Below are 503,189 nucleotides of genomic sequence, written 5' to 3' on the forward strand. Positions count from 1 at the left end.
GCCTCTACTCTAATGATTTTATCTAGGGATTATTTGTTGTAAACCGCATAAACTGTTCTTGGATTAGGGACTGAGGTTAGGTCTCCCAGCTCCCACATGAGAGTCCTGCTCCTTAGGGTACTTCCAGAGCTTCACCTTCTGGTTCAGTGATCGAGATAGATAGCGAAGTGGAGAGACTAGAAGAAAGTGGCCACCTCTAAGCAGTCAGTAACATCTGACGATGCTGGTTAGCCCACTCCCTGGAGAAGGCTATGTCCCTTCAGGAGGAGAAAGACTTGCCCCATCTCTCACAGAACCTCTTTGACATTAGGGGACCCACTTAATATTGTATAAAATGCAATTGTTCTGTATAAAAGGGCCTTGTTTTGAAGGAAAGCAGCAGTTGCATTTTCATGTAGGTCTGAATCTAGGAGGTATATCTGGAAAACAAATGCGAACTGAGTCCTCCACGTGATACGCACAGGAGACTTTGTTGTCCTTCCATTTAAGCCTTCATGTCAAAATCTAAAGCATCCAAGTGCCTTCATGGTAAAGGAACATTCAAGCAGAAGACTTTGGATTGCAGTTTTAGAGGTATCTAAATCTTCTATATACTTGTTCATGTAGTTCGGTGTGTCTTTGCTCTCAGAGAAAAAGTCTACATAAGGGACAAGTGGTATAAATAATTGTATCCATATTCACTCCTTTCATTGAGAATTTAAGCCACAACTTAATTGTATTTCTCTCGTTTGAGACTGGTTGGTCCTGTAGTATTTGCAAATAATTTTGGAGTGTTCCCCTTCTGCCTCAAGACTTTTAAACACATTTAACTGAAAAAAAATTCTTATCCCTTTTATCTCTTATTAAATGCGGGAGAGCTGAAGCATTTTAGATCTTCCCACTAAATATAACGCATTTTGGTCAAATGGCAAAGCAGTATTATTTAAGCAATTGTTATGACACCTTAGATATGCACAGCATTTTACAGAGAGTAAGGAAACAGTACCTGCTCCAAATAGCGTGTAGTCCAGGAATGTTGCTCCCTGGATGTGCTCCCATATGAATAGCCCTCACTGGGGGGTCAAATCAACCTCAAGGATGAACAGAACAGTAACAGCACAAAATGAAGTTACCTAGAGCTGAGAGGCCTTCTTTTTTTTGTGTGGTGTTTTTTAAGCTTTTCCAACCGGGGACTGAATTCCCTCCTGTGTACTGCGGACAGGGAAGAGGACACCCGGAATCCTCTCCGGTCCGGAGAATCAAACGAAGGAACATGTGCTGAAACATTTCCCCAGGGATCTTCTAACTTCCCACCTCCGATGCAATTGGCAGCATGGCTGAGACACGCTCCCGAGGGGCCCTCTGCCATTACAGCTCCTCGAGTTTAGGCACATGTGAATGAAATACTGCATTTTGCCCTGTTGCCTATGCAGGGCACCAGGTGGCCAGCAAGGCATCATTCCCCTCTGGCAGGGGCCTGGCCATCTAATGGGACCACGCACCCCCCAAAAAGAGACATCCCTCCAGGACTGCCTGCAACCTTGGGACTCAGCACTTTCTTTCCACCGGGTGATCCAAAGCTCCGTCGTGAGAGCCAAAACCCCAAGCTTTGACCATTGTATAGGGAAAAATATTATGGAATTGGGGTGAGAACCATCAGAAGGTGCTCCTACCAAGCCAGTCCCCAGCACACCCTTACAGCTCGCTGCGCCTAAAGCTGCCTTCTGCCCTTCATCACTCGTTCATCTCACCTCATTCTGTGGAGAAAGCGTCACGGCAAATCTCTGTGCAAGACAGCGTCTCAAAAGAGAGAGAAGACAGTCTGCATTAGAGCTCTTCATCTGTAACTTGCAGGTGGAAAAACATGGGGTCAAACTTTTCATGGAGGGAAGTTATTATTTCCATGTAGAGAAAAAAAATCTGGGAGAGAGCTGTCCGAGGACCGAAGAGTGCCGTTTGTGCTGAGGTGCTGGCAATGCAGAGTCTGTGCCAGTATCAGCAATGGGGAACTTGCGGGCAAGTCTAGTCCAATGCACTGGTGACTTAGAGGGTCCTGGGCAGAAAGGAGCTGTGGCTTCTATAGCCATCCCCACAGCAAGCAACATCTGGAAATTGATGGGAAAGACTAGGAAGCAAAGGGGAAAAAAGCAGAAACGGAAGAGAGCTTGTAGGAGGCTCCTGCAGCATGTTCACAAAGCGCTGGGCAGTTACATGCCTTTGTACATGGGATCCCACGTCACTCCTACAGCTAACTTACATTTTAACTCAAATGCCTCTGAACTCTTACCTCCTTCCCCATTATTTTTCAGCAGACGGCAGCGTACTGTAAATCCCTAATTGTGTATGTAAGTAACAATGATCTACCTGTAGGGCATTTCCTGGGGATTAATGGCCAGCTGGGAAGAATCTGATGGCCTGAGGTGCAGCCAGAGGCTATTAAACATACTTGATCATTTAACCCCTCGAACGCTGCTGCGCATATGCTGTGGGGTAGGACACATTATCAGATGCTTCCCCCTCTACCAGACAAATCGTTCTGAGTCAACAAAGAGTTGGGGCTGGTACTTTAAAGAAATGCTACTGCATCTCCCACAGCAGCACTGAAGCTGTGACAGAGCAGAATAAAGATCTACTGAAAATGCCCTGTGCCATACTCATTATTGCTATTATAAAATTAAAATGCTGGGTAGGGGAATAAGTACAGTTACACAGCAGTAAATAGGGAATAACACCATTAAAGACAACACAGTTTCACTGCACTGAGATCAGAATCACCCACTGCTGATTTGCTTGGGTGATATTATATTTTTGTAATTTGTAGTATGTGTGCCTAGCTGTCACAGTCACAGGTCCTGTTTATGCTGGGATCTGTGCCCAGAGTAAAAGCCTGGTCCTTGCCCCAGAGAGTTCACAGTGCAGTTTTAAGAATCCTTTGCTGAACATCTCTAAATAATTAGTTCACTGTAATCTACGTTGGCCATTTCAGTTTACCTGAATTATCTTACAGCATTCTACCTAGCTGATAATCATCATTACCTTTTAGAGTAAAATGCAACCAGCAGTAAGTTTGCTTCATGGAGCTTTGAATAGCTGGAATGTTAAAGAGCTTATTAAAGAACAAATTGCCAACAGAAAATTGTATTCCCCACTATCGCATATCTTAGGGAAAAAAAAAAGAAAACCACTATGAAATAGCAATGCATAAAAAAGGAAGATTTACTTTCCTAATGCCTGAGTTTAGGGGGGGCGGAAGGCCATGTAATTAAACTTTTAATGTTTCTACGGGAATATTTAGATCTGAAGTTAGCACAGGAGACAACAAGCTAAATTCTGATCCCGGCTGACATCATTTGAAATCCTCAGCATCGCCACTGAACTCAGTGTAATCACTCTGGATTTGTACAGGTGATAATTGGGTAATAATCTGGTCCCTATATACATGGGTTTCCTACATGACATTTCAGAAAACTTATAAAAGCTCTTTTACAGTAAGATTAAAGACCCTGGGGTACCTCTATTTCGCAAGCCAAAGCCCAGATTTTTTCTGGACTCAGAACTTAGCTGGCATAAATTCAGCCTCAGAGCAAATGTCTATAGCCATGTTATGAACTTGGTAAATGACAGGGAAGTTAAGGGTGAATAGTGTTGTTGCCATTACAAGCGAAGAGAAGGGAAACTGCAGGATTTACTGTGGAATGATTTTAATCATTTTTCAAAAGGAGACTGCTTTAAACTCATTACTTTTTAAATTCCACCGAATTTTATCATCTTAACGCCAAAGGCATTCTTGCAAACAAAAAATAATAGTCAGTTCTGGTTTTGCTATATTTGAGCCTCGGTAGAATTATTATCAATTTTAGGGTCAGCTCTGCCATAACAACATAATTCTATGTTTATACAGCCAGAGGTAAAGTTCCTGCTGTTTGCTATGGCGTACCCATGGATCTTAGCTCCTTTGGTTTCAGCTAACGATCAAGCTCATAATTGTAAGGGCCTTGTTGTGGCTGTGTGCTTTGTAGCCATATACAGAGCTTCAGCCCAGGCCTGGGACTGTACGAAAAGGTCAAAAGGGAAGAAAAGCTGTTTGCATTCTTCCACGCTCTGCCTACGCAGGGACCGGTCAGGTCGTTGTCTCTGCATCCACACACTGGACCTGTCCACTGGGCCACGATGAAGATGAGCTCTTCTCTCCCCTCATTGCCTGCCTCGAATGAATGGAGCTCTCTCTCCCGGAGATGTCGCAGGTACCGTCATGCAGCAAACTTCCCCAAATCTCCTGGCTATGGCAGGGTGCTGTGCTGTGCTGTGTCCTCACTGCAAGCTATGGCTGCTGTGTCACCATAAAGCCATCCATTTCCTCAGCGTGGGGACTGCGAACCTCCTTATAACTGTTCTTTCTTTCAGAGCTTTTTACCTCCTTGGGGAGACGTAATAAAGTCAGTGAATTATTCAATTTATTTTATTTCAGAGGTTCTTTTTTATCTCCTCAGAGTTGTATTATATTTGAGGTAAGAAGCTGCTGCTGAGAGACCTACACTTTGACTATCTGACCTGGTGTTTACATACTGGAGAAACTGTTAGAGGTTATACAGCCCCAGTCTCTCCTAGTGGTTTTATCCTATAGTATTTCAGACAGTTATTGTTAAAACCTACAAAATTGCAGTTACTGCAATAGAATTGAAAGAGTTAGTAGACTGGAAAATGGAGAGCAGCTAGCTCACCCAAAAAGAGAAGCAGAAATATTGTGTGTTTTCATTTTGCCAGTTTGTTTTCTGTTTGTGGGGGTTTTTTTCTTTCTAATTTTCCTAATGAACCTACACCAGCTGTCTGAATACTACAGAGGCTCAAAGAAAATTGCAATTTCCCTACTATATACTGACCTGATACTGTGTTTTAAGTCTAGTCAGTGTGGGAAATGGTAATTGAAATCACCATAAATTAATTGCTCTGTTTTCAGGCAGTACAGAGAAAAATTAGTATTGCGTATAACAGAATGCAGAACAACTCATGAAAAAAGGTGCAGGTGTGTGTACTAAGTGACCCCTATCTTTCTCTTTTGTCAGGAGAATGAGTCATTAGCAAAGAAAATTTACATTCTTACATCAGTTCTCATGGCTATGTTGTGCTTCACCAGCCATCTTAGACATAGATCCTGATGCCACAGATACTTACACATATGCTTAATTTTGCTCACAGGAATGGTTCTGAGTGGCTTCAATGGGGCCATTCCAGGAACATACTTTTTCTGTGGAAGAGTATACAATGGTGTATCAGAGCTTGCCAGATTGGGCCCACAATTATAATCCGTGATTTTGAGTCACTAAGCAGAGAAGACAGTTTCAACCTACCTCGCCTTACCTAGAGAAGCCCTGATCAGCAAAAAAAGATGCTTACATAGGGAAATGAGAACATAGGGAACTGAGACAGTGTTTCCATTGCTGTCCTCTGTATGACACACAAAAAACTTACTTATATTCTGAAGAAAGCACTCATGAAGAGTAATTTTTTGGATGTTCTGACCCACCATGCATACTTCGGGCTCTGCTTGCCATCTGTGGCCGTTTCTCGCTCTGCCTCATACCCACTTGGAAGAAGGTTACGGCTGTTCAGTTCCACCATCTTCTGCCAGGCAGATACTGCAATTTCAGAGATCTGCCCTGTGATTTCCTTCAATAAAAGCCAGTGGAAATGCAAGATGAATTCAGACAGAGAAGTAAGCTACATGTATAAATTAACTTGATTCATCATAATAAGACTGACAGAGAACTGCTAAAATTGGCCTCCTCAAACCAGCAATTAAAGATTTATTCTATGCGCAAATACACTTATTAAAGTATTATGCAAAGTATCCACATTTTACTGATTATCATGATAGATTATATTACAAATGTTTAGGCTAAAATACCCACCACAGACACAAAGACTGGATTAGTTAATCATATTGCTGGACTTGTATAGATTAATCTCCTGCCATGGTTTTATTTGGAAGTGTAAGGCTAAATTTCCATATCAAAACTTTAATTTTCCAAAGCACAACAATTAGCTGTGAAACATGGAGGAAAATCATATCCCTCCCTTTTTCTTTACCCTGTCTTTTTTCACATCTGTGTCTGAACAAAAAAAAAAAAAAGAAAAAAGAAAAAAGTTAAATACTTCATCAATTCAGGACAAATGTGTAGATTTTCATGAAAAATATATAGTAGGTTAAGACAAAAGCTTTAATCAGATGAGATCTGAAATAGGACACTCCAGGTCAGAGGGATATTTTGAATAAATAAATGGTTGAATAAATTGTAATAATGGAGAAGAGGTAGAGGGAAGAAATGAAATAAGGGAGAAAAAGAGAGAGAGGTATTAAAAACCTCCTTATTTTAGCCATGACTTTACCATTATAAAGTAATCCCACTGGCTCCTACGCAGCGTGGATGGTCCCATTGCCATTTCGTTGTTGGCTTCCATTCCTGGGATGGTACTGAATGGTCCTCCTCCTCTGGAGGACCATGGAGGGGCCTGGGGTCATTACTCACTCACAAACTAGCCCCAAAACTAGTGCTGCACAGGTGTGTACCAGTTTGTTGGGTTGGACGTTTGAAGAATAAGCTTGGTTTCGGTCCTCGGTTCTCCCACGTTGCACTGTTTGGGATGCGCGGGAGGAAGCAGGACCAGGTGAGCAGCTCTTACTCAGGGCAGCCAAAGAGACGCAGTGACTTCTTGGGGCTCTCTCCATGCAAGATGAGGCCTCAAACTCCAAATATGGAAAAAGCTCAAGTAAAAAGAGACCTCCCATTCAATTGCGCGATCTTGTTCCAAAAGTAGATAGGATCTTATTAGGCTGTGCACAAATTACATATTTGCATTCAGCTGTTTAACATCCATAGGGGTCTTGGATCTGGCAGTGAATGGTGAACGGTGTTTTCTTAGCTTGCGGCGATGTCTCTGCCTAACGTTTTGTGGTATTTCCTCTGAAGTGCTAACAATTAATATCCAGTTGTTTGTTTGTTTGGGGTTTTTTTGCTAGCACTTTTGAATCTGTGAAATAAATGGAACTTGAGCCATGAATACAGTCAACAAAACAGGAACACATGCTGTTTGTTGTTTTCGTTAGCACTCTGATCACTTATTGGGATTTAGCACAACCGATGATCTTCGGTTGCATTTCTTAAGATGATAACTTTTACACTACAGTCTGCAAGTACTTTTCTGGTAACCCTCCTTCCTTAAAACAGACACCGTACAAATGCAGTGGGGAAAGCTTTTGTGTCTATTCTTTTAGTCTAAACTGTTTCTCCTTTATTATATATCCCTTTCCCTTCTGCGCTCCTTTTACAGCCACTATTTTCAAGAATAATAGAGTTTTTAAAACTTGAGGGGTTGGTTTGTTTATTTGGGTTTTTTTAACCTATTTCTAATAGATCATCATTTCTTTCCTGGACTGAAATAAAAGATATGGAGATTGAGAGGTCTCATTCTGCAGCTCGCAGGTATAAATTAGCAATTAAAGCACACTAGTTTTAAAGCAGGGTAAATTATATGAGAGATAAGCCCATAAAAGGAAGGAAAAGGATTCTTTTCAGAAAGAGTTACACCCATTTAGGTACCAAATAAAGCAGTAGATTTGCAGAAAAGAAAACACATTTGATGCAATTTTCTTCTGAGACCTATACCAGACAAAATTGCTGCACAGAGTTGGTTTTAGAGTTTTGTTTGTTAATGCCACATGTACTTCATTTCCTGGTAATTAAAAATTGTATCATATATTGAATTCATACTAGTAGCACACGGAACAATAATAAAAAGTAACTAAATTTCATCAAGGTAATAAATGAGAAGTTCTAGTCTGGATCATATCAAAACTTCCAAAATTTACTTTGTATAGATTAGGGAAGGTATTGTTGTTGGCTTGGGCTTTGGAACAGGTGGAGTGTTTCGATTTTTTTTTCAGAAAGGCTGTCTTTGCATCTAAATGGAAACCACTTCCAACTACCAAACATTTCAGTGCAAGCTGCATTGTCTTCTGAAAGGCATTTCATGCTTTATATTTTGAAAAATTCTATTTGAGATGTTTACTCCCAGGTACTGCACCTACAGCCAGCCAGCAACAGAGGCAGTACAAAAACGGATGGAGTCCTGAGAAAAGGCACGCTCTTAGTCTGTTTGCCTGCTTCATTTGCTGGGCTGTGGGTGAGCTTGCTCTACACACAGCCTAACCTGGGCAAGTATAAGCCAGGTCTATCCCAAAAGCTGAACGCTCACTTTAGCAGAGTGCTCTGCTCAAACTAATGTGCTTTGTCATGGAGCTATGGTCTCAGCAGAAAATGACAGCTAGGTCTGTGGGCATCTTGTGGTAGATGAATGATGTTACTGAAATTCAGTAATTTATTAGAAAAATGAAATGGGAATACTTCATACTGCTATTCAACCCTCAGCCTGCTCTTCATCAATTCGGTATTTTAGCTTTAAAAATGCCTAATGAAGGAAAAGATTAGGGAAACAGTGAATCATTACCCCTGCTCTGCTGAGTAGGGCTTTAGAAGAAGGAAGTATCACTGACTGTACCTTAATAAAGCAAGAGCAAAACAATTTTCCATCTTTCTAAAACTATTAAGAATACATGCTGGTACTTCTGTAATTTTTATTATTTAGATTTAGCACTGTAGGAGCACCTGGTGACATTAAAGGTCAGAATCCCCCAGTGCTCTGCATTGTACCAAATACATTGCAGGAGTCAGTCCTTTCCTTGAGTGGCAGCCTAAGTAGTCTCAACAAGACAAGAATGTAAGGGGAAAACAGACATTGAAGGGACTTGTCCACACTCACAGAAGTTAGGAGGTCTATGGCAGAACCAAGAAACTCTCAAGTCTCCAGGCTGTTGATGCTGTACCTTTTTAAAATTCTTCATATACTATTTTGTATATTCTTTATAACCTTCTGGGTTTGCCTCAAGCTTTAAAGAAAAAGCCTTGCAAGTAAGAGGGTTAAAGCCGATGGAGTCTCACTCTACACATGGCTCCATCAGCTCCTACTGTTTCCATGGACACACTAGTTAACCCTTTGACTTTTTCTTGATGGTGTCTTATTAGAAGGTTATTTCAGAAGAAACTGGAAAGGTGACAGGGGAGGAAAGTTGGTACTAGAGAAGTACAGGTTCTGTGAAATCCAGTGGAGACTACTGATTTTATATGGGGTATTTATGCCCCCAAGAAATAGATAGAATTTCTTTTATCTAAATATTTTCATCATTTACCTTTCATCTTTATTTTATTCTACCAGAGTATTTGATACGAGTGTTTGAGCTCTCAATTAGCTGTGTAAAATGAGAGATTATCTTGTCATCTCATTTTTAATCTCTTTTGATTCTGTAAATTGCAAGGCAAAAGAAGTAGTACCTGAAGAAAGCTCCTGGCAGTGGCTGCAGCCTTTTATGGCCCATGTTCACAGCTATACCCAGTCTCTGATTTCTTCACTGTCATCATTTACAGCATCAAAGGGACAGTTAGCTCGCTTCTGCTCTGTTAAAAAAATCAAAGCAAGTTCATTAAATTATATATACATGTACTTGACAGTTTGTTTTAGATGTCTTACTTTAATACCCAGTGGAAAGTAGCTTGCTTTGGTATAATTAGCGTTTAACATGTTCCAAAAAATGAAAAGGATATGTTTTTATAAAGTTATTTTTTGCATCTGAGACTGAAATGTTGTCTCATTCCCCAAGTGGGGAAAAAAATGAACCCTTCACATCACTTTGCAAAACAAATAAAATTGCACTAACACCTACTTCATTCCTATAGAGCAAGAGATGATTTGATTTATGAGACCTTCAATCAATAGCCTTCCAGGAGGACACACAACTCGTTGCTCTACTTTGAAGAGCCTTTGGGAGTAAAGGGAAAGTGGAAATAATTGAAGGGTCCCTGTGGTCAAAAATAAATGGAGGTACTTCTGCTGAAGACAAAACAATGTTAGGAGCTCCTTCTGAGCCTTTAGTTTGAGCACACTAAAGTAAAAAAATCTGAGTCTCAGACAAACCAAACTGCAGTCCTGAGTGCCTCAAGTCTCATGTGAGTATGGGCTTTGAAATGAAAACATGGCTCAAGACGTAAACATAAAATATGGGGTTTTTTACAAAAGAAGGGCAAACCACCACCATGGATCTGGACATCTCGACTTAGTTACTCTGATGGTATATCCTTTTATTAAATCACAGATTTTTCTGGCTACTATAAGTATTCATATCTGATTTAAACTTCTTGAAAAAAAGTAATAATTTTCTATTAAATATTATAACAGGAATATTTCAGATCCTATTGCCTGACTTCTGCAAAGAAATAATTCATGTCCAGTTCTTGTAGCGGCATCGTAAAACTCTAATATTTGGCCATCTAGTTTCAAATTTAAAATGACACCTCAGAATGATTCATCTCTCAGATAAAAAGTTACTTTTCTTCAAGAAGAAAAAATACTTGCGTAGAGGTCAGTACCTAAAATAATTGTGTTGGCACATTAGGATCAAAGACTGAGATTTTAAGTATATTTATAGGGCAATAATATCACAACAATGACACCTGGATGTATTGTAATTATCTTTTGTCAGAGCTTTTTCCTTCCTTGAGCCACCTACCCTCCTTGTTGCTATTTCTTGCCTGTAATATTTACTTCCCATGGCAGTCTGAGGAAACCCTCTCAGGAATCCAGCCTGACCAAGGCCCTGTGTAGCAGCTTGTAGGAAAAGAAGAAATAAAAGGACAAGTGTTGGGATATGAATACATGTCTAAGAACCAGAACAGTTCACAAATGTAACAAGACTGTGACTTTTTGTTGGAGTTACACCCCATCCAGGAGCAAAAGTAAAAAGTATGGTAGGAAAGCTAAACTTGATGTATGGGGAAAAGGCTCTAGGAAGAAATGATAGGGGACTTTTTATGTTATAAAGACAGATTGCAGGAGCTGAAGCACTGCAGGTGATATTATCTGATTGTTTGAAAACTGATTTTCTAAGTACTTGAAAATCTACATTATAATTGATATTATGTTCAGAAATGCTGTGGTTTGTAAGAGTCCGAGAGGGTTAATGGTCTAAGCTAAAAGTCTTAAGCAGTTTACTCCCAAGGTACAATACAAAAACCTTAACCTATTCCCTACCTCCAACTGGGAACGTGTATCTCATAACCTATTGATTACTCTGCTCCTTCCCCACCATCGTCCTAATTCCTCTTCACCCATTCTGGCCACATCAATTGTAGTGAGCCAACTGACCAGGACACAGCCTCAAGCACTGCCCTGCAAATGCCGGTATCATTTTGCTGTTAAGGACACTTCTTGGCACAGCTTTCACAAGCGCTTTCCTGAAACCAGTACTTTCCCAGACAAAGGATATTACTGGCCCCTAACTGTTCCTAGCAAGCAGTTTGGATGAGATCTCCCTGTTATAGGGAAAGAGAATTTAGCAGTATGATACTGATTATGGCACTTGCACTTAGGGCCCAGGAAAAAGTCCTGGACCAATTTGCTCAGTTGCTGTCTCAACAGGCCAGAAAAAGAGTGAAGCTGATGACACTGAATGATGAGATAAGGGAGTCCCAAACAGCTTCCATGGGCTCCACTCTTTCCCCCAAGACACCTTCTCTCTGCTGACATTTTTGCCAAAATAAGGAATGATCACAACAGGAAAACTTCATTTCACTTGTCAAAACAAGCAGTGTTTTACACCCTGCACAATGCCTATTTAAACAGTGAATAACAGTGTTTAACACTCCAACAGCACATCAATGCACACCTCTACTGAACAAAAATCAGAAAGTACAGGGCAACAGGGCAGCCTTGCACCATAGGTGAACCCATGGCCAACATCAATTGCTTCACTTTATCCCTTTGAATGAAAGCATCAAGTGGCGTATGAAGAACTGGGAGACCATGTCCTCATTAAGCAGCAAAGATCAGTGGGTGACATCTGATTTCTGACTGCATATATGCAGTATATATATCTGACATCTGACTGCGTATATGCAGTATAAGCAGAAATTGTCCCTCTACTCTATGGGCTCCTTTGGAATACTGTCCATTTTTCTCTGCCCTGCCTTCCCCTCAGCTGGATCTCCACAGCTGGAGCGGGCTCTTTGCTCTTCTCCTGGAACACCTCAGGATGGAAACTTGGTTTTGCATTGCTTTGTGAGCCGCGATGAGTTGTTGCAAGCAATTCTGTCATCAGCCAGGGGCAGAGGGAGACAGGAAAGGTATTTCTAAGAGTGTCCCCTGACTGTATATGTTGTTGCTCAGCAACTTACGGTAGGTCTCTGAAGTCTTGAAATAGCACTCTAAGCACCGGGAGGTGGACCTTCTCCTCAGCCTTACCTCTGATTCAACACAACTTCAGAGCAAGGAACTCCCCCACCATTTAGGGCTACGGGGCGGAGGGTCCACATCAGTGAGCATCCCTTGCCAAGCAGCCAGCGGCAAGGAAGCTCGGGTCTCAGCTTTGTTGGGAATCTCAGCTACTGAGACAGGACAGTCTAGTGGTGAAATGCGAGAGATCGAGTCAATGAAGAGGCACAAAGTCACACTGGGTCAGTCACAGCTTCAGCCCCCTCCTTCCTCACAAACACACCAGGTTTGGGCACCTATACAGCTCTCTAGTTAAAATAACAGTGGTTTAATGCAACAGAGTTTACAGGAAACTGAAATATGCCTTAATAGGCTGGTTATGTGTACTCTGGGGACCTTGGATAATTAGGATTTCCTAAGAAAGCAAGGCAGCAGGATAATTGCATGACTCTTAATGGAACATTGGCCAAGAAGAATTGACCTTGACTATTTTTTAAGACTCTTTTCAGCTAGAGCTGGAAATTATTTCTCACTGCAGTTTCAACGTAAAACCAAGTCTATTTGTATTGACTATGAATATTTGTCAACACAAATTTTGGGATGGGTAGAAAACTGTATTTCATCTCTTACAAATCTCAAACACAGAAGATGAACGTTAAATCTGAAACAACCAACAGTTTGAACAGAGACACATGTAAGAGGTTTTGAGTTTTAGTAAATCAGGTTGTTTACTGATTTATACTCTTAATTTTTTATTATTGGAACTCATTAGTAGTAAGAATACTGTCATTTAACAGTGTTGTTTTTGAATAACAATGGAAACAGTTCTTTAAAAAAGGCAATTTTTTTTCTGCTGTTCCACTGCCTACAACTGCAGTCATAGTTATTGCACATAATCAATATTGACCAGTTAAGCAAAAGATTTATTGCATGATAAATTAACATCCTTACCACAGTAACAGTCTTTTTGCCTAGTTCTAAAATGTCTGAATTAATTCATGTCCTTTGGGAAACAACATTTTTAAAATTTACTGTACCTGTTGCTTACAGATCAATAAACATTGCAGTAATGTATATGATTGCTGATTGTGACTGATATAATTTTAACCACTGTGATAAATATGAAATATAGTCACCATAAGAATAATGAAAATGTAATGAATGCAGGCTGGCTTGTAATAAAGGAAGGATAGTAAATGCCAGAAGAGTATTCCTATTAGATGTCAAAAACAGTGTCATATAAAGGAGACAAAGTTAAATGCTTTAGCATTACTGTAATTTCAATTCAGAAAATGAAATGAGATTGCTAACAGCAGCTACTGCTGGAGGGTAGAAGACGGTTAATTAATTTAAGCTAGCTAACAGTGATCTCAGAAGTTCACCTGGGGTCCAGTCTTGTTCCCACTGAAGACAGTGACAGCAAGATCAAGCTTTGATGAGGTTCCTGATATCAGTGTGATGTTATCTCAGTTCTAAGAAAGCAAAGTATCAAAGCCATAGGAAATGTAGCCATCTCCAAAGCCTGTGCTTTTCTCATAGCTAGCCGGAGCATGTAGGAATTATTCGCATTACCGCAGTGTTAGTTACTACTATGTAAAAGCATCTTCATCAAAATGACATTGTTATTGTAAATGGGATTTTTGACTAATTGAATTTCCTCAAATAGCTTTGTTTCCATGGAAATGCATTACTTTTAACAAAATGAAAAGTTCTAAAAGCAGAAAAGCGCTCTCAGACATCCCTGCGTGTCCCAGTTCTCCATCAGCCACAAAGCAGTTCGCCGGCAAGACGGACTGCGGTGCCCGTGGGAAATAGAGCGGAGAGCCCAGGCTGAGGGGGCCAGGAGAGCAGTGGGCACCTGAGCCACTGCAGCTGTAGTTCCCAGGACGTGGTTTTCCAGGACTTAGGTGTGGGCACTGGTGGTGGTTGCTTGCAGTGGGAAGGAGTTGGTTTGGGTGGGGTTTTGGTTTGTTTGGGGGTTTTTTGCTGAAGCATTGACATTTTGTATGGAAACACATTGATCAAGGGAAAGAAATACAATTTTATAATTGTAGCTATAGTTTTCTGGTCCCTTTTAGTAGAGCGTGTATCTACCACCACAGTGCTGGGAGGGATTCTCCGCCACTGACTTGGGGTCCACACCACCTCAGGGACTCAGCAAGAAATCCTCTTGAGTTTAATGAAGAACATTATTCAAAATGATTACTATCAATCTTCTGCTGGAAGACAGTCCACAAAGTCATTGCTCTGAATGCTAGAATATTTAGGATATTTTCACTTCCAACTTACCTCTCTTTAAAACTGTTCATTCCTGGTTTTAAACAGCTTTTCCTGTTCCCTGCTCCTTGCCTTCGTCCTGAAGTAGTAACACTAACATCCTCTGCTTAGTGGTTTAAACACCCAAGACCTTTTAGTCTCCCTTAGCAAAGGTTTCTTCATTCCTCTGATGATCCCAATAGCTCTTCTCTGCATTTGCCCCAGTCTGAGTTTATTCCTCATACATTTTTCTCAGGTAGGACAATGCCCAAACCAGCATATGTTACTAATTCATAGTTATCTTGAGATCAACTGCTTCCCATTGCACCTTTCCCTCCAAGCTTTCTTTCCAACTCACACGCTCTCTGCTTACTGCACAGGTTTTCTTACTACCCCCTTAGCAAAACCCCCCTTGTTCTCTTTATATCTGTGCATCATTTAATTTCTGTTAAACCATATCTCAGAGTCATGAAGCTTGTCATATGTCACATCTGTCTCTACATATGAAAGATGTCTCTGAACTTCACACCATCAACAAATTTCATCAGCACACTGACACTTCTGGTGCAAGGGCATTTCTGAAAAAATTATAACTCAATTCCACAAAGAACTTTTGAATTACTCCACTGGTAATTTCCTACAAACCTGACAGTTTTTCTGTCAATGCAACTTGTTCTCACCTTCTTTTAGCCAGTTCATTTAATGTGTTACAGTTCTCCTAGTAACCCCCATCTTCACCCTCTTAACTCATAATTTCCCATGTGCCGCTATGTCGAGTGTTTTCCTAAAGTCCAAAAGAGATGCGATCTACCGCATTTTCTTTGTCTAGAAAAACAGCTCTCATCAAAAGAGATCTATCAAGAAAATCTGGCATATCGTCTCCTTGATAAACCTCAATGGCATTTTTCCATTTACCACTGTGTTGCAATTCCTCCCATTTCTTCCCATTTCCTAAATAGGACTGCATGCATTTGTTGCTCCCTAGTCATGTACCCTACCTGTCCTTACTGAACTTGTTGGCTAAAAATGTTTGGTAGCAAATCTGTGATTTGATACAATTTTATTATCAAATAATGTATTGACTATTTTTTAGGAATATAGAGTTAACCTTTTTTTCCTTTTTTCTGTTGAGTGCTTGGGGGAGAACAGGGTAAATCCATTAGTACCACTAAAGTCAAGGTTTTTCCTTCTCCAGTGGCTCAACCTTTATTTATTATTCATTATTTCTTAGTGAAAGAGGGATTGTTAAAGGATTGTGCTAGACTAATTAATAAAATAGGATCATATTAACTTGTTCTGCTTTGGGATCTAAGTTGAGAATTGGGGCTGAGACTTGGAATTACTTTAGCTAAAATTGAGTGACTTTTACAAATTCAGGTAGGAAAAAAAAAGTGAAAATCCAATGCCACTTTTCAGTAGGTCTGCCAGTTTGAGATTGCAGTGCCTAAAAATATTCCTTGTTTAGTGGCATGCCTTTAACCCTGGCGATGAGCTCTCTTCACCTCCTTTCATGGAATGTCTGATTTAGAATAGGACAAACAGGTGTTTTGACCAGTAACTTAATGCTGGTGTTTCATTATTTCTATTTTAGAAAAAGCATTTTCAGTCCTGATGGATTCAAGAGGTCCCAGGGGCCCTGAACAGCTCTCATCTTCTTTGCTTCCTCAAAGACTTATTCTTACTTAGTGCTCCTGCTTGTGCTGAGCATCTGAACTCCACAAGTCTCACCTCCCTAATTGTCAGAGCAGAACTAACAGAAATGAAGCTGTTTTATGAATTTTGACAATTTTAGTTACATGGCTGTGCGTCCTTCAGCTGGGAAATACAGATTGTTCACTTTCTGAAAAGCAAAATTGAAATCTATGCTACACCCAGCTCTGCAATTGAAAAGCTGGAGGGCTTTTTTGTTGAATATATTTTCCCTGAGATGCGCATAGCTTTTCCCATCTCAAAGACTCTCCTTTTGTAGGTCAGTCTGTAGTTCCAAAAATATGAGGGCTTTTTACTTTGCGGTATCTTTTTTTTATCACCCACGTGAAAGTTCATAATTTTGAACAGATCAAATGGATCAAAGGTGATCTCTGAAAGGAACATCTCTCAAGAGAAGTAGATTTAAGATCTGGTTGGAGAACTTGTTCAAAATCCTCCATCCAAAAGCTCTAGGGTAATATTCCAACAAATTCTGTCACAAATCAATAATTCTGATTCTTTTCAGAGTCATTAGCTCTGGGGTGCAGTGGACATTTTGCATGGTATGGGTACACTAATTCCTGTTTCTATAGCATTATATGACTCCCTACTCCACAAGTAGTTTCCTGCCAACAACTTTTTTTTTTTAATTTCTCTGGTAAAAACATCTTTCCCCTTATATCATATGACAGTTTTCTAATGGATGTATAGTTTTCCTAGGGCCATCTCAAAAGTAAGATAGATACTTTCATATTTTATATATTCTGCTTTCCATAATACTTTAGTAATCTAGCTCCTTCACTTTATTTACAGGTTTTGTTACATACTCCTAAACTTTGAATAGACTGTGAATACATATAATTGCATTATTACCAGTAAAATAAGAAAATTAATAAAATGTTTATGAAGTGTATATTAAGAGGACAAAGAGGATAGAAATTTCCTTGTCACTGCTCCTCCACCTTTTCCTCCAAAATAGTGAGCAGGCAATTCAAGGGGGCAAAATTCTGCTCTCAGTTAGAAGTTTGAAACCCCCTTTGAAATTAATGAGAGTTCTTCACATATATGTTAGACCAGAATTCTGGCCACAGAGTTTTATAATGAAAATGACACATTTATTTATCCAATCCAGATTTCATTCACAGTTAAAGACTTAAAGTTTTACTTGTACTATAGAGGTGCATCACTGTCTAGCAGTATGTTTCTAATTAAAAAAAAATAAAAAAATATATATAGTCAATAGCTATTCTACTGTGGATAGCTGCTCTTATATCACAGAGGATGATTGTATTTCTATAAAATCTTTATAACAGTCTGACTGAATACATTGTATGAGTGTAAGTATCTAAGTTTAACAGGAAAAAGTCATAGCCTTAACTCAATACTTTTACTGATAAAATCCTATGCTTAAACCAGGGCTACAATCATGAATTTTAGGCCAGTTTCTCAGGAGTAAGCTGAACCTGTTACACAGCTAATTCAGAGTAAGATCTTGGGCACCTAGGTTATCAGATGCTGGTCTGAATAGACATTGTTTCTATGAGCAGAGGTAAGGGATTTTCGACTAAGAACTTGTGCAGTTGCAGAAATGCATTTTTTTATTCCCAAATTTTATTTGTCATAAAGTATTTTTAAAGATGAGATCAAAAACACCTGGATAGTCCTAGTGACTGGCAATACTGTGCAAAGTCCATATACCCAGCAGATGAGAGTTAGACCATATCCTTTTTTCATCTCTGTATCAGCTACCCCATGCTCACAGAAAAGCAATCTATTCCCAGCCCAGCAGAAATGTGATGATCTTGTACATATACCTAGCAGAAAGGCATTCATTTCACTGAAAGTAGTTCTACAGAAATGCATTAATTAGCATTCCTACAGAGTGTCCCATCGCCGAAATCAAATGATGATATGTATAAAAATGAGGAAAAGATTTAGCAATACTTTATTCCTCTTTGCAGAAATGACTGCCAAAAATGGTTGTAGTACTGAATATTAGTACTGCAGTATGTCAGCAGGGATATTAAATATCTTAGTCCTGCATTTTTTTCTGGTTTTGAGGGGAAGTATTTTGCGTTTCTAAAAGTTAATTAATTCATTACAGAAAGGAAGTTTGGAAGCAAAAGTTTAAGTGAGTCTACAACCAATCTCAGAAATTTGCATAGAGTAAAGGTGGAAGGAAGCTTATTTTGAAATTGCTTCAGAGAAAAACAGGTCAGTATTATTTCAAAAACCCCGAGGTCACATTGATTTTAGATAGCTCCACTTTGGTCATACTTGAAAAGGGCAAATAAATATTTAAGGAAAAATATTTCAGAGGCACTTTACAGAGTGCTGCTACTTGAGCCAAATGGGGATAAAAAAACCCAACACCAAGCAAAAATCAAGAAGGCAGCCACCCTCCCTGGTGTGTTCGGAGAGATAGATGAATCACAGCGAACACCCCAAGGATCAGTGACTCTTAGCTGTGTCAGAATGAAGTTCAGGAATACTCTGGGTAGCTGAGCTTCCATCCTTTCCACTTTGAGACCGCAGATTGTTAGTTTGAATGCTTTTATTGTTCAAGCTATCAGGTAGGAAGTCAAGTCCCTGGTCATTTAGTACTTCACAAGTCAAAAACCACTGTGATCAAGAGATTGTACAGCTTTAAACACTGAGATTATCACAGAATAAGCTAAGGTCAAGGATGTACTTTCAGTGTTATTGAAAAATGGCTGATGTATATAAACCAAAGGGAAATGGAAAGAATATTCTGTACACATACAGTCCAATAAGCCAGTGATGACACTGATTTCTCAGAGGCATGATATTCCTTACGAATTACTATTAATTCTCTTCAAATCTTGCCATATCTTTGCATCCTACAGAGTCTAAAAGAACTATCGGAAGATTTTGCAACAAATCTTAAAGGCTGACAAGAATAATGCACATGCTAACTGGGAAATAAGTGTGTCACCGTGGTAGAAATTATCAACTTTCTCCAAGTTGTAGAAGATACGTTAGAGTATTTTACTGAAGAATATCTCAATACACAGACACACTTGCAGTAGAGATTCTAATAGAGTGGCCATTAAACAGAATTAAGCATATAAAAAACACTGAGCACTCAAATTACTCTCTGATTTCATAAATTCAATTACCATCCATACTGATTGAGCATATCTCAGGGAAGGTAGCCAGTCATTCCAGAAGCCATATAAAATAGCAGTACTCAGAGAGAAGAAAAAAAAGATAATATATATAAAAGCTTATGACATGACAAGCAGTGTGTCACTTCCCAGCATTTGCCAGTTCACAGCATGTGCATTGCAAGAGTACAGCTCTCGTGCATAAAAGGACAATAGGAACTATATAACAAATTAATTTATAAGGTTAAATTACAAAACCCAAAACCAAGGTCTGCATGAAGCTGGTTTACAAAGCAGTGATACCTGCATATTCTGGCAGGGTTTCTGTCCTTATTAAGATTTTGAAGCATTTAACCTCCCTTTAAAAGCTGGAAGTTGTTCTCACCCTTCCACCAGGGAGTAAGTCAGACTGATTCCTCAAACCAGGCTAGAAATACTGCATAAAATTGTCCGCCTTATGAACCTTGGCAGTGGACACAATGACACTGAGTTTAGAGAGCTAACCACAAAGTTCCCACCAGAAACCTTTTACTTATTTTTAAAAACCTCTCACAAATTATTGTGCTGATCCTGTGACTGGAACTTGCATTTCCTGAATTGCGTTTAAACGTCTCTATTGCACTTTTTAGAAGCAAAATTACTGTAGATAAAGACAACCAGGAGTCAGGCTATCCCCTGCAGAAAAACCTGGCAAACACAGGAAATAATACTTTTTGCGTACTTATTGAGATTGTGGGTAGATGCGTCTTACTTCTTGGTAAAATATCAAAAATAATATTCAGGTGCAAAATGATGTTGTAACCTCATATGACATCCACATTTTTGAGCAAGACTCATGGGTCATCTGGGCATCAGTTTCCAAAATACACTTTTTTCTTCCTTCTCCATATAGAAAGGAGATGCATGAAGTGAGCCTCTGTCTTTTTTACTTACTTTTTGTTTGTTTGCTTGTTTGATGAAATGATCAAACTATATAAAGAAGGGAAACACCATCATGTGAAATGTTTAATTTTGTCAGAAAATACTGTTTTCTATCCAAAGAACAAACAATCCCCCAACATATCAGCTCCCAAACAAATTTCTGTATTGTAACTGACTTGATTTCAGCTGGATTTATATATTCCAGAGTCAAACACTTTCTAAACATCCTGGGAAAAAAGGATTAATGTTCTGCCCATTTATTATGGTCAGACAGAAGTAGCTCATTGTGTCATATGACAGCCACAAACTGTTCTGCAGTTTGGGGTTTTTTTTCTTTTGGCAGCAGAAATACAGGAAACTCTTTCAAAAATCACCTACAGAACAGGCTAGATAAAACACTGATTTCTTTTGTTGCTGTTGATGACCAACAGACTGTTTCAAATATGAAAGAAACTATATACAAATATCAAATGGAAAGGAAATGAGAAAATATGAAGAGTGAAGTTTGAGGAAAAATACAGATATTGCAGTAAAAGGGTTGAAAGAAAATATGATTTTGCAATTGCATGCAATTACCTGTGCCTATATACATCAAATTGCAAATTCCCTATTTTCTTACTGTTATAAATCAGACAGGATTTATTTATTAGGAATTTTAATTATGTCTTTACACACCTTTAGTCACACATAGATTGTACGTTTCTATTGTATGGCTCTTTGTGATAGATTTTGCATATGAAATAGTCTGTTGGTCATGAACCAAATAGAAAATAAAAAATCAATGCCTTCTCAATGTATTCATTCTGCCTTGTAATTGGTATTTACAAGCTAGTGATTATTCTCTTACAGTGCAAAAAAATATAATGGCAAACATTAGACATTTCATAATTTGTATGCACTGCTCCTTACCACTGTATTCTTCTCTAGTGTAGAATTTAGCAGTCTGAGCTGGATGGTTGATGGTTCAGATTGTTTTCCTCTACATTTTTTTCATGGCTTTTTGTTCTCCATTCAAAAAAAACTTTTTAATGTTTTTCCACAGTTAAGCAACTATTAACTTGTCAGCTTGTAACTAAATTTCACCAAACTTTTGCTACTGCACTTAATTTTAAAGAAGAGCTTTGATGATTAAAATGTGTGTCTCCTGGAAAATGAATATTACAAACAGTAATGTATTCCAACAGTGAATAATGAATAGCTAGTAAAAGATATTAAACACGAAGGACGTCAAAAATGTGTTTTAGCTATCGTTAAAAGATCACACTGTCTTCCCTTCCTCTGTTACACACAGTAGCCTGTAGCCAACAGCAAAAGTTGATAATAACGTCTTTAGATGTAAAGGGATGCTACTGTTGGTTTCATCTCTTTAAGACAATATTGAAATCCTAATGAGTACTAAAGGTTTCTGGAGACGTACAGTAACAATCAAGTGTAGTTGTGACTGAAAATTACTTATTCTGTGTTTGCACAGAGAAGGTAAAATATTCTGATTCTTAAATGAACATTTATTTTATATCTACATACTCCTATATTCCAGGCACCTAAGACTGTTAAAGATTGTGAAAGCAAGAAATGGTCCCTAGAACCTCAGCCCTGAGAAGCTGTAACTACATCACCTACCCATGTCGTCTTCTTCTTCAGGACACCACTGCTGAAAGAAATTTTAACTGAACCTTCAGATCCCTTCTATTGGGATGCTGCTGCCCACCTATCTTTGCCCACATCACTGTGACCTTTTGCACAGGAAAAATTCTGATTTCTGTGCTTACCAGAGAGCCTCAAGAGCACATTTTGTAACATAGTGAAGAAGGTCATGTAAGCCAGCATATAGCAGAACTGATGTCATCCCGTTTACTTACTGGCTCAAAAAGCAGTGGTATGCTCTACAGAGTGTTTTTCAGCTTGTCAAGAACTGCACTGGATTCATCTCATGATTCTAGCAGTGAGTATTCATCTCTATCACTATTTCTTAAAATGTATGTCAAGCTGCTAATAATTCAACTACTTTTTTCCAAGAAAACAACAGCTAACAGGCTACATATGGATGTGTGCTTTACACCATAACACAGTAGTTAGAGCATCCACTGGGATGCAGGGGAATCTGGGTTAAGTTCCCTCCATAGCCTGATGGGAGATAAATCTATATCTCCAAAAGATTTCATCGTCACTTCAATATCAGCTATTCTGCCTGAGGTACCACCAGAAGTTGATCCATTTTGCATGGGGAAAGAAAAAAGATGTATTTGGTCAAAGAAAGAGGCACACAAAAAGAGAACTTTAAAAATGTCCCCAAGCTTCATCCACTTTACAGATCTGAGAGGTACTCATGCAGAGAACCTGATCATCTTTTCTGATGGCTTATTGGGGTCCTCTCGTGGGTTACTGTTAGGCCTCCTTCCCTGCCCTTTTCTAGGCATCCTCCTAGAAACCACAGTTTGGAAAACTTTGTCTTAAAAGACTCAGCAGCAGCCGCTGCTCTCCCCTGCTCTGTCTGGGGAAAGGATGGCTCATGGACCTGGGCAGCAGGTTTGCACCTCGTCCCAGGCACGCTCCTCTGATCCCTGGGACGAAGCTGCCCCGAATCTGGTCCGCATCAGAACAGCCCTGCCCTGGGACCAGCTCTGTCCGTAACGGTCCCGCACATCCTGGTACAATGCCATAGCTCAGGAGTTCTTTGCCACTTGATATGTTAAAGGAAACATATTACCAGAAATATTACTAAAACTAACAATTACTTCTGTCAACTTGTCTTGTATTTTACAGCCACGAGCTTCAATTAAATCTTATTAATAATTAATACCACAGACAAAACAACAGAAATAATATTAATACATATTTATACTCCGTAGCTTTGAATAATTTCAGATACACTTATTATCATAACAAAGCTATGGAACTCTTTAAAACTCCAGTAAAAATGGAAGAAAGAGAGTACTGTATAAGAACTTCAGATTGAGGTCATGTTTTTCAGCTCAGCCAAAATAGTTCACAGATGTCACCAGTAACCAGAATGCATTTCAGTGGCTCCACCAAAATGAACTGCTCAGGTTGGACAAAGCATCTGTTTAAGAAGCACGGCAACTTAGCAATACCGCTCAGAATAAGGATCCGAAGGAAAGTGTTATCTCCATCTCCAGCTGCAGGGTAGAAGATTGAAGCAAAACAGTTTTGCAAATTAAAGTTGAATGAATGACAACTACCCTGCACTCTCCAGGCAGCACTGAAGGCCTGCTTGAGCAAGCTTTGGACTAGGATCAAATCCTAGCAGAAATCTAGAGGCAGTAGTTTGGTAGGTGGGTAGAATTTAAAACCTGCAGAAGATGCAGTGGACTGGGGTCAGTACAGAGGAAATGGGGTCCGTGGTGATCTCGATGCTGCCAGGGATAGACAGGAGAAGCATTGGTCTGTTTAATTTAACAGCCACGTCTCTAGGTTAGACCTTTAAATAGGGTCTGAGCATAACTCTGATGCCTGTGTGAGAAGTTGAATCGGATCTCTACTGCAATCAGACTTCAGTTTCTTTCAGACTTTCTTCCCCCGAAGACAGCACCATGCAGAGCACACCATCTCCCTTCACATTTGCTGAAATTATTGGCTTAAAATGGGTCCTAGAAGAAGAGGCAGAACCAAGGCCTGTGAACCTTCTCACTATGAAGCTTATACGTGTTAAAAATCACGCAGGAATTCCACCTTTATATGAGTGGAAACCTTGAAAACTGTCTCAGAGAGGAAGACCACCACAGCCTCTTCCCACCTCATGTGGTCTCAAACACCAGACAAACCCCACCATTATTAAGGCCCCTGAAGTCTGACAACACGTCAATTTAGTTTAAGACAGCTCGTCCATGATTTCTTGCACTCACCTCTGACACATCTGGAGCTTCTGCAGGATCCGGAAAAGATTCCCGACCAATTCTGATACAGTTTTCAAACCTCAGGGAAGCATTTCTCCTTCTGAACCTCCAGGTCTGCTGTGGAGCTTCCTCAGGAGCAAAGCTCACCATCCTTTCTCGCTTGCCGATTCTGATAAGACCATAACCCAAGGAAGAAAATAAGGAAGCCTTCTGAAGTTCATCGGTAATTATTATACAAAAATAGAAATTGCCTAGACTAATAAGTTCCAACAGTCATTCATTGATCTGGCAGTGTTTGAGCATGTATGAAAAACTTTGATGTTTGTAACTTGAAAGTTTTCAGAGCGGTACCTCTCAAGAAATATTAATCGGATATACGTATAATTTAAGTCAAAGCTTCAAAGCTTCCGTGTCTGCAGAAACCACTTCAGAACAGGAGTATTTATGAGACATTTGAATTATTTCTACAGTGCAAATGGACAAAATGAAAACAAGAAGAAAATGTGAAGCAGAGGAAGAAGGGAACAGGTTGGATAACAGAAGAGATTAATCAGAATATAATGAGGAAAGGCAGATTATTATTTGTGATTATATAGCAAGTTATATATATATATATATCATGTGTTACATCAATATATTAATCAATACATTAATATACTGCTGTCATAATTTCCACCCCTGAATATACTGACTTATGTAAGAATGTTTTACTGTGACCTTGTTGCTGTTACCTTATTCCCCAAATCACTGCGCTATATGTCTGTGGTAGCTTGGCATGATCCTGGTCTTCACATTGTCTGAAGTAAGGTTGTACTTATTCTCTTCATTTCTTGGGCCTCTAAATAGCAGCACTAGAAACCACATCTGCACAGATAACTCGTGGTTGACTAATTAGAGTAGAGATGTGGTTAATAAGGTTCTGTGCAGTACAGAGCTGTAAACGTCCTGTGCCTTGATAGAGAATCTGATCTGTTGCTCGAAGGTGGCTGACAAAGTGAAAAGAAGAGTTGCAAGTTAACAGCAATTCAAATGAAAAGGTCAAAATAGGGGGATTTTCTGCTCTCTGCCTAGAATTACATCGAAAAGCAGAAACTAGAGCTGAGCAAACAGTGTAGAAAACACAAGTCTTTATTTAAACTTAGTTCAAGCTAGCTCACACTGAACATTTTGCATAAGACAAAATCTCTCCTGTCAAAAAGACCATAAAAAGAACAAAAATTAGAGCAGTATGAGAGTCATGTAATGAAGGGAAATAGTGTAAAGGAAACCCATTTTCACTCCTATGACCACTGGAACGTAGATGTCTGGTAACCAATAATTACCTGGAAATAACTGATGGGTTGAATATGTGTTCTGATATGCAACACAGTGAATCAGCCAAGGAAAGAATACTAATTTTTTTTTTTCCAAACCTGAGGTAGACTGCATAGTTCAATGAATTAAACTATATTTTCTTTCTATTGCACTTACAGAAATTTCTTCACAGAGAAATGTATGTGCTTTAATAACAAATATTGTTGCAATATTGTTGCAACAGCTTACACAACAGTCAGCAAAAAGCCCTGTTGTTTTTCTCTAAACACAGCATCCTTACTTTTTTTTTCTTTTTTAGCTTTCATTGTATGATAATATTTTGAATTGCTACCGACTGATTTGGTCCAAAGAGAAGAGATTTAAAGAATCTTTCTTCATCTCCTGCTGCACTGTGGGACAGAAGCATCCCCAAACCCAGCTCAGTAGGGGTTGTATGACCATGGGGGGAAAAGAAAAGAGATCTGTACCTAAAAGCTGTATGAAATGATAGGATACATGGAGATAGCGAAATGCTCCCCTGTTCCTTTTCACACCATTTATGAAGAGAAGCAACACAGAAGAAATATTAGCAACCAGTAGAGGCGATTGGAAAGAGTTCTTCGACACTGCAGAGATTTTTACAATTTCAGTAGTTTTCTGTTTCACATCACAATTACAGTGATGAGTAGTTGTCACAAAACAATGAGATTTATGGACCTCAGAACACCTGAAACAGCATGTTCACGTAGGGTGGGAAAAGTCTAAGCTGAGACACCAGGTTATATCACCCAGGACAGGAATATAAGACCTGCTTTCATGCATCGCAGTTGAGCTTGTTACCATCAGCCCGTGCAAAAAGGGTTTGCCTAGCATGGAAGTCTCAGCCACAGAAGAGAAATCTTTCTTACCAAAAATGTCAGTAAAAGCAGTCCACCGCTCCTAGGATCTTAGGTTTCTATGGGCAGTACATTTAATTCTCAGCCAGCTCTAGTGCACCAATAGTCATTCTGTGCAGGTACAATAACTTGCTGAGGATTATTAAAGCACTGAGCCAGTGCTTTATACAGTTGTGTTTGAAAGGAAAAAAAAATGCTTTTGCCAGTATAGTTTATTTTATCGGAAGAAATTATATAAATTATAGCACAACACTTCCCTTTCCTGGCACAGGCTGTCTCTACAGAAAAAGCATTTGCCACTAGAACTGCACCAGCTCAGCTACATCAACAAACCTGTTGTAATATATAAAATGCCCGAGACAGGTGTGATCACTCTAAGAGCTGCTTCTGCTGCAAAAGCGGCCTTCAAGTCCTTAACCTGAAATACATTCCTAACTTAATTGCAATTCAGTCTCTGTAAAGTGTTATAATAAATGGCACCATCACAATAGGCAAAATATGCTGAAAGAAAGCAGTCATTGTTACCAAAAGAACCTAGAATATAAAGTCAAGAACAGGTCAATAAAGTGAAAAATCCAGAAGAAATGCTTCATTCTTGTTAAAGTTACTGTGGATGCCTGCTATTGCATTGCTGGCCCTTGCACATGATTTGGCCTCTGGACCCTTTCAGTTAGAAAGTGGGTGGAAACAAAAGAAAAAAAATCCTAGAAAAGGCAACTGAGAATGCAACTTAGAAGACAATATCAATGGAATATTTTCCTCTCCCCCCCGCCCCTGCCCTTAAGTTTCACTATTTAGTCTGCCTTCAGATTACAAGGAATTAGATTTTTCCTTGGTTTTCTTTGTTTCCTTTCAGAAACAAATATTTCAAGGTCTAATGGAGATGAATAATGGAAATGTAGAGTCTCAGGTATATTCATAACCAAATAGGTTGACTTCACTTCATTGGAAAATGTGGGATGAGTGTCATGCAGATCATTAAGAAGTCTCTGGTATATGACCAGTCTTATTTTTCAGGTTTTCATGGAAATGTTTTCAAACATTGAATAAAAGCACAGAGTTATTCATTGCTGCCTATTGATCCTTCTGTATTTATACCTTCTATTTAAAAAACTATCAGTCAGGAAATGAGCGAAAACAAAACTAACTGGACTGAGATGATGAATCACACGCCACGAGTAACTAAACAGCCAAAATGAACTGTGCCGCTTCTGTGAAAGCAGCCTGTGCCAACAGTGAGGGGTTAAGAATCATGGTCCATGAGAAGATCCTATGTTCTCAAAATCCTGCTGAGGGTCAGTGTGTTCCCAAAGTCCAAGTTGAAGCAGCCAGGTTTTGTACAGAATGCTCCTTGGCTGAATATTTGTAAGCTCTCAGGGCCAGATCTCATCTGCTTCAATCAAGGCTTGATTAACTGAAACCTGTTGCCATAAGGCCCCGCAGAAGTCCCAGCACTGCTTAAGCCTTCCGAACATCCCTCATTGCCCATCTATGTCCAGAAATACGTATGTTGGAATTTGTGATTCAAATTCCATTAAAATTTTGTTTGGTGTTGAAATGCTTTTGGAAAAAAACCCACTATGGCCCTGAATCAGCTTCTAGGCAATATAACTCTTGCTGGCTTCCCACTGTCGGAAGACGTGTGAGACATCTTGGTTGTGATACATATAGGGTCACAACAGCAGCAGTTCTGTTTCCTCACCTGAGTTGATACACTAGTCCTATGCTTCCCAGAAATACTTTTAAAGGAGGAAATAATCTTCTCCTGTGAGATAAACTATCACTTGTACTGGTTTGTACCATAAAGTGTCAGAAAGTGTCCTTCATGTCCAGTGTGTGAGCCATTCAAAGAAAGGAAGCCATAAATGCATCAGAAATATGTGTGAATAAATAAATCAGATGGCTCTAAAATAAATCTCTTTTTAAAAGGTACTTACATTTTTTTAATTACATAAATTCTTGCCAAGGATCAAATTAAAGAATTGCTAATGAAAGTGCTGCCTTAGATCAGAACCATAAAAGTCAATGTCAGTAGAAATAACTGTGAAGAGACACATGACGCTGCACTTAAGTCCAGCTCTGGTATCACAGTTTTCAGAGTTACTAGAGTGCGTCATTTCCCTTTGTAAAAAATCATGAGTCACAACTGCATAAACATGCTTTTCAGAGGAAAGGAAAAGTGCCGCCTTCTCAGTTTGTCAGATACTGTGCAGGTCTAAATCAAAATGACTCTGCTGAAGCAACAAGAACAACACAGATTTACCTTAGTTGAGAACAGGGTCCACAATATTTATTTTGTTATCTAAAGAAAAATAAGACTAAATCGTAAAAATAACACTAAACAGATGTTGAGATTTCCAATGTTTTAAATGAAACCTGTAGCTTCTTATGGAAGAAATGGACAATTTCTGTTTAAAAGTTTTCTGTCTTTCTACTTTGAGAGAGGGTCAAAGCTTGGCTACGAGAAGGCTGAGAATGTTTCTCTTCACAATTCAGAGTCTCTACGCCCTGAGCTGCTCTGCTTCAAAGGCTTTACAGAGGAGATGCCCACCACTTCACACTGATACTCTCATGCACTAGAGAGACACTGAATGTTTTACAGCAGGTAGAGTCCTCACTTCCTTTAGCTCATGTAACTACATCTGGACTCCTTTACAGAAGGTTAAACAAATCCCAAAATGACAACTGAGACCCAGCGTCACAAGAGGAGAAACCTTCTGCCATCCCTTGCTTTCTGTCAGAAATTTTCCATTTACACAAAACCTTTAAAATACATTTTCTAATAAATTATTTTCCAGGGTGTTTCAGATTTGGTTTTGTTTTCTTCTACAAAGAATCACAGGTTCGAAAGGACATTTGGAGGTCAGCTGGTCTTAACAGCTACTCAAAGGGCCAACTTAGATTAGACTTAAATCCTGTAGTAGTCACTCATCAACAACAAGAGAAAAAAAGACAAATCTAAAATAAGTTTGAAATCTGACATGCTGCAATAAAAAAAACCCCTACAACAAGCAGAAGAACTGATGAGGAAAGCTACAGAGTTAGTCCCCAGACACAGATAAAGAAATTATAAACAGCTATAAAATGCACATGTTAACAAGATGTGCACTATATTGTAATGAGGACAGCCTTCTGGAGCATTATGAAAGACGTGTCCAAAGATGTGGTGCAGTATTTCCAGGACTCAGAAAAGTATTTGTGCAAAAAAATAATATACAACAGGGTCATGCAGCAGCTGGGAGGCACTGGCACATCACAGTCACGTAATGAGCTTGCAACATGTTGTTCCACCTCTAAAGCTCACATTTGTCATCTTTTCATTTAATATAATAAGAGGATTGGGTTGTTGTTTTATAAAGTGGGGAGCAGAGCACCTATTCCGTTTTTCCAAAAGCAATTTTTTTAACTGTCCATTAAATTGTTACATTTTGTCCATTTTAAACAATTTACAGCAAACAGTGCTCTATGAGGCATCAAACACTTGAAACCTACAGTGGTTGCTGAAACCAGCAATTGTAACTTATTTATATCAGAGCTATGGCTATGCTAGAAGCCTGAAAAATTCTGCAAAAGCTACTAAATATTCAGATTTCTTTTTTTTTTTTTAAACATACTTTATTCCTGGTCAAAGCTGAACATAAACCTACAAAACAAGGGAAGGCTGATATTAGAATAGTGCATACATGTCTGGTAATTGTTTTCTATAAAGGATACTAAAAGATGTGGAAAATGTTTAGAAAAGAACTATAGGGTTGATCTCAGGTCTGGAATAAAAATACCTTGCACTGACAGATTTAGAGCATACAATTTGTTGAGTCTGTCAAAAGAAACAGGAGCTGGAACTTGATTATAGCATGGAACTGCCTTGACAGGAAGAAAATAAGTTCCAAACACCTTTATAATCTGTGGAAAAAGTACACCGAGAAACAATGTTTGGGGGCTGAAGCTAAACAAATTAACATTTAAAAATTCAGCATGTATTTTTTCATTCGGCTTCCAAAAGAAAGGAATTGTGTTGTGTCTGTCTTGTCTATCTGCCTGTCTCTACCTGCTCGTGCTTGAGCCTCTTGATAAATTGCCACCACATTTGCCACAGAAGTAGATTTATTATCTCAGAAGTACTGTCTCAGAAATTACTAAGTCTCTGCAAGCTGCCAGAAAATAATCAAGTAGAGGAGAGACTGTGAAGATTCTCCCCAATGAGGGAAAGACATGCACTCAGCTCCCATTAGACACCAAAGAATCCCTACTGGAAGAGCTGTTATCCATGCTCTAACTATAAGGAAAATCTTCCATTACAGCTAACATGCTACTAGACACTGGAGAATCTTTATTCAAGACATAAATCCATAGGAACACAAGATGTTGTTTCTACTACTTGCAGAACTAACAGCTAAAAAGGAGGATGATTAAACTCTGGAGAGAGATAAGAAGGGAAGAAATGCACCACCTTAATTTATTGTTATTTCCAATAAGGTCACGTCAGGTTAGGTTTTTTATGCACACATGGTAAGAGTTTTTCTCCTGGACAGTCTCACATCTACACAGAAGAGAATATCAAAGGGTAGAGGAATGGAACAAAGCATCATCACAATTGCAGAGTGTCCTGGTTTCAGCTGGGATGGAGTTAATTTTCTTCCGAGTAGCTGGTACACTGCTATGTTTTGAGTTCAGTATGAGAAGAATGTTGATAACACACTGACATTTTCAGTTGTTGCTAAGTAATGTTTAGTCTAAAGTCAAGGATTTTTCAGCTTCTCATGCCCAGCCAGCGAGAAAGCTGGAGGGGCACAAGAAGTTGGCACAGGACACAGCCAGGGCAGCTGACCCAAACTGGCCAACGGGGTATTCCATACCATGTGACGTCATGCCCAGTATATAAACTGGGGGGAGTGGGGGCAGGGGGATCATGGCTTGGGGACTAACGGTGTGCCGATCAGCGGGTGGTGAGAAATTGCACTGTGCATCACTTGTATATTCCAATCCTTTTATTATTACTGTTGTCACTTCATTAGTGTTATCATTATCATTATTAGTTTCCTCTTTTCTGTTTTATTAAACCGTTTTTATCTCAACCCAAGAGTTTTACTTCTTTTCCTGATTTTATCCCCCATCCCACGGGGCGGGGGGGGGGAGTGAGTGAGCGGCTGTGTGGGGCTTAGTTGCCGACTGGGGTTAAACCATGACACAGAGTGATTACGTCATTAAAAAAGGTATGAGCTGTGCTTCTCAGAAGGGGGCCAGAAAAAAATGGGACAATGGTCTATTGCCCATCTCAGTGAGAAAGGACACAGCTTGAAAGCCACAACTGCTCTGTTAGTCACGCACACCCCAAGACTGTGGTTAAGCTACAGCTCATGTACTACCCTCCCTCTTTTTCCTAAATGGAGTGTATACACCCTGAGTGTGATCCACGCAGAAACAGGCAGCATCTGAACAGCAAATGTGTGGCAAAAAAGGCTCGCTGTACTCTCGGGCTCATGATTTAACTGCAAACAGAGTTATAAAGGAACAAAAAGCTACTTCATATAACCAATAAGTCAATGACAAGGGCACTCACCTGGAAGGTGAAGGACATATTTCCAAATCTCTGTTGCTCCTGATTTAGAGCAAGGATCTGCATCTGGCTTTTTGCATCCCAACCAACTGTCCTTGCCCATAAGTTTTAAAGGCAGATTCATCCTTTTCCTCTCCTCTCTCAGGCCAAAACTGTATTTAACTATTTTATGCAACTGCAGTAGTATCATCCCAGAAAATTGCAAATGAGATCTTGTCCTTGGAAGTGACGGATTTGGTCTCAGCTTCCAAAGAGGTCTCCTGCTGCTCAGCTGAATACTCCAGCTACTGGCTTAAATCGGCTGCTAACTGCAGTGTCTCATCTCTATCACTTATGCAAGGTCTGATCCAGCTCTGAAGATGCCTACCAAATAAGGCCTTGCAGATGATGAGACAAGGAATGTCCAATTTCAGGATCTTACCAGGATTTGCAGGTGTGGGTTTGACTGTGTGACTATGTGCAAACTGCTGTCAGAGATGGCACTTCACATTCCAGGTTAACTGACAGTGAGGCAAGTGTTTTTGGTGATACAGTGGTGCCTAAATCTCGTACATGGGCCAAGAAGCCTATAGAGGCTGTCAAAGTTATGAATCACACAGCTTCTCCTCAATTCACACATCTTGAGTCATTCTCCAGTTTTGCACTGCATCACCTGAAACTTCACGTCAAATTCGTTGTCCCCTGGAATACCTCCGCTGCTTCTGAGACACGGCTTTCCAAGAGGCAGTCTCCTGATCTGTGCAGATGCTCTGCATTCACAGTTGTGAGATTTTTGGTTCAGCACTCAGGTACACTGAAATACATCCCACAGGAATAAGCCAAATTTACTAGGTAATCCAAATTGCCCTTGGGAGGCATTTAATCCTCATCATTATCTGTCTATAAAGTGTCTCATCCATGCATCGTACCAACTCTGATTTTAAATATATTTTAAGATCATTGAAGAAAATACTGAACAGCATCCAGCCTCATCTGAATACCATCAGTACCCCTTGAAAACCCTTTGGTCCATGATTCCCTTTGACAGTTGCTTTTGGGGATTTGCTAGTTACTGAATTCTTACTCTATTTAATATGTGCTTGAGTGACAATATAAAGTGACTATTTTTAATCAGAATATCTGTGGTGCTAAGTTAAAGGCCTTATAAAGTTCTATTAAAATTGAGCAATTACTTTTATCAAACTTACAGTTTTCTCAGAGTAAACTCAGAATCATCATATTCCTAGACTTTTTAGAGGTCCCTCACTCACTGTCATCAGGATCAACTGTAAAATACTATTTCTTGGCTAAGGTGAATTGATCCGAAATGTCTTAAGTGGCCAATAGTCTTCATTCTCAACATTCACCTCTAGCAATAGCAAAGAGGTTTCATACCTGCCAACCTGTGAGACCAATGTTTTCTTTACAGCCCACTTTGTTTATCTTTCAACATGGTTCACTTACAGTTTAACAGGTCACCACTGACTAACACCTAGGGAACATTGCTATTGGAGAACTGTACAATACTGGAGTAAAAAATCTCTGCTGCTATGAAAAAACGGATGTTGTAAAGCTTAAAGTGTTTTCTGATTTGAAGTAAAGACTATTTAGCATTAATGTCTGGTCATTTTCCTTTGCCAAAATAATATTTTAATAAGATTCTCTCACAAACCAGTAGGCTACCAAATACTAGTTCTAAGTTTTCCACCCACCCTGAAATGTATAAAGTGAAGAGAACAAGCAGAATATTCATTTGATGTATCAGAAGGACTTGAAAGAGAGCAAGCACAGCAGAAAAAGCAAAGAAGAAACGGGAAGGTTACAAATGTGAATTCTTATGTTTTGCTGGTCCAAGGCACTGGTAGTGCCCTCAAGCAAAAGTGATTCCATCCAGTGGGAGAGTTGCCTGAACGCATGATATAGGGTGCATAGTTAGCCAGTTAGGCTCTAAAGGGTATTATTTTAACAAAACATAATGGAGATATTGCCACTGAAATTGAAAAAGAACTACACAAAGAAGAAAACATGAAAATTAAAAGTCCTAGTTAGCTGCTCCTTTTTTTTCTGGGTCGTCCCCCCCCTGCCCTGAGTTATTCTTTTCCAGAAGTTTGCCCAAATTAACCCGCTTGGTACACCACAATGAATTTCTCAAAAGCATCAGCTGATATTAAAATGTCAGCACTTTCTCTTTTCTGTTCCTAAAGATGTCCAACAAAATCCTCTGCTAATATTTCCACAGTCACTTATAACAGCCAGAAGATTCTTGGTGAAGCTTCAAATTATTGACTGAAAAGAGATCAGAAACCATTGTGCAGCACTCAGCAGAGGCTGATTGGAAAGATCTGATGAGCATTAGTGAGGGTTAGATGTTGTCCAACTTGCCCTTATAGTGTGATCAAAATCGTATCTCAAAGTTTTGTCACAGCTCTTATATGAATGACAGCAACAATCTATTTCCACCCAGATTTGTAGCAAGATTGCAGCCAAAAGACCAGAGCATTTGGGGCTTTCTTCCTCCTCTGATTGGGAGGCAGCAGTCTGCTTCACAGACTACTGATTTCTCTGCAACAGTAGTTCCATTAATACCTGTCTCTTGTTAAAAGGTTGCACCCACCCCAGCCAAGAACAAAATCAAACATAAAAGGAAATAACACTGAAGATCTATCTATGTGAATATTCCTCTCTATTTTTTTACAATAACAATGAAGGAGAACAGCAGAAGCAATTGTTTCTTGCTATCAGTTTGACATAATACAAATCAAGTGGTTATGGAAGAAATATAATATTGGCTATCCAAGCATGCATTCAGCCTAGTATGTGCACTCATGTGCACTGGAAGAACACAGTGCACAAATGCAAACAAACTGTTTGAGAACTGGCATTAGCTCATGTACACGGATGGGCAGTAACATGGAGAAAAGTATGTTCAAAAATTCATTCAACGTTCTTCTTTTCACTTTTCTCTGGAATACTGGGTTCACAGATGTTAATGACCCTCCCAAAGCAATGCACACAAATACTCACAGAAGCAGCTTTGGTTGCAAAAATGTTCGAAGAAAGGAGAGTCCTAGTACACGGCAATGTGCATCAGACCTTCCAGCTTTCTGGACACAATCACAGAAAGTGAAAAGGACAAAGAAAAGACTCAGGTAGAGAAATTAAGATGCTGTGAGGTTTATTTTCTGTATATAAATAAATTCTTTAATATCACCTTCATAATTTTTTATTGTCTATGTAAATTATCTCCAGTGACATACATGAAGTAACACGAAATTTGCGCCAGAAGGGGAGTAGCTTTGGCATTGAAATGGAAGCCAAAGGAGAATTTCTTTTTTATGGTTTCATGGGAACATTTTCTCAGAAGGCATTCAAAAATTGATATTGAAAGCCGTTTTGGGATTTGGGAATCACTCAGTGAGGAAACAGAAACAGCTCACTGCTATTTCCTATTCCTGGAGTATGGCAGTATTGCAAAACCATTATTGACAAAAGCTGCTAAATGCCAGTATTCCCATGAATGCATCTTTCCCTCTTTCACACAGGAATTGTCAGCTATCTCTGTGGCTGCTCCTGTCTCCAGGATTCCTCAGAAGGCAGAGCCAAGGTAGGTAGGGAAAGGACAGGCCTGGAGTTACACAAACCTGCTCCCACATGGTTCCCACGGAACTTTTCCAGTGATGCAACTTGTACTGTCCGTTCCAGATATGACCAAAAGCAAAGGCCCTGGAGACTTTGATCCTGCAAGAGGCATGAAGATCATTGGAGACCGGGCTGCTCACAAGGAACTGCCGCAGGAAGATCCCCTCTTCTCGTGGGATGATATGAATAGTGATAAAGAATACTTGGCACAGACTGTGCGAAAACACCATAAACTACCGACAGAATTTTAGACTGTCTTTACAGGCAATGGCAACAAGCCTAAGGCAATGAAGAATCAGGGCTATTACATTTGGCATTGTCCATTTAGGCAAGACTTCTGCCCATTTGATTCTCCCTATGGGGCTAGATTTGTGACAGATTTCTTTTTTCTTTATCAGTCTGATGATGTTTGTTATCACCATTGACCCAAAATGTTAATAGAGTTTTGTAAATTTTTCAAAATAACATTTTTGTCAGAACTTGTTACTTTTAAAGGTTTCACAGAAAGAGACGAGTTTTTGCAAAACTTACTATTTTTCCCTTTCCCCTTATCTCTGTATGTGAAAGCATTCTCAGGCATTTTCCTTTTAGTAAATTTTCTATTAACCTATGAAGTCACATTAGAATGCTTTATAGACAAGTCTTGCTTGGTTAGTTATATTGCAGCAAACTGTCTTTCCTATGTGATTAAAAAATAAATATTAAGCCACCTTAGTCCCAAGATAGATAACTATATTATTAATGGCTCTTGTTTGGTACCTGACCTTATAAAAAGATAGTTGATTCTGTTGCTCCAAACAAGTATAAATAATTCAAGAAAGTGTTTTTCTAAGCAGGTTATTACCTATAAAGATGTTGCTTTTAAGACAGCCTTTAGTATAAAATATGTATAACTGCCACATATATTATTAACAGGTACCCAAAATTGTTAGCATGGTACCTTATTACCAGAAAAACAAATGAGAATTCTGATAGGGAATTCTGTATCAGAAGAGATGTGTGAAAGTAGACTGTTTTTTTCCTAAATGTATCTGCTCTCCCTTCATGGGAATTTAAACAAACCTCAGTATAAGGGCTTCACAATGTTTTGTCTCTTTGTTAGAAGTGTAGAGATAGCAGGAGAAAATAAGAGCTTGCCTCACAGAAAGGGAAAAATCATGTCTCACTGGAAGGGAAAATAAGCATATTTGCCATCAAGAGGACAATCTGCTATTGCATTCCTTTGATGCAGTTCGTATTATGATGGTCACAATGTCAGGATTAATTAGACCAGAGGGTGGTGTAAATGCCAAAAGAAAAAGTTGCCGTACATCTGTTCTAATTTATCTCATGGACGTTCCTTCAGTGAGTAAGTGAAGAATGTGGCTTGGGCCATCTGTGACCCAGTTAGAGCGAGCAGGACGGCTTGTTGCCTTGCGGGTGCCAGGACAGGAGTTGTGACAAGAAGGTCAAAGGACGGTCTGAAGAGTGCTGGGGAATTTCCACTCGTACGCAAACCTCTGACTGGAGAGAAGTAGGAGAGACTCTCAGGTGACATCAGTGACCTTGAAAGGGAAACTGAAAGCTGGATCTTCTCAGGCAATCCTCTCCAGGATAATCTTCAGCCTGTTAGCAAAGGGATAGACACATTGGTAAGCGTCCATTTATTGATGCAGAATAGTGCCAGGAGGAAAGCCAGTTAGAATCCCTTTGGGAGGAGGAAAAAGTGTCCTCTTATATCAACTTTAAACAGGACTTAAGACACCCAATAAGAGAGAAGGAAAGAGGGCAGATTTTTATTGACCTGTATTGGCAGTTTCGTATTGACCTGTACTTCCAATATAAATTTTAGAAAAATGAGATGGGGTGCTTTACAACATGATATAATGAACAATGAGCAAAAGCTCTGTGTGTTTGATCAGCTCTTTATGAAGCCAAAAGAACAGAGCAGACAAGACGAGCTAGCAAAAATTCCACACGTGGATTTCAAATGTTGGGTCATACAGAACTTGGGGAATGATGGTTAGGAAAATAGTAAAAACGTAGTCATCCTGAATATATTTCTCACATGCGGCTGCCTTACAGGTGCCAAAATTCAGTTAAATTGGGCCAGCAAGAATCTGTGTTTTTATCCGGTAATGATTAATAAAAATACTGACAGTCAACACAAAAGAGGATTGGAAAGCAATGAGTTAAAAAAAATAATAAAAGAATAAACTATCTGAGAGCTGAGAAAGTGCTACGTAAACAGCCAACTGGAGATGAGTTTGTAACAAGCAATACTGGCCATCACAAAGTCAGTGCAATTTTCTGTTGAATAAGCTAAGGGATCACGTCCTGGGGTTTTAGCTTTCCTCCACATGCTAGGAAAGAATTGAGAGAGGTGTAATTAACAATCATGCTTCTACAGGGATTAGCTGAAGAGAAAAAATGGTACAGGGATGGAAAGGAATCAGCTAACAGTGCTGTAACACCAATAGGAGAAAGCAAGGTACTCAGCTTTGTCAAAAAAAACAAAAAAAAAAGGAGAGTTTTTAATAAGATATCCACATGAATGGGCACGACAATGAAGGTACAAGATTCAGAAAACTAAAGGATATGAATAAGGGTGGGGAAGAGCAGAAATTATATGAAGCAGCAGGAAATGTAAGGATGAACGTTGTGAGAAAGTGTCCCACAAGTGGAGCCTATGAAAGTGAAGAACAGCCTCTTCAGGAACTGCTGAACCGTGTGTCTATAAAAAGCTCCAAAGAAAGCATTAAAAAGACAGTCTGATGGAGCTAACAAGCTTTCATTACAGGTAGCTAAGCTAAATAATACATACCTAGAGGTCATTTCCACCCCTAATTTTCTATACCACTTCACTTAATTGAATTAATGAAAAGTTGGAACTTTCATTCAAGAGCACATTGAAACAGATAGACTTAAAATTGTTCCAGGAAGGCTTTGCTTAACTATTAATTTGCTTTACCAGTACTACTGAGCAAAAGGATTACCGAAAGATCCTACTCAAAGAAAGAATTGGGAATAATCTTTTGGATCTTTTCAGAGGCTCAGAGGTACAAAATAATCCTCACTTTTTTTCATGAAGGTCCCCAATTCGCTCGAACCCCAGCAGTTCTGAATTATTGTGTTATTGTTTTCTTCCTAATGTCTGCTATGCATCAATAGTTATAATGGAGAGAGATTGATAGAAAGCTGAGATTTAGTAGCAGCTCAGCAATTAAATTGCACAACTAGTCTTTCTTCTACTGTTCCCTGGTGGATACAATTCTGTTCATTAATCTGCATGTTGATTATAACCCCTCCGTGATATTGATCTGTGTTTCACAGGCCTGTGATTGCAAGAACATGTAGTTGCCACAGGCAGCTACAGTACTGTATACATTTCGAATTAATGCTGAAATATTTAAAGCCAGAAAAAGAAAAAAAACCTAGTGGTCCTTAAACTGATTTGAGCTTATGTACTTTTGCCGTGGTAATGTTTTATTTTTCCCTCCAGTTGCTATTAAAACAAAGAAAAATTAAACAAATTTAGACAAAAGAAAAAAAAAACCAACAGAACAACCCCCTAGAAGATGTTTAACTCAGGGAATCTCACAAAGAGTATTCTGTAATTGTTGAACCAATTTTAGGTCTTTACCACAACTTCTTCCTCTTGTTTAGACACATTTGTGTGGACAAGTACAAGGAAGGCTATTATTTGTCATATATTCTCTAAGACATGGTGAATGCATTTCTCTTCCTCTTGCATCCCAGTTCCATATTCTGAATCTTCTGTATTTTTATTTGGATTTGCTCTAATGTAACAATTATTTAGTTTATTTTTTTGTTCATTTAAAGAATGCACACTCAGATGGAATAGTCCATCTGTGGATTCATCCATGCTTGAATTGGGCAATTATCCTGTTGGCTGCCTTCTCTGCATTTATACCACCAGATACAAGACCAGAGGTGAAAGCTCCCGGCGGGAGGAGACCCTCACATCCCACCTGGAAGAAAATCCGAAGAGTGATGTAGGGGGACAATCTGAAGGAGAGACATTTTATACCTGACTATACAAAGAGACAAAGAAGGTGTTATAGAAAACATTCAGGAAAGGGAGAGATGAATCTTAACACCAAGGCTGCCTGGAAAAATCATGTAGTGTAACAGCAAAAGAAAAGCAGAGCTGGTGTAGTCAGCGTGTGCACCCCAGGAGCCCAACCCCGTCCCTTTGAGAGATGGCCCACTATGTCAGCGACTTTCCTCTAGCGAGGCAGAGAAAACACTCCTCGACTATTTTTCTTCCAGATTTCTCTTGTGATGAAAAGGGAGTCACTGCAAAGAAGAAAGAAATGTTGCTGAAAGGAGAAGAGAAGGAAGAAAAATGACTGGAGAGAAGAAAGGGACTGACGGGGAAAAAAAGAGAGGCGTGAAATGAATAGAAGCAGCAAAGCACAAAAAACAAAGGAGGGAAGGTAACATTAACCAGAAGATGGAAAGTTTTTCTGCAATATCCATCTTTAAGAATGAAGAGCAAAACAGATGCACTGCAAAGTCAGTTTGATTATTGGTAGGATGGCTATCTATAATCAGATACTAGCCCAGTCCCAAGACATTCATTCATTTATATCCTGGGGATTTTTCTGTCATTTTAAATATTTTTTCCTAGCCTGAATCAGGAAGAACCTAAGAATTTTTTTTTTAATTATTTTTGCAAATTGCTAATAATACTGGTACGGCCAATAACCACTAAGTTACAATGGAGATGTGAAGAATTTGAGTTTGAGTTCTTGGTTTTACTGGTTCTGCGCAGAGATTTGTACAAGGCTGTCATATCTTTATGTGAGTGCCCTATGAGTATAGTTCGCGTACTATGAGATCCTTATGCGAGTCTTTTTCAGGGTGACTATTTGCAAAGATTATTCAATATCTTCTGTTGGTGCTATTCCATTTTATATGGATTTAAATTATTTAAAATATGCACTGGGTCAAGAACCATGTGAAAGCTCTGCCTCACTTGCAATGAAGCTAATAGCTGAGGTGGTTTAAGACCATCTTAATCACCGCTTAACTCGACACTTCACCGGGGATTACAAATCAGGCTTGATTAAAGTGAACCCATACCTTGGCCACAGGAGTTCGTAGCTTGACATCTTAATACAAACCCGCCTTTATCGGGGGGGGGGGTTACGTGAATATGCTGGGCTGTGAAATGAAGCATAAGCACACGTTCGCTTTGCACTCCTTCTTGCCAGCAGCCTTTGGCAGAGAGACAGAGCAGGCAACTGTGGGCAGCAGATTCTTAAACTGCCAGAGCTGGATCCATCAGGAATTCTCTGCCTGAGTGTTAATTCTTGACCCGGTGGTCACGGTACCCACCTGGGGAGGGACAATCCCAAGTCACATCACTCCAGAGTTAAGCAGAACAGATATTTACCCCTTGCCCTGCTCAGAGAAGTGTCCTGCGTTTGACAGTATCCAATTCTAGTCTTTCACCAGCACTTCCCATGGATCATTACAAATTTTCCCCAAAAAGCAGTTTGTTGAAACAGATCAAAATCCATGCTGTGTTTACACTTTAGTGGAGCAGTGTGGCTTGTTTTCCGCTTTCTGCCCAGCTCCCGAAGCATACAGACACCTTGAGCACAACAACAGACAGCTCTAAATGAGCCGGAGATTTTCTCTGACAATATTTTTGTTATCAAACATCTGGCTGTACTTATTTTTCATTCACTGACTGCTTGATTCATTGCCAGCGGTTCTCTGCCAGTGGAAACATCCACCCCAGTGGATGGCTAACAGCACTATGGCTTTCAACTCCGGCCAGATTTCACGGAGCTTATCCGGCAGGAGCTGCCTGGAAAACGCGCAGGTTTGGCACATCTGGCCGCAGCGAGCGCCGTGGCTGGGAGCAACGCAGCACCCGCACCCTGCGGAGCCTTTCTAGTGCCAGGAGCTGCCGGGGCTTCCACCCACCGCTAACGAGCTGCTTAAATATACACCCGGTTTTAGCGCTCTCCCGCAAATTGCATTTTTCTCTATTTCTAGATATGGTCACTTCCATGCCTGAGTTTTCTGCTTCTATGCTGCATTTGGTTTAGCCCGTTCTTGCCTCCTGTTAGTTTTCCTGGGTTTTATTTCGCATCTTCGTGACATTTTCCTCAGAGGTCATTTCTGCCTGATGTTTTATATTCAGGCGTTCTCATTCATTGGCCTAATATTTGTTTTATGAGTCTCCACTTGTTTTTTGATTTTGTTGCTATTGCCTCCATTTTTTTACTGTTACTGCTGTTTCCATCAGCCCAACCTTACTCTTTGGACTGCTGCTCTCAGCCTCTAGAGCAACACTTCCTCCTGGCTTTGATCCTCAATTACCTCTTTCATGTGAGGTTCATTCAAACGGCATTTGGAATTCAGACTTCTTGAGCTTGATAACGCAAGCCCCAGAGTAGTTCTTGAGAAAGGAACGGCCACCCGCATGTGATTAAAGCCAAATGGGTTGGACGAGCGCGCCGCGAGTGGTCTGTTCCCGCAGGGCTGACCCTGCAGAGCCGTCCCTGCTCCCCCAGCTTGGCAGAAGTGCCCTGCCATCTTCTTGCTGCTGGCAAGACTCTGACTCCCGCTTCCAGCGGCAATCCGCAGGGTAAGGCACCGGCGCGGTGTCAGGACGGTTGGCAGAGTCCGGCCCTCTGCACACAAGAACGTGCGATGTTTTACCTTGGCTGTTTCCTTGCTCCTGACAGATGCGGCTTCCACTTCTCTACATTTAGTCTTAGCCGTGCGCTGTGCTTTGTATTTGCTCACACAGCCCCTCCGTGATGATGCACTTTATCCATCCTTTTATTTATTATTTTAAATCCTTTTTCCAAAAGCCCAGCCAGCCTTACACCCAGAAGGTTGATTCACCATCTGTTCAAAGTGGAAAACATCAGGGTCAATAAAATTTGGGTAAGGAGGCTTGGAGTAAACAGGCCAAATCTTTCCAAAATGTTGAAGGTGACAATGCATCTTAACCATCCAGTTTTCTAAGTATCGAGTACAGTCATTTGCTTTGAAAGTTTCGTCTGTCCTTAATTTTGAACCCTTTCTTTCCTTTCAGTTTAGACTATAAGATGAGATATGACTGAGATATAAGATATCATGAGATATGACTGAGACTTTAGGAGGGAGGAAGGAGAGTTAATAAGTTGAAGGCATGGGCTTTACATAAAAGCTAGTGTTACATATTTTTCCACATCAAAACACAAAGAATGGGCACTGAAATGACCTAAATATCTTTTTTTACAAATAGGTGCCTTAGGGCTAGTAGATTTTAATCTCAGATGGGCGCTGCACGTGGTTGTCTATCTCAGAAAATCTGATGCTCTTAATGCTTGCACGTGTGAAGGGCTAATTTTTTATGCATTTTTCTGGGGTACAGAAGTGCCTGGAGTTTTGAAACTAGACCTTAATTTTCAGGCTAAAGAAACCAAATCTTGATTTACTCAGAATTGCCTTTCACTTGTTTACATTTTAAGGGGTGTTTCAGCCCCAGAATGTAAAGGATTCAGTTCATCCCTTAATTATTGCATGTGATCAGGCATTTATCTTCCAGTCTCTAACATATTGAAAATTATGCAATTTACTTGAGAATTTTAAAAAAGAAATCAATACGTTCCCATGATAAACATACTGTCTATCCTTCCTCACACTAGGGAAGCCAGTCAGGGGAAGTTAATTGCCTAGACCCGACAGTGCGGAGAACAGCATTAATAAATGGGGTGTACTGGCTTGTATAAAGGACAGATGTGAGTTTTCTGCTTCACTGTACGATGAATTAATTCTCTCTCTTCTTTTCTACTTTTTTCCCAATTTATATATCGCAGTGACCACTGAAGAGCTCCATTTATAGTCGCTTTGGTAAAGTGTTCCCAGAGCCGGATCCTGGCCACGTCTTGCACTGCGTGGCCACATCCTTATTCTCTAGTCCTCATCCCTGAGTCAGATCAGTCTGGAAAAATGCTCAAGTCTGAGACATAAATGAAGTGTAATCTGAAGACGGGAATAGCTGAACAGCAAGGACGGGAGAGGTTTGCAAGCTGACCCATGCCCCATCTCACCTGCTGTCATCTACAGACACTTTCTCTCTCCTCTGTATTACTACTTGCCCCTGGGGACTACGATTTGTGAGCTCTGTTGCAGCCCTTACCAAAAAAAAAAAAAAAATGCTGCAGAGGAAAAGGTAGGACTCCAGAAAACAGTCAAAATGGGGTTTGGCAAGTCAGGTGGTGCCTCAGGCAAGAGCAACTTTTGGCAAAGAGGCTGCGTGGCTGTCAGCTGTGGGCTTCTCAAACACGGAGCCGTTCAGGGCTCCTGGCTTTGCGCTTGGCTAAGGAAGGGCAAGACGGCACTCGTGGCATTCTGGTTCCCTGGTTTGTGCCCACCAGAGCTTGTGCTGTCACTTACGTGGTTGAAAGATTAGGGCAATTGAGCTAGTCCAGGGGGATGGAGGGAGCTGGCATGCCTAACGAAATCGCAAGGCTACCATGGTTGGAAGAAAGAGAGCCGGCAATGGCATGGGCAGAGCCAGCCCCAACCTCCTAACCCCCTTCAGATACCTCTCACCCTTGTAGACACGACTCAGGCCAAGAAAGATGCACGTTGTTGTGGACAGGAAAGGTGTTAACTCACGACATACTGGGAATTTCCTGCATGGATGCCGTTAGCCGAAGGGGAACGTGGAAGAAGGCAAACCACCATACTGATGGGAGGGCTTATGAGCACCTCCCCAAGGAGCTGCTGTGCAGTAGCTGTGTACTGTGCAGTACTTTTATGCCCAAAGCCAAAGTCATTACCACATCTGTTACCATTTTTAGGGTTCAAACGTCTTCTCTTAGAACTTTTCTATCATTTTAAAAGGCAGGACTATGAAATATTACCCTTTCCCTGCTTGGGTCATTAAACTGTGCTTCCCGGCTTCCACAGGGAAGTAGTCAGACACTATTTAGAAATATGCTGTTTCAGAAAAATGTACTTTTGTCAGAAAAATAATTTGTCTAAAATTATAGGGACCTCTCAGTCTGATGTGCAGAGGATTTGTGCAGGCTTGTGAGTTACGTAAGCACAAATGACATATCATGAGTCTCACATATATATATATATATACACGCACACACTCCATAGCATTTTTAAGAAGTCACTTACTTTTTTAAACATCTCCTTTTAAAGTTTCCACTTGCTGGGGACAAGGTGTACCATTCAGCTGATAATTTCACATTGATTTATTCGTTCTACTGCTCCAATCTACTGTTCTTCACACACTTGTCATGGTAAGTCTGTGTGATCCTGCTGTATACCTGCAGGCTAGATAAGGTGTACAGAATATGGTTTGAGGCATTCACACTACAGCACTCTTCCAAGATCATTCAGGATCTAACTTAAAGTCCAGCAAAATCAGTGGTACTCTTAACAATGAAGTTAGTGGGGTCTGGATCAGGCAATATGTACTAAGACTCTTTAAAAAACATATTTGCAAAGAAATTACTGAAGAGATCCCTGATACTGTTTCAAGACTAGGCAGTGAAAATATGAAAAAGATACCTGTTTGAGCACACTTTTTTTTTTTCAAAAAAAAAAAAAAGGCAAATGATAGGCCAGAAAAAAAAAAGTCTAAATTTCTTTTTAACATAAAAATTTTTAATAGGGAATGCTGCCCCATGTAAAGGTATACTAAATCCATGCGATAGAATACTGTAGCAAGCATAATATTTTCATGAAATGCTAAAGTCTGTGTCAAAAACATATGGAAAGCTTTTAAAAATTACATTGGACTTTCCCATCAGGTCTATCTTGTCTAATGCAACATGCATTATTTCATTAAAATTAAACACATAGCCCTGCTCTCCCTGCCTCATCTCTTCCTCTTTGCTGCTACCACTGTAGCACCACTCACGCTAAGATTTTCTGATGTAAGAGGGCTTAAACTCACACCTCCTGAGGGTATCAAATTAAAGAGCTGCGGTCATAATTCCTCATTCTACAGGGAAAACATGATCATATCTCAAAGAGCATCCTTGTTATCCTCTCATTAACACATAAAGAAATACATACTCACACTAATACAATTACAAACACTGGCTAATCTGTATTGCTTTCTTTCCCTTTCACATATCCTTTGGGAAGCTACTGTCTTACTCTATATATTTTTATATCCAGTATTTTTTTTCCATTTACAATGAGATTGAGTTCATCTTTTGTGTAAACATTTTATTTACAATGTTTGGTCTCTTTGGAAATTGTATTAATTTTGAACTCTGTAGCTGATTAGCCCTTATACACTCGAGAGTACTTGCCTGACATACACACATGCACACACATATATAAGGAGAGAGACTTTAGCTTTGTTATATATTGGTAGAAAAGGAGTAAATATTGACATTCTAGTAATTCCCAAAGTCTGCAGTGAGGACTGACAAGCTGTTGTGACTTGCACTGTACAGAAAAGAAAATTTAATTGCATCATACAGAAAAGAAACAATAGAGTTATCCCCATCCCTAGGCAATATGTGCACTACTATAACTGGGCAAATGCATCAGTGGGCTCTTTCATGTTCAGTGGTGCAATTACGTCCCATATTCTCAGAATGCAAACAATTATAGTGTATATAATCTACAGAATTGTATTTAAAAAAAAAAAAAAAGACAAAAAAAACCTCTTGCCAAAACCTGCAGGGCATTTTCTGTAGTATGGCACTCTTTTCCAAAATAAGTAGATGGAGTCTTTATAAAATTATTTTGCATGATTCTAATGCTAGGGAAAAGACCTTACCTTCTTGCTATGCCATTCTGCCCAAAAAGAAAGCAAAAGCTCATCGCATTTATCTTACTCTGATGATATTGTTCATCATTACAGTTGTAACTTTCTGTTTTGCTTCTGAACCATCCATTTCAATTGTTATCATAATTATCAGCCTTTTTGTGCATTTCTTTTCCTTGCCAAAAATTACAGAGCTGTTTTAGGCAGCCGTTGCTGTGGATGAGCCTATGCTGTCAGACAGTTTAGCTCCCCAGCTCCTTCCCAGGCCCCGCGCTCTGATCTTACACAAACTATCTGTGTGCCTTAGCACGACCGGCCGGCTTTGGCTACCTCAGCCCTCAAAAACTAGCCCAAAAGGCCTTGCACCCCTTAAACTCCGTCCTGCATCTCCCTGCCATGCCCTAGGCCAGGTAGTATGCACTAACGAACGGCATCATGACAGAAAAGAAAACGAGAGCAGCCTGGGAGGCTATAACACAGCCCTCGCATTATTCCAGACATTTTCTTTGAGCTGAACAAAAGGCACAAAGAAAGCAAGCAATTATTTCCTAGGGCCATGAGCATGCTACCCAGAGGCCAAAGAAGACGTGAACCCAGTCTACAGAACAATGTGAACGAATATAAAAATATGTTATGATTTGACCTGGGAGCTGGGCACCATTCCCCGGAGCAGATGCCTTTCAGCAGTGTGTATATAGCCTAGAGGTGGAAGATGTCTGTACTGCATCATCCAAGACCTGAAGGTTTCTTGGAAACCAGGCTGAACTGTCGACTGAGTTATCTCCCACACAGGCACCTTAAACCAGACACAGAGGCTGTCTGCTGGGAAAAAAGGTGGGGATTCTCTGCAAGGCCCTTAGGTACCAGCAGCTTCAGAAATTGAGTCATCACCCTCAGAAGTTACATCTGTGGGGAAAAAAAAAAAAAAAAAAAAAAAGGCAGTCATGGTGTTGTGGTTTAGCCCCAGCCAGGAACTAAGCCCCACACAGGCGCTCGCTCACTGCCCCCCTACCCAGTGGGATGGGGGAGAGAATAGGGAAAAAAAAGTAAAACTTGTGGGTTGAGATGAGAACAGTTTAATAGAACAGAAAGGAAGATATCAATAATGATAATAACAACAACAATGAAAATAATAATAATAAAAGGATTGGAAAATACAAAACAAGTGATGGACAATACAATTGCTCACCTCTCACTGACCGATGCCCAGTTAGTTCCCGAGCAGTGATCCACCCCCAGGCCAACTCCCCCCAGTTTATATACTGGGCATGATGTCACATGGTATGGAATACCCCCTTGGCCAGTTGGGGTCAGCTGTCCTGGCTGTGTCCCCTCCCAACTTCTTGTGCCTCTCCAGCCGTCTTGCTGGCTGGGCATGAGAAGCTGAAAAACCCTTGACTTGGTATAAACACTACTGAGCAATAACTGAATCAGTGTGTTATCAACATTCTTCTCCTACTGAACCCAAAACACAGCACTGTACCAGCTACTAGAAAGAAAATTAACTCTATTCCAGCTGAAACCAGGACACATGGAAATGTCACTTTGGACCTTGACATCATTTATTTGCTCCTGAACCCTTTGCTGAGAAAGCTCTAAAGGGGCCCAGGACCTCTCCTCATCTACGCCCTCATCCAGGGAAGTATCAGTGATGGAGATTGCTCTTGGTGAGCAAGACGACCTTCTGGCCCCGAGAGAGTGAAGAAGCAAATCCAGAGTGAATTCTGGAGGGGCACCTGTAAGAGCTGGCACAGCTCAAGAAAGGACACCATCGAGATCTGGAGTCACAGGCAGAGTCACACCTGGGGAGGAAGGACTGGGATCTTATCTCGGGGTCTGCGTGCTCTGCTGCCAGCATGGGGCTCTCCTGACTCCTAACCATGGGGCACTTGTTCGGAGATAGAATAGCACGGGTAAATGAACGCTTAAATATACAAACATGTGCAGAGCACTACACGGTTCTCCATACGGTTGCTGTCTCACCTCCATCACATAATTGGGACTGATTTTTCACTACTATGAAGACTAGAAAGAGACAGCTTTACAAGAGATGTCCATCAATAATTTGTGACAGCAGTTTCTCGGCTTGCCTCCAGCCATCAGCGGCTGTGCGTGGTAGGAGATCAGCAGCAGGCTACTCACAAGAGCCGGATCCCACCCTGGTAGGATCTGTGTGAGCATCAGGATGAGCTGAGGTCCCTAACCACAGCAAAACAGCCAACGGACAAGGGGACACGGAGAAATGGCAGGGCAAGAACCAGAGGCTTAGAGACATTAGTTTATTTGAAAGAAACAGCCAGGCTATTAGCGGAAAAAAGTGGAGACAGAAGCTGAGTGTCTCACCTTGATGCAATGTCCTATCCTACGCTTGATGCAATTTTCAGTGCATTTGTAGCTTAAATGAGTAAATATATTCCATTAAGATTAGTGGCTCACAGATGTGCCAAGAGTTATTGAAGAAAGTAAGGTTGCCATGGTAAGTGCACACACTTTTTCTGTGCAGTAAACAAATAAAATCCAGGTAATATTTGTGTGTGTATACTACTGTTTCTTGAAGATTCAGGAACAGAGACAATCTTATTCCTAACTATATAAAAATAGAGATGAACATTACTTATGTTACCACTTGAAATGACCAGCAGTTAAAATAAAAAATCATTGACATTTTGTATGTCTCATTTCAAGTGCTTAACTGAGAGAAAATGGGAAAATGAGACTTAGGGTTTAATTTGAAAACTGTGAATAATTAAAAGTTTTGAGTAATTAAATTAACGTCAGTTAGGTAAATCAACAATATTGCAGTAGTTCAAACATAAATGTGATTTTCCTGCCCTCTACAATGTTGTCATACTGGTTTAGTACCACCCGATTTCAAAAGAGTTTGTGTATACAAGCTGTGGCATAGACATAAAAAGCATGAAGTCCATTATCTTTACATCAGGTAATGACTATATAAAACCTGTTTATGATGCATCAAGGTAAGATTCAGTAATATCCTGTACACTTTAGATATTCTGATTGATATTCATCGCCCTCACCTACCTATATGTGTCTGTTCTGCACCCTTCTGATTATCTAGACTTTCTGCATGGGCAATGTATGCAATATATGACCACCTGAACTAATTTAGATATCCACATTACAATGAGATGAGCAACACCGTGTTTCTCTCCATTAACTATGAAAAGACCAGATGACTAATTCAAATATACTTTTCTTATTGTCCCAGTTTGCATAGTATTAAACTCTAAGTGCCCTAAGCAACTTTGTAATGCACAGTCATAACAAAAAAATCAAATTTGAGACCTCAAAGTTTGATATTAAAGTTCCTCTTTAGATAACATTAAAATCAGTTTTAAGGTTTTTATGTCATTATCAGTTTTAGGGGTTTTTCATGTGATTACTTGCCATGTATAGATTTAGGTCCTCATATTTGAAAAGAACTTTAATTTGTGTTACTGTTGTTTTAGTAAAAATGAATAAGATCAGTGCAAGAATGGTGTTGTACTCTAATATAGTAGCTAATATTTTTGTGCCTTTTAGGGCTTTACTTTTTCAAAGTAGTTGTATATACAAACAGCCTACGATGAGAACCTTGAAAATTTACTTGTGCATCATAAAACAAAGACCAGGAGCATATCTTTGAAGAGAATTTCCCGTCATTCCCCCAAACCTTATTGCACTTTGCTTCACATCAGGGATCCGTACGGGAAAGCTTGCACTGGACTCCTTCTGGAGGAAACAGAGCCAGAAGATGCACTCCAGCAGCTAACAGGCAGTTAGTGCATGGGAGCAGACCTGAGCTACTCCGAAATAAAATTCCTGGTGTTAGGTCCAGTTTCTCTGTATGGAGCTGCGTGCGTGCACACACACACACTGTAGTTTTGTTTTACCATAGGTAATTTTCTGCAATGTAGAAGGGACAAAAGATGCCAACGACAACCCTTTTGTGAGCCAAAATGCCAGAGTTCAACCTGCACTTTCCTTTGATTCAAGTGCTTTTTACCACTTGTATGCCAAAGTAACTCATTTCATTAGGAAAATGGGATGATAAATAATTGCAATGCATTCACATTTCTACCTGCACTTCTAAAACACTCTGCATCCTCTCCCTGCATTATCCTATCAATGGTGGGATATACTACCACTGCTGCTGCCAGCACTTGTGCTCTCTCCGTTAGGACTCAGATCACTCAAAACACAGCACACTGCAGCACAAATTCTGTCACTCTTAAAGTATTTGATCCCTAAAAACTAATTCTGCCAGCTTACACCCTTCTCGCTCCCATGGTACGTACTGTTGCTGTGGATGGAAAAAATGTGTAGCGCTGTATTTTGACAATATGCAGGTACATTTATCCTCCAAGTGCCTTCCTTTGGCACATCAGGCTGTAATTTATTTCATTTACTTTCTTCTGTACCACGTGATGGAGAATGTGAAATTTGATTCTTGAGTTTCAGCACAGTAGCATTTTGTTGTAGACAAGCTTGACAAAGGCTGTGTTATTACTTTTAGCTTACTTAGGCTATTAAAATGATTCATGTGCCGTATTTCAATCACTCATTATTTTGCCTCACTGTTTTCTTCAATTGATTAAATCTCTAGTAATCAAAAATTTTACATTTTAGGCTTACCACTTATTTTGACTACACTTCATTGTTAGGACTGATCATTTAATAAATATCGATTGAGCAAGCTGCTCAAAATTCACCAAGTTTAATGCATAAAAATGTAGTTAGATGGTAGTAGCTTTGTGTAAGTCTACTTCCAGAGAATAAATAGAAATTTACAATTAACCTCATGGGAAAAGAGTTAGGACAAAGCCTACTGAGCTCTTTTGAAAATCATGATTGTTTTGCCCAACAAAATGCAAGCAGAGAGCAATCCCTTTGAAAACTGTTCTCTTAGAGTCCCAGAGTTATATGGTCAAAGAAAGAGGAGAGAATACAGGATCCTGTGGAAGGAACTCTGCAGGATGTACTCTTGGAGAGCCTGCAATGTATAATAAAAACATGTCCATAGGCTCTGTGAAATCAACTTGTTTAATTATACTAATAATAGGAAGTAAGAGTATAATGCTGAAGTGCTGCAAGGCTCAAGATTTGTTTTCATAAAAGTCCTTCTCTAGGGAAGAAGAATATAATTAAAACCTTAGTTTTCACAGAAAGTATGGAGATCTGAAGAAAAATGGGAGTTTCAAGGAAAGTCATTAGTCTTGATCAAAGTTATTTGATAGAAAATGACAGTCGTCTTTTGCTAAATGTGCCTGCTTACAATGCAAGAAAAATGACTATATTAACTTTTACTTTGCCATTTTTGCTTAAAAGACAATTGTGTGTGTTGCTCATGATTAAATATTCTAAAATATTATTCTTGCAGGCAGATAACATTCCTTTAGTGAATTGGTTCTGGGAATTGGCCAATCACTGGGAACATTTTAATGACTGCAGTCACAGTATCACTGTTATTTGAAGAAGCAATAAGTCATCAGCCACGATGGCATCTATTGTCCTTTGGACAGTTTGGACTTGATCCTATGGCCTTCACCAGGTGTTAGTTGGCGTAGGCTACAAATATCTGATGGGTTCAGTTCATCTTCCAAAAATAAAATGTGGACCAGGGCTTTTCTGCATTTCACAAAAGGTGAGTGGATGTTCTTGAAGATTAGCCCCAAGAAGAACATACCTTTGAATTGGCCCTGAAGCAGAAGTGGCATTCATTGAAATGATGACATTTGCATGTGAGGCCTCAAGGAGAGTAATTTCTAGCCATGAGTCTTCCCTGGAGGCTCTGGAACAAGAAAGATTCCATTAAGAACTTGAAAATGACCGTAGTATGAAGTTAGACTATATTAGACTAGAAATGTGAGCTAAAGATTGTAAACATCACGTGAGAACTGCTTGTGAGCAGTGCCTGAAGTTTCTCAGTTCGCAGGCAGCATGCAGAAAAGTATCAGCTTATTTGTCCTGTTATGAAAGCTACATAGTTAGCTTAAAGCTATCTATAATAACACTTGTGTGGCTGCAATATAAGCATACACTTTGATAGGAAGCCAGAAAGAGTTCTTAAATGAAGGAATTATCATAATTTTGATAGTGCTTTGAAGTGTTTCTCTGATCAGGCAGCGCTGCTCTTCCCATGAGATCACTAACCACTGAAATTATTGCTGCTTCGTCAAGACACTCTGGCTTGAAGCAGAGCACTAGAAGTCTGGAAGAGGGGCTCTGCCGTTGGACTTCTTTGTCTCCATCTTTCTCAAGGGAAAACGGGCAAAGATTTGGTAGGGATCTCCCCAAATTACCCTGGTGTCTCTCTCAGGCTGCTGTAGGGAACAAATAACTCCGGGGAATCAGCAATGCCAAAAATTGGGTGAGTAACACGAAAAATGTCAAAAAAATACTATTAGCTCAGTTGGACCAGAAGAAAAAGTTAACCGGCATTTCCACAGCAGAAACATGCCTCAGCCACCTTTTCCACCGAGATATTTGGCAAACTCTAGGGCTGTCCAGCCCCGAGGTTGGGCGGCCAGCCCACCTCACGGCAGTGTCCTGTGTCAATGACAGACGTCAGCTTGGCTGTCTGCACACCCAGCCACGGCTCACCGGCCACCGGCACGGCACGGCAGCGGGAGCTGCCGGGGGAAAAGAGAGGCAGTGGAGGAATCGGGGAGGACAGCCCGAAAGCAGTCGCTCTTCGATTTCATCTGCAGTCACAGCCTGGTAGTTCCCTCTGCCTCTCTGAGGATGCTGGGCACGAGCTCCCCTCGCGACACAGCCCGCCTGTGAGCCGAAAACCTCCTTTTCCAGCCCTCTGCCAGCAGACAGGAATGGCAGTGGCAGTGCTTTTTCCCTACCTTGACTGCTTTGACTCTTCCAGAGATATTGCTCAGGGTCCTCTCCATCTTCTCTGTAAAGTACGACGAAAATCCCTCACATTAGAAGGCATCAGGGAAGGTCAGCCATCCAAGTTAATTAAACAGTGCCGCAGTCAGCACAGCCACACATAGATCTTGTATGTTCCTTTTTTGCTAGAGTTACGTTCTCCAAGGCCAGTGCCTCTGCCAGTGATCAAGCATCTGAATTCATTTCATTTTCTCCAGTGATTTCTATTGCCCATTTTCAGAAAATATATTACTCTTGGTTCAAGCTCTGGTTAGAGCATTATAGATCACAGCTCTTTTACAACAATATTTTGGAACAGTGATGCTAAATACTGAATTATTATAAAAATAAGGATGGAGAACATAATTACAAACACAGTCAGGATGTTGTCAAATTCACTCACCACATACCTGCCAGCCCAAACTCCATCAAGAATAAGAAAACTCCAGGGTAGCTGTTATTCATCTATCCATCTATTTTCACATCTTCTTTTAGCGTTCAAGTTAGAAACAGCAGCATTAGCATGAACTGATAAAGACATCATGACGGTGATGGATGGAGTTCCAGAAACATATGCTGGGGATATGACTGATTTCAGAGACGTACATAAATGAAGTGAAGAGGTTGTATCCAGTCTGGTGGAGCCAGTGTCTTGATCTCCCTCAGCAAAGAAATCTCACTAAGCTATGCCGTCATTTATCAGATGATCTGGTAATTAAAGTAGTGTCAGCAAGGCATCTTGGCAGTCTCCACTGAATATACAGTTTGTAAATTTTTGTTATTGTAGCCAGGATTGTCCGCATGAAGGCTGTGCAAAGCTGGTAGGCAGAAATATATCTTTTATTCAACCTACTGATAGATTTGGAGAAAATCCCTAAGATTTCAGATACAAAAAGCCCTTCTTCAGTTTTGAAACAGAACAACCTACAGATGCGTTCAGATTGCCGCTTAACTGAACTGTGTTAAGCTGACAAGCCGATTACGGAGGGGAAGGAGAAAGGCAGCTGCTTCGGGTCAGGCTGTGAGCTGGGCTGGAGGGACCACAGTACTGCGCTGAGTCAGCAGATGTGCCTCCAAAGTCTGGGGATCCCATGAAATGCTCCGAAGACGAGTTGTGTCCCGGTTGCATTGAAAGTGGTCCTTTTGTAGAACACTCTGCATGAACATAACGAGGTTGGGGAGGTGTTGACCTTCTGTTCCAGGGTCAACAGTAGTGATAGCTGGATAACAACTGCATCAGTGACAGCTTTGCCAACACACAAGGAAAACTGTTAGCGGATAGGAGTGGGAAAAAAGCATTAAGAGTGGTAAGCAGCAAGTCACCATCTTCCTGCCCAGTATAGCATGTAAAACCAAGACAACTTTGTATTCACGAAACAACTTCCACCAAAGGCTCTCCCAACTTTTTCCCACCCTTCAATACTCAGACCTCCCAATATCCCTTGGGGGGGAAAGTATTATTATGCAAAGGCTAAATGACTTGCATTCTGCTAAGGATAAATGATTTGCCTAAAGACACAGAGCAAATCAGTGGCTTTGATTTATAGCTCTGATCTGGCCTGACTGCAAGGGAAGACTTTTCTGGATTCGCATGGAGCCCCACTGAAGTCTCCAGCCCCCACTAGAGAAAGAGCCAGCGCTCAGTACTCGATCTAGGAGAAGACACTCACCCTTTTTCTTGCCCAAGGTACTGTCTGCAGGGTAATGTCTGCAATGTCTTTGCATTATGTATTTGACACAAAAAAATAGAATATAATAAGAATACTGTAATGTGATAATGTATGTTTATATGCATTGCCACTCTTCTTAAAATTGTGTTTGAGCAATCTATCTTGAATATTTCTTGTTTCTATAGAACTCTTTGCTAGCTAATTTTGTAAGTGTGTCTGATCGGGCTCATTTAATTCATCATTTTCGTTTGACTCATTAATCTCTGCCTCTCCTTTGAAAGATAATCTGCATTTAATGGCTATGTTATGTAATATGCAGCAAGGCAGGAATATCTTGCACACTTTCAGAGGGCAATATTGTAATGTGTCGCTAGATTTATCTATGCATCAAAATCTCATTTTTAAGATGCCCAAAGTGCTTTCAATTACCAATGGGGTGAGTTTCTGAGCACTGCTATAATTTGTTTCTGGGAGAGTCTGAGGATTAGAAATCAGAGTCATGTAAGAGTTTTTCAAGGTATAGCCGCAATCACACAAAAAAGCTAAAGACAGGAATAAATTAAATTTAAATTATATGCTTTGTATTTTCTTATCAATAATTACTTACCCCAAAGCCATCCCTTCTGACAATCACTATGCTAAGATTGGTCATGGGCTGATTCCAGGCCCTGGTAGGGGGACAGTAAAGCCCAAACCCTCCCGTTCCCCATACTTCTTGCAGCTCCCAGTAAGAATAGCGAGGTCTTTGCGACTCTGCTATCGGCAGGTAGGTACAATCCATTTCCAGTGGCAGATGTCAGTCTACACACCTTTTAGCTAGTGAGTGAAGGTGTTTGATGTTCTTCAAACGTCTTTTAAAGACACACATTGACAGCCGCTGGAGAAATTTAAAGATGCAACAGAGCAGTAAATCTGGCCCGCTGTTGATTTTGATTCAGTCTTTGTAAAGTTTTCCAGACCGAAGAGTCAATGGAAACACTGAGAGGGTACTTGCAGACCGCTCACCTGGGTCTGGTGGCCCTTTTCTTAACTTCATCCCATTATTCTTACCAAAGGATTCACCCTGTCCATTCTAGGAAATTGGGGATAGTCAAGCTATGGCGCCTCTTCCTTCCCCTTCCTATTGTTTCTAAAGGCACATATTACCATAGCTGATGGAAGGATCCATACATTAAACACATAAATGATCCAAATAATTCAAGATGACATTGCAAATACTCTTCTTACAGGTATCAGGACTTCTTTTGTCTTCAGGTATAATCAAAGAAACTTCCTCTCCCTTACTCTGTTTAGATTACCCATAGACTGTCTTAGTCACTGGTCTTTCATTTAAGATTTTCTTAATTATCTTATACCTATTCAGTATACATATAAATACATAGACACTTTTTATTTTCATAATCTCTTTGCCAAGGACTTCATTTTATTAACAAGTTGAGACATCTAATTGGAGCAATCAAATACCATTTCCCTAAACTCTGTTTTGTTTCTCATCTTGAATCCTTTCCTATTTCTTACATTCTTTCAGAGAATGAAAATCCATATCCAACTGCAGTCAAACCAAAATTGGTAGACAAAGATTATAACTCCTTGTTCAGTGACATTATGCATTACAGTGTGATCCCATAATGGTACTAGCTCATTTTGCTACTATAACTCATTGCAAACTTGTACCTGCTTTGCTCTGCTAACTCCTCTAGACTATTTTGCACTGGTACTATTGAGGTTTCTCCATTCTACTGAGTAACTGAGTTTCTGAATGATTTTTCCCAGGAGAATTAGCCTGCATTTAGAAGTGAATCTTATTTCCTGTGCGTTATTCAATTCTTTAGGTAGTGTCTCGTAAATTTTCCCCATCCTTACTGTTGTTAACAAGTCCCTCACACTGTAAATTTCATTAAGGGGCTGCTTTTTCCTTCCTTTCTGAGAAATCATTAATGAAGATATTAAAACTTGAGCAAACCCAGGCATCCACTAGACATCTCACCCAAGTCTTACAGATTGCCACTTCTCATTATCTTTTCTTAACAGTTCTTCAGCCAACTTCAGTCCATGTGAACATGTTTGTTCCCTGGCTAGTTTGAATTAATTTTGAAAGCTGCTATCGAATGCTTTATTAAAATCCAAATAAATGATAGCTACTGCTCTGAATTCATCCAATAATTTTGCAATTCTATCAAAAAAGCAATCATCGAGTTTGTCTTGCAAGATCTGTACTTGGTAAATTCACACTACTTAATGCTGTTGCTTTCATTATCCTCCAGAAATCCAGAAATGCCTTTTTTCCCCAACACTTCTTCTTTAGCATCCTGATGATCAAAGTCAGACTTATTAAAGGGCAATACGCTGGCTGCCTAAGTATACATAATCATTGTGTGTTGCCACCTTCAATTTTCTGAAGCCCAGCAGTAGGTAATAATTGTTTTAATCTAGTCCTCCATTTCTTTTCTGCCATTTGCCTACTATGTTTCTAATAATGGTTTGAAATGTGTGTAGGGGCTGTGAAGACTAAAGCTGCTTCTTGCTTGGTCAAAGGAAATAGTTCATCTTTATACATAATCTTCAGATTATTGATGCTGTACTGTACTGTTCCACTTCTATACTTCTCTCTCAATATCTTTCTTCACTAAGTACTCAGTTGTCTGGTGCTCTTTTCTGGTCCCAGATTAAAGTGGTATGTTATTCCATTGCAGTCCAATGCCTTCATTCAAGGCCATGAACACTTTTGTTATTTTTTTATATTCCTACAACCTACTTTTTTTTTTTTTTGCTACAGCCCACTTGTTCGTAACTTATTGCCAATTGCCTTCACTGTGAAGAAAATCACTGCACTGCCTTACGTGTGCTACTACGTAGTGCTTAGATACTATGTCTGTTTTTAAGATGTAAGACATTACAAACTGAAAAGACCTGGACAATATAAAGGATTTTCTATATCAGACAACATCTCCCCTACCATGGCATCAAAGAGTCAGGACGAAATTATATTATTCATGGATAAAACAAACTAGAGCCTTGCTCAGAGAATGCATCTGCTCACTGCCCTTGGAGTACTTCAGGAGCTATGCTAGTTTTAGCCAAAAGCACTACTCCGTGTCTGTTCTTGAGTAATGTCATCAGGAAACAGTCAAACCCTAAATACTAATTAAGTGAACAAAAGCTAATATCCCACATATGGTGTGGAAAAAAAAATAATCTGGGTTTAAAACAGGATACAAGAAAGAATAAATTTATCAACTTTGCAGCCATTACCTGCTATCAGAGGATTGTCATCTGTCAGAACAGTGTCTATCCTCAAACATATTTTGACTAGGATATATTGTTTCCCATCTAAAACAAGTGACAGAGGTCTATGAAAAAACAAAAAAGCCCTACTGAGACTCTCTTGGTTTGATGGTTACTTTTTTTACATTCAGGTTCTGACCAACTCCCTTCAATTACTAATTTCATTTACAGTAAATAGAGTCATTTTTTTCCAAGAAGTTCATCATTCACTTCAGGCTATGCCTTAAAATTTCCTACATACATTATCCTACTACTGAAATTCATGATATTCCCCTTTTTTCTATCCACCTTACTTCATTAGCTGCATGTTTTATGATGTGATTTATTGTTTTTCTCTCCATGTTGACTAAGGGATCCTCGATAACTAGCTCAGATGCAGACATCTACCTAGTAGACACCTAAACTTAGCAAGTCTGACACACATTGTAGGAACCAGGCTCTCTGGAAGTAGTGTTGCACTGCTTCGTCTCAGCTGTTCAAATCTCTCTAGCTCTGCTAAAATAGGACTGGATAGTACATTAATTGAATCATTACTGCCGGGACACATGGAAGTCCCAGTCCTGCTGTGCCTTCAGACCAGGGTATACAATTCTGCTGTCACCAAGTCTGATACAAATTAGAAGTTGCTAGCACAATGTAGAGAAAGTGAGTATACTTACTTACTAGGAAGACAAACTTGATCTTGCCCAGTTGAAAGTGAGTCAGTTCTGTTTATTCGAGTTTATCCACTTGTCTATCATGCCTGCATTTAACTTGCTGAAGTTTGTAGAGTCAATTCTTATTACATATTTCCCTTAATGCATTGGTTTTAGCAAATCTCATTATTTACTTCAGTTTTTGAAACGTAGCACAATTAGCATTTTGTACTTTTATGCCCTGTCAGGTCTGTATCTGGTTAGCAGAAGCTGCAAGTTTAACTTATGTAGGAAGGAAGTAGTAGACTTTTTTGTCCTTTTATAGCCTAAACAAATCACTTTTACACACTTAAAATGTGTAGCACCATTTTATACCCTATTACAAAGTAGAATTGCTGAACACAAGTGAAACATTTTTAAAATTGTAATTGCAATTGCACACCTAATTTTAAACCTATGACCTTCATTTTCCTGTTTATTATATGTGTAATCTTGAGTACTTAGCCTCCACAGAAATTCCATGCAGCTATATCAATTACATATTTGCCCATTTTAATTTAATGTCATACTGTGCACACAAAAAAAGTAAAATGCAAACCCTATACATGCCTTTGAAATTTTGGTATTGGGCAAGGTCACAGAAGAATGAGTTATGTAAAGACAGATGCAGAGACAGTTTTTATGAACCATGATGCTGATATTTTGTCCTTAGTTTTTTATTCATCTGACTATTTTTCCCAGGCTGAACTATTACTGAAAAATACCCTCAGTGATAAGGAGATTTAAAGAGAACAAAAAAATTCCTGAGTCAACCATTTATCTGCTACTGAATTCTGTAAACTAATCTTAGCTCAAGCAAGAGCTCCCCTAAGCAGTTCATATATTTTAATATGGTACAAGCACTCTGTATACATGGTACAGCTTATGGCTTACACTGTTTTAAAACTAAAGGGAAAAATCTGCAGATGCATAGCACACCGGGTAAAATCCCAGCCAAGGCTCACCTATTCACCAGCATAGACCAGTCACAAAAAGGCACTAAGGAAGTTTTCACCTTTTACTGCCTCTCAAACCCACCACGTTTAGTGGTAACCATCACCCAGTGTTTATCTTAAGCAGAAATAACTTGTCTTACAGTTGTTGGTAACTACAGGAGGAATGTTTTAAAATGCATGTGTTTCGTTAATCTTATGATATTGGCCAGTGAACTCTTTGCAACATAAAAACTCGAGCTCTCTCCTATCACACTGGTTCCACTGGAGATTATTGTAACTGCTTGGCATTAAATTGGACGTGTCGATGTGAAATAACCCTCTGTACATATTTTTTTCAGTCTTTTAATTCAGCATGTAGCCAAAGTGCCTTCTCTGTAAGCTTTTCTCAGAGCCACAGTCCCGATTCTGTCTTGTTTTTAATTTTTTTTTCATTTGCTCCAGCCTCTTTGGTTGGAGTTTTCCTCTGCTTGTCCTTTATAGCTGCACAAATCTTCAGAAAACAACCAAGAAAGACCCCCTTCCCCCTCCCCAAAGTGCCTCTGCTTTCCAAGCTGACGTGTTCTCCTTTGGAGTAACTTACTTGCCTTGGGGTTACTTGCCTGCTTGGGTTAACCTGCTTTTGATATCAACCACCCTAAACCTTATAGGCATTTTGAAAGGGACAGAACTGCTCTGATTTCCACTTGTACATATGGAAATACATAATGATTTTGTGCTAAGACTTCTATTACGACATCGTTACGCTAACCTCCACAGAAATGTATTCAAAATGTGTCAATCAGCTAAGCCCCCGAGTGGGATGGGGAAAAATGGGTTATATCCGTGACTGTAGTAGAGTGGAAAAAATACGCACTATGAATAGTTAATGAATCTGAAAGTGCATCTCTGAAAATAATACCATTTATTAAAATGATATTTGTGAGCTCTTTCATCTTTTTAAGGGACGGATTCACATTTGTGCTTATGCTTATTGCAACCGTTCGACAGTTTTATTGTTGAAAAGTTCAAGGTACATCTCATAATTGTACCAGGAACATGCATTTATCACTGGCAACAGTTCTGTGCCACATGAAATGAATTACTGTAATAGACATGTCATGTAATAGCATCTTATTATCCTCCCCCTCTTCCTCCTCTTTCTTCTTCTTAACTTTCTGCAATGAGCAGGTCAAAAATGATGGTAAGTATAAGAGACAAAAGTGATTCCTGAGTAAGTTCAAGAAGGAAAAAGATGTTTGCCAAAAGTAACACTGTAGCAGTACAATGAGTAATTAACATCGTGTTCAATACACTGCAAAGTGAAAGTGCTCTACGAGGTCTCAAGCCCTGGTTTCTTCATTGCAGCCCTCTAATTACTGCCGAGAGGCAAGGCGATACGAAGGCAGAACCATACAAAACACCCGCAGGCTCTACCCGCTGTTCCTACAGTTGCTGTGGCCTGAGAAAAAGAGGGGCAGGACCGCGACAGAGAGAGGAGGAGGTGACGCATGGGAAGCGTACCTGAGGATCAAGCCTCACCAGCCCTGCTGATGCAGCTCTCCCTCAGCCTTGCACCACGAGTCCAAATTCTACTGGGTCGACTTAGGACAAACTGGCACAGACCTACGAGGACAGTATGGGCTCGATACAGTACAGAGGAGTTTCTGTAGTTTGACATCAGCCCCAAGATGCAAACAACACCCACTAGTAGGGTGTCTCCTTTTAGCCATTCAGCAATTTTAGTTTAATTAGATTTTGGACACAGTAGATGTGGCTGCTAACTCAAAGACAAAGTTTCAACATAATGAGACTTTAATTTCCCAAGCACATCCTCATTATTTCACATCATTTCAGCCTTATCTTCATTACACTTTTCTGACAACTATCTTTGCGCTCATTTTCCCATCCCATCCATAATACAGCCTCAGCCATCAAAATAAGTCCTTCTCAATACTGTTTCTCTCTCATGCGGTTTATGCGCTTGATCCTCAGAAAAGCCAGGATTATCAAGAACTCACTGAATCCTCTCGCTCCACTGCTGAGGCCTTGGTCCTTGCAGTATGCAGGAGTCAGAGTGCCTCTGATAGCAGCGGGACTCTGCGTGGTGGCTTCTAAGCTGAAGGTGCAGCTTAAAGGAAGCTAGGTAATTTTTGCTAGGAATAGGAGGAAGCAGGGAATTAGTCAGCAAAAGCTGATTTTCTGTTACTAAGATAGCAAACACTCCTAAGTCAGTTTACAAACCAAAGGCTCTAACTTCTCTCCCTCCTACTCCCTCCAGCTCCGCTGCGGAGCTTTCAAAGCAAATGGGTGCCTTTAAAGTCCTGCTCTTACTGAAGACGCTGAGCTGAGAGCAAATAAACAGCCCTTCATTTGGTCTTGTATGAAAACGCTCAACTTGAAAGCAGCTCAGCCACCGACTGAAGTGCTGCTGATTGCAGCGGCCACGCCGGGGAAGAAACCAGCGTGCTCTTTTTGATGTTTGATTAGGAGACGTGCTGCCAGTGGGATTGCGGAGGCAAGTGCCATTCTCCCTCCGGACGTCCTGCCGCCTCTCCCAGGGATGCTTCCAGGGCGGCCGTACACTTCGTCTCAGCTGTTTCTACACCGCTGGAGAGGTCTGTGTAGCAGAAAAGGGAGGGACGAGGCCCCTTTTGGGGGCAGTACCTCCTAGCCTTGAGTAGTTCATCCCACCTCCCTGTATCCCCTCGTAATGTAAAAGCTCTCTACTGGCCCCCAAGCCACCTCCTGCCCCAGACCCGAACTCAGGAAAAAGAGGTATGAGGGGTATGTCTCCATACTCTGCTGACATACACGTATAGGATGGGCAAAACTCTAGCCCCAGTAGAATACAGTGAAGTGTTTAACGGTCGGATACTATAAAAATACTCATTTAGGCCCCAGCTCTGCTTACCTGTGCTCAAAGCATCAATGCTGCCTCTCGTGCTTTGCAAACTCAGGACCTTAAAAATTCCCTTCGGCTTTTCAGCGGACTAAGATGCGCAGTACAGAAGAAAACATCTTTACTGTTAAAGAAAAAAAGACATTGTAGCATTGAAAGGTACATTTTGAAAAATACAGGGTTGGCTTCTACTCCCAGTGATGTCAATGTCAAAGCTCCAGCTGACTTCAGTGGGAACGTGATTGTATCCAATGGGTAAATAATTGCCCGGATTTCACATCTCATTGTTACTGAAAACTGTTCTTCAAAAAAGCAAAATAATAGCCTGAATTCAAGGACTCTATTAAAAAGCCATTTGAACTGCATTCCAGTTGAAATCACTTTTACCAATGAAAATATCTTTTTGCTTATTCAAAATTGACATAATTAGAAAAGCACAGAAGACAGAATTTGCTCTCTATTCCAGTCTCAGTCCTGTTAGTCTTGAAGTGCTTAAGAGTATTTCCAAGCCCAAATTTTGTATTTTCTGTGGATCTCTGCTTTCTACTAGTCCCAGCATTTTAATCTGTTTTGAAAAATTCCTCACGTCAAAAAATACTTTTTCCTGCATGTTTTTCATTGTAAAAGCTCTGTGTATCTATTCAGCATTATTAAACTGTTATCTCAACTGAAATGGGAACATAGTCGAAAGGCTGGGTATTATTTATCTTAGCCATGTCTCCACGTCAGAAAATTAAGACAGTGATGAATTACACATTACTATACAAAATTTTATTATCAGAGACAAAATTCAAATTTGTTCTGCTTAAAATACAGAAGATAAAGTTTCTCATTTGAAAAAAAAATCCATTTAGTCAGTCCTTAGTTAGAATGGAGTAAAAATTTTATGTTGAAAACATAGTGGTCCCATATTTATGGAGTCATTTTTAAAGGCATATCATAGAAAAACACTTTTCTGGTAAACTGTAACAGAAATTCATATATTTTATTTGGCTAATGGCTTTAATTGCTGATTAGATCTATACTGACCCATTAACATTCTAAGAATAATTCTGATTTTACTCTCAAATCCCAGGATGCTTCAAACAATAAATAACCTTGTTCAATTTGGCATTTTTAGATATACTGAGAATCAGTATCTCCCCTCTATATGCAAAATATAGGCTTTTCTATAAAAAAGAAAAGAGATAAGAGCAGGTTGGCTCTATATAAAGTAAGTTGTGATTTTAAATTCAGCAAAAACACATCACCATATCCTGCACCTGAAACCTGTGCAGAAACAGGTTTCAACCTAAATCACTTTCCAGAAAGACTGTTTCAGCCAGAGGCATGATTTGGTGCATAATCTGAAGCACTCAATTAATCCCACAGTAATCAGTGGGACTGCCTCCATGCCTATCTATGTGGCCAAGTCGCGCTCCATACAGCCTCACATCCAGCCCATGCCCAACTGCTTTGCTGAGCTGGAACTTTTGAGTAAGATCTGTAAATACAAATAACCAATGAAAGCTTTGTCAAGGAAAACGGTCCAGAATTAGAAGCTATACATGCATGTGTATATGGTACATAGCGAGCTGTGACATTATGCAATGACCTGTATTTCCTTTAAATGAAAATGGCATCCTGATCTTGCAAACGCTTATTTGTGAAACCATTGGTGAACTGTACCTAAAGTGAGCCAGCTCCACCTCTTATTTGACAAAGAACTGAATTCCAAAGAGTACAGATTTGAGAAGTGATGGAAAAATATGTTCTTATAATTACAGTATTCAGAATTAATCTAAGGCTGAGACAGACTTAATAGACGGACTCATCCATTACAACCAGCATTAATAGCTGCAGGACTTCTTCTTAAGGTGTCAAAAGATCTTACATGTGGAGTCTCTTGGGAAAATAATGCAATTTATTATCAAGCCTTTATTTTCAATAGTATGATCCATTTATGTCATTGACGTGTGTGTAGCGGAATAGATCATCAGTTTTCAGGGAACTGGTTTATGTTTATCTTCTGCAAAAATAGAGCAGCTGAACACCTTTCAGTAAAACATCAGACAGGGAGCTACAATCTCTGTTTTTATAAGGCTATACGTCTCACCCGCACCAAAGCCTATTGTCCCTCAAACATAAAAACAACATAGCAAAATTACATTTACACATATAATAAAGCTGTCTTTGTACAGGGTAGTTATACAGTAATTACAATGATGTTTCCATTAGAAACTGTCAGAATATTTTTTTTCACAGAGTGTCTAAGTCCAGGGAAGTCCATCTCTGCTGAAATCTACTGTTTGCAGGAAAAAGAGAGGGTAGTAGCCACACTCTTCACAGTACAGTATTCCGCAGTTCTCTGAACATATTACAAAGCTTTATCACATTGGAACCGATCGCAAAGTATTCATCTAACGAAAAGTGAAAGGAAAACAAAAAACATTTGTCATCCAATATGCGCTACCGAAACACAGAAATAGGTGAAACATCCTGTACACCAGCCCGGCCGTCACCTCAGGGGGCTCTTTTGAAAGCAACGGGTCAGATCCTCAGCTGCAATTCACACCAGTCACTTCAACGGATCTACCGCACCGTGCACCAGCGGAGGATCCGAGGCCACGCACACGTGTCGTCAGTTTGGCTACAGGTTATTGTGAAATTACAGAAATGAACGTATTAAGCGGACTGAAACGTATCGCAGAGAACTACGGCTGCATCTCGGCTCTTGGCCTCGCCCATTGTACCAAGACTGTCCTTCTCGGGCAAATCCAAGCGATGCTCTCCTGGAAACGGTGGGGCACTCCGGCCAAAGCCTTCTGGCTCGTGACCGCCTGCTGCAGCGCAGTCCCCTCCGCTCTCGCAGCGCTGCTCGTCTCTACGTTCTCTACCAACATCACTTTGATAGCTTTAGGAAAGAGCGCACGTAAAATAAGCAAAGCGTTCAGAAATGCTGCTTGGCAAAGCCACACTGACTTCGCTAGTTACAAATCAGCCAAATATAAATGGAGTTTTTCTCAGAAAGGACACTGGGTCTGACCCACAGCGCTTGCTCTTGTGGGTGATTCTCCATAAACACATCTCAATGAAACCAGCTCCACATCTGTTTTATAAAATCCAACCTCAACTGCATTAGCATGTGGGGGTATTCTATCCTCCACTGTCAGCCTAAAGACAAAAGATGGAGCTAAGTTCCACAAGCTTCTTCAAAATATACTTGATTTCAAGCTTCTGCTCCAACTAGGGCACGTGGCCTTTCTTTGGTGAAAGATCCTTACACATAGCGGTCCCCTTCTCCCCTTCCTTCTCACTGAAGACTAAATTACTCATGTCACCATGGACTACTTGCTCAAGTCAAAGTGGTTTTGCAAAGTGGTTTTTTTCAGTATTGGTTTTAAGACAGGCAGAAGCTTCCACAGTCACATGAGAAACAAAGTGGCCAAGTTTTTACAGTTTTGTATGCAAAAAGGGAACCGTACCAACACTAGTGCCATACAGGTTTGCACAGGCATCCAAAATTTTTTGATGTTATTAGTACAGTGACTACTATTACTACCCTTAATCCTTCCAAGCCCTTCATTAGAAAAAAGCCTGAGAAACTCACGGCACATTTTCAACATTAACAAAAATACCATAAAGTAAAAGACTGTCTGCGTTTTTATGCACTGACAAATCAAAATTTTTTTTGACCATTTCAAATGGCTTCTGAAGAACTTGGTTCTTAATATTCTAGACCTTTACAAAGATTTCAGTCAACAGCTGGGGTGACCAGAGCTCAGGGATTTAGGTTTTTCTGTGCAATGCCAGCTCACTTTGTTTCCTGCTAGCACAAGGCAACGACACTAATCTCTGAAGATCTCCCACAACCCACAACAGGCAAAGGGACCTTCTGTCCCTCCCGTCTAGCTGAGAGAAACTTGGATGGAGCCTCTCTGCACTTCAGTGATTCCCAGCTGCCTTCCTGACCCGCGTGGGCTGGCAGCAGCGGCGGACGATGCAGCCAGCAGTTTTTGGACTGCTCCATCCAACGGTGGGCAAACAGCCCACAGCCAGGCTGCTCGGAAGCAGGACGGTCCTTCTACTCCTTCACGCTCGTACTGACACCGTGGCTATAAACCCTGCTTAGGACAGGCAGCCTGTCACGGTGAGTACTCATAACAGAAGTGGTGGTAACTTGATTATACACATAAGCAGTTTTCAAAGCCACATCCCATTTCCTCAAAGAGAAGGTGGCACATTTGGCTCAAAATCTATTTTCATTGACTTCAGTATTGGCTACAATCACGTGGCAAACCAAAACCTTATTATGCAGGTATCTAAACAAAGGCACCCTCATCTGCAAATATTGGCTTCACTTTATTCTATCCAAATAATCAGACCTACTGATATTTTATGGGAAAGTTATCTCTACAGAGAATTTTTCACATGAACATATATATATAAAATATTTTCTTCTTTTGTTCTTTACTACTAAGGATTTAATTGTATGGTTCAGGATCTTTGCTGTGAAAGCAGCCTTCTGCATCAGTGGAGATGTTTCCTTTGACACTCTAAAAGCTCAGTGAAATATCCACAACAGCCCAAAAGCTACACAAAATTCATCTTCAGTTTCCAACACAGTATCAGAATTCTTGCTATATTCACTGAAAATATCATCAAAGGTCACAGACTTGGATGTTCTTAAGGACACAGGAAGTTTTTTTTCATCAAAATCAATGTCCAAGTACTCCCAGTAATAGCAGAAGTGACATTTCATTTCAGAAGAATGTTTTCACATTGTTCTGCCCTGGTCGCAATTAGTAGCTACTATCATTTTAACAGCTACTAGCAGTGGATAAATGAATAATTCTAGCAGCTACAAAGCAATAGGCTGAGATTTTTGTAGTGGACAATGTTATAAAAATACAGTAGGTATTTTTACAATAGGTATATTGTTACACTGGCATAAAATCGTATCTATTCATATGTCTTCCTATATGATTTAGTAAGCCATAACAATTAATAACTGCAAAGGATCCTGAGTCATACAAAGGTGGATTAGAGATACAGGTCTCATCAAATCTCTGTAAAATTATGCCCAGGGCTTGGGTGAGGTCCACGTCCACACTGGATCCATGTTTTGCAGCACCTTCTCTCACTAGGACGGACAAAATTAAATCCTGGATTTGAAAACGCTGAAAATTTTGGGGTATTTGGCTTCCTAATCACAATCCAAATCATAAAAATGTGTCGCATCGTTAGATAAGGACAAAGGAAGAAAAGGACTGGTAAAGGAGAAGGAAAATCAATAAGATAAATAGATTTTTCTAAGCAAACTGTATTAGAGTTTTCCATGAGGTATCAACTATTCTTTAACACACAACTGTGTGGAACTTCTTATTAAAAAAAGTTTCTAAGGACATATAATTAAATGCAAGGGGGTTGAATGCTGCAGAAAACAGCTATAGTTTTGCTGGATTTAATCCATTTAAATTTAATCCTGATTCAGTGTGAAACAGCAAAATACAAAATATAAAAAATAAAAGAATAGGGAATTATAATGGAAAGGCCAGCTCAACCTTAGCTAAAGAAGTAATACCAACATTACTAGAATACAACAATTATAAGCAATACATCAATAGGTATGTATAATAGATACATTTAGGGCTTGATATCTGTGGTAGACCAGTTGCTCAAGGCCACTAAAATATTCATTTACATCCAACACCAGCTAAAGTGCAAGAACTTCAGTTCAAATGAGCAACACCGGAAATTTGCGTGCACTGTGCAGAACACAGAGGTTGAAATAAACTTTTGACTTTGGAACAAACTGTTAGCCTGCCCTTCATCAGCGGAAAGACCAGAAACTTCGATGTGCATCCTGGAGGTATGTAGTTTAATCTGTGGTGCTGAAACAGAAAAGTCATCAAGGACAATCTTGAACAGAATTGCAAAGGGACAGACCATTACGCAAACTTCTTATCTCTGAAATCCTCAAAGCAATTCACGTTTGAGGGCTTGGCTTTCTGCACACTCTTTGGATATCATAATTTTGGGCTTCATTACAGGGCAGAGTTATATTAAAGAACATTTGGCCTGCTTTTTTATTATAACAAATCTGCATGTGATTTTGTTCAGTAGAAATTAATAATGTGATGCTACATACCGGCATTGAGGTTGAGTTTGGTCAACCACATAAAATAATACTTTGCACTTTTAAATGCCTTTCATCAGAGGATATTCAAGTGCTTTGCTAACATTAGTCAAGCCTCACAACACCCCTGTGAGGTAGGTAAAATACATAGGAGGAGGAGGAGGAGGAGGAGGATTTCACTCAACTTGGCATGATAATGTCTCTGGGCATGAGGTTCACTAGCATTGCAACACAGCACAAAGGTTTAGGGCTTACTATAAGGCAAAGAGTTAACAGTACAAGAGCACAGCATTCCCTCTTCTTTTGGTTATATATGGTCAAGCTAACATGCGGTGCTAGGCAGCACCAAACAGTGGAGCAAATGCCCACACCAGCTTTTCATGCACCCAATCCACAAACAGCACCCTCTGCACAGTAAAAAACATAAAATGACAGGCTCAAGATGGGTACGACAGCTTCATTATGGGATGTGCCTACCAGTTCTTGAGGCGCGGAGTACCATGGGAATGAGAGCCCAGAAAACAATACTGTTTCCACACAACTCTGACAATATCTGAAGATGCTTGGGTTTGGTTCTTTTTGCGCTAACGTTTCAATTCACGACTTACTGGGGATAAGCAACTGCAACCGTAAAGCGTGTTGGTAACTTCCACGCCTCGTGAAGGAAACAACCAGATCAAATGGCTGCTCTCTACTTTTGCTGGCCACATGTTCCCAATGTACAGGGCCATGAGGTGGTCAGATGGTTGTGATAGCCTGGGATGGGATAAAGAAACACTGTTGTACATCTACATTCCCCCTCTGAAGATGCTGCAATCTGCCTCTTGAAAACTCCCTGTAGTTTTGTGGGGTTTTTTCTCCCCAGTGTAGACGTGGGAGAGTATTTGGCCCCCATCAGTTTTATCCTCAACACTTAGCACCAATGGTGCAGACAGTCATTGTACAAGTAGCAGTTCCACTGTGTCACCGATCTTTCAGATTAAGGATTGAGAAAAAAGAAACAAGCATATGATTAAGAAAAGTGTCACTCATCTACAATGGTCTATGTTAAATACAAGGAAACAGAAAGAAAACCGTGTTCTCGGTATTAGCCAGTACAAATAAACACACTCCCCGCCCCTCTCTTTCTCCATATTTCACTTTTCTAACTTGGCATAAACGGTACATCCCATATTTGCAAAAGTATTGCCCACATAGAGAATCTGACCTGTCTATCATAATAAATCGCTACAGAGACCTGTCTATCATAATAAATCGCTACAGAGGCTAGTCTACTACATGCAAGACAGCCCTCTTGGGTAATTTTATGCCTTTGCATGCAAGATATTCTCCCTTTTTGCTAATTTCCATTTGAATCTTATGTTTATTTATAATACTTGTGCACTATCAGCTGCATAACTTACTACTGCACCGGTTGGGTGACCCATCGTGAGTATCACTGCCTTGTCAAATAGCTGGGAAGAGGCGGTTCATGGATTCTGTGACACCAATGCAAAGTTCCCCTCCAACACTGTATACATTCACAGCTAAAACTACACTGTTCCACTGATCAGCAGTGAATAAATGTGTATGATTATAACACATGGATGATGTCCTTCTCGTTTTCTCTCCCTCCCCTCCTCCTCGCCTCTTTCTCTTTCTCCTCTCTCTTTATATTCTGCTTATTTAAATACGGAGAATGCAGATACAACAACTGGCAACTCAAAAAATGAGCTGGCATCTTTGTAATCATATAAGAGACAATCCGAGTGGTACGCTAATTGGCAGCTAGTGGGAAAGCTGACTTTACATCTCATACTGCCCCAAGCTGGAAGCCTTCTGCATTTCCTTTTCCTTGCGTTCCTTTTGTTCATTGCAACACTGATTGTCGTAGATAGTCTTTGTGCTTTGTATAATGCCCATCTTTGATGTAACTGGAACTCACATACAAAATGTGGCTGTTATACATAAGCATGCTAGAATACAGGCAGGGACGGTACAAGCATGCACAAAATAGTCTTCGAAGGGTTTTTTGTTTGTTTTTCTTCAACATTTACATGCACCACTTAATATCATGTTTGGTTGTGTACACTGAGGACTGGATTTCACAAGCATTCGTGATCTTCTCTTCTGAAAAGCTTCTTGACAATTTCACAAGAGCCCAGTGTAAAAAAAAAATCCCATAATTTAAAAAAAAAAAAAGGAAAAAAACCTTATCCTTGCAATCTGATCTTGTATTCATAATTTTAATGTTGAACACTTCTAAAATGTCTCCTCTTTGTCTTGCAGAGCTTCATGTTAAATGGTCGAACAGAAAGACAGATTAGTGTGTCAAGGATTTTCTTAGCCACTGGAATAGTTCTTCCTTATAAAGCCTTTGCCACCGCACATTGGCTTCTACTGTTTCCACGGCACGAGAGAAAGAGGCAGCAGCTCCCTCTTCGTAACTCCTTATAAAGTTCTTTAGCTGAAAATACAATTTAACAAGTTAAATTTGCAGGAACTAAAGGAAGTAAATATTTCTAGTGCACACAAACAGGTCCGGCATTTAGGACAAACCTCCATGATCACTCTTGAAGTAAATGCAGTATCGTGTAGAAAGATTTAATAGGAAATGTAATAAGACAGCAGACTGTCAATTATATGTGATGCAATTGCTTCAGTTCCACTGGAAGATATTGGCATGTCAGTGCCGGATCACATTAATATCATTCCCTCCTTCTCTCCTGCAGCCCAGCTGCTGCACTGCATAGACAGCTGGGCTGCTCTAAACTTTTATTTCTACCTAAGAAACCAAACTGGGAGCACTGGAAGTGCTTCTAATTCAGGTTTATATGCAAATACCAGCAGAAGGCAGCCCTGATGCCCTTTGGTTTTATCAAGCTTCAGAAGAAATGTATTTCATTTTGATTCACAGAACCCTTTTGATGATATAATACAGGTCAGCTGTTTGGAAAAAGAAAGGATGGTTACAGCTTGAAGAGAATGGCAAAATAGCAAGTGGGCACTCATTTGATGATCTTTGAATGCCTGAAACAGATTCCTTCCCTTATGAGAAAACTTCGATCTTTTTTCAGCAGACTGAAAAGGCCCCTGCTCTGTTCTTGTGTATACTCAAATTATAGCCCTATCACCTGGATTATTACAGCTGATGGCACTGGTGTGCTTTGAATTACTGTTCTTTTTAAGTAAGAATTGCAAGGCTGATGTGCACAGTAGGTTGCTGGTTATGTTGACTTGTATAAAATTAGGTGGTTTAGCAACACTTATTCATAACTAGTTAATTTTTCTTTCCTGGTGACACCAAATTCACCTTGTTTATTTAAATCTAACTTCCAACAACATCTCTTTGCCATGGGCTCAAAACCAAAAAGGCCAATCCTGCAACTGTCTCATTCCCATCACAGTTAAAAAGCATGGGAGGGACCTGGAAACCATCAAAATCAGACTTTACCTGATCTCTGTACTTTTTATATCAAAATGTCTACAAGGCCAGTTTCTTTTAGGGGAAGTATAAACAGGCAGCCTGCCAGTACTATCATGGAGGTGGAAACTCAGAGTACAGAAGGCTTCCTTGTCCTGGTTTCAGCTGGGATAGAGTTAATTTTCTTCCTAGTAGCTGGTACAGTGTGTTTTGGATTTAGTGTGAGAATAATGTTGATAACACATTGATGTTGTAGTTGTTGCTAAGTAGCACTTATCCTAAGTTCAGGATTTTTCAGTTTCCCATGCTCTGCCAGCGAGCAGGGGCACAAGAAGCTGGGAGAGAGCACGGCCAGGAGAGCTGACCCGAACTGGCCAAAGGGATAGTCCATACCATGTGACGTCATGCCCAGTATATAAACTGGGGGGAGTTGGCCGGGAGGGGCCAATTGCTGCTCAGGGACTGGCTAGGCATTGGTCAGCAAGTGGTGAGCAATTGCATTGTGCATCACTGTTTTTCTTGCGCTTTCTTTCTCTCTCTTTTTGTTATCTTCCTTTTCATCATCAGCAGCATCATTATTATTATTATTACTATTACAATTACTATTATATTTTATTTCAATTATTAAACTGTTCTTATCTTAACCCACGAGTTTTCCTTTTTTTCCGATTCTCCTCCCCATCCCACCGGGGACAGAGGGAGGAGTGAGCGAGCGGCTGCGTGGTGCTTAGTTGCTGGCCGGGGTTAAACCACGACACTTGTGCAGGGCAGATCCTCAGATCTGGCCAGCACTGTCCTTCCCACCTGGGTAGCTTTGAGGAAACCAGCTGCGGCTCTTCCCTAAGTTCCTGAGGCCACTAGACTTGAGTGCAGACAAATGGTTGGACACAAAATATCATAGTGCAATCAGAGTTCAATTAATGGTGATTATGGTGCATAAGAATCATTTGATCCATTTGGGGTAATGTTGAGCAGCCGCTAAGCAGAGCATAATGCAACCGCACAACTACCTCAGTCAGGGCAGATGTTAAGTTAAAATGAGAAATCTTTGCAATCTAAATAAGAAGCACTTAGCATTTAGAACAAATTATCATGGTGTCATTTGGCCAGAATATCGGGTTAACAGCTTTTCTCACATGGAAATACTGTAGGGAAAAGAAAAACAGAGAAAGCACTAGCAGCTTCTACTTCCAACGCTGGGGTTTTCTAGGGCTGCCCTCTGCAGCATAAACTAATGTGGATAGAAAGATCTCATCTTTAGTTTCTCAACCAATAGTCAAGAGAAAAAAACCAAACCTACATATCCAGCCAAGCACAGAGAAGTGCCTGCACTACCCACCTCCTGACACCATCTCTACGCACTCGGGTGCCTTTACAATCTGCTCCTCATCCTCGTGCTGCCCAGCTGCAGCACGGGCCTGCGACTCCAGCGGAGCAACCAGAGTTCCCGGAGAACCGACACCTTATTGCTCCTGCCCTGCTCCCTGCTTACAACAAATACAGCCTCACGTGCTCAAAGTGATTTAAAAATTACCTCTCTTAGTTCTTCTTCAGTATTGAGGAATTCTGTGACCCCACTGATAAGCTTCGAATTCATAAATAATGCTTCTCCGTACCTGCAAGGGCAAAAAGAAGAGTTAGTGCAAGTGCCAGGCCGGCTGAAAATTAGAAAGTAGTCTTCTGTAAGCAAGGGAGAAGACGTGGGACTGATTCCATGGATCCAAGGGAACAGCACTGGAACTGGACACTGGTATGCCACTGTTTTATGCTAAAAGCCTGGACTGAGACCTTCTTCTAGGTTGAGCTATTTGTAGTTAACTTTCAGTTGGATGCTACGAAGCAGAATGGGCTTAACCGCAGCCGCAGATGAGAGCTCCAGAGGAGGAGAGGACCAAACTACACCACCACCTCACGCTTAACGAAACAGCTTTCCATGTAATGGCACCAAGCAGCTCAATATACAGGCGCCAAAGAAGGAGCAGAGCAACGACTATGGAGAAGTATTCTGAGGAACCCTTCTAGCTGTACCATTAAAACAGACTTTTTGAAGTGCCGCAGCCTTCTCTGCATTTTGTATTCATCCACCTCATCTACATTACAAATTGCCTCTCGATAAGTGAACTGAATCAAATTTTCTTGTTCCAGTACCTGATAATTAAAATAAATAATACTGATGGAGAATAATACTGCTGAAATAATCCCCTGGGCCAGGATGTAGCATCTTCAAAGAACCAACCCGGAATGAAAAATTCAAAGCTTGGGCAAGGAATATTTAAAGGGTAGAATATTAGCAGCAATCAGCAATGGCCTTCTGCAGGTAGTTGCTCTGAAACTGGCCCTTCAATTCCTGCTGATCTACTTGTTTTTCCACAAGTTTTTCTCAATCCCCCAAATGAAGCATCTACATAACTTATAAGATTGATCAGACTACTCGTGAAGTTTTGCATTTCGTGTTGGAACAGTTTGTGGTTTTTGTTTTTTTCCAAAGTCTCTAGCATGAAGAACAATTCCACTGGAAACCGAAAGCAAGTCTTTTGTTCAAGTTAGATGTCATTCAGCATAGCAAAAGGCACTGGACAAATAACTATCCTTATCTTTATCTGCACATACACCCAAAGCAGTATCTAGCTAATCTGAACATGACTGGCTTTAAGATAGGGAATCCAGCTCTCCTGTCAGACATGTGTAAGTAATACCAATAGACTTCACTGCAATTAAGTTTATCTGGGGGAACAATTCAGTTCATACCCCGCATTTAGAAACTGATTTAGAGGAGGAATTCAAAATTCAAAGTGAAATGAACTAGCACAGTCACAGCTTTCTGTTCTGCTTCTATTAATCCTAAATTAATTACCCTTAAATGCTTAGGTACTGTAAGCCACAGTCCTTTCAAAAGGGAGAAAGAAAGAGAAAGGGAGAGGGATAGCCCCAGGGAGAAGGAAGAGAACTGGGTTTCCTTTGAGAAGATTCTGTTTTGGGGAAGGTGTACACCATGTTGCTTGCTACCTTGAGCTTGTGTGAGGGGAAACACAGTTATAGGTATCAAAAATCCTACTCCCTGACCACTAATAACTGAATTATTCATGGATATTTCAGCAAGTACATCTCTTTTTCCAAAACTTCAGTCGCACTGACATATATAGACTTCCAGCGGCAAACGCCTCCTATGGGAAGTATGGATTTCATGGTCCTTTAAGCACGTTTAGGCTTTCTAACAAAGCCCTTTATTATTACAGTCTCAGCTTAGCCTCATAATTGACTGCTTGGAAAATTGGAAGCTTCTCTTGATGGGGTCTTTTGACAAGGTTACCAATCCACTTTAGAGAAGCGACCTCATAAAAACAGCTGCAGGGATTTTATTTTTCTCGCAGTCTGTACTGTGACCACAGTGCAAACAAGAAGTAGCAGAACTCCTTCCAGTGAAAATGATACCTTCACGAATACTTCTCCTGATTACTGCCCATTACACATCCTTGGTCAAACGTCAGCCACTAACAGCAATTTCTAAATGGGCTCTGCCAGCAAAAACTCTAGAAAAGCCACCTCCCAAAATAGCATTTTGCAGGTGTGAAACATATGAATAAACAGAAAAAGTGTTTGGTCTCGCACGTATCGGTCTTCCCGCCCTTCACAGGAAAGACAAGAGCACTGCAGAACCGGGACCGTACGTGCCTGAGCCACCTGGAAACAGCCTGGAGTCACGGGCTCTCCACCCGCGCCTTTATTTCTGGGGACGCGAACCTCCAGTGCCTCACACTTGTGCGGGCTTTGCACTTGTGCAAACTCAACGCGAGAGGCAGCATAGTCCGTTTACTTTGGAGAGATGAAAATGGCTTCCCAAATATTGTCAAATTCCCAGATGCTGACAAATGATTCAGCGCTTGAGAATGAAGGAATTCTTACAGGCAGCTGTTGGATTAGATTTTCACACACAGACACACACGTGCACACACGATGAAAATAGTTTAGGAGCCAAGGTAGTTAGTGCATGCTCAGGTAACAGGAATTCAAGCGTAGTGTTTTCAACTCTCTTTTTCAGAACTTTAGCACTATTAGTCCCATGGATTTCTTATGAAAGACTTGTTAGGCACCTCAGTTTCAAAGTCACCTTTGTAAATGGGGTATGAGTGATTTTGAAGACTTTATATATTATCAGTATCTTCTGGACAATGTGAATACAAGCGTACTGTAAAAATATAAAGGGATAAGAATAATTTGTTGTCATTCTAACTCTTTGACACGCTGTGTTTTAAAGTTAGAGGAAATAGCGTTACAGTATAATTTAATCACCCTCAGCTATTTCATATTACTATCTCAAACATCAACACCTTTTATAATAAATTCAGTGGAAAATACCGTTGAGATATCTCCTCATTAAATTAATGTTTCATACCAAGTATTTTAATTTTAAAAAAATTAAATAATAAATTATAATTGTAGAAAAAAGATGCCTTGGGACAGAGTATACTTGAACTATAATTCCACAACAGAGCTTGTATTTTAAAAATATACTAGTGTAGCAAGCTTAAATCAGAATTTTGCATTCTATCATGTCACTGTTTCACTGAACATTAAGGGGCAAGGTGTTAGACTAATTCCACCCTCTCAACATCTCTCTTAAAAGGTTTTAATCTATAATTACAAAACAAAGTTATTTTCAATACACATCACCCATGTACAGCTTGCATGAACTATTTCATTCAATATTTTGGCGATTGATAGAAACTCAGCTGGACGTCCCTTTCAGAAAAATGCAACTGCTACAATCCTTTCGGTGGCTCAGACTTGTGTTTGGAGATCAAACAGAATGTAGATAACATTAAGGCTGTGTTGGGCAAAGTGACAGATTCTGTTATTTTCTCATTAAAAAAAAGACAATAACAGTTTTTTTATGAGGCCTCGCTGATCATTACGAACTCAGATAACACAGTGATGCATTCCAAGCAAGTGAGAGAAATAAAATTCAAATTTCAGGTGAATTTAAGCTACTTAATATTAGAACACACAGAAAATTTGGCATGTGGCATAGTTTTCTAAATCTTGTCCCTTCGTCTACACTGCTTAACCTTGTCCATGTCTAAAATCACAGCTGTTCGCTAGGTTGTCAGATGAACGTACTTGCTAAGGCAGGACACAACTTCTGCACATGTGTTTGTAGCAATACAGATTTTGACAGATTTATGCCTAAACTCTGTATAAATCCCTGGAGAAACCTGAAAAATTATTTGCGATCCAGAGCATAACTAACAGCACTGGCTTGCATAATAGTAATGGGTCTGCATTCACTTTCTGTGTACAAGTCCAGTTCCTGGAATAATCATACCAGAAGCAGAGGATTCTTAATTTTTAAACTCTTCAGCACTCTTAAAGATTTTGGAAATTGCTTTCAAAAAGTATGCTCCTGTAATATAAACTTCCAAAACCAATTCCAGCTCAAACCTATTTTCCCAGCTAAACTTCTAAAATCCCACTATACTATAAAGTATTATCCAAAAAAACATGAAAAACTTCCTGAATCTTTAAGAAAGTTGCACAGTCTCTGAGTTTCCTTGACTCTTCTTTTGATGCCGCGGAACCTATAGTAAGTTTGTACCTGTATTCATCAGGCACTAGTATTTAGTTGCTTAAATACAGCATCTTAAATACACTATTTCAAATATTCTGTGGTACACTAGATGGCTCCTCACAAGTCCAGAATGGAACAGAACTCCAATACTTTTTCTGCCAACACCATGGGACTGGCCTGGAGTGGGGTGTCTGAAGTTCTTGGACACCTGCCTTGAAGAACTTGAACCTCATACGAGCTGTGGTCCCTTCTAATGTGTCCGTATCAGACGAGCTGCTGTGAAATCTTTCAGACCCTCAGGCTGTCCCTAAAGAACTAAAGGAATTTCTCATTCATTGAATTAACATCAAAATATTCATCAAAAAGGATTTTAGAATGTTGACGGGGCTTCTGAGTAGGAGCATGTAGCACTTGTTCAAAGAGAAAGAGAAGTAGGTATAAGGAACAGCCCTGTCTCCTTCCTGTTCATCTATTTTTAATTCAGAATGTTGCTCCTCTATTACTTGAAACTCACCTGAAACACACAGTGGAGGGAAAGGGGATGACACTATATTAGCATCCTTTTGAAAATGGAAATGTTTCAAAAAGGGTTTGGTGGTTTTTTTCCACAGCTGAAATAATGTTCTTGAAAAGATTTTTTTTCTGTCAGACTTAAAATCAGCAAAATTCCTTTGGGAAGTGCTGCTTTTTTATCTGTGTAAAAGTAGAACTGCAGCACTTGACACATAGACAGACTTCATTATCATAAGTGCAGACACAATACAGTAATAGATATATATACAGATGATCACTAAGAGATAAATGTTTCTATGCGTGTGTGTGATAATCCATGAATAAATGCATTTATGACTCGTATGTACATATTTCATATTTAGAGACATCTCTAAGGATTAAAAGAGAATGGACTAGATTCAGGACTTACACGAATACACACATATGCAATATTTACACAAATTACATCAAAACAAGAAAAAGAAAATAAATTCACACTTTTTATCTTTACCTAGCATTTAATATTTTCCATTTTTCTCTGAAAAACTTCCAAGCAAGATCCCTTCCATGTGGATTTCGAGCTACGTGGATTATCACATCAATTGCATCCTGATCCAGGACAACTTCTGAGTTGAGAGACAAATTCAAAAGCCTAGTGGGAGAAACAAAGAAAAACAATCCTATTTAGTTTCACCAACACATAGTCTAACAGCAGCACATCAGAAAACTATCAGAAAAAAAATAATCACTGCCAAATGGTTTGTTTAAGTCTCCAAGTGAGTTCCATGGTTTATTTCTAAGATTCCAAAGACCAGACACATTAGGAATCAGAAAAATCTTGATGTAAAAGGTTTTCAGTAAAAGTTGAGTGGAACTTTACGTGTGTGCTTTCATGAAATCAGTAAGATCAGACTGGTCAATATATTTAAATGAAGGATATGCTAACAAAAAAATAATAGCAATTATTATAGGATTTCAAACATTTCCAATGAACATAGGAAAATTTGGAAGTGAAAAGACATAATATGTGTCAATTTTCATGTGCATTAATGCAAAAACATGACAGTTTAAACAGACAGTAAGCCGGTGCTTGAAAAGCAAAGTTCTTTCATTCAGAACAAAGCTCAAGTGATGATCCATAAATGTTGAAGTGATTATTGGTAATAGTCAGATACAGATATATAATATTTTTGTACCTATTGAGCAAGTTTCTGTCATCACTGCAAGTTAAGGCTTCTAATAATATTTTCTTCTCAGACACTGCTGTGGTAGAATGAAATTTCATCCAAATGAACTCCCATACATCTTCATCCATCAGTGAAACTCCTGTACAGTAGACAATGTCCCTCACGTTGAGCGGGATTCTACAAAAGAAATCAGAAATAGCACTGTGGTAAATACAGAGCCTCCTGGTATTGGAAACGACGGAGGAACATCACTACATTTATGAGACTCCAAAATTAACGTGCAACAGTAATCTTTTTTTGGAAAATTACATTTGCATCTCTTTACTGCCACCAAAATCTTCCAGGCCATCTTAATGGATTTTCTAATGGATAACACATGCTTGCCATTCTTTTCATAACGCTGTCACATTGTCAGGAGACCATAAATTATGGTCATCCAGTTCATCAACACATAATGTGCCACATAACCTGCAGGACAGGTAACATAAGCTCTCCAAATTAGCATGGGATCTTATCACTCTGCTGCTGGGCTCTAAGCCAAATCTCCTCTTCTTGTCCTTAGTACTGAGGTTTTAGAACAGAAGCTGATCAGCCAGAAACTCCTCCTTGCTGGTGCTATAAAGTGCTCCATCTTCATATAGTAACATACAAGTAAGGAAGGATGTGCTGAGACAATACTACTTAAAAATGGTGTTTTCAGGAGTGAAGAAAATAGGAAGATCTGTTCATTTTTTCAGCATATTAATACCAGTATAAAACCAGCTATGCCATAGGATGGTTGTGAACTGTGATTACTGCTCAAGTAATATAAACTCAGACCACAGTTAAATGAAAGCTTCTTGAAGCCAAATTCGGACCTAGTATAGGATATGCATATGTACCATTTTCTTCTAAACAGATCTCAGCTGGGCTTCCAATTTGCTACCCTGCTTATGCCTCCTATACAAGCATAGAAGCTGAAACATTTGTCAGCTAAAGCGTATTCCTGCAGATAAAGCTAGACGTTTCTCAGAGGATTATGTTTCTGATTTGCAGGAAAGAACGCCCTCTTTTTGTTGGTAAAAATTATACCAAAATGCAGTTCTCTAGTTACTAATAGCTGGGCTGAAACACCTCTGCAGCTTCATATGCATGACCTCTTTAGAGAACCTAGAAGAATATACAGCTGCTGTCAGCATCTGGGCAGCAATACAGTAGGATAAAGAATGAAATTACCTCTGTTAAATTTGGTATCAAATCTTACACAACACATAAAGAAAAGGTTACATCAATACTTTAGTTATAAGACTTTCACCAAAGTCTTATACCATAGACTGGGCTATCCCAGTCAAAAACAAATTGCTGCTTTTACTCCCATCTATTCATTCTCCAAAACAACCCCCTTTCTTCCACTGAAATTTTCTATTGTTGGGCTCTGTGATGAGTGTTTTTGTTAAAAAACTTCAGCTGATCTCTTTGGCCATGTCTGAGTCCCTGGAAAATGAAACCAGTGGGGCTTTTCAGCACTTCAAAGTTTTGGTTCCTCTTCAGTACTTCAGAAGGAAGTAGGCAACAACTATGATGGTTTCTTGAGAAAAAGAATAAAAGGCATATGTAGCTAATTTAAGGCAAAACTGGGGAAAAAAAGTGCACTCCTACTGGCTGAAGAACTGTGGGGAATTAATGCCTACTGCTTTTTTGCTATGGTTTTTTTGAGTAGCAAAAAAGTCCTGAGGTTGAGGCTCTCTTTGTGCTCTCTGGCGAGTGTAGTCATCAGCTCAGAGGGTGTATCTGCAGGTTTAGATGCAGCCACATGAATTTTGCTTCTGCTGAGCTGACGAGGCTCAGGACAGTGCTGCCGCTTGGAGATTTTTTAGCAGAGTCCCACGCTAACAGAGCCACAACGGGCTGCCTTGACTAGTGCTGACGTATTTTGCGTTTGATGCAGACAAACCCAGGCATTTATTCAGGAGTAAACTCTCCAAAGCAAAACTGAAAGGGTAGGCAAGAGAAATGTAATCCATTTTAAAGTTGCTAGGAAATATGTGCAGCACACACCAGCAATATTGCCTCCTAAAGCAAAATCAGAGTTGCAATGTCTCATCTCTGCCATGAGCTGCTTCATCTAGCCAGGGTAGATTGGTACTACAGTGCAGATCCTGGCATGGTTTGAGATCTTACTGTTTCTTCTCCTCCCACCACCAAATTGCTGTGTGAGAACATACCCGTCCCGAGCTGTGCCAGGCAATCAGCATTGCTATAGTTATGACCACATAGCTCAAACAATTCCTACATGTCACCGGCACATAGATGGGACCTCCAAAAAATGCAGGTTCCACAGATCCTCCCCCCTGATGCTTCCTATTCTTAGATCTTTTCCCTCGATGTTCAGATGACCTAAAAAGCTTGGCACTGAAAAAAGTTAGTAACTCTCCTCAGATTTACCCAGGATCAGTAGGTTTTGACTTATGTACAGTCTATGCAACCGCTTCTGTGGCCCCTATAGAACTGCTACGCCAAGAACAAGGAAACCAGAAAATCCTTAAAGCTGACCAGATCCATTAAAAGAAATACTGTTTAAACATACATGGGCAGTAATGAAAAAAAGTTATCACTCACCAGCCTGAGTTTTGATTCTCAAAAACTGAGTTAACATTAGTAAAATGTGAGTTTGGTTGACATTTACAGAATTATCCATGTGTGCTAAGTGCTGAATTTCCATTTTACTGTAATGGAATTTGCCCTTCTTACTTGAAAGTCTATCATTAAGACCTCGTTGCGATATTTCAAATATTAATGAATATCAACAGTTTATTTTTTCCCCCATTTAACTTTTCTTTCAAAAAGTGCATGCAAAGGAAACTGTATATAATTGAGTCTATTACAGAAAATTAAGACTACATATTTAAACACAAGAAATCAAGATACACTAAAATTAACGGAGCAGATGTTTAGGTGCTGCTTTTGTGTTGACTTATATTAACTCAGAATGAGGCTTAAAGTTTTCTAAATAACTGCAACTCTCTCAGAACTTCGGCTCAGCAATTACAGTAACATAAATATGCAGCCATATACACATAGACTGCATAGAACATGAAAACAATATTAATTATCACCGTGTCTTGATTTTCTGATACACTAGGTTATTTGTCCTTAAAGCACAACTTCCTTACTAGCTTATGTCTTTCTTTGCTTTTAATTTGGGATTTAATACACTGACAGCAGCCATAAGAACATATGCCAAACCAAAAGGACTAAGGGATGCTATCCTGACAGTGGGACCAAACAACCTGTTGCCCCAAATCTGTCTTACCATATGATATCTGAATACGAAGAACAACTGAACCCAGTCAAGCCTTATTTCAGTGAAGAAAGGACTTTATATCTTGACACACAAACACTACGTCTTTTTTTTAGAAGCACACGTAGTTCTCTGTGAGCTTTGCCGGCAGAAATATTATCTTTGGTTTACTGCAAGAGATGCGACTCAGCCAACAGATGCTCTAAAGAACTAGAAGGCGCCTGGAAAAAGTGGTTCTTCTTTGGTTGATTGGTCCATTAATTCAGGTAGGAACTGTGTGCTGGAAGGACTGTCACTCTGTGTTTGGCTAGTACAGTCAGCACAGAGGTGCCCAGAAGTGGATGTCTAACCCCAGAAAGGTCAGCATTCCTCACCCGTGAGGTTTACGTTTTTGAAATTTACAGTAAAACACATCAATTCAATGGCCTTTCCCAGCTACTCCACCTTTTACGTTCTATGTGCCAACACTAGCGATTTTAGCAGCAGTGCAGTCAGTAACCGCAGGACCATTCGCACGCTCTGGCAAGGAAGGAGGACGTAAGACAAAGCGATGGCACTGATCCCGTGCCCATAGCCTAGATGTCACCGTGTTTCTAGGTAAGAAAACTCTATTGCCACCAAATCAGTAACAACATACTTGCAGTGCTGCAGCAGATCTACTCAGTGTCATCCAACCAATTGCTCCAGGGAAGGTTTTCGATCTCTGTCTATAAGCTAAGTCATTAGGACAAAAAATCAGCCCCTACAATGCAAGACATCAAAACACATAGTGATTTTAAAAGGCTTAGCTTCAGAAACTACAAAACTTACGGCTATGAAAAGCTACAAAGGACTCCTGTGAGAGGCTTGTAATCAGGACTGTAGACAGGGGGGTTCTTGTGGAAACGAAAATTGTTTATGAAAATGCAAATATCTCCAAAGTTATTTCTCTTTAACTATTGCCTCAATAGAGAGCCCTCTAATTGAATTTTCTCCGTTTGTGGGGATTTTTGCTTCCTCTCTCCTCCAATCATTATGGGCCTGTATTTCATTGTTCTCTAAACATGTGAAATCTTTCCAGTCTACAGATTTTTTAATTTTATAGCTTCATGGAAAATGTTGTTCTAAAACTGCAGTTCCAAGGCACTAGATCAGCATGTGGAATGTTTGCCCCCTGTATTAACTGAATCGAGTGGATAAAATTACCCATTGTTTCAGTACTGCTTAGGTAGTAACACTGCAGAACGTATCGCCTTGTTATATTAAACCTCATCTGGGCCTCCAAGGCTGCTCTCATTTTTAAAGAGGTAATATGATTGATGGATACTTCAGAAGAATAAAGATTAACTTTTGAAAGCATCACTTTAAATGGCTTTTATTTGAATACTGATCCAATTTATTTAACTGTATTTTTCTTGCTTAAGAGATATGATGGTGAGAATGAAATATGTAGCTAGCAGAGCTCATGTTTAAAAATTAAACACTTTGGGAAAAAAGTTAAAAATTAAACAGTTAGAAAAAAATTAATTAAAATCGTGCTGTGCCTTTACAGGGATTTTTTTTTCAACAGTGAATAATAAAGCTCTACAATGAGCTAAGAATAATCTTCTAAGTTATAATTAATTGGTACATACTTGCTCCTATTTAAAGTATGTTCTAACTATTGGAGATACACTTATAAAATTGGACCATAATTATTTATCTTCTGGGCAAACTGTGTTCTAATTTTTTAAAATGTAATTGCACACGGTTTAGACAGTTCTTTGATTAAGTGACAAATTTCAATACCATTTAGGGTACTATTTGACAAAGAAAATTAATCAGAAACTTTATTCTTTATTTTTGCAACTATTTAACATTTAACTTAAGCCTATTTTTCTTGATGACTATATTTATAGTCTTGTTTAATAGGTTACAAGGCTCAGATAAGAAACAACAATGAAGTATTGGTACTTTGCTGGCAGATCTGTAATACAGATTCTGTTACATGGCACAGCACCGCACCAATTTTATTTTTCAAGACGGCAGTCCCAAAGCTTATACTCCCACAGAGGGGGGGAGGATCCTCTGCCATAGCACACGTCCAGTCTGAAGAGAAAGGGCAGAATTTCCCCTTGAAAATTAAGGCGCAGAGGTGTGATGGGCTTGACGCTCAGGTGTCTGTCACGCATTGAATTCAGGGGATATTAACCGAGGATGTGACTGCTCAGCGATGCGGCAAAGCTACGCGCAGACGGCAGGTCTCCTCAGTCCCAGTGCTGGGCTTCCGAGCTGCAGGTATGGCATGGGCAGAGAACCCAGCATCCCTCCAGGGATGGTTACTGCTCTGGCTCCTTTCCCTTCCTACAGCAGATATCCCATAACTGAACATGCCACTAGCACACTCAAGCTCTTCAACCCTGATTTTAACGACCGAGTGGTGAGTTAAGCACTTCTTTGTGAGACTAATCTCTGAGTAGATATGCCTTGTTTTGTCCTTTCCGGACAGTTTTTGCAACAAAAATGTGGTCCTTTCTGTTCGATTGTTTTGCAAAGTTGTGGAGAGATCGCTCCTGAATGAGAAAACTGGAGACTAATCTATCTAACTTCTAAGGATTGCAAATTAATTACTGCTAATCCATAATCACTACGTACAGGGTCATTTTGTTGTGATCACACACAGAAGTCAGAAGGCAAAAATGCTACCTGAACCAGCTGCCCCATAAAGCCCGGTTTTGTCTTTCACAAGACAAAATTCTCTCTCTTTTCAGACATACTCCCCAGATGGTCTTTCAGAGCACTAACTCCTTGATTAACTCGTGCACTCAACAGTGTTTTCTTCCTCCTTAAACAGTTTTATTGACTTGAGTGCAAGATTCTACTCAAATGTTGAAACAACCTATTAATTAGTTAAATCACTTCAGAAACATTGGCTGACATTAGCTGGCAAAGCTCCAGTAACATTTCAAAATGCATGAATAGCTGTGCCTGAATTTTTTTCAGTAATTAAAACTTCTAGGGGTTGAGAACACAGAAGAAGGGATCCATTTTATTGTTTTACATTTATCAGACATTCATGTGTGAAAAAAATGAAAATAACTCTCATTTTTTTCATGTTTGCTGCTAATGATTTCCAAAAATAGCTGGTGGGCATCAAACCCGTGAAAAAATACAGTGCCTCTTCCAAGCAACTAACAAAAATAATTAACCTGTTGGCCACATTCCCACAAATACTTATGTAGGTGGTTAGACTTAAGTACATTTATAAGTTTTTGCAAGACTGCAGCACTAGTGTGCTCATGTGAAACAAAATAACAAAATTATGTATCTCAAGTCATTAGAGAGAGAAATAAGGGAGGAGGAAGAGGAAAGAAAAAATGCTTTTTTTGGAAAAACATTCGATTTTCTATCACCTAAGCCAGACTTCATTGAAATGATCTCAATTAATGACTGGTAATTTGTTATTTACCACTCCCTCAGATCTATGGATAGCTTCATTTATAGACATGTTACAGTCTCCTGTACGCTCCTGCAGTGCAATTTGTTTTTCTGGTGGCGTTTCCATTGAGTAGTTAAAGGTCCATCCAAGTAAGCACACTGCCACTTTAGGCAGGTGGATGGACATGAATCCATTGTTCCTTGCAGAGGAAATACGAATTCTGCACAAACAAGCATGGAAATTTAGTACTCTCAAATTAGGCTTGTTGGTTACCACTGTCTTTGTTCAAATTACGTGATGGAAGTCATCTTACTTCATTACTTGCACCCTTCTTAAGGCTGCTAAAGAATTAACTAATGAATTCTTAAGACTGATAAAGAATTAACAGTCACAGCAATGTGACAAAAGGTTTTGAAATGGCAAACAGAAGTCACTGAAAAAAGCCCATGTCCACATTACTACCCTTAAAAAAATTAGACGAGGTAATTGAGTACTAGGATGCAATCATCCAAGGTCCTGATTTCATTTTTTAGTAACCAAAAGCGGTTTATCTGTAGTGCAAAATGACACACAGATGTGTTCTGACTTGAAACCCACATACTGAACAGGAAAATTCACAGCATATTCTCTTTTCAGAGATCTCTGGGCCCACCTCAGCACCCCAAGACTTCTCAGAACAACGTGGATGACTGGAGACCAGAACAGATTCAAGATATCTGGCTCTGCACGCAGGATCACCCGGCAGTCCCTACTTCTCCTCATTCACAAAGACAGACAAATGCAAACCTCAGTAACCCATGGGCTACACAGAATGGAAGTTGACTTCAGTCTAATTCAGAGCAGCAGCCTGCACTCCACTGCAAACATCATCTATTCATCTGAGCATTGCTTTCCTTAAAAAAGAAAAAGGAAAAAAAGAAAACCGATGCCTTTTGTATCTCTTGTGTTAGAAACCGTAGACTGAACGTACACTCAGAATTGCAAAAAAAAGAAAAAGAATTAGAAAGAAGCTAAGTATTGAACATTAGCTCTACTTATCAAATAGCATACTGATCTTAGCTCTGTTGATCAAAGATTAGAAGATTTTTATCAACCATAAAGTCAGCATAACAGGGGCAAGGACAAGAGACACCAAATTTGCAGACATCAGTATGCAACCCTCACTTCACACACGTTTGATGTGGTAGAATATTGGATTTTCCCTTGGTTTTTTTTTTTTAATTGATGATATCTGCAAGGCGGTATTCCAAGTAAACAAAACTGATCAGAGTGCTTGTGACAGAAGAATAATAGTAAAAATAGTAAAAAGTGCATTAAATCGAAAATCACCCCAAAGTGATATGAAGCCCAGATCAATCAAATGCATTTACTCTAAGTTTTCTAGGGGTATTGAGGCAATTAATTAAGGTACTCTGTTTCCATTTAAAAGACAGCAACCAATAAATAGCAATGGTTACATTTCTAAAGAAGAAAAAAAAGAAGAGCAAGCTGAAGTGGCCATGACTAGGCAGGGGTCTTCCAAGGGGTCCAGTAACATCTTAAAGAAACATCGCCACATAATTATGTCTGATGCAATAACACCATCTCCCACTGCTCACTGCTGCGTATTAGCAAAAGAATAGCATCACCACAGCTCTACTAACAGAACCAGAACACAAGCACTCCTGTTTCTGCTGAAGGCAAAGTCAGCTGTCTCAGTTCAAAGCAGCTCTCTCCTCACATACTCGCATGTTTGCGCTGTCCTGTCTAACTTTGCCTCAAGCAAGCATACATCCACAGTCCAGTTTGCCAGCAGAAATGTGTACGTGGCAACCTGTAGCTGATGGATGGCAACGGGAGCTGGAAGAAAATCACATCTGCACCCACAGAGAGGTTTGCAAAAACATGATTGTGTCTATGGAAAAGTTATGCTTTGAGCCATCATAGTGTGTATTCACATATTACCCGTTGTTAAGGTATCTCCTGTCAGGAGTTTACAGGTTACAGCTCTCCACACATTCTTTCCTGAACCTCAGAAATACACGTTCACTCAGTCTATCCAAGGCAGAAAGTCTGAAAATGCTAATCCTCTTAGAAATATGTTTTTCTTTCAGACCAGATATGCAGTGAAGGTGGAACTGCAGTGCCAAACTCGTGCTTAGTTGCTGGCTGGGGTTAAACCACGACAGAAGGTCAAAGGGGCTAACAAGGCTGATTCTCAAGCTCAGGCAGGCATTGTATGGTAATTTTGTTAATTTTTTAGGCTGAACCACAATGCTGTTATACCTAAGGAGTGTGAATAATGTATTTCTTCACACATGAAAGAGCTTCACAGGGATGAGCTCAGTTAAATGAAGGTAGAAGCAAACATCTTAATTTTCAGCCAACAGTAGTGCAGCATTCTTGTACAGCATTCTGCTGTTGACTGAATCCCAGTAACCTTACATTCTCAAACTACGAGGGAAATTTCAATGTGCTCATATGTTTTCTACTAGGTTTGTGTTCTTCTGAACATAAACACGGAAGTTTCAAGGGTTTCCATTGCTCCAATATAGGAGTAGCATATATCCCAACTTAACAGAGTGAAAATGTTTGCCTTCATATCAACTATCAAGTCAGAAGTCAATGCAGACATTCAAGGAAAATGTGCTGGAGCCATCAGCCATTTAAAAAGAGCAAAATTACTTAAATTTATTGATTGAAAAGACTGTAAGACATACCTTGAAGTCTCATCTCAGATTTTCAGCTGAAAGAAATAACCACTTCTTTTGTAACAATCGCAAGGATTAAAATGTGATATCAATGCCTAGACCAGGACAACCAGATATCTCCTTATTCCCTCTTCTACATGTAACGTTACGTGTTTGGTTTGCTCCTTGTAGAGCCAACTTCTTTTTTAGAGTTATGTTCCATGTTTTAGCATCACAAAAATGATGCAAAAGTGGTAGTGAGCAATACCACCTGAAGCCCTTTGCATACTAAGTACTCCTGGTACTTCAGGTACTCAAGCCTCCCTCCCTCAGATGAACGCTCTCATCTTTAGGCTGGAGAGCTGTGTTATTTCTCTTGCTAACAAAGTAAATCCCAGTGGCTGAGCTTCAACTAGAGGAGGAAAGTGTCTTGCTTAAAGTGTCTTAATACTGTCCCAAACACCTCACAGATAGGAGGAGATCAGGGTGGTGGTCTGCATGGGGCAGAGGCAGGGCTGAGGTACTCAACTGAAGCTCTGCTGCAATCTCAGCCCCCCTGTTTAAAAGGGGGTTGAGGAGCAGCTTCTCTGCCAGCTGTGTTTGAAAAGAAAAGGAGCAGCCCTTCTCCTGCTTTAGCAACGCTTTCGAAAGGCATCTTTTGCAAGGACCCCTAACTCTATGATTGCCATTTACATATTCGTTTGATATAGGTATCTTTCTACCTGTAGTGCTGGACCCTCAGAGGGCCCACCCTCTCTTCGCAGTCTCATGTTAAGAGGCTCTTCACTCAGCATAGTGGCTGCCACCAGCTTCATTTAGAGGTTCCCAAATCCCCTTGTAGGAAACATAACTCCAAGTGTCTGATTCTGCCCTGTGAGCCAGGCATCTAAAAAAGCAGCACTGCCACACCTAAGTCACTTTAGAAATTCAAGCCTTCAAGCCTCTCAGCTGAATTCCACTTTCATACATGGAAGCTAATGTTGCAGCTCACATGCATGGGGTTTTTTTTACTAATCCCGTAAGAAAATCTGCAGTGCTACAGTTGGAAATCTAATGGCTTTTTTCAAATGGTGCTGGAAACACAAAGAGGACCTCTGGCTTTGTGCTATGAATGACCGTTATTTTACTTGGTGAACAGTGGCAAATTATTTGCACAGTAAAGAACATGTAATTACAAAGTACAAGCAGTAACTGATTATTATGATTATTTTAATCCCCTACAGTGAAGACTAGATGGTAATTAATTTCTGGACGTACCAGACTAAATATAATTACTAAAAATCACAGCAACTGTAGGCATGTGCTGGTAAAACAGAGTTAGATGTTACTGTATTTGTTTATTACCCAACACTTTATCCATCATTAAATGCTACAAGTAAAACAGAAAAAACATTTCAAAAGAACTTCTAAAAAGCTGTAGATTAAAAACATGGCTAAAACGTTATGAATGTTAGCACTTCTACAGTATAATCAATTGCACATTCTCTGTTATGCTTATTTGAACTTTAACTGCAGTAACTGCCAGGGAATCAAAAACTTCCTCTGTATCATTTACTGCCTGTGCATTTATATGATATTTAATACCACATATTAATTTAATACTACCCTAATTTTGTATTGATTAGAATCTTGAGACACAAGCCTAATTCCATAGTCTCATTTTGGGGCCTACTGCTTTGAAGAATTTGTGTTCGTCCCAACAAGCGCTGCTTGTGAATTAGCTCATTGTATGAAATGTCTTGTCTTCCAGAGTAAGGTTTTTGGGAGAGGATGGGTGGAAAGGTTGCAAATTAGCCTTATTGTTACTGTCATAGTCAAACTCAAATTATACTTGCATATAAAAATATCTCTGAGCTCTCTGGAACTCTACCTTTGTGCTCTGGCTACGCAAACCCACCAAGACCAGGCTTTCTGCAACGCATCGGTCGATGTCTTTGTTCTGTTTCAGAAGAGGGAAGGGCATCTACAAGAACTTTTAGGTTCTTGTAGATGAGTACATGTGCTAGAAAACTGTAGTCTTCAGCAGACAAAACTTTACTCATTGCTGATAAGGAGTGTAACAGGCAAGGATACACAAAGTTTCTGTACCTGTCACCAGCTTTCCTCACCAGGAGTTGCCGGAGAAGACTGGAGAAAGATGAGCAGCATGAGTTTCCCCTTCTTTGTGAGGAAACAAGCTCTGAGGGATTCCTACAGATTCTGAGGTGGCTGTTTGCAGCAAATTCACAAACAGCTGTTAAGGGCATCAAACTGAGCAAAACACTTAACTGATGAGAAAGAACACAAAATGGCACCTGGTGGATGTGCTCTCTGCATGTATCTTGTACTTATGCACTTGCCCTTTGCACTTGAGCTAGCTGTTGTCTCTGAAGTGCTAAAAGAGGCAGAAGCATGACTCAAACACCATGTTAATTACATTCTGATTATAGAATCATCATCATTTTCTTGGTGGAAAAGCAGGGAAAACAGCCCCGGCTTTATTTTCAGATTTCAGTCCGAGTTGGTTTAAACTGAGCAAAGATGATATGGGGTACCTCTGATGCCACAGGGATCTAAACATTCCTGAGAGAGCACTGACAGAGCCCTACAAATGTTGTTACTGTGATACACAAACTGATTTTATGTCTACCGAGCTGCTAGTACAAGTAGCCTTTGCAATGTCATTTCAATATAAGTAGATAGGAAATGAGTCTGCTTCTATGTTAGTTACATTCAGTATGTGAGACTGCTCTGTGAATAGCAACTGGTAGATTCGGGGAGCAGGGGGCAGGAATCGAACAAATCCTGTAATCTTAAGAAATAAATAAAAACACATCTCTGTCGTCTTTGCAAGTTGTACCCCTATGTATCAGCTGACTGTCAATCTGTATTCTGTAATTACATTATTTGTTGCAGCTGTTTTTCAAAACTGTGCATTTCCTTTGGAGAAATGCACTGCTTTAACTTAGTAGCTATTCTCTTCCTCTGCCCTGCTGTGATGCTTTTATCATAATACTTGTCATACGCTGGCAACCACAGTCTTGTGCTCCCATGAATGGCCCCATAGAAAGGCTAAGATGAATCTTCAGACGACTCCTTAAATTTATTCCTTTCCTCTCGCACTATTGTTAGTAAAGCAATAAGCTTTTTTTTTTTTTCCCCCTGATGCTTCCTTCTTCAATCCTGTTGGAAAGGATAAAGACACAGGGTAGGAGAAAGCTTTGCAGGGTGAGTTTTTTAACACTGAATAATCTACTGCTGTGCATGCTAATAGATGGTGCTAGGTTTGATTAACTAATTTTGCAAATGAATATCTAAGTAAATTACTTTTGCAGATTGTTTCCATTGATACTTTCTCTTTAATCTCCTTTTTGAATAGTTTCATACTGATTGTTGCTGATGATGATAAGAATTCATAGAAAACCCTGGGGTATATATTTCATAGTAAATATATCTGGTATCATCTTACACAAGAAACCCCTCCCTCTCACACACACCTTATTTAAAGGTACATAGTCATAGTTTCAAGATAATTTTTTTCCGAAGTTTCAAAGTCATACAGGAATGCAATTTCCGTTCATGCTCAGTTCATGGCTGGTTTTAAAAGACATTCAGGTACTTATGTAAATAGGTATGCCTGTAGAGGGTTTTCAAAGATTACGAAGACAGACAGACATATTTTAATTGCAAACAAATACCTGATTGGCCCAAGGTGTCTTGAAAAATCCTACAGGCCTATATATCTATAGAGATCTGATCCTTTTGCAGAGCTAATACAAGATTGGGACTAAAAAAGACTTCTTCTTTTCTAATTTGTTACTTGAAAGTAAAATATTTTCCTTTAAATCAAAATATCATGTGATGTACTTATGCAAATACTTCTACACCCACATGCCACATAATCAGAAAATCCATCATTCTTTCTCAAGAAGTCGTGGTCTCAACCTATAGTCTGTACTTATCTCATTGTCCATAGATCACTACATACTTAAATTAGTTTCAGTAATTTAACACTTCTTAGATGCTGGCCTTTAAAAGATAAACTTCATACACCATCCACAGCCCATGTTCCTTTGCCTCAGCTGAATAAACCTATGTCTGGACAGCCTAACTTACATATTTGCTGTCAAACCACTACAGTGCTGCTAATGCTCAACGCATCAGCTATCATATTATCACCTCTGTGAGACCTTACGTGAGCTTTTCCATGTATTCCTGAATCACATTAATTTCCAAGTCTTCACCCTTAAGTACTTCATAACATTTCCCCCAAATACGTTGTTCTGTCTCCTTTTTTACTTCTCAGTCCTTCTGCCTCTAACCTCTCTCACTTTAATCACTTAGCACCTTCTGCTCTCTTGCCCCGACACAGGCTCCGTGTTTGTCTGCCAATGCGGTGTTCACTCATCTTTCTTCCTTTAAACCCCTCCTTAAAACCCATCTTCTCGCCTTCTAGCATATAATTACCTGACAGCAATTTATCAGGAGTGGGCAGAGGCTACATGGGTGTCCCCTCCATCCACTCATAAGTGCAAAGTCAAATAATTCATTCTGAAGCCTCACAGACATTTTTAAATAACAGCCAGCGACCTCTGCTTCCTCCCATACCACTCTGCAGAACGGGGCACGGTGGATGGGGACGGGCAGGAGCAGAAAAGTATACCAGCTGCATTGCCTCTGAGTGGGAGAAATAGGAGGTATACATTTCAGTTCCACTTACCGGTTCCTATTGCTAGAAATCCAATCTGAGATTAACGTTGCAGCCTGCTGGTGACAGTGTTTGTTACCGAAGCTGCAGGCCAACATGATGACTTCCCGACGCAACTCTCTGTCCAAATTAAAGAAAGCAATAAGGCTGCATTAGTGAATGTGTTCGAATGTTTACAAAAAGCTATTTCTTATAACAGAGGCAGCAACTGATAGCTGGGCAACATATCAAAGATAATCCAGCTATTCAAATCCCCGTGTCAATTTAACGCCTACAACTGCTGCAACAACTAAAGAAAGGTCATGGGCCAAAACCAGCCCCCTTTTACACTTATGCACTCTTCCTGACCTCTGTGGTCACATGAGTCCAAGTTCTTAAAAATGCAGTGCAGTCAAATATTAAATTAAGGCTTAGGAAATCATGTTCTCCAAACTCAGGGAAGAGGAATTCATCTCACTGCATCTTGCTGCTCTCCCTCTAACCCAGAAAGGAAAAACAGAAGGACAACAGAACTAGGAAAGTATGACACCAAACTGTAGGAGAGTGCATTATTACAACTATATCCCACAAACAATAAAAAAAGAAATATAACAGTACTCATGTTGGTATGATGCCTGAACAAGCGATTTGTTTAAATTATTCGTTGGCCATCCAAGCTTGAGATACATTGATGCAACTTGTCTTAAAATATACTCCTGAGGGGGAAAAGAAAAATACATTTAATGTTAACATTTATGTTTTAGTTGAAATTGAAATACTACTGACTATTGAGGTTTTGTCTCTCTTTTTACCCTCAAATAATGTCCGACTTTCCAAAGACTTTGATTTGCATTTAGCAAAGCAACATGTCCACTTATAATCCTCCTTCACTGCTATAAGGGAGAAGTAATCTGTAGAACAGCTATTTGATCAGATGCCTAGTATAAAACAATTTATTGTTATAAATTCCATCAATTTAAAAAGTCTCTTACATGTTATTTTGAACTCGCAATACACAGCTGAAAAGTTGCAAGGCTGTCAACAGCTTAATTTCTACTCTATGGCCAATCTCCACTACACCGTGCATGTTCACTTTTAAAAGAATATTATTTTAATATCCATAGCCACGGCAACGTAAGCACAGTCAATTTACTTCAGAATACAGAACAATGTAGCTGCAAATAAGCTTTGTACATTTAACGACACTACACTTTAAGTTTAGGTTTTTGGTGTGCTTAAAGAACAAAACAAGCCCAAGATCTATTTTAGTTACTTTTACTTTTTACACAGGAGACATATTTACATATTCTGACCAGTTGTGAAGAAAACCACTCTCATTGTATTCAGTGTAATCTTTTGCCAGTAGAATTCACCAATTTGAAAAAGAGAACTGAGATATAAAGAACCGCATAGGAGAGCATCTATTTTATTATTGTGGATGCACAGGCATGTATATAGGATGTCAACAGAGAAGGAGATTCATAGTGCAGCTTTCTCTAGCAGATATGTTATTCTGTGACTAAAAAGACTTTTTATTTCCTCTGCTATCACCTCTGCTTTCAAAGCTCTCATCAGTAGTGATAAAACACAACCCGGCCATGAATTTTACTGGTTTTATTTATTAAAATTGTGTTTTCTTTACACAACCATGTTTAAAAGTGAAATAGCAATGGCAGACTCCTAAGAATTTTTCTGCGCGGCTAACAACAGACTAAACATGCAAATTATTTCAACATCATTTTATATTATGGCTCTGGTTTGCATGTAGGCCTACACTCCAGGTTCATAAAGATTTCAATATGCCTTCATTAATCTCTAGTACATGTTCTACAAAAATAATTTTCCATGTCAGCAGATACCTCTGCGTATGTGTGTGTGTATATATATATATGTATGTACTTCTACATGTATACATACATCCAGCCACCTCTAGCTTCCTGCTCTCTGAGCTTGTGCATCTGTGGACACACGCACACAAGCAAATATATGTTTAAGAAGAAAAAAGCACCTTTAAGCATTTCAGGCTTTAGAGAGCTCCTCCATTTGAAGGCTTTACAAAATTACATAAAATTACAGTATGTTGGCCATTGAAAATATGTAGACTACATAAAATTCATAGTGAATAAAAAAACCCAAGAGTTCATAACTGTCACTGGCTGCAATCAAATTCTGTGTACTTCATAAAACATGCTTCAGCGTAGCTACGATTTTTTTTTTTTATTTCAGGTAAAATGCTAAAATGTTTGTCATTGTTTGTCATGTCTATCTTAATTATCTACTGCTAGCTGTTACTGCTGTCCCTTCGGACCCAATTATGAATGGGCTTTTGATTCAATGGTGATCTAATCCTTGTTAATTAAGGTAACTGCATTGAATTCACCATGGCTTTTTGGATGAAATAATGACTACAAATCTTTACTTCAGTTGCATGCGTCCTGTTCAGTTGTGCCTGCATTTGGTGCCCTTGCTGAGCTTAGGCATCAATCTAAATATTGCCGTGAGGCTCCTCGAAAGAGAAAATCTGGAAATAGATTACTTTGGCTCTTTTAAGTGAAATACTTTATTTGTCATAATATTTTATAGAAGGGATAATTACCTTTCCTTCTACTAATCATATATGCCTCAAACAACAGTTATCACTTTTCAAATGCAAATGAACCAAAGCTTGACAATTGCTATGTTTAAATAAAGAATAATTAGGAAGAAAGCTAATATCCCTAGGTCATTTACAGTATCTGACTGGGAATAGTTCAACTCCTAGCAATGAAAGGAGAGAGAGTGAGAGAAAGAAAGAAGGAAAAGGAAGGAAGGAAGCAAGGAAGGACGGGGGAGAGAAGAGGGAGGGAGAGAGGCAGGGGTGGGGAGGAGAAAGGAAGAAGGGAGGAAGACTGTATCTCTTACATTGAAGATGTTGTAGCTTTCTGTGCGGTCCAACAACTTATCTAGAGGATAAAGAGCTCGGCTGGCAGCATGCCAAGGCAGAAAATCCTTCTCCTCTGAAAGGTATCTGATAATCTCCAAAGGAATATTCTGAGGCAAATAACCAGCTCTGCACAATAAAAGAAGTTAGTATTAAATTGGCTTTGCAGAAGATACATGATGAGGCAAAAATGACTTCTTTTTTTCCAAATGAAATTAAAAGGCAGAAAAACATGATAAACTCATCACACTATAATGACATAAAAGTCAACCTTACAAAAAACAGCAGCTCACAGTCTCTCCCAACACATGTGCAAGCATACTTACTGGATGAAGGCAAGCATGAACACACATGAAAGAAAACTAGACAAGCTAGCCCTACTTTACATGGATTCCTGTGGCTATAAAAGACATGAACAACAAAGTAACTGACTTTAAGCAAAAAAACAAAGGAAAGTGTTCCTTTGCTGACTTGTAAGATAGAAAGCTGTCTGCATAAAATCAACAACCCAAGGCATTTTGCTTCAGGGATCATTTCTACTGGCCATGGGCAATTGGGAAGAACTCCTGGTGAAGAAGCATCTTTAGGTTTCACAGTTATCCTCCCCACTCTTTTCTCTCTCCTTTAGAGCTGCCTTGCCTTCTATCCACCTTAAGCCACTTTGGAATGACTTATTTTATTAAACTGAAGTGGCATCCAGTGACATCATTTTGGTTAAGGATGTTCCAGCACTTTCCACATAAACTATGGTTTTTTTCAGGTGTTTATAAATCAATCAGTTAGAATTTTGTCCCATTCTTTTACAGTCATAAAAGACCTCTCCCTGCAAGGGAAAGAATTTGGGGGGGGGGGTCAGGAAGGCTTTTTAAATTAATAGCTTTACAAGTAAAGGGCAATACAGACACAAACATCTGAAAGCTGCTTTTTAAAAATGAGCACAGGAAACATCAAGCTTTAGGATTTGCTCTCATTTTCTTTTTCTGAACAGCATTTTTTCTTAACTATCCAGACTGCAGAAACAAAGTGTAACCCTGTGGGTGTGAACGTTCCAGAAACCCACAGGTCTATTCTTCTCCTGATGCATGTGTTTAAATCCCAAAGGAGTTCTCTACCTGCCTAAAGAGGAGATAATGATTCTGTTTTCATAAAACACTTAAATTCAGCAAGTTGGATTCCACAAGCTTCAATTTAACATAGGCTACAGTATGATATATCTTCACAGACTATTTTTGCTCCTTGTTGGTTGCAAATATTCCCCTTAATTTCCATCACTGTCTGGGGAAGAGATGCATGCATATAGCAAACAATGAAAATTACACAGATTATTATGGAAACGAACCAATACATACATGTTGATATCAATTTTTATCGCAGTTGTAACAGCATATAAAAACTACTTTGCTGAAATATTTGAAATAGGTTCTCTTTTTGGTATGGTCCAAACCCATAGTTTCCTTGCAAGGTGCAGCACATCCATGCAAGCCATTGTTTTTCACACTCTATTGGAAGAATGACACCCTGTTCCCTCCATGTTCTCAGGAAGGAAGTGAGTTCACGTAACAGCTTTCAAAAGTACCTATCCCATGTCCTTATGACAACCTACTCTCCAGTCTGCTTCATGTCATCTTTGTCTACGTTTTATCAGCAAGGCTCCGTTCTCAACTCCAGTTACAGCACACACTCAAGCAAGAAAAACCAGATCACTGGGGGAGCTCACTGTGTCACTCAGGAACTGAGCAGATATGAAATGAGAATTGTGGAGCTCTTACGAGTGGGTGGCGGACAGAGTTCAATGCATCAGAAGACAGAGACAGTTACTCCATTTTATAGGTCTGTCTTATTTCGGAAGCAGCAGAGTATCATTAAGATGAGTTCTAGGTCTTAATACTTTAACCATAATTAATGGAGCCAGAAGCAAGCTGGATTGACTGCAGTTAAAAATCTTGGATATAATGTTAGCAAAGAGGTAAACTAACTTGAAGTTTCATATATGTAATTAGTTCCTAATGGGATTTGTGATTATTGTTACTGATAATTTGATTGACATGAGAAAGTGTGGAGTAAGGAACGAGAGGCATAGCTCTAGGAAACATGCTGCTGAAGGAATAAACAGATGAATGTTTATTATAGCTGCACTAATGGACATTTAGGATCATGCTTCCAAAATTAAATCTCTCTATGCTAAGCGCAAAAGGGAAATCATCACTGCAAAACAGATTATTTCTTTTTAAGCTTAACTTCTCCATCAAGACACATAAGAAGTGAATGCAGAGAGATCTATCTCTTATTCCTGAGCTCTTGGCCTTCCTAATCAAGTTTCAAAATCATGATTCTTAGCTGATGATACTCATCCTGTTCACAACAAAAACTGTTACTCTCATCACTGACTGCTTCTAACTTCCAAATTTACCAGCCCATTCAATTCTGCCTGCCTCTCCCCGTCCCCCACTTCTCCTATTGTTTCCCTAAGGGTATGTTCCTTCTCACAGAAACAGATTGTGGCAAAGTCTGAGTTTTTCCTGTTTAATTCCTTCTCTTTCTGGGTATGACCCTTGAAGATCTTATGCACAGTATCATCAAAATCAACCCCCCACATCAACAGAATCAGCCCCGAGAGCAGGGACGGGGATGAGGGGAGGTCCTTGTGGATGACACTGGTATATAAATGACACCAAATTCATCACTTCAGACCATGATTTTGAGGGGAAGTGGTTATGGCTGCTACGATCAATGTTAAACTCTCTGTCAGCACACATCGGGCAGATGTGCTTCCAGTACAGTTGCTAGATTGAACCTCTGAGGGAACTTGAGCAAAGACATATCTAAAATCCTCTTACAGTGGCAGTTAAGATAGCAGCGCTTCCCTGGAGAGAACAGAAGTGCTTCAGGAACTTTGCCTGGGCAGAATGTTCTTTATATTCTACACTATTAATTAAATTATTAAATTATTTAATGATTTAATTGTATGGACACCTACAGAAAACCATGATAGCCCTATTCTTTCACCCTCAACCACTAAGCCGTACTTATGAACCTCTTATTCCAAATACACTGCACTCCCAGACTACTTGCCATTAAATAGTTTCTGCCAAGAGGTAGTGATAAGTACATTCATTGTTTTACCTTTTTGTGTAAAATGTGGTATATAACGTATATGTTACAAAATATTAAATGTACGCTACAGTTTAAAAAGCTTGAGGAATATTGTCATTCACAAAAAAAGGAAAAAGTTTGGTAAGGGTAAGGGCAAATACTAATGTTGCTAATTTTTGGCATTCATAGTTAGAGAAAATAGGATATAAGGAGAAGCTCTCACTGTAAACCATAAAAGAAATAAACCATGAACCATAAAATGGATAAAAAAGTCCTAAAATCCAGATCACAGAGCTAGGACCTGTGTGAATTGTCCTGAGAGGTAGCATGACTATCATGACAACCAGGGCAGCGGAAGACAGAAACTAGCCAAAGCCGCATGACTGTGCAGTGAGCTATGCTCTAATGTTCTGCATCTTCACAAAGCACAGCAGCTGGTTCCTTAAGCTTTGTGTTTTAGTACAATGGTATGCTTTTACTTTACACTAAAAGCTCGTCCAGCACTAAGAGCTATTTCAAGACTCCTCTTTCCCAAGGGATACGGCATCCAGCAAGATGTACTGGCTCACTTGAACAGTGGCAAACTCGCCCACCAGCCAAGGGGTGCTGGCATGCTTCTAGGATTCTCCTTCACTAGCCTGGAAGAACTAGGTTCAAAGATGGTTACACAGGATCTGGTCAGCAAAAGCAAAATTTCTGCATCCAGCGAAGTAGGAAGGAAGGGTCAAAGACTCCGGAGTGTCACAGGACTTGTGACAAGCGTACACCACCAGCTGGCTGACAACTGCTAATTGAAATCACTTGTGTCATTTGTGGAGCAGGATAATAACCTAGATGAGGAAAGAAGGCAGAACACAGAACGAGTCTGTTCTGAGTATCTCTGTGAACTCTGATGGAAAAACACAGACCCGCAGAAATGTTAAACAGAAATGTTTAACAATTATCATTACAATAATAAGAGAAGTAACAGTAGCAAACTTCCCATCAAAGGGAAATACGTAAAATAATTTCCCTGTCATATAACTGTCTGGAAATATTTACTCAAAGGCACTACAGAGTATAACCTAAGTTAAGTACATACTCTACACATGCAGCTTGATTTATCACTCTCTCTTCCAACAACGTCACTGGAAGGTCGGCGACAGAAATCCTTATTTTTCTTGTGTCTTTTTAGCCGTCAATTGTATTGCTATCCTGAAAGTCCAGCAAAAGTACCATCAGATATTGCCAGCCAAATTCCAAGTGCACGAGAGCCAGGCCTCAGAGACAAGGTTCTTTTCCAGCTTAGCCATCTCAGAGGAAAATTGAAATATTGTCTGTCACTTGGGGAATTACTGATTATGGGCTATACTGAAACCAGGTAACAAACATCAACACTGCAGAAATACTGTGATGTCAAATCTTATGTCTGGTCTGAAACAGTCATGCTGTTTCTCCAGGTATGTCTCCAATAGCCACCTGAGCGAGCATGTACCTACAACCAAAAAAATTCTGCAGAGGAATCTGGGATAGTCTTGGCAAGTATCTTAACAGATAAAATAGTGAAATCAAACAGCGTTGACTCATAAACAGTGGCTGAATGCGAGCTGATGTTCAGGTTAAGCATTTCTCTCAAGTGCAGGTTATAAAGTTTACAAAACTTCACCTATAGCATCTGGAATGAAAAGGCTGGAAGCCACCTTAAGAACTCGATCTAGTCTCTCCCCTACCCAAAGTGGATTCATACCAATGCCTTCCTGACAGAAATGTGTCCAGTTTTGTTTATATAGGCCTCTAGCGATGGATATCCTAGGAACACTAGAATTTCAGTACTTCTCAGAGGCACGATAATATTATAACTCTAGTCTTTTGCCCTGTAAATATTCACAGAAGAGTACCAACAGATCCATTTCATGTCCTAAAATGACCTGTTGTTCATGTACCTTCAGTACAAACTGCAAAAAGCAGGGGTCCCTCTTTATTGCATTCTAGATTAGAGGGCTTTGATTGACATCTGTGCTGGTTTTGGCTGGGATAGAGTTAATTTTCTTCCTAGTAGCTGGTACGGGGCTATGTTTTGGATTTCTGCTGGAAACAGCATTGATAACACAGGGATGCTTTAGTTATTGCTGGGCAGTGCTTGCACAGAGTCAAGTTTCTGCTTCTCCCCCCACCCCACCAGCGAGCGGGCTGGGGGGGCACAAGGAGTCGGGAGGGGACAGAGCCAGGACAGCTGACCCCAGCAGACCCAAGGGACATTCCAGCCCATAGGACGTCATGCCCAGCACATAAAGCTGGCGGAAGAAGAAGGAAGGGGGGGACGTTGGGAGTGATGGCGTTTGTCTTCCCAAGTCACCGTCAGGCACATGATGGAGCCCTGCTGTCCTGGAGATGGCTGAACACCTGCCTGCCCGTGGGACGTGGGGAATGAATTCCTTGGTTTGCTTTGCTTGCATGCACGGCTTTTGCTTTACCTATTAAACTGTCTTTATCTCTGCTCATCAGTTCTTTTCTCACTTTTACCCTTCCTATTCTCTCCCCCATTCCACCCGGGGGCAGTGAGTGAGCAGCTGTGTGGGGCCGAGCTGCCGGCTGGGGTTAAACCACGACAACATCACTGGTCACACAGAAAGGAGCCCAGACTTTAAAAAGAGCCTCTACAAGCCATCTCTAAGCCGGCCTTCTCCATACTGAATCACTTAAAAAACATGACTACAAAAGCAAAATTTAACCAAAAAGATCACAATTGAGACGCTTCGTTATTCTATCACTTTTTATATTACTGTCCTTACCCATCAGTTTATCAGCACGTCAATCATTCTGTAGTCATTGTTACACATGAGAACTTTAGGGTGTGTTAGAAACACAGCACCACATGGGGTTTGTCTTATCATCTGTGCTCCTAATTTCAGCGTTGCCTGCTGAACTAAAGTGGAGAACAGGAGAACAGGAACACAGACCAGCAAAGAGATCTGTTTTAGTTATTAGACAAATTACCTCCAGACAAACATCCTGCTCCAGCAGGTTCTTCATGCCTAAAGAAGCTGCTGACAAACTGTGGTGAAAAGGTCATATCCCATTTTTACGACAAGGGCAGAGGTGGAAAAATACCTTTCAAAAGATAGATATATATATATATATAAGTGGCTTATGACATTTATATAATATCATAAGCACCAACCCTTAGCAAGGTACTATCCTGCTTACACTGAAGAAATTGCTAGGGTGGCCATTGCTACAGAGAAAAGAGGCAATGAACAGAAAAAGAAAGTACTGAACGTGGTAATGAAATATGCCTCACAAAGAATTCCCACTAAAAATCTCACAGCAATCAAAAATAATCTTTAAATTACATGAGCTTTTAATGAGTCAGATAAAAGCAGGAGATCTAGATTATATTACGAAACATCAGTGTGCATTCAGCTGCATTCTGACCTTGATTTGTTCTTTACACTGAGCCGCTGAACTTATGGACAGATCCCAGCACATTCATTTTCCCCTTAGGGACAAAGTACCAAATGGTAGTGTAATTGCCAAGGGAAAATTATTACTCTGTTCTGAATTATTTCTATCATAAATCCAGCACCAGTCAAACAGACTCTGTCAGAAAAACGACAGGGTTGCCGTACAGTGATGAGAGTCCCACATACAAGTGCACTATAAATCCCTTAGTCCCACCACCCAACAAAGTCATTATAAGTCATGTGTTTAAATCAAAATTAGAAAATCCAAGCTGGCAGCAAACTGGTCTGCATTGTTGAAACAATGGAAATGAGGTGATTTACTTGCTGCTGGTTTAAAACTCACCCTGCATCGTCTGTTTCTTATGAACAATGTAAAACATGACCAGCTTTTTGTCTGGGTAATTTTGAAGGGGGAAAACGCAGCTCTTCAGAACATAGATGTGCAACTCAGAATAACTTCAGTTCTGTTTCTGTGCATGTGCAATAGATGAATAATTAGACTATACTCATTAACCCATAAAGGGACAGTTTAAAGTAAGTTAGAATTCTTGTTCATTAATTCATTCTTTTACCTTTAAAGTCAAGTGTGTGGTTTAAAATCATTCACAGAGAAACCTGGTGCCAATGAACATTCACATTTTACTGTATTTGGCTTTTTCTAACCCTATCCATTTCTTCTGGGCCTACCAAGGACTGGTGCCCCTACTGATATATTCAGGATATTCTTTCCCACAGTGCTTTAACAGCAGTTCTTTGGCAGCTGAGTAAAACAAGGTATGTTGAACCCTGACACATAAAAAAAAGCTTTGGGCAAGGCAAGCCATGGAACAGGGGAAACTAACTCTGTAGTCACAGATTTCACCTGCAACTCCTGCAAGACTGGAAAGTCAAAGATTAAAAACTTGTGATTCCTGGTATCCATGTTCACCAAGGGAAGCTGGAGAAAGAATGTTTTCTCATAGAAAACTAATGGGCAACCTGTAAAAAAGGCCCTGTGATCTCCAGTACCAAAGAATGATCTACCTCATCTTCCACTCCCAGGGTTGGGCTGCCTTAGGACCAGATAAGGACTCTGCTTTTCTAAAACATCCAAAGTGACTTAATGGAGGCATTCTGATTTGTACCAGCTATGGACTTCCACGTAAACCGGACAGGAATGCACATCTGCTCTTCGATAAATACAACAGCAATATTTGGCTTACAAGTTCATTTTAAGTACTAAATTTAATCAGCATTCAATCTCTCCAACATCAAAGGATTCAGAGAGTATGACAGTTTTAAGTGAAGCCTGCTTAATATTATGTTTTCTTACACGCAAAATATTTGAGGACTCTTCAAATGACATTCAACTCCACACAAGAGCATTTGAAGCATCCTACAAAGAATAGTTCAAATTCAATGTAATTATCAGGGTATCACATGGCTTAAATTATCTTGCACAGTTTTAGAGCTGCCACATAAGTAAAGGCTAATATTAATCTGAATTAATCACCTTTGTTGAAAACAGAAAAAAAACCCCAAACTTAAAGCCCCCTGTGTTTGTAAAAATGCAAAGAAAATTCCTTCAAACTGGAGTTCAATATCTCTCCTTTTCTCTTCTTCACCATATGAAAAAAAAAGAATTAAAAAAGAGTAAGGCAAGATGAAAAGGAATAATCTTACTGCTGAAAATTAAGACTAAGCAGTAAGTGAGGTATGTCATGTTTTTCATCATCATGTAACCCTGATTTTTGAGAAATATGTCATTCACACACTTAAATTAACTAAAGAAATTTGAATGTATTTCAGAGGCTAATAGATGTCAATTCAGATGACTCAATTATTAAAAGTGTTATTTTCTTTCCTGATGATTTTCTTGGGAAGAGTAGAATGAAACAGCCCTTCTATTCCTTGTCAACGGGCAATGGTATCTATGAGAGCATGTTTGAGCAAATTCAAAATTGAGTTTGTTTATTATTATGCACAGTACTTTTTCATATCTCTCTTTTCCTGTTCTAATGTTTATAATTTGCATATCAGTTAGCCAAATGAAATATGTGTTTAAAAGCTAGAAACTTCACATGGAAAGCACAGAAGACTGATCTTGAAAATACACATGCAATCTGAATTTTGTTTGCCAGAATATCTACAGAATTGGATATTATTTCTGTAAATGCAATTCCCTATAAACATATTTATAATAAAAGACTCTCTTAAATTCTCCTAAACCCTCACCTATTCTCTTATCTCCATTTTACAGATAGAAACCAGACACAAACAGTTTAAGTGATTTTACCAAGATCACCTAGGAAGTCCACAGCAGAAACAGCATCCCAGGTTTCTCTAGTCCCTGTGCAGTGCCGTAGTCGTAACAGGGTCCTTCTTGTCACACACTGCTTCATTTCTGGGTGGAGGAAAACACGCTTCTAGCCAGACAGGAAGGAGCTAAACTAACACAACATTGATTCCCAAGATTCCTCTTAAATTTTGTCAAACGAAGGGACCTTAGTCTACAGTTAAAAAACTGCTTTATAAAATCAGCAAATGAAGACCAAAAAACCTGAAAGTATAATCTGCACTTTGAATTCAAAAGTTCACCCTGGCAGTATGTTCTGCCAAGCAGACAGAGCATACACTGGCAAAGATCAGACCTCCTGACAACAATCTTGGCCAACAGCAATCATAGAATCATAGAATCATAGAATCATTTCGGTTGGAAAAGACCTTCAAGATCATCGAGTCCAACCATTAACCATGCCCACTAAACCATGCCCTGGAGTACCCTGTCCACTCGCTTTTTGAATACCTCCAGGATGGTGACTCAACCGCTTCCCTGGGCAGCCCATTCCAATGTTTGACAACCCTCTCAGTAAAAAAATTTTTCCTAATATCTAACCTAATCAGGTGAGCCCAAAAAGTAGGATCGTTTTGGAGAAGCAATGGTGCAGTCAGGTCAAAACAGCAGGCAAAGCAGTCAGACTGCTACTAAGATGGCAGGCTATTTTGTTCATGCTGATGAGGCATCAGCATTGCCCTTTCTAGCTAGAAAAGCTGGTTCTTGCCTTTTATTCATACATCCTTTGTTGATGTTGGGAAAGGACAGGGTGTTTAGAGCAGCACCTCCAGCCTCTCAGGGTGGCTCATTGCTGCTACCTTGACCAAGGTAGCAGCATACTAGTCCTGCCAGACCCTCTGAAAGACAAGTAATGGGGTTCTGGGATAAGGGTAAGGAGGAAAAAAAGCTGCTTATTGTGAGAGGACAGGTGAGGGAGGTGGGGAAAAGGGCTGGCCAGGCAGCTGTGGGGAAGAAAAAGGTGTCTGTAGATGAGAGGGAGGCACAGGGAACAGGCGTATGCTAGGTAGGAGAGGATAGGGCCCCCCCAGAATGGCATAGGTTGTGAGGCTGGATGAAGACTTCCCCTTGCCCCACCAACACACAGATTCCTGAAGCCGTATTTGCACCTCTCAGCCCCCTTTCCCATACTCAAAGTTGCCAAGAAGCAACTTCAGCAAGCTCCACTCATGCCACTCTCCTCCTCTTGTTTAACCTCAAACTCCAAGTTAAGTGTTCTCTTGAAATGTAATTCAGACCTGGTTTACTTAACGTTCCCAAAACGAATTTCACAGACTGTTCCCCTCCCCTGTCATTACAGAGCAGTCCCTGGCATCTGCACTGCAACATGGATACATCCATACCAGGCTGAGTTCAGAGACCAGCTTGAACAGCAACAGACCAAGACCATGGGGTGAAAAGAAAACAGGCTAACAACCTTTAGCTAAAAATAATTCTTTCACTCCCTTGAAACCAGAGTGATGTTTTCCTGAGAGTTTATTCCGGGTTCGGCTAAGAATAGAGTTAATGTCGTTTACGGGATAAAACAATTACTGCTATAATAACTCGGATGTACCAGAAGTAATTGAAGCATAGGCAAATTTTGTAGGGATGTGGATTAACAACATCACCCACTTCTACAGGACAGATGTAAGCCAGAGCAAGACCTACCCCCTGCACTGAACACTCTGCAGAGAACTCAGATCTACAGTTTCTGTTTTGTACGTGCTGAAGAGTTTTCTCCTACTTCTTCCCTGGCTCTTAGCAGGTTTTTCTATTGTCCAGGATACTCTTGCAGCACTGGCACTTCCCTGGAATATGCTGTACAATTTGCTTTACTGCTCTTAGCTACACAAGAGGATCAGATGCATGCATGATACATACTACAAAAGCAGAACTGACTTCTAGCGTGATTACTCTCAACAATCACTTTGATTCTTTTTGTACGAACATATGCAAACGTTAGCTGAAATGTGTATCTCCACGTAAAGCTGGTATCAAGGCTGTGATATGCCACACAACATATGGACTGACACGCAGCATATGGAATGAATGATGGCTACCTTAAAATATTTGTAGCTTTCTATTTTCTCTAAAAAAGGCGCAGCTGCTCTGGCCCATTGAGGGAGTATTTATGTCAAAGGAAATCCAACAACTTTTGTAGGGAGCCATATCTAAATCAATTGCTGGTGAACCATCACCAAAATTTGCCTGACAGTGAAAGAGAGTTACTACGGCATCTGCTGAAATAATTTAGATGAGGCCTCATTTATTAAAATAGTAAATCTATACCACTATTAATCATGCGTGATAACAAACTATCGATCTAATACTCGCTCCCTTAGCTGGTACTCAGAGGCACTAATTAAGGGACCTGCTTAACATATCTGTTGTTTGCCTCTGTGTTGAACTATCAGCAAATGCGATCAGGAGTAATAATGAAGGCTGGAGTTAAACTGCAGTTTATTCATTTAAATAGACCCTATATGATTGTTTATGAATACCCAAGCACAACAAGGTCAACAACCCTGGATGTGGCTGTTGAAATTTTGAAGCGTTTTGAAGTACGTTAATTGGGCTAGATGAAAACTTCTACCCTTGTCACCTACTTATTATCCAGCCCCAAAATTTTAAATGGGCCATCAAATGCCTTGACTTTTCCTGACATTACACTGAAGAGGACTTCAAGTAACACAAACAAGTGTAACATGAAGGAATTAGCCCAGATATGTTGGAAGACTTCAAAAGCTACAATAAATGAAATCTTAATCTCTGGAGAAGGAAAAAACAAAGAAGATCACTCCAACTCCACAGTTTAGTTTTGTTATGCACGTATTTCCACTGGAAACTTCAAGAAAACATTTTTCCAATTTAGCAGTAATAATTCCGGATTTTATATGGAAGCGTATAAACTAGAGGCTTAGTTACAAGATAACTCTTGGTTCCCAGAAGTAAGATGAGCTAATCATTATGGGGGTTGGTGCTGCCTCAGATAGCTGAATGGATAAGATGTTTTTGCTTGAGTGGCAATACTCCACATCCGGGAATTAACTTAAGGAATAAGGAGAGGGTTGGCTTTGATTTGTTGGCTTTTTTTTTTTAAAGAAAGAAATAAAACAAGGGGTCCTAAAGACATGATCTTCCAAATCCCAAAGGCTATACTTGGTTAACTGAGACTTACTTTTTAAATGAATTTCTCTTTTCAAGTTGGTGAGAAGGTCATCTGGAGTGAGCATTAGCTTTGGTATTTTACTTCTGGAATCAACCTTGGAGTCAAATGCACCAGCTGTTAAAGATTAATTTGTGTCAGGGGAGAGAATCTGGATTTATATATTGAAAGGTAGGTAGGCACTGCCTTTTCCCTTACCCTCAGACTTTGGTTTTCTAGAGTCAGCAGAACTCACAGCTTGGAAAGAAGCAAGCCAAGAAGAACTGATTAATGGCAGGAAAACAATCATCATAACTCATCGTATGTCTGCACCAGGTTCCTGATTTTGGTCTGGTGAATGAAATTCTGAGAGAGGAACTCTCATGAAGGCCATCTGCAGCAGGGAAGTCGCTTAGTTCACAGATAATTGTGAAGGTATAATTTTTTGTCATTGCTCATTTCTGACACAGCTCCCTATATTTGTGTAGTCTACAGGGGAAGGCTTTTCTGGCCTGAAAAAAACTTCATCTGAAGAGACTATAGCTCACTCTCCCCCTCATCTCTGAAAGGAAATGGACAGCACTCCAACATGGCCATCCATCCCTGGAGCAGAAGAACAATTATTTAACAACACTGCTTCATGCTTTCTCACAAATCCAGTTAAGAAAAAGCTTCTGATAAACATCAAAGAATCATAGAATCATAGAATCATTTTGGTTGGAAAAGACCTTCAAGATCATCGAGTCCAACCATTAACCATGCCCCCTAAACCACGCCCTGGAGTACCCTGTCCACTCGCTTTTTGAATACCTCCAGGGATGGCAAAAAGGAACCCGCGTCTCTCTGTGTTGCCCAGGCTATGCTGCAGTGGCTATTCACAGGAAATGCTGCTAAGAAATTTGCAAAAACTACAGTCATGTTTTATCTTTGGCCTTTGTTAATGTGTGACCAAGCAGTGCAGTCTTGACATGCCCTGCGCTGTCACTGGGCCTATGACCCACCCGAAAGGGAACCGTCGGGAAAATCAGTATCCGACGAACTCCACCACTATCTCTTCAACTGCAGAACAGAAGACAAGATATTAATCGATAGCAAGACAGATGTCAGCATCAAAAAAACGGTTTCCTGAGCAATTGGCATGCAAACCAAGGACCCGCCACCTTAACATGGTGAGCTGACTACGGTGCAGGCAGGATCAAAGGGGTATGAGGCACACATTAGGTTTCAAGAGACAAAACTGATGGATTCTTCCAGAACTGGAAAGAACAATAACTATTTTAGATGACAGTAAAACAGGTACCCACAGTCACATCTGATCCAACACCAATTAACAGTGAATACAAACCAGACCTATTCCTTTGACATAATATTGGATTAAGTCAACAAGCCTAATGAGGGGAAGTGAATATGAAGATTTAGAACCCAGCAAGGAAGAACTAGGGTTGACACAACACTCCTGACATTAGAATCATAGAATAGAATCATAGAATCATAGAATCATTTAGGTTGGAAAAGACCTTCAAGATCATCGAGTCCAACCATCAACCATGCCCACTAAACCATGTTCTGAAGTGCCTTGTCTACGAGCTTTTTGAATACCTCCAGGGATGGTGACTCAACCACTTCCCTGGGCAGCCTATTCCAATGTCTGACAACCTTCTCAGTAAAGAAATTTTTCCTAATATCCAACCTAAATCTCCCTTGCTGCAACTTGAGGCCATTTCCTCTCGTCCTATCTCCAGCCACCTGACAGACGAGACCAGCACCCACCTCACTCCAACCTCCTTTCAGGTAGTTGTAGAGAGCGATAAGGTCTCCCCTCAGCCTCCTCTTCTCCGGCTCCTAAAGAGCCCCAGCTCCCTCAGCCGCTCCTCATAAGACTTTTGCTCCAGGAGGGTGGTTAAGTGGCTCTTATGTGGTTAAGTGGCTTTGAGAGGTCAGGTGCACGTTTCTGTCCATTAACTGTCAATGCACAGCAAGGTGCCAAGCTCAGGTTTGCAGGTCTACCTTTGGGATGCCTAAAGTAAAGTGGGAGGCATCCCACCTCGCATACTCACTAACTGACCCCTTATCCTAAGGGAAGAGGAAGACGGGAGAAGCCGACAACACGACTCGCACTCTCAAGACACAGTAGGATTTTTGTTATTTCCTGTGACACTACTTACTGGTGCCATCGGAACTGCGCTCTGCTTGGTTTAAGCTCAGAAGAGAACCACAGACCTATTTGTCTTCTCTCAGCTTTGTCAGTCAACACATCCCATTTACTACAATCAACATATTTTCAAATTGTACTGAAATTTCATACAAAACGTCCCCAAAAGATAAAGGATCTTCAAGAAGAAGGGAGGAGAGACTGCCAAGCTGCTATTCTTGCTCAAGAATTTGGGGCATGTATTTCCATAAGCTATGTTACTGCCAAGGCTACAGCTCTCCAGATCCTCAGGGTGTGTGCATGTACTACAGCTGAGAACAGAATTACGCTTAAAAATCTGAAAAACAAACAAGCTTGCAAGAATTCAAACAGAGTGGGCAAGCTGTAGCTTTCTTTTATTGTTATTGTTCAATTCAACTCTGCTTGATTAATTTTATGGAACCAAAATACACCAAGAAGGAAGAAGGAGGAATATATTTCCATATAAAATGGGCAAAACTTTATGAAATTAAAGGTATAGAGCTTAAAATATTCCTTGGAGGTAACAATTCATTTATGTTGTTTGTTTTTGAGAAATCATTATGCTGGACAGTAAAAGGATAATAAACTTTCTGGAGGAATGAAATCAAAGACACGTTTTTTAAAAAAAAAATAAAATGTGGTGCTCCAAAATAATTTACATGAGCAATATTTTCATCTTTCTCCAGATCTAAATATTATTAAATTTTACTAAAGACCTGTACTTGTTCCACAAACAAAATCAATTAGCAGTAAAACTACATAGAAATATCATATTAGGACACACCACATTAGGACAGTGCAAAAATTGAGTCACACCCTTTTGGTGTGGAATGGACATTATCTGTATCAAGTTCAACAACACACTAGGGAGTACTTTAGAAGTTTCTAAGGAGGATGGGGTATTTTGAAGAAATACAGTCTCTTCAGTACAGTAAAAAGAACTGTTTATGTTAGAAATTCTTTTAAAAAGGACCACCATGAATTTAAGAAGTTATGTTTTCATTTTTGCATTATTTTATCACTGAAAATAATAGCTAGGGATTAAAATAAAAGTATGTTTTCCACAGTTCTCTCTCTCAAAATGTGTATGTTTATAGCTGTAGAAAAGCAGATAACACATCAGTGCAACTAGGGACCACAACTGAGGACTGAATTACCATTAAAAACAGCCAGTCTTCTCAAAAGTCAGGTCTAAAATCCCAATTACTACCTCTATGCCTGGTCAATAAGGTTACTCACCTTTTCTCATGTCACAGTCAGAGACAGCCGTATGTGTTTAATCTCCCCATCACGTAAGATTATATGGGCAGGGAGGAACACACGCTCTGCATCGGAGACGAGACTGAATCGGCACTGCATCCACGGGGCAGGTAACATCCAAGCCACGGTACCGCTCCAAAAGAAAGCGAAGCGACTTTCTGCACAGCGCCTCGCAGCCAAGCGGGGCAAAGCTAAGCTGCTTTTAGGTTGATGGTGGCCTTCTGAACACCGACTTTTTGAGGAATCTGGAAGGGTCTGTGTGATTTTTCCATCTGCTTTCGTACTCCCAGAAGTTCAGGCGCTCTGCCGTCAAGGCCTGCCCCCAACACACTCCTAACAGGCTCTTAATGCCTCTCTAGTCCTGCTCATGATAAAGGAACAGAGCAAGGATTCGGCCTATTCCTGGTCTTTCTTTGTCTGGGAGAGGGGAAATGAAAATGAAAAATACCAAACTCTTTTTTAAAAGGGTACCATATAGTCAGCTAGCCAATTAGACTAACTTCAGCATCACTATAATTGTTTGGGGTTTTTTTAACAGGAAAGATGACAGATGAATAAAGTAAAAAAAGACCAAGAAAAAGTATACCCTACCTGGCAAGTTTAGCCAGGTCCACATATCTTATTGCTACTCTTGAAATACAGAGCATCAATCTACTGTTTGCAAACTCGCAGATCTTTCCTCCACCCAGACTGCCCTGTAAGGCACGTACTCAAGGTAATACTACTGACAGGAGTCTGTGCAGGGATTTTAAAGAAATAGGAATCTAGCTATATATCCCTGTTGGAAGAATATTTCCTCATAAGTAATATCTATGTATGCACAGGTGTATACACTGTAAATATTTAGCTCAACTACTTTTTTCCACAGTGCTTGAGTAGCAAATGCAGCAGCAGTCCGCTGCAGCGTATCGTTAACAACAGAAAGTCAAGTTTTTACAATGTGAAATCTTGTGAAAGACTCCACAGCGCTCTGGCATAGTTACCTCCGAAAAAGCAGCAGGATCCAGTATCATCATAAAACTGCTTTGGAAAGCAAGTGGGGAATGCATTACTCATCTAATCTCTGGGTCGTTTTTAGGTAGACAAAACTTGGCCAGATGATGTAGGTTGGGCCTTTCATCAAGACCTTGCCTTTATGCTTCGTGAACAAGACATCCTAGAGCACTGGCTCAGTACTGACTCAGAACAAAAACACCCACCTACAAGAATCGGCTTAAGAAACAGCTTTTTTCAGTGTCTAGACTTTCAGGGAAGTCTAGCCACATCTGACTCTCTTCAGCGCATAGAAAAAGAAGAAAGCACCACACTGACTCTGCAGAACTGCACACTACTTCTCTGAGGTGCCAAAACCAAATAAAATTGGAACAGACTGTTAGATTACTGAACATTTAGTAGTTCTTCTAATAGCCTAGATACTTCAGAATACTCTGCGATATTCTGCTAGCCAGAGAGTACACAAATCATGGTCCACTGAAGTCTGAAGTGATGACCTATTTCTAGTCCGTTACTGTTGCAAATGGGAAGATGCCACAAGGCAAGAATGAAGGGCAATGCAAAAAGCAAATGGATACTCCTTCTCTCCCCATGAAGCCTCCTGCCCTACTACATTTCTGGACTGTTAAGTAAGGGCTAATCACTAGTTTATGTCATATATTCAGTCTAGCACTGGCAGCAGGAACAGAGTGGTAGAGCACACAACTGTGTTTTACGGCAGTGATGCTGGAACATCACTGAGCTGTAATTTCTGTGTGACACCGTGCCTGAATCTCAAACATCTCTGGTGACCGTTTGTAGTGAAATGTACCTCAGTACTGCCGATTCCTGCAAGCCCCCGCTCAAATATGGCTATAAATACACTAGCAAACAGAAAAGCCAGTAGAATCAGGAATTCTTTTCACGCTGCCTTTGACATCACAGTGTTTTACTGATGCAATGTTCCCAGGTACCTCAAGAATCAAAAAGTTTGAAATGTTCCACTACTTTCCTCTCGTTTTGCACTTTCACCACCAAAAGATTGATGTCCTGATTTCAAAATGGGGACAGTTCCGTTGACTCAATTCATAAAGAAGGCATCACCTAACCAGCACTATATGTGTTAATTATTAACTGTGATCATAGTAAAACACAAAATGTTGTATAAATTCCAGAAATACTCAACAGAGCTCTGATTTTCCATTCTGCATGAAAAGCATCATGCAGAAAAAGAGTCTGTTCTAGCAGATTACAAGAAAAGAAAGATATTGGAAAAATGATATAACAGTACAAGTCAGGGCAAAAAAAATTACTGAAGCTTGAAGGTGCCTTCCATCACAAATTAAATACAGCACAAGGGTCAGTTATAAAAAAAGAAGAGGCAGGGCATTAGGGAGAAACAAAAGAAAAAAAAAACCCTCATTCATTAGAGAAAGAGGAAAGAGATTATTTATCTCCAAAGTGTTAAATTGAACTTGCTGCAAAATTGATCAGACCTCTCCAGACTCGGAAATACCCTATGGCTATTATTGATCAAGAGCAGTGAATGTGCTACAGACCATGTTTATGTGCCATGCCAAAAAAAAAAAGGGGGGGGGGGGGAGCTAAAGTGTGTTTGAAACATATTTAACTTTGAAACACACTCAACTGCCGAGTTAATGATTGCATGAGTTATTGCAGCAATGTGTATGAGGATAGATTATCTTCAGGAAAACATACCTGGCTAGATTGAATGCATCATCGATCAAGCCTGCTCGATTACTGACAGAGATAACCTGTGAGGGGCAAGCACAAAAATTGAACCATTTAGGGTGATGAAACCGTGAAGGTTCACCTATCAAAGCAGATTTTAGGGATGAGAAGAGGAGCTTACCTCATGGTTCCTCGTTAGCTGATTAATTAGCAGCCTCCAATTCCTAATATCATAATTAACTCTAAAGTAGCCAGTCTGGTTGATGTTCCCCAGCAACCAACTTGCCTCTTCCAAAGCAGGAATTCTGTGGTGTTCTGGAAACAAAACAAGATGGGAAGGGGACTTGGTTTTAAATTTAAAAATTCTAAAGACCTATCTGTTACATTCTCTCCTTCTTTAAATATCCATGAAGGCATGAATTCAAAGACTAACAAAAACATTGTGTTGGATTAATAATTTCCTTTATCTGTTCTGATGTAGAGAGACACCAACTGACATTCCCATGGGGACCTTTTACCCACACAGAACTCCAAGGGTAGTTTTTTTCTGGAAAATAGTATTTATATGAGCGGTGTCCATTTTAAGCCTGGTACCCTGATTCTGGCCATGCTAAAATAGCTTTCTAGAACCATAACTCCAATAATTCAATGGATGTACTACAGACAGAAGACTAAACCTGTGATTAAAAAAAAAAAAAAATTCTTAAGTGTTTCTGCATGTAGTCAATGAAGCTTTTATATTGGATTTTAAATTAAAGTATTTCCAGATGTACAGCTTCTAGCTACTAACCACTGAGAGGCTCCCCTTTAGAGCTAGACCAATTAACCTTCTATCAGCTAACCTGTTCTTCCTCTTCCCCCTCTTTTTAAGTAATCACTTTGGGGCTGAAAAGTCTAAATTTATTCCAGGATTTGTACAGTCAGGCAGTCCACAACTATTTGCAGGACTAGGGATTTCAACAACAAACCGGGCTGAACTCACAACACACACTTCTTTCACTACAGAAGGAATCATCATGGAATGAAGCCTCAGGTTTCAATGACTCTTGAAAAAGCCTTCAAACTAGTAAATTGTTCTGACAAAACTGATCATGAACCAGAACTCACTAAAAATTCAGCGACATTTTTTTCTACTGTAATAAAATTAGTTTGTACGCTGTTGACAAAAGGAACGGTCTTCTCATGCATTTTTAAAAATAAAAAAAGAAAGAAATAAAATTTGTTTTAAATGTAATTCCATCAGGGAATTGTTTAGTGTGCTTGAATTCCCTGAAAGTAACAAATAGGGAAAAAAGTTAACAATACGGTCTTAACAATTTACATATACTATCTAGTACCTAGACTTACTATAGAAATTGATTTGTTTCAGCCTTTCTTATAAAAAAGTAATTTCTGAGGAAATAATAGATGACTAGGACTACAGATAAAAGTTATGCTTCTCCCTTGACTAAATATCTCTAGCAAACACACAAATATCAAATAATTAAGATGCAAAAAATACAAAGAGCAGGAAGACCCCAATCCTAAAGACACCTAATTATATGTTTAACTTAATTCATGGAGTTGCATTATGCACACAAATTCAGATAAAAAGCTGCAGGATTAAAAAAGGAAGTCCTCTTCTCACCTAGGTAGTTCTGGCATCATTAAAATCTCTTAAAAATATACTTCTCTAGAAATATTAAGCCCAGAATAACTCAGTTGTTGCCTATTCAATTCATTCGTTATTGCTCTTTTAGGGTTTGTCTAACTGACTTGCACCAGTTCAATTTAATTACTCTATATAAACAGTTGAGAAAAAAAATACAGTCCCCTGGTTTTAGTTAAAACACTTATTACATCCATTTAGTTATCTGTGATAAAGTGCCAAGCAGACACATTCTTCAGGAGCCAACATATCCTGCAGAAATGGGACTAAGTGAGAAAACCAGAATTAAGTCGTACAACTCTGTGGGCTTCCCAGGCATTCGTACTGTCAAAGCACCTAAGCTGCTTTTGCCACGCAATTCGATTTGGAACAAGGTTTTAACACCGCCTGTCCTTCCTTCCACAGAGGTCTGTTAAACACTGGGCTATAGAGCTCAGTCCTAAGCAAACTCTCTTAGACTGCTGTACTGAAGTTGCTCCTCTGTTTAAATCCTTTTTTCACTGGACCTGAAGTCAGAATCTCCCAGCTGCTCCAGCCTACTTATGGAAGACTTGAATCCTGGTTCCTGTGTAAATCACTGAATCTCATACAAAGAAAAATATTACTGTAGAAATACCGTAAAATATCGTAACAATTTACAGCACAGTGATAAAGGCCTAAAAGCATACCAAATGGGCTATAAGCACTCATTAATCATTATCTGGGGAAATAAATACATTAAAGGGAAATTTTCAAAATCAGATGTAATTAAAAAACTACATGTTTTTTTCTTGAGTATTTGTATTAAATTTTGATCTCCAAGTGAGGAAATTACTTACACTTTTTAATAGAGTATTGAATGATACTTGCCAGTCAAATATGACAAGTTCAAAATAACCTATTTCACAAGTAACAACTGTGCAACACCTCCAAAATATTGCTTTAATGGAGAACGGTATCTTTTCAAAGCTTGATGGCATTACTGCTTTTTTGGTCAGTTTAAATCCAACCATCAGCCCTTGCTATTATTTTTCGATAAGACCACTCATGTGTTGACCTTCTCCTGAAATACAGGACAGGAATCTTTCACGCCTTTCCAGCTCATATAAGCAGGTGGTTATTTTAAGAGACTGCCTGATGCATGTGCTTCACATAGTTCTATATAATTTACTGGAATTTGATGTCTGAGTCTGTCAATTCTCATGCTTTCCTATAAAAGAAATTCTTTCTTTTGGTGATTACAGCACTGAAAATTTCTATACACCTGGGCAATTTCTCCACTTACCACAAACACATTTATTAGCTTCCTGTTAAAAATATTACAGTTAGGGAAAAGGTAGTCATTCAGTGTTAAACCCTATATTAAACCATTCATGACTTTCTAAACAACAACGAAGATTTCATTGGGGAAGAAATCTATCTTTGATGGTTTTAGTTCACCACTTAAAATTCAATCTAAAATATATATGCAGTTGTATTTGAGATTAAAGGGAAATTTTTTAAATCTTCTTCCATCAGAAAGTGTCTTTCCATGGTCATGTTTTGTCTGGATGTCTCAGAAGATAACACTGCTCTGAAACCTCCAGTCTTGCCACATACATATAGGAGACATTTAGGAGGAAATGGTTAAATTTTATGACATTTGTTTTGAAGTAAGAAAATCAGTTAGGGTCTGATTCTCATTTTCTCTGCTCTGGAAGTGTGAGACAGTCCTCCAGCTGGTGCTAACTGCACGTAGCTTGAAGTTCTGAGCTCTCCCAGCTCTCGAGCAACTTCAACTCCATCAAAACCAGCAGGAATGACGGAAGCTGCTCCTCCGCATGGCAACACGAGCACCTTGTGAGGTGAGGTCTGGGCCAAGGGCACGTCTCTGCAAGACACTACTCCAGTGCCGGCAAGAGCGTGGGCTAAGCACAGTTCTACTACCATTTCAAGTGTTCAGACTCACAGTTGTTATTTGAACTCTCCATTTTATACAACGCCTAGCATACTAGGAAATTGGTTTATGCTGGTAAAATCCCTGCTGGGAGAACTGCCTCCATTTTCCTCCAAAAATAACTGCATAAGAGTAGCACAATTTCATGCCAACAACAGCAAGTGAAATTTTTCTGACAAAGAAAATGTTCCATGAGGAATTTAATCGCAATCACAATATTTTGTGAAAAGATACTGACTTTAACTAAATTCTGCAAAACTCTTTGCAAGAACTTTTCATACGGGGAGAAAGCAAACCAGAAGAAGTTGTTCTTTCCATCTCACTTGCCATGTCGCCATAGCTCCACATTGAAAAAAAATGTTTTGCTATAGCGAACAACACAATAAATGGAGCACATCAGTAAATATGATCATGTTCTGTCTCACGTACTCTTTCCTCAGACTACCCTTCCATCCATTAACATTCCTATATGATGGAACTGCTAATCTCTAAGGTGATACACAATGTAAGCAGCAGTCTTCTGTTAGGATCGTTGCTCAGCTCTTGGGACAAGGGGAGTGATTCTGCCTCACTGTCAAAATCATGCCAGCATTGCAGGTCTTGTATCCCTGGTCCTCACTACGGCTGGCTAAACTTGTAAAGCAGGACCTATACATTTATTTTACTTCACAGTGCTTCCCTTCCTCCCGCTTTTGAAATATAAAAGAGTGGAGTTTGGAAGCAACACCGGTCAAGCTCAGCAGCTGAGTCTCAGAAAGGAAAAGAAAGGATATTTTTCTAATGCTGCACTAATGCTCTATTCCCCGGTGGGCAGGCGGCAAACCCCAGCTGAGAAGCAGCTGTCTTCTACAAAACACTTCATGGAGGAGAATCAGACTGTCAAGGGGCTTACAGTTAAAGTAGAGATTATCTAGCAGGAGGTGGCATAATAGGAAGTTGGGGCTTGCTGTCTGGAAGGCAATTGCCCTGTTGAACTTTCTTTCCCCCATCTCATGGCAATCCTGTAGAGATACTAAGAGGAGCCTGAACGCGAGTCGCTTTACCAGAGGCAGGGAGGTCCATCAGAGGAATATTTCCCTGGGACATAACAAATCAGTCGAGGTACAGGAGGTGAGGATGGAAAGGGCAGGGAGGGAGACTGTAAAGCTGCACCAGTCAGTTCAGCAGCCCTGGCTGCGTCACAAGGACGTGTTTCCTACCCGGAGCCTGAGCACCAGAACAATCATGCCCAGGGAACGGCAGGTATGCTTTTGTCCAAAGCCTTGCTCACCTGTTTGAAATGGATGCTAGCTAAACCTCCTCACTTGAGGTTAAGGTCACTTCTCCTGGATTTGCGGAAACACGACAGGTAAGCCTGTGCTCCACGCTTAGTACGCCTTCAGCAGCCATCGCCAACACTCTCCTGCAAGCCCTGCTAAGCAGTCATCTTGTGGGGATGGGCTGAGTTCAAAGCTGGTCCTTGACTTTTCAACCACTACCGATTTGGGGCTGATCCCAAAACACTGTGGACATTATGTTCACACATCATTACAGTGACCACAAAAGAGGCAACTTATCTAGGAGAAACAGAAACAAGCCCTGGATCTGTGACAGAGCAGAAGTTTGTAACACCAATGACTTCCACAGTGCCGGTGAAATCTACCATTCAGCAGACCTGCAAGACTGGAGCACAAAGAACGCTGCAGCCATCTTAGTGTGATGTGCTGGACCTCAGCATGGGTAGCAAGGCTAATCATGAGATGTCTCCTTTGTGACCGGTTTAGTTTTCAGAGGTTTAATAGCTGTCACTCACCTGAAGCAGAACGGCTTCATCCACGGCTATGGGGAGTGAACAGGGAAAAAGGTGATGGTGACATATCTCTGCAGCGCTCTGAGAGCAAAAGGGACAGCTCCATTTCACACACCCAAACTCAGCCAGTAAAAGGGTCATCTGATGGCTGGTATATGAACTGATGAGTAGAAAAATGATTACGTAAATGCTATGGCTCACTGGGTATGGAGAAGAGAGACTGGCAGAAGTACTTGCAAAATGAAACCTTCCAAAACTAGGACTACGTACTTTCCACAAACAGGTGAATGAAACATCTTGGAGATCTTGCACTTTGTCAGACAAGTTGCCAAGGCTTGGCACTCTCTACAGGATTTGTTGCAAAGGACAATGAATTACATCTCAAAAAGACGCTGCATAGTTGTAATTTCCAGTGTGCCCCTTCACCTTGGTGTTGTGAAGAGTGGACAGAATGAGCTCTGTTGCCAGCAGCTGGGATGATGTGAATTATCTGAACTAATCCTGCTCAGCATACTGAACAACCAGCGATCTGCATGCCTCACTATCTCTAGTAAGCAACCAGACATGGCCAGGATGAGTAGGGAGCAGCAACCCAAGCATCCTACATTCAGTGGCTCTCACAAGACTGGAAAGCAGCCTCTTATCCCTTGCTCATAAAAATGCCAACGGCATCCTACAATACCTCGATGAGGTCACAGACACGGTAGCAAAAAGGATGCAAAAATCAGTAATTCTCTCTTGTCCTTCTGGATGTACACGAAGGAAGAGACTCCTCCATCAGCAAATAACCATCCCTGGTGAACTCTAGTGCAAGGCAGGGGGTGTACTCCCCTGGGAAATTGATATTTAAACTACCACAAAAAAGGAATATTTCTTGATGGCAATATATGTAGCTATTTCAAAACTGCTGTGGTTTCATTTCTCTCAGGTAACACACAGATAAGGTTAATTTTATTGAAAAATCTAAGTGATGTGCCAAGATATCATAATGGTAGTCATTAACTTGGACCCTCTTCATTACTGGCAGCTGAGATGAGGTATGTGATCAGTATTACATGACAGACAACAGACAGCTGTTCAACATCTCCTATCCACTCTTCAGGTTACACTGGAAGCTTCTTTAGCACAGCAGTTCAGTCAACAAGAAGGAATCGCCCAGTCCTTCCTAAAGAGGGCATGGAAACCATCCTCATGAACAGCATTTCCTCCAAATTTGGTTTGAGTATCCACATTCAATTACACTCACTTGAAGACCAATGTGAGCACTCCTATCCTCCAAATATCCTCTGGAGCAGTTTGTTTCACCTCCAGCTTGCAGAGTTGTTCCCAGACTACTCGCTGAGACAACACTGAAACTGTGTCCTCTGCACAACAGAAGGTCTTCAGGATTCTTCCCGTCCACAAAAATCAATCCTGGAAACTGTCCTTTCCAGTCTCAGAATCCCTCCCACATCCCCATGAAGCAAACATACCAGCAGCAGAAAATCACAGCCAGGAGTATCACAAAATCATCTATACCTGCCCCAATACATAACAGCATGTACAATGAATCATACATTGATTACATCCAGTGATGTTCTTACTGACTTTTTTACGTTGAGGAATTCTCCAGCTGAGCTAGACAACAAGTAGAAGCAAGAGGACATCCTTGCTGTAGTCGTAAGTTTACAGTCTCATTTTCAATGAGGCACAGCAAGTGAGTGAGTGAGAAAGTAATGAGGAAGGACAAGGATAATGACAATAGATCAGAGTGGCATTGATTCGCTACACAGGAAACTGATGACTCAGAAAGGTTCCTCTTTAATTTCTATATAGCAGCCACCCCGAAATCATTGCTCACACTGGCCATCATTAATTTGTTGATTTCTTGAAGGCATTCCGATAGGAGCAGTAGATCTTAAAATAGTGGGTAGTGGTTTTATGGACTTGTTCCTCCACAGCACTCTGCAAGTAAAAGGCAACGAGGAAGCAACTGTGCAGATAATAGTGATATACTGAACTTTCAAGGCAGGAGTGAAGGGAAGGAGGCATGCATGTACAACCTAATGAGATGAGATGAGATGAGATGATCAACTCTCTCTGAAGTCAGTGGGAATCTTTCTATTAACTTCAATGAGAGTTCAATCAAGCCCTAAAGGACAAAAGTAGAGCAGGTCATTAAGGCAGATTGTGAAAGTGCAAACAGGTTTGAAGTATTCCGGAGGTGGTAATATTAAAAAGTATGGCCAATGTGATATTTCTGCAGAGTGAGGCAGCATCTGTATGTTCTGACTAGAGTATGTTTCCCAGGTATGAGAAGTGTCCTGGTCCCAAGCACACTTCTAGATCATTGTATCATGGGAGCAGCGTAAAACTTGTTACATTCTGATAGGCTGCAAACGATCAGGGCAAAGAAACACATACCTTATACCACTAGAAAGTTGGGATGCTCAGATTTCCACTGATTGTGCACCATTCGTTTCTAGTCCCGCTGGCTACTAAGCTCTATGTGACTATTACCTTTTAGTGACTTACAAAAGAGAAAGAAAGGGAAAAACACAGGCTCACACAGGTTTGACTCCCTCCTCTCTCCAGTTACATTTCCATCAGAGGGAACTCTCTGTACCCTTCTAATATAACAAGAAGGGGCCAGTCCTCCCTCTACAGCCATGTGTTGAGGGCCTGCACGGATGCTTCTTTTCTCTTCCATATAACCATTCTATTTAAGTCACCAGATTTCTTCCCTCACTCTCTTCAATTCCAGGCCAAAACTGTCAGGTGATGTAGCATGAACTACTAAGGAAATAGAGAAATATTTTAGGAAATTTCTATGGCGGGATTCCTTTTTTAGGTGATAAAAAACCACTGGTATCTAGTCCTAGCTGTCCACACAGTAATAACTATTATGATTACGTAGGAACTGAGGAGGGAGAAAATAAGTAGTAAGCAGAATAATGCACTTTTGAGGTCCAGCATCTGGTTATCTAATAGAGAGAAGAAATACTTTGATAGATCAATAAGGAAACTTTTTCATGACAGTAAACATTTCTTAGCATGGTTCAGACTATGGATCGGAGTTAAAAATGCCAGAATTCTAAATATTTTGCATTTACTAAGTCATACTCATCAGATGCTTCGCTATAAAAATATTACATTTAACTTTCACCAATTAATAAAGTGAATTGCATTCATCAATGATTTGATATGTGTTGCTAAATACAAAACACTTAGTTAGCACTTAGGTACACATTTCTATGCAAAAGCGTTTCATTATACTGTCTAACTTCTGTGATAATTATAAATCTTGCTTGTTGCTCATCCTTCATTCCTCCTCCCTCCCTTCCCAACTCTCCTTTTTTTGTAATTCATTTCAAGTAGCTAAAACTGGGTGCAGAGCAACTAAACAATTATCTAGGATCAATTCCAAAGAAACAGTTGAGGAAAACACAAGTATGCTTTATGAGATTCCACTGGGAGGAAAGTTTACTTTTACCTGATTTGTTAGACACCCATATAATTGCCTCTGATGAGATGTGGCTCGTATTTCCTACTGCAATTGTTAATGGAATCTGCCACAAGTAGCTGCAAGACAAAGGAGGGGGAATCTAAGAACAAAAATACTGAACTGATTCTTCTCACAGCAATCAGGGATCATGTCAAAGAAATCAAAACACAATTTCAGTAGCAGTGTAAAGATGTGGATTCTAACAAGTTACTTTGATTTTGAAATGCATTTGCTATTAGCAATAAAACAATGAAAAAGTCATTCATCTTAAAAAAACCCTAAATTATATTTTACATTTTTCACACACTATCATCATGAGGACTTTTTTGCAAGGCTTTCCTAATTTAACAAAATGATTCACAAAAGAGGAAATAATGATTTCCCACAGAAAGAAGAACACTTTTTTACATTTACTTAGAAAAAGAGAACCTCCAGGTAAAACATGCTTTGATTTATAGGACTCCAAAGATTAAAAATAACATACTCTTCTAGCAACTTCTTAAAAAGCTTTGATGGGCTTTCATAGCTGCTGGTTTATAAAAACAGAACGAATGGGATGGATCTGCACTTCTTTGCACCATTTATTATCACTTACATGTACGCAAACTGGACAAAACATGCTACATGTGGATTGGGAGATATGCTGGTGTAATCACATCCCAACTTCTTTATAGGGTACCACAAATTGTTTCTCATTTGGAATAAATGTTATAGTTTACCTAAGACTTAAATTGACTGTATGAAGTCAATCTTTTGGGGGAAAGACGGAAAGGATGAATTCCTACGTGTCTTCATTATAACCTCTATTCCTGAACTCTCTAAAGTATCATTCCACCAGCCAGGGAAGGAACAGGCATTCCCTCACAGGCCTGCCACGTCGTTTTGTACACCAGTCAAGGGGAAGCACTCAGTAATGGTACAGGTAGTACCTTTGTCTAGGGACTATGTGTGCATTTAAGCAAGGCAGCATGGCAAGAGAATGGCCCCAACTCAGAAATTACTGCATGCTACTACTTTGATACCAAACATGTGTATCATTTCAGATTGATTGCATTGAAGTGGTGCAAGGATGAGTGTGGGTAGAGTTCTTGATGTCTACATCAGCTTCTCTCCTGCTAGTACACAGCGCTGCAAAACTAGCCTACAGTACTCCAAAAAATTAGGTTTGCTCCTTTCCGCTTACCCAGAAGCCTGCTCCATTGAACTACAAACACCACCCAAATGTGCCACAACCGCAGTCGACACGTGCCGGCTTGCGAGGGTTGCTTGGGGGAGAGACCCCAGCCCTGCTGCCACGCTCGGCTCCCGGCTCCCCCTCCGCGGGGGTCTGCAGCGCTCCGAACAGAACCGCATGTGCCAGGAAACACTCGTCCGTACAGCAGTGATTCAGCAGAGAGGGGGAGATATTTGGAAAACTGTGCAGCTGAAAGAGCTATGAGTGATGCTAGAAAGAAAACGTGGCATTTATTGCCATATGGGAGAAGAAAAAAGGTCCCATGTGATTTGGGGTTCTCCGAATGTTAGTATCATGACACACGGGGAAAATTATTAGATCTACTCGTGCACCAAAGACACGCTCCACATGAGCACATGTGCTGGCTGACACTTTTTAGATAATTAAGCTGTGGCATTTGAAGATGCTACTGCCTTTATCAGTCTGCCCACTCCTTGTGCTGGATGTTACCACCCTCCATAGCGCACAGCCAGCAGAAAAGGATGTCCACTGGTACATTAGCTTCTCCGTTTCTCAGTCTCAGAAGATACCTTCATTGTTGGCTTAACTAATATTCTGGACTGTGAACTGGAGTAATGATAACATGCGCAATTAAAGGGAATGCACTGGTGGTTTTTGGTTTGGTTTTGGGTTTTTTTTGGTAGCACCACATCAATGCATAACACCAAAGTGTGTTAGCATCTCCGTTCACCTTAAAGAATAACCAGAGGGACTTGTTTGATAAAGTAATACAATCCTGCATCTGCCAAGGTACATGCAATACTAGAAGCTAGCTAATTATGCTCTGCTTGGATTATATAGATTTTTTTGTCTTGAGCATTACACAATGACTACGCAGCCAGTATTAGTGTACTTTATCTCACTCAGAAAACAATCATATTTGTGATGAGTTCTTGCTTACGCCTTGACTTCCAACAAATAAGAACTGAGACCCCTTCGTGGGCAAATTCTGAGTCAATAAAGTATTAAGCCAACATGATGCCTCACACTTCTGCCTCTGATGAACAGTAATGTTGTAGTAACACTGAATTTTCAGTGGAACAATTAGTTGGCTTCTTTGTAAAGAGCTATGCAAAGCCAAAAAAGGGCAGTAGTTTATTTCCTCTGCTGACAAAACAAAGATCTCAGGTCATTAAAAAAGAAAAGGAAAGGCTCCTGGAGTTTCAGATTCTGCACACCTCTTCAACTACTTTTTCACATTAACGAACGTTTTTGCTGAGATGTAAACCTATGCGTTTTCAAGATTCATCTTCCCAGTAACCATAACGTGCCAAGCTTCCACCCACTGCCAGCAGTGAATACCATGTTCTTCCAGTGACATTTGTCCTTTCTCCCCTGCATTCAAAACTAAACAAAGAAGTTTAGCTATTCCTAGTCATTACTCATAGAACAATGATGATATCTGCTCAATATTCAGAAGCTTATTATCCTTGGCTGCATTATAAAGAGTATACAAGTAATGCGATTGCTTCACGTAAAGTGACAGAACATCTGTACCTAAAATACCACAGCAGAATTTAGCCTACCTACTTTTTGAATGGGAGAGGAAGTGAACAACCACATCCCCCTCTATATCCTTCTGCTTTTACAGACCTCTGGGTTAAAGACTCCTAATCTACCCTGCTGTTCTTTACACAGAAACTATACTTAATCCTTCTTATCGTCCACCTCTGTATTTTTTCTATCTATTATACCTTTTTCCAGGTTAGAAAGCCAGGCCTGCCCTCAGTGCTTTGAAGGCATGTCTACCATGGATTAAGAGTGGCATAATTCTTTTCTCTTCTACAGTGTTTATACTGTTTTTAATGCTCCTTTCCTACTAATCCCTATTTTTCTATTTACTTGCTTGACTGTGTCTGCACACTGAGCCGATGCTTACAGAAAATCACCTACCACAAACTCCAAGATCGCTTTCCTGAGACAGAACAGTTTCTTCAGAAGCCACCACTGAGCATCTAAGACTGTTTTCCCCACATGTATCACCTCATTATCAACATTAAGCTTCATCGGTCATTTTATCACCCTGTCAACCAGCACTGAGGAATAGTTCCGTAATCTTGGTAATTAACATTTGTTTTTACTACCCTCACAAACCTGCTATTACCAGAAAACTCTGTCACCTCACTCTTCCATGCCCTTTATCACACGGCTAAGTAGGAAAAACTTCAGCACAGGTTTCTCAAGAATTTCATGGGTTATCGCCCTCCACTGAGAAATTCAACAATTTAATTTCTCACTTTTTGTTTATATTTCTTAACTGAGATCCTCCCTCTTATCCAAGTACAGATTATTTTCTTTAGGAATCTTTAATGAGGAAGCTGGGCCTCCAAAAATACATGAAGAACAGTTAAAATGACAAGAGGCTAGATACATCTAGATACAGAACACACCTATTAATAGTCTTCGATTATATACTTAGCTAGGCAATCAAAGGAGGAGAACCATGACAAAGTAGAAGAACAGAACAATGTACAGACTTTAGAAAAAAAATTACTATATTTTAGTACATCTAACAACAGAAGAATAAGGGACAAAATTAAAATGCCATGCACAAAAGCAAATTAAGTGATCTGCCTCTTAGCAGGATATAATAAGCATAATTATTTTAAAGTGTAGTGGCAATCATGAACTTAAATCATAGAACGATTTAGGTGGGAAGAAACCTTAGGAGATACAGCCCTCTGCTCAAATGTGCTAACAGCACAGGAAAACAGAGTTTCATTGTAGGCAGAAGATGAGATCAGAGGAGGATACATAGGCTGTATATTCAGTGGCATCACACAAAGTCAAACAACTCAAATCTGGCAAACGTTTTGCCATCTGCTTTTTGTCCTAATCCCTCCCACTGCAAAGCATTACAGAACTACTTTCAGAAAAGCTGAACACCGAAAGCTGTACATACCTTCAAACAGCTTACTAGACCAAGAAATGAAATTGTGAGTTGTCTAAATTATCCCAGGCTGGAAAAACAGAAATCATGTACCCATCAGCTGGCACTGGTGAAATCTCAACCATCGCTCTTCTGTGACTCAGTTTCTCTGGGCTAAATTCAGTTGTGCAAGGTGCAAGGCAGTGTCAAGCAAGCTGCTGTGGGGTACTTGAGACATCTGCCGTGGGCTGTAAGATACGGCAGAGCACCTACGGATGCTCCCGCCTGTGTAGTGGCAGCACGAGGTCAACTAAGATACCTGAGGGCACCTCCAACGGCACCAGTCACCTGTGCGAGCAGCTAAATGGGCCTCTCCATCCACTCGATGTTGACAATGATACCTCCCACAATTAAATGGCAGTTTCCCAAGGAAACTTTTTCATTTCTAACTGAAAAAGGCAAACTTTCAAAACCAAGCTGCTTGTAAGAAAGAGGAGGCTTCAGCACAGATTTTCAAATACAGTATTTAAAACAGGCACTGCTGAAACAGTGTGTAACTAATGTTTTAAATAAAAACTTCCAGTTTGCTGATTCAAAATGAATTTCAGCTGGAAACACAAGTTAATTGAAGGGAGATGTTAAAATGAGTGAAACTGAAATGTAAGGCACTGAAATTACAGAATTGGAATGAACGTTCTAAACCAATTTCTCTCAATTTTTGCTTTGATTTTTGTCCTGATTCAGTGCAGGGAAATGTTTTGATATGTTGAAAATTTATGTGGGATGGGAATCCATTTCTGGCTCACCTGTAACACTTAATAATCTTTGTAAAGTATTTTGAGAACATAACAGTCTAAGACTTCATATCACTGAAGGATATGATTAAAGCTATTTAACACAGAGATAAAGTGAGGCATAAAAATAATTTAAGAGTAAAAAGGATAAAAAGGAAATCCAAGAGTAAAACTGACTAGTTAAGACACCTGCCTCCTTGTTTTAACTACCAGAACTTAATATCAAAATTGCTAACTCTCTCTCTTCAGTGAAAGATAAAAATCTGGTACATCCAGAGTGGCTGAAGCTGAGAAACGGGGAGCAAGGACTCCTTGGCATTAAGTTTCCCATTCTCAGCTCTCCAGATGGAGAATGCTCGAATTTCATGTACACAGAGACATATGCTTGGGTGAGCAGCGCTGAGTCTGAGGAGGAGAGACCTTCCCAGTGTGGCCCTTGCCAACAGTGATGATTCCTTGATTAGGTTAGGATGCTGACAGGGACATTTCTTACCAAGGGAATACCTTGCTATGAGGCGTCCGCATGAATTCATGTTGTTGGGATTTCGGAGACAAAAGAATACGAAAGCAAAGTAATGAGAAAAGTGGGACCTTTTGGAAAGCAAGTAAGTCTTACAAAACAAAATGAAAACTAAGAATTAAAGATTTGTATTTTTACTTCAGTCACATACTTGGCTGATCTGCAGAGCCATATACAAATAGTGGCCAGTAAAAGAAGCATTTAGCTGCATGGCTGTAAAAGTTTCTGGATAATAACCTTAAAGCCTGTTATAAAATAAAGGGCACAGAAAGTTGACAACATGAACTAACTAAAGGATATTGTGAACTTTGGACATTAAATCAGTATAGCAGGAAGAGAGTAGAGATCTCTCATTTCTTCTCCTTGTGAAAACAATTGCAATTTCTGTTAGCAAGGCAAAAGAAGGCCTTTGTTTTCAGTGAATTTGGAATATTAAGATAGTGGAAGGTTCAAAGATAAATTGTTAACGGAAAACCTGAACGTGTATTCAACTAATCTACGAAATCACAAGCCTTGTTGCCGTGATACCTGAAAGCATTTATTCCTAGGCTGAGAGCACAAGTTAGACATAAGGTGGTCAGTGGGAAACAAGTGAAAGTTGTTGAACAGCACAACAGCTTTAGAGCTTCCTACTGCAGAAACAGATTATACATGAAGCAGAACTCAGTGGTACCAGGGTAAAATTTTGTAAGCCACACTTTCCAGAGAGACTGTGTTGGGAAACATAATTTAAAAGCATCACAGAAATTTTCCCAGGTTATTATATAGTATAGTATCTAATTCAGTAAAGAGTATTTCAGGTTCTAGGGGAAGCTCATGTGAATATCACAGGAAATCACATACTTTTATTAAGCGTGATTCTATAGAGTGCTAGTGCTGTTTAATGGATAAGGAGCTGACAATATATTCATGTTGTGAATATCATTCTCACAACACTGAAGAACACAGAGATTTCATTAGATTTAATACGTGCCAGTAAAGTGATTGTAGGCTGCGCCCAGAGGCACAACACAACAGAAGAAGATGTTATTCCCACTCTCACAAGTATTACACCTCCTACACTGAGACGGGGTGTCAAGGGATTCCTTGTACCCTGTCAGCATGGAAGAGGGCAGATAGGAAGGGAAGATTTCATTAACTTCGTAGCAAAGACAAATACAAGATGAAAACGGGTAAAGGAGAACAATGTGAAGTAACTGAGATCAACTTAGCACAGCTTGAAGGTATTCACTGGTCATCTGCATATGCCCAGTGTGATCTTAATGCTTATGTTCAGAGTGTGAACAAGTTTAGTTCAAGCAACAATGAGAAACAGGTAAAAAACACCAGTAAAGGTGACCGATTAAGTTGGATTCCCCTACAAGTGGAATGACAAAGCAGACAACAACAGACTTTTTCATCAAATAAGAAGTTGCAATTAGCCAACTTGAAATCAGAAAGGACAGCACTTAGGTTTTATTAACTGGAGGTGGCCTGCTGGTGTCTAAATTGGACAGGACTTTCACAAGTCCTGCAGACAGACAATTTCTGACTGCAGCACTGTGTGCAGTGAGGAAATGAAGAGAGCAGGACACGGTGAGTGTGCCATACCACACTAATTGTGGGATACATATCAAGGGTTTGCCAGACTTGAGCAAAATGAGGGAAGGAAATTGTGCTAAGGTTGGGATCCTGGGGTTCCAGGGGTTCTGCCCTCACCCCAGACTAACAGACTGGCCAACAAGAAAAAGGTAAGCTAAGGCAACAAAAAGAACAGAGAAGTTAATAACAGTGACTACATGACCAAGTAGAAAAAGACTGAAAGAAAAAGACTGTGGAAGTGTTTACTCCAAGATCATTCTGGACTATGCTGGGCAGAGGCACTTCCAGCCCCTTTACAAAAGCAAGGTAAGAATTTGGACTTTGGTGGACTCTGTGAATTAAAGAGTGTTCCAGCATAGTCTTTAGGGAGCTCTATCTGACTGTAATACAGACTGTATTTTTTTCATCTGTGAGTCCAGACAGAATGGAGTTAGGGTGCCTTGTAATACACATGCAGTATTGTCTAAGCAGATAACAAAACTGCAAGCGAGGCACATGTTACTCAAAAATTAATGGTCTTCGTGTTACCAACTATACCCAACAGTGTCAAAACCTAACTGAGCTTTTTGTATCAGTTTCTTCTTTCTCACTAATGCGTCACTGATGGAGGAATTCAAGTTTTTAGACAGAGGAACCTACCAACCAAAACAACCCCATGGGGTCAGCTCCTGACAGGTGCTGCCAGGGCTCAATGACCTGGTGGATCCTAATGGGCTCCACACCTGAGGTATCAGGTTTTGAAGAGTATTGCAAGTTTTTAATAGAAGTGAAGTTAATAGATGCCTCACAGATGAACAGAAACCGATTTGTAGAGCAGTCTTGCCTTTTAACTACTAAGATCTATCTACTCTGTCTGAGGTTTTCAAAGGCTCTGATCAGATGTGTAGTTGGATCCACCTAATATGTATTTCAGACGGAAGCAAAACTTGGGGATTTGGGAGGTATTTGGAATTGTGGGCCTATTATAATTTTAAATACAAATTATACTTAGCTGCATACATGAAGGGAACTATGGTTAATCTTTATAGTTTGGAGAAATATTTAGAATTGCGTGAGAGGGTTACTAGGAAGCTTATATTCTAGTCTTGAAAGATGCTAGCACTTCTGAGATTACTTGCTTCTGATGGTAAGCCTCTTTATTTGCAGTTCTGCCTCAATACAGATGCTGATTTTATATATTTGTCTAGTATGTATGCTTTCATTTAGAAACTCATGTTAAAAAAGGCAGTCATATTGGTATATTCTAAAATAAGGGTTGATAGTTGCTTCTAAGAGCAACTATTTCTAGGATAGATCACAGATCATTTGGGTTTTTTCTGTATAAGGATCTAAATACAAAGATAAGGAGGGAAAAATATTTTCAGTGGCAATACAGTATTGCTGGAATGTATTTTAGAGGCATGTATTTTAATGCAATCATTGGCACTATAATTCATCTGTAGTCAGAACAGTGATTAACATGTTTAACAACAATATATCACAGATGTGGATTTTGCGGTTTTGCTTTACTCTGCCATAGTCTTAATTTTTCCTGGATTTCACAAGAATCTTTGGAATAATTTTCAGCAATAAGTAAGTCCTAGAGATGAAAGAGGGAAAACAATTTACATTCTTCAAGAGTCTTATGCCAAATATAATGCCCTTACCAATGCAACAAAACCACAAAGTCCCAGACGTAAGAAAAGGCTTCAGTGCCGTAAGAGCAGCACTAGCATGAAAGAGCCCATGTGTGGCTCTGCACTGTGGGACTGCCTTATCATGACAGCATGCACGTTCTGTTAGAAAACAGCTGTGTGTCTTTGGCCATCCCGTATAAACCCCACTCTCCTTTGGTCTGATTTCTCTTTTACGGGTGGACACAAGGTAATTTAAATGAGTTAATTTGAGTTAAATTACACAATTTGAAAAGGAAAAAAATTGCATTGTCCGATAACAATATAATATTATCTGATTATAATTATCTGATTACTAAGCCTTCTCTGAAGTTCTGTGTAATTTTAGCTTAACATTTCATACCAAAATAAATTATAAATCAGGTGGTTATAAATATTATGGGGGTCTCTAAAATGGACTCATTTTCAGTGCCAGTGCTAGCAGAGTACCTTACTAAATTTAGAAAAAATATTGTGGGCAAAGAACAAATACTACAAATTCTTTGTCAGTACATGCTTTCTCCTCCCTGCCTAACATTACCTTTTTACACTAAAACACAAAAGGCTTTGTTTTCAAACGTGACAAGCAATTTTGGGTGCTGAGTCAGAGATGGATAGAAAGAAGCTGGGTTTAAGCAGCATTAAGTGTCTATTCTAACAGCTGCCTCTTTACCCTCCAATAAAGGCTCTTAATCTCTCTGGCATCCTCTGTTCCGTCTTGCACCAGTGCAAAACGTCCTTGCAGAATTGCACACGTGGTGCTGATCATGCAGACCCCATCTCTGTGTTGTCCTTTACCCATGAGCATAGTCACTTGACTACAGAGTGCAGATCTGAGATTTCTCTGAACGGAGTGGAAGGATGTCTTATGGGCTGAGGAGGGACCCCCCTAGTAGGAATAAGAGTAGCATTTTAGCTATGCCTACAATCCTCCAATATGGTCTCAGAGACTTAGTGCCAAGCATTTTTCAGTGTATTCCAGTGTTCAGTTCTGATTTTGTCTCAGAATATTGTGAATTTAAGCAAGATTAAAATATAAGTCCTATGATAGTTTCTCTTTCCTCAGTAAACTTCCCTAAGAGTCCCCCACCAAAGTATCTCCTCCATAAAATCTGAGATTCTACTACTGAGCATGAAGGCTCACATACAGACATAAGGAAAAGAAATCCATTATCAGCAACTTAAGAAAGCAAAAGGAAGAAGAGGTAAAAAAGGAAGCACGTTAGTAATTTCATCCTCTGATCTACAACGGGGAATCCTCATCTCTGATTTTAACAAAGCGAACAAAATACAACATCTATCCACCTTCATGCCTCCTCATTACCCTTGTCTCTGCCAAATGCTGTTTGGGCTTTCCCCAAGCACTCTTTACTTCACTAAAGCCCCCATCATAACCACCTTCTCCGTTCCCCTGGTTCTCCATATTTGCCTATTCAATCTACACAACTTTAATGCTCCCAACTCCCACTCACACCTGCACCCTCCCGCTGCGTGTTAGGCAGCTCCCCACCAGCACTGCTGCCCCGATTCTCCTCTTCGCCTCTCCACCTCACTCGGAATTAAAACAGTGCTGCCCTCAAGTACATGCTCCTTCCCTCACCATGAAATTGATTTAATTAATGTCACAGTTAATTAACTAGTTTGGGTATCTAGCAATTCCTGAGAGTTAGTATTGGGAAATAAGATGAGGAAAGTGACCCAGTCTGCAGTGATAATAAAATACAGCAGCAGCTTTTCCCTGTTAGCCTAACTTCTGTCAGGATACAAGTGCTGCCACCGCACAGGAAGCAATGACACAATACACCAATTTTGCCTTCTTTAGCATTCTGCAAATTCTAACACCGAAAGTTGCCCATGTCCTGCACACCAGAGCATCCTGGAAGTTTGCCTAGCGAGAAGTGTTTCTCACAAATAGAAGCTGTGAAGTGGTTTTGGAAATAAAGTGTTAAATTACAGTTGGCATTTCTGAGATCTTTGCTAGCAGCAAAATCTTGCTGAAGAGGTATCAGCACAGATATGTGCAGGAACAAATTTTAAGAGCGCTTCCTATTCTGACTTAACAATAATGCAACAATCAGAAGAGCCTCCAAAAAAGTCAAAAGGCAAGACAAAAGACTGGGGACTCCCCAGTGGCTTCTACAGAAAAAAAAAAATCCTATCGCAGCAGGCAGCGTGCGGCACAAGTATTGGGCTGGCAAACGCCAGCATCTGACAGCAACGGCACTCCTCCCGCGCGCCCGAGGCCGGCAGGATTCCTCCGGGTCACTCGCAGAAGCAGCTCTTCTGCCTGCTCGTTTGCAGGAGCGGCACCGTCCTCTCTCCGGCTGCTGGGGTTAAGGACTGTCCCTATACACGCCGAAAGACAAAATCTATCGGTGTCATAAAGCTGTAAAGAGAAGGAGCTCCCCACACTTTCTCACTCTTCTGCAAGAACAAGTATTTTCAAGTCCCTGCTTGACCAGCAAAAAATCTGGTTAAATCATATCTGGCTGTGTTCACGCACAGTTCTGTGCTCCACTAAGGAGTCTTGATTTTTTAATCTTGTTCCTGATAATTCCATTTCCTCTGTGCCTAATACCAGTACCTTCCTCTCCTGGAGCCCATTCCCTTCATCATTATTATAGCTGATATAGAGGCACTCAGGTCAGTCAAGATGAACCAGGGTACCTCATCCACTCCCTAGGCAGCAACACAAAAGTTGTTTCTAGTAGAAACGCTGATATAAGCGCAATCTTTCAGGTATAGTAAAGATCAAAGGCATAACAAGAAAACACTCAAAGGACATGAGAAAATGGAAGATTAGAGGATATTTCCCAAAGACAGGAGGTAAATGAGTACTTCTTTTTCTATTTATATTGTCTTAGCCCTTTTTCCTCAGGTTATGGAACAATATTTGTCCATATTATGGTCCTTTTTATCACATAATTAATACTACATATGCTACGTTATTCCACAATTGCTCTAAGAAGATCTCAAAGATACTTATCAGCATTCTCCGTGTGCTCCTAATATTTTGGTTTGTGTTTAACCAGCCCCTCAGCTGGTAAGTGGACAGAGTAACTTCCCCATCGCTGCTCAAGTGATAATGCCATACAAATAAGTAAGAATACACACAGCAATATCCAAACACAGCTATGCTTTTACTATTCAAATAATTATCAGTAAAGGGACAAGCACAGCCCTTTTTCCACAAAGCCTGAATAAATGAACTTTGTGTAGGAAATTCAGAAGAGACTTGAAGGGAAATAAATTCTGCAGTTGATCATTCATCTTGGAGTGGAGTGACTGCTGAGCAGCTCTGCTGCCCGTTGTAAAGCCTTTCAGTTGTTGTAATTACTACACGGTGTTAGACCCATGCGTCTGTGCAGCTCTAGTTTGCTGGTCATGTCCCTGGCTTGCACCATTCAACTGAATTTTCCCTAGTCCAGCCACACGCAAAAAGGCACAGAGGATTACCACACTACAGCACGTAGTGAATGAATACCCTGTCTGTATCACAGTTTGTACCTCTTGCTTTTTTCTCTTTCCTCACAGCTAGCTGTGTTCAACACCTAGCAAGACATTTCCCTTTAGGATATTATCATGAACAAGCAAAGATTAGCTACGGAAACTGCATGCGTGATAAGAACACTATACGAGTGAATATTACCTCAGCAACATGAACTTAATTATATTGATAACATTGGAAAGGTTATTTCTCCACTTTTGAAGAGATAAGCTCGTATATTTTTAAAAGGCAAAACTTATACCCATAACCAGAAAGCTTTAGTCTGCTCTTCAATACAGTATATAAAAGGTTTATGGATTTCATCAAAACTGATTAGTTTATTGTCTAGACCACAGATTATTTTTCATAAGATTCCTTGTCATATCTGTGAGCCATTCTTGTAATGATGGATGAGACTGGTGCCTTAAAATCATCATTTTCTCTGTCAGCAGGGAAACCCACTGAACCTTGTCAGATGGAATATCACCTCCTCCCCTCTAGCCTGATAATGTAAGGGCATAATCCATTCTCACAGGGGTATACAGGAGTCCAGGATTGAACCTACACATAACTAAAGGATTGTTATTTGGGGGAAGAATATGAATTATACAGTTATTACAGGAGTTTTAAACTTTTGCTTGGATAAGCTGAAATTGCTGCTGAAACATTGTACCAACCACAGGTTTCGACGTTCAAATCAAAGCCAGTGATTTTGGCCCTTCTGAGGAATGGCATTCCTAGAAACGGTGTCTGTCATTGTTCGTTTTATTCTCTCATAAAATGAGAACTATGGATCATGTGAAGGCATAAGTGTCAAATAAAATCTATGTTCAGTTTACAGAGAAGTGAATTGTATACCTTCTATAATTTCAGGCCGAATGTTAGAGCTTAGCATGCCATATAGTCGATTCTATGCACACAAATAAACCATGGTTTATATATGTATGGCCCTTGAAACACATTTTTCTGCAGTTATAGAAACAAGGAGTCCAACTGTACATGAGATGGGAAAATCAGCTATATGTAATCATTCTCTTCTGCAGTAGAATTAAAGACACTTATAGTAATGGACTAGGCAGAACTAGGAGTAAATCACTGCCAAAGGTATCAACAGTTTTCACTTTTACCGTTTATCACTTAGAAAAATCTGCTTGCTGCTTCTATATTCCTCTATATGATTTCAGAGAAAAATTATATATGCTGCTTCACATTTCATTTTTAACAGTTAATTGCTGCATAAATACATGGCATAAAGAAAAGCATGGACATTTTATAAAACTAGAATGGTTCTGAAATATTCAGTTGCCTCTTTATTCACATTTCTTATGCAGCAGATACATCTGAAAGACCTACTCTGAAGTGACTCTTTCTAAAGGAGGGCAAAGTTAAATTTGCCTAGAGAGGGTCTGAACCGTAAGTTTAAACTCCTCATCACTTTGAAGACAACAGAACTGACATTTATTGCTGTGCCATGTCGAACTACAGCCCCACCTCTAGATAACTGAAGACTATATGGCAGACAGATGCTTTAAGAGCCTTCCCTGGAGCCTTCCAGTGTGTATCGTATTATCTGTTTAGATGATAAACTCCTGGAAAGGCCTGGACCTGTACATTTTTCTGTGTTTTGTGTAGCTCTACTCTTTACGGTGTTTGAAATGATCAGCACGATTAATCCATAGATAAACTACCCTAAGGAAGCCAATGTTGCCTGCCCTGCAAGAGCATGGCCTCAAATGTGGCATAAATACCATTTGCTCCCCGTTATTTACAGTGCCTATTATGGTTCCCCAGGGAGCCGTGCGTTCCGACACCTAATTCATGGGTCACGCAGGGGAGATGAGCACCGACTTTATTGGACCGTGAATTAGGCCACTGATACGTAACACCCCCAAAGCCTGCAGGCTGACATTATATATATATATATGTATATATACATACACCTCTCTGCCTCCCACAACACCTACCTGTGCTATCAGGCCCTGCGGAACATCAGTAAACCCTTGCCAACTTCCTGACCAAAGCCACCAGCAGAATCAGCCAGAACACTGCACTTCGCAGTAGTGCTGACCATCCATCAACATGCTGTTTCCATTCCAGTCGTCACCCCCCTTTGTATCATGTTATCCAAACTTCAGCTCTTGCAATGTTAAAAACCAAGGTAGAGTAATGTATCATGAATTATCAAATGACATCACACTAATGTGATTTTCCCTGTCTACTGCTTTCACAATAACTGAAGCAATAGTGACTTTTCCAATGAAAAAGAAACCACAAAAAGCCCTGAAAAAGATCTAGGTCATTGCTGGCAGTAAGACTAAATCTATTTACAGTATGTCAATCTTGTTTTTCTACTTAATTTGATGGTATGAAAGGATATTTAATGACAGAGAGCCATTGTGCATACCAAGCCACATGTGCCTGTGGGCAGTGCACCAATTAATTGCATGGCCATTGTTATAACACTCTAGACACCGTTCTATAACTAAGCCATAGGACTTCAATGTAAATTGGTGGATGATTTTCGAAAGGTGAATGCATAGGTAAGTTTTACGATTTGCTAAATGTATATGGTTTCTCTTCTTTGGTATTTATACTTACGTAACATGACTTTCAAATAACTTCAACTGGGAAGTGGCAAATTAGCTCCATCATCTAACTGGCTGGAGTAAACATCCCATCTGTAAAGCCTTCCTTGGGCAAGGGGCTTCCTTCCCATTTGTGGTTAAAAGGACACAGAAGCACAAAGAAAAACAAATCCAAAGGGGGAAGAGAACAGGAAAGAGACTTGCCAAAGGAGATACATATAATATGTGTTGTACTGCCTGTTAGAACAGTAAATTCCTGGCAGGGCTCGTGCTGATACCCTTCTCTGTGCTCCCTATAGCACTAAATTTTACTTCCAATATTTAGAAATTATAATTGTGATAAAATCTGTAGACAAAATCTCCTAAGAAACAGCATAACTCACCATGCTGCTGTAGAACACTACCCTTCCACGTATCACAAGATACAAGTTGAATTCTGATTTAATGTCACATATGGAAATAAAACTAAGTCTAATTCTCACCTGTATTGGGTTTGCATGGCAAGGTTTTGGTAGCAGGGGGGCTACAGGGGTGGCTTCTGTGAGAAGCTGCTAGAAGCTTCCCCCACGTCCGACAGAGCCCATGCCAGCCGGCTCCAAGACGGACCCGCCGCCGGCCAAGGCCGAGCCCGTCAGTGATGGTGGTAGTGCCTCTTTGATAACATATTTAAGAATGGAAAAAAAGTTGCTGCAGCACAGAAACTGCAGCCGGAGAGAGGAGTGAGAACATGTAAGAGAAACAGCCCTGCAGACCCCCAGGTCAGTGCAGAAGGAGGGGAGGAGATGCTCCAGGCGCCGGAGCAGAGATTCCCCTGCAGCCCGTGGGGAAGACCACGGTGAGGCAGGCTGTCCCCCTGCAGCCCAGGGAGGTCCACAGAAGAGCAGATCTCCACCTGCAGCCCGGGGAGGACCCCACGCCAGAGCAGGGGGATGCCCGAAGGAGGCTGGGACCCCAGTGGAAGCCCGCGCTGGAGCAGGCTGTGCCTGAAGGACTGCAGCCTGCAGGAGGGACCCCACACTGGAGCAGGTGAAGAGTGAGGAGTCCTCCCCTTGAGGAGGAAGGAGCGGCAGAGACAAGGTGTGATGAACTGACCCCAACCCCCATTCCCCATCCCCCTGCGCTGCTGGGGGGGCAGGAGGGAAAGAAAATTGGGAGTGGAGTTGAGCCTGGGAAGAAGGGAGGAGTGGGGGGAAGGTGTTCTAAGATTTAGTTTTCTTTCTTATTATCCTACTTTGATTTTGATTGGTAATACAATTAAATTAATTTCCCTAAGTCGAGTCTTTTTTGCTCATGACAGTAACTGGTGAGTGATCTCTCCCTGTCCTTATCTCAACCCAGGAGCCTTTTGTTATATTTCCTCTCCCCTGTCCAGCTGAGGAGGGGAGGGATAGAGCAGTTTTGGTGGGCACCTGGGGCATCCAGCCAGGGTCAACCCACCACACCACCCCTGATATTCCACCTTCCAAAACATTTATACACCCAGTAGTCTACTCATGAATTACAGCAGCAGTTATTACAATCAATACTGAGTACCTAGCAAATCTATTTAAGGAAGTCTCTACAATACTTAAAAGGCTTAACATCTCTGTTTTAATCAATCAAAAAGCCTAATAATCTCTGTTTTTCTGAGTAGTAAAATCTACTCACATTACATTACATGTACATACACTTGCACAAAAGAAATTTTCAAGTGAATAAGGGAGAATCTCTCTCAAGCTGCACTGAACTGTGAGTCATGAACACTTTCAACAGTCCACATTCACTTGTTTTATCTCTTTTTCACAAAGGAACTAATTTCAGCCCAGAACTTAAACAGATGCTTAATACCCTGCTGGGTTGTTCCAATACAGCCAGAAAAACAACTACGTGCTCTGTGTCATGTTTGAGTTCCATATTCGTGTTCTAAAAAAAGGATAATGAACTTCTAAACATTTCCCAATAAATGCAACTGTATTTTTAGGCCTTCCTCAGCAGGAATATTCTACAAGCTCCAGATATGTCAATCAAAACTTGGTATTAAATTTTACCTTTTAATGATTTAAATCTACTGGACTAACACAGAGTACTCAAGGTTGACAGCGTGCCCTCTTTCCCGCTGAGCATGAAGAGGTGAACACAGAAGCTTCTAAGGCTATCCTGTAATTCTAGCATCAGCTCTATATTCTTGGCCTTGAAGTATGATGCCAAAACTGCTTAAAACAATAAGATGAGGATTCCCCAGCATCAACCAGGAATGTCAGCTTGTTTCTGGGATGAAGGAAGCATGTGGAGTCAGCTGGGAGCAGGAATGAAAGAATCTAAGAAGTGGAAAAAAGGGTAGGGGCAGAGATGCCTAAGTGCCTGCTGATTTCAGCCAACGTACACAGTCCCCATAGGACCAGTTCAGCTGGCTTCAAAAATGAAACAGCTGGAACCCCCTGCCTTGTACAGAGGTCCAGTTCAGCTCTTGACTGCTTCCCAAGTCAAGCGAGGTATGTATCTGACACACGGTTACATCTGCCTACCCAATGTATGAGCATGGAGAGGACCACTCCAAGGAATTACTTAAAAAGAAGTATCAGACCTTCCAACCAGAATCCAAATTACTTCGTGGAGTGTGACAAAATCAAAAGAAAAGGAGAGGAAACAGATGTGTGATGTAAGACATAAGATGTAATCACAGAGAGGACTGCCAGAATGCAAATGGGCACATTAAAAGCTTTATCTTGTTATTCTATTACTCTAACGATTTTTTTCAATTCTTTTAACTAGACTCATCTTTACTACAGTTCAAATGGAAGGGCCACCACATGCTATTCATACCAAGCAAAGCTCAGAAATTTCTAAAGACCCATCTTCATAAAAATACACACATGAAGCACTTACTTAAACAACTACAGCCTCTTGAAAAATATTCATTGAGAAATATAAGTACCTGCTGTCTCCAAGGGCAGGATCCTTGGGTTTAGCATCACTATCATAAACAAAACGCTCTTGGGAGATCACTATGACATTGTCTGTAGTTTCATTTCCCAAGATAGTGATAACAGGATAACCCATCTGTAGTGTCCACTGATCCATTACTTCTCGGATATTTACAGATTTTCCAACCCTTTTTAAAGCCTTCAAGAAAAAAGAAAAGTTTCAATATGTTGAAGCAATATCATCATCCAACATATAAAACTCTTTTTTTTTTTTTGTCCAAGAGACCATAATTAGTTTTAGAGGTTTAAACAACCATCATGCATGCACACACAGACATTTACACCCAGTACACATACACTACATAATTTAACCAACAGTCTCTGTATATCTTAAAAATAAACATGGAGCAATCTTGCCAGAGAGGAGAGTGACAGTCAAAAAGTCATGTTTCCCACATCACTCAGGCACTTCTGCTGTAACAGAAGAAACAACCTGCTTTACAGGTTTAACAAGAGCACGGAAATACTGGGTGGCTGTCTCCAAAAGATATTCTTGACCGGCTAAGGTTAAAAAAGACTCCGTGTTAGTTGATCTAGGGTACCTACAATAAGGCATATTCAAAGGACCGGATTTCTAAAAGCACAGAGTGTCTCTCTTCTAAAAATCAAATGACTAGTTATTTGAAAATACTGTCCCTCATGTCTAAAGTGAGGCCATGTATATCTAGATATCCCCAGCTCCTTCACAAACTGCACCTGTCATAACACATGGAGGATTAATGTGTTCATATTTGATACCGTTTGTCAATAAAAATGCTGTTTTACAAGTGGATTTTCATCTGAAACAGAAAGAGATACTATGGCATCACGGGAGATGAGACTGGGTATGAGAAGAATGACAGGCATCATTTGTTCTTCAGCGATGGAAATGTCCCTAGCTGCCGAACGATCCTAGATCACAGACTGAGCAACTTCTGATAAATACAAGCAGAACCCAGCAAGAAGTCTTTAGAACTGAAGCTGCAATTGCAATGCATTAGGAACAAAGCGGCTGGCAACAAACGTGCTTACAGGTAAGGGAAACGGAATTATTAGCCTTAACAATAGATTTGAGCATACAGTATAGCCGTAGTGGTTATGGACCAGAATACAGTTTCGTTTTTGTTCTATTTTATTAGCTATGGGTTCTGCTGTTCTTTCAAGACTACATTCATCCCTCTGACCTCCCATTGCCCAGAGCTGTCCCAAAGGCTTTAACAGAGGAAGACACCAGGTGAGAAGCAAGAAAGACTTTTGCAGTGGCATTCAACTTCAGATTAAGACACAGGTTTAAGAGCCTGACTGCATGTTACATGTCTCAACTCTCATTAGCAGTCAGTACAGACGTAGGACTCAGTTCAGTTGCCCACACATAGGTGGCGAATGTCATTTGACCTTGACCTGCCTCTCCAGAAGAGTACAGAATTCCCCACAGAATTTGTGTCAAATCAATTAGACCCACCCGAATGTCTTGAACACCCTACTGCACCTGATCTGGCACTAGTTGCCTATATTTGAACAACTACTTCAAGTCCCTAGTCAACAGTTGGTGGTTCAGGCTCACTATAAAATAATCGTGTAGTGGCTAGTCAACTGAATTGCTCTCTACGCTCTGCTGACTATATTGTCTGGATTTCTGGGACTCCACTTGTTCCTACTCACCAAGTGTCAAATGAGATGTCCTGAAATATTCAACACATTCTTGCAGAACTGGTGGACCTACAGCAGGCATGCTTATCTCATGTGGCAGCTGGAAGCCAGGTAGGATAAATTAAGGTAAACATTGTTGTCTATGACCAGGCAACCGAATCCAGCCCTCACTGACAACAATTGGAGCTTGGACACCCAGTTATATGTATATACCTGCTTGTCTAGGTAAATGCAGATGTCTTAGTTATATGTATATACCTGCTTGTCTAGGTAAATGCAGATGTCTTGAGCTCCACCTGACTCCTAGCTATGGTGTCAATAGTTACAACTAGACTGTCATGTTTACACATGGCTTGAGTTGGTACTTGTGCCCAAACTCCCTGACTGTACTCTACACTGCCTTGCACTCTGTCTTTATTCTGGAGTGCCCAGACTAGCTCCGTAGGCATGAAATTCAGGCATTCTTGGCTCACTTTATGAAAATTAAACTCTGCCCCTCTAGATCCCTGGACCGGGCTCTGGAAACTCAAGCCAAGCTTGAGCATAGCAACCAAAGGGAGCATGGACATAGCAACTATAAGTCTCTACAGGATGCAAATGTTACAGTAAATAGTTATCTGTTTACACCAAACTTTAAAGCTTTGATAGATTTGTCCTTCAAACGAATCATAACTCCATACAAAATCCCAAACACACCTGATGTAAATGCCAAAGCTCAGCACTTTCATGTGCTTTCCAGCTTATGGGCCTCAGCATGCTGCCACTAAAGTCAATGATAGCAGATTCCATGAAGTGTCTTTTACTGCACATCGACATAGCCCAATCCAGGAAATATATTCTAACATAACAAAGAATAGAAATGCTGCTAAAAACATATTTTAATGTTGTCACTATGTTAAATCAAATGGAATTTCTTTGCATCCATTTTTATATTTGCTCTGGGGTCTGAAGATCTCAATATGCACTACTCACTCCTAACCTCACCAAGAAAAATACCACAGTAAATTCCTGCTTCTCCCTCAGTGCAATAAATTAAAGCATTTTACCTTTGACAATGTGTTCCAGAGATCATTTCTGGCTGCATTGCCATACTTGTGAATGGTTAAATAGTCCTACAGAAACAAAATAAAAATACAAATCAGTATTACTATACACAAGCCAAACAACTAGAGCTGTGAATCACTGCTATTAAAAGTTAAATCACATCAGTGTTTGCATTTGTCAGAAATCTAGAAATATACAACATTTTCATCAAGGGACTAAATAAACAGTTTCTTAAGCTAGTTTATAATGCAAAAATTGTTGCTAAAAATTTCATTTACAGCCTTTAATGCTCTTCCTTTTCTGTGTAAGTCACTCTATAAGCTAAATATTTTGCATACACATTGAAAATACTTGTCTAATCTCAGAAGGGGTTCCTAGGTAATTCTCGGCAACAAAAGGAGAAGCTGCTGAAACACAGTTCCAGTTGCTATTTTAGCAGGTCATTCTGCATCTAATGTCAAACATTTGCTCACTCGGACAACAGCTAGATTTGTTACAAAATATTTAACTGAGCAATAGCCTACCTGAACTACAAACTTATCTAGGATGCGCTTCAATGTTAAAATACATCATACAGGCAACTGGGGCTGTAACAGGTTATCACAGGAAAGGCTCTCCATGAAAGGGAGCAGTGGAAAAGGGGGGACAGGAACCCAACTCCATGCTTGTGCACATGTACTACATGTGTGTTGTCATGACATACATGACTCATAGACTCTGAGGAGGTTATAAACTGAATGCTTTCACTTATTCAGCTGCAGTTTCAACGACTGAGGGTCCATTCTTCTCCCATAGCAACTAGAAGGATAATTCCTGGTAAGGTACCATCATATTAAATTAATTTCCCAAATTAATAGTTTAAGCATATGACCAGGTCAGGTCTGGGCCCTTCAGACACAAAACGCTTCCAATTTTTAACAACATCTGGAGAGACAACACTGTTAGTTTCCCACCATCCTACCCTGGACAACAGCTCATTCAATTACAGAAGTGAAATTCAGCAATGATTATTTGAATAACATACATTTCATGTATTTTGATTGGAAGAATTAAGTGAAAAAAACCACATCAGAGGTTGTAAATCAATGGGTTCTCCTGCATTTGAATTTCTAACATCTTCACTTTACACAATGGTAGGAGACAAACCCTATTTTACAGCACAATGATAAAACTGGGACAAATTTGCTGACTCTGTTATCTATGCTTTGTGTGAAGTAAGGTACTTTGGGAATAATTAGTATTTGGAAAGCAAATTTTCTGATACACAAATTGTAGCACCTGTGACAGATTTAGCTTTTGTCAGCCAACTCATAGTAGAACAGGCAGCAACTCCCATTTAATCACAGGCTAGGAAGGCTAAATGAGAACACTGACTCTGTAAATGCAGTGCCGAGTCTTAACAATGTCATGAGACTAACTTGGAAAAAAGACAGTATTATATAGGCTGCACCTATAGCACACTGTGCTTCCGTTTTGCCTAAAAATACAGAATCATTTAAGGCACAGTGAAATATTCAATAGCTTTCAAAGCTAAAGAAGTTGAATTGCAAATTAAAAAGCTAAAATAGGAATAAACAAAAGTGGGACGAGGTAAATAAATAACAACAAATACACATGTGCATTCTAAGTGGTACTAGAAAATGCTGCATGCTTTGGTCCTTCTGAGACCTGCTTTCAGAATCATTACACAGCAAAATAAAATGGGTGGAAAACTTGAGGATTACTCCATCCAGGCAATAACCCTGTTTACCAATCTACCATTAGACATTATATTTGACTTTTACATTTTGCGTTCAGAAAGACTGCAAAAAGGTGAAATGCTTCTGTCCTTTTCTTTTGTTTTTTTCTCCCAATACACAGATTGGGAGGTTTAGATGTGGCTTGTCACTCAGCTAAAAATTTATTACCCTCCAATCTAACACGTTGATCATACAAAGGAAAACAAAAGGAATTCTAACATTTACAATGAAGTAAGAACATACAAGTACAGTCCTGGTACCATACAACTTGATCATCCATTTTTTCATTATTTCATAAAAGTTGCATTGACACCATATACATAGCATCAAACTAGGAGTGTTATCAAAAGCATACTACACAAAAAGCAGCCCTAAGTGACAGTGTGCATCAAAATATGCTTCCAATAGTAAATCTACATTGCAATCCAAAATCTGAGTGCACTTTCTAAAGGCACAAGAGCAAAAGGTTACTGAACGAGGTCCCATCAAATGTCCTCATGTACCAGTATCCCATTTTCAACAATAACCAGCAGCAGACACCTAGAAAGGGTATAAAACAGGAGAAGCATACAGTGATAGATACTTCCCCAGTATGCTCTCCCATCATCCAGCACTTCATGGCACAAGGAATCCTGAGCAGATTAGTATCTTTGTATTTAGTAGTTATCTTCTGTGAATTTGGCCAGTTGCTTTCTGAACCCATATAAACGTTTAGCATTTGCAACACCTTATAAAAAAGCATTTCTGTCCCGCTTTCGGCTGGGATGGAATTAATTTTCTTTCTAGTAGCCAGTATAGTGTTATGGTTCGGGTTCAGTATGAGAAGAATGTTGATAACACACTGATGTTTGCAGTTGTTGCTCAGTCATGTTTATACCAAGTCAAGGGTTTTTCCGCTTCTCATGCCCAGCCAGCAAGAAGGCTGGAGGGGCACAAGAAGTTGGGAGGGGACACAGCCAGGGCAGCTGACCCCAACTGGCCAAAGGGGTATTCCATACCATGTGATGTCATGCCCAGTATATAAACTGGGGGGAGTTGGCCTGGGGTGGGGAGCGGATCACTGCTAGGGAACTAACTGGTCATCAGTCAGCAAGTGGTGAGCAATTGCATTGTGCATCACTTGTTTTGTATATTCCAATTCTGTTATCATTATTATTATTGTCATTTTATTATTGTTATTACAATAATTATTAGTTTCTTCCTTTCTGTTCTATTAAACTGTTCTTATCTCAACCCACGAGTTTTACTTTTTTTTATTCCCCAATTCTCTCCCCCATCTCACTGTGGGGGGAGGGGGTCAGTGAGCAAGCAGCTGTGTGGGACTTAACTGCTGGCTGGGGTTAAATCATGAAAATTTCCCACTTCAGTGGTCTGTTGTGTGAAGATACCCGTTTCAAACATCTGCCCATCTGCTGGTTTCATCTGCTGCTCCCCAGTTCTGGCACTAGAAGACACAGTGCACTACTGTTCCCTGCTTCACTCTCCCCAAGCCTTTCATACTTTTACACACCTGTATCGTATGTGTCCTCATACCAGAGCTTGGTTTTATACTGAGAACACCACCAGACCCAACCACTGCCAGCTGTGCTGCAAAGTTACATTTTGATACTACCATCCAAGCTGTTAACTTCAAAGCTAGCTAGAGTTACCATGACCCAGTCTGAACTTTGTTTGCCAAATTATCAGCCTCTCTTGAAGTACCTTTCATGGACAGGCACTCAACTTAAAAAGGAAGAGAAAAGGCTTATACATATCAGCATCAAATACATCCCAGGAAGCATTAAAATAGGAGCCAAAGATCTACACATACCCTGCTTGTCTGTTCTAAGGATGGAACACGCAGGAATATAATCCATTTTTCCTCCTGGGGACCCATATCTAAGTCTTAAGTAGCTTGCAAAGGGGCAGAAGACATGTTCCCATTCACTGTAATTCTCCAGGGCAGGAGTATTAGCCAGCGCTTCGCCTTTACATTGAACAGAAAAGAACCAAAGCGAACAGAAGAGAGATGCAAGCCAGAGAACGGAAAAGGAGGATGACACTGAAAACACAGCTGCCTGAATCTAAGCTGTGTTCAGCACAGCTCCAAAGGAGGTAAAGTGACTTAAACCCACTTTCTCATGAACACATATGCCCAGAACCATCTGGCTGCAAGGCTGCTTCCCATCAGAAACTCGCAAGTCTATCACCTACAAAAGCTCTTCCATCAACTGGAGTATGCTGGAGCATGAAGATATGTTTCAGCCACCTTCCCGACTTTCAGCTATAACCCTACTGTATGTGTGAAGAGAAAAGATGGCATGAAAACCTCTTTAACAACCCAAGACTCAAGAGTGGTCTTCTGCAACTCCCTTTCTCCTTCACTGTAATGCCGCCTCTAAACTTTTTCGTTGTCATTGGGAAAGCAGAGAGTTCACAGACCCTAGTGCAGTGTCACTCAACGTGAAAATTAATCAAACACACACACAAAAATGGTCATTTGGTTTTACATTTTCAGCAACTACCCTCTTGTAATATTCTTCTTAATGTCTTCATTAAAACATGAAGGCACTCTTTGACAAAAATAACGGAATATGATCCCCTCACCTCTATCAATAAAAAAGATTTAATCAATGTGGTTTTCCAACACGAGTTTTAGTAATTTTTAACATCAAATAAATAAATAAATAAATCCAGAATCTGTCACACCATGAAAACAGTCCAATTACCGCACAATCAAAACCTGAGATCTTGCAAAAAATCCCAACAGATTTGGACTATAACATAATGTTTTGTCAAATAGTAATCTTAATCCACCCCCCAAAAATTAAAAGGCTCAATGCTTTTGAATTATTTTATTACTTGAATACTGAAGCAGATAACTTGAACAGTAGTAGAAATAGGAGTACAGCAAAAAGTGCCGAACAATTTTGAAAGATGTTTTTGATAATGCTGTATTGATTAAGCTTGCAGGCCTTTTATTGGAGATTACCTAAAAGGAGAAAGTCTTTCATCCCTTTGCAATCTTAGTTCTCTCAGTACTGCTAGGGATTGAGTCTCTTGGTTTCACAAAAATGAACTACACCACCATCCAAACATGATAACACTCACAACTAATAAAAGGTAGTGACTGATAAATGCAAAGAGGTTAAACAAGTGTAAAGGGGGAATAAGTCTCCAAACATGTATCTTACTTTCAGGGGAGACTTCAGATCTATAACCAGGAACTGAAACATCAATTCTAGGACCAAACTCCTTTCTTAGTTTATCTGTATGAAGTTGATTGGTTGGCTGAAGGAACAGCTCCCGACTTATACGAGTGATGCTGAAATCTGAAACAGATTAACATTGAATAACTTACTTTTTCTCCTAAAGATAACTGGGAAATTCCACTATATAAGATGAGCAAGGAGAAAGCAGCAAAATATTTTGGCATCAAATTCTTGTGGCTACATTCCTCTGAATGCCCTCATTTCTCAAGGCTCAGGAAACAGCAGTCTTGCCTCTACCTCCCTCTTTTGTATTTCATTCCTACTCCTGGGTGCACATCCTCCTCCCTTCAGCCTACAATATGTTCTTGATGAACAGTTTTATACATGACTGCTGTATCTCACTGAAGATTTAGAGCTACTAATAAAAACATTTAGTTCAGGTGGAAATCAGGCTCTAAGGCTCTGGCTATCAAATCCAGCGTGTTTGTTTTCCCAGAAATTTGTATACTTAACCTTAAGCCACCAGACACCATCTGACAGATGCTGACTCACTGACTATAACATGCCACCTTTTTTCCCCCGTTCCTTCACACTGCTAACATCAAAGTTGCTATCGCATATTATCTTGACATTGCCTAACATTCAAATAAAAAAGCTTGGGCAAGGGTCAGAGGGAGGAAGGTACTGCATATGTTTGCAACGGTGAGTGACAGACAAGAGGGAGTGAGAACCAGTGGTAAAGCACTACCAGCAAGCTACAAAGAAGTGAAGATTACTGTAAGAGAGGAAGACTACCGAATAGAAAACCTAAACCAGCCAACTAGGTTTGCCGTATTTTTCAGCTGTACAACAGACTAACCCTTAAGAAAGAGCGTTAAGGAAGAGAAATGATCACCCTCCTGGCTGGGCAGTCAGACAAGCAGCAGAGTACAAAATAAGCAGCAGGTAAATTCACCTTATTGGTCATGGTAAGCATAGTATAAGGCAAATCAGATGGGGGTTAACTCTATTTGTGTCAGAATTCATTTGTACCAGTGAGTCAAGCTGCAGAGCTACCTCCAGACTGAAAGCACAGCTGTGATCAGACCACTTATCAAAGCAGTACTGCAAAGCCAGCTAAGGAAAACCTTGGAAACAGATTTTTTCCAGGTCAAGTAAGCCAAGCCAAGTAAGCCAACTTCTTCACCTTCTGCATCAGTTTTACTAAGAGTGCCCGAAACTGCTTCCAGGCAGTCTTGTCAGAAACTGCCAACCTACAGAATATACTAGAGTCATGGAATATATTTTAACTTTCATGAGTGAGTTCTACCACAGGATCAAAAATGTTGCTATCCTTCCCATACTTTAATCTACTATTGCACTAAAATGTGTTCCTCCAGCAAAAAATGAAGTTACTTACTGGCCAATGAGCCAAGAATTAAACTAACTAAAAAAGCGTTTCAACCTACAATAACAAAAAACAGCCCAAAATGACACTGAAACAGCAAGGACATAAGGAGTGTAAGGCCATGCCTGCAGTGTAGATAGTCCCCACCTAGTACTAAAATTGTCACATCTGTTTTATATACAGACACGGCATCACATGCATTCTTGTATCTCCCTTGAGCTACAGTTTGGTGACCCTTTGGTGGTACAGCCAGACTAAGTACCTTCCACAACCTCTGCTCCTCCTTGTCCCCATCCCCCTGTTTGTGAGGCCCCTTTGCAAACTAGACCTCTGAAATGGCCTGTATAGGAAGTAAATCTATCATTCTGCACCAAGGACACCCTTCCTTCCTTAATCAAGTTTACCAAAAAGGACCCCAAACTCTCCCACCAGTACAAACGAAGTGGTGCTGGGTGGCCATGCGTGGATGGGAACAAGCAGCTGGAGATAGCATTGAGGAAAACAGAAGGGTGGTTCCCTAAGCCAGCGTCCCGTCCAAGTATGCGCTGAGTATTACGGAAGAGACCAGACAGAAAGAAACACAGTGGTGATTTCAGAAGACAGTTAAAAGAAAGATTATCAATGGATCACATTTAAGGGAAACAAAAAGATTCTTCTGAAGGGCATTTCTCTAAAAGTGATGCTCAAATGTTCTTTTCAAATGTTCGACTAACGGTTGATGATATCATTCCTCATCAACAAGCTAATTTTTACAGTGAAATAGTTAAACTTCACTAAACCTTATGTATGGACACTGTCATTCAGAACTGAAGTAGACTAAATGCAGAGCGACTTCAAGTCACAATGAAAACACTATCATGAACCAAAGTAAATGAAATAACAGTTAACTTCAGTTTTGAAAGTGCCCATATGGGGCTACAATGACGTTTAACTAATCCAATCACAGTTCACACCTTCAGGTACTTTGAATGAACTTTTGTGCGTCCCTGTATAAACACAGCTTAAACCTTGTTTACTTGGCATTAAAAATACAACTCTGAATTAGAATTTTACACCACTGAACAATCAAAGAATACAGCTGCTAAAGGATAATCTTTTCTTTCTCCTTATTTCAAATAATTCTACACATACCAGTGGAGCTACCTGTTGAATCTCTTCCACATAGAAATTTATTGGCTAACATATTTTAAGTGATTAGTAATTCTATCTGTCTCTTCATTTTCTGAAAGTGGTGTCCCTGTGAGATGTCCAGGTCTGGCAGATAGGACTGGGGTTTTTTTATTTTTTTTTAATCTTCTCCAAATCTTTTTTGTCTTTTTCTTTAAATAATATCACAAAAGAATTAATTTATCCGTTCCATATACAATCACGCTTTCTCAATTGCTAATTTATCCAGCCTGTATTTTTACCATTAGCTGCATTAAGCAATTAAAAATTCTTAAGAGCAAGTAGCACTTGCAATGTTCCCAATAATTATATTGTGGTATCACAGTAAAGCAGTGTTTAAAATGTTCACTATCAGGAAGTTGTTAGCTAATTTCTAGATTCAAACTTACGAATAGGTAAAAAAAAGTTTTAAAAAGCCTTAGAGGTGTGCAACACACTTCAGAGGCATCGTGCAAGTATTGTCTTCAGCTGTGTTTTGCCTTCTCTTCGGGCTGCTATCTCAGTCAATGCATAAAAACCTAGGGAAGGAAATCAGTGGAATCCCATCAATGTACACCAGCTGAAATTCCAGCCCTTTATTTTCAAAAGGTATATTTAGATTTTTTTTCACACACAATAGTGATACAATGCTCACAATCAGCAGCAACTGGAAAATACCCACTGTCAACATGTCATATCTGCAATTAAATCATTACATTCAAACAGCAAGCTATAACTACTAATCAGGAAGAGTGATAGTGGAACCATATATGGAAATAAATCTTAATTTTCTCTAGAGCCAATGATGCTGAATAGGCCACATGATTATAGTATTTTACTTTGTCCTTTTTCCTTTGTAATTCATAACACTCCCATACGCTCTACCAATAATCAGATCAGCAGAACTGACATTTCTGGCATTATATGGGTCAATGGGATTTTTAGCATTGATTTCAGCGGGAGAAGAATTAGGGCAATGTTGAAAGTATCTCATCCACGGTGTTGGAAGCATAACATTCATTTAGAGGATACAGATAGGACCTGCATCCTGTCCCAAACAGCACGCCATCCAGGCTGAGACACGAGAGAAACCAGTAAGAGAAAGGAGGAGGCAAGAGCCATCCTTAAGTCAATGGGACTACGTTCTTTGCTCTACCTGCTTCTTGTTGATAAGAGACCACTACTGTAAATAAGAAGTAACCCAAGTGAAATCAATATGGCCCTGTCATTTTCATTCCAACACGAGAAAAGAATCAAACCTCAAGCCACTGTAAGAAACGCAATTTTGCAACTAATACACTTTCTGCATCGCAACTGAGTGAATCCATGGGAATGGGGCATCTAAAACAGATTCAAAATTTGTACTTACGCAAATTTCCAGCTACTTTAAAATATATCCTGCTTTGCTGGGAATCCTTATTAAAAGATCAGAATTATTAAATAGAGACGTTGATTTCCCTTGTAAAATTCAGCTTCACCTATTAGCTATTAACATGAAGAGGAAGGAGGTTCCATTTTGAAACACAGCAACTGCAGTCTGGTGGCAAAACAGTTTGCACACGAAGTCTAAAGGGAACAGTTAGAAGGATTGCAGAGTTATTGCCTAGCACAGTCTGATGGTATCTGCTGTGCAGTGAGACACCTGCTAGTATATTAAGCTTGGCTTTAAAGAAAAATGTATTTGATCTATTATTTGGTAGTGGTACTAAACTACTGAGCTAAGAACAAATCTTACAGAAATAAAGTACTCTCTGAAATTGAACTGCATATATTCAACTGAATTTGTACATTCATTTTAGTTCTGCCTTGTTTGGTTGTATAATACATTTGAACCTAAAACCATATATTGCTCAATAAATATATTTTTAATGCACACAAAAAACGATGGAATGTTTTTCAGAGATATTTGGATGGCACCTGCTAATTGTGACAGGTTGGCTGCTCATTCCACTGCATTAACTTGAACTACGCCCAGGGATTGCTAACCAGGCAAAAAATCTCTGCTGTACTTTTCTGTAATACTTTTTTCTATAGAAGCCCCAGAATTGGAAAGAAATTAATGCTACTTACTATGAAAAGGTCACCATAAATCACTCGAGAAAACTTATTGTAAGTATGATTTGCATGTCACTGTGTCTAGATCATAATGACCTGCAACATTTGTACAGTAACAATGAATAACAGACAGCAAAGCAGTAACTGTGAAACTTCGACTTTGCTTTTAAGTTATTTGTTGTTTGTATCAATTGTGAAAATATTTCTCATGGCACAAAAGACCATCATACAATACAGTCACTACAGCTGCATTTAAGTTTGCAGAATGAAGACACCTTAAAAATCATTAGCATTTACATCTGGCTATATGCTACTGTGTCTACCTAGCTACAGTAACTGAACTTTAAATACATGCAGAGAAAGGAAGAGGTGGGAGGAGGAGGAGGAGAAGGAGAAGGAGAAAGTTTTGATGACAGCCTGGTTTATCCAGTAGGGATTCAGCTTTTCTCTGAATGTCCTCCACTGGGCTGTACAGAAGTAGATTTATTTCATTTTGGACATGTATTAAGTGTTAACTAGGAGTTCAATCCTACAGTCTTTGTGCTGGAAATATCCCCACTGACTTCTAAAGAGCTAATGGAAATTTTGATTGCACGAGGATGGCAGAATCGCACACAAAACGTGTACTTCCAGCGCCCTGGAAAGTCCATTGTGCTGCCTCATAGCAACAGAGGCGAGGTTGCCACTGAGCTCCTGTCAGGAAAACAGTATAATTTTATTCCAAAAGAAAACATTTTCTTAAATAGCTGCTCAGCCCGCTGACATTATCTGAGAATTCATACCTACCATTCTTCCTCTTAATAATTTCTATAATAAAAATGAAGGAGAAAAATATTCATAACTGAATTTCACATGCAACAAAATAAGAGAAGCTCACTGAAAGCACGCCACGTGAATACGTACGTGGTATCTGTAACGTGACTGATCGTAGCATTGTCATAAAGGGCAATCCTCTTCTGAGGAAACAAACAAGTAAACTGTCTGTATACTAATTGTTTTTCTTTTTGTAAGAAGCTTTAGCAATGGAGCAATAAAGCAACATTTTATCCTAGCTGAAGGACAGCACAATTTCCTCCTAATGAAGGTGACACTGACCGTAACCTTGCTCTGAACGTGGGCACTGGGGACACCACCGGCTACTGAGGTTCAGCAGTACCTCCCGTTATCGCTTTTCATAACTCTCCCTGCTGGGACCTCCAATGTGGCCAAAATGCAACTGTCTGAGCTGAAATCTTACCTTCAGAAAGTCTCCAAAATTTCAGTCAACACCAGAAAGTATCGGAAAACATCACATTTTACCTTTTCTTGTCACTCTGCCCTTTGACAAGCTCTGCTGTCCCCATGCACTGGAGCGCAGGTCTAAAGGTCAGAAGGAAAGTCATCTTGCTTCAGGAACATGCTTTTTCCTACCACTGATCAACCTGAGGTGACCTAGCAGCTAGAGAGTCCCTCTCCCTCCCCGTACCGACGGCTCACAGCTGCTTAAGCTTAGAGGGAGTTAGGGCCCTGAAGCAGAAAGCGAAGAGCCCGTGTGTCCCTTCTCTCCGCAGTCCCCGACAGTCTGATCCAAACGCTCCAGGGACAAAAAGCAGAGCGGACAGAAGGGAAAGGAGTTAAGTTAATATAACCCAACAGGAATATTCTGCTAATGCTACATTTTAGGAAGAAGCTCAGCACCTGTGTTATATCGGGCAAAACCCACCAGCAGTCATGATGGGTGGCTGCTCTAATTGCAGGTGCATTACGTTTGGCCCCGTGGCCTGATTTGTAGCAGAGCTGGACTCTGTGACTGAACCCGATGTGAAGTCTGTTCTGAATATCTGAAATAGTTTATAATGCTAAATACCTCGACAGAACATCTTCTTGGGTTTCAAAATAGATATCCAAATTTCTTGGATATCTTTTGTTTTAATCACATTGGTCCAATTTCCCCCCAAATGTGCTGGCACTCCACTCTCATTGATTTATTTAAAGCAACATTAATTGTATGATCAACATTTTCTGGAGGTCCACCTTGGTGTCCCTAGAGGCTGAGCTGCAGCCACGCTGAGTGCTCACACCTGATGATGAAGCCAGTGGAAGCTGTGCTTCGAACACATAAACTCTTCCGATCCGTAAGTGCTGAGACACACGGGAGGGAAAAGTGCTGCACCGGGCGTCTCATATTGCATACTCCACACTTGTGCAAATTTTAACTTAATTTTCTGTGGGCCTACATCTCTATTCATAAAATTGAGGCTAGCACCTCCCCTTCCCTCCCTATGAGGTTTACATCTTCTGTTCACTAACTGTTGGTGATGCGCTCTGATACCATACTGGATGGCATTTAAGAAAATTGTATGCAGCAATGCAGGAACTGGGGCTACAAAGCTAATTAGAAGCATACAAAACTATTGAATAGAAGGACAATTCAGTTAGTGTGGTCCACTTTGTGAATTGAACCAGACATTGTCCTATGTAGAAAACACTGGGCAATTGCATAATTAAAAATCCTGGTTAAGGTATGTACAAAAAAAGGAAAAGAATGCAAATATAAAATTAGCTTTAGCATTTCTCAGTAACCGTACATTTAAATTATGCATCTTTAATCACATTTTTTCTTTAAACAGAAGCATTTTGCTATACACATAGTGTACTCAAATCCTCTTAGAGCTAGAGGAAGGACTTCCGTTTTTGGCAGTGATATCCGAGTCTGGCCCTTACTATGCTGTACATCTCTTAACACTTTCAAAGGGAAAAAATACTGTGACACTGCAACTTACAGAAGTTTCTCATGTAAACTTTTACTGACCTACTTAAGTCATGGTGGAAAAAGCTACAGAAAAAGTCCATAACACTGAATTAATTTAACAAATATAAACGTAAAATCCAGAGTGATGTAAGTTAGAAGCATGAGAAACGCTGAGGGGCCAGAAAAGGCGAAAGATGTTATCAATCTCATATGACATGCAGTGTAGAAAACAGTGATGTCAGCTCCTATGAGATTTCCTATGACTTCCTATGTCCTGCTTTTAACATGCTCAAGTTATCTTGTTGACAACTGTCAGTAGAAGTGAGGCAGTTTAAAAAATAAAGGGATCAGTAGCAACTAACTTAAGGACAGGTCATAGCCAGTATGCCCATGGCGATACTTTGATGTTCACCAAGGTCATACACTCTGTGCTCTTCTAAACCAGAGAAGATGGGTGCAGAATTAGCTGAAAAGTACTTTACTCAACACCTACTAAACGCACCAGGTGCAACACCAGAGATACTCCAGCTGTAAAGACGCTCCTGCTGGGTGGCAAAAGTTACATCCTCCCACTGAACAAAGACCCCAGATAGTTTCACGTGCACTGTTGATCCAGGGACAGCATCACAGCTCATTGCTTCACTGAGCCTGACCCTAAAGTGCCTGATTTTTTTGGTTTTACAGAAAACTCTATTAAGAAGTCTCTAATGACTTCTCATTTTCCGCAGCATACAGCTAACTGTTGTGAATTGGGAGCAAAGATATAATAAATAGGTATGATAAAATGGCTACACAAACCTGTTTAATATACTATGTAAAAAACAGATTATAAAATAATACTGTGGAAATAGATGAATACATTTCTTGTACTACTAGATTCTTGGACAGAAGTGGCAAACAACATGGAAAACAGCACAGTAGAGCTTTATTTTACACCTAGAAAGTTTCTGATAGGGTTTCACATTGACTGCCACAATTCAAACAGAACACAGGCATGCACAGAGGTGTCTAAAAAGCAGGAAATACTAAGCAGTGTGGATGAAAGAAAGTCTAACTAGCCAGCTTTATGATAGTAAAAAGTGATTGAAATCTGAACCTTGCTGTATTTAACAGCCTGCATGTCACATTTCCCCGGACAGCTCCTCTGAAAGGTTGACCAATTTGTTTCAATACAGTGGCCACTCAACAGCACCAAAAAAGACAGTGTATATCCAAAGCACTGTATGGAAATTCTTCTTCCAAATGTACAATGTGAAGCCTAAAGTACAAAAGCAGTTAATTTATCACAGAAGCAGAGATTCCTACAGTAACTAATTCAAACTGCTGATGATGCACTAAATCAGAGTGAGTGATGAACACATACATAAGCAGCAAGTGAAGTTCAAAAGGATACAGATCTATGTGATCAATGAGCTGCCACATGGCAAATGAAATGCAGTGTTGACAAACGTACAGTAACAGAGATGAGGCTCCAAAATAATCAAACCAAATATATGAAAAATTTAAATAAACCAGTGCAGAAATGTCTCATTACAGAGCTGGAGGTGCCTCTACACACATCTAAGTACCAGACCTTCAAATCACTGGGCTTTCTCTCTATATTTAATATGAAAAAAACCCCACTGATAACTTGAAGAGGTGCCTTGCCATAAAGCAGTAAAACCTTCCACGAAATGTAATACAGTGACACCAGTCATGTAAGCAACCATCTATTTCAAGCACACAGATTAGGAACAACAGCCTACAGATTAAAATCGCACACAAATCTAATATTATATTGCATATTACTGCCCTGAGTGATGACTGAATGATAAGGCCAACTTATGGCTTCTTCCTCTACCAATCCATGCAGTTCAGAAACATAATCAGAGCAAGTGGTGCTGACCAAGCCTCTTCATACTCTAATTGCTGTCCTAGCTGATTAATGGCTTTTTGACTGAAAAGCAACACCACTTTGGAAGAAGAGTATTGGCATTCAGTGACGTGCACCTCTTGAATTTCCCTAGAGCATAAGAAACTTTGCACATCATGAAAGATGTCAGGACTTTTAAAAAGAAAGAAATCACCTACTGTGAGAAGGAAGGGCTTATTAGACATTTTCTACAAAAATAATAGCTGTGACTTTCTCATATGCAGGTGTGACCAGCTGTGGCTATTACTGTCATTATTCAATTATTCATTACAGCCAATACAAATATGTTCTTTTTTAGTTTTGTCTATGGAGTGCTATGTGAAAACAGTGAGAAACTTCTGTCTTTGTTACTACATCTTCTGCTTGAAAATGTCACATGATTCAAGACATCTTATGTCTTTGAAGGGCTTCCAGAAAATCATACCTTCACTAGGTAGTCTCTTGGCTGCAGTTCTATTGTGGAACTTCCACGCTATAATCCAAGGGTCTTTTACAGTGTATTTACTGTGATAGGAACAGGCCAGTTATTCTTGACAGATATGAATCTCTCCAAAGCCATGTACGCTGTAAAACTGAGCATCTCTACTACAATTTTACCTCCCTGCAGAGTCCTCAACAGAACGGTTTGCTGAAATGTTAGGGATTATGTGCACCTACACACATTTTGTACATTTGCTTCAGCTCATATTCGTTGTTACAGAACATCCAATTAAGAGCCCCACTCTCCTTCATCAACTTTTTTCTTCTTTTTAACACCATTGATTGTTTTCTTTGACATATAAGGGATTTTTCTCCCCCAAGCTATCTTGATTTGCTCTTCAAAAAGTCGACCTGCCAGGTGATAGCATGTAATTAGATTAAGAAAAAATTGGTAACAAACAAAAAAGGTAGCTAACCCATTTGCTTCTTGCTCTAAACCTTACCTTTTCCTCTCCTTAACCCAAAGGTTAGCATATTTGTTGTAGCCTCTCTAATTCTGTAGCTCTTAATTACATGATGAATCATACCTTGATTTCAACGAAACCACAAACACTCAATGCAGACACAAATAAAGGGCTATTCATTTTGGTTTATACTGGTGTAATAAGACTACAGAATACTCTTTTTTTATCATCTGTGAAACACTTAAGGACATACCTAATACACTAAAAAGAACTGAAATAATATTAATACTGGAAATACAATACAGCAGAGAGGAAACAGTCTTGGAGGTTCCTGGAGTGTGTAGAAGATAATCTCCTGACACAGCTGGTGAGGGAGCCAACGAGGGAAGGGGCCCCGCTGGACCTGCTGTTTGCAAAAAGAGAAGGACTTGTGGGTGATGTGGTGGTTGGAGGCCGTCTTGGGCATCGCTATCACGAAATGATAGTTTTTTGATTCTTGGAGAAGTAAGGAGAGGGGTCACCAGAACTGCTACCTTGGAATTCCGGAGGGCAAACTTTGGGCTTTTTAGGAGCCTGGTTGACCGAGTCCCTTGGGAGGCAGTCCTGAAGGGCAAAGGAGTCCAGGAAGGCTGGACATTCTTCAAGAAGGAAATCTTAAATGCACAGGAGCAGGCCGTCCCCATGTGCCGAAAGACAAGCCAGCGGGAAGTCCAGCCTGGTCTAACAGAGAGTTTTGGCTGGAACTCAGGAAAAAAAGGAGAGTTTATGACCTTTTGAAGAAGGAACGGGCAACTCAGGAGGACTGCAAGGATGTTGTGAGGTTATGCAAAGAGAAAATTAGAAGGGCCAAAGCCCAACTAGAACTTAATCTGGCTACTGCTGTAAAAGACAATAAAAAAATGTTTCTATAAATACATTAGCAACAAAAGGAGGGCTAAGGAGAATCTCCATCCTTTATTGGATGTGGGGGGAAACTTAATGACAAAGGATGAGGAAAAGGCCGAGGTACTTTATGCCTTCCTTGCCTCAGTCTTTAATAAGACGACCAGCTGTTCTGGAGGTACCCAGCCCCTGAGATCGAAGACGGGGAAGGGGAGCAGAATGAATCCCATAATCCAAGGGGAAAGGGTTAGCGACCTGCTACACCACTTAAACACACACAGGTCTATGGGGCTGGATGGGATCCACCCAAGGGTACTGAGGGAGTTGGCAGAAGTGCTCACCAAGTCACCTTCCATCATTTATCAGCAGTCCTGGCTAACCGGGGAGGTCCCAGCCGACTGGAGGTTAGAAAATGTGACGCCCACCTGCAAGAAGGGCTGGAAGGAGGATCCAGGGAAGTACAGGGCTGTCAGCCTGACCTCGGTGCCGGGGAAGGTTATGGAGCAGATCACCCTCAGCACCATCACACGGCATGTACAGGACAACCAGGTGATCAGGCCCAGCCAGGACGGGTTTATGAAAGGCAGGTCCTGCCTGACTAACCTGATCTCCTTCTGTGACAAGGTGACCAGCTTAGTGGATGAGGGAAAGGCTGTGGATGCTGCCTACCTAGACTTTAGTAAAGCCTTTGACACCGCTTCCCACAGCGTTCTCCTGGAGACACTGGCTGCTCATGGCTGGGACGGGGGTACTCTTTGCTGGGGAAAAAGCTGGCTGGATGGCCAGGCCCAAAGAGTGGTGGTGAATGGAGTCAAACCCAGTTGGTGGCCGGTCACAAGTGGTGTTTCCCAGGGCTCAGTACTGGGGCCAGTTCTGTTTAATATCTTTATCAACGACCCGGACGAGGGGATCGAGTGCACCCTCAGTGAGTTTGCAGAGGACACCAAGTTGGGCGGGAGTGTTGGTCTGCTGGAGGGTAGGAAGGTTCTACAGAGGGATCTGGACAGGCTGGATCGATGGGGTGACGCCAACTGTATGAGGTTCAACAAGGCCAAGTGCCGGGTCCTGCACTTGGGTCTCAACAACCCCACGCAGCGCTACAGGCTTGGGGAAGAGTGGCTGGAAAGCTGCCCGGCAGAAAAGCACCTGGGGGTGCTGGTCAACAGCCGGCTGAATATGAGCCAGCAGTGTGCCCGGGGGGCCAAGAAGGCCAACAGCATCCTGGCCTGTATCAGAAATCGTGTGGCCCGCAGGAGCAGGGAGGTGATCGTCCCCTTGTACTCGGCACTGGTGAGGTGACACCTCGAGTCCTGTGTTCAGTTTTGGGCCCCTCACTACAAGAAAGACACTGAGCTGCTGGAGCGTGTCCAGAGAAGGGCAACGGAGCTGGTGAGGGGCCTGGAGCACAAGTCTGATGAGGAGCGGCTGAGGGAACTGGGGTTGTTTAGCCTGGAGAAAAGGAGGCCGAGGGGAGACCTTATCGCTCTCTACAACTGCCTGACAGGAGGTTGGAGTGAGGTGGGGGTCGGTCTCTTCTCCCAAGTAATAAGTGATAGGACAAGAGGAAATGGCCTCAAGTTGCGGCAGTGGAGGTTTAGGTTGGATATTAGGAAAAATCTCTTCACTGAAAGGGTTGTCAAGCATTGGAACAGGCTGCCCAGGGAAGTGGTTGAGTCACCATCCCTGGAAGTATTGAAAAGACATGTAGATGTGGCACTTAGGGACATGGTTTAGTGATGGACTTGGCAGTGCTAGGTTAACGGTTGGACCTGATGATCTTAAAGGTCTTTTCCAACCTAAACGATTCTATGATTCTGTGATTCTGTTAACACTGATGTGCTCCATGTACTGGAGGCTAACGAAAAACAAAGCAAATAAGATAAAGTGAAGTTCCTTCAGAACTCAGTTACCCAGCAAGCCATTAGAATAACCCAGGAGGAATGAACCATCAAGTGCACTTTCAGAGTTTTCATTATTTGCAGAGATTTATAAATAGTAGTAACACTTGATTTTGCAGCTATCCGTAAGAAAGGCCATTTAGTTGAATATTAGAATTCCATGGTAAAACTGGATTCAAGGCAACATAATGCTAAACCCCAAGAGATGGTACCAGGGCTAAAGAGCTAAAAAGCCTAAATGAATGCGTAATAGAAAGGGTTAATTAGTCCTCCAGTTCCCCTTATCATTAGCAAAGCTATCCTCCCAACTCTACAGTGCAGGAACACTATTTCATTAGATCCACAAAACACAAAGAATTAAATGATTGACAGACATTTCCAATTGTATAATTTGTAGCTTATGAACAAGCTTATGAACTTTATGTTTTATTTTGTTCAACTTGGAGACATACACATGGAAAATCTCTGTCTGGATTTCAAACAGTTTTTATAAAAGAAGTTAGAATATCATCTTCCTACTGAACTGATGCCAAGACTTTCACTAGTCAGATTTTCACAGTTAGATTTTTCATAGACTTTCATTAGCAAACAGAAGAGTTTCTATTTAGAGCAGAACCCGTGAAAAGCAGAAATAATACGAAACCACTCAAATCAAAAAACAAAGCTCCATTACAACTGTATGGTAATTATGATTACTTAATCCCTGCATATCCCTATTCTTTGATCTGAACTTTTCTAAATTCATTTCAGGACAACTTGCACACTGTTATTTCTCAGGCAAACATAGAGGAAAATAGAAAAATGAGGCTTGAGATGCACCTATTAAAACTTTCCCTTTCTAAAACCTTGAGTGCAATGCTTTTTTGGGGAAATTGCTACTGAATTTCCATATGAATGGATCTGTGCAGGCAGAAGTTTCTGGCTGGAATATGGAGTTTGCTGGACTAAGGACAGAAGTCTTACTGGCTTAAATGAGATGAGGGTTTCACCCTTGACATATACAAGATTTTATGAAGGAAACTTATGATTTCAAGATTTCTTATCTGGATAAGAAGATTATCTAACTGCTGTGACCTCATGTTACAACTAGGAAAATGATCCAACTGGGTCCTGTGAGTAAGTTATGCTGCAAGCCCTGAAAGTCCTGTAAACTCTCCAAAAAGCTGTATTTCCCCAGCAGGTTTCCTTTCATTGCCTATTGAATGGAACACACTTCTCTGACATAACCAATGCATTTATTTAACTTTTGTTTTATATTTTATCTTCCAATTTATTTTGGTTAGAGGTAGAATTATTCTGTTAAAAAATGACCTGATCCTAGACAGAGTTTATTTAAATTTCAAAATGAAAAGCTTACTAAGAACAGATAAGATTGATTGCTCTTTCCATCTTAGCATAATTGTACTTCAGGTGAACATCAATTTACTTTAAAGGACGCTTCTAAGTAGCAGGCTGCATCATACATAATTCATCAATCACAGCTGCCTGTAACATGATTTACACAAGCAGATTTCAATGGAATAGAGGGAGTCGTATTGTTTTTTATGCTTTGGCTTGTTTGTTTTTAAATAGTTTACGAAACACTCATTTGCACTGAATTATTGCTGAAAAGAGTTCATCCTTGGTAATCAGCATGTTGAATTTCTTTCTCTTTGTACAGAAATGTTACCTCTCTAAATTTCTTTTAAAAGGCAGAGTGAGTTTTCAAAACATCGTTAAGGCAGAAAGCACTCCATGCTTATCAAAGGTAAAAATAAAGCTCAAGGATTTTGCTAGGGGGGGAAGGGAAGGCAAAAATATTTATCTGAAAAGCATTACTAGTTTTAGGGCTGTGTATTTTCTAGCTGGCTTGACATCATTTGTTATTATTTGTTATACCTGCATGCAAATGTAATTGAAAAGAAGTAGCTCTCTCCTCAGCTAGCCCTTCACACAGTTGTCACATGGACAAAATGGGGTTTATGTGGCAATCTACACAAAACGGACACAAAACAATGTGCCAGTTAAACTGCAATCACTTGATACACCAAGAAATATAGGTGAAACTGGCGGCACCGCAATGTGTGTTACGCTACTCAGTGTCTTCCATCAAATTCAGCTTTAGGGATGTGTTGGTGCCTCAGATGGTCCTGAAGTAAAGAAGCATCTCCACAAATAGATGCAAATATAGTTTTAAAAGAAAAAAGAGAGAGCAAGAGAAACTGCTAGAAATGCACACCTACACAAAGACAGAAATGCCTTTACTTACTTGTAAGCCCATTTGAAACACAGAGTGACCCATAAAGTTAGCCAACATTCGAATTAGAGCTGCACCCTGTGGGAAATGATAGAGAAAAAAAGAAGTTACCGGGTTTGCATATCAACATTACACGATAATAACAACCTGAAGTAGGCGTTTCCATCCAACACTATCATCTTGGAAACACCATGATCAATACAATCTTTATTTGTGCTGGAATGAAAAAGAGAGAGAGAAGATAATGCAAATGCTTACAAGGAAAAGTGAGTAAGTAGACTGGCATTGTTAATATCCTGCCCCATATACTGAATAAGACACAGGTCATAAAACACACTCTCTCCACTGCTGGAGCAGGGATGTGTGAGCTCCACAGCTGGTTGCCCCCAGCCCTTCTGTGCACTCAGCAGTACTGCACGGTTTTAAATGAGGGCAAAAAATAATGTCCATGCTAAATTCTACCACAGTGATAATATTTTTACCTCCGTTATACTACTGTAAATCAGGACTTAGTGATACGACTTTCCTTTGTAAAAGCCTTCAAGATCTGATGATCTGGAAGTGGATCATTTTCATAAGAATATTATAAGATGTAGATATACGTATTTGACTTATTAATAGTCAGCTTATTTCCCAGACTGTCATGCAAAGAGGTAAGTACTTGTATAACACTCTTTCTCTACTTATACCAGTTCTTATCCCTTTGCCCCTTCAGGCAAAGCAGACATCTAAAAAATTTCTTTTGTTCCACAGGTGATTCTAATTCTCAGTACTTACACCAAGAAACAGATAGACACTTGCCAGAGTAGCTTTCTTTAAGGCATTCCTTTTGTTTTCTCACTCCCTTTCAGAACCACAATTGCTGTGTATTTTCCCCTTGCACAAGTGCTCTATTTCAAGCAGAAACATCTTTGCAGATCCGGATTGATTTAAACTTTGGATTTAAAGACAGTGAATCAAAGGCCGTAAGAAAACGTGATGCTAGAACTCAACAACCTCAGCTACAGATGTAGGTCCAGGAATTAGGCTAATGCTCAATTAGAAAATAGAAAAACCCAAATCATTTCACAGATTCAAAAATTCAAAGGTTCTAAAACGAAAAGAACTATTACAACAATGTAATCTGACTTCCTGCATTAACAGAGGTCAAACAGTAATTTAAGCAAAAACCCTATTGCTCCTCTTTACACAATAGGATCTATTTTAGGAAGATTCAAGAACATGAAAATGTTTCACAGTACTACATAACATGTCACACTAATATTTACTCTCACAGTGAAAATGTGCATCTTTTTACTAATTTGAATTTCTCTAGCTTCAGCTTTCAAAACAAGATTTTATGCATTTTCCTGCTAGATTAAAGCTCAGATTAGTTTTGGAATTTAACAGTTGTCCAATTTTTAGAACATTTTACACATGTTCCACTGATTTTTTGTACAGTGACTATTTCTGAAGTACCAAAGGGATTATCTGTAATAACCAACATTTGAAATAATGACATAAATCAAAAAGATTCATAAATTACTGGGAAATTGTAAGAAAATGGCACAAGTTCTTCACATAGGCAGCAACAACAAATGATATATAGTTAGTAAAGTAACTGAAGCAAAAAAGAAAGAAAAAAAATCATTAATTGAGGAGACGTTTGTAGTTGCTTAGAAGAATTGAACAGTGGATAAGCCAAAAGACGGTGTTTGCATCATTAACAACTATGCGATGTTTTTATGGTGGTACATAATCTTACTGGGAGACCAATCAAGTCTGGAACACACAGCAGCATAGAAAATAATCCCTGCCGAAACAGGTTATTACCTGAACAGACAAGACAATAGGTCAGGAAGCATTATTACCCTTATTTTACTAGAGGAACAGAATGAGTAAAGTTCTCAGAGATGTTTAAGCAGATAAACAGCAGATAAATCTGTCTAAGCAGATAAAGAGAAGAGAAAAAAAATCTAACAAATAGATAAATCCTATTTATCCTGTAAGTAACTTGGGCAGGGCAACCCAAAACATCTGTAGCAGAACCAAAAATATATAAAGATCAGCCTAAATCCTTAACAACAAAGACATGTTTTCACTCATCACACATCCCTTTTCCTATTCACTTGTTAGTATTCCAGGGTCTCCTTGTTTTTTTCTCACAGTTTAGATTTCACATTGTAGCAATGGACATATATTTATATAGGCACCTTAACTCTACTGATTGCTGTGAGAAGCAAGGAAGCAAATACCTTCATATGATGTTGCTCACAGAGTCTTTTTCTATCCAGAGGCCAAGAACTGTCAGATACACGTAAAAAAATTATAGAATTCCTCTCACAGGTGACAGCCACACATTGGATGGAACTATGGCTGGGCTTTACACAGCAAACAAAATAAAAAAGCAAGCAAAGACTGAATAAGAAATCCAAGGCACAAAGGCAGGACTAGTCTCTCAGGATCGATGCCTTTTCACAGCTACTTCAGAATTACTTTCCACCAATTAATTACCTTCAGGAAACGCAGAAGTCCTACTTACAGTTTCCAGAATGATATGCTTGTCCCAGTTCTGCCATCTTCCCCACACAGGGAAAGCAAATGCCAGGAAGGGAAGGGGAAGGGGATTCTAAAGAAAAAGGGGAAAACAGAAAAACAGAGAACCTCAAGAGGAAAAAAATGTCTTGGGGAGAAGGGAGGAGAAACAGGAGTAAATGCAGCCCTTGGTGTGGAGGGAAAAGAAATGGGAGGAAACCACTCATTTAATCTTTCTTGCACTTTAAGAGCAAGCAGAAGAGAGGACAGTGATGCATTCGTAAGAGCAGAAGCAATGAATACATTCCCAGCTCTGGGAAGGAAAAGCAGCAAATACTGGCACTTGGGAAATGAAGAGAAATAGGTTTGCAGGCAGAAGGATAAAAAGCAAGAGGTATGCAGAGTAACTGGCATAAGGAAGAGGGGCTTACTAAAAAGAGGAGCTTGGACGATGACCCTTACCAGAGGGTCCTGGGAGGTAAAGAAGGTATGTGCAGTAAGTTCAGTTACAGGAGTAATAGAATACATAGCCTTGGGGTCATCTGAACGGCCCAATGTGCTAGCATTTTCACTGCCTATCCACCTAGCAAGCAGTGAACTAGATGGAGTCCAGAGGACCTATGCTTCCACACCCTCTGAAAGCTTCTCTGACCTAGACCTAAACCTACAGAAAAATCCTAAACCACAACACATCCGTCCTGCTGCAAAGGATGCCCTCTGGAACCTGTCAGCATCGTTCCCTGAACGCCCTGACATGCAACCGATCCGCTCCCCATTTTATTCTCAGGGCCACTTCTGCTCTGCCAACATTTGTCCAACCGAGGAATGACATATGGAGTCTTGAGAAGTGAACCCGGCTCTCCTACAGGGCAGAATAGCTATTTATTGATGATTTAAGTGCTTTCCTCCAGGCAGCGGATGACTCAGTACCTCCTCAAGAGGTAAAACACATTGGTTTAACAGGTCTAGCGGAAAGCAATTCTTTCCTATTCAAAAAACGTACCCATGTTCCTGCCAGTGGAAAATCTGACTCACCTTAAGCTATTGTACCCCATCTTAATAAAAGTCTACTCAGACAAATACACTAGATATTCAGTCAATGATTAATGGCACTACCTGGCTCTGGTGAAGCACTCTTCATTAGCAGATCTCGTAAGTGCTTCGTAAGACACTGATATCAATATCCTGCAAATTAAAGGGAAACTGAGGCACATCATAGTGAAATTATTTGCCAAAGATCACCCAGCATGCTCCTCATATAACCTATGACACAGTCAAAACTTCCTCAGCACTGTGACTCCACCGCTATAGGAAAGGAAGGTGGAGCATGTTGGCTACTCCATGGAAATTAACTGCATACACAGCCTTCTTCTGCAAAGTGTTCTTGGGGAAAAGGCATGCTTATGGGCAATTAGCCAACGCTGGCTGAAGTGCTGTAAGTTTATGCTCTTCCTTTCCCTGAAGAAACTTGTTTGCACATTCACACCATGGTAAAGACCATCCATAACTAAAATTAGGAGCAAAATTCCTTTATATGTGAGCTGAACTTGTCTTTGAAATCTACAAAACGCAGAGTCACAGTTAAGGCATTCAAATTCTCTCCATGCCAACGTAAAATAACGTTAAATGAAACTAATTTTTAAAGACCCACTCCTACATTTTTTGATCCTGTGGCACCACTACAGGTCACAATTACTGTAAGTTAATTTAATTCTCTGACTTACTGAATGATCCAATTTTATTATACCTGAATTCTTAAATTAATTGTTTCACTTGCAACTTGCATCCTGTAATCATTTCTTATACAAAAGAAAGTACCAAATGGAATTTTCTTTAACAGGAAAAAAATGTAAGTCTCATGTGTGAACCCACAAAAATCTGACTACTGCAGACAACACAGTACTGTTATACAGCCACATAGGAGGCGATACAGCTGACTCAATACAGGTATCTGTAGGGTCTGTGTCTACAATTACTTTAGTTGTTTAGATTTCCTTTACAGTCAATGGACAGCACCAGTCATTTCTGGGTACACCTCATGTCATCTTAAAGCAGACCTCGAGATGGGAGAATTGTACCCTAAAAGCACCCATCTCTTGTAATTTACTCCAAAAGTAGCCTTGGGTGACTAGCTTATATGTACTTATCTGCACTGCAGACATCTAAAGTGAGGTGAGATGAATTCAACTGCACTGTCCAAAAAGGCCATACAGAGACTGATTCCCCACTCTCTTACAAAAGTTCTGTACTAGTAAGCAGTTCCCAAGAACTTCTGAATTGCGGAGATATAAAACTGGTGTGACACCATCCTTTTCTATATATACAGTTGAATAACATATATCTCAGTTTATTCTACCTTGTCATACTTTCATATAAGAAAACCAGCAACGGTAGGTATTCGAGAGAGGGCCCTGAAGAGAGTGCTTTCTAGCTGAAGGTGGATATTCTGTACCGAGCAGACTGCAAAGAAAAGCACTTAAAATAACAAACTGGTGAAGCAGTTGCAGTGAAGGGAACAATACAAAAATCAGTAAACCAGCACATAGGATTATACAGAAGCTAGGAGGCAAGGGCAAGGGGCCACGTGTGAAAAGATACAAATGAGCTGGTAACTCATTCAGCACTATTCTTTTAAGGACCAAAAATTATGTCTGAATTCTAAAACGTGCTCATGAGAGAAAAATGTCACCAACACAAAACAGAAACTGTGAACTACAGCTGACTCTTTTGAGGGTGAAATAATCTATGGTTTTGTAAATGAGTTGGAGTGGGGGAATGAAAAAAGACCATAAAAGGCTGACCTAGAAAAAGCATTGGTCTTCCATCCTCCTTCCCACCAAAACTTGTCATTTTTTCCTAGAACATCAACTTCTTTTTTATTTTTGGTTCTGCTTTTGTGTGTTTTGTTGGTTTTGTTCTAACCGTAGGATTGAGATTCATCTGACTGAATGCAGATGCCTACACTGTAGCTATCTGATGCTTCCTCGGTTCTATACAGCTGAGCCAGCTGCCTAGACTCCCTTTAAAGGCAACGGAGAGAGAAACAAGCACTTCAGCTCATCCTGATTCATCTCATCCAAAGACATGTACCTAAAATAGGACAGATGAATTTCACCCTAAAAGTGCCTGGTTATCTTCACTGATGATACAGGGAGGTTAGGGGACAAGTCAGTTGCAGGAGTCTACACAGGGAACATCCCAAGTGAGATGGCATGAATCCCTCTGAAGATATTTTATCCTGCAACTTACGGAGCAACCTTAGAAAATGGGAAAGCGTAAACACTGCAAAAACACCTCCCTCAGTTTGCGGTCTGAGATAGCACCTTGCAGGCTCACCTATCCGTTTATCCCACGTAATGCCACGTATCAGTAATAATAATTACACAGACCTCAATATATCTCTTCTTCACTGAATGTCTGCCTTGCCATCCTTGTTATAGGAATGAGAGCTGTTTATTTTGATTTAGTTCAGAACGATCCCTTTTGTGACACAAAAACTAAAATCAGGAAGTATTCTGGTATGAAAAACAGCACTGTGGTATCAAAAGTGTAAGTGCAGAGTGAGCTACTGAGGAGACGAGCACTGGACTACCAACAAAAACTATGTAACTGAATTTCTAAAAAAAAAATTAAAAAAAATTTAATATATCAATTTTCCACAAAACCTCCACCCATCCATTTTGCTGCTTCTTCTCTCATTTAAAAACAAACCCAAAAGCAACATTGAATACAGGTGATTTATTAACATTATTCTATTGTGTAGTAGTCAGCTCAAAATCAGTCTTGATTAATATGTAATAGCTCTGCTTGTTTTTCAAATACAATGGGATACAGATAGGAGGCCTACAGTTATTTTTCTGTATGCTGGTATACCTGCAGTTCAAGATTAGGGTTACTTTCTCTCTAGCTAAGGGAAATATGAGTTACTCTATCCTCTACCTCAGTTACACTAGATTTTATTCATATTATTGTCAGAGCTATTATTATTATCAATAATAATATCTTATAATCACCTTCATCTTCATTGATTGAAACAAGGCTCAGACCACACACAGGCACTCACAAAGGTACCATTCTTTCATAAAGAGCTCTTGATTTAAGATGAGAATCAATATACAAAGTCTGATAGCTACTAATATATACCTGACATATACTAGTATTCTTTTATTTAATGAATCGGTCATGAGTCACACACATTAAATAGTTTCCTCCTTCAACTACTTACCCTGAGCTATAGGCGAGGTGCCTTGTCAAAGACTTTTTTTAAATCCAGTGTCTGCTGATTCCCCCCAAGAACTCCAGCTGGTTAGTGAGACAGAATCTCCCTTTGCAGCAGTTACGTCCAGGCAAGACTGTCATGTTTATCCACATGCTCAGTTATCTTACTCTTTATATCCTATGAAGTCCCCACCTAGCTGGAGAAGGAAGCTGAACTCATCAGCCTATAGCTCCTAGGACTTCTCCTGGAGCCCTTTCCATACATTACCCCAGCAATTCTCCAGCACAGTGGCCTTTTGCAAGGATGGTCTACGTCCCATTGCCAGAAGTTCTGCAGCTCCACATCTGGTTACCTTCAGAAGGTGCAGGTGGACGCCACCCAGCTCTGCAGACTTCCTAAAAACTAATTGACCTCTTTTAGTTATTGTTTCCCATATACCTACCTCAAATTGATAGTTCCTACAACCTACCTGTTACAAAGACTAAACTGAGCATGGGAATCAACCCATTCTTCAGCAGGAAAGTCCAATACAAATAATTCATTGCACTTCTCCGCTATATCCTTAAAAATCTGAGTCCCCCTTTTACACTTTGGCCACGACGCGGCCCCTCACCCAGTAAGCCAGAGCCATACCTCCTGTATACACTCAAGTCGGGCATAAACTACCTTAGCAGAATCACTTAAGATCACACAACAACTTTCAAATTTTGGCTAATATGTTTTGAATAATAGTTGAATCTTTTCTTCATGAAATTTGCTGAAGAAAGATTTTTTAGAACTGCAAATGTAATAAAAGCAGCATGCGGGTTGGTTTTTTTTCTTAAAAATGTTGAAGATATTTTTACAGTATTCTGTCAAATAGAAGCCTAAGGGTATCCACAATCAAATGGGTTCTTAAGTAAATGAGTATAATTTCATTTCAGTTCAAAGTTCCTGAATTCATACATTATTCTTTATTTCTCAAAATCTTAGATAATTCTGTGATTCTAAGTTCATTTTAAATATTAGAAGAGCATATTACCAAGCACTCATACAAAGAATGCACATTTGCACATTATTTTTGTAATGTGAACACTAGCCAACAAGTAATATCCAAGTCACGTTTTCCAAAACAATCATTCTTTGTTGGTACTAAGCAACCACAGCTGGATGCCCCATGAAATTTAGCTTATTGGGAAAAACACAGCATGAATTAAAGTGAAAGAACAATGTACATCAAACATGTAGCAAAAATGTGACACTTAAAAAAGAACTCTTACATAAAATTAAAAAGCAAAATGAAATCTGTCAAATCCTGGAGAAATTTAACACAAAAAATATGTTTTGACTAAGTCACATCTGCAGAATTTGCTCAAACGTAGATACAGAATAGTGTATATGTGTGTAAATGAATTATTTAAAAACTTGGTCAATTGAGCTGCTGTGTTACCCTACATGTAGTGCACTGAATTAACTGAATTGTTACCCTCAGCACATTAAAGACGACGACCAAGAGATGGGAGAAGTCTGGCTGTAGTGTCTGTTGAGCGACTGGTGTGACCTTAAGCAAATCAACAGACATCCCTTAGTTCTCCTGTAAGAACAACTGAAAACTGAGTAACCACTTTCAAAGCCAGGTGTTGCATTTAAACTGTCCTTCCTTAAGCAAACATATTCACCATACCCTCTTTGCTTTTTTCCTTTTTCCCCAAGAGAAGTCCAACCATTCCTCAGTTCCCACTCAGAAGGTCATGCTGAAATGGATTTTACCTTCCTACCTTTGTCATCTGAACCATCTTTCATGGTATGCAGCCTTTCCCTGATAGCTGTGGAACAAGAGTGTCCTGTTCATGCCATCAGTTACAACACAGTACTGCGGTGGGCTCCTGAGAGACCTCTGCTAAAGTCCTTCTATCAAGCCGTAACAGCGGAGATAATTGCAAAGCCTGCTCTGGAATTCTTCAACTGTCTCTATCCAAAATATCTCATCTCTGGGAACTGCAGAAGTACTCACCGAGAAATTCTTTTCAGGGAATTAATTAGAGTGTATCATGAGTCACCAGCACTAAATCCCTCTTTCATTTTCAGAAACTGAGCACTGTAATACACCGGCCTGGCTATTTTCTGTATTCTCCAATGGCATCTCCAAATACTAGAAGAAAAATGAAGCTTAATGCATGTGAATTTGATGAGTATGAATGCTTCCTTATTTGATGAGGATAACAGAATGTAAATGAGTAAACATGTGCCTATGATTTCCGCCCTGTGGCAGAAACGTAAAATGTTCAAATGAATTCCTAGAGGCTTTCCCTTTGGAAAACCCACGTAAAGGCCGTAAGAAGAAGGACGGAGATAGGTATATGCAAACTATGCAGCATACTAGTCCAAAGTGTGATAATACGAGCCTAATCCTGAAGGTCTTAGTCCAGGCCATCATTTAGTGACACTGAAGTACCTTAAGCATGTAAGCAACGCAACTTAAATTCCACAGCTTACACACATAAAATTAAGCAAGTAACTATGTACTTGGCTGAATTTGGCTCTGACTGGCTTCCCTGCACTTGGTACTAAATTGTTAAAAAGTAAGAGACTACATTCATTAAAAGGAGTCCAAAAAAACTATCCCTACTTGATTTTAACAGTAGAGACTAGATAAAAAAGTCCCTCATTTATCTTCTTTACTTTTTAAAGTAATACAGAATTTCCAATTGATATTTGCTTATCAAGCAGTGCACACTGTCCTGGTTTTGGCTGGAATAAAGTTCATTTTCTTCCTAGTAGCTGGTATAGCGCTGTGGTTTGGATTTAGGATAAGAATGTTGATAACGCACTGATGTTTTAGTTGTTGTTAAGCAGTGTTTATACTCAGTCAAGGACTCTTCAGCTTCTCACACTGCCCTGCCAGTGGAGGCTGGAGGGGCACAAGAAGCTGGGAGGGGACACAGCCAGGACAGCTGGCCCGAACAAGCCAAGGGGGTATTCCATACCATGTGACATCATGCCCAGTATATAAACTGGGGGAGTTGGCCTGGGGACCGGTTAGCAGGTGGTGAGCAATTGTATTGTGCATCACTTCTTTTGTATATATATTTTTTTCTCCCTTCCTTTTCTGTCCTGTTAAACTGTCTTTATCTTAACCCACAAGTTTTACTTTTTTTTTTTTCGATTGTCTCCCCCATCCCACTGGGGGGTGGGGGGGTGAGCAAGCAGCTGCGTGGTGCTTAGCTGCTGGCTGAGGTTAAACCATGACAGCACACCCACAAGTTAACATGCTGTTGATGCTCATTTAATAAGCAAATTAAACTTACACTATTTTTAAAACTCTACTTAGAGTGTGGATGAGCCAATACTTTTAAAATCAGCAAATATACCTATAAACCTGTAATGTACTGTGCTAAATCATTAAAAATGCATAAAGGCATCTTATGTTGTTTTTATAGACTGTGAGGCCATTTATCTGATGCCAAAACATCACTGAAAAAGCAACATTATATTCAAGGAGAGCTTTTCACTGGGAAATCATAATCATTTTCTATTCTGACAAACACAGCTGTTCTAGGGCTGGATAATACCAAAATGGTCAGATGGTAAGATGAGCTTTGGTGAAATGTTTGTCTTAGACATAAATTCTGTTGCAAATTTTAGGAACATGACACAAAGAACAAAATTCAGGGGTAAATGACCATAACTAATCATGTTCTTCAGGTGGATATTGTCACATCATTTTCCTTGAATAGTAAAAAGTATCAGTTGCCTAGACAAAATGCTATCGGAACTCCATTTACAACAAGAGTTTTATTTCGCCTCACCACCAAAATCTCTCTTACATGCTCTGACACCACTGACAAGGACAAAAGCACGTTATATTTTTTCATTAACTGCTCATATGAGGAAGTCTTCAAGGATGGACAGACACAAGAGGTTAATGAAATTATTTACACAGACAGGCCATCACCAAAATTTAAGTAAGTAGTGAATAAACTAGTTCATCTTAAAATCCTGTGTATTAAGAATCTCTTGTAATAATAAAACAGGCTCCACAAATCCCTGTTTTCGATTAAGAGTAATGGACAAAGGTCTTCCCTTTTATGATGAATACTTACAGAAGTGTTGACATGGTCACAGTTACTTCACTTCAAAGAGGAAATGCATCACCATTTTACCAACCAGCTCCACAGAGAATCCAAAAGCAAATTAGGTAAAATAAAACTCAGAATTTGAGATGATTCTCCATTGAAGACTACCTTGGGGATCAGTATGATCTGATAGCTATCTATTAATCCAGCCAATGTGTTCTGTAGTGATATGGTATAGCACTGGGTTTTTTTTAACTAGAGTATTATGCCATAATGAAACAAAGATTTTAAAAGTCTATGTCTCAACACAATTTATCTTTACCAACCACACGTTTAATCTCATCAAAGATTGAAATCTGTTTGACCAGGTTTGTTTCCATGAAGCATGAAAATTGATGTTCTTGGGTTTTTAATTCACTAAACACCACATAAGAATCTCAATCCATTTGCCTAAGACTGATCTGCAACTAACTGTAATTAAACATGCCATTCTATGTTCTCTCTTTGAATACCTCTTTTAAGCTTCAGAAATTATCCAGTACTTAAACATACCTTTAAAAGACAAGAATAACAACAAAACAGTGTGGCAGAGGTTGTTCCCTCCTGAATAGAAGTCCCGCAGGCCTGAAGGATCATATTTTTATGTTAATTTTTTTTCCTTTTACTCTCTTTCATTACCTCCAGTTTATCTTCTATTTCTAATTCTTACAATTTGTTCCAAGTTATTTTAACACTTGTAATCTTTGCTCATTTTACTGATCTGAACTAGGACGTGTGTCAGCAAAAGTTATCCCTTGCCTTTACTCAGGCATCATTGGTTTTTGGACTCCTTCAGAGAAAAAAACAGAAACTACCTGTACAGGCTTACAGAGGTACTTTCTGCTTTGCCCTTTGCTGAAAATAACCGTTACAAAGTAGAGCCAGAACAGCAGGAAAGGCAAATGCGTTTCAGGAACTCTGGTGTGTAGGCTGGTACCTCCGTGTACACCCCCCTTTATCAACACTTTATTTTAAGCCATGGAAACATCTGAGACACAGATGCACTATTCTGTTCCTTCTACTCCCTGTCGGGGAAAGAAGTATGAGGAATGATGGCAGGGCACAGTGTCTTGAGCCACCGTTGCCATTTCTGCTTTGATCACCTCCTCCAGCCCTTGGGAGCTGCAGTTTGCCGCTGCCTTTCGATGGGGAATGGGCAGCAGACAGTCTTGGACCACAACAGGTTGCGTCTTCCCAATTGCTCTACCTTGACTGAGCAATCTAGTCTAATGAGCTCTTCTTTAAAATAAAATGCTTTTATTAACATTTGTGCTCCATTTTTATTATTTCCAAACTCATATACAGTTCTCCCCAGCATGGGGAACATAACACTCCTGAAGCACTGTAGGTGTGTAGCTGTTTATATACCACACACAGTGGCTTCTATGTTTCTTCTTCAGAAAATACTATCTTAGCATACACTGAACAGTGTAAAAGGTTAATGACAGTTCAGTTTGAGTCAGGAAGGTGCTCAGATGCCTTAAGAGAGGTATGTTAAGTATCTTGAGGCACCTGCCTAGTTTTACGTGCTAGCACCCACTGGCTGGAGTGGGACAGCCCGCATACTTTAAGTCAGGCACTCTTGGGGCTCCTCTGAACTTGAACATAAAGGTTTCACCAACTCTGAGCTTCCATGGCTTTCATATTGGAAGCAGTAATGACCTTCAACCTTTTTATCTAAACAGAAAGAAATTATTTTCATTACAAGATACTTCCTCTGTTACAATGGCTCCTTCTGCACCCTGGGCACTGACCTGCTGCACTTGCAAGTCATGGAACAGAAACCAGCATCACGCAAACGCGCACCCAGGACTTAATGGCATTCCCAGATGACATCACGGCTCAGTCAGTCAGGGAGAACAAAAAGCTCTCCCTTTATACTGCAGTAAGGGAGTGGGTTGTAAAGCCACCCGTATTGTATCGTAAGACTTTTAACTAGCTGGACACCATCTTATGTTATTGATTTAGTTAAGTGAATAACTAAAAATAAAACCTATTTTACTGTATTTTACTATTTATAAGTATTTATCTAGTATTTCTTTCACTGTTAATGAGCTGCTCTCACTTTTCTGTGGCGACTTCATAGATGCACATTGTCACAATTTCATTGCACTCACGAACTGAGTGGATTTCTCTCTGATACTAATCCCGGTCTTACTGGGAAGAATACATGTTTCGGGGTGGGGGGGTGGGGGGGTGTTTTATTTTGTCATTACAGTGCCAATATCCTTCCCAGGGCCTGAGCAACAGAAGTAAAAAGCACAAAGTTTTTAGAAAGCCTTTCCAGCGACTGCAGTTAGCCCTCCTGTTCTTCCACATTCTTGCAGAATACGTTATGCTGTAAATTTTCAAAGAGAATTACACTCAAAAAGGTGAGCAAGGCACTGCTTGCAATTTCTTAAATTCTCCTTTGCCAGAACTGTTAGCGCAACATACAGGGAAGCTGAGCATTTTTCTTTGTGCAAATTTTTAGTTGAACGGATTTCCTAATGCAGAACATTACCTTTGAGAGGAGGCAGGGATCACGGTCTCCCTTTATTACTGTTAGAAATATATCCTTCTTCCATCACTCCACAGAGAAAGCAGGAAAAAGCATTTTTAAAGAAGTGGCATACAGTTAAGAAGGAAAAGGAAATTATACATACAAAGGTTTAGGATATAATGAATTGTTTGCATTACAAAGCCAGGGCCAGTAACTGAGCTCACTGCTGAAGTTAATTTTGCTTATAGGGAAGGAAAAAAAGGAATATTCTTCCCTATTCGAGTCATCCTCTTCCTTGTTTTGATTATTGTTTGTCACTTGCCAAGACATATTCTATTGGGGGTATTTTTATAGTTACACTCCATCATACTGGTCTTGCCTGCTCTGATTGCTGCCAGAATCTTCAACCAGCACACTTCAAAGCATGCAGCAGGCTGACAGAAAGGACTTCAGGTATTATCTGGCTCTCTACAGTGTCCTTGGTGCCCTTTCATCCCTTCTCTTATCTGGCTGTGACTGCTCATCTAGGGCTATGACTCCTTTAGTTCTGTCTGGGATGTCTCCCTCACACTGTTCTGGGTCTGGCCGCTCCCTTTGAGATGCAGCTGTCTTCTTTCTCCATTTTATTACAGCCGGTTGTTCCTCGCTGATTGTTGCTCCTCGCGTTATTCTTGCTGCACTCTCTCCTCCTCTGTTGATGCAGCTCTCCAGGGCTATGATTCCTGCTGTCAGTTATTTCTGGTGTGGAAAGGCTGTCACGCTTTTTGCTTTGATTTAACAATTCTCAGATCCACTCTTGTGTTCAACAGGCTATATTTCCTACTGCACTTGGGATATAACCACTTTTCCCGTCATCGTGGGAGGACACTATCTCACTTCCAGCTGCACTAGGAAGACATATCCACTCTCTGATGTAACCTGAGAGCCTTGAATCATCTACCAGTACTGTTTATTAATGAACTATCACGACTTCTCATTTTTCTCTACATATTTGTGGCCCTAGTGGAGGATGACATGCTCCTATCTGAAGGATGACTAGTATGATGCTTTTGAAAGAGGCAAACATTACCCTCAACAGCTTAAGTGGAAAAACATTGTCTGCTGCCGGGCTGTAGTTTCTGTTTCACTCTGCTTGTGGGATTACCTGAATGCCAGTCTTCAGGGGTTTATGTCATGAGATTTCTTAACATGTGCAATCACCGAGGACAAGAAAGTGGAAATGAAAAATATATTCAGTTCCAAGGCGTTTAAATAGCACAGTTTCAATGGTCATCTCTGAAGTGTGTAAGAAGAGGCATGTCTTTGAAATGACAGCTGACTGTCTAGCAGAGATGGGCACTATAATGGTGTCTGATTGATTTATGCCATATTGATGACAGTAAAGACAATGAAATGACAATCACATTCTACAACTCTCATTTCACTGAAAAAAATTAGATGGGAGAAAGTTTCATCATTTCAATATCGTGTAGAAAATTGTGAAGAGAGAAAAGAGATCACATAGACAATCCAAGGTCCCAGGGAACACAAGGTGGACATTTAAAAAAAAAAATTAAAAGAGAATGGAAAAAAACCCCATACCAAAATGTAGGAAGAAGATACTGCACATAATGCTAGACTGTTTAGAAATGAGCATTCTATTTAAGACAGTAGAAAAGTCCTCACTGACAGTTCTGATCCAAAGTTTACTAGAGTCAACAGAAAAAATTCCTGAGAACTTAATACTTGACATCAATTTAAAAAATCAGTCAGCAAACAACCAAAAAGCCATCCCAGAAACACCAGCAACAATATCCCTCCAGCAGGGCTCATTGTATAAGGAGGGCTTTGAGGCACCTGAAAATATTTGGGCACATGTCTGACCAAGTAAAGCCTTCAGTATAACTTTATAGTTTGGATTTTATTAACGTACCATTCATCGCAGTATTTATATTGGCAGACACTAGAGAGCTAGAAGGATATGCAAATGTTCTAGCTGTGTAATAAATGAGCATGATTCCCTGGTCGTTTTAAGTCCAAGCTATGCATGCATGCATACAAGGTTACATAGGAATGAAACAATGTAAAATCTACAAAATGTTAAATTTGTTCTAATTTATCCTCAGAAGGAAACAGTGTCAGGTGCTTGGAGGAAGATACAGAAACAGTGAAAAGAGCAGCATATGAATTCAGTTAGGAAAGTTTCTTCCTGTTAGATATTGCTTGTATCTAAAACAAAAGGATGAATGGTTACAGAGAGCAGCAGACAGCCAAACTGATTATCAGACAGGAAAACAAAGACTTCATCGGCGAAAGAGTGGGTCTTTCAGACTCCTCACCTATGAAAGTGTGTAAGTAAATTCTTCCATTGCCGTTCCTCAAGGTGGTTTGCTAGATCTGGTAACTGGGTTCAAAACTTACAGGATCAGGCCCTGCTATGAACACACTCGGTGTCACTGAGGGTTCAGGAGAGTTGGCCATCAGAGAAGCTGAGTGGAGACACTGCCGTATCCACTGGGCATGGCCACTGTTACACTGAAAAAGGAACCTTTAAATGGACAGATACAAGATAGAGATTGTACTCTAATCTGCACAGAAAACGGAGTGATCCTATTAGCCTGCATAAAATAGCTAAAGTATACAGATGTGTCCTACTGTCCTATTTGTCACGTCAATGTAAATGAAAATTCCTTAATGTTTGCAAAGTGTTCATAAGATGAAAAGTGTCAAGTATTACAGTTTACTGGGTGATATTACTATTATCATATTAATTAGAAAAAATAATTAGCTTGAAACGTTAAGATACTGATATGAGATAAGCCTCTGAACCCACCGAGGTTCAGCTATCACCAGCAAACATATGATTGAAACATTTAAACAATGAGAAGACTTCAGTATGCTAAAAGCTGCTGGCTATTATAGCTTAATTGACCAACAGTAATGTTTTCAAAACCAGCTAAGGGATTTTTGAAAATGTTATTGGGCTCTTGAGCAATCCCAGCATTTTAAAATATTTTCCTAAGTATTTTCTGTTTGCATAGTACATTCTACACTTATTACATGGACATACACACACACACACACTCATTTGCCCATCCTTAAAGGCGTAAGATCCTTTAATGGAAGAGGATCAAGTTGAAGTTATTGCTGACTGGGAATAACTGATGACTGTAAGAGAGGATACACCTCTTTTTTTAGCCCAGAATGAGCACTGGATAAACTGGAGGCTCAGTAGACAAGTCAGTGCTATGCTACTGCTGTCTTGTTACAGTCTGATGTTAGGCAGCTAATGATGCGACGAAAAGTTATTATCAACTACAAGGATGATAGTCAAAAGACCAAATCGCCAGCAGAGAGCTCCCGTACAGCCTTCACAGCGGAAGGCTGCAGGCAGCAGCCTCTGCACCACACATCAAGCAGGTCTGGTCATGAAATTAAGGCAGAGCATTACACACAATACCATGTAGCAGAGAATCATCATGTGGTATGATGGAAAGCACCAGCTTTTGGGCCATACGCTAACAGCAAGCTTAGTCATATGATGGAGAAGGTGGAAGTGTGCAGCCCTTTCACTCCTGCACAGAAGCTGTTCAGTCAGTCCCAAAGCTGGCCAAAAGGCTTCCTATTCATTGAAATACAATTTCAAATCGCCTGATTTTAATACATATCCTTTCATCACCCCACAAGGCAGTTCCTCCATTCTCACTGTTCACCAATGACTTCAGAGTTTTCACTAGCTGACAGAAAAATTCTCACACATAGAAAAAGAACAAAAAACCCAGTACATTTAACTTTAGTACTTGACAAATTTTCTAGAGAGTTTCAATAGGACAAAGACTACACATGCTTCTGCTTTTTAAAGCGTCGAATACAATTCAGACACTGCCACAAAATAAATAGTAATAAAAAACCTCAAATCTTCTTGTTCAATTCTGAAAGCCTCCCAAGTTCACGTACAACATTTAATAACACTCAGTGTGTTGAATGTAATTGGCTACAATCACTGTAGTATATTCCAAATATATTCAACACAAATTAAAGTTTCCCAGCTAATAAGCACTGTGGTGTATGTATTTTTACAATGGTATTTGTTTTACACATGGAAGGTGACCTTCTAATGGCTACTGACATATCTATATATAGAGACAGATATGTTTAATTAGTCTCACCTTTTTATAAGCGATCCAGTCAAACACCCTGTCAATGTCGGTGGCTTGCTGCACCTCCTGGGATACTGGATGTGAACTGGCTAAACCATCCAGCAACATCACTTCATGTAGGACATCTGTCAGAAATCTCTGCTTTTCCTGAAATACAGCATATGCAGTAATATCGCAGACAAATACACATTTACAACAATACAGAAATGATGCACAGTTATCAGAGGCAGCCTCTATATGACAGCTGACTAAAATTAGACCTTCTGGTTTGAGTGTAAGCCACTATGACCTCCTACAGTCTTGAACAGGTTTATAGGATAGACAGGAACTAATTCGAGCACCAGGGATCCCTCTGACTTCAGACCTTTTGCTGCAATGAAAGCTGACTGAAATTAAATTAAAGACTATTAAGTGAATCAAAATACATGTCGGTGCACACCGCAATTCTGATAACAACCATTTACTCACGGTTACAAGGAGTGGGAAGAGAGGAGAAATGGCAGTCTTCAATCACAAAAATACATAGATGCTACAAATAGTAGAGCTCATTGTATACACAGGTACGAAAACTTTTGACAGAGATGGGTAAATACAATTATTACTGCTTTATTTAATGAGGTTTAAGTCACTTGGCTCTTAGTGCCAAGTTCACATGGCAGGTCGACGTGGGACAGGACAATGAACAGAGCCCACGGCCATGTCACAGCAGATGTCTGCATTGTCTTTCATAATTCTGGTATAGAAATCCTTTTTCCTCAAGAGCTTGCGTGTTCTGCAAATTTTGTAACTTCCACCTGAAGGAAATCATTATTATGTCTCTTTACAAGTGGGACAATAGCGGCACGTGAAAGTTAAATGACAAAGTCAAAGTCACAGCTACATCACAGGCAGGTGCAAACCCAAACATCCAACATACTAATTTGTTTCTATACCTTCTATAAATATGGATTGCACACATATGTCAAAACTGCTGCATATTTACTCTGGCAGCAACAGTAATTAAATGATCATGTATACTCTATGAACTGTGCTGCACTCACTTTTACAGTGCAGCTAGATGGGACTTTTTCAGCTGAGAAAGGACATGCCTTAAAACCTCCACGTATTGCATTCATATAGATGTCTCTAATCCAAAAGACTGTCAGGAAAGAAGAGCTTAATTTACTTGTTTTTTCAAGTCACAAATAAATGCAAAGAGTGAATTAAAAATTATGGAAGGTTTAAATAAGCTTTTTTTCACCCCGAAATGACATATCTTCAATTTTATCTAAATTACAACAGTTCCTGAATTAACGTCAACCTAGTGCGATAATATAAAGAAACTCTAGGGAATGCTGCATTTTTTTCAAAAGCCACCTTGATTCCCACAGATAAAATAACCACACAATTACATAATAAATTCTATGTTTAATTTCTTGGGTGGCAAGGTTTTGGTATCAATGTGTTAATTTAAATTATAAGACAGCCAAAAAGCTCTTCCAGTGCTGATCCATCTGGAAATAAACCTTTATGTTAAAATTCATTAGAGCACAAGAAATGTACCTTGAGCTGATTGTATATTCAGGCAATTAAAAACACGGGATGCAGGAAAGCCAATTACCCAACACACTCTTAGTGTTCTCAGCTGGCTGCATGAGGTAAAGTTTGTGAAGGAAGAAGTACCGTCTTCTTCGTATTATTGTTCATTTCCAAATTTTCTCATGCATACACAGTTAGTAACTGCCCTATTTTTATAGGAAAGAAAAGGTGTAGGGAAACAATTATTATGACAGTCCTACTCAGGGGAAAACTGCTGAGGTGTAAAGGATTGTAGATACTTCGATTACACCTCCGCCATATTCTCTATTAGTCAGTAACGGAGCCCCAGTTTCATCAGATGTATGACGTGTAATACATACAGATATCGTATTGGGTTTGCATGGCGGGGGGGCTACAGGGGTGGCTTCTGAGAGAAGCTGCGAGAAGCTTCCCCTGCGTCCGACAAAGCCCATGCCAGCCGGCTCCAAGACAGACCCGCCGCCGGCCAAGGCCGAGCCCGTCAGTGACGGTGGTAGTGCCTCTGGGAGAACGGATTTAAGAAGGAGGAAGAAAAACCGCTGGGGGAACAACAGCAGCAGAGAGAGGAGTGAGAACATGTAAGAAAGAGCCCCAGCCCTGCAGACCCCCAGGTCAGTGCAGAAGGAGGGGAGGAGATGCTCCAGGCACCGGAGCAGAGATTCCCCTGCAGCCCGTGGGGAAGACCACGGTGAGGCAGGCTGTCCCCCTGCAGCCCAGGGAGGTCCACGGTGGAGCAGATCTCCACCTGCAGCCCGGGGAGGACCCCACACCGGAGCACATGGGTGCCCGAAGGAGGCTGTGACCCCATGGGAAGCTCGCGCTGGAGCAGGCTCCTGGCAGCACCTATGGATCTGTGGAGAGAGGAGCCCACGCTGGAGCAGGTTTTCAGGCAGGACTTGGGACCCCGCGGGGGACCCATGCTGGAGCAGGCTGTGCCTGAAGGACTGCAGCCCATGGAAGGGACCCACGCTGGAGCAGTTCGTGAAGAACTGCAGCCCACAGAAAGGACCCACGTTGGCGAAGTTCGTGAAGGACTGTCTCCCATGGGAGGGACCCCACAGTGGAGCAGGGGACGAGTGAGGAGTCCTCCCCCTGAGGAGGAAGGAGCGGCAGAGACAACGGGTGATGAACTGACCCCAAGCCCCACTCCCCGTCCCCCTGCACTGCTGGGGGGAGGCGGGAGAGAAATCAGGAGTAAAGTTAAGCCCAGGGACAAGGGATGGATGGGGGGAAGGTGTTCTAAGATTTAGTTTTCTTTCTTATTATCCTACTCTGATTTGACTGGTAATAAATTAAATTAATTTCCCCAAGTCAAGTCTGTTTTGCTCATGACAGTAACTGGTGAGTGATCTCTCCCTGTCCTTATCTCGACCCACAAGCCTTTTGTTCTATTTTCTCACCCCTGTCCGGCTGAGGAGGGGAGGGATAGAGCGGCTTTGGTGGGCACCTGGGGCATCCAGCCAGGGCCATCCCACCAGAGGTATGAACACACAGAGGTATGGACCCATCTCCAAATTCAAGTTTGGATATCACAACTGACAAACAGTTGTGGGAGTGGATTGTTACTGTTTGGAATTAACTCATTAAAAGGACCTCTGTTAATCACAAATGAATACTTTAAATATAGAACCTAGAATTAAGAAAATCAGCATGTAGAAAACATAAAATGAAGCTATAAGAAGAATACAAAAGATATGAAAAGGACAGGCTACTTTTTGGGTTTCTGTTTGTTTCTTTGGTTATATCCTGAAGGGCTGAAAAGGAGCATTTTAGCTTCATGATCACTCATTCAAGTTACCATAGCTGAAAAGTCTTCCTTGAAATTTATGGCAGACTGTCACACTGGGATACAACTGGAATAGCCAGTACGTCTCCAAACATGTAAACCTGCATTTTAGTGAGAATTAAGAAGGCTTTTGACCTCTAAAGATAAATTTATTGAATTAAAAAGATTTCCAAAATATTCCCACTTTTTCTCTTTATTACAAAGCCTCTGAGAGCAGGTTCCAAAAGGAGACTCAAATAGAACTCCAGGGAGACATAGAGAAAGCGAGAGAGAGGAGTTTGCTGGTTGACGGGGCCTGCAGCTTGAAGAGGCAACAGGAACCAGAAATGCAGAAAGAAACTAAAACTGCCTTAATTATGTTGAAGAAACACCACCTCAGCTATTAAAGTCCTATCAGCACATTAAGGGGAAAAGGCCAACACATGTGACCAAACCACTTATACTGATGGAAGAGGGGCTTTCTATTCCCGTGTTATTTTACCCTATGCAGTACAGTGGAATTGATCTGTTTTAACATGATACCTACAGGACTAAAGGAACACCTAGCAGCACAGAAATTGTAAAGAAATTCAACCTTGGAATGCGTTTAATGAGGCCAGCGAGGTGTCAACACGGCAGGTGACAGCTTTGGAGCTAGACGTGAAACAATGACAAAATGGTGTTCAAGAGGACCCTCCTCCGAGGGAGTTCAACTGCAAGAGGAAAGCCAAAGACTGTGATCTGCCTGTAAGGAAAAGAGGGCTTCAGGTGAGTCTTGAGGCTTTGCTTGGAAAGTGTCTGTAGCTGCAGGTAAGCACAATGCTGTGCAGAGCTAACACAGGGCCAGGGCTCTGAGCAGGAGCTGGTACGACAGCAGCAGAAGCCTAGTCTGAAATAAGGACAGAGGTGCTTCCACTCAAATTTGTGCCTTTCTTTAAGGGCAAGCAGGAAGCCCCTCTGCTCCTTATCCTCCTACTGCCCACTCGGAGACGCGTCTCTTCATCTCCTCTCCTCAGAGCCTTCCTTGGACTGCGGATAGTGAAACTCTGGGAGACCAGACCTGTGCTGAGAAGAAAAGACGTGCCAGTTATTTCTGGTTGCCTTCCCTCTCTTACTCTTGAGAATGCTTCCAGGTGCAGGGACTGAAGTGCTGTTACCAGGCAAACATGCCTTTCAAAGATTTACATTTTCAGACTATTTCCCAAACATCTGTGGTCACTAGATTCAACTATTTGTCTCTTCATAGGAATGACTTCTTTTAATCCTCGCCCATAAGACCTTCTCTGTTTGGTACAAGGTTGTCCTGAAAGACTTATCCCTTCTCTGTGCTCTCCCCTCCTTAGCCACCATTTAATCATTGTGAAAATTCAAATTTCACTGCTTTGGGTAAAAGCAGCACAAATGCAACGGGTAACAGGGTCAGAAACTTTCCACCTGTAGCAATTCTTCCACATTATGGAAATAATCTGGAGATGTTTAAATGTGGATCTGTAGTGTAAATCATTCCACTGCAAAAAGAATCAGGAGTAAGAAACTGGCTAACCACAAGAAAGCTTTCTAGTTCTGGTTTATTTTCACCTTGTTCTAAGGAGGAAGGTTTATGGAAAGGTAGTGGTCACTCTTTATGTATTAATCCCCAACAGGATGCCCACCATTCAACCAGTCTACCTATAACTGGAAAGAAAGCAATTGTGAAGTAACGTTTTTTGGCAGAAAAGACTACACCTTCAAGAGCCATTAAAAATTTGTTGTGCATAACAGGATAACAATGATGTAATGGAACGGGGTTGCTGCTGGTGATTTTACAATATCATACAGAGGCATAATGTAAGAGTACAAGTTAGCATGACAATAATGTAATACTTAAAGTCAGTCACATAAAAATAATTACTAAAAATTAATATGAAATACCAGGGAAAAGAATTAAAATGAAAAAAATGGAAAACATCCAACAGTGGAACAAAAGGAATAGCACAACGAAAGCCAAAACTGATAATTAGTACGCAGAAAAGATCAAAGGCCTCAATATTAAAGGCATTGCCTTTGTTCTGGGATAGCCATTCAAACAGTTTATGGACTGAGAAATCTACATGTATAAAGCGTAATATTGGTGTGCAAATCTGCAAGTGATTTTCCTAACAAATTTGCTGGAAATATCTTCTCCAAAATATAGAGCTTTACTAGCCATCAGGAATACAAAGGAGATAAGTGATCTCTCATGCCTGACAAAACAAGCATTTGCAAGACACAATACTTGGGTTTATAGGGAAAGTGCACCCTAGGGAAAAAGAAATAGGGGCAAATTTTGAAAGCAATCAAAGAACACCAGCATATACACTACAAGCAGTTCAGTTCTAATACAATATATTTCAGGGTGAAGCTTAACAAACTACAGAGGAATATCATCTATGAAGAAACCTAAGGTTCAATAAAACACCTTAAGGCCAGAAAAGATCTACTGGGGGCCAAAATCAAGTTCTTTTGTCTACATGCCTATAAATCCTAAGTTGTCATAGCACAGGAAGTCTCTGAAGTACTTGCAAATGAAAGCAACATTTCTTTCTCTTTCTCTCTTCCCAACAGTAATTTTTTGTAAATAGCTTGAGCAGCTTACAGATTGCTTTTTTTTTTAATTTATATCTCTGCATGTGTGCTTCAATTATGTGCATAGTTTGTTGAAGGAAGCCTGCAACGCATTCTACATTTATCAGCTGTGAATATGTCACAGTTCTGTGTCTACCTTCATAGCCTTCTTTTCTGCATTTGCAGTCAAAGTTCTTGCAAAACTTCTGTCTCTGTGCTTGAGAAATTTTCACACTGACTGAGAATTTTTGTTATAAAACAATGTAGATGTTCTAGGAGTTCATAGTTAAGGAAGACCAATAGCTTTGAATATCAGGAAAGAGAATTGGATAGGTATTTTCTTTTCAATGAAGTGCCAAACCAGATATTCATGACCACCTGCTTAAGTTGCCAAGCAGATGGGTAGTTGATTTGGAGTTTTTAAGCAATTTCACCAGCTACTTCAACTGCTGTTTCCTATCACCACTCTGTTTTTCAGGTATAGCTTTGATTTGGTTGTACACCAGATCCATTACACCAAATACAGGCCTACAGAATGGGAGGATGAAGTACAAAAAAGGGAGCATTAGAAAAGGAAACATCACATACTGACCACCAGCACTTAAAAAAAAAAAAAAAAAAAAGTCAGTTTCACAATCCAAGATCATGTTTTGCCACTTTGTATGTAGTTGCCTTCACAGAAATAGTCATTAAGCAAACGGATGAACACAGATCCACTGTCTCCTCATGCATTTGCCTCCAGAGCATTTTAAAACATTAGGCAACAAAGTATGAAGTTTATCCTCTAATTCAAACTCCACAGGGGGAATCTGTAGAGGAAATTCAGCTCAATTCAAGAAACAGTAAATAATAGTTAAGTGAAAAGGGGCTTTGAGATGTGGTCGGTACATTGAGTCAACTTCCAGCAACAACTGCCAGAGGTTACCATCAGTGAGAATACTTTCCGGGTGCTCCACATCTGCTGGATGGATTTTGCATGCCTAGACTGTTTCAGCCTGAAAGTGATGAGATTCAGTGAGCTAAGGCCTAAAGGAGCCAAAGATGATTTGCAGGCACACCAAAAATTACTTATCAGCTTGTGCTCCAAGTAACTGCACACTGCCCCAAGTTCAAAATAAACAGTGGCAGCACATTCAGGAAACTTGAGAAGCAGAGTCTTTCAGTAAGGATGCCCTCAAATATACAGCTACAGCTTTGCCATTGAACGTCCCGTATGAACTATACTTTCTGATGAAGTGCATAGTCTTGTTTCAGTAGGGCTACCCTGCAGTGAGTCCTTGCCTTCAGGCAAAAGTTGCCATGAAGTTTCTTTCTCGTTTTTACTGAAGACAAAGTGGTTACTAATTTAAAATTATGTGAAATTCAGCCAGTTGACTGAAGTTTCTTTCTGAAACCAAAGCTTCATCTAAACCCTGAACTCGGGAGATTTGAACTCACATGACCCAAAAGCTCTCATCATAATGTCATTTTAACTGTTCTCTCAAGATGAGCAGATAATGACACGAAGAAAGAAGAGACACTGACATTCTCCAAACCTGTAGTTAATCTCCTGAATAAATGTTTCATCTAAATGTTGATATTCATTTATGTCTGATCTCTAAATGTTGAGTTAACTACTTAAAGTTCAGAATTCCATATATTAATCCACCTTGCCAGAGCATAAAAAAAGAAACTGTTAAGGAAGAGCATGTGGAGATAGAAATTTATTTCCTTAAGCTAAATTTAGTATAAGGATTTCTAAACTGGTATACTTTAAAAGGACTAGTAATTAGCAACCAGAAGATCTTGCAGCTTACCTTTACATATCTCTCTTTTCCTGCCAAAGTCAATTATACATGAGATTCTAGTTAATTTTACATTGAAAGCTTCCCCCACAGTTGAGTTAAACCAGAAAATCCTACAAGGACTGACTTTGCTGAGCAGTTACTGGGGGAAAAAACACTCCATGTGGTATTAATTAAACACTTACTTTATACCGGCATGGGGAGCCTTTAACCAAAAAAGAAGAGATGAAAGTAGTTTTAAAAAATGAGAGGCTGAATCTCTCTCAATGCTGAGCCAGCGTGATATTTATGTTGGGTTAGAAGGATCAAGCAGGCTACAGCTCAGGTCTGAAATGCCAAAATAATAATGAAATAAATCAAAAGGCCCATGTCTTAAGTCTACTTCAAAACTCATAATGATTTTCTGGGTTTTCTATGAGTCAAACGACGCCTAAAAAAATTTTACAGATGGAGACAAATGCTTTAGGAGGCAATCTGAGTCAAAGCACATTAAAGATATGCATGTGTCTAATGGCTGTATTCACTTTTATTATTTCAGTCGAGTCAATGACAAAGACTGGCAATTAAGATCATTTATCAAGAATTAGGGCAGCACGTTGCTTGATGTTCAAAGTACTTAATGTAATGAAGTTCAGTTAAATGGTTTTCTATTAACTTTTTTAGGCACAGGTAATTTCTTGCAGTATGTATTTTTAAAACAGAAATGTTGATATGCAACCCTGTTATTATTTGCAGCTGCCTGTAGTAACGGCAGGATCATCTAGACTGTGGAACCTAATAATGTAAAGGAAGCATAGTTCACTTTTAAGAAAGATGAAAGACGCCCTTCCATGTAGACACAAAGTTTTACTCCAAATACTTTAATCACAATTGTTTAATACTAAGAAAATTTCCGGCAAATATGACCATCCTTAATTATAAAAGTAGTAAGCACACAAGAAAGTGGGAGATCTTATCCCAGAGCTTCAATGGATAGAGAAGGCAGAGGATTAAAAAATATCACTCATGTACTACACCTTGACTCAGCCAATAAAGTTGTCAGCAAAGCTAACTTTATAATAAAGAAAAGGGAGAAGGCAGCAAGGCTCTGTGAAATGCTCTCTCAGCAAAAAGCCGGGTACTGACCACTAAAGTATTTGACACTCGTTTGATGGATGAAAGGGAAAATTACATGCCAGTAATTCCTGCTGTCATAGTCCTCAAAACCTACCGCAATACCAGAGACATTCAAGGACAAACATGATGGTTCCTTCCACCAGAGAATAAGGAGGTAAAATTCCTGGATCTGTAAGCCTCAGCTGAATTCCTTTACAGAGCCACATACAAAGGACTTCAGGATAATGACAGAAACAAGCAGAGAGGAAGATGGAATATATAGTTGCAAAGGGGCCTCTGAAAGGAGGAACGTGAGCAGGGTAGATGAGAAAAGACAGGGCTATGAAGTGGAAATGACCAGCATGTAGCTTTCTGCTGTAATTTTCTCTTTTCTCTGATCCTAAAACTAGCAGAGGCACCTTCCACAGAGGTGAGATTACCTTGTCGTATGAGTCGCAAGATCTTACAGCCCAAGAACTCGCATCCAGCTGCTGTTGCTTTTTGATGGCATGGAGAGACAACCAACCAGTTATATGGTAAGCCTCTAATACAGAAACCTTGTCTCTTTCGACGTCCTGAAATAGCAACAGCCAGGGAATTCACACGCAGATGACTACTCTGAGCACACACGATCAAGTGAAATTCTCTGACCTCTGGGGGAAACAGTTTGCAGTGCCAGCTTTCTTTTTAAAACCATCCTGACAACACAGAAACAATTGTTTAAACTTCCAAAACCTTGAAGAATGAGATTTAAGAATAAGAATTTGAGACATTTCAGAATAAGAATTTCAAAAAACTTAATTTGGGGGACAGGCAAGGTAAGAGGTTGAAATGTGAAGAATGGTGAATTCATTTCCATTGTGAATGTCTAATGACTGTGTAGTAGGGACATATTTCCTGCAAAATCAAAGGTAGCTTCAACTTCAAGAGGTAAAAGGTAACATGCAGGGACTTATTTTTTAGCTGAGGGATGGAAATGAGAAGTTCTAGCTTTGATTTGAAGTAACTTATATTTTAAAAAGGCTATTATGACCAATGGTGGACCATGAAGGATCTCAGCACAGAAAGCTCACTTTCCTGTTTTAAAACAAGCAAAACTTTGTCCGCTTCCTCGGGAGAGTTCTGATGTATCTTACATTAACTGCAACGAATAATGGATGCCTCCATCAGAATGACTGTTCATTCTGTTCTTCACCCAAAATTTTAATAGGAGGATCCAGGACATAAGGATGGGAAGGGTTTAATAAGGACTGGATTTCCTTTCTCATTATGCAAGCCTGATGAAGTATGCAAACACCTTCTGGACAAGACCAGAAATTCTAGACCTGCTGGAAAGCTCAGTAAAGCGTTACAGCTCCATGGCAGTTCAGTCAATATTGTTATCCATCCATCCTTCCTGCGGTAAAAGAAGAGCTTATAAAACAATTGAAGAAAAACTGATAAAATCAAGAACCTCAGAGGAAGAAGAAATGTCTAAGCAAGCTAAAGAACCTAGAGAAGAAGGAAAAGCTAGAAAACAGGTTTCGGATAAAACCCATGGCGCTCTGCTTTGTGCAGAACTCAGTGCTGTTGGTTTAAGTTATAACAGTGTGAACATGCGTAATGGATAGCTCTCCTAAATAGTCTCAGGTTCAGCCATACCAAGACTCTGAATGCCAAATAAGACGGATACTGAAAAATGCTCAGCTCTACTAAAAGAGACTCATCTTCAGACAAGTAGTAAAACTTTAGGGGCTTACAGAACTTTAATGGTGAAAGTGTTATGTGCCTGTAGCCTACAAGCATCCAACAAGTTAGGTAGGAAGCTGTGGATAGATCCATTTAATTCAGATGTATCCATACTGCCCTAGTTGCATTTCCAGAAAAAAGTCCTTTTTCTGGAATTGACCACCAGTCTTTTGCTTCTACACTTAATCAAACAAAAATGTGACAAAAAGTCTTTAATGAGCTGAAAATAAGCTGAATTTGACATTTTAGTCCATGGGCTTCTTGAGCAAACTTTCAAGGGTAACCTTTCAGAACTACAAGAGAAAGAAGTTAACTGTCTAACTTTCCCAATTCTTTAGAAAGAAAGAGGATTTTGGCATATTACTCTTTGTTTTCCTGATGCAAAGAGCTGTGGTATCATACACCATAACATCTTTTATTTTTATTTCACAGGTACGAATTACTGCTGACAAAACACCACCCAGAACGCTGGAATGTTGCTCTGTTTAACCATTATTACAGAAAATAAGGTTTGTAGTTCTTGTTTTTGCAACTGATTCATGAAGCTTGTACTGTATCCTTCACTTTTGAAAAAACATAAGTTGTTTGGAACAGTTTTTCTTTTTATAAATGCTCACTTCTTATTTTTTCAAGTTTACAAATGTCAGTATGTTCTAAACAGCAAATGCAGTTTATACCAATAACAAAAATATCCAGCAAGCCAAATTCCAGCAACCGTACCTTTTGCTTCCTCTTCCTACAATGTCTGTAATAAGGCTGAAACATCACAGTGTTGATTCAATTGCTAATTGAATGCAGCATGTTTAAATGTTTAACTCATTAAGTGTTCCATCTTGCCATCAATTCTCTAATTATTTAAATATGACAGTATGGTTATTTTTATATCAAAGGCCAATGATATCCAAAGCCCTATGAAAACTTCATGTCTACCTTCTTAATTTAAGGAAAAACTGGACAGATGAATATTTTTTCAGGCACAGCAATACTACTGTAGTTAATTCTAATTTATGCAGCATGTGTCTGATTTCCGAGTTTAATGGTCATACCTTGTTCAACCCAACTGTTTTGCCTGTATTCTGCTAAGACGCCAGGGTTTCACATTATGGGCATGTCATTTGCATAACAGTGAACATTATATTCATTACAGAGAAGTCTCAAGCAAATATTCTATATTCTAAATGACTTCTAAAGCAAAGTTATTCTTGATTTGTTAAACTGGTTATGTGAAGAACAAATGACTGATGATTTGAAGATAAAATTCAGTGTATAAACGTTGTCATCTATGACATTTCACTATGCTGAAATCATAAAGGCCTGCCAGATTTCATTGCATTCATAATTAGAATGATTACATTGTAATTCAGGATGTGTTTTTCATAAAGATGAAGAGAATGAGTTTTAATAAAACCAAAGCTACGTAAACCCAACAAGCCTACCTATGCAAGGCAGATGTCAGTTCAGATAAAGATTTATTTTCCTTTTCATAATGCAATTATAAACCACAATTGACACCCTAAAGAAAAAATTAAAATACTACAGATAATTCAAACTTCACAAGACGCATACCTATATACAACTATTTTAAAAAATTAGCTTTAACTCAAAATTGTAGCATCTACAGTTCATGCCACACAAAAGTTACTGGGATAAGAATATTCAATAAATCCCTGAGAAATGGGAAAAAAATTTTCAGAAGTTAGTGTGCAAGTGTTTAAGCACAACATTCAAGCTACAACAAAACTCTATTAGGCAACCTGTATTAATAACAAATATTTTGCCACATAATTATACCTATGTAAACACAAAAGGATAGCAAACAGAAAAATTTCTCCAAAGGACGATAAAATCTATATAGCAACCTTCAATATGGTCTCACACACCATTTCCTTCTCCTGAGGTCTCGTATCTCTTATTTTTCTTAGAAGGACAGTATTTCTAGACTGCAGCGATCGATATAAACTGGGACCTGAGCAGGTATGATATGATATAACAGGACTCCAAAAGAATGTCCCTTCCCACTTTGCCCTCAGAGAGCTCCATATTTGCACACCAGTTGACAAAGCATGTTCAACTGTGTACAGCTGGAAAACATACCGAAACCCAGATTGTCAATTCATTTATCCCATGTTAACTTTGTATGTAGCACTAGGTGGCCAAATAGTAGCAGGAAGATAAAAAGAGTAAACTTAGAGAGAGAACAGAATACTGTAAGAAAAAATATGATCAGTTTTACAGTATGATTTAGCCAAACATTCTTTCCCATTTATCTCAGGTTTGTGGATAAAATTCAGTATTCTGAATATTTTCAAAAATGGTCCATGTTAAATCATAACTTCTTTAATCCAAAATGTTTCTGAGCAGAGAGACAGTAGTTATTTTAATGTTGGGTTATGATAGACACGACCTTATTTCTTTTGTAATAAAATGCAGATTACACTTTTGGAATGCTGTCAAATTATTTCACACCTAGTGATTTTGCTTCATTGGACATCTGATACTTGCATGCATCATTTGCTATTTTTCAGCAGTCCCTGTCTATAACAAAAGCAGGAGTATAACAGCAGAGCAACTTTTCTGTGGAGTCTCCAAATTAACAAAATAAAACTGACTTACCATGTTCCACCCTGGGTAGAGGTAGTCTGTCCCGACAAATTCAAAATAGTGAGCAAAACCTTCTTTCAACCACACATCCTCCCACCAAACTGGAGTCACAAGGTCACCAAACCACTGCAAAGGAAGTTCAAATAAACAGCCTTCAGGAAACCATGTCTGTATACATCTCATTTATACAGAACACATTCTTCACAAGTTTTAATAAAAACAGTGGTGTATATACCACCCACTGAAACTCATTAACTGGGTTTTTTTATGTACTAATGAATTAAGCCTTTACAGGATGCACAAGTTACTGAAGTAAAACATTAGAAAAGCACAAGCCAGGGAAAAGAAGTGTTGAGGAGACTATTTGCAGTGTCTATTTTAGTTATCTAGAGTAGATGCTCCCCAAGGTTTAAGGGTCTAACATACACAGTGGACAGAAAAGGCTTCTAACTCAAGTAATCTGATACATTACCTGGAAACATCACTATAGTGTGAAACTTGAAAAACTGGGAACTCAATCTCCATACCCCAGACCCAAATTTTAGCATTTCTTTCTCCACGATGCCTGCCCACTAAGATTTACAACACTACTGATATGCCGTTCATTGGCCGGTTTCCTAAGGAAAGCAGTTTTATACAATCATGTCATCTTTCTGTGGGTAGGACTCAAATGCCTAAAAACAGGTAGTTGGTGCTACTTAAAAAGCATCCCAGGGTATCCGAGATACCCACACAGGCCTAGGAAATTTCATACAGGACTTACAGGAGATCTGCAGCCTTCCCGAACAGCAACCGGAGGCAGAGGGTATCTACACTGGCACGGACCACCTGTGTTTATGCAAAGGAACCCTACCCCAGCTGACTGCCTTTCTCATTCGCCCCAGGTCGCTCTTGAATTTCCCCACTGACTTCAGTCTAATTTAGAAAGAAGGACAGAGATCTCAAAGCTAATTAAACTCCTAAAAAAGTACACGAAGATCAGCACCTGAAAAGAGAAGGACCTAAACTGAAGGCAAGGCAAGAACGCGGACATTAGATACTCTGCTCAGTAGCTGTCAACAGCCACAAAGCTGTCACAGTACAGGACACGTGGGTGTCGGGGATTTTAGACAGAGCTGGGATGATCATTGGAAGAGGAATGAGGACAAAAATTCCAAGGAAATCAGGCACCATCAATTCTTCCGCTGATAGATGACCCTGTTTAAATGACTGTAATGACCCTGTGCAACCTGGATCATCATAACACTAGTGGTAAGAGCAGAAACACATACACTATTATGAAAACACGTTTCATACCCTCTGTACCATCTTTTTTGCCGAACAAATACCAAAATCTTCTTTCAGTAAAATTCTCTGCCAGTTTTTTGTTTAATGTGATTAGAAATGAGATTAATTCATAATCAACAGAGATAATTTTGAGTTTTTATGGAGTCATAAGCTCTGAAAATACACTAAAAGTGAGCAGCAAGTAAGTATTCCAGGGGGAGAAACTCACGTCAGAGCAGGGGAGCTGCTGCTGACACCGTAATGAGAGTGGGGAACGAATGAAAGCAGAGTTGGCCAGTAAGTGGTTTGCTTTCATGACGGTTGGCTTACTTGAAGGCTTTGTCTGGGACGTGAATGAAAGGTCTTGCTTCTGTGCATGTCTTTGTGGAGGGAGAATAGTGCCAAGGAAGGATCAATGCTGCAACAAGGATCCGTAGTGAAGTGAACACAGGGGCTCCAAAGAACAGAGTACAGAAACTGAGATTACCAGATTGCCACACAATGTTCAGTAAATAGGATTTGAACGAAAAAATGAAGTAAAACGTGACAATGAATCTCACTGACAACCAACTTAAAAATTTAGGGAGAAAAGATGAGGTTGACAAAAGTCATATTCACACACCAAGTGAAACTAAACTCAGTGATCATAATCTAGCTGAAGGCTATCAATAAATTAACTCTCTACAGGACCAACAGAGATAAATCCTGATCTTAAGAACATTTAACTGAAAAGACAAAGAAACACTGGAAATGCTTTCATATAGATAATGCACTTTTCAATTTGAAATGTTAGAGTAGCATACCACCAGAGGAGTGTTATATTTATATTTATATTTATAACAGGAAAGTTATATTTATACTAGAATAGGTCCATTAAATGATTTCTAATGACAAACAGACTAAACACAATAGCACAGATTTTATATCTTGAATTACAAGAGGGCTGCTGAACAAATACGAAACCAGCACCAGTCATGGTATGCTATGACTATTCAGAGAGAGATTTTAAAAAATAAAGGTTGTAAAGTTCATAATACATCCTCTTGTAACTCAAAAGAATAACATTAATTTAAGATGCCACGAAAGATAATTTCTTATACTCCTTTGTGAGTTTTCTGGGTTTATTTATTAATGATACAATTAAAAGTATTCATTTAATTATCCACCTAAAGGAAGAAGTGTTTTACAGGCATTAAAACAGCATGTGATACCAATATGAAAATGTAGGGAATTTGCTTAACTAGTCTTGAATAGTATCAGAGACAGTTATCAATGTCAGAGACAGAGCAGTCCCAGAGACTGCAATTAATGAAGCCAAATTTTCCAGCAGAAAGGTGCTATTATCTTCCTAGGTGTTACATGTCTGAAAAGAAAACATTAAGTAAAGCACTTCATTTATTTAAGTAATTGTTTATTTATTTATTTGTGTATTTGACTATAGACACTATTTGCCTCAATCTTGGAAAAGAAAAATGAATTCAAATAAATTGATTACATAAATTTCTCATCTCCCTCAGGTATTATGTTCAGCCTGACATGCAGAAGGCACTTATTTTACAGACACACCGAAAGGACACTCTTTCCTATATGCTTTCTTTACAGATTATTAAAAAAAAATTGATTGAGAAATTTTTAATTTTCCTTCTGCTTTCATGCCTTTTTAACTCAATCTGTCACACCAAGTTTTGTGCTCATGTGGGAAAACTATCACAAAAAATCATGATGCATAAATTCAAATGACACTTTCTTCAAAGGCTGTAGGTGGGATTGATCTGTGATACACAAATAAAACTGATTACTACCTTAATAGAATTATTTTAATAAATTATGGTAGTTATTTCAAGCTATCAACTTAAGCTGCTAGAAATATGTGTGTTGTGACCAATATCTCATTTGTGTTTTGGGGCTTGGAGGAGAAGCTTTGATGCCGAAACACTCCTTCTTCCAATTATTTCTTTTTTCAATTAAATACATAAAATATTCTAAAAGAACACACAAGCTGAAATATCAAGCACTAGCAACCTACAAAATGACTAAACTAAAACTACCTGTGTAACTTTAATATGTCCCTCCTAAAACATGTACCTAAAGTAAATACCTGGTCAAGCATTACAAAGTTACCTGTGAAGAAACTGGGTGTAAAATTCTTACACACTTTTTACCTGTATTTTAACAACCATGGAATTTCTTTGTCCTTCTGCAATCCTGTCTCTCATTTTCTATCTGTCCTGAACACCGTGCTCAAGCATTAATACCCAGCAGGTTTGGGAATTCCAATTTTAAACAGTCATATCTAAAGGTAACAATCCCAATTCTTAATATTTGTCTGATTTTTCTAATCTTGGGAACAACATTAGCAAAGCAATTGCTATGTTACTATAAGTAACAAGGGTCTCATACAGGTTAGTCTGCTACATGCTCAGATACGTTCTGTAAGTCTTGAAGTCAAAGGATTAAAATCTGGGGAAACAGGACAATGATACAATTCTTCAAAAAAAAGAAAAATATGTACTTTAGGAAAACATATTTTAGGATAGTTCCCTTTCCTCTTACCTGAAATTTAAAAAGAAAAGCAATAAATAAAAAGTAAAACTGGAGATGTGGATTCTACTTTTGGCTGCGCCAGAAGTGATTTTGGTTAATCTCTGTTATTCTATGTGTAAAAATGACTGAAGGGGAGAAATACTCATGTGCCACCCCAAGTTCACAGATGAGATGATGCACAGCAAAAGAGGATGAAAAATGCAGTGAATAATTAACAATTAAATAGCAGAGGCAAGAGATCCTGGACCCACCCTGGTCTCAGTTCAATACCTTTTCAGCTAAGCTAGTATTGTTTACAGTTCCTGCTCTATGCTATCCACAGCTAAAGTTTCCTTGAGGGGCTTCTGAGTATGGTAAGATAAAAGTAGAAAAAACTGGCTAAATAAAGACAATACTGGAGGATGGAGGTCCTAGACAGTGTTTTGTGGCTTGTATTTTTGGAGGGTTTCTCCCTTTAAACTTTATTTGCAGATGAACAATCCGTATTCTCTGTGACTCAATTCTGCATCTAAAAAGTAGAAATAATATTTCTTCCACCTCCTTATTTTCTATCTTGGCTAGTTATCCAGTGAAGCAGCTGAGCAAGGACCTGATCAGCATGGTACTAAAACAGAAACGGCAGAAACATGAATGGAGGAAGATTCTTTTAATTAAGAGAACAGCACTGGAAGCAATATCAACACAGACACCAGGTAAACCTTCTCATTTGCAATTTTAAGGTCACTTAAAAGCACTTTATGACTGCACTGCTACCCTAAAATAAATTCAAATATAGTTTTCACCCTCTTCATGATCCTCTGATATTCCCAGAACAATGTAAAAAGGCTTCGGTTTCAATGAGAATCAAATAAACAAACCTGGCAAGTTACAGATGTGATAATTGCCCACATCTGAAGAATAAATTGCTTTGGAAGCAGAGGAAATTATTAAAGAGGTGCAAAGAATAACTGGAAGTAATGGAATGACTTCAGAAAAAGGGAGACTTAAGCTGAACACTAGGAAAAAGTTATTGACCATCAGATTTAATCAAAAGGCTTTAAGGGAAGCAGCATAACCCTGTAATCAGGAGCACTGAACCCGGCACTACAAAACGCACCACACACAAGAATCTAATACTAACAGGAGCTGGGATTTGATGACCTAATATGTGTTTTCCACACCTGATTCCTAAGGCACTGTAATTTTTCTAGCTGAACAGTGTGCTACTCTATTGTACTGCACAATAAAGAGCATATAACAAAATCAGATGATCATATTGAGAACAAACCAGCAATAACTTTCAATAAAAATTTCGTGTTGTAGTTGAGGACTTCATATTAATCGACAGATTTAATGTGAAACATGAATATGAACCAAACATTATTATTTCCAAGTTCATCTACCAGAACTCCATTACAAAGGCTCCCTTTTATATGGCACTTTTTATTTGCAGAAAGTGTTAAGAAATTGCATTGCCTTTTAAAGAATACTGTGTAAAGTCACAGATGTAAGCCATGCTGATTACACAGTAGGATTTCATTCATTTTAACCTGAAGGCTATGATTATGCCTCTTATGAGTGCAAGAAAGGGTTTCCTGCCCCTGTAGCAAATTTCTTCAGTAACATTTGCATTCAACTCAATATTACTAAACACTCATAATGTGTTTAGTTTGAGATAAGAAGATGGAAGAAATGTAAAATAAACTGTAATATGGGTTTATTACGAAGTTTTCTTATTGATACAAAAGTTTCTGTACACATAAAGACTCAATTATCCACCATTAGTGAACAGAGGGTCAACACCAAATTAAAAAAAAAATGAAAAGAAAAAGAAAATGGAAGTATGTGTATATGTGACTGTCGTGGTTTAACCCCAGCCAGCAACTAAGCCCCACACAACTGCTCGCTCACTCCTCCCCCTCCCAGTGGCATGGGGAGGAGAAGTGGGGAAAAAAAGTAAAACTCATGGCTTAAGAACAGTTTAATAACTAAAATAGAATAAGATAATAAAAATAATAATAATAATTAAAAAAAATATAATAACAATAATTGTAGTGAAAAGGAATATAACAAAAAGAGAGAAATTAGACCCAAGAAAAGGCAAGTGATGCACAATGCAATTGCTCACCACCCGCTGACCGATGCCCCAGCAGCAATCAGCCCCTCCTGGCCAACTCCCCCCCAGTTTATATACTGAGCACGACGTCCTATGATATGGAATATCCCTTTGGCCAGTTCGGGTCAGCTCTCCTGGCCATGCTCCCTCCCAGCTTCTTGTGCCCCTGCTCGCTGGCACAGCATGGGAAACTGAAAAATCCTGAACTTAGGATAAGCGCTACTTAGCAACAACTACAGCATCAGTGTGTTATCAACATTAGTCTCACACTAAATCCAAAACACACTCTACCAGCCACTAGGAAGAAAATTAACTCTATCCCAGCCAAACCCAGGACAGTGAGGGAAGAAGATGACTACCAAATTGATTTCAGCCAAAACATTTTTTGACATGAACATGAAACTCGGCATGAATCTGTTATAGTTCTGCAATAAATCGCTTTCTACAGTTATCAACAAGTTTAGTCTACACACCAACAGCACGCTCACACACAGACAGAGAATATAATCATACAGAAGACAGGGAAGTTGTTCATTGCTACTAATTTTCTCTTCTATCCCCATTTTGAGTCTTCCCAGTTTCTACATTGTAGTGATGTGTCTTACAGATCTCCGTATTATTTGGACTCCAGTTACAATAAAAGTTGCAACTGTCTCTGTGAACAACACAAATTCATTTTCAGTTTTGAAAAGGAATGCATGGTTTCTGACATTAATATCAAATATCTGAACACTTTTAATACCTGATGACATAGCTCATGTACAATGACCATGGTGACATCCAGTAGGTATGATATAGAAGAAATGCTTGGATCTAGCAGTATCCTTTGCTCCACAAAAACACTCAGTCCCCAGTTCTCCATAGCAGCATATGGGTGCTTAGGCACAGCTAACAGATCTAGAAATAGAAAGAATATATGTTAACACCTTGCAGGACCTACTATGCTGAAGAGCTATTGTAAGTAAGGCCATAAATGATCACTAAAAGCATTTTAAATAACACACATGTAAAAAACAAAACTGAATTTCAGCTCTCTAGTAATGTTGTTTAGGAAACATTAATAAAATACTCTATTATCTTATGCCACTATCTGTTCACACATAATTACCATGTTATTGCTGTAGCACAGTATTTCTAATTGAAGTTTTCTATACAGAATCCAGCTTATTTACAATACCTTGTTGATTTACTTCTGGGTTTGATACTGCTTCTCACGTTCACGATACCCTATCAATGTAGTAATTGGTATGTATTTTTCAACTTTTCATTAAAGCGACTCCTTTATGAACATCTTACACATCAAACCGCATGTAAGGACTGACGTTAAGGGGAGCACTGAAGGAATACTGTTTCCTAACAACCAGAAAGATGGCAAACTGGTCAGAATCACCAGTTCTTACAAACAAGGCATCTTTGAGTGTACACTATTGCTAGCATTCATCCTCTGAGGACAGGACTGCTGACAGCAACCTCTCAGCCCCACAGGCTGGAACAATGGTGCCATACAAAACTTCAGGACTATTATTTCAGTTTTGTATTCAGTAAGTGACAAAATATTAGGAAGAAGACAGGAAGGTCCTTCATCGGGTAAAAAAAAAGTGGTGGGGAATTTCTCCCAGTGGCATGAGGTTGAACAAGACAATATCACAATGTCTATCCGTGTGTTAGAAAAATCTTACTGCAGAAGACTGAGAAGGAACTAAAATTGACTATCAGTCTGGAAATAAATCCAAAATTACATTAAATTGACATAGGGATTAAACCAATACACAATGCTGCTTCATGGCAAAAACATCTGAAAGAGCCCAGAAATAACTTGTATGTCTACAAGAAGCCCAGTGCAACCTGCGTACAAATGAGCCAGAATTTTGGAAGCTACACTGTCACATCAGCATGGTGCTCCCTCCAGGCAAACTAATTAGCCTGGCTTCTTAATTAATTAGCCTGGCTGCCACACTCCTCTCATTTGGCTGTCTTACTTCTGGTTCTAAAGCTAGTTCATTCGCAGTGAACACAAGTATATCTAGGTGGTACTTCACTGGGTGGGACAAAAGGTCTCTGGGCTGACTTCCTAACCTGAAGAAGAAAAATTTTGACCTGCTTCTTCTAAATAATACTCTCAATTATATCACAGCACTGAAGCATCTCCTAAGTTTGTCTGGTTTGGCTTGCTGATACGTGTGGTGGAATTGGCTTGGAGAACAACCTGACAGCAGGAGCTCTACTTCAGGATTCACAGGAAGTTGCCACTGAAATACCAGGAATGGAAAACTTGGATATATTCCAGCACTCCCAAAAAGGGCCTGCTGCAAAAAGCATAAAAATACCAGCCTTCTAGTGGAAGCACAGAGAGAGTCTAGCAGCTACTTCCAAATACAAGCAAACTGAAAATATCCAAATTGCAAACAGAGACGTACTACAAATGGTAAAGAATAAATATTTTATATAAAGGCAGATGCTAGAACAAGAGCCTAATTAAAGAAAATAAAGCAAAAAACCAAAACACGGTGTTCAAGATTAGACATGTGACTAAATTCAAAATTACATGCTTTCCTTTTCTTTTTCAGTTGAAGCTCGAACTGTACTAATTTTTTAGAATAACTGCAATTCGTTATAAATTACATACAAAATGTAAAACTCCTGTCTGCTATACAAAGAAGGGATAAGAATGAAAAGAAAGGACACAAAGGCTACTGGGCGAAATCACTGAAGTTAATGGCAAATCTTCATTAACATTAAACAGGGATCTCTCCCATTCTCAACTCTGTAAAGAAAGCTGTTAACTTCTCCTACAGCAATTAAACTTTCCTCCAAAAGGCATCTTCAGAAGAAGAATACAGAGAGTCTCTGTTCTTATTTACACCCATTAAGTTTTCAGCAATTCCCCTCAAATAAGCAAAGCGACACCAAAATAGAAGTAGCACAAAAGTAAAACCAGTTCCCTACTTTTAACTGATCCTTTTGTTTCCTTTCTCTCCTTCAGGTTCATTTGTAGTTTTTGGTCTTTCTTGCCAGTCATAATGGACAGATTTTGTCAGTGTCGACCAGTAATAAACTGGAATAACTCTGTGGAACTGGGAAACTAGGGTGAGGTCTCATACTAAACACCTTTGCAAGCTAATTATAGACTGCCTGTCACTATTGTGTCATCGGTATTGGTCTGCTGGTTTAGACCAACATTTTATAGCACTGACATACCAATAAAACCTTCCAATCTGATGGACGGCTAACTGCCTTGCAGGTAGACAACCGCAGAGGGATACTCTAAATCACTTTCCTCCAACACAGCCCCGTTGCTCTGCAAGCCTGGAAACTCCTCTCATGCATCGGCTAATGCTTAAAGGGCTTTGCTGAACAGACAAACCAAAACGTAACAGATAACCCTGCTGGTTTCCAGCATGCTAATCCTTGCAGGTGACGTGAGCATACCAATAATGCTGAATGAATTAAGAAGTGTACCACAACGTACGAACACACTCCTACCTTTTCCAAGTGCAGGGTCGGATGCACCGCACTTTAATGCCAAAGAAGAGACTTTCGTAATCCCCATACTGAAGAATGGACTCTGAACATACTTATTATCACAAAATGAGAAATCTTTTGCTTCTCATTGTCCATGTCTAAACTCTGAATGTCCAAGTCTCAATATTAATTTAGAAATTAAATTCTTCAGTGGTCGGTCTTGATTGCTCCACAAATTTCTATTACCTTTAAATAAAATTCCAAACAGGCCTAGTTTTGTGGTAAAAGACACAATAATCTATATCCTTCTCTGAGGAGTCATAAACATTTGAATTCAGAGGAATAACATTTGATGTTCAAGTCTCAACATGAGAATTTGTGTTTCCCTCTGTTTATCACACCATTAGAGCACTGAGGAAGGTATCCTGTGCTCCTGGAGGTGACATCTGTTGAGGTTTTAGTGTAATTTTTAAGGGGCAAGGTACAAAAGGAGGGGTGATGATGCACGTTTTGATAGAAATATCATTCACACATATTACTGCTCAAAAGTGTTCTGCACTAACTGCAAAATGTGAACTACTGAATATATAACAGCTTGTGTGCATGCTGCATCCAGTTACTGTGCACACTGTTTAATTAAATTCTTTGTAAAGCACTTGTGAATGTTTGATTGTGTGGATATTGCTGGGGAAATAGAAATGCGTGTTATTGCTTGCAGAGAATAATATCCTCGTACATCATAAAACTGTTACTTGAGATTTCCTGATACAGCAGTGCAGAGAGTCCTGTGTACTGCTGGAATAATAGAGGGTTTCCACCTCTTGGCCTTCACAGAGACTAAATTCATGACCAAGAAGTAAAAACTATACAGCTAAAATAAAATCACCAGCAAAGCCATCAGGACAAAAACGTGTTGGAACTTCACACTAACATACTACACTGGCACAATTACTCGAATACAAGGATACCATTTGGACATTTTTTAAATCTATTTCTGCGTGAATCTCATGAAAAACATTTCAAGTTACACAAAATGTACATAGCTCAACAGCTGCTTTTATTTCCAAATGTTTAATTAAGGCATCATAACTATGTGAGCTTACATCAAAATATAATTGTCTGACATTATTAGCAAGTATCATCATAGTGCAAAATAGAAACTAACAATTTAACACCTAAGTTGGTCACAGAGCGAATCAACATTCAACGTTTTTTTAACTTTATCTATGAACTTACAATCTGTACAATTTGAACAAATGATACTGTTTTTCCTTTTCCGCCACTCAGTTATAGTATTTTCTAGGCACCCTTATAAACCATTAAATTCCCCACACCACACAACTGGGAACATCACTCTTGCTTTAAACGAGAGCAGGGTTAGAACTGAACAGGATTAAATGCCAAACAAGATCCAACTCTCTCATGCAGAGCACCCTAAATTTGGGGGTCCTTCCCCCCCTCCTTTATCATCCTACTCTTTTACAAACATCAAAGCACCCTGTCCACCACTGTGATTCCACTATGTTTAACCACCTCGGTTTGAAGTCTGATGCAGACACTGGTATAACAGACACGCATCCTTATTATACATATGAATATGAGTGTGCGTATAAACAGACAGACAGACATCCACACGCATGAACACACTTACTAATGTTATGTACTGCAATTTTATTTGGTTTAGCTGCTGGTTGAAATGTAACTGAGAGCTAGATCCTGCAGAACATATGACAGTATTAAATTTCTAATACTCAAAGTAGAAGATAAAAAGCACCGACTAGGGGAAAAAAAAAAACAAAAAAGAATAACTAACTGTGTGAACAATTTCTGCAAATTTTCTGTTATCATACATAAGTCTCCCAAATAAATTTGAGGGCCCTGAAAAACTGCAACTTGTAAATGAGAACATACAGTGAGAAACAAGAATTCTCTGTCAAGCGTCTTTACACATATGTTTTCCTTAATAAAACCAGGAGACACACAGAGATAAACTGTTGAGTCCATGAACTCCATGTTTTTTCCCTTATAATCTCTATTTTTATTACAGAAATGACACTATAAAAATAATCTGAATTTACCTACGTGCCTCTCACAACATTATTTTCATTCATTTCTTCAGAGAGGCTTTCTTCAAGATTTCAGGTGCAGATTTCTTGCTACCAGGTATTTCAGGGTTTTGACAACAATTTCGACAAATTAAGAGAAAGCATGGACTAATATCAGTTTATTCCAGTCTTGACAAATGAAAACCCAAAGTATGGTTTTGCACTTTCCTAATGCTGCATAATGCAATCAATAGCTTTATTAAATCTCTCTAAAGGTCTTGTGTGATTTCCTAAATGACTGTTGTTGTACAAAAAAAAAAAGAACTATTTACTAAAAGGGTTTCTATTTCTGCCACTCAGATTCCTTCATCAAAGCCATTTCTTCTACAAAGAATAAGTAGAAGATGCTTTTCTGTAATGGAATACCATTTAATGATTTATGCAGATTTTAAGGAACAAGCCAACTCCAAAAAGTGACAGCTCTGGTTAAAAACCATGAAGTCAAACAGTAGTTATTGTAAGAAATACCCAATTTTTCTACTGATAAAGAACTACTGGTAACAGTACTTATAAGAAATACCTAAATTGACTACTGAAAAACTTTCTTTTCTGCACTGTTTGCTTAGTATATGACAGAGAAGTTTGTGCTGGAAAACCAAGTTTTCCTTGTATATACTTTCATCTCCTTAAAAAGACATTTGGCAGGGAAAAAAACCCAAAAAACCCCAAACATCCCAGGGTGTGGTGAAAGCTCTCCGAAGCCAACAGGAAGGTCTCCACCTGACTGCAACAGCAGAACGAAACACAATGGATCTGAGCATTCACCTTGTGACACTTTGAGACACCTGATTTTCAGAAAATACTAATGCATGTTTCCTGAAAACTAAACCATTTCAGTATCTCACTTTTGGCACTTAAGACCTAGGTACCCTAAATTCACTGTCTTTTAACTATTACTTTTATTTAAACTACAACTTAAGAGTATTCTTCTATCTTCTCTCACTATACGCAAAGTATTCAAACACACACAAGTCACAAACAACCTGGACGACAGCCCCACGGGAAATCTTCAACTCACTTTTCTGTTTACCCAAACGCTTATTCTGGCACCCATCAGTTTTTATCTCTGGGACTACACCACCACTATCCTTCTGTAAGCATGACACTTACCAACCCACACGGACGTTAGCCTGCAGAGTTAATGCAAAGGTCTAAAACTGTTTGCCATTATTTCAGTCAAATCAAATGGCTTGTTGCAGACCCTGAGGAGAAATCACTGACAGCAGTTTATTGCTGGGGTTTTTATTGCTTCTTACTGCTGTACAAAGTATTACTTAACATTAACTGACATAAACAATGGATGGATTTCCAGAGTGATATGAATAGCTGATGTTTAATGCAATGTGAATACTAAAGGATCTGAGAGGGAAAAAAAAACGTGGGAGAGAAAGCTGGGGAGGGTAAGGGTGGAGAATAAGCAGTAATATAGAAAGAAAAACTTTGCTATTTTTTCAAGCAACTGAGCCTTGACACTGGGTAATGGCTAGTTTACAGTTTAAGAAAATAAAATAGAAACCCACTGATTTTATTTGACATGCATATTATTAAATTGCTTTCAATTTTCATAACCTCAATCTATAGATCATTGCTTTGTTATTTCAAAGTATATCAAATGATTCAATGTTAAAATGAAAAATGAATGCTATCACCCATTGAGGCTGAATTATGTATCATCCTGGTTGTATCGATTTCTACATGAATAATGCCTTTCTTTTAAATAATACCTGGACAGATCATTATGAATTGCTGCATGGTAACAAACAAGGAAAAAAAAAAATCTTTCAAAAAGTTTCTTTATAAATATAAACCTTTTTTCCCAGCCTTCAGTCTAATGTTCGTATTCTAAACTCTGCTTAGACATACATTAGAACAAAGAGTCACATGGAACAAACCGAGACACAAACTGAAATCAGCTCAGGTTTCTGTTAGTCCAAGTTAGAGGGCTAGTACTGCACGTGCATCCCTTACAGTATATACACAACAGATAAACAGAGAAAATACATTCCAACTCTCAACACCAAAAGATCTGGAGGGAGGAAAAAAACAAGAAAGACTTTTGTTGCCTTCATAAATACCGTTTCTAACATAAATACTGAGAGCATTGACATGATGGAAAATTGCCAACAGCCATTTTCCTACCACCACAGTTAATAGAGCATGAGGATTCTACGGCTGAAAACAACACACCACTGATTACCAAGCACTTCCAGTATGAATACTGCCACAAAAAAAATGATCAAGTGCCACTGCCGTATTCCTCCCCTTCGCTGCAAAACCGAGGTGCAGGTACACAGAAAACTCCAGAAATCCATACTACTTAAGAATTATAACAATGAGGTAAAATAAATCTTTTCATCTGGCATACATAAAACTGATTTGCATCACAGTAATAAAGACATGAATGTTTCCATTAGTACAACACTCTATATACCCAGGTTTACCTCTTTTATATTTTCTTTAAAGTGAGATCGTATTCACAGGTAATGGGCACAGTTTAGCAATGAAAGTAGAAATAGGAATTTTGGGAAGAGAGGCAGGTATTTCACATTACCAGTATCTCAAAAATATGTATCACAATATTCCACCTAGATATAAAATTACAATATAGCTAATCATATGCACTACATCGGAAGGCAACGTTTTTGTGGGGACTGTATCTATTTATCTTCTCCTCTCCTCCAGAGTAAGATGAAGAAACACAAATGGACTGTCCTGGATAGCTCCTGAGATATTGTTTTTAGGTCTTGCTATTTATCCTAAGCCCTAAAATAAAGTTTATTTTACATTCTTATGCAAAATCTTTAGATAATATTAGATCAGGATAAATTTTTTACTATCTTAATAGTAAAAATAGTAATCTATTCATCAGTTTATTTAATACACCAAGAATCAGTAACTTTCTGTGACATATGACAAAAAAACCAACATCCTGAATTCTAGGGAAACATAAATAACAGAGGACTCATTGTGTTCTCATGCAAGTCCACACTCTCTCCTCCCCACTCGTGCCCGAGGATGTAACCACTTAAACCAAGTCTGGTCACAGAATCCATATTCACCCTTACAACAGGCTCACAGGAACACCCCAATGGACCAGTGGGTCCAAAATGTGAAAGTCAAAACTGAACTTCTTGGTGCATTAAGACATCCTGGAGAGATTTAACTAAGTGAATTTACTCCTTCATTCTGTTCTGGGAGAGCATGGGCACAGGCTGCCGGCAATGTGCTGTGCAGTTACCCACCACAGGTGAAAAATCACAGTTAAAAAGCAGGCGTGCAAGATCGCGATAGAAAAAAAATCACCCTTCTCTACAGTTACTCCAGATTTCCCACAGTAAAACGCAGCGCCAGGACCTGAACCTCTAAGAAGCTTCACTTTCCTGGCGCAGGAAGGGTGAGCAATGGGCTCCTCTCAGCCCACGTCCAGGTAGGCAGAGGGAGGCTGTAATACATCTCTGAATAAAGAGGGTCTTCTTTAAGCATCTTGGGCCCAGAGTTATTCCTGAACCCCATGTGGTTATCAGCAGTGGGGGAAAAAAAAGGAATTAAAAGAAATAAGCAGGATGGAAAAGTAGAGTAGCTGAAACCTCCACCAGAGCTGTAAATCTCTCCAAGCATGGAAAACAATGGGAAGAGATGGAAATGGTGCTTCATTCTGCACCTGGAAGCAATAGCTACTAGTGAAGAAAAAGGCAATAATGAGAAAGTAGCCTTATTTCTGACAGTTGTGGTTTCAGATATACTTCAAGTGCTGAATAGTTTCAATTAACTCAGAGAGTAGAACCCAAACATGAAAACATGTTACAAAACTGAAGAACACTGCGAACCATGTAAAAATAAAACTGCAGAAAGAAATGTTTTTAATCTGAAGTTACAAAAGAAAAGCAACACACTGAAGAGAGGCTGGTGACTGATACAAACTGAACTGTACTACTGAAGTTTGGCAAGGAGCTAACAAGAGCTGAGAACAGAGGAGGTTGTGACAAACCCGGGACTTCAACAAGAGACTACCAAGAGACTCAGAAAGAAGGAAAAAGCAGAGCCTGACAAACAACAGGAGTCATCCAGTCCAGAACAAAGTTTATAGAGATCAGACAGATCTCTGACACAGTGAGTAAGATTGATAATCCAATATCCCACCAGAAAAGAAACCCGAGACAGAAAATCATGCAGAGCTCAGAGAACCTGCGGAGCTGCACACACAGTGACAGCCTGAACAAGCGACAGTCCTCTTCAGTGTGGGGGAAGAAATATTGGAAAGGTGATGGATTACATCTCTTCCCTCCACCGATGGAGTGACTATATTGACGAAGGGGATAATGACAGCAACACCAACTTCTATTAGTATTTCCTGAGTACTTTCATGACACACAAATGCCCTAGGGTATGGTATTGCTACACTTTTGTATAAAATATGCCTTGTTAGTTCCCTTAAATCACATTTAAGCCAAATTAAGGTCAAAAATCGGTAACAAATTTTATCAATAACTGTCAAAACAGACAATGCTGTAACAAATGCTTACAGAAGTTACCACGAAATAGACAAAATCTATGCTTAATGTATTTACACTGATCCATACTCACATTCCCATTGAGCTGGCACTGACAAGCGGGCAATCACGGCTCCAGTCCTTGTGCACACCTTATGTTTCACCTCTTCCCTATCATCGAAAAAGTATTCAAAAGTTCTGGTCTGAGAATTCATCTGCAAGAGTTGAACTTCTCATGGAACACTTTCAGGTGTGCTCCTCCACTGCCTCTTATATCTTCATATTCCTGCACATCCCTTGGTTAAACCACAACAGGCTTTTACCAATTTCACTTTTGAAATGTTCCTGGGATCTAAACAGATTTAATCTTTCATCCTGACTCATTTTGTTTCCCCCATTTCTGGGACACAGTCTGTCCATTTTTCTTAATAGTGCTTGTTCACTTCCTTAGATATGCAAATATCTGTTTGTTAGACTAGAAATTATCTTCCATACTAAACTGGCTGGTAAGCAGCTTCTTACTTCAATGACTTCAGTGAGGGGATAAAAACATTTCCCCCTCCCTTTGGTAATTTATTTGCATTTTTCAATGTGTAATGTGACCTCCCCTGGAGCTTACATTCTGTATCAATCTTTACCTGCGTTATACAAAGATCTAAATAGAATAAAATGTAAGCAGCTCATTACTGACTGCTAACTGAGACCAGTAATGCTAACACACCAGTAACGAATCACTTTGGGATAGCAGTGGGCTTGCAGCGACTGATCCCCATTGCAGCCTCACTGCTCTCGAAGTCAGAGAGCAGAGTAAGACAACTGCAGGATATAAGAAGTAAGACAACATACAGAAGGTACGTCTTCCCTTGCCTTGCTTTTGCACAAGGAAGAACCATGTAAAATTGGAACTTTTTTAATTGCCTACAAGGGGAGATATTTTGAGAGACCACAGATGTCAAATATTTCTATGTTAGATGAATATGCAAAATTCTGGCAGAAGCCATTTGAAAAGGTTATGCATTCCTCTTGGGGTGGCACAGACAGGGTATCAGGTTTTACACAGTAACACTTCATATGGGGAAAACCAGGAAGAGAGAGTGGCAAGAGGCTTTGGACAACACTGGAAAGATTAAAAAAATGCCAAGCTAAAACTAAACTCACCAAAAAAAAGCATAAAGGCCATACAATGGAAGTACTGTACTGGAAGCACAGAGAGCTGTTAATACACAAAGATGCACAAACCACAAGGACAGCATTATCATCATGTCTAGCCAATAGAAAAGATACTGAGATTCCTTGGAATAATGGATTAGGCAACCAAACTTGTGCCAAATGCAGTTTTTTTAATCAGCAACTACTGTAAACACTACTGAGAAATCCCATTTACAGACATCGGACAAGTCCATGAAAAGGCAACAAGAACTGAAAGAGCTAGATAAAGAGGATGTCTCTGTAATCCCACAGCCCATTCAGAAACAGTATGACAGGAAACATGAAACTAAATTCTTCAAGTACCTTTGACATGGTATCAGTGCAGTGCTCTAACAGAATCACCGAACGGTTGAGGTTGAAAGGGACCTCTGGAAGTCATCTTGCCCAACTCCCCTACTCAAGCAGGGCCACCAAGAGCTGTTTCCCCAGGACCGTGTCCAGACAGCTTTTGAATATCTCCAAGGATTGAGACTCCACAATCTCTGGGCAAAATGTGCCAGTGCTCGGTCAGTCTCACTGAAAAAAGTGTTTCCTGATGTTGAGAGGGAACCTCCTGCGTTTCAGTTTGTGCCCATTGCCTCTTGTCCTGTGACTGGGCATCACTGAGAAGAGCCTGGCTCCATCTTCCTTGCACCTTTCCTTCAGGTATTTAATACACATTGACGAGATGCCCCCTGAGCCTTCTCTTCTCCAAGCTGAACAGTCCCAGCTCTCAGCCTCTCCTCCTAGGAGAGATGCTCCAGTCCCTTACTCATCCTTGTGGCCCTTCACTGGACTTTCTGCAGTACATCCACGTGTCTCTTGTACTGTAGAGCCCAGAACTGGACCCAGCTCTCCAGGTACAGCCTCACCAGTGCTGAGCAGAAGGGAAGGATCACCTCCCTTGACCTGCTAGCAACCTTCCTAATGCAGCCCAGGGCACCATTCACCTTCTTTGCTGTGAGGGCACAGTGCCGGCTCACGGTCAACTTCATGTCCGCAAGCTCCTTTCTGAAAAGCTGCTTTCCAGCTGGTTGGCCCCCAGCATATACTGGTGCATGGGGTTGTTTCTTCCTAGGCACAGGACTTTGCACTTTCCGTTGTTGGACTTCATGAGGTTCTTGTCAGCCCATTTCTCCAGCCTGTTGAGGTCCCTCTGGATGGCAGCACAACCCTCCAGTGTATCAGCCACTCCTCCCAGTTTTGTGTCATCTGCAAACCTGCTGAGGGTACACCCTGCCCCACCATTCAGATCATTAATGAAGATGTTGAACAGGACTGGACCCAGCATTGACCCCTTGGGTACACTGCTAGTGACTGGCCTCCAACTAGACTTCATACCGCGAATCGTCACCATCTGGGCCCAGCTGTTCGGCCAGTTTTCAATCCACCTTACTGTCTGCTCACCCAGCACATACTTCATCAGCTTCTCTATGAGGATCTTATGGGAGACAGTGTCAAAGACCACACTGAAGTCCAGGCAAACAATACCCACTGCTCTCCCCTCGTCTACCAAGCCAGTAATTTCATCACAGAAGGTTATCAGATTGGTCAAGCGTGACTTTCCCTTGGTGAATCCATGCTGACCGCTCCCAGTCACCTTCTTGTCTTTCACATGTGTGGAAATGGTTTCCAAGATTAGTTGTTCCATCACCCTCCAGGAGATTGAGGTGAGGCTGACTAGCCTGTAGTTCCCTGGGTCCTCCTTCTTGCCCTTCTTGAAGATGGGGGTGATATTTGCTTTCCTCCAGTCCTCAGGTACCGCTCCCAATCACCATAGGCTTTCAAAGATAATCAAAAGTGGCCTCACGATGACATCAGCCAGCTCCCTCAGCATGTGTGGGTGCATACCATGAGGGTCCATATGGTTAAAACTAGAGAGCTGTCACAGGCACTAAACAAAAATTTGGAAGTCAATATTGAAGCAGAGAATTCAAGAAGATCTTGGGTTTTGTTAAAAAAAGGTGAGAAAATCTCCCCTTTTTTCCAAAAGATACAACTGAAAATTTTTTGTGTGTTACAAATGTATGAATCCTAGTTCAAATCTTTGTAGTTTCCGCAAATCAGAGAAGTGCTTTGGATTAACTGCCAGATAGGCAGGGAACAAAATCGAGAGCTAGATACTGTCTATACCAACAAGAAAAAGGTTGTTATCAGAGAAAATATGGCCTATGACTGCCAGAGAACTGAAGCCTTTCAGAAAGTAATCAATGCTTTTAGGATAGGATAGCCAAGGCAGCATATTGCTGTCACTCCAGACAAGTATTTACTGAGGGTAGAGGCACACTTTCTACAGTTCCCTAAAAGAATGAAGAAATAAGGAAAGTAATAAGGGAATCAAAAAAACCTAAGCAATCACTCCTGAGACACCACAATGAATTAACCATCTCCGCATAGGCAAAATACAAGTATTTTATGGTAAACTCATGAATTTGAGCAGATCAGAGATTACTTGTACACTTTTCCCAAGTTTGGTTTGTGAGTATGGTTTAAAAACTGGTTAAATGACTGGTGAATTGATGTCATCTGAATGTCCCTGTTATGTTATTACTACGTTTTAGCTGAAGAAGAAAAAAAAGACAGTGGGAATTTTAGCTGTAAGTGGTTCTGCTTCCCAGACAAAAATTATTACAGGCAGGACTCAGTCTAAGTCTGTGTTCTGGTCAGAACAGTAAGTTCTAGACACATCTGTGCAGACAGGCCATCTTGAATTTTATGCGATGCACACAACACACACTTCCACATTTAAACCTGTAGGCAAGATGCTGCTTCTGAGGCATTTTTTGGTGAATGAATGCTGGAGGCTATGTGCCTCCCAGATGATGGCTACGGATAGAGCCAGGGACTCTCTTCTTCACTCTTCTCTATACTCTTTACCAACCCCATTTTCCTAGGGCTGAGACCTGACCCACAGGACCTCCACCCCATGCTAGAGACTTCAGTGCAAGCTGCCACTGTAGTCTGTGAGCATGGTCCTCCTCTCATACCCCTCTCTTCTAGCACAGTCCCCCAGCCCAGCCTTCCCATTGGGGAACTGACTCCAGGCACATGAAGACAGTATCGGTCAGCTCTTGACAAAGAAATGGGCTTGGAGGGAGGTCAAGACCCAGGTACAAGACTATTACAACAAATAAAGCAATAACAACAACATCTAAATCTCTCATGTAGAATTACCTACATTTGGAGTTGCACTACAACCATTCTGTTGATGTATTGCCCATTGCTACTACCTATAGGGTATGAATTAAACCTATTTCTTCAGTCAGTATGCCCTTTTTGACTTCTGAACTAACAAAACTCACCCCCTCAAATATAGTTCTTCAACATAAATTGAAATAAGACAGTCAGCTTTTCTGGTTTTTCAACTCCATGTTGAACAAGTCATGGGACTGAACTAAACAGAATGAACCAACATAAATAAAACTTTATTCTTCCAATAGCACAAGAAACTGTAACTACCCAAAACTGATACAATACTTGAACATTCTTTTTTTCTGGGGTCTAGCAAATTACCTTTCCAAATTTAGGAGCCTGTCATTCTTTAAGATTTCAGCTGAACAGTGAACTGTTTGAATATTACCTCAAATTTAAATTAGCACTAAAGAACACAGGTCAGTCAGGCCCCCAAAAATCTGCTACAATTTACGAACTGAGTTCTAAAGAGAATATTTTATGCTTAAAATTTGATTTAAACTTTGAAAAATCTGATCTAAATTACATTTTAAATAACAGCATTTTGTACATTTTTATTAATATATTTGCTGTAAAATATCTTTCTGTTAGTGTGCACATTTTACTCAGAAGGCTACTCTGGAGTAAACACGGAACTCTTGTCATGTCCAAATGAAATCATTTTTTTCTGTACTCAACAACCATAAGAATTGCAGACAAAGAGGCTATTCCTACTTCTTCTCCAGATATTTTGGGTTTTGCAAATTTCAGGGTGATGACCAGAGCTAAGAAGGTAGCTTGGAACACCAGAAAAGCACTAGCTTGAGCTAAAAAAAGACTGGATTACTTCTGAAGAAACAAAGATTCAGTGCTGATGGAACTGAGAGATCCTGCCTCAGAGTACCAAGAAATGCAGTGGGAAAAGCTGGAAAGTATTGTCAGAAGGCTTGAGAGACACTGTTGAAGTAGATGAGAAACACAGACAGAGAAACTGAGAAACAAGTCAAAGAAATGAAAAATTTGTCTGAGAGTCAGTAAGCAAGGGCCTAGAAGCTGAGGAAAGGCTGCCAAAGGGACTATGAATACAAACAGGAGAAATGTTTTGAGGGGATGAAGAAAATGAGGGAGCAAATATGAATGCAAAAAGAGAATACAGGCTTAATCCTGAGTACATGATTTAATTACACTTATTTGAACACACCTTGCTAGGACACATTTGCAATTCCTCAGACTCAGTCCAATAAGGTTTTGCACATCTTCAATGCATAGAACAAAAGGAAACAAAAAACCATGAAAAATCCCATCTTTTCCACTCTCAAGAGTTGAAGGAGCTGAAGGTTCATGAGGTATTGACAGCAACTGTTTGGTTATTAACTAGAGATGTCAACACTTTAGACATTCACGCACTTTGCCTTTCTGAAGAACTTTACACAGCCAGAAGGGCTGCAGAGAAGTTCTCAGGAGTTCTGGAAATGAATAAAACCTTGGGAGAACTGTAGCTTGAGGATTACTGAAGGAACAGCTTTACCTGGTGAAGCTGTATTTGAGAGCACACTATATACAAATAAGGCAGTGACAAAGAGAATTCAACGACCACATGAGCATCAAAGATGTTGAAGGAAAAACAGCAGTTCAATAAGCTGAACTAGCAAAAGAAGCCATAAAAAAGAAATTTGAGTAAAGTGAACGTAAAGCAGACAGAAATTCAGTACCACTAATTGCACCTACCAGGTAACAGAAGCTGAGAACCTTCCTGATCAGCCCTTTTATTGGCAACAAGAAAGAAACTAAAACAGATGTAGGACGTTCTTCACCTAAAAGAGCACTACTTGTCCAAGCACAATCTTGTCTATACCCATGTTATACTGTGGCATTACAAAGTCATGGAGATAAATGTCTGCTCTCAGTACTACTAGCCCACTGAATACATAAACTTTTCCAATTATACAGAAATCTGAATGGTTTCCCTGAGTAGATTTTCATTCCCTGCATCATAGATTTAAACATTAAAGTTATATTAAAGTTATATTAAAGAACCATAACAAAGTTAGGTTCACAAACCTCATCTAAACTTGATAACCTATGAATAATTTACATTAAAATAATATAGTTTTCATTTTAAAGTGTTTCTATTATGATGACTTTACTCTTTTAGAATCATAATTTTTCCATACCATCTTGCTCCATTATTATTTACAGAAAAAACAATTTCTGATCATTCCACTTAAATGAAAAAGAATCCAACTGAAGATTTTGCTGCATCAGTAATGTTTGATGAAGACCATGAAAGAGCATACAGGCTTTTCTTTTCAGAAAATGTAAGAATAACTTGCACAAAATAAGTATTGCAAAGTCTATTAGAAGAAAGATAATAACCTGCTAGATCTTCAGTATAATGAAAGGCACAAAAGAACAACTGGCATGGGATCAGGATCTAATAGTCCTTGAATCTAGAAAATCTTTTTGTTCTGGCTCCCATCAACACAGTTCAGACTACACAGATAATTCAATGTGCACCACAGAAGTGTTCTTAAAAATCTTAATAATACCATGCAGAGGACCACTGCAGTCCTGTAGTGAACTTAATAAGCCAGAACCCCAAGTCATCAAATCATCTGCACTGAAAGTATGCAAGATTCACTCTGAAGTCTATGAACCAAGTCCTCCTTTACACTGAAGACATCATCTTTTCCTTCTAAAAGACAGACTATAAAACAGCCTGAATGAAACAGTGTTTTCACGTGGTTCCTGGTCCCTTTTCAATGCTGGAACAATGTATAACAGTGTTGGTTCAAATGTAAATCAGATTCAAAAGGAGTAAGGATTTGCTTAAAGCAAATGATTAAGTATGTGGAAGATCAAAGCCTAGCACTTCACTGGCATCTGAGAATGCAAATGAAAGATGCACAAGAGGATGAAGAAAAACAAAGGACAACTGGGGGATTCTTTCTTGGAGCAAGCATTAAAAAATCTACTGGTTTAAATTAAACAATGACAATTTATCAGTGGAGGAACCCTCTCCTTATCTCATGGCTTTACTTGGTGAAAGGCACATTATAGTATTTCTGTAGGAGGACAGTTTGTTTTGTTTTTTCATGCTATTATTTTGATAGTCCTCAAGAAGATATTTTACTCTTAAAGCCAGTTTTGTTCTCTCTCATTTAGCAAACATCGATTTTTTCCCCCCGTCTGCATTTCAAATAGAGCTAAAACAAGCAAGGCTGGTTTTGCTTAATACCTTCAAAGGTGCTGAACCTCCTCTGGCTATCTGGAATAAAAATCCACAGCTGTGACTAGTTCTTTATGGATATTCCAATCCAAATTTCTTCTTCTTCAAAGCTTCAGTAGCTGTTTAAAAGAAGTACAATGCATCCTTCTTCAAAGATGACAGAAAAGGTACAGCACTTTGCATTACCATACATGATCTCAGTACATTCCTTGCTGTCTGCTCTGCCTGGGAGTTCAGCTTGATGTCAGCTTGCGGGTACTACAGTGACGACCAAAGATAGTCATCCACAGAGACAAATTACTAGGGGCTTCAAGAATACCAGCTATCCTGCCAGCAAGAAAAAATGAAACACATATTTAGCAAAAGGCACTTTTGCCTCTTGCCACAGCTATACGCTACACAAGGAACTGCTATTTCATTTACAAGTGAATATTCAGTGTTGCAGTGACAACACAAATTTCAGCAAATAGAGTAATATGCTTGACAGAGTGTTGAAGAACAAGATTATAACCTGTCCTCTCAAATTTCAGCACTTGAAGTAACCAATGGAAAACTTTAGAAGCATCAGACAAAAGATGAATAATCCCAACCATTACTTCAAGATCCAGAAGAGCACATTCATCCATTTGGTATTTAATGTCCTAGACACTCACCTTTTTCACAGACATTCTCTCACAATTTCATATTAATTATTTTGGGTAATAAATGTATGGGTTAGCTTCATTTGAAAACAAATGTCCAAACACAATGAATTAATTTATGCAATATATAATACACAGAAATGCATGTATTATAGAAATATATTCTAGCAACTAGTGAAGAAAGGCAAGGAACCCTCATGATAACAAAAGTTATCACAGAATTTTGTTACTTAGTCTATACAGTAGAAGTCCCTCTGACAGCGACAAAGAATGTAATTCCTAGAGATTCTACCTCTTGAAGTGTTTTTTCAGAGTCAGAGAAATGTCTGACTTGTATCAGGATGCAATCTGATCACAATAGTACTGCTGAAATCACAGTTAAGGGAGCACATCTCCAGGAACATGAATCCCTGTAATAACTTCTTCACTTGGCCTGCAGAAAATCCAAGCTTCTCGATATATTCTGGCCTCCCCATAAATCTCATTGTCAATTCCAGTGTATCTCTTCCAGTTCATGTTATTTGTTAACTCTTCTCTGCTTCTAGTACTTTAATGATGCTTCCCTCTTGATCAAAACCCTTTATTCCCTTTTTGCCTGTATCAGACTACTGCCTTTCACAGCCTTAGATGTATTTGCAATTTACTGTGTTTGGATGTTGGGAAGGACTGAAGAGAAAACTGAAGAGAGAACTGAACCTTCTGTGACTCCACAAGAAAGAAAAGCAGTGGTGTCATCAATCCTCGAAACTCCATTGGGTGTATGTAATCACAGACCCAAAGGAATCGTCCATGTAACAGCCTTATCAGCCCTTCTTACGCAGCATCAGCAATTGCAGCTTTTTGCCACCCTGTTAATGTATCACACTGACATGCCAGGAACTTTCCCCTAGGTCACACTGGCACAGGTCAATAGTATTTTTTCTGATCTAGTCTATTCAATGAGCTACGATCAGCTTACCAGGCTCATGTGGGAAATTATGTTTAACATTTCCAGGTACAATGAAGATTTAGACCTCTTGGTGTCCCCTGCTTTCTTTGCAACTTTTGAGGTTTTACCGTTTGTACTAAAGGTTTTAAGTATGCTGCAAGCAGTTGGGAAGTATTTTGTGGTTTCTTCTGAACTAAAGGACTATTAAGTAGTCATCTGCAGCTGAAGGTGACTAGATTCGTTTATTCAATTGGTTTCTTGCAGATCTGAAAATTTTCTTTCCCCCTCCCTCCCTCCAGCACAGGATATCAGAAAACCACAGATACATATGTGATCAAATCTGAGGTTGAAGGTTACATGTCAATGTTGACATAAAACTATAATTACCTGTCACTTCCTAGACTTCATAGTCTGTTGAAGTCTACGTTTTTTTCCAGCGGGCTACTGAATTTGCAGGAGTCTGTGTGTTATTTTGGTTGAAGCAAGACCACTGATCTTCTTCCTTGCAATGTAATGTGTCTAGAAGAGCGGTCCTGTTGCAATGTGCTTTTTCTTGACCCTTTATGTCAAGGTTCTGTATAGTTATATGAACAAATCTAGTGCTGATGAAGTAGAAGAGTGCTTAGGAAAAACACCAACTTAGCACACACTTGAAGCAGCATTCGCCTCCACAGTTCCAGGCTACATCTATCTTCCCTTGGCAGCGAAGCCACCTGATGCAGAGCTGTGTCTGCCGGCCCACATAGGAAATATGCTGGAGGTGATTGAATGGCTCACCCAAATATGCTGAACTGGCAGGCATTGCCATCTCATTGTAATTTTGCATCAATAAATCAAGAGTTAAAAGGCATATAATACGAGGTGACTTGAAGTGGCTGTCATTAATTATGTTCTAGCTTTTGCTTAGTAACCACCACAACACACTCTTCCATAAAACTAATCCTAATTACAGTTTGACAAGTTTCCCAAATTATGCTTATGATTTATTTTAGCATGACAGTTTTGGAAACTGCAAGAGCTGTTCATTTCCTTTTTATTTCACAAGTATATCAAGCAGAGGTACAGTCAAAGATAAACAAACACATAAAAAGTGCCACCTGAACCTCCAGGAACCAGCAAAGCCAGTGTTAGAAGTCACTAGTGTACCCTGAAAATATTAAAAATTAAATTTGTAATAACTACAGTATCAGTTTCAGAAACTGATTAAAAGACAGCAACTTCCTTCTGATCTCTTATTGGAGCAAATTAATCAAAAATTCTCTTCTGTACTTCACTAGCGACTCTGTAAAAAAGTATTTTCTTTTATCTGTTTTAAACCAGTCTCCTACCACTTTCAATGAGCATCACATGTAGTAGTGTCCCTTGCAGGATTTGATGAACTGTAGTTCTGCATGAATTCATTTACAGTTTTATTTTTCCCTTTCATAAACTCTCTGTGAAAAACCTCCTTAATAATATATTTTGTACTCTCAAAGTCAAACCAGTTTTGGATAAAAACAGAGTAGACTAGAAAGAAGGGAGAAAAAAAAAAAGAGTTACAAGTAATTTTTAATTTTAAATTCCATCTCTCAGAATAATTCTTATCTGAATCATTTCAATGTTGCAAAATACACTTTTCTTGCTGCTAACCTCCCTTTCTCTGGAAAACAAGGGAATAAAAAAAGGATGTTGCTGGTTTTGTCCAGTTTACAAAAAAACATTCAGGACGAAATGTTACAATGGGGGACGGAGGGGGGGAAATCAGTCTTCATTGCTGAAAGCTGCAGCCAAATTTGGAGAGCTGTGTTTATATAACATAGCTTTATAAACTCTTAATAGCTAGCATATCAACTAGCTTTCTAAACTCCTATAAGCAGGACAGGAACCCTCATTTCTGCAAAAATGGCAGTCAGAATGAAATAAAACTTTTAAATTCATGTGTTACAAGAAGAATGTCATAGTCACACTTCAAAATCATGAGTATGCAGCTAATGAAGGAAGTGTCACATCTCCCATATTCTCTGGTCACCCATACCTGGCACTGTTCCTCGGAAAGGCAGAATCCTTGAATTGGCTCACATCTGGCTGCTGTTCTTCTCTCAGCTTTGGTAGAAAATGGGTTAATTATTAAAAAACAAAAGATAAAACACTCTCTCTGCCTTCAGTTTGAAGTGTACACACACCAGCCTTTTCTATACATTTTTGCCTTTAGCTGACATTAGTCATACTGTGGCATATTCTGGAAAAAATTATATAGTGCTGGCTGCATAACTTAACCCTAAGACTGATTCCTGAGAGGTACCAGCCTCAAAGAACACTAATGCTCTTACTGCCTTACAAGGAGATTGCAAGAAACATGCAGGACCGGGCTTCTTTTCTCAGCAACCTGCTCACAACAGTGCAAAGGCTCTGAGCGTTGCTCCCTGCTGTGTTTGCTCTATTGATCCTCGGCTGCTACCTGGGACATTGCAGATAATGCCAATTATAGGGGCCTCAGACTCCGGCAGCATTTGCTGAGGAGCCTCTGCTTGATCTCGCTCCCAGCACAAGGAGGCTGGCACACCTCATGATCTGGAGTGAAGCAACAGAAGGGAAGGAGGGGAGAAGAAACAGAATCAAAGCTGTTCCACGCTGTTTGCTCAGAGGTTGCCAAAACAGGCACCGACAGTGAGCAGCCATAGGGAACTGAGGATAGCTTAACTCCTAATTTCTCAGCAGGTGCAAAGCACGGAGATAGCATTTTAAAACAACCCCCTAGGAAACCCTCCATTTTTTCCCCTCTCCCTTCCTTTTTTCTTTTTTTTTCTTTTTTTTAAACAGTTTCATCCCTTAAACAAAATTGCCAGTGGCTTTCAACTTACAGCAACAACCTGGAGGCAACTCATGAGTACTTTGTCAACAATGCTAATCTGTAAGCTAAAGAAAAAAGAATTCCATTTACAGTTAAAAAAAAAAAAAAATAGTTGTTTTCTCTGTCAAACAGGCCTAGGAAATGTAAACTGATGCAATCAGGTCCCTACAGCCTGTAAGAATGTAAGAGTTCTGCTTCTGTTCCAGCACTGCAGATCTTTTTTTGCCTTGCCCTGTCCCCCTCTCCTACGTGTACACATTTGTATTAGATTTCACTTATGCTTGGCATGTGTCTCACAGAAATCACAGAGAATGACCCTGTACGCTCTGGTGTGCAGACGTTCCCTTAACACACACATTACCGACCACATGGCAAAGACTTTCCCCTGTTATCACTGGTCACTGGGAGACACGTCTCCTAAATCAATGAATCAAAAACTATTCAATGCCATTTAAGGAGAGAAGCAGCTTTTTTTATGCCCTTGAATCTGGGAGCTGGATACTTTATTGATAGGGTACTCCAACACCCCATTTTTAAGGACCATTACAAGCAAGAGGGAATATACTGATGTTAGCTAGTTATTTTTAAATCAGCCTTAAATCGAGTTAAAGTGAAACAAACATACTCATTTTCTAAATCCAAACACCAGTTTGCACAGTTAAAAAAAAAAGCATAATGATGATTTAAAGAGAAGAAAGAAGCAGACATACATCTGCTTTACACTTCAACCAGCTTTAGAAGTTTCTCCCACACTGTATAGTTTAGTTAGTAAGCCAGTAGTTCTTCTGGCTGAGGACTGTGATTTTCACACATGTCCCATCTCCTAGGGTAGCCTTCACCCTTCACCAGTAAAGAGCCCAAATAACCAGGTGTATTCTTTCTCTTATAACCCTGATCTATTGTTGGAAGCCTTCACATTCCAGACTCTTCTTTCATTTCCCCATCTTCTGCCAAAAACTCCTCTTATTTGTATACTTCCACCCAGGCAAGAAGAAATCCAGTATCTCCACCCATCATCTTGCCATGTCCTGCTTTGGAAGTGCTAACGTGTGAGGTGACACCCAAACAGTGTTAGCTGCCTGGACTGACAATGAGTGAACCCTCAACAAGTTATTTCCTACGAGACACAAGACTCCTTTTACCAGAGCTGGTACCGTTCCATACTCATAGCCTGACACTGATTGAAACACATTAATCTGTCTTATTTTACAGAGAGGTACACAGGGGATGTGTGTGAACCACACAAAAGGCAACACTTTTTACTGACACCAGCTATGGTGGTAACAAGTCTCCTTGGAATGATAATGAGTTTGGGATGAACTGATCTTAATCCTGTCTGGAAAGGCACATTGATACCCTAATGAATACCTTAAACTGACTGCACCAGGAATTAGAAAATGGAATCCCTCATCCCCTCTGGTGACCATATAACTGTTGCATCTTGCTTTACCAAATGCTTCAGTAAGCAGCACCGCTGGGAGTGAACTGTTGTAAAAAACACACAGCACAAGGTTCTCCCTTTTTTCATTTGTTAGCCTCTCTCTCCCTTCTGCCCTTCCATCCCTGTCAATCAGTAGCTGTATTATGTGCTGAAGCAAGAGGGTTTACATCTCTTACAAAGTCTCAGATAATCTACTGTAAATGAATGCTTTTATTCATCTGACTCTCTTCCTTTTCACAATACCTGCAAGGTTCTGGCCTTGATGAGAAGTGAAAGCGCCAGGTTTTACAAATGAATCTGCCTCCCCAGCCACAGCATGGATTTTCTAAGACCCAGCTCTGGGAAAGAACTGCCTGTAGTAAAGCTGGCCATGGCCCCTATCAATACATGAAGAAGAAAGAAAGCGAGTGGATTTGGGAAAGATGTGGAATTGACATAGTCTGAAAAGGAGAAATAATACAGTACCTAGAGAATATACACTTAAATCAGTATTCTAGTATCCCACAAAATAGAAACAACATGACTGACCATGTTGCTTCTGGACCTGCTTTGCAACATCTAATTTAAGTGCCAAAAATAGGACATCTGGATTTTGTCTTTAATGATTTTTAAGTAGCTTATGGTCCTAGGAGGGAACAGGTTACCATGTCATGCCTAAATTGTCAGACTTTCTCTTGATTACCAAGAGCCCTTTTTCTCTGACTTGTTTCTCCTTTCTGCTCCAGGCCTAAGGTACGGCACTAAGTCAGAAGGTTTTACTTCAAACCAATGAACTATCACATAAGGTCTACGTTCAGTCTTTCCTACTTGCACATTTTCCTTCCTGCCCACTCTTTACAGACCAATGATAGCTATTGAGTCCAAGTAGTAAACAGCTATTTGTTCAAGGACATCTCATTCGCTTTACCAAGTCAGGACACGTTTACTGTGGAAGAAAAAACAAAATTGTACATACAGTGTTTTATATGGTATGCTTTAAAATTAATGTTTTAATTTTCCTCCAAAAAGTAGGGTAAAATTAAACATTCAAGGCCCCAATGAGCTTTGAGAAACTAGACTTGAAGAATCCTACCTATCACTGCAACTAGAATCAGACTCAAAAAGATTCACTTAGGTCAAGAAATTCTGAATCCACAGTATTTTCTGGTAGGAATATCAGAAGCAGAAGACTCTAGACATATTTAAACTGGAGTTTGCTGCGTTGCTGATACAGCTTGCAGCCAAACACAAAAACAGGACTGGGTGCAATAACCCAGGATGTCCCTTTCCAGGCTGTGTTCCCAACTACCTCATGCATTCTGTCAACCTGGCCCTAACAATCCCTGCATTTTCTCCTATTTAGGGTGGTCCCGCAGCAAGTCAATTTCTACCACTCTGAAAATAAATCTATTTATTTATAGCAGGTGTACAAGTTATCATTCTGGGGCTGTTGCCCAACAGCATTTTAGAATAATTCTCAATTTTTTGAAAGAAAAAAAAAAAACAACTAACGGTATTCAGAGATACACAGCTATTTCTGTTTGCTTGTGCTTGCTTCTCAGTCATTTATTCGAAGGATGCCAAGATCACATCTGTGCCAAGAAGAGTTAACTAAAGACATTCTTAGCCCTTTCGGAAGCACTGCAGAAGTGAGATATTAATAGCTAAAGTAAACTCTACTTTTGCCTTTTTCAATTCCTTTCTTTGGTGTCTTCCAAAAGGACACCGCGCTGAAAGAAACATGCTCCTTGGTGTTCAGAGTGAAGTGGTAACTGGGAGGAAGCCCTCGCTTGCTCAGCATTTCCCCAGATAACACAACCTTTGACCGAAGAATCTTCTTCTAGAAATGCCTATTCACTACCGAGTGGGATAATTTAGCAACAGCAGCAGCAATGTAGGCGTGACATTGGCTTTGTCACCCACAGTTCAAGGGACACAAAAGGTTACCCAGCAATCACACTGTTGTGAAGTAATGTCATTCTTGTCCTTATTTCCTCAGATCAATCTGCAGCCAAAACATGCAGGCGCTGCTGTAAAAGAAAAGGTAATGATGCCAATCTATCTGAAACCAAGGGAAGCCTTGCTGACAGTCTCCGACAGAAACCCAGGGGAAAAACCCAGCTCCCTTCCCTTGAAGCAGTAAGAAGACTCTTGCCTGTTTGGTGCACAACTTGACAGAGGCACCCGATCAGCAAAAGGTTTGTCCTGCAGACAGATTTCTATGTATGTACTCCATAGTCCATGCAGGAATCCTTAAGCCACTTCTCGAGTCCAGAAGGGAATCCGAATTCACGGCTACCATCCACAAACTTAAACCTGGAGTCAGATTTGCAGTGAACTGGGATTCAGTGAAGTCTGAAGAGGCTTTTTGCCATGTGCCACAAGGTCTCCCCACGTTCCACAATTCTGCCTCTAACAATATTTAGAAGCCCAATAGTAGTCTCTTTCTCAGTAGCCCACCAGGCACCTCATTTTTGCAATGCCCAGCAGCCCATCTAAAACACAAGGGCACAGCAGACCTACTTCACATGAGCAACACGACTGGTTTAGGAAGCCCAGCTACCAGAGCCCATCTACCAGAGGGTGGATCTACTCTCACAGAAGAACATATGTTCAGCTATTGCACAGAGAGTCTGCTGTCTTCAGAATCTTGTTCCCTGGTCTGACACAGGAAGAAACAATCAGTAATTACATATAAAGAGAAAGCTTCTTTCTAGGGATTTGTGTAGTGTTTCCCTGCAATAAAGAGTGTTCCTAGCCATAGAAGAAAGCAGCAAAGGTCAGACAACATTCTTTCGTCCTGAGCGCAGCATTAAGAGATGGATTAGAGCTTGTGAAGAAATTCTGAATTTATAAAATTACTTGATGGAAGCAGAGTGTAGCTTTTTCCACACAGAACAGTTGCAAGAAAGTGGCGTGCTGCTTCTGCCAGCTCAAAGCCTTGAATCAATGTCTGTGGAAACCATTTCAGGTTTTTCCCATTGACTCCACTGGGCATAGAATCACACTTCAGACGGCCTGTATAGCTAAAGCTCTAATTATCTTGCTGTACCTGAAGATTATCCCTTGGGCTTTTCTCTGTGATTATTTCCTCCAGATACTTTTATTCTATCCTAGAAATCGTTTTACAAAATAACGTAAACTTTCCACAACACGATATAAAAGACAATTTGCTTTCTCAGCCAGTAAAAAGTCAATAGCAAACGATTCTCTCTCTTTTTACATACTTTACTTCGCATATACTATTTTTTGATGTCAGTGTACAGGGGACTAGACTAGTTCTTCCAGGGACTACAGCCATATCCTTCTCAATGACCTTTTTCACTGCTATCTTGTCAACATGAGCTTGAAGAAAGATCTCACAGATAGAGAGAAAAAACATAGAGGAAGAACATTTCTCAGCTGATTAACAACTTTCTAGCAACAATAACAATCTGTCCCTTTACTTCTCCAGCTACCTTAACATTAGCCCAGACAACTGAAAAGTGGTGACTCATTTCAGGCTCATTTGCAAAGGGAAACAGAATTTTCAACTACTTATGCTTTTGCACAGAAATGGCAAGTGTGCATAGAAAAACATTTGAAAACTAATAAAATATCAGTTTGTTGGCAGAAAGCAAAAAAAAAAAACACAGGAAAAATCTGACTCTTAGAAAAGGGGCTGACAAAGAACCACACAATGTTTATAAATCTGGTTTAAAGAAATGCTGACTTCAGTCCATTGCTTTTGGATTTTGAATAAGTAATTCTGGACACTCTTTCTTGAGATATTGCCTCATATTAATATGCAACGTATTGGGGGATGTTAATTATTTGCTGAAGGGTGGTTTTTTCTTCATGTATCTTTAAAAAAGTCAACTTTTAAGTTTATCTTTTAAAAAATCCAAGTGTCAGGGGGAATCTTTCCTGGCAGCTTATTTTAACCTGTGTCATTTCAACAAGCTGATTCACAGCAGTAACCAATAAACAGTTTTAATGGCCCACATGTGGGGGAAGCAGGAACAAGCAGTAATGGGAAATTTCTCCTAAAGCCAATGTATGGTATAATCACACTCCAAAATAAAGTCTGAGATGACCCAAAAAGGAAGATTTCCTGGAGTTCTTCTCAGTCTGGAAAGCAAACTGATTTTTTATTTAACTTGAATCTGCATTTGAGTAACGTAAGATTTGGTCCTTAAGCCATTAATTTCAAGCAAATCCAAGTGGTCATGGAAAGGCTCACTGGCCTGTTACTCTTGCTACTAATATTTTTATTTCCAGGATGGCAAAATCCTGATGGAGAGAGTGTTGTACAGAGCCATGCTATGTTGAAGTGTTGTCCAAAAGAGCCAGAGATTCCTCAGGCAGGAGTTAGTTCAGAAGGTGACCCCAACCAGTTGTACCATGCACCAACGAGAACACTGCTACTCACAGATCTCTAACAGTATGACACATCAATTAGCAGATCACCTTTTTATGAACTACACATGGCACTTTAATATAATTTAAAGTTTACTTGTAATGTATGCGAGGACACACAAACCAAGAGTCTGCTAACAATTTGAGAGGAAAGGATTACTTAGAACTGAAAATCTAGGACCGAAAAATCCATATGAAAAATTCCATCAAACACAGTGAAAGTAAACTCTGTCTGGAGCACCCTCCATTAACTGAAATATTCTACAAAATTCTTCTTTCCTAAAGACTGTTGAAGGAAATTTGAAAAGTGGTTTCTTCTGCAATCAGATATCAGGAAAAAAGCTGTTTGAAAATCTGTCATAAATACTGGTCATATTTTTACAATGAAAGCTTACTGCAGCCAATTGCAAACCATTACTTATCACCTATGTTTTTTTCCATTCTTATGAATTAGAAACCTCAGCACAGTCAAAGCCAAAAAAGGCAAGCATACCCATTTGTTCAAAAATGAAGTCTCTTGCAAGTAAATAAACGTTGCATCTATATCAACTTCTTCTTCAATTATATTTTATTACATTAATTTTAAACATTTTTTCTGCAAGCACATTGATATTGACATCTGTTAGCTATTGAGCATTCTGTACATTTAATACCACTGCAGATAGAAATCACCTGTTGGCATCTACCAGCTATGTATTTAAAAGTTCAGGGCAATGAGGCACTTAAACTTGTTAGGTTTCAGTCAGTAAAAATAATCATGTACTTAAATTCAAACACATGACTTGTTGAAATAGCTTCTGAATTGAAATCTCCATTGGCAAATTATTCATTTGAATGTATAGGGTTGCACAACTCTTTCTCTTCTATTATGTTCTTACTGAAAAAAGTAGCTATTTTCTATGTCCATTGAGGGCATGCCAGTTAACAGGCCTAAAAAAAACCACTGGATACATTTTAAAATTGCCTTTCTTCCAAAAATGTCTACTGCTATTTGAAAAACAAAAATTAATAGTATTATTTTTAACCATAAAATACAAGAACATTTTTCCAATTGTTATTCAGCAGGAATGCTTTTAACATATTTAGGTATCACTCTAGACTCTAATGTTACCAATTCCAGAAAATCACTTTAGCAACACTGTTAATCTTTTTATAAATCAAATTTGCAAGCTGTAAAAACTTATAAAACCTACAACCTCATAGTCATCATACTTCATAATGTCAAATATTTCTGGTCACAAAGATATTCTTCCAGCCTTACCCATCACCATATGAAAATATATATGGGATGTAATTTATTCTGACATTTTTAGTACAACATAAGACTTTCATTCCATATTCTGTACTTTATATATTCAATAGACGATATACAGAATAAATTCTGTGCATCCAACAATACAATTTCACTGAAGAAAAATAAGAGTACAGATTATATTCTATGTGAAGTATACAATTTAAGTTGGGTAATAGTGAGTGATGACAGATTTTATAGCACTTCAATGCTGACTTAATCACTTCACTTATTATTTTGAAGCGATTTTGGATTAGTAGGGTTTTAGATGTTGAAGATTCATTTATATACAAACACAACTTACACTATGCTGGAATTTTGCCAAATGTAAGTATCCATATTTATAACTCCCAAAATGTATAACTATTTTAAGTCATGACGTGCTGAAGGATTTCTTTAGTTTTATTTCATACTATTGCAAAAGAAGAACTGAGTTGGTTGGAAGCAGAACATCACCAACTGAATTAAAAGACCGTTTTACCAACAAGACAGCCTCCACGCAAATTCTGGTCGTGCCTAGCCATGTTTGATTTATGATAGCTGATGGGATTACAGCCTAGTTGAGGCAACCCACAATACACAAATGTGCCATTAGTAGCCACGGTACATTAATCAATGGTGATGAGTGTAAAAAAATCTAAAATACTCTGATCTCAATATGTTATGGTTTTGCTCAGTTTTAGTGCACAGTAATGGGAAATTTAAGCACAAACCTATGTGCACTGATCATACGCTATACCTTAATTGTAAATTCAGCAATGCAGTTGTTCAGCATTTGTTTTAATAAGCTCTGCATCTACATAAATACAGAATATGAATGCTCCCCAAACTCATCTTCTAAAATTGTACAACATTTTCACTTTGGATAGCAAATAAGAGAAGAAAAGAAATTAACTTTTGTTAATTACATCAAGATTTAAAAGAAACATAAAGGAAGTGAATAAAGTCTGATCCAATTGAATAAAATCTCTGAACTAAAAGCATCCTAAATCAGATTTATGGTAATTCCAAGGCTTAAATGGGACATCACCTTTTTAAAATCAAGCAGACAGAACATTATCTTCATGTCAGAAACCATCTTTTTAAAGTGTATGTTTTGGTGCTATCCCATTTAAAACATAAATCAAGTATGCATACTGAGGACCAAAGACAACCAGCTGGTAGTCCACAAGTAAAGTCAGGCAGTTCATATTAATTCTCAAATCTGCAACTCATCCCAGCTCCTGGCAGCTCACCAACCACGTGCTGAATTTCTAGTCTAACAGCACCTGGGATTCCCAATCTCACTGCTCATCACAACACATAAAAACATGAAGAGAAGATGTCAAGCAAAGATTGCTGTAATAGAAAAGAGCTGCACATTGAGGTTTCAAGATGGAGAGCTGGGTTCCATGTTAGAACAGCTCCAGTGGACATAAAAATAATGTTGAGAGCAGAGAAGGTAAACAAAAGGTTATTTATATGCTGTTGAGTTCTATAGCTATACTGCTTTCACAGTCATGTTGGCAGGGATGCAGAACTTAACACAGTAACATAGAGAAGCTAGTATTATCCACAGAGTCAACTGTTCAGTCTACCTGGCAAACCAAACACTCAAGATAAAATCCAAGTAAGTCCATAATCCCAAATGTCATTAGGTGGAACTTCAGGTGAGATAAATAAAGGCAGAAAAAAAGATCCTTTTTCCTCTCTATTTTAATTGCTAAAGAACAATTCCTTTTAAAGAATACAAATCTTAGTATGCTGCTAAAACCCATCAAAACTTTATTACATTTTGAGTACATATAAATTTTAAATCTGAAGCAAATCTCAGATGATAATTTTAAACAATCAGGTACAGGATTCAGCTTCAGCTTCCTGTTAACTGAGTCTGAAAACCATAGTACATCACAGAAAAGTATCACGTACAAATGAGAAAACAGCTTCACTCAGAGGTGGTTACCATCCTGAAATGGCACACCCAGGAAGACCAGAGAAGGATGACAGAGACAATTAGCCCTATAATTATGACACTCAGCAACCAGCCCATACACTCCATCCTCCCCAGAAAAGCAAGAAGGAGAAAATACAAAGATTAGATTTTGAAGAAAATCTCAGTGATCAGCATAAAGAAAAATGTAAGCTGAGGTTCTAATATTTCTTTATTATAAAACCCAATGCATGCATCTGCCATTTGATTTTCACTAGCTCTGCTAAGGACAGAAAGAAATCTTTGCAGGTACAACTTTGCGATATAGATGACACCAAAAACACAACTAATTCATGCTGAAAGAATTGCAGCATACTCTATTCATTTGAGAATGTATCCCCTGTAACAGGTTTGTGAGAGGATGAAGAAGATAGCCTTCCTCTACTGGGGTACTCCATACGCAGCTCTAGAAAAGTGTCAGTCACAAGACAAGAAAGAAATGCATCTGAGATGAACGCACAATGCAACATCCATCAGAGCAGGAGATACGGAACTGCTGACAAAACAATTAGAAACTCGCATATTGAGGAAACACCACCAACAAATCAAAACTCCCTACCTTTCCAAGGCACATACATTTCACTAGCACGCTTAGTTTAAGGAAGAACACAGTGCTAGAGTATTAGGACAGAGAAAAGACATCTTACTGAAGAGACCCATCCACATGTGGGTGTTTATCTAAATCCAGTTTTATAAAGGCCTACATCAGAAGTGAGGTTTTAGCAACCTGAAGACAAGAAAAGCATTATCCTGTATAAGTGATGATAGATGGATAAAGGCATCCAAAAAAGCTTTTAAATATACCTACATGAGTTCTGTATTTTAATACCATGAACCAATACCAACATGATCAGGAATTTTCCACCTTCACACAAAGAAGGAGTAACACTGCGCTGCCTGGACTTGTTCATAATCCTTAGGTCAAAATGCCTTGATCCTGGATGTGCAATGAAGGCAAATTCCCCACTAGGAGTGTTAAAATGAGTTTCAGTGAAGCTCACCAGCCTTACAGATCAAAGAATATGCTGTCACAAGACTGGTTCTGCATGGAATTACCTTCCAAAATACAAAACAGCTTTCTTGTCAAATCAGAAGGTTTGATATGAAGAGAGACATTTATATTATCTCTAGTCCTATTATCTCTCTTAGGAGCCCTTTTCCTAAATATGATTATTGAAGTGAAACAATTTTATAGCTTCTGTGTCTGTCAACTTTTACTTCTAGGCTACTGGAATAATGGAAACTAGCTGCTGGTGGAAGAGTATGAGACAGTTCTTTCTCTCTAGGTGAGTTGATTCTGCCACCTTTATTTTGCTAACAGACAGCAACCAGGGGCTTTCTGAGGCTGAGGTCCCTGATTTTGATAACACAGATACAACACACATAAGAATCTTTCCGCATGAATCTTAAGAATAACTTTGGAATTACACTTAACTTTACCTTGCTGTACCATCTGTGACTATAATCTTCCTGGGGTTATAGTTTCATGAATACTGGCAGCAGAGCTGTCTTAAGAAGTTCTGGATTTCACCCACAGCCCAGCCACCTGTCCCCATCCCCACATTACAGTTCATCACTTCTCAGTAGTGCAGCTACACTGTGGGACCAGCCTGAAAAACAGATCTCTGGAAAGAGGTGGTTAAAAATAACCTCCCAAACATCAAAGGGAAGAAGACAACTTTGCACCACTGAAGTTAATGTCTTATGAAACTGCATGTAGGACAGAGTCTGCTAGCTTCATCTTTCTTGGGTCTGATGAGAGAGTACTGCAGTGAGGATCTGTAAGTGGAGGGGGCAGCTAGAAAAAGGGTCAAGAGACTTGTGAAATGGATGTCTAGCCCACAACCAGCAAACAGGACCCTTCTTCCCCATGGGACACTCAGATAAGGGCCTGAAAGCAAGAGCACTGCCTCAATTCTCTAGTTATCCACAGACCCAAACTCATCTCATGCTTGGAAGTGAGACTCCCCGTTCCCAGACTCCCTGTCCCATGGTGCAAACACTTCTTGGTTCTATGGTCAGACTTGGCTCCATTACATGTGACAGCAGAAAGGTGGGAACTATGGCCTGGGAGAGCCTCCATGAAAGTCTCTGGCACCTGCTGACAGGAATTTTATCAATAGATAAGCATTTGCATAACCATAATTAATAGGATTACAGTCATATGCATGTAAAATACAGCCAGGATAATATGTGTATATGTTTGCATGTGTCTATGTGGATGTATGTATGGTTGGAAAGATAGATTAATGTTAAAGGAGCATTCACAGACAAATATATGTAAAGTTTTGAGAGGCTAGAACTACTTGTAGAAAGATTTGCTTTTGTTCTTTAAAATTGCATTATATTCACTTGTACCGTTTTATTTCTTCACTATTGCAACATTAAATTATCCTTCAGCTGAGTACTTGGATTTGACCATTTTATACTCCATATCCACAAATATCGGAGTTGCCACACAGCAATGGTATTTTGATTGCAAAGAGCAAGCCTTTTTTTGTCTTTTTTCTTTTTTCTTTTTTTTAAGAAATACACTGGTAAAGATAAAACACAGTGAATTCTTCTGGGGCTGGACTTTCATCCAGCTGTCCCCAAATGCAATATAAGCGTTAGAGAAAGCTGTCTGTTCATTGTTACTCTGAAAGACTTACAGTGATTCCTGAATACCCTTTGGTGTCATCTGACAACATTCTTATCTTTGGAAGGTTTTATTAAGAGCTACATTATATCATTCTGTTACCAATCATAGCTTGTACAGTTCAGATCCTTTTAATCACTTGGAAACTGTTGTATGGTTCTACAGAAATACCTGGAGAGATGGTATGCAGCATAAAACTGCATTTCTAATGCATCTGTTTGTTACTGAGTAACAACCATGCTTCTTCATAAAATTCAATTGTCTGTGATTACCTTAAGACAGAACCAAAACTTAAAACATTTGAAGAATATGGAGAAACAATGCTTAGGAAATCATTTTACATTAGCAGTGAAAAGACATATAATGCATTTCTCTACATATCTAAGTTACAGCTGACAGTCTTGTGAAGCTTTACATATTTCCACACCTGAGAATTAGCACCCTAGGAAGAACAAATCTAAGACCAATTTTAAAGCAGGAAACATCGGAGCCACTTGTACATCCCTCACAAGAAACAGTCTGCAATTCTTAATTACGAAAGGATGCAAGTTCCAACTGCCTTCTGTTTCAATACATACTCAAATTTTATCTGACAAGTGAACATTTTATACAGGTCTGATCAGCAAAACGTCTGCCTGCCTTCACCTCTCAGTATTCTTTGGCTTTCAGCTGCACCTCTAAATAGGACAACAGAACCGTGGTGTTTCTCCTTTTGCAAAACACATTATGTGTAAACAGCCAGTAGTGATTCTAAAACGCTTAGGTACTATAACAACTATGGAAGTATGTCACATATGTTCATATGAGGAATTCAACCACTGACTTCTGTTACTGTTTTAGGAGTCGCATCATAAACATAGCCATGTGTAATTAAAGTTCTGTCAAAAATACCTGTGCTTTTACATCATGACTTTCAAAGGAAATCTATCTGTAGCTAATGTCATAGTGTTGGTGATAGACCGAACCCCCTGCTGAATAAAATACATATAGGAGCTCTCTTGCCATGAGCAGCTCCACTGACAAGTCCTCTATTGTTGCAGAGCCAAGGGATCAGTTACAAAGCCACAAACTCAGGGGCTATTCTGAAACAGTTTCTAAAGGTTTACCTAACCCACCCAGAGAGACAGCAACAGCTGCAGAAACTTGTGACAAGGGTCTCCAGAATACATTTCCAAGTTCTTTTGCGCAACTTTGTGCATCTTTCCCCTTGCCTCTCCTTCACACCCACTTGGGATTCAACTGCCCAGTAACGTACAACTGCAGAACTACGCTCAGCCATGCCACAGCTGAACACGCCAGGAGAAAAAGTGACTTGGTTTCTCTAGACTAAAATATTGCCTGAGTTTAATTTCAGTGAGGAGTAGCATATGACAAGGAACATATTTTTGAGTTGAACAGTGGGAGTTGGTTTAGCTTAATACACTTTCTGAAGTGTGCTATCACTATGACAAATATATATCTTCATGAGGACAGCTTTGTTAGAAGCGTTACTGATAAGAATCAGAGAGAGTGAAGGAAAACGCAGTCTTCACAAAACTGATCCTGAATCTGGAAATGTTACGTTTTAAATACACAAGCAGATGGCATTTCAATAAATTAGAAGGAAAGAAAAGGAGAATTTATACACGGCAAGGGAGAACAGGGAAAGCAAGTTTAGCAGTATCTGCCAGAGATCTCCACAGCATTTTTATTAAGTGACTCTCTTAATGTCCATATACCATTTTAAGAAGCTTGCCAGCAAAGGCGGGGGGGGGGGGGGGGGGGGGGGGGAGGAATGTACAGTGACAATTCACTTGTTTTAATGAAAGTTGTTCAGCCATCTTAATATTTTCATCTTTACACTGAAAATCAGTGGTTTCCTTAATGCAAAAATGAAGTTGCTTCAGGCATGGTGCTGCAAACGTAGCATAATTCATTGTGTTAGGACGTCTTTTCAGTTACAATATCCTTAGCAAAAGCAATAAAAGGTGAGCACATACATCCCTTTGAATTTCAGTAGCTTACAGAAACTACCTAGTACAGGTGGAAGGTTTATAAGTAAGCCAGCAGAATCTGGGCAGCAGCAATAGGTTTATTCAGCTCTGTAGTTACACACTTCTTCACATCTTTTGTATGAACAGAAATCTCTGTCCTATTTAAGTCCCACTTTAACGTGCTATAATCTTTTTCAAGACACTGTCATAATCTCTTGAAAGAAACTCCTCATGCTCTTTGATGATATATGAAAACATATCTTCTTTACGTCTGTATCTATGGTTTTTTTTACACTACCGAAGAAAGATGTAAAAGCTCATTTTATACATCTACATACAGACCTTTATTTCTCGCATTACTCGGGGGGGGGCTTTTCTGATCTTGGTGTTACAGTAAGTGTGAAAAAGGTCAAAAATTTTAAATATATATGCATATTTCAAGATGAACATAAGAAAATAAACAAAAGCAAATGCAAGTCAGTTTTAGTGAGACAGTGGACAAAGTGCTTTCTTCTTAGTTTTGCCTAGTAAAACCTGTGTTCTTATCAGCATTTAATGGAAAACAAACTTTGTCACAATACCATCTGGAGAGCATAACAAACTACCCCAAAGAAGCACAATCCTTTCTAAAACTGGAAACATGGAGAGTTAACAGGAACACTTCTCCAGTGCTGCAGGAAAAAAAAAAAAAACAAAAAAAACACAACAAACTTGTTTTCCATTCTCATTTAAGTTTAGCAATGATACTGATATGAAAAATAATTAAAATCACACATTCTTAAAAGTCTTAATGAGCACGAAAATGATGGCAGTGTTTTCAAAATAGCTGTGAAAACAACTGCTATCTCTAAAAAAGGAACAATACAATGCAAGTATTGTTGAAATCTCCTCTTGGTCTTATCTTGTCGTCTTTCTGCATGGAAGCTGTCATTCCAGCCATTCAGAGACTTGGAGTAAGTGGCAGAAGTTACAGATTAGCTCTGAAACTATAGCCAAGCACCCTAAAACACTCAGCTAACAACTCTTTGAACATCAGGCCTACCCTAAGAGAAGGAAGGCAGGGAGCCAGGCAAACCATAACAGCTCTAAGTGCCTGGAGTGAGAGAAAGATGCAAGAGAAAAGTCTTGTAAGCCTTTCTAGCCTGCCTTGACCAAGGAAATAGGCTATACTGGTGTTGCTCTGTGAGTTCCAAGCTAAATAAAATTGTGCTTCTGAAATAAGAGTCTGAATAGGCTTTGTCATGACATTAGCTCTTCCAAGGTTGGAAAGCCAACACAGCAACTACAGGGTTCAGCAAGCATAACACTAAGCAGAGCTAAAACTAGTACAGAACACATGTTTATCGACAGGACTGGAAGAAAGAGTCCATTGTAATCATTCATAGCTCCTGTTAGACTCATTTGAACTTGTTTCTGGTAGTCTGGCCTGAAACTGAGTCTTCTTCACTTTTCAAATGAAATGCAGGAGGCCAAAAACCTTTACCACAATGTCGAAGGAGAAGAAAATACTACTGAAACATATTGCTGCTGCTCCAGTATGTAAAACTACCTGTTTCAATCAATTCACAACAAAAATTCTTAGAAAAGAATAAAATTGTCCTGTACTCAAACTGCACATATAAAAAAAAAAAAGTCTGACTTAACTATGTTGGTGTTTGATGTGGACAGTACTCTAATCTGCCACTTTTATTTTTTTCCTCATCAGCACAATACCTTGGTATTACTGAGCTTCACTCTTCAGGCAGGAAACCCTCTGCTTCACATGTAAGACAGAAAAAACAGAAGTCACCATAGTATCCTTGTTTTTTCCCCACATTTGAAACTGCAGGGTTAAACGAAAACTGGATCCTTCATGAACTGAATTTGAAATTACCTTTATTTAAAATTTGTCATATGATTATGAATATGAACCCAATACACCCAAAACTACAGAAAGTCAGGTAAGTCCTCAATAAACTTTCATATTTACTCAAATGGTGTCATTATGAACATGTTACTGTTACTCTGTTAGCTGTCTTTGGATATACAGCTATCTTGAAGGTGCGGTTTAAACACCGCTCACTGTAGAAGACTGCATAGGTGGACTACATGTTCCATTAGGTCAACAACAGTCACTTCCCTTTTCCATCCAAAGACAATATACTTGAGCAGGTTGTATAACACTTCTGTACTGTTTCAGATGTAGAGAGTATCAGGTTTCTACCCCAGTTCTGAGAGAAAAGGCCATTACCTTCTCCTCAGTCCTCCAGTTAATTGATATAGATCAAGCGCGTTACCTACTTTCATTAAAACTAAATATTATAGGTATGATTTTTAAAAGGAAAAATTTCCTAGTTTAGCACATCCTACAGCAATCCTATCTTCCTACACACTGCCCAAGGATTCATGCACACCCATCTTCATGAACGCCACCTAAATCTATCACAGTATCCTCCGTGATATCATTTCTCTTTCTTCCAAACCCTTCTATATTTGTTTTTCCGCCATGCAGCTCTGATCTCCACAGGCTAACTTTCACAGTGCCATACCATGCACAGAAAGTAACTCTCCCAATATCCTAATGACATCTAGCCCCTATCCCATAATAAAAACTACAGCTCCCAATGCCTATACAAATATGAAGTTCATTGTGGGGGCAAGGCCTAAGCTTTTTTTCTACATATGCTCGTTTAAGACAAAGATATAGTTGCTAGCATAAAAGCTTTCAGCTGCTGGTCAAAGTCTCTGATGAACCCTCTCAACTGTCAGATCTAACAGATTATTAAAACTCTTCAGTATCCTCTCAAAAAAAAAAAAAGTTCAAAAGCTGGACATGGTCAAGAGGATTCTGGTTCCAACAATACGATTTTGCAGCAGAAATCAGTACTACCTTTCAAAAATCTGATATTTGTAAGTGAACATTTCTAGTCAAGAACAGTGTGATTAAGCTAACAAAGACAATCACTAGCAGCCCTGGAGAAGACAATCAGGGATGAGAGCTCTGCTCAAGCAGAGTGAAAGGAGCTATAATGAAAACTACTTTAGCCACGGCTATCTAAAAAGTATTTTGGATTCATGCACTTCTAGGCATTTAACCATCGCGTACCAGGTAAAAGTTCACAGTTTCCTGGTGATTCCCCTATTTCTGCTGAGTTTCTGTGTCTGTCAAAGATCTTACCCCATTTTATAAATCCTACAGAAGGATTCACCTGATCTTTTAGCCATCTAAAAATGAGATCAATTCTAAACTAGCCAGATTAGTTTCCACTCTCTGTAGTCAGCAGAGACACTGCCACTGGTGCCTCTGCAGGGAAGATTTATTTCTCCTAACTTACAATAAAATGCATCATTTTCTGAAGGCATCTGTGTTTCTCACAAGGTAAAGAACTTAAAGTAGACACTGCTAAAATTCAGTGCACCCACTTCTACACCCACTTCTACAGGTACTAACTGCTCAAATGACTTACTGAAGAGCAGCTGAAAAAAAATGTATTTACATTCAGATGAAGGATTCTCATGGCTCAAAAGAAAGCCCTGACGTTTCCATGAAGTCTCCTACTATCCCCCATCCTGTTACACTCTCATCACAGCAGCATCACCCTCTTTTTTTTTTTTTTTTTTTTTTTAATTATCCATTTAAAAGCCAAGCTGATTTAGCTGAGTAGCCAGTGGGGATGCTGTCGGATTTTGTCACCTTCCTTTTACTATGGGCTGACTGAACTACTACTGGCAATAGCGCTACTATCCAAACACTTTCCTTGTTTGAGAGGTTTGGATTCTATTCATGTCACAATTAAGAGGGGAAGAAAATGGCTACATAATGAAAAGCAAACATTTCACTCGGAAGAGGATTACTTCCACCAGGGCCCATTCATCTTTATTCTATATAAAGCTGCTTTATTCCTATATGTAACTTTTCCTGTCTCCTGCAAACAATATCAGACTTGTCGCACCAAGTCAACAGAGAGAGATCAGGTTCCCCTTAACAAACTTCCAAAACCAGTTACAATGCCCACTATGAGCTGTCTTATACTAATTACTGGAATTAATTGGCTTACCATTTAAAATAGTTTAGAGCAATACAGTAAGAGGAAGTCCTAAGTGAAGATTATTTTTTCCCTTCTTTCTTAACATCATACTATGGACTGATTTCCTACGCAGTTTGTTTCAGTTTAGTAACTCACAGTTCCTTTTCATATTTCAAAGCATTGTTCTAAGAAAAAAAACATTGCTTTTTCCTATGGCTGGAGCTGGAATTTTTCCCTCTGGAGCCCTGACCAGTTGCTGTTTTGAGGTGCTCACAGCTTAGAAATTTAAAAAGAAAAAAAAGCCAACCTCAAAACAGAGGCTTCAAAGGTCAGGGTAAAAGTGACATAGTTCATTCTGTGTGCGAATGTTCTGTATCAACAAATACTCCTCTGTGTGCAGAGGCATTATGCTTGTTTCAACTACCTGGTCAAAGAAAATAGTAGGTTTCAGTTCTGCTGCCTAAACATTGGTGATAGCCCCAGCTGAGCTGCTCAACGTTATTAAAAGAATCCATGTGGAGCTGTCAGGTATGGACCAGCCATGGCCTGACAGGATCTCATCTGGAGGCCAGCAGGAGCAGCAGCTAAGGGTCTTCAGGATACCCCAAGGCATCTTAAACAGTACCAGTTAATTATGTTTAGGCACATGAATCAAGTCCTTAGAGCCTCCTCTCCCACCCTTCCTCATTCCAGAAGTCATACATCCCGCTTCCAGGGCATCTCCCTTCCTACGCTTCCTTTTTCCCAATTCAGAAGAGCGTACAACTAACAACTCATTCAGACTTAACATGAGTCCAACATTCCTTTCCCTCTCTCCTACAGGGTTGTGATGGATTCTTTCCCAGTGGAAGAGACCAGACACCTTTCAGAAAGACTGTGTACAGTTCAGACAGACACTACAGCTATGATGTCATAAGAACGCTACAAAATTCTACAGGCCTTGCCATTCTGCAGGTCAGATCAGATCAGCATGTCTTAAATTTTCAGGTTGGCAACCTCTTAATTAAGAGGCAACCAAACTGATGATCATTTTCAACTACTGTAAAAACAAGACCAAAAACATATTAATTATTGCTTTCGGTTTATAGATGGGAAGGGAAAATGAGCTATCTTGCTTGGTGTAATAAAGCAATTCCAGGTCAGAGTTGGACAGGTGGCAGGAAGAGGTCACCTTGCTACGAAGAAAGACAAAGTATGAGGGTAGGAGTCGCGAAACTTTTAGCAGAACTAAAGCAGAGAATACAGGCAACAACATGGAGGTTCATCCTAGAAGGAGCAGCAGAGACAAGAGGAAGGACAAACGAAGGGGAAGTAAGAAAGCAGTAGCAGCAGAAAGAGTGCTGATGAAGGCGACAGAAGATCAAGCAGGGCAGAAGGCAATATTGCAATGAACAGGTTAGGAACATGTCAAAGCATCAAGCTAATAGTAAAGCAATTAAAACAAAATGAACAGTTAATCACTAGTGCTCACAGCAAGTCACCTGGCCATCCTACAACAGCATCCCAATACTTTTATTCTGGACCTGCAATGCCTCACACAGCAACAGGCAGCAGCAGTCTCTCTCACCAAAATATTCACTGTCAACAATCAGGGAATGGAGCAGAGGTATATGAGCTTCCTTTAAAAATCAGAACAGTTCCCTGTTTTAACTTTTTCTTTACATGGATGAGCTATTTTTACATCATAAGAAAGAGTTTAAATTCTTCTGTGACACACTTTAAAAACTGAATCCTGTTCTCCAAAAATACTCAAAGAGCAAATGTTAATGGTCCAATCTTGTCTTCCATTGTGCAGCACGTTCACTAAATCCTTTGGAAAATCATTTCCTGAGACTTTGCATTCACAACTTTAAAGCGTTTTATGCTGCATAATGAAAACAAGACTATACCATTTCTGCATGAACCAGGTAATTAGTACCTTGAACATACCTATAAGAATAAAAAAAAAAAAAACCCAAACATAAAATATATCAGATGTAACTCCAAAGTTTGCTGTATAGCAAATCTACAGAAAAAGAGACTTCCTAAGGCCTGGGAGGAAGGGGGGGGGGTGGATTGTTAAAGGTATATTTTAACAATATAGTGCTCACACAAATTGCAGTACTTCTAAATTAAATACTGATTCATATCCACTGACCTCAAGACAAAACAGCAAGGAGATTTACTTTCACCCAGCCTTTCTGTAACATATGCAGCCATGTCCCAAAGTGGATTCTTCAGCTGTTCAGATTTCTACCTTTCAGGACACTTTCAATGGGGAATTAAAAGCTTTCTGAGATGCCCAAGTTCTTGCCAACCCTATTCACAGCTCTCCATCACTAAACGTCTCCTTCCCGGGTCTGCATATTGTGAAAGTTTAATGGTACCGAAGACACTTTAATTAAGCTCAGAGGTTAATAAAACATTTTTTTCTCTTACCTAGGCAGCTCCAGCAGGAGACTCTGCCCGTATAAGATTCAAACCATCCCCAGGAAGATCTCCTCTCCACTGATGAATAAGGAACCTAGGGCAATCAGCTTGCTAATTTACACATGCCAGTTGAGTGCCTAAAGTTGCATGAATCCAAGCAAAGCGCTTTTGAGTTAGGCACTGTGTGTCTAACCCTCAAGACACCCAAGTTCCTTTACACAACCCATAGTGGTTACGCTAATTACATGGGTGTCCAAATACAGTACTCAGAATAAAATAAATTGAGTTGTAAAATGAGTTTTCAGAGAAGCAGTAAATGCATCCCACTAACACTGTGATACCGCAATGCTGATAAGGGGAGGAAAACCAAGGCCCAGAAACCCAAAAATCTTCATGCAAGTGGCTCGTTTTTGCACCACACATGAAGTTTTGTCAGTCTTTCATAACTGGAGCCTTATAAAGTTTACCAGTTCCAGTACATGAAGTATTCTGGAAAAGATATTCTGTGGCCCTTTAGTAGAAACACTTGGGAAACTGGAAGACTATGAACATATGGATAACCTTGCCAGCTCAAACAAAAAGACTGCCTAGCTCAGTATTGTCCTTGCCAACAGCAGCCACAAGCAGATACTCAGGAAAGACTAAGACGAGGGAAGTATAAATAGCACTCTCTTGAGTATTTCCTAGCTCCTCTTTTCAAACCATGGGATTTCGTCCCATAGAGCACCTCTCCAAGTACCTGTTCATGTCTCTCTTTGGACTCGTATCATCTTTTTGCACCTACAATCTCTTTTGACAAGGAGTTTCACAAATCTACCACCTGTTGCAGTAACAGTGACCTTTTTGTGTTCTCTACTGTATTCTCTAGCACCTGTTTCCTGCTAACCTCACTGGGTGGCCCTTGAGTCTTTGTTGGACAAGGCAGTCAGCCCCTCCACCCCAAATCATTCACAACTTAAGAGTCACAACTGTCCACATGTAAAAAGTGCTTGCTTACCTAATCATTGCCCATAGGGAAAGTATTCCAGTTTCAAAGATCCTCATAAGAAAAAGCTCTATGCATACAAAGAAATGTTTTTGTGTATTGCAAACTGGATTAAAAATAAATATGTGATACAAATACATTAATATATTTTATATTCACCAGCCATAGAAACACAGTTAAAAACCCTACTGCATATCTTTTCAGAATTAAATAAAACCCAATGCTTTATCCACCCTTCATTTTAACTAGTGTTTATAATGATATTATAGTCCTGGAAAAAATTGGGGTTTTTTTAAAGACCTGACTCATTTTTTCAGAAATGAAAGTCATACAGAAATTATTAGTTTAAAACCCTACACAAGCACCTTCCAGTTCAGAGTATGATGTGGGAAAAAACAGCATGTATCTACAAGCTAAGTAGAACTTTAAACTGTGGAAATTGGTTATTCAAATGAGAAAAATCCCCAATTCACATTCATCACTAGAATTCACATCAATTGGAAACAAATCTACGGTTCCAGTGCATTCAGAAGTCAGTACAGGCCATACAAGACCTAAAAAAAATCTTAGTCATTGGGTGACAAAAAGGTTGCCCCAGATTCTCCACAGTTCCCAATAGCAAGAGAGGCTGCCAAGAAGTCAGAGGAGCCCACAACTGGCAACAGCAACCACAGACACCCGACTCCATGTAAGTACAGTAAAAAAGCCTGGCCAAAACCAGTCAAGTAGCCAAGAGCGTCAGGAGAAAGTGCTTCCTGTAGAGAACACTAGCTGATTTATTACAAACTCAGATGAGGAGCACTCGTTTCAAATGCCAAGGATCCTTGGAAATAGACCTCAATGATGCAAGTGAACAAATGAACACAGGTCCCTCTGATATAGCAACACGTCTGAAGAGCTGAAATGCCCTCAGATACTCCTACCATATAGAGAGTTTGAATGGATAAGCACACAGAGGATGGAATTGCTTCGCAACGGGTTGCAGGTGCCTTGTCCCCACACACCCCCCCAAGCATACAGCACTGACGCTAACAACGTATCGCTCAGTAGCTGATACAGCATCTGCACAGTAAACTGGTCAGTATTTCAACAACAGAATTATTTTGAAAACATAAATTGTGTTTTCAACCAAAATAATTACATTTCTTTAAGTTCACTCTTGTTAGAGCTGGAAAATACATGAAACAAAATTTTTCATTTTTTAAAACATCTATGTTTGAAATAGAACATTTTCTACAAAACTAACACAATCACTAGAAAGCTTTTTAAACTACATTCTTCAATTTTTAGTCCCACTTGAAGACATTTCACAGTTCATTTATAAATCAAATTAAAAACTCCTCAAACGTCCCACAAAAAACATTCTGATTTTTTCTTAAAACCTTAATGAAGTACACAATCCCTTGCAGCAGTGACAGCAGTGTATCAGGTGACAAGTGATTACTTTTTTCATTCTAAATTTTTGGCACCTCTAAGTCTATAACTTCCTTTATGAAATCATCATTACATACCTGAAGCCAGGTATGAAAGAATACACAGAAAGTCTGATGCACGTGCCATGTTTAACCCATCTGCATATTTCTCCAGAACACTGCCTGTAACCCGTCATTTAAAGACAACAAGAAACAAATGCCATAACATTCTTATAAAAAATTCATGCAACACCCTCATCTAGCAACATCAATTACTTTATCTAGCTCCTACACCGTTAGCTGTAAGACTGATAAAGCTACTCAGCAGGCAAGGGATTTAATGAAATAGACCCTGAGTTCCTGGGAGGATCGATCACCTATGGTTCCAACTCTAACACTTCTGACCAAATACAAGCTCTCTTCCTGCTGCTGAGCAATAGGCTTTTCTGGATCTTGATCAATCATGCTCCAAAGGAGGGAGGGTGTAATAATATGGTGTAAAGTATTCCAAGTGTGTAGGAGAACAATTGATTTTGGTGAAAGGGAGGATGAGAAGAAACTATTTAAAAAATAATAGAAATTGACAGCTTTTACATTTAGGTCACTTGAGCAGCAAAACAAGTTCACAGCAGTTCTTTCAATAAGCAACAATACAATTAAGCATATGTACTAATCGTCATTAATAAACCACATAAGCCAGCATAAAAAAAAAAAATACAGCCTTGCACTGTTACAGGTTCCCAGTTTCCACAAATATTTTCAATTCTGTTCCCCATCTAAGGCTGAGGCATCAAGATACAAATATCACAGAACAAACATCTCCCAGTGACTACCTAATGAGCCACTACCAAAATAAACAGCATCAAAAAAAATCCAACCCACTTGTCAGTGAGAGGCCTTAAGTTCTCTTCCCATTGCCTAACAAATTTAAGTACTGTCTGCTTCCTGCTCCTTCCAGTGCAAGGCTGAACAGAGGATAATTTGGCTGTCCTTCCTCTGCAAGGAAGAAATGAAAAATTCCTTACTTCTTGATCCTTCTAAACTAACCCAAACGTTCCTTACCTTGAAGTCTAGTACATTCTAGTCTTAAATTTCCTTTAAATAAAGCTGATTTAATATCCCATCGCTGGATGAACTTCATGTTCTAGGGGAAATCTTACCTAATTTTGGCAGGGAATATGGCACTTTAAAATAATCTTCATAAAATTCAATGAGTCTCCTTGTAATATTTAGAGCGTAGTCCCCCGATCCTCTTCGGATTGCATCAGGCCTTGCATATAACCGTACCTGTTAAAAAACAAAGCGAAAGACTGATCATTTCAGCATCTACCTTTTAAAGCTATCCTACCTGCAGAGGTGAACTATTCTAAGGTTGTTGTGAGGTGGCAGGATTATTCACTTAAAGCCAAATGTGACTGTCATTCGTTCATCAAAACATGTTGTACCTGAAAACCAGAACTTCCACAATTAAGGTGACAAAGTTGAGAAGTCACAATCTCCTACTTGTTTTTGTTGCCAAATAAAAGACTTAACACTCCTTGCATCAAAATAAATATTCAAATAAAACACTTACATGTGTTTGCTAGAGATATGATGGGAGAGTGGATTAGTACAATGGTTCTCTGCCTACAGTGAATGTAGGCAGGAAGCAGTGGCTCAGTAGGAGAGAAGTTCACGGTTTGTTAAAGGCACATTATATCAAGCCCTGAAAGTATTAGTAGACTGTGGAGAAAAAAAAAAAAAATAATCGTTCTCTTTTCCTTTTCTCTGGCAGTGACACAGTTACCCTCGATGGGCTATGGAAGACTGCAAAAACAACCATTTATAGGCTCATTCATGTACACAAACAATTAACATTCCTGAAACCTCCATGACTGCTTCAGGCCTCTGTTTTCAGAAAGCAGTAAATTAAAGCTGTTTATACAAGCCATAGACTGCTGTGTTCAGTATAAAACAGCTCCCACATCTGACTACGTGGAGCACCCCAGTGAACAGAACTCACCTTCATAATTCAGCACTCAAGTGTGACCCTGATTAAGGAGCTAGCAGAAAGCACCGCCAGGTTACTCACTACTCCCTGTCCTTACAGTCCTTAATGCTTCCTTAGTGCAAAGATGACATACACCTGAGAACTGTTAACCAAGAAATGGATAGAAAGGAGAGTCACTTTTCCTTCTCCCTCCTCATACGCTGTCTGATGGAAGCAGTGTGTGCTTTGTCTCTAGTGGCTGTGGCAGAAGGTCTCTACCTGCAGTACATAATGACCTGATACAAACGAGACTCTACTAAATGTCCATCCTAATAATAGTATCTGACACGCTAATACTTTCTGTGGTAGGATTAAACCTCAGCCAGGGTTCTGAGGAAAGCAGCAGGGCAGCAATCAGAAAATATCAATGCAACATGAAGGAGAAATATCAGTTTCGAAATGTTTCTAAATGCTCTATTCTGGACCAAGAAAAGCCAATGGGATTTTCGGCTTTAATGAAAGCATTACCAAGTATTGCTTTACTGCTCTTTTGCTGAACCAGGTTAGTTATCTGAGTGGAAACCAGACACCAAACCTCTGTACACTGTACCTGTCAATTCTGTTTTAACCCACTTTCTCTTTGTTTTCAGTATGCAGACACATCATTCTGCTTTGTTACTATGTCCATCTTTACATTTTTATCTTTGTGTTGTGTTAGACTCAGTGCACAATCAACCATATAGTTATCATTTGTAATGTAAAACAGATAACAGCATAACCTAATGAGACATGTAATAAAGCAGACTTCTCATAATCACCACCTGAAAGCATATAAGCCATTATCTGAACACCTCCAAGTCACTATTTTTGTTTATTGCTTCCTTCCAAAGTTAACAGTGGCATGTACATTAAATGTTCCCTTATCTGCTAAACTAAATGTATTTTTTAACAAAATAGATATTAACCACAGAGATCCTAATTCAAACGTCTCAAAACCTTTAGTTTATGGAAGGATGGTAAGAATCACAATTAGATTTGTGATGAACACTGTTTTGTATCATTAAACCTTTATACACAATTTTGCATAATTGCTTTACTGGCACAGTTGACTGTATCAGCAAATTAGGAAAAAAAGAGTCAGCCAACCAAGTATGCAAAAAATCATTCAATTTGACAGTGGCCAAATGTGTCCATAATAAGGAACGGGACAACAGAAGGGAAGAAAAAAAAAATAGGTATATACAAGAAAAATCGAGGTTCAACTTACTGCATTACAACGTGTGTCTTTTGGCAAATGAAGAAAAGGCATTTAATGGTGTCTGAGATGGAGCCCAGGTACCAAAGCTCAAAAACCGCAATGCTGCAGACTTTCATTTGCCACCTGCCTAACGCTGAATATAGTTTTATTTTGCCTGTAAAGTTTTCCCCGGGTGCCTCTCTGCCTGCCCAGAACAGCTCCAGACTGCCAGGGCTCCATGGCTCACACCAAGGTCACCCCTTAGCTGGAACACAGTTCAGGAATTACCTGTGCCTTTGCCCAGGTCTCTCAGGGGCTTTGAGGTGACAGGCATTGCCAAAGCACGCCAGCCGTCTTCAAATGCTGGGTCTGCTTCTGCCTTCTACCCAACAACCGCTGAACGTGAAGCATATGGAGGAACCTTAGAGGCACCATCGCAGACCTATCCCTGGCCTCAGAAAATTCCCTCTTGGTTAGCAGAGGGCTACCGCAGGGGACAGTCTGTGACACTCTGCCTACCTGGCTGGCTGGTTTGGATGACACCTTCTCAGGTGTCATTCACGATGTAAGAAACTTGATCCAGAGTTCAGTCTAAAGGCTGGCACCTCTAAGGTTGAAACTGAAGCCCCTAGCATTCACACACCAATGTCCTTCAATGTGTATGGGCTTATCTTGACCATGTTTTACCACCAAATCCATAAAATAGGGATTATATTATTTCCTTAGCTTATACAAAGATTCTGAGTGTTAAGTAATAAAGACTGTAAAGTTTTCAGATACTGCTCCAAAGAGGAGCTTAAGTAAATAAAACAGAATGAAAATTAAGACATGAGATTTGTTCAGCATAATTTTTTTGTTTACTGTTTCATTTCAAAAGGCAGATAGGTTGTGCTACTTTGTAACTATGTTGGACTGAACAATAACACATAATTATTACATACTTTCCCACAGGCTGTTTGATCACTATCCTAATAATTCGATTTTACGTTAATTTAAATAAGAGAGAGAACAGAAAATCTTCTGCAGGGTCAGACCTAAATAGAAATAAAAGCGGTACGTGTTCTCCTACAAAAGATAAATAGGTTTCTGGCTTAGGTGCATAATTCATCACTCATAGCAATGGCACCTACTGCCCTGCAAATATTAGTGAAGCTCTTTTCACAGTCTTTGCAATATTAGGTTATACTATTCTTTTCATGTAAGAAAGTGGAGAACAAAGAGAGACTGAGACTAACTCTGGGTGCCTATCTTGACACCTCTCAATGTCATGTGTACTTAACAGTCTTATTGCACACACTTAAAGCACTGTTCCCGTTAGATCTTATTGCAGTGGTGAACACTTTATACAGCTTTGAGTCTGGTCACAGGTGCCTTAGTTTGGGTATTAAGAAAATTAGTAACACACGATTAGTGACTAAATGAGACTGTGTCAGTTTATGTGATTTGCTCGGTATCTGATAGCAACTCTGGTGGCAGAGGCGGGGAGGGAATTCAAAGATGGCATTCAGCCTCACGGCCACCTGACAGCCTGCACCAAGCACCTTCCACGTTTGGGAATTAATAAGGTAGGGGCTGTTCAGACAACAGGCATATTCACAGCACACTGGTGTCGTCCTGACGCAGTGTAGTTCCCTGTGTGTCTAAATGACAAAAATACTGGAAAAATATTATGATGGAGTGTATTAGTAATGACACTGGCATAACACCTATGAATATAACAGAGTTCGCACAGTCAACCTAAATTCTGGGGGGTTTTCTTAACTCCTTTGCACCTACATTTGCAACCATTACCAATCTTTCAACAGAAGTTCTGACTACTAAGAAAAAAAAAAATCCGAACCTCTCATTTCTCTCTCAAATGGAACCAGACTGACCATCTCCTTCCTACTACAAGTTTGAGTAACTAGGTTTGCACCAGCAGCCCTACAACCCAGACCTCCCCTTTGACATTTATAAGACTCTGTTGTTCTTATACTGCACAGCCACTGACAGAGGACACACTTTGCTAGAAATCATTTTCACTTTTCTTAACAGCAGAGCAAGAAGTTATTAGAGATCCTAAATGAAACTGCTGCAATGTATATTTTCTCATTCTTCTCTAAAGTGAGCAAAAATGTGAGTTGTTTCCTCTTGTTTGCTTTTCAGAAGCGCTGAGCTATTTTCATTAGAACTTTAAATAAAGACAGTACAACAGGCACACTCAGATACCACCACAGAAAAATCATCCCAAAGGATTAATTTAAAAATATTCGTAACCTAACTCAAGTTCTTAGTATGACTTTGGCAGCATCAGATAAAATACTAAAATATTCCTGAAACTTATACAGTAAATTCCATGTATTTAAGTGATCAATAGTCTATTTCTCTCTAGTTAGTCTAAAGTATTAGCTATACAAAAAGTGTACTTTCACAAATAATTTGTACATATTGCAACATTTTCTGTTGTCTCTTAATATTTCATCATTTGTTACATAAAATAAGGCAAAGTAATTTAAAAATATTTGCAATACCAGGTCACCAGAACAGATGAATGTGATTGTAAAATGAGAGCTGTTTCCCATAGTGAGGGACAATTGTGATATATGCTAAGAAATGTGCAACAGATTTAGAACAAATCACATCTAATTAAAGTCAGGGTATTAACTACTGTGCATGAGAAAATCTTCCTGTCTACAGCAGGTAAAAATTATTCATCAAAAAGAAAGTTAGCACTTAAAAAGAAAAAAAAGAGGTTTTCTTGTCTTATTACTTCAGAGAGTTTCAAAAACATGTGAATTAGTAACCGTATATAAGGTATGATGGGTAAATTCTGACAAGTACAAACTGTAAATAGCAATGAATATCTTAATTCCTGGTGAATAGTATGTTCACTAAAAATGTTTCCACTGTACCAAAGACTAGTGATAATTTCAGCACATAATAAACAGAGTAATGGGTTCAGATGAAATAGAACTGTTCTATTTCAACATTTTAAAATCACAACCTTTTTTTTTTTGACTTTTTTTTTTTGCATTAAAATTGAAGTACGTAGAAAAAGAAAGGGATGAAAGGGATGAAGAATGGTAAGGAAAAATCTGCAGTCATTTTTTTCACATTCTGTGAAATATTTCAGGTCAAACTGAAGGCTTTGTTCAGTTCTGTTTTGCAGGTAGGAGGAACATGGAATTTTCAGCATTTTGACCACGGAAATAAGAAGTAAAAATCCATTATTTACACCTGTCTAATTGCAGAAAGGCTGTTGTCCAACCTTCTCCCTCTGCAGGAATTCACCAAAGATGAAGGAAGACCACAGAGAACCACATTATGTTCTCCCTCTGGCACTAGAGGAAGACACTAATAACCTTTGCTAGAGGTGCCACAAGCCTGCCAACCTGCTTCCCCAGGGAATTAAGGAAGCTGACAACCTGGCAGAAATCAGGATGCTACAGTAAGAGGCTTGCAAGCCTGAAGCATGCCATACACCAGAGCTCACCCCTTGCTTTAGAATTAAATATGCACTTCGACATTTGAAGCCTGCTCTTGAAGACATTCTCCTCTATGCCACCTTCTATTTTATGTGTGCGACCCCTTTGAAACCTTCATTCTCACAGTGGTGTTATCTTTTTAGGGGAGTGTCACCTTGCCCGCTATCAAGACATATTTTTATTCTTTATTCTAACAGTAGAGTTTGCTGAACACGATAATCCCATATAATAGTCTGCATTCATTCTGCAAGGCATCTTTTCTGTAAATGTTTAGCCACGTTTTCCATGTTTTAAGACCACTCCAATTGCCATCGCTGCCTTCCCTGATGCCCTGGGGGGATCACAGCTCACTAGATGAGAAATAGTGCTCCAAGGGAATAAAGTGCACCTCTGTTTTAGCAAGGGAAGGTTTGTGAGAGCAGATGGCTCATTGGGCTCTAACGGCCTAACACAACACCCGCTGACTTCAGCTGAATGACTCCTGTTAACTACAGGGGCTTTAAATCAGACTTTCAGAGGAGACATGACCAATCCAGCCCCTGGGCTAGGGACACTTCTGCCAAGGCAGCCTTCACCAACAGCATCTGCCATGTCTACAGTCCATGTTTTTAGATCACCACTCACGTAGTCCTTGTTAGGCAGTACACAGGAAAAAAAAAAAAAATATTCCTGTAAATGGCGGTACTCCGGTCATGACCACCGATAGTTCAGATCATGAGAAGCAGGACCACTAACTGGATCTTATGTTTATATCCCATGTGCTACAAAACTATAATAGCTCTCTGCATCTTGAAAACATCCTGACGCAGAATTTACACAGCAGTAACCATTGCTGCATCTCTGCCACAGCATCAGGTACAACAAGGCCGGCTTTGCTGCTGGCAAGGGGAGAAGATGCACCTACAACCCCAGCCCCCCGGTTCCCACCATCGACACTGCCACAGGCGTGACTACACCAAACCACCCCCGAAGGTACCCCCATCCACGGAGAGCCTTTGCCAGCCCCAAACGCTGTCACAGCACATAGGCCTGTGGGACCACAAGAGACCTGAATCTCTCTCTCCTTTAGCTTGGCACTATTACAGCATCTTTCCAAGCAAACGTGGCTAACGTTCCAAGGATGGCATTTACCTATTTTGCTACTGTCTAGATTTCCCCTCCCCCTTTTTTCTATCTTCGGTCCATTTTGCTACATGTACTGAAGTCTGAACAGACTAGGAGCAAATGGGGGTATGGAAATGGAGCAAAAGCCTGATGACAACCTTAAATCTCGTTTTCTCAGGCAAGCATGGATTAGGTAACCTTCTATCAACACAGGAATACATTTCACAATTAAGGATAGTTTCCCCTCCCACATACTTCAAGCAGAATTAAAAGTAACTTTGACAGGTGTTTTAAAGCAGCTCAGAGTGCTTTCCCATTACAAAACAGATGTTTCTGCACATCAACTGGTGTCAGCAATGCCACCCTGGGAATAATGCTTGGTTTTTAAAGCCTTCTTCAAAACCAGCAGACTCTACATGAAGCACTGTTCTTGGGAGGCCCCTCCAAACAAGATCCAGCCCTCTGTGTGACTGTACCCACAGGCTCAGACAGCGCTGGTGCAACTGGGATCTCACTCACGATGATTTTAAAATCTCAATTCAGGAAAGCACTTATGCATATGTTTAATTTTAAATATGTGTTTAACCTCAAACATGCATTTGCATGTTTCAGAAGGCCCTAACATTTCAATAGAGCAGCCACTTACAAATTTTATAAAGGGGAGAAAATAGTCTTGTGCTCTTTATTTCAAGATCCATAATACTTCTGCAGCAAGTGAAGCTCTCAGCTGAAAAACACATGCATTGCCTCTGTACTTAAAAGCTTCAATTTACTTGATAATCTGAGATCTCTTTTATCGTTATTTTGCTGACTATTTTAGGCACAGGTATTGCTTTTATTATTGTTAGAGATAAATATATGTTCACATTACACATTTAATATAGCAGACAGATGTCTGGACTCAACAGTCTTGGCTGCAACCTCCCTGGGTCACTTCTGCAAATGAGGCGTTGCATCTTTTAAATGTGATAAAGTCAAAAGAAATAACACTTCACTACATACGCGAACAAGCTACAAGCCAAGTTCCACTAAGAATGTGTGAGTTGTTTCACATGTGTGAAGTCCACAAGTTTTGTGTGTTCAAATGCAATAAATTTTACAATATTGATGAGTGAAGGAGAGAAAGAGAGAGGCAGCTGTAGTGAAATATCAATTCTGCTGTAGTGAACATCGTTAAACTTGATAATGGGAAGAAATGACAGAAAAATGCCTTGTTTCAATCTCCTATTCATTATTCATCACGGACAATACCCAAAAGAGACTGTATGGTAATGAAATGTGCTTACTGAATACCAAAGGGACAGCTCATCTTTATAAGAAGATGACTTTTCTCCAAACTGAGCAGTCACACACAGCACTGCACTGAGCCTTTTTTTACAACCAAAAATGTTTTAAATAAATTTAGGAAATTTTTTTTAAAGCTAGCTGGAAACAGTGAGAGTTCAAGGACCTGATATTTTCTGAGTATGGAGATTGGGTGGAACTTTTTCTAAAGTAAACCAACATCATCTTTGCATCCTCATTCAAGACAGCTTTAACTGGTTTAATAAACCAGTTAAAATAAGAGAAGTTGCCACTAAAAATAAAGTTTATATGAAAGAAATTGTCACAAAGGGAGTTATACAGGTAGAGAGGTGTCTCAGGAAACTAAATGCAAGCACAGGGGTGCCTGAACATTGTTGCCGGGCAAGGGGAAAGAGTCGTTGAACAGACATAGCGGATGTTCCTGGATAAAAACTCGTAGCATGACCCTGAAGGAGAAAGAAGTGAAAGAAACTTCTGGGGTTCCAGCTGACAGTGGAGAAATGAAAAATATTAAGCAAAGATATTGCCATGGATTTTCAGAGTTGTGAAGGGGGGCTGGGGGGGAATAGTTTTGTGCATCTCTTTCCTAAATAAACATGACTGCATGGGAGAAGCATCTAGTTGCCTCATCAATTTCTCATCTGAACAAAAACAAATGCAAGCGTTTGCTGACTGCTCCAGCCAAAGGTGCAACAATATATTCCACCAGGAGGCAAAACTGTCATGCAGACATGCTACAATTTCTAACTTGAGAAGACATCATAAAATACTTTGGAAAGTTAATGAGCTGCACTTGCATATAAATCCAACCAATGCTCAGCTGGCATAAAATAAAATACTGGCTATGTCACTGACCACAGTGCCATTAAGATTAATTTAGAGCACTCAGAATCTGTATCATCTTGTTGAAATGGCTCAGGGACAGAAAGTGAACATGTTAACAACTAATATATAGCAAATGTAATTACGGACACCCTTCCATAACCATTTCACCCAACTAAGACTGCCTTGATCCCACCACCAGATACTCAGTCATTCAGCCTCAACTCCTCTGTTACATCAGCTCTAGAGTTCATCTCATCTCACAGCAAGCTATCAACCAGACAAGTCAGCTAACTCTGCGTCCTGGTTTCAGCTGGGATAGCGTTAACTTTCTTCCTAGTAGCTTGTACAGTGTGGTTTGGATTTAGTGTGAGAGTAATGTTGATAACACACTGATGCTGTAGTTGTTGCTAAGTAGCACTTATCCTAAGCTAAGGATTTTTCAGTTTCCCATGCTCTGCCAGCGAGCAGGGGCACAAGAAGCTGGGAGAGAGCACGGCCAGGAGAGCTGACCCGAATTGGCCAAAGGGATATTCCATACCATGTGACGTCGTGCTCAGTAAATAAACTGGGGGGAATTGGCTAGGAGGGGCTGATCGCTGCTCGGGCATCGGTCAGCAGGTGGTGAACAATTGCATTGTGCATCACTTGGGGTTTTTTTACTATTTTTTTACTATTATTTTATTATATTCCTTTTCATTACAATTATTGTTATTATTATATTTTATTATTATTATTGGTAGTGTTATATTTTATTTTACTTTATTTATTAAATTGTTCTTATCTCAACCCCCAAGTTTTACTTTTTTTCCCAATTCTCCTCCCTATCCCCCTGGGTAGAGGGTAGTGAGCAAGCGGCTGCGTGGTGCCTAGTTGCTGGCTGGGATTAAACATCGACACTGTGCCAGCCAGGGGGGTAGCGTCCAGGCAGCCCAGCTTCCTCACATGGCAACCCATCAGGTCAGTGCTAGAGCCAGTGTGAAAAAGCATTTGGGGAGTGAAGAGAGGACCATGACAGACTGGATACAGATAAATTTGAGTTGTTACAGAACTTCAACCTAGGAGGAAAAACTTCGCTGTTGCAGGGAATTCAGTGTCTAAATTGTTGAGATTCCCAGTGGTTAAAGCTCCTTCCAGTTCTTTGTAGGAGGTGAAAAATCAGCATAGCTTTAAGAAACAAAGCACAAAGATTTACATTATTTACTTATTATACATAAAAACTCTGTATCACAACACAGAGGCAATGCAAGATGTTGTGAGAATGACTTTTTCCTCCAGCAAAAATCTGCAGTAGATGTATCCTAAGGGTTAACATCAGTTTCCATTTCCTTTGGTTGGACTGAGATTGGATTGACATTTAAAAGAATTCGCTTATTCAGAGTATTTTTCATTGGCTATTTATTTACATAGCACATCATTCATAAATAATATTTCACCTATTCTTGGATAAAAAAAACAGAGTTACAGAAGTAGAGAAGTTTAAAGAAAGTACTATCAAGTGACCGAAAATATTCAGCAGCCCTACAGCATGACCAATTTAACCTGGCTAGAGACTGCTCTGTCACAAGCACACAGATGCTACCTTAGAGTGATTCCATGTGAAATGATAATCTGCAACCATTATAACTGCTGATTTATATTTTGGCATTGTCTAGAGGCTGTCAATATGACAACAAGGTTCCCCTGTGCTCAGCCAACTACATAAATAGGAGCAAGAGTTGACTGTTATTCTCAGATCTTTCTGTCTAAAGAGAGACAGGCAAAACATGGGGGAAATGAACTGCTATTATCTCCATTTTATAAATGAAGGATGCAGAAAGATGGGCTTAATATCAGTAAGAAAATCTGAAAAAGAGCTGGAAATAGAACTTGAATTTCCCCACTGCCCCAAACTGATAAATCATCTTTTCAACATAGATGATCAAATTAATATTCCTAAAACACATTTTCTAGAAAACAGTACCTTTTCCATTACAGATTTAAAATAAAAAAAAAAAAAAAATCCTGTCTTCAGGTTCCTCAGTCACAACATGTTTTTCAAAAACCAGACCTAAACTATATCCCAAACTGTAGACCTGTATCCTTGAAATTGCTCAATTTCAGAAGACATTCTGAAAACTGAAGTTCCTCACATTCACTTATGTCTAAAAGTAACCATCCCATTCCCATAACATCTTTTGTCAAGTGGCTACCATGCTGAAACTATTTAGCTTTGTTTAAAGGGAAAGGCTATTTTATTGTTCACTTAAAACTAATTAAGAGATTTCAACAAAGCGGTCCCCTACAAAATAGCTACTAAGTAAAGTGGTGTACTTGTCCAGAGTGTAACAAAAAAACTGGGAGGAGACAGAGACAGACTGTACATGACAATTGCAAGGGCATGTCAGTACTTTCATGTTCGACGTAAATTCAGCACAACCATAGTGGGAACCATAGCCTGGTAAATACACGTTTCACATTGCTCGTCATATGTTTGCAGTAATCTTGATCAGTATTAGGAAAAAAAAAATACATATATCTGTGGTAAATAAAGAGAACTGATGAAAAAATATAGTCCCAAGAAAAGCAAAGCAGAAGCACAGCTCATCTGTGAGCTTAAATGCATTTACTCAATGCATAGCTTATAATAGCAGTGATAAGCAAAAGGAACACAGGAAAGTATCTTGTGAGCTACATGTAAACTTAATAGAAAAACAGTTTGCGAGGTAAACAGATTAGTACTGTAAGGTGCTGAGTTTTAAAGTACCCTTTAAAACTTGCTGGCACTGAGGAAATTCAGCACTTTGTAGACAATCCTGCATTGTGCTGGATTGAGCCCACCATACTTTTTGAAAAACCGTACCTAGCCCTTAGGAGGGAGAAAAATATGCACGTGGGAAATTTTGTGTTCTGACTGGTATAAAATCCTTAACAAAAATGGGTTACATCAATAAGAGCAGCAACCATATTAACAGTGAGAGTTCCTTCAGGCTAAAAACTTGTCAGAGCAAAGAGACAAACAATTTGGCCAGTAAAAGCAAAATCCATAAACCATGAAATAGTGAAACAAGAAATCAAATTTTTTGTATGGACACACACTAAAATCCACTAAAAAAAAATTATATTAAAAGCTGTGTTTCTGACTCTCAGCTAATATTTAAATGTTTTTAAAAAACCCTCCAAATCCACAGAACAATATAAAAATAAAACAAACAAGCTAAATGTGCTAATAGTATCCAAACACTTTTGCACAACTAGCCTCTGACAAAACCACGGGCAGAATGAGCACTGCAGCCAGAGAAGATAAATTAGGGAAGAAGCTGTTATCTATCAATAACATCTCCAACCCGTGGCTGGAAGGATTCCAGCCCCCTTCTGAGCACACCAATCTCAGTGTGAAACATGAGAATTAGAAGAGAAAAAAAAATCCCAAAGGCAAATTACAATTATAAATAGAGAAAGCAAAATAAAAGGGCTGAATCAATTAGAACATTATTCCTATCTCAGGACTCCCATCTGAGAAAGATCAAGGCCACAACCAGGGATCAAAGTGATTAACCGCCTAACCAGCAGCCAGCAGAGACACAGATGAGAAGTGGCAGATCATATAGACACAAAGAATCTGAACTGGCAAACAAAGGCTTTTTGCACCTTAAGACAGAAGAAGCTGCAAAATTCAAGTACTCTGACATACACAAACTTAGACAAATGTGATAAACAAGACTCTGAGGCATGCTGGTTTTAATCTACAGAACACACGTTAATATAATATGTGAATCATTTAAATTAAAATAAAATACTATAAAATGTTTAACTGCATGGTTATTAATCAAATCCCTTCCAATATATGAAATGCTCAGATGTTTACAATTATGAAAAATTATTTTTGCATATTTTATCATTCAAATTACTTTCCTCATCTTAAAACTTCCACTATTCAGGACATACTTCCTATTAGGGTGATGCAAGCTAATCAGCCATGGCCTCTGCATGCCTATGGAAAAGGCTGATTTGCTAACACTTTCTGATCACCCACAGCTCAAACACCACATCTGGTTTACATCTGGACAGCTAGCCAGTCAGCTAACCAGCTAAGATTAAACTAGGTGTGGATGATTATCACACAGCTTTCCTAAAATAGAACAATTTGATGAGAGCTGACCTCTTCATTCATACTGATGTGCTGGTTGGCATTAAAATAGTTTGTTTAGAACAGGATCATGTCTAAGAAGAACAGGATTAAAACCCTTTCTTAGAAAAAAGTCGAGGCAAACCCTTCCCTGGGAAGCTAACTAGCACAAAGCAACAACAGGGTCCAACGGATTATGGGATGATGGAAAGAAGAGAAATATTTCTGAAACCTAGTTTCCAAACTTTTAGATGTTGCAAGCATGGTGGTCATACCACAGACAGAACCAAACTCACACTAAAGGTTTAAGTCTTAAATAGCCTGTCAATTAGGGAAATTGGAAGACAAAAGCATTTTTGCCACAATCATTTCTTCAGTTCCTAGCACAATAAAAGAGACTGCACAGATACGTTCCTTTGCTGACAGTGGAGCAGATCACTGCTATTTGAACAGTCCTTCCTTCTCTTTTCCTAGCTGATGAAGCAAGTTATTCCCCTGCTTAGCTTCCAGCTGACATTCAAGTCAATGTAACAGCTTCATTAGCCTCCCTCTTTTTAACACCTTCTTAGAGTCTAAGATAGCATTCCCTCTCATGAGACATACCCTGACTGCACAGTGCAAGGTAAACCTTTAAAATGGCAGGCTTTATTTGCTTTCATCATATCTGTACCCACAGCATAAGCTGTTTCTACAACCGGAGGAGCTGCAGATTAACAAACATTAAGAACAATTACTAGGGGCAACATCAGCAGTGTACGGGCAGCAAGAGCATTTGTGCACTTCAGCAAGTACTGATATGAACAAATGCAAAATCTTTTGGAAGCTTCCATGGGATATAAAGACTGGAAAGGATACAGCGGAGACTTTGTAAGGAAGCTTTCTCTAGGTTTAGCGTATCAGAACAGGACCTCAATTACCCTTTTTCCCCAAGTTTCTGGTGCTTGACTCTATTTTTGGCAGGACAATGGAAGAGAAGGAGGAAGGGGCTGATCCTGTCCCCCAGATTGTGTACTCTAATTATTTGCAACAAAGTGTCAGTGAGGAGTGGGATCTCTGTGCTTGAAAATTTGACTTCTGTAAGAGGCAAACTGCCACTAATGCTACAGGGATGCAGGAAGATTATCAAAAACAGACAAGGACTGAAGGAGCTAGGCTGAGAAAGTATAAACTAGTAACAAGTTGAGAGTCTTCAGATGAGCCCATGAAGGAAACTGCTACCAGAAGCTTCTAAGAAAAAACTTTGTATAAATATCACTGACCAATATTCTGCTGCCAGTTTCACCTAAAGCTCTCAAGTAGCTTGTTGCTACCACCTCTAAAATATCTACTACACTTTTCCCATGAGGGTCTTCAAAGCTGCTGTTTCCTATTAGGCAGAGCAAAGGGGAAAAAAAAAAAAAAAACAAACGAGGGAACAAGAAAGAAATCCCAGGGAGAAGCACTGCTGTTAGACTGCATGCTCACAGTGCTGACTGACTCCTTAACCGAAAGGCCAAAGCTTAAAATGTTCCCTGGTTCAAGGACCAGTCAATCTCATCATTGGCACCCCACAGGATTAAGCCTATGACAGTCAGCCTCCAGCTGCCATACTTCAGGGACTCCCAAAAACTACCCTGCCAGCTGCTGTTCCCAAGTCCCTCCATGCATTACGCTTACAAATCCAAACAGGCTTTTACAGCTGCATTTGATCATTGCCCAGCTTGCTCATGAAAAAAAATAAAAAGGTTAGTAGTCACAGATTATGTTAAACAATTACTAGAGTACTTCACCGCTGTTTTTCTTTCTAACAAAAACCCCCAAGCTAACCACAAGATCACTGGAGGCCTGCAGATGCTCAATCTCAGAAAATGGTAAGCTTTTGGAGGAGATGGCACATGGAGACACGAGCAACCTCAGCAGCAGCCTGGACCGCACTTGTGAGCAGAGAGCTCTCCTCGGCAGCAGAGCATGGCGCAGAGGAGGTAGCAGGCGCGCTGGCATCGCTGCACGTTGCAGTCCAGCATCGCTCAGAGACACATGTATGGCAGAAGCAGAGCCGTGTCTGAGCTAATAAGCCTCGACCTGCAGCACAGTAAATGACCTGGGACACGACGCTCTGCTGACATTGCTATCCCACTCTCCGTTCCAGAGGCAGCTAAATCAGTGCCCATTAAGGGATCTCCATGCTGTACTTGCGCTGTACTCCACTGAGGATTACTCATCTCTCCCTAAAAAGAACAGATGTGCTTCATTCATTTTACGCCAACGCAGGAATGGGGTCAAATACGAGCTGCGTGATAGCTGTAAGTCAGCTGAACAGCCATGGTTCTCCACATTCTTCTCCATCATTTTCTGTATCCAGACACCGTATCACAGACCCTTAAGCAGCAGCAAAGGCCGCTCCATCGGTCTTCTCTGACCCACGTTTTCACTGATGCACTTGCACGCTCTGCAAAGCATGCTCACGTAAGACCCTGAGAAATGACTCTTCTTTGAATGCTGATTTTTACTTTGTCATTACTGCTGAGCTAGCTAAGGGTTTTTCAGACTCTCGAGCAATAGGCGTTTTGAAAGCTCTTGGGTAGTACTGAATGGGGAAAAAAAAAAAAGGCACTTTAATAGGTGGTGGTCACTGAAGCATCTTCTTCACATGCTAGAAAGAGCACGTATTTCGGAACAAACTCCAAATCCTAGGTCACTGAGGGCTCAGGAATTATCGAAATAGACTGAGTTACTAGGTCGCTCACATAAGCAAGCCAGTAAGCACAGCAAGGAAAAGATCTGATAGCACTGCACTGCCTTTTGGTCCTGCAGCTTAAAACCAAAACCGAGCCAAGAAACCAAACACAAGATTAAGGGTTTGTCTGCAATGTCTTAAGGGTTTGTCTGAACACTGCAATGTTTGAAGAGTTGATCTGCGATGCATTTACTACCACATTACACAGCACGATCACAACTATGCAGTCTCCCCATTTAAATTAGTGGTGTCTCTACACCTGACCTTAGTGGGTATGTTACCTATCTCTGCTAGTTTATATACCAGTATTTTTCCTAGCTATACATTGCACTGCCTTCAATATGGATGTATTCAAGGACTTAAAATCTAAAATAATCAATATCAACACAAACGTTTAGAAAGTACAGGAATGGATGGAACAATATGACCCTGTGAACATTTCTGTCTCATTTAACTCCCATGATGAGAGAGTTAGCAGCAACCTGAGTTCATTTTGTGGACACAAGGACAGGGCTCCCAACAGGTTTGTACATCGTAGTCTCATCTGAAAAGAAAGAGGAGCTCTGGTTCAGAAGTTTCCTGTACGCTTGTGGATTCTGGGATTCATTTACCAAAATGAAGAAGCTGGAGAGGAACAACCCAGAAAACAAGTGTATTTTCAGCTGTACAAGGTGTTTGGAGGCCATTTGCAGTCATCTGTGTGCCATGATAAACAGCCAATAGCACATTATACTAGTATGAAATGCTATCCAGAACATTGAATTTTAACTGGGAGGGAAGGGATTTCATTATTACTATTATTATGATTATTTCATTATTATATTGCAAATAGGTACTGTGGAGGCACAGCATCCATGATTACAGAGTCTGTGATTCCACAGTCAGCTATTCAAAAAGAAAATTCCAGCTTGCAAACACTTTGCAGATGTTCAAGACTACATTCATTAAAAATACATTGTCAGATCCAATCCGGAACAAAATGCAAGTTTGCAAAAGTCTTTCAAAGTTGTTGTGGATTCCTTTTTGTGTTTTGATTCCAGTATAGGCACATTCTAAAATGAATTATCTTTCCATTGTGCATTTCCCACAAACAGTGCAGCACTGTGCCAATGCATAATAATTTGAAACATTAATATTATTTGAAAATAACACAGAAAAGGTACTTTTATTATTTCTTTTGATAAAATGAAATTGATAAGTTTGCTAAAATTATTTTTTATACTACTTTCAATTACAGTGTAACTCAGTCATGTAAATACTACCACTATAGCCTATAACCCTCTCTGGTAGCTCTGCTTTCACCACCCAGGGGTCCAGCTGCCTGCATGCCAAGGTCCAGCTCTGCTATTGCCTAGCTGTGTAACTACTGACGAAGAGCTATGAGAAAGTCTGGAGGCAGATAAAAACATAAAAGTTACAGAGGTTAAAATTATTGAGAACATCATCGCTAGCTCAGGGATTCAAGAAGAAAATACCAACACTAAGGTATAAAACCATAGAGAGAGGTTAGCTTGCCCCACTGGGAATCATCACCTCCAGTCATCACCATCATAACTGGTGGAAGACAGCAGCCCAGCAACACTGAGAGTCTACTGAAAGGAGCCACACAGGACAATCCTTCCTCCCCAGCCAACACCTGCCAGGCCAGCAAAGACTTTGAGCAATAGTGAGCACACTAACACTGAGCCTAGTAGCTCATTAACTCCTAGGTATCTTTTGTGAGCGTTAACAAACAAACAATTGTTTTACACTTTTAAGGTGAGTGTATCCTGCTTGCAGAATCTTTTTATACCCAGCCCAAACAAACCAAAGAAGGGTTGTAACAGGCCTTACCCTGGCAACCACAAAATTCCATTATTGGCAAAGCCAATAACCGAACAGACACTAAATATGTAAGTCACATTCATTCTTATGACATTACAGAATCAGGATGTCTACTTCCCCTGCAATCAACTAATAACAAAGTCATTTATATTTATATGAATACAAGAATAAAATACAAAAGGCATGTATTTTACTTAAAACACTGTCTGGGGTTAGCCATACTGGGCAATTGTGCATTGCCAAGCACTGATTTGATTTTCATTATACTGCACTGACGGCAAAGTCATTTATCTTTTTTCAGCTCCCAGTCTCCTTTTATCTTTTTCTTATGCTTCTGTATTTTTCCTCTATCCTGCAGTGTTGCTGAATGCTGATGAGCAGAAAATGGTACAAAACCAGAGACAGTCTCTTTCAGATTAAAAGTTCAGGTCTGGAAGGTCCAACTTTTTTCCATTTTGGAGTTCCCAAAGACACTGTGTATTTGGCATTGACCAGCTATATAAAGATCAGTTAAATATTTCACTAGCTGTCCTTCTCTAGAACAGACAGACTTTCAAACAATGACATGATGTTTCTTTCATGGTTCTAATGTGCTCTCCGTTAAGAAGAGAAATTACTTTCCTGTCACTGCAGCCTTGGATGTTTTAACAAAAAATAAAGTGACCAATGCAGAAACAGTTTTCCATATATCAGAACCACAATTTTTACAACTTTAATTTTTTTTGCATTCAACTTGTTACATTTGTAGATTACTAGCATTCCATAAGAATCAGAAAAACTGGAAACATAAAGAAGAAAAAAATCTTCCCAGTGTTCTAGTACTTAGCCTTTAAGTGTGTTAGCATCTCACCAGGGATGTGCGAACAACTGACTTTTTCAATTCACCAGCTGAACTTGCCATTCTTAGTTTGTTAGTATTGAATCAAGATTGCCTTAACCCTGTTTCCCACCAAAACAAAACCAAAGTATTTAATGTCATGACAGACAATACATTACTCTTGAAATAAAGCAGAATGTTTAATGTCTTTAATTTCTTAAGATTTGTTCAAAAAACAATGTAACAATTACAGTCAAAACACTACAGCTTATGGTTACAGTGATGCTTCACAAAGCAGACACCTCAGATGTCTTTCAGGTCCTAAAGGTCCCTATGATGTACACGTCTGCATACAAGATGGTATCTGTACCTCCAATGTCAGTCAAGGGAGGTCTGGTCAATAGAGTTAATAGAACCTAAAGAGCAATTCAGAATATTCCAGAACAGATACAGCTACATCAGGTCAGCTAACACTGATTAAAATACACTCAAAGTGTTGAAGATGTTGGTCAACTTCAGCACAGCAATTGTAATCACTAATGTTACTAGACTTCTCACACAGCAGTGACCTGAACCATAATTATCTATGGCCTCTAGCAACAACCTTTGTATTCTCTATTCACCTGTTTAGGCGTGTATATTATCACATTGCCAGAATCCTTTTCAGCAAGACTTTTCAGTAAAGTTCCATCAGAGTTTCCTGCCACAAAACAGAACATGCAACTGCCATCTTCTTGCTAGTCATGAACTCTTCTGCCACACCAGCAGAGACAAGCAGTAAGGAATGTGTCCAGAACTGACATGGACATACAAGCAGAAAAGTGTGCAGTCTGCACAGAATTATTCAGAATAGTCACATGTACAAAATGCTGCAGGTGAATCTCACGACACTGAGTGGCTGGTTGGTAAAGTGGCAGATGAAATTCAACATTGGTAAGTGCAAAGAAACACAAATAGGAAAAAAAACCCATAACTATATATACACAGTAATGGAGTCTAAATTGGCTATAGCTCAGGGAAGAATTCTTGGAGTCACTGTGGTCAGCTCTCTGAAAACATCAGCTCAGTGCTCAGCAGATATTCAATAGGCAAACACAATGTTACAACTGATTAAGGAAAGAATAAAAACCAAAACATTATTATGCCACAGAACAAACTCAAGCATATAAACTTTGAGCACTGCAGGCAGTTGTGGCACCTCCCCTCTCTTTCACTCAGTGTTTCAATACAGGCACTGTAGAACTTAAAAGGCACAGAGAAAGGTGATAAGGATAAGAATAAGAAGAGATGGGAAGTGAATCCCATACAAGGAGAGATTAAGTACTTTTGAGTTCTGAAAAAGGGACAGCTAAACCACCTATAAAATCAGGACTGGTACTCAAGAAGCAAATGAAGAACAACCAGTCACTGATCATCACAGCAAAAGAAAAGGGCAGCCAGTGAAAACGTGGAATAAATGCATTTAAGTAAACAAGACACGTAAGTAAAAATACAGATCTTGTTGCCACCAATTGTCACGCAGAGCAAAGTGCAACAGCTTCCAACACGGATAATATACATTCACAGAGAGCAGGTCCTTTGGCGGCTATTAAACCAGTGGCCCATGTATAACTCCAGGTCAGGGCCACTGATCACTGGAATCTAGGAGTAATACTCCACTGGCTGTCATCTCTAAACTGGTCTCCATATAGAACACAGTAAAATATTTTCCTCTGTGGCTGTTCTTACAATAAGCATTGGGGTTTTTTAAGACTGAAAAAAAAATATTTCAGTGTAATCTAACACATGACTTGGAGGCCAGCTCTGGCTGGGGGTCCCTTGTACAGCACCTCTTCCTAGTGGATAATACAGGGCTTTTTTCTCCAACTATAGTGACCAACACAGCTAGACTCCAGGAAATAACTGGTAATGGGTTCTTAATAATCAGGAAGGTGAAGTACTGATAGAGAAACGGTAAAAACATCTCACCCTTCTGAAGGGTCTCACTTGTAATTCACACATACCAAGCACCTGGCATTAACTTATTCACCTGAGTAATAATGCGAGCAGCTTGGATGTGAAAGAGTAACACCTCCACGAGTCAGAGAGTGGCAAAGTACTTTCAGAGATAGTTTTACATTGTTCCTACTCGACAGTTATGATAGCATATCACTAAAAAGGACAGTCACACATTTCCTCCTCCACCCCAGTTAGATCCATGAACTATCCACACATTGGGTGAGATGGTTTGGTCAAAAGGTTATTAATTTTTTTGTTAGTTTCCCTTTGGATTATTGCAGTGAACAGGCTCACTGTTTAGCCACAGATCACTAGATCCGACAGAAATGATACAGCCAAAGTGTGCGGGCAAGGCGGGGGGCGGGAAACTCTGTTCAGTTGCAGCTCGCAGCTACGCTGCGTTACATACAACACTAAACTGCAACCTACAGTTCAGCAACATTATTTGAACTTTGTCTGCTGAATGAAAAACACAGAAGTCCTCAGACCTGAAAGACAGCAAGTCTGAAGTGCCTAGATGCCACAGTGCAGTCACTGAAGAAAGAAAAGGATATGAAAATCTGTGGTTAAGGGTTGGTAGGTAGGGTGAAGCTTGTCCAAGTTCAGGTGACAGAGCTCAATAAATACGGAAAAGCACTTCAACTTGTAAATGTTTATCGTAACTGTTACAGTAGTTCAACTTCATGAAAACACCTCAGAATCAGTAAACCTCCTCTGCATTTGAGAGGAAGCATCTTTCAGAGCAGATAGATTCTGCAGGGAAATCAGTTTTGTTCTATTCTGGACTTCCTCATGTAGGTACTGCAAGGTATCATTGTACTGGTGAGTTCAGTTAGGGAATAGACTGTATAATTAAATGTATTTAAATACTTTTAATGCTGGTAAAGCACATACATACGTACAAAACAGTACTCAGGATATTTCTTCTTAGCCATCAACCCCTGAATAACAGAACTATGAAACCAGGCAACTCTACACTACCAGCTGCACTATGATTCACTGATCCTTTTTATCCTCACAATACTTCATGGTAGTATAATCATTCCTAGTCATGTGTGACTCATCAAAGTATTTTGTAGTAAAGACAAATGTTATAATATGGCCTATTGTAGCCATGCAAATTACAAATCTTCATTTCCATACCTAAATTATGCTTTCGCTGAACTTTTTCTGCTGCTCAAGCAGCTTTCGCGTACAAGCTAGTTAGGCATTTCAAAGTTGTTCCATAGCAAGGAGTCCCAAGCTTTCTGAGAGGTGGTCTTTTTCATCCTCTTTCCCTTTCTGAAGCCTCTTCATGCCTTCCACATCACTGTTGTGAAAATGTTTGCCCTAGGTTCTTAACTCTAAGTACCACGCTATCTCCTCTGCATGCCTCACGTGTTTCCTGTGGCTAGAAGTTAATGTAACTTGACTTGGCAGATAAATTATACAATACTTCCCACGGCAACTCTGAACAACCAGTCCTCTGTGGATCATCACAAGCCAAGCAATACAGAGACACAAGGAAAAGTTTCAAACTTTCTTTTTTTATACCAAGATACCATACTCCCAGTGAATTCATCTTTCTACTGTCTTAGGGCCTATTAACTTTAACATACTCGTTGCTATCCCTGTCCACAACAGATGCAATATTTTTAAGTAGAAAACTTAATAGAGTCTACTCTATCTCTTAATCCTCTGCATATTAAAATTTTTTTAAAAGTGATCGTCAGGGTCAACGGGTGACTGCAATGTAATTCTAGAACTGCTCATATTAACTGCCTAAATTTCCAGTTCACACCAAGTGGGCTTGGCTCAAGAATAAACATTAAATAGCTCCAATGAAAGTAAAGTATAACTTTGTGGGGGTTTTTTAAACCAAACACAAAAAGGAAACACCACATTTCGTAAGTAAAACAGCAGATCACAATAAAGCATACTAAGAATCACAGCCCCATGGACAATCCTAACTAAACCTCAAACTGAGGAAGGTCTCAAGTTCCAGAAGAAAGCCCTGATACGTGCTCATTCAAATGAAACAAAGGGAATAGAGAAGAAATAATATACATTCCCTTCCCAATAGGAACTTGAATAGCAAGAATTTTTAAATTCAAGCACAAAGGGAAACATACACTTTATACGCATTACAGATGCATACTCTCTGTGCAAGTAGACGGACAAGTATTTGTATGAATACAACTTGAGCACGGGATGATAAGAAGCTTCCAAATAAGGGCAGAATGCTACTACTACCTTTGCTGGTGCTTGTCACAGAAAGGTGATATAGTAAAAGTACTGTGGATGGAAATATATCAGATATTCCCTCTGATCACTCTGTTCTCTTATTCTAGAGCTGCATATCCAACACATTTTAAACATATGGAGTTGCTAAGGAATAAAAAACAAAGGGTAATGAAGAGAAGAAAACCAAGTTTGGGCATCACTCCCTTTCCATCACCTGAATCCAGTTAGCAGAACTTCCATAAGATGATGAGAATAATTCCTTTAGTCTGGGGGAAAGAAAAAAAAAAAAGGTTACGTCTTCTCTGACGCAGCAGTAGTCAAAAATGTAAGTATTTATTTTATGAATGCATATGCATTCATACATATAACTAAATGAAGCAGTACATGTTATCGCTCATTGACATTCCCACATACAGATTTGGGCTTCTATCTGAATTACTCAGGTCAAACAAAAAAATCATCAAAAACTTTCTCACCAGGTATAAATCCATCTCTGTTTTTTCCCATGGTATTTAAAGGGTAACAATGAACTTACTCCAAAACAACATTATCAAATTTTAAACATATAGGAACATTTTTCAGTAAAACAAAACACAGCATGATGTACTGTTGTTGCACCATGGACTGTGATTTAATTAGCCAGAGGACTGGAAAACTACAAGAAACACGTATGTGGTATGTGAATGATTCAGTAGGTATACTTCTCTCTTTGAAATTAATCCATAGGAATCCAATTCCCTTCCTCCTCCTCCACCTTTTATTCCCTTCTTCTTTTATCTTTATTAACTAAGGTGCTGCTTGCTGTCCTGAGGATACGAACTCTTAATTGAGGTTCCAAGCTGCTCTGACTACCAAACTATCCACTGCTCTCAGGAAAGGGAGGGTGAGAGGGAAGAAAGTGTGGGTACCGCCAGAGGCACTCTTCGTGAATGCCAATAACCACCTTTTGCTTCTTATCCCCTTCCCCACTGTAGTCATTTCAAATAAACAAAGTATTAGTCTTCTTGTTCCGTCTCACACTGCCACACAGCTCCACTGCATGCTGTGAAACAAAACACATCACTAAATATTTTTCAGGATAATCCACTGTGGGATAACTTTTTTTAACACACTTTAGGTCATTTACCCTTCAAAGAGAAACATAATCTGCTTTCAAATTATGCTGTTCCAAATAAGAAGATAACAGGCTCAGTTCTCATCTCTGGCTGCTCTTGCTATGTCTCAACAGCACGCAGCAGCCAGAAAGCTGCCAGACAGGAGCAGTGGAGGATCTCCTAGGGGTACCGTTCCGTGGAACCAAGCCAGCGCGGCTGGTTCTCTGCCACCTGTCCTCACCCCGCTGCAAGAGAGGGGTGCCAGGGGATGGGGCCACGTGCCAGGCTCGAGCAGTTGGGCAGTCGCAGCAGCTGCTGGGAGATGGAACAAACTCAAGAATGAGACCACCGTCTGCAAGGCGGTCCAGAGTCAGCCTGGCTATTCTCACAGCTGCAGAGTTTGCCCTGCGCAAACGACACCCTTGGAGAGTAGCAGGGAAGGACATGTGAAGCCAGTCTGTGCCAGGCTGGACCCTGGAAAAGGACATTTATGCTATGAAGCTGTGCTATTCTGGCATCTTACAAAAAAATCTTTAGAAGAGGTACCTGAAGCGTGAAAGCACCCCACCAGAAGAATGAGAGAGTCTTGTTAACCCTACAGACACCTTCATAGAAAATCAAACAAACAGACCAGGTCCTCTACTACTACAAATGGGGTAACACCACAAACCATAGAGCCTTTCCTCTACGCCAGGCAGCAAAAATACTGGGACAAAGGCAAAAATAAGATGGCATTTGTGCAGGTTTTCCAATGCAAAAAAATAAAATCAGGTAAAGGCAAGCCTAAAAGGTGAATGTTACGGACACCTGACTGTCTGGAAAGGAGGGGTTGGACTGGCAACAGTTATGAATCTCTGAAATGAATGGTTTCTTTGCCACCACTGGCTATAAAAACTGGGAACAAATAGGCTAAATTTCTTGTTCTTGTATGAAAAATATGACTAAAACTTACCTAAACCCTGGAGGAGAGACTGGTCTATAAATAAATAAAAGTACACATCACTCTCCTCCCTCACGAATAGCGTATCTGTCACTCAACTAGATGTCAACTTAGCCACCTGCCTCAGTAATCCATTTTCACTGCACAGAGTGCAGTTACTATGGTAGGTATATGGGATAACACCGGTTTGACTGACAGATGTTCAGGCTGGTGCAGGAATGTGTTCACCTTTACGTTGTCATGGGGCGAGATACCTCCCAGGGATTATTTGGCACTTCATTTTTGCTTTTATAGCAAGAGTATGACTCTTATGGAAACATGTTAATAGACTCTTGCTCCTTCCTTGGATGTCAGAAAGCAGAATTCACGCTGATGCCAAGGACAGAGACCTTAACGAGTAAGTTAATGAAGTCAAATATGACAGCAGAACATAAGAGGCATAAGGAGACATGAAAGAATGTAGTACAGAAAGCAGAGCGCAGCTCGAGTGTTCAGCCTTCACTATGAGTTATATTGTCACAGTACGTACTACTAAGCATATGCTCATTAGCACATGAAAGGAAAAGGAAATAGTTTTTCCTCTTCCATCTCCCTCCTTCCCCTGCTTGTAATGTGGGAAATGGGAGGAACTGCAGGGACTTCACTCTCCTCTGAGCAAATGGCAGGGAAGGAGTGGAACGAACTAAGAGTCTCAGACCTTTCTTTTCATCAGCCAGAAGAGACCCCAGATGAAGCAGCTACAGGCTGAACTGCTCTTGAAGGTACGGAATTGCAATCAGGATGCTGTTCTGACAACCATCAGGCCAGGAATCACATGTGCTGCCTCTCTCTCTACTCCCTATTATTGCAGGCAAGCCATAAACCTCCAAATTAGCCACAAATTAAGAAACTGAAGTGTGCTTTTCGACAGTCTTCTTGCTACTACGTACAAAGTTAAGTACACCACTGCCACCAGATACTTACAGGTGATCTTCCTAGCCAAAACAAAACAATGTGTCTTTCAACTCAATAATACTATTTGCAGAGTAGGGCTGGGAGTTTATGTTAATAAAACAAACAAATATCACATTTAAATACTGCATGTACTACAAGTGCTGACAGAGTGCATTTTTTAAAGGAGTAAGCACAATACATGTACAGTGTTTTCCTAGTGCATTCAACTTGCAAATTCAACCAGAAATCAATAACAATGGATTGCAAGTTTGCAATTTATGTTTTTAACAGATTCCCTGGCATATTCAGTTTAGCATGGATGCTGATCACATAGGTTTTTGTTTGTTTGTAGCATATTTTGTAGCTATAGTATTTAAAAATTAATAAACTAGAAGTCATTTTCAATATACAAACCTGAAACAGAATGGGTAAACAAATATTGATGCAGTGAATCTGAAAAGGCTACGATTTCTTTGGATTGCTAATGTATTATATTACAGTTCCCCACTTAACTAAAACAATTCACAGTAGTAAGCACTGAACTGAGTAAAAGATACTTGTAGAACCAGCCTTTCTGTTGTTACTACAGAGAGAATTTCTTACAAGCAAAAGAAAGCACAAACACACCTATCCATGTTCATACGTGCGCGTGCTTTTCTAGCTCAATATAACCGCATACCTCCCAACACATTCTTTGTAACATGCATTTTATTTTTAACTGTTTGATGAAAGCTATTTTGGGGAAGGCAAGAGTGGAACATTTGTAATGAAAACCAAAAATTAATGGGTATCACCATATCACTATCAGAGCAGCATTCCAGGACATATAAAGATTAAACATTACAAGTCTGCATCGCGCCAGACTTCAGAAATATGCCTGGTGCTTCCTGCATTAGCTGCTATCTGTTTATCAGGTACACGTGTGGCCTCCCAGTGGTAAGCGATGGGCTAACAAAAGTTACTTTTCAAGTATAGGCAGGCTTAGAAAGTAGAGCTCAACTCTGGAGCTGGACTAAATTCAGGTTGCAGAGGAAGCAAACTTGATTTTAATTGAGGACTAATTCTACTTCTAATAGCTAAATCATTCTGCTCTAACCAATTTGCTCACCCACAAAGAATTATCTGGTGTATAATTGCTTCAATACTGATTAATAAATAATAACTGACAGAGAGACTTTGCTGGCAGTTAATAACCAGCAGCTGAAGAGAGGGCCTAAGGAAGAGCCTCAGGCCTTTAACCCAGGTAGTCATTAACTGACAGAAAATGCCTCGTCTTGAGGTCATTACTGCTATTACATCAAAATATTAATACATTTCTCAAATACAGAATAATTTTCTGAAAGCTACAGGCCAAACTACACAGTAAGTGCAGAGTTATTTTAGAGAGAACTGAGGGTTTTGTTTTTTTCTAGCAACTAACAAATGATGGAACGCACTGGGGAAAAAGTTATTCTGAATAGTTGTTCAACTTGATTATTTTTATTTTTTTTTAGACTATTAGTGAAAGTCAGCTCTTCAGTCTCCTGAGACTGCACTGCAGATGAGGAAATGCCCAGCCCAGCTCTCCAGCATCTCATGGATTGCTAGCAGCACTACACTATCCCCAGTCATCTTAAAGACAAGTATAAAACCATGGTCCTGTGGTACTGGACCTAAATTAACATGAGCTATTGGACATGCACTGATTTTGACCTAAGTCTGCTTATATGACTCTGTTCACTAGCCTTCCTGGGCAAAAATGATTTTTCACTTGTGCAGAATCAAGCGACTATTACTGCACGGATCCCGTTTTTGAGACCACTCTATCTTCTTGTGTGATGCTGAGCCAAACTGAGTGAGACCCCAAACACATGCCTAAGAGAATTCAGTGCTGGGACATTTATTCAGGCTCTCTCTAAGCCAGAGAGCACTATGGAAACAGTAATTATCTTATTTTCCTTTAGCCAGATTATTACAGCTCCTCCTCATTGGCCAGGATAAGACTTAACTGTACTGTAAAGTATTGAATTAAGATCTTTACTAACCAGGAGCTTGTGATCTCTAATTACATCTTAGATAAAGTAATAACAAAACTACAGCAGTGCAATAAAGGTTGGCCTTATTGTGATACGACTCATCTCATAAGATCTTTCTTAGCCTCCAGGTCTTTCTCTGTATCATGACAAATTACTCAGCACTGATGACTCTGCAGTAACGTTTAATATAACTGAAACCAAGACATACCCGCTTGTAGAGGTCTCTTCAAAATGTAACGCATGTGGATTCAGCCAGCCAGCGGAGGTCCTACCCTGAGCAGCTGATCAAGCTGTGGTCAAGCCCACACACTGCCAGTCCTGCAACATATGCTGCAGCCATTTTGGAATAGGAGCTGGAGTAGCAAAAGTGAAACCACGCAAAATTCTTCTTTCAGCACTGCCTTCCATCGGCACTCCTCCTCCCACTCACCACCACCCAGCCAGATAGCCACTTCCTTCCACTGCTGCTCACTCCCATCTGCTCAGCGCTGCCTGCGCTTGCTCTTCTAACCCCTGCACCCACAATTCCTCCTGACTCCACTCCTTTCCACGCACTTTCTTTTTAGCAGATACTCCCCCTGACAAGGGCCAAACACTTTAAAGCTGCCAGTTGGCGCTTTATTTCCATATCTATCTCCGCACCCCATCCACAACAAAAGGCAAGAATGGTAGAAGATGAATCTCCCTGAAACATCTCGTTCCAGCAATGCATTCATCTCCACTGATATATTGTGCTTTGTCCCTCAGCACTCACTCATTCCACTAACTAAAAAGATAAAATTAGCAGGGGGAAAAAAAAGGAATTAAAATAACTTATGAGGCAGTGAGAAGGCATGCAGGATATAGTTTGAGAGACATGAGTTTCCATGTCCACCTGACAAAGGAATGAGAAACAGAGGGTTTGTAGAATAGAAGTACAGCTAAACATGAAGTACAGTAAAAATAAATCCAGACAGGGGAAAAATAAAGTAACAATAGTAGGAAAAGGCCTGGTGGATTGAAAGCACAGATAAAGACAACAATGAAGGAAAGAGACACAGCGATGATGTGACAGACATTTCAATCCAGCCAGCAATATTTTGCTTTTAAGAATTACTGACAAAGAATATACTTAAGAGGTATGACTAGGAAACACAACATATGGGTAGAAGCAAGCAACCACGTGAAGGTAAGCGGAGTTTTCTGGATTATTGTACTGTGCAAAGATGACAGTACACAGATCTCATGATTTTCACCAACCACAGCTGGCACAACTGCTAGGGCCATACAGGGATCAGCTAAGCCTGCTCCTAAGGGCATCCCTCCTCCCGCAACACAGCATTACCCCAGGCAGCACCCCGGTAGAACTACACTGCTCCCTAGTCCGCAGCAGCATAGATCACTGCACCGCAGTCCTGTCCACAGGAGTCAAGCCCCTGCCCAAAGGCAAAGGCAGTTGCAGTGATTTCCTGTAATCCCAGATAAATCTGAACAACACACTATATATCTGTAATGCATATAAAAAGTCAACTCTGCTTTTAAATTACCTGCTCTGGAAAGGATTCTGATCAGACCCATATGGAGTAAAGAGTTATGCTAATGATTCACATTCACTAAGCTGTGCTCCTAGAAAAGCACTGCTTGTCTTAATTCCCCTCTCCAAATTAATTTTAGTGTATGAAATATAGCACATCTTCATGTCTGCAAGAATTATATAGGATATATCAAAATTATTATTTTGATTGGCTACCTAAGCTTTCCAAAAGTCAGTTTCTGTTTATAGCTTGATCAGTACTGAATCTCACGCTCAGGTTCAAATTAATTTTGAGGTCGATATCATTCTTTCAGAAAAACTGAACAGATAACCATTTTTGAGAAACAAACTTGCTTTTAAGCCCACTGTTTCTCCTATTCCTCTGGGAGTTTATCTACCCTTGACCATAGCACTTCAGTAAGACCACTCAGCTGGAAGAGAGGTGAGATTTTAATCGTTAACATGCTGTCAAAATTTGAACGGACAGCCCTCCCCTCCCCAAACGTTTTGTGAGCCAAAACCAGGTTCATGAAAGTGCCAAAACCAAAGCAGAAGTATATGCAAGCTGAAGTCTTTTAGGTGTCTACTATATGTCTACAAAAAAAATGCAATATACATTGCATTAATTGAAGAATGATTTCCCCCCCCAAAAGAAAAGAAATAGCCTATCAAGATGCTTCAATATGGAGGTTCGGTTTATTTTCCTGAACATTCATTCATTTTTAGAAGCAAATTTACTTTTATCATACATTTACATTCATTGCCATGGATATGGGAGCAACTAAGTTTTAGTGAACAAGTGGCTTCAGAGGAAACCAAGAAGTTCAGAATTGCATGTGCTAGGATTCAGGTGATTTCAAATTCACCCAGTAGCATCCATGAACTCCTGGTACTGCAATACAACAGACTCAAAAAGATAGATTACCTCAGCAAATCAGCTGAATGAACACAGCTCTGAACAGAAGCATTTGCCATGAATTCATACCTTAAAAGATACTCTTTCAACAAAACTGAAAAACAATTAAACATGATCAGATCACAAATGGACTGAAAAATAGCAAAATATATTTAACCAATAACTCACTGTAAACTATTTGGTATTCCTGGGCATTAATATACCTCTCTGATAGAGGCATTATAAAAAACAGGAGCTAAAACTCCAGACTAACAATTTTACGGGGTAAGAAACTATCTCAATCTATGCAGGCTTTTGGTCTTCAGGTCCTTGCGAAGATTACCCACCGACTTGCGTAACTGTTGGCAAAGTTCTCTAGAGTGGTACAGGTAAGGCAGTGCAGTATAGGTATGTATGTCCTACATGCGCTGAACCAACAGACTCAAGCAAAACTATCAGGCTCTAGTAGCCACAAATTCCTAACAAATTAATACTTGGATTTTCTCTTCAAGTCCTGTTAAACCTAACATCTTGAGAACAGTTCTGCCAAACATGAAAACAGCAGAAAGTTATCAATTATTGTCTGTAAGACATGAGTATGCATCTGTCTTCAGAGTATCAAACCTACTCAAGCAGCAAAAGTCTACAGCATATGAGCTCTGAATAACACTACAAGAAAATGAGATTCTCCTTGAATTAAAGAGGAAGTAGGCTGTATCTTCCAAACTGATGGTCCTGAGGTCCATCCCCCATGCTGCACATATTTGCTTACACTGACGTTGGAAGCTACTGCTTGCAGCTGTTTCTCAGATGAGTCTAGGACACTTCAAAGTGAGATAAGAAGGTAGTATTATATATGACAAACTTGCAAGTGTTACACTATATTAGAGCACAAGGAACACAAGACCTCCCTACTAGAGTATACACCAAAAACTTCCATCTTATTAGAGCTAAAGGAGAATCTCAAGTAACCAGTGTTTTCTAAAGCTGAAAATACCAGGCCGTTCTTAGTTTAAGACCAAATCCTTCAGCAGGTGGAGTACATTACAACGAAAATCATCAACTCCTACTTAGATAGAAGTCTGTTTCAGTACTGGTTAATAGAGAGTAAGAAGTGGCCTGATGTCTCAGCCTGTTCTACCAGGCCAGTGAACACTCCTCTATTACAACAGCCAGAGGCAACCAATTTGTCATCCCAAGAGCAATCCCTCTTGTCCAGGTAATTAATCTGCTGGTAGCAACACTAAGAACCAGGCATCCACCTCTCCCTCCTTACTTCTTTGCCCTGGTATTTGTGAGACCCTTTTCCAAATTAACTCAATGCACTGAACTGACAGAGAAACAACCTGCCCAAAAAACAAAACAAAACAAAACCAGAACAAAAAAGAAAATAAAAAAACCACCACCAAACCCAAAGGCTTTCAGCCACTGCAGGTAACCACTAGGACTGCAAGCGTGGCCTCAGCAGTTCCCACATTCTTACACTCACAGGTCAAAGCGCCTCAGAGAACCACCTCCTAGCCATACTTCCTCCTCCTCTTTCGTGGGACCAGAGGGTAGTGTCATAGTCTGCTGGCCATGGTATGAAAGGGCTGGAGAGGAGTGAAGGGCTCCCCAGTGTCCTACCCAGCTGTCCCAGTGACAAAAAACAAGCCTTATTTCCCGATCACTTCAGTATGGCCTCAATGAGGGATGCCAATGCAGAAGACTGTCTGGGTCCACCTTCCCTCATCTACAGCACAGACTTGAATCTGTACTAGGACTCTGGCAGTCACACAAAAAGCTGGATCAGAGAACTGGTTTGGTTGAAAACTCACCACATTTTCATTTATTTTTTCAGGTCAGTTTTCAGACAGATCATACAGCTGTACAGAGCTGAGGGCTGGCGCACAAAGGCAAAGAAAACCTCTGGCTCAGAGCAGGTGGGATCAGCTCCCTCCACAGCAGCTCGACGCTTAGGCTAGCCAAAAGTGGTTCTGGAGGTGCTTCCTGACCTCATCAGCCAAGGAAGGGAGGCCTACAGTCCTTCCTCATGCCCCCAGGCTACAGCACAGTTATAGAGCATTTGCAGAAGCGTAAGGTAAACACCCCCTTTGCTCAGGCACACAGCTGAAACTGCTGCCTAGCCCTCTGCTTCCAAAACTAGCTCTATTTTGTTAATCACTAACTAAAAAGGAAGGGTTTCTCTGGACGCTCACCTGAAAAATCAAGATGACAGCGTGGTGAAGTATTCTACTAAGCTGACAGCATTTCTCATGTATGTTTTGGCTTGTTATACAGTTCTGAGCTTGATACTTGTAAACAAAAACAAAACTGACATAAATAAAGGATTTTCTCTCTTTTTTCCGTGGCATAACTCCCGGAATCATGCCATATTTGGAAACAACAGCTCCAGAAAGTGAGTCCTTCCATCAACCTGGACCTCCACAGGAAGCTGATAGGTTGTAAAGGCCTGCTCCTTAGCAAGAGATCTAAGATAGGAATTATTTATCAGCCACCTGAGCTAGCACACAGCACACCAGGGGACATGTCAGTACTGAAGGAAGGAGACTGAAAACCCTGCCAGTATTACTACTTTCTTCTAATAAATAGTCCCACAAACACTGGTATTGAAAAGGCTACAGGAAAAACAGGAGAAAACTTCCCAAGAAAATCAAAGTGAAATGACATGGCATATTTAAAAGCTTCAAATATCACACAACCACACCTACTAAGCTAACCAGTTACAAAAAGTATCAGACAAACCAAAAATGTTAGACAAACCTTCAGAAAAGGTCCCAAACAATACACGCCATCATTAAATACACTGGCAAATTTTAGGAATGCTAATCAAGAAAATACTTTAGTACTTGATGTTATGATCCCTCACAAAAAGTGAGGGTTTTCAAAATAATGAAACGTATTTGATAGAACATTAGCAATACTTACAACTACTCCACTCTTGGTGACAGTTTCACGGTATGTAAAATTGCACACTGCCCAAGCTAGGTAATATGTGGACATGAGAGGGGTCTGTGAAAAGTGATCTGTAACCCATCCATCTTCTTCAAAAACAGAAGTTTCAACTGGCATGTTGGACAAAGATAAGTAAGTTGCTTGATGCCTGATGCTGATTTTGAAAGTGGCCTTGTAGATGGGCTCATCAAAGCAAGGAAAGGCTTTTCTGGCATGAGTAGGAGAAAACTGCGTAACACCAAGAAACCTAGGAAAGAAGCAAACAAAAAAACAAAGCAATTACTAACTGTGCACTGCACTTGATTCATGGACGTATCAAATAAGACATTGCTTGACTACTGTGGTTTAAGGGGGGGGGGCGACAAACTGTACAAGGTATACAGTGTTTGAACACTGCTTTATCACTTCCTTACTACCTGTACTGCAACGCAATTGATATAAAGTCATGGTCTACAAATTCCCTACAAATTTGCAGACACCACACTGATGTTAAATAAATAATCCCTTGCCTCATACCAAACTTCAGGTTCTAGCAGCAGTTTTGTTTATCAATACGTGAAAGAAAAGTTAGCCAGTACTGGTTATACAATGTAAAACAAGTAAGCACAGTCCTCAGTTCAAACCAAGATTTAACAGTCTTCAGGGAGTTCAGTCTGCCCCGAGACACCGACAGGGCACTTTGCCTTTCTTTGGACATGAGAACGTATGGTCACATAGTGCACTCAAGAGGGTCATTGTTTTCCACTGCTGATTACTTCTGTACCAGTTGCATGTAGGTCTGAGACACAAAACTATACAGCACTGCTGTAAGAGTGCAAGTCCAAAAAAGCACTCTGTGAGCTTTGTAGAATTACAAACAAATTACAAAAATGATTACACAAGCAGAGAGCAGTTCACTGTTCTTCTACATGTGCTTTTCTTTTCTGGTGTATTTTATAAAGAACAAATTGACGTTCTCAGTTAACGGGTCAAATTATGAAAAGATCTCTGAAGGAGGAAAAGATATTTATTATGCCATTGTACAGAATGGGAAGGCTTTAGTTTGACAATAAAATCCGTACCTGTTTTCTTTGGAACTAAAGAGATGTTAATCCAGATACAGAATAGGAACCTTTCTCGGTAGAGACTTGTATTTACATGTTTAGAGAAAACCCATGTGCAATGATCTCTTTGCAGAAACAAGAAGCTACACCTAAAAGGTTGAATTATGGGGTTCAATAAGAATATTTACTGGAGGCATGCAGGATGAGAAAATTACTATGAGCCAACTACGTAACTGTAAAGGTAACACATATGTAGGCTTTCTGAGTGGTATTGATCTGTGTCTCACTTTCCAAGGTTCCATCAGTGGGAATAACCATGAAATTTTAGATACCAGGTAAACATTTATCAGAATTTTAGAGGTTGACTAGTCATCTGGTATTCCTCTGGGGGAAGAAGATGGGTGGATAGATTTGATATAATGAAAATGGTGGCACCTATTATTAATCACTCTATAGGCATTATTCTGCAATATGACACTCTCTAATGCCGAGGGAGAAAAAAATAGGTAGCCCATAAGGAAAGTAAAGTATCTAATTAACTGTTTCTAAAACTTTTGGGGTTTTATATGTATTTTGGAGCATCATTTTATAAAAAACAACAAAGAAATAAACTTCTTGAAATGTTACACTTTTATCTTGCTATAGTGCACCCATGCCTGATGGAACTAGATGTATGTTTTCTGGTGAAATCATCACCTCTTTCAAATAAGGTTAATTTTTTTAAACCTTGAAAAATTTTTCCACCACTGAAGCAGTTACCATTGGTCTTTTGTCTAAAATAAAAAGCCTTATTTGGCTAGTAATTATTGAAGGAATTAATCATATTGCATTTTTCTTGTCTCATTATAAAACATGGATTACTAAAATCATAATTTTGCATAAGGTTGCTAAATATATGGTAAAAAGTTGGTGCCAGGTATTCCAGTGTTAATCCAACAAAATTCTATATTATCAGTGGATTTGCACTAGTGCAATAAAGCCAAATCAGCCAATTAAATGAAGCAAAGCAACTTAATTTATATGCAAAATATTTCAAGGGGACCTGATTCTGCATTCTAGGCACACTCTAAACAGCTACAGACATCAACAGAAGCTTCAAGCGAGCATGGAAAACTGTACTGGCCTGTTATTAATAAAGCAAGAATGATGAACTTTCCTCTGCAATTAACAATTTTAATGAGCTCAGACGCACATGTGAATGCATACTTAGGGAATACTGTATATATTCCGACACTCTCTAAATAAGGAAGCATTTTTTTTTCCCCATTTCTTGGAGATCCTATCAGTAGTCTTTTAATACTTGTTATGTTTTAGGCCATTGAAACAATCCCTTTGCCAGACTAACAGAACCTGATAAACTCTGCCTCTTCTGTATTCTCACAGATAGATATGTCTGCATGCACATAACTGAGCAAACACTGGGCAGTCAATATCTCATACTAAAAATACATCAACTACCAATTACAGTGATATTTGTAACATGTGCATTACTATCAAACATCGATTTACTTGTTGTGCCATAAAGCAAAACAAACAAAAAGTTAAAAACTGCTTCCCAAAGACTAAACCCTTACACTTAAAAAAAAACCCCAACCCAAAACATTGTCTGGGTTTATCTATTTCTCTCTGTGTTCAGAGGCAAAACCAAGCAAAACTTCTATAGCATGCCAAAAGTGAAGAGCAGGCTGAGGATTTCATCCACCTCTCTACACAACTCTCGGGGCACTGACATTTTTATCTCTAATTCCCCAAAATATCACCATAAAAAGTTGTACTTCTGGGAATGACAGCCTTGCAGCTTGTCTTCTCAGCATACCCACGGCAGTAATTTGCAGGTGTTTTAATTCCACCTCATCTATTAAAGGAAGACATGTGTTTCCTCAACAACCTATCTGTTTTGACATCTTAGTTGTTATAAGATAGAAGAACATGTCTGTTTGTTTTGTCTGCGTGATGTAAGATTTTTTTTTCCTTTTCATTTATGCCAAAGTTTGATGTTCATTTAAATTATGCGTGCATATTCTTACAGTACTCTACAGTAGCTCTGTATTAAATGTCTGTTGATTACTGCCAGTAAATTCTGGCACATAATGCAAAGTAAATTTGTAGCATATCACTCGCATTTTACATTTCAATTAAAGTAGCAAAGACTTCAGTAAGAAAATAAATACTTTTATGTGGCTATCAACACTTCAGGCTGATTTTATGACTTTCACCTGTGAAGACCACAAAAAATGAACTAACTGTAGGAAAAAAAAATTATAAAGTAAAGGCATTACTATGTTTGTGAAGCCTCAGAGTTAGCCAGAGTTATTCACTCCTCATGTACAACAAAAGTGAAAAATGATGGTTTAGACCCTTTTATAGCAACCGCTGCTCCAATGAGGTTGCTGTATTTTAATCGAATATAAAGATGTCAAAAAGCTAAAGCCCTGCTGGAACATCAAGGTCTCTCAGAGCATGAGAGAAACCTGTCTATCGTAGTAGAAGCCATCCATGTTTAAGGATTACAAATGGTTATACGTATTACATTAAAAATGGGTTATTAATCAAAATGCAAATTGCTACACTGCAAGAGCACACTCTGAAAAAAGAAGTTAGCTGGTTCAGAATGTGTATTATTTACTTTATACTACAGTGAGCTGTTAAGCCTGTGACAGTTGGAAAGGAAAAACAGTACTTCTGTTAAACACCTTCTATTAAACAACCATGCATCGACTACAGTTTCAAAAACAACATTTTACTGAAAGAAATATAAATGAGATGCTGTAAAAAAAAAAAAAAAAAAGATGCCACTGCTTTCAATATAACAATGCGACCTGACACAAGGTAAGGATCTTGCCCAATATGACTGTATTCAAGTGTATTAAAAAAAAAGCAACTTGTATCACAAAAGTTACAGAGTACTGGGAAACATGTTTTACCATCACCTTGCACCCTGTGTCCTAACCTATCCTGATGATTCAAAAACTGAACTGGCTTGTTGTTTTTTAAATCATAACTGGGGCATTGGTACTGAAGTGTAGTACAGTAACTTTGGAGAAATGTCACTGTCACACCTACTTGACAGTTCAATTACTCCTATACAAAGTCTAAATACACAAGAGTAATAACTGCTTAAATAATTTCTTGGGTTTGTAAAGTGAATTATACCCCCTGCTGTTAACAGTATATTTTTTTTTTTTTCAATTTGCCCATTTCCATACAGGTCTGTAAGAACTCCCAATTACCCCAGTCATTCACTCCTCTGTGATAAAAGGCATTTTATCCACCTCTTTTCCTACAACCATGCTTTTTCAAATTTCCATTTTCTTTCACTGTGACGACAAATTGCACAAACTTAATTTCAATCCTGCTTTTGGTTCTAACATAGGGCTGTTTCGAATTGTCAGTAATCACAGTAATGAAAATATGTTTTAATACAAGAGCTATTGATCTACTTGAGTTGGTGAGCACTCTTTTTCCTTCTGACTTACTATTTTTCCCCAGTTCTTCCCACTAGAGAGTCTTTGCTTCACTTCACAGTAGAAAACAGTAAGATTCCAAAGAGAAAAACCTGTCACCGCACAGATGTTTCACGAAAGGACAGCTTAAAAAGAAACTAATGCTACAACGATAAACCACGTCAGAACTATCAAGCAGCCCATCGCGTTTTCCTTTCCTATTACAAAGCCTCGTCGTGGTCAGAAGAGAAAACTACTTAAAACCAAGAGAAAAAGCCTCTCTAACTGCCTGAGCGGGGGCCTCCCCAGTGGCCCTGCCTACCCTGACAAGGGCCTCGACAGGGACCCAAGGGCTACAGTGACAAGAGTAAACACGGACCAAGACCGAATCTCGTTCTGCCCGAAAAGAGCGAAAACCGACCGGGTTTGCCCAGTCACAGGGTGCCAATCTGCGGCGATTCGGTCGCAGCAGGTGGCGTAAACGCATCCCCGTCAGGCGAAACCACATCCCGCCACCCTTTTCCTTCGAATAATGAAATGAGAGCAGAACAGCGGAGAAGTTCCGCTCCCCTACACGCTGCTCTCTGTAACCCGGCCAGGCTCTGTCACACGGTGGCCGCACACGGAGGGAATGGTTATTAAACAAGACCCGGAGTCTCCGTTCCGGGCTTGCCCCGTCACGGAGGGAGGGAGCGGCCGGCGTGCTGTACTCCTGCCACCCGTGGAAGTTTACTCGTTACCGCCGTCCATTTCCAAGCCGCCCCGAGGCACCTCCTGACCCGCCGCCTGCAGCCCGCGCCCTCCCCGGCCCGGCCTCCCGCCCCCAGCCGCCCCACGGCCCGGCCCGACCGAGGCGGCCGGCCCGGCCCCCGCGCCCCGCTCGCTGCCCACACAGCCGCCCCCTCAGCTTCGCCGCCCGCCCTCCAGCCGCTCCGCCGACGCCGGCCGGTGGGGTAGGGCGGAGCGGGAAGAGGGCTGCCTGCCCCCGAGAGCCCTCCGCAGCTCCGCCTTCCCAGCGCCAGCCCTCAGGAACGGCCGGAGGGCGGACGGGGAGCTCCCTCCCCGCCTCAGAGAGACGGGCGGCGGCTTGAGGCGAGGCCCGGCCCTCTCAGCTCACCGGCCCGCCCGCCCGCCCCTCAGCGCGCCGCGGAACCGCCGCTGCCGGGCGGCGCGCAGCCCGCCGCCTCACCCGCCTGGCGGGACCCGGAACCGCCGGGTCCTAGCGCCGCCGCGCCCGAAGTTCGGAGAGGCTTGGGGGGGGGGGGGGGCAACTTGGGCCCGAGTTGAGTGGAGGCGACGCGGGCGCTCCGCTACCTTCTCTCGCCGTGGAGGACGTAGGAGCTGCGGAAGAAGCCCAGCAGCTCGTTCTCGATGAGGGCGTTGTAGATGATCTTGAGGTTGTAACTTCTCTGCGCCTCCAGGCTGCGGTTGAGGACGACGACGAAGACCTGGGTCTGGGGGTAGAGGAAGGAGCGGGCCACCCGCACGCCGCCGGCCAGCTTGTCCTCGGCTACGCGGACCGCCTCGATGTGCATGCGGTGGGCGTGCAGCACGATGTAGCGGCTGGCGTTGTGCACCTCCAGCTGCACGTTCACCTCCCCGCTGAAGGTGAAGTTCTCCATGAAGGCGCTCAGCATCAGGTTGTAGTGCAGCGGCCGCAGGTGCCGCGGCAGCCGCGGCCGGGCCCAGGGCGGCAGCTCCCGCCGCCGCTGCCACTCCTCCTCCTCCTCCTCCTCCTCCTCCTTCTCTTCCTCCGCCGCCGCTTCCCCGCCCCGCACCTCCTCCTCCGGCCGGCCGGGGGGCTGCCGGGCCGCCCCCGGGAGGCTCCCGTTGCCGCCGGCCCGCGGCGGGCCGTCGGCGGCAGCGCCGCACTCCTCGAAGCGGACGCTGAGCAGCACGGCGATCATGGTCACCGCCAGCAGCGCCAGGATGGAGACGGCGAAGCCCAGCACCAGCCGCTTGTGCACGGCGATGTGCCGTTCCGTGGTGCGGGGTCTCGGCCCCGCCGCCTCGGCCCAGGGGCCCGGCGGTAGCCCCCGGCTGCCGTTCCGCAGGGCGGCCTCCTCCTCGATCATCATGGGGGTGACGGGCGGGCGCTTCTCCCGCTTCTCCTCCAGGGCCATCACGGCAGCACCGCCCCCGCCTCCCGCGGGGCCGCCGCCCCCCCAGGGGGCCCCGAAAGCATGGGAGGCTCCGAGGCGGGGGGGGGAACGACACGGACGACCACGACCCTCGGCCCGGGGTGGTGGAGTAGGTGCAGGGGGGGGGGACACGGGGGACGGGGACGCGCCGCCTCTCACTTCCCGACGAACCGCATCACCCTGGCTGCCGGCAGCCCCCGGGCGGGGGGGACGGGACGGGACGGGATCGGGCAGGAGCCGGCGAGCGCTCCCCGCCGTCCGGCCGCCGGGACCGCGCCGCGCAGGCAACTTGTGCGGCTTCTGCGGGGCACTTCAGCACATGCCGCCCGGCTCCCCTCGGCGCCAAGGGGGAGGGCTCTGCCGCCCCCGGCCACCACCCCCCCCCCCGCCGTCCCCCCCGCTACCGCCGCCGCCGCCGCCCGCAGGGACCTCTCCTTCCCCCGCGCCCCGAGCCGCCGGGGCCGGGGTCGGGCTCCGCGCCCGGCCCCGGCAGCGCCCGAGCCATGCGCGCCCCGCTCCGCCGCGCAGGTCGGGCCGCCCCCCCGGGGGGCTCGCCCGGCACCGGACAGGGGCACCGGGCCGGGCCGGGCCCGTCCTCCTCCTCCTCCTCTTCCTCCTCCTCCTCCTGGCGGGGCTGGCTCCGGAGAGTCACTCCTGGCGGCTCCTCTCTTTATTTTGTCTTTTCCGTCTCCTGCAGGTACAGAGCGGTCTCCCGGCTGGCTCGGGCAGAGGCGGCTATATATAGGCACCGGGGAGAGGCGAGGGAAGGGATGGGATGGGAAGCGGGGAGGAGGAGGAGGGGGGGAGCGAGGAAGAAGAGGCGGGCGAGCCCCGCCGCCCCTCGGCTTCAGCGGCTGCTCCGGCTGCCGGCGGTGACGGCGGCGCCCCGGGGGAGCGGGCGGGGGCGGGAGGCGGGGGCGGCGGGCGGCTTTTCTCCGGTGTGTCACAGCCGGCGGCTCCGGGGGAGGTCGCTGAGGCGGGAGCCCCGGCCCCGGAGGGCGAGAAGCGGGCTGGAAGGGGGACGGGGCGGCTGCAAAAGCCTCGGAGGAGCAGGACTTCCCGGGATTGCAGGCGTGCGAGTGGGCTCTCCGCGTAAATATTGAACGCCGGCACTGCCTCGTATTGATACAGGCTATTTTAATAAAAAGAGCCGCCGACTCCGCGTTTGGACGGCGATAGCGCTGTCCTACTAACGCGGGGATGGAGCCGAAAAAGGGATAAATCCTCCTACTTAAATCGATAGGATTAATATGCCGAGAAAAATCACTCTGTAAGTGTCGGCTGGGACTTTCCGAAATCCCCTGCCGTTACTCGGTGGCCCCCGGACAGCCTTCTCCCTCCTGCCCACGCTTCTGGGCTGGAGGGATTTTAGGATGAGTTCGATGCTGCCTGGGGTAACGTGCCAACACGTGGCTCGAGTGGTCCTAGGAGCGAACCCCGCTCTGGAAAACCGAATTGCCGAATCTGAGCCCACTTCTTCCGCCTGCCCTCAAAGTTTTGCACATAGGGACTGCAGAAACACAGGATTACTGTACGCAGCGAGGATCTAGATCCATGTCGGAAAGCATCCCTCTTCCCCTTTATTTTGCTTCCATACTTCAAAAACTATCTCCGTTCGTTTTCTGGTTTGAAGCTCTTTAGCTCGAGTCTTGTAAGCAGTTACAGCAGAACCCATCCACGGCATTCAGCCCTGTGGAATCTACGGGAATATATGCTGTACGTCAAGTTAAATGCATACATAACAATTTGCAGAATAAGGGCCTTATTTTCCATAGTGAAGGGGAAAAAAATAAAAATAGAGTCCTACACTTCTTTCATAAGCAAAGCAAATCTATGGAGTTTCATGAAATGTGATATATTAGTCATTTTGCTTCCCGAAGGAATGCCTGATCTCTGTTTTCCCTCAAACTACTACATCTTCTAGGAATGCTACGTGACTTCACGTGCTGTTGCAGAATATGAATGATCATTTACTGACACTCAAACCAGTTTAAGTCTAAGGAATTTACCAGTTTCCTTATCTATTCCTTACATTTCCTTATATATTCCTATATAAGGATTACATCTAGGTCTGCTCTCCCTGGAAGGAATTGAGCCTTTGTTTTTCTCTTGCAGCACGGTCTAACAAAGGCTTGTAATCTTAACTATTCTTAATTATTAGTATGGCTAATTGTGCTGGTATGTCCTAGGAGGACTAAGCTTTTGCTCTGTAACTAGCGTTCCCACCTATTTACTGCAGCCTTATTTGGCTGCCCACCTGTTAGAACAGGCCAAAGAACAGAAACATTTTATTACCTTCATTATTTGCTGAGAGAAGTTTGAGGCAGAAAGGTAGAAAACTATTGCTATGTGATTTGGAAAAAAAAGGAACAAACTGACACTGCAAAATAACATCCAAAGCTACAGGTCTAAAATGTCAGTTTCTATATGTTTCATTAAACCCTTTAAAAGTGGGCACAAAAGAAGTGCCTGAGTGCTTTTGAGATTTTGTATGCAGGCTGTCAGTATCAGGCATTAGTAAAACAGGCAGTGTTTCCCTCTATCGCTTTCTGCAATGGTTTTTAAGTTATGTTTGTTCCCATCAGCAGCGCAGGGAGACATGCAGGCAAAGATGTGCTTCAAGAGTAGAAGTAACCTGGAATACGGTGGAACAGTTCGAGCGTCATTTATAAATATTTTTCATTTTTAATCACATTTTTAAGTAAATACAATTCAACAGTTACAAGTTTCACAGATTAAGGTGTTTGTGAAGCCTTCTCAGAAAAGCGGTGAGTGCCAGGCAGTTGGGCTAACGAACTCTGCCACTTTTAAAGAGGGATGTACAGCCGCACGCGACAGCACAGGAGCATCATTCTGGCCTTCTCGATATACAGATAACAAGTATGTAACCCTCCGGGCTGAGATCTTCCAAAACCAGCTGAGGGAGTCAGTCACACAACTCAGCTTTGACAATATTAGTCTATAAATTGAAGGGTCGGTATCGGAGAGGGTATGTAAAAGATTTAAGGTGCATGCTGGTAAGAAGCCGTGAGGCTAATTCCGTTTAAGCCAAGTTGAAATAGCGCAGTCAAAATACTGGAGCGAGGCATGAGTGACGGGAGTTAAGGCTGTTTATATTCACCTCCAACTTTGGTCCCATTACTCAAACAAAGCATCGAGAGGTTTGCGTGCGCGCGCGCGCGCGCACACACCCCCGCCACCCCTCCTTGGGCTTCTTGTCAGTCTGGAGACGTACGATATGAAGGTGCTGCTAGGTACTGTGCTAAATAGCTCATGTGCCTAGACTCATCCATCATTCTAAACCCGCACATTTCTAGATTAACCTCTTCTTCATATTAGTAATGATGAGTTTCTAAAATGTAGCTTGACGAGGTACAGGTCAAGGGAGGTATTAACTTACTAATTTGTTCTCAGATGCTACTCTCTGCAAGTAGTTCTGTGTACAGATTGTTACATATAGCCATTTTGATGAGAAATTACAAAAGCACGGGGCTCCCAAGAAACAATTTGTGTACATCTGGGAAAAATTCTTGGTTTTTTTCATTTGTCCACAGTTACAAGCATAGACATGGATTTCATGGGTATTGCCTCTGAAGCTTGCAACTCCTTTGGTCTTTCTGCAAAGACTGTTGGAAAATACATCAGATCGTGGATCATTTTTTCAGCAAAATCCTCATAATGACTCCCAGTTGTTCAAAACTTCCCCTAGGCCATCAACATCTTGTATGCAATCTCATTTTATGAGCTTATAGGGTAGGGTTTCAGTTACTCATACAAAATAAAAGAGCATGCCTCACCTTAACTGAATTGCTATAGAGATGGCCCTCCCTAGGCAAGTATCGGAAGAAACATGGATAAACTTCAGGCAGCGCAGTTTCCAATTCTATACCAGTTTATACTGTGGCCAGCAGAGAGCTGATGAGGGACCCCCATAAAGCTGTGGTTTATGTTATGTTAAGATTGCACGCAAACACCTCTCAGTATTCACACTGGTGCTTTACAGTCTTGGAAGAAAAGCTCTATAAATGAGCAACCCTACTGTATATCGTGCAGCTGGGTACAGTTCACCCGAACAGAGGATCGGCACATTATAGTTTTCCAAGGCTGCCTAACTTTTTCTGCTTTTTAACCTGAGTGATCCATCCTTCATTCCTCTGGGTATATCAAAAGTTTACAGACAGACTTTATCATACTGACCCCACTCACACAAAAAAACCCACCATAGTAAAGGGCTTAGAAAACGTCCTTCCATCCAAAGCCCAGAACCAACTGGAATTTATACAGGGAGGAATTACAAGGGGGAAAGACAGCATCAGCCCACATCAGTCAGTGCTCCACCAACCCTTTCAGCCTCAGTGAGGCATTTCTGTGGTCATAGTTGGATTCTCCTTGCGTACTTCAAAGTCAAGGATACCCATAGCTCTTAATCCCTTCTGTTTAAGCGCTAAAACGGACTACACTTCAGAGCCTGCTAACGTTCCTCAAAACACATCAATAAGCTGACATCTCAAAGTATTATGAACTAGTCACTTCCCACAGACCCAGCTTCCACGTGGCTGTTCCTTACAAGACCAAGCGGTGGATGACCGGGGGACGACGGTTCCCAAGCCACAACAGGTTACCGGAGAAGCAAAGAGGGAATTAGCAGCTTATCATCCGCTGGCTTTGCAGGTTACGACTAATTCCCCAAAGAAGTGTCACTACCTAACAGGGGTCTGTGGCGTTCTCTTGAGGCTTGCACGGGGGCCAAAGGGAGTGGATTGGGCCAGTGGTCCTGCCTTTAGTGGGTTTTGGGTTGGGGTTGTTTTTTTTTTTCCCAGAAGACATTTTCAGTAACATGTCAGGTTTAACATATGGCACTGGGGAATACACCTTCTGTTTAGTTTAAAAATTGCTGCTAAGAAAAATGCTAAGGGAAAGACTTTCTAATTAAAAGCCGAAACAGCCAAAACACTGGATTGTAAAACAAGCTGACACACAGTGATTTGTGCTGGCTTACGCATACCAAGAAAAGGAACTTTCCTTCCATCATCCTCCTCTGCTCCTTCACCCTCATGTCACCTGTATAAACGACCTTCCTTCTTACTTGAGTCCAGTGGCATTAAGCACTATTTATGTTTAGTTTATAATTAGAGATGGTCAGAAGACTAGATACGGCTTCATCTTGGACAAGTTTTATTTTTCCTTTTATAAGGGAACAGATGTAAGAGGAAGGGGCATGGTGCTGCAGTATGCTGTGGGTAAAGTCCCATCTAACGAGAACCTGGAAGTTTGCCGCAGGACAGGCAGGCTCCCTGGTAATCTGGATCCATCTCTCCTCCTCCTCCCTCCTTTCTCTCTTATCATCACCTCTTGCTTTTCAGTCACCTCTCAAGTTGGAAGGAACATCTGAGGAGGCATCGATGGAGTGTTGCCTGGGTACCACCAGGCCCCAGTGACCACCCGCTGCTTCCCGTTCACCCTGTGCTTTGAAATCGTAGCATCGCCATCCTTTGCTGTGGAATTTTCTTCCTTTTTATTTCAATCCTTTTAAAACTACTCAGTACTACCCTACTAAATCATAACACTTTTTTTTACTCAAAAGCCAACATTTTCTATCTCACGTTTTAGGATAAAAATATCTACTTTCATATGAGAATTAAATAGTTTAAATTTCCAAATTAGGTGGCTGAGATGTATTATTTTCCCCAGATGTTCTGTTTTCATATTTATCCATGTCTATTCAGCAACTTATTTTTCTTTTTCTTCCTTTCATTTCTTTTTCCTCATTTCAGCAGCAATTTAAGAAGGAATACAAGTGTCCTCATTCTCCGCTAGCAAGTTTTAGTTAAAGTATATTTCAATTTCTTTACAAAGGTTTGGGGTTTTTTTCCTCAGTGTTTTTAAACACAGCTTCTTGAAGGTGTTTTTTTCCAAGCATGAGACATTTCAATTCCACAAGTTCAATAATGCCATGTTGTTAGTAGTGGGATGCAGAGCACAGATATAATACCGTTTGTTTCTTTCACTGAATAATTATGCTTAAAACTGGCTAATTGGAATCAATTAGTGGTAAGAAGTTAGTCTCAGGGGGAGAAGAAGAATTTGTGGAAACTCCAGATTGTGTTAGGAGGCAACACTTCCACACCTAGACCATGTCTTACCTGCTAGTTCAGCACCTTTTTCACTGAAAAATAAAAGGAACATGGTAGTAGGCAAGGCAAGGGTTTGTTACCATTAAAATTTACATTAAAGCACATTTTTAAAACATCTGTGGATAATCTCTTCATCCACTTAACTCTATGACATGTCAGACTTCGGGTACTGGATGTCAACGCAGAGAGAGTTTAGCGTGTTTTGTAAAGCATTATAAACATCCTGCGCTCTTTTGTTTCCTTCAATATCCCATTTCCCATTTTACGAGGGAAAAAATACAGATGTTCGCTCGTGGGTCTCCTGATTCAGCTAAGTTAGACAGTCCCTCCTTATGCAAGAGCACTTGTCGTGCTTTACCGTCACCTGCCTCAGGCCCATTTTTGTGTCTGGCAGACACTGTACGAGTACGTGAACGTATTTAGTCAGCTCCACCATAACCAGTTGTACCCTCCTATGGACTCCCTGAGCCATGGTAAGGATACACGCGCTGATCTTCACCTTCCCAACCAAAATACCTTAGGGATCTGTGACTTGTCAGACATCCTGGATAAGTGTAAAATAGACAGGTTTTGCAGAAACGTGGCCAAAATTTAACAGCTGAGGGAAATACAGCCTGCAACAATCCTTCAAGAAGAAGGACCTGTAAAAACAGTAACAAACATCTACAAACAGAATCACTGTGAAATTCCTCAGTCCAAATTCTGATTGATCCCAAACTTTCTCTGAATAAGGACTGCAAGGAAGAAGGTCAGCATGTGTTTATGGTTGCTGTGCTTTTATAATTGATTCCAACAAAGCACTCTGGTACCTGCAGAAACATGGCTTTCTTTGGGCTAGCCTTTAAAATGGAGCAAGTGCAAAGGGGAGACCTAAAACAGTGGGGGATAAACTATGAAAGGGAAGAGGAGCTCAGCTGAATGGGCAGGATCGTTTGCCTCAGTGCTCGTCTTAGCCAAAATCTGCCTGGGTTTGCTTTTACCGGCATCCTGAGGAATACATGCTTTTATTTCCTCACACAATGAATAATGCGAACCAATCGAACGAGGTCTTTGAATGTAGAATACCAGTTATTGATCTTTTTTTAAAAAAAATAGTAACTCTTTGCAGTGATAAAACTATTCTGAATGCATCAGCAGCACTTAAACTTTAACCAATGTTTAAAATACATTAAAATATCCTCCCCAGTAATTCTAGATTCCAGTGTTTCAAGCTACGCACGGGTCACTCTTGATTTCCAGGGTGGTTGCAAAGTTGCAATTTCATTAAGCATCAAAATACATTACTAACACATCTGATCATTTGCTGGGTCCCAGAGCACGCTACCAGGTATTCTGTAACACCGCTCACCTCACAGAAAAATATTTTAGAATCACTTTAAGGATGTTTTTTCTTAATGCATTGGTACTATTTTAAGTTTGTCTCTGCAAGTAAACTCCTGCCCCCTATAGCCATTGATAGTACTGATCCCATAGGCACACATCTCGGAAGAAATAAAAATATTATAGCTAGTCTGGTTATAAAGGTCTAGAAATTAACTCTGATGCAATTTATTTCATTATGTTGTAAGCTTCAGGTCATGAGTCTACAGAACAGTCATGGCTGCTGCTTTCTTGTTAGAAAAGTGTTAGTCTGACCACTCACTTGTAACTCTCAAAAGGAGTTTCATGATTAAGATGGTTTTGGTGAGAATTCATACTCATTATCAAAGTGGCAAGATTTAACCCCAGTTGGTGTAAAATTCTTGATCACAGAACTATGTTATTTCAAATAATTTGTTTATGAAATAAGACCAGAGCACTCAACAGCAAAGGCATAAAAAATAAGCAATCAAAACATTCCAGTAGAAAACTCATTCACATTGCAGAGGATAATTCCTCGTATTGTATCTCTTACCAACATGACTAATAACTGAAGATTTCAGCTTTTAGTTCATCTGAATTCCTGTATTCCTTAGAGAAGAAAATTAATTAGCTACATTTTGATCACAATTATCCTCCCTGAGATTCTGGAACTGTGATAAGTAGACAACCTACGTCGCTTTCGTTCTCTTTAAAACTTAACTTTTGATGTGGGATGGGGGCAATGAACCATCTTTGCTGCTATATAGCTTTAAGGCTTTTCACAAAATAAAATTTAACTGACAATAAAGGAAGCGTGCTCCTAATTAAAATAATATTGATTCAGCATATGGTATTTTGCCTTTGGTTTTCACTTTTTATTAGCCAAGTTGTCACTTTTCTCTTTAGTGCCACCTTGTGGGTCAGCCAGTTATAAAAGCACACAAATCTCTCCGACTGCACTAAAAATAGTCAGGATCTGGCATTCAGAGCATCATGGGGAAGAGGGGAGGCTGTGGTTCTGGGGGTTTTAGGGCATGTTTAAAAAAAAAAAAGCAATAACATACGGAGAGAATGTTTGCTATACATTTATAATAGGTATGCAAGAAGACAGAACAATCTCCCTGGGATTGAAAGTAATGGGATCTACAGAAAAAAAATCAATGCTCATTTACAGGATAATCATCAAACTTATCTTGGAAAATGTAAGTGGCAAGCTCTGACTTGTGTGATTTTTGCCACAAGAAAAATGCTCTTGTATCTTAGTGCCATTAGTTTTGCAACAACAGCTTTCCATGAGAAGTAAAGCTAGATAATTGTAAACTCCCACTAATCCCACTTTCAGAAAAGATGAATGATCAGATGCAACATCATAGCATACTTGCTTGTGAAATTCAGGGTGGATTTGCACACAGCAGCTTCAGATTCTGCTGATGATAAAGCACAGACATTCAAAAACGTATATAAAAAATTAAAGTGTCAGGGGACATATATACTGCAAAGGACATTCAGATCGAGACTTGGCTGGACTGTGGTCACAATACGTGTTCTCTAATACAGCACTAATAACTCAGCTGTCCCCTAAACTTACAGAACTGCACAAACACATGCTCATACATTACTGGGAGGAAATGTGGACAGTGGAATTATGTTCAGTTTGTCTTCTTGAAAGGAGCAGAGAGAATGTTTCTAATTTTTAAAAAGCCCTTTTTGTTGCTTTTTTTAATGCCAACAACTTCGGAAGCTGCGAGAAAGAAGTTTTTGTACGTTATAAGCCCCCAAACAAAACATCTTCTTCGTTTTATTCTGCATATACATTAAAAGCAACAAACCACTTTAAACGCACAAATTCGGGCTTTTAGCTAGCCAGCTCCTTTGCATTCTCTCTTACTAAATACAGACTTATAAAGGAAAACAAGCCATCCCTGAAAATTTCTTAAACTAAATCAAGTAGTCCTGTATCAGGTAATCTTGCTGGTAAGGAGAGGGGTCATTTGAAATGGTAGTTCTTGGGCTTTACTGAAATTAGATTTCATCCTTAAGACATATGATCAGAACGAGTGACAGAGAATATAAAACAGTGGAAAATGCAGTTTCCCGTGATCAGATATAGCTATTAATTAGGTGGAAAGAGACTAGGAAGCTGCACAGCAACACATGCCACAACAGGCATTGAAGCTCAGCGAGTTCGGTGAAATTTCCCAAGCATGAAAAGCCCAGTAAACTCCCCTGCATATACACCCTACCAACAAGTCGGTAGGTGTCCAGCAATTTCTCTGAGTCTTACTTAAGTACAAACACAGTAAGTTCAGCTCAAGCAAACAGAATAAAGTAGGAAGGGTGGTCCAACAGACAGCTCGCTAGCCCAGACCACAAAAAACTCAGCAACTGAATTCCCAGTACAGCCACAGCCTTCTTCCATAACCCCTGTATTCCTGTACCCCTTTGCTAGCTTTATCCCTCCAAACAGTGGAAAAGCCTTTGAGGAAAAGGGCTGTTAATGACTGTATGGTGTTCGGATGCTACACCCCATGGAAATACTGAGATAACAACAGCTGGCATAGCCGATCACATTCCAAAATTTGCTGTGAGCTGAACAGCCACCCACTGCAAAACACTGATGGGCAAATCTGAGAAGAGAGGAGGGGGGAACAGTAGTTGCAGTAAGGTCAAGTGAAGAATGACACACAACAAGTGAGAGAGCTTTCACCCTGTGCTCACATCTCAGCAGTTGCTCAGGGTACAGCTATAGAGACAGCTGTCCATGCGTGACTCCACCATGCATCAGTTCCTCGCATCACTTTCCCCATGTTTTCCCACCCAAACCTTCACGTAGACAAGACCATGATCAGTTACCAGGTACTTCTACATATTCACCAGCACCAGAAGACATGCACTGGCAATCCGTTTCTCTGAAAGTTGCACTTACTGCACTGAGGAGTGGCCAACTGGTTAAAAATGGGCTTTGGATAGTTGTTTGGGTTTGGGTTTTTTGGTTTGGTTTTTTGGTTCTTTTTTTTTTTTTTTTTTTTTTTTTACACTCTTGAAATCCTGAAATACTGCAAAAGCATCAGACAAAGTTTAAGTGGAGAGACCGAGTGTAACAGCATAAAACAAATACTCTAAAAAAAAAAAAGTAACGGGCTACCCAGGACTGCAAACATTGTTTGTACAGAAGGTCCTTGTGTTATATTTGGGGAACTACTTAACAGAACTGCGTTCTGTTTTCTACGAGGGGTTTTTAGCCTCTGCTGCATCAGAAACAACATACATGCACCACAAGCTATGCTTCTGCCTGGCCTAGCCTCCTACCAAACACATCAAGTGTGATGCCGCCCAGCCCCAGCCGGTCGGCAGCCCCACCATCCCACTGGCAGCTACACTCACCGCTAGCCAGGTCCCACGAGTCACACGGTGACGGAGTCCAGACCCCACTTTTGCAGGGATGTGACCATTTTGCCTGCCCCACTCCTCAGACAGACATTTACTCACATACCTCCCTCCCTAAAGAAGCTGCTCTATTTGCTTTTGAAAAAGTTACGTACATAAATAATTTCGCATGGTTTTATTTGAAATGCAAGTTCTCCAGATCCCAGGAAATTCCAATTTTAACACTATATGCACATGCAGATGGCAAACTTAATTTTCCTAGACTGCAGGATAGAGAAGACTAGCAGTGTCACCCTGCTTCAGTAAACACCAGAGCCTTGCCTTTGCAGTATTTTTTAGTTACACCAAATAGTAAGTATCTGTATATCTATATAGCACAGCATCACCTGGAAGAGCTGCAATCCAGCTGGGTTGGAGGGGTTTCGCTTCCTTAAACACCGTGCTGTTCCGCCTGTTCCAACGTGTTTTTCAGCAAGATCACCTGCGTGAGACCAAGTGCCACCCAGCGCTGCCATCGGAGGTACCCTCGGGGTCTCTGCACAGCACCGGGCTGTACAGCACAGCTGAATCCCACCAAGGCAGCAGAAGCCTGTTGCACATGCTTGCAATGAAGTCAAGCATCCCCATCCCATGCCGTCTTCTCCAACCATAAGAATGCCAGTCCCCGCAGATAACAAACAGCTCAAAGTCACACCCTGTAGATGAAAGGGGGTGTGAACTCAGCTACAAACCCCTACCCTACCTTCAGACACCCCAGCCCGCTCGGGTGGGAGCAGGGATGTCCAGAGATGCTCTTTCCTGCCAGCTCTAGAACAAGCAATAGCAGATCACCCTTCCCTCTCTCTCCCTCTTCCTTTGAGGCTTCCTAGCTCCCTGTTTGGCAGTTTTCCCCTCCACATTGCTTTTTCCACCGCTCCTGTCAGCCCACGTCTCTGAAGCCTCTCCAGGGCAGCCTGCAGCCTCACCATGTGCTGCCCCAGGATGCCCAGGCAGCCCTCTCTTCCAGCAGCTGGTTCAGATCCACAGCTTGATCTCAGCTAGGGGAGGTAATTAAGCCATTCATTAACCCTTCCCTGAGCTGTGGGCAGGCACAGCGTACTCACCCCATCACAGTATGGTAGCACCCATAGGTCATCATCCCGCATATGGACCAGCACTAAGGAGCCCAGGTGCCAATGGGCTTTATAAACACATCTTTATCAAGAGCAGAAGGAAGGTTAAATCTGGGTGAGATTTTGGAAGGAGTGTGCTCTTTTTATGAATATCCTTTTGTCCTCCCCTCCTCCCCAGAGCTGATGCTTTTTGCTTCAACCACTTCATCCTGCTTTAACTCCCCTGTCAATCCCCAGACATCTCACCTCGGTTTTAGTCTCCATTCCTCAGGCTCCTCATCACAGCATCAATCTCCTGGAACACCTCGGTGCTGAAAATCATGACGTGACATTTACAAATAAGATTTTTATGTGAGATTTCCAATAAGGTCTCAGATCTCACCATGAGGGCTTAACAGTCATTGTACAGCTAAAATATAGCAAAGCAAATTTTTTTTCTGTAGTTTTGATTCTGAAATGCATCACAGCAGAGGGCAGTTTAAATATAAACCGAAAACACTGCTCAGTTATAAAGCCTCTCAGAATTAACTTTCTCAAAAAGTATTTTTAAGGCTGACAAATCATGTGCAAGGTCTTTTCCCAAAGGAGAATTTTTCTTGCATTCATTTAGTAGTTGAAGGTTGTGTCATATGTCACCAGAAAGGTAATTTTTCCTAGTTTATGAAAAATGCCTTGAATTTGACTTTGCTGTCACAGGGGGATAATGATATCTATACAGGTAATAAACTGGCACACAGAGATTGTTGTTGGTAGCTTTGCAAGAAGTATACAATTTTGTAGGAGATGATAGGAAGTAACAGGGTGAATTAATATCAAATATGCAATTTATTTATATAGTGTCTACCTGACTCAGGTCTCCAGCATTTTTAATATTCTTTTAAATATTAATAGTTAAAGCATAACAAACACAAGATCATTTCAGAGGAGCTAATGTGCAGCTCTGTAAATTCAGTAAGCGATGGCTATTAATGTTCTCTTTTGTCTTCCAGACAGAAAATCAAAGCTATTTAAATTAAAGGATGCGTATAAAATCAATGTATGTTGATAAGGTGTGCACATTAACGATAATGTTTGCAAACATTCTTTGTAACTTGTGTATATAATCTTCTCTTTCGGGATAGATGGCCACATTAGCTGGCATCATCAAGAGCTCCTTAAATTAATTTTTTCCTTCGTTTTCTTTAAATTATTAATTTTCAGGCCTGTATAGTACAAGTCCAGGAGAGGCTATCGTGGCGCAGGTGTTACGGTGGCACAGCCGCGTGTGCATTCAGTCGAGCGGGAGGTACCCGTACAGCCCGTTTGGCCCAGGCTGAGGCTGGAAGCCGAGGAATCCTCCTGGTTCGTGGTGCTGAGCCCAGATTTAGACACCACGGGCAGGCACCGCAGCAGGGGCCAGGCAGCGACCACCGCCAGCTCCTGCCTTCCAGCTGAGACCCCCACCCGCCCGGAGGGGGCTGCTTCCCAACGGGATGCCCCAGGGGGGTCGGTCACAACCACGGGGTCGATCGCCAAATGGTTGGAGCGTGGGGCGGCAAGCCGGACCCCCCGCGGCTTTGCTGGAGGCAGCCGGTCGCCGTTCGTGTGGCGTGCGAGTCCCGTGGCAAAAGCGGCGGAGATCTCGTTTCCTGAGCTGGTTTGAGTCCAGGGCGAGGGGAGCCAAACGTCGGTTGCTGGCTGGGTGGAAAACAGGCGAGCGAGAGCACAAGCGAAGGCTGAGACCATGATCAAACGTGCAAAGTAGGCTTAGCTTTAGCTTAGGAAGTGATTATCGAAATCCTATGTGATGTACTGAGCGCAGCTTTGGCTCATGACAGCTGCAGTAGAGATTTAACAATCTAAAAAGGAGCAAGAATATACTGTTGGGTTTTTATTATTATTTACTTGCACACACATTGTCTAATTAAAACCAGTTAGAGAATTATCCACATAACCACTATTCATTTCACATGGAGTGGTCTAGCTAAACCTTGTAGCTGGCTCTGTAAGCCTCAGCCTTAACATTTATCATATTTAACTGCTGTCTATCCAGCTATAAAATTCCCTGCACACCAACGTGCAACCAGTTCAGAGGTCAGAGACATCCAATGCAGAACGCTTGTCCCTAGGCCCCCTGCTATCAAAAATATCCTGGAAGGGATGAAAACAGAGCGAGACGGCCTTTTGCCCCCTGGTAAGTCACTGAATCAGAAAGAATCTTAAATATCTTGGAAAACCACCTTGACGGAATCAAAACAGAGGACATAACAAGGCATCGTCGCTCAAGAAAAGGAGCTTTGTTGGCTGCGGGGAATGGCACTGCAGGATGTCATTACCGGGGTGTGCACAGAAAGGCACCGGGACTGCGGTAGCCCCGCAGAGCAGCAACATCCCAGCAGGTTTTGGGGAGGGCTCCAGCCCAAACATATAGAAGTTAACACATCAGATATAACCTTATTTACATGAAGAACCTGTTTTTTCAGCTTCTGCATGGGCTGAAGCCCCTTTTACTCCAAAGGAAATGTTTCCCAAATAAAAACTATCAGAATGGATCTCCTGAAAAGCTTTTTTCCTATGAATAATTCCATCTTAAGAAAACCATGAAGGGTCTATTTATCTGTGGTCATATGTTGGCAACCGTTACTGGAAATATCTGAAACACAAAATATATATTTTTCGGTGAGATATGCAGGAACAAAGACCCGTGTTCCTATGTCATCACTCAAGCTTAAGAATTTTATTTCTGGGATAACCAGGAATGCTCCGTTGCCTCCCAAACTTGAGCCCAGACACACCAGCAAAATACCAGATCTCGCTTTCAAAGGTGCCACTTTAAAAGAGACCGTTTGACAGGAAAGTTGAATCAGCCTTTCTTTCCTTGGCAAGGCGCCTAATGAGGTACAGAAAAAAGGGATACACCTGTTTAGAAGCCAGCTGAGCCAAAAGTCTTTTTACAGAAATAGAAGGGGATGCTCAGTAAGAATGAGAACCTGAATCATTATTGTCAGGAGCTTGACTGGGTGCCAGGAACAGGGGCACAATGGAAAAGTCGCAGCTGCATAATCAATGCCACATCTAAGGCATGCCACAGACTGCAGTTTATTTTATTGTTTTCTCCTTCTACTACCTCCCCAAACTGAAGATAAATATAATCATCACCATCTAAAAGAGTGTTTTACCCAGTGCCAAATATTGAAAATAATTTCTTGCAAATGGCTTCCTGCTCAATAAAAATTAATTAAGGAAATTGTGTAAAAAATATCTTCTCGGGCAGAATATGCTCAAAACAATGGAAACAAAGCATCCTTTTGGACAGATTCTGTTGACAGAGATCCTGAACACCGCTGTTTCCAGCCAACGTAAGACTCATCACTTACGCAGTAGCCACTATATTAAGTTGCAGATTTGTCCATCATGTTAATATGCATTCCTATGGCAGATGAAAAGTTCAAAATCAATTTGAGCTTTGCCAGTGGCTCCAAAATGAACAGTCATGCACGGAACTTCATATAATGACATTCGAAGTGTGCACAGATGCACCCATCTCACATACGCTTTAAATCTTGTGTTTAAAAGGAATTGAGCAAAAGTATGAACTATTTAATACATTTTCCCAAGACTGCTGCAGGAAATAGCGGACAGTTTAAAGTGCAAACAAAATTATTATATGTCTTTCTTCACAAACCAAGAAATGATTCACATTACGTGACACCATGAAGCTCTCTATGGGCAAAGCAAAATTGTTGCAATGATAATTGTATTTAGCATTCAGTTACAATTTGTGTGCTTCTTACTCTGAGTAGAAAGTATAAATGGGTGTTTTCAGGGAGGAGGGAGAAGAAGGAAGAATCAGGCTGTGTCAGATTTAGTATATATAAAGGATTTAATATAAAATGGTTCCAGTCTTTGTTAGGGCTTCTTGGAGCTACTGTATACATGTATGTAAGTTAATAATACTAAGGAAAAAGAAAGCAAGCCAGTAGTACCATTCACTTTTCTCTTCATGAATTAAGTATTTCCTCTCCTGTGCCTTTGTATTTGGTCCTTCATACACTTTTTTCTGAATATCTGAGTGGATTATCCATTTCCATTAATTTTCTAATTTTATCTGTCACATATACTCTCCAACTGCCTTAACTTTTTAGTAAGACTGTGCATGAAAATACAGCTCACTGGAAATTGCTCCAGGAGGATGCTATAATAGATGCTTGTCAGGTATATTATATGAAAAAGGCTTTGTTTATTTCTCCATGTAAACTGTCACAATTAGGATACTATAAGTTAGAATATAATTAATGTCCTGTGTCTCCTGAGGTCCTCTGAAAGGGGCTGAACACTGTGTAACCCTTTACCTTCCCCTAAACATGGCATCTGCCATTTTTTTCTGAAGCAAGTTATTATATTTTGTCTATCAAAAAATATTTTAGAGGACAAGTATTTTCTCCTCAACAGGGTTAAACCTTATTCGCCTTTGGTAATGGTATTTTCTAAAGGCTAATTAACGTGTGATCAGCAACTGCTCCAAGGAAACTGGACAGTTTTTTTAATGTATAACCAAATTGCATAAAATACCCTTTACCTTTGTGAGCAGGTTTCTCATCAGCGTGTGTTTCATTAGCTGTCAGCACCCCGGACATGTCAGCTGGCCATCGATCATCCTCTGGCATGGGCTATCTGAAGCCCTTAAGATGGACAACTTCTCGACTGAGCTGGTTTTGAAGTCCATAATAGTGATTATGCAATTCTTATAGAATTCAGTAGTAATGAGGCATGAAGTGCCAGAAACTGGGCTGACCCACCCTGGAGTGGTAGAAAGGACAAGTGACGCTAGTTAAGAAGTCTTTCGTGGTCCAAAAGTTTGTGGGTTGGAGGAGACTAATTGTAAACTGACCTTGTCATGTTGCCCTGGGAATTAGTTTTGTAGACTTGGTCTGATCGTAGGAGGGCAAGCGTGAATCACGCAGCTGAACCCATCAAACTGCACGAGGAGTTCACCGGGCTCAGTGCTTAGTCTGGTCAATGAGGAGTGAAGATCAAAACTGTCCTCAGCACGACTGACTCCCAGGTCAGGTGTTTGGAAAACGGACGACGTCCTATGGAGCACAACCCTGCTCCTTCATCCGGGCTGCCAAAGCTTCACGTGCCTCTGAACACACTGACAACATATGGGGGCTTACTCTTTGATTTCCTCTTGTGACTCCAATCCACCGAGCTGGAAGAAAATTAATAGTAAGTTTCTTCTCCTTTTCAGAAGAAAAGTCTATGTAATTATGTTGGCATCCTTGAAAAATAATACGTCAGTGTTATAAACTATTTCAGAAATCTGAGGTTTTGAGCCAATTCCAATATTGGACTCTCACAACACCCATACCCACCTACCCTTTTATCTGCTTGATACAGTGGCTGCAAAGCAGTGTAGGAAGATAGAAACAACTGCTATTTACTTTGCTTACTCTTAATTGATTTTTTCCCTTCTTCTTTTCTCTCTCTTTCAAATGAGTCTTTTATGATTCTGGGATATGACAAGCTGCTTCTACAACTTTAAACCATCTCACTACTTCATTCCTTTTTTTTTCCCCTTTGTAATATATATTACACAAGTAACATGCATTGCAGAATATTAGGCAGTTTTCTGTTTCTTTGCTAGGTGAAAGAATGATATACTTTTCCAATTTTATTTTCAATGAAAGTTTGAAAATGACAGCTATATTTGGTTTTTACTATGTAAAGTGAATGATAATGGTTCACCAGCTGATTTATTTATTTCTGTTCTTTCCACACTGTGCCACATTGGTTGTAAAATATTAGTCTGGTTTAGCTTGGAAAAACCATACTTGACTATAACAAGTCCTTTGCTTTTGAAAATTTAAAATATATAAATAAATAATGGTAATGTCTGGGGAGAATGAACTTTTACAGAAGGCTTAAATCTACACAGTTTTACAAAAGGCTTAAATCTACACGATTCCTTACAGATCTCTAAGAATAAGCATGCAGAGAAAGGGATGTTTTACAGGGCTTCCAGGGTTAGAGAGAGGTTGATCATCTTTCTTCAAATATGTAGACATGATTAAAATGAGCTAAACCATTTCTTTTATGTTTAAGAAATGGTTTGAGAATTCTCTCTGTAATTGCCTTAATTTCAAAATTATCTAAAAGTCATGAAAGGAAAAGATGTGAAATCTATAAAACAACTCAATAATGTATGGGTTGACAGAAGAGGATGTGAGGAGGCTGAGGAGGGACATTACAATTACTTGTCAAAAACTCTGCCTGCACAAACAGTTATGTTTCTTCTTCTCATATGGCAAGACCACAAGTTACTTCTCTTCAACAGCTCTTTCAGAAGAGGTTTTGGTGTCAAAGGAGACAAGACAACTGTACTATGGCCGAAAGCATAGATTTGCTGTGATGCTGCTCCTGCCAGCTTAGCAACATTGTCATCTCTGTGCTTATGGGACTCTGGTCTAGGACCCAAAAGGGAATTTAAGTGCAGCCTACATGCTTAAACTCAAACCCGCGGTGCTAAAAGCTTTGCTGATCAGGTGTTTTCCCAAAGAAGATTCAGATCCGTATCTCCCAAAACAAGTGATAACACCCTCTCCTTGCACATGGAGATATGGCTTTCAATACATCTGGAAGAGAGGAGGGTCAACGCTCTGTTTCCCATGTCTGGCTGGAGTCTTTGCCCGCTGGACTGTCAAATGCAGAGGAGTCCTTCTGGTTTTAAGAAAAATAATGATTGAAAGAGCCATGTGATGTAAGACACATGCCACTTAGACTCCCTTGTGGTCCACAGTTCCTTACTAGCTAACTCCACTTTCTGACCTATTTCTCATGAGGTCTTCTGTAGATTCTGAGATTTTATCCCTTTTATAGCCTGAGCATCTATGCAGAGCGTTTGTGTACATAGATATTTGCAAAGAGGGAGGTATTAACTGTTATGTACTAGTTTCACAGCAATTTCAAGTCATATGATACCTTCTTCCTTACCTGTTTTCTACTTATCACTAAGTAAGTGGGTTGCACATACATTTATGTCAATTCCTTAGCACTTACATGCATTAAAAGCTGGTGAACAGTGCTGATTCCTGTTTACGACCAAAGTTTCCATTAGTCTTCCCTCACCCAGCTGACAATGCGGTTCAGTTTAAAAATGTGAAGAGGGCTCTGCTCAGTACTGAATGTAAAGAATAGTCTGAACAACAAACTCATGCTCGGATATCAAACATTTATTTTCAGGCTTAAATAGAAATTATAGCTAAACACAGTCATTCTCAAATGTGTCAATAAAGCACAGGGATTACCCTGTAAGTACGAGGTCATGCCAATACCCTTTCAGGGCTGATATAGACATCAATCATGTGAAGTGATAACATACAAAAAAGTATTTTATTCAAAGCAAGGTATGATCTGAAAAACATACCTGTCACTGAAGCATCATGTGTCACTGCTTAAACTACGATTTCTAGCCTAAAAAGTAACTTTTCAGAACTTCTACCATAAAGGCTCCACATCTGCATGTCGCGCGTTGACAACTGTCAGCTCAAATCTGCTGAAGTCCCAAAGAAAAGTTATCTTCTGCTAATGGACAATCCTGCAAAGCGGATCTGGGAGCAGAAAGCTGGCTCCAAGCATCCGACTTCACGCATCACTAGCAACAAGCGTGCTGCAGCCTGAACTCGGGCAGTTTCCCTGCTGGCAAAGCACAAACGGGAGAGAACCTGGCTCACCCTTCCACAGTAATGGTTGCTTTCCAGCGGTAACAGAAGGAAAAAGTAGCAAACATATATTTTAGTCAGGAGTCATCATAATGACTGAATATGCAAGGGGAGAAGGTCTTTTAGCTACGTTATCCCCTTTGTTCAAAGTGACCTTTGACAGCTGAGGCAAAGCATTTCAAGACCAGCTAGAGCATTCAAATACCTCTAAGCCTGCTTATTCAGGTAAGGACTTCTGCTAGAAAACCCAGAGCTACGCCGTGGGAGGCAGGATGTGGCAATCGAAAACGGACTCCGAAGCTGGTTACAAACGAAGACTCTTTATTGAACAAAACGAGTCCTTTTATCTGCTAGTTGTGACCGACGCAACAGCCAGCAATCATAGGTAGAAACTTTCCAAAACTTTCCACTCAGCACCACCTATGTTATCTCTACGCAATTCTTGGCTCCGTGTTCTTTCAGCATGATTACTTCGCCGGGAACCTCACTGTTCCCATGGCTTTCTGCCAACCGGAGCAATAATATCATTTTTTCCACAGGTGGTCACTGAGTCAAGTGTTCCCACAGCAGGACTGTCGAGAAGAGGGATGGAGGAGAGGGGCAGGCTAGGGCTCCATGGCAGCAGGTGGTGACAGCCATGCCTGGATTCCTCCAGGTCCTTCCTCCCCAGCGCTGACTTACAGGGACTTTCCTTGCCGCAGGCGGCTGCTCCCCCCCCCGAAGTCCCAGCAAGTCACTTTGGGCAGCTGAGGCTTTGGATCCAGACCCGCCACAGGGTCCGTGATGTGCTGGGCCTGGCAGGACTGAGTGGCATAGCTGGTGCCCAGAAAGATGCATATTAGTAGTCGCTCCAAATTTTTTAGGATGCCGTCGTCTCTTTTGTTGTCGTGCAAAAAGACCTGCCTGTGAGAGGAGAGTGAACTCCGCGGGTTTCGGTTTCCTCTGCTGTCATTTTCTTCAGTCAACAAACTGATTTGAACCAAGTGCGGAACTGAGCTAAACAAGAGCCCCAACAGTCTGATTCTCATAAATGTTTAAGGACACTTTGTACCACTCTGTCAGCTTAAAAGGGCCTTGTAGACTTCGTAAACTATTTTTGCATTCAATGTAATGCGTCTGATATTACTTATATGGAGTAAAGCAGCATTCGTATAAATAAGAGTCAAGACCTAAAACAGTCTTTCAAAATTTCTACAGAGAGAAAGCAAAAGTACTTAACAATGATGCCATGCCACAAGATAATCCCACAGCTATGCAATTACCTTACAGCTTACTATAAAAAAAATGCCACTACAGTTGTAGCAGTAATTAGTAAGTCAAAGAAAAAATAAAGTATGTTAGTATGAAGAGTCATTAGTATATGTGTCTGGTGCAAAGGTTGGCTTGAGTTTGGCTTAATCTTTAGTCAGTTTAAAGATTATGGGATTTTCACCTACATTCATTTTTAAGTAAGGAGCAGTAAACAATGGTGAAAGACGTAAAGTTGCCCAATCTTTTTGAATAAAGTTACTGCACACGCTGGGAGAAGCAAATCCCTAGTTACAACCCTATTTTGTGCTTCCAGCTTCTGAGGACATGTCTTCTGCACTGGGGACACAGAGATTTTTTTCCTGGGGGATGGCAGGAAAACCTCAATCAGCCATTATCATCAGTAAGTCAATGGTATGGTTTGACCGGTAGGATTCTCACAAAAATGTTGACTGTCTGTGGTGGGTTGACCCTGGCTGGACAGGGGAGAGAAAGTATAAGGAAAGGCTCATGGGTCGAGATAAGGACAGGGAGAGATCACTCATCAATTACCATCACGGGCAAAACAGACTCTACTTGAGGAAAAATTAATTTAATTTATTACCAGTCAAATCAGAGTAGGATTATGAGAAAGCAAACCAAAACTTAAAACACCTTCCCCCACCCCTCTTCCCAGGCTCAACTCCACTCCTGATTTTCTCTCCCTCCTCCCCCCAGCAGCACAGGGGGATGGGGAATGGGGGCTGGGGTCGGTTCCTCACCCCTGGTCTCTGCCGCTCCTTCCTCCTCAGGGGGAGGACTCCTCACTCGTCCCCTGCTCCAGCGTGGGGTCCCTCCCGTGGGAGACAGTCCTTCACGAACTGCTCCAGCGTGGGTCCCTCCCACGGGCTGCAGTCCTTCAGGCACAGCCTGCTCCAGCGTGGGTCCCCCGTGGGGTCACAAGTCCTGCCAGAAAACCTGCTCCAGCGCGGGCTTCCCACCGGGTCCCAGCCTCCTTCGGGCATCCCCCTGCTCCGGCGTGGGGTCCTCCCCGGGCTGCAGGTGGAGATCTGCTCCACCGTGGACCTCCCTGGGCTGCAGGGGGACAGCCTGCCTCACCGTGGTCTTCCCCACGGGCTGCAGGGGAATCTCTGCTCCGGCGCCTGGAGCATCTCCTCCCCTCCTTCTGCACTGACCTGGGGGTCTGCAGGGCTGGGGCTCTTTCTTACATGTTCTCACTCCTCTCTCTGCTGCTGTTGTTCCCCCAGCGGTTTTTCTTCCTCCTTCTTAAATCCGTTCTCCCAGAGGCACTACCACTGTCACTGATGGGCTCGGCCTTGGCCGGCGGCGGGTCCATCTTGGAGCCGGCTGGCATGGGCTCTGTCGGACGTGGGGGAAGCTTCCAGCAGCTTCTCTCAGAAGCTACCCCTGTAGCCCCTGCCCCCCCGCTACCAAAACCTTGTCATGCAAACCCCATACACTGTCAGTCAAGAAATATGTGCAAGAAAAAAACCTTTTCACCACCACAGGCTTGATTCATGTTCCTTCAGAGACACAGTATGAGATGGGATATACAAGGAGGGGATACAAGAGGAGTGTAAATTTGGCGCACATCCCTTTCAGGTCTCCTTTACATTCCCAAAACAGAATGCAACTTCAGGGGGTATTTACAAGAGCTGCCAACACTGTTCTCCCTCCATGGTCTCTGCAGACCTTGCAGAGAGGGAGGTAACCCCCCTGCTACCCACTCCAGACCGGTGCCCACTCTGACCTGCCCCCTGAACAGCCTGTTTTACCCACGGACCTTGAGCAGGAGCTGGGGACCATTAGCCTTGGTAGGCTGACGATGACTGCCACGAGTCCCCTGTAAGGTGAACAAATCCCAGAGCGCAGAACGAAGAGACCAGAGAATCAGACCGGAGATCCAAATTCCAGTCATGCTCCCAGCCCAAATTAACCATAGAGGCCACTGCACAGATGTAATCATTGAAGAATAGGCTGCATAAATATAAAGGTGTGTGATTTTTATATTTGCCATTTTAAAAGCCAGTGATAGTCACACAGCGAGGAAAATGCTGCATTTTATGAGTCATCATCCCCCTTTATGAGATACATTTTGGACTATATATCACTGTATTGCAAGGGAAAGTATTTCAATAAGATTAATTAGCTGATGTTTGTAAAACATTTTGAATCTGGGAAGCACCATATAAATGTGAGCTATTATTATTGTTATTTATTATAAGGGAGATGCAAATCCTCTCTAAATGTTGACTAAAGCCTGCAATTTTTATGGTCACAACTTTGTCAAAAAGATTTTTATCTTCCTAGCAGCAATGTGCTCCCAAAGATGTTGAGCCTTAAATCAACAGCTGTTATACCTCAAGCAAGTTATGAATTTTCCTTGATTTACATCAGTTGGGGTTTTTTTATTTTTCTTTTTAGGGATGGGGCGGGGGGGGGAGAAGCATGTGCTTTTGCAAACATGTAACATAAGGCCAAGAGTTCCTCAGAGGAAAACCGCATCCACCCCCAGTGAGGCTGTTAAATCCACGTTCAGGCACTCAGCGAATGACCTGGTTTTCATCACACAGAGGAGGTAGCAATTCCCACCGAACACACCACGAGCTGCTCTGGGAGCCTGCGCCCTTAACAACATCACTTATTTACTTGTGTAGGTCTGGCTGCAGGATCCTCCATTTAGTCTCTGGCTAGGTAATTTTTTGTTTGGTTTTGTCTGTTTGTTGCTACCCGTTTGTTTGCTTTAAATCCTGGTCCATCATACAGTGAGAGTTGTGCAAATACTGGTGTCCCTGAAGGAGAAAGGGAACTCCCTCCCAGCTTCCCCAGAGCCCTGCTAATTATCCCACATGGTAAGAATTCCTAAGCGAATCCCTAAGGGGAGTTGTCAGCAGCATTTTTCTACCCTCTTAACCTGAAGCAGACAGTGACACTCGCAAGCCAAGCAAAAATTACCTTGGGCTTGAATACAAACAGAATTAGGACCCTCCTTCTTTCAGATTTCCCTTCAGAGCATCAGCATGAGCAACACATTGACTGGAGACTGAGCCCATTTGTGTGAACAAAAGCTATTCTCTCCAGCAGTGCTATTTCAAAAAGCACCTGGAAGAAGCAGAGGATGAAATTTGTGGTATTCATCCATTAAGATCACTTGGAGAGGAGTTCTGGGAAGTCCTGACTCCCCTGCAGCGGATGGGAGTGTTGCACATTTTCTATATGCATGCATACAGCCTACCCTTGCGATTATGCGCTTTGATCAGGAAAGTTTTTTATGTACCTCCAGTGTGGCTTTTTTTTCAAGGAAAGAAGGTGTGTGTCACAAGTGTTCTTTTCTATCCTGGCTGGTATTCTGTGTAACAAACCTTTCTGCCCAGCAGTTCACTTTTTAAGGACATCAGCGGAAAGCTCATCCAGATTATTGTTGTTGTCATGTCCCATTTCTCAGGACGACAACTCGGATTTGCTGATTCCCAGGTCAGGATTAAGGTGAAACAACACCAGGGATCCTTTAACTCACAAAACTCAACTTTTATTCACTCTCAACAAGAATTGGTATGAAACTACATCAGTAAACTGTGTAACATGTGCTAGCCATACATTACCAAATATATACTACAAGCCTTGCCTATTTAGGGATTGTTTCAGGGGAGACAATAAGGCGAGCCCTCCCGTTGGGTCAGGAGGTTCAGAGCAGACCCTCTTGCTTTCTAGACTTCTTCTCAGAGAGGAGCTGAGGGGCAGCTGGATCAGTCCCTAGTCCCAGACTTGATCAACGGTTTATGTCTAAAGGGGTGAGATGTAGGGATTGTGGAAAAGAAAGAAAAAAGAGGAGGAAAAAGGTCTCACCAGCCCTGGGTCCAGCATTGCTCCCACCAGCCAGCAGGTCCCATTCTGGAGGGCACCCACACATGAGGCTTCAATTTGTGCCCTTTAATCACCTCCTTGCCCCTCCTTTGGGCAGGCACTCAAACTCATTAGGCTACTGAGGTGTCATGGGCAGTTTGTGCTTTCAGAACCTTCGGGAAAAGGGTCGGTGGGCGCGGGGGTCATTTGGGGAGTCACTTCTCCCTCCCTGCAGACATTACCACTGTTTGATCTTTGGCCATGCATGGTGAGCTGCCCGGCTCAGCACATCAGACCAGGGAGCTGTGCACCCTCCGGCACAGCATGCCCTCCTCCTCCTGCTGCTGATCAGCTTCTTTTCACCTGGGGCTCCTCGCTATGCAGGTTCCTTGTTATGCAGAGTTCATCCTTAGGCAGAACTTGCCCCACCACAATGTTTGAGACATGAACTCTTTCAGTCTCTCACAGCTGTAACAGGTTTGCTCACTGAGAGGGCCACTGTTCCGAATGCCAGCCAGTTCCACCACCTTATCAGTGAAATATGTATTTTCTCCTTTTAGGACACCCAGTCTTGGGAGTACGTGTACAGCTCTCCCTTCCTCTGCCTGCCTTCACAACATCAGAAGGTCCAGCTCCCACTAACAGAGTCCTCTGCAGAAAAGCTCCGTGAACCCTCATAAATCCCCTGCCCACAACCGAGTGCAAGTTACAGTTATCTACTCACGTATTGGTGGGTTATTGCAACAACTCTTTGGGGCCAAACCCTGCCAATTTCTTCATATGGATGACTCCAACTCAGTGGACAGTGAAGTGCAGTTGTACAGTAGGGCAGAATAGGAAGACTTGCTGGTTTTTAAATAAAACTCTATGACTATGTGGAGCAACCAGCCATCCCCCATGGGAGAAAAGAAGATGGCAATAAGAGTCTCATGGGGATCCTACTTGCTTCTCCGACCCCACAGTATAAACTCCTCATCCACAGAGATCTCCTCTACAGGTTCTTGAATTTGGCCCATAAATAGGACTTCAGAGCATACATACAATAAATGTGGAGTTCAAAATTGTGTTTCCTTATTTAATTTGTCTGCGTACCGTAGCACTGGTATTTCAGGACAAATATTTATTTTTGCCAAAAATAGGCATCTTTTAATTAAATCCTGCAGTAAATAATGATAGTTGTACTCCAAGGCTGTCAAATGTTTCATTAAAAAATCAACGTAAAATAATTACTTATGTTAAAAATGTTGTATTTTTTTCTTAGCTCCAGTTTGCATCTACAGCCATACTGAGAGACGTGAATATTTCTCTCTGACGCATATTTGGCTGAGAGGGTAATATTTTGCTCTAAGTGTTTCCCACTAAACATTGTGACAAAGTTATGTTGATGTTGCATAGCAATTTGATGTTTAAACCGGAATTTAAAAACTGCTTGTACATGCATATCTTTATGATTCACTAGATCGTGCCATGAAATCCCCTGTATCTCAGTTAGTATTCTGTTGAATCCACAGCTACCTTAAATTTGTAGACATTGCTATCCTTGTATGAGAATCACCCATTAAATTGGGATGATTGGAGAACTATTTCTGGGCTTTACAGAGATTAACGAGACTTTACTTCCTACTACTGAAAATGCTTCTGCGACTCGCTGTGCATTGGCAACGGAATAACAGATTGACAGGCGCAAGAAATTGCCATGTCTCCTCAGACATTCGTTGGATTTTTACAAGGAGATGAGCGCCCAGAAAGCTACTGGGTACTGCTGTATCGGAGCAGTTCCTGTGAGTACCAGGAAAGAGTGTTAACCGAGCAATCTGTGTATACTCGGCCGTGGGAGCTCCGAGGGAATGGAGCCGCTCCAACATATCTCAAGGGACAGAGTGTGCAGTCCCCATCCTGCAAAGCCGGCTGTGCAGGTGTCGTGGTTTAACCCCAGTTAAAGTTAAGCCCCACGCAGCCGCTCACTCACTCCCCCCCAACCCAGTGGGATGGGGGAAAGAATAGGGAAAAGAAGTAAAACTCGTGGGTTGAGGTAAGAACGGTTTAATAGAACAGAAAAGAAGAAACTAATAATGATAATGATAACACTAATAAAATGACAGCAGTAATGATAAAAGGATTAGAATATACAAGTGATGCACAGTGCAATTGCTCACCACCCGCCGATCGACGCCCAGTTAGTCCCTGAGCAGCGATCCCCCCGTCCCCACTCCCCCAGTTTATATACTGGGCATGACATCACATGGTATGGAATACCCCGTTGGCCACTTTGGGTCAGCTGCCCTGGCTGCGTCCACTCCCAACTTCTTGTGCCCCTCCAGCTTTCTCGCTGGCTGGGCATGAGAAGCTGAAAAATCCTTGACTTTAGACTAAACATTACTTAGCAACAACTGAAAACATCAGTGTTATCAACATTCTTCTCATACCTAACTCAAAATCATAGCAGTGTACCAGCTACTAGGAAGACAGTTAACTCCATCCCAGCTGAAACCAGGACAGCAGGATAGGGGAAGAGGCAGGGAAGAACTGAGCCACTGCTTCATTTCTTCTCCATCCCTCTTACCCCATTCAAGCTCACGGTATTTTAGGGAATGGGAATGAGTTTGATAGAATCAAAACCTCACCTCTGAAGCTAAACTCATCTTACACCATCACATATTCTGTACTTAACACCACAGTCATGCAGGGACTGGAAGAAAGGTTTGCTGTGCTGGATGGGCATGCATGGCTAATTTAGCTGTGAAGACGGCCTGCCTCACTGAATCCAGCCTTGCCAGAGCTGAACGAGCCCTTGTTCCATCAGTGCACATCACTCCTCTTTGCTTGGTGCACACTTTGTACTTCTCAGTATGGACATTCACGTGGAAGAATACAAGCAAGTATTCTTCCACAATAACATCTTTTAAAACTGGTTTTAAGTTATTCTAAAAATACCTGTGCTGAACATAAACAGCATCTGCACGTGATGTGTCGCGTTGTCAAAATTTCTACTGGTATCTGCTGTGCTGCAGAGAAGTCTTACACTGAAAGAACCAGCTCTTTTCTCAAAAAGCTTGTGTGACTCTGAGCTGAGGCTCTGGCCCAAATCAGGATGACCCTTGCATGCGATCCTCCCTAACTGGTTGCTCCCCATTAAGCCTGGCCTTGCAAGTTGATTTCTTGCATTCCCAGACATGGACCCCAGCAGCCTGCTTAGAACACACCGCCCTGAGCGGCCCCGCTCTCCCTGGTTACCCCCGGCCTCCAGCATCAGCACCAGTACCCAGTCTGAGCACCCAGGAACAGAAGAAAGAAGGAAGAACAGGGAAAAGTCCTTAGGCTTCCCCTCTTTTTCCTGGACCTTAGCAGGGGTCGGGAGCACATGGCGTACAAGGAGTGGCTGACAGCTGGGTTTATGCAATCTTAAGAAGAGATGAATCTTCTTGCTGTCGTCAGCTATCTAATAGAATTGTACAGACAAGGCAGAGACAGGCTCTTCCCAAAGACAGGATGAGAGACAAGGGCACCAGTTGCAACACAGGAAATTCCTATTAGAAATTAGGAGAAAAAAATTCACCCTGAGGGCAGTCAAGCACTGGACCAGACTGACCAGAGAGGATATAGCATCTTTGTCAACAGAGATGCTCAAAATTTGACTGGACACGATCCTGAGCGATCTGATTTCAGTGGACCTGCTTCGAGCCAGGGCTTGGACCAGATGACCTCCAGAAGTTCCTTCCTCACTCTGCCATTCTGCAATTCCAGAATTAGCAGTGATTTAGCTGCAGCAAGCAGCAGTGTCTTACTGCCTTTCTCTTCTTTCAATTCCAAAGTGAACCTAACCACCCTATTGCACTCTGACCTCCAAGGGCAGTGAGGTAAGGGGTGATGTCGTATGCTGGGCAGTTTTAATACAAATGTCAAGCCTCAGAGCTGAGTTCTCACCCGGCTTTAATGTCTGATGAGGATGCGCCTCAGCAAGCACCGCGAGCTTATGCCGATAAAGGTTTGCAGGCATTCGTTCTATAGCTAGCTATCTATCAAAAGACTTATGTGGTAATTTAATGCTTTATGGCAAGTGGCTGATAGTAAATGAAGCAATCAAAACCTGCCGAATATTCTGCTAGGCAGTAACAGGGAAGAGTTACCAGGGTCTTGTGTGTCATTATGTCCCCCACTGATCCTTTGGGGGTTCTTTCTACCATTTCTGTCTCCATAGCACAAACATTGTCCTCTTCCTACTATTCACTCCGTTAGATAGCACTGCACTGTCACAGCACTTGACTATAACAAAATTAGAAAAGCAACCTTGTTCCCGTGAATGTCGCAGTGCTAGTGCAGCCTCCTTCTGCAAGAAGACTGACCTTACTTGCTATTCTTGTGATCTTAAAGCCAGCAAGCATGCAGAGACGAGTCATTGTTTCCTTTCAGTGACATACCGCTGCAACAAAAGACCAAGCATTTGTTCATCATAGGAAATGCAGCTATCCATGATGAAATAAATAGCACTTTACTCAATAAATTGCACGGATTAATGGGAAATGTCAAAACAAATGTAAGCGGTCCTGGAAGAGAAACAAAAATCTAGAAATCACATTGCCTTTGACTAATTCGAATCAATCAGCATCAATTGAAAAATATATGCAAATATCACTTAAGTAAATTTATCCTTCTCCACTAAAATCTGTTCATCACAGGAACAATGAATATCACTGGACAACTAAATTTTGAATGCTGAGTACATTTTGTACTAATTGTAGTATTTTATTATGTCACCAAGTGAAGGAAAACTGTCAGTGTTCTCAATAACTGTCTACACAATAAATGCCTGAGTGATTGTTGCCATGAGTATTATCTGTCAAGCAAATATCAGTGCCTCAATTATTGTTTTCTTCCAGCAAATAGAGAATCAACCCACAAAGTGACAGTGGAAGAGCACTGGCACCTTTATAGCTCTGCAACTCTGCCAGGGAATGGTTTAGCCAAATACCCAGATGGTGTGAATCAGCACAGCTCCATGGACTTCTTCAGAATTAACCTACTTTAGACCATCTGAAGACCTGGCCCATGGAAATCACCAGTAGGTCTTCCAGTCACACACCGGTGCAGGGGTGTCCGCTGCAGTCTTAGCGTTCCAGCCTCTCTCAGGCTTAGCCCAGGTCTCCCTCCATCTGATGCCTCCCAGGCAGTGCCAGCACTGATAGGGAATCTCAGCAGCCATGTGGAAAAAATATAGTTTCTAGCCTAACTGCCTGAAGAGAAAAGCTTAGTATCAGAAATCTCAAAAAAAAACCAAACCAAAAACCAAACCAGAAACCTGAAGGTGAATAAAATGATGCTTCTATTTGGGGTTTTTTAACTAAAAATATTATCTCTTAACTTCTAAACCACATCTCCTGATTTTCTAGACATGACGCAGTCCTGCTACTATGTTTTGATGGGTTAAGATTTAAAGACAAAAAAATAGTGCAGCTTTCCCATTTTCTGCAAGAAGCAAACATGCACTTTGAACCACTTCATTCTGCAGGATGTTTTTCCTGACACTTTGTCCCAGTTTTCTTCTTCGGAGTTTCCCTTGTCTAAGCAGCTGGGAGCAGCACTGCAGATTTCAGGCACTTGATAATACCTGTTGTTTGGGATTCTGGTTCAGAAGTTGATTGCGGTCCATTTATTAGAACAAATGGACCAAGAAAGGAATTGCATTCAAGAAAAAAACCACAGCGTCCCAAGTTCTGCAGATCTAAATACGTCATCCATACAGACATATACCTTAATCCTCACTTGTGAGGACTGCTGTAGCTGGTAGCACTGATGGGGCTTTAAACTGTATCCTTTTTCAGAATCTTTTTGGCTTTCTTTTATGTGCAGTATCTCCTTTCACAAAGTCTTCAATTTTGATCAAGTTGTGTTTATGAAAAGAGAGATGGCTCCTAAAATCAGGATCCACTTTTTGCAGTAAATTCCTCCGTCTTTTGTGTACACAGATTACTGTAGAATAAGCCAGCCTTAGCAGGGTGACTCCTACTGAAATACGTAGGAGTATATGTAAAGCACTGAGAGGGCTTTATGAACCACTGGTGAATCTGTTGCCCACACATTGGATAAATTTGCAAGATGGCTTTGAAATAGTCTGTCTGAGTAATTATCTGTCTGTTAAAGAACCATTGTTGTCTATTTCAGTGTCTTTCTGCCATGTTATAATTAATGCAGTTTTGTGCTGATTAATTTTTTCTGTATTCATTAAAATGATACAATCAAGTCATTTGGGCCAAATACTTAATAAAGGTTTTTGATAGGGAATATAATCTTTAATTTTCTTGCTACTGAACAATTACAGAGAAAAATCAAAGAAGAGCTTGTTTACATGAAAAATTAGAATAACTATTTCACTTTAAATTAATGTCCTTCCTTAATCCTAAATAACTCTCAAAAAGGCCTAATTTAGGGAGTGGGTAGAACAATGAAGTTATGCCTGTGTAGCTTCGTTTGTACTTGGGACCTAAAGCAAGTGCCTCCATTTGTTTTGCTTGATGTTAATGAGTTGCTATTACAAGTAGGGGATTTTCTAGACATATGCTCCCACCCATGTGCAGGCCTGTCCCATCAACATTTTGTCAGCCCTACTTTAACACGCCGAGTATGTGTATATATGTGTGAGGGCACACGCAACACCTCCTATGGCCTCAGACGCCTAATGTTCACTTTATGTAGCTGACCGCTGCTAGATATGGGGCTCCTTGCTGTGACAACTAATGAATTTTTTCCTGGTCAGGTGCTGTAGGCTCTGCTTCTACAGCAGCAGGTTTTACACTACGCTTAACACCGTACACAGCTTGATGAAGGACTCTGTCTCCCTATTTCAAGGATTCATTGGAATACTTTTGCACCTTCTTCCTCCCTTTAATATATTTAAATTTCTGTCCTGAATGATTCAAGAGCAACCTCTGAATTCAATTGTAGCCTCTCAATTGTTTCCCACTGTATTTCCAGCCCTGCTTGAGGTCAAGTTCCAATAACGGGCCAACGGGAGCCTTATGAAATTCAATAAGGACAAATGCGACGCCGTGGCCCCCCCCTTGCACAAGGCAGGCCGGGGAGCAGCTCTGCGGAGGAGGTCCCGGCAGCGTGGTGGGCAGCGACGAAGGGCAACGGTGCCCTGGGCTATGTCAGCGGGAGCACAGCCAGCAGATCAAGGAAAGCCATTATTCCCCGTGCTCAGCAACTGTTAGAGCACATCTAGAGCACCGCGTCCAGGTTGGGGCTCCCCAGCCCGGGAAAGGCGCTGATCAACTGGAGCGAGGCCACCACCGTGGCTGGGGATGGAGCGTGTGCCCTGTGAGGACAGGCAGAGGGAGCGGGGCTGCTTCACCTGGAGAGGGAATGGCTTTGGGGGGAGCACGCAGAAGCCCCCAGTACCTACGAGGAGCTCATCGAGGAGCTGGAGCCGGGCTCTTCCCAGCGATGCTTGTCTGGTGGCTGAGAGGCAACGGACGTGAAGTGAAACCACGGAGCTTCAGGCTGGACAGAAGAAAAGTTTCCCATGAGGACAACCGAGCAGTGGAGCCCGGTTGCCCAGGGAGGCTGTGCAGTCTCTGTCCCTGGAGGTTTTGAAGCCCACGCGCTGGGTACAGCCCGGAGCAACCTGGGCTGACCCTGCTCTGAGCGTGGGGTCGGGCTAGCGATCTCCCGAGGCCCTTCCAGCCCAAATTACCCCATAATCCTATACATGGCAGAGAGGACTTAAGTTATGCAATATATTCCCCTTGTGATCGGGGCAATATGAAATGTCACCGATGTCCTTCTACCCCTCAAGACATGTATTGCTGTTTCTAGCCTTGCAGGCATGTCTTAAAGCTTACCTAAGCCAATCTTGGAAATAAGCTGAAAAAAATTCTTCCTTTTTTTGATTCTGAAAGTTATGAAACATGAGCCCAATATGAAATAATGCTTTGCTAAAAGCAGAATAATTTACTGCAGCATTCAATCAGATATAGTTTAGGAGGAAATAAAGCCCTAGTATTAGGTTATGCTAAATATAAAGAGCCAAACCAAGTCTGAGTGTAACTCTTTAGGGTTTTGACTAAATTACTTGAGACCTGAATGGAATACAAAAATACTTTTGAGTTTTCCTACCACATACCTAATGCACTGCTGGCCTGGAAAAGGGATTAGAAATTGAAGGACATATGGAGAATTGTCCCAGAGCAAGAGTTTGGCTGTGGAGGAACCTCACAGCATTTCATAGATGCTTTCACTTAGTGATCTGTCTACAACCAAATGTCTCCTCCAAACATACAGAACACAGAGGATGCTGAATTAAGTGTAAATGTCTTATCTGGATGCCTTGGATATTTAGACCATAAATTTCAGATACAGAACTTAGCGCAACAGAGTCAGTGCTTGTTGATTAGATTTCTGAAGAATTATCACCAGACAAAAAGTTAATTATTAGTTATTGGTATTATTAGCATCCTGCAATGCTACTACTAATTCTTATCAGCTGATCTTTAGCTGTCTTACCAGAATCTAGCAAGAAGTCTGAATCTCAACACCACCAGCTATTGAGAAGGTATGGAATCAGAGTGATGTAATTATGGTATAAAATCATCTCATTACTCTCCCAGCAAAATAATCATTCAGTATAAGCTATTGGAAGCAGAGATCCTTCCCTGTTAACTACTAATAGCATTCTCACTACTTAGCAAAAATATTAAAACAAATATAAAAGTACCTTAGCCTGAAGTGAGAAAAAACGATATGTAACAAAAACCAATCTTCTCAGGTTCTGGACATGTCAAAAATAGTTAACTGCTCAGCAGTCCCAGCCCTAACTGCTAATGGGATAAATCTAAAACCTCTTTGTCAATTAATTAACTTATCCCTGCTTCTTAAATTAAGAAATCAAATAAAGATAAACATGTAATTTTCTTTCCTTCCATGCTTCAATTCCCAAAAAAGTGCTGCAGGTACGTTTTCTATGAACAGCCTCAAATGATGCAAATGATGCAAAACGTACAGTAGATAAATACAGCCAGAAAGAAACTTTTGAAATACTGTTCTCTATTTATTTAAAAGAAGGAAAAGGAAGTGTTGAGGTGCAGAGGTGTACAAGAGCGGGTGAATAAGACTCTGTCCCTGACAACCGTGACTGCAAAATTCCCACTGAAGTTATTTCTGCACAGAGAAGGAGCCAAGTAGAGAGGGCACCCTCCAGCGCCCACTCAATGAAATGTCAAACGGTGCTTCTCCTGCCATTCACTTCTAACATAAAGATAAAAATCCACTTGTTATCCTCCTCTTCAATCCTTATCATCTTAGGACCTCCTCACCCAGAAGGGACCTGAGTCTACATCTGCTGCAAGAGTCCAAACCAACAGTTCTGTAGGAAGGTTGACAAAGAAATAGCAAAACTGGGCCACTCTCACCTAAAAAGGAGGAGAATAATTGTTGCTCTCAGTGGGTGTTCTGCTGCTCTTCCCACGCAGGTGTGTCTCAGAGCCACTGGGAAGAACAGCAGGGCATGGTGGTCTCAGGGGTCTTCATGGTGGCCCAGCCTCACCAGGGCTGTAGCCCTGTGCTCCGGACCTTCAGCACGGAGACAAAGCCGTTAGTTTGACTCCTGCTCCCGGAACCATCTCTTTTTTACACAAATCTCTCTCATTAACTCCAAATTTCAAGGAAAGAGAAAGCTGTCAACCCCATTCTTTGACAAATGGGTGTCAGGGACTATCCGAGAGAGACAAATTTAGGCTGAGAATGGTGGTGCCTTCCTATCGTCTTGAGTTCCGCACCGGAGCTCCAGACTGGTGTTGAAAAAGCAGCTTTGAACAGGTTCCTCTTGAGTAACTCTTGAACTGGTTTCTGTGAGTAACTCTGCTTTGCTTTCCACTTTTGGGGAGGAGGAGGTTCTTCAGTTACCACTCTGGGGCACGGTGCATGTGAGAGTTAAGCATTTTGCTTCAGGAGCTGGGAACCAGACACCCAAAGTTGCAGTGTGGCACCTGACTCTTTACCAGTCATGTCCACTACTGGCAAGTAAATTATATCCTCCCAGTTAATTCTGTACCTAAACAACAAGGATCCTAATTTGGCACAGGGGAGTTCAAATGCTGTGATTTTTATTTTTTTTCTGAGATGCCAGAGAGGAAGATTATGGCAAGGAAAAGGACTTATGGGGAAAAAGTATTTGCTTATGAATTAATAGATAATCAGACAGAATGGGTTTAAGTGTGAAAATCCAGCTGAAGAAAATAAATTCTTAATCGACCTACTTTTGACAAGATGTTGATAGGTGTTGTAGATTCTTTCTCTTCACGGAGCCCATTTGCCATTTCTTCTGCACATACACATTCTTCTGCCTCCATAAATCAGTGGTTGTTCTTGAGATATCTCCCTATCTCAGGGAGATCCCCTGTTGCTATTTAAGCCACCTTCTTGTCTAACATGTAGAGGACAAATCTGAAACTCCTCTATTTTTCAGTGTAAGATAATTCACATCAGCAGTCACTATATGGAACAGAAATTATTTCAGATTCCTTCAGGAATTCTCTAAGCCTAAGCCTATCAGCCCAGCAAGGTATTTGGACATCCTAGCTTAAAGCATATGAGCTACCCTAGGATTTCATGTGATTTAGGTAACTTGCGTTCACTTACTGAATCAGGCTGGCATAAAACACTAATCCTTCTCTTGCCTCCCTCCGACATGTATTACTGTGGACGGTAGATACTCCATTTCATAACTGGGCACAAAATTGCAACGGTAGTTGTGGTTTTCAAAGAAATAGCATTAAAAATGCTGCTTAGGAACAGTTTTACCTGTTGCTGCATTTAAAAAAGTGATATACAATTATACAATTAATACCTAGTGTAAAATTGTACATGCATTACATGTTTGTAGGAGAGATCATATTCTCTAGGTATTCAATGATGAGTCACATCAAAAGACCTGCTACCCAGTGTGAATTGACTCCTGCAAGTTATCCATGGAGATGATAGCTTCAATTTATGGCTGAAGCAACTCCTAAGGCCCCACTGTTTTGACAGATCCCTTAGACTACAGCCTTGCTGCCATTTTTCCTTGCTTTTTTTTTTTTTTTGGTAGCAATTATGCACCAAGACCTCACTGCACTGATACCCACAGAAAGAAGCTGCGACGATGGGCACAGGCTGGGTGGGCCAGGAGCTCGGCCGTGGTTTCTGCAGGCACAGCATGCCTGGGGAGCCAGGCTGACATCTAAGAGGTGAATGATGCTGTGGCCTGGGGTCAGACAGGCTCCTCTGGGTGCTCAGGCTGGGACAGACCAGCTGAGCAAAGGTGCAGATAAGCAGAGAGGTGTTTTTGCAGGGGTGCGTGGCCCTCACTTATCGCCCTATTTAGACACCCGTTTCTACACAAATCATTTTTTAGCTGTATCCTGTGCCTGCCTAAAGGTGTGATCCGTATGATATTCTTGATGTCATTAATGATTAGATTTGCTTGTGCCCACTTGTACCCGCTTACCAGCCCCTGGGTACTACCGTGATGTTAGAAATCTGGAAGACGTGCAAACTGACATTCTCCATGTGTGATGTTTTTATACTAAGTTTATCACAGCATCAGCATAATAGCTGAAATAATACTGAGAAAAACGAGGAAAAAATCATAGTACACCTGCTGAATCTCTGTTTGTGCATTAAAGCATTAGAACAATATCCCTGAAAAGGCAAACTGCTGCTGACAGGCACCTCGCTGTGCATTGGAGGTGGCAACCTCCAGTCCCTATGAATGCTCTGTTCTACTGCGACAACTGAATCTGGCCCAAGACCTGATCCTGTCCCCTCTCTCGGGATATTGAATTGTTTTTCCAGCCCTGCCGCCCTTTTTCCCCGTAGCCCCACACCATATCTTCACATGGCCAGAAGGAAGCACCTTCACCATATAACCAAAGCACCGAGGCTGGCTGGCAGCTGCACCCAGTGCCCAGGACTGCTCCGTGTCCTCTCATCTGGCTGGAAACACAACACGTAGGTAAGGAGAGTACATGGGTGAGGTTTGGGGACGTTCCTGTCACCTGGGGAGATGACCATCAATCTGCCCACATGATGGAAACACATCCTGGCCTGCAGTGACAAGGGGCTGGAGTATGGAGCATCCCCCCAGAAAACCTTATCCGACCTGCTCCAGTTGAAAGATTCCTGCCAGTGATGCATATCCTGATGTATTATTTATTCTGTTGTCAGCTGCTTCCAAGCCACTGCTTACCACACACTTAGTGTACGTTCATCGGCTTGATCCTGCACACAAAAGCACATTCTTACCTTAAAATCCTTGTTTAGCCATATGGGAATCACTCACATGCTCATTTCCTTGGGTGGATGAAATCAGGTTATTCATAGAATGGCATGACCAAGCCCTGCAGAAACAGATGTCCAGGTCATCCCTTCCAGCCTTCTTTCTCCACCCACTTCTCCACAGAAAAGATGTTGCATATTTGCACCATAAGCAGACGGGCACCTCTTCTCTTTTTGTCAATGGACGTGGCACTTTTAAGCAGAACTCAACACAGACCACATGCTTCACACCATTCCCTTAACAAGTGCAGACCGTTTAATGGGAGAGTTTAAAGGATCAAGTAACTGAAGTGAATTTATTAAAGCAAAGGCACAGAAATTCCAATTAATGATGGTTGGCATCACATGAATTGCTCCTTTTCTGAAATACACGCTAAAAAGTGTCTTCAAAGGAATTATTTGACAGTTTCATTTATAGATTTCTATAATTATAGCCCCCAGACTTATCTCTCAACCTTCTTTATTTCCATTCACAAAAAAAAAAAAAAAGTTGTAGAGCTTTTATTTTCTGCAGAGGAGTAGAGTTTATATCTCAGAGTTTATTTTGACAGAATAAGAATCAGGACAAGCCTAGTAAACAGTATAAAAGTGCCTCAGTTTTTGTCCATAGAAGAGGAGGAGGAAGTTCCAGTTGCTAAAAAGTGACAATTATATACCACATGAATATATTGACTCTGGACACACTATGTCACATACATCTCCTTGTCAGATACAAGTAAGTGCCTGCTTCTTCATGCACATGAAATCTTAAAATGCTCACTTTTAGCAAACGAAAATAATCTTGCTTCCAAAGCAGGTGGGCCATGGTAGCCTAAAGTAATCTGCAGAGCAGAAAATGCTTTGGTGTTAAGTCTTTTGTTATTCCATGCATGTGCGCAGTTTACAATATGTACTAAGTGCATAAATATTTATTATAGTTTTATAATTGCGCTTTTACTGTGTGGTTCGCTGACATGGGGCTTAGAAGCTTTCTCTGTTTCTCGGGTTTGCATTTAATAAAATGTACACCAAAGCACAATCCTCAAATCGAACGGTGCTGAATGAACTGAGATGTACAGACATTTATGTCTGGCTCTCTCTGCACTTCATAAAATTGCCAAAGTGTATTTACAAGACAGAAAGAGAGCATCTCAAAGAGCTTCTCTCTCACATCTTCTAACAACACAGCAGATTTGTTTCAGGTTGAAACTTTCCTCGCTTGATATTTCTTCAAGAACTGTGAATATAAGCAAACAAGTTTAGTAATGACAAATGTTGCCTTCCAAATTCCAATCGTATCTGTTCTTAGTTACAGCAATTTCTACCCCCCAAAAAGCCCACAGACTGTTGGAGCTGTTTAGACACTTATCATTTTTAAGACTTAGAAATACAGACCTGAAGTAAAGCCAGCCACTTGAATTGTGGAGATGTCCCTTCCAAGTGTACCTTTTGTAGTGATCATTGCTGACTTGTCGTCCAGATCTATTGGCCTTCTCCAGTTTGTTTACTGCTGAAAAATAATTTTATTTTTCAGTACTTATCCTGATCCTTTCATAAGCTTTCTGCTTTTGTTCGCAGCATTATTTAACTTGTTCTGCTAAATAAATCTGGAGGAACATTAGCCTCAAAATCACAATGCCAATTTTATCTCCTTTACCATCCTTTCAGCCAGAGTACATGCTTTCAGATCCAATGAGTCAAATTCCCAAGTTTCTTGTGGCATGATGAACCGTAAGTTCTTAATGAATCTCTTCACCAGCAAGTGAAAAAACGACTTCAGTGCAATCCGCTCCGATCCATATTCAGAGAATAGCGACCGTGTGCACTCACTCAGCTCAGAACTGGTATGAAAAGGGAACCTGAAGCGCATTAAGGAGTTTCCAACCTTTATATCTGAGTCCAGCGGTTCATGATTAATGACCTGTTGTAAAAAGGCCTCTCCTTTGCACCTGCAAAATGAGAGCAAGTGGGGAGGTGCCGCTGCGGTAGCAGGAATGCCTGCCTTCACATGGAAGTTATGAAACGCTAAACAGTTAAATCCCCAAAACTACTCAGTGAACAAGAAAAAAGGATGAGGAAATGCAAGCGGGCACTGTGGCAGAGGATTGATGTAGACTGGGACTCCTGGAATGTGGAGTCCACGTGTATGTTTAAAAATGAGAGGCTTACATTTGCTGTAAGGCAAACCTGTGCATGGAAATTGCTGTTTGCCAAATACAGGGAATATATCTTCAGCCTCTGCCTTGATTTTCTTTTAAATTAATGGAATACATTAAGAAAAAAGGAAAAAGAAGTAAAGTCTTAGGGGCAAAATACATACACTGCATCCAGAATGCTCTTAAAGATATACAAAACCCAAAATCATAGCAAAGCACAGCAACAAAAACTCTCACCTCATTTTGAAAAATTTATCGACCATGTTATCTCTTTCCATGCAAATACATCTACTCCTCCTGAGAGGGGGCAGGAGAAGTGAAGGAGCCATCCTCTCTGACGAGCCAGCTAATATTCTTGACAACGGCGTTATCGATGAACATAACTTCCTCAACCTTCTTTAAACATTTTTATACACAGATTAATATTTAGGCACCACGTAGACAGTGCAAATGAATGATTCCTCTGCAGAGAGGTGCTGCGATACTGCTGGAAGTGCTACCTCCCTTTGCTCTGCAGCCCAAAATCCACCAATTTCACTGGAGGGACCTGGCCATGAAGTAGCAACCAATCCAAAGCACATAACTGTTACTTACTCATTAAACAAAATCCATCTGGGATGTTGTCCACAACTCAGAAAAATCTCCAAGCATTTCTGAAGGGCAAATGGAGACGCTTTGGATATTGTAAGGGCTGTCGGGCCAGAAACAACGTGCGAGACGGGGTGTGCTGTGGAGCCACGCAGTACGGCCACGGCAGGAGGAAATTCGGGTTTCATGGGCTGCCAACTCTTTTCCTTTTACCCTGGCTTTGCGTGATCTACAAACGGCTGCCCCCTCTTCCGTGCACACAGGTGGGGAATAGCGAGTGGGCCAAATAACACGTCAGAGTCAGAACACCATCAAAAAGGCAGGTACAGATTTTGCTCTTCCTTCAGAAATTTGTAAACCCAGACAATGACTGTAACTCTCCAGGAGATTATTAAATCAGACTACAGCCATTCGTACAGCTTAAATAGACTCCAAGCAAGTTCAGGGTAAACAAAAAAAAAAGTGGGATTGAACCCAAAGAGAGAAACTAGGCAGCGGGAGTTCGGGTGCCACCAGATATGAAGACGGGAGCTCAGCTGCGGTGCTCCGAAGGGAGCGCAGCTCCTGCAGTGCCTGGGCTCGCCGTGGAGAGCGACATGCAGCAGCTGGATCTCCTTCTCTCTGGCTATAGCTGACAATATTTATAAGAGTTTGCTATACTAATTTCCTGCAGGTACCCCTGGATTTTATCAGCTTATACTTTTTCCCGAAAAACATTTTTTACTTCATCTGTTTTACTAACATTATGATTTGCAGCAAGTGGCTTTGTTTTGATCTTGGGATTTCTTACAGTCTTAACTTTTCATGCTTCCTCAAATACAGATTCAGTTCTACAACTGAATAAACATACAAAGAGTGCGGCTTGTGGCCTGGTGATTGTACTGTCACAGAACTACTTGTAAAGAAAACAAGGAATCATTGAAATCATCTTTTCCCTTTGGAACCAGTTATTCTTTCAGCTCTGCTCAACCCAGCAAAGAAAGCTTTTTTATTTAACACAAATAAAGTGCATGCAAACAGCATGAGCTGCCCATGCTAACTATGGTTTTCACTGACATGTGATTACAGAGGGCATTTTCATCCCTTCCTTCTTTCCTTAGCGTTCTTTAGCAGTCTTTACAACTAGCACCAACTTTACTTCAGTAATACTTACTACATTGGGAAGTAAATGAGAGTCCCACTCAGCAGTAGAAAATTAATGTGCAATACCATCTGACATGTTTATAGCAGCATTTAATTATTTAATCAATTTAATAACAGAATATTTAAACCAGCATTAAAAAAAAAATCACTGGGCATAACCAATTCAGTCTATAAATCAGACATTTTGCTCTTCTATTTTCATTCTCCAATTACATTCTGCGAACTAATCGGCAACACTTGATGGGAATATAGGATGTAGACAGACTATAACAGGTGGAGCAATCAGATCTTCACAAGAAAATTAATTTGTACAGCCGCTATTACTCTCATACACACACATTCAGATTTGCACACACAGCCAAGCAAACAGCCCTGAGTATTGCTAATTGTGATTACAGCCAAATGTCATAAAACACATTTCACTATATTCAAGGGAATAATAGCTGTGCTTTTATCTTTTTATTTTCTTTGGCATTATCTTTGTAATCTTCAGATACGCTTTTGCTTGGTTTTCTTCTTGATTTGTGAACAAAATAATTGTCTTGTAACCCAGTATTCATACTGGCTTTATTTGAACTTCATTAAAACCACTCTCTTAATTTCTGAATTGACTAGAAAGCAAGTCAAAACGTCTAACGATGGTTCTCATGAGACGCAATGAGACACTTCAGTGCGAAAAGTAATAATAAAATATTTATAAGAGTATTCCATCAAGACTAAATTTCTATCCTCATTTCAACCAGCTACAATTCTTACTTTCAGAAAAGCAAGAAATTCTGGCGCCGGGAAGCTCCGTTAAGGCATTAAGATTACCTCTCCGGGTGGGGTGTTGTCTTTCTGAAGCCCCCAGGTGCTTCTTCGCACTCGTCGCCCGTGTCCCACTCGGCCCCTCCAGCAGGAGCTGGAGCTGGTGCCTTGCCCGTGGACTGGACCTCCTCTGGCACACATCAGAGCCTGGCAGACACCGGCCTGGAAACGGGGCTCGGGAGGGTTCGGGCAGCTCAGAAGAAAGCCTCTCCCAAGGCAAACTGTAATTGAACCTCTTTTTCAGAGAGCTGTTAAAACCAGCATACGACAGGTAGTCCTACACACAAGGTATCCCGCGCTGCCTGCGCGGCTCCCGGGGACCCACGCTTCTTAATGAGCTGAACTGGGAGTTGAAGGATTGTCTGGATTACTGAAATTTTAGGGATGACTTCAGGAGCAGAGCATTTAGTTAAGGCACCTCGAGGGCCTGCTGCGGGCTGAGCTCCTCGGAAGTTCAGCACGAGGGGAGCTGCCAAACAGCCGCTCAGCGTGGAATCAGATGGGAATGCTTCGATCTCTATCCTGAATAAAAACTAGATTTCTCCTTTGCTGGAGCAGGGTCGCAGCAGAACTCTTGAGATCCTCAGAGGAAAGAACAGATACGATCGCAGCCCAGACGAAAGGACTGGAAGCCCCTTGTGGTATCTAACTCCCAGCGTCTCTCGTGTCCCGGCGTCCCTTCTCAGCTCATCCACCCGGTACGTCTCCCACCCGCACAGGGACTCTCCGACAGGAAAGCTCGGTGGGACTTTCCGACACCCAGAGGAACAAAATCCTCCACATCCTGCATTGGAACACTGTCTGGTCCTCTGCATCACCCAAACACATCTTGTCTTCAGTTTATCATCACTGGACAAGAAAGAAGGAAGCATTTACCTTATAATCGACTGACTGGAGAACAAAAAGCCACATCAGTCATCAGTTTTGTGTTTTGTATTTTGTATTCCAGCATAGTTTGAATCACAAGGCATCCAATTACCCAGACACTCTAGGGCTGCCTTTATTGGGGTTCATCTTTCATTCTTCCTAGCTGCCATTAAGAAAATGGGGCGATGCTCTAATATTCTGTGGGTAGAAGGAAAAAAGGAAGGAAACAGGAGGCGACCAGCACTCCTCTGATACAACAGGAGCAGGAAATCATTCTCAACAGAGCTGGGAAAAAACCAGCTCCTTGCCACAGGTACGTGTCTATCCGAGTTCCCAGCAGAGCAGGGATGTGTCACCAGGAAAGTTGTGCAAAGAGGTGCATTTTCCACTCAGCTCTGAAAGCTGTGCTAGTAGGTAGCAGTAGCTCGCATTCAGCCACAAATTTGTTATTGCTGTAGCTCAGCAAGATGCTCTGTCTTCCTCTCTCGCGAGCCTCCCACTTTGGCTGACGTTACTGACATTTCCAAAGCAGTTAGAGCTACAGACAGAGCCTGGCTGGTAGTCAGCTCCCCTTCCAAGAAATACCTGTGCTGCTGAGCACTGTCTCCCAGAGGGCACTTCCAGCAGGGCCTTCTCGGCACCAAACGTCGCTCTCCCATCATTTGGTGGTCAATAGTTCATTGTCCTCCAAAGCACAAAGCAAAGCCCATATGTCTGCTGTCAGAGGCAAAAAAAAATGACAGTTCTCTGGTAATGCCATCCATATCACATCCGTCCTCGTGGCTATGTTATAATACATGCAGGTTATTTGTTAAGACTCAGTTTTTATAACCACATCTATAACAAGTGTTGGAGCACCTACAGCAGAGAATCAAGGCTGCCTTTTTTCATTTTAAGAGTGTGCAAATGCAAAGGAATACATTTGGAACCTGAATTTACAGCAGCTGCAATAAAGGCCTTTTGTTTTCTCTTTCAGCTAAGCTCAAAAGGGGATGCAGCACAGCCAAACTAACTTACTAAAATAACTTTTGTACTTAATTAATAGCAAACAGAATGGCTCCAAGTGATAAATCATCCAGAGCCAGGAATACAGAGTGAAGTCTGACATGGTATCTCTGCTTCACACCATTAAGTTTTTGTCACAGCTTTGGGGGTTAGAGACAGAGCATCAGTCTTAGCTTTAAAATAGGAAATACGTCTCATCCTTCACATTGTTTCAGTTTAGCCTTTATATTTAATTGTAGATTACCCTTCTTATGCAGAGAGCTTATTACAGTTTTCATTTTCTCTTGTTTACATTTTCATATCAGTTTTTTCCCACCAATCTGCAATTTAGAGGCTGCTCAATGACACTAATGTTAATGGCATATATTACGCTTCTGTTCCACAACAGCGCGTGTTTTTTAAAAACATGAAGTGCCCATTTTGCAGATGCTCTCACAGTTTCATACTCTTATCCCTGCCTCCACTCTGCAGTTATACAGAACCTTGACTTGCCCAAAAGGGACGTCAAGAGACCAAAAATATCTAAATTAATTCCATCCAAGGTCTCCTCTCACAATCTCACCGCTCGGACGGGGGTGGTTATCCACAGTCCTGTCAATGCAAACAAACAGCGTCCAAAGAGCTAAACAAACGTGGAAGAGCAGATGTCGGTAAGAGGAATTGTTCCCCAATTTATCATCGGGGAACTGTCCGGTGTCAGGATGTCCCTGGAGATCACGGGGGGATCGTGAAGGGGACAACATCCAGGCAGCATATTTGTCTTCGTAGCTTAACATTCGAGCAAGGCCAGGTGGGGAGGGCTACAGCGTTTTCAAGAATAAGGAGATTCAAGTCTTCCCTACTCAACCCGAGTTGAGTGTTTTTCCTAGACAAGCCTGTGAAAACACACAGCTGGCAATCCCACCGCGCTTTATACACCAGAGTGAGAGCTTTTGTCAGGCACTCACAAAGCTTTCTGAGAATTTGTAGAAGTCATTTCAGAAAAGATCCTCATTTCATGGGATTTTTTTTAAACCTCCGTATGAGGCCAATACAAAGGGTCTACCCACTGCTTGCTACAGACAATAACAAGGACAAACGATCTGTCGTGCTAGCAATAATGGGAGAACTGTTGCTGTTCTTACTGCTGAGCAGCAAGATTGGGTCTGCTCACGCTGAGAAAGTATTCAGAACCTGTTCCAAGGAAAATGGATGTTCACTTCCATTGCTCTTTTCCTGGAAAAGTAACCTCTTGCTTTCTCCAGCAGGAGAGGTCATAACTGTTGGTCAAGCTTTTTCTTCCTTCACAGAAACTTGAGTTTCCACGCAGGTGTGTGTAAAAGGGAGTGGGAGGGAGATGTTAGGGGCTGTTGTGAGGAGGAATGTGCCAATATTTTCATAAAACTGTTTTTCATTACGAACTTAAACTCCTGAGCATTGAAATACTTTGTATCCAAAACACTAAAATAAAAAGTCAATTCTTCTGCCCATGCCTTCTGTAATGTCTTTCTTTTTTGTCTTATCTTTTCAATATAGACTTCCTAGATCTCTCCCCTTTCCTCCTGATGCTCATCAGAATGAGCAGGTCCACGAGAGACAGATTTATCCCTTGGCAGAGAAGATGGGATTCAGCTTTCCTACCGCCCAATTTGGGAAACAGCTTGCCTTCGGTCATTTGCGCAGGTCACTACTAATATGGGGTACTTTGGCTAATAGTAGCTGCTTACTCTCTCAGAAATATGATTATTTTTTTTCCCTCCTGTGAGGAAAACTAGCAGACTACATCAGTGGTTCAGACTGTGATGTATAACACTGCGGGGAAAGGGATGCAGCGTGCATGGATGGACCAAATGTTCTCCAAAGACTCGGTCTCCCCTCTCATGAATGAGAACACAAGATCCCAGTTGTGCCAGCACTGACCAGGTCAAGCAGGAGAAATGCTATTTACTGGTTTACTGGTTCAGTTGCAGATTTTTCAAGATGTTGCTTAAAGTATGGCCAGCTGCCTACATACATTCACAGAGGGCTGGATTCTGTTTCTCGGTTTTCCTAGCTACGTGCAGCTGTGGAGCATCAAGCTACTGATTTTGCTGTAACTTTGCACTAAACTGCCCCATTTCATCCAGGCTGTTTCTCCCTTTTATTTATTTTTTTAATCAGTTTTGAGCTTGATGAGGGCCATTAGAGGCAATAATTGAGACAGTCTTATTTTAAGGTTACTCCAGATACAGGTAACTGGCAGGATTTTAGTTCTTTTAAAATGCAATTCAGTTCCTTGTACTGCTACAGTTGAAAAAAATGTTTACTGCCCCATAGTTTTTCAACCCTCCATCATTTTTCTTGTAAAACTAGCAAAGGCAAAGTCTGGTCCGCCCACTACAGCAAGATATAAACACTTGATAGTGTCCTACTGACAGGGCTATTTTCGGCTTTAATTATATGAGTTGTCCTTGCTCATTAGCTGTATACTACTGAAGTGCAACAAAAGTAAGTGATTCATTGCTGACGCATGGCATTTCATGAGCAGTCATTAATTAGCGAAGTAGCACTTGGATATAAATTGGCAAAGAGCATCAGTAAATGGAACTTTAATCAGGATCTCCCTTAACCCTCCTCTCCTCGCGCACCTCCACAGCGTTCAGAGGCCGAGCTCCCGTGGAATGCAGCGCTTCCCCGGCATCGCCAGTGGTGTAAACCCCCACTGCTCCAGCTCCAGCTGTGCTGATTTACACCAGCCAGGGTCAAAAACCTGCCGGGGTGGGGTGTCCTGGTTTTGGCTGGGATAGAGTTAATTTTCTTTCTAGTAGCTGGTATAGTGTTATGTTTTGGATTCAGTAGGAGAAGAATGTTGATAACACACTGATGTTTTCAGTTGTTGCTCAGTCGTGTTTATACCAAGTCAAGGGTTTTTCAGCTTCTCATGCCCAGCCAGCAAGATGGCTGGAGGGGCACAAGGAGTTGGGAGGGGACACAGCCAGGACAGCTGACCCAAACTGGCCAAAGGGGTATTCCATACCGTGTGACGTCATGTCCAGTATATAAACTGGGGGGAGTTGGCCTGGGGGGATCGCTGCTCGGGAACTAACTGGGCATCAGTCGGCGAGTGGTGAACAATTGCACTGTGCCTCACCTGTATATTCCAATCCTTGTATTATTTTATTGTCGTTTTATTATTGTTATTATTATCATTATTAGTTTCTTCCTTTCTGTTCTATTAAACTGTTCTTATCTCAACCCACAAGTTTTACTTTTTTTCTTCTGATTCTCTCCCCCATCCCACTGGGGGGGAGAAGTGAGCAAGCAGCCGTGTGGTGCTCAGTTGCTGGCTGGGGTTAAACCACGACACGGGGAAAGCCCACCCAAGCAGGAAACAGAGTGTTTTCTTCTTGAAATCAAGACAAATTTGCTCCTAGTCTGACACCCTGCAAAAGGCCTTCGCAGCAGTGAAGTTTGCAGGCTGGGGGGGAAGGGGTGCGGTGGGTTAGCCTGCTGCACGCAGCCCTTTGCTCCTCGCAAATCCATCTGAAGACTGGCAAACGTTTTCATTCCACAACACTTGGTGTATTTGCAATTTTGACATAAAGTGCAACGAGCTCAATGCATTGAGTTCAACGGGCAAGAACAAGTAGAAGGCTTCATAATCTACCACTCTAGGTTCTTTACAAGGTATATAACAGTGCTTAAAAAAAACCACCAAAGTACAAAAGCAAGAGCATGAGAAGAGGGCTTTCCATGCCATGGCATGTAACCTTTTTTGCTAATATAAATGGACTTCAGTTTGATAAATTTCACTGCCGTGAGAATCAATGGAATTAATGATTTGTCAATTCTGCCACAAGGCTAGGACAAATCTGTATTTTATTTTCCAGTCCCAAGAATTGGAAAATCAAACTTTTACAACAACAAAGCTTTGTGGTCCCCTCCCGGTTAGTAAACGAGGCATTTATCCACATGACAGATTACAAAACTGGAGAACGTTGTTTACTTGAAAGCACTACCCTTTAAAGGTACATTTTCAGAGCACTTTGTAAGTTCGTGTGGTGATCTCTGTGTACAGCTGTAGTGCAAGTACCCTTCTTAGGACTTATATTTACAAGAGATATGTGAAACTTGTGCTGGTTTCAGCACAGGCTGATTATGTATTCAGGATATATTTGCAGATACCTAAGGCTGCTGGCTATTAAACCAGAAGAGTATAAAAATCAAATTCTCTTTCGAAAGTTACTGTTATTTTTCTCAGCTGGAACATCAATTTAACATTTTAGGGGAACTGCTTTCTTTTTAAAGTGATGCTGTGAAGAGAAATTTCTACTGGTAGGTGACTGAGAGCAATTCATTCATCCTGTCCTAGTATGCTAAGTTCTATCACAGATAAAGAGTTATTAGACAGCAGATCCAGGCGACCGCCTTCCTGGAATGGTCCTACAGTCTCTGCAGGAACATACCTGAAATACTCTACCAACTTTACTCGTGAAAATATTTTGGAGACAACTTATCACATAGAAAATCTCGGGGAGATTTTTGAGAGGAGTCATGCGGAGCAGGCATTCCTTTAGAAGAAACTACGGGTTCCACTAAACCAACACCAAAGCCAGGAGAGAGCTCCTGATTTGAGTAGGGACTTTTGGCGATTCCTGCTTTGAGCCTACCTGTACACGCTACAGGATTATTCTGGACTCACAGGGGAGAGCAGAAAGTATTTACAGATGCCACAGCGTACTAAGTCTACAGGGAAAGAAAACTTCTGTTTGTTATTTGAGAATTCACACTTGTAACGTTAGGGCTGTAAATGCAAGAGGAGGGCTATAAAGCAGGCATACTTACAAAGGAGCTACGCAATAGGCAGTGGCTCACGGGTGACAGTAAAGGCAACCCCCAGGGGCAGTACGGAGGAGAAGCCAAGTCCAGGAGAGGTCAGAGGTGGTGAGGTCTAGCTCCATTAGCTAGACCAATTCAGCTCCACGGCAAAGTTTAGCATTCACCATGAGATACGGCCCAGCCTGGGGGGCTCAGGGAATCGATAAGCAAATACAAAACCCTTCACCCTCAGGCAACCAGTGAAATTCTTGTTCCAAATATTGCCATCAGTTGACCCAAGCCCTTCATTTGCCTTCTGAGCCGGAGTGAGGGTGATTTGAATTCAGCTTCACAGACAGCTGCAATGTCGCGGCTGCAGACCCTGAATGGCAATTGTAAGACCAAGGCCAACCATTTAACAAACACAAAGACATTTCACCTTCTGTGGTGGATAATGAAGAATAAAGATGAAGTTTATACAGCCAGGCACGGATTCAAATTGGGCTTCCTTGCACTGTTACCTTTCTTTCCTAAACTGCGTTGCAGTACAATTCCTCTTTTACAGATCAAGAGAACAAACAGGCCTCCGTTGCTAACTGTCCAGTATCCTCTACAGAAGCCAAAGCTACATAGAAACACTGGTAAGGAACTATGCAAGATTTTTATTTAAAACAAAGTGACTGAAGAGTGAAATTTAATTACTACACATGCTGCAGTGATTCATCCAATGGTTGCTGTCTACTTCTACGCAAGAAAAAAAAATCTTCATTTTCTTCTGTATTGTCAACTTTTAAAACCAAATAGCATGCAAGAAAAAGATACTTTTTTCTCCAACATGATGATCTAGCCTGTGAAAACCTGGGGAGTGATATCACTGAAGTTCCACATTTAATGAAAAATGTACTGTCCTTTCATATAGCCTGAGACACACTTAAGACATCAATAACAGAAGACATCATTAATCTCGCCACTAAAATGGACCAGGAGTAGTACCAGGTCTCTAATTATTTAGACAAAGTAATAAACAATATAGAATTCAGCAGACATCAGAATAGATCGGTTCTAAATTTGCACTAAAATTTTAGCCAACAGCTAATTTTAAACTTCTGTGTTTTCTGAGGACATAGAGCAGCCTTTGAAAATTAGTATGAAATACACTACATACCAAGTAAATTTTTGTGCGCATACATTACAAAGTCTGTTAGTTTACAAATCCATCATTTAAAATCATCCTTAGAATAGCTCTAAGAATATTTGTGCCATTCAGACAAACAAATCAATTCCAGACCTTTTAGAGGTGACAACTGACTTACCTGCTTCTAGATTGTACAGGCTTCTAATCCATGCTGCTAAATTATATTTGTGGTCTGGTTTATGTTTTATGTATTTCTGCATCACAAGAACCAGAAGACATTTTATAAAATAAAGACCAGAGAAATTCAGCACCTCAACCTGTAATCAAGGCTAAGCGTATATCACAGTTCAAAACATATTCTTCTACAAGTATGTAAGAGTGTTGTTTTAAGGTCATGCAGATCTCTGTTTGAGACTCGGACGAGCTATCATGGGGGAGCCAAGTCCTACACCCGTTTGCTGCAGAAGTGCTTCACCTGCTTTTGAGGCACAGAAGACAGGACAGAGGACTGGAAGTCTGCTCCAATGCTCTTATGATCCTATGAAAAACATTAACGGTTTCCATAAGCGCATTGGATTGTTGTGTCGTAAAATTGTCTTCAAACCCAAGCACAGGCTAAACTGCAAACTTTCTCATATTCTGCCCTGATTGGTTGCCAGCCTGTTCTGGCAAAGACATGGCAGGACAGCCTCGCACTTAATGATCTACCAGAGAAGTTCAGTGCAGCTCCTGTTCCTATTGCAAACATCGCGTGTGACCTCAGGGAACTCATTTACTCCATCTGAGCTTCAGTTCTCTGTTGGAGAGACTGAAGAGAACATCCCACACTGACACCTGAAGACTACGGTCACTTAAGTGCTGTGTATATTATGAACATAAACAAGAAACAGGGAATGGGTAGATTTCAGTATGAGTTTGTATGTGGTTTCAGTTGGCAGTGAATGGTCCATTGCTCTGAAAACCATGATATATTTTAATAAATCTATTAGAAGTGTGAGTTTTAGGTAAAGTAGGATATGCAGAAATGATCAGCTTGATTTGTATTTCTTTTATGGTAAAATTTATGATTTTCAGATACAATGCCTCAGTGCCTAATCAAATACTGTAAGTTTTAAATCTGTGCATTACAACATCATTTTATCTTTCTTGACTGCACACAGTGACTGTGTGTAGTGCACATTGCTGCACTACAAGTCATTGGTGCGATGGTATAACCGAGCTCCAGCAGCACTTGGCTAACGTTCGGTGGTGCCTCTAGCAAGAGCCCTGAATGCTGCCTCAGTTTAGGATTTTTTGCACTTTAGGATTTGTGGCTTTGTCAAGAAATGTGCTTGGGCAGCCTTAACTCTCAGGTAAAACTGTGTGCACTGCTTGTCTGTCTGCAGCAGTTAGAGCACAGATGAGGTTACAGGTGACCCAGCTCTCCACTCACAGTCCTACTGAAGGCATCGGTGCACAGAGGGACTGCTTCTCAGAAGACCAAATGAAATGAAAAGCAAAGCTGCCTATATCTAAACATGGCACTTACCTATGTACATAAGCCATCGTGGCCAGGCTCCTGAAGTTAGCAAATAATAAATACAAACAGGCAGATAGACAAATATGTCTGTAAGAGCCACCGACAGCTTTAAAAGACAACTCCTTCATAATCTTTGAAAGCTATCATGAGCATCTTTGCTGAAAAACTGGGGCAAACTCCTGGTACTCCTCGCCGACATGCCTCCCCCCACCCCGCAGAGGATGAAATGATGTATTAGCTCTGCACCCGCCACGTCTCCAACACAGTGAACTCTGCAGTTACTCAGCCCGAGCTCAAGCCAGAAGTCACAGCAGGCAGAGAAGGAGAATGAAAATGTGAAACAGGATGAAATTACAACATGGGCAAAAATTGTGCCAAGAGTTCTGCCTCTGAAATGTTCCTCGTCCCTACATCTGAGCTGATGGTGAATTTCAAAGGGAAAAGCACAGCTACTATGAAATCAAATCAGAGTAAACCCCAAAGAAAGGAAATATGAGACCAGCGCTGATACATTATAGATATATCTATTTTATTTCTCTCATGGAAAGCTGTATTCCCTGAATGCACAAAGTACTTTTTAACTTTCCTGCAGACAACTGGTTTGGATTATACAGAGATCTCGTGGGTATATGTATTGTTTCTCTTCTTTATTTTTGATGTTTATATCCTTATTTTCATCTGTGATATAGGAACTAATGTTCTGAGAAGCCAGATTTGCCACTAAGGGTCTATATATTTACTGGCCATATCCTAAGAAACCAGCATATATTCCCCCAGTCTCATATTTAAGAGTGATTGAGTATGTGTTGTTATTCATTGGTCCATTTTGTTTTTTTCTTGTTTGCCTGTTTTTATGACATTGTTTCGTTAGAAGAAAAAAAGGATACCATGCTCTTCCAGCAGTAAATCATCTGTTACCATTTACATATACATAGTATAGCAGCAAATATGTCTTCCTTTCCCTTCTGGGTTTCAGATTTTATCTTCATATAACATCTGTACATTCTGAATTCAAGATACAACATGACCTTTATTTTCTTAGTCTGCTGTGACCTCTGGGATAGAACCAATAGCCTTTTTTTTCATGAAAGCAAATTCAGATGTTAATTGAGCTGGATACAGCAATTGGCTGACTCATGTAAGTGAAGTGAAAACACAGCTCTCAGTCAGGCTCATTTTATGAGTCTACAGAAGAAATAAATATTAAAAAAAAATACATGTCATCTACTCCTAAAACCAGAACTATGCTCAAATAAACGAGTACAATTAACAGACTGGATCCAAGGTTTAGGAAATGTCCAGATCGGGATCCACCAGACATGACAGTCTAGCTGGAAGCTCTCACCACTGCCCCACAAAAAACCTGACAGATGCTCATCAGAATCATTACAAAATTTTCTGGCTAATCCCTAACAATTTAAAAACAGATGCTAAAGTCCCTACTTTAACTCACTCTGAATTCAACAACTGAGGACATAATAAAACTGGATCAGGTGGGTATTTTAAAGTATAAATCATAAAATAGTATGTCAAAGTGCAGTTTTCCCAGCGATAAGAGAGTAGGAAAATATAATAGCAGATAAATGGGCTGTGTGGGAAGAAGATACAACACATTGTAGCCAGCTCCCCATAGATGTTAGAAATGAAGGGCATCAAATTTAAAGGAGAGGCAGCAGAAAATACATCTTAGAGGATTTAAATGGTACAGTCCACAGACCATTTCATTAGCCATTTTGAATTATGCACACATCCTTTTGCCAAAGTGTATGACTAAAAAAATCCCAAATCATTTACGAAACCATTATTAAAACACTTCAGCTCCTGAAAACTGCTTTTCCACGGTATCTTTTTTCTTATTTTATTAGACCATAAATATGTCAATACAATTTCATTAAAGGCATAATGAAAGACATTTACCAGCAACGGTGGGAAATGGGTTCATTTGGCAATTTGCAAAATGAGAACTGTCAGTATTCCTCTAGCTTTTCCTGATGCCACTTCAGGCTTTGGACCACTTCCCCAGGGGAAAAAGCAGATAAAATGAATAAATGACTTCCCCCCCAGCGATGTCAGAAGTCTATTAAATGGCTCTGTGACCGCGTGCTTTCTAGGAACAGGCGTTTGGCACGGCGGAAGGCGCCGACCTCTTCTGAACTAAACCGGCTAGAATTCAGGCCAAAAAAGGGGGTGAGTTTCTGCCTCCTCCCTCGGTGCTGCCCATCAAGGGGGAAGCACAGCGGCACGTTTCCAAAGGCACGAAAAGCTCCTGGGTATGGTGCCCGCATCGGCAGAGGAAAGGGATGTTGGTGAGGGACAGTGGACCCGAAAGGCAGATCTGTGCCAGCCGAGCAGCTCCCCGGGGAGGAGAGGTGCTCCCCGCCACGGAGGCAGAGCCCCCGGGAGCTGGGCAATGGCAGGGATCCCTTGGGGCTTGCCCGGTTTCTCTGACTCTCTCCCCGAGGACCCGCTGCCAGCCGTTAGCAGAGACAGGATTATTTGGCACTCGTCATTTCTTACAACACCGTGGCTCGGTAAGGCAGGCTGTATTTTTTCTGCCCCTGAATCCAGAAACCATAGGGTGCAGCAAAAGCAGTGCAGAATTGCTAGACAACATATGTGAAATCATCTCTGTTGAATCTATCACATTTCAGGGGTCTTGTTTTGATCAAAATGCTCTTCAATTCTTGTCAAACTATCTCCTTTTCTAAATACACTCCTTCTCCCCACTTCCACTACGTCCCAAGGGTGAACCCGTCTAAGATATTAAACCACATGGACTGAAGCTACAGTATGGATATACTTTTTACTACCAACAGAAGGAAATGAGAGGAAAAGAGAGGAACACATATTAATTCAGAATTCCCTTAGGAGAAATAGCTCCAGCCCCAGCCTCCCCCGTATATACTATTACTTCAAGGGTTGTCTTCATTAAAGAATATTCCCAGTGTAAACAAGAAGTCTGTATTTCCTCAATATTGAAAAACACATTTTGGCTTTGGTTTAGTTGAATTCTTCTGCCCTCTTCTAACCTAAGGAAACTCAAGCAAGAAAACACCAAACAAACAAATCATCCTCCTGTCACCTTTTACACTACATGCTTTAATCTTTCTATCACCAAATTTTTTAAACCTGCCACATCATTAAACACCACAAAAAGCCAGGCAGAACAAAAATATCGTATCACCAGAGATACACAGCTCTAGCACAGGCTCATGAAGGAAAATGTTTTTACAGCATTTCCTGAAAAAATCCACATAATTGGATAGCCTCTGCAGCGGAGCTGCCTCTTTCCCTGCTGGGACTGAACAAACCACTTCCAGCAAGGAATTACTTAGTGCCTGGCAGTGGGACTGGCAATAGTCTCTCTCTGTGTCGTTATGACTGAGATTGGACACTGCACCCATGTTGACACATCTTGGGTTTGAACTCCTGCAGACCATAGGCAGGCAGTTTCTGTGTTTGAATTCATTCATGGAAAGCGCAGTTTGGGATGGCTTAGGGTTTTCTTTATGAAAGTTTTCTACTACCACTTACTATGAAATATATAGGAATTGCCTCAGTGCTGGTCAGATCACTAAAGAATTGACTGCTCGTTCTCCATGACCTTAAAAGCAGACCTATTTTTGAGAGCTCTTCTGGTCACATGCAGGCTCTCCAATTTTATTTAATATCCAGCCTATCTGAAGTGCCAGCAAAGAGGGAATTTGAGCACTTATATTGTGGGAAATCTTGAGTGGGGCCTCAGAATTGTTTGAACATGCTGTCAAAATAAAGATTACTCAAAAAATACCAACCTCTGCAGCCAGAAATGTGCCAGTCTACGCATCTCAAGCTTTTGCTTAATCCAAGACAGCCCTCCGAGATCAGTCGTCCTGACTGCTGGCACACCTGCCCCAGGCTGGAGATGCTGGAAGCTGTGTGGTCCCTCAGCTGGAGCCAGTCTGCTGGTGGATCCCCCCAGAGTCCCGTTCGGTGGCAGGCGCCAGCAGCTGCTCAGGGCAATTGGCATCGCTGCCCATTTGTGCTGGAGGTGGCAGTAAAAGTGACAAGAACATCAGTCTCACCGAGATGAAATGCCCCATCCTGGGAGCTCGTCACTTGGCACAAATTTCAAAACCAGAAAAAATGCTTCTACCCCAAACGCCACCGAGATCAAACCCAGAGAGGGAGGAAGGGGAGGTTGTTTTGTATTATGGAAGCTTCTCTTTTAGGCTAGCTCTTCTCGAGGGTGACAAATAACTCCACAGTACCTGTGGTTCGACAACAGGCCTTTTGCCTGGCCCCAAAACTGCCACACCATCTTTCAGTTCCACCTTGCTTCCCTCCTCCAAGGGCCCAAGAGTTTTTGAGTATGTTATAAAATCAGTCTTGGTGCTTCCAAATTAGTCTGGACACAATGCATTTCAATTAAACAAGGCTTCCAATAATGTATTTCAAACACTTCTGATCGAAGACTGGAATGAGTAAAAATGGTTGGGAGGAGTGACAGAGATCTACTTGGGGAATTTCTCCTGCAAAGGAAATAAATAGAAGGTTGTTAGATACTTTTGCACTGCATAATCAGTTTGTACTGTTAGCATCCCCAGACAGCAGTATGTGTATAGAGGGTGCTGCAGTTGGGATCATTCCTCCTCGCCGGCAACAGCTGCAGCAGCATCTTTCTGACACCAGTTGCCTGCAAGAGACCCAAAGGAAAGAACAGCAGCAGACTATAAAATTGCCATGAGCATAAAGTTACCATCTTCTCCCCAGAGTCTGACCTCCACAAGCAAAAGCTCCCTCCCCAGGCCCTGAAGGCGCAGTTAATAACCTTCAAGTCTGGCCTGCCAGTGAGATTGTTCTCCTGGAAATAGGGACCTGGAGCCTAGCCCAACTCTAAGGACCATCCACAGATCTTACATGAAACAATCGTTGGGTAAAACACAGAAACAGCCAGCAGGCAGAACGACAAGATGCTGCCAGCAGTGAATCCCCAGCAGTCCTCTCTCTTCCCCACACATCTCCCTCCTGCCCTGCAGAGCAACAGGGATCTCCCTGCTGCTCCCTCCTTATTTCAGTACCAGCTTTGAGCCTCCTCCTCCCTGGGGCTCTCTCCTGTGCCCTCCCTGGGAAGGTCTCTCCGGCTATCATACCCCCTTGTGCTGGGCTCCTCCGGGAGCAGAAGGAGGCTCTCAACGATGAATATGTGCATCCTGAGTCCGCAGGAAAAGTATCCGTATGCTGTAGCACAGCTGAGATTTCAAAGCAGAAGTTCTTTCTGCATCAGAGTTGAAGCAAAGCTTTGGAGGCTTTTTGTGGTGCAAGATCCCCCACTAACTGGAAGGTGCAGAATGGGTAGGAGCTGGGTCCGAGTCTTTCATCAACATGCAGCAAAACAAAACCTCCGCAAAAATATTCCAGATCTATGATGTCATTTACCTACATTTGAAAACTACTCCCACTTCATGGCATTTGAACCACGTCTGTCTTCATAACAGAGACTTCCCATCTTCCACATCAATACATTTAATTCTTTAGTGTTCTGGTGTCAGTAAGAACATTGTTTAAAACTGTTATGAAACATGTCAGTAAAACATATGCCCATTACGTAAACTTATATGAATGCAGTGGAACTAAAAGCTGTGCTATTATGTTAATACTATTGAAAGCACATATGTATATGTATATGTATATGTATAGATGTGTGTGTGAGTAGCTATATTGATACAGTACGTGTATGTGTGAAATCCAGCCCACTGCTGTCAGTAGCAAAACTCCCTGTGGATCCAAAATTATATAGAACTTCATCTTATATATAAAATAAACAGATTTACAGGTATTCTAGCTGAGACTTTGAAGACCACCAGGAGGATTTGGCATCCAAATTCCATATGCAACTTCAAAAGTCTTTGCTTTGCTTTGAAAATTTGTGCCTGTGTAGTCAACTGCATTAATCAGTTGTCATATACAACTGCAGGTTGCTGTCAAATTACTGTTTATTAGCTGCAAATAATTGCATGTGCACATTCGTATGAACTTTATTTATGAACTCGTTTTCTCATGAAGCACACCTGTGGGTGCAAATGTACACATCCCATCCTGACAATTCAGTCGTTATCTGGTACCTGCTATTTAGTCCCTCAAAAAAACCCACAAAAACCAACCAAACAAAAAAGAATTAAAAAGCTTTTCCCCAGACTTCCCCTGGAGCAATATCCAAAATATACTGTTGGTTTTATCCCTGATGAAATCTTGAAATAAAACAAGCAAACCCTTCAGATGAACTCCCCAGGCCAGAGCAGATTTAGTTTAATTTGCCACAGTCCTTTGTGGAGCTGCTGTTCCAGGGAAAGCAGCAGGTCTTGATCTTGGGCTCTAACAGATGGCCCCAACAATATGACAGTAATAGAATCTGACATGTGTTGTTTCAATGATCTCTCTAACTCTCGGAGAAGTATGCAAGCATTACATACCGTGTGCTGCTTCAGATTGTTATTTTTGGCATGCTTCTGCTGGCATATGTTATGATGAACCATTCACAACATCTTACATTTCCATCATAAAATAAAGGGGAAATAAGAGAGTAGGTCCATAAGCCTATCATTTAACCTTGTTCCCAAGGTAACATTTCCTTTGCATATGGGTCAGCTCCGCAGAAACCAAAACCCAAACTGCATTTTGAGCGATTCGCTGTATTGCAGGAAGTGGAGTCCCAGGGATGGTAAAGAGACAAGTTGATGGGAATATTTATGCCCGGCTCTCGGAGTGTTTTGCAGTGACACATAATCAGAGTTTTCTACAGTATGCATTCAATGGGGGCAATCTACAATCTGAATGGTACCTGGTGATTAGGGAGCTGTGAGGAGCAGAATCAGAAGGCACTGAGTGCCCCATGGAGGGGGAGCTTTCCTGCTAATTGCAGGGGTAATGAAAACATCCCCTTTCAAGCCCAGAGGATTTTCTTAAGGAACTTGTGATTTTACTCATTGCCAGGTTTAACAAAACAGGATTTCAGGCAGTGAAATGCTTTCAGCTGCAAGCAGCAAAATCTAGCTAAAGCAGAAACATCAATGATTTTCACTGAGTGCAAGTCATTGAAATGTCTTAGCATCATAAACTACTCTTGATTGCTTTTTTCACAAACGAGCTGCTGCCAAATAGAGGACAGACGGCAACAGGGAAACCCATCTCAGCTGCTTTCCTCCTCAATTTGCAGTTACACCCCCTACCATTTTTCCCCTTAAAAGCTTATCTAGCTCCTCATAAAATTATTTATTGTTATTGCCATGTGGGTTGTTTATTCAGTCGATGAAGGACAGGCTCCGGCAGCCCTCCCTCCCCTATCCCTCCAGGCCCTTACCTCTCCTTGACTTCAGCCGACGCTGCCTTTTCCTCTGGCTTGGCTCAGCCTCGCTCGGCTCCTGTAGCCCCATCTCCCCTTCACAGTCCTGTACCTTTTTAACCGCCTCTTCTCCAAAGGTGCAGGGACTCCTTTTAGTGCATCTGAAGGGGCTCTTAAGAGGAGAGGTGTGAAAAAGCTACAGCACAGAGAGAAAGATAAAAAAAATCATGGGGTTTGGTTGTTAGGTTTCAAAGAAGAAAGCCAAACATTCTGCAGCACAGCCTTGAATTTTCCTCTACGTGAGGAGGAACATTACATTTATTTGTTACAAAGGTACCAAAGCTCCAGCACACAAAACTACAGTATTTGTACCAGAAGCATTACAGAAGAGATGTTTCAGGAGTCATAGCCCCCAAAGGTGGCCACTTCTCTCTCACTCTGGCTACAGACCATGAGAGGGGCTTAGAAAAAATGGAAACTAAAAATGGAGAGTCCCATCCAAGTGACATGGAGAAGAGCTTCTGACTGCAGTGTATTGAAAACCCACTGGGAAAAGGGCAAGGGGAAAAGCAGGGAGGAGCGGGGAAGAGGAGCTCTTCTGCAAGAGCACCCGAGCAGGGAAGGAGCCACTGTGATGGAGACGAGGCCAACCGCAGACTGGTGCTCTTTGGATCCGGGGCAGACAGAAGACTTCAGCCTCCACGGAGCCGCTGGGGCATCAGCGCCAATGCCAACACCTCCAGTTAGCAGCACTCGGGATATTTACACATAACCACTTGCACCAGTCTCCGCGATGGCTCAGATTACTACAGCAGAAAGAGTGGGACAAGGCAGAAGGACAAGAGGCAACCAGCCTGCTTTGCAGGAGGGACAGTCTCAGCTGGCTCTGGGGAAAGACTTCCACCTTTGGCAACACATGAAGGGGCTGCCCTCCGGGGAGGTTGTGATGGGCGAGCCGGCCAGAGCTCCAGCTCCCGTTTGCTCTGCAGTCATCAGAGGGGCTCAGTCCATCACCCACAGGCAGAAGATGGCTCATGCCTTCTTCCTTTCTGTATCATAGCTCTTCTTTCCTGTGCTTTTCCTTCCCTGCATGCCCCTTCCAAACCTTCAGATAAAACACTCGGTAATAAAGCAAGTGGCACTGACATTGAGTGAAACCAAGGACTGTGAAGCTGGCACTTCACTGAGATGAATGGGGTGGAAAGGTTCGTGCTTTTCTGTTAAGGCTGTCTGCAGACTCAGACAGACAACATTACGTTAATTAGACTGTGGAAAGATTTTCTTGGCAAACAAAATGGTTAGAAGTTCCCTTGATTTAACAGAAGCTTAGATTTGGTACTCTATGACGCAGTCACGCCAGTCTTGTTAACTCAACAAATAGCTGGGTCTTGGACACAAGGAAGTTATTTTACATGCAATTACAGAGAAAACCTGTAATTTCTCCCTAAGGAAGTTTTCCAGACAGCTCCAATCCATGCTCTTGTCTTTACAGTTCAGTACTCATTTAAGAGCAGTTCTAGTCTGAGGATTATCTCTGCAGAAAATAGCACAGTCAGACTCCATATTTACAATTTTTCCAGAGACTTCCAGATCAACTCACCTTGCTAGAAGTAACAAGACCATAATTTCTTTCTCCTAGACTACTTGTCCTCCAAACTTAGCCGGGAACCTAAAATTCAAAAAAGGCTATTGTAGCTTTGTTTTTCTACTATCTCAGGAATCATCAGTAATAGTGATCTAAAACATAGTCAGGAGTTTTAACCATCTTAGTCATTGCTGTGGTGCCCCCAGGGTACGCAGGAAGACTACAGCCAACCTGTAGGTCCTTTCCGTGCGGACACAACGGTGGTCCCGCTGTCACTGTGCCTGCCTGCTGCCGCTCGCCTGTTAGCACACGCGGTGCCTGCCGTACCAACGGCCATGCTTTTTCTGCCTGACCCTCAAAATAAAGGGTTACCCCTTCCTCCCTTATTCCTGGCTGGTTCACCCAGCTGCCAAACTGCCAATACCTCCATGAAACAACATACAGATTTTTTTTTTTTTTTTAATCAGGGTAAGGTAGTTTTTATGCTAATTCAAATTCCCACTGTACCTCTGGGAGGAATACTCACTCTAAGCAGTGGTGGCTAAGCTAAAGGAAAAGAAGTAAAACCCAAGTAACTATATCCTAACACCAAGCTTCATCTTGCCCCTTCCAGTTCTTGATGCACAGAGCCAGAGTTCTTGGGAGAGATAGACCATGCATTCATGGATGGGATGTCGAGCCCAGATGAGAGGTGCTGGGCTCCCTTCTTTCAGGCAGAAGAGCTCTTATACCTTTAGTCACTTCTGCTTCCAGCTGGCTACTGCATTTTGGAGGAAGAGGGAGGGGACTTTCCCTGCCTGAGTTTTAAAAGGGAAAGATCACACACTCCTAATTTTGTGAAATTAGTCCTCCTGGTTCCAATCAACTTGTTCCCGGCTTTCAGGAGACTTGCTCAGGGAAATGCCTGAGTGGAAATCACAGTTGGACTTAGGCAGTCGCCTAGTCCAGACAATGGCACTTTGGGGTCTTTCCAGAGATTTAGGCACTGGGAAATGCCAGAGTCAAGACTTGTGGCACTTAAGGAATTCAAATACCTCTAGGGTGTAAGCAGGAAAGGAGCTGGCATTTTCCATGCTTTTCGACTTAGGTGTCTACATTTTGCCTAAACTACACTTTCACACCCTCTATTTTGGCACTGATGCCTAAATTCAGGAAAAGACCTGTAGAAGACACAGATACTCTCCCACCAACTGGCTACCACTTCAATTAACTCCTACATGAACAGAAAATTGACAGCCTGATGTCAATGCTGGTGACATTAAGGTCGACAGTAAGTGCCTCTCCATTCCGTAATGAGACGGATACTTTATTCCGTGCCTGGTGAAAGCTAGAGAACAGGCAAGATCAGGCTGGTGGAAGATGAAAATGTTACTGGGAGAAGCAATCAAGGAACATTATAAACAACCTTTGGATAGAAGGAGCATTACTTTGGTTTGCAAGCAGGAGGCCTGGTTAGATGCCCAGCAGCACCTGACAATCATGTAGCTGCATTAGCTGGCATGGGGTCTCTTGACTCCAGCTGGTCAGGAGCTTGTAAAATGACTGTCCATTACATTTATTACCTCCTGATTATTCTATTTACAACACACTCTCCCCAGGGAGACCCCTGGAGCTCCCCAGACGAGCTGCTGCAGAATCACCAACTGCAGCAGTTGTACTGTGGAGGCTCCTACTGTAAGCACACGCCTTGGGCATTCAAGAATCTGTGCTGGCAAGCTGTTAGTTTTCACCTATAATTACCAAAATGGCTTGGGATCTGCCTGTCTGTGAGACACTTCTCTCCCCAGGTGATCAGACTGTCACAGTGGCACTCAGCGGATGCACTCAAGCTGTCGCCTTGCCAATTTAAGAAAGAGCAGGACCTGCTTGCAATGATTTTGCTGAAGAGGGCTTCAAGCTTTGAGATATTTTCCCTTAGCTTGAACAGAAAGGTAAAATTCCCTGGAATCTCTTGACTTTTACAAGTACCCCATAAAATCTGACAAAGCTTTTGCAGTGATGATAGCAGTGGTAAAGAGGGGGCATGCAATCAGTATTTGTGAGTTGGACAGATTACCGTTTATCTACATTTCGTTATTCAGTACTTAGTCTGTAAATAAAAAGGACACCACTGGATTACGCATCCAAATTGGCAAAAATGAAGGACTGTATCTTTTTTGAGAACTTTAAGGAGAGTGGGGGAGGAAGGGAACATAGGTCACTGAAAGAAACAAATCAAATTAACGGTAAGATCTGCACTGGCAAAGAGATTTTACATTTCGGAGTGGGACACGAGAGCCCTCCACATTTTCATTAATAAAAGAACTCATGACCTACTATTTCCAAACAATCCGCCCCCAGTGTTCAGCTCAAACACCCGAACTATCAACACTGTGGGAACAAAAAATGAAGCTTGAGCTTAATTTGGTTCATTTTTTTCCTTTGTAAAGCATCACACATCTTAGCCTGATATTCATTTTCCCTACAACTCTCTACCTCATTTACATTCACATGCCAATATACCTGCTATCAAATTTGCTCACACCATTTCCTTGTAGACCCCAAGAGCTGAGCATAGAAAGTTAATGTTGGTAGTTTAATGCCTTGAGAGGGAGAATTAAAAGCTGTTCTCCTGGCATCAAATTAACCCCAGCTTGTTTGAATATAAAGTATATAGCAAGGGGTGAGTCCCTTGATCCTTATCAGATGGGTGAAATATGCTCACATGTACAGAGATTGAGATTAGCATGAATTTACATAAAACAATACAGACTTGTGTGGAAGAGTGGGCTGTGTGAGGGAATACAAGCACACACCCCCCGCCCATGGGCAATCACTATTCAGCAGGAACGGTCACGTTTGTTCCATGTGATGGAAGAACAGCAGATTAACTGACTGTGTTTTGACACTGATTTTGGAACAGATCCTTGAAATTAGCTGAAGTGTAGATAATGGGGTCAAAGAGATTGAGGCTATGAACTTACTGACTCCAGATAATAATTTTCCCAGTTTTTACCCCATCCATAAAGCCGTATCCTTGGTGTATGTCCTACTTCACCGCCTCCAGAAGTTCAGGAGAATGAGGTCTGTGGCTCTCTGGAAGCTCCCCTAACCCAAGAGATTTCCAACACCCTCAGAGCAGGGCAAAGTGACTTGGCCTTTGGACTTTGGGCTTTGACACCCAAAGCGCTAAGAAAATTCTTCGGATCTTAGTCCACAGTGGGAGGATCTTCACTGGATTTCTTTGCTGAGCCATAGGGGCTGTTAGAGTCTTAACTCAAAGCTGCAGCTCACTCTCAGGAATAAGCCAGCAATAGGCTTACAAACTAAATGAGCTACAAGTTGCTGCCGCCTTTTGCAAAATTGCATTCCTCCATGCAAAAGATTGTTTTACTTTACATGCTTAAGTTTGCTTTAGCCCATCTATGGGAGATCAGAAGAGATCTTACTCTGTCAGGCACAGAGCTTACTGGTTAATAATCAGTGATTAATGTCTCAAGCAGGAACATGGAAGATGGTCATAGAAGAAAACATTAAGCAGACAGCACTGTGGTTCCTACCACAAAAATAAGATGCAATCTGTAACATTATCCACATTTGGCTTAGAAAGAGACGGCGGAGCTTCTGATGGCACCATTATTACAATGTATTAGCAGCATTTGTGAAATGTCCCGGTCACAGTGTCTCCACACGGTCGAGGCTGGAAGGGGCATCTGGAGATTGTCTAGTCCGACCCCCAGCTCAGAGCAGGATCAGCCAGAGCAAGTTGCTCAAGGCTGGGTCTTTCCAGGTTTTGAGTGCCTCTAAGGACACAGACTCCACAACCTCTCAGGACAACGCGTGCAAGTGTCTGACCACCCACGCAGTAAAAATGTTCAAGTTCCACCTCCTGTACAGCAGCTTGTGCCCATTCTTGTCACTGGGCACCCCTGAGAGGAGTCTGCTCCTTCTTCTTATCCCCATCTCCTATCAGGCATGCATACCAATCGATAAATTCCCCCAGAGCCTTCTCTTCTGGAGCCCTCCCAACCTCTCCTCGGCCAACACATACTCCAGCCCATCATTGTGTACTGATCCCACAGCAGTGTCACCACTGTGAACAAGCACAAGATCATTTGGCAATGCCGCTGCCTCTGTTTCTGTTACACTCACCCCGTGTTCTGCAACACCGGCCGGTCCAGCCCTCAGTGCCCCTGCCCTGTGCGGGGTCTCCCCGCTCCCTGAGATGATCTTCCTTCCTCCTCCTCCCTCCGGGACCGCGTGGCTGCCAGCCAGCAAAGCAGGGCTGTCACCTCAACAGGGTCGGTGAGTGCTGGGAGACACCCTGTGCTGGAGTACGAGAGCATCCACGGGAGAAGGAGGAGAGGAGAAGAAGTCCTGGTGCCACCCTGTGCTACGGCGTCTAGCATGGGTGTAAAACCCGGCCTCTCCTTCCATGCCAAAACCAGCACACCAGACCAGACAGGGAGCAGGAACTAAACCACCACCCACCCTTTCGTGGGTATGGCTGTATTTGATGGTTTCACAATACCACGATACAGCCCGTGGCTCTCCCTCCTCATGCTCCTGCACATGCTTCAGCCCGGGGATGTCACTCGGACAAATATTTTCCTGGCCTTGCCCCGAGCGAGCCACTGACCTCCAGGGACTCCCACCGGGAGAGCCCACACGCGCAGCCCGAGGACGTGAACCGCTCCTTGTCACCAGTGGTTCCCTCCGGTGAATTACCCCCCTTTAACATAGCAGCTGTGATTTTTTCAGAATTATATAAACAATGCCTGTCTCCTTAACTATCGAAGTTCCAATCTAGCCCCTCATCACCATACTTTCTGGGCTGTAATTATAACATTATTAACGGTTATCCATCCTCTGTGAAGTAAAGTAATCTTGACTACACCAGTTAATCAATACTTGGACAAATGAACTGAGCTTTTCCCTGGGCTAGGACAAGTAATTGTAATTATGAGATGTGATCAGCTGGTGCAGTACGGTTACTAACACATGCATCTGGCAGAGGAGTGAAGTTTTAAATATCTATCAAAAGGCTCTGGTTTCACAGAGACAGTATTTCTTTAAGTCTAGTTAAGCACTTGTCAGAAACCATTAGCTTTAGCTAATTTCTCCTTCTGAGGAATGACAAGCAAGAGTCCAGTGGACTGACTATCGAGATCCCTTGCTGGCACCGTTGTCCATCTGTCCGTGCAAGCGCTGAGCAGAAGGCATCGCATTCGCAGCAAGGTCACAGGGCATCAAAGGGAAAAGCATCAGAAGGCAGAGTGGATACGGACCAAAGAAAACAGTAATTTACTGCAAGTCTTGAACACTTTGAGGCATCTGGTAGTCAATATGGGTTAGTTACGTTATGTTTGCTCTGCTTTCTGCATGAGAACCACACGTGCAACTTCACAGAACCCTGGGCAGCAATTATGACATAGGAAACCACAGAAAAATCTGCTCGAAAAATAATCTGGCCTCTTTTTAATTTATGCATACATACATACACACACTAAAAAATAAAAGTTCAACTGTATTGCCTAACTGAGGAGCCACGCACAAGATTAATTAGGGCAAATGGTAATTTAAACACAGAAGGGAAGGAGGGCAATAAAATACCAGTTTGCTTGTTTGCTTTAATCTTCTAAAAAGACTAGAATAGGTTAGGGTTTGGTTTGGGCTTTACAGATCCCAGTACTGGGAAATGTCCAACAGTGAAGGACACGTGCAGGCTGAAAGCACTTAGGCAAATTTATAAAGTAGATGTCCTGTCTGTCATCTTACCACGAAACATTTTTCAGAAATCAGCAAGAAATAAAGGTCCTTTCTACAGTAGCAATGATGAAGCTGTCTTCTAAAAGGGAAACACAAGTCACCTTTCACCACGCTGTAGTGCCCCAGGCAACTGAAAATAAGCTCGCAAGAGGGAATCGTGGGGAGCAAATGCTATCTACAACAACTTCTAGGTGAGAAGGCCAGGGAGGCTGGAAGTGGAGCAGTCGTTCTCTTCAACTTGGTGGTGCTGGAAAGGGAAGATTTCTGTTTGCACCACTTGCTTACCAACAGAGGGAAAACATTTTTTCCCAGTTTGTGGTTTCTTTCCGTTACGCTATGCCCAGTAGAAAGCAGGAACTCAGGAATTTAAGGGAATCCAGAGAAATCTGCTGTAGCTCCCCAGTCACAGCAAATTCTGCCCAGACTTACTTTAAGAGAGCCCTGGGACCACCCTGGTCTATACCTCTTAGCTCAAAGAGTTACCTAACTGCCAAGGACCATCACAGCCTGGTAACTCTTCGGGCAGATTCCTCCTGCTCCTCCACATATGTGATTTATTCCAGAGCTAACCAAAATGGAAGGTTTCACTTAGATTCAGACCACTGCCAAGGTTTGCCTGGAACTTACTAAGGTCAGAAAGATACAGGGTGAGAGCCATCCAACGGAACGAAGATACTACATTTGCAGTAACTACCCAAGGCTAACTTTACAGAGAAAAGCACTCACAGGTTACATTTCATATCATCCTCCTCATGGGACAAGTTTGCCCCTATTGCCCTGTGTTCACTCCTGCAATGCAAAGGGAACGCTGCATTTCTCTGTTGTACAGGGAGCAGATTAATTGTACCACTGCAAACCCCAGCCATGAAGCCAGTACTGCTGGCTTGCCCAGCAAACCCAGGCCAAGTGTACTGCTTCCAGAAATGGCAGCAGTAAAATCACCCACAGACTCAGCAGACATTTAACCAGGCACATCTATCCCAGTGTCATTGAGAAAGATAGCCCTGGAACTGAGGATTCTTTTCCTGTGCATGGACAGAGGTACTGGCGCTTAGGATTTAAAACAAACTAAGAAAAAAGGGTATTTTTTTTTCCTTAACATGCTAAGATTAGGTAACTCCAACTATTCTGCTACTGATAATCTTAAATGCCTCTCCCCTACCGAGGTCATGTAGGCTGTTTTTGTCTAACCTTCTGCCCCTTTTCCATTGTATCTATAGGAAAAAGGCAGATACTTTCCCTCTGCTGTGCAGTTCCCCCTTGGGTCTCCAGGAACAATGTGCCAAATCAGTGCTATGAAATTCATGCTCTTCAGTTGCGCTGAAGCCACTGACAGGTGCCATTCCCAACAAGGCACGTCCCCTCTGCTGCCCACCCTACCTCCTCAGCAAGATCCTAGGTTTCAGCACCCACATTGACTGCTGCTGCTGCCATCAATTTAAGCAGCTCTCAGACTAAAAGCATTTTTAGCATCAACTTTATACTCATTGTTTATGGTGAGCATAAGGGTTAGACTCAGATTCTCCCATGAAGTGACAGTCTCATCACCATCTAGCAGGAGGGGCTGCAACAAGTAATTGCTGCTACTAACTTCTAACTTTTTTGTATTTTAGCTATGTAATTTGAAATAAGACTCCTAAACCCTCAACTATGCAGGCTGTTACCCTTATTAATAGCTTTCATAGCCATCTTTATAGCCATCGCCTTCTTCCACCCAACCTGCTGACTCTCACTGGATTTTAAAAGCTCTACTGAATTTATACTTTGGGACAGGGATTGCCCCTTTACAATATATTTGTCCAGAATCTCCTTCCAAATAGCCCTGATAAGCACTAATGTACCATAAATAGTCAATATTAACAAGTGACTAATTACGCTCTTCTGGCAGGCTGGTCCTAGATTTTCCCTCACCCAAACACTCTGACCCCACAAGCAAGAAGTGTATGCAGTCAGGGCTGGCTCACAAACATTTCCAGATTAAAAACTGAAACTCCTTATAGTCCAAGTGATTTCTGTTCTCAATAAAACTGGGGTTAAAGGCAGAAAAATGTCATCCTGTCTTGTAAAGCAGCTTAGCACATTTACCAAATGCCTCTGGGAGAAGCATCCCGTTTTCACCAGAGCTTTATGTGGCCAATTCAGCTGTAACAGTTCAGGCTACTTTACTATCGACAATTTGACAAGTGGACTCAAACAGGAAATGTTTTGTGATTTCCTTTCACAAACCTGGATGGGGAAAACATTAAATAGAAATTGAAAACTGAGCTCCCTTGGCATTTTTCTTCTGGACCTATTTTCCCAGGGAATTTAACTTCATTTTTAGAGGAGTGTTCCAATAGACTGCTGGAAAGATAACAATTGCTTCATTTCCCTTCCCTCCAGCCTTAAACAACCAGGATTTATACAGTTATTTTTATTCTTTTCAGATACCGCAGCCTTGCCTGTTTATAAAATGTAAGAGGTAGACAGATAATTGTACTATTTCACTAGTAAACAGGGAGCTGAATATGAAACTGAGCTCAGAATTGGAAACCCTGTCAGAGTGTTGGTGAATCATTGTATGAAACAAATTGTTCACTTTCTGTTCAGTCCATTAGCTACAAGGATAGAAAGAATTGCTCTCACAACGCATAATGCTGCAATTTCCTATATTCACTCAGCACTTCCCCTTTCCCGTCTGCAAATCAGAGGCATTACATTTGAGATTTAATTCGCTCCCTCTAACCACGTTTTCATTCCCAACTCCGACAAACCAAGCTATCGCTCAGTGAAAACGCAACAGCTTTTACATAGCATTCATTAATACAGCGCTCTTCCTCTCCTTTGGAAATAAGGTAACGGCAGGAAAACACAGGGAATTACGTCGAGGCCTCTGTGCCTATCCAGCTGCAAACAGCCCCACTTTTGGTTCTCCTGAGCTTTTGGAGAGATGGCATACCAAAACTCAATCCACACGAACCCCGTGTCATTTCTACGCCAGATTTTGCGCCGTCGCGATGAGAAAATCCGTACTCGCCTACAGGTACCACGCGGTTGCCCGTGCCCTTCCCTCGTGTTTGTGAGGCTGGGGGAGCTGCTGACATTTTTAACAGTGCCCAAGCATCGGGCTTCCTAAGCAAGCTCTTTACAGCGATTCTGCCTCTGAAACGGGGCAAGGAAGATTGTATCGGTACAACCGAGAGCCCCGACCGTCCTGGAGGGCCTCACGCCGGCAGCGAGGCTGGGCTGACCGTCCCGGGCAGAACCCTGCGCTGCCGCGCCATCTTCACCCTCAGGCCCGCGCTAGGCCGCCCGCCTCTGCGCGGCCATGTCCCACAGGGAAACTGCCCTGGGCGCGCACCGCGGCGAGGGCTCCCGCCGCCCGTCGGATCCACCGTTCGCCATCGCCGGCCTCGGAGACGAGGGGGGGGCTACGCTGAGCGGCCGAGAACGACCACCTGCAGAGCTCCTGCAGGATGACCGCAACGGCGGGGGGGCCTGGAGAGGACGACCGCGTCGCCGATGCCCGGCGCTGACAGGGATGGTGCTGGCGGGCCTCTGCTGTGCCTTTTTTTCAAGCAGAAGCCAGGTATGAGGAGAAAAGATTTGAAAGGAGAGCTACGAAATAAAATTCTTGGCGCTTTTCGACCTCCCTTTACTACCTTTCCTGCACGTACAACAGCATGCGTTAATTGATCCCACTAGACAGAGACCCACAAAGCCTGAGGAGTTGCTCTGTAAAAACAAGTCACAGAAGACAAACAGTGGTCGTTTGAGGCCACAGGAGCAGCTAGGAGTGGGAGCTCTTCTCTGGGACTCGGGTGGCTTCGTGACTTCTGCCCCTGTCCATTAGCACGGGCCAAGAGTCTTCCCTTGGATGCAGGAACTGTGCTGACCAACACTGGGAAGAAGCAATGAGATCTCAGAAAAGACCAGACCTCGTTGCCTCTGCATCTTCTAGGCACTGCATTTTTGTTCTGGAGATAACATTGCAAAAGAGGCTTTTTAAAAAATGCCTGCAAATGAAATAAGGAACAGGCCTTGCGTGCCCAACTTATGGCTCTAGCTCCTGCTCCAGCAGACACAGATCTATCTCAGAAAACAGTGGCTGGATTGAGACCTGAAGGTAAAATGTAACCTTTCTGTCCAGCAACTATGAAATCTGTTTTGAGCTACTTCTAACTGAACTGACTGGCACTGGCACTAAAATGCCTCTTCAAACATGTGCTTGTTTTGCAGCAGTTGAGATTTTGACTGCCCGGTTCCCATCTGATGTGAGACGCTTGCTTTTTCATAACTTTACCTGCAAGTGATCTATCAGGTGTAATCATTAAAAGGGAATTCAACCAAATTGATCCTCCAGACAAATTCTGCTAGAGTGGCAAATCCACTGTGTGCATAACCTTAAACTCATTTACCATTAACTGGCCTTACTCACATCTCTGAGGTTAGCAACTCACTACATGGAGGGATGGTGAGGGAGGGTAGCATTTTAGCTGTACCCATCAGTTGTCAAGCCCTGGGAAATGACAGCATCACGTCTTCAGCATTACTCTACTTTCATGTAAAGTAGCAAGACTGGGTAGGGAGTTTGGTGGCAATAAGAAAAGCTCGAGGCAGACAGAGCTAAGAACCTCAACCATTCCATAATTAACATCTCTCTATAATCCTTATGGAAAAATAAAATAGTAACACATTTCAAAAGGTATTTTGCAAAAGAAATAGAAAACAAAACTGATTTAATAGGAAATAAAAGTGATGCTGGTCTCAAATCACTCACTTCGTTTCCTGCGGGGAGGCAGGGCTGTTTGGCTCTGGAGTGCTTTATTGCTGCTCTGTTATCAGAACTGTATTCACGCTGGAGCTCACGCAGAACCCAGTGGTGTAGGCGTATTTGGGTTGTTTTTCAGGTCATGTGCCAGTTTAACACAGATGGAAATCTACCTCCTGCTGCTCTGCAAACTCAATTCTTTTCCTCCAAAGGTGGAGTGTGGCAACAGCAGCTTCTTCTCCATTATTTTTCCTGGACATTTGAAACTTCTGACTACATTAAAAAAAAATGTCCACCTGAATATCCATCACCCACTTGCATTTTAAAGTACGTGACTATGTAACCCATTTCACACTTATTCCACCTGAATAGTCCACTCCAGGCCAAATCCCAAGTAGATGCCAGCACTTATTTTTAGTCTCACCTTAACATCTCAGCAGTCGGCAAAGAAATACGAATTCTTACTCTAAGGTGTTGGAGGGCCTTTTTAAACTAAATGTAGTTGTTGCAAAATGTTTTGAATAGACATCACTGAATTCTGATTATTTTGTGTTTACTTACCTTTTCTCTCAGACCAATACCAAAATGAAACAACACAGGTTTCATGGAGTATTTCAACCGAGGAGGACATTATTTAGCCTCCAAGCTCAGCTAAGTTACAGGAAATTGCCAATAACGATGCCAAGGACATCTCTACAGCCTTCACTATGTCAACTACAGGGACTCATTACTAATAAATATTTGCTAGTATAACCAGAATCTATTAGCTCCATGTCTCAAATGTACTTTGAAGCCCAGAAGAGGAATCTGTCACTATTGACCTATTCTTCACTGAGAAAGCAGGTATTTGTCTGTGAAACATCTCCAGACTTCGAGTGACTGATACCACAGAGCATAGCCATTATATAACAATACCACAATTATTCCCTTTGCAAATTATTTGGAAATACGACAATGGTTCCTACTGAGATAGAAGAGAAGCTGCCATATTTCTAAAAAGGCATAGACTGTCCTGCTGAAACAAGAAGAGAAGTGTCCAGGTTGGGGTGGAAAGCTGATTTCCTGAATGGAAGAGCGTTGCATTGATCCTTACCTGGCCCTTAATGTAACACTGGGCTGAGCAGCAGGTGTGGCCCCCACGTTCCCTAGCCAGCTACATCAGGGGCCAAAATCAAAGCTCCCTTCTGGACTACACCAGTGGGTTTCTTTCCCTTGGAAAGCAGGGGAGTTAGGGAGAACAGGCTGCTCTGTGCACAGATTTCAGCAAGACACAAGGCTGATGTGTGGCTGGAGCACTCAGGCTCAGGAGCTTGGAAGAGCTCCAGGTTCTCCAGATTGTTCAAGGGAGCACAGTCTTCCTGACAGCCCAAACACAGGCACAGATAGGATGAAAAATGCATTTCTATTTTGTTTATAAAGTTGAGCAGCTTTAAACCTTGTTTACAAAAAGGACAAATGCTGGTTGCTCACAATCAGTCTTCTGCCTCTGGGGCACTAGCAGGTAGCTCGCACACAGAGCTCTCTCAAACAGCCTATGAAGTTAAAATAGAGCACCATAGTCAGCATTTAAGGCTACACTCTACTATGGATCCTATTCATTCCCTAAGGGAAGACAGAAAGATGAAGAACCACTGTCCTGGTTTCAGCTGGGATAGAGTTAACTGTCTTCCTAGTAGCTGGTACAGTGCTATGTTTTGAGTTCAGAGCGAAGAATGTTGATAACACTGATGTTTTCAGTTGTTGCTCAGTAGTGTTTAGACTAATGTCAAGGATTTTTCAGCTTCTCATGCCCAGCCAGTGAGAAAGCTGGAGGGGCACAAGAAGTTGGCACAGGACACAGCCAGGGCACCTGACCCAAACTGGCCAACGGTGTATTCCATACCATGTGACGTCCCATCCAGTACAGAAACGGGGAGGTGGGGGGCAGGGATTTCGCCGCTCGGGGGACTGGCTGGGTGTCGGTCGGCGGGTGGTGAGCAATTGCACTGCGTATCATTTGTACATTCCAATCCTTTCATTATTGCTGTTGTCATTTTATTAGTGTTATCATTATCATTATTAGTTTCTTCTTTTCTGTTCTATTAAACCGTTCTTATCTCAACCCACGGGTTTTGCTTCTTCTCCCGATTTTCTCCCCCATCCCACTGGGTGGGGGGGGAGTGAGTGAGCGGCTGCGTGGTGTTTAGTTGCTGGCTGGGGTTAAACCACGACAACCACTCTTTAGGATTGGTCAAAGACTGAAGGAGGAGGCAGAGGTGCAGGTGATGTACAATGCTCTGCAGTGGTGGTTGTTGACCATTACTGCTTTTGTGAGCTGGCTGGAGCCCTTTCGTGAGCAGGCTGAAGCCTTTTCCAGGCAGTGGTTCTAAGGGACTTCAAGACGTTGTATAGCTTCTCCCCTGGCCTAAGTCAGGACCGACTGTGCTATTATCATTCCTGAGAGATAGCAGCCTAACCTGTTCTCTTAAAAACTGATGGAGGCTCTGCTGTCTCCCATGTTTCACTGTTACATAACTTAATGCTCCTTTCCTTGCAATTTAAGTCCATTAGTTCTCAAGGCCAGAGAACAGTGTGTCCCTTCCGTTTCTGCAGCTATTTCTGTGTGTTTGAAAAAGGTTATCACATCTCCCCTCAGTCTCCTCTACTCCAAACTAAGCAATCCCAGCTTCCCAGTTCATCACACAGAAGCCAGGCTGCTGCTGGCTGGTGATAGCTTTCAGTAACTGCTGACTGGGCTGGATTTGTACCAGCAGCCTGTAGGTGAAAGCCTTCAGCAGCTTTAGCTCTCTGAGCCAGGCTGTCCTTTCAAAGATGTGAAATTTTCTTCTGTAATCCATTACAGCGTATCAGTAAATATACATTACAGTACAGTGAATTTCTGGAATTTTCTCCATCACATTAGGATATCATAACAAGAAGAAAGGAAAACACACCTTATTTTGTGAAAGTGTACTAAAGGGCTAAACTTAAAACAGGCTTCTAAACAGGTCTCGAAGAGCAGAGAGGGAAAATGCAATGTATTGCGTTAACACCTTCCCCACTCCATCCCCTCTACCAAACAAATGAAACAAAATGCATGAACCATGTCTTGGTTTGCAAATGAAACTTGGTATTTGTATTTGCTGCAATGTCTCGGAGTGTTGTTTTTCATTTTAGACTTTGCATGGTAGTAAACAGTGCAATGCTTTACATTCATTAAGCTCGGGCCCATTTACTCTGTGCAGGCAAAGCAAGTGCATATATCTCAGACCCATAAAGCATCAGTTCAGAATTACACAGGAAATAAATGAGCCTAAGCCAGAAGTCCAATTTCCAGAGTCCAGCTCACTAAAGCTAAACAAGCACCTTAGATAAATATGGCCTATTTTAAATGAAATGTTAGTGTAATTTGATAACTGTCAATAATTCCCTCATTATGCCTAAATGAGCTTGTCATCCAAGGAGATTGCTGCATGGCTGATCTTAATTTGCTAATAAAAACCGTAGAAAAGAATTTCAGCTAAGCTGGAACTATTTGATTCATAAAAGTGCAATAGTGCACTTTTTAAAGCATTCCTTCCCAGTCCTGGCTCCTGACTGGCTGAAGCCCAAAGCCAGTTTGCTCTGCAGCCTGTAAGAAGGCAGCTTTGCTACGTAAGAACAATGAGTGATTGTCTCTCTAAATCACTATTATTCCTTAGCCCATTATATTTAATTTATTTTTAATCATGTTGTATAATAGAAATAAAATCATTGGATTAAGCATATATCTAGCAGCAGGAGCCCATTATCCTTTGACAATGTTCTGTTTCATTGACATTACATCTTCATTGTAGACAGTTTCCTTGCCATCATTAGTCCTAAAATGACTATTGGATTTCAAGGGTTTCTCCCTAATCCATAATAAGATTTACTTGCTAACAGCACAAAACAAAACAAAGATATGCTTCTATTGTTTTACTGCTGTGGAATTCTTATTTTAAGCTATTCAGAAAAGTCAAGAATAAATCCAGATATTATAAGTATTTAAAGTTTTCCTGTGTAATTCTGATTCAAGGGAAAGCCTCAGTAACTTTGTACGCTTTGGATCTTTGTTACTCATTGTGGCTTTATTTTACTTAAGCAAGCAACAATACTGTGCCAGTTCTTGCACTGAGTAAGATCTACTATTCCTTGCACAGTAAGTTTTTCAGACCAGTTAAAGCAAATCTCAGTACAGTCCATTTTCTCCACAAAGCGCTACGAGGGGTTCATTGGATCCCATGGGAATAAAGAGGGAGAAACCTCCATGCCAAGGTTGCTAGCGATTCCTCTGTGATAAGTGCTAGCTAACAGAGTCAGCACTAATGTTGGGAAGTTAAAAACTCCTCCAGCATGCTGATCCCCATGGGATAATTCAACAGCTCTTCATCTGTACCAACGGCAGTCACAGTTAAATCTAAAACTCAATTTTTCCACACCCTATTAACAGCAGCATTAGAATGCAGCAGGGACCATGCAGAGAAAAGAGCGTTTTCTGTTATCTCATAGTTATCTTTGAGGAGGTGGCAGATTTCCCTGTGAAAATTATCCTTATAGATTGCCTCTTATTTAAGGATATGCTGGTACTATCAAGTGGTGCTCTTTTTATGCTGAAATTGCTAGCAACACTTAAGAGTATTGGCATGACTCTTTCAGCTGGGAGAGCAGCTTCAATAGATACCTATTTTCCATATATGTAGAGAAGCTATGACACTTTCACCCATACTGACATGATCTGGATAAGCCATGTGGTTTCCATTAAGAAGGGTCCATACAATATAGTCAACTGTCCATTATCTTGGCTAATAGGAGAATAGAATAACCCAGATAAACGAAAGACATGCATAATTATTGCTTCCAGATAAGAGCCAGCTCAAGTATTTCTGCACTGTGCTCCCCAGACAGAGCTTGTACTCCTGTCAGAGCTTGCTAACTTCGAGTTTATTAACTCAGGCATTACCTGCATCCATCTGGTACAAGCTAGGCAGCTTGGGTGTCTCTATGATTTAATCACCCCACAAGTAATCTACTAACTGATAATCATCTTGGCTATAATTAAATAACAACTCCCATATTCACCCTTTCATATGTGCTGATACTGATACACCGTAGATCCAGTCATGCATGGCCACGTCAAGGTTGAATGTGGCATAATGGGGAAAGGCAAATTATGCATGAAATGCAAGAGGAGTACGTTCAAAAGACAAGGGAACACGGAAGGCACACAATGATGTAGAAGGGCTTTATATTCACATCTAACAACCCGGAATTAACACAAGCACTTCCTCTCTTCTTCCTGGATAGCCCTCGCAGAGGAAGTATGCTCAGGACTGTCACAGGCAACACATGTATGAACTAGAACTACCTTTCTACATGAATAGTCAGAAGCTTGGGGGTTTTTTATTGTGTTGCAATTACTCAGCCACGTTGAACATTTGTCAGCTGTGAGTTCTCATAATCTGTAATCTCCACAGACCTTTTAGTACTGATACATAGCCTTCCCGATCTCAGCATTGGTATATAAATTGTATTGTTCAGTCACAAGAGACACTCAGTTCTGTTACAGATATATGGGCAAAACATTGTCTTCACCACTATAGAAAGAAATACAGATTCTCTTACAAAGAAAATGAAAATGTTGCAAATAATTTTTTCTGGATTCTTATGGGAGGAAAGGGATTATAAAGAAATAAACTCAGACTTAATGAAATCAGCAACACCATTTCTTATACATTGAGGTGAATCACCTCATGGAAACAAAACCATTGCCAGGCAAGTTTTTAATGGTGTACTTATACATGACATTGTGCTGAGGAATTGATGATTATATTCTGCCACATTCCATGTTGCATTTACAAATTAGCGTTGCCTTGGTTTGTCTGGACATTATAATTAGACAGAGCTACACAATGATGCAAGCTACAGGCCAAGCTGTAAAGGGAAAATTGATGGGTTTCAGAAGTTAGCCATATCATGTGATGTTACTAGACTGGCTACAGAAAAAGCAACTGACAGCAAATCACAGTACCACACATATCAAATCCCTAAATATCTGTTCATTTTGCTTAAAGCATCACATACAGTGTTTAGATCGCTGCGGAGGTCCTGGACAACATTTTCTATGCTCCTGGTATCCTTCAGAATCTCAATGCTTTGTGTATATGGATTGAAATACACAGAGAAGGGACGATTGATTGATTTGGCAAAGTCCCTGAAAGAAAAAAGAAAATTAACACCTCTCTTTTTTCAACCGATAAAGAAAAGAAAATTAGATTTTTGAGTCAAGGGAAATAATTTACCTCATCTTTTCTTTGGCTTCTTCAAAACTTTCTGAAACAAAGTAAGCTTCCTGGAAAGTAGTGATAAGGCATTCTTGCAAACAGGTTGTCTTTGGATCGAATGTTTTCACATTGGCCTTGTCAGAGAGAGCATGCTGCAAAACACAGCACACGATCTGTTAAACTGTATTTTGATACTGCTGTGTATCTATACAACTGTTCATATATACAGCTTTTGTATTGCTGTGCTGTATGTTTCCCATTAGTTGGTAGCCTCTCTTGTTTTACATACAGTGGTTTTTCAGCTTGAACAGAATATATCACCTGTTACTTAAAAAAGCTCTTTTTATGAGAGTAATTTTTTTCCCAAAAATAATTATTAAAATAATAAAGAGATTAGAAATGCACCTGCCACGTAGGCATACAGACCTAAATCTTCAGCTAGAAACAGGAAAGTCATCAAATAACCATTCCTGAAAAATTATCTATACAACTACAAATATGTATGTCCCCAAAATGTCACTTAACTGGCAGAATTGATCATCATCTTGGTGGGTGAATTGAGTCTGACCAAACCATTCATATAATCTGTGCTCTACATTTTCAGGCCAAAATCATATACTATTTTCCTGACGGTGGGTTTAAGAGTGAAACTATGCATCTGAAAATCCATTAAATAATGCCCATTTATTGGGTGCTGATGAAATGCATTATCCTTCTGCCGCGTACACCTGAGCAATAATGCTCCATATAGTACCGCAAGGAAAAAATAACTAAACACGCATAGACAAGTACAGAGCAGACACTAGGAAGATGAGGCATCAAATGCTGCTACCCAGATAAGAGTTTTCCAATTAGTCTTTCTCTTTACATGACTGGCACAAGCCACTAGAAAGGACACAGAGGTTTCAAAACTGAAAATCAGGTACTGAGACATTTACCAACACAATCTTTTTCTAGCTCCCCCTTCCACTTGAATACTTGTGTTAGCTTTTGGATCTACCTTAACTTTTAAAGCACATGTATTTTCATTCTCAGTGCTCTGTACAGAAGTACCAGGTAAAGAAGAAGAGCATATTTAGGTCAACTTTCAACCTTCCTTAGTCCCCTAATATCTATCCATAGTGAAGATGTGCATGTAAAGCATAGAGAAATGACAGGGAGGGAGCAGATCCCTGACGTCCGAAGGTGCCTCTTATTTCTTTACTTTCTTTCTGCACGGACATTCTTTATAGCAGGGTAAGGTATTAACCTTAAGGTATTCACCACACCTTTTATCTGAGCTCTTGCTTATGCTCATTCCTAAATCCCTGTGAAAGGCTCCGAAAATATCACACTAGCTCTCAACCTGCAGTCTCCAAATAACAGGACATAAAACTGGAACAAGAACCTCTTCCTCCCACCTCCTCTCTCTCCAAAAATAAATACATGAAAAAATAATGCATGGAATCTTAAAATGTCAGGGAATTAACTTTCTTCAGTACATGTATCTTTTCCTTCTCACAAGGTTTGCTGTTTCTAGCCAGTCATCAGTTAAACAGGTCTGAAAACAAAAATCAAAACTGGTCTGTCTTAACCAGCATCCTCTTCGAAATGGATTGCAGGAACAGGCTCACCTTATTAGGCCCCTGACTATATCCCTGCTGTCACTTTCTCCTTGCAGAGCCATAATGTGGTTGAGTGCCTGTAAATTTAGGCGTTTACCTTCTTCCATCGAAATGAATTTGGTTTTCTTGACTGGGAATTACAACACGCTGCCTGGAAGGCTAACTACAGGTAAAAACATCTCCTCTTAAGGTGCCTTTGTACTTCCAGGTGAGACTTGATGCCTCAAATGTCTAAAGCACAACATTTTCAACTCTGAGTGCATTGAGTGAAGTCCCGTGCAGGGAATCAAGAGGGTGATATGGGCCACATTTTCTTAGGAACTGAATCAGTAGGTGACCACTTCTGGCTCATGAATTCTTTCCTGCACTGTGACAGCTTCAACAGAAAGGGTGACAGTATGGTCCTCTCCTCTTTGCCACCCACTAACAGCTTCTGCTGGGCCAGGCCTACTCCTTGGGATTTAGCCATCAGAGGCAAGAAGGGAGTCAGCCTGTGGCTTCCACCCCGTGAAAACTGCTCTAATCACCAAGCCCCAATTTTATAAAAGGGGAGAGTTTAAAGAGAAGCAAAAGCTAATTCTTTATCACAGTGGATGTCACCTGAGAAAGCCTTTCTGATTATTTTCCTCAGATTATCTATATGAAATGACTCCTGCTTTCTGGATCCCAGTTTAGTTTATGCATGAGCAGAGCTGCTGCTTCACAAAGCAACTCTGCAGAGACTGGGATGCGCAGACAGCAGGAAACACACAACCTGGAAACAGAGGGTTAAGAATTGAGACATATCTTCAGACTTAGGTAATGGCTGATCTGTTATTCTTAGGATTGCAGTTTGGGAATGAAGTGCCTAAATTCTGATGAATTCCTACCCCAGATACCCATCTGCTTTCTAGGATATGGTCTTTTGGCTCTTGGATCAAGTAGGCATTGTCATGGCTATCAAAGCAATGGGAAACATCTCAGCAAATCTGGATGGTGTTTTCAAATTCTGCAGCCTTGCATCTGTAACATCTACTATCGAGTTGATATGCTGACACCAGCAGTGCCAGAGTTCAGCAACCGAACTGAGCCTGCAGACAAACCTTCAGACAGACCATAAACTGTATAGTCTGGACTAGGATGGTCAGGACACTGACTCAAAGCTGAACTAGAGTTTTTTGCAGAAACATTTCAGTGCTCTAAAATGTTGGTCCTTGGCACCCTCAACATTATGAAGTACAGAATCTCAACAAAAAAACTTCCTCTGGTGAGTCCAAAAGCTTTCAAGCTCAGGCCTGTATTTTTTTTAACGGGTGCTATTCACTTATGTTTTGGTTGGGCATTCAGTTCTTCAGTGAACTCAGATGAGTAAGTATCCAATATGGATTTTTCCATCAGAAACCTCTTCAGTTATGCACCTCCAATGAGATGTCAAGGCTAACAATCACATGGGAAATAGCTTTTGGTCAAATAGAGCATCTTACCACCCTGTGGATTTGTGATAACTGTCTCTAATGGCCCATTCATACAAACTGTACTGCTTATGCAAACACAGCTATTGGCGATTCTCCTTTAGTTCAAGAAACAAGAGTTTGGAGTGAAACTTCCAAATGAGTCACCACTGATTCCCAGGAAAAGCAGCAGCATCAGACAACTGGACAGCTTAAGAATTAGACAACTACCCATATTGGAAATAAGCATACCACTAAAGAAATGCCTCCACTCCCTGCTAGATCAAAGGTTAAGAGAGTGATTGAGGTACCTAACCACAGGTCTCTAAGGCCTAGGATGTCAGATGTATCTGTACAGGGATGAAAGATACAGCACAAGACCTAAAGGAGCCTTACACATTTCTGGAGTGGCAGCTGGAGAGCTGGTCAGATATACTGGAGCATCCCAGATGGCACCAGCATTTACACTGAGCAACTGTGAATCATTCTTTTGCCTCAGTCTTCACCCCTAAGTGCTCCAGCTACACCGCCCAAGATGCAGAAGGCAAAGGCAGGGACAGGGAGAATGAAGAACTGCCCACTGTAGGAGAAGATGAGGTTCAAGACCATCTAAGGAACCTTAAGGTGCACAAGTCCATGGGACCTGATGAGATTCATCTGCAGGTCCTGAGGGAAGTGGCAGATGAAGCAGCTAAGCCACTATCCATCGTATTTGAGAAATCGTGGCAGTCCAGGAAGTTCCCACTGACTGGGAAAGGGAAAAAAGAAAGACCCAGGGAACTACAGGCCAGTCAGTCTCACTTCTGTGCCCGGCAAGATCATGTAGCAGATCCTCCTGGAAACTATGCTAAGGCACAGGAAAAATAAGGAGGTGACTGGTGACAGCCAACATGGGCAACTAAGGGCAAATCGTGCCTGACAAATCTGGTGTCCTTTTACGACAGGGTTACAGCACTGGTGGATAAGGGAAGAACAATGGACATCATCTACCTGGACTTGTGCAAAGCATTTGACACTGTGCTGCATGACATCATAGTCTCTAAATTGGAGAGACGTGGATTTGATGGATGGACCACTTGGTGGATAAGGAATTGGTTGGATGGTCGCACTCAAAGAGTTGCAGTCAACAGCTCGATGTCCGAGTGGAGAGCAGTGACAAGTGGCATTCCTCAGGGGTCAGTATTTGGACTTGCTCTGTTTAAAATCTTTGTTGGCAACATGGACATGGGATTGAGTGCACCCTCTGCAAGTTTGCCAACAAAACCAAGCTGTGTAGTCCAGTCCACACACTGGAGAAAAGGGATGCCATCCAGAAGGACCTTGACAGGCTTGAGAGATGCACCCATGCAAATCTCATGAAGTCCAACAAGGTCAAGTGCAAGGTCCTGCAGATGTGTCAGGGCAACCCCTGGTATCAATACAGGCTGGTGGATGAAGAGATTGAAAGCAGCCCTGTGGGGAATGACTTGGGGGTGTTGGTTGATGAGAAGCTCAACATGACCTGGCAATGTGCACTTGCAGCCCAGAAAGCCAACCATACCCTGGGCTGCATCAAAAGAAACGTGGCCAGCAGGTTGAAGGAGGGGATTCTCCCCCTCCACTCCACTCTCATGAGACCCCACCTGCAATACTGCGTCTGGGGCCCTCAACATAAGAAGGACATGGACCTCTTGGAGCAAGTCCAGAGGAGGGCCATGAAGATGATCAGAGGGATGGAGCAGCTCTCCAGTGATGACAGGCTGAGAGAGTTGGGGTTGTTCAGCCTGGAGAAGAAAAAGCTCTGGGGAGACCTTAGAGCAGCCTGCCAGTACACCTAAAGGGCCTACAGGAAAGCCAGAGAGGGACTTTTTACAAGGGCATGTAGTGACAGGAGGAGGGGTAACAGTTTTAAACTGAAAGAGGGTAGATTTAGATTAGATGCAAGTAAGAAGTTCTTCCCTGTGAAGGCGGTGAGACACTGGAACAGGTTGCCCAGAGAGATTGTGGCTGCCCCATCCCTGGCAGCGTTCAAGGCCAGGTTGGACGGGGCTTTGAGCAACCTGGTCTAGTGGAAGGTGTCCCTGCCCATGGCAGGGCAGTGGGAACTAGATGATCTTTAAGGTCCCCTCCAACCCAAACCATTCTATGATTCTATGATTTCCTAAGTGACCACTACCACTGACACATGAAAAAAGAGTTTGGTCTTGTAATTTTTCCTTTGAGTATAAAAAATGGATTGTAATAATACAACTTCGAGCTTTTCAGTTTCACAAAAAAAAAAAACGAAAAAGCAAAATCTTCAGCTAGCAAGGGGAAAACTTGAGATGAGTTATAAATACTGCACTGTCTGAGGAGCACAGGAGGGCAGAATAAGAACACAGGTGAGATGCTGTCTGTGTGCCAGTACTGATTTTATCACCTTGTTATTCCAGGGCAGGGGGGGGGAAACAGTCTTGGAAAACCTGCTCTTAAATGTTTTTCTGCTTATCTACAACATACGTTGCAAATCTGACAGTGTCCTGATTTTACTAGAAGTTTTTTTATTTCATCAGTATAATTTTATATATTGTTTAGACAAATAAGGAAAAGAATCTCTATTTTAAAAAAGCACTAAAATAAGCATCTGGGATCCAGGAGTTGTTTTCTCCATTGTCTTCATCCTCTTCAGAAAACAGAGCCAAAACTTGTATTTGAATCTTTTTGGTTATAAAGGCTAATGCTGGCTGCTCTTAACATAAATTATCATTAAAACAAAATATGACTGGATATTGTACTTGACTTTAAAAATCTATGCAGAAAGATTTGAAGTCTACCTCTCTGTTAAATATAGAAGCATATAACAGGGATATATATGACTTGATCTATAGCCAAGTGAAGTTGATAGGAGACTCCTTTAATGAAAGAGTTCAAGAGAGCATCATACAAAGTAAATGGATTAAAGTTTCCAAATACATTTGGACTGCCTTTTAGAAATAGTTTTAATAATTGAAATGTACATTATTTCGGCCTTATCTCTAAGCTCCAAATATATACTGTGTAATAGTGTTAGCTAGAGTTAACCTGACTATATTAGGCAGAACATTTTATAACTACTTACTGTATTATTTGTTTCCCCCCAGGCTTCATTTTTAATCTTTTCTTTGTTATTTTGTTTTGCTTTTATAATTTTTTTGCTTGATGCTTCCATAGCTTGCATATCAGGAGTTGCATTTTTCAGTATCCGAAATTTGAAGCCTAAATACTGAGTGGGGAAAAAGACTTGAAGGGAATCCTATATTGATAGGCTGGTGCCCACATTTCTCTAGCTTTTATAGTTCTTTGTTGCTAAAGCTGTTGACCAGATTTGCAGAGTGGAGCAGTGTGATATAGAAACAGGGATGCCTGAACAAACCATTCACTCATCTGAAAGGCCCAAATACTGCTGGCCACTTCCACCCTGCAAATAGTCCAACTCATTTATTTGTAGAAATTTCTAGAATTTACACATAAAATTGGCCACCGTTTTGTTTTCTGTGAATACTGCTGCATTGAAAAGAGAGCTGATAGGGAGGGCAGCTGGAGAAAGGCTTTTCTTCTTGCTGACAAAAGCTTATTGATATCAAATGCCTGTAAAGTCAAGGTAGCAAAATTCAACACTGAAACAAGATCTACATTCCTAGTAACAAGGATAAATAAGTATTTGAACTTATTCATAGAAGAGACTATGGGCCCACAATCACCGTTGTCTTAAGAATGGCAGTAGTTATCTCTGAAACGACTTCTTCATTCTGACCCCTATGAGAAGTATAGGTGTCACATGCATGAGGGTCAGACTTCATGGCCATGCAGACTGAGTCTCCTATTCATCCCCACTCACCACAGAAATAGATGGTATTGTTGTCATCATTTTCAGAGCAATTGCTGCCATCCATTAGGATTTCAGTTACAATCGGGATACTGATATCATCAGGATCTCAACTACAGTCTATTATATTAGCATTATCTTTCAGACACTTTCTGGTCAAGAAAGAAATTTCCCCGCCCTCAATGGGTGCTAGAAGATAATGGTGGAGGTAAGGGAGGTTGCTTTCCCAGGAAACATCAGAGACCGGCAACAGCTTGATGCAAGGCTGTGCACCAATGTCATGAGTGCCCAGACACTCTCCTTCCTAAGCACCTGCCTCATGTATGAAGAAGCACACTCATTGCGAGGTTTCTGGTCTAGAAACAGCTTCTCCCATGGTCAGATTAGCAGAAAACTTAGCAGTTTTTTTGCACTTTTTTCCTTACCTTTTAACTTCTTTTCCACCCTGGAGCACAGTCCCACAAAGACTTTCTGGACATTTTTCACCTTATCTGTTCCTTCATGCAGACTATGGCTATTTGTGGTATGGTGCTGTTCTGTGCCTGCAGCACACAAGTGCTTAGTCTCTCAATAACTGAAATGTCTAACTTAAGTCCCTATGCTCGGTATATGCAAGATCTGGTGAAATTTAATAGCTTATGATACACAAGAGGTCAAACCAGATGATCTAATAGTCCCTTCTGGCTTCACATCTATGAAATATATATGTAGTGTAATAGGAAAGTATATAATATTATTGATTTATGGCAAAATTATTATGATATATGGCTGTACCTTTGAAGCAGATCAATATAGTCCATTAATGTGCACATTATTTAATTTTTACTGTTGCTTTTCAAAAGGATTATTCTTTGCATTTATACTCTGAGATTATTGCTGAGTGAAGAACACAGATTTGGGATCAAAAATGTGTGGTAACAAAATATGCACACTTGACAAGAATAATGTGTTTGTTTATGACATTGATGGTAGAAGATTTATTATGTTCTTGACTATTCATTTCCTCACTTTTATGCCCATAGATTTTGTAAATGATGTGATAGGTATTTTCAGGGTCATCACCTAATGACCGCAACTGTTAGTTTAAATAAAAGGCCTGATTCTCTGCACAATGCTGCACAGAATTTGGGGCTCAGCACTGAATGTTGTTGGGCCAGAGGAAAACAAGTGGGACATGTTAATCTCTTTGCATTTAACCACCTTTGCACTGTGGGTATAAAATATTGCCAGGCTGATACAGAATGCTTCTGTGGCTGAAGTACGCACAGAACTTAGAGCAACTGTAATGCAATCAAAGAAAAAATATTGGAGAAGGTAATTTTCTTCACCCTTTTTTCTACTAATGAAAGAATAGCAATTTGACTAATGAACTTCACCATGAATATTCTCAGTTACAGGTGAAACAAACAGCAAAAGAGACTGAGATGCTTCTGTTAAACTGCCGGGTAGTTCACTGAAAGCCAGCCCAGGAGGGTGGGAAGATGTTTAAACACAAATAAACAGGAGATATGTTGCAAAACAGTTTGTAAATACTATTCCGTATATGCTTTCTAAAACCAAACGTTTACCCGAAAAGCCACCAAGAGCTCATTTGGGTCCCAGAAGATAGTACTTCTCTCTCTCTCTTTCCCCTTCCCTCCCATCTTGCCAACAGAGAGATGTATTATGTCCCAAAATACTACACTTGTGACAAAATACCTTTTGCTTGTTCCCTGTGTTTTCTAGGTGTAAAAAGAGGCAATAAATGATCCACTACAACTACTCACACCGTGCAAGGTTAAACACTTTCACCTTTATAAGAACAGGGCTCTATGTATTGTCACATAGGCATGTACTTCAAGTCTAGCATGAATTTATATGCATTCCTTAATTTTAAATATGATTAATCTACTGAATCAGGACCTTAATAAATGTTGTTGTTCTAATATCAATAACAAATACACTGAAATACACTGGATTACTTACAACAGAATCATGTCTGATTTCAAAACTTTTTCACATGTATTAAAAATATATGTTTCTCTTCTAAACAAAGCTTTCAGAGCCCAAGGCACCCTTACCTGTTAGAACCTATGAGCCTCCTTTTACAAGAAATGCAAATTCAAACAGAAATAAGTTCTGTAGTTTATAGTTGCTTTGGTACTTCAGGCTTCACAAATACATTTCATACTTCAAGTGCCAGCTGATATTTCAAACAAAGCTTTTAGGTCAATACCACATTTTAAAATAAGTAAGCTTTTTATCTTGAGAACTTTAACTGTTATTTGAAAATCAAAACATTTACATTCAACTATTATTTTTTTAACATTAAAAGAAAGTTGATTCTGCTTTAACGGCACCTACCTTTAATTCGCCAATAGAAGACAGAAGTCCTGCCCCATAAGCACGCAGTTGTCCTTCTTGCTTGCAAAGGCCAAATTCAATCGTAAAAAAATAGCACTGTAAAATATACAGATATACAGGTACATATAGTGTAGTTGCAAACAGGCACTTCAGCAATGACGATCAGTACCATATTCACTTGATTGCTGCACTTCTTCAGAATTTCAGGTCTTTAACATAAATTCAGATAAAGTATGTTATTACTGCTATGTACCTTAAATGTCATGTTCTGCAGTAAGGGAGCTTTGCACAAAAATGTGAGATTCTGCTTTTTATCTGGGCACCCAAGCAGTTCACAGGAATGGCCAGTTAGGAACAGACAAGCAAGATCATTTAGGTATCAAAGGCGCTGATATTAATCTGCAGAGATTTTTGAAGCCTTCTGAAATAAATGAGATGCCTTAAAATAAAATCCTGCAAGGTAGTTGGTCTGCATGTCTAGGAACCTCTGAAGATCTCTGAGATCTAGTTCAGAGCACTCAGCCTTAAGCTCAAGCGGATGCCACTTTGAAGTTTGTCATGTATTTAAGTGCTGTCTTGAGTTAGAATGAACTTACTTATATGTATGTGTTTAAAAGCCTTCTTGAGCCAAGGCCTTAGTTTTACCTAGATTTTACTCTGTCATAAATGAAGAACTAATATGGCACTTGGCTTCTTAAATTACAGAAAGAAAATCACAGTCAGTCGAATGAGTTCACTTGACCAATCCATTACAATTGTTCTTTACATCCACATTCAAACAGGTAATACATCTGAGCAGTAAAACTGATGAGAAGCTGTGAAAGACGTGCTAAATCACTGTAACAGTACTGTATCTAACTTTGCTGTATCCACTCAACAAAATTAAACGTTAGGAAGACTGTAAGAAGCATACATACCCCACTGTCCACTAAACGCAAAAGACAACAGTCACTTCTGCTCCTATGGTACTGAATTTTAGTTTGGTTTTGTTATGACACATCAAGATTGCTTTTTGATGTTAAATCAAACAGTTGAGATTAAGCTAGTAACTATTTCTACATATGAAGGTTTTAGGAAGTTGATTTCTAACTTATACAAAAATACTGTGCATATATATATACACACACCCCTATATATATGTGTGTGTGTGTTCATTACATTATCTGACAATTTCAGGTTTTGTGCAAAGGGACATAATTCCACTGAACGTAACAGATTTACATGTCTTTGCAGGAAATATGAATTTAGGATAAGAAACAACCCAGCATGTGATACTAAATCTTAAGTTTTTCTGAATAACTTGAGAATGGATCCTAACGCAATGATTTTTTTAAATCCATTTCCTCCTTAAACCCCCACTCTTCCAGGCTGAGTATCATACTAAATGCAAAAGGGCAGAAATTAACAGCTCTTTTAAGTTCAACAAATGTTTAGAAATTGAGAAATGATTCATTTCTCTGCCACTCATAAACATTTGTGTAGAGCTAGTGATTCATGCAGCATGGCACTATGTAGAAGGGTGCAATAAAAAAGAATAAAAAACATGAGCCCTGTGTCTGATCCAAACCTGCTAAGTCAACTGGGAAGAAGGAAAGGTTGTAGTGACTTCAAATGTCTTGAGTCAGATTCCATCACAGAAGTCAAAGGCACAGATATCCACAAGAGAATGTGAAAGCACAACATTGTCAAACAAACAAACAAAAAATCAAAGTTCCACCTCTGGCTTTGCTATTGACTTGGATAAGCCAAGCTGGCATAAAAATTTTCATTAGGTGCAATCAGCTGGTGTCACCGCTTGGAGGAAGGCCAAGACAACTGGTTTCCAAAAGGGACGTCCCAAGGACAAACAGCCAGGTACACAAAATTACAAAAGGCATCACTGTAGGAGTCATGAGTGAAGCTGAGAGACCTACTACCAAGAAGAGTACAAACTTAGCTTCCCTGCCTAAATATTTTGCCAGAAAAACCACCAGGAGGCTACAGTCCTGGTTCTGTACATGCTGCCACTGTCAGTAATGAACCACTCAGCTTTACACTTAAATCTCACTAACATCTTTGAATTTGCCCCTTCCCCCTCAACTCTCTTAAAAAAGCCCATCAAGTAGTAGTTCTTACGCTCTGAACATGAACGCTGTGACAGATACACAGCAGGACTGGGGTCCTGGTAAGACACAGTGATCACAGTCATTTTCATTCTTAAAACCAACAGCAGCAAAAATGGGGGGGGGGTCTGTTATAGACCTGTAAGGGCAGCCATGACTTTGTCCCTGTATGTGGGACACCTTTACTGCAGACCTTCCTCAGGCTGAGAAGGATCAAACCAATGTCATGCTGCTCCCAGGAGAATGCCCACTTGGTAATCTATAGGGCCAGCGGAGGGAAGGAAGAAAAATGCTCTGCACTCCCCTGAGGATGTATACTCATGGGGAAGGAAGGGGCAGAAGGCAGAGAGCTAACACTGGTACAGGAGAGAGCAATCCCCGCTGCCTGGGCGTAGGCTGTTCACAAGACAGAGGGAGACCTCGATTTCACCTCCTCCTTGATAGATAGACAGCATGCAGAGAGGAAGCTTTTTTTACTTAAGTTCAAAAATTATTATAATTGTTCCTATTATAAAAGGGAGTCATATTTATGAGCCAACACTTGCTGATGAGAGCCTATCTTCAGTATTGACAAGACTTGCACTTTCAGTGTAACTAACTCAAATAAAATGCATATGAAATGACCAGATGATAAAATACATCTGCCTGCTACTAACTTGTGGTATTAAGATAGCATTACAAAAAGCCCTTCAAATGAAAAGCTGATTTTTTTAATAAACTTGCTGTATGCAACAACTACAATTTCTGTATTTAAGAAAGCTCTGCTTAGCTAAGAAAATGAGATAGCTCACCCAATGCTGCCATCTTCAGATCATCAGTCAACAATACACGATTCCCCCCACCCTCCCACTCAGACATGCAGAGGTGCATTACGAGACTCCACACGCTTTGGCAAGCTGTGCTCTCAAGTCTACAAACATCGAGGCATACTGGTAAGGAGGTTAAATGTTAACTATATAGAGACATTTTTTATCGACCAGATGCAAAAATACCCACTATATGACTCTCTTTGTATGGTAAACTACACTGACTGTGGTGCTCTATATTATATACAGGATAACTGCACTGGAGTGGGAATGACTGAACAAAGAAATGGCTGTTGAGATGAATACATTTTTTAAAGCCTCATCTGAAGGCAAATAGCTGATTATTACATTGCTATTACATGTAGGCTGGTAGATGCAAGCACAAATGGGGGCAGGCAGGCTCTCCTGTTCTGATTTCAAATCTTAGACCTGTCTCTGGCATACACACTAGCCTGCAGCCCCAGACATGTGGCTCCTCTACAAGCTACAGCAATAACCTGTTGTCTCCCTTTACTCCCAGTTCCACCTCATTTTTGGGGTGAAGTGTGGCTTTGCTACACCTTACAGGTAGGCTCTTGAAGTGGGAAGTCCATGTTGTCTAAATTCTGTAGTTCTTGAAGAGCCTTCCTCTAAAATGCCATTCTGTTAGCTAAATCAGCAATATAAGATGAAGAATCAAAGTGCCCAGTGAAGGATGAAAAATAATTTTTAAGCCAAGAGACATCAATATAATGATCAAGACTGTGCCAGGAGCACAAGACAGCATACAATATGATTTTAATTTACTTCTTTTATTTAACAAAAGTATATGAAAGATACTATACAGTCATGATCATGAAACACTGTCTACATGGGTTCAAAAATTAGCAAATAGATCCACAGACGAAAATCCTATTAAGGGCTATTAAATACTAATATAGCAGATCTCTTCCTTCAGAGTACCTGAATCGAAAGTCATTGGCAACTAAAGCAGTATACGAGGAAAATATCACCACCGTATGGCTTCAGACCTACGTTGTCCTCCAGATGTCTGCAATTTGCCAGTGTCAGAGACAAGATTCTGGGGTAGCTGGTCTGGCCCAGTATATGTGCGATTCTAAGAGTCAGATCAGTTGTCCTACTATTGACAGGAAAGATACAGAACAGATTAAGCCCTGGCAAACTCCAAGCCTGGTCTCCAGGGTAAACACAATGTCTATTCTTCATGTTCAGGTACTGTCCTGCATTATAAACTGGACCACCAAAAAGAAAAAAAAATCAGTGACAGCTACGACAGCTAATAAAAAAACCCATTTGTTATTCAAGTGTGTTTGTTTAGACATTTTCAAAGGCAGGAAAAAAGGTCTGATAAGCTCAACTCCCCTCATCTGACTGGTTTCTAAGGCTTTGAAAATCATTCCTCACAACACATCATTTTGCATTTGGGAATCTCCCTCCTGGGACCTGTGCAAACTGCTTGTGCAGATGTTGGGTGCTGATGTCACAGAGTCAGTACTTCAAAATCTGACTTGTCCATAAAAAGGCCTTTCAAGCCATTCAACTTCGCTTAGTTTTCTTATGGTATAGCTGAGACACCAATATTAGTGTTCACTTGGCAATTTTCAGCATGATGTATAACATGAGATTTTATCTGTTCTCTAAAAGTACCTTGTAAAGTTGTTGTCAGGATGAGTCCTGAGAACACCAACCATGTCAAGAGCTGATTCATTTGCACTCCCTGTTGCAAGGGGGAAGAAGGAGAGATTGAGTAACTTCATGACTACAACCCTAGCACAGGACAGGAATATTCACCGCTACAGGAACTGCTAATGGGATGGGGCTACAGCACCAAGCTGACACATAGCAGCACAATCACTTTTTATATATATATAAAATTGTTGCCATAAAGACAATACAACTACTCATGTGCATAAATACTAGGCAAGACGAGTGCCAAATAAATATCCTTAAGAAAACATCTTTACATTCTTTCTACTGGATTTCAAAGATTCAAAGGATATTTGAATGGACCACTCTTAATTCAGATGCGTGTGATATGTTCACAATATGCAAAGATTAATTCCTTTTTCTTTAGAAGGAAACCTTTGATATTTTAGCTCTGAAGTTATTCACCTAGAGATTAAATCTCTCATATAGTTGTAATTATCTCCTAAGAAGATAGTTACATACAACTGAAAGACTTTCAAAAATCCCATTGTTAGAAATTAATCCTAAGAATTAATGAAGTAATGGTGTTTCCTTTCTCCCTGTAAAAGTTGCTCAAATTGCAAGCAAATGTTGATTCAGAGACATCAGTGACTCCCGTTTGTGCTTGCTTTCTTCATTCAGAGCTGGTGCAAATAAATTTGTGAATAGTTGCTTATTTTTCAATCTCAAGGACATCAATAGTCACCAAAAAACCAGCTGGCATTTCACATTTGACTGAATTATTCAAAATTCACAGTCTGTTGAGTAGTATCAGGAATGCTCCACTACAAGAAACAGATAGATGTAACACAGGTAACCCAGGCAACTAGCCAGTACAGCCCAATGTTGGAGTCCAGACATCAAGCAATACAGGCTATTTGACAGCTATTCATGCGGGAACATTATTGAGTAGAAACGCAGGGAGATTTTCGAACAACAAATAAATCTCATGATGAGCTTGTGAATAGATCAAAAGCAGAAAAGAAGTAAAATTCAATGGCTAAGTCTCTCATTATAGATGATTCGCCTACCTCCAACCAAGGCAGCGACCCTATTCACAGCCAACAGCATTTCTAAATAAGAAAACAAAGTTTAATTTTTCAGAGTTACCTTCTTGAAGTATTTTGTTTAGTCTGCCACTTTGAAATGTATCTAGGCTCACTGAAATGAGGTTTCCTTTGGGGATTTCAAAGTGTATATATTTAACAATATTCTCCTTTTTCCCTCATGTGACTGCTTTGCATTCAGACCTTTCACTAAGGGTGAATGCTTGGAACAATCTCTTTATAAACAGAAGTTTGAGTATATGTGGTGCTGCCCATTGGAGCAATCAGGGATAGATGCACACCAGCCTTCGCATTTCTGTTGACAGCTGTAGCACACAGTATCACTACATGGAAATTCCTCTAATGCAGAGGCTTGACATATTCAGAGAAAGCACACACTATAGTGAGTACAGGGGGGCTTAACCCCTTGTGAATACTTTGAAATTAATGTTTCTCTTTTCAGGAGTTTCTGGAGAAAAGCTCATAATGGTAACCAAAATAAAATTATCATAATGAGTCTGTAAGGAAGCAGAAAATGTACCTCAAGCAAGACAATGCTATAGTGGTATCAGTAAGGAGGTAACTTTATACCTCCAACACTAGGGAGCCCGACCAAGGCAAGACAATGTGTATGGCAGTTGCCTACCTTGCAGGTGCAAGATGGCTTCTGGAATAAGATCTGGAATACATCCCTACTAACACCTTGTCGTGGTTTAACCCCAGCCAGCAACTAAACACCACGCAGCCGCTCACTCACTCCCTCACTCCCCCCCACCCAGTGGGATGGGGGAGAAAAATCAGGAAAAGAAGCAAAACCCGTGGGTTGAGATAAGAACGGTTTAATAGAACAGAAAAAGAAGAAACTAATAATGATAACGATAACACTAATAAAATGACAACAGCAATAATGAAAGGATTGGAATGTACAAATGATGCGCAGTGCAATTGCTCACCACCCGCCGACCGACACCCAGCCAGTCCCCGAGTGGCGAATCCCTGCCCCCACTTCCCCGTTCCTATACTAGATGGGACGTCCCATGGTATGGAATACCCCGTTGGCCAGTTTGGGTCAGGTGCCCTGGCTGTGTCCTGTGCCAATTTCTTGTGCCCCTCCAGCTTTCTCGCTGGCTGGGCATGAGAAGCTGAAAAATCCTTGACATTAGTCTAAACACTACTGAGCAACAACTGAAAACATCAGTGTTATCAACATTCTTCACATACTGAACTCAAAACATAGCACTGTACCAGCTACTAGGAAGACAGTTAACTCCATCCCAGCTGAAACCAGGACACACCTTTGTGTCTCTTGAGAGAAAGTGTCTTTCTATTGTTCATTCTCACATGAAGGAGGCCCTCTTGCTACTCTGAAGAGCAGGCAGAGAGAATGGAGGATGAAGCACTTCTGGGATCTTTCTGCTGCTGCCACTCCAGCAGAAGTTAGTTCCCACAGAGTATCCCACTCCATGTTTGAATTACTTGTAAATAATCTGAATTTAGGCTTGCTCTGCACGAAGATGATGTCTGTCCACCCCTCTCATTTTATCTCAGTTGAAAACCTTGGAGACCTTTGGAGCTGCAGAATCAGGAAGCTCAACACTTAAGCAGAAAGTGTTTCTGTGTAAAAGCCTGGTGTTTCCTGGCAGCAATTCCCCTCCACCGAAGCTCGTGGTCAGAGAGATGATGTGAAAAATCAATCCCACAAAAGCACACTTGCCTCAACTTGCTCAACACTGTCAGAGAAAGAACTCCTAGTTTTTTCAACATAATTAACTAATAGTGCTGAAGCTTAATATGCAGCTAAGAAGTGAGATCATTGAAACTATGAACTGCTGCTTAGATCATTTGTTAAACGTAGGTCATTGAAGCCCTAATGCTTTACCCTTCCTATTTCCCCTTCCCTATCATTTGACTCTTATGTTGAACAACTTCTAAAACCTGGGGTTTAAGGTTTATTAATTTCATATGGAGTTATTAAGAACAAATGATGTGCACTAATGAGCCATTCCCCTTTCCACTTTATTTTACAACATGTAACATGAATTCATGTTCAGCGCTCCCTACGGTAGCTGAAGTGAATATTTGCTCGTTTCTTTTTCAAGCTGTTGCTTCAAATTTCAGCCATCTAGAGATTCCACACAGTTAACGTAAGAGGCACAGCCACATCTTTCAAAATGTTAGCTGGGCCTCCAAGAGATGGGGTCCTCTGAAAGTGAAACTAAAGAGAAAAAGAAAAAAAGCTCAGTAAACACATGTCACTGCTGTCCAACCACACTCTTCAGTCTATGCTGCCTCATGTGACACACTTGATCCACCATGATCCTTCACAATTCACAGGCTGCAAGCAGGGACTGTCTTTAGGGCCCTGCCATTCCTGTTTTCCAGATCTTTGTCCTGCTACTTTTTCAAATGAGGACTTTGCATTAACAAAACCTATCAAAGCAAGAACAGTCCTGATTTTATACACTACATGGGCAAGGTCTGGCACCCCAGAAGTGCTCCCTCAACATTGTGGCTTATGCTACAGCTTGGAGAGTATGACTCCTCTAGCAAAGGGCCAAGGACTTGAACACTGACAGGTTGGCATGACCCAGGCGAGAGCAGAATTTGGAACAAATACACATATGAGAGATCATTTAGCTGTCCTTCGCTTGACAGCATTCCCATTTTATGGGGAGTCATCAACCCTAGGACTGTTGCCCCAATTGTGAACTGCATTGCTTAGAAGAATACCCAGACAAGAACAACCTCAGACACTTTTCTTCCTCCAGCATCCAGAGCCAGCACCTCTAAAAGCCTAGCCCAGCCCTCAGGAGCTGTTTCCCCACAGTTACCCACAGACCTCACCACTGGCGCAACATAGTTTCTCCTTCTCTAAAAAGACCAACTTCCACTCCCCAACAAGCATGCTAAGAAGGAGACTCAGAAGAGAAGGCATAAAGTTGGAATACTCGCTGAAATACCAAGAAAACCTCTTCAGTCTGGGGAAGCGGAGTCTTTCTGAACATGCTGCAATGCTCTAAGGAAGCTGCATATGGGGAGAACTGGCACCAGTCTCTCCCATTTATCCTGGGAGAAGCTTCTGAAAGACTGGTAAGGCAAATCCACAGATGAACAAGAAGCAAAGGTGCAGCAGCAAATCACAGTACAGGCAATCCTCATTTTATAAGCAGAGAGTTTACTCAATCACTGCCCTATGCCAGTCCACAATCAGAATTCATTACTGCAGGCTGCAAGGCCTCTTTAATAACTATCCTTGGCCAGCCCAGAGACAGACCCCCAGTGTCCTCCCTAACAGACATACCCCTGGGAAAGGCACCAGGCATATGTGGTGCTTCTCATGATACCATTCCCTGGAGCAGGCGGTGTCTCCCCTGATTGCCAGGCCAATTACTGCATATGGCAAGTGCACTGCAAGGAGTGATGCAGAAGAGCCACTGAGTCTCCCATGACATTTTAACTGAGGAGGGATATGAGATTCTTGTGTACATGATAGCAGCAAAAGTCCTAATGTATCTGCTAATGAGGGGATGTCATATCTTCAGAAATGGGAGCAGCGTCCTGGGGCTGGAAGCATCTCAGAACTTTTGCAAGCCCTGAAATTGCGGGGACAGAAACATAGTGAAGAGGCAGGAACAACTGGCCAGCAAACTTTTAAAATTCTTATTTCAAGGAAAAAATGCACAATTTCTTTGCAGTCATATCTATTTCAAATTTATTTTTGAGGAGCAAAAAGCGTAGGACTTAATTCCAAAAATAACAGCATCCACACTAATTTTCTAAACTTTTAAAAAAGAAAATTAGCTTCTTGCATCTATTTACTGAAAACTGATTTAATAGCTAAGACTTGTTTTCAAACATCACAGTTTCCAACAGCAACACTGCATTTAAACTCAATGTTCTTTTAATCACATAAATGCAAAGGGACTCCCAAAAGCTTTTGTGGCTTTTAATACATTTGCTTAACCTGCGTTGCAAAAAACTCAAAAGAAGATAGTAGGCATCAGCACAAAAGTGTAAGTTCTATTCATGTCAAGCTGACAGACACATCAAAGAAGAAAAGTAGCTCAGGGAATTTTAAATATATATTAATTTTGCTACTAAAAATATATCCAAATTGAAGATGTTTTTCACAGCCCCAAACAAAATCTTTTTCAAGTATACTTGAGCATCAACTTGTAGCTCCCTGATTTTCAGCAGCGAGGGCATGTAAAATGAATCTATCATAACCACAGAGCAGTCAACTGAGTCACCATTGAGTTACCTACCAGAACTCTGTAAACACACAGCAAATCACACGAACATGTATTCAGCAAGGTGGAAAAAAGTTATACTGCACATGTACCTGTGAGCAGAGAGATCACAGCTCTTCACTGTACCGAAGTCCAAGGAATTTACAGTGGCTGTGGCCTAGAAGTGACTTACCAAACGTGAAGATCACCCTGAAATGGTCACTAGTTATCAGGCTCCCACTGATATGCAAGACTTCTGTTATCATATAGGTCCTAAATTCATTGCAGATGTATAATATGGATCTGTTCATACACTAATATGTTTATTCAAAGTTGAAAAATTAATCCTATAAAGGTGTTTACATTCTAGAAATGTAAAATGTCTTGTTGAACTATGATTTTAGCTACTTTTATATAGTCAAACTATATAATTGTAACAATTATAGCCTCCTGATTCAAGGGAGGGAAGAAAAGCCTTTAGAAAGAGAACAATATGTTTTATGGGGGGAAAAAAAGAATAATCTGGGAGTACCCACTCTTTCCAGCATGACTTGAAAAAGCTATGAGTTCAAACTGTTTTATCTAACACTGTTAGTAGACACCATCTTTATCAATACCACAATGATGATCTATAGAAAGTTCTCTATAATGTACAGAAAATAGAAAGCTTACAGATGCTAACTGAAACAAGGTTACCTTGTCAAAACTAATGCTTTGTCTGATGCAAAAGCAAAATCCCAAACCAAGCTTGAACCTAACAAACAGACTGAGGGAGTGGGGGAGTTTTTCGAAGTGTGCCTGAAACTGCACCATCATGTTGGTGTTCTGTTGACCCTGCACTACAACAGCTTCAGCTACAGCTGCAATCAAACCAGAACAACCAAAATTAACAGACACAAGGCCCTTCTCTGTAAATTTTTCTTCATCTTCAACTATGCTCTCAGGTTTTGAGTATTTGCTTTAATTTTCCAAAATCATCAACAAATAAAAAACCCCTTTATACAATAACATCAGAAGCCCTGCCAGCTCTGAGAAGTAGCTAACACAGTTTGTTGCATGTTGTACCACGTGAGCATGGTTTGGAAAGAGAAAGAGACAACAGCAAAATCATGTAACCTCCAGAGTCAATGCTTTCCCTGCAGGAACCCATATTCCTAAATAACAGGTTTTGGCAAGTGAATGATTAACATTAACTTTACAGCAACAAATCCTACTTCATTTGCATGTGTTGCCTATTGACTTTTAGGAGACTGTATACATGGAAATGAAGGTAGTATTTAGCCCACAGACCTAAACTCATTGGAAGCAATGGCAAACCTCCCCCCCGGCCTTCTGTAATGTCAGAGTTGGACCTATAAATATATAATTAAGCTATACTTACAAAATCATTATGGTAGATCACCCAAAAATATCTCAATTAAAAATTTATGGGACCATATTCCATCCAGCACTTTGATGCCATTTGATAGAAAGATGACGACAGGCACAAGAACCACTTTCAAAGCTGCAGCATTAAGTAATTAAGCCCTAGGCATAGTTAGCTCTTTATGGATATCAGCCATATTTTGTCTTACTTCCACACTTTTATCTGTGCATACAAAGAAAATACCGAGGAACATACTGGGTGAGAGAATTAGACTGAACACATGCAGCACGCTCAGTCCTTGAGCCAGTATTTATAACAATTCAGATTAGTGTATAGTTGTGAATACTAAGCTAGGATCTTCTCAGCTCTGTACAGACATGAATTTTAAGACTCTTTCCTTACGATGGTATTTGGGTTATGCACAGTAGCTACATGTATGAATGTCCCTTCTAGAAGCAAAATTATTTACTGAAATATTCCAGACAATAAAAAGATAAGTGCATGGCTTGAGGACTGTCTTCATTACATATAATTGGTTTGGTTTCTGCCTGAAAGCCAAATCACCTGGCTTCCTTCTCCTGATGGGCCCACCAACCCCCAAAAGGAGGGCCAGGTGCGCAGGGTTGCAGCCATGGTCGCACTGTGCGGTGCAGCGGGGTGCACAGATCCCCGAGTGAGGGCAACCTGGAGCTGGCCCACCCCAACAGCACTGCAGGTCCCAGCCAGATAACTGGGCGGCTGCATTCAGGGAGCTGCTCCCAAGAAAACCCCACCTGCAGTCACCACAACTTTTTTTGCACAGCTCTCCTCAGCTGCTCTGGCTCCCTGGAAAGCATGGATAAAGCCAACTTCTCCACCTGTGCACCCACAGCACAGACATTCCCTCGGTCCTAAGTGAGACCTAGACATGGCTGAAATGAGTTGCCACGTGCTAAACTCCTTCTCTTCCCCATATACCTGTGCGCTGCTGCCAGAGGATCTCCACGTCTTGTACAAATGACTCAAATAATTACCACTCCATGTTACGGAATCTTACAGATTTAAGTATGTAAACAAACACAACAGAAAAAGCAAGGAGCGTTATAAAATTTACTTTGTTAGTTTGCTTCAACACCTGTATATTTCTCTGAGAAGACTTCTTAACATAGTATGGGACATACTATGGTACACAAATAAAGCTTTAGCAGCATGAGACCCCTGCAGTTCTGGAGTGTACATGAATGCATTTTACAAGTGAGTTCCATATGTACATGCTATGACCAAGAAAAATAAGTGTAGCAGTGTCAGTATGAATGATATCTACACAGAGCCTAGGATTATCTCTTTTCTTCAATGTACCAGTGAAAGCACAGGGGCAGTCAGGAACAGCAATAGCAATATATTCCAAACTTCTCCTCTGCTGCTTTTTTCTCGCATTTTATTTAAACCTTTATTCCTGTAACTCACATGCTTGCTTTGTAGTTGTTACCCAAAATGCTTGTGCTCACTGGAAGCTTATGCTGGGTCCTTTTTTTTGTCCCAGTTACATATGTTCTGTAAAAGACACTTCATGCCTTTTTGCTAATACATTTCCTACTCTAGGTCAAAAGAGAAAACAAATATGCAAAAAACCCTATCAAAATTCATAGACTCCTTCCACCTATCCTTCAACCTCTCCCAACTGGATCCAACACTGAAACGGTAGATGCTTGTCACTTGCATGCGCTCCAAAATTCCACAAATTCCTCCTGAGCTCTTTTTTTGAGGCTCACTTTCATTACTGTTGTAGTAGAGCACACGTTCAGCATGTGAGCTACTGAACTACCAGCAAAGATTACTATTGCAGAATCTGCAATTTCTTAATGAAAATGAAGTTGCTTCTGAAAATAAACAAACATAATTAGCGACCCAGTGCTGTGTGAAATTTGCACCATTCTCTTGTTAACCTGTATGTCAAAATGTATTACTTGTGTGCATGTAAATTTGCATTTGCAGTTCAGTAACCTCACAGATTATGATCTAACCACTTCTGGAAACATAATGCTACAAGAAATAAAAACAAATCCAGTGTCTGGCTGTAATTTGTTATTTTATTAGAGGCTTTTTCTTCAGCATTTCTAACTGCTTAGGGCTTGATCTTCATAAACATCCTGTCTAAAAGGAGCTATATAATTTCTACAGCAAAATTTCTAATTCCTTCCCTGCTCCCAATTAAGTCAAATTAGTTCTCTCTTGCATCTAGCTTCCTCATTACAGGGTTGGGCCCAAGCATACAAACATACAAGCATGCTACAGAACAACACTATTTCTATTTACTTGTGAGTGCAAAATTTTCTCTGTTAGGGCAACCCGAGATCCTCTCAAGAAGTAGGTCACTGACCTGACCAACCGGGCACCCTCACAGCAACAGGTGAACCCTCCTTCATGTTCCTAACTTCAAGTAACACAGTACAAAGCACAAAATGTTTCATTTCCAGATGTAACACATCCTATGTTGACCTACCTAGCCCAGAAACTAGTTAAAGCAGGAGGTTTGTATTTAAAAATGTTTTGCAAACCACTATTTTATACCACCCTCTACAAATAAAAAAAAAACCACCACAGTTCCAACATCAGTAGTCCAGTTCCCCACCTTCACTGCAGTGGCTGACACACGATTTCTCCACCACCTACATTACTTCTCCCATCCCCTCACAGAATTTGCAGCAGCAGAATCACCCCTTTATACCTTCTGCTGATCAGAAACTGCAGGGACTCGTATCCTTGAATAGCGATGCTGGTTGATAAAGATGTATGTAGTACAGAGCCATTTGGTTTTGAGCTACAAAGCTAGTTAGGTATCACTGCTGAGATTTTGTTCTTGTGCCATGAATGACCATGAAAACGCGCTGCACAGGAACACTGCAGTATTCTAAAATATTAAATATTGATCCCTGGAATCCACAAGGTTTTTTCCCCTTTAGTCCTGTTCTGTGATATATGTACTATTTTTTCTACTTGCCTATTTGATTACGTATACTGTAGGAAGGACTTGACATCAGTGCTTCAGCTACTTTATTAAAAAGTATTGCTGAAGGAAACCCTTAAAAAATAGAGACCATTACCTGTTATTAATTCCTTTAGAACATTACGCAGAGCAAACCCACAAATTAGGGCATGCTTTTAGAGCAGCAGACAGCGTGCCCAGCAACACCTCACCAATCAAAGTAATCCATCAGTAAGTTATCCTTCTTTCCTGATTCAGACAGACCTGTGTGACTTTGTAATGATTAAGAAAGCCACAAGGTTTCATCAGCTTTCTCTTCTGCTTCTTGTATGAGTTTCAGGTTTTGCACTTGGGCAATTTCCAAATACATTCCCATATGGGTGTTTTTGCCTGGTCAAAGTCAGGAACAGAAACATAGCCCAGGCAATCTACTGATGAACAATACAGATCACAGTATTTCCAGTCTCATGCTGTGTGGCAGGACAATGTCTGGCTATAGTGATCCATCATTCCTGATCTCAACTTTATAGTCCTAGCTTTTACCCTGGGAATTGGTTCATCTTGCCTAAGTGACACACATCCCAAATCAGAGTCATTTCGTATGTCTCCCATAAGCCCATCAAAATTTACTCAAGCAGTTTTTTAAATCATATTCACTCCCAGCTCTTCATGCTGCAGCTCCTTTATTCATTAACTACAGGTGTAGCTGGAAGTGACTCCTTTGCAAGAAACTCCATTATGTCACCACCGGACTTAAGAGTACTCACCATGCTCACTCTTGGCATTCGTCACACAATCATGGCATGCAATTGGGATACAGGAAAAAGACCGAGCAGAGATTTGAATGTGAAACTTCAATATGCTCAGTGAATGCCATAGCTCTTGGGCTATAATACCAGGTTTCGGTTGGCCAATACATAATTATTTTTATATGGCAGAATAGCTTCAGCAGGGGAGCTGATCACAGACTTACCACAGTGCTTAGTTCACTGTCTATCATTTTGCAACTATAAATGAGAAACATTCAAGCAGTCTTGATTTTTCAGATGCACAGTGGGAATGTTAGAAATCTCAAATATTTTCATAGTTTTCTTCTCAACTCCATTTGTTCATTCATTGAGGAAGACTGTAACCCAGCTCACAAGCTGTACTTATGGCCTAGCACTATCAATAGCCCCTCTGGGAAATCTAATCTGTTGTTTGTGAAGATGAGAGACTGCAACAGTCTGCTCTGTCTAGTGAGACCACAAACGCTGCGTCTACCTGAAGTTACCAAATGCAACTCGGTCTTTATCTGTAATGCTCCTGCTTCTTCCATTCTGGTTATCTCCTCAGCAAACATAATGTGTAATTGTCCTGAATTATGTGCCAGTTGTTGAGCATGGGAGAAGAACTAGAATGAAGCCAACAAGACCAGATAACATAAATCCTGAGAGAAGACAGGCAAGTGGGCTCACATGAATCACCAGTGACTTCTTCCAGAGGTTCTGAATGTTATTTTTATCCCAGCGCATATATCTAAAATATTTTGTTTGTGATATGTATACAGATAAATTAAAGTCAGCTTTAGAAATAAACCATTGGCCTCAGTCATCATCCAGGCATGGTAAAACATTTAGATTCATAACAAGCCTGAAATGCATTTACAAGACCTCATCACATACAATTCCTTCAAATTCAGAAGCAGCTCACTATTGTGGTTTTCTGCATGAAGGCTAGCAAAACCAAGAGAAATTTCTTGATTTCTACTGTCCCACACTGTTAAAATACCAGAACAAATACCAAGAAAGATTAAAAGGTAACAATTTTACAGTTCTAGAGAACTGAAGGTTTAAACAACTTCCAGTAAAGAAACCACTGGAAAAAAAACTTAGTGTGACTAATTAGTCCCTAATGGCCAAATTCTTGAGTGGAAAGATTTGATGATAAACTGCATATGAACCATAGACATTCTGCTAAACTCCTCTTTTCTGAACCACCACCACTTAATGTGCCCCCCCTGAATTTTATATACACAAACATGTCCTATACTTACTGCATCACGAAGGGGCAACCTGAGCTGCGCTGAAACAACTCAGCAGGAGCTGGGAGTCATTTCTGCCATTAGCAGAAGAGACAGGATCCTGCTTATCAACTTGCAGCTTTACAGAGACAGCTGCTTTCTGGCTCCCAAGTCCACAAATTACAAGGTAATACTGGAATGTAATCCAAGGTATATTTTTTGTACAATTTTCCTGACAAAACCTTATGTTATGTGTTGTAAATGATATATTACATAAATTAGTTGAAACACCTCATGTCAAGTCCTCCATATAGCTTATGGTTTGATAGGTAAGCAGAAAAGACAGTCTTTGTTCATTTTCGTACTACGTGAAAGTAGAAAGACCAGGCACGCTTGAAAAATCAACTCAAAAGCATTTTTAGAAAGTCACACAGAGTAGCACAAGATATTAGTGATGATGATGATGATAATAATTAGCACCCAGACACACATGGCCAACATTCTATTTCTTCAACTAGTAACCACATTATACCACACTACAAGCAAAAAAGTGGATTGTGCCAATATTTTGTTTTCAGTAATGTATCCCTCAGTCATTTGTTTTTTGTGTCTTCTCTCTTTCCTACTCTCTTAAAATATTGTAAAGGAAACTGCAACTCTCAAAAAAACACTGCAAAGACAGTTGCTTGGCTCTTTCAATATTCCACTTCTCATGGTAAGAATGCTTAAGTTTAAAAAGGAGCAGAAGCGATTCCCTTCTCCTTGCCCCAATCTGACTACCAGAGTCCAACAGGAGGATGAGGGGAGCTCACACCTTCCTTTTCAACCCTCTTACCCTGCAGCCGTTCTTCCACCTCCAGCTGGCCAGCACCAGGGCCTCTGCAATGCTCTCCTGTTTAATCCCTGCCCTCAGTGGGGCTGCACAGATGTGACTAATTGCAATTTAGCAAACACTTCTAGTCTGCCCAGCGACCAGGCTCCAGCTTGCTCTACATCCACCGTGTCAGCTCTGCAGGGATAAAAACATCATCACGTTTCCTTTGCAGCTCAGGACTTATGGGGCACAAAGAGCAGATCTATCAAGGCTGACACGTGGTGGCTTTTGAAAGCAGAATGGAGCGAAAGATGATGAAATCACCTGTAATAATTCTTCCCTTTCTCGTCTGAATTCCTAAGAGGTGTTTTCCTCTCTTCCTAAAGCCATTGTCCTCCCTGTAATGGCTCAGCTGTTAATGTCACTATCTTTTGAAACAGGCCATGTTAATGGCAAGCTTGCTTTGGGCATATTGCTTCAAGCTCATTAATATGCATGTTCTCTCTCCATTCATTTGTTTCTCTATTTACTTTGAAGTTGCCTGACTGGAACCTGCACTGCTTTTCTGTGTTAAGACTCTTGGCTGGCATTTCTCAGCTTGCTGCGTCTCTGGTTTTTATCTAGGATGGAAATGGGACCGAATGTTGCACAAGTCAGTTAATAGCACCTCAGGTGACATTTGGTGCCCAGCTGAATGAATTTCTCGGCCTCCTCACCCTCACTGCTGAGAGATGTTCTTTCTACTTGCTCTCAAGTTGACTGTTTACATTGCAAATTTTAGGGGAAGTAACATCTCTGCATTTGTCAAGCACCTGCCCCAGGGGAGTACAGCTCCTCACTGTGCTTCTACCAAAACCACCACCACCTGGGTTACCTTAAGTCTCTCTCTAAATGTCTCTTCCACCTGAAAGAGCTATTTCCAGCATGGGAGGAGAAATCAACTTTGACTCAGATATCAAATTCTCAGTGTGATAAGGGAAAGTGATTCAGCTGTCGTCTTTTATTTTTGGCTTTGTGATTCAGGAGCAGCTCATTGTTCGGATGACACAGTCAGTCATAACTGGGAGCTTTTGTGAGGGGGAGGAGTAAAAGCACTTATATAATATTCAGAGGTCACTTTATATTAATATCCCTCCCCAAAGAGATCAGTCCCAACATTGTCCTCTGCAATAGGCCCATGTCATCCAAGGTTATTTTGGGGTGAAAGGTTTGGACATACTGTTTTCCTCAAAGTACCTACAGGGACAGCCACTTAGATAGTTTCTCTTGAGGCTGCAGTCATGACAAGGTAGGTCTGCTTCCTACTAAGTCCCTTCCTAGCAAATGTGCAAATAGAACACAACTTTTATGATTCCTCCACACAAACAACAGGTTCTTCTCAGTAGGCATCCATTAGAAAACCAAGGAACACCCTGAAGCATGTGAGAAGAACTGGCCACAAGCAAGACATCAAGCCTGTCTCACTAAGGAGTGAAGCCGGTTTGATTAAATTTAGTGGCCTCTTCTGGAGGGCTACAGGATTAAAATCAAACAAATGGGTACAAACTCCTTTTTCAGCAGATGGGACTCTAAGCCACTGCTACGCCAGTGCATCAAAACCATTACAGTTTAACTGAACCTGGTTTGAATCCACCTTCAACACTGTGTCCAAGTTATTTCCAACCCTTAAAATACTCACTGCGCTTCTTGTGTAGAAAAACAGTGGTATGCTGGGTAAGTTTTAAAGTAACCAATTCTTCTGTTGGATCTCACAGAATTTTTCATGAGATAGAATATTTAAATATGGTGTTGTTTTTTAATACAATATAGTTCATTAAATTATTTGCAGCATTAGTTGTAACAGGAGCCACAAAAGGAAGCATACAATAAGTTAAAACAATTGAACAGAGCAAGCAGTATACACCAGGGTCACTAACCTATGTCATGATGGAAAGGGCTGCATACGAGTTATTTGGAAACGGCAATACAGCAGGGCTGACAGGTGGGCAGGAGCTGAGAGTCCTGGCAACTTGACAGGGCCCTTCAGTGCAACCTGAGGCTCCCTCGCACAAGGGCCAAGAAGGCTCCAGTCGGGCGGTCAGTAGCATCTAACATCTTTAACACACAACCTCTTCCAGTTCACACTATCTACTGGCATGTGCCTCATTTGATGCAACACAGAATCTCACAGCCACTGGCTGAGGCACTTGACCTTGGTCTAGATCTACTGCTGCATAGCCTTGGCTTATTAACTACATACTCTCCAACAGGAGCAGCAGCAAGGATGCAATGTTGTCCAAAATCCATCACACACTACAATACAGTGAAAAGCTGCAAAACAGAACAGTGAGTACAGAAATAGCAGTGCTAAGACCCAAAGTGGCCACCTGTGGATGAGCTAACAGTGCAGAGCTGAGAGCACACACCAAAATGTGGGTTGATTGTTTTTCAAAATTACCTTGCTTACTTGTTTTCAGGACCTTAAAGTAGACAAAATCCATATCAGCTAGCCCTGAAAAGTTGTGGCTATTGCATGTAAAAATTAAAACTGACTACCTGAAGACTAGCGCATTCAGCTTTGCTCTTATTAAAAACAATGGAAAAATATCTAAAGCCCTGTGATTGTCACATCATAGTCATCTGCAACCTGAAAATGAAGTCAGCTCTAATAAGACAATGCACGTCACTTCATCAACCAAAGAGGAGGACAGATGAGAGAGCATGCCACAAAAAGATTTTGACTCACAGTGGCTAATTTCTGAACATCTTCATCAGATGCTCCCAGCGAAGCAAGTCCTATCTCTTGTGAAAACTGTGCAAACTTGGGATCAGCAAGTAGAGGCACATGTCCTAAGAGTTCATGGCATGTATCCCTAAGGGAATGGAAATGAAAAGAGAGTCATTACAGAAATTAATGCTGTAATCATTCCATAATTAATTTAACATAAGCCATTTTACATTTTTATCATGAAACCTGTTTTTTACAGCATAATAGTTCTTCCCTGTGTATGGTTCTGTAGAAACGTACACGTTTCCTTCTATTAAATGGGTTATATGTCATTTAACCCCACCGTGACTTCCCCGTCATTTCCAGATTGAGTGGGAGGGCCTGATAACGCTGTCTTCCAGGCTTAGTACCATGAAGACTGAACTGCCCAAAGGAAAGCCAGATGTCTCACAAGTACAGTTTTCAGCATTTCTCTCCACATGAATCAAGTACAAAACCCAACACATTCCCTCTTCCTCTTCTCCATTCCCCTTTCTGCACCTGGGTAGAGCCCCACAACCAAACATTTTGCCACCTGCCACTAGAAATTCGGGGCAATATTCACAGAGGTTTCTGTGTGCTTAATTTCTCATCTAGTCCTGAGTTCCTACTGCAATTACTGGGTACTTTTGTTACACGGTCCACTTTTCACCTAGCAGATTTCAGAAAAAGCAGAGAACCCAAATCGTTTCAGAAAACCACTGTTCACACCTGTAAGTGCATTATTAGTCACGACAAAGTGCAGATGTAAGCATACAAAAAACTGCTAACCAACCTAACGAAAGTGCACATGCATCATCTACAAAAGCTCTTAAACAATTCTGAAAGTTTTGGTGCATTTGTTCACAGAAAATAATGGACTTGGTAGTAAAGTTCACTTTAAAAATCAGATCTGACATTTCCTTTGCTTTTGTTTCTTCAAAGACATTTCTCTCTTTTTTTTTTTTTTCCTAAGCTGTAAACAAATGTTTTAAAGGCAGGGAGAAAACATCAAGTTTTCTGCCTTCTATCCAAAATCATCCAATTTGTCTTATATAAACTATTTTTGTTTGAAAAGACACAGAACCTGACACTTCAGATAAATCATGAACAGAAAAACAACCTCTATATACTTTAAAGTCGTCTTACTTGGTACTTTTCACCAAGAAGTCTGCGCCACCTGTGTCTAGGTAGATAGCAGTAGATAGTAGTTTCTGAATGCATGCAAATGAAGATTAGCATTTTTGGCATTCCTAGTTTGCCTCACCAAAAGCTTATCAAATACAGTTCCAGTATTGGAGGGTTACATGCAAGTCTCTCTTCTCAGCCCAGATGGCCTCACTGAGAGATGCTTAGCAACATTTGCTCATGTTATATTCACATTTTTCTGGTGAGACAAGCACCGCTCTGAAGTTGCGCATGACAAGTTTGAGCCAATTTCATATACGAGTAATTATTCAACAGGACAGAGGAATTACCAAATCTCATTTCTCCTCCTTCCTAGACATACGTATTTCCCAAAGAAGCAGGGGAGGTAAACAGATACTCTTGTGCCTGACGTCAGAAAACAAACATGGTCCCTAGACACCAACTAGAGATTCAGTTGTAGCAATACAGGCTGAATGCTCAAGTTCACTGTGCACCAATCTTTTTAGTCAACACCCATGAAACATGTTTGATATGTACAGCTGGCCAGGAACAGTATCAGACATCACACTTACATAAGGAAAATTGTTTGCATTTGTTTTCCACTGCCTGGTAAAGCCTGTCCTTCCTCCTGAAATTAAGATCTTTTCTCCCTTGTTTCTGTATCATTGCATGTCCTTTCAGAGCCTGGGAAATTCCCGATTTCTTCAAAAGCAGCTGTTAAGAAGGCTTCTCTTATGATCTCCACACCCCTTTGGTGATAGTCTGAGTCTTGCAAGATGAAGAAAGTTCCCTACCACAAGACCCGTAGCTTAGATATTACTCCCTTCCTCACTGGAGCTCAGACTTGAAAAATTGGCTGGCTCTGCATGGTATCCATCTCTTTGTTCAGGAGATGGTTTGCATCCCTTGAGTGGATAGTCATCAAAGGTTAATGACCCTTCTGCAATTAATTCAGTTCCAGTCACAAGAATTTTTTCTGTCACCTCCTGCAAGATTTAGCTCGCTAATGATACAAAGGACAGCAGGGAAATGGAGTCTGCAGTCTGACAGATATACTCAGAGAATTCCCAGTACCAAACAATTCACTGGAGACTCCTTCAACCATCACCATCCAACAGAGAAATGGGCCACTTCTCTGGAATTCCAGAGCTCTAACTCCAATTCTCATCTTTACTGGAGAGATCAACACTGATTGCTGAGCACTTTACCTACACTGCACTGCATCAGTCCAGTTATATTTAGCTTCGTATCAGTAGTTCAAATAACAAGAGCAAAGAAGATATAGTGGGACTGGCTTAAAGTTCCTGGCTTCAGGTAAGCACACTTGTCTCCAGGTGGGCTTCTACAGCAGCATCACTGGTATTGGTACTTGAGTGAGTGTCTACATTTCTGTTTTCCTGTGCTGAAGCCACAACTCCCAGAAACAAATAAGCAAAGACATGTTATTCCTAGTTCTCCACTGGGACACAGGCTCTTTGTGTCACTTCCACCCTTGCAGACAAAATGAGAACAGACAAAGCCTAGCCCCATTAACTTGTCTCTCCTAGCAAGGGGAGGAAGATGAGGAGGCAGAAGATACTTCTTTCATGCCTTTAGCTTGTAGATTCTTCTATTAAAACTATGCAAAGTAGCATCTTGAACATGCAGTTATAAAGAGGGGAGCTTGAAACAAAAAGCATATGAACAACAACAACAAAAAAACAACAAAAAAATCTTCCAGGCAGGACCATAAACCAGCATTTGGGATTGTCATTGGAGTCTCATAGATTTCCCTGCCAGTCTGGCCCTTTATAGATAGTCTAAACAATATAATTCTTTGCTTAACTACCAAGACTTGATTCTTTTGCTTTGTTTTATTCAGAAAATAATTAAGTTCCTTTAATTTATTCACACACATTGCTCAGAGAAAATAAGATTTTTGTAATGCACTTTTCACAGCAGAAGATTTTTCTTGGAGTAGATTAGTTAGCAGAGCAGAGGAAATCTATATAGCTCTGTGAATGTAGTAGAAACATAATGAAACTCAGGAAGAAATGTTTTAAAATGCATACAGTAGTGATACAGATCAAACCAAATGAACTCTCTAATTTGTATCTAGCTCTATAGCCTGGGTGTTAAATCTGACGGAAAGCCCACTGAAGTCAAAGTGAGTCTTTTTACCAGGTTTATATCATTGAAATGCAACATTCACCAAGACAGGGACCTGCAGCAAACCTCATTATGGCCCCATATATCAACCAGCAGATCTCAGGGCATTGCAGCTACTGCGGAAGATGAAGAGCTGTCCCCACTCAAGTCAATTTAGTTTTGTTGTTGATTTCAAACAAAGCCAGGATTTCACTCTACATTTCTGATAACACTACTACATGCTCTATCTTATGAAAAAAATTAAACACATTTAAAAAAGGATTTTCAAATTTTTTCCTGTGGAGTTCCTGATAGTCAGTACACATTATTTAATTTATGTGAACAAGCAGGTCTGCAAGAAGAGAGTAACATCATTAGAACATGACAACTTAATTCCTCTGTTAGTCACATTTAGAGGTGTTAAAACCATAACCTGGATTAAGTTCAGCCCAAATAAGGAATAAAAATCTTTATTCTAACTGAACTATTATTACTACACAGTAACTTTCCAGACACCAGGACCAGAAAGGTTACAAAAAAAGTAGTTGCTGTTACTACTAAGGATCAGCTACGGTACTCTGCATAATTCTGAACGTAAGCACCATCCTGAAAACTACAGGGGTCTCAAATACACAAATCAATGAACCAGAGACCATCAGCAAAAGCACAGATGCACTTAATTGTTTCCTGGAAGATGTTCCTTCCTTTGTATGTGTTGGAGTTATGTGCCTAAATCCCCTATCAATAGATGAAAATGTTCTTCTAGTTTGTAATAAGTTTGTAAATGTCATCATTCTTTTGCTGATCATTGGCGGGTGCTGCAATCTGAGACACTGGCTTCCCACAGGAGAGGAAATCATTGGTGCAAAACCTGGTAATTCCTAAGTATAATTTCTTTTTTTGAAATATGTACAGATATTTTCAGATAGACCAGAAGAGATCCAGCATCACATACCCAAGCTCTTCTTTCAGGATTTTACGTTGTAGAAATTTGCCTACAAATTTAAGAGATTAAAGTGCTAATTACAGAGGTTACAGGAGTGAGTGAATTCCTTCAGGGATTACCACCTCTTTCCCAAAAGAAACACACACACAAAACTATCCTCGTAGCATTTCAGCAAGTACTTTGCCCAGTTCACATGCTGAAGACAAAAGTAGATAAGTGTGTAACAGCACCACCTGGTGACTCCTGCCAGAATAATGTTAGAGCATTTTTAAATACAGCTTAATTTGTGGTTCCATTAATCCTTTTATATCCAAAAATATTACTCCATGGTTTTGGCAGTCTATTCATGAAATCAAAGTTAGACATGGGTCCAAATGTTTACAGGACTGGAGCTGAATACATATGTATGAACCCTTTGTGTAAATTTTGGCAAAAATAAAAGACACTCAAATAGTCCAAGCTGACTAAACAACAACTACAATTTCATGCTAACGGCCTGATGACTGATTCACTGCGAAAACGTCATTCCTGTGGTTACAAGATCAGCGGATGCCTTTGGTAAAAATACCTCCATATTATCTAACTGACATGTATTGTTCTGTTATTACTGCACAGAGCACACCATATATAATACAAGACAAGAACTACAATCGCTTCAATCTTTTTTTTCCCCACTTTTCATCACGAGACCAAATGCCAAAATATTTCATCCAAACTCGCAATATTCTGTTTTGGAAAAGCTGCAATGCTGTCCCATGAAAGTCATAATTAAAGTGTCTCTTATTTCTATCATGTTCCCTATAACAGGCTTCATATCTAATATCCTCTCTGGGTGAGAGAATAGTGCCTCATGACTTGCTTGCGTTGTGTTACAGGAGAGAAATGAAGTTCAACTGTGCAGTCTGGCCCAAAGAAGATAAATGGGAACACAAGAAGACCAAATTATAATTCTAAAAGCAGTTTTTTTCAAGGGATTCAGGGCTTTTTTTCCAACTACTTTCCTTAGTTGTCCAACAGAAAATAAAATTTTAGACACTTTTTCAAAATGTTTAGTTAAAAACTCCAGTTTCCATTGAAATATAATCCAGATGATAGATTTTTTTGACCCACCGTATAAATAACCCAGTTATTTAAGACCCTTGGAAAAAGTCCATAAGAAGCCTTTGAATTAAATTCTGGCTCACCAATGTGTTTTGTCATCAATGGTGTAAGTAGATTTTTACATTTGTAGGAAGGTTTCTCTTTTCAATCTTGGCAAATCCAATGGGGTCTTTTAAGAATCCAGTGAGCCTATCTTTTCAGCACTAAGGCAAATTTAGCAACTTACGGTTCTGGTGTGTAGAGAGGATCTGAGCCATGTCGTATGTACTGAGTACAGTGAAAAACTCTATACGCTAAGCCAGCTAAAAAATCTCGTGGAGACAGGTATCCAGCAACTGGTCTCACTGTGAAGCCAGACCTTTCTGAAGTGAAGGAGAAAATAAAAGACCATATTATATATATATATCTCACTATATCAGTTTCTGAGGACAGGTAATAATCTGTTAATTATTCTACCAGAAGCATGACATGGAGAATCTTGGCTGAAGATCACCACACATCATTTTCACCTATTACGTACAAGAACTATTTTGCATTGCTAGCATCTGTTTAATGAAAACAGCTTGAGGTATTTCAAAGTTGGTTTGAATACCTTTGTCTAGAAAAGATGGTAAGGTACCATAAGTGGTGTTCTCAAATCACAGAGTATCTGATTTTTCTGTCTGGTACCAAATGGGAAAAAAGTTTCCAAAACAGAAGATGACTTCTGTAAAATATATTAAAAACTAACAGAACAGAAAAGGATTAAATCAAATCTATCCTTATTTTTACAGATAAAATACTGTTTGTGACAGTAAAATACTGACTTTCACATCTGAGGTCCTCATTTAAATATTTAACAAAACGTTCCTTTGTCAGATTAGTCCCAGTGGGGAATAATTTCAGACTCAGTGACTCCAAAAAGCACATTTCTCTCCCAAATTCATTCTTTACTCTTTCCAAGTGTTTACAGGAGAATGTTAAAGTTTTTCTTCAACAGACACTACTATTGCTGTGTTTAGTCTAAAAACATATTTCTGAAAGAAGTGTGAGGTTTTGAGTTTCTAGTTAGGGAGAAAGAACCTGTATACTTTGGTATCATTCCTTAGGGACCACAATACAATATATGAGAAACCCAGAAGGACACAACCAAACTCAGAGTGATGAGTAAATTAGTAAATGCAGGTGTTCACAAACAAGAGTTACGGATGAAGCAGGGACTGAGGAAAATAAGCCTTTCTTTAAAAATTTTGCAATTCTCTTAGCTAAAAGATTTTCCATACATATTTGGGATAAAACGCTTTGCTAATTTTTCTTGTAACACTTAACAGCACATTAACTTTTTTTTCCAAACACCCATCTTTACAATATTTTAGTCCCTGAGCTCCTGAAGCTCCTGAAAAAGAGGACTGAGGAACAAGTATATGTATCTGAAGGGACCCTTAAGGAGAAATGAAAATCTTAAATGAACTCTTTGGTGGCTTTTCTTCTAGAGTTAAAAACAGCAGGTTCATGTCTGCCACTTCTTCCATATGGGATACATTTCCATTACAGATGAAAAAGAAGGGTATTTTCAAACTTAAATATGTAATATACAGATCCCTTAAAACATGAAAGAGAAGTACCAGATCACCTATGGGGTCCCACCGATTTTTTTCAACATACGAATATAATGACTAGTGTCATGAGGTCTTGAGCACTCAGGAAAGCCTCATATTCATCAGGCTGTACCGTACAACAATGTGCCAAACCTGCTCTCCTCTTTAAATTCAGTTTATCTTGGCATTTTATTCCCTCTTTTACCTGCCTGAATATTTGGGGGATGCCCACTGCAATTATCAGAACTCCCATCCTGTGGCAATGAGAAGAGCAGAGCTAACTCTGCTCGCTCTTTTCACTGTACTGAAGGACTTTTTACCTTGTGCAAGGTAACATCATGTGATACATGTTCAGCTGTTTAATTCCTCTCAACTTCATACTTGCAAATACATAAGACTGTCTTGACTCAACAAACTCTCTTCCATGGAGAATGTCAAAAACAGAATGATACTTCAGAGACTAAACCAAAGTCCACTGACAATGCTGGGAGTCTTTTCATTTAATGTGCTTTGTATTTCATACTAATAGAAAAGAGTGTTTTCATGAAATCGTATCTATTGGCAAACCAAATATGAATCTTACCTTTAAGAAAAATAGAAACATCTTCCAACTGAGGCACATTATCCTCTCTGTATCCACAGTACTTGGTCAGCAGAGGAAAGTTTTTCAAATATTCACGACAAGCATGGGTGGGATAGAGTTTACTGAGTTCCCTAAACACCACCCCCCATGTTTTAATTTCTTCAGCTGTGTACTCCACTCTGGGAATGGGCTGACCACTGTAAAAAACACAATAATACAAAATACATTTGAATACAACCAGATTCTAGACAGACAGTGGATGGCAAAATTTCTGTGAAAAGCATTATTTAAATAAAGGCAGATAGAGACTATTAAAACTATTTAAAACTATTTTTAAATGACAGCTAGATGCTTTTTTCTTAGAATTACTGCTTGATGTTATGTTGTACATACTACATTCATTTCATAACAACTGTATTTCTTCTTATTAAGCAATGAGACTATTTCTTAATCTTTGTACATATCGTAGTAGAAAGATGGATTTCTTATATGCCATGTTCCTATACAAGAGTAGTACTTCTCCATTTATTGCCACTGATGCCTTTGCAAGTGGTTAGCTGAAGATCCTGATTCAGTCTAACTTGTAGATTTAGTAAGACCATCAGCAGACTAAATGCTCTATGCATTCCTTAAAATACATAATACTGACGCAGCATCATTACCTAGCATTTTACAAAGTTAAGATTAGGCAATTACGTAGATGTTTGGAAACGTGTGGATCTAATTAATATAGATATACATTGTTTAGATTGTTGCTTACATGTGCAGGTATGTTTGGAACCCCAAATTCATGCAGGACTACATCATGAGGAAGCTCACCTCAGAGCCACCAGCCTAGCCTAGGTGAAACTAATGCTCTAAATACACCTCTCCTTTTTTTTCTTCCGCACCGTTCCCCTGCCTCCTCCCCCTTACACAGATGTACAGAAATTGCAAGCAGGAGCCTTCCAGGGTACCTGCTAATCTGTCTCTGACATCCAGGATTTGCCTTGTGTGGTTACGGCTAATTCAAAACTGACTGGCAGCGTGAAGAGTGTGAAGGGCTCCTTCCAATTTGCACTGCCTTGTATTTAACTGTAAGGAATTTCCCATGCCATGGGCCATCATCTCATGTCATTAATTCCCCCTAGAAACTTTATAATCTTTCCCTGGATTTAATGTTCACCATCTATAGTATGTAATCTGTGCAGACTGCCTTCTCCTCAGGTATCCTCTTTTCCCGCACTGTAACGAAGCGCAGACTGGCAAAGGGATTCACAGGATCCTCCTCCGCCCCATCAGTCCCCATCTCTCACTCCTCTGCCACAGGGCTGGCAATGTGGGCACTCCCAGCCCAGTGCTGCAGCTTCCCCAGTATCGCAGACAGCACCTGAACAGGCGTATCGGGCTTGGGGAATCCCACTGCAGGAGAAGTGCAGTGCTGGGCTTTTGCTGGGGGGTTGGCTCCCCATCTCTGTCGTTGCCTGGTTCGTAATTCTGTCTCCACCGCACGAGGTAACAAGGAACGAGCCCTCATGTCACATGCGGTTGCTGCTATGCAGTCCCTACATGCACAAGAGAGGATCATCTGCCCTACATTCATTCTGGTTGTCCCCTCATCTTTATTGAAAACTTACCATTTAATCCCCTTGCCTTTCACTATATCAAAGGATGTTGATCCATGGCAGTTACCTGTCAGTCAAAGGCTACTTGGTATGAGGTACACATACTTGCTAAGGACTCACTGAACATCCAATACATCCGCTAGTTCCCCTTCAGCTGCTCTTTTGCGGACACGACAAGAATTGGAACACATTTAGTGAAGCATTTCTCATCAACAGGAGCTGCACTGGGTCCGTGCCCATTCTGCTGTGGGAGTCAGTCCTCCAGGTCTAGTATCTGTCTTCACCTTTACACTTTATCAGCCTTAAGCTGCCTGCCAGTTCACGGAAAGCATAACACAGCTATTCTAAATTGTACTGTACATGACAGATACAAGCAGGTTGCTACTCCATCCACCTGGGGTTGCCAGAACACCATGCAGTAGCCTCATCCCTTTTCCTTAGACCTGACCGCTACTACGGATACTGCCAGTACAGGTCAGCACTGGCCCAGCAAAGAGGAAGAAATGTGTGCACCAGTGGAAAAACTCAAGTTTCTATTCAGCCTGTCACTAGAGAGGTATAAACACAATCAAGGATCTGAAGCTTGGCCACTGCTCACTAAAAGGTTTGTAACTTAGTTATTGTTTCAATTAATTCATTAGTACTGAAGTAAGGTTCACTGAACTTTAATTCCTTAACAGGATTTATGCCTAGGAGAGCTGATGTTACTTCCAGCTGATCATGATATTGCTTTCTTTATCGAGACAATCAAGGCAGCCAGACTTGAGGGAGAACCTATGCCTTTCTCACTCAGCTCTGCAAATCTCATTTTCCTCACCCTCTTATTTCAACAAGCAAGACCCACCTTGCGCTCAAACATTTCAATAAATCACAGAAATGGCCAGCCTGCATAGCCAGTTTTCTTGTGGCTGACTCTACAAGCTAACCCATCCTGAATTTTTATTTCCCCTTATTAAAATAGGGTCTTTCCATTTTGCCATGGTCATGAGCTATCAACTTATGAATTCCCTCTTAAACATCGCATTTTTCCTCCAGATTTAATTTTCTCAACACTTTTTCAATCCCTAATCAGTCTCAAAGGACTAATTAGCAAGATTAACACATTTTTCACTATCTTTAGGATAGAAGCTAAGTGAAGAAGGGAGGAATATTTTTTTTTGTCCATTTATTTCATACAGCTGATCTTCACTGCTGTGCTCTATTAACATGTCTTTCCCTTTAACACCCAGCACCAGCAAATATCTGCTCCTTCAAGTTCACTGCTTAGTGTTTTTCTCTCTCCACTACAGAGGCTTCTTTAAGTTCAAGCAAAGCAGAACATCTACTACTATAGAACAGTAGCAATTCATAAAGGAGATGCTGATCCGAGATTTTCAACTCAACAATTTTTTTTACAGAGCCAGTTCCTTGCAGCCAATTCTTTGCAGCCAAACGTCTTTGTTATTTTCTTAAGGAAACAAGTGTGGGTTTTTTTTTTTTTACACTGGAAAATGAAAAGTAGAAACACATCAAGCCTCAGTAAGTGATTAGGAAGGTCACTTACCTGGAAGACACTCACAGGTTCGAGGCAATGTCCTGAACTTACCCCTAAGGGAAGCAGTCCTGACAACAGAGCTGTTCCTTTTGTATAAATAAGTAAATAGCCATTAGACCACAGAAGAGAGTGTGATGAGACTGCAATGTAGCGTCGAGACACCTATATAAATTCTGAGCTCCCCAGTACCGTAGCAGAAACAGCTTAGCTGTAGCAGCACAGAGTCCTCCCTGAGCTGATTTGCCTTTCCTCAGCGTGGCTTAGGCTGAGCTGCAGGATGCTGAGGGCAAATGTCTCCCCGAGCTGTATCTACAGGCACACCCAGAGACAGACAGACTGTACAGCCCAGTAGATACGGCACATCCCTGGGATTAAGATAACCACTGCAGGAGACCTGAGGAGTATGAACGAGATTTTGCCCCATCTTAGGTAACTGCCCTAAGGACTGGCCTCCCAGTCATTTTGTGGTCCCCGGCTAAAAATATTTGAAGCATCTTGTTTTCCCTCTGCTCATAATAATAGGAAGAGTTTGAAATCTTTTAAAGGTTTGAAAAGATCAGTGGGATGAAGGAGTACTTCTGAGCAGTTTTGCTGAAGTACAAAGTCTGGCCCCCAAATAACCTCTGGTTGGGCTTGTTTGATTTTTGTAATTTGCCTGCAGAAATGGTTCTTGAGCCTTCAAAATCTAAATAAGGAAAATATTCTTCCTTTCCCTTATCTGTTTCTTCTGGGAATATGGAGGATTACTCTACATGATTTTTGTGAAAAAATGTTTCTCACTGGTTTCAGGGTGAAAAAAAACCAAACCTGTGTAGCAGAAGACCAACCACTGCTTAGTGAGCCAGCTGCATGATCTTTCCAGCACTTAGGCAGCCAAGAGGGAGAAGGGAGGAAGGCATTTCCAGCAACTTAGCAGCTGTGAAATGCATGGCACTACTGCTACCGTCATGGGTAAATGCAGAACTATCGGACTTACTGAAAGAGCTCTAAGAGCACGTACAGTCTGCCCTCATCCACAGGTACCTGCCTGACATTCCACACTGCAATAAATGCTAGGCAAGAAGCACTAACTCTACCACAAGCATTAGACTGAAAAAAAAGGGTAATAAATCAATCAGCTGTAAACAAACAAACAAAAGAACTATCTCAATTTACATTTGAAAGCTGGCTAAACTGAAGACTTACCTTGGCAGCCTAGGAAGCTTCTCTACCAACCAGCTCCCTGCCCCCAGCAGGCAGCAGCTCAGTGTGCTGGATGAATGTCACGAGCACCCAGCTAAACAAATGCCACCATGGGCAGACCAACAGTAGCACTTACACACTTACTAGATTGGTAATAGCTTAACGACAGGAATGGGACAAAGGTAAGGGAGAAATATAATCAGGATTATATGGTCACAAAGCAGAGTTAATCTGCCTGTCCCCCCAGCCTTCTAGCGCCCATACACTAGCCTTATACTAAAAACAAAAAAACAGAACTGAAAAACCTTCAAAAATCCATTTCTGAATTGCTTCCTGACAGGCCACGCCTTCTACGAAGGGAGAAAAAAATTGTTGTGTTTTATATTCTTTAAACAATGTTGATAGAAATCTCAAAGGAGAAAAATGAAAAACCTGAAGAAGTGTGGTAAAATGGAAAAGAACATGAAATTAGGATGTTCTTTCCCTTGAGAATGAGGGCTTTGGCCTGTTGCAAATAAAACCTAGAGTACGATTAGAATTAATTGAATGCTTCTGTGACAAGAAAATTGCAACACAGTAGGTATTTGTAGGTAGCACAGAAAGTTTCCTAACTTCCAGGGACGGTAGCAAATGGAAAATACTGACTTGACATGGGGAAAAAAAAAAATCAAAATAAGAAAACACATACAGTGCATTTGTGCACAGGCACCAGCTCCACTAACTACAGAGAAATCCACTGACTGAGTTCTGAGAAATTTAGAGCTGTGTTGGCAAAATTGATAAATGGCATTTTGCAGCGTCCAGTATAGTAAGCGCACAAGAAGAAAATAGTAATTTGGGGTTTTAGTGAGCTTGTCCAACTATGTAGGGATGCTAGATATGTGCAGTGCATCAGTTTGTCATTAAGACATGCAAGCATTTGTAAAAGAGTTTCTTAAGTTCAAGCGGCTATGAATAAAATGCTGAAGAGATAGTGCTTACCTTTCAAATGCTTTACTTGCCCGTTTCTGTACCGAAAATGTAACGGGATTTCAAGCATCAGGTTTGTCATTTATAGCCTACACTAAACTAGTCAAAGTTTAAAGGATGACTTTGTCTACTGTTAAATTTCATCCTACAGAATTAAGTAGAGCATGAATTCTAACTAGTCAGCAGCATGGGGAAGAATTATGCCAGTACTTACTATTTATAGCTCATGGCAACATCCACAAAGTACTTTCTTCTCTGTCGATAGACATTGTCTTTAAATCCCTTATGCAAGGAAGAAGAGAGTAATTTACAATAAGAACACAAAATTAGCTGTAAGAATTATAATTATAAAACATATCATTAAAGTGTTTATTTAGTACCTAATTATATTGTATTTTGATTAACACTATCTACTGGACTGCAAGAGAAGATAAGGATTTCTTCACGTTTTCCCCCACCAAAGTCCCACAGGAGTTTTTTCAAGACAAGTTCATGCATAGGTACAGTCATTCATCCAAGATGTTGAAAAAGGGAAACTTTTTCCTTGTCATTTTGTCTCACTCAGGTCTTCCTTAATCTGAATGGAGATCTACAGGCAGGCACAAAGCAGAATAATTTACCTATCCTTAACACATTTTTCTTCACTAGAAGAATCAAGCGCCCAGAGCTCATACGCAACTCATTTTGAAGATGCTACTTCAGCAGTTGCCATCTTAACCAACACATCAGGGACTGAGCGATCAGCCTCCAACAGCAAATATGCATATTGCTCCAATTTGAGTTACAGAGGAAGGGCTCTACCTCGTGGGCTACAGTAGGCTCATACCTTTTCCGTATTAAGCGCAAAAGAGCTGTATAACACATACACACCAGCCAGTTACAGCCCTCTGAGCTATTCAAAACTAAACCAAGATCTCTTCTATACCTATAAAAGATGTAGACACTTCAGGTTTTGGACTACATAAAGAGTTATCTATTTTCAAGGCAGAACTGTCAACCTCTTGAAGATGAAAAAGGGTAAAAAGTCATCTAAGTTCCCCAGTTAGGAGCCCAGAAAGTGCATTTAAGTTTCCCCTAGTCAGAACTGAAAAGCAAAATGCATTTTTTCCTCACTGCTCACATACACAAACACAAATCACCGAAGGGAATGAAAAGATAATGTCATTTGATTTGAAATATTTGTATGAGCTTCCAGAAAACTCAGAAGGCATTTTACTGCCCCATAACCAAAGCTGCGCTGCTGGGGCAGAGTAAGGGAGGATGTCAGAGGACTGCAGAAAACCCTCAAGCCTCCACTCCTACACAGAAGAGCTTTTTGACTGGCAAAAAGTTGCTGTAATCTGGGGGAGCCTCCTTGTCTGCTTAATACCTTTTGACATAAGCGTTGAGCTGCTCAGCTGCAGACAGTTAAGAGCTGAAAAGTAATGGAAGACAGCACAGGGGATTTAAAAGCCTGTCACATGTAGTGAAACTGAGACTGAAACCATTAGCCAATATGGAGTGGGTTAGGGCTATGCTGCTGAAGTGGTGCTATACTGGTTCTGTAATAGGGTAATTCTCTTGGTCCTCTTGACACCTACGCACCACCACTAAGGAACAGGGCAGGCACCAGAAGTAGCCTGTGAAAGGCCAGTCACAGATTTTACAGTTTTTTCCCCCCATCTCCAATACTTAGCATGCTGCATAGGCTAACAAATGGTGTGTAAATTATGTTTATAAGTGTTTCCCCAAGTGTAAAATATATATTCATATAATGCAAATGTCTTTTTTCATTGTCTGTAAAACTGAAGGCAGATTTTCAGCAGAGCACTCAAGTATTTAATGAAGGCACCAGCTCAGAACATAAAACAGTATCAAATGGCCCGTCACAGTCATCAACTCAAGGCTAGAATGAACTGCCACTACAGCCTCTGTTTGAACCAAATTACTGTTAATGGTTGAAGGTAATCAACAGGCTTTTCCATCCCGAGAAAACGTAAGGTAAATCCTAGTTTGTCATCAAGAAGCGCATGGCAGAAACCAGGATCCAGGAACGCGCTCCCCAGTTGCGGGAAGGGCTCACACATGGCAGGTATGGCTGGGAACCAAGCGAGACGATGATGATTATTGTGGCTGATACACGGGCAGGTGACACTGGAGACAGGGAAGTGGGGCTGCCACGGGACACAGCAACGAGGTTCGTTTGCTCGTGTGCACAGGCATGAGGGTCTGCGCCCGAGCTCCCACCAAGGCACGGCCGATGGAGCAGCTGTGGAGCAGATGGGACAGAAGGCAGCAGTCCGAATGCCATTTCTGCACTGAGAGCGAGCCCCAAATCCAGGGCCACCAGGAGGACCTGCCTCTCCTCAGCCAAGGCAGCCACCAGGAAGGAGTCTGCACAGGCACTGTAGTACCACAGTACACAGATGCATCACTAGGAAGTCCCCTACAACAAACTGACCTTTCTGCAGTCACTTACAAACTCTTCGGGGCCATTTTTCACCATCTTGGACAATGCCAAGAAAAATGTGTGTGACAAAAAAACCAAAGGAGACTGTCACCTACAGCTAGAGTTTAATCTGATTCTATAAGGCTGACAGTCTTACAGTCAGATATCTTCGTTCATTACCTACTTCCTTTCAGCTGGAAGTTTCCTACAATACCAGTGTAATCCAGCCTATTTTAGGAATGAATACAACTAGCTACCACCACTATCTTTCAGCCAAATGGTCCAAAGGTAGAAACTTGGATTTATAATAAGTGAAAATGTTGTAACACAAATGCTTGCAATCATCTACCATCTAAAGACTGAGGGGTTAAGCATTTATGGACATCAGCCAAAAGAAATAAAACAATAACAAATCTATTTTTCTGCCTTTTGCACTGAGCATTTGGCACTACAGCAGATACAGCTTGTGTGAATCGCAGGCTTGTCTCCTGTCACCAAAGTCAGGAAACAACATGAGACACCTTCCCATCTGCTGCATTCATGCAGAAACAGGAACATGTTGCTCTGTTTTATTTTGTAATTACCTCCTGAGTGCCCAAGGAAGTCTTCCTTCATAATTCTTTCTTCTCTGACACTTAGGTTAATATCAATTCTTACCTAAGACCTACTTTTGGCAGAACCAAAGGTCACATTGATCTAAACTCTTCAGAGTTTGAAACCTTTCTATCAACTAGTTACTTAAAAAAATAAATAAATGAAAACAGCACAAAAGGGGACATAGTTGTTAAACACTGAGTAAGTTTTCTGGAGGACCTCCTTTCTGGGTGTCCTACTACAGAAAAGGAAAATCAATTCACCAAAACTACTGAAGAGAACTAAATCCCCACCTTCTGAAAACCATATGCTCAAAAAAGCACTCAATCAGCAGCCAAGAGGCATTTTATTTGACTGGCAAATAACCCGAACAAATTATCTGCAAGACAATTTTATGTTACACTTACAGGGTGATCTGCATCCAGCTCAGATCCATACATCAAAACTCTCTGTGAGCATTTGTCTAATTCAGATATCTTCCTGGGGAACCAAGGGACACAGTCGAGATCTGTAGAAGACAGAATATGAGTTGAATGTACTGGAGTGTAAGACTGTGGAGATACCTGTGCAAAACATTTGTCAGTGTCTAAATCAAGTGATACAAAAGCAGCCTTGCCTTCTTCATCAGTCCAGATGTTTTCTGGCGGATTGAGAGATACGATATTAGTTTGAAACTTGAGCAACTGGATTAGTTCATTAAATTCTTTCTTACTGCAGTCGCAGTCCACAAAAATTTCCACTTCTGAGTTCCTTCTCTTCGATTTTCGTGATTCAATATGAACCATACTCACATGTTTCTCCTGTGGAAAGATGAAATAATGGATGAAATACAAACATACCAGCTAGAAGGGCAATATTGATGGCATATTCCTCAGGAAAGTTTTTCCCAGTTATTAAAAGGTGCTTTCATTGAAAGTACTCACTCTGTATTTACACAATTAGTTAGTGACACTTAAATACTGAAGACAAAAAAATCTGTATACTGAAAGTAAAAATAAAACTATTATATTTACTGAAGAAATTAAACCAATTATTTAACTTTATCTACCAAGACAATCTCTTACAGAGGACAGTATAACATCAAAATTTTTAAAAAGATAAAAAAAACATCTAATGCAATTTTATATTTACCTTTGCTATAAATACTAAATTCTAATGCAATTTTATTAGGCAATGTGCATAGTAATAACGTTAATATAACTAGATTCGAGTGTGCTTCTTTAAATAGATGCTATTAAACATGTGCTACTTCAGTATCTCTTATGAACATGTGAGGAAGAAAATATTTTTGTGAGGATAGCTGTACATCAGTCCTCACCTATGTTTCTTGCAGTAATTATCAATAACCCGAAGTGTTAATAGTAATAAAATTGTAATAAAATTATAACCTAATTTAATCTATTCTCTACTACAATGTCCCCATCAAAACTAAACGATGCAACAAACATGAGTATGTGAACACTTCTAGCATGAAAACTTTCTTAGGGGGTATCTCTCCCACCACAACTACTGGTCTGCCAAGGGTGTCATACAACAACAGATAACCGTAACGTGTTACAGCTGACCTGATCTAGTGTTGTGATAGCCTTGTTTCAAAACAGGAGGTTGGACTAGATGACTGCTTTCAACCAATACTTCTATTGACTCCAATTTTTTCCCTTTTTTTGCCAGACAGAAACTATCTGTTACTTTTCACAACTATCCTTTCACTTGCTCAGTGAAGCCAATAAAGCATTTTCTGACTTCCAAATGGGGAGAACTCCATGGTTGTACTTCCACTTGCCTGCTGTATTTTACATAAATGTCCATTTCAGATGGAGGTCCCCTCTGGTACAGCCAACCAGCAGGCCCTGCTTTTACACCTCTGGATGGATATAAATTCTTTCACTGGCATGCTCCATAAGGTATGTATACGGTGCATCTCCTTAGCTAACCCATTTATGTAACAAATCCACTCTGATCTACCCTAGGTTGAGTAGAGAACAAACCCTGCGCTCCTCTCACAGTACTCAAATCGTTAATGACTACGTGAATGGGGATGATATCTCTGCAACATCTTCCAGCCGTGTTTTAAGAGTGAGTTACATGCCCATTCCCAAGAAGGGGGAGTTGCTGAAGTCCAAGATTTCAGGTATGAACCCATTCAAGCATTTAAGCCAGAGCTGCAATTAGAGACACTTACCCCTTGGAAAGAAGCTGCATTGAAAACATGACGCCTTCTGCAGCTCCTATTAAATCTCTTAGGCTTCCCCTCTTTCTGTCAAACACTCCACTTCCTGGCAGCCTCCCTCCTGTGGGTCTAACTCACCCCTTTTCCTTGGCTGGGGAATCTAAGTATCTACACCAGCCTCGGGAACCTGCTCCCAGAGCCAGCTCCCATGAGTTAGCACTGGTATTGCCCAGCGCTCCCACACTTACACCCCTCTGATGGTGGGCTCCGAGCCAGCTCCTAACTTTCTCTTCACTGCACAGCACAGACTGAACAACCCAAGACTTTTATCGTACTGCTTTGCTTTAACTATCCTCAGACATGCCTTCAAGCCCTCTTCAATTTATTAATAAGGCAAGCAGACTATGTGCAGCACCAGCAGTCTGACCGAAAAACACCGACTGCATGGGGATCTATATGGGGACCAATACTTCACAATTTACATTCTAGTTAGACACATAAAGCCCTGACCCTGTAAGCACCTAAAGATGCGTTTAACTTCATGACCAAACATTGTCCTGCAGCAAGGCTGCCACCACCACCTGCCTGTATGTAATTTAGATTCTCTGAAAGTGCCTCCTTTCATTGTGGCCTGCACAGACACCTTCAAATCTAATTTACAGCGTTGAGAATCACACAACGGAAATCTAAAGTGAATGGTGTGAACATCAGCATCACTGTTAAACTTTAGTCCACAAAACCCTTCACGAGCCCAAAATGCTTTGTTGAATGGTCCATAAAATTTTAAGTTACTTTTATTCAATTCTGCAGAGTATAACCGCACTCTATTCCTTCTGCCACAGTCCGTTAGATTTATACCAACAAACAACCTGACCTCAGTAGCCTTCCTCAGTCCAGTCAGTGTAATGATTTGTAAGCTTTACCTGGAAGAGTCGGAGAGCTTTCACTAATCCACCAACTTCATTCTTCAAGGAAAACACCACAGCTGTCTTTCCACCTTCAGAAACAGATTCACCTTTCCCATTTCCCTTATTCCCTTTCTTTTCCTCATTTTTCCCAGAACTGGATCTGTTTAGCTACAAATGGATAAAGAACAACATCATCTCAGAGGCAAACAGGCATTTCCCAAAATTAAGTCTTTTTACGCAAAGAAAAATTTTTGTTAGAAAACAGCTGGAATGGAACTCATCCAGACTTATTTTAAAAGGTAATGCATTGACTTGAAACCAGAATCACAGGTCAAAGGCAGCTGCTAGAAATGATTGTGTAAGAGGCCAGTCCATAAAAAAGAACTTAAGGAAAAGCATATGAATGTTTAAGATACAAATATGATTATATTATTAGGGCAATGCTATCATTAGTAATAAATATGATGCAAATGGAGACAGTCTAAATTACCACAAAATTGCAGTGATGCTATTCTAACCTGTACCAGTCAATTTACAATGATTTACACTGGTCTGTATTTTTATATTAACCGTTAAATTTAAAACACAAACTTTATGTTCTCTGTTGTAGTACAATTAATGTTGTCATGTAACGTCATTTTTCCTGAGAAAACAAAATGTCTGTTGATTACACAAACAAGGACAGAAATATAAGCATAGACTGCATCATACAATCACAGAATACCAGGTTGGAAGGGACCTCAAGGATCACCTGGTCCAACCTTTCTTGGCAAAAGCACAGTCTAGACAAGATGGCCTAACACCCCGTCAAGCCAAATCTTAAAAGTGTCCAATGTTGGGGAATCCACCACTTCCCTGGGGAGATTATTCTAATGGCTGATTGTTCTCACTGTGAAAAACTGCACCTCCCATAGAAGATGAGCTGGCTGAGGCACTTAAAAAAAAAACCAGAAAATGACACCATCCTCAGCTACTCCTACATTCTTCTCACGATTTAGGGGTCAAAGACTGCTTTAAGCCAAATTTCAGCCAGCATTTTCCAAAAAAATGTAATTATATCAGCTTAAATCTTGTTGAGATGCCAACAGTACAGCCTTTACAGACAATTTTTATAAGATCGACCATGATTTTCAAAAAACAGCCTGCATTTTCCAATACCCAGGTTGTGACTCCTGGAGAAATTAAATCTCCAGTGAGATGCTAACTGCTTTTTTATCATCCATAACACAGTCACTGAAAAAATGTGAAGATAGAAATTAAGAATCATATACAACTATTCCACATGGATTAAATTGTCCTTTAGTAAATTGTAAAGCAGCTTACAGAAAATAACCCAAAAATGAAGTTTTTAAACAGGTTTCATAACACTTGATGAAAGCCAAGTTAAATCTCTTCTTTTTTCCTTACAGGTAGGTTATCCCACTTGCATAATGTCTGTGGACCTGCAACAGTGGACTTCAGCAAAGGGTCTCCCTGTGCTTCTAGAAGATTTTACAAGATTTTATCAAGTGCTTCATGACCCAGCAAAAAATTAGTAAGCTTCAGCCCGACTCCTTTTCAAACCAGGTGATATAAAATGATTTTCTTAAAAATGGATATCGCTGACAGTGACAAGGCATTTGTATCACATCCATCTTAATGCATCCACATGGTTCGTGTCAATTTGGTTTACTTTTTTACCCAATCCTAGCCCACTCTAAAATATCTCCCTCTACTGAATACAGAGCCCACAGCTCTCAAATCAGCTCCCACTGGATCTTCTCAGATTTTTTTTTTTAAGGTACAAGAATGCACTGAATTAAAAAGAGGGCTAGTTAAAATGCATAATCTTACCAAAAGCCACTCTTTAAATGGCACAGGTTAAAGCAGCCACATTTAAACTAGTTACTGGACATGCTAAAAAGTCCCTGTGATCTTTTCTAATCATTAGACTACACAGGAACAATCTGGAAAAGCAATTATGTTTGTAGAATGACATATGACAGGTTTCAAACATGCTCACTTTTTAGTAATTGAGCTTATTTGATTCTGCTCAGTAGGAGCTTTGCTCAGTGATAGTTCAGGGGAAGGTCACTTTTGTTTTAACTTCAATAATATTTGGGATTTGGCTGAATCCTTTTCACATACATCAAACACACAACCTCCACGTGAAGTGACAAAGGTGCTATTTTTATAGCATCTGTGATTTCTCACTGGGTCCTGCTTTCTAGAAGCTATGTACCAAGGATCACGTAGTCAACTGAGTGTCTGACAATCTAAATATCATTGATTCCTCTGGGAAACGAGAGCACTTGGCACCTTCCAAGACTGTCACGGGTTGCCTAATACTCTCAAAGCAAGCATTACCTGAAGTGATGACTGAAAGACCCTCTAAAGCATATGAAAACTAGAATACCTATTTGTTAGGAGCCCAGTAGAAGAGGCTGTGATATTGCAAGAACTCAAATCTTATCAGCCATGCTCATTAGTACACTTCATAATTAAATAATGAGTAGCAGGTCAATTTTCCTAGCAAAAATGAATTATCTGGAGCAAGCGCAAGTACTCAGGAATAAAAGTCATCTATAGCAGAACTCAGAGAAGAAAGTAGCTCAAATATAAAGACAGTAAAGCAAATTTATCATATTTAATTCAATATTTCCAACAGAAACAAAGCATATACGAATAGGGATACTTCACATTTTTCTATAAAGACAACAGGCCAGTTCACAACTGGTACAAACTGGTGCATTCTCTTCATTCTACTCAAGTGATCTGAATCTTCACACGTTGCAAAACTTTACAGGAGGCAAAGTCTTCATAATCCTAAACATTTCACATATTGAGAGCAGATTACATTATTAGCACCTATTAACATTCTTTACTCTTATTAAAGTAAACTCCTATTCAAATACATTCACCTGTAAGCATACAGAACTTTATCCCGTGCTTGAAATCACCCAAGCACCTGTTGCACCCATATCATCATCTTACAGAGAACTGCTTCTACCTCCCGAGAGGGTTTTCAAGAGGGAAACTGCATGATTCTTGCACCCCTGCTAGTGGGCAGAAGCTGGGAAACCTCAACGCCAGCTGCTCAGCCATGGAAGTGCCATAGGCACCAACGCAGCCTGAGTGCACGCGATTTGTGTGCTGACAAAAAAGTTTTATGTTATCGTGCTCCGAGGTTTGCGAGTGCCTCAGAAAGACTGATTCGGCTGACGCATACAGCCCGCAGGAGTAACCAAAGCCTTTCAAAATTCAAGCACTTAAAACCACCTGAACCGGACCCCAATGCTGTTGTCTTACTCCAGCAGCCGCACGGTTCACTCCTGCGGTAAGGCTTGGATTTCTAACGCAACTTTCCTTCAGAGACACCCTGAAGGCAGCCTTTCGAACGAGGACCGATCGGACGGCCAAATTCGCTCCGCCGGCCCCTGCAACTGCTGAAAAACTCCTCGCCTGACCTTAAAGCGAAGAGGAAGGGGGACGGCTCCCTGGCACCGGGCCCCCCGAACCCGACCCACCGGCTCTCCCCTCCCGCCCACGCCGGCGAAGCCCCGCTCCCGGCCCCGCCACTTACGGTGAGGCCGCCGCCGGCGGGCCGCTCCTCCGGCAGGGCCGAGTCCAGCGAGAAGCCCCTCCGCGCCCAGTACTTACTGGAGAACATCATCATGGCGGGCTGCATGGGGCCGGGCGGGAACGGGGGTGGGCAGCGCCGCGCTCTGCCCGCCTCGCCCCGCGGCGGCTCCTTTTATACGCCCCCGCGGAGACTGATGGAAACCCGATTAGGGGGAGACCCGTCGCCGGGTGACGAGAGCCGCCGGTAGATAGACGCCCACCGGTCCCGCTTACCTCAGCCGCCGGCGGGGCGGGACGGGACGGGGAGCGGGGTGGCCGCCGGGCGCTGCCCAGCCTCGCCGCCCCCACCCCGGCAGGACCCCCCCACACACACAGACAGACAGACCCCGACCGACGGCCATGAGGGCGGCGGGCACCTCGGGGGAGCTGTACCGACCGCCAGCCCGGAGAACCCCCCGCTGTGGGACGGCTCCCGCCCCTGGGGCTGCCTTCGGGCGACGGCCTCCAGCCTTCCCCTCACACCGCTTCCCGCCTCGGCCCGGCCGGCGGTCTCCCGGCGCCGGCCGCCTGCCTCGGGCGGGGAAATACCGCTTTGAAGCCGGGAAGCCGAAGCCGGGCGGCCAGCTCCTTCCAGCGTGGGTAGGGGAGCGGGGAGGGGGGCAACAGGGCAGGGGAGGGCTTGCAGCCCCCGGGGCTCCGGCGAGCGGCAGCGGGCTCGGCGGTGCCGGGACAGGGCCCGGCCGGGACCCGGGGACAGTATGCCGAGGAAGCGTCGGGACCGAGATTCTACAGGGAAAAGTTGTGTAGAGATGTTGATGTGAGAAACGGTTTGACGTAGAAATTCATCTCTCTGCCGTTTAGGGAGTACGGCGTTGAAAAACGGGCTGGTTCGGGGAAGGTGTAATAAGGGACAGTAATTATATCTCGTAACGAAAGACCTTACGTACCTTATATATTGAAGGCTGACTGGTGGCACGCAAAGGGCACTGCCACTGAAAGGGAATGCTTAACCGGAGAAAGCTTTTTAATCAAGGCAGCAGTGGCTGTGGTTTATGCCTGAGCTGTGTCAGGGCCAGACTCCCGTTGGACGACTCTCCTCTAACCACAACATCAGTAAATCAGTTAATCACCTAAGAAAGTAAAACAATCCCATACCGATCCTGGAGGTCTTTTATATTTTTATGTATGTGGTGACTTCTTTTGTCTCTGAAATACTCATGTCTCGGGGTAAAGATTGTTTTGGGGTTTTTTTTAAGAATTTGTTTACTACTTCATTTCAGACTACTATTAGCTCAGAATTTTTAAGTGAGCAGAAAGCAACTGCTTAAACAGTAACTTGGCTGCAGCGTTAAGGTACTGGCTCAGTCTCTCAACTCTACTTGCAAAATTGTTTTAGGGTTTTTAATTTCTCTTACACTAACATTCTGAGGTCAAACACTCATTTTGTCACCTACCACTGTCGCTTACTCTGCCTGTAATTTCCTCCCTGCTCCTCTCATTTTCCAAAACTGTTCCATGACCTACTTTGAATAAATAAGTTACCTTACAGAGTGTAGGACTGAACAGCACATCTGGATCGGGAGCACCATTTCAGTAAATTTCCTTCAAATACATACAGTTTTCTCTGTTCCAATGCACCAGGCGGGGGGAAACGGTCACTGCTTCCCCTTGAAAAGCACCATCGGTGACTCGCCCTGCAGCCTCCCTGAACAGGGGCAACCTAGCCGAATGCGACAGCCGGCATCGCGTGGCCTCAACTTGGTACACATACAGATTGAGAGGAAAAGTTAAAAGTCAGATCCCCCGAAGCTGAGCCACTGAGCAGGGAGCTGCACAAGGCAAGCAGGAAGTATCACTCGTTGTACTAAGCCTCACGTCACATCTAACTCTCAGCTGCAGATTGCCTCCTCTCACAACCTCCATTCCTCAGCATCTTACAACTAGCATTTACAGATCTGCATCGTCAGGGAATTCATTTTGCTCTTAAAAAGAGACCAACATGGAAGCACAACAGAAGATATGTGACCATTTCATAGCTCCCGTGGAGTTCACAGAATTTTACTGTTTGTCACAGCCAGTAACAAAAACCAGCAAAAGCTTCCAGTCTAAACTGGCCACTGCCAGTCAGATGACCCCCTTAAAATGGACAGTCATGCTCGATGTTAAGGACTGGGACAGGTTCACAGCTGCCTCAGAACTGGTGGAAGGCCTGAAGTAAACCCTTTTAGCTTCACTTTTCCAGAGTTTCCCATGTGTGAAATGAAATGAGGATCCTTTCTTCTGCTTGACAGTAAGATTGTAATAATATTTGGTTCCTCTACCTGCTCCTGCAATGCAAATCAATCATTTTCATTCTGCTAACCCACAAAGTTTTACTTCATTTTCCCAGTTAGGGGAAAACATGTCTACATGCAATAGTTCAGTCTCATATCCTAAGTTATCAAGAGAGATTCTCTGTCATGTTTATTCATTATTTTTAATAACGAGAAGCACGTCAGAGTCTTTGAACTTTGATATTTGTACCTGCTATGCCTGAGATACCTAGACACAGTTCCTGCAGTCGAACGGTTTACGAGAGTGAGACCACTTAGCACTCTCCAAATGCTCCAGTGACAAAACCGAGCTCGGCTAAGCAGGCTTTTCTTCTACCGGCATGACAGAGCATGATTTTATCTACTGTTAGATGCTAGCTCTGCAGCTGGGACATCACACAAATCATTGACCCTACTACCCGGTACCCTTACTATCTATCACAGCTCCGTGCAGTAACTAGAGCGTGGCAAAGGTTTTCTGTCTCTCATAACCTCTTCAGGATGACTCATGAATGCAAAACAAAGGCGCATTATGTCAGCAGGTACTCATGACAGGCAGGGAAGACTAAAATTCAACTATTTTAACCATGCTGCCTGCCCATGAATGCCACAGAGAGATTGCTTCTCCCTGGAGAGGAAGTTGTTCTTTTGCAACTTGTATTTTGTAGGTGGACTTTCCCATATCAATGCCAGATCGAAAGACATACATTTAAGGACTGAAAATGTTTATTTCTTCTTTGTTCTAGCTACAGTACAACAGGGCTAGCATATGGCTCTGGGAATACTGCTAAACTACAGATTTTGTTCAGAGCTCAACTGATTTTTCTATAGTTCACAGTGCTGTATATGTAACATGAGTGAACACTTAAAATTGCCTAACAAAAAAAAAAATGGAAGTTCATTGAAGCAGCTATTCAAAAATATCTGTTCTAGACCATATGTCAGGGTGTGTCAGGTGGTTTAACCCCAGCCAGCAACTAAGCACCATGCAGCCGCTTACTCACTTCCCTCCCACCCAGTGGGATGGGGGAGAGAATCGGAAGAAAAAAAGTAAAGCTCATGGATTGAGATAAGAACAGTTTAATAGAACAGAAAGGAAAAAACTGATGATAATAATAACAATAATAAAATTACAATAATAGTAAAAGGATTGGAATATACAAAACAAGTGATGCACAATGCAGTTGCTCACCACTCGCCGACTGATGCCCAGTTAGTTCCTGAGCAGTGATCCTCCCAGCCCAACTCCCCCCAGTTTATATACTGGGCATGACATCACATGGTATGGAATACCCCTTTGGCCAGTTGGGGTCAGCTGTCCTGGTGGTGTCCCCTCCCAACTCCTTGTGCCCCTCCAGCCTTCTTCCTGGCTGGGCATGAGAAGCGGAAAAACCCTTGACTTGGTCTAAACCCTACTGAGCAACAACTGAAAACATCAGTGTGTTATCAACATTCTTCTCCAACTGAATCCAAAACGTGACACTATACCAGCTACTAGAAAGAAAATTAACTCTATCCCAGCCGAAACCAGGACAGGGTGCCACACAGCAATCTTATTTCACTTTGGGAAATGGAGCTAATGTTGATAGCAAGAAATAACAAGATAAGCTTACTTTTACTTCCAAAAGGCATCTTATTGCCTATAATCAGAATTCAGAAACTGCAAGATCCTCTTTAGTTTACACACACATATTTTCTCCTCCTCTCATGAGAGAACAGAGTCACTGTTGTCTGAAATCCCAAGCTAAGCAATTTTTAAGCTTAAAAAATTGCAGAATTCTCAAGTGGAAGTTTAAATCCAAAGCAAGTCTGGGAGAAGTTTTCAATGTTTGAGCCATTTTTCCCCCCATAGAGATAGTGACTGTCTATTTCAGCAGTTTTCCTTAAAGCTATTTGTAACATTTACTGTAGTTTGATGACATTTACTAGCAACCTTAAGACCGTCCATTTGATTTTAACAGGAGGATAAAATTCACAGTGCAGAGTAGCTAGTATACACCAAGAAATAATCTGAATTTACCTCTGGCTCTCCCAGGTCACCACCAAGTCTTTGTCTACAGGTGTGCTACAGCAGGAAGGAGAACTTTCAAGTCATCAAGTGGCAGAACAGGGAAAGAAATGAGCCTATGAAAAAGTATCAAAAAAGCATAAAGAAAGACTTCACAAGGATCTAAACGTGAAAAGAACAACATTATTCAGTGTAAGGTCAAAAAGGCAAGGAGGAGAACAGATACGCTTATTGTTAATGCAAGAGATGTTGACACAAGCAGAAAATAGAAGTCTCAATACCTAACCAAATCACAATTTAGTTGGTAAGACAAGGACTTTGTGAAATAATTGACAAGTGGACTAGCCAGAGGAGCTTCTTCAACAAGGAAAGAAGGATGTACAGTCTCTTCCCAGATTATCAGAGATACACACACCAACTCCATAGTCCATTTCTCTGAGTGATATATAGGTCTGCTGAAAAATCTGCGATGAGAATGTAGACTTAATTTTTAAGTGATGAAGATATGGCAAGCACAGGTTTTCAAGCAGCTAGCAAAACCATCCCAAGTTCTAGTAGCACTAAGGGGATTTTAATCAACCAACAGCTGTTGGGAAAGGATATTTACCAAATGATAGACTGGCTAGGAAGATCTGGGAATACAAATAATAAATTTTGATCCAGAATTTGAAAGAAAACAATGAAAGGAGAGGCTCTGGTACATTTGATTTGAGCCAACAGAGAGGAACTGGTTGAAAATATTATGCAGAAGGTGGACTGTGTGAGAATGAACATAAAATGAATTCACAATCTTCAGCAAAAAAAGGTTCTGAGAAGAAAACAGAAACTGACAATTTCAGAAAAAAGTACTTCAATAAATTCAGTTATTACAACCCCCACAGGGAGGAAACCTAGAGCAGAAAAACAATTCTTTCCTTGCTTCAGGAAGAACCCAAAGTTTCATCAGGTAACTGTTTTACTATAGAGGAAGTGTAGTCTTCTACTACACTTTTACTAGTAGTATCCTAAGTCATTAGTTTGCCATTACCTTCAATTCAAAAAAGGAGCTTACTGGAGAGGAAAACCAGGACCAACCTACTAAATACAGGCAGCGTAACACATTAACACATAGACAAAGGCTGTCGTACAAAATTCAAAGTAATTAGTATGGGACACCAAAAGCAATTTCGTCTTTAAATACAGCAGCAGCCAGAAGAATTGAAGTATTAGACCACTACAGAACATGAGAAAAGGACAAAACAGAAAAAACTTAAAATCATCTAAGTATTTAATGCTTTTTTTTTTTTTAATAATTCTTTGCTAAAAGAATCAGCTGTGACCAGGGGCCTACCATGATTAATAGCAAGGGCAGAGAGGTAAGCTCTTAGCTTTTAACAAGGTGAAACAATGTTGGAGAATATTTGGGATAAGTCTGATCATAGCAAATGACTTGGCACAGAAACCACGCTTACAGAGTAGGCTCATTAAATCTCTGCCATCAATAACTATTTGAAGAACTCATGGGATGGACAAGTGACAAAAGCCTAGGAAAAGGCCAAAATTATATGCATTTTCAAGAAGATATTGGGGAGGAGGAAGGGCTGAAGAACTATGGACCAGTCTAATTTCATTTGTTTGAGAGAACAGAAGTACCGAAATTATTCGTAAAGACCTGGAAGATAACAGATGATTAAACAGTCAAGATGGATTTGCTGAGAACAAATTGAGTCAAGCAAATCTCATTTCCTCTTATGACAGGCCTGGGGACCAAGGCAAAACAATACATGTCATTCATCTTGATGGCAGTGAAGCATTTGGCATGGTCTCTCATAACATTCTCGCAAGACAGATAAGGAAACCAGGTCCCGATGAAGCCAATAGATCGGACAAAGGGGTGGGTTCACTGTTAAATGGAAGGGCGCAGAGAACAGGAGAGCCACAAGTACCTACTCTCACTCCTATACTATTTAATAATAACCTAAATGACCGTGTAGAGACAACCCATAAATTCCCAAACTGTACCTACCTCAGAGATGCTGTAAGAGTTACAAAATTTAAACAGATCTCGACAGGGGGAGGGCTACTTATAGGTGACCAGCTGCACCATTAGAAGAGAAGGCAGAGCTCACATGAAGGGAGTCAGAAGTTAACAGAAAATCACCAGCTGCATGCCATCATTCCATCTGCCCTGGAAGTCCACAAACACCTGAAAAGTGCTTGCATAATAGACTGCAGGATCTACAAAGGTATCCTCCAAACCGATTAGACAAGCATCTGGCAGAAGAGAGACATGCCTTCCAACAGGAGATAGTCTAGCTAGTCTATCATCGACAAGCTTTTAAAAGTGCCTTCCCATTCTGCAAATCTATGATTTTAACAGACTTGCTATATGTATATACTCAGGTGTACACCTCACAGTGAAAAAATGTGTGATCAATCTGGTTAGAAGAACTGCTTAAGTCTGAAATTTATCAGCTCCGTTATGTGGTTCACCATACAGCGCACAAATCAGTCATACCAGCACAAAAGATGTAGCGGCACAGGGCAGAGAACAAGGAACCAGGACTGCCACTGCTGGTAGCAATAGTTGCACTGTTGTTGCTGCTTGAGCAACGATCAAGTCCCTGAACCCGAGTATCTGTACATTGAAGACTTCCATGGTCTCCTGCATCAGTTACTTTAACAGCAAAACCAGAAGGTGTGTGGAAGCTCTCCAAGACCAATGCCCAAAGGCAGCATGCACCCACATAACTTCAAGGACACCTGGACCAATTCATACACCAAGAGTGTTTTGGAAAAGTTTCTGGTGTTGCATCTCATTGAGTTATGACAAGCAATAGAACAGCTGAATACAAGTAGCTTATATGTAATACAACTACTTTTTGCACCAGGTCTAGATGGATGCTTAAAAAGTGTCCTCCTTGCTGAACAGTGCCTGCATGGCGCTGAGGCTCTCTCGCTTCTTCCCCCGGCGGTGGGCAAGAGGTTGAGAGCGGACACGGCCGGGACAGCCGACCCAAACTGACCAAAGGGATCTTCCATACCACATGCCATTGTGCTCAGCAATAAAAGCTCAAGGGAAGGAGGAGGAAGCAGGAATGTTCATGGTCATGGCGTTTCTCTTTCCAAGGAACCTGTGCTGAGGTCTTGCTTTCCAGGAGGTGCCTGGACATCTGCCTGCCGATGGGCAGCAAGGAATGAAACCCTCTTTGTGCTTTGCTTGCGGGAGCAGCATGTGCTTTCCCTGTTAAACTGTCACGGTCTCAGTCCATGAGCCTTCTTGCCTGCCTTCTATTTTCTCCCCATGCCATGGGAGAGGGGAGTGGGCGAGGGGCTGGGTGGGTGCTCGGCTGCTGCCCAGGGTCAACCACAACACACAGAGAGGAACCAAGTGACCACCATTTGCTGACCTGCTAGCCCGGGCAAAAATTTAAGCTCTACACAATGGGGCCCTGCAGTTAGTTGGTTAATAACAACACAGAAACAGTCTAAGAACGAATGTTAAGGTAGAGTACACGTAGCCTGTATAATCAAAATATATACTATAATCGAATTCCTTCAAAACATAACCCATCTAGATGACTTCATTTATTTGAATTACATGGACCGTTTGAAATATGTTTGATTCAAGTGTGAAATTCATTTTGGATGAGGCAAAAAGTGACATCCCTACAATACATTTTGTTTGCAATTCATCAGAAAATTCAGTTTGTGCCAAAGATATGGTGATTTAATGCAAAAAAATAGCACACATTCTCTAAAAAATATTTAAGATTAAAATCCCCACTTGAATGAAAAATGAAATTCAAGCTTAATTTACACAAGGCCTGCACTGCAATAACATCACTTAATTGAATAGCAAACATTCTCAATTCCTGCTAAACATGAAGCACAACTCATCTTTTAACACCACAAAAAAAGGATTTGAAATCAAATATAATAGCACACATATATGAAATCTGTCTGTTAAATGCTCAGTTATGTGTCTGTGTCTCACCACCTTATTTCTGCTCTCACGCAGTCATGTCAACTATTGAGGTAGATGTAGGTACGTAATTGCACAAACAGAACCAAGGGCTAGGATTTCCTGCTTTAATCCCAGCCATCACAGAGCAGGTCATGGAATTTCTCTCCTAAGAACAAGCGCTGACTTTTCCGCCATGATTCTTTCACACAGAGAGGGCACCAGCCACTGACTAGAAATATTCAGAAAAGAGTCAACGGATTTGAAAAATACATTTTGATATTTAGCCAGCCACAGACAAAATCATGTTACCAGCCACTTCAGCCGACAGACCAAACTTCAGTTTTAAAGTTGCATCTATACAAGAACATTGACTAAAACCGAGTCTGAGGAATACTTCAACACATTTCCTAATCAAATTATTACTCCTGCACGCAGCCCACTTAATTACTTTTTTCCAATCCCATTTGTAACGCGAATCAATTCACAGATGCACTTTTCACTAACCTGTTCAGCTTGGTTGTTTCTGTTGTTTAACAAGGAACAGTTTGAGGAGAACATAGATTTTACCTACAGAAATTCAATCCCAAACTTGGTTAAGGCTTCATTTGCATCACACTAGGATGCATGAATTGTGCTAGCGGCACCAAAACTTGTTCGCGGTCCCAACTGTGAATGCTAAATAATTTACAATAAAAACTCTTTTTCAAGTTAGGCAAGAGTCTTTTAACAGAAAATTATTCAGAAGAGTGAGGGAAAAGTGCCTCGCTTATTTTGAACTACAACAGTGTCTCAAAAAGTGAAAGCTAGAAAAATACCTTTTACAGCTTTCTGAAAAGTTTCAGCAATGGAGCTTTGATTCAGTGCTCAAGACTGTATTTGAAAGTAGTGAGGAATCTGGTTCCTCAACTGCTTTGGCCAACTGGGGCCAGTGAATTTTAGATAGTAATACGTAAGGAAAAACTAGAAAGAATAACTGAAGAGGCACCATCAACCATCTTAAATTTGTCCACTAGAAAACTGCAAAGGTTTTAAGAAAAAACTTGTTAGTGACAAAACTGGGCTTGTTGAACATTAATGCCTTCATTTTAATTAAACTACAGATCAGACCAAAACCATTGCTAATACAACCAACATCACAGTAGTTCCACATCTGGTTCTTAAAGCAATCAGGACCTGTTATAACATATACGTGGCCTTTATATTCTTCAGGAAGATTACCCACAACGATGAATACAAACCCTCCACACCTGACATGGGTTTGAAGGCCACTGGCTACCACGTTCACTGGGTGCAAACGCAGTCATAGGTGCACAGGACAGGCACACATTTGCTAAATGTATTCAATGCAGCTGAAGTGTTAAGTGATTACTACAGGCAATTAAGTATAGCATCATCCTTTTATAGGTTTGTTTTTTTTAACCTCCCAGTATTAAATCCATTCTATGAACATTCACATTGGTCAAAACTTCCAAGAAGCTTCAGCCAATTCTCCTTTTTGTAAGCTATCCTCTTGCCCTCAAACAGAAGAAAAAGCCCTCAAGAATGTACTTTTGAAACAAATAAAATTGCCCGAACAGGCAGAATGTGAAAAATCTCTCTCAAGGAGAGACCTACATAAATGCAATTTTTACCTTGGAACAGGTAACACTGAAATACTGCTACAATTGGAAGTACGAAGTTTTAAATGCTCACCCCCAAAAGATAATTATCTTCAAGTCAAGCATTTAAAAAACCCACCCAACCAAAAAACAGGTTTGCAGGAACTAAACAAGCATTGCCTCTTTTATAGCCTGACAACTGTAACCAAAAATGTGTTCAGAGTTAATTCATGTTTGTTAATTCCAAGAAGTCTAAATCATTCACATACAACAAATACATAATTACACATCCAGAACCTCCCTCCCATGGCATTTTTTCTGCCGTCTTTATCCTGATTAAGGCCTCTCACAGTGTCTGCAGTCTCAGCTTAGACTAAATCCTTCCCTCACAGTCAGAAACGCTTTGGTGGAGGAGGAGGTTCCTCTCGATTGCAACTCTTTGCAAGGCTGCCTGTCAGCAGGAAGGAAACTACAGATAGTGAACGGCTGCAAAGGGCATTTCATCTTCTTGTTGGGAAGTGGAACAAGTCTACCTACTCCAAGCTTCCACAGCAGCTGCTCACTGTTAAATCAGGAGCAACCTTCTTGTCCTTGACATCCGAGTGCTTAATACGAAGGGAAAAGATCAACAATTACACCCAAGAAGGAAAGGCAAAACTTTAAGGGCTGGTAGTTATTTCTTAGCAGCCATAGCTGTAATTCTAAGAAATGTAGTGCTAACAAGTAATAGAATTCCACTTAAATATGCTTTTCCTAAACATTTGAATGTTCATGTTCAGTCAGTTATGATTTTCTTCAAGAACTTAGTATGTTGCAAATAATTTTTTGTGGCTGCATATCCTGAATAACTCAGAACCATGCATAGTTAATTGACAGACTTGCCCATTGCATTTATCAGTTTTAGACACTTCCCTCCCCTCTTCCGTAGTTTCATTTTAACATAATTTCTGACAAAAACATTTTGCAAGTAACTTCAAAGTGAACTAGGTACTCCAAAAATACTGAAACTGACTTGCTTAGTATATTGGAACCAAAGTGTTGGTTACATAAGTTCTAATGCCTTTATGTATTCTATGCCACGTTAAATGAACTGCCAAGAAGCACAATGCTCAACAGTGAACAAAGGCATGATGCTTCACAGTAATTTCCTGGACAGGAAATGAAAGGCTATAGATACGCCGAGCTGTGAATCCTTGACTCTCACTGCATAAGACTCCTCTTATTAACTGATGAGAGATAGCACACTGACGATATTAAAACCAAAATCTATACTGATTCAGCTCTCCACTGTTTGTTCACAACTGGTAAGAGAAGTTTATTCGGGTCTCAAATTATTGTAACAACTTGATTTATCTATTAAAGCCTTTTTATATTACTTGTATTTGCTTTAGATGGTACAAATAACATTTGTAAAAGTAAACTGCTCCAGAAGAAAAGAAAGCTCTGCCATATCCCACACATCAACAGCCTAGAGATGAAACGCATGCTCCCCTCTGTAATAAACAAGTATTCCCACTGCTCTTCATTACTCACACATGCACAGTATCGATGGACTAACCATCGTTAGCTGTCCCCTCTATCTCATGTTCTTATATCAACAACCAGACAACTAGATTTTTTTCTCTAAATATGATTTAATTAAAAACACTAAATCAGCTTTGATTTTTATTTTATATATGTACAATAGTTACCAAATAATGAATACACCGAATCAGTTATGTTAAATTTCACATAACGTCAAAGGACATCAGCATGGCATGGAATAAACTCACACTGCCTTTTGCATATACAAAAAATGCATTAATGTTAATTGTGATTACTATTTTGGTTTGTGGTTTCTTTTTTTTTTATAACCTGCTTATTAATTCTCCAAATAATCTTGGCATAAAAACAGTGTAAGTAGTTAATTGATCAGTTAATATATTAGCAAAGATAAACATTAGTAAAGTTTGCAAGAAATCAATTGCAAAATTACCTCAAGTGTAGAACTGAATGTATTCACATGAAAGTTACCTTCAGTTAGAAAAGTTTTGAAAAAGAGCCCAAGTTGGAACTGTGCATTAATTTGGTCAAACTGATTCATATGAATGAACAGTCAAGTTTATTCAGATATTGAAAATATGACTATCCTTTTAGTATTCACAAACATTTGTGTATATAGTGTGTGTAGGTGTGTAAATATATATATGCATATATAAAGTGAAGATATGTTAATGTAAAAATATACTGTTCATCCACTCCCAGTTACACAAAATTCAGTATTTGGACATTAAACTGTGTCAGTATAAATGTCCACTTCAAATCTACATTCAACCAGCAACAAATACTTAGAAGTATTTTTGTAAACATTTGAGACAGGGAAAACCCATTCATTTACAAAACAATCCTTCTTTAACACATGAGCATCTCTTCATCTTGAAAATTTTGTACAGCAGCTTCAGCTGGCCTATTATGAATCTGCTCAAATCAAAGAGCTCACACTGTCTTAGATCAATACGTGTGAAAGCTCAGCAAATGCACCATTTTCAAATTCATTCTTAATCACCATCCATTTCCAGTTCACCAGCAAAAAGAAAATGCACTTGGCTACAAAAATATTAAGGAATGTTATTGAAAACAAAAGGCTATTTTGGTAGAAGAAACTACAAAAATAGTTGAGTCATGTTGTAAAGCTTTAATGCAAGAGCATTACAGTACAGATTTTCTTTCCAACCTTAAAGCTTAATCAACACCAAATTTAAATATCCATCTCTCAAGTGCTTGAAAAAAACGTGCTCAGTAAAAGTCTGTCATCAATTTAACCAACTGTAATTACGCAGGTGTCAAGCTCTGCGTCTCAGACATCTGTTGAGTGCTGTCTCTTGTTCCATTGGCAGCAATTACAGGTGTTGAGACGCTCTGGTATAATGACGTAGGACAACTCAACACAGCTCCACTTTCATCCTCTCCAGTATCTGAATCTGGTGTTGCAGAACTGCTTTCTATTCCCAGGATCTCACTAACTGCTTGAGGCAATTCCTAGAAAGGAGGAGGGGAAAAAATATAAACATTAAAAAACACTGTAATTAAATTTAAAAAGTTAACAGTAAGGACACCCCACCCCCCCCAATAAGTATTTTTTTCTTTTGAATTTAGCTATACTGAAAGCATCTCTCAGCATTAGTTCCACTGAAGTTACCAGTGTCTGGATCTGCTTTTCAAAATGACAGAGGACAGGCTGAGGAATCAATTCCTAATCAGCAATATAATCTTCATTACAAAAATAAAAGTCTAAACAACTATTATAATTACACTTCATGTTATTGAAATTAGTTTTATTGAATGACCATTGGTTTCTGCCTAATAAGTCTGGTATGCTTTCAGTGCAATGCACCTTTCACCTCATCTTTCTCAAGCACACTGAACATCAAATTACTTGTACTGAGGTTATCTAGTAAGAGTTAAGAAATCATGACCATAATCCAACTTTCCCCCAGTGAACAATATTACTCTATAAAATTAAACACTCTTGCTTATAGACTTTTAGAATATAGGTGCTGTATAGATACAGCACATCCTTTATCACACCCAGGCATTTAGTTATTTTGCAAGCCATACATGTATAATTACAGCCAGCTACATACTGTTACTGCCTATAAATGCTCACAGTAGATATATTTAAAGTATCTTTACCTTGCAATTCATCATCTGCATAGAAATTGCTTCTGCTTTGCAGAGTATATATTCCACATCAATTTTCATAGACAGTTCATTGATATGCTAAAAATACATTCACAAAGAACAGTAAGTGTGATAAATGGTAAACATGCTTTGTTGTAAAATACACTAATACTGTACTGCATTGCTAATAAGTATCACTTTATAAGCTTGCCCCTTAATCTATGAAGTGCTAAACATATTCTATTTGCTTTGACAAATGGGTACTGAAAGATGTAGTATGCAACAGCTGGCTTTCACCAGTATCCAAGATCTGCAAGAGGAATCCATGGTACTTCTAAATGTGACAAACTATCTAGCCCTCCTAGGTACCCCCAGCTCACATTTTCAAAGAGATAACTAAGATTACAGAAGAAAAAGCAAAAATTAAGATTAAACATATTAAGCAGTAGTCTAAGGAGGAGAACAGTTTTCTATTTGTTAATGATCTTATCACTGAACACAGACATCAAATAAATTACTTTGAAAGCACAGAGGACATTCACTTCACGTTTAACCCTTCACAAGATAGTACACACCTTTTCCTCCCCTCAACATGAAATACAAACATATTGCATTAACGCCAAAAAGTTAATTAATATTTAAATAATACTTAAGAATTCAGTACCTTTAATATTTCATTAAAGCCATAGTGCTTGTCCATTATTTGCTGTTTTTCAGATTCTAAGATAGCACAACAAAGAAGAAGATGAAAATTCTGGCAAGGCAATTCCGTCCACATGACCTGTTAAAATACAAAAGCCACTTTTGAGATGCTTATGCTTTTCCTATGAAAAGAAAGGCAATCCTTAGAAAATAAGTGACCCCTCAAGCTGAGTGGCTTAACTAACAATAAGCTATTTTTGAAGGCAACCAAGTATTTGTACAATTATTTGAAATTTTTCTTTTAGCTAATTAGTGACAACTGCAAGTATGAGTCACTAAATGCTTATCTTGTTCTTTAAGACTTCTGTGCCTACCAGGTTGTCCCCTATAATGCTATTAAGCTGCCTGAGCTAGCGGTCTTGTGAATATGTGTGTTCTGCCTCAGCTCATGTGAAACTTTCCTACTCAAAATTACTAACTACACAGAAGTAATTAAAACTAATAAATTGTGTGGCTTAGCATGTCTGCATTAAGTGTGAAATGGTAGAATTGTGTCATGCTCAGCAATCCCTCTAAAAGAATCTAATGGTTATAAATAAGGTGCCAAAGTTGTTCCCAATCCCCCCACTACAAGAGCCCAAATACATGTACATGCAGGTGTTGGGGGTGGGTGGGTGTTACTTTCTGACTGCAGACACATCAGCTTTTGGTCCCACAGAGGCCACAGATAATCATTCTCGAGTTCACTGGGACTGAAATGTGCAACCTCAGTATTAATACTCTATTTTAGCATGTTCATGAGAGTCAGATCTTTAAAAAAAAAAAAAAAGTGTTTGAAGAGAATCCGTGTGGTGGGCAGAAAGCTGGAGAACAGTTTTGACAACAAAACAAAGGAAGAAGAAAACCAAACATTGTTTGCATAAATTAGTCTGACAAATAGATAAAGGGATTTAAGTCAATGGATTTACTCTCAAAAAAGGCAGGTAAAAAAAAGCAGGCTTATGAAGATTCAGTTTTACTTCATTAGTAAAAATTTTCTTGCTTCACTATTGATAGAAAACAGCCTTAAAGCTCAACAAAAGCTTACTTATACTTGAACTTTTATCACTAGTACATGTAGCCCGTAAACAGAATTGCATAAATCAAAAGATATCCAAACCAAGTTCACCCCAAATAAAGTGCAATTAATCTTCAGTGTTTCAATTCAGATTCAATTCACTCAGTCCAGAACTAAATTTGGTATCTTTTTCAGGTATCCAATATTTTGTTAAGGCACTCTCTCACTCCAGGAAAAGGGCTGGAATGTAAATAGGCTGATAAATGATAACAATCATATGAAAATGCCTATAGTCTACCAAATACAGTCTGTCCACACACTATTGGGTTTATTTTTTTCACTCCTACTTCATAATAAGGAAACATTGACAGCTGTACATGGATTTGGTTCAACATCAAGTTTGCATGTAAAGAAAGCAAGCTACTGCCTACACACTTCCAGTACACTCAAATTCTCATGGTATGCATACTCTGAATCATCTACAACAATCACTAATGAAGCGTATCAGACAACAGGCTGCCTCTTGCCATTAAATCTAAACCAGAATATAGATGATGGAAACAGGTTATGGGGGAAATTGAACCAAAATATAGATCTGTATCACAGTTACATTTTTATAGACATTAACAGAGTATTTAACTTTCCTATCTACACTTTAATGCTATCCTACTGACATATTTACTTTAAGAAGTATTTGCTTCAAGCTGTAACTTCAGTGGAAGCTGGATCTGGCTTCAAGAGCAGAAAAAACCCCAAAATACTAACAAGGATGTTTACAGACATTCTCTCCTCTGTGAAGAAAATTAGCTGCTGTCACCAGCTGCTAACACCAGCTGCAAAAAATTCCACAGGTTTTGCCACCATTTCTGATATACCTTTCAAAGTCTGGAGCAGAGCATGCACTAAAGCTTAAGTATGTAAACACATAACAGGAGCATCACAAAGTACTTGGAAAATGATGAAAGAAAAACAGCATTTAAGTTAAGAATATAAAAATACACCACTTGACTGCAATAACTCTTCTCCTCCTATGTCTTTCTGATAAAGCCACACAAGTAAGAACTCATTTGTTCTAGTGTTACCTCAGCATCCATGAATATCTGTAACCAATACTAGCATATATGTAAAGTAATTTATCACTAGGTCATTCTGGTTTTATGCTATGTGAGCTGTACTAGCGTAACACTGGAGATAAGCGTGAGCTAGCTGTGTCATTTTGTTACAGAATTTTTCTTCTGGGATTCTTCTTTTTCTACCCCGTCTTCCTGCACCATCTTGAGAATGAAGCAGCTCACTGTGCAAAGGAAAGATTAAGAGCTGGCTGGAATTAGCAGGTAATATTCTATGTCCCTCCAGTGTGAAGGAGGGACTGAGCTGCTTTCAATTTTGGGACATCTCAGCAGTGACTCAGTATGCTGTCCATCTGGGCTGAGTCTAAGAGACACTGCTAAAATGTACTACAAATAATCCTACCCACAGACAGAGCGGTTTAACCTGCATTCATATTTCTGTAAAAAGGTGTTGCATAGAGCATTGCAAGTAACTGCAATCATGTAATGTCTCAACTTACCCCAACAACGTGGAATGCCACCTCCCCAGCGGTGCAGTGCCTAGCACACCCTGCGGTACCATAACCACCCACATTTTCTACCACAATCTGATGATTATGGCTCTTGCTCAGGAAATGGGAGGGCTTGGTTTTAGCCTCTACTCCAGCTGATGGGGACTGGCATCTCCCATCCCTAAGGTGAATGTCTATTTTATTTTATTTATTTTTTTATTGAGATAAAACACTGGAAGTCATGAAGCCAGTGGCAACAGGGAAAAAGTATCCAATGCTACCTTAGTGGTTGAGGCAACTCAGAGGACAGAAATGCAGATCCAAAAGAACACCCTGAAATTCATAGGTTAAGACTGAAAAAGCCCCAGAAGTCCTGGAACCTGGGACTGGAATCTCAGGTGGTACTTCTGCTTCTTCCAATTCCCCCCAATTCCAATTCCAACATCACCTTCAAATGGGTTCCCTCAGTTCACGTGCTATTACAAAACAAACAGCACATGAATTTTGCTCAGACTGAAATACCCTAAAAGCAGTTCGTTTCTCTTTACTGATTAAAGAGGAAAATGGTCTCCTGTACCTAGAGCTTGCCTTTGTAAATCCCACATATACACTCCACTGATACCAATGAAGTTGCATAGCTGTGAACAGGGAAGAAACAACAAAACCAAAACCAAACCACTGTTGCAAGCTGGACTTCAACTGTGACAAAGGTGACACTAGCTTTCACATAAAAACATCAACATAATGCCTTAGTTTGTTTTAAAAAGGAAAGCAAGATATCCCCTTTCCAATGCCATATCTCCTAACAAAGAAATTAAATACTTGTAGTAAACATACATTATGATGTGCTAAAAGGAACCTACAAGACTAGGTCTCCATCATCTTCCTAAGACGGAAGAAAATATACTTAAGAATTAGAAATATAGTGTGTTTCTTTTCTGTATGCATGTGTATACACGCATTAAAGCAGAGGTGATAAAAACGTGCTAGCCTGGGACTATAAACTATAAATAAAAGTACTGTTGTCATCAATTTAAAAAGAAAAATTAGTCTTTAAAAAAAATACTGAAAAGACAACATAACACTGAGGGGAGAAAATGAGATGGGTGAATTTTTTCCCCCAAAATTATTACCATTTATACCTTGGAATAAGAGAATTCTTTTGGGTTTGTATATTTGGTTCCTTTATTTATGAATGTTATTCATAAACTTTTTAGTCCTCTTCAGTTAAAATATCACCTCAATACTCTATGATAGTAAATTCCACCAACTGATGATAACAAGCTAAAAAAGATTTACTTTAGACAGTTTTAAATACTGGTCCTCCTCTTTATGTGACTCCTTTTTCATTAGTGGAAAAAGTGAATAAAAGCGTCAACATTATTTTTCATTATACCAGAAACAACATTATTTTTCATTATAGTACAAATTTTATGCATCTCAGTCCTGTTCTTTTCATTACCCTTCTGTTCCCCAGCACAACTCTATGTGATGTTATGTCCTAGAAAATACTCCTTCCATTCATCTGAACATTTATTCTCTTGTTTGGGAGTTTTCAGTGGATACTGTGCTCTTCTTAAATGCATCTTAGACAATAAACCTGTACTGTTGACAGACTTCTCAATTTTATTGGAACAAAGAATTAAAAGGGTGTTCAACAAAAATGTTAGTTCATCTTAATTACTCCATCTGATCCCAAGATCACCTAAATCAAAAAAGATCTCATTAACCTGGAATTATCAGAACTCCCACATTTTCATGTTTTACATTATGTTATTTGGCATCATGAGGCCTTATCATCAAGATTAACTGGATCTTCTGACATCACTATCCCCTTTATGGTTTTGGCTAACACAAAAACTACCCTGCCAGTGCTTCATTGCACTTAATCTATAAAGTACTACAAATATCAAGGAATTAATCAGACACACGCACAAATGCTATTTCTTCTAGCATAAGCTCTTTTCCGTTAAAAGTTAACTGGCACTCTCCACTTACTACTTTCACTTAAGAGCCTCATCTGAAGGATCCTGTCCAGACCTTTTTGAAAAAGCCACTTTATCCCAACTAGCTCTTGTAAGTATTTTTTCATTAACCTCCCAAGTTGTTGTTTAGGCTAAACAGACATAACATATGCTAATAAGTCCTCACCTCATTGCACTAAGTCAGTTTAAAAAAAAAAAAATCTATTAGAGTATTAACCACTTTGCAGAATGATCCATGCTTTTTGTTCTAAAGTACAAAGACTGCTGGGGTTTTTGTGATGAAATATCTTCTTACCTCCCAGAGTCGAAGAATATCTTGAAAGCTAAATTCCCTTTTAAATCTGATAAGAAGCCATCGGAAGCAAAAATAAAGGTAGCCCGAGTCTTGAGATTCTAGGAATAAGAGTGTTACATTTCATAAACACCAAATTTGGTTAAGACAACAGGGGAAAAAAAACCAACAAAACCCACATACTTTACAGGCACACAATCATACCACTTTTTTTTTTTTTTTTTTAGATGGTAGCCCCTTTTCAGAATCAAAGATATTTGCCAGAGAATGGCATATTTTTAAAATCAGTAACAAGATGACCCTCTTTTTCAATAGGCATGGAGGAATTATTGAAATCTTTTAGACATCATTAATTTACAAGTCCTGTATTCATATAATATTACTATTGGAATTACATTTAAAGACTGGTAAGGATATCAATGCACATAGAAGGCAACAGGTTGTTTTAGTTATTGTGCATGAATAATACACCTACCTAAATAACTGCAAAATCCACTGTCTAGTAAACGAAGCAAAGTACTCAGCTGAATTAGTTGTGTCTTCATACCCTGCATCTGTTCTTCAAAATTCTGATGCTGGATGGAATAAAATATTAGCACTGTCATTTTTATTAACCCAATGATAATTTTGAGATTTACAGCTATTTTTAATTTTGTTATTGCAACAGTGGTTGTCATTCTTCAGGCATTTAACGTACGGATATTCAACTGTACTTCCATCTAATGAAATGTCTGCCTTTTACTGAAAGGTTTAACTAAAGCAGTGAACTGTGTTTCTTCGATAACACTTTTGTATGTAATAAATGATATTTTAAATCAGCCTATGCTCTGTACCTACAAGCAGCACTGCTACACTCAAACCAAAAAGACAACTTTTTTTTAATTCTCATATCAGTCACATACTGTTTCACCACATGCACAATTCATAAAAGCTTCAGTTTGTGGAAAGTCTAAATTGCATTTAACAAATGCCAAAAGGTAAGTATGACAGGGAACCATTATCTTTGACAAAAATCTGCTAGAGGACTCCTGATTAATAAGAATTTGTCTATGATGGCTCTGAGTTACTTTGGAATTTCCAAGGAGCTGAATTTGTACTGCACAGTAATAGTATCACAAACCCACCATAATCTGTGTCAATCAGAAAAAACCATACTGACTTCAAACATAAGATGATTGCTTTAAAAGCATTCAAAAAACCCAATGAAGTTTATAAAATAAAGTTAACCTCAAATACTATCCACAGCTTATCTGTTTATGTGGGCTAAAAAAAGCCTTATTTTACCATTTGATCCATGTATGATACAAAGCACCAAAAGGCATCTACTTCATTCTCCATAACATACAAGAGAGGTGAAAGCAAGTCGCTCATCCCCTGGACATAACCTTTACAGAGAAAAATTTAAAAAAAAAAGCAAACAGGAATTTAGTTGAACTCAGAAGTCAAACAGTAATTTTTCAAGTGTGTTGAAAGACTGAGTGAAACAAGTGTTTGTATTCCAAGTTTGTACAGATGCTATAATTTTCCAGCTTAACCACCACTAAAGACATTTTCTTTATTAATAATAACCAACATCCAGCATATCTAACAAGATTTAGCCACGTTTTCTGCCAATCTAAAGAGAACATAAGACAAATGCATTGTTTTTGTAGTTGTTAAAATATGTACAAACTGAGCTGACACCAGAATAATTTTCTGTAAAAAAAGGTCCCATTTAGCACTCAGAAGAAGCATACATTGATGTTTTAAAGAAGATTAAACATATACCTTGCACCATCACAAATACAGACTCATATTTATTCTCCTCTCCATCTGTAATTGGTTGCTTTCTTCCATACATTTAAAATCTTTTAATGTCTTCCCACTTTTTTCCCCCCAACTGAAGATTTTCTTTTTAAATAGATTTGAGGAAGACATGTTGAGTTTCAATCCCAGGAAAACATATGGTGCAATAGCTTTTATAAAGAAAATTTCACACTTAACATTTCTTATTCCTGGCACTAAATATGCTTGAAGGATTCCTGTATTTAGGGAAGTAGGAACTGTTCTGCTTCGATGGTATTTTAAATACACTAAAGCCTAAGACCATCTATGTAACCAAGCAGCCAACCACAAAAAAGACTACTACCTATCAAACTGGGGAAGGGGATTAACAGCAAAGTATTGCTTGTGAGAAGCATGAAAGAAACACATATCCAGACCCAATTCAAGGAAGTGTCTTTAGGTTTCTGTGGCCAGAAATGGTGAATCAAGCTCACGTGCCCTAAAAAGCACCTCACATGCCTTATAAAAGCTTACATTTAACTGGAGAATAAAATGCCCATTTTTAGAGCATATCACTTTTACAAATAGCTAGAAAATTTTAGTTGCATACAAAACATTTTCAAAATTTTATAGCTTTTTAATGCTTCTTCCAGCTTCCTTATTTGTAATTAACAGCCCAATTAAGAAGAACAGAGGACAAGGATTTTTAGAGCTCACTTTTCCCCTTCTTCCTGACTTTTCCAACTACCTTATCACTGATGCTCAAGCCAGCTTATCTACTGCCCTATTGCTGCTGACCTCCTTAAGTAAGGGAGAACATAATTTATGTGTATGTCTATCATCAGTAGTTGGTTTAACATGACATGACATTTATCAGTTAGACTCAAGCTTGGCTGATTCCATTTCTTAATGATATAATTATAACTGAATAACTGAAAAGAGGATTGGAGTCAATGACGGTGAAAATATGGAGCAGGTGTGAGAAGAAAAACAGAACAAGGAACAGAAAACAGGTAAATAATTAAAAGGTCAAAAGAAAAAAAATGTTTTATTCCCCACACATTTAATACGATAGCCAATTAAAAATAAATACAGAGAAAATTCTGTTCAAGACTGGTTTTATTCTTTGAGACCTTTAAACTGTTTCATTAATGCAGACTTGAGGAATTCATTCAGAAAAACATTGTATTAACAGTTTTTCTGTCCCCTCTCCTATCTGGCAGTTTGTGGCATTACTCAGATCTCTACAGCTGCTGTTGAAGGATTAAGAGTAGCATTGTACCAATGCTTAGTAGCTTAGAAGCCTTGGACAGATCCAATGTCAAATGTACTATATTTCCATTATTCTTGCTTGTTTATAAAACAGAAGACTTGTTCACTGCATACATTTAAGCCACCTAAACAATGTTTTTAATAGAGTGGGTGGTGAATGTGCTTTAATTTCACTTATATGTCACTGCGTGTTAATGCAGGTTGAAATGTGGAAAGACACGTGGAACAGAGCTACACGTTTAAACAGCCTCAATCAGTTTTAGTTTTTCCCTTCTTTTTCAAGCCAAAGATCAAGTCTCTCTACAGACTTGACAAAAAGGACAAAAGCTGACAAGTACTACAGCTCTGCAACAAGTTTACTAGCAATTAAAGATTTGTTCCTACTTTTTGCCTTCAAAATCTGGCAAGAAGTGGGCTTTTAGAATTCCAACACTTTTCTGAGATGGAATACCAAAAAAACGCCCAAGTACACAGCAGCCAAATGCCATGGCAGGGGTGGACGGGGAACCAGCTAGAAGTATCTTTTCCTCCCTCCCTTCCAAGACAATTAACAGAAGCCAAGACTTAGACATCTCATATACACTGCGATTAAAGCAAGACGTTATATGCTCTTCCTTCTGCAACAGATGTGTATGCTAAAGCGTAATTTTTGACAGACTGTTAAGTGTACTCCTCAAGAACCAGCTTTTAAAGTATTCATAAGAACACCCATGTTTACAAACAGCTGGTTCAGCATGCTGGGCTTTAATTACAGCAGTGGCAGCTGGTTTATCATTTTTATTGATATTTCAGTCTTAAAAATGGATATAGCACTCAAGCTCCAAAGACCCAAACCCATTTAAAACTCTGAAAAGCAAACTTGCTTCGATTCTAAAAACAAACAAAAAGCCCCAACACAACAGTAGGGCTATGGTGAAGACAAACTGCCACTTAATTCCCAATCCCACCTCAGCTGATGAATTCAGATGCCTGTGACAAACATCAGATAGAAGAGAGGAAGAAATAGGATGAGAAACTGAACAAAGTTATCTACGTTATTAAAATACAAATCTTGACATTTACAAAAAGCATTGTAATCAATAGAAGTTCAATTGTATTAACAGGCCTTAACATAAGCAAAGCTGCGTATCAGAAACTAAAAAAGGCTTTTACAGAGGAACACAACTTACCTAAGTCAAAGTCATACATGCAATAGGTCATCAAAATGTCATGAAGTAAAATCAATCCTGGATTATCTTCACCTTCGTAAAATTTATTTGTTCGATCTGTCCTGTTTACATCTTTTTCTAAGAAAACAGTTCAGATTTAAAAACTTTTTCAAAACCAGTTCTACAAAGCCACCATCAAATGAATTCAGAATGTTTTTAAGCTGCTGCTTTTTTCCTCAAACATTGTTGCAAGGCTTTGAAGCGTTTAAGACAACTGCATAACTGAATGTCATTTCAAAATAAAGAATATTTTAAAAGAAAGACAATCCTTCCTGTCTGCAATAAAAGGATTTGCTTATAAACAGATTTTAAAGCTTTTTGCTTTTTTTTTTTGTTAATACTTTTCATGGAAAAATTCCTGATTATAGTTCAGTGAAAATGTTTTACACTTACAGGGATTAATAACAATTTTATGTGAGTTGGCTATGCCATGCCATTTATGAATACTTATGCGATGCAGCATAAGCCATAGTAGGAAAGTTACTACATGATCACCTCAAAGACACTGTGATAGTTCATGACAGCATGTTTATAGATTCTGTTTAACAAGTTCCTATTAACTCAGTGAGCTGAAGCTGCCTGTTTCATCAGGCAGTTTTCATGCCTCCAACATACCAAGCACACAGGATACTCTTTAATAATGTGAAATTCAAGACTGATGTATTGAAATAAGCAAAAATTTTAGTGCACTTTAATAAAACGAGTATTCTGGAGTTTTGGATGTATTTTAGAACATAAGCTTAATATTGTCATTTATCTCTCAAACACTTAAAACAGAAGAGAACTGCTTCAACAGAACCAAAACATCAGCCTTTTTTGAACTCTGAATAATTTTTTTTTTCTGTTAACACACACACTCTCTAAAAAGGTAGTTTACTAGTCTACTAAGATTAGACTTTCTAAACCCTTTCAGCTTGCCTGTTGAATAACGGGCTGAAATAAGTTTAGTCTAGGTCTCAGAATAACACAAAAATCTTATCCTGTCTCCTGAAATAATTATTTAGTAATCCTAAACGTTGCTGCCCAAATCTCACTACCAAAGAGAACTGAGGATACAAACTGCTAATCATCATCAGAACTTGATGAAATTTTTAAAAATAGGTATAAAACCCCACAAGTCAGAATGCACGTATACAAATCCCTGTCAGAAATTTTAAAACAAACAGACATGTTTTCACATTCTTATTGTATGTCATTATTTTAATGACATTCCCAGTAAAATTACATCATGAAATAACATGAAATAAAGAGCTTTTTGTATTAAGTAAAGGAAGTTAAAAAAATCCAGCCATTCGGTAACACTAATGTGTAAACCTCTGAATTACTCTGGTTAGGAAAGTTTTAGTATTAAGTATGTAACAAAGTTTAGACACCACTGAAAACAGCAACATGTCAGTTTTTAATGCCTCTTCATACAGGTTACTCGGAAGGTTACATTTTTTCAACTTCACATTGAATTGTAAGAGTGTGTGAATTTGTACAGTTAGGTATGTTTCTAAATCTAAATTTACCTATAAGACTCCGGTAATCTCTTAATCTTGAATTTCGTTTTTCCTGTTCCTCACTGACAGATTTCCACTGCAGTTTCATCCTGAAATATTCGTCCCTGAAGAAGAAAGATAATTCTGAAACCAAAGCATGCTCAATTATTACATTTCTTTTTTTTATTTAAGCATTCATTCATTTCATTTGTTCTTTTGCATAAATGGGATAACAACACCCTGTTTATATAATATTTTTACTTTAGTACGACAATCATTTTTAAGAAAGTCTCACACACTTCTTTGCATTCAATGATCTTTAGCAGCTGTCTTTCAAGTTTCCAAAAAGCTTTCTACATCACTATATGCCTTAGGAAAAAAGCAGTTTTTTAATTTATTTTGTAACAAAAACCCCATTGTACTCACGTTTTCCTTTTTTGCAGATTTGCTCTCTCTTCTTTAGTGCTATTCCAAGGAAAATACCCCAAAAGAAATTTCCATGCCTCTTTTCTTAAAGTGTGGCAGAGACCCTAGGGAAAAAATGGATATGAAATATTAACAAAGACTATTTCAATTTTGTGAGGAAACATTCCTATAGTGATACAACACTTCTTAACAACTTAAAAGAGAATTTTTATAAGTAAGCTTCTTTTTACATTGTAGTCAAATCTTAGCTGCTAACTAGGTATCACACTTGGAGGAAAGGGGAGGAAGAGAGTATGATTAAGCAGAAAACTGTAGAAGCACTGGATTCATCCTTAGAAGATAAAGAAAACTTCGCAAAAGATTTTTCTTCCTATATTTTTGCTTCACTGCTGGAAATAAAAACTTCATGGGCATCACAGACTTTAAAAAGCAAACAAAACACCTTTAAAATTTATATATTTAAACACCATGCTGCTTAACTGCCAAACTTCTGGTCTCACCACAAATTGATTTTGAGGACTAGACTTCAATTTATTTATTTTTTTAAACAAATATTTTCATCTAACAAGACATGGCCAACATGCAGATGAATCTTCCAAGCGATCAAAACCACTAGTGTCCACCCAAGGACACTATTGTCAGAAGTCTTTCCAAGTAATGCTCATCATTTGTAGATGACAAAAATGTGCTAGCTGAATTATATCCCACTTGCATCAAAAGAGTTTCTTTCAACTCCTGCAGACTCCTGAGAATGAGGCACTTCTGCTACCAGACTCCCCAGTTTGCCAGTCCAAGGCTAGCTTGATTCCTCATTATATTTCTTCATTTGCCATCAGATTAAGGCAAGGAAGATGGTGCAGCAAATAGAATCAACCACTGCAAAAACAAGTAGCAACTGGAACTTTTCCAGTAACAGGCAAACAGTTTGAGAGGGGCATTTTAACTGTTTTCTTTAATGAAGAGCTGCACTTAATGTACTGGAAGTTATTGGGAACTTGAGTCATAAATAAAATCGAGCACTCACTCAATGCATGTGACAACAGAAATGACAGGGAAATGGGCTACTGGAAGAAAAGGTTTGTAGTAATTCTCATGACTGCAGAAGGGTCAGGTCCTTAACTGGGCACCTCAGGCACAGGTATATTAAAGAACAGTCACAGAAACTGAAAAGGGCCTCAGTTTCACTCTATCCCCTTCACAGGACATTACTTAATATGTATAGGTCTTTAAAAAAACCTGTAATATCAATGTTATCATTCACTACTTCTGCTCAAACTCCAAGAATGCAAGACTGCATGCTTGCACACATGCATCAACAGGTGCACAAAGAATGCATTAACGCAGCTCGATTCCCACCAAAAAAAGAGAAATACTAAAGTAACATTAGGTAGAATAGCTACAGGACATAACTAAAGTTTTCAAAATTTCCATCACTGAGACTAAATTCACATTCATATTGCAAAACCCCTCAATTCAATAAAAAAAAAAAAAAAAAAAAAAATCAGCAAAAGTGTTTAGGACTGCTCTGATGAGGGCCACATCCAGGCAAACTGCTGCACAAAGAGAAGAAGCTTTTGTTGGAGAAAGATAAGAAGAAACCCTCAAAAAGAAAAGAATAAACCAGATATTCTAACACTGAAGCACTGGTGTTTTCCTGAAAGGCACTTTGATTTCTCTTCTTTATCGCTTAAGCTTTTGTGTTTTCAACTCTCTCACTTTAGCCAGCCACCACAAGATCTCTCTCCTTGTAGAGCACTTTGTATGGTTGCAAGACTGCTGAGGTATTTGATTAGCATGAAATCATGCTTTATGAAGTCTCTCCAACAATACTGTGCGGCTCATGCTCAAAGTCCTGCACAAAGCATTACAAGTGTAATGAAAACAGCACAACCATGGTTTGGGAAGGGAAGAAAAAGGGGCCAGAATCAAGCCATAGGTCTTGCTGACTTTGGAAAAACAAGTTACCCCTTTGAATATCAACTGCTTTATGTAGTCGACATTTAAAATTCTTCCTTCAGAATCCATATTCTTAGCCCATTCTTCAGCCGACACAGGCTCTCTTCTACTAACTTCAGGCTGTTTTCCTAGATCAATCTGAAACACACACAAATATGTTATATGAATCCCACTGAAGTGCTTTAGTAGTTTTAAACTGCACAAATAGTACTAAGCTTGCCAGTTTCTTATATTCAGTGCAAGTACATTTTCACAGGTGCATACCTCAGTCAGCTACTGTGAGGATCTAAGGCTGTGTCCACATTAGCAAGTAGTGTGGACCAACATAAGCAGATCTTTAGAGCAAGACACTCTGTGCTGAGAACCTGGGTACACGTTAGTATTTCAGATTTTGGAGGAGGATGCATGTGTGTGTTTTAAATAACATTCTACCCCCACAAACACCTCTGTGCTAGCTTCCCATGGACTAAAAGCCTCTATGCAACTGGAAATGTATTAGGTATGTGCAACACAGCAAACAAGGACAATACAGAGGTTGACTTCTAAAGCACATTCTTGATACACACTAGCATATCTTAAGACAGAACTGAAAAACAACTTGGGTTCAGAGATGCTCAGCCCGCACAGATGGCACAGTGTGACCGAAAGATCAATTCAAGTACATCGCCCCTTAAAAAAAAAAACCCAAGACTGTATGTGTCAAGAACTCCTAACACCCACCAAAGTTTCACAGTTTGTGCTCAGTCTCTCTCAGTTCCCAAATGGCACGTTTAACCACAGCAGAATTCAGCAGATGGTAATTCCTTACTTTTTTAAAAAATATTTCGATGATGGCAACCACCAAGACAATTTGTGTTTCAACTCTATAGAAGTCTAAGGCATTTGCCAGATAAAGACATACAGGTCAGTGTTATTTTCAGTGTGTAGCATTTGTTATACTTTCTCTCATTGATAAAATAACTGATTAAGTGCTAGGCAGCAATTTCTTAGAATTACATAGTTCATACAACTACTGCTAAGATATTAACACTATTTTGAACTCAAGAAAAACAACCCCAACATTCAAAGCAGTTTAACACTCTAAAAACATGTAAGCTGCTTAAGTAGTAATCACAAGCATTTAAAAAAACAAAACCTTATCCGCCTATCTGTAAAAGACACCAACAGGAGCCCAAAGTGATTCATGATCCAATTACAAGTTCATTCTAGCTTTGGTTCAAGTCATACATAAACCTCTACATTTATACACCCTAGACATTAATCATCCCGTTAAATACTTTGTTTTAATCTTCTTAGCCCTCTTAAAACAAACTGCAATGTTAAAGTGATTAGCCAAGAAAGTTGGTTAACCCGCATACCCCAATTTTACTTAACATAGCTCGCTCTAACCACAGAGGAAACACCAAGCACGAAATGGGTGACTTCTCAGGGCACTGACTCTAAGATAATGATAATCCCCATTTCAGTAATGACAAGCTTTCTTTCAAAGCAGAACTCATATTTGCAGGCATAAAAATTACACAGTCTAGAAGTAGCTCATGATAATCTTACTCTTGTGAATAAATGGTAGGGCAGCATATGCCACAATCGCCAAGCATAAACAGTACAGCTCACCAAGCTTCAAGTCCTACCATTCCTTTAAAGGTGTGCATAAAAAGAATCAATGCATCTGTATCATATTCATTTACACACTCACTCGTGTAATGACTTCAAATCCTGGTTCTTCCTGCTGATTTATCTTCAACCCTGGAATAGCATCATTGAGAAAGTCTGCCATTTCTGATGGTGGTCGCCTTTGACTTGAAGGGTCACTTAAGCGGAAACTGTCAAAAATATAGTTTGTGACTTTGGAAAATCTTCCCATTGTTACTGTGTACGGATCTTTCTTCAATTTCTGTGTTATAACAAGGAAAACAAGTAAAATACAAAAAGCCTCAGATTATTTGGAATTCTTGTACTCAAAGAAAGCAAAACAACAGGAAGAGTATTGTAAGTCTCAGTTATTGAAGTTTCATGTATTACTAGTTTCATACAGTACATTCAATACATGATCAAAAAAAGGTATCTTAAGTATTAAGGCAATACTACTGATTGATTTGAAAGATTGGATAGCAGTGTGCTCAGTAAGCCTGACCTACTTTCCAGTAATTAATGCCACAAAATGTCTTCCTTATGCCTAGCTTCTCTATCTTCATAGAGAAAATGCATCTTGAATCATCATGTACTCTGCTAGGAATCTCACACAAAACTTGATTTGACAACTAAGTCCAGAAACTAATGTAATTCACTCATGAAGATTTTCTTTAAGTAAACAAATCAGTGGATCAAAACTCTGGCCTCATTCAAATCACTGGAAATTTTGCTGCTGACTTTCATGAGTCCACAAACACCACCCAAATGATAAGCAGCTTTAGCATAAAAAACAACTCTTTTAGGCAATATTGCACTCTGCTGCTGTATTTCCAGCATCCCTTCAAAACTGTCAGACAATATCAAGTTAAAGAATATTTAGTCAAGTAGAATTTAGAAAATTCTAATTAATACGTTTTGGTAACTCCTCTAAAATTTTTCCTTCTTTTGCTTTCTAAAACTATCTGTACCCAAATGTATAGAATCACAGACAACATTAACTTGAATAGGTTTGAAATACTACCACAGGGAAGTTAAGAAATTATTAGAACACAGAAAACAACTTCGAAGTGTACTTTCTATAGTAAGCACCTGTTTTCAGATATAATCAATGCTTCTACAATGGCAATGATTCAGGGAATATTTGTGTGACACGGTAGGGTGGGATTTTTTAATAAAGGTCTTCAGAATAAAAAAAAAATCAAAGATAATACATACTTGTAATAAGCCATATGATGATTCATCAAAGAGATTTTCAAAAGACTGAGACAGAGACTTGTTCTGAGAATTCACGAGAAGAATCCGTTTATCCTGTGGAGATCTGCAATAAAATTGAAAAAGGGTTTCTATAAGTACCACCAGTTTTTCCTGAAAATGTTTTTAGAACATTTACTCTTTTTTGAAGTCACATTTCGGGTTTTGTGCAAAGAAAGCAGGTTTGATGCAAGATCACTCTTAATTCTTGGCACAAGTTCACAAGCTAATGCACTAGAAAAGACTTTCATTTTTCAAAAGATTAGTCATCATCATATTCATTCTGAATTGTATTCTTCGAAAAATCATGATGCTTTTGAGAAATTACCCTGAAGATAGTTTTTGTCACCCACATGTAAATAAAGTTTTCTTCAACTACAGTTTTCTGTATTTGACAACAGACAAAAAAAAAAAAAAAGAGGTGACACAGGAAGGGAAATTCAGTGAGACTTGGTCAGCCTTAACACAATACATGCTGAAACTCCTTCAACGTGACAGAGGAAGCGAAGAGAGCCCATGTCACCATATACAGTTAAGGAATTCTTTCTACCAATTAGTAAATCTTACATTAAGGCACCCTGTAAAACATTACATAAAGGAATACAAACTGCTTTTCAATGTATGAAAGCACATCAACAAATTTCTAACCAACAGTATTACAACAGCTACTGTCAGAATAATTCTAAGATTCATACTGATAGGAGCTTAAAAAACACCACAGCCATTGTATTGTGAAACAGAACCAGCTCAGTACAGCCCTGCAAATGTATTTCTGTGTAGACTCCCAAAGCTACATGAACACAAACCCCGTTTGGCCTAACTCGCTGTATTTGTACTCTCTTGTATTTCAATATAACATTTGCTTCTCCGACAGGCTTGCACAGGCAGATGAAAACAATAACAACAAAGACAGTGGAACCGTGCTGCTCCCAGTATTTAATCTGTTCTTTTGCTCTCATCCCCTGCCCCCAATCGCATCTTCTCCCCTCCTCCAGCATAGATACCCCATCAATTCATGAACCGGCTCCTGAATCACCAATTTACAGCTCAATATGTGACAGAAGAGAACAGCTCAGAAGCCAGGCTGACATTCAAGCCGCAGAGTTGGTAGCTAGGCAGGGGAAGCCAAGCACTTTGCCATCTGACTCTAATCCATCACACAGACTTACGTTTATAAAATACCTCTCTACTGCTCTCCCCCAAAGTTTAAATCCACTATTTCTAGTCTTTGAAAGAAAAGTTACTTTTATTTTTATTAGTACCTGCATCACCTACCATGTTATTAAAGCCAAAGATAAGAACTTTAATAAGCCTTATCTCTCTCCCATTCCAACAGGACAGGACACTGTTAACACTGACGGATATGAAATGCAACAAGAGATCTTATTTTGAGACAGCCAGACACCACAGTCATAGTTCTGAGGCAGCAACAGTTAATGAAGCTCAACTGGCTTTTGCTAAAAAGCAGCACAGGGGCAAAGGCTGAGTCATGTATTATGTTTGCCTTAACTAAAAGAACGAAAACTTTGCACCACATCTCCATTTTAATTAAATATTTTCTCTGGACAGCCAGCTGGGTATCAACAGCTACTTGGGTAATGTTCAAAACAATTTTGTGAGCTAGACACTTTATTAAACACTTACTCATAAACCTGCGAGTTAGAAAGTGTCATCCATACACACAGTGTTTTCTCAATATTATACTGGCACCACCAAACTAAGAAACACATAATCTTTACAGCAACAAATTAAAAATATTTTGTTTGAGTTTAGCCGTTTCACACACACACCAATTTCAGCAACGATGTGACATTTTATAAGGCATGGTGTTAGAGAAGGACAAAAACTTTTGAGGTAATAGGAACAGAGGAAGAAAATACCCATGACAGAAAGGTATTTTAGAGAAAAGCTAAACTTCCTGCCTAAACATCAATATCCTATGTATTATAAACTAAGAGGTTGGGATAACAAGTAATTATGCTGCCACGTATTTGCTTGTGGCATCCAGAAAGCTGAGTAAACACCTTTTCCTAAAAGAGGTTGTGAGCTTAGATACATCATGTACAAAAGCATGATGTATATGGTATAATGGTAATAACCATTAGGAAAAAATAGAAAAAACAGAGACTGAAGTCTGCCATTTCCACAACTTAGGAGGCACATTTGTTCTTTTCTCTTTCCTTAAAAAAAAAAAACAAAAAACCAACCATAATTCATGACTAGACCACAGAAAAGAATTTGGTGCCAGAAGCAGACCTGAACTGGAAGAGAGGAATCTAAGTAAGAAAACCGAAACTGGAAGTTCCTGCTCAGCTCAATGCTTAACTTAATTCAAATTTAATTTCCATAGCTGCCTCAGCTTTTTGCTTTAAAGTTCCCAAAGTACCTGCTGTTGCATTCGTCAATGCTTAGAACTGTTTGAGGTGGCAATACTGAGCAGCTCAGCACATCCTGAATGCTTGAACATCACCTCAAGTTTCCCTGTCTTACCTTAGCAGGGAACTCCATCTAGCAAGCGTTCCTGGACACCCCAGTGCACAGCTGCTGGGTCAGACTGCACAAACTCTACTCCACTGCCTTCTTTTGAAACCAGACACATAAGGACATGACTGTCTCTCTTTGTACAGTTTCTTCCCCACCTGACAGCTACTGTTTTGCACTGTCTGAAGAGGAACGCCGATATCAACTGGCAACAGGCTACAAAAGACAAGAACTAAGAATCCAATCCACTGGGTCAAATAAAGGAAGAATGGTAAGTGCCCACTCACTCACCGCAGACTATCTGAAAGAGACAGTGCTTGAAACAGGAACCAAAATCACTACTTACTTCACTTTCATTCAGTGACTCACCAATAAGCATTAATTTTACATAGCAATGTGAAGTATAATTATTTGCTGCACATGACTCAGTAAAACTGGAAATAATGCCTGTTAGTAACACAAACTGTCTATGTGCGGTAATGAACTGACAACCAAATGCTGGGCAGAACTTAGATGTCTGACTTATAGGAGCTCAGGTGTCCAACTTCATAAAATGGTTTAAGGTATTCTGCTATGTTAGCTTAGATTCCTGCTTTTCTAAAAACTTTCAACCACTAAGTGAAAAGATACAAAAAATTTCCTGAATATGAAAAGACAAAATAACTTGTTACATAGCAGAGCAGTATCTTCTTGTAAATATTTTATGCCTTTAAGCAAAAAATATGAAATATAAAATAAGCTTAGGCCAGGTGTCTCAACATTAAATACATGGAACTCCACCAAAATTAATGCAAATATAACTACAGATCTGTAGTTGCAGTACTGCATTTTAGTTATCAACTTTCCTGTTGCTTATTGCTTTTTATGTGTATATGTATGTGTACACACACACATATTTTCAAATAACAAGCTCTTTAAATAGTGGCAGTTAAAAAAACAGCAGCATGGACTCATTAGTTGTAAATTCCTTTTATTAAAGCCTCAAATGGACTAATTGGAAAGAAGGCATAAAGGAAAATCTTCATCTAAAATTTTCAAGTTTCTAGTTGACAGTTAATCACAAGAACAAAGTTTTGATTAAGTCAATGCAAACCAGTTTGCTACACTGTCAAACGCACTTACTAGGCCTACTTAAAACTTGGTCCTGTTCATTAAATATATATTCTGGGAATTAGAAAATTTGAGATACATTGCTGCAGTACACAGGCAACAGATGCCATAGATAAGGTATAAAGCTTTCCACGACTCATCATACAACACAGGTGTTTTTCCAGTGTTTGCTACGTAGATTGCCTCAAAAACCTGCCCTAGCCTACCAGCAACTAGAGAGAAGATATCCACAAATAAGTAAATGCAGAGCAGTATGCTCAAAATGGAACAATTCCCTTGGGGGGAAAGGGGAGTGAGGCGGAGGTATGGCAGGACAACAACAGTCCCCTGTGCCTGCATAAGTAGTGGAATTAGGAAACAAAATTGAAGGAGGTTTAAGGAAGAACTCAAAGGGAACCTAGAGAAAAAACCTCAGTATTTAAGATGACATCATCCAGGATTTCCTAATCTACAGTTGTACAGAGAACATTCTTATTTACACCTTTATCTTGTCCTGCTAATAGCCTCTCCTTTGGCCTTCTTGACTTTTCCCCTTAAAAAGCTCGCATACAATGCCACAGCCAGTACCATTCCACCAATTGGTCACACTGACCATGCTACCTTCTCCAAGCAGTTGACAACTTCTGGTTGTCACCGACTCCAACACCACATCTTGACACTGTCAAAGCCTTCCACAAACCAGTTCAACGAATATACAATTTTCATGTCCTATTGGCTTACTCCCCAGCCTAACAGTATTACTGGGCAGCAGCCTTCCCTACTTGTCGAAGGCAGCTCTGACCTCATTGATGCCACCCACTGTGAGAAGAGCCCTCTATAAGGATTCCCACAGCCATTTCACTGTCCACCTTCAAATCTGTCATCAGATTGTTCTGTTGCCAGTGATGACAATGAAACACTTTTGAAAACAGAATACCTGTTACACTGATGTTACACCTGTTATAGCTGTACCTGTTACACATCACTGTTTCTTCATGCTCTACCTACTCTTATTTACTCTGTTGCCTTCTTAAATTATACTTATGCCTACATGGTGAGAGCAGAACATGTTATTTTATTCTGCATTTATGCTACGCCAATCAAAAAGGCTTCTATCCAAGTGAAAAACTTGGAGGTAATACAATATAAATACACAACAAAACCCAAGTATTTAACACTATGATAGGGTTTAATTATGTTTACATTCAGAAAGATGATTTGAAGAGTAAAGATCAAGTGTGAAACATTCCCCATGGCAAGAAATGACAGGGGAACAGAATTCTGGGGGAAAACATTTATATACAAATTGATTTAGTTGACAGTACTGTAAGTTACCTCATACACTGATGTCGATACTCAGATATTTCACACAAAGTAGAAGATCTCAAATTTTAACACAAATTATCCGATTTAATAGAAGTGGTTCATGAAAAAGGATTTAACTTTACACTGAGTGTTCGTGAGAAGCTTCTGTACCCACTAGAGGGAGCTACTACGGTATTATGAAGCTAATAACACTTCAATAGATTCTAAGCTATTTCATAAATTGATCCAACAATTTTAAAACTTCAGCCTGCATTCCAAATACGCATGTGAAAATGCAGTTTCAGTCACCTTGAAAATTGATTCTACTAATAAAAAAGGGAAGAGAAAATACATCAGGAAGCATTAATCTGAAATTCCTTACAGAATTTAAAAAGTAAACCAATAATCTGTATTTTACATCAGAACTAAGAGTTGTCTGATACTTACTCATTCAGCACAACGTGCTTTTCAAGGCATTTAATCAATAGTTTGCTATCTCCATGATGAAAGTGAAGAGCTGGAAGCTTCACATCATCCTTCAGACAGAACACCAAATAAGACCATCCCATGCCTTCTTTGTTTCGTTTGATTGATTTCAGATCTGTCAAACTGAACAGGAACGACCACTTGCTTTCTCCATTTGCATGAGTTGTAGCATCTTAAAAACAAAATTACCACATGACTTTAGTTTGACTTCCAGTGTTAGTAATTACAAATGCATCGTATGTGTTGCTATTCCTAAAAAACAAACCCAAACCACAAAACTCAACATTGGTTCTGATAATAAAATGTATACTGTAACTACTGAAACTGCTCTTTCTGGATTTCTCTTTGTGCCTCCTCATCTTCTACAGACTTCTAAAATAATGAGTAAGTCTACCAGACTGCTCCCCTGAAGCTGTGCCTACAGTTTATAAAAGCGATCCAGCAGTTAAATGCACAATTGCTGTCTCAGCTGCCAGCAGCAAGCTGAATCCCACCAGCATCTCCACCAACTAGTACTATTTACTCAAACTAAACGTGATATACATTACAATACTGTATGCTACGTATAGCACACAGCATTAGCCGTGTGTTGTGAGACTGCTACCAAAGTAAGGGAGAAGGAATTGAAAATCTCCCCACCCACCCCTCTCTCCCATACTGAGCAAGCATAGTATACACTCTGCGCAAGACTGTATACGTTCAAAGAGAAGGGATTAATTTTTACTTTACCAGAGAACACAAAATTGCCAGCATGCCTGGAGGGAATCTGGCACACCCCCTGGCCCGCTCCCATCAAATTACAGCAAGTGGAAATAAGCATGAAGTGGCAAAGAGCATAATCCAAGTGAGTAGTGCTCACTGACACTCACTTTAGATGAAGATGTACTCTGACGCCTGAAGATGAAAAATCAATACAAACCAGTGATGTAAAAAACCATCCTATACCTGACAGAGATGCTGGTTTTAGCTTTATATCGTGCTACCACTAAAAACTCCTCTCAAACACAGTGTTCTAGGAGCAAGGACTGTGCTTTGCCCCAAAACGGTCATAATCTTAAATCCAAACCCTGTACTCGTACATGACATAGATGACATTTAAAACCATCGAAGATATGGTGAAACAAGCACAATGGTCCCAGTTACAGGATGAGAAATAATATAGGGAAAACAAGTATTATGAAGAAAAATACTACAGGAGAATCAGAGAAAAAAAGATTATTTGAGAATCACTGTCCTTTCTCCCCCACTTTGTTTTTTTTAACATAGAATCATAGAATGGTTTGGGTTGGAAGGGACATTAAAGATCATCTCGTTCCCACCCCCCTGCCACGGGCAGGGACACCTTCCACTAGACCAGGTTGCTCAAAGCCCCGTCCAACCTGGCCTTGAACACTGCCAGGGATGGAGCAGCCACAACCTCTCTGGGCAACCTGTTCCAGTGTCTCACCATTCTCACAGTGAAGAACTTCTTCCTTACATCTAATCTAAATCTACCCTCTTTCAGTTTAAAGCCATTACACCTTGTCCTATCACTACAGGCCCTTGTAAAAAGTCCCTCTCTGGCTTTCCTGTAGGTCCCCTTTAGGTACTGGCAGCCTGCTCTAAGGTCTCCCCAGAGCCTTCTCTTCTCCAGGCTGAACAACCCCAACTCTCTCAGCCTGTCCTCACAGGAGAGGGGTTCCATCCCTCTGATCATCTTCACGGCCCTCCTCTGGACTTGCTCCAAGAGGTCCATGTCCTTCTTACGTTGAGGGCCCCAGAGCTGAACGCAGTAATGCAGGTGGGGTGTCACTAGAGCAGAGTAGAGGGGGAGAATCCCCTCCCTCAACCTGCTGGCCACGTTTCTTTTGATGCAGCCCAGGGTATGGTTGGCTTTCTGGGCTGCAAGCACACATTGCTGGGTCATGTTGAGTGTCTCATCAACCAACACCCCCAAGTCCTTCTTCGCAGGGCTGCTCTCAATCCACTCATTGCCCAGCCTGTATTTGTGCTTGGGATTGCCCGGACCCACGTGCATATCTCTACTGAGACACTGTAACAAAAGTGATGTAGCTACACAATTATTTTGCTGAAGTAAAAAAGACCATATAAAAAGACCCATGTACCACGTTAACTGTGTATTCCATCTCCCCCTGCTGTTGCAGTATGGAAAGGCATTTGAGTCATAAACCACTTATTTTTTCATTTTCCTTTCTAACATGACATCTAGTTCAAATCCCATTTGTCTGAAAGAATACAAGAGCCCAATGCAGACATAACTGCTACATCACCTAATGATCGTCACAGCAATAAATTACATTTAACATTTATTTTCAATACAATTCTCTAGCAATTTAAAGAAAAAAATACAACGGAGGCAGACAGTAGCTATTCCATTGTGAATTTTTTTCCACACCCAGAGATTTACCTCTCACCACAAATGACTCGCAGCTTTTCAATTCCTAATAAAATCCACAACAACTGTATCTTAAAGGCAATTCCTCAGTTACAAGTTACCATAAAGAAAAAGCAAAACAAGCTTATTTTTTAAGTACCTCCATTTGAATGAGGTTTCTTTTTAAAAGAGACTGTGGTGACCATGTCCCATTCTGCTTCATAACTAATTGGACGGTCTGCTCCTCGGGAGCATTTTTCTTTAGGAGTCTGAGTCCACTCCACAACAGAACTGGAATCCTGAGCAAAGAAAGAAAGTGACTATCAAAAAACTCAAGGCATGAAAATTGAGCTAGTTTCTCAGATTCAACAAGAATAAGCATCTTCGTTTTCACAGATTAAAAGAACCTGTAGTATTAAAATCCTAAGAAACATGATACAGTTCAACACAGGAAACTTAGACTTATGATTAAGACAAGAGGTTTTACTTAATAAATTCAGCATGGTACTAAAATATCCTAGCCTCTCTTGCAGACTCTACCAACATAACAAGCTTTTTATTTAAATGTAAAACTTAAATGTTTCTTCTTTAGTCACATCCTCTTAATACTGCTTAAATACCACATATCACTGCGTCTTGGAACCCCCATAGACTTCTATTTTTATTTTCCATTTGAACGGTACCCCTCTGCTTTGAGTCTAATTATGAAGAGTGAATCACCAGACTACAACGTAGTAGATGAAGGGGGACTGGTGACCATGATACACTTAGACTCATTTGGTCTTTACTATTCATACAGATAGCCCCCTTCTATTTTATATATGAACCAAGTAAAAACTAAATAGTCACCTACACATGCATCCCAATAACCTGAACTGGGCTGCAGTCCACAAATATGATTCCTACATGTAGCTATTAATACCAATGATAATCACAAATAGATTTTGCTTCCAGTTATGAGATCACCTACGCATAAGTTCACACAAAATAAAATCTCTGGAGAAACAGAACGAAGAACGCTGATAACTAACAAACATACCTTCCCAGCACACAGAATATTAGAAGCATCCAAAGTATCAGCCAGTGGTCTCCAGTCTACTATTACTTCGTTTTCCTACAATACAAACAATCATAAAAAAAATTCAATCCTACACAACAAAGTACATATTTCCCTATTTGCTTATGGTATGATTATGGTACAACTTACATATATATATAAATGATGCAGATGATGTCAAACATGATGTGATATTTGTTCATTTACAAAATCCTATATTTAAAAAGACATTTAAGATTTGCCAAACACATGTGCTTTGCCAACAAATACACAAAGTTTCCATAACATATTATGCAAATACCTTTTCTATGACACGTAGTACTCCTGATATTAAGCTGTCCTGGTCATCATTTTTTCCGCAGGATGAATGAATGAAAACTCCTTCTTGCTCATATATAACCTGTAACAAAGTGGATAATGAAATAAAACCCAAGATTTTAAAAATGTTTCTCTCTGCTGCAGTACTCATTATCATTTTGACTCACCTACATAAGTTGAAGTGAACACCGCTACCTTGGTAGGGGCTTTGTTACCTTTCCTTCCTCCCCCATCCCCAAGATCTGAGTCTTTCACTTACTTTAATCAAGAAACAATGGAAAATGGAACTTGTTAAACTTACTGTCTAAGCAACACACCAACTGTTATTACTTTGCCAGTAAATCACAAAATGCATTCAATACCTAGTATTTTTTAAATCAGCAGGTAGAGGTTCATATGGAAATACTACACAGCTTTTAAAACATTAAAAGACTTTCTTACATAGTCTGCCTTTCCCCCACTTGCCATTTAAGCATGTTGAAATGAGAACCTTAATTTAAATTAAAAACGGACAATCTAGTGTAGAAAAGATGAACTCCACAAAAATAAAAAATTGCAGCCTTGGATTAAATAATGGCCCAATCCTACATTCAGGGTGAATGGCAAAGGTTCCATTTCAAAGGTAGAACATGTGACAGCCAGATAAGAGAGTCTTGTAGGAGTACACACTGCCCACGTAACTTTCGCATTTAAGCATTTATAAAACTCTTCACAGTATTCTGATCATGCTCTTAAAAAAAAAAAATCAGAGAATTCTTGTCTATCAAAATTCAGCAGACTCTTCAAAGCTACATGCTATATATACTCTTAAGAGCTCATAAACAATGTAAACGGGTTCTGTTTTAAACAACTCTCTAGAAGAGTGAAGAGTTCCTAATATACCAAACAGATTTTGTGGAAGTGAAATACATCAAATAGTAACAGTAACTTTTTTATAACCATGTTAAATTTTCAAACCAAGCTGCAAACACTGCCTTAAGAAATACATATTTTTAAAGGCAAACCCCAATAATTCTTAACTAATCCAAGACAGATATTATATTTCTTTGGTACTAAAATATCAGAATCTTCTTTTCTCAACTTACTCATTTGTCAGGTTTTAAAAATCATTACATCTGCAGTCAGGCCAGTAAAATAGAATTTTAGGTATGTAAGTTTAACTAGCCAGACAAGAATACAGAGCTTAAAAATAGCAATAAAATTCAGTTAACTTGTCCTTTCTGTTGTAGATTTACTACTTAAATTTCTCTTCACTTTACACAAGCAAGAAATTTCTGAAGTGTCCTGTTTAATCACAGAAACACCACTTGGAAGAAGCCTCTAGTGATCACTTAGTATAATCTCTCTCTTGAAGGATTATTAACATCAAGTTACCTTTCAAATACTGGAAACTTTCTTTCCTCTTCTCTATTACAGTTTTTTTCTCTTTTCTATCAAAGAAGATCCTCCCTCTATTTCTACCAAATACCTGTTTTTAAATTCAGTCCCTGTTTAAACAAGGCAACTTTGGCATTTATTTAAATTTTACCTTCTAGCTATTTGGACCTAATCTATCACCCCAACTAGTCAGAAATATGAACAAAAGCGATCAATCACTGGGACAGCTGTTCCAGAAAAAACTATTTGTATCAGAGTTACACTGGTAGAAGTGCATTTCTGTCAATAATGTTAGTAAGTATCACAAAGTACATCTTCTCAGTCTAGAAGGTATGCAATCTACTATTGTTTTTATTATTTTTCCATCCATTAATCTCTCAGAAGGACAAACGTTTCCTTTCACGGGAAAAGAAAACGTGTTCCCAATGCCACAGTTGCCATGCAACTGAAAAATTCTATATTGCTCTTCGTAACAGATCCAGCTCCCTGCCTCGTACTCCACCATCTCATCTACTGACAGAGGGTCTTGAGAAACAGGGAACCACAGCACAAAATTCCGGAAAGCTGCACGAAGCAATAAATGCCTACCCACTTACTACAAAAAAATAGAGGGAAGTGGCAGGATGTAGGCTCAGTTTACATGTCATGGCATAAGCTAGTTAAGGTTCTGGAAAACCGTTCAAGTATTTATAGTCCACATCGAGCAGAAAATAACTTTGTGAAGTCCCACTGTTGTACCAGTATCATTTTCTGTGAAATAAATTGTATCATTCTTAATACTGTAAGGACACGGCACAGACAATTTGTACCTCCAGCTCATTGTACCGCTTACAACGAGCAGTCAACGGGCAACGTTTGTAGCTTTTTATTGCCAGGGACACGCATGAGCAGAAGGCCTTTAGCATACCACATCAACAATTACAATATATATGCCAGAACGCAAGCCAAGTTTTGGGATTAAATGCTTGCCATTTGATGGCAATTTATGGCCCTGTGCTACCAGCTAGTGAAAGATGACAACACTGCACCCAAAGAAAATGAGGTGTAGACAACAAGAAAGGAGAGCTAGATTTGGGGCTACCACAGAACAGGGCGGTCCTGCCCTCCTCACCCGTGTATTTCTCACCCTGCCTGTGCTGGGCACCCAAGTACCAGCTGATGTCATGTGCACTGACTGTTCATACCTCATGCTCTTGTTCTTGCCTCCGTCACACACCAACAACCTGCCAAACGCAGGACGTGCGAGATAACAGAGAAGCACAGCAACTCCCCCAGCTAGTTCGCTAGTCCCATCTTTCAGACACTTCATACTCTCCGTGTCCTCATCCAACTCGCTCTCCTTTTCTGCCAGAGAGTACAACTCGGGGCCAGCACTGCTCTGCCAAGATGCCATCCAGCTTCTCATGACAGACACAGCTTGCAGCACCTACACAGTGAATCAGCCACTGCTCTGGAGTCATTAAGTAATTATGGTACTGTGCAAATCCTGATTCTGACAAGTTTTCAATAGCAGTTACTTCATTTTTGCCTCATATTAGAGAATCAGGTAAAGGACCTCACTGTGGATTGATTCAACAGCTGAAGCAGCAAGCAGGCATGCTCATAAGAAAGTGCTTGCGTAAGAAAGTCTGAACGCTCCACAGACTACAAATTAAGGAAAAATGGGTCTGTCTGCAAACATTAACAACAGATATAGCAGCTGTGCAGCATTTCATTTTCAGGTTCTGACAGAAGGTAAACTGAACAAAAGATACAACACAGTAAGGAAACAACTACAGCCCAATAAAGTGAATTCAATTTAGGCAATGGTTGTCCTGAGAGACCTTACAGCCACAAAAGGATTATCTAACTTAAAGCACAGCTCTAAACTAAGAAGAAATATAACTCAATTTTAAAATCTGCATTATGCCGCTTTAATTTCCATCTCCCTCTTCAGAATAGCTGAGGTTTCCCCAGAGCTTATTCACACATCCACTGCTAAACTGTCACTGGCCTCATCAAAGTACCTGCTACATCATTAGTCTGCTTTCAGTGACCAGATACCAGCACATTTAAGTGCTCTGCAAAGCATCAAGCTAACATTACTTGACCAATGTCATCTTCTGCTCCACAGAAGATATGCTACAACTTCTGGCATTTGAATTTTAATAAAAATATAAAGCTATAACCTTGTATGTCTTCTGTTTGCTGATCCTATGGCTCAAACCTTTTTCCTAAGACAGTAAAATTTCATGCTAGTCTTAAGAGAATAAAAGTCTTACAAACACAAAGTTTCTAAGTGGGGGAGTGGGGGGGTGGGGGTGGGGAGAACCCCACCATTATTGTCCATATTGTGACAAATGAGAAAGCTCGCAACACCAGGTACCACATAAGAAAGGTTTCCTGCTCGACAACAGTAAGTTTTTCAAGTCCTGCCTTAGATGCACTGAAGATTTCTTGAACCACAACGTATTTCTGTTACTCACGCAACAATAGTGGGATATCAGTGAAAATACAAGTCGATTCAGTAAAAGCTTGAGGTAGTAACACACTATTTCTACTGTGAACTCTTCTGCAAACGAAATCCTTAATGAATAGAAAGCAGAAAGAATATACGGAAATTTCAGAATTATCAGTGAACTGCTTTACATTCAAGCATAATGAAACCTTAACTAAATTCAAGAGGCAAACGCTCCTGTTCACAAAGAAAACCTACGAAGTACACCATATTCAGAAAAGATTGATTCTGTACCTAGTAAATGACAAAGGCTGAAAAAGTTATAATGAAGATTTTAAATCAAGTGCTTAATAAAATGGCACAACAATGCATAGTATAGGAGTCTCTGTGCCCCCAGATTTACCTAGTAGAAGGTGCAGCAAGACACTGCCCACACCACAGAATATATATACATCTAAAATATTCTGCTATATCTGTGCCAACAAACTACCTGAAGGATGCAAAGCTAATTTTAACACACCATATTTTAAATCTCTTTGCTGGTCCTGGCAAAAAAAACCCCAACCCCAAAACAAACAAACAAAAACCCTCAACAGCAAAGACACACCCCACTCCCCAACACCACAGCATTTACAACATTATTGTTTAGTAGTAGCTACACTGCTACTTAAACACCTCTAGTTGCTGAACTAGCTTTAACTTCAAAAGCAAGGGCAGGGGCAAGTGAAAAATAACTTCTCTGGCAGCCCATGTGTCAATTGGTAATTTGAGAAAGATCTAACAGCCCATGTGCTGAAGATACTTTGAACTCCAAGAGCATAAAACAAAAGTCGTTACTGTCTTTAGACCAGCTGTAATAGCCTATACACTGACAGACTGAACTTGGAAGTTTGTATTTCTCCCCATATACAACTTTTTATCTCATTTTCTAACATGGTTTTCTGTTATAAGCGTTGAGTCCAGAGTCGGTTCTCTGAAATAAGGAAAACAAACTTGCCATTTGCTAAGCGACAAAAAGAGAAAATATACTTGTTTACACACTTAAAGTCAAAAGCACTGAAAAACGAAAAGACCTTACTGCCAAGTTACTTGCAGAAAAAACTGGCAACTCTAAGAAAGGGCAAAAAACCGAAGCTCAGACTGTCCTAGTGCAGAAGGTCATTAATAAAGAATGAGTCATGACTCCAGAACTCAACAACATTAACTTAAGTTTTCTAGAACCGAGTTAACCATATAGAGAAAAACACTGAAAAGAACCTTCTAATATACGAAACGGTAAGAAAAAAAACAAATAGGACAAAAATCCAAGTAAAGTAGTACATACAGTTATATGAGGTTACCAAATTTGTAATTCATATCCCATTAACGTATGGAGCAGAGACAATATGAAACAGCAGAGTTGTGAATCCACCAATATTAATGATGTCTGGGAAATAAAAAAAAAAGTGATAGAGAAGGGGAAGGCAAACAGTAAAAATATAATAGAAACCACAACCTTATACGGTTTGCTGAAACAGGATTGCATGAAAGCTGAGACAATGCAGGCTATCCCAGCTGCTTAATATATTGCCATGTGCATTCCACGGGAATTACTTTGTATAATATTTTGCAGAAAAGAACATATACATTAAAATACATTACTTTCATGTGACAAGATCTGCCAAATGAGACTAAAGCACCCCAAAAACTAATGCCTACTACTTTTTCAGAAATCTACACCTGAAACACCTCATTACAACACTGCACAGCCAGAAGGAAAAGTGTAATTAAATTAGGACACCCATAGCTTGGAAACACACTGAAGTGCAAAATGTTTTAAGTGACAATACTGGTTCTGTACCAGCTTACACAGTCTTTATTCCATCTGGAGTGAAGTTTCACTAGTTGTGAGCCCTTCTAAAATCCTGCTGCCATCCAAAGGAACAATTTGTGATCCAATGTGCTCCCTAGACCAATAGAAAACTAACACAGCCAAAAATAAGTACACACAGTTTTATGTATTATCTCAGCTTGCTAAATCAAATCACGGAGAGATCAAACGAGTACGGTATCCAAGCAAGCAGAAGTGCAACACACAGGTGGGGAGATATCTAGAGAAGGATGGAACTGCTCCTACCAAGAGCAGTGAAACTTCAAACCAGCCCAGCCACTTCATGAAGTCTGAGAAAACACAACTATCATATTTCCTCTACATCAAAGGAGACATGGCAAAGAATGCTACTGAATTAGAAGTTGCATTAACAAGTTACATTAGCATTGTGGATGTGGAATAACTGAAACGAAGTTTTGCAACATCTTAGAGATTTAGTCTCAGGCAAACACTTTTTTTTTTTTTACAGGAACAACAAATACGCAGCAAATTTACAAACAACTAACCCACAATAGTTTTAGCCTCTCATATAAACTAGGATAATATAGTTGCTTTCAGAAGAACCTTCCCAAAGAAGATCCTGATAAAAACCTACCTGGAGAAAAAACAATAAACTGCAAAATGAAAATATTTACCATCATCCAATAAACTGCCGGATGGAGCTTAAAATGGACAAAACTAGAAGAGTAACTTTTCTCTGTATACGGAAAAACTGGATGTGCACAGCTAGAAACACCTGGGGAGGACAGTATGGCCATCTTTACATTTACAGCACCTAACAGCAGTAAAGAACTTAAAGTTGTAGTAACTCCAGCTGAACAAAGTACCTGCTCCACCAGTTCTGGTTGAAATGGATATGGTAAACTGGCACAAGCAAGATCTCTACTGAATTTTCCTGCCAGCTAAATGCACTCCTCAGCACCCTACGAGAAGCACAGACATGGCTAATTACATATGTTCTCCTATGCCGAGATCAGCATGAGCTGAAATAATCATTCGCTGCCATATGCTGGAAAGGTGAAACCGAAGACTATCACACTTTAACCCTGGCTACATACAGTCAGACACTACACTGAGATTTTAAACTCTAGGTAAAGGATCCACGTGCTCGGGAGCCCGGCATTGAAAAGTAACACTTTTAGAAGACAGAGTCACGGAATAAAAATGTTTCTACAATAAAACCATATGGACACAAATCGGATCCGTTGGTGGGGGAGGAGGGAGGCAGAGAGGGTCGCCAATACCTTCCCTCCCGTGACCTCAAACCAGGACAGACACTGGAGTCCTTGTCAAGCTCTACCGTTTCATTCAACAACACTCGGCAAGGATCGGCGGGGCGTAAAAACCTTAACATTACCAAATCGCCCGACTGACAAGGCTTTGTATCCACCCCGGGGCAGGTCCCCGCACACTACCAGCGCGTAGGCCAGGAAAAAAGGCCAGGAACGTCTACGAGCACGCCCGGGACACGCGGCCACGTAGACGGGACAAGTCTCGCTCCTCCACCTCAGCCTCAGCGCCTGCTCTGCGGAGGCCAACCCCCGGCCCCGGGGCCGCCCGCCTACCGGCGGAGAGCGGCCTCTTCCTCCACCGGGGCCGGCTCTCCCCGCAGCCCCGGACAGGGCCCAAGTCCCACCCGCCGGCCGCGACCCCCTCCTCCCCTCAGGGCGGCGCAGAGGGCCCACGGCCTCCCGCCACCGCCAGGCCCGCCCAAACGGCGGGAGGGCCCGTGTCCGGAGGGGCGGGCCCGGGCCCCGTGAGGAGACCCCGCGGGGAGGAAGGGGCCCCCGCCCGGCCACGCAGGGGCCCGGCCCCAAGCGGGGCGACCCCCAGCGGCGGGGGGAACCCCCGAAGAGGAGAGGACGGCAGCTGTCGCCACCCGCGCGGAGACGCGGGCCCAGCCCGCCCCCGTTACCTTGCCGCTCGGAGGCGCCGCCATGTTGTCTACGAGTGTTTATGATGACGTTGCGCTCTTCACGTGCTTCCCCTCCGCTCCACAACAACCCCCGTCAGCCCCTACGCGGCCGCGCGGGCGGCGCAGGCGCACTCGGGCGGGACACGCCCCCACCTCCCGGCCGGGGAAAGGCGCCACGGCCACAGGGCCGGGCCCAGCTGGGGGGCGGGGCTCCTTCGCCCCGCCCCTCCCGTGGCCGGAGCCCCGCCCCCCCGCCGCGCGGGGGCTTCCGCGAGCGGCGGCCTTTCCTCCTCACAGGCCGGCGGCAGGAAAGAGGAGAAAATGGCGGGTTCATTTCTTGGTTTGTTTTTTTTTTTGTTTGTTTGCTTTTTAATCCAAAGGCTGCGCTCCTTTCGCTCGTTTCGAATCCCTCGCACGCAGCTCCCTGCGAGACTGGCCGGCGCCCAGCCGCGGGGAAGCGGCTTGCCCGTGGGCCGGGCGGGTAGGCCCCGCGGCCTGTCCCTCATCCCCCCCGCAGAGGTTTATAAGAGAGTTGGGGGGGTTAAGGAGGCGGTGAAGGACAAAGCAGCAGTAAAACGTTTATCCAGCGGGGGCACTACAGAACGGCCAAGGGACCTGCACGGGCGCCGGGGACGCCAGCCGGCCTCCACAGCGAGGAGAGCAAGAGAGAGCCGGCTGGAGCATGCGAGCATGGCAGTAAGGAGAAAAGAGGGGGTGTTTCTTTCATCGTGCTTAAAGCTTTTTCTCAGCCACCCGAGATTGTAATTACAATTTGAGGACTGTTGAAAATCCGGTACGGAACACACAGCGTATGCTCTCCAGGCGTTTTCTTTCTCTTCCTGCTGTTTCACGGTGTAAATAGCAAGAAAATACTGGCCCATATGCATCATTAAGCTGCCTAATACTCTTAGAGCACATTTTTACTCTTAGTGAAAAAACACACTGCTTTCGAGATGATGGCTTTCAACACATAACACATTCATCCCAGGATAAAGCCAAATGTTAATTACAATCTCATCGATGTTAGCAAATATTCAGTATTCATATGTCTGCAGATTTATAAAGTCTGAAAGAATTCTTCTCCAGCTGTCAACAGGCTGCAGTTGGTCTTCATTACCTGGAAAAAGTATATAATGCATAGTATTACTTAAAAAAAAAAAAAATTAGCTTTCACTTAATGTCTGCAACATTTGATCCTGTTGAGAGCCATAAATAAAGATGGTTTTTAAGACATTTGTTATAAATGGACACCTTATAAAATACTTTGAGCAAATAGTATGTCCCCAAATATTGTTTATTTGAAACAGATGAAGGATATGCTCACAGGGAAGTGATTTTCTACTCTAAAGGAGCAAAGGTAATTTGGGGGGGTGGCATCTGTCATAAAACTGCATTATAATTTGCTTCTGACTTCTCAAACTCTTCAAATTCTCCCTCAGTCCCATGGACCAATTTACTCCATGAGATACATGACCACCTTCTAGCTAGTTGCCCAATCTACTAGACATCCCTCTTGGGCCCCTTCTCCCTTGTTCTTTTGCAAACTATCATTGCATAACAATGAGTATTTCATTAATCAAGATGGAGAACGAAATGACTTTTTGCTATCAGGTTGCAGTATCACAGAAAGGTTGAGGTTGGCAGGAACCTTTAGAGACCATCTAGTCTAACCCTCCTGCCCAGAGCAGAGCACAGATAAGATTGCTCAAGGCCTTGTCCAGTTTGAGTATCTCCAAGGATAGAGACAATGCAACCTCCTCGGTCAAGCTGTTCCAGTGTTTGGCCACCTTTGGGGTGAAAAAGATTTTTCTTAAGCTTAAATGGAATTTCTTGTATTTCAGTTTGTGTCCATTTTGTCTTGTCCTTTCACTGGACACCTCTGAAGAGACCAGCTCCGCCTTCTTTACTCCCTCTCATAATGTAGTTTTAAATGTTGACAAGATCCTCTGAGCCTTCTTGAGACTGAACAGTCCCAGCTCTATCAGCCTCTTTGTATGACAGATGGTCCAGTCTCCTAATCATCTTTGATAGCCCTTCACAGGCCTCGCTTCAGGATGTCAATGTCTCTTGTACTGGGGAGCCCAGCACTACACCCAGCACTCCAGAAGTCTCTCACCCAGGCTGAAAGGAAGGATCACCTCCCTCAACCTGCTGGCAATGCTCTTCCTGATGCAGCCCAGGATGCCACTGGCCTTCTTTGCAGGCTCATCACCAACTTGTTGTGCACCACAACACTCGGATCCTTCTGTGCAGACCTGCTTTCCAGCCAGTCAGTCCCCAGCCTGTAATGGTGCATTACATTATTTCAGTTTACAAACCTGAATGATTCACAACACCAAATTCCATAGGCTGACATAGCATTAGCAGGTTCCTCTCCCTTCTCCATAAGTCCATTAAGAAAACAATGGGGCAGTCTGTAGCTCCATGCTAAAGTCCAACCCTTCATTCACTACACAGATGAGAATCTAAGGAGGAGAGTATCTTCAGCTTGGTGGCTCACTCTTCATTGGATTTTAAGTAGCCATCTGCTGTAATAAGGAATCTTCTGTCATATAAAGGTAATCACAGCACCCCAGCCAGCAGCAAGTGTGCAGTCAGAAAGCCTTCCTAGCTTTCCTGTGGCTTCTGTTGCTGTCACAGCTGCAACTATAGCTATTATGGCTATGCCAAGAGCTGCAACAGCTGCTATTGTTGTTCACACAGCTATTTCAGCAGAGTTCCAAGATCCATTCCTGTATTCAGAAGTGTCAGCTGCCCACATGCTCAACCACATGAAAACCTGGCCTGCACAAGACAAGTGCGGATTCTGTCATCACAGGCTTAATTTGTACAAACAAAAACCCTGCAGAAATAAAAGAAAACCAGAAATCAACAGTGCCAAAAATATCTTTTCCTTTGACCTTTTTTTCTGCTCACAGGAAATAGATATATTCCAAGCCTTGCTTTGACAGATGCATCCCACAGTTTTTCCAGGTTACTCCAGTTTGTCACAGATCACGGACAGTAAATGGGGTGCCATCCTGGACTCTGGGTGCAGCAGGACACCCAGGAGAAAGCTGCAGACCAGGCTTCTCTTGAGTTCTTCATAGTCTAAGAGTTAGCAGTCCTTAGCATTAATAATATTATAGACAATAAAGTAGATATCCCAGGATTTAGCTGTCACATGCTCTTGTTTTCCACATAGTAGAGGAAAAGGTAAAAAAAAGAATCCTCCCATCCTGCTCCACAATTAGGAGAGCAGAAGGGAGAGCAGGCTCTGGCTACATCCATTCAAGTCAATGAGTGAGCCTGGGGTACTGACCTACAGTCAGCCTTGCTGTTTAATCATTAGCATGCTCTTTTATATAACTTATCACCCATACCATTTAAGGCTTCTCAGACTAATACCTAGACACAGCATGGGGAACAGCACAGCCACTCCAAGCAGGGAGTACGTAAATATGACTTAAAGGGCAGAAGAGGACTTGACCACCTGGATGAAAGCTGTACTGTGCCATTTGCTTTCGAGGCCAGAGCACCTTATGCACCCTGGCCTAATTTATTTGCCAGTAAAAACGCAGCCTCTGGGACCAGTTAGGATCTTCTCTACTCACTGTCTCTACCTCAATGTAGAAACTGAGAAGTGAAGATACAATAGACTTTCTAACCTGTTCCTCTAAGAAAACACAAAAAACCCTAACCTGCACAAGTAGAGCGCGTGGGTGTAGTAGTGTTCCACGCCTGGCTGCCTTCTGCCACAAGGTTAGACAAGGAGAGGGACAAAGAAATTAAGTATGCACTGACTGAAATTAAAAGGAAGGAAATCCTATTCCCCAGCAGCATTTATTTGTATTTAGAGTGTGAAGGCATAGAGACATAACAGGACATGAGGGCAGTACACTGGATGATGAGCTTTCTTCAAGTATTTGCACTCTGTCACACTTAGTATATCCATAACCACAGCTGTGAGTTCCTGTTTGTGAACCTGGTATTTTTTTATCTATACATATCAAGCATTAATAGAATTCCAGAATATGAAACAACCCAAAACATACAAGATTTGTCATAAGAAAACATTACAGTTGGTACAACTGATCACAAGTTTACAATAGCTTTCTTCTCTCAGTGGGACAAGAAACTTTTTTAAAATATAAAAGCAGAGCAGATAACCAACATGAAATGCTCAGCATTTGTCATGCAAGGAGAGATTGATGATTGCATCAGCCTCCACAGAGGCTAGCTGGAAGCTATCCGAGAGTGATGACTAAACAGAAACTGATCTGTTGTTTGCCGATTGGCAGAGACTAGTATTGCCAGAGCTAGGAATGCAGAAAGCAAAGACAAATAGTAGTAACCCCATTGCTTCTACATATGCATTACAACACCACAAACAGGCAACATTTCCTGGAAAGAGCAGGAAACTAACGGAACAATTGTTTTAGGGTGGGGGTAGGCAATGCTGTATTTCATCCCAGCCATTCAAAAAGCAATGCTAAGGATGGGTCTGTGTTACTAACACAATACTTCCTTCCTTCTCTTAACTTGCCATCATAATCCACTTCAGAGATGCTCCATCTCCCATACAAGCAAGCTGAAATCCTTAAGTCCCTGAAAAAGAATCTGTGTCCCATGATGCCAAGCACTGCAGTATCCACATACTGAAAGAATGGTCAAGATGCCTTGCAGGCTCCCGTCATAGTACAATTCAGTGTCATTTTAAGCCTCAGACCAACTTCTCTAACCAGTATGGGCACATCTTACAGTTGATGATTGTTTTGCAATTACTCCATGTTACAAAACAATGGGAAAGTAGACTGGCAACCGGAGGTGCATTGGATACTCTGCTGCCTCTTGCTATTTGAAACATTCACCACAGGAGTCAGATTGCAGAGTGTAACTACAGGCAGGATGCTTGCTTTTCACCATTTAATATAGCCCCTTTAATGAGATGCTGACAGACTTTGGAAAGACTAGACCTGTGAAGGAACTACGTTTACTCTAAAAAGCTCTTAAGATTTCAGTTTCCTGACCAAAAAATTCTCACCAAATAGAAAATACACTTTCTGACACAAAGACAGTAGGATATAGCTACTGACTTTTTAAAAGTGCCAGCAAAAGGGCTAAGAACAGCCAAAGCAGGAACTGTGCAAAATCCCCTTACCTTGCCCTGCCTTTTCCTGTTGCTTGCTCTTTTCACTCACAATGTCCATCCAGTTCAAATCCACTGCATCAGCTGAACAGCACTTTTCACTAGGGAAGTGTGCACAAACATTCATTGTGGTGGTAGGACATCATTAGGATACAAACACATAACAGGCAGAAAATTGCCAGTCTTGAGCATGAGCAGTGTGCCTGGGACTATCATTAAACTGGCTAATGTGGTTCAACAGCAACTGCTCCTTCCTCATGAACTGTTCTGGGCTGCCAGGGACTAGTTTTGAGAATCAAAGCTGCATTTTTATGGGTCCCTGCTCACACTAGTCTCTGGGGTATATGTTAGCATAACATAGAGCAACCTCACTGAGCCTGGTTTGGCATCTTAAAGCCATCTTTCATCACATCATACTCAGATGGGTTCAGAAATTTTTAACAAAAACAATCCCTGCGGTCTCAGTTTTTACCAAATCTCTTTGTAAGCCAGGCCACTGCCCCCCAACCTCCAGTAATTTCAGGGCCACTTTTATTACAGACTGTTCATCAAGTTTCAAATTCTGTGACTTACTAAAATTGTAAGAGATCACAATTTTCAGATATGACAGTAGCAAGAATTTCCAGCTGTTTTCTTGTATCAATTTTCAGTACACATTTTTCCCCCTTTCTGTTGATCCATTTCCACTTACATGCATTTTCACTTTTAATATCAGGCATTGATAGAATAGCAGACATGCTAAAGAAGTTCTTGTTTCCCTAGTCGATTGATCACTTGGAATTAATTTATCACAGAAGTATCTTCATGTAAATGCACTGATAAATAAAATACTCTAAGACATATTTAAGAACTCCAGCTGCAGCAATGCATTGGGAAAGTTAAGGTTTGTGAAGCCTCTGCTAGAAAATATTTTAATATGTTTTTTTCAAAATTTCTTTTATCCAGAAATGCCATATAGAATATTCCTACAACATTTGACAATGCCAAGTTACCCAATATTAAAAATGCTATGTCCTTTTCAGTGTTGGCTTTTGCCCTCCTAACATTTTGTCTGTGTTCAAAGAAAAGTATTCTATTTGATTGAGCCTGATAAGTTCAGTGAGCTTATCTGATGAGAAAATCCAGTAAGACAATCATCATAATGCCTGTATGATCAAATAGCACTGACAGCACTTAAATCTTTAGTTATCAAGTGCTTTCCTCTTCTCCTTCCACTAAGAAAAGCCTGATTAGGCAGTTTCCTGTTCTGAAAAAGAGGAACTACTTGTTCTCTTCCACTAGGAGTCCCAAATTTGTTGACCTTTCAGAATGGAGTAATGGTTAACTTCAAGAAGGGTCTGCAATTTAACAGTTTCAACAGCTCAAAAGAGATCTGTTACATGAGTTTGGATCTGTCACAGGATATCAACTACTTGGCAACAGGTGAGAAAGTAGTCCTTGCTCTCTCCAATCCTCTCGACTTGGATCTCTTCTAAGACACCTCCAATATTCAGGAAACAGGAGTCAGGTACCAGAGGTAGCAAGGACTCACCATTAAACTTCCAATATTCTCTCTTCACTGGTTTGGAGGCAAGATATGACCAATTGTTGGGGAAGATTGTTGCAATACTGCTACTCATCATCCTTCATTGTCATACTTTCAAATTGCATTGCTTCTGGGTGACCTACAATTAAGTACTAAAATCCCTTGCAAGAGATGAGTGAGACTAGATACACTGAAAAAAATGACAAGAAATAAGAACAGCTCATCTTGAGAAAAACCAACGTTCTCAAACCAAGAGGAACTGGGTATTACTGCTGTAGTACCTATCCCTGTCTGGAAGAGCTAGAGAAGCAAGTAGAGAACACGTATGTTTCCCTTCTTGTACAGGGAGATCTCCAGCACCAAGTTTCCTGTAGTAATAATTCATTAACAACAAGGATCAGCGCAGCCAACAAGCAGGAAGAGAGGGACAGAAGCCCTCTTTTCACACTCTGCAGCTGCACCAGGGTCATGCTGCTTGCCCGAGTGCACAAAGCAGTAGAAATAGATGGAAACAATTATTTTTGCAGTCTATCTTTCAACATCCTGGTATTGAATAAATACCATCAAAGCTCCAAACTGTCCAGTGGAATGAGTATGCAGCTCCTCCCTAGTCACAGACATTATTTTGAGGCTGTAAAATGCGCCAATCAATTGAAGGTTTTGGCCAAGTTTGGTAAACTTAAGTCTTGGGAAAAAATTAAGAATCAAAAGAGATCAGCTTGAAATAAATTTTCATTTTGGAATTAGAGCAATTTATCATTTTAATCAGATTACAGTAAAACTTTCTCCAAGATAAAATATTTTCAGTTATCTTGGACAGAATAATCTTTGTCATAATGGTGACAGTTTCATAGATTCTCACTTTTCAAGCCATCTCAAGACAAGGAACATTCCAGATTCTCCTCAACTCTCAAAACCATTTCTCCATCTCATTCTGCTCAATGCAGGGGCCAATGACAGCTCCAAAAACACAAGAGGGAAGAGTATACATTGTTATTATTTGATAGAAAAAGCATAAATTCAGTAGACAGGTACTGAGATGCACAGGTTTGTCCTAAATAGAGGAAAAAATCCTGGTATTGAGCAGAATCCCCAAAGAGTAGCATGAGCAACAGTGCCCAGCACAGTTAAAAGAGAGCTAGTTTGGGGGCTTTCTTGAGCTTGTGCAGCAGCACCTAGTGCCAAAGATCTCAGTCTTCATCTGCAACTCCTCAACACAACTGTGGTAAAAGCTATCCTCACTGCAAGATATATTTCCTGACTTCCTAAGCTTTGATGCAAACTAAGATTAACAAAGCCAGTTAACTGTAAACTCACAAATTAGCATATTCTAATCAAGTTTTAAGTAGGTTAGAATTGTGTCTGAAAGCCTGTTCAAAGTTAGTTATATTCTCTTTAGTGAAGCAAAAATGGTATTTCACAGAAGGAGAAACAACCTAGGAAGTAATCTTAGAAAAGTCTTGAATTAGACAACTAACATTGCTAAGAGATGCCAGCAACTCCACCAAGAAATGGTTAGCTCAGCACCTCACTCAGCAGCCCACTGCCAGCACCTTCAGTTTTACCAGTACCTTCAGTTTTTCCTACCTCCCTTTTTCTTTCTGCTTCTCCTTTTCCTTCCACAAAAAGGAGAAAAATAAGAGGTGGCCAGCTCCAACTCTCTTATTCCCACACTCTATCATTCATATCACTTAAATGCTTTCAGCCTGTGGAGATTCCTGACATCCATTTGTCCTCAAGCAGAACTCCCATTCCTCTTACCTTCTTTCAACTGTTTTTTCTGACAGCATCCAACATTTTCAGAGAACTCCGTTTGAGCTCCAACCACCTTCCATGACCTCATACCTTTTTGCAAAACTTTTTTCATCTGGCTTGGAATCTAAAGTAGAAATTGAATTACTAGGTTCTTCAAGAGCTGTAGGCAGAAATACAAGTTAAACACCTAGAACAACAAAAGTGGCAGGATAGAAAAGGCTAAGGGATAATTTTTAATGTGGTAGTAAGCAAGAACGCCTGTCCACAATGTTCGAACATTGGAGAAAAAGCATGTAATCAAGGCAACACTCAATTACTTGACTGTTTCAAGAGACCAGCCAATACAGTTCATCTGGACATTGGATGTCCCCATCTTGGAACCGTATGCGAGACCACTGCAAACCAGATGAAGTCATCACCCCCAGTCTTTACAGCTAGTTATACTCATCTCCAAGTACCACATATCTGAATTTGTTAGAGTGTCCTTGTCTGAATCAGTCCTTTTATAATTTCTGAACTCTAGTCTAAGTGCAAAAAGACAGTGTCCATAAATAACTCCTAAAAGAGACAACACACTGCTGCATTGAAGTGTTTGGACTTTGGTTTGTTAAATTTTATTTCAGCAAGTGATAAAGTTTCATAGGTAGCTGAAGTATTCATAGCAGCAGCATCAAGACTGTGAGCAAGTACTTAAAGTTGTTTTGGAAAGGTATTTATAGTAAGTTAGACCTTTTTTATTATAGTATATGAGTAGTCTTTGTCAAGATTTACTCTGAGGAAGTGTGCTCAATGTTGACTTACATGCTGTAGCAGGTGTCTGGCTGATTCTATCTATCCCACAATAGAGGTACTTTCTAGACAGACTTAGTTGTTCTCTTGCACTCTTCTCAGAAGAATGAGAAATAGCTTACTTGTTTTCCAGCAACAGAAGTTAGCAACAAGAAAACAGTCTTCCTTAAGACATACAAACCAGGCAATCTAGATAGATGCCAGCAAATGCACCACTCTTGAAAACCAAGCCACACAGTAGTAACACCAGGTTACTTGAGTAAGATCCTGCTCAAATACAGAAAGCCAAGCTATCTGTGCTTTCCTATATATTTAATTCAAAGAACACCCTAGATAGCTTCAGCAAAGATGCTTTTTCCTGGAACTCTCATATTTTGTCTGCTAACAATGAACAGCTGAAGTCTTACATTAATCAGTCTAAACAATCCATAAAGTTTACTTGTGTCTTGGAAACCAACTCCCCCGACTTCATGAAGCTATACTACTTTTGTAAGGTAACATAATGATACTCTGCTAAGCACAGGTTTTAAGTTCCTTAAGTAAAGTCCGACCAAACTGCAGCTTAGACAAGGAGGTTTCCAGAGAGTATTTTTCATGCTGTAGCTTAAGAAAGAAAAGTAACTTCTGAGAATTTATTTTAAAAAATTTTGCTAATAGCAACCAGAACCTTTTTAATCATACAAAATTGTGGGCTCCCTTACTCCCACCAAAGTTTTCAGTAGTAATAGTTTTAGTTTTCTAAGAGACTTAAGGGTTAGTTAGTTAGTATCAACATCACTTTGTTAATTTTGTAATTGGTAGAAGACACACAGAATGCCCTTATCACAGAATACACTAAAGAAAAACTATTTAGCTGCAGGCAGAAAGACATATTCTACACACTGCTTCTACTTCAAAGTAGTCAAACATAACATTCTCTTGGGTACACACCTACTATTAATTTCCAGACCAGAACTCTATCTGTCCACTTCAACGAAGTGGAGAAAGCTCTGCTCTGGCAAGAACACATATGCTGTGGTGTAAGTAAGCCCTCGTGACTCATCTGCTGATCAAGTCTAGTTGAGGTTGGGTTGTTTGGTTGGGGTTTTTTTTCCCCATCTCTGCAAAAAACCCACAAAATTTGAATAAAAAAAATCTGGAACTCTTATTATGAGGAGATTCCAGTCTTGAACATAGTCTTGCCAATTTCACTCCTCTTACCAATATTGTATCACTTACAAGACTGACTTTCATCTAACTGTATGGATTTGAAGGTACAGGGTTTAGATCCAACTGACCGTTTTTTCAACTTTGGCAAGGCTCACTGTTAAGTTGGATACGAGAATGTTAATTTAATGGTGTTGCTGCATATACACACATCTAATCATGAATTTTAGATTCACACCAAAGCTCTATGTGGTCAAGAAACTTTATCTTCGTTAGCATGAACAGATCACCTTTGTCCATTATGCATATAATAATGTCAGAAGAGCACAGCAATGGTAGCTTAAGAGAAAGTATCTACACCACAGTTTAGGCAGAAAGGGAAAAAACGCACCAGGACCAGTCTGTATCAAAGCCATCTATTATTTCAGAGAAAATAAAAATCAGACTGGAGACAGCACACTTCTCTTACATATCAGAGTGATTAGTTACTACTACTCCTTTTGTGCATCGGAACATACCCACACCATTCAGTGCATTCATATGCAATACTAATTCTACCCTTCAGAAAAAGGAAGGCCAAGGAATATTCTATTTTGTCATAGACATCACCTTTACTGTTTTTCCAAGCATGACAACTTAAGTAAAAAAAAAGTCAGAGCACAAAACATTTTGAAGTTTCAGCTACCACCATTTGTGTTCATTTGTGATAGTAGTTTATACACTTTTTGTGAAAACCCTCCTCCCAAAACTTAAGTGGGCTTCAAAACGCTTTACAAGAGAAAGAGCAAGCCAGGAGTTAAATTCAGTTCTGTCTAGTATCCCCAAAGTTACAATTACATCTGGCAAGTTTCATATCTTCCATTTAATCACTCCAAATCAGAAGCAGTTCTAGTTAACACCAATTCATTTGTTCACTCAAGCCCTGCAATACAGGGGGAAAAAAAAAATGCTCATTAATAGCTTATAATGCTGTCTTGGGACAAAAATGTATTAATGCAGCTTAAGAGTTTCCCATGCATCTGGTTTACTGGCTACCAGACAGATGAGGGCTAAAGTTGCTTTGACTTTCTGGGGATATTCTGAGAGGCCAAAGTAACTGCAGAGGCAAGATATATGCATGCGCCAACTGTTTTAGCTGGGAGTCAAACACCTCAAAGTTAAACAGCAGTCTACGGAAGCATTCTCTTCCCACTAAGGGGGTACTGTAAATACTGCTCCTCACCAGAAAAAGTCTTAAAAAAAAATGCTGTAGCTATGAATGTACCAAAAAAAGCTGTCTTCAGGTAGGGGGAATAGAATGAGCAATTCAACAGTACACATGAAAAGCTTGCATCTTTCACTGACTTATTCACTTCACAATCACTGACAAGACTGATGTACATATTTCTGCACCTGCAATTGTAAAAGCAGATAAAATATTTAATATGTAATTTACAATGTATTTTACCAGCTTGGCATACAGGATGAACAGAATATATCAAAGTAGTTGACAGTTATAGGCTTGTGAAGGCCCTGCAAAAATATTACTTCAGATATCTGCTAATTTAAAAAAAAAAAAAATCAATTTGCATTTTAGAAGTGATACAATTCAATCTACCACAAAATACAAAGAGCTGCAAAAACGTATACCATTCCAACAACAATGTATATAAGTTATTAAATAATGATCTGATTTAAAAGAATATAAATGAAGCCTTTAAGTAGGTCTTTTCTACATGCATATTATTCCTCATTAAAGAAAAATATGTAAAAAGGCCATTGGTAATTGCTTTGTTAACCACTGTAGAAAATGCCAATTCTCTGGTCACAGACGCCACTAGTTTAGCACTTAAGGTCTCTGCAGTGTTACATGTGATTATTTTTAAATACTGTTAATTCTATTACTCCATTGGTAAAGAATGCGTGACTTGGAATATGGCAGTCTTCATACTGAGAGGGCAGTGATGCACAGTTTTATAATTATCCAGAAGAACAGCACCCTCCACTGCTCTGTACTTGTGGCTCATCATCAATGATCTGTACACCTCGCCTTGCTATTCCTGACTGACTGGAACCATTGCCTCTTGCTCTTTCATCCACTTGAGCAGTTTCTATCATTCCTGTAAAGGAAGAAATGTATTAGATGACATTCCACTGCATTTTTACACAAGACTGAGATCTTAATCTATTTAAGTTATATGCACAAAGTTCAGCAAGACTAGTTCTCCTATTCATTACACAGAAGTAAGTACTTAGGTATCACATAGCACAGCTGCAAGAACATACTTAAATCTTCTTCCTAAAGCACCAAACATCCAGGAGCTCCTGTTGACTAAGGGAGACCTTAGATGCTCAGATGTTCTGGAGTTAGTGACTTCAAAAGCTAGATTTATGCACCCATATCAAGAACGTTCTGTTAAAAAAGAAAACAAACAAGAAACCCCACACACTACATATACCACCCCATACCCCCCCCCCCCCAAAAAAAAAAACCCCCAACCTACTCTTCAGACATGCAGGTGAAGTTTTGCTTAAATTCTTGTATCATAAGAACACAATGAATAGGACAACTTCACTGTGTTATAACATTTTTATCCTACATTCCGTGATCTTCACCATTTGCTTAGACTGCTGTGTAAAATTTGCATCATTACAACTTCAAGTTTATGATTTGTAATCAACATCATTTAAGAAGATTTTTGAAAGAGGTTGAAACAGAGGGTTTGAAGCAGGCAACAGGGAGACCAGTCACATGAAGTTTGATGTTACTATTTACACATACCGAGTGAAACAGCAGTCAGTGCTCCAACAAATGACAGACATTTTTGGAGTACAGCATGAATTTGCAGTATTTTAAGCATCCATACATCAAGCTTCCATAGCTGTTACAGTACATAGGTGGCTTGAAGTAGACTCAGATGAAGTCAGTTCTTAGTAATAGTTTACATTAAGGCTTCTCTGTATCATTTTAAGCATTCTGAAGCCTTGAGCATTTTGTGAACGAGCTCTTTACCAACAAAGCTAGATAATACCTACTTTTACAAAGGTCAAGAAACAGTTCTTCAATTCCTTTGTTCTGTTTAGCTGAAGTATGATAATGTTTTGCTCCAACAGATTCAGCATACCTGTAGGAATGCAGATACAGAACTTCACTGTACTAAAGGACTCAATCTTTCTAAGCCACTTTACATATAGCAAAAACATGATCACAAGAGGTTTTATTCCAAGTTCAGAGTTAATCTACACATGCTGATTTGATGTAAAAAGGGAATTATGTGGTTAAAACTGCCATGATTGTTGAAAAACACTAGATGAAATAAAGAAAGTTTCATGTCTAGAAATGCATTGAAACTGTAAATATTGACTTTAACCATGCACAACTCTCAAGTTATACTTTGGTGAGTAAGGACATTCTGTGACTGATACTAACAGAACACTTAACACAGCACCCAACAAGACACTGCTGGTTTACGCCTGCCAGTTGTTAACAGCTTCACAAGTTTATTACTGCAGCATAATTCTGCAATGACTGTTTCTATTAATAATTGGCGTGACTTACGTTTCTGCTTCTTGCACTGAAACATGTCTCTCTTTTTCCAAGTCTATTTTGTTACCTGTTGGAAACAAGTTAATCTTTCAAGTCTTTGTACTACAAAATTACCCAAAAGCAGTCATGTAATCATTGTACCCCATCATTTTCACAAGCTGTCCCAGTAAAGACTGACTCTTAAACAAGTCTCAATTTAGAGCACAATGATATGATTTAAGAATCTCCTTTCACTCAAGTATTTACAGGCAATGAAGTTCTACTTCTCTAGAGGGATCAGAAGAGCTAAATACCTCCATATAAGCCACAGATTCAGCCTTTTGCTTTTCTTTTGTAAATTATTAGCAGGTTATCTGTGCTGCATAGGTAGTTTTTGGAGAACATCCATACATGTATCCTCCTGGAAGTGTTTTAATCACTATATCTGATTTTAAATCTAAACCCAGTATTTCTGTTTGCATTGAAATATCCAAGCTTTAAGACTCATCCCACCCTCCCTCAAGCACTTGATTATGAAAACAGACAAGTATCCAGTCTATGCCACTGAGAACAGTAAAAAAACAAGACATCTGAATACTTGCAAGAAGGATAACACACATTTGAGGTTTATGTTTCTCTTTGTTAAACTGCAGTCTGCAGGTGTCCGTACTATGCACTTCTGACATGGTGTATCATTAAACAGCCTGTTTTTCAAAACTAATTCTTATTTTCCGCAATGTGACTTACTGAAACTTCTAGCTCCAACTGAATTTTAAATATGAAATTAACATAAGCTTTACCCCTTCACATGTACAAGCTGTCAAAGGAGTGTTTGGAAGATGCTATTAATCAAAAGAAACATTTCTGATTTTCAGCATCACATGTTAAAAAAGAAAGACTTACCTACTATACATAAACAGATTTCATTTCCCAACATTTTTCTTAATTCCTTTACCCAGTTTTTTACCTGCAAAAAGAACAGAAGTTTATTTTCACTTGATATACTACTAGCTCAGGCACTGCAGAACTGACCCACTTCATTCATTAACTGTTTACTCTAAACTAGAAACAAACATGTTTAGAACAACACAGATGGACAAAAAATTCTTTAGATAGCTATGCGTGGCTCTTGTTCAGCAGGTTTTAGTTTGCAGTTGAAATTAAGAGCAAATGACTTAGATAAAATGGTTCAATTACTCCAGAAATATAACTCACCACACTCATGTTAGCCCCACTCCAAAGAACAAGTTCACTGCATTGGCCACTTTAGGTGAGGCATGAGATCTTTTATCAACAGGCACTTACTGACAGATCACAAATGGTACTTTAAAGGTAGAGGTACCTGAACTGAGTTGTTCAGGTTAGATTATAACAGATGTTTGCTTCCTGAGAGAACAGATAGGACAAGAGTGTCGAGTCAGTTGATGGTATGGTATCTGTTATCAATTCTGTTGTCATGCTTTGAAGTTGTATGATCACTGCATTGACTTAGGGACTGCTATTTTAAGGGAATTTAAGTCATGAGGAGAAGCAATCACTTCAAGAACCTAAAAATAGTCAGGATACACGATACAGAGGTAACTTCTGCAAATTCACCTTCCCTCTTTTTTCCCCAAGAATAAGTGTTTTAATATCACAGAATTTTACTAAGCAGTGCCTTTTCACGCTGAGCCCAAGTTGACTCACAAGTCATCACAATTCTGCAGATGAGCGGCAAGAGTTTAACTGTTAGCACAAGTGCTTTACTTGCCCTACATCAGACTATTTAAAATACTTAAGCTGTTGTGGAACTATACCTTTACACTACTTCTATCACTGCTAACCCAAGCCTTGCCCATAAAAGCACAATTTCTTACTCCTCTACACAGAAGTCCTACTAGTTTTGCCACAAGCTAACCGGAGACAAATTCACTTAGGAAAGAGTGTCCCCATTTTTTCAGCTGGAACATCCTACAGTGATAGCACTGATTTGACACAGGGTTGAAAAAAACCTCACCTGCTCAGACTGATCAACTAATACTGCTATAAAATAATTAGCCATCAAATTTCAGGTTTTGATGAGGATTTGAAGTCCAAATATTTATTATCACTGAAAAAGTAGTGTTTCCACTGTCGTGTATTGCAATTTCAGAGTTCAGATCTGTAAAAGGTCATGTCACTTAATATCTTCTAATAATTTGGTTTATACAGCAGAGATCAGTATTGCATACTATCACAACAGTACTGGTTTAAGTTTATAGCCTGTCACAGGTAACTTGCACATCTAATTCTCTGGTGTTCTTTGAATACCTCTGCTAGAACTTTAGTAGACCGAAAAAGTCAGCCTTCAAAAGAATACTAATAAGGCACATACTTCCATTATATGGTCTAAATTTGCAGATGTAATATATATTGCTATTGCTGAAAACAGAAGATCCCCATTTACACACTCATATCACAGATTATCTTTCAATCAGTTTACATCTCACACAGAGGTAAAAATCTGTCCATTACCTTTTGAAAAGAGTCTTCATCTGTTATATCATATACTAGGATAGCGCCATTAGAATCCCTGTAGTAGATCGGCCCCAATGCATGAAATCTTTCTTGACCAGCTGTATCCTGCATTTAAAATACACTTGTTAGCATTTAAGACAAAGCAAACAATACTTCAAGAAACTCCAAATACTTTGAAATTTTACTTTATTAAGAAGTACTTAACATTTAAGTTCTAGCAAACCTAAGTAATCTTTCAGGAAAATATTCTATTTAGCTAGGGGAAGGAAAATAGGAAAGGAAACGTACCCATATTGCAAGGTTTACTCTTTTCCCACCAATATTTAGCTTCTTTGTAAGAAAAGATGCCTGGAAACAAAACAGATTAGAGTTAAGTTTTACACACAAATGTCTCATTTGACTTCAGATTAATTTACTAATAAAAACATCTGAATCAATAAAAGACAGATTTTTGGCTCAAAATACTCTTTAAGCCAGAAGGCTGAGCCAATACTAAACCAGTTAGTCATTTCGCTAGTTTGCCAGGAGTCTATTCTAAATAAATTTGGCTTAAGCCAATCATTTACTACATCTTTTTGCTGTTGTTTTGAATGACTTAGAAAGGATAAGAGAGTTGTGCGGAAAGAGTCTGAATTCACAACACTGATAAATCTAAGCTGAACTTGAAGCATTTTACAAGCATACATGAAGTTTGGGTAGGAACTAGCCTAACAGGATTTTTAATTTGCAGGAATTAGGCAAAGTAGTTCACTGTTAGTGAGCTACTAGAACAAAATAAAATAGTTTGAGTTTATTGCTAGAAGTCTCAGAACACTAGTATTCTGCAAGTCTCCTTGTCTGTATCTTTTCCCTTTTTTAGCTGAAGTGAGCCCCCAACTCTTCCCTTCTGTTTCTGAGGGCTTTTTTGGGGCAGGTGTGGTTTGTGGTTTGGGTTGGTTTGGTTTTTTTTTTCCCCAGACCCTGTTCCCAAAAGCTCAGTGATATGCTTCTCAGCTAACACACAGAAGGAAAGCAAGTAGCAGGGTAAGAAAAGCCTCAGAATAAGCATACAAGCTGCTCTAACAATTCCACTACATTATCTTCTGAAAATGTTTTTCAGGACCAGAGCATATTGCAAGGTTAGTCTAATTTCAGTAACTCAAGAGTGCGTCTGTTCTTCTCCAAGCCTGCATGATCCATGTTTTCAACCACCACCTCCGTTACCAAGTGTATAATTGGGTGGCTAAAAAGGGGTATAATTCAATACAAGTTTAACAGGCTAGAACGGGGTCTGAAGGAGTTGATACATTAGGAGTATGCTCCGCCCGTTCTGAAAACTGGCAGTAACAGGTTAACATCAGACAATTCTGTTGCCACGGGTTAACTTTTGCTCAGTATGAGCTCTCTGTATAGACACTGACCAGGCATTGAACTAACTAAAAGTCATGTGTATGTGGAAAGTGTCATGGGCCAGATCAGGTGCTTGAACCAGCTTGCTGCTTAACTACACAAGCAACCAGTACGCACACAGATGACCACGGTAGTTCAATTTACACCGGCCAAAACTGCTGTGAAAGTGCCTCTCTGGAGTGCTGCCTGTACTACAGTTAAAGTCATCCAACACTCAGCTGCTAAAGCAGCTCCTGTTCTTCAGCTCCTTCCCCAACATCAACTCTGGCACCTGTATGACCTAAGGTGAGATGATTCAAGAAACTTTTCTTCTTTTTTGAAGTAAATTGTACCTTCCCCCAAAGCCTTCCACAAAGTCTGATTAACAAAAGATAAAGAGACAGACCAGAGGAAAGAAAAACAATGAGAATCTTTCCAAGAGCAGATAGCAAAGAACGAATCATTATGACCACTGTATTCAACATAACTACAGCATTAATAAAGCTACCCCTTCAGTCTACAGTGAGGTGGCATAAGTCAGCTTCAGAAAAAGTTCCAGACAGCATGTTAAAACTATTTAACACTCTAACCAACCTGTATAACAGCAGAGTAGCAAATCTTAAACATCAGGAAAACTTTAATTCTTTAATCAAAAACTCTGCAGAAAGTTGTTTATGGCTTTCAGCTAGCTGTCCCTAAGGATCATCTGATCAGCGTCTAGTCTTCATATCATAATTTGTTCTACCACACCAGAGTCTAAAGCTAAAAGCTTAGAGGTGACTTCAGAAGTTTTAATTCACCAACACTTGGGCCATATTAAGAGAAGGTATGGTTAGGCACAACGGATCAAGCTTACCTGACAATATTTTATTGATCTGCTGTACTACAGTACTTGATATTCTATTGTAAATCTCAAAGGAAAAAGCTCTTCTGAGCACCATTTGCTTTTGTCACAACACTGACAATCAAGTCTGCTCAGTTGATACGAGTTTCACATAAGTGTTTGAGAATCACGTTTCTGGACCAAAAGGCAGAAAAATCCTTCACAGAAACAGAATTTATATTTAAAAAACCCACAGAACTCAGTACCCATAAAGTTATAACATCATGGCTTTAGACATTGGCCCAATTAATAGTACAGATATCTTTACTATCTGACAGAGCAAATATTAAAGTAGGATTATCCCCATTGGTAAGTTTTGCTTAAGTATCACCAGTCCTTCAGGTCACTACAGCTTTTGATAGCAATACTGTCTTTTAACACTAAGAGTAGAATATTTCTCCTATATACCCAAGTGTTAGAAGACCTACACATTCAAGTAAGGCTTTTTAGTGTCTCCTGCAAAAAAAACCAAAAAATAATCACAGGAGACTGGCAAGAGTATTTAGCATTGGGCTACTGTACTCGCTCTCTGTATTAAAACTTGATGAATTTGTACTAATTAAGACTTTAGGCAGACTAAAACTTAGGCCCCTAACCAAAAAAGGAGAGACAATATCCTATATCAGATATCCTGATTACAAATAAGTTTGTCTAAAAAGCTTGCCCAATAACAAGATTGGAACCTCATATTTGAAGTAGTCATGGTTAGTAATGAGCAGAAGGTTTTGTGAACATGCTGCGAGAAACAGTCAATACTATATTACAGATTAAACACTTCATTCGTCTTCATTGTGCTCATATAATTGAAGAATATAGTTAGCAGGCTCCATCCTTGAATTAATAAGTACGGGCAAGTTTGGCATATTTGCCATCAGTAAAGTGCATTTTACAGCCACAGTGGCAAACATGCCAAAGACAAACCACCTAACACCTACCTTTTAACACACACCCCCCCCTTCAAGTTCTATTTGTCTTATGGAAGAGCAAGGTTACTACTCTTCACTCATTCTGAAGTTAGAGAGCAAAAAAACAAATCAGGTGAACAGCAGGACTATGCAGTTTTTAGATATCTGGGGGGAACCCAACATGGAAGGAAGAACCTTAACTACTGTTTTGAGATAGTTTAGGAGCCTAGTTTAAGAAAAAGGTCAGCTACCAAGAGCAAAGCCTTTGAAATCAGTACAGTCTTGACAGCATTAGGTAGTTAGAGGATTCAACATTTTTTTCTAATCTCCCAAGAATTTACCAAATTGAGTACTACAGATTTAAGTCCAAGTTATGACTCGACTTACAGTCAGTAACTCTTTTCCATATTATTTTCATTACTATGACAATTCATTCTTGCTAGGACTTTCAAAAACCCACAAATATATAGGACCACAGTTAATTCAAAGATAAGTAATCTCAAATACCTCTTTGACACAAGCTACTAATTTTGGTATTTTCACTCTAGTGTCTTATGACCGGTCTGAAGACTACTTACACACTTAGAAGAAAAGGATAATGCAATTATAAGGAGCTAAAATTCCATTCTCTTTATGTGCCTGTAGAATGAAGAATTAAAAGAAAAGACTTTCTAAGAGCTCAGTTTCACTCATCCATCAGACCCTGTTAGGAACTGATAAAGGGGCCTGAGTAGAACACAAGGAAGACTCAGCTGGAAAAGATTCTCTTGAAAGTCACTGAATAAAAGCAGATGTGTATCACCTGCCCCTCTACTACTTCATCTTCGACAGAGGCAAGCCAGGCACACCAACACTGCATATAGCACTGAACCTCCTTGTGTTGTCTTCCCCCCACCCCAGCTATCTTAGACAGCCAAGACAGCTTTTCCAGGTTATGCAAGTCCAGCAAAGCAATCAGGATCTGTATAGTATTATTAGCACCACGTCAGCAGCTCTCTTGAGTTGGATATTTTGCAGTTCTCCACACATTTGAGAGATTATTACACAAAAGTTGTATTTATCTTGAGTAATTAACTAACAGAAAGTGTCTACCCAAATTTAAAAAAAAAAAGTTTGACAGTAGATTTATTATTGGAGTAATTCCAGCACAGTTCACTTGGTATCAATTTATAGCTTAGCATTATTTTATCAAGACAAGAGCACTGACCTCAATATTTCAATCAATGGGAACCAATTCTAACTGTCCCACCAGGTCTGACAACAGGTTATGGATTGTGTTCATCACTTGCAAAAAACCTCTACCTTTCCTGCATCAGCTTTTTCACATTATTTTAGGTAAATGTTTTCTTATGTGAATCAGTAGCAACCTTAATTTCAATTTGCAGGTCATCAGTATCTTAAGTAGAGGACTTGAAACTAACATAACTACAGCAACACATCCCAGCAGCCTCCTAACCTCAAAGGAAGTTCCAGTTCACCATTTCCCTCTAGCTAGCATTTAGGGAAGGGGGACATGGAGAGAAGAGAAACAGCTCCCTTTCGCTAAAAGCCTTCTGTTACTAGCACAAAAGAAAACTCTCCTATTTGGGTGTACACAGGTTAACTTCACAAGAGAATAATACTTAACTGTTAGAATTCAGACAGGAAAGCATAGATATACATCTGATAAAAGATATCCACACTGACTAATTTAAAGACTTCCTGTGCTCTCCCCCATCACTGGGCTCACACTGCAGGAAGCACCAGCCAACACCACTAATAAAGTTTCCAGAAGGCTACAGTCTCACCCCTCTTTTTGTTGCAATCATACTGGAATAGAGCACTACACAGTACTTTCTTTTTTCTAACTCAGATATTACCATGGATGGAGACTCTTGCCTCAGTATCTACCGATCTTTTCATATGATACATCACTGTGGCTCCTTTGCTGAATCAGGAGCTAAGTATTTATCTAATTTTGGCTTTATTGGAACAAAAGTAATTTGGTGCAATAATTTGAACTGATGCCATGAAACACAGCCGCCTTACCAGATTAAGCCTTTAATCTTAAAAAAAAAAAGATGTTTTGCAAAAATGTCACTTCATTGATTAATCAGATATCCTAGTTTCTCCTTATCTTATTTTTTAAGGGATTTTTTAATTTGCTAGTGGAAGAACTTACTAAAACTTTCTTCTAGAACTGTAAGACATAGGAAAACAAGAATAATAAAGATAATACTTCACAAGTGCACATGATGTGCAGCAAGATTCAACAGCAACTGACATTGAATTTTACAATCAATAAGATGTATATGTGACTAAGGAGGCTCAGAACAGAAAAGCAAACAAGTTGAGAAACACAGTGGAGTCAGTTAAAAGATACAGGTAGCAACCAGAAACCTAATCACAGTGGAGAAACAAAATCTCAGTATCAAGTGTGACCATGTACTTCCACTGCTCTACAAGCACACACCCCCACCCCCAGACAGACAAACCCGAAAGCTCTCAAGCTATACTATCTAGAGACATTTTCCTGTCAACATTTTGGAGGCATTTAAAGGTCCATTTTATGACATCTGTGACCCCGAGTCTGTATTTCAACTCGCTTTTTGCTTCTAATTTTAGGTTTTCCACTACAAATCTAAAGAACATGATTAACAAAAAAAACCCCACCGAGCTGCATCACACGACAAACTACTCAGCTCTACTCTTTCTACATGGGATATCAGAATTCAGCTATACACAACCATTTTGATACACTTTAAACGATTATTTGCTCAATGCTACACTTCAGGTGAAAATTACAACTGCAGCTCTGACACCTACAAGCTACTAGTCATTTCTGTAGCATAGCGAATATTAATTACCTCTATGGCAATCAGAGCTACAATCAGCTTACCATAAATACCACACCATGCCTAGTAACCCTACCAATAGATTGATCCAACAGCAGGGTATGCCCATAGGGTAATGAAGTTTAAAACATGTTCTTTTCAGCTCTTATAGCAAAAACGGAGCAACAGTATCTGTTCATGAAACATTCACTGTATTGTTTCTAGTGCACCTCTAACGTTTCTTTGGTTTTAAGGGAAAGTTTCACTATTAAATACTTCCGGATACCCAGCCCACAAGAATTTTCCCCTAAACATGCAGGAATAGTGCGCAACTACCCTACAGCTCTTTTTTGGCATCATCTACTATTTATTCTGTACTTCACGGAACTTCAACAGCAATTCAAAACCCACTAGTGGCCCACATGGTGGCAGGGTTTGTTTGTTTATTTACCAAAAAAACCCCATATTAAGAGCAGTATACATTACAAGGCTAAACCCACACTTTCACGCACATGCGCACAAATGCTAAGAAAGATGCTGTGCAACTGGAGTAACTGCAAATAAAAAGGTTAAGCAAGCAGAGACAGCCCAAAAGACTTAACATACAACCCACTGAGAACCAGGCCAAAATTCAGGGAGATAACATGACAAGCAAGTAAGCCTTAAGAATCTTTTCCGTTATTGAATCATAAACCTTAATCTCAAAGACCATTTTGTGAAAGCTGTTCTCTTTGAACAGCAATATTTAGGCAGTTCAAGGGTTAGGATTTGAGAGCATGAGGAAGACTATCATTAACAGAAACGCAGCACATACGAAACACTTAGTCATCAGTCCGCTACCAACGATGACAGTAACAACATTACTTTCAAACAATACTTCCCAAAATTCAAACGAAGACATTCATACACGTAACTGGAAAAAACGAGCAGTTAGTATTCAGAATAGAAGGAGGCCTTTTAAGTACCGAAAGCTTAAGCCCGAGGCGTAAAAAGAACCCAGAAAACCAGCTTCCAGCAAACTCGGCAGGGGACAGCCACCATTTAAAGAGCGGCAGCGGGTCGCTCCGGCCACGGGCGGGCTGGCACCGGCCAACAACCCTAGAAAGTGCGCCAGGGAAGGGGAGAAGGGAAGGGGGAAAGAGCAGCGGACCCCCCCGGACCCCCCCCAACACAACCCCGGCCCCGGTAGCTCGGGGCAGGGGCTCCCGGCCCGGCCCGCACCTGCAGGGTGGTGATGTGTTTATCGTTGAACTTGTTCTCGCAGTAGCGTAGCACCAGGGAGGTTTTCCCCACGCAACCCTCCCCGAGCAAAACCACCTTGAAGGAAAAGCTGCGGCCCCCGGCCGCCGCGCCGGCCCCCGCCGCCGCCATCCGCGCCCCGCCGTCCGCCGCCGCCTCACATCAACGGTCCGCAACGCGGCCGCGGGGCGCCGCCGCCCACCGGGACGGAGACTCGCGGGGGCGGGGAGCGAGAGGGGAAGCGGGGAAGGAGAGGGGAAGGCACCGCCGGAGGAACGGAGCTGAGGGAAAAGACGCCGAGAACCACGACGCTCCCCACTGCCGACGGCGCCGCTGCCCCTAATGGCGTCTTCTTCCTCCTACGTCACGCGCGGCTCGGTCACGCGCACACCACCCGCCCCCCCTCCCCTCCCTCACGCCGCCGACCAATGGGAGGGGTGGACGCCGCCACGGCGGAGAGAGGCCCCGCCCAAGAGCGGCGGAGGGGAGGGGGCGGGGCGTGAGAGGGGAGGGGCGGGGCCTGTGTCGGAGGGCGGGGCGGGGGGGAGGCGGCACCTGCGCTTCAGGCCGCTGCCGCGGGCAGGGCGGGCTGGGCCGGTTGGGGCAGCGGGGGGGGGGTTGTTTTTTTTTTTTCTTTTGCCCGTAAAGGGCGGCCGGAGCGGCGGCTGGGGCGAGGGCAGCTGGCTGCGGAGGTCCGCCGTGGGGTGGGAGGGAGTTTCTCCTTAGGTCTGGCCCCGCGCGTTTCCCCAAAACACCCGCCTGTCCCCCAAAACACGTCATGAGGGGAGCGATGAGGCAGGCGGCCGGGGGGGGGGGGGGGGACGGTCCAGGCCCGAGCGTAACAAACGGCTTTACCATAGAAACTGAGGTAAACCCTCGGCGAGATTTACAGGCGGGGATGAATTTGCATTTAAATGTCATTTTAAGGCTTTCAGGTGTACCTACCGAGCACCTCCCTGTGAGCAGGAGGGCAAAGCCTCTAACAAACAGACTATGGACGTCACAAGCGCAGGTTTTGTTCCACCTTCAGTGGCCCTATCCATGTGAACTAAGTTCCATGAGCCTCTACATGTTTGCAAAAAAACAGGCCATAATAAGATGCTTTCCAACAGAGATGTGGGAGCAGGTGATGAAAAAGGCACAAGAAAAGTGTTCTTCTATTGAGTTCCTTGATTGTACGGGTCTGGTGGCATTTCGCACACTCAAGAACTAGATAACTGCCTTGGAAAACGGGGTATCACTCCTTAATTAAAAGCAATCCTCACAAACCAATCCAAACTACTGCAGCATAACTTCTCTCTAGTGATCATTTAGTGGTAAGAAAATTAATGCTTATGAAAAGGCATCATAGCGCAATTTCCTTTTTTCTCTGTCAGATACTATTCATGCTCTCTTGTGTGAGAAAGAATAAAGGAAAGAACAGCGAATGCATCCAAGAGAACAAAGATCAAATTTCCTGAAGCAAGAAGCCTCATTACTGAACAGCATTACATTCACATACAAAATGGATTGTTTTTATTTATTCCAGATGTAAATAAAGTAAACCTTTTTATTTTATCCAGATGTAAATAAAGGAAATGGGATGAGGTAAAAATCAATGCAGACGCAATCTTCAGGAGTATCTTTTCTTTAAATAAATTCCCAGTTTTATTAGCACAGAAGTGGTTTCAGCACGTTACTATAAAAATACTGTCTTGCTGGAAAGCTGGCTTCTGTCACTAATGCCTTCTGTGTACAGGCAGTAAAGCTGCCTGGCGTGTTAGTTCTTCTTTCAGGCTGACTAGAAGAAGGAGGTAAGATTGGCTTTGGATTAAGGTTGCCGGAGACAATGGAAATTCATGCTCATGAGCACAAGCTGCTTGCAGGGCCCAGCAGGTTGAGGCTTTCCTGGGTAACTGGAGGCAAATGCATCTGCTGAGACACGGGGCTCTGTGGAAGGCTTTCTTGAAAACCGTTCGCAAAAAAACTTCCTGTTCTTGTAGCTGTTTTCAACAAAAGCAGGTTCTATGTACATTCATTGTAAATACACAGGGCTATACTGAAGAATACGCCTGATTTGTACTTTTCAGTTGTCCTTTGCATAGAAATGATCCATATATCAGTTACATCTTGTTGCTTAAAAGGGTATTTTCTGCATGGGTGATTTTTCATCAGTCTTAAGTCAAGTGTATTATTATACTGAACACTGTGATGGAAATATAGGCTGTCTTCCAGTGAGAAAGAGAGCTGAAGCTTTGAAAAGGGCTACAGGAGAGACACCCTGTGTGAAGTCCATGTGCTGAATGCGCCTGACAGCGTAACAGTGAGCATTGTTTTTCTAACAGAGGGCACAGCAAAGCGTAAGACACCAACCGAAGCTCAATTCCGGCAGACTATTTCTCCAAGAATCCTCTGCCTTCCAAACCTTCAGCCACCAGTACTAAATGAAATTAAAAGGCCGATCTGGCTGAGAACAGAAAATTCTGTCAGAGCTACCTGAAGTGTCACATTTCACTGTAATCTGATATGCATGATTTACTAAAATCTGCAGGTTTAACTAACTATCTGTGATAGTTTTCAAGTTACTTCATTTTAATAGTGTTAATTTAATTTGGGAAGTGTTTATTTCAGCATATTTGAGAAGACCATGCCTCTTTTTCATTTTATTTGGTGTGCTTCCCCTTTTTACATAGCTTCCTAAAAATACTTTTACAGACCTTCTGTTTTAACTATGTTGCTGATGACATCTGCATGAAAAAATGCCTTTTGAGACGTATTTTCTGTTTCACAAAGAAACTACAATGCCCTGTATGTTATTATACCAAAATGAATAGCACCATTGTATCCTTTGCCATTACCTTTTATCGTTCTTGGTAAGACTTTACTCAGGCCTTTTACATCACAGGCAGTGTCATCTCTGAAAATGAAAATCGTGCTTCTTTCAGCTTGCATTATTAGATCTCCTAAAAATATTAGATGTCTTAATTCCAGTGTAAACTTGAGTGCAGGTAGTAGCTGTGCAGAGGAGATACTCTAGTTGGTCAAACCTACAACAGCATGAACACCTCTCATTCCATTGACAACACTCAACCGATTTCTGGGATAATTATGAATTTCCTGTAAATTATAAAGGTGGCAGTTGTTTTGCAGATCATGTCAGTCTTATATTTGCATTTTTTTCCCTTGGAGAATATTTCTGAGCATAATTTGTCATAGTTGCAGTAAAATGCTCTGATTTTATCAGATTTACTTGGAAAAGAACGGTAGTACGAAATCAGCCAAATAATGTACAGTTGTGTAAGATCAAATGACTCCTTGAAACTGTACAGATGTCCATAAAAGCAAGAAGTCAGAACAGGGGAAAAGCAACAACAACAAAAAAAGCCCACTTAAAATGAAGTTAGTAATATCATCTCAGTACTGGCAGGAAAGAGAGATGCTCAGAATGGAATGTGTGTATTTGTGCTTCTAACATGACTGATACAAACATCCAGTCTTGACGGAGAGACGGTGAACACTGTTCTACCAAATGGCAATCAGAGGTAACATCAACCTATCCATCAAAAATGCAGTAGGTATATTTATCTAGGGTGAGATCCATACTTCGGGTTGCTTAAATCATGGTAATTCAGTAAGCACATGTTAAGAAATGTCACTGTAGTAAAAGGGTGTGGTCTGCTCCAAAAAGAAAGACGACTATTCAGGTTCTGAAGATGAAGAATAAAGATGAAGAGCAAAGCATGTGAACCTGAAGAGAAAAGAACAAATAATTCAGAAAGAGCCTTGACCCAGAGGGACTTTTCTGAACATGTTTTACCCGCTCACTCGCTGCTGAGAGCCTCCATGGACCCATGGGGATGTACGTGACAGGTTCAGTAATGTCCTTGGAGGCTTTGTGCAGCATGAAATTTTCTTCTGATTTGTAGAAACAAGTAAAACATAGAATCTGATCTCTAGCTAAGAAACAATGCCAGCAAGGGACAACTGTTGTTTTTTCTTTTAAAGAAAAAGATTATTTTTTAAAAGTTCAGTTCTCCATGTTGAAGAGGAATTGTCTGTAAATGCCATTCCCCCTCGGGATAAGCAGTTCTGAATCCTTTGCCACCTCGCATTATCTTTTTCATACACACACCGCGGCACATATGGCAATGCCGAATACCATCCCCATGTGATCCTGATAGATCTCCTTGCTGACAAGCAGCATCCTGGACTCATGCTGAGAACAGCAAGCAGCATGCTGCTCCACCAGTCATTCACCCCCTGCTCTTGGCGTTTTTGATAGCAGGACCAAAGGCTCTGTTCGGGCTCTAAATATTGTTTGGTGTTCTCCTGCTCTCCCTGGAATGAACATCCCTCAAACCCTTTAGTAAAGGAACACTAGGGTAGGAGCAAGAATGAAACTTGAGTGATCAGCATGCTTAGAGCAAGCTCAGAGAAAGAGAAACGCTGGAGGTTGGGGGGGTGGGGAGGAAGGGCTCAAAAGAAGCAATTGGGTAAATGCTTTATTAATTTATTGCAATTCTGCCATTCCTTAGGAAAAGAAGAAAAGGAGAGGGAATAATGATCTGGGCTAAGAATGAGGAGGAAGTAAAACTTTTTCCTCGGTTTCTCCCCCCTCTCTTTTTTTAAGTTTTTGCTCTCATATTCATACCTAAAATTTTTCTCCAGGTGCCTCAGTTTTGAAAAAATTGGCCATTATCTTGAATATGCTTGACTGATTAGTGTATGTTTTTAGAGCCACCCATCCAAGTTGCTGCAGTTCCTGCTGTATTAATAATTAAGCTATAATAATAATAATTCTTGTGTTCTCTGACAACGTTACTCAAAATGATATGTGGATGTGCCATATTTATTACAGGAAATAAAACATTTAAGATGTAAAATATGTACGAGGCAAATGTTGTCATCCACAAGAATGCCTTTTGTCAGAAAGGTGTAGCTTCAGTCCAAGTATTCCCAAGTTTGACTGACTGTAACTATTCTCACACACCATTTCATTTCCCACAGACCTTTAATGTGAATTTCAGTTATTCAGAACTTACAGCGAAGACCATGAAGACAGAATCTGTTGCACTACTTATTTCGGGGCAGAAGTGCAGCATATATAACAGCAACATTCCCCAGGACTGGAAGATATGGAAATTTCTCTTCGTTGACCCAGTAGAACAAATAGATTGGCATCCCACGGAAACTACACAGAATCTCAAAGCAATGAAGAAGAAAGAGACAGATGATGGTGTAACTTCTTTCAGCATTAATCCACAATCCCACTCCTCGGTCCTGGGGGGGGGGCGCTGGGATGTTTGGCTACCGGGGCTCAGGGCCAGCGCAGAGCACCGTGGTGGTAGCCCCCTTCTTCTGGGGAGAGGCCCCAGGAGAACGCTCACAATATGAATTGTTGTGTCCTCAGCCGCTACAAATGCGAGGTCGGGGCTTTGCGGAGCATTTGTCCGCATTCTACCGGGTGGTCTGAAGGTTTTATTTATGAGGATTAGTCCTCCAGGTTGGCAGCCAAAGTGAAATCACAAGAGGGTACTGAGAGAATAAATACCTTACAAGGGCATCTACGTTATTTTGTATTTATATTAGCAGCAAGAAATAAGCAAGAGGAATAAAAAAAAATCACTAATGAGAAGAAATGTGCTATGAAGAGCATTTCTGAAGCTTGCATGGACAATTTGAATGGCTGGAATATAAAAACACCATGCTATAATCTATTTAACAAGCATAAAGATAGTGAAAAAGTACACATGGGACTCTATAAGGTGTTTTGAACACACTGTAACTTGTATCAGAATTATTAAAAACTCAGACATGGGGAACCGTGAATGCATCATTTTAACTGGTAAAACCCAAGGAAGGGACATTGCTGGGGGTCAATAAATGACCACCAAACAAACCAGAAAATGAGTTTTAATTTCTTCATAGAAACTTGTCTGTATTCTGCCCATACAGTTGAGAAGGAGCAGAGATGGTGTGACAGTCCATTTAGAAAGTCTGTATTGGAGGACCTGGAGACCAGCTGTGAATTATCAGCTGAATTTCAGGAGTGCCTCATCTTTCGTTTCTTAAAAGAAACTGTAGAGTACACAGCATGAGGCAATCCTGCTCTGGAGTCAGTGCTTAAAAAGAATCATAGCATTGGAGATGCGTTCCTAGGCATCAGGGACATAAATATGGGCAGAAAAAGAACATTACCAGTTAGTAGAATCATAGAATGGTTTGGGTTGGAAGGGACCTTTAAAGCTGATTTAGTCCAAACCCCCTGCAATGGGCAGGGACATCTTCAACTGGATCAGGTTGCTCAGAGCCCCGTCCAACCTGACCTTGAACGTTTGCAGGGATGGGGCATCTACCACCTCTCTGGGCAACCTCTGCCAGTGTCTCACCACCCTCACTGTAAAAAATTTCTGCCTTATTATCTAGTCTGAATCTCCCCTCTTTTAGTTTAAAACCATTGCCCCTTGTCCTATCACTACATGCCCTTGTAAAAACTCCCTCTCTGGCTTTCCTGTAGGTCCCCTCTAGGTACTGGCAGCCTGCTCTAAGGTCTCCCCAGAGCCTTCTCTTCTCCAGGCTGAACAACCCCAACTCTCTCAGCCTGTCCTCACAGGAGAGGCGTTCCATCCCTCTGATCACAGTACTAGCTAACAAGCTGATTTCACAAAGGAGGAAAACTTTTTGCTTACAAAGAAAAGTGAAACTCATAATTAGGACTTCTCTAAGAGAGCTTTATAAAAGTTAGGAGGTTTTAAACTGTCATAGTTAAAAAAGCTAATACCTCCCTCCCCCAAAAGTGTGTTTACTAGATGTAACAGTGTTAAGAATGAAAACATTAAAAAAAGCAGAAGTGCTCATTTTAAACACATGCTGGCAGACGAGGGAAATTCCAGAGGAAGGCAGAACTGGTAAGACTATGTCAAAAAAAAAAAAAGTAAAAAAGGGACCCATGCAATCTTAAACTACCTAGATTAATATCAGTCCTTGGCAAACCTTGTTTAAACAATCATGCCAATGTTTTCAAATACAGAAGTGGGCAGGTTCAAGTACAGACCCGGCAGGTCTGTGTTTCCTTCCCAGGGTATATAAAGGATGAAACTTTCTACCCGCATAACTTGCTGCTGCGTGGGGCAGCAGGAGATGGGGAAGTCGGTGGCACCGTAGGTTCCCTCGGACTCTGTTCTGAGCGAGAGTGATGTGCACGCCGATCCCCGGTGAGATCTCGCAGTGTGCTGGCTGCAGGGCAGTCACAGCAGGAACAATAAAAAAAAGGTTTTGTACTTAACTGGCTGATCAGCCAGCAAATTTTCCAAGAGGTCCTATAGCGGGAACGTGGAAAGGAAGCGTGGGTGCTAAGGGGGATCTTCAGGGACATCCTAAAGCCCACCCGTTTCAGTGCTACTGAGCTGCAGTTAAGCAGTGATAATTGCATGGGTGGGGAAAGGAATGAGCTTCTCTGAGCAAAACCAGCCTGCTTTGGATCATGGAAAGCTTCCTTAATCAAGTAGGTATCGTCATCCAACTCATCATCCGTGTAACAGCAGCCAGCCTGTTTGCAGACCGACTCTGTGGTAATGATCATCGCCTGTTGCGCACAGGCTTGTACAGCCTGCTGTACGTGCACGAGCCTCGATACACCCATCTTCACCGTGGTGTTCATACCTTCAGCTGTGGGGAGGAGCAGATGATGACACGAAGCAAAGTAATGATGCAAAAGAACGGCTAACAATTAAATAAAGCACTCGAATATTATGCGTGCCAGTCAACAAAGTCTAATGGAAAAACAGGTCTCATCAGAGAAACCTGAGATGAGATCACAGGCTTGGCTGTTAGAAGGTAATGTCATAGCTGTACCAATTTTTGAAGGTGCTTGACTTAGCACCACCTGTTAATGATGAGAAAAAAATTATAATGCAATAAAGCACAGATTCAGTGCGTCAGGAACTGGATGAGCAGTTCAAAGTCGCTGTCGGTGAGACAATCGCCTTTGAAAGCTAATGTTTCCTTTGGGGCTTCTTGGGTTTCCTAAATGGCCTGGAAAGTAAATATAAAATCAGTGCTAATCAAACTTGAAGCGATGTGGCACCGTCAGTGTGATAAACAGTGATAAGAATGAGGCAGCCAGCAAGAACTGTATGAAAAGCTATCTCCTGAAAAGTAGGAACATTGTGAAGGATATAAAAGGGATAACGCCTAGGCAATGTAAAGAATATGAGAGTCAAAATGTAACGAGCATTTCAGCATATGGCTGCAGCAAAAGGGCTGAGGTAATTCCTGGATATGAAATAAGGAAGTAACCAAGAGGTGATTTTATCTCAGTGCATAGCATTGATAAAATTCATACTGGAATTTGGCCCACAGCTTGAAAATAGGGAAGAGAGGAGGAGAGGGCTCACTTGGGTCAGCTCATCAATGCTGTAGCAGGGACAGGCACAAGGAAAGAACTAATAGCAGAAGTGCAAAGCCAGACACATGCAGATTCAAAATGAAACACAAGTTTTAAAACCAGGAGAAACTACCAAAGTGAAGCAAACGATTCCTCATCTTCTGGCAGCTTGGCGTGAGGGTGGACGGGGAGCCTGATGGCATGACTTTGGCCAGATACAGATTGTATTTCAGGCAGTCACCAGGCCCAGTTCACAGGAGATTGACCATCTCTGCCAGCTCTGAAATTTAATAATAATTTTAAAGTAATTTAATTTATTTCTTCAATATTGTATTCATCATATTCATCACTGAAAAAAAGCCAGCCAGAATTATTAATAGGCCAAATGAGAATCACATCTCACAAAAATGTAGTGCATTCCTCTAAGACTTCTAACATTTGGCAGAAAACTTGCATTCTAAATACATACTTCATGGGAATGAGTGGAGCAATCCTAGGACTACATTGTATGGTTTGTATTGAAGCAGTTTACCCTAAAGCAGCCTTCAAAACAAGGAAGAAAACTGATAAGCCATTTTTAATAATATCATTCAATTCCTACCATTGATACAAAACTTACTGCTGCACTCTTAAAAGATATCCATTTTATAGATTTTTTTCCTTTGCACAGTGTTCCTTAAAGTGCTTTGCAGTACAGATGCAGGCAATGAGCAAGTAAACAAATAAGCAACAACAATTACCTGCTCAATTATCACTCCTGTTCAGTCCTGCATTTTAAAATATTGTATAAGGGGCAAGTGACTGGACATCAGGATTATCATGTAAACTCTTAAAACAAGTGCTTTCATTTCTACTGACTGAACAAATAAAATAGAATCAGCCAGCCTATTCCTTCCCCTCATCATGTCTTCCCTTAGAAATTTCTAATTTGAAGCCAGTTCTTCTTTTAATTACATGAAGTAATTAGTGTTTCAAGAGAGTCACATGGACACAATGGGAAAAAGGGTTTAGTTTATCATGGGCAATTGCATATTACTGTCAGAAGAGCACATCCCATAAAACCAATCATCATCTTGGTGCTTTGACCAGTGAAGTATTTTCTTTGAAAATGCAAAACCTCTAGTTGTTAGAAGTGGAGAGCTGTACTGATAGAAATATTGGTCTCGTTTTCTGCCTAGAAAAATGCTTAAGTACGACTCCTGCCCCCAAACCTGAAGCAGCTGATGATCCGGGGGCTGGAGGGGTTACACCGGCAATTTCAGCTCTGCAGGAAACGAGAAACCTCCTGTGCGAAGGGAGGAGATGCTTAAGGTGAGCGGTCCTGCTGCGTTCCAGGTTGCCCAACTAGGTCGGGATTCCGTTTTTGAGAACAACGTTGTAAAAGCGACGGCAGTGATGCGTTTCTGGCCAAAATCCTCCGCCTGCCCGTGAGTAAAGCACTACACCTAGTTGCTGTTGTATTGTAACCCAGGGGAGGCTGCTGGCCAGCGGTGGGTTAGACAGCCTCTGGAGAGTAAGCACGCTGTGTGCATGTATATATGGAGAGATGTATAGGTACATGTAAATTTCTATTATATGTATATATGTTGTGTATATAAAAGGTGAGATTAAGGGTAAGACGAATCTCATTATAGTCGTTCAAATAACAACATACCTCCCTTCAAGTGGGAGCCCCTTTGGAAAGCCGCTATTTATTATCAAGCGGTTTCTTAGTTAATCGGTAAAAAACCATCCCCCGTGGCAGGTTTGCACACCCAGCCAGCAGAACCTTTGCCACCGTGAAGCAAGATGTCCTTCAGGGGAGGCTGCTCGGCCGGTCCCCGCACCCCCCCAGCTGCGGCAGAGTGGGGGCCGGGGGGGAGAGACGCTTCCCTGGCACGGGGCTGGGGGACGGAGGGGCTGCGGTGGGCACCAGCCCGCTCTGCTGGGGGTCATACCTGCCCCCTGCTCCGCTGGGTGCTTGAGGCCGCATCCCCACCTGCAGAGATGGGTTTTACAGACTCTTCAGGCTCGAAACAAAAGCCACAGCGAACAGGTCGGGAGCCGAAAATAGCAGTCCTTAGTGCTGGAGATAGAACACGTGTCATTACCCACAACGAAGGTGAAGTCGCAGGTAAACGGGATGGGACTGTCACGGTTTCCCACACCCATTTTCTGTGTGTTCCGCTTTGGGATTTCCATTTTATTTTAGCCCTATAGTAATAGCCCTCATACCGGTACTACAAAACATCTCTCAACCTAAGTTGAGGTCTTGGGCCCCAATCCAGTTTGCTCCATACAGCTTTCCGAGGACAAATCATGCAAATCTTTAGTGTTTCTTTTTCTGGTAATCTGCTTGCTTTGAAACATACTTCTGGAGCGAGACCTTTGAGACTTCGTAAGCTCATGGGAATTTCACAGGAAAGGTCCGAGGGGATGAACCACCAAACAGACCCCTTGTCTCCCATTGAATGAGCACTTCTGGAAGGCTTGTCCTCCCGAGTCTGTAGGTAATCCTAATGGTATTGCACCATTAGGACATGTAGTTTGCAGGTAAATTTATAGAGAAGCTTGAGGTGGCAGTTAGCCATCATTAAACATTTAATCATTAGCATCATTAAACAGTTGAAAGCTTCCTTGTTGTGTTGTTTAATCATGTACTTTTCTTTCCCCGCACAAATTATTTTTCTGAACCTTATACTTCTGTGTGGGCATAATTCTTCACGTTTGTAATGGACACAAGTTTAAAAAGACAGACAAAAAGCAAACACACAACAGCATTTGCCAGACTTGGTGAGGTTATGTGCAAATATCCCATGAGGAGATGTGACACTAAAAATCTCTGGTTGAAAAGGGAGGAATCACCTTAATTTGAGGTTATCTGGTGACCCAAGAGGTGCCAGGAAACGTGTTGATTTGTGGGGCTGTGGACAGGACTGGCACAGAGACGGTGGAGCCACAACCAGCACCCTGCGGTTAGCAAGGGGCTTCTTACCCCTGAGATCTTTCTTTGTAAAGTGAGCATTGGAGACCGCTTATAATTGGGTCACTTGGAGCAAATTGTGAAGGAATAATTATATCCCCCCTCCAGCTTGGTGAGTGGTTCACTAAGCCCTGATAACTTTCCCAAAGCTTGCTGGGCTGGGTAGATTGCGCTGCTTTTCCAGCAGATGAGGGGAAACAAGGAGCTCACGTTTATTTCAAAAAGCATGATCTCATTTCCTTCTTCTGAAGCTCCACCTGAATCTATACAGGGGAGTAAAACAGTCTATGTAAGATGTTAGCTGTATGCACTTTAGAAAAAGCAACTAGTAAGACCATAAACAGCAGTTCTCCTGTGAACTACATTTTTTTTTAAATTAGTGGATCCATGGTTAGGGATTCTCTGCAGCATTTTGGTAGTTTTGTTTTTCGTTTGTGGAGACACTGATGGCTACAAGACATATTGCTGTGTTCATTAAAAAAACAACAACCCCAAACCAGCACAGATTTATTAACGGATTTCTAGCAAACAGGTTTTGCCAACTAGAACAGCCACGATGCAGCAAAAAAACCCAAAACAAACCCTCTGGGGGAAATCCGGTTTTCCAAGTCCTCTTCACAAGCACTTTGATTCAAAATACCATTGCATCCTTGGTTAGTACATTTTCCCCATGAGTACAGGGGTAGGAGCTTGGTAAGGTTTAGTAAACAGTACTTACTACAAATGAAAACATAAAGGGAGGGAAGGTGTGTTTGTAACTCCGGTTATTAGTTGTGAATTGAGCGAAAGGACTTTTTCTTTACTGCCAGTGTGTGTTTCCAGCAATGTAAGAAGCCCTGCTGAGGCAGGAGGAGTGAGGCAGCTTTTCTGCTCCCCAGCCCACCACGCTCGCTGGGAGTCCCGTTTGCCCAGTTCGAGAAGTATTGCAGGCAGGGCAGGAGGGTTGGGTTGCTGCAAGCCAGAGGGACGTGGAGCGTGTTATTCACTTTGAGCTATATGCTGCTTCTTCAGAATGAAAGTTCCTATCAGGATCGCATTCAAATCCTGAATTTTCTCACAGTAGCCTTTGCTGACTGAACAGAACGAGCTGCTTAATAGCTTCACCTGGCAAGGCACAGAAATCATGGCTGGCATGATTAATACTAATAAAACTGTATTTTATTCTTGACGTTTTGTAATCAAGCTGGTTTCAACTTGTTCATTCATTTAAAATATGCATGCCAGTTCAAATGAAAGCTAAAGACAGCCTTTAACAACTAACGATGCCCGAGCTTGGGATTGTGTCGGCTGTTCTGCGCCTTCTTGTCTCATGTAACAGCGAAGGTTAGTTTAAATGGTGGCACTTTCTCATCTGCCTTGTCCTTACCACATGGGAACAACTGCAAGGGGAATGCTGTGAATCTCCAAGAGCGAGAGGCATAAGGCTAGGTTCAGTCATCTTTGCCTTTCAGGTGGTGAAAGCATGACAGGAGGTTTAAAATGCTGTAGAGCAGGCACCTCTGAGCTCCCACCTCTGTCCAGTCCCACTTCTTGACTCCTGAGCTCTCCATATGTGCAGCAGTGGCTGAGGTAATGATACAGACTCTGAAGATTCAGGAAATTCAGTCTCTAAGGTGAGTTAAGAAACATTCACAACATGCAGGTCAGCTCCTAATTGTCCAGGCCAATTCTCTTACTTCAGGTTGATGCTTCCTTCGAGGCACCTAGCACTGGCCAGTTTCCAGGAGGGATGCTGAGACTTCTGCTCTGATCTGATGGTACGTTTGATGGTTTCTGGAAAAGCTGATGTCTCTATGTGCATTTGACAGAGGAACAGTACAAGATCCAGGGACGTAGAGAGGGGAAACAGTACTTTCACGTGGCTGGGTCATGGGAATTATAGGCAACAAGCTAGTGCCTTGAAGCCTCAGGGTCCGTTTTGGTGGATCCCTACTTCACTTTTGTACAGGACACCTGTTGCTACTGTTAAAGGAAGAGATGGGAGATGTTGGAGGATAATCCCATTTCAGTGGAGGTATTCTAGAAAAAGGTCTGAAGTTGTAGGTGATGATGAGTTTTCCACTTCTCCTTCCATTGAGCTGTAATTGTGAATTCTCCGAGGAAATGTGAGCAATTTCGTGGACCCTTGTTTTTCCCCACAGTCTGTTAACATCGTAAAGGAAGATGTGAAGGAAATCGTCTATCAGTATAAACAGCTTGTTTAAAAGGTGAAGGCTGAAATTACCTGTGTATCTGAATTGACTCGTTCCATGGGGAAACATAAAACAATTGCTTCTGTACTTCAACACAATGACGTGGTCTCTCTGATGCTATATGCTATAGTATCACTCACTCTCCACACTTTTCCATGCACTGTTCTGTGCACGGCAGTTTTCCCTGACCAAAGGTGGAACAGACCTTCCCGTCTTCAAGGCAGCAATGTCTACCTGTACCTAGAGTGTGAGAGCTTTGAGGAGCAGCACTGCAGAGGACGTGCTGCTGGTGGAGGTCATGGGTCTGAGCAGATCAGGGACGAGAGCTGTAAAATAGGGTTCGCAAAACTGGAAGGTTTGTGATTTTGGCATAGCAACGAAGAGAAAAAATAGTTTCATGGAGCTTTTCAGGAAATGGCCTTTATTTTGTAAAAATGAAGTTAACTAGTCTCTGAAGGTTAATATTGAAAAGAGGACGACTGATTCTTCGGTAATGCATTTCATTAAACATTCCCTGGCTGGCTGTCATCTCTGATCAATGCTTCTGTACAGGAACTTCACCGGCAGATAAAACAAGCAGACATCACTGAAGCATGGCAAAAGGAAGCTACAGTACAACCTCCGGTGCAGAATAGTTGAAGAGAAAGAAATGAAAAACACTGCAAACTTTTACCTCACCAGAACACTTATGGAGGAGACAGACTGTAGTAACCCAGCATGCAAGTCACCTACAAGATAGTGCTAACCTCTGCTCTTTTCACTAAACTCCATAGGGTCTTTCATTCCAACAACCCACACGTCACCAGTATCAGACACATCCCTATACATAGCAGAATAAATTCAGCACTGAGGAATGAGGCTACCATCCAAAATCTCTTCATTTTGTATCATGTTTACCTGGGCCCTCACATCAGTACAGCCAAATTGCCCCAGGTTACACCAGGCTGCCAGCTTACACCTTCTGCCTACTCCCTCTGTGTAATTATACAAGAAGGTCCTTGGTTATGGGAGGCTATTCCATGTCAGAGAATAGGGTGCTCGTCTGTGCAAATACGGGTGTATTCCGGTAGCCGCCTCTGGGCTTCTGCTTTTAGGTGCTGCAGGACCTGAGACAAAACCTATTTACAACAACTAGAAGAGTTCAGATAATTCACAGAAGCAAAGGAAAATTCTTGAGGGTCAGGAAGGCAGGAGGACGTCCCTCCTCCTCTTCCCATTGAATACTTTGGTACTGTGGAACCAGAAGACTGTAAGGTGGGCAGAGCGAGTTCTCCTCCTGGCGATCCCAGTTCAGCCTGGCAGGAGAAGCCAGCCCAGAGCTGCTGTCCCAGTCCTACCTCGGGAGTTCTGTAATACCTTTGACCAGTCCCCTTAGCAAGCAGAATTAAACGGCAAGTCCCTCAGGACACAGAGCACACAGACCGGTAGCAATAATGGAAATACAGCTTAAATTCTTCCACTGGTGTTATTGCAACCTTAAGACCATAGGAGAGCTCCGCTGAGGCAAAACACTTTGGAAATCTTACTGTATTTAGTAATTCTGTGTTTTTATCAGGAAATCGCTTCTGCTCACAATCAAAGGCCTGCAGGTTGTTTTGGGTCTGAACACTTTAGGCTGCTTAGGTATTTTTGTGTCCAAATAAATTTTAAATGTATTAATGTTAGCAGATGAAGAAACTATATGTATCTAATGGTAAATTCAAGGCAAACAAATGTTTCCTTTGATAGTAAGCTGCGCTTCTGTCAACAGGCACCAGCTGATGACTCTGTTCTTTGTAAAAGAAAACTATTTTGCTTTTTTTCATGCAAAACAGAGGACAGGATAAGCTAAGGTAGCAGGACAGAGTACATTTGCATAGCTGTATGAAAATAACAAGCTAATCGAAAAACCACGCAAGATTTGTGAAATGTTAAGGCGAGGTCCTAGACTGCTGCTTATCATTAAATTTACTTTGCTGTAGCCCGGTGATGCGATACCACACGGTGAAATTGGGTGAACATAGCAAAGCCGTTCCGCAGAGCTCTCCCAGCGCCAGGCAAATCCCCGTGCTTCGGGAAGCAGCACTGTAGAGACGACGGATTTTTGGCTCGAGTAGCACAGCATGAAAGGCACTTTCTGGTGGATGCCAGTGGGATATAAAACTGAAATATTGATCGCCTTCCTTGTTTAATTAGTTGATGAGACATTTTATAAGACTGTATAATTGCATAGTCATGTCACTTGTCCGCCACGTGATCAGTGTGTGGTTAAATGGCTGTTATGCATCAATAACCCCCACCAGTATTGATGAGAATATTGTCACTCACAAATTCGGCACACCATTTTGAGAGTCACTGCTTGTTCAGATACGTTTCTAGGCTCAGGTAAGTGGTCAGTTCACAAAGTTCACAGACCGTCAAGCCAAAACATATTGTTGCCATCAACTAGTGTCACCTCCTGCCTAATTTAATTATGACATCTTCCCTGACTAATTCTCATATGAATTATAGTTTATCTTTTAGACAAATATTCAATCATGGTTTCAGCCTTCTATCTGTGTAATTATAGCCACTCTCTAAATGCCCATTTCACCTGGAGAACTTTCCGTTTGTTTTCAGCCTGGATTGCTTTAGTACTATATAATTTAAAGGAGTTTTACTACACCCAGTTTCTGGGTGCCGCAATTTTAAATAGTCTAATGTCGTGGTTTAAGCCCAGCCAGGAACTAGGCACCACGCACCCGCTCGCTCACTCCCCCCAGCCCCAGTGGGGTGGGGAGGAGAATCAGAAAAAAAAACTAACTTGGGGGTTGAAATAGGAACAATTTAATAACTAAAGTAAAATAAAATCTACTACTACTACTACTACTACTAAAATATAATATTAGTAATGAAAAGGAATAAAATAAAATAAAATAAACCCCAGGAAAAGGCAAGTGATGCACAATGCAATTGTTCACCACCCGCTGACCGATGCCCGAGCAGCGATCAGCCCCTCCCGGCCAACTCCCCCCAGTTTATATACTGGGCACGACGTCACATGGTATGGAACATCCCTTTGGCCAGTTCGGGTCAGCTCTCCTGGCCATGCTCCCTCCCAGCTTCTTGTGCCCCTGCTCGCTGGCAGAGCATGGGAAACTGAAAAATCCTGAGCTTGGGATAAGCGCTACTTAGCAACAACTACAGCATCAGTGTGTTATCAACATTAGTCTCACACTAAATCCAAAACACACTGTACCAGCTACTAGGAAGAAAATTATCCCAGCCAAAACCAGTACACCTATCTGCATTTATTTCTTTAAAACCTCCTTTGAAGACAACTGAAATGCTTTTTCTGAGCCTGAAAATAAGTGCCAGGGTAGGGATGATCTGAACTGATGGCAGTAATAATACAATCCTTTTGAATTAGTCGCTTTATGTTTGAAGATTAAGCACAATTCATCAAAGATAAAACCAATTACAGAATTCAGGCTGCCATTAAATGATACGTTTGTTTGTGTTCCTTAATATGAAATAAGCTGCTGCATTAATTCATTTCTTCTTTTCAGTTTGGCCACTTGGAGAATTCTTAAGCACTCGCTTTTCTCCTATGGCAGATAATGGTTTGGTAGCACCAGTAACTTAGTTTTTAGCATAAGTATTAAGCGAGCACATGGAAGGTTTACTTTTTTCAATAAAAGGAATAAGCTCAAAAATCTCAAGAAAATACAAGGTAACAACACTGCCCTGTTACAGTGGAAATAACCAAGAATTCAGGGAAAAAAAATCTGAGACACAACATCTCTTTCACTTTAAATGTGCCAAATATCAGGAGCAAAATATAATCTATTGGCTGTGAAAATACTGACAATCTCTAACAAGGAAGAAATCTGTGGCAAAAGTCACTAGATGGGGTTGGAGAACATTTTGGGTTGGAGAATATTGAAATTAAGCCCTTGCGTGTTTTGGGAATTTGGACTTTATTCTCCTTCTAAAAATGCTATTACAAGCTCACTCAAGCCACGTGCTGGGCAAGGTCTGCGTTCCTGCGATTGCATGCAGGGCTGGAGGCAGGAGAACAGTTTGCCTAAGTATGATTTAAGAGCACAAGTCAATAAAGTGGAGCACGTTGAAATCAAGCTCTAGCTTGCACTCTAATGCAGAAACATCTGCAAGGAAGAATTGGGCAAAGCATTTTCAAAACTACATGTGGGTTTATCCTTGCCTCTGTCCTCTTGAATTTTTTATACCTTAGGAATGAAGATAGTTTCTCACATAGAGCAGTAAGTGAAGGCAGATGACTAGCCGTTTTTCATTGTGGAAAAAAATCAAAATATATAGCAAAAAACCTGGCTGCTTTAGATGTAAGAAAGAAAAAGGAAAGGCATCTAAGCTTAATGTCTAGATTACATTCTTACTTCAGGTGAGGTCTGAACCCAAGTGACGTATATGTTAATCCAGTCCAAACCAAACCTATCTGAAACTAAGTGGTGTATTACTCATAAATCAATAGGCAACCCAGCGTGATAGTATTTTGTTTGTTTAACTTCACACTCTGAAGTACAATAAATTGAATTATGCTTCCATTTTGTCTTGTGATAATGGCTTCGGGCACTTCTTAGGGCTTGGTTGGTGGTTGTTTTTTTCTGGCATAGCTTTGCACAGGTTAAATCAACTGTAGAGCCTTTCCGGCAGACACCACGGCGGGTAATGTCAGATGCTGACAGCCGTCTCTTTGTGTTCTTACGGCACCTACCAAAAGACGTAGGGTTTCCAGAATTCCAGAGGTGAATTACACTCCTGCTTCTTATCCCCATGCATCATGAATCAGCTCCTTTCAGTTTTTAATTTTAAATTATATTAGGAGGAGACACTTAATGCAACGAGATGATGCACGTACATTGGGAGTACCAGAACCAGCGGCATTTGGCAGTTAAAGGCAGGCTGAAACTACTGTTGCTTCGGGGGAGCATTTGAGTGCAGCAGCTTTCAACAGTGGAATGATTTCAGGACTTTGGAATAATGAAATATCAGGATAACGAGTAGTGGTAACAGAAAGGTCGGGATGACAGAAGGCATTGCTTTTCTAGCACTGGGCTGAACTCTGCAGAAGTCACTGCAGCAAGAGCCCTTTGGCAAGGAACAGCAGATTGTGGTTGCTGCTGTTGCCCCTGTAGTTGATACCAGCCCAGTATTCATAAGAAGTGGTGATCTGGGCTGTTTCATGGGGATTTTAACGCTTTTATAAATGTATAGCTGTGCTGGGTTGTAAGGGTAGAGGTTGATTGATGCACTTATCCAAACAAACATGTCAGGAACCCAAGAGGTTGTATGAGGCCTGTAACTGGGTTAATTGAAAGACAGAATTAAAACCAGCATATTCCCCACAGCTGCAGAACCAGAAGGTTGGGGTGCAGAGCTCGGTCTTTGTGCACAGGCGTTTACTTCTGCATTACGTGCATGATGTCGTTTCCTAGGGCCGACATGATTTTTTAGGATGTGCTTCTACCTTCTTAGCTTTGCAGCTGGGACTGTGGTTGCAAAGTCCTTACAAAACTAGTTACTGAAGTTACTAGAGGATATTAACAAATGAGCACCAGAGAACTTTTCTGACTCCTTTCTACTGACGTTTCCTCTAATTGCCGAATGCATTCATATTTTTTTAAACCGCTGTCACCCTTGTTAGTGGTGTGGGTTTGAACCTCCAAGACCGATTTGGACGGTGATCACATTGCAGTGTTTAATTCTGCTTTACGCTTGTTTGAATAAAGCCACAAAAAAAGCAGCTACCAGGCAAGAGAGGTGCAAACGAGTTATACAGGGCTTCACAGGTGGCTCTGCCAGTCCAACCAGGTAGCTCCCCAAACTGGCAATTGTTTCCCTATTGGTTGTATTCACCTTTCCAAAACCCCATCCCTCAACACGGGTCAGACTGGTTCTTCCACATTTCAGCTAAACCCAGTCTTTTCTTTTTCAGGCCACCCAGATTAAGAACCAGCACTTGCCCTGCTCTAAAACGGCAAATCCCAACGCAGGGCAGAGCCAACAATCCTGCTAAAAGGT

General features: G+C 40.6%; 4 protein-coding genes and 1 long non-coding RNA gene across 9 annotated transcripts; all 5 read right to left on the minus strand.

Annotated features, from left to right (window-relative positions):
• Nucleotides 1–35,947: 35,947 nt before the first annotated feature.
• Nucleotides 35,948–47,146, minus strand: LOC128135567 (uncharacterized). The gene is made up of 3 exons (XR_008233136.1): nucleotides 46,912–47,146; nucleotides 44,657–44,815; nucleotides 35,948–37,114 (listed from the first exon to the last, which is right to left on the minus strand). It is a non-coding gene; the product is annotated as an uncharacterized LOC128135567 (long non-coding RNA).
• A 17,364-nt stretch (nucleotides 47,147–64,510) lies between these two features.
• Nucleotides 64,511–285,294, minus strand: TRHDE (thyrotropin releasing hormone degrading enzyme). Of its 3 annotated transcripts, XR_008233144.1 has the most exons (20): nucleotides 284,403–285,294; nucleotides 278,576–278,849; nucleotides 245,831–245,957; nucleotides 200,867–201,021; nucleotides 194,232–194,345; nucleotides 181,116–181,253; nucleotides 163,671–163,736; nucleotides 143,600–143,665; nucleotides 140,876–141,063; nucleotides 123,228–123,316; nucleotides 114,585–114,718; nucleotides 114,431–114,486; nucleotides 96,293–96,440; nucleotides 94,010–94,107; nucleotides 93,425–93,532; nucleotides 79,389–79,556; nucleotides 78,704–78,844; nucleotides 73,669–73,750; nucleotides 69,969–71,177; nucleotides 64,511–69,938 (listed from the first exon to the last, which is right to left on the minus strand). XR_008233144.1 is itself a non-coding variant. In XM_052774608.1 (19 exons), the coding sequence occupies exons 1-19, from the start codon at nucleotides 285,209–285,211 to the stop codon at nucleotides 71,034–71,036; spliced, it is 3,105 nt and encodes a 1,034-aa protein (XP_052630568.1). In that variant the 5' UTR covers nucleotides 285,212–285,294; the 3' UTR covers nucleotides 64,511–71,033. The 3 variants fall into 3 exon arrangements, 2 of the variants coding, with proteins under 2 accessions (XP_052630568.1, XP_052630569.1); XM_052774608.1 differs by having other exon boundaries at nucleotides 64,511–71,177; XM_052774609.1 differs by lacking the exons at nucleotides 163,671–163,736; nucleotides 181,116–181,253 and having other exon boundaries at nucleotides 64,511–71,177.
• A 75,667-nt stretch (nucleotides 285,295–360,961) lies between these two features.
• Nucleotides 360,962–413,574, minus strand: TPH2 (tryptophan hydroxylase 2). The gene is made up of 11 exons (XM_052774751.1): nucleotides 413,339–413,574; nucleotides 409,792–409,944; nucleotides 407,315–407,498; nucleotides 407,106–407,206; nucleotides 403,891–403,958; nucleotides 398,388–398,584; nucleotides 396,454–396,589; nucleotides 390,905–391,031; nucleotides 371,164–371,259; nucleotides 361,982–362,115; nucleotides 360,962–361,893 (listed from the first exon to the last, which is right to left on the minus strand). Exons 1-11 carry the CDS (start codon nucleotides 413,441–413,443, stop codon nucleotides 361,719–361,721), a joined length of 1,476 nt encoding a protein of 491 aa, XP_052630711.1. The 5' UTR covers nucleotides 413,444–413,574; the 3' UTR covers nucleotides 360,962–361,718.
• Nucleotides 413,575–425,860: 12,286 nt separating this feature from the next.
• Nucleotides 425,861–460,222, minus strand: TBC1D15 (TBC1 domain family member 15). Of its 3 annotated transcripts, none has more exons than XM_052774360.1 (17): nucleotides 460,098–460,222; nucleotides 452,482–452,580; nucleotides 452,163–452,237; nucleotides 451,284–451,422; nucleotides 448,711–448,921; nucleotides 443,353–443,455; nucleotides 442,202–442,399; nucleotides 440,515–440,643; nucleotides 438,550–438,653; nucleotides 438,154–438,248; nucleotides 436,604–436,720; nucleotides 433,683–433,783; nucleotides 432,874–432,973; nucleotides 432,402–432,499; nucleotides 427,526–427,642; nucleotides 426,874–426,960; nucleotides 425,861–426,219 (listed from the first exon to the last, which is right to left on the minus strand). In XM_052774360.1, exons 1-17 carry the CDS (start codon nucleotides 460,119–460,121, stop codon nucleotides 426,013–426,015), a joined length of 2,004 nt encoding a protein of 667 aa, XP_052630320.1. In that variant the 5' UTR covers nucleotides 460,122–460,222; the 3' UTR covers nucleotides 425,861–426,012. The 3 variants fall into 3 exon arrangements, 2 of the variants coding, with proteins under 2 accessions (XP_052630320.1, XP_052630321.1); XM_052774361.1 differs by lacking the exon at nucleotides 460,098–460,222 and adding an exon at nucleotides 452,666–452,684; XR_008233082.1 differs by lacking the exon at nucleotides 425,861–426,219 and adding an exon at nucleotides 431,584–431,826.
• A 10,618-nt stretch (nucleotides 460,223–470,840) lies between these two features.
• Nucleotides 470,841–484,012, minus strand: RAB21 (RAB21, member RAS oncogene family). The gene is made up of 7 exons (XM_052774311.1): nucleotides 483,632–484,012; nucleotides 476,730–476,789; nucleotides 476,439–476,546; nucleotides 474,849–474,912; nucleotides 473,979–474,033; nucleotides 473,456–473,544; nucleotides 470,841–472,539 (listed from the first exon to the last, which is right to left on the minus strand). Exons 1-7 carry the CDS (start codon nucleotides 483,779–483,781, stop codon nucleotides 472,400–472,402), a joined length of 666 nt encoding a protein of 221 aa, XP_052630271.1. The 5' UTR covers nucleotides 483,782–484,012; the 3' UTR covers nucleotides 470,841–472,399.
• Between the last annotated feature and the right edge of the window lie 19,177 nt (nucleotides 484,013–503,189).

The sequence above is a fragment of the Harpia harpyja genome, chromosome 23 (genome assembly GCF_026419915.1).
Source record: "Harpia harpyja isolate bHarHar1 chromosome 23, bHarHar1 primary haplotype, whole genome shotgun sequence".
In the NCBI taxonomy this organism is placed as follows: domain Eukaryota; kingdom Metazoa; phylum Chordata; class Aves; order Accipitriformes; family Accipitridae; genus Harpia; species Harpia harpyja.

Excerpts from the sequence above, each read along its gene's own strand:
- RAB21 (XM_052774311.1), bottom strand. The coding sequence starts at position 483,781 with ATGGCGGCGGCGGGGGCCGGCGCGGCGGCCGGGGGCCGCAGCTTTTCC. Across the intron at positions 474,034-474,848 it reads AATCTGTTTATGTATAGTAG|GTAACAAAATAGACTTGGAA; the intron begins GTAAGTCTTTCT and ends TGTTTCCAACAG. Across the intron at positions 473,545-473,978 it reads TCAGTGCAAGAAGCAGAAAC|GTATGCTGAATCTGTTGGAG; the intron begins GTAAGTCACGCC and ends GCATTCCTACAG.
- TBC1D15 (XM_052774360.1), bottom strand. The coding sequence starts at position 460,121 with ATGGCGGCGCCTCCGAGCGGCAAG. Across the intron at positions 438,249-438,549 it reads AATCTGCAAAAAAGGAAAAC|GGACGAATATTTCAGGATGA; the intron begins GTGAGTACAATG and ends TTTCTTCTTCAG. Across the intron at positions 432,974-433,682 it reads TATCATACATGGATCAAATG|CATCAGAATTTTGAAGAACA; the intron begins GTAAAATAAGGC and ends TATTCCATCCAG.
- TRHDE (XM_052774608.1), bottom strand. The coding sequence starts at position 285,211 with ATGGCCCTGGAGGAGAAGCGGGAGAAGCGCCCGCCCGTCACCCCCATG. Across the intron at positions 96,441-114,430 it reads GATGCATTCAATCTAGCCAG|AGCTGGTTATTTGCCTCAGA; the intron begins GTATGTTTTCCT and ends TTTATTGTGCAG. Across the intron at positions 79,557-93,424 it reads ATTTCTAGCAATAGGAACCG|AATCCCGCTCAACGTGAGGG; the intron begins GTAAGTGGAACT and ends TTTCTTTTGTAG.
- TPH2 (XM_052774751.1), bottom strand. The coding sequence starts at position 413,443 with ATGCAGCCCGCCATGATGATGTTCTCCAGTAAGTACTGGGCGCGGAGG. Across the intron at positions 403,959-407,105 it reads AGCTGGATGCAGATCACCCT|GGATTTAAAGACAATGTCTA; the intron begins GTAAGTGTAACA and ends TCCTTGCATAAG. Across the intron at positions 361,894-361,981 it reads GAAGCCAAAGAAAAGATGAG|GGACTTTGCCAAATCAATCA; the intron begins GTAAATTATTTC and ends TTTTTCTTTCAG.